Source organism: Manacus candei, unplaced genomic scaffold, assembly GCF_025592945.1.
Source record: "Manacus candei isolate 608988 ecotype Guabito, Panama unplaced genomic scaffold, ASM2559294v1 h1tg000057l, whole genome shotgun sequence".
Taxonomy (NCBI): domain Eukaryota; kingdom Metazoa; phylum Chordata; class Aves; order Passeriformes; family Pipridae; genus Manacus; species Manacus candei.
The window spans coordinates 14180675-14624164 of record NW_026138105.1 but is presented as its reverse complement, the minus strand read 5'-3'; the positions used below and the strand labels follow the sequence as shown (position 1 = coordinate 14624164).

At 50.8% G+C, this 443490-nt stretch overlaps 20 protein-coding genes across 33 annotated transcripts; 10 read left to right on the top strand and 10 right to left on the bottom strand.

Moving 5' to 3' along the window:
* The first annotated feature begins 54782 nt into the window (after positions 1-54782).
* On the top strand, positions 54783-72818 carry RPN2 (ribophorin II). 4 transcript variants are annotated; one of them, XM_051803023.1, is made up of 18 exons: positions 54783-54831; positions 55008-55213; positions 56612-56707; positions 57370-57545; positions 57968-58043; positions 58428-58562; positions 60400-60576; positions 60921-61039; positions 61403-61508; positions 63902-63993; positions 64118-64232; positions 64561-64755; positions 65272-65358; positions 65864-65959; positions 67095-67170; positions 68070-68199; positions 69910-69994; positions 72435-72818. In XM_051803023.1, exons 1-17 carry the CDS (start codon positions 54798-54800, stop codon positions 69959-69961), a joined length of 1968 nt encoding a protein of 655 aa, XP_051658983.1. In that variant the 5' UTR covers positions 54783-54797; the 3' UTR covers positions 69962-69994; positions 72435-72818. The 4 variants fall into 4 exon arrangements, with proteins under 4 accessions (XP_051658983.1, XP_051658985.1, XP_051658984.1 ...); XM_051803024.1 differs by having other exon boundaries at positions 54821-54909; XM_051803025.1 differs by lacking the exon at positions 69910-69994.
* Positions 72819-74519: 1701 nt separating this feature from the next.
* GHRH (growth hormone releasing hormone) lies at positions 74520-78761 on the bottom strand. Its single transcript, XM_051803071.1, has 6 exons — positions 78585-78761; positions 77994-78125; positions 77270-77374; positions 76534-76671; positions 76139-76235; positions 74520-75699 (listed from the first exon to the last, which is right to left on the bottom strand). Exons 1-5 carry the CDS (start codon positions 78662-78664, stop codon positions 76172-76174), a joined length of 519 nt encoding a protein of 172 aa, XP_051659031.1. The 5' UTR covers positions 78665-78761; the 3' UTR covers positions 74520-75699; positions 76139-76171.
* A 9665-nt stretch (positions 78762-88426) lies between these two features.
* MANBAL (mannosidase beta like) lies at positions 88427-102668 on the top strand. Of its 5 annotated transcripts, none has more exons than XM_051803079.1 (4): positions 89002-89062; positions 90882-90930; positions 92658-92852; positions 95400-102668. In XM_051803079.1, the coding sequence occupies exons 3-4, from the start codon at positions 92703-92705 to the stop codon at positions 95505-95507; spliced, it is 258 nt and encodes an 85-aa protein (XP_051659039.1). In that variant the 5' UTR covers positions 89002-89062; positions 90882-90930; positions 92658-92702; the 3' UTR covers positions 95508-102668. The 5 variants fall into 5 exon arrangements, with proteins under 5 accessions (XP_051659041.1, XP_051659037.1, XP_051659039.1 ...); XM_051803076.1 differs by lacking the exon at positions 89002-89062 and adding an exon at positions 89255-89686; XM_051803081.1 differs by lacking the exons at positions 89002-89062; positions 90882-90930 and adding an exon at positions 88427-88445.
* Positions 102669-104339: 1671 nt separating this feature from the next.
* Positions 104340-133943, top strand: SRC (SRC proto-oncogene, non-receptor tyrosine kinase). 3 transcript variants are annotated; one of them, XM_051803035.1, is made up of 14 exons: positions 104340-104443; positions 118637-118711; positions 122292-122541; positions 122781-122880; positions 123344-123361; positions 126662-126760; positions 127806-127909; positions 129264-129413; positions 129676-129831; positions 129994-130173; positions 130254-130330; positions 130716-130869; positions 131030-131161; positions 131596-133943. In XM_051803035.1, the coding sequence occupies exons 3-14, from the start codon at positions 122301-122303 to the stop codon at positions 131802-131804; spliced, it is 1620 nt and encodes a 539-aa protein (XP_051658995.1). In that variant the 5' UTR covers positions 104340-104443; positions 118637-118711; positions 122292-122300; the 3' UTR covers positions 131805-133943. The 3 variants fall into 3 exon arrangements, with proteins under 3 accessions (XP_051658995.1, XP_051658994.1, XP_051658996.1); XM_051803034.1 differs by lacking the exon at positions 104340-104443 and adding an exon at positions 105969-106005; XM_051803036.1 differs by lacking the exons at positions 104340-104443; positions 123344-123361 and adding an exon at positions 105969-106005.
* Positions 133944-137977: 4034 nt separating this feature from the next.
* BLCAP (BLCAP apoptosis inducing factor) lies at positions 137978-145712 on the bottom strand. Its single transcript, XM_051803085.1, has 2 exons — positions 145533-145712; positions 137978-139592 (listed from the first exon to the last, which is right to left on the bottom strand). The coding sequence occupies exon 2, from the start codon at positions 139507-139509 to the stop codon at positions 139246-139248; it is 264 nt and encodes an 87-aa protein (XP_051659045.1). The 5' UTR covers positions 139510-139592; positions 145533-145712; the 3' UTR covers positions 137978-139245.
* Positions 145713-148184: 2472 nt separating this feature from the next.
* On the bottom strand, positions 148185-153229 carry PIGT (phosphatidylinositol glycan anchor biosynthesis class T). Its single transcript, XM_051803027.1, has 12 exons — positions 153016-153229; positions 152438-152615; positions 151800-151927; positions 151242-151342; positions 151032-151118; positions 150692-150779; positions 150508-150605; positions 150052-150217; positions 149750-149950; positions 149051-149216; positions 148860-148943; positions 148185-148727 (listed from the first exon to the last, which is right to left on the bottom strand). The coding sequence occupies exons 1-12, from the start codon at positions 153200-153202 to the stop codon at positions 148475-148477; spliced, it is 1737 nt and encodes a 578-aa protein (XP_051658987.1). The 5' UTR covers positions 153203-153229; the 3' UTR covers positions 148185-148474.
* A 1946-nt stretch (positions 153230-155175) lies between these two features.
* On the bottom strand, positions 155176-162149 carry DBNDD2 (dysbindin domain containing 2). The gene is made up of 4 exons (XM_051803070.1): positions 161948-162149; positions 157162-157317; positions 156549-156692; positions 155176-155784 (listed from the first exon to the last, which is right to left on the bottom strand). The coding sequence occupies exons 1-4, from the start codon at positions 161988-161990 to the stop codon at positions 155576-155578; spliced, it is 552 nt and encodes a 183-aa protein (XP_051659030.1). The 5' UTR covers positions 161991-162149; the 3' UTR covers positions 155176-155575.
* Positions 162150-166422: 4273 nt separating this feature from the next.
* LOC127478169 (neuritin-like) lies at positions 166423-173009 on the top strand. Its single transcript, XM_051803431.1, has 3 exons — positions 166423-166465; positions 166815-166962; positions 170191-173009. The coding sequence occupies exons 1-3, from the start codon at positions 166423-166425 to the stop codon at positions 170414-170416; spliced, it is 417 nt and encodes a 138-aa protein (XP_051659391.1). The 3' UTR covers positions 170417-173009.
* A 1269-nt stretch (positions 173010-174278) lies between these two features.
* On the bottom strand, positions 174279-176842 carry SYS1 (SYS1 golgi trafficking protein). Of its 2 annotated transcripts, XM_051803073.1 has the most exons (3): positions 176651-176842; positions 175914-175981; positions 174279-175334 (listed from the first exon to the last, which is right to left on the bottom strand). In XM_051803073.1, exons 1-3 carry the CDS (start codon positions 176810-176812, stop codon positions 175094-175096), a joined length of 471 nt encoding a protein of 156 aa, XP_051659033.1. In that variant the 5' UTR covers positions 176813-176842; the 3' UTR covers positions 174279-175093. The 2 variants fall into 2 exon arrangements, with proteins under 2 accessions (XP_051659033.1, XP_051659032.1); XM_051803072.1 differs by lacking the exon at positions 175914-175981 and having other exon boundaries at positions 176651-176830.
* Positions 176843-182759: 5917 nt separating this feature from the next.
* Positions 182760-202077, top strand: SDC4 (syndecan 4). The gene is made up of 5 exons (XM_051803069.1): positions 182760-182922; positions 196745-196886; positions 197764-197816; positions 198054-198237; positions 199465-202077. The coding sequence occupies exons 1-5, from the start codon at positions 182845-182847 to the stop codon at positions 199614-199616; spliced, it is 609 nt and encodes a 202-aa protein (XP_051659029.1). The 5' UTR covers positions 182760-182844; the 3' UTR covers positions 199617-202077.
* A 7591-nt stretch (positions 202078-209668) lies between these two features.
* On the bottom strand, positions 209669-229100 carry RBPJL (recombination signal binding protein for immunoglobulin kappa J region like). Its single transcript, XM_051803037.1, has 12 exons — positions 228886-229100; positions 222090-222165; positions 215752-215877; positions 214037-214107; positions 213670-213785; positions 212626-212800; positions 212130-212267; positions 211523-211632; positions 211287-211427; positions 210826-210981; positions 210495-210598; positions 209669-210087 (listed from the first exon to the last, which is right to left on the bottom strand). The coding sequence occupies exons 1-12, from the start codon at positions 228911-228913 to the stop codon at positions 209814-209816; spliced, it is 1515 nt and encodes a 504-aa protein (XP_051658997.1). The 5' UTR covers positions 228914-229100; the 3' UTR covers positions 209669-209813.
* A 2491-nt stretch (positions 229101-231591) lies between these two features.
* On the top strand, positions 231592-237461 carry MATN4 (matrilin 4). The gene is made up of 10 exons (XM_051803032.1): positions 231592-231664; positions 232659-233228; positions 233562-233684; positions 234134-234256; positions 234358-234480; positions 234621-234743; positions 235188-235601; positions 235956-236108; positions 236877-236981; positions 237157-237461. Exons 1-10 carry the CDS (start codon positions 231592-231594, stop codon positions 237213-237215), a joined length of 1866 nt encoding a protein of 621 aa, XP_051658992.1. The 3' UTR covers positions 237216-237461.
* Positions 237462-241919: 4458 nt separating this feature from the next.
* LOC127477973 (caltrin-like protein 2) lies at positions 241920-242707 on the top strand. Its single transcript, XM_051803084.1, has 3 exons — positions 241920-241987; positions 242170-242328; positions 242522-242707. The coding sequence occupies exons 1-3, from the start codon at positions 241924-241926 to the stop codon at positions 242524-242526; spliced, it is 228 nt and encodes a 75-aa protein (XP_051659044.1). The 5' UTR covers positions 241920-241923; the 3' UTR covers positions 242527-242707.
* A 10369-nt stretch (positions 242708-253076) lies between these two features.
* Positions 253077-265534, top strand: KCNS1 (potassium voltage-gated channel modifier subfamily S member 1). 3 transcript variants are annotated; one of them, XM_051803041.1, is made up of 4 exons: positions 253077-253170; positions 257244-257385; positions 257644-258636; positions 263078-265534. In XM_051803041.1, exons 3-4 carry the CDS (start codon positions 257671-257673, stop codon positions 263534-263536), a joined length of 1425 nt encoding a protein of 474 aa, XP_051659001.1. In that variant the 5' UTR covers positions 253077-253170; positions 257244-257385; positions 257644-257670; the 3' UTR covers positions 263537-265534. The 3 variants fall into 3 exon arrangements, with proteins under 3 accessions (XP_051659001.1, XP_051659002.1, XP_051659000.1); XM_051803042.1 differs by lacking the exon at positions 253077-253170 and adding an exon at positions 253597-253644; XM_051803040.1 differs by lacking the exon at positions 253077-253170 and adding an exon at positions 254622-254834.
* Positions 265535-268925: 3391 nt separating this feature from the next.
* Positions 268926-313891, bottom strand: STK4 (serine/threonine kinase 4). Of its 2 annotated transcripts, none has more exons than XM_051803038.1 (11): positions 313785-313891; positions 311255-311335; positions 310297-310425; positions 308335-308449; positions 307651-307815; positions 307082-307249; positions 306365-306502; positions 305579-305707; positions 303067-303253; positions 289723-289880; positions 268926-272076 (listed from the first exon to the last, which is right to left on the bottom strand). In XM_051803038.1, exons 1-11 carry the CDS (start codon positions 313814-313816, stop codon positions 271918-271920), a joined length of 1461 nt encoding a protein of 486 aa, XP_051658998.1. In that variant the 5' UTR covers positions 313817-313891; the 3' UTR covers positions 268926-271917. The 2 variants fall into 2 exon arrangements, with proteins under 2 accessions (XP_051658998.1, XP_051658999.1); XM_051803039.1 differs by lacking the exon at positions 313785-313891 and adding an exon at positions 313079-313199.
* On the top strand, positions 313815-318028 carry TOMM34 (translocase of outer mitochondrial membrane 34). The gene is made up of 7 exons (XM_051803054.1): positions 313815-314067; positions 314201-314300; positions 314417-314569; positions 315155-315315; positions 315572-315716; positions 316357-316483; positions 317001-318028. The coding sequence occupies exons 1-7, from the start codon at positions 313815-313817 to the stop codon at positions 317097-317099; spliced, it is 1038 nt and encodes a 345-aa protein (XP_051659014.1). The 3' UTR covers positions 317100-318028.
* A 2778-nt stretch (positions 318029-320806) lies between these two features.
* On the bottom strand, positions 320807-331549 carry PABPC1L (poly(A) binding protein cytoplasmic 1 like). The gene is made up of 15 exons (XM_051803086.1): positions 331357-331549; positions 330411-330604; positions 329791-329906; positions 328882-329021; positions 327974-328068; positions 327600-327737; positions 326965-327060; positions 326092-326358; positions 325489-325579; positions 325065-325190; positions 323912-324039; positions 323465-323558; positions 322489-322619; positions 321626-321709; positions 320807-321038 (listed from the first exon to the last, which is right to left on the bottom strand). Exons 1-14 carry the CDS (start codon positions 331547-331549, stop codon positions 321632-321634), a joined length of 1887 nt encoding a protein of 628 aa, XP_051659046.1. The 3' UTR covers positions 320807-321038; positions 321626-321631.
* Positions 331550-334608: 3059 nt separating this feature from the next.
* Positions 334609-348722, bottom strand: YWHAB (tyrosine 3-monooxygenase/tryptophan 5-monooxygenase activation protein beta). Its single transcript, XM_051803064.1, has 6 exons — positions 348558-348722; positions 340641-340941; positions 339523-339646; positions 338351-338514; positions 336943-337038; positions 334609-336511 (listed from the first exon to the last, which is right to left on the bottom strand). The coding sequence occupies exons 2-6, from the start codon at positions 340932-340934 to the stop codon at positions 336455-336457; spliced, it is 735 nt and encodes a 244-aa protein (XP_051659024.1). The 5' UTR covers positions 340935-340941; positions 348558-348722; the 3' UTR covers positions 334609-336454.
* Positions 348723-381833: 33111 nt separating this feature from the next.
* RIMS4 (regulating synaptic membrane exocytosis 4) lies at positions 381834-435418 on the top strand. Its single transcript, XM_051803075.1, has 6 exons — positions 381834-382108; positions 412563-412704; positions 424451-424563; positions 425204-425305; positions 425565-425704; positions 427552-435418. The coding sequence occupies exons 1-6, from the start codon at positions 382012-382014 to the stop codon at positions 427768-427770; spliced, it is 813 nt and encodes a 270-aa protein (XP_051659035.1). The 5' UTR covers positions 381834-382011; the 3' UTR covers positions 427771-435418.
* A 1758-nt stretch (positions 435419-437176) lies between these two features.
* Positions 437177-443069, bottom strand: KCNK15 (potassium two pore domain channel subfamily K member 15). The gene is made up of 2 exons (XM_051803049.1): positions 442745-443069; positions 437177-439384 (listed from the first exon to the last, which is right to left on the bottom strand). The coding sequence occupies exons 1-2, from the start codon at positions 443025-443027 to the stop codon at positions 438471-438473; spliced, it is 1197 nt and encodes a 398-aa protein (XP_051659009.1). The 5' UTR covers positions 443028-443069; the 3' UTR covers positions 437177-438470.
* Positions 443070-443490: the final 421 nt, after the last annotated feature.

Below are 443490 nucleotides of genomic sequence, written 5' to 3'. Positions count from 1 at the left end.
TTGAAACACCATCTTCCCCCCAGCTCCGACACGAACCAGTCCAAGGAGCTGCTCTCTGCCTCCCTGTTTGCTCTGGATGCCTCAGCATCACAAGGTCTCCATCCCTGAGCTGGGGCTGGGGTCGAGCAGAGCCTGGTCTGGAAGAGCCCATGGCATCCCCCGTGTCCCCCCATGCCTCGCTGTCCCTCCTTCCCCATGCAAGGACATTGCAACCGTGTCACCCTTGAGAGAGGGAGAAAAAGAAAACGCAGTGTGAGCACATGTGGTGGGCAGGGGGAAATGGCTGCTGCAAAGTAAGCAGTGCCTTTAAAGAAGTGTTTGTCTGGGGTTTGTTTAGTTATCCTCTAGGTAATTTTACAGCTGAGGAGGTTGGGCCATTCAGGCAATGGCCAAAACAATATCCCCACTGTCTGAGCAGCTCTCGTGGCTCGGCATGGCTCGGCAGTGCTGGGGGGGCAGAGAGAGACGGCAAAGAGAAGTTTCTTTTACCGGCCACAGCCAGAAAACGCCATGGAGGATGTCCTGTAATTAAGACATCGCCTTGAACGATCAAGTCACTCTGCTGTCAGGCTGAATAAACCTCTGGGCTCAGGCCGGGTGTGAGAGGGGGAGGAAGGGACGTTGTTGGGAAAAGCCCAGTTCCGTGGGTTTGGTCTGAGCTGCGGCTCAGGGCACGGTGGGATGCTGTGTGGAGGAGGCTGATGGGATGGGGGCTCGGGACCCTCGTTCCCCTGGGCAGAGTGGAGTCAGAGGCAGGACTGCCCTGTCTGTGCCCCTCTCTATGCCCAAGCCCTGGGAACCAGCAGCTCCAGCCTGTTGAACACAGGGAACCAGGGCTCCAGGATGACAACTCACCCCCCTGGAGGTGTGTGTGCCAGGGCTGATCCTGCCCCCCACCCCCCAGGGCACCGTTTGTCCCATCTGATCCCAGGCTGAAATCCCCAGTGCGGTGCCCAGGAAAAAACTCCCCTGCCTCTTCCAAAGGCCTCGTGGAGCCCAAGTTGGAAACGTGGGGGCTCGAGTCTCTCAGCTCTACGTGCAAATAGCTCGGCTCAGCTCTCGGTGCTGTTCCCAAGAGCCGGAGCACTCGCTGCTGGCAGCCAGCTTGCAGGAGGATACTGATATTTCATGCAGACATGGCGAGAAACCAGCCCTGTTTCCCATTCACAAGGGGTGGCTCCAAAACAACACAGAGATCTGTCACAGCATATATGCGGCATCTGTGCAAATTGGCCTGACTGCCTAAATAATTCCGTATATATTTATAAACTGTGAGATGTAACGTTTTTTCCTGTTTACTTTTCGGTTGAATTCCTTGCTCATGGAAATGAGAGCTGCAGCGCGGCGGCTAGACATAACCATTGTATGGGGAAGACACTGTACAAACTGTCCTAGAAAATTCTGCCAAAATGCCAGGCCATATCAGCCCTGATCTGCAGCCCCTCGCCCCTTCCCACACACGCTCCCCCCGTCCCACCCCATGCCAGCCCTCTTGTTGAGCCAAACCCAGCTGGGTGCTCTCATGCCAAGGGGGGTGTTTGCCCAAATATTAATTGGGAGAGAGAGAGACCACTGCAGATAGATCGATTTGAACCCACAGTGAGGAACGTGGAAAAGAGGGAGAAGTTTCCCACCCTGCCAGGGTTGCTGTGCAAATCTGAGCTGTGCAAAGCTTCATGGATAAGTCAGAAGAGGTCTCTGTCCCACCAGCCATGGGTGGGGAGTCCTCTCCCATGTGCTGCTGGCAGCACCCTGTGCTGGCAGCCATGGCAGCTGGCAGTGTGAGCCCCGTTGTGGCACGGCTCGGACAGCAGCACCATCACCATCCCCCCCGGCATCTCCTGTGGCTGATCTCAGTGTTCAGTGAATGCTGAGCATTGCTGAACCACTGTGCATAGAAGAGGAAAGTCTGCAAAGGTGATGCTGCAGTGGTGATTTGGGTTCCTGGCTCCGCTCCTTAGTCTGTTTTGGGGCCAAGGACATGGGATGGTGCCCTGGTTACATGGGAACTGCAGTGGTTATACTGTATTATATACTATTTATACTATTATATGCAACTCTCATTCTTGTTTGGGTTCAGGGTTGAGGTGCCCAGAGCATTTGCAATGCAAGAGGTAGGTGCAATGTGACTGGCTGAAGGAGATCACAGTTTCTGCACCAGCCAGCAAGGGAGCCAGTGCATGCCCAGCTCTTGGTGCCGAGTGTTGCAGACAGCACCATGAAGGACCAGGACCTGCTAGAGACAGGGATGACACGTCTGCTGGAGAAGGAAGGGAAAGGCAAAAGAAAAAAGATTTTAAACACTGAAAGTGAAATGTGAACCCCATTTTATAGCTGCTTGGAGGCTGCATGTGAGGCTGCCCATGGGGCTCTGGGAGGGTGGCAAGAGGGGTCCAAGCTACCACACCCCTTGAGGGGGCACAACCTTCTTCATGCCCCTTGAGGGTTGGGCTGGCACATCCCACCCTGTCTGGTTCCTCTGGGTCCAGTGAGGCCAACAGGAGGTAAGGATGGCTCCAACCTGGGAGCTGGGAGGATGGAGGAGCCGCTGTCTCCCACAGGCTTTTCCCATCCCACTGTGCCCAGCTCTCTTCTTGTGGAGGACTCACTCCCCCCCCCCAAAGGAGGAATGGAAGAAGAAATAAACACTTCCATGGCTGACAGACAGCAAAGATGCAATGGGGCAATGAGAACACACGTAGGGCCTCAATGTGTTTGCACTTGCATCACTCCAGTTGCTCCCCACCTCAAATCCATGTCACCTGCTGGTGGCTTCTTTGCTTTCAACTCTATTTATAACATCAATTCAATTTAAAACTTATTTAGCAGTGACCACAGTTATTGTGTCATTTTTATTTATAGCCTTTCACACTTGCTTCTGTTCACTCTGTTGGTTATTTCAGTCACATTTCTCGTCCCTTGCATAAAGGTCTGGGAACAGCTGTGCTGGAGCAGATCAAAGGTCTGGGGAGCCCCACGTTCCCTTTCAGACATGAGCCAGTGTTGGGGACTGGGGCAGGAGTGATGAGGTAAGTGTGGAGGGATCCTCCTGGCAGTGAAAGGGTGAGCACACCTCCAGGTCAGCCTGCTGAGCCCCCGGCACCTCCCTGAACCGCTCTAATCTCTTCTGCAATGTGGTTACACTTCTGACCTCCCCATCGCCCCACCAGCCACATCTCACGGTGCCCCAGGTGACAGGGGACTGTGACCATGGCTGTGTTCCCCTAGGACTGTGTGTGGGGACCAGCTGGTGGTGTCAGGGATCCCCTGTGAGCAAGGGGGGTAATAATAGAGAGTAACTGTTGAGTTCAAAGAAATGCCTTGGAATCAGGGATTTCTGTGCTTGTATGTGGCTCAGGGAGCAGGTGGGGGCACGGTGGCCTCGCAGCCTCTGCCCTTCATCGGGGGATTCTGTGGGATGGCCACGGGTGTCAAAGGCATTGGTAGGTCCCCTGCCCCAGAGGCCAGAACTGGGGATGTGGCTGAGCTCCCACACAAGCAATGGGATGCAGTGCTGGTCCTCAGCCATGCTGGAGTCCCAGCACCTGCCCAGGGGTTCGTGCTTTGCTTGATGCCCTAAGGCCAGCAGGGCTGTAGGGTGCTTGCAGGCAGGTAAATGGGACTCCTGGGATGGAGCTGAGCAAGTGAAAAACCACCATTAAAGCCAGTGCCCATGGTGATCCTGACTTCTGGACACAGTTGTTTCATACAGTGACAAAAAGCATCAAAAGGAGGGGAGACAAGCAGAAGAGAAAGCATAATTGGATGTTTTGGTAATCCTTTTCTGAAGGGGACTCAATGGCTCATCCAACCAGAACGGGCTAAAGGCTCATCCCTCCGAGCAGCTCTGCGGGAGGGCTGGGACAGGCCCTGTCCCCTCGAGTGGGGGGCAGGCACAGCCCTCCCTCTGGCATGGCCAGTCCAGGGCATCCCAGCTCCTGTCTTCTCCCTGGCAAAGGGGAGCTGGTCTGGGTGGGTGAAGGATGGACACAGCAGCTCCTGGGCAGGGGAGGGGATGGTGGGGCTGTCCCACAGCTGCTGCTGCTGCTGCCCACTGGACAGCATCCCCAGGGATGTCCCCTTGAGAAAAATCTCAAGCCTTGTGCTTGACTTTTATTAGGTGATGGCCAGGCTGAGGTGTCCCTGCATCTCCCTTGGGTGCCACATCCCCCACCTCAACTCAGAGTCTTCTCCCTGCTCAGGGTGATGTGGCTGATGGGCTCTAAACCCTTTGCTGAAGGATTAAAGTCCCATTTTTCTTTGCTTTCCCAGCCTGGCCAAGTGTTATCCAGGAGGAGAAGGGCTGGGGAGTGCACATGGGGACAGCACAGGGGGAAAGCTGCTGCTGACTGGTGTCTGGACCAGGAGAGGAGGCAGAAGAAGGTTCTGGTGCTCTCCTGAGCTGCCTGGGGTGCTCCCCCCTCCTTTCCATCAGGGTCTTAATCAATGTGGAGAAACCCGTGGCAAAGTCAGTCCCACTCCCCCCACTCTCCCGTGAAACTGGATCTATTTCCTGGGATTACATGCAGCACCTTAAAGAAAATATTTACAGAATTTATATTCACATCCCGTTCTCCCTCTTCTCAGGGGGCTCTCCCGTGCCCTCCCTCCCTCCCGCTCGCACTTCATCTCCCCCGCGCCTCCTCCCGCTCGCCTTCCCCCCCGTCCTGCTACAATACCCGCCTTTGTGAGAGGAACAATGTTTACTCTCCATCGAGGATGGGGGGATTGGAAATGAAAAGGCCTGCCTCCCCCTCGCCCCGGCCCCGAGCTGCACTCGGTGGCGGGAGAAGGAGGAATTCCTGCAGGAATGCCGATGGCGACGGCCGGCGCGAAGGCAGCCCGGGCGAGGGGATAAATATTCATGTTGGAGGAGAGACGGAGGAAAGAAAGAGAGTGAAGGGCCTGTGGACCGGTATAATCCAGGGTCCATCATTTTTCTCTGTGGCTGAAGGGTGTGTTGGAAATTCCCCGCCGGCCCCGCTGGGTTTACGGGTCCGTGATGCAGAACGGGTGCAGAGCTCTTGGCCTAAAACAGGAGATGAAAGGCATGTCTGGGACGGGGCAGGGGGGGCTGTACAGCAGCCCCAGCAGCGGAGAAGGAGATGTGGGGCTCGAGCGAGGCGAGGGCTGTGAGAGCCAGCATGTGGCTGCAATTACGGGGATGCTTGTGAGGATGGTGCACTGAGCGTTGGAAATGCATCGCTTTCCCTCCCCACCCTTCCCCGCCGCTGGCTGCCTTTCCCTGCCAGAAGCCAAGATTTCTCCTGCTGCTCCTTGCTGGGAAGCCATCCAGCTGGAAAAGGGGAGCTCTGGAGGGAGGGCTGCCCCACAGCTGTGAGTGGGTGATAGGGACAGGGACCCCAGCCCGGGCACCCCCAGGAGTGGTGGCAAGTCTTTAACAATAAATTGCTCAAAAAGGCAACCTTTTTCTTTTTCTCTCTGTTAAGGTAAAACCATCAGGAAAGCTGGAGAAGCTTTTGTTATGGGATGGCTTCACCACCTTCAGTGCCCTCTGCCGTCCAGCAGCAGCAGCCCTTGCTCCCAGGACTCGGTGGCAGCTGGAGTCAGGCACTGCTGCTCATTCCCACTGCAGCACTGGCCCCCTGCCAGCCTTTCTAAGCCCTTCCCCATGTGAAAAGGGGGCTGGCCAGAACCCACAGAGCCCGCAGTGTGCCAAGGGCATTTCAGGGACCCCAGTGCCTGTGGGAAGGGCTGGCAGGGCAGGAAGGACACGTGGGGTTGGCAGGGATGCAATGACGGGCTTTGGGGCCAGCCCTGGTCGGGAGGCCAGGAGCCATCTCCAGAGGTGAACACGGGGTTTTGCACAAGCCTCTTTCTGTTTCCTGAAAAACCCTGGTGTCTAAATATAGCAAGTACTTGGGCATTTTACTCTGGGAAGGGAAAACAGCTCCAGTGCCAAGAGAGATCCTCTTCTGTTTGCACTGTGTGAGGGCTGCATGTCCTCTGCCTGCTCCCATTGAGGGGGTCTGTGCTGACAGGGGCTGGCTCACCCCAAGCCCTGCCTGTCCCTCGGGAAGCCTGTCCAGCAAGCCTGGGTGGTGCCAGAAACCTTGCACCGTGCTCTGGGCATCGAGTCCAACTGATGCGTGAGCACATTGAAAGGCTTTGCTCTCTCCTGGATGCAGCACAACTCTCTTTGCAGTTTGTTCCAAGAAAAGAAGAAAATATTTGCTGTTTAATTCAGAGCTGAAGCAGGAAATCATTGATCCCATGGCCCCCTCTCCCTGCTGACCAAGACAGCCTGGTCAGGTACCACATCCTCTTCCCCCAGCTAGCAAGGTGCCTTAGGAAGAGGCATTCATTTAGATGTTCATTCAGTCAAACACTTTCACTGGCCTCCTAAGAGACCTGGGCATGAGGACCCATGCCCTGGTCCATCTGTGTCACAGGCAGAAGCCCCAGCAGCTGAGTGCTATTAATTTTCTGCCTGGTAAGTGGGAGGATGCAGTTATCCATCTTCTCCCTGATTCCCAACGTGATAGGTGTGATGGGAACGCTCAGTCCGCCCAAAAGTATTTTCTTCACCTCAGTTCCGGACGCTCAAGGCAAAACAGGCTGTGCAGTTTCTTGTCACACAGTTGTACCCAGCCCTGCTGTCCAGGAAAACCCAGCCCTCTGCCATCCTTGGGCTGTTGGGAGCAGCAGCGGAGCTGCCGGGCACTGCCCCAGGAATCCACCCAGGCACTGCCCCAGGAATCCACCCAGGCACTGCCCCAGGAATCCACCCAGGCACTGCTCCAGGAATCCATCCAGGCACTGCCCCAGGAATCCATCTGTGCCTCAGCTTGTGCTCATCAGTTTTGCATCCCCTGCCTGGCCGTGGCTCTGGTGTGGAGGGGGTGGTGGGTCCCTCTTGGCCCATCACTCCTTGTCACCACCAAAGGCTGTGGGTGGTCTGGGCAACCCACCTTTGCCCTGGCCTTTGCTCCCTAAATCAAGGAAAACAAATGAGTGGCACTGCAGGGGCTCTGTGCTCCCGGGGCTCTCTGCCTCGCTGGCCTCCTGGCAGCTTTTTTCCTGTGCTCTCCTTCCAAGTGGGTTGCTGGAGATCCAGGCATGTCTGTGCCATCACACCTGGGCACACCCTTGGTCTCGGGCCATGGGTGCTGGTGGCTGCTGGGCATGGGTGACTGCAGAGAGAGCAGGGCTCTGCTGCCGCCCGAAACACACCCTGAGCTCTGGGAGCAACTGTAGCATTCACAGGCTGTGCAGGACTCCGAGGAGAGCTCACAGGTCTGGGGCAGGGGCCCTATAAATTGCTTTTCTCTCATTCCCTGGAGGTGCAGAGCTGCAGCTACCGTGGGATCAGCTGCACACCCCTGGGAAATGCAGTCTGACTGGGATTGAGCATCATCCTGGTGGGGTGGGAGGCCAAGGTCTCTGTACTGCTCCAGGGGCACTGCTTGGCTCACAGGGATCGCCTGGCACGGACTCCCGTTTTCCCTGGGCTGCCAGGCTAGGGGAGGGTGGTGCTTTGCAGTTGGCACCTGCCACAGAAGGTCACCACAATCACCTCCAAAAATTGCAGGCATCAGGTTTTGCGTCCGAAGGCTTTGCTCAGGCAGAAGGTGCCACAGACTGTGTGCAGGAGTTGGGCTCCTCTCCCCAGGTCGGCTGGAGGAGGCTCTAATGGAGAGCAGGAGTGAGTTAACGGGTGGAAAGAGGCCCTGGATTTCTCTGGGAAAGCAGGGAGGATTAAAAGCTCTGGTCTCTATATTGCTTTTTCTATTTCCTTTCTCCTTCTTTTTTATTTTTTCCTTACGGTATTATTTGATGGTTAGAGGAAAAAAAAATCTGGAAACATAACTGCATAAATTGCTGTTATTTCCGGCTATCCCTGCAGAGCCCGGCTCTCTCCTCTCCAGATGGACTGGCTTAGAGAGCCTCCAGCTCAGCTCCCAGGGGCTCGAGGCTGCCCTCTTTTCATTTGCCATCTTGAATTTTGCTCCCACCACGCGTGCTTGCAATCCCCCTGCTTGAGCCAGGCAACAGAGGCAGCTGGGCTCCGTGGCCCCCTAGCCTGGCTGGGAGCACTGGGAAATGCTGCTGCCAGCACTCTGGTGTGTGTCCCCGCTCTTCTTTGCAGAGAACAAACCTCCTTGAGGTCTGTTTTCCCCTCACGTGGGAGTACCAGCGGGTTTGGACCAGTTTGTCCTTTCCCAGGGACAATATTTCTCCTTGTGGATGTGAGATGGAGGTTGGTTTCTTCTAAGTAAGAGGCAATAGGAGAAGAGAAAATGGCCTCAAGTTGTGCCAGAGGAGGTTTAGATTGGAGATTAGGAAAAATTTCTTCATGGAATGGGTTGTCCAGCCCTGGCACAGCTCCAGGGCAGTGGTGGAGTCACCACCCCTGAAGGGATTTGAAAGATGTGTAGATGTGGCACCTGGGGACATGGTTTAGTGGTGGCTTTGGCAGTGCTGAGGGAATGGTTGGATTTGGTGATCTTGGTGATTTCCATCCTGAATGATTCTCCATGATGCCTTGGGGACCAGGAGGGAGGGCAAGCACAGGGACCAGGGGAGCAGGATGGGAGTGATCAGTGTCCAGCAGGAAGGAGGAGGTGGGCAGATGCCCAGGTCTTTGGGCTGCACATTCTCACAGAGATGTTGGACCTGGATGAGCCCCACAAGACCAGCAGCTGCCACCAGTGGCAAGTCATTCCCAATAATCCCACAGCTCCTCACCTCACTGAAGAGCAGCCCCAGCCCCAAGGTGACCTGTCCCTCACCACAGGGAGCTCCCCAGTCTGCTCTGCAGGGGCTGCTGGGACTGCTGGCTCCTGCCCCACCGCCAGCAGAGCATGCAAAAATTCCTCAAGCTCAGGAGCCACGATGTGTTCGGCCTCATATGCACAGAAAAATCTGTATATGTTCCATATGCACAAGAAAAAGGCCTTGAAAACTGGGAGGATGCGATGATCAATAAATTATAGCTTGGATAATATTTTCCACCATCACCAAATAAATCAGATCTTATTTTTCCCCTCTGTCCACAGATTTAATGGCAGCAATAGTGCCCTTGGTGCTCGTAAAACTCCATCCTCCTGCTGAAGGGCCTCCCAAACAATTTGTCATTTGGCCTTTGCTTGTTTGCTTTAAAATTAGCTGGTCCGGACGTTTAATAGCCCAGGAGCAAAGAAATCTATCAACCTATCCCAGCTTCCAACTATCTCTGTGTGCACTCTGAGGCAGCACCACAGCATGGTGGGGGAAGAAGGGATGGGGAGGGAGCAAGCTGTGGAGTCAAGGATCATGGGGGATATTTTTCATCTGAGCTTTAAGATCACCTTTCCTATTTCCACTTCTTTCTTTCTTCCCATCTTTTCTTTCCCCCCTACGGTCACATCACGTCTCCAGCTGCCATGAGCAATACTCTCCTTCCAGCCACAGTGAACAAGTCAGGAGCTGACCCTTCCTCGTAGGTGTAAACACTGCCTTGTTAAAAGGGGATAATTACCGGGGTCTAGTTAACCCTGGTGCAAAATCAAAGTGAATAGAGCCCCACTGAGACTTCCAGCCATGTGGACCATGACGCCTGGGCTCTGGGGTAAACAGCCGAGGCTTCACTGCTTGTCAGCTCAGTGCATTCAGCGGAAAGTTAACTTCTTCCTGAAACAGAAATGCTGTCTTTTGGGCTGATTTATACCCCCCAGACACAAGACCAGCTGAGGGGCGGGTCCTTTCCTAATCAGAGAGCCTTGCCAGGTTTCCTGGCTGCCCTATTGGGGTAGGCAGTGTGTCACTGCATAACAGGAGCCACTGCTTGGACTTGAGTATTTTCGGCCCTGGCACCCCTGCACCCTGTGATGGTCCCTGCACAGGAGCTGGGAGGGTGCCCTGCTTCTTGGAGGAGCTTCTGTATCACCATCACAAAGAGGTTTCTGTACAGTTGGAGGCCTCCCATGGAACCCAAAGGGCTGCTGTGGCATTTTCAGCATCTGTTGTCTCAGTGCTGCCCTGACCTGCATCCCCAGAGCACCCTGCTTCCCTGGATCATGCTTTTCTTGAGTGGCAGGAAGGTGTGCACAAAAGATAGGAGTGGAGACAGCCCTTTTCCCTATATCCTTCCCAGCAGAGCCCACTTTGGCATCCACAGCTGGAGGAGCTGCTACCCAGGCACACTCAGCTGGGTGGGGAACAGGGGCAGCATCTCCAGGTGGGATGTCCTGGACAATCAGCAGAGCAGCCAGTCCTGCCTCCCAGGTCCCAGCACACCTGAAAGCTGGTCCCAGGCCAGCAGGCAGGAGCAGACACCCATCAGGCTCCTCCAGCCATATTGAGAGCGAAGCCAGCTCCCTCGTGTTATTTTTTCCTATTTGACCAGCGGGGCCCATCACAGACAGCTCCAGTAATTCAACCTGAAACGCCAAGAATCCTATTCCTGCCTCTGCTCCCTCCCTGAGCTCTGCCCACGGCCTCAGAGCGAGGTAAACCAGCTGTGGGTGAGTCTGGGCACCGAGTGAAGCCTGCTCAGGGCTGGCTGCAGACAACAGGAGAGAGAGGGGCTCTGCAGGCACCAAGCCGAAGGCATTTTGATTGCTTCCAGGATTACTACCCAGCATGTTTATTCCTCCAGCGAGGAGGACTTCATAACTCAGGGACTCCTGACAATGTATATATATTGAAATCTTATAAGAGTAACGACTGTATCCAATGATATTTTGTTCCCATCTCGCCAATATAAACAACTCGCTGGACTTACTGAATTGCATTGGGTCATCCTGAATAATTAGGCTCGCATGTTCCATTTATTACCTTGAAAATCCTTTCTCATTGTATTATATATATCTATCTCTATCTCTAAATGTAATGTTTAAATGAAAACCAGATACAGCTGCGAAGGAATTTGAAATATGAGGCTGAGAGTACAAGAAGCGGCAAAAAGGTCCTCTGCTAATAGGAAAAGCCAAGTCATCCGGGGCTGCGGAAATCAGGGAAGGTCAGGTGTGAGCTGCCACACAGGGCTGGGCTTGGGCTGTGTCTCTGGGGACAGTCTCATGTTTAAGGAATTCCAGTAAGTAGCTGGTGAGGCTGCTCATACTGGTGGGATGTGGGGAGGAGTGGGGTGGGATCCTGGTGGCTGGGTCCCCTTTGATGTCCCCATCAGTGCTGAGGTGTCTTTACATGGCTGTGGACCATCAGTGGGGTCAGACAGCGTGACTACAGAGAGCATCTCCAGACCTTTGCAAAACCCTTTGTTCAGAGTCCAGAAAGTCTCCCACGGCACCAACTGGCAGGAAACTGTCAGCACCTTGAAAAAATGAACCCCCAAAAGGGTGAGACAGGATTGCTGCCTGCCCCTGGTGTGGGGGTGAAGAGTGAGCCTGGAATGAACCCAGACAGCCTTGCCAGTAGAAAATATAAATGCCTTCCTTGGAGCCACGATGCATTCATGGTGGGGTTTTGGAGAAAAACAGTAGCCCCGGAATTCCACTGATGATGCGCCTGTACAGCATGAACAAGGCAGAGAAGTAACCCTCAGTATCTGGAGCTGTGCACAGTCTTTACCATATCTCCCTCTCCCCCTCTGCTTGACTAAAACTCTGCTTTCAGGTGACCGGGAAGAGCAAGGTGTGAGCCGCAGTGCCTGTGCCGTGGGGTGGGTGTCCTGCAGACACACATCACCCAGAGCCGGCTGAAGCCAGCGCTTGGCTGTCGGTGAGGACCCCGGTGGGACAGAGCCGGCGGCAGGACGGCAGGAGCCCCAGAGGGGATATTTCAGGTCAGCAGGGAGGTGCAGGGCGGGTCGGGGTGTGGGAAGCTGGAGCAGCCCTGCCGGCTCTCCCCATGGTTCTGGCCAGAGCTGCCGAGTGCTTCACTCGCATGAGCACCGAGAGTAAAAACAAAATGACATTCATTAGATGTTTTAAGGAGTGTTCAGGCATGTAATCCTCCTGGAATGAGGCAGCCATAACAAGTTACTGTAGTTATTGATGGTCATGTCAGTTAGCCTTTTCCAAGGATTAATCACCATCCTGCTCCTGCCCTACAGGATGTTTTTATCTCCGTTTTCTCCCAGTGTTTCAGCATGCAAAGCCGGCTGGGCTGACCAGTGTGGCTTCCGAATCTGGGGCAGAGGTAAGCTCCTCATACTTAGGTCCTGAATATGAACAGTTTGGAAGAGCACAGCACTTAGAGGAATTGCTGGGGCACAGCTGCAGCATATCAGGTCTGAGTTTAAGAGTCCCCATCACCGAGGGGGGTGTGCAAAATGATGACCCCAAGGCAGTTTGCAGCCTGCAGGAAGGACACTGCCCCAGGAGGGGTCTTGCTTTGGCCACCACTGCCTTTAGAGGTGCATCTGAGACATCATCCAGAGAGGATGCCAAGGCAGAGTTCCTCGTACCCAAGAGGACAGCAAACAAGGTTGTACCATTGACTAAAACACCTGAAGATGATTAATCCGTTACTGAAACACCTGAAGATGATTAATCCATTGACTGAAACACCTGAAGATGATTAATCCATTGCTCAGTTCTGAATGAAAGGGGGGCTTGGGGGTGTGACAGGACCATTGCTGAGCTCAGCATGGGAAGAGCACAGCGCAGGCGTGACACAAGCAACAAGTGCCAGCATGTTCCCAAAAGTGAGGCTGCCTTGAAGAGTCAATGAGTTTGGGCAGCCTCAGAGGCTGAGGCCAATGTGTGCAGGAGGGATGTCCTGGCCACCAGTCCAGGCACTCGAGGACAAACACTGCCAGCCTGAAACCCACCCAGGCCAGAGAACTGAAGCAGAGCAGAGGGTAATGTCCATCTGCTAATGTGCAGGAGGAAGATCCTGGTGTGCTTGGCTTGAAGGGTGTAAACAAGTCCAGGATCTTCAGCTGCTCTGTGGAGCATCCCCAGGGAGCCTGGTCATGGCCCAGAAAGAGCTCCCTGGCTGTGGCTGGAGGAGGGTGTACAGTGCTTGCCCAGCCAGCCCAGGTGTCCCTGGATGCTTTCTTGTAAAACCTGGCAGATCTTGGTGTGCAGCTGACTTGTTAATTGGCAACAAGTGACTCCAGGAGGTCCTGACCTCCAGCATTTGGTCAGACCCCATTACCTGTGAATGCTGCGGACTGGAGACAGCTCAGGGAGGAGGAGTTGCCTCTTATCTGCCCACTGGTTGGTAAATCCAGGGCCAGGATTTGTGTTCATTGGCAGTGCCAGCATAACCAAACCTCCAGCTGGAGCTGGATCTGGCTTCTCACCCCAGGTGTTTGCATTGGCGCTTCTCAGCTTGCACCTTCTGCTATGTGGGATGGCCCCAGAGGCCATTTGTACTGCAACCCTCGTGCTGGCAGTGGTCTGGAGTCTGGAAAAGGCTTTCACAAGAGCCAAAATCCCCAAAATATCTCAATTGCCCAACCAGCCTTCTGTTGGGAGCAGAGATTTGTCCCTGACCTCTTTTGCATCCATGCACATCACTTTCCCAGTGCCTGCAGGGACACAGAGGTGTTTTTGGACCCCCTGATGTCAGATCCCTGCCTGCTCAGAGCAGCAGCAGATGGATACAGGGTCTCATTGTCCCTCTCTGTTCCCTGCTCATGTCCCCAGTGGCTGGATGACTTTGGGACCCAGGTACTTCTTGAAGCCACTGTCCCAATGGCAAGGGACAGCGTGGGAGAACCATCAGCCCCCCAGGAAGGCTGCCTGCTCATTGCAGCAGGGTCCCACGGCACGTCTTAGAACCAAGCACGGCGGCAAGGCTGGAAAAATGCGGCAGAGCAGAGGAATTAGCATTAATCAAGCCTAATCCCCCAGGGGAATGGCCCGATGTGTGGCACAGGGGTGTGCTGTACCCCAGACAGGCTGGCGGGTCCTGGGCAGCCCCTGGCTGAGGGACCCCAGTGACTTCCCGGTGTTGCCCCCGGGAGCGGTGACCTCTGACGTGAGCCCTTCAAGAAGGGAAAAGAAAAATAATGATGCTTTTTCCCTCCCCCTCGGTGCCTCTGACAGACCTGCCCCCTGCCTGCTCTCCAGAGGTTTCCCAGGAGCTGATTAACCTCCCTGCCAGTGCCAGGACGAGTCACACCGGGTGTGACTGGGCATGTGTGGGGCTGCTCCGGCAGCCAACCCACGGTGGGTCCTCCACGGAGGAGCCCTGGCTCTGGGGGCTGCAGTGCCTGGGATGGGCAACCCTTCCACAACCACATCCCAGGAGGAGAAACCAGTCAGGGTCAGGTGGCCCGAAGCCATGGGAGATGCAAGAGCTTCAGCATCAGCTCTGCTCAGCTCAAGACACACTCAGCTCCAATGGGGAAGGTCTCCTGCTCCATTCCTGGAGACACAAGGTGCTTCACAACTCTCTGGGTCTAGGAGCTGCCAGAGGCCAAAGAGCTGTGGGGGCAGCTTTGCTCTACCCCCTGTGGATCCTCTCAGCTGTGCCTTGCCTGCTGCTTAGGAAGGAGTGGGAGAGCCAAGACCCTCTTCTCCTAAGCCAAGGTCCACCTTGTCCACTCCAGTTTTTCTGTCTGTCTCCAAAAACTAGTGCTTGTTACTGCTGCTATGGGGTAAAATAAATTTTTTGTCAGCATCATTTCCTCTGGTTCAGCTAGGTGGGAAACTGCATTTTACAGCCCCTTGGCTTCCCATCCAAAAGGAAAAAAAGAAAAAAAAAAAAGAGAGGAAAAATGCCCTTTAAATAGAACTTTCCATGCTGGAAGTATCTCTGGAAACAGCCATCAGCATGAGTGATAGGTGCAGGCGCAGTGAGGTGAGAGGGACAGGGGACAGGACATGGCTCATGGCTCATCCTGATTTGCCTTGTGGCCTGGCCATGAGCTCCTTCTCCATCAATCAACTCAACCCTCCATGCCAATGCTTTGGCCTCACCTGGCAAAACTACATCCTGAGCTCTTGCCCTACTCAGAGCAACCTCAGGGAGCCACTGATGCTGTTTCTCTGCTGGGCTGGGATGAGCATGACCCAGGCTGGCAGGAAGGCTGGGACAAACCATTGGGATGTTCCAGTGCCTTGGAAAGTGGGAGAAGACCTGAGGGGCCTGAGGACCCAGAGGAAAAATTATACTATTTGCCCTGTTTTATTTGTAAAAGAGCTAAATGTGCTGGAGACATGCTGGCTGGCAGGACGGGAGATTAAACGTGTCATCAAGTGCAAAGGTGGACACCAGTCAGCCCTGCCTGCACCAGGGGGTTTGGTGACCCCCCCTGCTCTCCTGGAGCCCCATGTGCAAAGCCTGAACGTTTGGTTTCCATCGTGCTCTGCACAGGTGAGGGTCAGAGGCTCAGACACCGGCAGAGGATGAGAGCAACAGTGGTCAGAGCTCAGCTGTGCAGAGCTGGGTCCTCTGTCTGAGCTCATCTCCATGGAAAACATTTGGGGAGGATGTGTCCAGTTCAGATTCGTCATGTGGAGCAGTTTGGCGGGTGCAAAACCCTCGGGGCCCTTTGCAAGCATTAACCAGTGGATTAGACCAGCCCAGCCATTGCTCTCGCTGCTGGGATATGAATTTCTCAGCCGAACGCCCCTGAGCTGAGTGGAAAAAGTGCAGCCTGTCCCTTTAAGACCAAAATGATGAGTGTATTGCTGGAGGCTCTGGAAAAGAAGTCAAGACTATTGGCTTCTGCGTCACCAGCACCGGCCATTGATTCCCTGGAAATGTTTCATATTTGGCCAAACTGGCTGTTGACGGAATAGTTTCTGATTTAACACTCTCGGCTGCAGTTGGGAGCCAGCTGGGTCTTGTTAGCTCTGGAGAGACCGTCCTTCCCCTTGGCTGCTGCAGAAATACTTCCAGCATAGCCCCCTCCTCCTTATTCCCAAATAGACACTTAAGCCGCTCTAACGAGATCTGCACAGGAATCCTGGAAATTTCAGCCCTCAGCTGCTGTTGCCTTCTATCATTGTTGTTGTCACTATTATTTATCTTTGGCTTTAATGCAGAAAAACACATGTGATGAGCCGCCCCAAGCTGGTCTCTCTCCCACCTCCAGCCCAGCCTTCTGTGTGGGGCAGATGTGGAGCTCCCAGCCTTGCACCAACACCTTCCCTGCCTGCTCCTGTCAGACCCCATGGTCTGGAGAGGGTCCTCCTCGCTCCTCCTTCTTGCTCATCCTCCCACCCTGCCTATCCCAGCTTCTCATCCTCTCTCCTCTACTCACTCCCTTTCTATTTAGTCTGTGTGTTCAAAACTCAGCACAAAAGCTCTTACGGCTCCCTGGGCTGTGACCCAAACAGTAAAGAATGTTTATGTGCTGGTCTCCTTCCATTTCTGTGTGTTAATATTGCACACACAGGCTCACGCACTCACACACGGCGTTTCTGGTGCCTCCGCGGGCTGCTGGCCAAGGGAGCCCTGCCAAAGTAAAGGCATCTGGGCCCTTCTGGAGAAGGCAGGAAAAAGAAGAAGGAAAGAAAAAATACAAAAGCAAAAAGGATTTGGAGACAAGCAGCTCCTCCAGCCTGTGCCCCTGTACCCACTGTGTATGGGGCCAGGCAGACAGGGGTTTGCCAGGCTGTGCCTCTCCCAGCACAGCCCCCCATGCCCCTCCTCACCCCCCAGCACTCCCTGTGGCACTTCAGCAGGTGGGGGGGGCTCAGTATGAGCCACAGGCTGATACAGAGAGGGGGTAGGGATGCAGAAACTGGGGGTCTTGCTTTGGACAGGGCTGCTTGTCAGAAGGTGCAGCAAGCTGCTGGAACCCACCTGGGCACAGGATGCCCGGCCGTGGGGACAGCAGCCAGCATGGCCGAGATGCTGAAGCCCCAAAGCAAAGCTGGGGTGTCAGGGCCAGCAGCCCATTTAAGAGCTCTGAAATTGGGTCTGGGGGATGGATGAGGTTCTGCCTCCTCGCTGACATGAGATGCCACACGAGAGCCTGGACACTGCTGGCCTGTGGGGTCTCTGACGGGGCTGGGGGAAGAGCTGCTGGGAGTGGGTGCATGGTCTGTGCAAGCAGAGATGGCTGCCTGTGATCACAGGCAAGGTGGTCCTTACTGTCCCTAAATCACCTGGGGATGTTGCTAAAAAAGGGGAAAACAAGGCATAGTGTGAGAGCAAAGAGGGCCAGGAGTTTCTGCTCCCCTGCTCTTGCAGAAGTCCCCTGAGTGCTGGGGGTGCAATGATGGAATGAGACAGCCAGTGGCTGTCTGGGAAGGGTTAGGTCTTTGGCTGAGCTCATCCTGCTCCTCTCCAGGGTCCTAAAAACAGGGAGACACACACACAGTATCACCAGCACCAGCAGGCTGTGATTTAGGGATGGAGTGAGAGAAGCCTTTCTCACCTGCATGGTGAAGATGTTGCCTTATGTGACACCCACCACCCAGGCTCATCACTGCTTCAGGCTCAAAGGCAGCTGGGCTTCCCTGGGCTGGTCCCTCACCCATCTGCAGGACACACAGCCTGTCCTTGACCCCTGTGAAGGAAAAAGCTGCCTAGTGCCAATAAAGCCACTGAATCTGCTGCTGGATGCTATAAAAGCTTCATGCATTGGACATTTTTAACCCCAGCATTTAACCCCCAATCTGATGGCCACTGAATTTCCTCCTCATCTTCCAGAAAAATGACCTCCTGGAGGTCTCAGCAGGGGTTAACTTTGTACAAAGTAGTCACGCAATGGGGAGGGTTTGTTCCAAGCACCAAATAACTTGCAGAAGTAATGCATTTGTTCCTCATTAGGATAATGGCCCCATCACTTTTCTCTGTGGCATTGGCCAACCTAACTCACAAATGTCTGAAAACACCAGCTAAAGTATGACCAAATTTAGGAGCTGAGTCGAGTAATATATCGCCTTGATTTGCCCTAAAACATGAATTGGCTGGGAGTCCTCCCACATATTGCATTTCCAGGGAACATAAGGAACCCATTGTGTAATTAGCAGTAGTATTTTCAACACACTGCCTTGGCAGTGCTCTGCCCTCCTCTGCCGTGCTACTGCACCTCTTGGGACCCCCAGGTCATAGATGTGAGCGGGTGGGAGGGTTAGAAAATGTATCTGTCACAGAGCTGTTGAGGATGGTTATGGCAAAGCAGGAGATAAGGGCTTGCCTGCTCCTTCATCCCGCTAGCTTCCAGTTTGGAGCAGGCCAGAGCAGGGAAGTGCCTGCTCATAACCCATCTGGTGGCCAGGAGAAGACCTGGGGACAGGATGAGGCTCTGAGATGGAGAATCCAGTGCTTGGTGTGACTCAGGAGAACATCCTACAGGACACCAGCTTTCCCCACCTTGGTCTAAGCACATGTCTGAATACCCTCCCTTCTCTTTCCCTTGTGAATCACCTTCTCACCATGCATGAGACCGTGTGTGAAGGACATACCTGGGGCTGGAGTGGTTCAAGGCAAAGTCTCAGAGGGTATCATCCTCTCCCTGCCACACACCAGTGTGCCCAGCACAGACAGCTTGCAGATGTGCAGCTTGCACATTTATTCACCCCCTCTGAATGCCACATGAGGCTTCATTTCCCCAAGGGTGTTGACATTTGAAGGTATTGGAGAAATCCATTTGCACTGTAAGAATGACTAATGGTTAAGCCTGGAAGGTAATTCAGTTTCCTCCACATCCCATCCCTGCCAGTCCAGGAGCTGGCCAGAAAACAAGGAAGAGCTCTTCCCTCCTCCCTTGGCTGTTTGTTGTCAGCCCTGTGTGTTCACTTCTCACACTTCAGATCAAAATGTTTTCCCCTGTTGTGACTTTTGGAAGTTTTTGGAGGGGTCGGATGTTGCTGCCCTGGTTGAGCGGGGGGGGGGATGGTCCCCTCTCTCCCACCCACTGTCCTCCCATAAGGGAATAAGGGTTAACAGCAGAAACATTGGCTGAAGCAGGAAAAGAAACTAAGAGAGGGCTCTCTGTGTGCCAGGACATCCATTCAGAACAGTCAGCTGGCCTGTCAGACCCCCGCTCTGCTAAAGACATACATTTCCCTTCTATATGGATTTTCCACCTAATCTCCACATTTTACACGGACGTGCTGGGGGGAGGGCCTGGCCTGAAGTGTTCATTCATTTCCCCAGCCCAGCTCTGTTTCCACACCTTCCACTGGCTGCCTCCTGGGCTGGGTATGCCTTTGTATCCGCTCTCCCCTTCCCTCCCCTCTCACCCCTCCACCAGGCTCTATCCCGTGCCAGTGGGGGGAACACACCTCTGATAAACACCACATTTCTGGCATGGCTGGCTGTGCACACGTATGGCTTCATCACAGGAAGAAAGGGGGGAAAAAAGGAAAAAAGAGAAGAAGAGTCCCTTTCTTTCACAAAACCATGGAAACATCTTCATTTGTGTGAGCAGATGGCTTTCCAATCGACTCCATGGCCGAGGCTGCCTGCATGTGCACAGCAGAGCCCTGGAGCCTGCCTTGTGCTGCTCTGCAAAGGGGAGGGAGAAAACCAAATCACTGAGACAAGCACGTGGCTGTAATGCAAAGCAAAAGCCTCGCTGCAGATAAAATCAAGCACAAGGCAGGATGTGAACTTGAGAACCCAGAGTGGCTCTTTTCCCCCTTGGACTTCCCAGGCTCCAGCTGAGTGGTGATTTTGTCCCACTAGTCTTTATTTATTTTTTTGGCACTAGGGAGGCTCAAACTGAGGCAGGGCAAACCCAAAGGAAGCTGCTCTTGCTGCACTCGGAGATCTCATCCCAGCCAGTCAGTGATGCCATTGCAGGGTCAGGTCTCCCTCCGCAGGGGCAGATTTGTCACTGCCCTGTGTTGTTTCCTCTCCTCGGAGCTGCGGCTCAGCTCATTCCCATGGGGTGTTATAGGGTCGATATTGCCTCTCCAGCTGTTTCCTTCTGCCATCAGGTAGCTGTTATTTTTTCTCCATCAGGAGAGCCAGCCCCAGCCACTCACTTCCCTGTGCTCTCCGGAAAGCACCTAAGCCTCTTGCTTTCAGTCCAAGTGCATCCCTTTAAATCTCCCTTCTGGATCTAGGCACTTAATAGGTCTTAGCATTTCATTAGCAGATGCTAATAGCAATGGCACAGAGCCATGTACTTTGAATTCAAATCCTCCTTGGCTTAGCATGCACCACTCATTCCCCGGTCCACCCAGCACCAAGGATCCAGATGTCTCCTGCATCCCTGCTTGGAGCTCCTCCTGTCAAAGGGCTGAGCAGCCAATGTTTCCAGCTAATTGCAGTGCTGGAGAAGGGGGACACCAATCCTGTGGCACCCAGACCTGCCCTGAGGGAAAGGAAAATCACCACGTCTCAAAAGGCCTTCAAAAATCTTCCCTCCAGCTTCTAGCAGGAAAGTGAACCCCACCAAGCAAGATGAACCAAGGCAAGAGCTCAGCTGGAAAACATCAGTGGCAGCAAAGAAACCAGTCCAGAAGGATGTGTAGGATGGTCCCATCCACGTTTACTGAGCTGTTCCCACAGGCTCAATGGGAAGGTGACAGTCTCTTTCCACAGATGTCCTGCTTTCGCCTCTTCACTTCCAGGTCCAAAATGTTTCTGCCTGGGGAAACCCTTGCCTGGTTCGTTCCTCCCAGCAGTCATCCTGCCCAAGTTTCTCTCGCAGCAGGGAAAGCACAAATCTGTGCCTGGGAAGTCAAGACATGGTCAGTCCCTTAATTCCCTTTGGCTTCCAGTCTCCAATGCCTGGTTATTGAGAATCCCCAAACCAGTGATATTTCTCATCTAGGTGATGGTGATGTGATACCTACAGAGTCCCAATGAGTCCTGCGGGAGACCACGGTGCTGCCAGGAATTGTTCCTTATCCCAGCCCTGCCTGTGAGCCCCCTTCTTTCTCATGCACAGAATCACAGAATACTGAGCAAACCAGTGCTCAGTGACCCTGTTCACTGACCTCCCAGGATGGGATGCAGAACCTGAGGCGGGTTCCCGGGGTGACAAATGCTGTGCTGGAAGGACAAGGAAAAGCAGTGCTCAGGAAACACACACGAGCCAGGAGTGATCCCATCCACAGTGGAGGCAGCTGCCCCTCTGGCACAGCACGGAGAGCTGGCTGCTCCCTCCTGCTCCACAGAGGACCAGGCAGACACCCTGAGTCCACACTGCACATCTGGAAGTCGGATCCATTAAAACAAACCCTATTACATAACAACAGACATCTGGAGCCTGTTACCACTACATTTTTAGTAAAAATAGTTTTTTGATATGATCTCTCCTAAGAATGTGGCAGAGGGGCTCAGAGCCAAAGTCTTCCAAGAATGGCTGTAACTGCTTTCCATAAAGCATCCCCCACCTCCTGCTCAGGGCAGGGCCGTTCCCTCCCGGTGCACACACTGTGCCTCCACACTGATGCTCAGAGTCACAGAGGAAGGTTTCAGGGTGAAGGCAGGTGTAGTGCTAGGGACAAAGATGAAGGATTCACCAGGTCCCAAACCCTGAGCTCTGTGTAGGCTTCACACTGCCCCTGAGATCAAGAACTGGGCAGCCTGCACCCAAAATTTCATTTTCTTAGTGTGGGGGACTATTAAGTTAATAGAGAGAGCAGCAAGTCTACACAGTGACTCTGTGCATGGAGACCACAGAGGGACTGGGGCGAGCTGTTATCATGGTTGCTTTTGTCACCAAGGAGTAGCACAACAAAGGGAGCTGTGGGTTTTGCTGACCTCTCCAAACTGGGGGCCATGGGCTATGTGCCTCAGTGCATTCCCCTTATATCCCTGGAGCTTGGAGGAGAGGGCTTCCTGGGTGAATCTGGAGAAAGTAAGCACCTTTGGGTGAAAGCTGCTGGAGCTCTCATGCAGAAAATGCTTTTCTTTTTCCTGAGCCCTGTCCTTGCAAATGGAGGTGCTATTTTGGCTGATGTGCAGCCAGTTCAGGCCAAATGGTTTGAGTCTGACAGAGTTAAAGGCAAATGAAATCAGAGCCTTGTAAGTAGAAGTGTCAGGCTACTTTCATTACCAGTTCCACCTACAATAAAAACTGCCGGAAATTTGTAAGAATGCTCTTTTTTCCCCCCTCTTTCCTTTGGAGTCTCTCACCCACTCTGCAGTCCCTGGCTAAAATCAAAGCAGTCCTACTCCCATCCTCACTTCCCACCTGTACCCTGTAAGCACAGCCAGCTTCTGACAAGCTGAGGGCAGGAGGAAGAAGGGACAGTGGGAGATGAGACAAGGACACTGCTCCAGGCTGATGTGAAGCTGGTGTCTGCTTTTGGTTTCATCTTTGCAGCCATTGTCTTGGGAGATGTTGTTCAACTGCTTCAAGCCCTGAAAACAAAAGGTCTTTATTTTCCACATTTTTTATTATTATTTTTATTTAATTTCCAGATTCAGACACTGCACATTAACGGGAAATTCCTGCATGGAAGGAGCAGCAAATGGAGGCTGCTGAGACACTGACTGCAGTGACTGCTCATGCCTCTCAGATGGCCCCTCTGCATCGCTCTCTGTGCTGGAGCTGCCTTCCCACCCTGGCTCTCTTTCCATCCCTCCCTTTACATTTGGAAGGCAGTTTATGTTGCCTCTGATTTTCTACAATTTTATCAAAGAAAGACTGTGAATAAACAGAGCAATCTGGAGAAAAAACAGGCTCAGATTAGCTTCAGTTTGTGTTTGCCTGGCCAATTCCCACCGGCACTCTCCTCACTCACAGCCTGTGGACGTCATTTCTCCTGCTGGAGAAAGTAGCAAAGTTCTGGTGCTTTTCTGTGCTTTTGGCAGGCAGTTCCTCTCTGGTCACTTGTGTCTCTGGGAGCAGCTTCTGGGACAGGGGTGAGGGAAAAAGGGTGAGTTCTGCAAGCGCAAGGTACTCCCAGAACCAATGGGGTGAGGAGCAGAGGCTGATCCCCAGATGTGATCCAAGGGGAATGAATCAGAGATCATTAATTGCTCATCACACCCAGGAGTGTCCCCAGCTACCCCAGGCACAGGAGGGGCAGGAGGAACCCTGACATCCCCAGGCCCCAGGGACAGTGTTGCTTTCTCCAAAGGCACAAACCCTGGCTGTCACATTCCCCCTGCTCTGCTCGGCCACCCTCAGGGAAAGGCTCCTGGAATGATTGCAGTGGGACACCCTCACACTCAGCTCCCTCATGGATGTTCCCACACCTTCTGTTCCAACTCCCATGCTGCAGATCAGCCTGGGCTTCCCATGTGGGAGAACTGCAGGAGATGCCATGGACTGGGCTGCCTGATCCAGGGTACCTGGCCAGATGCCCCCCAGGAGGTCACATACCCCACATTTCTCCCAGAACAGCTCTGCCACGTCATGGGGACGCACCACTTGGTCCCGTTGCAAGGAAGGTGCTGGCAGGCTGCCCCAGCCCTGTCCAAAAACACAGACGTTTGGCCTCAAAGCACTGGGAGCATGAGGAATCTCCCAAGAAGAGCAAAAAGTCAAGACACTGATTTGCAGATACTGTTATGAACCAAAGCCCAGAGCTCTGCTCATTGTAACAACTGACATAATCGAGGTCGTTATTTATACAGTATCTGCATGAACATTTGACACTGGGAAAATACTTGCAGTTCCTGAAAGACTGGCAAGTTCTAACACAAGAGTTTATTCATGCCGGAATTTAAGCCAGAAACTCATTTTTCTTTCTCATGGGATGTTTTATCTGACGAGAGCAGGAGCTGTGGTGAGCAGGCAGAGCCCAGTCTTCACCCACCTGAGCTGCTCTGGGACAGCCTGCCCACTGGAGGTGCCTGCATGAATTATGGGGAAGAAAGAGGATGCCTCTCAGTTGTCCAAATTGCCTCAACGTTCCCTGATCCAGGGGAATAGACTCCAGAGATCCTGGTTATTTTCCTTCATTGGAGGATGAATCCATCCCCCGTAAGGAGAAGGAGAGGTGCTCCTGCAGGTTGCAACCAAAACCCCAGTGGGCAGCTGAATCCCATCAGGCCCAGACTGACCCTGCCAGCAGTGATTTGCTGCAGGGAAGGTGCCCAAGGAAATAGATAAAGAGGAGGAGGTGGCCTGAAGTTGAGGAAGGATGCCGGAGCTGCAGCACCCAGCGTGGGTGCCCCGATGGCCCTGCTGGAACCTTGCACTTCAGATAAATATTTGAAGTGCCTGTAAATAAAGATCTCACTCAGGAATGGGAAGAAGCACTTTTGCTTCTCGCCCAGCTGTCTGGGAAAGGCGAACACACTGGCCAGCAGCCAGGCAGGGAAGTGCCCTGTGGGATGTGCACGGGCAGGGGGTGGAGGTGACAGTGGGTAGGGGTCACTGGCAAACCCAGCTCTGATCCTCCTGTGGGTCACCCATGAGGTCTGGGGTCGTCCTGGGGTAATGGAAGCCTCCAGGGTCCCCTCTTCCAGCACGGGAGCACACACCAGCTCCTGATGCATCATCACCTTCAGCCTCAGGCAGGAGGGACTGAATGAGAAATGTGCCTGGTGTGGAGCAGAGCGCAGGCTTTTAGCTCCATTCCCCTGTGAGCCTCCATACCTCAGTGAGAACAGCCCCATTTTCCTTCCCCTCTTGCACCCCCCGTGCCTTTGGCCCCTTCCCACCACAGGGAGTTTCCATCGCTCCTCTCAAACCGCAGCCCCATGCTCGGGAACCTGAAACCTGTATTTGCTGGAGAGAAGAAAATCAGATTGTAGGAAATGCAGCACATGAAAAGGAGTGGGGGGGAGAGGAAGGGTGAAAAGAAAAGCCATTTTTTATTGCTCCCAGAGTTTCTTGCCGTGGTTTGAAACGTGTTCCTCGTGCCAGCACACGGCGGGACAGCAGGGCTCCTGGAGCAGCCACTTCCCTATGGCACCTCAGGGGCTCAGGGCAGTGTGTGAGTTGCTGGATTTGGAATAGAGTAGCAGGGGTGGGGAGGGGTGTGAGTTTTGCTCTGGGATCTTCCCCCCCACCTCCACTCAGGCATTTATTTATTTATTTACATCCTGGTAGATTACCTAATCCCTCCCAGTTTCCATGGCTGTCACATCCCCCTTCCACAGCCAAGACACAATGGAAAATATGTTTGATTTTTTTTTTCCTGGCAGGTACCTGATTTCTGTTGCTTAGGTTTTGTCTTTTTTTTTTTAAAAAAAAAGCCACCATCCCTTCTCCCAGAAATGCAGCAGCAGTTCTGTGCCTCCCCTTGTTCATCCCGGGATGCCTCCCTGTGCCAGCAGTGGCAGCATTGGGAGGGAGGTGGCAGGACCTGATGGATAGAGAAGGGGGTCCCAGCCAGAACCACTGGTTCTGCCTTGCTTTCCTCTACCCTTCCCTCTTTAAAGAGATCAACCCAGATAATTAATCTCATTCCATCTGTCCGGTGGGAGCAGCTGAGGTGTCAGTGCCATGACTCCCAGCTCCAGAGTAGGGCAGAGCTCTCAGGGGGATAAGGCTCCTCCATGCCTTCAGCCAGGGGGGAAAAAGAGAGAGCAAAAGGTGTGCTTGACACAGGGTTCGATGCTCTCCCTGAAAGGACCGGGAGCATCCCCAGCCATGCATGGACGGGTCCAAGCCATGGCCATGAGCACAGGCTGGATCTGCACCCAGAGAGGAGACAGACTCATCCTGCCAAAGATCCAAATTAGAACAGACAAGTAGGGAAAACAGCCTTTGAGGAGGAGAAGCAGAGATGGCAATACTGGATATCAGCCAAGCAGGAGGGGCTGGGAAGGGGGAGGCAGCAGGACCCCAGGGCCAGGGCTGGATCAGCCCCACCAGCCTCTGCCTGTGGTGAGGAGCCTGATAAAAGTACAGAGGACAAGGACACATCCTGGAACAGGCAGGATCAACACCTAAGGAGGAGTAAGTCTGGGAAAAGGTGAAAAATGGGAACAGTTGAGTCATAAAGCACAAGGCTAGAGAAGGCTGAAGGTGGGAGCAATGTCCTGGGCAGTGCAGTAAAGGCAAGGAACTCTGTCACCAACCCTGTGGGGCTTTGCAACATGGAGAGCACCTGCAGTGTTACAGCCCTCGCTGATATCTATGAGATTACTTCTCCAGAGCCCCCCAAGTGACCCAGGAGGCAGTGGCAGGGCAAGAACCATCCAAAAAGAACTCACCAGGAAAGGTGAGGGTGCTCTGGCCTTCAGGGCTGCCAGGAAGGATCTGGAGATTGTTCCAAAACCAAAAGCTTCTATTTTTTAAGAAAAAGTTAGTATTCTTCATGGAAAGCAGCGGGATTTCTGTTGATTTAAGCCAAACTCCACATGTGGGATAGCTGGCATGGCCAGTCCTCCTATTTGATGCTCAGAAACAAACATAAGGAGGAAGAACAAGGTAAAAGCAAAATAACAGGCTTGAAGTTTGGGCTCATCTTCTTGCTTTCCTCTATTCCCTTTGCTTTCCACTTCATAATCCTGCGGGAGCTGGTGAAGCTGAGACCTGCCCCTATCCCTGGATACAAGCATAGAGGAGATGGTGTTTCAACCTCTGAGTTGACTAAAGGGAAGGACCGAGCTGCTCAGGCCTTTTGCTGCTTGGTTGCATTCGAGAAGACCACGTGTGACGGGGCAGAGCCCGCAGGCAGAGCGGGGCTTTGCCAGAGCTGCGAGCGAGCTGCTCATCTGCTGTGCAGCTGCAGGGAAGTGCTGTGTCCACACACCTAACGCTTGGAAACACCGGCCAGGAAAACTGGGGGGGGCTGGGGGGCATCTACACACCAGTCACGTTTTGTGGTGGGGAACCCTGCTCAGGCACGAGGATGCTGCCGGTGCTCGGGCTGCCTCAGCCGAGCCCCGCGTTGGTGCAGCCCCCGCGCTGGCAGTGCCTGCCTGTGCGGAACCCTCCGCTCCTGGGATGAAGCCACCGCCCCGCTGTCCTGCCCCAGCCTTCAGCACGCCCTGCCATCCCGCCCGTCCTCCCTGGGAATGACAGCGATGCTTGTGCAAACGGGGAAGCAGAAGCTTTACTGTGCTTTTCCATCGTGCGCGGACGGCCGGGGTTGTGCGGAGCCCAGGCGGGGCCCGTGCCAAGATCCAGCGCTCCCGCCCGGCCAGATGAGCTGGGTTAGAGTTTCAACCGCAAGCCACGCGAAGGAAGGAACAAAACCCAGGGGCAGTGAGATGTGACCTGAATTCAACTCTGGGGGGCTGGTGCTCCTCCAGTCCCGCATCCCCCCTTTGACCCTCCCCGTGCCGTGGCGGACGCTCGGCCCTGCGAGGAGGAGGTGGTACGGGAGGGTTTTCTTGCCGGTGCAAAACCCTTCCCGTCCCGCTCCTGCAGGCACGCTGGGCTGATGGCCCAGGAAATGCTTTCATTTTAAACAGAGCGTGGCCCCCGCTGAGGCAGTTCCTCCCCAGCTCCCACACTGCAGAAATGTTTCGATCGATCTAATCTTCCAATAAACCCCCCTGCAATTCTTGCAGTTTTTTCTCCGTTTCCTTTCCCGTTTGAGCTGACAGCATCAGATCTGTATCTCGCCATGGAGACACGGTGTCCCTTCCACCCCCGTGGCTTTGCTTGTATTTGGATGTTACCGCAGCACTCCCCAGCAGCAGAGGGATGCAGGGAAGCAGCGCTGGTCCCTTCGCCCTTTTCGGTTACCTGGGGCTGCTCTAGCACTGGAGAGCAGAAGGAAATACCTGACATTCCTGCTCCATGCTCTCATTTCTCAGGCAGACCCCGCACAGCCCAGCTCACTGCGCTCCCGTTAGATTCTTCAGGGAGATTTTCTCTTTCCAGTAACGCCACAAACTCTGCTTGTTCCCCACACCGAGCCAGGCAGGTGGCTCTGCCCGAGGTGACCTCGCAGGCATGGCCCAGCCTTGGGAGCAAGCAGGATGGACCGAGGGGAATGGAGGGGACATGGGAATGTCCTGCTGTTGTGCTGGGGTCAGGTGGCAGCACTGCTGAAGGGAGAGCTGAGAGAGAGGGACAGTGCTGGCAAGGGAGGTGGACTTGGGTACTGCTTTTCCTTTCTGTCCTGAGGTGGAAAGAGAAAAGGGGGAAGGAGAGGACAAAGAGAGAAGAGTAGAAAGAGAAGAGAGGAGAAGGTTTAAATTCTTTATTTGTGTTTTCCCCTCTGCTGCTGCTGGCCAGCAGCTGTGCACAGCTCCTCCAGCATCTGGAGTCTCTTGGCCACTGGCTGGGGCTCTTGGAGGACGTGTGAGCTCGTGCACACGCTGAACTGCAGCACGCTGGGTGAAGGGAGGAATGTGACTCTGGCCAGAGCAGAGGCTGTGCCACCCCTGTGCCAACAGCCACCGGCTCAGCAGGACCTCCAGCTCCATCTCTCCCTCTCCTGCCTGGCAGATGCTGCCCTGAGGTGCCTCTGACAAGGGGAAGGGTACCAGGGTCTGCTGAGGGTTTGGTGCAGCCCCCGGACCTGGTGCAGGGCTGAGACAGGTGAGCCAATGGGGCGAAGCCCAAATTTCCATCTCCGGCCCCACAGCTCCACTCATGGTTCCCAGATGTGGGAGGCAGTGGCCATCACGAGGAGCGTTCCTGCAGCAAGGCTTGGCAGAAGCCCAAATTCTGGGGAAAAGCACAGTGGGGAGAGGGGCTGCTGCTGGCAGGGTGTCCAGGGGTGGAAAATATCCAATAGCTTGTACCAAGCACCTGGAAAAATGGGGAAAATCTTCTAGGTCTGTGTAACAGCCATCACGAGGGCTGGAAAGAAGCTTAGGTTCTGAAATTTGGGGCACGCACTCATGGGACCCTTCTGCTCTCTGAGCTGCAGCACCAGCCATGCCCACCTTTGGCACACGTGTAGGGGAGGTGTTTTGTGGCCCATGGGTTGCTCAGCTGTAAACAGCAAAATCAAATGTCACCCCAAGTTTTTGGAGGGATTTCCCACTGCCCAAGCGGTGCTGCCATTCACTGCCCCAGGGGGCCCTTGGCAGCTCTGCCCCTGCCAGGTTGACGTGGTCCAGCTGTCCATGGGCACTGGATCAGGGCAGGAAAGACTGGGAAACCACAGCTCCCTCCCAGTGCTGGCACTGACTGAGCAAACCCTGGCTGTGCTCGCCTTGGCTGGGGCTGCAGCCTATTTTTGGAAGCTCTTGAGATTTCCAGGGATGAAACTGCCTTTTCTTTCCCTTCATTCACAGACAGGGTCATTTTGATTTGTATCATGTTTGTGCAGGGATTTTTTATCGTTCTTATTATTTATTTATGTCCTGCCTTTTATTCACGGCATCAGCGGAACCGGAACGCGGCAGAGGTGGAAGGGAAGCTTTGGGCTCTCCAGGTTGTTGGAGCAAAAGCTGCCAGGCTGCAAACCCCGTGGGGATGTGAGTGTCTCTGCCATGAAATGTCTGTTCTTTGTATCTTGCTGGTGGCACTTGCCAGACTTGGGGATGTGGAGGGAAGGAGAGGAGCCGGCGGGTTCCCACCTGGGCCCCAGCCTGGTTCAGGCTGCCTGGCAGGGATGCTGTGAAAACTGTGGCTTTCCAAGAAACTGGGCCCAAGGCTGAGCACTCAAAAAAGGACCAGCCTGAGCACTCAAAAAAGGACTGGGGACACTGGACTACTGACTCCATTTGCCACCAGATCTACAGTTTCCCAGCCCAGAATTTTTCTTGCTGGGGGTCTGTCTTCTCCCTGCTCCAGGTGTCCTATGTGAGTCCCAAGTCTCATTTGTGGGGAGTTCTTAATTCTGCAGCAATCCTCCCAAAACACAAGTGCAGCTGTTCTTCCAAGGATACAGCAAAGGACCCAGAAAGAACCAAGGTACAAGAGACCCCACTTTGAGGAGAACATGATCCTCTCTCTATGATGTGGGTCAGACCTTGACCTCCCTGATGACAACAGTAGAGGGCAGAGATGAATGAGTGGTTTGTGACCCACTGCAGATGATGACACTAATTTGGGTGTCCCAGGTGAGCCAAACCCTTGGCCTGTGCCAGAGGATGGCTAATTGCATTGGGGATTCATGGGATGCTCCCATGAGGCTGCCTCATGCAGCCTTGGTCACAGCTCCCGTGTCCCTGCTGGGCTCCACAGCCTCCCCCAGGTGCACGTGGGGAAGGCAGGAGGGCCAGAACCTTTCCCATGGGATCAGGGCTGGCTGGATCTGCAAGCCCCAGCCCTCCTCCTGGGCTCTCCCCATGGAAGGGGTTAATGCAGAACATGGCATCAGCCCGGCTGGTGGGCATGTCCTGACCCAAGCCAGGAGAGGGGACACCAGGAGAGTACATGGGGTTTTCCTCTTCCTGGGGCTGCCTTGCCCCTCCTCTGCACTGGCCCTATCCCATGATGCTCAGAGGGACTTGCAGTTCTCCCAGGGGTCAGATCCCCCATCCCAGCCAGCTGGGCAGGGGTCCTGGTCTGCACGGTGCCTCAGTGCTGGACTGTCCTGGTCTGCCTGGGAATGGAGGCAGGAAACATAAAAGCAAGGCTGGGCTGTGCTTGCCAGGGCTGGAGCTGCAGCGGCTGGGGACTGCCACGTCTGTGAGCAGAAACCACAGGGCTTAACTATGCTCCCTCCCCCTCGCTCCCCCCACCATCCTTCCCCATACAGCCCCTGGGTTCACAGGAAAAGGGAGGAGGGGGTCTTGGGGAATGTTCTGGATGAATCCCAGGGGCACAAAGGCTCAAGCTCAGAGCCAAGGAGCCGTGGTGGATGGTTGGAATCCCATAGTGAGAGGGGTGGGGAGTCCTGGGGGTGTCTCTGCAACTATGCCCCTCTCTTGCTCTGTCTCCTTGTCCCAGCCAACACTCCAGCAGGGCATCCAGCTCACCTCCACTCCCAGCCACTCAGGGTGGGGGTGCTCCTGCACATCTCCCACAGCCACCAGGTTTTGTATCTCCATGGAAATCCTGTGGGGAAAAGTGTCATCAGAGTCCCTGGGAGGGGAGCACCGAGGTTCCTCTCAGCTAAGGGGGTTGGAGGCAGCCCTGGAGTGAGCCAGGCTGGTGGGGAGGCCTGTGGGGGCAGCTGCTCCACAAGGAAAGCTCTGTCCACAGGACTTTGCGACATGTGAAAGTGTTTATTTCATTGGATGGAGATGGAAAAACAAAGGCTCAGCAGCGGCAGTGGAACAAAATCTCCTGCAACAAGCCCTGGCCAGGAGCTGCCAGCTCCCATTCCACGGAATGCTTCTGCTTGGGACCCGGCTGCCAGCCCCTCCAGGGAAACAACAAAGGCTGGGGAAGGCAGTAATGAGTCTGCCAACAATCAGCACACACAGGGCCAGGCTCTGTTCAGCTCACCTTGGTGTAAACCCGGGACTGTCAGTGTCTCTCCAGGGAGACTGAGCAGGTTTGGTCTTGAGAAGCAAATGCAATAAAATGGTGGAAATCTCTCTAAAACAGTGGGTTGGAAGGGGCTACAGGGCAGAGGGAGCAGCAGGTAAATGCCACTGAATGGCATGACAGTGCCTGTTGAAGTCCTGATGGCTGATGCAAGACTACAATGGAGCATCTCTGCACCTTCCGCTTCTCCAGATGGGCTGGCAGAGGACTGCTGGCACAGGGCACCTCTATTCCCATCTTGGGGCATCAGACCATGGGGCATTTGCAAGGCTCTTTCCATTGGAAGAGCTGGAGACATTTGGAATGTGCACAGAGGTGAAGCCCTGGAGAGGAGCAGCCAACTGGGCCCCGCTGGGCCGGGCCTCGCGCTGCCCCAGCCGTCAGCTGCACGGCAGGGAAGAGTTACGTGCCTTTCCCGAGCTCCCCAAGTGACTCAGAGACAAGGCCAAGCCAGATGTCAGAGTCCTGACTCTGGGGCTGAGTGGTCTTGGGACCTCCCAGCTGTTTGAAAGAGCAGATGTACTGAGAACTGGACTTGGCATACGTGTCCAGGATTTGGAAGAAAGAGAGGAAGGAGGTAAAACAGAGATAATGCAACTGTTTTGAGGTGGTGAAAGGTCAGGTGTATTTCTGCTTTGCCTTTTGCACATGAAAGCAGCCAGACAGAGAGGCTCTGACGCCAGGGGAGATGTGCAGCAATGCTCATTCCAGCCTTCTTCACTCGATCCCATCACTCCAACCCAGGAAAAAACTCCTGGAGAGGAGGAAGAGCAGTTTGAGAAGACATCAAGCATCTTCATTGCCTATTAAATTCCTGGCTTCTCCTCTGATACATGCTAAGAATGGGTCCAGTGGATGTCAGCAAGGGGGAGTGCGGGTAATGTGCAGAAAGGGAACAAGGCTGAGAACAGCCTTCATTTCCCACCGGCTGCAAAACAGCAGCTATAGATATAAATAAATGTGTATATACATCCATGATGTGTCTGGAAACTCGCAGGGAGATCTGGCCAACATGGCTCCACATCACTCCACCAGACACTCTACAGAGGGGGCTGCACTGTAACACCGTGTGGGATGGGACAGGGCCTCCCAGGCTGAAAAACACCTTTTGGCCCTTGCTGGGCTCCCTCTCACTCCCACCAAGGACATGCCCCTGCCTAAGCAGGCAGATGATCTCCCATGCCCAGCTCCTGCACAGGCAGGTGAAGCTCAGACCTGCCCTCCCTGCCTGCTGCTCTCCTCACTTAGGTGGGCAAATGAGCCAAGCTGGGACAGAAGGTGAGGAGAGGTGATTTTCAAGGAAGAAATATTTTAGGATGAGGGTGGTGAGGCACTGGCACAGGTTGTCCAGAGAGGTGGTGGATGCCCCATCCTTGAGAACATTCAAAGTTCTAGGTTGGACAGGGTTCTAAGCAACCTGATCTAGTGGAAGGTGTCCCTGCCCGTGACAGAGGGGTTGGACTAGATGGTCTTTAAATGTTTCTTCCGACCCAAACCATTCTGTGATTCTAATGGAGCTGGGGAAATGAATATACAGAGAGGGTTTTCTTTCCAATGGAGCAAATCCCTCGAGATCACTAGATCTATTGGGGTGCAGCATCTCAGCTGCAGTCCTTGTGGTCTGGCACGGGCATGAAAGAAGTTTGTCCTTCTCTGTACTGCACCCACAGAGCAGAACACATTCATTATTTCATGAGTTAACACAGCCCCCTCCCATGCTGGGAGCATGTGCTTTGCTCAGTCTGAGAATTTCCAAAGGATGGGAAAGGTTGGTAGCTCAGTTTCCCTCTCCATGCTTTGGCCTCTCAGCTCCCCAGTGGCCATGGGGCTGGGCAGGGAAAGGTGGAGTCCTGGAAATGTCCCGGGGATGGACAGAAAGCCAAGAAATTTTCCAAGATGGAAGCCATCCAGCATAAATACAAGGGTTGGGCATGTGTGTGGTCTCCATAAATTAATGCTACTAATTGGCTTTAAAGGGGTGTTACAAAGACCAGGCCTCGCAACCAAAGCTGGCCCACGTGATCTGGGTCCCAGGGTCACCGATTCCTCAGTGCCCACTGCTCACTGTAGGGTGAGCAGCCAAGAAAAATCCTTCCTGACGGGTTCTCCAGAGTTTTCCCTCCTGCTCCCTCCTCAACACCCTCCAGTGATATCTGCCCCTGTCAACACACAAACCCTCGATGGAAAGCTCACTAGCAAGAGAGAAAAAGCTCCAAAAGTAGCAGGTGTCCTTAAGTCCTGTCAAAATACATCAGCGCTGTCTTTCGAGCACGGCTGGCCCTGGGAGCCCGGCCTGACCCTGCGATCCAACCGCGCCAGGCTGGTCCCTGCAGCAACGCCGTAATTAGGGCTCGGAGCGAGCAGCGCCAGCAGAGGAATGTGCGGCACTGCCCGGTCCTGCCGGACGGTGCGGGCAGGGAGCGCGGCAGCAGGGCACCCGCCTCCCAGAGCAGCATCCCAGGGATGGCTCGGGGGGAAGGGGGTCCCTGAGCAACGGGGGGTGGCAGACGTGGCCCCGGGGTGCCGCTGGGTGTGGCGGCGGTGGGGACTGAGCGGGGGAAAGGGCCGCGAGTCCCACGGGGAGGGGACGGGGCGGTCAGACGGGTGTCTGCGGGCGGCTGCTCGTGTTCTCACCCAGAATTAAAGGAGCAGGACGTGTCAAGGAAGGTCCTCATTCAAGCAGAGTCCACTATAAATCTTTGAGAGCTGCCAACGAGATGGAAAAGGGGTTAAGCACTCATTTCTCCTAGGCTGACAGAGTTCAGTGCATGTAGCCTGGAGGTCCTCCAAGGAGCCTGATGTTTTATGTCTTTGGGATGTTTTTGTCTTCCTTCAGTTGTATTCAGTGCTGGTATTGTGTTTATATCAGCAAAATTTTGGATTATTGCCTTTTTCTTTTTTTTTTCAACAAACATCTGCTGCTTCTGCTTGTGGCTCATCGTACCACTGCATCCTGCCAGTGGGGAGAAGCTCCAAGTAGGATGTGGGTGGCAAACGTGGTGCTCCATGGCAGGCAGAGGAGCTTGGAGAGCTCAGCCTGCCACTGTTCTGGGTGACACACTGCAAAGCAGCTTCTTCTCAGCTGCTCCAGAAGAAAAGCTGGCTTCATGTAGGGAATTAGGTGAAGCTCCCTGTCGTGATGGACAGCAAAGCCACAGGATAGAGAGCTTGATCAGAAATAGCTCTTGAAGTGCATTCTGGTGGGATCCCAGAGCACCCCGTGGCTGGAAGCGTGGTGGAACCCCAGCCCAGAGGAGAGGGGCTGGGCTGGCAGGTAGCTGTGGGCTGTGTTGTCCCTCCTGGATACTCATCTGCCTGGAACTGGGTACACATGGGGTGGAAGAACTGCTGCATTAGTGTGCCCACAGGATTTCAGCAAGGGCTCTCCAGGCAGCTGGTGCCTTGCTGGGAGATGGCACAGTTTCTTCTGCCAGGGCTCCTGTCCCTGTCCAGCTTCCAGTGCCAGCCCCTGCCCTCCCAGCTCACCCACCCAATCCTCTGCACTACAAATCCCTGTCCTTGTGCTCTGTTTCCCATCGCCTGAGCAGCATCTCCCTTCTCTCCCAGACCAGCTACGGGGGCATGAAGCCACCAGAAGCCAAGGGAGCCCATCACCCTTCCTGACCACACACACCATCCTGCCACCGCCCCCTGCTTCATGCCAGTGTCCCGAAACCAGCACATGAAGAGGAATGTGAGTAAACACAGACCCCCCCAGCCTCCTCCCATCCCAAATTCCACCGAGTGCCAAAGAGGGGCCGCTGATGAACAGGAACAGTTTCAGTCAACTCCATATTTACTTATGAATTCCAGTCAAAGAGGCGACAAAGGTGCCAGAGACCTCCCACCCACCCCTCACACCCCAGCATCTCCTCCCACTGCCCGAAGGAGCAGCTCCCTGTGTCCCAGGCACAGCTCCCCTCTGTCTGCTCAGTCATTTTACTTTCCCTCCTCACTGCCAGTGCCTCTCCTCTCCTGCCTGCCTATTTCTCTCTGTTCCTTTCTTCCTACATTTACCAGAAAAAAAAGGTTTCTACAGAAGAAAATGCAATCAAAACAAAGGAGGAATGGAAAGAAGCACCTCAAAACTTGCTAGACAGGCGTGGTTTTTTGTGAGAGATCAAGGGCCAAATTCTGCTTTCATCACACTGGAGAAAAATCTGGACAATCTCCCCTTGAATTAACGGCATTCCTTTGTAAGGGGAACAGAATTTCATTCATTCGCGCCTTGTACAGCAGCAGAGGGGCCATTAATCCTCACGGCTTCCAGTCACGTCTGTCCTGATCCACAGCTCCAGCAAGTCCTGCATGGGAAGTCCCAGATCATTTTCTCACATCCTTCCTTGGTTTGTCAGCTCATGATAAACAGCACCTCATCCCGATCCCAAACATAGGAGCGCACTGAGTGATTACATCAGCTCCCAAACCACTCCAATAAGATAAATTGTAGCTCGCATCCAATTTGAATAACTGTATTCCCCAGCGGGCTCCTTCCTATCATATGTTGTGCTCAGGGGCCAAACCCTGGTGTCTGCTGCAAGGCATTCAACCAACTGTCCCTCCCTTGAATTCGAGGATCATTGATCCTGGTCCCTGCCAAACCTGCTGCTGGAGGAACCCTGTTGTGGAGGATGCTTGGTGCTGATGCTGGGAGGAGAGGCTGCCCTCACTGCCTGCCAATGGGAGGGCTCTGAATCCACCTTCCTAGCACCAGGTCACAGCCCTCAGAAGAAGGTGGGTGAATGCTGGAAACTCTGGGTTTCATCTGTGCTGTTGACAGGCAGAGGGATCCTTAAATTCCTGGCACCTCTAAACAGCCAGGCTCGCCTCCCCTCAGTACCTCAGGATTGCACCCACACTTGCCAGGTTCCCTGAAGCACCTTGAGATGCACCTCAGTGCACCCCATTTCCCTGATCAGTCTCACCTGGGAACCCCCCCCACCCTTGCCCATGGACCCCGGGCTCTATTTAAGCTCAGCCCCAGGGTGCTCCATCCTTGGCTGAGCTGGGACTATGCCTTTTGCTCTGGTTCCTGGATGGGCCTTAGTCATGGGGAAAAAAATTGTCTCCAATCCTCCTTCTTACTGCTTTTACTCCTGGCTGGGCTCCAGGACATGGGTCATCACTCCCTGGGATTCTCAATGTGCCCTGTTACCTGTACCCACCTCTACCTGCTGTGTTTTGTGCCTGCAGGTACCCCCTGTGCTGTGCTGCCATCATCCTTGGCTCGTACTCCACCTCAGTCCTGCTCTTGCTGCTCCCTGACAACGGTGTGGCTTCTTTCCTGGCTGCTCTTCTTGCTCCTGGACCTCACTCCTGGTAGGACAAGAGACAATATTTTCTCTAGTGTTGTGGTTTTTTGCTGAAAGCTAAGTGTAAGTACAAATGAGTAGTAATATTAATGACAAATAAGGTGGTACCTCTTAGCATTATGGTTCCTGTCTACTTGAATATGTAGGCTCAAGCTCCTTTAAACCTGAAGCTGGCATCCAGGATTTGGAATCCTGTATGTTAGTGTAGCAGATCTTCTACTGCTTTCCAGAGGGAAGGTCCAAAATGGGCACTAGAGAAGTACCTCACTGGTTGGGATTGTGTGTTGGAGTGACACCACTGACATGAGGAATAAGCTGTGCCCATGTGTTAAGGGTGGACTTGCTGGGCAGGTGCTGCAAGGCCCTGGAACACTTAGTTTTGTGCTCTCAGGAGGTGTCTGACTCCCTTCATGATGCCCTCAGCACGTGGCTATTATGGCTGAGAACACCAGACACTTGGTGGTGTTGGCTCTTTCACTCTAGGATAATATTTTAGGAAATAGAGCCATGGGACAACCTGGTGTTTGTGGGGATGAGCCCCACACCCAGCACAGAAGGTCACTGCAGGGATCTCACCCAAAATGCTGCTCCAAGCCTGCCCAGGACATGCAGAAGGAGCCAGGCTGGCACAACTGGCCCTCAAAGTCCCACTGACCACACCTGAAACCCCCCTGAGCTGGGCACTGTTATTTATTCAGATTAAGGTGCAGGAAATCAGGGATGGATTTTTTTTATGCAGATGAACACTTCAGTCTCAGTGTGTCTGCACTGAGGGGTCAGCAAGATGCTGCCAGCAAGCGAGGATTTCCCTCTTCACACCTCTGAAGAGCCTCTCAGGGAATGCAGAGGGCTAAGCCAGCATCTTGGGAGTGCAGCTACCTTGTATGGAAGGGAGCATCAGAGTATCTCGGCCCTGGGGAGTGGGAGTGGCAAAACAAGGGTAGGGGAATTTGGCAGGCTGAGATTAGTGCTTTCTGGGTACTGAAATGAGCTGTGAAAGGGGAGCTGCCTGCCAGCCTTTGGGGAGGGCTGGGGTGCAGATGGGGAGCAGACAGGAAGGAATGATTCCTCACATTACATCTCTGGGGCTGCTGAGAGTCCCCAGGTGAATAAAGCTCCAGCTTCCTGCCAGGTCTTGAACCTTTGCAATAAGAAGCTTTTAAATATAAGCAAATGCAGGGAAATCCTGCTGCCTTACTGTGGGAAGTGCCTGGCATAGGAAGGAGCAGGAGCTGGTGCCAGGCCAAGCACTGCTGCAGCACAGACCAGAGCAGCTCTGCAGATATCACTGCAGGGCAGTGGAGCTGCCTGCCAGGCTGCCATGCTCTGCTCTGCTTCTGCCCAAGGCTTAGACTCCGGAATTTCTCTGTCCTGCAAGCAAGAGCAGGGGAACAGAAGTGCCTTACCCCAGCAGCCATCCAGCTGAACCTGTGGAGATGGTGCCTGTGCTGGAATAGAAAGGAGCTAAATGGGCTTTGGCACAGCACCTTTCATAAGTTCCCCCATTTGGAGCAGTCTGATGTTGACACACCACAGCAGATATGCTATAAAATTAGAGTAAGGGTGGAGAACAGCATCCCCTGAGCCCCACAGCATTTTCCTTCCAGAGCACAAACTCTGTCTGCCTTATTAGAGTTGAGGATCTGTGAAAAATCAATGGGAATAAGCCTGTCTGACCCACTGAAGCCCAGCACTGCGCTGGGAGAGCAGGAGCCAGCCCTTTTGGGGCTGCAGCAGCCCCTGTCCTGGGATCAGTCTGATGGGGCACAGTGATTGTCCTGCCCTTCAGAAACAGCCACTTCAGGCAACAGTCCAGAACACGTCTCTTCTCACAAAAGCCCCTGGGGCATTGGCAGATTTGGATGGGGAAGGGAGACTTTGGGCTCTCGATGGGCTTTCCCTGAGCTTGATCAACTCACGCACAAGACGAGCAGCCTCGCAGCTGGAGTGACCCTGTTGATTTACACAAATTTCTCCAGACACATGCTGGGATTTATGCTCTACTGGCATTTGCATTTCTACAGTCTGGACTCAGGCTGGGAAACTTTATTGGGTGGATTCTAGCAAAACAGAAGGCAAGGAATAAAAATAACTTTTTCTGGGCTGTGTTGATGCTCTTACTCCGGCAGAAATCCAGGCCAGCTCTATTGATTTTTAAAGAGTAACTGGGTTTATGCTGGTGTAACTGTGTCCCCAGAGCTGTGTGAAATGTTCACAGCAAAACCTGAAATTACATGGAACTAGCAGAGCTTCACTATTGGGGTTTCATTACAAATTTAAGTCTCAGACCGAGCTTGTCAAAAGATTCCTTAAGGTTCGTGAACCTTTCAGTCAAGCCTTGGCCCAGAGTCAAACTGAGCCCAAGCTGATTTATAGCTTTGCATGGAAATAATGTGTAATCTGTGGGTTTTGTTTGGTCTCTAAGCTGAAGCTCAATGCTTGCAGCCGAGCTTGGCTTTTGAGAGGTCGATTCTCTTTGAAAGACAGGCTCGAACCTGAATCTGCAGTGGGAGCTGTTGGAGATGCTGTTGGGATTAAAAACACAGGTTGGATTTGCAAGGGTAATGAGGGGGTGATTCTTGCACAGCCCTTCGAGTACGAAAGAGCTGTGCTGCTGCTCCATGCTCGGAGCTGGGCAAGGAATCAAATGCAATTCATTAGGACATAAGGGCATGTAAGGATCATTTGATTCAGCTGGCTGCTGAAGTGAGCTAAGTACTATTAGTCCTAATCTCTGACAGTCCCTTCGACTGCCTCTTGGAGAGGCAGGAGATAGCAGTGCTCCTCTGATACTCCACTTCACACTTCAGGGATGGTGTAGTTCCCGCTGGTTATATATTGCCTGTGGGATTAAGATCCACAGGCAGCAGCAAAGCAGTTGACAATGTGGTTTGGCAGTGCTGCAGCACATGCCTCCTCCCTGGCCAGCGCTGAGCACACAGCACTCACAGCAGCCCCGGAGCAGAGGGATGGAAACCTCCCTCAGCTGTGTGGGGCCATGCTCAGAGCTAGCACAGTCTGCTTGGCTTGCTTCTTTTCATGGCCTCTTGGGGGTGAAGAAGGCCATGAATGGACTGTCCCCCTTGCCCGGTGTAGGATGTGGAAATGGCCATGGCTTGGTAGCATGCAGCCCTCTCCTTGAAGGCCTGTGGGATGAGGAACACCATGTCTCATCTGAGAAGCTCTCAGTTGGGTGACTGCATTTTTCAGAGTGGAGTTGCTGTTTTAATGCTCTGGTGATGCCTGGAGCATCCAGATGCAGTCAGAGCCTTGCATGTCCCAGCCCTTACCAGGAAGAGCTGGCTTGGCTGTCCTGGAGCTTGACACCATTGAGGCACTTCTCAAACTGATATTAGGAAAAACTTCCTCGCTCAAAGAGTGATCAGGCATTAAACAATTCTCTGATAAATCAGGAGATGAAGTTTGGTGGGAGGTCCTGCATGAGGTCCTGTGATACTCCAAACAGGGTCTGAGAACTCCCTGACAAGGGGCTGTAGTTGCAGAGCTGGGCCATCCTTGCCTGTTCATGGAGCTCAGCCACTGTCCTGCAGTGATGGAAAAGACCCACAGAAATGGGACCCAACCTTCAGGCACTAAACCCAAACCCTACAAATTTCCACTCTATTTTAGCAGCATCACTAGCCTTCTTCCTGCATAAGTGCTCAATTACATTTGCTGTGGTTTTTTCCTTTGAATATATGTGATTGCTCTGTCCTGGTGGCTTAGGGACAGTCTTGTTGGAGCCTTTTAGAGACTGAGATTCCTTGGCAAAACTGTGCTTATCTAATCTGAGACTAGAGAGCAACATATAACATATAATCTTGGGCAATCACAGCTAATGAGTGCAGTTCACATGTTAACTTTTGGCCAGCCCTGCACAGAGCAAGCAAGCCAAAGTGAGATTAATTGAAAATCAGTTGAAGGGACTTGACATGTGCTCACAGAGATGGCCCAAGCAAAACTAGAGGTGAAATTCAATGGATAAATAACTCATTGTGAGTTATTTGCTCGGCTCTACTTAAGTGGTTGATTATGTGGGTCTTTGGTTAATTGACTTATTGAGTGGCTGGCGTGGGTTTTTGGCTGCTCGCTCGCTCCCCGCACGTTTTTGCTATTAACTCAGCTGTTTGATGGAACAAGTAGTCTATTGTCTGTTTTTTGCTGGCTAGGTTGGTGTTTGGTTGGATGTTGGCTCTTGGGCTAATTGAACACATCTGCTGCTGGCTGTAGGGTGGCTTGCTGGGTTCATCACTGGCTCTTTGTTTTGTTGCCTGTCGGACGTGTTGGTGGCCCAGTTTGTCACAGACCGGACGCTTGCCTACCTAATTGCCTTCCCAATTTCCTGCTCCTTTGAACTTGCAAACCAGGTCCTTGCTTTTCCCCATTGCCATTTGGGGTTTCCATTGCCTCTTCCATCATCCTTGATGGCTCCTCCTTGGCCAGCTGCATTCAGTGTATCATCTCTGGCACATCTGAGGGTTGTCGCTGGGAAGGATGGACATTTTCTGTAAGTCCATTCCCAGCTGTAGCTGTGTCCTGGCATGGCTCCATCCTGATCTTTTACCTTTTCCATCCAATTCCTCATCGTGTCTTCTGGGAAATGTGGCACAGGAGTGTTTGGGTTAGAAACAGGTGGGATGCTGTCTTGGAGGGAGGCTTCAGATAGAGCAGGAAAGGGGAGGGGGAAAGGGGGAGTAGAGAAGAGAGAAGATCTGGGCAGGAAATGATCTCTGTAAGTCTATTAAAAAACTCTGTTGAATTTTGACAAGCGCTCTTCTGGTCTTCTTGTGCTTGGCCCTGATCTAACTTTAATTTCAGGGTGAAAGAATATTTTTCCACTGTGGTAAGAAGTGTTCCTTAGAGTTTCATGCTGGGTAGACCAGAAATTGGCATCATGCAATGAAATGTATGTCTGAGAGCAGAGCCAGGAGCCAGCTGAGGGGGCGTCATGAGGGACAAGGGTGGGAAGGGGGAGAGCCTTCCCTGTGCTCTTCCTCCATGCCTTGCTGGAGCACCTGAAATCTGTGTGCAGACGGTCCCTGCGGGCAGCCTGGCTGGGCTGGGCTCTGGCTGATGTGAGAAGTGTTGACTGGAGCTGAAGTTGACTTGACAAGACCCCGAGGAGACACTCAAATGAACATGTTTACAGCTCTCCTGCTCTTTTATTTTATCTACCATGCTTGTAAAACACCCTCATGGAGTAGATGGCAGTGTGTCTCCTGCTGTGCTTCCTGCTCCTCTGGGGAGCCCAGTGGGATGCTTGGCAGTGCTGGGAAGCTGTGGCATGTGCAGTCAATGCAGGTGTCCCCCACAACCCTCAGAGTGACTTTGAGTGACCCTTTTGTATGTACCCTGTCCCTCAGGCACAGGGAATGAATTGGCTCCTGCTGTAAGGGCCCTCCAGGTCAGGGTTCAAGTCATTGCCAGGGTAGGAATGCAATGAAATCTGCTCTGGAAGCATCTGTCCCTCAGAGGGTCCTGCCCTGGTCTTTGTACCCTTTGGAGACCTCATCCCCATCCAGATCAGCCATGTCTCCATGGACCATCCTGAGCGATGTTGCTGCTCCTCTTGGACACTTCATGTAACCTGTGGTATCCAGGCAGAACTGGATGCTTCCCTGACTAGGAAGTTTCTGTTGCCCAGCCTCCCTCTGCAATGCCCCACACAAGATATCCTTTGACTTTCTTTATCCTCTGTTCCAAGTATGGGATTTTCCTGGTGTGCTGCACCAGTGGGTTTGTGTATCAGCCTGGTGCTGTGGAAGGGGCAGTCCCTCTGCAGTACTGCTCTCCAGCTTAGTGGCAGGACACAAGTTATTTTTGTCCTGTGATATCCAGGCCTGGCTCCCTGCAGGGGAGAGGGATGTCTGTGCCCTTGGGCAATTCCTTGGAAACGTGATGGAGGAAAGGGGTGGGATGACAAGGTACCACTGAGGTCAACCCTTCTGTTTCAGACCTTGTCTTGGATTTCTCCAGCTGTACAGTGGCCAAAACCACCTAGGAGAATGTGATGAATGCAAATCTAAACCTTTGGAGTCCCCTTGAGCAGCCAGACTCACTCAGTGGGGATGAGGAGCACATCTGGTATTGAAAGATCTTCCTCCAGCCATTTGGTTGCATGAGGAATGTGTATGGAAATAATTCTTACATTAGTAGACAACTCATCTTCTGCCCACCTGTCTTATTCTTTCTCTTTTCCCATTTTTGTGGCTTGTTCCCCAGCCTGGGCTAGGCTGGCAGGAGCTGTCCTGGGACATGACCAGGAGCAAGGGAAGATGCTGCCTAAAGCTCCCTGAAGGTCACCTAAAGGTAAGGGAATAGGCCAAATTCTACACATTTTTGTTGCTGTCTGAAGTTTCTCCTGTCTTGGAAAACACCTCCAGGGCTGTCTTGCTGGAATCCTGCAGAAAAACACAGGGCTTTGGGAGGCCAGATGAAATGAAGGTGGTTGGGGGGGTGGATTTGTTTGTTTAGCTTCTTGGAGAGGCAGTGAGGAAGAAAAAGGTGAGTGATGGGGTGACTTAATGTCAACTGAAACAAGGGAGAGAAAGACAGGAGCAGAGAAAAGGCTAGAACAGGATTATACACTCTCAGTCTTTGAACTTCAGACAGCCAGATATGTTTCCTGCAGAGCTGGTGCTTGACTCCCACTTGGGACTGTCAGAGGCACCAGTGCAGCATCCCCAGGGGCTGCCTCATGCCTGTGATGTGAAGTAGCCTTGGAAATGATGCCCTTAGAAAAGGAGCCCATCCCAGGACTTGGGTCTGCCCATATCTCGTGGGATACCCAGCAGCTGCAGCAGGTTCTTCCTTCCCTTGCTGTGTGCCCTGGTCCTGCTGAGTTGGATGCAAATGTCCTGTTCCTTGCTGAGCTCACAGCTTGTTTTAGCCCCTCCACGGTAGAACTGGAAGACAGGGAGTGTCTACCAGTATGTTTTCCAAGCCAGGGGAGAAATATTTAATCTGCCAGCAAGGCTGCTGGTGGATTTTTGTCTCTTGGAAATGTAGGCTGGGGTGGTATGTGAGGGTGTCTGTGAAGGTGCTGAAAGGCAGGAGAGTTCATGTACCAGCACCATTAAATAGTTTAGATTCTGAGGCAGAAACCAGTGATTTTTATCAAGGATGCTACATCTGCACTGGCCGTGATGTGTCTGTATTTGTGCAGCCAGTTCCCTGGGGAGGAACACAGAGCCTCCAAAGTGCTGCTGCAAGGGCTGGATTAGCTCCTCCTGAGCAGGGCTACAGTGACAGTTTGTGCAGATCAAATGATCAGTGACTAAAATCAGACAGGATATGCCCAAAGAAAGGGCTCGAATTCACATTGCCAAGCCAGCACCCCAGCCACTGGGATGCTTCTGCAAGCTGGTCGTTCCTCTGATCCTGGTACTGCTGACCTCCCTGGCTCCCAGTAGCCCCTGCCAGGATGTTTTCCTTAGCTGTTGCCCCAGCACAGCCAGCAGTGTGTGGCTCTGCTGCAGCCCAGCTGGGCTGGTCTGAATTAAGCAATGAGTTTCTCCTCAAAACTAAGAGCCATCCAGAAAGGTACCGCAAGGAGGGGGATGCAGGAGGAGACCAGAGGAGCTCCAAGGTGTCCTGGAGCCAGAGGGGCTTGTGAGTGCTCAGCCCAGCACAAATATTGCTTAATCTGAGCTTCCAAACTGAGTTTTTTAGCCCCAGTGAAGTGAGGACAAGTATTAAAGTATGGATTCTTGCTCTATAGTAAGGAAGAATTTTCTGGATGAAAGCTTTAATTAGATTTGTTTGGACCACATTCACATGCCTCCTGGGTTCACTTTCTGTGAATACTTTAAGTAACAGTTCTATTGGCAGGAACATTTGTGCAAACTGCAAATTTGGGGTCAGCATCTCAGCTGATATCAATCAGCGCGGGCGGTGGAGGTACATCGATTTACACCCACAGAAAGGCAGACTCCCCAAACGAATATTGAGAAATTAGTCTTGGAACATAAACTTGGAGCAAAAACCTCTAAGTGTTTGTACTGGAAACCTTATCCTGAGGCTGCAGCAGCTTTCAAATTGCAGCAGGGAGCATCAACCCCCGGTCAGCAGGGATCCTGGCATTCTCCTGCATCTCCTCACCTCCTCTGTCTCTGCAAACTGCAGTGCTCTGCTCCCAGCCAGCCCTTCCACACTGCTCACCCTCTTGTTACCACCATCCAGGCTGAGCCCCACAGTCTGGACTGGGTGCCCCAGGTGCATGGAGAGCCCTCACCCTTCTGGAACGTGATCCAGATCCAGCCCAGCTCCTGGGGGGGACTTTGGGGGTGTTGAATTTGAAGGCTTTGAGAGTTGGAAACTGGGGGGATGGGGCTGAGCCTGGGGATGGCAGGAGAAAAAGGAGGCAAGGGGCCCTCTGATTGCTGTCTCCTGGAGGAACTGGAGCATACCCAGAAACAATAAATGTCCAGCAATGATTTGATGTGAGTGAGGATGGAAAAGCATCACAGAGGGTGCGTCTGAGACAAGCTCTCACTTTAAACTTCAGTGAACTCTTGAACAAATTCTTGTGCATTTGCAAAGCTGTGCTCCATATGGGCCAGGGATCCCTGGAGAGGGGGCTGTTTCCTCCCTGGGATGCAGAACCTGCTCAGGACACCTTTGGGCAGTGCTGCAGATGGGAAAAGGTGAGGTCGGAGATGGCTGGGCTGGTGCAGAAGCATGGGAGGGAGCAGAGGTGCTGGATGCTGTACAGAGAGGATATGCTGCCTCAGCTCCCTGTTATTCCAGGGGGCACTCAGGACCAGACCTAGCAGGGAACAGGTTCAGGCTGGCAGGATGCCTCACTGGGTGCAACAGCCTTTGCATCCAAAATGCTCCCCAACACATCTGTCTTGCATGATGAAGACTGCAAATCAAGAATGGGCTTTAAACCTAAAGGAAGAGGCAAAAGCTACTCCCATGTTACCACAGGTAACACTGGAGACACCAATGACCACAGAACCATAGAATATCCTGAGCTGGAAGGGACCCACAAGGACCATCGAGTCCAGCTCCCTGCTCTGCACACAACAACCCCACAAATCACACCATGCACCTGAGAGCACTGTCCCAACACTTCTTGAACCATGTGTCAGGTCTTTGTGGACTTGCCATCCATCACCTCTCTGGTCCCAGGCAGTGATGGGGACAGAGCTCCCTGTCCCAGCTGGCACAGCCCAGGCCAGAATTAGGGCTAGAAGAGGACTGAGGTGGGATTTGGGGCACCTTCTGGGAACATCAGCACTCACAGATTTCCAAAGCCCCCATTGTGATTTCAGCACCCTTGGAGTGGCCATGGGGCTGAGCTCTCCTGGGAAGCCCCAGCTCCCTAATACTGAGGCAGGAGGGCACCTTTCCCTGTGCAGACACAAACAGCTGGGACTGGAGGCCCTCGGCACTGTGCCCTTGTTGCAGGGGCATCACAGCTCACTGGCTCTCACAGCCCTTTTTAGGCAAATTCTGCATGTCTGGCTGGAGCCCCTGGCTCCAAAACCCCCTCCAGAGGACTGAGGTGAACAGAGGGGTTTTCATCCTTCACTGACCTAAGCAGATTATTCTTGCTTCCCAGGCCAAGCATCTTGAAAAGGAAGGATGGCATCAGGTGTGCAAGGCAGGCTGTGCCTGGCTGTGGGGCTCACAGCACGTGGATGGATGTGGCAGTGGGAGAAGCAGGAGGTAAGGAATGAAGGAATAACAGCAGATCAGGAAACCCCTCTAAGAAAATACATTTCCTGATGTCTGCATGGATCAGACCTGACAAATCCCTGCCTTGCCTGGCCCATTGAAGGCTGTGGGGGTGAAGGGGTTGGGGAGATACTCTGACTTCCCATTCTCTGATTCACTAGACATCCCAAATACTTTCCATTCCATCAAGTCTCACTCAGCCTAGTCATATGGGGGGGGGGGGCTAGAGCCTGCTGATCTAGAGGTAGTGGTGGATAGGGCAAGGGGTGTGGAGATTGCCTGCAGAGCACAGGTCTCTGTGGAGGTGGTGGCACTGCTGGGGAAAGTCTGCCCAGCATTCAAAAAGCACCTGGGAGAATCTCTGGCATCACAGGGCCTGAGCTCCCCTTCCCTGAATTTGAGCCACTGGCACCACCTGGGGATTGTCCACCTTGGCATAATGGTGCAGGGCTAATCTGGGAGCCCTGGGCTCAACAAATGGCACTGGTGGCAGCCAGCCCTGGGCAGGGAGCAGAGCTAAAATCAGGAAAACAACAGTGAAATTACCTGTATGCCTGTAAATACAACCCAAACCAATTAATTACGTTGCTGATCACCACTGCTCTGCATGTGGGGGCAAGGGGGGCTGCTGCATGCCTCCCCAGGCATCCAGAAACACAGGGAGGTATTTGGAAAAGAGGAATCCCTGTTTTGCTGTGGTGGCTGAGAGGGGCATGGACAATCCAGGCCAGGACTTGTCCATCACTATCCATCCCCAGAGCATGGGAGCTGAGCCCTGGGGTTAGGCAGGTAAGGAACTCTGGGGGTCTGTGCAGTCACCTGGAATAAAAGGGGAAGGAATGTGCAGGTACTGTGGCCTGGCTGAGGGGCTTTGGGGTGACGGGGGTTAGAAGAGGAGGGGGCAAGTATCTTCTGGGGCTTTGTGGGGAACAGTGCTCTTCTGGGAATGGGGTGTCAGTCTGCAAAATAATGATTCCCCACTCCTCCAAGATTTTCCTGCCCCCAAGGCTTAGCAGGCAGCACCCAGCCAGCCACAAAGACACCTCATGGAGCAGTTTGGCTCTTTCTCCCATGATTTCCATGCAGGGCTTCTCCAGCCTGGTGAGGGGGTCCTGCACACAAGCATGTCTGTGCAGATGGTCCCTGCAGGCTAAAAGTATCCCAGACAAACAGAGTGAGCCCTCCTGCTGCACTCCAGCTCGCTGTGGGGAGGGAGCGAGCACGGCCGGATGGGGCAGCCCTGCCCTCACACCCAATAAAGTGGAGCTGTGTCTGGTTTGTATCGAAGGCAGAAAGAGAGAGAGAGAAAAAGCCTCTCCAAAATGAGATTCCTTACATGACAGCATGCTGACATGCTCTGGAGTGATTTTGGCACGAAAGGGGAATGCTAAGCAGGAGCTGGGGTTTGTAGGATTGCACAGGCACTGGGGGAGTTTGGGGGGGCTGCAGGGCTGCTGTGCTCCCCCCTCCCCAGCCCTGCACCCTCCTGCTGCCCCTTAGCCTTAAGCTGCCACCCTCCCTTGGTGCTGGCCTCACTGGGCCACTGCCCTGATGAAAAGGGAGCTCTTTGTATTGTAGGGTTCTGGGGTTTTACTTTTTCCTCTCCATTTTTTCCTCTCACTATGATCCCTCCAACCCTGGCTAAGCCATCAGTGGGGGTGCCCAGCACGCTGGAGCTTTGCAGATTTGGTGCTGGTGGTGCAGGTGTGTGTCCCCAGTCGGTGACAGGTCAAGTGGGCACGTGGGATGGATAACTGCCTCTCACCCATCACTCCCAGATTTTGGGGAACCCCTCAGGTTTTGCCCCCAGACTGAGAGGGAGCAGGCACTGCGCTTGGGGAAGCAAGTGCACCCAGAACCTGGATTCACAGGGAGCAGCTGCACCCCCGTTGCTCTCTGGGAATGTCCCTCCAGAGCCCTCCCTGTGGTTTAGGGCATCAAGTTCTCGGCCTCCACCCCCCCAGCAGTTCTGTATCCCTGGTACCCGACTCCGGGGGAGCGCGTTTCGGCACCGCGCTTGTTTACGAGCTGTCGGTTTTGGCCCTGGCTCTGTCCTGTGCGTTGGCCACGGGGATGGATCCCGGCAGGATGGGGCCAGGGACCGCGGGCGCCGCTCCCACCGACGCGCGGGGGGATTCGCAGGCGCTTTTTCAAGCATCTGGCGGTTGAATATTTATGAAGTAGGAGAGCAAACCAAACATCGGGAATCAAAGGAAACTGAACCTGATACTTGCAGTTGCTAAAAGAGTCGGGAACCAGTTTCTTCCTGCCGGCTGCGGGGCAGGAGCAGCGAGTCCCCCGGGATAGCGGGGTGGGAGGCGGCAGAAGAACCCATCAGCCAGCTCCATCCCAGCCAGGGCTAAGCCGGGCTGGTGTAACCGGGAGCAGCTGCGTGGCAACCACGCTGACTTACACCCCCGCTGCTGCTCCAGCCCCAAAATATCCACCTCCTTCAGCAGGATCCCACTCCTAAGGTCTTTTGGGGAATTTCAATGCTATCGTTGCATGAGTCTGGTGCAAAGAAATCCCTGTTGCTTCCCTGCCTGCAGGCAGCTGGGGGGCAGAGAGAGCCAGATCCAGCCGGGAGAGGAGGAAATCTCCGAGTAACTGTTCCCAAAAGGGCTCAGAAACATTTGGAGCTCCATGCCACAGCCCCAGCTACCATGCCAGCAGCGTTGGCACAGGCAGTACTGGAGGCTGGGAATTGTGAAGCTGGGGTGTATTTCTTCAATCTCTCTGCATTAATTTGTTCTGATTTATTTTAAATTATTTTTAACAGTTTTTCTGAGCGCTCCCTGGGGCCACTTTTCTTATTTAGGGGCTTGAGGAAAGCTGGAGCAGAAGGGAAATATTATCAGCTAAGCTGGGATTTCTTACACATGCAGGGGTTTTGTGGCGGGTCCTCCCCATGCCCATCAGCACCCTCTGCCCACACTCACGTGCTGCCAAAGCCAAAGAAAGGGGCTTCTCCAGTCATTCAGCATCCCATCCTTTCCCTGGCTGGGTGCTACTTCTGCATCACTAACAAAGCTTTGCCAGTGACTTGCCCATGTCCCTTCTCTGGGACCATCAGGAGGACACTGGGAAGGACCTTCCCATCCATTGCAGGAGGCAGTGCAAGGGGTGGTGATGACTTTATTCTCATCTACAACAGAGAGAGGACCCCAAGCTCAAATATCCCCCAGTGATACAGCATCACTTTGGAGCCTTTGCTGAACCATCGCCGTCCACCTTCCCTGCTTTCCGAGCAGGGCTTTCCAAAAGGCTTTTGGAGACACTTGGGATGTGCCAGAGTATCTCACCCTTGGGGATTTCATCACTAAAAGTGCTGTAGGAGCAGGGAATAACTACACTCCTCGTCTCTGGACAATGTGGAGGATGGAGGGAGGCCTGGAGCTGCTCAGCAGTGGGACCCACAGCCCTGGCAGGAACACGATGCTGAGCTGTATCTCAGAGCTGTATCTCAGAGCTGCTGCTCCCAGAGTTTGAGTGGATCTAGCACAGACCCCAGCATTACCTCTTGGAGGACTTTCCAGCTCCAAAACCTCTGGATTTCTAGCCTCTCTGGGGAGCAGTTGGCTGGGATGAGTTTCCAACAGCACCCATAAGCTTCCCCAGCCACTGTTCCCAGGTCATGTGGGGGGAAGATGGGCAAATCTTCCCCACATCAGGGGCACAACTTTAGGCTGCTTGCACATCCCCAAAGGAGGGAATACCAGGAGCTGTGTGTGGCTCATTGTACCAAATACATGGGAAATATCTCCAGGCCTGGGAGGTGGGATACATCCCCAGGCAGCTGCTGGGGGCTGCCTGTGGGGGAGGCTTCCTTGTGGCGGCCAAGCTGGAGCTGCTTTTAGGGGCCAGCTTTTTGCTTTTCTTCCACGGGCTCACAGAGGCAGAACTGGCCATTCCCTTTCCCCTGCTTTGTATCTAAACAAGCTGTCAAGGGTTCAGCAGCCACCTCTGCATGGGGCCAGGTCCATGAGGGTGTTGTGAGAGAGATGATTCTCCCCTTCCTGGGGGCCAGGTGGGGCAGGGACATGCTGTCAGTGGGAATGCCTCCAGAGCCACCCCTGGAGAGGTGAGCCCTGATAACTGGGAGGGATTTTCACACATGGAGCCAAAGTGATCCAGGAAAAGCAGCAGGTCAAGTGGTAACATTTCACCTGTCCACTTCATCTCATGCAATGGAGAGGGTGGTGTATGAGCTCACTGGGTGTCCTGGATGGGTGCCTCCCTTTCCCCACAGCTTCTGCTGCTACTCCCACCTCCTTCACTCCATCTCCCTCCCTGCAGCAGAGGGAATCTGGCCAAGGAGACCAGATCTGACACCATCTCACAAAAACAGGGGAGTTTCAACATGTACAATGAGAACAATGCAAACAAACCCATCTGTTGAAGGCTTACATGAGTTCCCATCCTGCTCCCAGCTCCCATTTATTCCCCTGCCCAGGGCTGGGAGGTGCTGGGATGTGGGTTGCATTGCTGGGGGTCTGTTGGTAAATCCCTCTGCTAACAGGAGATGATGCTGTCAGGGCTCATGTGGGGACTGTGTCCTGGGAATGCTGTCAGGATGATGTGGGATGCTGGAGGCACTGCCACCTCCAGTCCTCCCAGCTCTCTGCCCCAAGAGGGACTGGGCTAACTGGGAGAGCCCCACAGCAGGCAGTGCTCCAAAGGAATGGGGAACTCAGGGGTGTGAATCAGGTTTGGGTTCAGGCAGCCTGGCAGCCCTTCATCCCACCCTGGCTGGTGGGGTACAGAGTGGGATGGGGAGGGGAGGACAAACGGCTCTGCAGAGAAATGAATATCAACAATTTATTAAGACCTAAAAAAAAAAGTCTCCCAGCTGGGATTCATCAGGGAGAGCTTTCCAGGAGTAATAAGGAAAGCAGGCCCCTGCCAGCACAGCAATACCTTCATGCTGGCTGGGGTGAGGTGTGTTCGTGGGAATGCAGGTTGGGAAGCTGAGCTCCCGTGGAGCAGGGACCAGAGGTGCCTCTTCAGTGGAGCAGGAGCTGCCAGCCAGGGAAAGCCTTGAAGAAGGGCTATCTTGGAAAGCCCTTTGCAGGCACTTGGAGCAGGAACTGTGTCCCTGCAGGCAGCCCCTCCACCCAGAGCTGGGCTGGGGATCGCGCTCCCGTTCCTTCCCAGGACTGGTGGTATTAAGCCTAAAAAGGGAATTGTTGGAGCCTTTACCAAAGAAGGAAGGCTGGCTGTGCTGCTGGCAGGCAGAGCTGGGGGGAGGGATGCCACAACACAGCCCACAGGTCTGGGGGCTCCCTCCCCTGCTTGTCCTGGGCTCCCCTGGAATGCATGGGGGCCAGATCCAGCCCAGAGGTGCTGGGGAGGCTGGTGCTGTGCATGGCCCTCCTCGGAGCCAACACAGGGATAGAGCTGCTTGGATCCTGTGCATTGCATGCACCAGGTGTGGGGAGGCAGTGCAGGATGGGACCTGCAGTAAATTCACCCCATTCCTGCCTGCACAAGTTTAAGCAAGGCTTCCACGGGGGGAGAAGGAGGAGCCACACCCCAGCTTCTTCCCAGAGTTTTCCTCCAGTCTCCACCTTCCACCCTCCATTCTTCACCTTTTATCCTCCATTCTTCACCTTTCATCCTTCATCTTCTGGCCTCCACTTTCCACCCACTATTCTCCATCATCCACCCTTCCTCTTCCACATCCATTGGCACCAAGTGGGACAGCAGAAGAGAGCTCTGCCCTGGGTGTTCAGAGACCTTCCACTACCCTGCGCCCCATGGAGGTGCCCTGGCCCTTCTGCCCAAGCTGGCAGAGGTATTCCACATCTCCTCATCCCTCTGTCCTTGTCACCATCGCCGGCTGAGGCTCAGATAGAACCAGGCAAAGCACCCTGTGGCTGGAGAGCTGTGCCCCGAGGCCAAATCCTGCCCAGAACAGCGAGTGCTGCTGTCCAAAGGTCCCAGCAAGGACTAGCCAGAGGCTCTGCCCCAGGTGACACTCCCAAGGTATTTTATAATGAGGGATTGCAGCTCTTGATAGGCTGCGGGTCAAATGCACAGTTATTAGAACTTAGTAAATGTGGTTTTAACAACCATCTGGCTCTCCTCTTATGTGCAATAACCATCCCATTACATTGAAATAAAATCCACATTTAAGGCACTTAATTGCACAAGTGGCCTTTAGCTTTTTCTCTCTCATCTCAAAAAAAAAAAAAAAAAAGAAAGCCTTCCCATTTCCATCTGTCACAGCAGAAGAGCTCAGCTGTGGGTCTCCAGCCTCCTCTTGAGGCTGGGCTGGTGCATGTGGGGTGTTTCAGCCCTGGAAGAAGGCACTGGAGCCAGCCAGATGCCCTGTGGTCCCTGAGGAACCTTCCCCCAGGGCAGTGGTGGGGCCAGCCATCCTGCAGCCTCCTGGAGGGGTCCCAGCATCCCTGGGGATTGTGTGGGCATCTCCTCATGTGGACTAGAGTAGGGCAAGGGCAAGGTCAAAGACTCATCTGATGGCTTGAACTGAAGAGAAATGCCATTTCCCAAAGGATTTTAAGTTCATTTGAGTTTGGCTTTGCTCCAGTTGTGGGCAAAGCATCTTCCCCTCAGTGGAATGGGAAATGCCAGCCTAGCTGGCTAAAATGTGTCACTTGGTTACTGCAAAATGTGACTGATGTGATGGAAACCCAACTTGGCAAAGCAAAAACCTTTTCTCAGACAGAATAGCAAAATTAGCCACTCTGATGCAGGACATATTTTTCCTTCCCCCAGGAAAGCTTCAGTGACAGGATTTTGCAACACATTTCAGAGGAGCTACATCTCCCAGGGAGAATGGGAGAGGAGTAACCCAGTGCAAGGGAGCATCCTCAGCGTGGGAGATGCTCAGAGCAGAGATGGGTGCCTGTATCCTTGCCCCATCGTGCCCATCCATGATGGATAGTGCCATGGGTACCATCTGTGCCATGAGCATCTCCTGTGCTGAGGTGGTCAAACACGTTCAGGCTCAATAATTGGAGGATTTAGGTGTGATTGGTGGTTTGGCCCTGTGGAAACCAACCTGTGGCCAGCACATCTTGGCTGGGGTTTATAAACCATCAGGGAACCTTCCCCACCACACCTCAGTGTCACCTGAAGAGGAGCCACTCCAGTAGAGAGGGAGAAGCAGGGGCAGAGCAGGGACCAGCCGGAATCCTCAGCAGTGACTTTTCCACATTAAGCAGCTCCATGGCTCCTTGTTTTCCCCCAGCAAGGCCAAGAGCCCCATCCATGCTACACCAAGTGCCCCAAACCCCAGGACGAGCAGAGGCAGCGGGGTGGGTGTGTCAGTGGGAGCTGCACCAGCTCCAGGGGATCTTTCCCAGAAAGCAAAAAGCACAAGTTCCCAGTGCCCTCTGCAGGAGGAAGCACAGCCCTTTCCCCCAAATTTTGAGGCCTTCCAGGAGGGCAGTGAGCATGGGATGGGTGTCTGTCACCCATGGCTTGCTGTGTCCCCTGTGGGGACACAGACCCAGAGGCCCACCTGCCCATCCCCAGGGGCTTGCACACATGTTGATGTGTGCATTGCTTTGCTGAAGGGACTTGGGGACCCCAATAGCATGGCCATGGCTGTTCCCAAGAGTCATCTGAAATAATCAACATGGGGTAAAGAGATGATGTTATTTTATTTTTTCCTGTGGAAATCCAGCTCAGTTAACTGAGAGGTCTGGTTTTTTGCACAGCAGAGCTGGGGCTTAACATTACATTAATTTTTTTTGTCTCGTTTTATTTGGTACTTAGGGAAAAACAAGGGGGAAGAAATGAACAGATGGAAAATAAGGCTCCCCTAAAGCAGGGATCGTTGAAACAATCCCTTAAAGCCTTGCGTGTCTCCACTGCTGAATCAGAGTGAGCAGCCTTGCACAGATTTATTTGTTCACTCCCAAATGCCCTTCCTGATGCCTCACTGCTGCCCAGGGAGCTCCTTCCCTCACCATGAACCCCGTGCCAGGGTGAGGGCACTGCTCCCGGGGTCTCACTGATGCAGCTCACAGGAGATGCCCACTGCAGGCTGTAGGAGGCTGCCCACCCCCAGGAGACATGCAGTGGGACACTGCCCTTTCTGCCCCAAAAGCTTCTGGCCATCAGCAGCCGAGGAGTCGGTGGCTTTGCCGGTGGCAATCAGCTGTCATTAAGAGCTGGAGGTCACTCCAGTGTGGCAGAAAGCGCCTTCCCACCACGGCTGCATTTCAGCAAACAAAGGCATCAGCATTCATTGGTTACAAATTACATAACTTTTTTGTTAATTGGTACTCGACCCCCTATTTGTATTGTATCTATATTGCTATAGATACAACATCTGTTGGCTCAGATCTTGGGGCGCTCGGTGTCAGCCCGACAGGGCAGGGCACGGTGTGCAACGACAGCATGGCACGGCATAGCGACGGACAGCGCGACACGGTGTGACACAGCACGCCATGGCCTGGCACGGCTCGGCATGGCTGTATACAGCGTGAAAACGCCAGGGAATGACACAACGCAGCATGTCGCGACATGACGTGTCGCGACACGACCCCGGCACCCCGCGCGCCTCCCCGCCGCGGCCCCTTTAAGGCGCCCTGGTCAATCAGCGCAGCCCACATCTCGCCAGGGGCCGCCCCCGCGGCCCGCCGGGAGGCCCGTACCACTCCCGCCACCCGGGGGGAGCCGCTGACGCTGCTCGTTGCCTCGCGGCCCCACCGCGGCCCCGCTTCCCGCTCGCCCTGCTCTTTTTCACAGTTTCTCGGTGTTCGCAGCGGGCGTGCGCGGGGCTGAGGCACCTCTCCTAAAATATGCCGTCCCTCCTGCCCCCCTGGCGGAGCGATGGTGCGCGCCGGGGCGGGGCGGGCGCGGGGCGGAAGCGGCGCCGTGGCGCGGGCAGGGGCGGCATCATGGCGGCGCCGGGTGAGGCGCGGACGGCGGGGCCGGGGCCGGGCTGGGGCGGGCGGCGCGGCCCCGGTACCGCGGGGAGGGCCCGGACTAACTCGCTTGTTTCTCCGCAGGCCCGCGGCTGCGTGTGGCGGCGGCGCTCAGCCTCCTCCTGCTCCTCCTCGCCGGTGCCCGGGCCCTCGCCCCCAGCCACCGCCTCACGGCCCGCGACCTGGCGCGGCTGCGGGCGGCGCTGGAGCGGCCCTTCGCCGACGTGCGGGCCGCCTACTACTCCATCGTGGGGCTCAGCAGCCTCGGGGTGCGGGTGGCGGACGAGAAGGTGAGCGGGGCTGAGGGGCTGCAGCTCGGCAGCAGAAGAGGTGTAACGAAAGTGTCCGGCGAGCTCTGCTTGGACAGGACCGTGTGGGAAATGTAAATGTCCTTCGTAAGGGCCAGAGCAATCAGTGGTAATTACCGGCTCTCGTACATGTGCTCTTTGCATAAATTGCGCCTTTGTCCGGGCAGTAACGTGCCACGGGTGCTCCTACACTTCCTGCCTTCTAAATGGTGTCTGCAGGACTCGCTCCTCCGTATCAGTATTTGTTTAACCTCCTTGTGAAGAAGTTCCCTGCCTGTGGCATGTTTGCCTTGCTGTCCTGTTAAACAGAGCTCTCATTTGTTTGTTTCAGTTCAAGTACTGAATTCAGCCAGGTCACACCACTTCTGCTTATAAAATATGATCCCTTGTGTGCCAACACCACAAAGGCTTGTGGTATCAACATGATGCTTACTGTGTTATGTCTTCGTGAATTTCTAGTTTAAATATTGCAGGTTTTCTGTTCCTCACACAGGCACATCTGCTCATGTGCATAGGCATGTTTACCTGTACACATGAGCTGTAAATACAAGTTCGTTCTTTCCTCATAGATTCATTAGAACAGGGGTTCTGAACCATTTGGTCTTAGTTTCTCTTTGAGTGTTGCACATTTGCACCATAAACTGAGCTTCCTGAAGATGTTGTGGTTTACTCCTTGCTGTGGCTGGTTATTGGTCACCTGTGGGCCACACTGGGAATTGCTGCTTTCCTTTGTGTCATTGTGGTTGAGTTTTTTATTAGTTCATGATAGCACAGCCTTTGCTTCTGGAGGTAAACAGTAATTATTTATTTGTTTTTGAGGTTTAGTGGTGAGACTTTTTTCTGGACAGGGCACTTCTTCACAGGGTTAGACTATTTAAAAGGTGGAGGTAGTGAAAAATAACAGCTGTGTGTAACACTTGAACATATATCACAGGGTGGCTGGAAGGGACCTCTGGAGATCATCTAGTCCAGCCCCTCTACTACAGCAGCTTCACCTCGAGCAGGTTGCACAGTGTGATCATGTCCAGATGGGTTTTGTCTCCAGAGAAGGAGACTCCACAGCCTCTCTGGACAGCCTGTTCCAGTCACCCTCCCTGGCCAGCTGGCAGGGTTCTTCCCAAGGCATCCCAGGGTCCTTGTCCCCCAGGGCACACTGATGGCTCATGGAAGCTGCTTGTCCTCCTGGACCCTCAGGTCCTTCTCCACAGAGTTGCTTTCCAGATCATCTCCTGGAAGGCTGTCACATCGGTCAAGCATGATTTCTGCCTGGTGAATCCATGCTGGCTACTCCTCATAGCCTCCTTTTCCTTCCTGTGCTTAGAGATGAGCTGTTCCATCACCTTTCCAGGGAGGGAGTTAACTTCTGTTTCTGTTTCACAGGCTGCCTGCAAATTCATCAAGTCTCACGTGGACTCCAGCAGCGTTGAATCCCTCTTCTATGCTGCCCAGTCCATCCGAGTCCTGTCTGGCTGTGAGGTGAGTGTGGAACCCTGAGCTCTGCAGGCTCATGTGATGAGCAAATACTTGCCTTGATATTTTTCTTGGGTTGGTTTTATGCATAGCTTCTACTTTTGCTTTCTTTTAGTGGGTTGTACTCTGTTATGCCTTAGGTAAATACTGGGCATAATCTACACAAGGCAAAGGGTAAAGATACAACACAACTATTTGGTCCAGGGTGATTCTGAGGGGATGTTTTTCAGTTAAACACTGGTGGCTAAGAAAAAAGGTAGCGCATTTTATTCTCAGGACCCGTGTCAATTAGTGACTCTTTGGGTGGATAACAGACTGTTTGGATGTGAATCCTGGTGCTGGAACACTGCTGGATACAGATGCAGAGCACCCTTGCTGGACTGGAGTGGGTTATCTGAGCCCCATTTGCCATCAGTCCCACCATCCGCTACATGATGATGTGATGCCACATGAAAAGCAGGATAAATCTGAATCCTGGATTACCCTGACTTACTGATAGTTGACAGCAAAACTTAGGGATTTCAGTAATTACACTAAAAGGTAATGAATGATAAAGGGCTTTTTTTCCTAAAAGCTTACAGTAACTCACCGAGTGCGTTGCTCCAGGAGGGAATCAGCGGTGAGAGGCTGTGTTGTTTTCAAGTGTGAATCTCTGTGTTCTTCCTCAGGTCACCATCTCAAATGAGACCAGGGAGCTGCTGCTTGCAGCTGTCAGTGAGGATTCCTCCATCAGCCAGATCTTCCATGCTGTTGGTGCCCTGAGTGGCTTTGGCCTTCCTTTAGCATCCCAGGAAGCTCTTAGTGCTCTTACTGCTCGTCTTAGCAAAGAAGAAAATGTGCTGGCGTAAGTCTCTGACAGAAATGATTCGTTGTTCATCCTCTAGGCAGTTGGATTTTGGAGTAAAGAATATTTTAACACTTAATGGTTTTTAAAGTGGTTGTTGTGGACTAAAAAAATGGGTTCCTGGCGGCCTCAGTAGTAAGTCTGGGATCTGTGCTGTGCAGGGATCAAAGTTTGGTTTCTTCTCCGCCTTTGAATCTATGAGTTTGTTGCAGCTGATGCAGCTAAAGGGACATTCTGTAGTGAATGCTCAGTTCATGCTAAAATCACTTTAGATTCGTTGTCTTGAGTCAACTGAAGGCAAGAATAGCTGTTTTACACTTCATTCAGAATAGGAAATTAAATTTCTTTTTATTTAAATGATGTTTGGCTTTTAAGGAAGGAATAATCATACACTTGTTTGGTTTCGTTTGTTCTTGTTTCAGAACCATCCAGGCTTTGGAGACAGCATCTTACTTGTCCCAGCAGGCAGATCTAAGTAGCATTGTTGAGGAGATCGAGGTAGGAACACACTATGCTCTCTAATTATTCAGAAATTTGCTAGACATCTGTAGTACTAAAATATGTATTAACGTGAAACACAAAATGAAAAACCAACCTGGCTAATTGCTTGCTGCATGATACGGCTTGGCTTGGGACTCCCTTTCAAGCAGATAATTCTTTTATCTGTTTCACAGCGGACTGAAACATAGAAAGTCATGACATTTAATTATAGTTAAATCCACCAAAGGCTGGAGGTTTCTCTTTCTTCCTGTTTCTAAATGACTATTACAAAATCCATCAGTGATCCCATACAGGTAATTCTTGATTGCAGGCCTAACAGCAGAGGTAACTTCTGTGGATCTGCTAGAATGCAATTTAAATTTTAATAACTCTTTCTCTCAGGATCTTGTTGCTCGCCTGGATGACTTGGGTGGAGTTTACCTGCAGTTTGAAGAAGGAATTGAGACTACTGCCCTGTTTGTTGCTGCTGCCTACAAGCTGTCAGACCACGTGGGCACAGAGCCAGCAATGAAGGAGGTCTGTACCTACCTTTTCCTCCCATGCACACTCAAGCTCACAGAAAGGATCTGCCCAGTCCCTGTTGTGCAGTGCAAGAGCCCAGTGTAACCAGGGAGAATTCCTGCTGGAAAAAATAATGAGTATACTCAGCAAAAGGGGACATCTCATAGGGAGTGCTAAGGAACAGTATCTAAGAGGAAATTCCACCTTCAAGATCACAGGCTGGATTTGGTTTGATTTTTTTTTATTTTTTTATTTTTCAAATGTATAGAAGGAAAGCAAAAACTTGTCTAAAATGAAAGACTGTTGGAAATTTCTTTTGAGTTTGGTTGAGCTAGGAATCATTACTGCAAGCCATCCACTTGGTAATTTTTTTTCCACACCAAGTTAACGGAGTTAGAAGTACTTTGGATTGAGAATCACAGCTCCCTTAAGCATGAGCCAAAGTGGCAGGGTTGAGACTGAAGCCAGTGCAAGACACCTGAGTTCATTCCTGGCTCTCTTCCACACTGCTGGCAAACAAACTAATGCAAAGTACTTTTGATGTCATTTTTGAGGTGGTGATTCTGCTACACACAATTCCAACTGTCAGCATCCAAATGATACTTAAAAAGAAAAGGCCAATTAAGGAAAATTGTTTAGTGTTGTTTCAGAATTGTGCTATCAGAAGTGCTGTTTATCTCTGGAGAATGGTGAGAGTGCCTCTGGAATACCACAAAACTGTCTTTAAAAAACAATATGTAGTACTTGAAAAAATAATTCCCTTCCCCCCCCCCCAACTTTAATGAGAGTGTCAGTTGCTGATTCGTGTCTGGAGCGATGCCATACCCTCCAAAGAAATGAAAAACACTGCAGGATTTGCACTGTGCAGGAGTTCTGTAGCATTTGTCTGAATGCTTTCTCCAGTTCTGATTTTGTTTGGTGCTCATCAGTACAAGCAGGAGGGTGAAAATTTGAGATGCAGTGGATTTCATTTAAAAGTGTTCTTTGTAGGTCAGTAAGTTGTGTGCCTATTGCTTTATTGGGGATTGTGTTTGATTGTACTCATTCTGATTAGAATTTAGCCCACAATCCTTTGCTTGGATCAAAGTGCCGGTAGCCAGTCCCTGTTTTCCAGACTGGCAGGGAGTGATGGAAGAAGCTGAATAATGAGGCATAGCCTGCAGAGTGTGGCACAGGTGCACTGACCCTCCTGAGTCAGACTGCAAAACCAGCTGGGGGGATGCAGTCCCACTCCTCCTTTGGAGAGAACAAATTAGCTTTGGCACATCCCAGAGCCAGAGCTGGCTCTGTGCTCCTGGTGGTACTGCTTTAAGGCTAATCCTCTTAGCTTGAGGACACTGCTGAGCCTAAGGGGATAAGCCTGCATGGGTCTAGACTGGCTCCTTCCAGAGCCACTGGGGTGCTTTGCATCACTGCTCCGTGGCCTTCCCAGCCTGGCAGGTAGCCAGGACATGGAGCCTGGTCCTACTCCTCTGTATGAAGACAGTTGTAAAGCTCCTGGAGCCAAGGTGTCTTTTTGTAGCCACATGCAGTCTGGGTAGTTGAGCTGACAACATCTTCTGTTCCAAAACACATCCTTTGGAGAGGTGGACCCAAATTCTGGTTTTGCCTGTTTCTAGCACAGTTACAGCCATTGTGGTTGGAACCTCCCAGCCAAGAATAAGAATGCACACGTGATATGAGGTAACCCAAAATTAACTACCTCTGGAATAACTTGAATTATTTTTAAAGCAAATGGAAAATTAAACAGTCTTTATGAATGATGTTTTTATTAATAACATTACACTGAGCCAGTTTGCAATGTTGTGGTAAGCTGCCGGTGCTTATATGTGATTTTCTTTTCCTTTTTCAGGATCAAATTATCCAGTTGATGAATGCAATTTTTAGCAAGAAAAACTTTGAGACGCTCTCAGAGGCCTTCAGTGTTGCCTGTGCTGCAGGCTCCTTATCCCAGAACCGCTTCCACTTGCCTGTCATCGTTGTCCCCGAGGGGCCTGCGGCTGTGTCTCACCATCAGCCCATACTCAGGGTGAGTTCTTAGCCCTAATCTTGGCTCAGTCTGTTGTATTGTAGCTCTGGGTTGACTGTGTAAGGTGATACCAGGACTCAGGTTCCAGCAGATCTTTAGTGCTTTTGTGCAGGGATTCTTAGGAATCTCTGCTTACCCAGGGCTTACCAGACACTCCTTGAGAAGTCAGTCAGCTCTGTTACTAGCTTCACCTTTCCCTGTTATGTGAGAAAGAACAAGGGAATCCAGGATGGTGGGTGAGGGAGAACTCTGGTTTGGAGTACAGTGGGGTACCGAGTTGTCTGTGCTCCTGCATTCCTCCTGGGACAGTGGGTTTCACAGAAATGCTGGTGTTTCTCTTGTAGCTACAAGTGACCAACGTTATGTCCCAGCCACTGACTCAAGCTTCTGTAAAGCTCGACCAAGCCAAGTCTGTGTCTAGCAAAGCCACTATCCTTCAACAGACACCATTTGTTCTGTCAGGGTAAGAAAATAAGATTGTTTTTACAGTTTGTAAGGCAAACAGGTGTTACTTAATCAGTGTTGGACTTAGTTTCCTTAGGTATTCTTCCACCAGAAAAATGTTTGTGTGATGGAAAACTCAAAATGCTGTGGTTGTGTTTTGTTGGTGAGGGGTGACTGAGCAGGTTGGACGGTGATGGTGAATTTCTATTGCTTTTTCTTTTGATTGGGAGTGGGAAATTCCAGTGTTCTTCTGACTTTGGGGCAGCTTTGAAGAATTCTCTTCCTGCTGCACTTAGCAATGTCAGTTTTATGTTGTGGGGTTTTGCCTGCTTAGTGTCACATATTTGGAGGCTTCTTAACACCTTGGGTTTTTTTGTTACAGGGATTTCTTCGAGCTGAACTTCATGAACGTGAAACCTGCAAGTGGATATTATGACTTCTCTATCAGTGTAGATGGAGATAAGCGATTTATTGCTAACAAAGTGGAGGTGGGTGTGCTCTTTGATGGCATTTTAATTCTGTGCCTGTTCACTGAAACAGCATTTTATTTACATCCATGAAGGATGTTGCTAGTTGTATGGGATTTTTATCACATGTTTTTCTGTAATACTTTGGATTTTGACTCCGGATTATGACCAGTAACCAGATTAATATATGATCAAAAGGGATTTGTGTAAATTTCAAACCTGACTTATCACTTAGATGCTGATCTGACAGCATACGAACAGAGGGTAACAATGCAAGTGTTTATGTGGCAACCCAAAGTAGCTTTGCAAAATTATTATTAAGAGTGTTAGTTCTTCAGAGCATTCAGGATTTGAGCCAGTAAATCTCAATGCTTGGCTACCAGTTGTCTGGTGATTGCCTGATGTGTGGAAGCTGGGTCCTGTTGTCTGTATAAGCTCTAGAGCCCTAGAAAAGAGTCAAGGGGGTCTCTTGGCATCTCTGAACTGTATATACTGAAGGCTTTTTAGTGGAGGAGCAGTGACCAAAGTAAATGGAAACAAAGTCTTTTTTTCATGCATACATAGCCCTTTTTTGGTGGCCAAAGCTGTTAGACCAAATCTTTCTGAAATACAATTTTATATAAATGCTCAGTTTTCCTTTCCTCAAGGTTGTTACAGTGAGCAGTGTGACCCCCAGTGACTGTTCACATAGTCACCTCAGTGTCAACAGCTGAGAATGCTCCTCTCCAATGAGTTCTATTCCCAGGGTTAATTTTTGCCCTCGATCACCTATTTAAGGAAACAATTAGCTTTTCAAATCTTCCAACATTGGAGTGGAGGAAGAAGACACTTATTTACAACTGCTGACCTTTACTCTGAGTATCCAGTTGATGCTGCCAGTGCAGTAGTAATGGCACTCAGGGGTGCCAGAAGGGGATGAATTGTTGTGCTTAAGCTGGTGCTGGCACACGGAGGCACCACCAGGAATGTATTAGCACTGGCAGCTTTGTGAGAACCACTGCTAATAAGACACATTGTTATGGGGGAGGACTGCTGGGGAACTGCTTTTTTTCCTTACTGTTATTAGCATTAATTGTCCTTAATGCACCATCGTTTTGACAGTAATGAGCTAAACCAGTGGGTTATTACTCCGCCAGAGATGACATTTCCTGGCATTAAAATATTTGAGAGATGTTTGTGTACTGTGCTGTTGGAGGGGCTGTGTGCAGCAGCTCTGATTTGCCTTCACATAACTTTTTTAAAATTAATATTTCATTAGTCCATCTTTCACTGGTCCCATCTTGGAACAAAGTAGGGCTTTGCTAAAGTTAGCTTAAATCATCTGCATGTTAATGGATCCATTTTCAGGGGTAACCTCTCTCTTCAATTACACTTTTTGTTGTAAAGGAACTGCCAAGATGGTTGTGTTTGAAGTCTGACCTGAATGGTTTGGTTAATGTTTTTACATATTTTTCCCACAGGTTCCCTGTGAATTATTTTTCAGGCTGAGGGCGTGGGGCTGGTTCACACGAGCAAACCTGTAATAACAAATTGTAGTGTAAGATGAAAAATATCTTGGCAGTGAAACTTTTAATTCTCTGGGGGAGCATTTGTAAGCTGTGAGAACAAATGTGCTAATTAAAAACTACAGACTGCAGTAACTGCTTATGTTTGAGAGAAGGATTGAAGTCAGTCAAACCCACCGAGGCTCACTGCCTACATGGGCTGTGGTTTGGGGCTGGGGAGAGGGCAGGAAGTAATTTCTCTGCTTGGAGTTTATACTGCACTTAGCACAAAGGAGTGTGATAAATGGCAGGGCTTTATTGGCTGCCCAGCACTGAATGATAAATGCTGTGGCTCTGAAGGAAAGCTTGCTGAACAGAGTGCAGGGCTGCAGGAATGCTTTGGCGTTTGCCTGCTGGTAATAAAATCAGCAGAAACCTGTTGGGCTTTAGGAGCCCAGAGAGGCAGAGCTGGTTGCTGTCCAGAGACCACTCGTCTCCAGTTGCTCTCCGGAAAGCAGAAGTCCAAATGCACATGCAGTTTGAAGTTGTACCACACGTGATGTAATCTTTAATAGCTCATTTCTGCTAGTTCAAAAGGAAAACTAGTTGGATCTGGATAGTTGGACTGTTTCATTAAAAACTGTTCTCCAAAGGCCAGCTAATTCCAGCATGCCTGAGGAGCTGGTGGAAGCAGTCTGCAGAGCTGGCTGCTTGTGCAGGAAGGAAGAGGGTGGCTTAGGGTTAGTGACTGGTGCAGGAGCTTTGCCAGAAGGTAAATTGCTATAGATCATTCTGTTCAGGTTAGGCTCTCTCTTGGGCTTAGTGTAAGACCCTCTTTGTTGAAGGGGGGCAGAAGCATCTGCAGTGAACTTCACCCTAACTGGTGTATGTGGAGTGCTCTGAGTAATTTTCTGTTGTGTTTTGTTGCAGCTGAAAGTAAAAGTTTCCACGGAAGTTGGGATTACTAATGTAGATCTTTCTACTGTGGATAAGGATCAGAGCATTGCGCCAAAAACAACCAGGTAAAATGACACAGTGGGTGTGATCCATTAGGGGCAGCTCTGGCTCCAGACAGGAGCCTGGGTTTCTCTCAACGCCAGACCTCTTGGAGATTCACTTGAGTCCTCTTTGGTTTTTAACTCCTAGGGTAGCTTACCCAGCCAAAGCCAAGGGTTCCTTCACTGCTGACAGCCATCAGAATTTTGCTTTATCCTTCCAGCTGATAGACGTGAACAGTGGAGCTGAACTCATCCCACACCAGGTTAGGATGAATTTTTGTCATTGCTGTGACACCAGGGTGTTCCATCATGAAGCACCTCGGGTGACAATTGCTCTTGAAAAGATCTGATAGGTTTTGAGAAGCCTTATGTTTCTGACATGGTCTGTGAAGATCACTGATCTCAGTAGATGGGAGATTCAGTTCATTTGTTTTGTGTGTGTGTTAAATGAAACATCTGGCTCTGGTGCTGTGTCGTATTTAACTCAACAAAGTGAGGGTAGGTAGCCTGCACTGTAAAAGCACACTTCTGATTTTTTTAATATAGATTGTTGGCTGAAAAAGCCCTTGAACGTTACAACCTTCCTTTCAGACTTTTGTCCGACTTCACAACCAGAAGACTGGCCAGGAGGTGGTGTTTGTTGCAGAACCAGATAACAAGAACGTGTACAAATTTGAACTGGATACCTCTGAAAGAAAGACTGAATTTGACTCTGCCTCTGGTACCTACACTCTTTACTTGATCATTGGAGATGCCACTCTGGAAAATCCAATCCTCTGGAATGTGGTATGTAGCTGGAACTGGGGTGATGTGGTTTTGAGGTTACTGGCAGTCTGACTAGCAGGAGGGCATGGTACAGACCTGGAAGAAAAAAGCTCAAATGTTTTGTTCTCTGTAGTGAACGAGAATCCTTCTGGCCATTTATGGGCTCTGAGGTTCATTTTAAGTTTTGAAGTAAACATCACAGCAGGACAGAAATGAACTTTCAGTTCATCATGTGGTGGAGCAGAAACTGCAGAACATTTATGGGTTTGATTGTAATTTCACAGCAAGTTCTCAAGGTTTAACCTTTCTGTTCTCTCTCTGCTGGAAATAAGTCCAATTCTTGTTTGTGGGTGATTGGCATTACTGCCTCTGTTTAGGAGAAGCTGCTTCTTAAAAAATCTGATGGCTTTTTCTTAGGTGCCTGTAAAAATTGTGTCAGTGGTAGATTGGCAAATAAGGAAATAGGGCACAGTAATGGAATAGCTTTTATTAATACATTAAGGTCAAAGTTCATGAAGCTGCACGATTTCATTTCAGGCTGATGTTGTGATCACATTCCCAGAAGAGGATGCCCCATCCACAGTTCAGTCCAAGAACCTCTTTGTTCCCAAACCTGAAATCCAGGTACAGTCAAAATTATGTGTGGACATGGGTGGCTAGTCCTACTGTTGTTATTAGTTTTCATCATAGTTTATTTGTAAGTAAAGTAATTTGAAGAAGACCAGAGTTACTGCTTAATGGAAGGAACTTGGTTGCAGTCCTCTGGAGTATGAATACATAAGCTGTGTGTCCTACCTGTGAGAGAGCAACTTGTGTCACTGAGAAGATTCAGACATGACAATTTGACCAGGTGACTGGGTAAGCACCACAGAAAGGTCTCTGCTTCATTCCAGCCATCTGTGCTGGTGTCAAGTGAACAAGTGCTTCTGTGAGTGCAAGGAAAAGTTAACTGTGCAAGAGATCAAATGTGCAGAGACTGGAATAGACACTAAAGAGTCAGTCTTTGCCTTAAGAGAAATGGTTCTCTTCCAGAGGAATGTGTGGGAACAGCACCAGGGCTCCTCTGAGGAGCTGAGAAGCTGCTCCGTTGGAATACTCCTACTCATGAGTTGGTTTTGTTTGTTTGCAGCACCTCTTCAGGGAACCTGAGAAGAGGCCTCCCACGGTGGTCTCCAACACTTTCACAGCGTTGGTTCTTTCCCCGCTGCTTTTGCTGCTCATCCTGGTGAGTGAACTGGGCCCCAGAGGAACATCATCTTTTTCCATGCAGTCCAGAGTCACTTTAGGAGACTGGGCAGTTCAACTCTTACTAAAACTCCTGGTTAATCATGACTGGCACCGCAGTGCTGGAGTTGCAGCTAGCAAATGTCAGTGCAGAGCATTGGTCTGGTTTGGTTGTTTGAGTTTATAGTCAAAACAGAAAAACACTGCTGCCAAGTGGAAGTAGGTGGATGGGTTTCTTCAGTCTGCTTCAGCTGGGGATGGTGAATAACAGTGGGCAGATTAAGTAACGTTAAACTTCCACAGGAAAAAAGCAGGGATTCTGCCTCACACATAATAAATCTATCACAAAATCTGTGTTACTTAATCCTATCAGGTTGATTCCCATTTATGGACATAATATTGGAGTGTCTGTAGTTGAAACAATCCACTGCTACTCATTGTATCATTAGGGCAGTGTTCTGAACTTAATGCAAAACAAAATCTCACTGAGGCAAGTTAAATTATTCCTTTTTTGGAAGATGAAGCTGATTCAAAGAGTAATTTCCCATTAGCTGGTCTCACTGAAAGTGGGCACTCAGGCAGTTGTGTCCCCTGCTCACTGGAGTTCACAATACACGTTGATGACACTTTAATAAAAAATCTTATTGCTGCTGCTCCTGCTTCCCATCCTTCATGCCTTTGTCTTTTGTACTCCAAAAACTACAGTTGTTTTTATGAGCAAGCATCTTGTATCTGTAGCTGGTTTTTGTCTGAGTCCAAAATGAGAACCTTACCTTTTTGTTTTGGTCTTTGAAATTAACTCAGCTGGATAGAAATAGCAATGTCAGGTTTTGGGGTTTTTTTGCAATCTAGTTTTGGAGCAGTACTTTCTCATCAGTTTAGGATATTTGAGCAACTGCATTAGGGCAGTCAGAAGCAGCAGGAGAGATTTTCACTAAAGGAGCTCAGGAGTGCTGCCTTTAGCAAAATTACTACTCTTGCAGTAGTAAACAAGTGCTTCTGTAGAGAATACACTGAATACAGAGAATTCATTGAAGGACTTAAAGCAAACAGGCTTGAAAGGTACTGAAGTTTAAAATAAAAGCTTGTGTTCGCAAGGCTGTTGTAACTCAGATTTTGGTTTTTTTTCCCTTTAGTGGATCAAGATAGGTGCCAACATCTCCAACTTCAGCTTTGCTCCCAGCACCATTGTTTTTCACATGGGACATGCTGGTAAGTGTCAGAGGCTTTCTGCTTTGTTTGACCTCCTCACCTGGGAGTTACAGATGAGAGCCTGTGGTTAATGGGCTCGTGGTCTATTAACTATAATGACATAACAGCATAACATTTGTTCTCTTGTTTCCATCTGCCTTCCTGCTTTTCATGATTGTTAATATGGTGATAAACCTGTTTTGGCCATCAGCTTATAACAGCCGTCATTATCCGGGCCCCTCTCTCACACCATTTATCTGTACTTAATAGAACTTCTTACTTCCAGAGGTCACACTTTCTTTATTGCATGATTATCCTCTGAGAGCAGGGAGGTTCTGTGGGGATTGAAACCTGTGGGACTCTGTTGGCGGGGAAAGGCTACATCTTTTCTTTAAAGCTCTTCCCATGAGAGCACTTCTGGTTTTTTGGCTGGACCAAGTTTTTTCATCAATTTTATTGTGCCCTTGGTCACAGTTATTTACTGTCTTGGTAGAATTTCAAAAACACAGCAGATTGGGACAACTTTGGATCTGCTGTTTCCCAAATGTCATTGTGTTTCTCAGTCCAAGTGAGTGTCATGGAAGCTTTATAAAGCTGTAAACCCCTACAGATGTATGAAGGTTAATATCCCCTATTGAAATCCAGAGTAACCTCCTCTTTTTAATACCCCTTTATGTCTATAATATGTCCATAATTCTGCCACAGGAGGGTTGGTTGCAAGCTGTCCATCACGTTTTTTGTGTGTGGAGGCCCAGACACCATAATTCCCTGGCAATAATGTAGAGTCTTTGAATCTGCCATTCAGAGCTTCAGAAATGAGATATAAACCAAATGCTTAGGACTGGCAGTGCAATTGTTCTGAGGATAACAAATGGTTGCTCTTTGAAATGCAGTTTCAGCCATGTCTTTTTTTTCCCCAGCAATGTTGGGGCTCATGTATGTCTACTGGACTCAGCTCAACATGTTCCAGACGCTGAAGTACTTGGCCATTTTGGGTGGCATCACGTTCCTGGCAGGCAACAGGATGCTGGCTCAGAAAGCTGTGAAGAGGTAAGGAGGGAGCTGCTTTCAGCATCAGTGGGGAGGAGTGGGTGGTGCTGTCCTGTGCCAGTGGCTGAGAGGGCAGCAAACGCTGCTCTGGGTCCTTAGACCTGGTGTGTGGGGCGTGGCTGCTCAGTCCCACCTTCCTGCCTGTCTCCAGAACAAGGGCTTGAACTGAACAGGGCAGTTCTCTCCTGCACAGAGAATGGGCCACGTGGCACGAGCTGGAGCAACCAGCACAGGGTGGAAGTGTCTGTGCTTTGACACGAAGAAACCCACGTTTGGCAAGGCACATTCACTGACAGATTTGTTTTACTACATGGTATGTCAAGCTCTTAGAATATTGTTAGATTATGAAAGGCATTGTAAATGCAGGAGAGGCCCAACTCTTCAGGAGCTGTGCTTGTGATCAAAGTTTTAAGAGGAGGCAGGTAGGGCAGGAGTACCTTCCAGCAACAGACAACAGGCAACACGCACAAGCAAACCCAGGGAAAATTCTGCTAGATAACTAGGGATACAGGATTCATTTGTGTACTGGCATTGGACTGATTCTGGACACTTGTGTCTTCTGCCGTGCAGTGCCTCATGACTGCCATGGCTTGGGCAGCCAGCAGGTTGCTGACCCAAGCTTCCAGTGCAGTGCACTGATCAGAGGACACACTACCCCCTCTCCTTCACTTCTGTCAGGCACAGTTCCATGTGAGACTTAAGCTTTAGCCCTTTAGTACTAATGTAGCATTTTGTTTTGAAGATGATCTTACTGACGTGCTTTGCCATCAGACCTGTGCTTTTCTTACTTTCCCCTTTTTGAGCCGCTGGAATCTTATCCCTACATACCTATCTGCATAGATATCCCTGGGTTCTCACTTTTTTGATTGCACTCCATTAAAACCAGGACAAGAGCTGTAAAAAAAATTATATATAATTTTAAGGGGGATTGTGTTGATTTGTTGTCTTTAAAACATGTAAACTTGCATGGCTTTAGCAGGGAGAATGATTAATGTAATTAACCCTTTCCATAGTGTCTTCCCAGCTTTCTCAGCCTTGGTCTTTTGGATATCCAGCCTCTCCACTGTGGCATCTATCTTGTTAGCGCAACAGTTCCTACTGTGATTTTCTTTCCAGCAGTGCTGTGTTATGTCATTTAATAATGTTTCCTTTTTTCCTTTTAAGAGTAATGATAAAATCATTATTAAATGCAGATTGCCTAGGATACAGATTTAGGGGAAAATAATACAATGAAGCTAATTTCTGAGTATCTTTGCTTAACCAGGGCTTCTGTTAGCACATAAATGCAGCTGGTTGGTACCTGCTTCAAACCACTGCAGGGGGTGTCCGTTTGCTTTTTCGCTGTAAATGACACGAAGCTGCAACTACAATGGCAAATTTGAAAGTAAAACTTCTACCTGAGGCTAAAGTGAAACCTTTTGTACATGACTTTAAAGTTCAAAAAGACATCTTCTTGTTAAGGCACTGCCTACCTGTCTCAGAGGCTGAGGTGCAGTGACAATTAACTGGATTGCACGTTGAGGCAAAGCTGTGGAGGCGACTGGTGGGCGTGGGAAGGGAGGGGGACTGTATAAACCATCTTGTTATAGAAGTTACCAGAAGGCCTGGTTTTGCTTTTTGCATTTCTGTCACTGGCTCTGATTCCTGGAGCAGGGCTGCTTTCCTCCTTCCTGTCTTCTCTGAACCTCTCTCCCTCTCTCCTTTTGGCAGGATCGCTGCAGAGCAGAGCAGTAGGTTGGCAAAGTATAGAACGCTGCGGTAAAAGGGGGTTTGCTAGTGACCAGCTCTTCAGGAAGTAAGGGCCTTTTTGGATTTTGCCTTTCCTGGGCATGCTGCCTGTTTCATTTCACCTCATCACTCACTCCTTTTGCAAAAAGATATGTGAACTGAAGCTGCTTCCTCCCAACATCGCTTACTGGGCTTTGGTCCCTGGCTGCAGCTGGGTTGGCATAATAGCAGTACATGTTCTCTGAGACTAAATTGCATTTGTGTGATTTCCTTAATTGTCTGAAATCTGCATGGTGATATGTGCACATGTAAATATGCTGTTCTGAGCACCAGGCAGCTCTCAGGTGATGAAATAAACCTAGTTTAAGTAGTATTATCGTTCCCATAAATAAATTACTGGTAATGTTGGCTGGAGGAGGATGCGATGGAAATGGCTGTTTCATCATCCTGCTGCTGGTACTGCCTATCCCCATCCACAGTATTCTGGTTCTTCAGCTGCCAGGCACTCTGCCTGCTGAATTACACCCTTGCTTTGGGTGGCAAGAGCTCTGCAGCAAAGCCAGGTCAGCTCCACCTCGCTCAGCTGAGAACACGACCCAGTCCTGGGGTCACCCTCCCATTAGAGTGAACTGGCCATGATGGCTCAGGCAGCAGCAGCTCCCAGCCTCCTCCATTCCATACAGTTGTGTGATAGGTCTCCATGATCACTTACCAGCACAAAGCCCTTCATTTCCTTTCGTTCCAAGAGGTAAGGTCCCAGTTTGCTCTATCCACAGTGGTGTAGGAGGCAGGACTGCCGGCATTCCACACGCTGCCCAGTTCTGAGTGTGTGTGCATGGGGGCTTCATTCCCTGTTCAGTGCTCTGGTTTGTTGTGGGGAAGAGGGAGAGCATCTGGGATGGCTCCTGTGATGGGACAAATCACTGCACAACGTGCTGCACTGGTGCATCTCCTGAGCATTTGCTTTCTCTCACATTCGTGGTCAGTGCTCCAGGCACACACACAGTGCATTGAATGGAGCTCAGGTTTTTTGGTGCAAAACAAAACCAGTGTGGGAGTCTGTGCACTGTGGGGGCAGCACCTGTGTGCAGATCAGGGAGTGTGCAGGATGGTTTCCTGGAATTTACACGTGAAGAATCTGGCATCATGTCCCTCAGAAAAACACCCTGTTAATGTCTCTTCTCTCCTTGGAGCGTTTTGAGGTATTTGAGCACAGAACAAGCTACAGCGAGTTACTGGAGAGGAACTGGAGATGGCTGTCACTTGTCCTACTAAACAAATGCTGGGTTTGCATCCTGACTGTGTTTGGTGTGCTGTTCAGGTCCCTGGATGCTTCTTTTTAACATTGCTTTGGGCCTGTGTTTTTCAGCTTTTTAGGGCTGTGTTACCAAGTGCCTCACCAGTGTGTTCTCTGCAGCTTGCATGTTTTCTGTGTCTTAGCCCCACCAGGGGCTGTGAGTAGTCCTGGAAGATCACAGAATCACAAAATGGCTTAGGCTGGAAGGGACCTTAAAGATCAACCAGTTCCACCCCCTGCCATGGGCAAGGACACCTTCCACTATCCCAGGTTGCTCCAAGCCCTGTCCAACCTGGCCCTGGACACTTCCAGGGATGGGGCAGCCACAGCTTCTCTGGGCAACCTGTGCCAGGGCCTCACCACCCTCTGAGTAAAGATCTAATCTAAACCTTCCTTCCTTCAGTTTAAAACCATTGCCCCTAGTGGTGTTGCTATCTGCCCCTATAAAACACCCCTCTCCCTCCTTTTTCTAAGCCCCCTTCAAGTCCTGCATGGCTGCAGTGAGGCCTTCCCTGGCCCTTCTCTTTTCCAGGCTGAGCGACCCCATCTCTCAGCCTTTCCTCAGAGCAGAGGTGCTCCAGCCCTTGGAGCACCTTTGTCGCCCTAGGATCTTGCAAATAACTTATTATCCACAAACCTTAAATTAGGTTTTGCTGCCATGTGCAGGCACAAAGGGTTTCTAATACCCCAGATACATCAGTTAGGAGTGTATTGTTACCACGTCCTAGGGATAGACTGCCAAGAGCTCTGCATCCATAGCTGTGCTTGTGTCTGGCAAAAGAACCCCGGAAAGTTGGATCTGCTGTGCTAAATTAGACTACTTCATCTTCTTGGGGACATGAAGATCTTTGTGTTTACGTGGACCAATGATTCCCAGCAGGTGGATTGGCCTTGTTAAAAGTAGAAGTTGAGGTACCTCCAGGCTTTTTATTCAACCTGGGTTTTTTTGTTTGGTTCTACAATTTAAAAGGCTTGTTCATACCTTTTGCACCAGGAATTAACCTTCATTTTTTCTGACCATTTCCATCTTCCTTGAATTCCATCCCCCGTTCCCTTACAGTACTGGTTTTGCCACTCCAATAAGCTGCTTTTGGGAAGCTTGTCTGACAAGCTTTCTTTGAGAGAAGATGAGGGTTTTGGGGACACTTTTACTGTGCAAGGAGGTGCTTTGTTGCCTGAAAGAGTTAATTTTGGGGGTTTTTCTTTCCAGGACACAGTAGTACCAGAAGAATGGAAGAAATGTGGAAAAACAAAGCAAATGCCTTCAGAACAGAAGTGAATAAATAACTGAAAGACCAAAAGAAGGAAGGCAGAAGATGGTTTTTTTTAATATATATATATATATTGAGTCAAAAGGGTACCAGTTAAACTTTTTTAAATATCTTGATTTTCATCATTGTGTTCCTGCTACTGGAGTGCTCTTCATATGAATCTGGAAAATCTTTTTTTCCCTGGATCCTCCCCCTTTTTTTCTCCCAGGACATTTGAATTTCCTTTCGAGAAAGAGGAAGAAGAAAATACAGTTCTGCCTTTCCCCAGATACCCTTTCCTCATCCTAAAGATTTGTGAATAAAGAGGAAGGAATGGTCCTGAATGTTGTGTTTTGGCTGTGTCGGAGGCGGTGATTGGAAGCTGGGCTCACATGGGAATGAAAAGAGCTTTTTCTGGTGGGTAATTTTGTGTGTGAGTCACTGCTGTGTGTGACACTTCCTGTTCTTTCATGTGCTTTCCCAGAGGGATGTGTTTATTGGGGGGGACTTCCCACTCCTGCCTGTGCCCTGTGCGAGGCTGTGGGCTGCCTTTCTCCACTCATGGCTGTTCTCTCCCACCCCAGGCTGTGCTGAGCTGCTCTGGGCCCTTGGGGTCAGGCAGGAGGAGCCCTTGGAGAGAGCCAGCTGTGGTGCTGGAGCGCCTGTGTCTGACCCGGCAGGTTTGGGGGTCCCTTGGGAGGGTTCACTTTCTTTGCAGCCTCTGGAGTCACTGTTTCACTCCAAATAAGAGGTTGTTGCTTCTGGTCTTCTGTGAAACCAAAAAGCCAGGAATGTACTGGTTGCCACGTGGCCACATTTGAATTACTCGAGCTCTTAACTTCCCAACTAGTTACTCCCTTCAGGACCACCAAGCATGTTGAGGCAGCGGATTTGGGCTTTATTGAAGAACCCACTGATAGTAAAAACCAAAGGCCAAAATCTCCTCCTAATGAGCAACTTCCACATGGGAAACATAACAGTTACTCCCTTCCCTACATCCCTGTGTTTGCTCCTGTTCATCCCGTGTCAGAGTAGTTTCTTAAAGGCCTTTTGGCAAAGGAACTTTATCAAATTTCCAGGAAAAATTATATCAGCAAGAAAGCATGTGGATAAAGGGTGTGGAGCTGAATCCTCCAAAGCACTTCACATGTGTGACATGACTCCACTTTATAAAATCCCCTTTTTCTCTTCCCCACTGTGGTTACTCACACTTAGCTCACTGTTCCTGCTCTTTGTAGCAGTTCCTACCTGTTTGTTCAGTGCAAACGTTACACTGGACCCACAGAGGTTTAATGAATTTCTCTGACCTCCTCTGCACTCCTTCAAACACCAATCTCGGGCTGCATTCAACTCCTCTGGGACTAAAGGAGCTTTAGGCAAGAAATAACTAAGCTACTGTTCACAGTAGTTTATCCTGGAATTCCTCCTCACCGTGGTGAGTTTTTTGAGCCTTGTATTTTGTTACTGCTCACTTAGCAGCTTTGTTTTATAACTTCCTTCTGATGCTTCATGCTAGGACAGGACTTTCCCTGTGCCTGTAGAGCTCTGGCATGTTATCCAAGGACAGCACAGATGCAGAAGGAAAACCATGGAGTGCCTTGGTGAGGTATCTTCTCTAAGCTGTGTATGTTACTTTTGATTTTCTACTTCCTTGGGTATGCAGTAGGAAAGGTAATTTTTATTAATTTGGCCTTTTATTTCTCACATATTTTCTGTTTTATATTTAATATCCCAGAGTTTGAGCATTTGTTTCCTCATTTTGATGCAAACTTAACTTTCAAAGCAGTATCTTTTATTCAAAATAGCTGCACTCACCCAGCTGTTTAATCACACAAACACTTTCTGAAATGTTTTTGACAGGTCTTTTGATTTTATTGGGAGTATCCAATCCAGTGTTTGCAAATGGCTTTTATGCCACTTAACAGAATTTAAAACCTGAGCAGGAAGGATGTAATGGGTACGGATTTGGTGCAAGTATGAACTAATCTTCAAACATACTGGAGCTTACTGTCCTAAAACACAGTCACCTGAGGAAAAATGAGATGGTACCTACTGCAGACTGTCAGAGAATTGTTTGAGTGCAAGGAGGAATGATTTCAGAGGCCTTAAGGCATGTTTGCATGTCACTGTATTTCCAGCCTGGTGGTGTTAATGGTATTGGAGCTCCTGCCTTTGTTAGCCCAGCTCTGAGTCACCCTTGGTGCACTTGACCACTGTCTTTGAGAAACATCTTCCATTCTGGGCCCAAAATCAAGAAACTAACTTCTCAACAAAAGAGCATCTTGACCTGCTGTTGGACAGGTTTATTTAGAACAACTTTTATTTCCTGCTAATGGAGGGAAAGCAGACCCCATCCTGATGTTATTTACATTTCTGAAGACATAATTATTACACAAACAGTAGGAGAATTGGGTGACAGGGAGGAAGTAGCTGTATGACATCACTGGGTAAATAACTTACTCCTTTGAAAACATTTACAGTCGTGTCTAGTCACAGTGGAGTTCAGAGCCATGGGGTGGCACTCAACAGAACGTTGAGTTAAAACATAGTGACAGCCCAATCTGATGCACAGGGATCTCCTTGAACTCTCACAGAGCTGTAGCTTCACTTTGAACACCTCAAGGCTGAGCATTAACCACAGCTGAGGTTTTTAGAGCTCAGTTTTGCTGCCAGGGCTCTGTGTCAGGGAGTGAGGCAGCAGCAGCCCACGGCAGTGTTTCTGACGGGTGGGAGACGTGTGGATTCATGTCTCACCTCGCTCTGATCCGAGCTGTGTGTGTGGTTGTGCCATCAGCATGTATTTAGAGGAGCCTGTAATCAATTTACTAAGTCGCCTAAAGGTGCCTTTTGGTGGCCTCATGTTTGTTAATCAGGCCCTCAAACGGAATGATGACTTGGCAGAAATTTTGCTACACTTTGTGATTTGAAAGCCTTAATTAGTAGATAGAATGTCCCCAGGATTACAAGTGTATGGGTTGTTTTAGTCTGTGTGTAAAGCAGCCTGAGGTTAAACCACAGAGGTGGGTTTTTCTGATTCAGTACGGAGCAGTATTTAGAGAGGGGAGTTAAATTGTAAAGACTGAAAGAAATTAAGTAGTGCATCGGCACTGCATTCCTTTGATCACATCTGAGGAGTGTATGCATCAGTTTGCAGCTCACATCTGGCAATGTCTTCACTGCTGTGAAGGGCTCACTGTACATCAGGTCCACGAGCTCTGAATTATTCTAGACAGAAGGAGGAGGAAAAGAGAATTATGAGAAAACTTTGTGAGGATGTACAGAACTTTTTCATCCTTTGGAGGCTTTTCCTGACTGACTTTATTTGTGGAAAAGTAACCAAAACCTGAAATGTCCCAAGTATCTAGAGGCAGGTGTTGCTCCTGGGAGATTTTTATCTGCCTTTAGCCTGGCTTAGACGTTCAGCCACACTGTTTCAGATTTACAAGGCTGCTTTGGGTTGCTGCAGGCCTGTTCCCAGGCATCCATATGCAGCTGCACAGCACTTGCGAAAGTAGCTGACAAAATTGATTGGGAGTTTTTTCCCCTGAAATTGCACCTTTTTTCATGGACAGCAGTGGGGGCTGGCATCCCTGAAGGAGAGCCTGCAAACCTTGAGCTGTGCAGCAGTGTGTATGTACAGAATGGAGCAGGGAATGCTACTCACCAGAGTGTGGGGAGATGGAAAAGGCAGAAGTATTTACATGAGCTTAGCCAGGGTGCTGGGAAAGCCTTCTAACCGACTGCTGTCCATGTCCTGAGGCCTGTCAAGGAAGAGGACAGGGATGGTGTAATTTGGATCAAGAGAGAAATTATTTTTCCACTGCTGCTTTGCTGCTTTACTGCATGATGAGGTTGAGAAGACCACTGTGTGTGGTATGGGCTGGCTCAGCACAGGCTGCTCCTTATCTGCACCCTGCTTGGGCTCAGGTAAGAGGTTTATTCTTTCCCTGACTGTACCTGAAATGATACTTAATCCAGTAGCTCCACATCTGGAATCCAGGCAGCAATAAGGACCTTGTATTCCTGCAGTGAGGTGATAATGAACTGATTCCCACCTACCTCTGGTTCTGCAGGATGGCTCCCAGGAAGTCCCTCAGGACCATGTGGTGCTGGTAGCTGCTGTCCATCAGGATGCTGTCAGACTGGCGCCTTGTCAGGAACTCCTGCACCCCTTCTCCCGGGCTGCTCCTGCTGCTTCTGTTAGGTGAAGATGAGAAACATCTTTGTTTCAGAGATGCTTTTTTGTCCCTTGCTCCAAGTTTGGCTCAGGCTGAGCAGCACAGCAAGGGAACCTGCTGGGTCTGACCCTAGGGCCATTCTGCTTCATTTCAGTAAGGATTGGTCACTGTATTTGCTCCTCTGTTAGAAGATGGATTGGAGCTGGCTCATATCTGACCAGTTGGTCTTAGTGGCAGTCAGTGATCTATCCAGCCAGAGGTACTGGAGAGGCTGCCTTCTGTGTTTAAACCAGGCCAGGGATAACTGTTTCCTACCAGTGAATGATCATCGCAACTATTATTTGCAAATATTATTGTTTGTTGATATTACAGTAGAACTCTCAGCTGATCTGATGCTTACAGCCTTGGAGGAAAGGATTAATTAGGCTGCTTAATGACAGCTGTGATTAGGAGGGATCCAAGATGTAAGGATGCAGGATGCCCTTCAGGATGTGGAAGAGCAGGAGAGATTGTTTCTCTTGCAGTGGAAGGCAGCTATTCCTGCTACATGCATGAAAGAAACTGCCCTGTGTAATAAACAAAGCACTGGCCCTAGGCCAGCAGGATGCTGGGCTTACCCGAGCCGTTTGCCAATGATGGTCTGTAGGAATTTGCGGGCGGAAATCTGCCCCAGGAATTTCCGGTAGTTGTCGGTGAATATGGCATCGGCATGGCGCTGCATCCTGGGGGGAAAGGCAGGACAGTGTGCTCTCTGAGCTAGCAGTGAACCCTCCAGGTGAGAAAGAACACACTGGGGGTAACAGTGCTGATAGCAGGGGCAGGTAATCACAGCAAACACCTTTTGGTGTTGGACTGTGCTAGTGTTGTGGGGTAATGGGATTTGAGGGAGCTCAGTCCCGACATGGAGGCAGCAGGCAAAATAAAATGTCTGTTAATCAGAGTCCCCACTAAAACAAGTAAGGAGGAGTGCCTGCAAACCAAAGGTGAGATCAGACAACCAGTGGAAAGGAGGAGGAGAACCACAGGCTGGGAAAGGGCAGAGCTGGGCTGGGACATTCCCATGCTCTGCAGCAGCACAGTCATCTCCTGGGAGGATGGTGTCTGGGACAGGATGACAGGATCCTCCAGCAGGTCTCTAGCCTGTGGTTAGACCCAGACTCCAGAAAATCCACAGATAAGGGAAGCACGAGCCACTTGACTGGTCCCACTGTTGTAAGGACGAGTCCCCTGTGCCCTGTGTGGTGCTGCTGGGACTGACTGACCTGCTGGTCTGCTCCTGGGCTGGGGGAGGTTGTAACCAGCACACTCCACAACAGCAGGGCTGACAGGTGAGGTACAAACCTTTTCCCAGTGGGGTCTGCTAACAAACCCTCCTCCTCCTGTTCCTCTGCCGAGGGGTTCTGGCTCTGCAGTGGGCTGCTGTGCTGGAGCTGGAAGCTCGTGGCCTTGCCAGCAACTGGCCCTGGACTGTACCTGCAAGATTTGTAGGGGTGGAAAGAAATATTACAACTTCTAAGAGGTGACAAGGAAATACTTGAAATATTAATAGGCAGCTGTTGAGGTCGTGTACTAGAACAGTTCTGACTTCAATGCAGGTGCCCTGCAGCCACAAATTTTAATCAGTGGTGGAGCTGGTGGTGCTGCCTGCTCTGGAGATTGCCAGATTTCCCTTTATACAACCCAGTATCCAATTCTAAAACCAACTGTTTAGGCTAAAATATTCCATCAGGTGCCTGTCCCTTTGGAAACCACCCCTAGGCTAGCAGTGTACCCAAAAAATTAAGACAGGGCAAAGAAATAGGCCTAGCAACACATTTATAGTTCGTCTGGCTTTCAGAAGTGCTGGCAACTTTAATTTGGCGTGTGCTAATTTTGCACAAGGTCAGGGATGAGGCAGGGAGTGATAGTGTGGATAAAGCACTGAGCACTTACCTGAGAGCTGGGTAGAGAGGAGAGGAGATGGAGCATGCAACTAAATGCAGGAACAGGAGCAGAGTGGCCTTATCCAGCATCTTCCACCCTTGGAGTCACCTAAAACACAGAGCAGTCTGAGGGCAGGGAGGTGCTCCAGGCCAGGAGAGGAGGCCAAGTACCACCTTTATGTTCTCAGTCCCCCCTGTTCACTTTTTGGCACAAAGGGTCTGGAAATTTGCCTCTGTTTGTAGTTGGGGTGTTTCCCAGTGCAGAGGTTTCTTGGCTTGGCAGTCTTCCCCAGGGAGTGAGTGCAGTGCCTGGAGGCAGTGGCTGTGTCTCCCTTGGGCCAGGAGGCAGGGCCGAGCAGAAGGGTTTAACACTGTGGGACCCCCTGATGGGCCTGTCCCACTGCTGTAGTTGAAGGAGAGCTCTCTTGGGCTGGGGTGAGCTCCAGGGGCCACTGCAGGGGCTGTAAAAGCACCTTGATGGAGGGCAGCAGTTAGCAGGGACCAGAAAGGAACCACTGCCTGCACAGGACCATCTGCAGCCAGCCCCTGGGACCTCTCCTGCCCTCCGCTCTCCCAGGGACGTGTGTCTGCTCACACAGCTCCACCTGTGTGGCACAGGTCCACGCCTAACAGCTGACTGGGCTGCCTCCAGCCAGAGACTGGGAGAAACAGGGAAACCCAGATAAAATTCCTGGGCAGAGGGGTAACACTGGCAAAGCCATTTATCGAAGGCAAGTGCTGAGCTTGGTTTGCCAAACAAAACGCACTGTTGGGCTTGGGCAGAGAGGGGACTGGACCGAAATATGTCCCTTTGGGGGGGCTGAACTGCCACCCTCGAGGCGCCTACCCAGCTCTGAGCACGGGCTGTGGTGGAAGGTGGGATGGGCTGAGCCGTGTGTGCAGCCCTGGCTGCTGTGCTTCCTTCCTGGGGTTGGCTGAAGACCTGAGTCACTCAGGTGACTCAGGACAGAGTCACCTGAGGTCACACACCCGGGGAGCTGAGTGCTGTGCTTTTGTCCTTGGAAGCCAGGGACAGTAGGAAGGTATTTCAGTGAATGCTGCTCTTCCTGAGTTTTGATAGAAAGCGATTGATCTTTTGCTCAAAAAAGATTCTTTAAGAATGTGGATAGAAACCTTTAAAATACCAAGTTTCCCTGTTCCCCGTCTTACTTTACACAAGAAAAGAGCAGAAAGATGTTTGATCTCCATGAAAGGGGAAAAAAACCCTTCCAAAGGTATAACAATACTTCCTTGCAAAAGGAGCAGCTTCCAAATGGAAAGGGTTTGGTTGGGCTTCTGACTGCCCAGGTGAACTTTCCAAGGAGTGGGTTTTCCTGAGGGGGGGGTCTTTCTGATGGAGAACATCAGCAGTGAGCTCTGCTTTACTGCTCAGACAGAGCAGATCAACATAGAGAGGAGGACACTCATTAAGGACTTTCAAGTGGGTCCAGTCTCGACACTGCGGAAGTTAATAATAGAATTAGTGGCAGTGTCAGAAGTCCATGCATAGACATGGGAAAAGGTGTTGCACTGAGAAATGAGATTTCTTACCACAAACTCATTCTCAGCCCAGTCTGTTTCCAGCTGCTTGTGCTCCCAGCAAGGGACCAGCAGCTTCCCCATCAGTTCCCCTGGGAGCACCACAGTAGCTCCTGACTCCTGCAGAGCTTCTTGTGCTCATGGATGGCATCTCCTACTCCTGGTCTATTACAGAATCACTTTGGCCCCTCAGAGAGCCAAGGAATACTTAAAAGAAGGAAAAAAGGGACTTTGAGAGATTTACAGGGCTTTTGCCTTTAGAGTAAATTTACTGCTTCCTTTTTTTTTCCCTTTTTCATTTGAACTTGAAAAAGCATGCCTTTTCTGTGCTCTCCCTGAGTATCTTCATGGCAAATCCCAAGTCAGATCTTTCTAGATAGAGGAAATGATCTAAAGCATCTGTCAGGGGGTACCAGGAGACTGTGGCACCAGCATCTAAAGAAAGTGCCAACCAGGAGATTTAATCAGTACCAGGGAAGCTACTGTGTGAGCTGAGAAGTTCAGTGCCAGTGTAAATGCAAACCTCACCCAAATGCTCTCCCTAGCATACAGCCCTGATTAGCACTTTCTGACTCTGGTTTCCCTTCTTTGAATGTTGGGGTTTTCTCCAGAATCACTTTTTGAACCTTTGGGGTATTTTTTTTTCTTTCTCTATTAATAGCTTCTTTGCAATTTTGTTTGTTTGTCTCTGGCTTTACCCTTTTTCCCCTGTCTTGCTTTGCCTTCTCTCCTTTAGCTACAACCTGCTTCTCATTCAGCTTTTGAGTATGTCTGTCTCCCTTTTTCCCTTGGGAATAAGTCTGAAATGAAAGTCCTACACCCCTTCCCAGAAGTGTCTGCTGTTTCAGAGGAGAAACTGGGGAATTGAAGTGTCACCCTGCATGGAGGCAGCTTGACAGCTCTGCAAAACACTGTCACCTTCAAAATTCTCTTGAGGTGAGGGACAGCTCACTTTCCATTCTGGCAGCACATGAAAAAATTATTAAAAAATAAATTCCTCTTAAGATGATGAGCTTTTAGTGCCATTCCTGCAGGTGAAGCATAAAAGCTTCATTCCATCCTGTACAGCAGGAACAGCAGCATTGTGACAGTGATGTTGGAGAGATGGGTATCTCTTACCCCTTCTGAAACCTTAACCTGAGCTGTCTGAAAAATACCCCTCTGTAGATAAAATGGAGCTTTTGCCATACCTGCTGTTTTATAAAGCTGAGACTTTTATACTCTGAAATGCTACAGTAGAAAAGCAGAAATCCTTTTCAGTCCCTCCCTCTGCCTCGTTGTTTGGCTTCACGTTACCTATAACACACTGTTGTGTTTCTCCTCACACTTGGCTTTGGCTCAAACACAATTTCATTGCTGGGCGAGTAAAACACTGTTCATTTGCCAGGGTAAAAGCAACTCACATCAGTATAGCAAAAGAGAAAAACTGCTACAGCTGGTAAACATCTAACATGCTTTTACAAAGCTCATCTGTAGTATAATTCCATTGATTTGCATTTATCCTGCAGTTCAATTATTGTTTCTTTCTATGACTTGGTACAAAAACATCTTGGTACAAAACTTGGTATGGTACAAAGGCTGTTGTACATGGCAAAGCTAATTCCTGGTGCCAGCTTTGATTGCATTTCAGTACAATTTAATTGTCTCCAACTTCCGAATAGGCATTATCTTGTTAAACACAGAGAGAGAGACTCCCACTTACCGTTCCTGTAGAAAACAAGCACTTCCTAGATCAGCTCCTGCCCAGGTGTTCCTTCCCCTGTTGCAAACACAACTTCTCCTCTGGAGCTGCCCCTGTGAGCCTGCAGGGTCTGTGCCCCGCGGGACGTGGAGTCGTGCTGAGCAGGGAGGACTCTCTCGGATCTCCCCCCAGCTGTCCTCTGGCTGCCAGAGAGGTGCATCTCTGCTTTTTATACCTGTGCTCCCTCAGGAGTCCTGTGGGCTTCCACGCGTCAGAGCATCAATTATCCTCCTGAATTTCAAAGGCTGTGTTTAGCATCCTCTTTCTGTGTGTGTGTGTGTGTGTGTGTGTGTGTGTGTGTGTGTGTGTGCAGGGAGGTGGCAGGGAGAGGGTCATGCCTATAATCGAGGGTCATTTGCACACTTTCTCTTTATCCCTCAAAGAGTGAAGAGCAAATAAAAACAGCAATAATCTGGCAGAGTGAATGACAAATTCACTTTGAAAGGTAAACTTCTCTTTCCCTTTGCAATTGCGGGTTTTTTCCTTCTACTCTACAGTGAGTGAGTTAACCATTAATGCTTTCTCACACTGCATGAACAGGAGGGTTTGTCTTTTTGCTATTCTATTTTTCTTTGATTATCAGCCTTTCCCTCCTTCTCCTTTGTTACTCACACCTGCATTAGGGGGGCAGTTCATGCTCCAGTCCCTTGCAAACATCACAGCTTCACATCAAGCACACAGAGCAGCCGGAGAGCCCCGCTCCGTTCATGTGCTCTGGAAAAAGGCAAGGGTCTTCCCTGGGGTGCTGCGTGCACTGGCAGCTGTTTTCGTTCCTGGAACAAGGTTTATGAAAGCCCCATTAAAAAGAACACAGAGCCTTGGTGCCAAGAAGACCAGGACAGTTCAGAGGAGCTAAAAACGAGGTGTCAGCATGAGCTCCACCTGCCAGATTTTTCATACTGACTTTACAATGCCCAGAATTGATGGGGACCCAGACCCTTCCTATCTCAGGGCTTGCATGACTCGATGGTGGGAAGGAGTTTCAGCAGGTGAGATGACTCATACCTGCCCACTGCCCAATACCTTCACCTTGCACCAGAGCACATCACAGCTGTTGGGAGCAGAGAGGGATTGTAGGAAGGACGAGCATCTGGTGTGCACATGGGTACCTGTGTGTGCAGGGGGTCAGAAGCATCCAGTGCTGGTCTAACTCTCTACCACTGCCCCTCTGCTTCTTGCTGAGGTGAGAAATCACTGTGATTATGGCTCATTTCTTAGCAAAGCAATATCCCTCTGCCAAAACGTGGGCTCCCAGTAAGAGTAGTCCCACAGCTGGAAAGGCTGGAGTGAGCTCAGAACACCAAGTTGCTCTGGTGTTAAACAACAGTCACTCTGTACCTGGACAGATGTGCACTGATGCCTTTGGGCTCCCCCCTGCTTTTGAGTACTCAAAGGCTCACATTCCCTTTGGTATCTAATTAGGATCAGGCCAGGAAAATCACAAAAAAAGATTGAGCAGACCAAAGCAGGAGCTTGATCTAGCCCAGAACTGAGCATCTGACATGGGCCTGTCTAGTGGAATCCAGAAACAGAACAACAATGTGAAGAGAAGCAAGAACCACTGCCTTCCTCCAGCTGTGAAAGGAAATGGTGCCAGCCTGTTCATGGGGAGAGGATCTGCCATGCAAATCAGGCAGGTATATCATCTGTGTCATCCACTGGTGGGCACTGGAGAAGGGGATTTCTGGGTTGCACAGAGCAGGTTTTCCAAAATCTCTGTCCTGGTGCACGCAGCTGTGTGCTCTCTGCAAACTGGAAAGGGATTTTGTTTGCTTTTTTGAAACAATCTGTTCGTGTTCTCTCACGTGTGAGGCTGGTTGCACTAATTTTTCAGCATGACTTATTTTTCTTCCACTGTCTTGGTACTGCACTGGCTGAACAGACAAATCAGACCATGCTGTTAAACCAGTCAAGAGCTATTTCAAGGTATTATCCTATAGTGCAGTTTTGAGCTCATTCTCCATCCACCTGGTCCCATGCCTTACACAGAGCTGCTGTACAATACCAGGCAGTATCTCTTGGATCAAGGAGAATCAGTCTATAACTGACTTGTTTATAGCTGCCTCCTGCCCAGTTTGGATTAGGAGGGCTGTGATCCATGTTCATATCTCAAGCAAGCTGCTTTCAGAGAAGGCTGAATAAAGCTCCATCATCCCAGGGGTTTCCTTGTGCTGCCTGGGTTGGGTTCATGTCATGCACAGCTGGATACACCAAGACTCACAACACCAAGCTCTCTATGACTTCAGATTAATTGCAGGAGACAGCAGAAATTTCTAAAAGCCCTCCAGGCTCTGTTGGGTGTACCCAGCTTAGGAGTTCTGAAATAGCACAAATAGAGCAGCTTTTCTGTCCCTGGGATTTCCTGTTTCAGCATCAGTCAAAACCTTCCTGTCTTCCCAGGACCCAGAAGGGTCATTTGTGGAGCTCCTCCACCAGACTCCACGAGCTCTCCCTCTGGCTGCTGAAGCTGCTTCTGCAGCAGAAACATCTGTGATCCCCACTGCTGCCAGCAGCTCAGCCCCAGCATGAGCCCCACCACGGGTGCCTGGCTCCAAACATCCCTGGATGAAGATGCTATGGACTGTGATAGGATGCAGACTTGTTTGGAGCCAGCTTTTGCATCCCTCTGTGTTGCAGTGTGTATTTGAGGTAGCAGTTCTCTGTCCTCGTGATCATTTTTTCAGTAGGGCAGAGCTGGTGGCACACAGGTAGAGATGGTGTCACACATGTAGAGCTGGTGTCCCCTGCACATGCAGGAGGGGGGATCTGGCTGCAGTTCTGTGCTCCCCACAGCTCCAGAGCTCCTCTGGGACTGTCAGTATGTTCGAAGGCTGAACATTCTGGCTGTTTGACAGCATTCCTCATGGGAATTTCATTTGAGGGGTAGTATCAATAATAATTTGGCACAACAGATGAGAAACTTGTTTTGGAACATGAACAGCTTTTTCTCTTTAGAGTATCTCTTGGTTTGTCCCTAGAACTTTCCCAGATTCCCCAGCCTCCCCCCCTACCACAGCTAGTGCTGTCAGCATCCACTGGCTCCCAAACCAGAGGTATTTAACACTCATTATCTCCCACAGATCACATTAGCAGTGTGCAGTGGGTAACTCTCTTTTTGCCCTCTAAACCTGAGCCTACACCAGTGCAAGCTTGGTGGAATCTACAGCCAGGTACGAGCTGCCACAGGTATCTACTGTAGCTAGAACAGCTGGATTTTGGAGTCACATCCAAGCAGACCTACCTTCCCTAGGGTCCTTGGGTGAAGCACATGCCAGTTGCTTTTATTTCAGTGCCAATCCTTCACTGACAAAGGACAGAGTTAGGATCCTGAAGCAATTTCCCAGGTATTGATTTCCTCTTAGCTTTACCTCCCCCTGTTTCCATGCCATACTTTAAAAAATCACCCCTGTCTATTCCAGGTGCACAACAGACAGCTTCAGATAAGCTGAGCAGCGTGTGAAAAGGTCCTGCTCACCTTGTGGGCTTGAAACTAATGACAGTCAGAAGTAACTCATCAAATGGCAAAAAAAATCCCATATTCTCAGCTCTCAAAAGCCGTTCTGCACTCTACCAAAATGGCACAGATGGTAGCTGTTTGTCCCTAGTTTCTCCAGCCTTCAGCACTCCTGAGAGAGCCACATACAGCTGTTTCCTTTCTTTCACTTGAGAGATGTGGTGATGCCTAACTTATTGCAAATGCCATAATGGTAAGTTAAACAGAACTGCCTAAGACTAAAAGTTATGGGGTTTTGCCTGGGTTTGCCATCACAGAGGTACGATGAGACCCATTTTAGTATCAAATATTCCAAGTGGCAAAACTAAGGCACATAACAAGTAAGTTGATCATCAGTCATTTAATTACATTGTCCATTACTGCTGTGCTCGGTAACTTTCATTACTTTCATTCCCAAGTTCTTTGCAAAAAACACAGTCATTGTGTGGAGGCAAGCAAACAAAAATGAGATAAGAAAGACAAGATTCAGCCTGTGTGGCCAGTTCCTTCTAAGGAAAACTCAAAACTTATACCCAGCAGGTGTGGTGAGACTTGCCATTAGAAAATCTTGGTTTCTCATCCTTGGAAGGATAAAGTGCTAAGATGTGGATCTTCAGATCCTTCAGGCTCCATCCTTTGAACATCAGTAGATTTCCTGGGGAGAATTTTCCCTTTAGGAATTCAAATTGGTAGGAAGCCAAGTACAAACATTTACCAAAATAATCCCAAGGAAGGAGTCCCTCTGGATGAGAGCATAGTTTGCACTCTGCGAATGAGACTGAAGCAAGGGATCAGATTAAAAACAGACAAAATAAATCAGAAATTCAAAATGTGCAAGAGGTGCTGTTGAAAAGGACTGTCTCATGGTGTTAAAAAGTCTGCTTGAAAAGCCTATTTAATCTTCAAACATTAACTATCCCTGAGACTGTACAATAGAGCAAATGGCAGCAGCCTGCGAGATGTGCATGTGTCAGGAGGCCTGATGGGCTCTGCAGGTGGGATCCATTTATAGAGCCTGTACCTGTCTGGCTCTGTTTATTCCCCAGCAGATCTGCTGGAGCATTTCAGCATTGCCCAAGTGAACTGCCGAGAGTTTCAGCCAGGTATGAGCACGTTACACTCAGCTCTAGGCTTGAGAATTACTAGTTCCTGAATTTCTGGCTCTCTAGATACCATCTCCTTCTTCTTCCATCCCCAGCAGACAGACAGGGCTGAGATGCCAGCATTGAATCTCAGTAATTAAGGAGCTCGTCTTGGGTTTCACCACTCCCATTTCAGTTTGGAAAGGAGCCTTCACTAGAAGGCTGCACAGCACATTACAGCCAGAATCAATGAACAGGGAGAGGCAGCTTCAACCCCTCGAAAAGCTTCTGATAAAAACCAGAATTTAAGTGAGATGTTACTGGCACCAAGAAAGTAAAATGTGGTTTATGGAGAGGGAATGAGGAAGACTGTGTTTCCAATAAGGGCTAAAAAATGAAAGCCACTGTAAGTAATTTTTTTCCTGGCTGAATACCAGTGTGCATCCTGAGGATGACAAGACCTTGGTGCACAAGGATCTGGCACACGTACAGTGAGTGGTAATAAAGAAGCCTCACTGCAAAGACATGCAGGAAATACTGCAATGCAAACCAAAGAAAAAACATAGAAAGGACTAAAAAAGCCAAGGATTATTTGGATTTGGAGAAAAACTTCTTGCCTGAGCTCTGTCTCTACTTAGAACCGAGCGCTGACAAAGTTGCCATGTCCAGTTGTTGAATCAACTTTATCTTTGAAACCCACTCACATCTCACAGACTTTGGAAAAATCTTCCCTTTTTTTTTATAAATAGTTTCCTTTTGTGTAGTTTCACAGTCAGGTGCAAGGAGTGGGTCAGTGTGGTGCTGTTGGAAGGCACGGAGCCGCAGTGGGCTGATGGCACCACCTGCTTGTGGCTCCCGGGCTGGGGCACTCCTGACCTGGCCGTGGAGGCTTTGATGGCCTCGGGGCCAGGACAGGGGCACAGAAAGGGCAGGAGCTACATAAAAGCTGCACATTTCACCTGCCTATTTCTACCTGGAGTAAGTAGTGCCATTGCTGCTGGGGAGAGGAGAAAAGGAATCTAAAGTACAGCGCTGGTTTCCATCCATCAGTGTATTTTCCCCTTTGCTTGCAAACTTTGAACTGCAAAGATCAGAGCCCGTGAGAAGGTGTGTGCTGACAGCAGCACCACCCCATTCAGTGTACTGGTAGTATTGGGAAGAATTTAATCTGTCTTTAATCCATGCTGATAGGATCCCTCCTGACAATTTCAAGAACTACTTCTCCCTCTGCAGCATTTTTTTAATCCTAAATAGTGTTTGGAAGCTGAAAGGGCAGAATTTCAGCTGCTTTCCTGAGCTCTGGAGTTATCCCTTAGCCTCTACAGCCACTCACTAGAGGCAGGGAAAGAGCTATTCAAGAGTAATTTTTTATTTTTTTTTTTAGTATTTTTATTCCAGAAGAGTTTCTGTGTCCCAGTATCTCTAGCCTCTGCCACCCACAGCCACGTGCATCTTCCAGTGGTCTGCAAAGTCTTCTGCACTAAAAAACATGAAAGATTCCTGATCCAATTGCTGAAAACCTTTGAAATAGTTTTCATTAATACCCATTTAATTCAAATGCTTGGTAACAGCTTAGAAAATCCTTTTATTACAAATGCCATACCTTATTCTCCCAGTAGATAAATAACTGATTAGGTTTTCACTGAAGTATTTAGGCTCTCTGGTAATCAAGCTCTGCAGCAAAACCAAGCTGGCACATCTGATAGTTTAGGGTTAGAAAAAGGGCAAAACAAATCAGAATCTTTAAATACCACAAACAAGAAAACAGAGCCCAGGCCATTTTTCCTTTTGTAGGTCATCTTATCAAGGCATCTCCAGTTCGGAGCTGGATACTGGACGGGGCATTAAAAATAAATAAAATCCCTGGCAAGAGCAAAGCCAGAAGCACATCTTAATTGTTGCTGCCAGAGCACGTCAAGGGAGCAGATGAAAACCTTGTGGATAAAGAGAAACCTGCCAGGCCTGAAAGGCCACATTATTGATGGCGGGATTAAAACACTCACACGGATTTAGGGGGTGAGTACATTAACCCTGAGGTGTAAAGGCGCCAGGGGAGATTTGGGTTGGACCTTAAGAAGAATTTCTTCACGAAAGGGTGATCACACATTGGAATGGGCTGCCCAGGGAGGCGGTGGAGTCACCGTCCCTGGAGGTGTTTTAGGAAAGACTGGATGCGGCATCAGTGCCATGGTCTGGTTGACAAGGCGGTGCTGGGTCATGGGCTGGGCTCAGCGATCCCAGAGGGCTTTTCCAGCCGGGCTGGCCCTGTGACGGGCCGGGGCCCGCGGCTCCCGCGGCTCCCGCGGCTCCCGCGGCTCCCGCGGCTCCCGCGGCTCCCGCGGCTCCCGCGGCTCCCGCGGCTCCCGCGGCTCCCGCGGCTCCCGCGGCTCCCGCGGCTCCCGCGGCTCCCGCGGCTCCCGCGGCCGGGACGGGCTCGGGGCTCTTCGGACCCCGCGGGCCCGGTCCCGCTCGGGCCGCCCCGGGGCGGCTGCAGGGGCGGTCGCCAGGGATGGTTGCTAGGGATGGTTGCTAGGGATGGTTGCCAGGGATGGTTGCCAAGGACGGGGCGGGAAGCACTTCCAGCGGGCGGGAGCAGTTCCGGGGCGGCGCGGGCCGGGCGAGCGGAGCGGGCGGTGAGCGGGGCCGGGCGGGGCGGCCGCGGGTCCCGGCGCTGCGGGGAGGGGGCGGCGGAGCTCCGGCATCGCCCCGGCCCCGGCAGGCGGGGGACACCCCCGGGGCCTCGCTGGTCTGGCCGGGCGGCCCCGGGGGGAGCTGGTCCCTGGGCAGGGGGAGGAGCAGGAGCAGGAGCAGGAGCAGGGGCAGGGGCAGCAGCGCGGGGTGTCCCCGCTCTGGGGCTGCACAGCTGCTTCTCTCGCAGCCCCCGGGCACGGCCGGACAGCCCCGGCCCCTTATCCCGCAGGTTGGACATCCTGGTTATCCTGGGATCGCCTGCTTGTCCTGGGATATCCTCCTAGGCCGCGCTGTCAGCGGTGTGGAGCACACGCAGATCCCCGTAGGAATTGCCCGGGCTCCATCCCAACACCTGCTAAGCCATTTAAGAATATCCAACCTGAGCTTTTTTGCCTCACCCTCTGACAGAAGTTTTCGTGTTCTGCAGGGACGTTACTCTTTATTTCCACCCCAAGAGAAAGCTAATACATATTACTTGAGCTGTTCCTATGGCTTTGGCCATCGCTGATTATTTGTGTAGTAGCAGGTCTTGAAGGTGCCAGCTGGGAGACACAGCAAGGAGAAAGGTTTGTGTCTGGCTGTACTGAGGTGGCTGCTGCACGGCCCTGATCCTGGAAACACACGGATGTTCATCACAGGGCCTGATCCTGCTCCACGGGGAACAGCCACATCCCCTTCAGTGCTGCCAGTGGCAAAAGCAGGAGCTGCAGCCCCGAGGAGCCCCTGCCTGGGTCTGTGGCCCAGCCCTGGCTTTGCTACAGGACCAAGTCCTGCTGCGTGGGGGCAGCTGGCTTGCTGTAAAACCCTAATGGAGTAGGAGCAAGACTGGCTATTTTTAAACATATAGTCAATATAAATTCCTGTAGTACAGTTGCAACTGTTTGTGACCAATTTCTGATGTTATGTTCCAGTGAGATGGGCAGGCTTGTGGGGAGAGAAGATATCTTCCCACTCCTCCAGTTTACTCAGTGGGTATTAGACCAAATAAATAAGCTGGAAGGGTTAGGGAAAGCCTCCTCTCAGCGTTTAAAATGGGAGTATTGATCTTTAAATGCAATTTAAGAAGAATTAGTAAGTGCAGCTGTGGTGAAGTGGTCTGAGGAAAAAGGCAGTTAATAACCTGTGGAGAAGAAGAGATGTTAGCCAGGGAAGAGGTGGTAAAACTGAGCTTCTCGGGAACAGGGAGGAAGACTCAGTCACCTAGGGACCTGTTGGCTTAGGTGCAAGGCAGAGTGTCAGGAGGTGATGCTCTGGGTAAGGGAACTCCCTTTGCAGGTTCTGTGTTGGGTGCAGAAGGCACGTGCCTGGTGCTGAGCCCCAGCACCCAGAGATCAGCTCTGGCCTGCCCATTTGGGGGAGTTCAGACTCCCTGCGTGTGCAGCTTTGGGCACTGTGTGAACCACAGGAGTTCTTTAAAACAGGAAGGAGTTTTGGTAATGTTAGTTCAGCTCCACTGATGGCAGGAGAAGGAATGGTCCGAGTGTGGAGTGCCTGCACAGCTCTTTTGTGACCAGATGGAACATGAGGTCAGGTCTTTGAGAGTATTTCATGGGGTACTGCTTATAATGGGGGTGGCAGCTGCTACCAGCCTGCGTGAGAGCCCTTGATGCTGGTCATGTCACCTGGGATTTGTCAGAGAATTACTAATTCCCTCAAGGGAGGTGAGGTAGGAAAGGGGAAAGGAGGAAGATGAGGATGGAGAATTTTGTTTTCACTGTACTGATTTCCTTTTCTGGTTTACCTCTGTGTGTGGTGTTCCAGGTGTGTGAGTCAGGATTATCAGTAGGCGTTTGTCCTGAGAAAACTCCAGGTGAGGAATGAAGCAACATCCCTTCCTGCTGTGTTTGAGGACGGGGATGGGCAGGAATTATGTTTACAAAAGATATCCCGATAAGTGAGGATGAGATAAAGGCAGCTCAGGGGTGAAGCTTCCAGTGATTCTGTTTCTTGCTTAGGAGCTGCTGCCTTGCAGACTGGGGAGAGGGAGTGTCTTAAAGGTAAAAGCAGTTGGGGATGAGCCACATGTCCTGAAGTGTTTGTTCACGCTGCTGTGCAGCCTTTGGGTCTGGTTGGGACTGGCTGAGCCTGCGAGGGCAGCGTGTGTCCTGCCTTCATGTACAGGGCCCACACGGCCCTTGCTAACTGAGTTTTAGTCAGAACTTGAAACATTTTTGTTCACCAAAGTACAGACCTGGAAGGGATCGTGAGAGTTCACCTATTCTTATTTCCTGGTTGAAATGCAGGATTATATGTACCCACACCCCATCCCAGGCCAGTGCTTATCTGAGCTGCTCTTCTGAGTCGCCAGGAGCAGGGATTCCACAGTCTTTCTATTCCAGTGGCTGCCAGTCTGTGCAGTTGGGAATGTTTTCCTGTCTTGATTCCGTACTTCAAATGAATTAAAACAAAATAATTATTTCTTGTAATTTCTGTACCACTCCTTTTAGTGTGTCAAGTGATATTTGCCTCTTATGCAATGGCACTGAGTTGTTGATTGAGTCTCAAATTTATCAACTGTAACTTTACTCTGATTATACTCTTAAATTGAGTCTCTTTCTCGACCGTGTCACGTCTGCAGATCGTAGCAACCTCCTCCCAGCCTGAGAAATGCAGGGCCTGCTTTGGACATAATTTCTAGGAGGCAGATTCAACTGAAGCATGTGTGCAGCATATCTCTCAGCCAAGCTTTAGTGATACAGAGAACTGTAGTGTATCAGTAAGCAGTGCTGACTCAGCGAGTGCACACTGGGATCATACAGGTCAGGAGAACAGAGGAGGGCAGTAATCACAGCTGAGTGTGATGGCATCCCAGACTAATTGGATTTCCCTTTGGGGACTTCTGTGGCATACTCCAGCAGTTCTGGCAGGAGAGCTCTCCCTTTTCTAGAAAGCCATTAGTCATTCATAGAATGAATTGACAACTCCATTAGCAAAAGATAAAGGGAGAAAGAAAGGATGGTCTTGAGGCTGAGAAACTTGGGACCCAGGAGATCAATATTTAACTCTGCCACAAACTACCTGTGTGACTGTTGTGAGGTACGTGGGGCTTTGTGTAACCAGCCACTAAAGCCACACTTAAATTTGTACACATAACTCATTCCTCTGTCTTCATCAGCTCTACTTCTGTGGTTTATTTAAGTAGTTGGGTTTGTACAGCATCTAAAATAAGGCTGTGATCACATAGACAGTGTAAGTGAAAACTTTTAATAATCACCTTGCATGCATGATTGACTTCAGGGAGAAGTATGTTTTTGCTTATTAAGCTCATTGCTTAATAAATATTGTTAATATTTCATTTGTCGGCCCCTCACCTGCAAACGGACTAATACCAGCATTTGAGGACTATTTTAGTAGTCAGGTGATAAAAGACAAACATCCAAATTAAATGCAGCTTTCATTTTCCTCTTTGCTATTGCTTCTGTAGATCGAGAGTATCTTCAAAACACCTGCATGGGGGAGTCTGTCATTTTGGGGTAATGGAAAGTGAGTAGCAGAAAACCTGATGCAAATAATTGCTCTGTTTTTTCCCCTTTGCAGTATCCAGTCTTCTTGAGAGCGGTAGAGGAGAAGGGTGCACTCACAATGGCTGCAGAGTTGGATTTCTCCCCTCCTGAAATCCCTGAGCCCACATTCATGGAGAACGTGCTTCGCTACGGACTCTTCTTTGGAGCCATTTTCCAGCTGATCTGTGTGCTGGCCATAATCCTGCCAGTGTCCAAGGCCCACAAGACAGTAAGCAGTGCTCTTTAATATTGATACAGATGGGCAGAGTCAGAGAAAACAGGATGGGGGGGAATGTCGAGTAGCTAATGGAGGCACAGCAGTCTGCCCCGGGATTGGTGACAGTTTCATTGTTCACTCTCTTTCCTTCCCTCAAGCTTTCCCACCTCCAGCTTTTGTCTTTTGATTTACCGCCAGATAGGAAAGCCAGGAACAAACACCTAAGCAGGGATCTCTCTGAATACCACTGGAAAAAACAACCTGAAGCACTGGCAAGGTGTTAAATGTACGTGCTGTTCCTGGCTGCATGAGAAGGCTTTGTCCCAACCCCATATTGTCATCCTGCTACTGATTTGCTTCATTAATTGCCAGGCAGGGTCTGCTTTTCAGGAAGTGGCTCTGGGTGCTAGTTTGTGTGTGATTTTTGGAAACAAGATGCAGATGAAGTTTGTAGTATATCCTGATGTGAGGGGGGCAGTTTTCAGTCCTGACACCCTGTGCAGTGCTGGAGGGTCCTTTGATGCAGCTGGCACAGCAGGAGGTGGAAGTGAAAGGCTGAGGTGGGCTGCAGGACTCTGGTTCCTCTGGACTGAGGGATGTCCTGCATCCTGCTTTTCTGATGAAAGACCTCTGTGTGCTTGGCAATGCTGAGTGCTGGGCACAGGTGTTTCAGTGCTGGTCAGGTTGCAAGTTTGTTGCTTTGGTACAGATTTTGTCTAAAGGCGTATGATGCATTTTCAGTAACAGCTCAGCATGGGGAGTTGTGTTTTCAGCTTATCTTTATTGCCACGTTTGCTCCCTCCTGTGCAGAGGAAGCATGGAAATTTACAGCCTGTCTGGGCAAGGGAATGCCCCAGGGTGAGGTACAGTGTGAAGGATGTGGTTCATGACCCAACTTCTTCACCTGTGGCTGCAGGTGTGATGTGACACTGTCCTGGCATGGGTCATGCTCCCTCCTGCTGCTCCTGCTGCAGGAGCTGCAGCTCCTGGCAGGGAGATGAAATGGTGCTTGCTACACACAATGCAGTGGTATTGCAAGTCTTAGAATCATTAAGGTTGGAAAAGACCTCCAAAATTATTGAGTCCAACCTTTGCACTGTTACCCTGCAGCCACCAGTGTCTGTCAGTCAGAGTCTCTGGTTTCCCCAATAAATGTTTGAGAAATACCAATTAACCCCATTTTTGAAAGCTGAAAAGAGCGAGAGCTTTGGTTTGGAGTGGGAAACTCCCAGTTAAAACAGTAAAGCTCAAGTAAGCTTTTACTGCTTACTTTTGCAAGCATGCCTTGATGTTTGCATATTCTACTTTTTATTTTCTCCATGTGTGTACTCTCCTCCTGATCTGCTGTCCATATGGCTGGTTCACAAGGCCATAAACACCAGAGGCTACCCCTCCAGGTCCTGGGAATGATGCTTGAGTGTGGGTAGGATACTGAAGAGCTTCTCTGTCTTGGAGGCCTCAGACTTTGAAGCCTACCCTGGTTTGGACATTAGAAGGCAGCAGTGTTCAGTTTATGGCAGCAGCATGCAGCATCCCTGAGTAATACCCGCGTGTTGCTCCATCTCTCTGAGCCTGCCGGCTCCCTGTGCACCCATCATAGCCTTTGGAAAGCCAGCCAAGCCTCCTTCCTTGGAAAGCCACACAGATGTGAACTGTAATAGCCCAGGAACCTGAGAGACGTTTGAACCAAGCTCTTTGATTAAAAGGATACTGTCAGATGCTGCCTCCCCCTCCATTATCTGCAGCACTGGCTTGGAAGCTTGAAACCAGCACGTCTTGCTCAGCCATTTTTTGTGTGTCCTTTTCCAGTTGGCACACTCAGGCTGAGAGAAACCAAGATGCTAAAGCAATATTTATACTCAAATGCATTTAATGAAAGGAGGCAATCTGCATGTGTGTGCTTTCTCAGAGGAGACTGGCGCTGTTCCCTCGTGTTTTCACAAGATAACTAGACTTTATTTCCCATGGCTGCAATATTATCTCTCATCTTCCCTGAAGGAAACAAGCAACATATCTAAGCATTTTGTTAGTCCAGGTGAAGAAAGATTTGCCTGCAATTCCCTCCCTGGATTTTAGGCTTGGTTTAAAGGCTCTGAACTTTCTGTCTGTACTGCTGTTTCAGGGAATATTTTTTTGTCTTGCACATGATAATGATTAATATTTGGCAGAAATACCTGCTGAATGTTTCCATGCACCCTGATGATTATATATTATCTTTTCCTAATTCAAATAGTTTTCACTTAGTGTTGATTTTTTCTTGTCTTCAAAGTTAGGTTTGTTTTTCTTCTCCAAAGCCTGTTTTAGACACTTAAACTTTTAATGGCATCTCTGGTAACAAGCTTTTTCTGTGCATAAACTCACACTCATCAAAAAGCATGTGCAGAAGGAGCAGAGATGGTGCTGCTTGAGGCTCATTAAACATGGCCTCAGTTTGATATCAAAGTGTTCCAACAGAGATACCCAGCACTTGTTTCCTCTGGCTGATACTCACATCCCCAAAGCAAGCTGTCAGCAAAGGTAAAAAAAAGTTACTGACTGTTTCTTAATTGATTCTTGTAGGACTCGGACAGTTTTGAGCCTAAGAATTCAGAGACAGTGAAGAAGCCAAAGGCAACTGCTCCACAGATAAGCAAGAAACCCAAGAAGGAAACCAAAAAGAAACGATAAAGGCATGACTGATGAGCGTCAAAAGACCAAATAATCACTTGTAATCATGCTTCCTCAGAGACAACATCAAAGGCAACTAACTAACTCTGTTAAATGGTTTTGTGGCATTGCCATGTTTTACCTTTCAGGGACAAGGGAGAAGGAACTTACAAGAATGGAAGGGGAGGGATTCTGCCATAGGTTTCTTGCAAGCAAAGAGAACTTCACATATCCAGTACTTCATTTGACATGATTAATGTGTCAGTCACCATTAAAGTGACTTCTGTCAGTTCTCGTGGGTAGAGAGGCCCCTCGATGCTGGCTGGGATTTGTAGCCAAGTCCCTGTGGAAGGTGGAGCATGGGTTTGCTGCTTTGGATACCAGTTTGTGTTGTGTTTTTTGAAGCCAGAGGGATCAAATGGATCAAGGATACCACACTACACAGTTTTGTATTCATCTCTGTTGTCATCTAGTCTGAAATACATAGCTGCATTTTATGGCTTAATCATAATGTCTTTGTCATATTCTTTAATTCTTTAGGTAATAACTCACTGGATTCCAGACTAGTGGAGATGAAAGCTTTCATTTCCCCAGCGTCGCTACCTCTGTCTTACTCCCCACCCATGCACTCTTCCTTTCTATTCCCACCTTTGAAAGCAGGTACATTTCAGGGATTGAGGCTGTGGTGGGGATTGTGATGACTACAAGAATCGGGGAACAATTTGATTCTGGAAGGTGCAGGATTTAATGCCTGTGCTAGTGGGGTTGTTCTTGGAAACTTGGGAAGACCAGGTACTGCATTTTGGAGAAGAGCTGCTGAGGTGGGAGTCTGGGGATGCTGCACTGATGGTGCATCAGCCTGCACTGCCTCGCTGTGCTGTGGATAAACCCTCCTGCCAGGTAGCTGAGCCCTGACCAGGGGCCCTGTTTCAACACAGCTGGGGTTCTTGCATTTGCAAACTCCCTCCCAGCCTTCCCTGCTCCAGTCTGCTCCATCTCCTCTGGCTGGATTCTTCCTGAGGGTAAATACGTTCTCAGCCTGGGGAGGTGTGGTATTTTAAGATCCAAGGGGTGGCAGGCTGGCTGTGCAGCATGGCTGTATGGCAAGAGACACAGACACTCTGTTCCTTCGGGCTCTGCCTCTCCAGGCCCAGGGACAATCTGGTCTGAGATTTGAATACGGCGAGACAGGACTGGAAGGAGTGGAAGGAGATAGGGGGTGACGTAGCCACGGAGTCTCCGTGGGGCAGCTCGAGCTTCCTGATGCCAGCTCACATCTTGGTTTGTTTGATCAGGAATGAGTCAATGGGAGGAGAACCTGCTCTCTGAGGCGCACCCAGGGTTCAGAGCGGCTTTGAAGGAAGGGTTCTCTCTGGCAGGGCTGCAAGTCTGCAATCCTTTTTGCATACCCAGACTCCCATCCTCGAGCCACAAATGCCCTGTGAGCCCAGATGTGTGTTCTTGAACAGGAACTGAACAACCCACTTACAGAAACCATCAGTGTTGAGAACAGCCACATTCTCTGCTCACTCTTGCTTTTGGTGGGAGGGACAGATAGATCCCAGTACTGTGTGATTCTGACCTCTCATTGCTTCCCTGCTCCAGGCTCTTGACCAGAATGCTGACACCAAGTTGCACTGCTTAAAATCCAGCTCAGAGTTCTGCTTTAAATTCTGCATTTTTTTTCTTGAGCTACATGAAGGCAATACTGAGAGGACAGAACAAAGCATAGGAGACACAAGCACTCCAAAGTTGCTTTGAGTTCTCAGTACAAAGAAATATTACAAAAATTTCCCACGCAAATAACAAAGAACGGTGTTTGCTGTGAGTTTCCATGACAGACCTGTGCTCTGTCTCTGATCTGCAGGAGGAAGAAAATCATTGCTACTGCCCTGGGTAGGTACTGCAGATCCCTCCTTCCATTTTAATACATGAGGATGGTTTTATCTAAACTCCAGCTTTTGCAGGTTACCTAAAGCAGAGGGTTAATGCTTTAATGGAGTCATTGAAAGAGCAGCACACACCTTATCCAAAATACTGAAGCACTTCCACAGCTCAGGACCAGTTAGCAGTGGGGACTGTGTGGCTGTTACCTGAAATAGCAGCTACTACATCAATGTCTACCTCCAGCTATCTGCAGGCTGGCTCACTCATTGCTCAGTAGAAATCATGGATGTTGGGGTTTGGTTTTGTTGGAGGGAAGAGGGATTAAAATAAAATCCCCAATCTGTTCCTAACAGCTTTATACCTATTTGAATGTGCTTGTTTACTGAACTTAGAGTATGTAGAGATTACCAATATCCCATGTATCTTAGTTTCTCTTGAAATGTGTGATAAATGTAATCAGAATATCTGTTTAAAAAGAAATCTGTTTTTAAAGTTGTGCTTCCCTCACATTTCACTGTGAAAGCTGCCAGAAGTCCCAGACTATAGGAACACAGGGACATAAATAACCTATTCATTAAAATGATCCATTAAGGGAAATCCTTTCAGATCCTTTAATCTGTGAGAAATTGGTTAGTTAATACTGTCAGGCATGTGTGCATCTGTATCTGTGTTTGTCTTGGAAGTAGCAAACTATCTCCCAGTACAGCTCCACCTTCCTGGCAGGGAGGAGGAAACGGTGCAGGGACTACATCAGCTTGCCTCTCATGAGAGATTTTGGCTCCGAGAGCCCCCATGAAGGTAGCCATAATAAAGGCATCATTTGTTAATAGTGCAAGCAGGGGATTAGGTGGGGATTCAGTAGGCTGTTAATAGGGATTTTCAGGAGCCCATCGGTGTGTGGCTGGAGCTCAGGTTTCCATGGCTGGAGCGTGGAGCTGTCTGGTGGCTCTTGGCTGCAGTGAGGCCGGTGTGGTGGCCAAGCTCTGGTGAACATCTGTTGGTTCTCTCACCAGAAAACCAAAACAGAGAGAAGGACTAGTGTGGTGACTACTTTAATTCCCAAGCACTTTTCTCCGGGCTGTTTTGTAATTAACATCCCAAAGGGAGCTGAAGACCTCATTAAGTCAATTTTATTGCAGGGGAGGTTTTCAAAGGTCTGTCTCCAGATACTTGCCAGCAGAGAGCCACACCTTGCTCTGCTACCCAGAGCCAGGAGCTGGCCTTCCCCTGCCAGCGTGTGTCACAGAGTTCCTGTCCCTCAGCAGGCCAAGCCTCAGCTCTGAAGAAACATGGCTGGGAGTTGAGAGTTCCTTCGTTTTTGGTCACAGTGGGGCAGCTCAGCCTCTCTGGCCACGCTCCCCTCCAGGGCCATCGTGCCCAGGCGCTGTCCCGCGCTCACAATGCATCCTTGTGCTCCTCCAGTGCCAGCAGCACAATCCCCTGAGACGGGCTAATAAGCAGCTCGTGACTGGAGTTCCAGTTCACATAGTTCAATTAAATCCCTGTTAATCTTGTTCAGACCTAATTTACTTTCATTCTCATACACATGCTTCTCTCTGCTCCGGAGAGATTCTGGTGAGGTTCCCTGCCCACAGGACTGAGGAGCCCGAGGCCATCAGCCCCATCAGAGGATTGATGTTTGCAGAGCAGCCCCCTTGTTGAGTCAATAAGCTCAGATTATTTCCCAGCCTGTCATGAAGAATAAAAATACTCCTTCAGTGCCTGGATTTAGGGAGAGTCGAGCAATCTGATGATGCTTGAGCAGATGATAAGGAAGCCATAGGAGGGGAGGACCTGCTCAATATCTCTGTTTCCCAAGGCACTGCTGAACCATTCCCCAGTGTGCATGTGTTCATTTTTGGACAGCTGAGAGCTGGGGTCCTGGAATTCTCTTGGGAGCATCTCCTCCACACTGATACTTCTTTCAGGCAGAAGTTATGTTGTTCAGAGCCTGTGGCCTGCAGGGATTGAGATGACTGTATTGATTTAGTTGTTTGTTTATTAATCTCATGAGGCATGAGAGATTGACTGCAGTGAGAAAATGGGATGATGAATGGAGAGTGCTGGAGTACTGAGCACAGTTGCACGTTCGATGATTAACTTGATTGCTGGCTTTGACACTGGGAAGGGATCTGACCCTCCTTCTCTTCCTCATGCAACCAGAAGGGATGATTTGTTTGGGGAGCGTTCCCTTTCTCTCTGGCTGCAGACATGGGCTGTAATCAGTGTTTGCATTCCTTCTCCAGCTGGTGCTCACTGCAGGTCCAAGGTCCAGCTCTTCTCCTCTGGTAGTTTGTGGCTTTTGAGCAGTGGTTTGTTGGAGGTGTTTTCTGGCTTTTGGTGCCTGGGCCAGTGTGTAGTAGCTGCTTAAAATGTCTCTTGCTTGAGGCTGGCAACTGTGGGGCAATGAACTTGGCTTCCTGCTTCTCCCTTGAAATTTAGCTGATTTTCCCATTTCATGTTGATTCTTCCCCATTTGACTTTTCTGTCACCGTAAGTCACTCTCATGACCCCTTGTGTTCTTCTACCCTGTAGACTCATGTCCACTGCATTTATTCTGTCCTTGTAGCCAGATTTTACCTACCAGTGACAGTGGGTATAACCTGCTATTACCTGGACTGATAGAAAGAAGGAACAAGTGGAGGAGCATCCAGGATGGAGAAGGGTGTCCCCTTGTAACCTTTCGGCCAGCAGAGGTAACTGCTGGGGCAGGACAGTTCCCTGCCAGGGAGCTGTGCCATGGACATCTGCCTGCCCCTGAGCCACAAGGAGCCAAACCCATCAGGACCACGCTCCCGAGCTCGTGATGGGTGAGTGGTGTGGTGCTGAGCGTGCTCCACACCACCGCTCACATCCTGCTCCTCGCCAGCACGCACACATTTGTCTTGTGCAATCCCAAACCTCTGGCAATGCTCACTTCCCTCCTCCCAGCTTCCCTGGTTTCATTTAGTGCCCGGAAGCCCCAGTGTGGCTTTGATGAGCCCCTTGCACCCTGCTTGGAGGAGGCATGAGCAGCCATGCCCTGGGACACCGCAGTCCTGCCGAGGATCGCAGCGACGTGGAGCAGGTGGTTGGAGCACAGGGGCTGACATAGGTTCCTCCAAGGCTTCAGTCCAGCCTTTCTGGCTGGTGGGTACAAGGTAAACCTGCTTTGGGCCATGTTGCTCTGCTTTTTAAAAACACCTGTTGCCTGGCTGATGTCACTTGGTGCATGTGAAGATCTGGGCTCCCAAATGGGCGATGCTGTGGGTGGAGGGGTTGAAGGGCTCTCACTTCTTCCTGTCTCCAGCTCCAGGCAAGGAGCTCTGTCCCTAGCACTGTGCTTTACTGTAAGTCCTACTTACACAGCATTCCTTTTTTGTGGAACCTGCTCTCTGGACATCCCTGTGTTCCTTGCCAGAGGCTGTCTCAGCCTCTGAGCTGCACCTCCGTAAGCATCAAGTTTAGCCAGACTCAGTTCATGGACTGGGGCCATGGAAGGCATCAGCACTGACCTGAGACATCTCATATCTTGCCCAAGCTACAACCCAGGTGTCCCAGGCTCCAAGGCTTGTTCCTGCTGCCTTCCCTTTGGCTCCTGCTTCTGCAAAAGCCATCCCAGGCTTACAAATTCACCTTGTCAAGAGCCAAAGTCCGGAGTACAACAGGCGCTGGCGAGCTCTCACAGGCAAAGCTGCTCCCACCGCTCTGGGAACCAGCTCCAGACACTTCCTGCTGTTTTTTGTGCCTCCACTCTGGCAGCCCAGGCAGAAGCTGTGATGTTGGCATGGGGCTTGTGGGTCACATCCTTCCAGCTCCCCGAGGGCGGCTCCTGCCTGTCGCCGTGTGCCGCAGTGCCCATCCTGTAGCCGAAGGGCTGGACCGCAGCTTCGGGGGTTTGAGAGGGTCCTCGTGGCTCTGGTACCCATGGAGAAGCTACTCGTGATGCTGCAGTGGCTCCTTTGGTGGCTGAAGCAGATGTCCCCCAGTGTCAGGCCTCTGTGGTGAAGGAAATCCCAGGAGGAGCAGTTTTTGAGAGAAGAGGAGAAGCTGCAAACATTTCCACTCCCTGTCTCCCCCCATTCAACTCGCTTTGAACCGAGCACGGATCCCAGCGTCATAGGGTTTTCAGACTTTGGCCTCCTCAGCCCATCCCTTGCTCAAAGGACCGAGACTGGATGATTAAGGGGAAACACCCTCGTGTCTGCTCCAGCTCTGCTTGCTCAGGCTGTGGGTGAGCCAGGGAGCATCGGGTGCTGGCAGGGAGGGAGCATCACAGCCCCGGGGCAGGGTCGCCTGGACGTGGCTACCAGAGCTCTGCACTAGCCAGCCACCCCTCCACTGCTCTGCTACCAAATCAAGTTGGAACCCAGACTGTAAATCTCATCTAGATGAGTTTCCACAGGCTTTTCTGAACTGCTGTTTTGATGCTAAGACTGTCCAAAAAGCAGAATTTCCATGCTGGGAGATGCTAACATCATGTGTGGCTTTTCTGCTGAGGCAAGAAACAGTAAGTGTCAGATTTTTGCCCAAATGAGCTATTCCAAGATACTTAGTTCAGATTGTATAGAAACATATTTTATCAGTCAGAAACCTGACAGGAAATGTTCTGCCTTTATTGAACATGCAGATAATTTCAGCCCACAGCTGTTGAACTCTGAGCCTTCTTATTAAATATTTGCATGTCACCGAGTCAGTGGTTTCCCCACAGTCCTTTCCCCCGGGAAATTCTGCAGTGACACTTCCTGGCTGGGTTTAAGGGCCCCTTTTGCACCTTGTGCAGATTGTCACCACAATGAGGGACACTGAGGTCCTGAGTCCTCCTGCTGACTTCTCAGCCACCCCTTTTTATCCTACAACCGGTGATACACTGGCCATCACTGCTCAGCTCCTGTAGCTCTGATGCTCAGTGTGGGAGAGAATGGCCAGAATTAACATTCCTACCACGAAATATTGCCAAATGGCTCGTACTACAGGGGTTATTATGGTCAATCCCCCTTAGTGAATCAGCTCCTGAGCTTGTAACTGCAGCTTCCCCAACGGGGCTGGTGGTGCTGATCATCTCCCATCACACACTCACTATTTACAGGGCTGTAAAGCTCAACGATCGTAAAATCTCAGGGCAAGAGCCCTGTTTGCCTCTCTGTCTGCCCAGCATCTCAAACACAACCATTATATTACTAATAGTAATAATTCCTGCAGCTATATTTGGAATTTGCAGTGAACAAAGTGCAGCCTCAGGAACAGAATCCAACAGACAAAACTTATTCATGCGTGCCAAGGGGATGCTTAAAAATAAATCTGGCTGGAGATGAATAGATGTTTTGTTGTAAATCCACAGTTACTTTGGAGAGGTCGGGGCTCAGATCAAATACTGGACCCAACAAGCAGCCTCTTACCTTGCAGGAGGATTTCAGGAGCCCCATGGAGCAGCTGGATCTGCACACCTGGAGGGGGAAGGAGCCGTGTACGTGCTTACTCATGAGCGTGACAGAGTCTGCCCACAGTAACTCTCATTCTTCTTGTTCCTGATGAAACTTGCATAAAGGTCAGCAAGAAAACACAGAAATACCTGAGAATGTCTTCACTTCTTGTTAAAATATAATTTCAAAACGTCCTGTAATAACCAAGCCACCGGAAGTACTCAGTGCTACTTTTTTCCAAGTTGAAAATACCTGGTTTTCAGCTTCTGTAACCCCCTTCCTCTCCCCAGGGTGGGTTTTATTGGTGCTATTTGAAAGTGAAAAATCATATCAAGAAAATAAGTTTCAGAAAAAAGACTGAAATCCCAGGTTGGGTTTCAAAAACATTGTGAATTAGACTGTTTAAAGACAAACACTTGGAGTGAGGCAGGCTGGAGGGTGTCCATCAGGCTCAGGACCTCATGGCTGAGCCAGGGGTGGGTTGAGGTGTGCTGAGTTGCTTAAATGGTCCTAAATTGCATTATCACCAGCACTGCATGTTTAATGTCAGTCCTGTGAGGGCACATTCCTGAATCTGAGCCCAGAAGATAAGAGTCTGGGTTTAGAGAGTGTCTGTTTGTAATTTTAGATTTGCACATTGGCATCTTAGAAGAAGAAGGGATTCTGTCGTGGACTTGGTCTGGCATGTTGGAAGGTGCTGGGGCTGTTTGCCTTCCAGCCAGGGGCCAGCACGGCTGGAGATGGAAACTCCGACTGCAGGACAGCCTGGAGAAAAGGAGTTGATTGCAAAAGAGAAAAACAAAATACAAATATTTATAAGTCATAATTGCATCTTAGATTTGGGTCTGGATCCAGTAGAGGCTGAGTCATCCTCACCAGCTCACCCCGGGGCTGGGGCCAGGTCCCTGCTCCCCTGCAGTGCTCTCCCCGCTGGCAGTGCTCCGGGCATCCTGGGATAGGGAGGGAAGGGGAGTGTCCCTGTGCAGCACCGCAGGGAGAAGGTGCGGGGTTCCCCAGGCATCGGCGAACCCCCTCTTTTCCTGTGCTGTGTCCGTGTGGGTGAGCAGAGCAGGGACTGCTCCGCACCGCCCGGTTCATTCCTCCATCCCACATCGGACATGAGGCTGAGGAATCCCTCTCTACACATCCCCACGCCACACGGATAAGAGGGGGTGGGCTGAGCCCCAAAAAGCCTCGGTACAAACTGGGCTGCGGTTGGATGCTCCAGCAAGGAGCAAGCGGGGCTGGCCCCTCCCCGGCCACACATCCCGGGGGTGTGCGGGGAACCCGGCCGCCCTTGCCTGGCCCTGGGAGGGAGCCGAGAGGGAAAGCGTCGGCCCTGCCCGGCTGTAGGGACCTTATCGGCGGCGGCTCCTCCCAGGGAAGGGCCCCTCGCGATGTGCTGGCCACGGGTGATGGATCGGCGCGTGCATGACTCCCTGTTCCTGGTGACTCATGGATTCGCTGGCCTTCGCCAGTGTCATGGGAAATATTTTTTTAATAACTCAAAAGGAAGAGGCAGGGGTGGTGGGAGGGAGTGGGAAACAGAAAGAAAAACTCCACCACACGGTTCTCCAAAGCTTGTTAACTTCCCAAATTGTTTCTGAAGTGTCAGATCTTGCTCAGAGTAACGGGGGCTTCGGAAAACTCCGCGGAGTTGGCTGCAAGGTTGGTCGGAGGGGTGGGCAGGGATGGCAGAGGAGGGTGCTGGCTGTGGAAATACAGCCCCCGGGTCACTGGAGCTGGCCAGCAGCCGAGCGTGCCACATAAACCAGCCAAATGGGGCTTTAAGGAGCGGGCTGCTTCACCCCATTTCTTCCTGGAGGATAACGTGACAGGGAACTCCTTAGTGGATCGCCGGTGGGGGAGGTGGGAGGGCTGCCAGCGCCGCCGAGCTGGTCGGGCAGCCCCGACGGGCTGGGTGCAGGCGTCGGGACACCCGGCTGAGCCCCGAGCCCACGTGTGCACCCCGGCACTGCTCCCTGCCTGCGGAAAGCCGGGCATTCCCCACCTCCTCCTAGTGCTGGAAGGGGAGGATGCTGAGGAACAAGGGGAGAGACGGTAGGAAGTGTCCCCGTGAGCCCACCTGCCCAAGCAGCACTCGGGACACGCACCTCTCCCAGCCCTGCACAGGGTGATGCTGCCAGCCGGGACCGGGTGCCCCGGGAACACCCACAGCTCCACGCTGCCTTGATTTGGAGGGCGGCACGGGCTGCAGGGGAGACCGGGGGAGGCGTGTTAACCCAAAAACGGGGCAGATACCCACACAGCACTGTGTGCCCACCCTGCGTCCGAAGAGCCCCACAGTTCCCCGAGTTCCCAGGGAGGCCCAGGACGGGGCTTATCTTTGTCTGCTTTTCCTCAACACTGAAGTTTTGCCTCCTGACTTCAGAGAAGGGGGAACGTGGGTTGCAGCCCCCTGGGAAAGGCGAGGTGTCCCTCCCGGGAATGCGGAGGTACAGAAACTCACAAAACAGCATTTCCCCTGCTACTCGCCGTGTGTTAGAACTGTTTAATAAAGCGAACCCCAACTCAGCCGGGTTTCAGCCTCTCGAAAACCACTTTTCTGTTACCAGCTCCGGCTTCCAGGTAACACACCAAGACAGCCCGGCGGGGCGAGCAGGGCTGGGCTGGGCTGGGAGCCCCCCCCAGCCCCTGACCCGCGAGGTGAGGCGCCCAGGGGACCGCGGCCGCCGCTCCCACGCGTGTCCCCGGCGCGACCAGGCGGTTCCCCCGCCGCGGGCCAGGACGCGCCGGCAGAGCCGGCGGCGGGGGCGGCCCCTTGGCCCGTGCGCGCCCCGCGGAGCCCGGCTGCCCGGAGCCTTCTCCCTTAAAAAAAAAAAAAAAAAAAAAAAACACGGAGGGGAGGGGAGGGGCTGCTGCCTTTTTCCCCCATCCACCGTTTCCGGTTTGCTGCCATATTACTCTTTTTTTTTTTTTTTTTTATTTTCCCCTCCCCGCGGTTCTCCCCCCCGCCCCGCAGAAGGGGTGAGCGGGGGCGGGCGAGGCACCAGCGCGCCGGGGCCGCGGCGCTGCGCGATGCTGCTGCCGGCGGCGCAGCCCTGAGCCCCGAGCCCCGAGCCCCGAGCCCGGCCCGGTGCGGGGCGGTGCGGGCACCCAGCGCGGCGGCGGCGGGGGGCGGCGGCCGCGCCCCCGGCGCGGAGACAAAGCCGGGGCCGAGCGCTGGAGGCGAGCGGCGGGGGCGGCCCCGCGGAGCGGACGGGCGGGAGGTGAGCGGCGGCGGCGGCGGCGGCGGGGAGGGGGCGGCGAGGGGAGCCCGGTGTGGGGCGAGCGGGGGGTCCCGCGGTCCGGCGGGGGCAGCGCCGGGGTCCGGCAGTGGATCTGGCGGGGAGTGCCCGGGGTCCGGCCGTGGGGTCCGGCGGGGGATGCCCGCAGCGGGGACCGGGGGGGATGCCCGCAGTGGGATGCCCGCGGAGAAGTGCGGGGGGGATGCCCGCGGTACGCGCGAGCTGGTTGTGGGTCCGACCGGGGATGCCGCCAGTTTGGCGAGGCGGCGGTGGGTCAAGCCGAGGATGCCCAGGCTGCGGTGGGGCAGCTGTGGGTCTGGCAGTGGGAGATGCCCGCAGCCCGGAGAGCTGGTGGCGGGTCCCCACAAGGATGCTCGCGGTCTGGCTCGGGGTGTCCGTGAGGCGGCTGTGGGTCCAGCGGGATGCACATGGTGTGGTGGGTCAGCCGTGGGTCTGGCTGGGGATGTCACTGCCTGGCGGGGCAGAGCTAGGGACGCGGGGGGTCCGGCGGGGCGGCCCCGCCTGCCTGCAACTCCCCTTTGTTGTGCTCAGGGGCTGTGGGGGACCCCCGGGAGCGCAGGGCGGGGACAGCCGGGCTGTATGTAGGCCAGGACATGAAATATTCATCGCCCCCCTGCTTTGATGTCTCGTGATCTGCTTCCCTTGTCGTGTTTGCTCACCGGTGATTCTGGGGCCAGTGTCCAGCCCTGGTGGGCCTGACGAGCTGTGCCCCTCGCTGTGCCCCTCGCTGTGTCCGGCTGGCTCACCCTACTGGGGGGCTGCAGAGTCCCAGCTTGTCTGATTTACGACTTTATCCAGCCGGGACGTTCCTCCATCGCAGGCTGGGCGGTCCAACCCCCACGTGTGGCTGCAAGCAGTGGCACTGCCGTGTTCCCTCTGTCCATGTCCCAGCCCCCGGTGCCATGGAAGAGTGTCGTGGCTTTTGCCTTGAGCCCCACTGGGGTCGGGATGTGGTTTTATCGTGCTCACTGCCAGACAGGCTGTGCTGCGTCCTGGTGCCACTTGGGACGGACACGGGGGGCAACCTGCAGGGATGGGGCCACTGCTCAGGGCTGTGTGCACTGGGGACAGGGGTAGTAGGAGGGTGGCATCTTGTGGTGCTGGTCCTGGCGTGGTCCTGTCTGGTGCTGAGCATCGTCTCAGGGAGCTGCACAGCCTCCTGTGAGACCTGCTGGATTGAGTGGGGATCTGTTGCATCTCCGTGCATTCTGCTGGCCCTGCACAGTGCACTCTTCCCTGGCCCTTCCTCACCCCAGAGGCTGCTGTCTTGTGCCAGGGCTCAGCCCAGGAGGTGACTGTGGTCCTGGTCCTGGTCCCAGTCCCAAAGACACTGGGCAGCAGTGAAGGTTATAGGTGGCAGGGAGCAGGTTGTGCTGCCCTGTGTGTGCCATGACCCATCCTCCTGGTCGCCAGAAGTGATGCAAAGGAAGGGACATGATGTGGCTGCTCTGTGCAGCTGGGGGGTCCCCCAAGACAGATTCCACCACCCTGTGGCATTAGGAACTGGGAACAGTGGAGGATGCAGGGCCCAGGGGGTTCCTGGGGTGAGCTCCTACCTGTTCAACAGGGACAGGGACAGGACAGCACAGACCTAGCAGTGCTCTGTGAAACTAAGCTGTGGGAAGGTGGCAACAAAAGACTTCATTTTTCTTCCCACTGCCCGGCTGGTGCTCCCTGAGGAGGAGGTGTATGGCAGGAGGGAGCTGGGGAGCTTTGTTGCTCTCCTCTCTGCTGAGGACATACTCACTGCCAGCAGTGACTGGTGTGAGAACCGAGGCAGGACAGACCTTCTCAAGGCCCAGCTGTTGCTGGTGGAAACCTGTTCATCCCTGCCAGGCTTGGAGACCCCCTCAGAACCCAGTGGCTCAACACGTGCCCAGGCCCCCGAGCATCAGGTGTTGGTCAGACAGTTGTGGGGGGCTGACAAGGCTGTCTGGAAAGGCATGAGGATGGGGGTTGTGCAGGGGGACATCAGCAATCTTGTGCTTCAAAGCAATATCCCTTTTGTTGTTTGCACTGTGGGGCTGCCCCTGACACCTTTGCAGCTGGAGAGGCTGATCCTGGCTGCCCTGTGCTAAGCCAGCTGTTCCGTGCCGCTTTGGCTGGCTCCAAATCCAGCCGTAGGAAAACCTTGGCATTCTGTGTCTCTGAGACTCGTGTGCTGGCTCCCTGGGGAGCTGTGTCTCTGTAATCATTAGCCAGTTAATGCCTGGTTGTCAGGGAAGGACACCTTTGCTTGGGAGATCGAGGGTCAATTCTCACTTCCAAGCTTTGACCTGGGAGCAGCAGGGCAGAGGCTCCTCCAAACACCTCCTGGCTTTGCCAAAACAGCCTGAGACAGGGTTATTTATGGGCTGCGCAGCAGCAGCAGGAGGGGAAGTCCAATGTTCCCTGTCTCGATCGTTAGTGGCCTTGCAGTGCTCCCTTTGTGATGGAGATGCCCTAATGATAGCTCTGCCCTTTAATGACTTTGTGCCGGAGTGATGGAAAATCCTGGAGGTTCGTGGGGAGGCAGAAAGGGCCATCCCAGCCCCTGGGTGGGAGCTGGGGGAGAGACGAGGAGAGCGCTGCAGTGACCATCTGGTGTGGAGGCTCTGCTGCAGAGACGAGAGGGTCATTTGCTGCCTTGGTGGCACAGAGGGGACATCAGTGATCCAAGGTGGGGATGGCCTTTAGCGGCATGGGCAGTTCCTGCAAAGCAGCATCATTTTACTGGACTCACCAAGGCAAGGAGGGGATGGACCATGGAGCTCCCATGCCTCTAAAATCCCGTCTGCCTCTCCCTGCTGTGGTGTGGGATCCCACCTGGCCTTTGAGCTCATCACAGAGCTAAACTCTTATCTAATGAGACCTGAAGGATTTGGTCCATAACCTCTCATTTAAATAATCAGCAAATGCCTGTAAGACCTTAAAAGAGAAGAGTTAGGAGTGAGTGAACAACCTGTGCCTCCTCCCAGCTTGTCTAAGGGGGGGACCCCTGTGCATCACTGGGGCAAAGTGCTGGACTCCTGGCATGGCTGAGGGAAATTGGAAAGCCTATCTGAAGTGCTATTGTTTCCTGTACTGTCTATTTTGCAGCTCGGTTTCCAACTTGTTTCTTTATCTCTTGGAACAATTTCCCATCTGAGCTCACTTCCGCAGCGCTCCACATCTCACCCCAGAGCCCGCCTAGAGATGTGTCCAGCCTGCATCCCATCGGAAGCGGCCCTGTCAGACAGTGGCACATCCCCACGCTGCTCCCTGGGAGAGAACCTTCTCATCCCATGCCTGGAGAGCAGCTCGGACCTCTGGATGGAAATAACCATCCGTGTATAGCTGTTCCTAGGGCAGGAGCGCGGGTTGTTGCTGTTTCCAGTCCAAACCTCTCTTCCCAACCGCCTGTAGCTGTGGGTGGTGCAGACCAGCTCCCTGGGGCTCGTGTCTTGCTGAAGTTTCCACCCATCAGCAGAAAACATGCCATGTGTCACGGGGCTGTTCTAAAGCCTTTGGTTCCTCATCTTTTAAATGGGCAGCCAGCTGGGAGATAGTCCAGTATATCAGAGAATCGTGGAGTGGTTTGTGTTGGAAGGGACTTTAACTCTTATCTAGTTCCAACCCCCCATGTCATCTAGTTCCAGTGCCGCCTATCGTGTGCTTAGGAGGGAAAAAAATAATATTATGGATTGTTTGAGCGTGGCTCCGTCGGGGAGGGCTGAGGTCTGTGCTCGGGGGCACCCGGGCCCCCAGCTCAGCCCCACGCTGGCACAGTGACCTCGGCACCGGCTGTGCTGGCAGCCGGGGTTGCCGCGCACATGCCTGTGCACACGCGCGCTCGGAAAAGACAGCCCTGAAACAGATTTCAGGAGCAAGTGTGGTTTGAACCCGGGCCAGGAACCAGGACCTGCAAATCTGCGTCTTGCGCTGACTTCGCTTCGGGCTATGGATCTGCTGGCTGCCCTCGCTGCGGAGCAGGGAGGGGTTTGGGAGGGCTGGGGAGCAGAGGGGCATCGGCTGCTGGGCAAGGCAGGGCTGGTCATTGATTTTAATTCAGCTCTTAAAAAAATCTGACCGAGCCCCTTGGTTCTGGGTGGTCTCAATGGAAATACAGCGTCTGAGCTATCCATAGGCTGGCGTGTGGGGTTGGTGGGCTCGTCTGGAGGAATTTGGGGAACAGAACTGCCCAGGGCATTTAAGGCAAAAGTATAAGAAATTGGGCTCGTGCGTAGCGAGCCTGCCCTCCCCTTGCAGCTGTGGGCCCCACGCCAGAAGGGCACAGGGTGGCTTTGGGGTCTGCAGTGAAGGGTGAGTGGCTTTGGTGGATCAGCACCACTGCCAGCATGTGATGTGGGGACACTTGTGACTCGGGGTGTTCTGTGCTTCCTTCCCGCACTGCAAGTCCTGGAGGCTGGTCCTGAGTTTCCCAGCCCCCAGTTTCCTGGTCCCTGCCCATGCTTGACCTGTTGTGGTCTCGCTCCTATGACCGTGAGGTTTCGTCTGGACTCAAGCCTGCTGTGTTGGGACTGGCTGGCTGGCTGGATGGGTGGGTGGATGGATGGAAGAAAACCTGACTGTATGCTGTGAAAACAGCCTCCACCTGGAGTGGCTGCTCCCATCCTTCCTGACTGTGTTTGGCAACCTTGGCTAGCAAAAACCTGGGCAATGAGGGTAAAGACCCACTGCTGCATTTCCCCCTCCACCACAAGTGAGGTTAACAAGTCCTGAGTGATTTGTCCCCCCTCCCACGCCATGCACCGGTTTGGGGACAGCATGACAGGGTCAGGTCAGTGCTAAATTGAGCCTAAAAATGTCTCACCTGGGGGCACCCTTTAGAAGGAATTTGGAGTTGGAGGTACAGTGCTGTGTCTGGGTTTCACTGCTCCACCTTGCTTCCCCACCCAGTAAGGAGCACTGTGTGCCTCAGTTTCCCCAGGGAGCACCTGAGAAGCTGCTGTTGGAGGTTGGTGAGGTTTTACATCAAGTGTGTGCCTCAGTTTCTCCCTTTCCCAGCCCCAGCTGCACTGCCCTACCCCACAGACAAAGCCCCACCTTAGGCAGGGCAAATAGAATCTGATCTTCATGAAGCACAACCCCCTTCCTCATCCTCAGCTGTGGCTGCAGCCAGTGGTAGTGGGGTTGGGTGCTGCTGGTCTTTGGATTTTCCTGGGTGGAAGCATGTGCTTGCTGACTTCTGCAAAAAAAAAGCTACAAAAAAAGTCTGTTGGAGTCGCTTCCTGCTCAGTTGGACCCTTTCCTTCCCCAGTTCATTGGGGAAGCACTGGTGGGACCCTGCTGTGCTGGGAAGGGAATTGGGAATCCTTGGCACAGCTGAGGGGGAGCTGCCAGTGAGCACCCTGCTGCACTGGCCAGGGAGAATTTTGTGGGACTAGGAAGAGCACAGATGTAGCTGCAAAAGTCACTGTGACCAGGATGAGTTCCCTGCTCCAGCATCACGGGCAGCTGAGTCTGGGAGTGTGTGGGGTGGGAAGGCTCAGGGTGATAGGATGGGTGGGGCCAGGCAAGGAGAGCAGCTGCCTGCACAGGTGCACAGCAGTGGGGATGTGTGTGCACCTGTGTGTACACACATCTGAGCCCTCCTCGGTGCTTTGGGGACAAGGAGAGCTCTCGTGCCGTGGTCCAGGGGGGCTGTGCTGAAGGCACCATCAGCCACAGGTGATGGAAAGCAGAGGAGATGCCCTTCATCCCTTTGTTCCTGCATCCCTTCATCCTGTCCCTGTAGGATGAGCAGTGCTAGTGGGGGTTGGAGAGGTGCCATGGGAGGGTGTAAGGTCTGCGTGCAGCTGGTCCCACACTGCTGGTCCCATCCACCTGACTCGTAGCCTGTCCCTGCTCCTCACCATGGGTGCAGCAAGTGGTGCAGGGCTGGAGGTGTGCAGAGCCTGGCTCCCTGCTCCACGAGTGACAGGGATAAAGACACCAGCTCAGCGTTTTTCTTTGTTTTTCATCTGCTCAGGCTGTTGATAGTGAGCACCGTCTGGGGCTGCACCTCCCAGCTGGATCCTCTCCATCGGAGCTGCTGAGCATCCCGCTCGCCCCAGGAGCAGCTGGGGAATCTAACACAGCTTTTTGTGCTTGGAAATGGTTTCCAGGGCTGGCTGATCTCTGTTTGCCCCTTAAGACCCTCCCTGGTTGCTTCGTCTGACGCATCCTGAGCGATGCTTTGTTTTGGTGGTGCAGATGGGAGTGGCTGTGGGGACCAGCATCTCTGAGGGCTCTGCCACCAATGATGTCCAGGCTCCCTGTGTGTCAGTGTGCTGAGACCAGAGCCACAGTGTCAGGCTGTGCCCGCTGCTGCAGGAGGTGCTCCCAGTCCCATCCTTGCCCACACAGGTGAAAGCAGGAATCGAGCGTACATCCAGTCCTGTTCTTGCAGCCACATTGCAGCGTGTGTGTGTCAGGGCTGATGGCCCCACGGTTCCCTGGAGCACGTGGCTTGTCAGGCAGATGCCCCAGAGTCCCGGAAAAACCTGGAAAAATAATCTGATCATCGGCATAAATTTGCTGCGCAGGATCCTGCTTATTAGTTTGAAACTGTTCAGGGGTCTGCAAAGTGAGGGTGTTGGAAATCAGTGATGGAAGAGCCTTGGCCTCTGCTTGGCATGTCCTTCGACCCCTCCCATTGCAGTGAACCCCAGCACGTGTCCTGCCAAGTCCCTGTGGCTCCAGCCTGGAGCGGGGTGATGCCCAGCCCCACGGTCTGTTTTGAGGGTGCACGTACCCACATACCCTCTCTGCATTTTCCCTTTTTCCCCAGTGAGTCTTTCAGTTCCTGTTCCATGTCAGGAGGGCTGCTGGGAGATTTCCCACCATGGGGGTCCTTCAGGACCCCTCTGCAGGGCCGGTGGGGCTGCGGCTCTGGCCCCAGAGGGCTGGTGGAGTGCCAGGAGCTCCCCTCCTGGCTGGACTGGCTGGGCTGGTTTCTCTGAAGGTGGAAATGTTTTAGCAGTGACGCCAGCGTGGCCGGGGATGGTTGTAACTTGCTCAGATCTGGAGCTTTTTTGCTTCCTGTGTTCCTTGCCCCCTTCCTCCCCCTGCCCTGGAGATTTGCTGCCTGCCCGGGTTGGAATGGGTGTGGCAGCCCCAGAGCCACAGCTGGTGCAGGTGGCACCACCGGGGTGGCCGGGTCTGAGCCACCTGTGAGTCACCTCAGCCTCCCGCTGCCTCCTGCCCCTTCCCCAGGAGCCGGGCACGGAGTGGGCTGGGGGCTGCCACAGCCATCCCCCGAGAGCACCCGGGGCTGATGTTCCCTTCCAGAAAGCAGAAGCTAACTCCATTTCCTGGAGCCTGAGGCTGCCTGTGCTGGGAGAGGCACTGCAGAAATGGGGAACAGAAATCCTCCCTCCTCCTCAAGAGGCCAGCTCATGTCATCAAGTCTCCATCACCCCGTTCCTGCAGGGCCAGTCCCTCTTCCTGGTGCTTTGCCTGGAGGAGGATGGGAGCAGCACTGATGTGACAGGCCATGGGAAGCTGCTGAACTAGGTGGCAGGTGGTGGAAGCTCATGGGTGCCAGCATGCCCAGGGACCAGTGTTAAAAAGGTACATTTTGGGCGGTGCTGAGCCCCCACTGCTGAGCCAGAGGGCTCTTCTGGGGAAGCATTGCCCCATGGCTCCAGGCAGTCCTGGTGGCCAAGAGCTCCAGCTCCTAGTGCCACCTCAGCTCCACATCAGTGTTTCCCTGCCCAGCATTGTGTCTTACCAGCCCCACAGGTGCTCCTGCCCTTGGAAGCATTTCCTTTCGCTTTCCTTCTCCTGGATTTGGCAGGAGGAGAGCAGTGCCCTCATCACCTGTCTAGGAGAAGATGGCTTCAGGTTAATGCAGGCCAGAGGCTTTGTGTGCCTTGGAAAGCATTTGCTGGAGCAGATTGGGCAATTCCTGGCTTTGGCTGGTGTCCTGGTGGGAATGCTGGAAGCACAGGCTGAGTCAGGCTGGGAGGCAGTGGTAGGCATCCCTGCTCTGACACGGAGCAGCGCCAGCACGACTGGGCTGCACAGCACCCAGCCAGCTTTGAGCACCTCCTGCCAGAGATCCTACCACCACTCTGGACCCTGTTCCTGTCCTGGACCGCCCTTGGGGTGAGAAAGCTTTGTTTTCCCTTCTCCAATTGTTGGATGCCCTTTGCAGTGCAGAAGGGATGCACCCACACACTGATGGATCCTGTTGGTACCCAGGTGTGCTGCAGTGCAGTGATGGGGCTGTGACAAGGTCTGGCAAAGGCCACCTTCCCTTCTCCCATCCCCTGGGGGAGAAAAAGGCTTGAAACCGAGCGCTCAGCTTGGCACCAGCAAGCACAACTTGCAGCACATCCTGCTCCCTCTGGGCAGCCACTTGCATTGTTTTGGGGAGATAAGGCTTGTGGCTTTTTCCTACCAGCCCTGTGCAAGATGGTGTTTGCAGGGTGCCCACCATCGGGCTGCCCCTGCCCTTATCCAGTTTTGGGGTGCTGAGGGGGTAGTGGGGGCACAGCCTGCAGCTGTGTGCAGCCACTGGTGTTGGCAGAGCCGCTGCCCTTGGCCACAGAGAGCCAAAATCTGCCTGTCAAGGGGCCGGCCCTGTGATGGTGGGGAGAGCTGGAGCTCCCTGCATGCTTTCTGTGTTCACAGTTGGAGTTTCCCAGTTTCTTGGCCAGATGAACATCCTGAGCATGCTTCTGTGCTTCTTGGGGGTTTGTTTTGGTCTTTTAAACTCCCTGTTTTGACATGTCTTGTCGGAGGCATTCTGAACCGCTCCTGACTGTGGCTCTCCCCCGTGCTTGGGGGGAGTGAATTTGGATGGTTGGTCTAATTATCCTTTCCCCTTTTGTGACAAACTGGCCTCTGCTTGCTTGGGCTGTGAAGCTTTAATTAAGATGGTTTTAAATTTAACAGGAGTTGACAGGGTCAGGTAGGAGGGGCTGGGACTTATATCTGTGGGGAGTGTTTAGCTGGGCCCCCACGCAGCAGCTGTGCTGCCCTGCTCCTCCAGCCATTCCTTCATCTGGGAGAGCTCTCCATCAGTGGGGGGGACCCAGGGGAGGGCAGAGGCACCTTAGCTCAGGTGCCTTTGACATGCAGTCAGCTGAGCAAAGTGGAGGTCCCGGACAGGCACTGGGAGCACCTGCCTGTGGCTTGTCCCCAAAGTGGAGCCAAGATGAAGGGAGCATCTCTGCATTGCTTCTCCTGTTTTAGGAATCAGTGCAAGTGAGAAACAAGTGTCCTTGTGGAGAAGGGCTGATGGCACAGTCCAGACATGCCTTCACTACTTCAGCTGGACAGGGAGAGTGTCTGCAGCATCACACTCCACTTTGCAGGGCTGAGGGAGCAGCTCCCACTTTTCACACCACCTGGGACTCATTGTAATAGGACAGGTCCCAGCCTGGCAGAGATGTGCCTGTGTTCCCCTTTTTGTACTGAGCAAAGCCTGGTGGCATGGGACGGGGGACAGGAATCACTTTTTTCACAGGCTGTATTCGGGTGACAGAGAGGATGGTGGGCTGAGCTGGAGCACCCCAAAGCACTGGGGGCTGTGCTGCCGCTCGCTGGCCCCAGGCCGTGATGCTGCCGTGGGAAAGGGCAAACCCGGGAGCATCCCCTGGGAGCGAGGGGGAAACTGCTGTGCGAGCATGTCCAGAGCTGCATCTCCTACTGAAACGGGGGGAGGGAGCAGGGGGTGATGTGGGGAGAGGGATGGGGGGCCACCTTAACATGATTAAAAGACCATCTCGATGTGGTTACAGCAGCACTGACCAAACCATGGTGATTCATCACCCTTGGCACTGACCCCACTGTCTGGGGGCCACAATGGCATGGGCAGCACTGCTGTCACCTGTCACTGTGCCACCCACGCAGGGGGACACAGGGGATGGCAAAGCGCCCCCAGCGCAGGACCTCTGGTTTAAATGGCACACCTCATATGTGGTTTCCATTTGTGCCGCACGGATCTGCCCCAGCAGGACCCCAGTGCTGCTGGGATGGGGTTGGTTGTGTGCAAAGGGGAGGGAGGGGTCCGATGGGTTTGGGATCGCCGCTCTCTGCCTCTCCCTGTCCCCAGTGCCTGCTGCCATGGGCTGGGTGCCGCCAGGCTGCTTTGTCTCGCCCGCCGTCCCGCACGCTTCATTTTTCAGTCTGGTGTGAGACAGTTGCCGTGATTAATCTCGCCGGGGCTCTGCGAGCCGAGGACACGGCTCAGCTCGGCTTCCTCCATCAGTGGGTGGGTGCTGCTGCCCCAGCCCCTCGCCCTGCTCTCCCTCATCACCCCCCCATCCCACCTGCTGGCAGTGCCGCTCAGCACCCACCCGGCCCCAGAGCAGCCCCAAGGACAGAGCCTGTTTCCCTCCCCAAGGCTTGGTGTCTGGTATCGGGCCCCAGCCTGTCGCGGCATTTCCCAAGGTTTCTGCCTCTGCTGTGTTTTGTCTGCTCCCAATCAGTGTCTTTTGTTAGTGTCTTTGCAAGGACGGTAAGATCGCTTCCCCTCGCTGCCAGCCCGCTGTCAGCCTGCCCGTTCCACGGCCATTGTATCCTTGAGCCATCCAGGCGCGGCGGAAAACAGCGGGACTTGCCGGGAGGGCAGCCGGTTCCCCTCGCTGTTGCCTTTGCCAGAGCATCTCTGCTGCAGGGAGGTAGGGCAGAGGATGGAGCCTTTCCTGCCACCCAACTTGCCAGTTGATTTTTGGGGGGATTGACCCTGGAGCGCGGGCGGTGGAGGTGTGGGAATGCTGGGCAGTCCAGGCGGCGTTCCCAGCGCCGGCGGGGGAGGATGGGGACGCCACTGTCTCGCGTGCCGTGATCTGATCCGAGCTGAGTTGTGCAGCCAAGTGTGCCTCATTTTTAATTGCTTTTTGAGAGGGGAGGGCGGGGTTGGCCTCTCCTTGCTGCGGCCTCTGCCCCGGGCAGGGTGCATGGCTGGGCTCAGCCCTGGCATCCTCCCCTCCAGCTGGGGAGGGATGGGGGGCCGGGAAGACCCTTAATGCAGAGCCAGCAGCACACAGAGATAGGTGGGGATGGCAGCACTGGCCAGTTGCCTGAGCCTGGCCATGGCTATACCAGTGATATGCTGGTGAGGATGGCAGCACCTCTGCCAAGTGAGCAGCAGGACTGTGCTGGGCTGTGCCAGATGTGCCAGGCAGTGCCAGGCTGCTGCCACAGCAGCCACTTTCAGCCACCAAACACCCAAGCCTGGCACTGTGAAGTTGCAAGTGCATCCATCCACATGGGGACCTGTCCCTTCCCTGTTGCAGGACCTGGCACCTCAGCACCCAGTGTATGGCTGGCTCCAAGCTCAGGCCTGTTTGGGTTTCCCTCATGGCTTTTTTTGGCCCTATTTGGTCCGGTCATGATCATGGCCTTGCAGCGTGTGCCTGGGAGCCCATGTCACAGCATGCCTGGGTGGTGGGGACACGAGCACCACGTGTGTGCTGGCACAGCCTTATTTGTATGTGCTGCAGCCTGGAGTTGGGGCTGCAGCTTTCCCCTTCCATCCCGCTGTGCAATCATTGCCAGCGAGTATTCGTCAAGTACAAATTACAAACCATTCAACGTCTTGAAGAGCTGTCAGTCAGCTCCTGCTCATTATCCTAATCAAATGCACTAAAAATAGTGACAAAACTTATTAACAGCGGGAAGGGGAGGCCATCAAAACAAACCTGCGGTGGGGCACGGCCCCTGCATGGCAGCCACCGGGATGTTCCCCTTGGATGAGGTGTGAAACCTGGGCTCCAGCTGGGAGAGGAGCCTGTTGGGGTGGTGCTCGGGGCTGTGAAGCTGTGGGGGCTAAATCCCCTCCATCCAGGAGCAGGAGCCCCTTGGGAGCAGCTCAAGCCTCTGCTCAGCACTGGGTGAGCAGGGCTGGTTGGAGAGAGATTTTGCTTTTGGTAGGAGAGGAGGGAGCAGAGGCAGTTCCTGCAGGATCTGGGGAATGGGAAGGGGTGGCAGAGCCAGGTGCAGCCCTGACTCTCCTGGTCTGCTTTCCACTTGAAGCTCTGCCCCAAGCCACTGCTGCTGAGAAGTGTCTCACCATTGCACGATTTTGTGACAGAAAACTGTCCTTTTACAAAAATTTAGCTAAAATGTCCTTTTTTGGCTGAGTCAGAGCTTCAGCAGCACATGTTGCCTCCCAGACCTTGTGCATGGTTCGTACTGTAGCATCTGTCTGTGCTTTTGGGAGTGGAGAAGGTGACTCATCCCAGGGGACAAGGTCCCCAGTTGGTAGCCGACCCTCCCTGCCGCAGGTCCTGGCTGTCCAGAGATGGAGCAGCAGAGCTGAAAATGCTGGTGTGTCTGGAGGAACTGGCTTTGTTTCTCTTCTGAAAAATCACTCGTTGCGCTGGGGGTGTCCACGCTTCCCTCCCATCCTGGGACATCGCCCGGGGCGGCTGCAGCCACCTCCTCTCCCGTCCCCGGTGGGTTTGATGAAGTGGAGCAGAGAATCGTCCCCTCTTCACACATGAGAGAAGATCAGAGCGGGCGGGTGTGAGCTGCCGGCCCCGCGCTGGAGGGTGGCGAGGAGGAGGAGGAGGAGGAGGAGGGCAGTGGCAGTGCTGGGCACCGGCCGTGGCGGGGGCAGAGGGCACGGTCGGGGCGCGGGTGCTGCCGCGGGCACTGACGTTCCCTTGTCTCGCAGGCTGCGGCGGGAGCTGAGCTGAGTTGGCCGGAGGCACCTCCCCACCCCGCGGCGAGGCTGTAGCCGAAAGCACTGGTAAGGCATCGCCGATGGCCCGGGGAGGGGGAACCAGGCCACTTTACCTGCCGGGGGGGCTCACATCTGGGGCCCTGGGTGCGCTGCCACAGCCGATTTGGCGTTCGAGCATCTGTGGGTGGGCTGGGGGCTGGGTGCAGGTGCCAAAGGCTGAACCCTCCCTGGGTGTTCGCCGAGGCGTGGCCGGCCCGGGGGGCAGAGCTGAGGACTCGCAACTCATCACGGTGGTGGTTCACGATGTGCTGCTGGCGCTGACCCCCCGGAGCGGAAAGCAGGGAGTTCCTGCAGGCTGCGACGTGCCCGGGGTGTTAATCCCCGCCGCAGGAAAGCTGCCTCATCCGCCACCTCGCATCAGTCAGAGCGAGCACGGGAATGCTGGCCGTGCTCCAGCCTGCCACACAAGCCTTGGGAGGGGGAGTAGGGAAGCCCTGCTGGAAACGAAGGCACTGGCCGGGGTGGGGAGTGATGCTGAGCCCCCCATCCCAGCACTGCTCGCTGTGGAAAGCAAGGGAGCAGGGAAATATCCCACTGGGCGTTGGACAAGCTGCCCTGGCTGGATGCTGGCGGTGCTGAGCATCCCTGCAGCCTGCTGCGTGTGGAAATGCTGTCTTTATTAGACATAAATTTATTAGACATAAACACAGCACAGCTGCTGGCCATGGGTATTTTTTGCAGTCTGGCTGCTGTAGTGCTGTCCCACAGCCCCCAGTGATGCTGCTGGGGTGTGCTGGGAGCTGCCACACTGGGTGGTGGGTTCACCCCCTTCCTTGTCTGCCCTTTGACTCTGGGGGAGTTCATCAATGGCTCTGCTGGAAGCAGGGGGATCTCTCCCTGGTGCCTCCCAGGACCTGAGTACACAGCACATTCCTGCTGTCATTAATCACTCCTTGCCAGGCTCTTGCACAACCCTGCATTCTCCCAGGGGAATGTGCACCCTTTCCTCCCTGGCTGCCAAGGGGGATGTTGGGGTCACAGGGTATTTCTCAGGCCCCTCTCCTCCCTGGGAACAGGTGGAGAGCCACAGGGCTAAAGCCATATGGTCCTGTGGGCTGAGTTACCTGGGACTCAGAGTGGGGATGGTGCAAGGCTGCCAGTGCCTCTGGGCACAGTTTGGGGTTGCCAGCCTGCATTTTGCACTAGCCAAGTCGAAGCAAGAGCGTGCAGGTATTTATGTGCAAACCAACAGGAGAGCTTGGAGCAGAGCTCGCTGCTCTGCAGCCCCTTCCCCAGAGGACCATGGATTCATGCCTCCTGCTCCTCCTGCATTGGGCCCCGTTGGAGCATCATGTCCTGGTGACCAGCACACCCAGCAAACCCCTTGCCCAGGAGGATCAGCACCCCAGTGCAGGGTGGGAGCTCTGATGTCCGTTGGAGAGCTCTCCTGCCCAAACCTCTGCACAGGAGGGATGATCTCATGGTCCATGGCATCCCTGGCCAGGACATGCCTGGGAGATGCACATCCTGTGCCCACAGGCTCTCGGGTGTGAAGGCAAGGACTCGCCTGCTTTGGGGAAGTGCCTTGGGGATCCACTCTCCCATCTCTGTGGTCCTGGCTAATCTCTGGGCATATTGAGTATTTTGTACTCTGATTTTCTCAGCATGTTGATAAATCCTTTGCTGACCCAGGCTGGGTGTGCTCAGGGGACACTTGTGTCCTCGAAGTGCTGCTAAATCCGCTGCCCCAGCCAGGGAGTTTTCCTGCCTGGGGAAGTGCTGTTTCCAGGGGAAACTCTGAGCAGCTCTGCCCTTGCTCACGGTCGCGTGGGCAGTCACAAGCCACACGGTCACAGCCCCACTGTGCCCCCACTTTCCTCCCTGCACTGCTGCTGCTATCCCAGGAGTGCCAGTGGGTGCTGGAGCTCTGGGCAGAGGTGAGAGAGGGGCTTGCTGGGGATGGGGTGGTGGGGGCTTCTTCTCTTTGCTTCTAGGGTCCTGCTTTCCCCTGCAGTTCTGCTTTAGTATCTTCGGCACCAGGCTTTTAAAGTGCATTTATTTATGGGACAGACCCCCTCCCCCCTGGCTGCAGGATGTGCCTCTGAATTTGCCAGTGCAGAGCTTATATTTGACCTTTCTTTGCTTCGAGAACCCCAAAGTCCAGGACAGATACACGTGGGCTGGGTCCCGTGGCAGATAGAGGCATTGGTCCTTCCTTGTTCCTGCATCCATAGGAGGAACAACAGCTCTTCTCCCCACTGGAGTGGCTTCTGGAGTCATACCTAGCAGTTTATTCTAATTCCTAAAAAATCAGTTTATTCCAATTCCCTGACCCTGGCAGGGTCTGATCCTGCCAGCATGGGTCACACCAGGACTCTGCTTGTGTACATTGCTTGTACAATGTGGGAGCTGGAAAAGAGTGGATGGAAGTTGTGTCTTCTGGGAAATAAGCCCCGAGCACTGTGGAGAGGGGAGCTGTGAGGGGAGCAGAGCTTGTGCCTGGCACCCTTAAGCTTCCCCATGGCAGGAGCCAGGGGCTCTGCCCCACTGACACTGGGGCTGTGCAGGCTGCTGGGGCTGCCCATGGCTCTGGCCCTGCTCGTGGGGGTTTGGCCTGAATTCTCTCCAAAGCTGGACTAGAAAAACCCCTGGCACAGCCTCACTAGTGGCTGAATCCAGGTCCCACACCCCACAGGCAGTGGCTGCCTCCTCTGCTGTTTCCCTGCTTCTGTGTTCTTATCAGAGAGAGTCTCCTCCCTGGTTGTCTCCACCTCCCTTTTTCCTCCTGCCATGCGTGATCTAGCCTAAATATTTCCTTCCATAGCTTCAGGACACTGCTGGGTATCCTGCCATCTTTGGAGACTGCAAATAATTCCCTTCCTTCATTTATATCATTACCTTGAAGGTATTTATAGAGTGTGATCTTGAGTGGAAAGGAAGGCTATATATATAAACTATTTGACTATATATAAAGCCGAGATCCCTTGGTCCTTAGCTGTGAGCTGCCTGAAACTGCTCCTGATTTAAGCTTTTATCCCATTTGCTGCATGTTTTGGACTTCAAAGGTACATGTTCAGCAATTAAATCCCCATCCTGAGCCAGCAGTGATGCAGCTGTGGGTTCTCCAAATTTCTGTTGTCACAGTAATCCAGGCACGTGGATATTTGTCTGTGTCTTGTTTTCTCCTGTTCACGCCCTGGTACCAACTCTCATGCACGAGGAAACGCGTCTGGGTGGGACTGAGCTGCATCCCACAGCGGGTGCCTGGCCCCTGAGCTGCTGCACTCTCGACCACAGGTCCAGGCTCCATGCTCAGCATCCTCACTCCACATTCCCAGGGCTCAGTGTGCTTCCCTCCGCTCCCAAAGTGTGTCCTGAAAACTCCACTCCTGGTGTTTCACTGGCTGCTGTGGCCACGCAGGAGGTGGCTCAGTGTTATGGAGGGGCAGTGCTGTCCCAGGGCAAGGGCAGGGTGGCCAGACTTCCCGGCAGCTGATGCTTGAACAGACTCCAGAGGTTGTTTCGTTTCCTGGTGGGCAGGCATCTGTCACCCAGGCCCTGGAGAGCGACTTCTGCTTAGTAACTGTAATAATAATAATTACAACGATTATAACAGAGGCCCTCTGCGTGTCTGTGTCTCCTCCAGCCCGGGACCATGGGGAGCAGCAAGAGCAAGCCCAAAGACCCCAGCCAGCGCCGGCGCAGCCTGGAGCCCACCGACAACACCCACCATGGGGGTTACCCAACCTCGCAGACGCCCAGCAAGGCGGCAGCCCCCGATGCCCACCGCACCCCCAGCCGCGCCTTCGGGACCATGGCTGCTGAACCCAAGCTCTTTGGAGGCTTCAACACCTCTGACACGGTCACCTCTCCGCAGCGTGCCGGGGCACTGGCTGGTTGGTGTGGGCTGGGGCTCGGCAGGGCGGGGAGGGGCTCGGTTGGGTCTTTGTGGGCTCGGGGCCAGCTTCTTGGGGTCTTCTGCTTTTGAGGGACTCTGTGCTTGGGGGAGAAGCAGATCTGCGTGTTGTTGGCCCGTGGGAGGATGGTGGGAGAGGGGGATCCCTGGTGAGGGGCACCCAGCGCTGTTCTGCAGCAGCACCATGGCCGTGCCCCTGCTGAGAGCTCTGTGTCGCAGGTGGAGTCACCACCTTCGTGGCCCTCTATGACTACGAGTCCCGGACTGAAACGGACTTGTCCTTCAAGAAAGGAGAGCGCCTGCAAATCGTCAACAACACGTGAGTGTCCCCGTCCCTGTCCCTGCAGCCATGCCCATGTGGTGAGCTGCCATCTCTGTCCCTCCTGCGGAACCCCCAGCCCAACCTAGCAGGACCAGCTCTCCCAGGGATGGGGGCTCAGAGAGAGAGCCCCCAAATGTGCATGGACACAGTGACTTGTCCAAGGACACTGATGCAAGAAGCAATCATTTGCCTGCTTCCTCGTCCTCCCAGCCCTGCTGCTGGTCACCGTGGCCTGGCAGCCTTGTCACCAAGCTGCCTCCTCAGCTTGCTGGCCAGTCTGTGCCCTCCAACACAGGGCCATGTCCCCACTGGTCCCCCATCCCCGTCCATGCTCAGCTCCCTCTCATTTGCCTGGACACATTCCTCAACTCCACGGGTGCTTTCCCCTGTGCTTGCAAGCTGTCTCTGGTCTCACCTTCTCTCTTGACTCTTCTTTCTCTCCCTCCATGCTGTCACTTAGGAGGAAAGTGGATGTCAGGTGTGTATGGCACATTATTACTGTTATTATTAATGATCTACATGATCAAAACCCATCTGCTTCCCACATTAGAGCAGGTTGGTTGGAGCAGGGCTGGGAGGAGATGGTTTACCAATGGTTTTGTGGTCAATTGGGTTTGTTTTCCTTGAGGAACTGGGACAGACCAGGGAGTCTCTTCCCATGCTGGGGAACTGTTCCATCCAGAGCTATGTCTGCACCTGGGAGCTCTGAACCCGGCCCCTTTCTTTGTCTGTGCCTGACTCCCCTCTGCAGTTCCTTTCCAGTTGGCTCTTCACTTCCTCCTGGCCTTTTTTGCCTTTTTTTTCTTATTATTTTTTAATTATACTTTTATTTTTCATGAGTGACTCTGGGGACTCAAGCACATCCTTAGGAGTCTGACCCCCTGGTTTGCTCCCCGTCCTGGTCACCACAGCACACACATCACGTGCTGCATAGAGCAGGGCAGCATGGCCAGCTGGAAGATGCTCCTAAACATGATCCTGTATTATTAAATCCATGTGTGGTCTGTCCTAACGTGGCACACATGGTCTGGAGCCTGGCTGGCAGAGCCAGTGTCCCCAGGCATGGAGCTGTCACGGGGTCCCCAAGGGTCTGCAGCTCCTGTTCCCCTCCACTGCTGCTTTCCAACCTGGGCACCCAAAACAGCTTTGCAAAGTCAAAGAGTGGAAAGACAAGGGAACACCCTGGGAGTGAGATTTCTTCTGCAATGCTCGGGCAGTGTTGCACAAACATGTTTTCAATCTGATCCTTGTTCTCATTGTTCCAGTGCTGTTTATTAAGGGTGATTTGTTTCATCCATGAAGTCCAGGATGCTCAGGGCTTCAATGCTACAGGAAAAGCCTGAATTTGGGGGTTTGGGGGCTTCTTACTTTCAACCTCAGCAGTGTAAGAACCCTATGCTTGAGTTTGGGCTGTTGCAAAGTGAGCTCTGCTCGTGGAGGTCCAGACCAGGCCCATATATGTGGGTTTTTTCTTTACACCTCGTATCACTTCTGAGGTTTCCACACTTTTTTTTTCTCTGCTTCCATTTATCGTTCAGAGGGAAGGGTCGAGCTGTGATGGGCTCTGCAGCATCCTGGGGGGCAGAAGGGCTTCGTTTGGTGACACAGCCCTTTGGTGGAGGGTGCAGGATGTAGCTGCTGACCTTCCCAGTGTCTGTGTGGGTGGGATGTCCACAGGGAGAGAGGCAGTGGAGGAAGCTGGGCAGTTTGTGCAGTGCTCAGGGCGTGAATCACTCTCCTCATTGAGTTCCCAGAGATGCTTGGACAGTCTGGGAACAGCTCAGGCTGCTGCACTTTGGGAACAGCAACAGGCAGGCTTGTGATGTCTCCTTCCTCTAGGCTCCCTGGCAGGGCATCCCTGGAGCTGTGGAGAGGGTCAGTCTGGGAAGGGCTGGCAGGCCCTGGGCAGAGCAGGAGCCCATGGCCATAGTGGCTTTGCAGGGTGGTGGCAGGTTTTGGCTGCTCTGACTTAACCAAGGTTGTGCAGGACAGAAGGAGAAGCTTCCACATCACTGAGATCCCTGCTCCACGTCAGCCTCCCAATCCCCCCAGTGCAGAAAGGCTCTCGTGGTCCCATTTCCACTGGGAGGAGGTCTCCTCCCAGCCAGCTGGCAGCCAGCAGGGATGTGGTGGGATATTTTGGGTAAGATTGTGCAGGGAATTGTTGAAATGCTTTGTTTTGATGATGATGATGATGATTATTATTTTTTTCCCCGCTGAGATATTTTTGGAATAGTTTGTTTTTGCTGAATTCCCAGCTTGCAGCCCAAGCTGGAATGAAGCCACAAGTCAAAAGCTGGGCATTTTTCAAGCAGATGTTTACTCTGGCCCTGTGGGAAAGAGCCCAACCAGCTTTCAGAGCCCCCTCAGTAAAGGTGACTGGGGCAGCAGCCCTGGCTGGGGAGCCCAAGCTGCCTGCCATGCACTGTACTGGGGCTGGGAGAGGCTGAAGTGCCATCCAGGGCTGCTGCCAGGCTGGTCCAGGGGCAAAGCCCAGCTCTGTGGGTGGGAGGAGAGGCCTGGAAGGTCCCTGCTGTCCCCTACCCCACTGACACCACTGTGGGGAGCTGGGGGCCGTGTCTGGGTTCTCCTGGCCACTTGGAAGCATTGCTAGTTTAGCTGCTGGTGTGTCTGGAGTGAGGATGGAGGTTTACACATCTGCAGGGTCAGGGATGGGTCTGGATGTGGTCTGATGAGCCCTGCAGTGGTGACTGAGGTTATTAGTGTTTTTCTGTAACGTGTTTGTGGAGGTTGTCCTGCCAAGTTCCTGCATCCTTACGGGGCTGTTCCCACGAATCTGCAGTTTTCCTGTAGCCTCGTCTCCCTTGTGGTCAGGATGAGTTTGGTGACTGTCTTTGATGGGCAAGAAGATGCAGGTGGTGGGAGGAAGAGCCCTGCTGTCTGCAGGAAGGGGAAGCCACCTCCTGCTGTCCTCTTGTTCCTCTCTATTCATTCCTCTCCAGCCCTGTCTGGAGCAGGAGCCTGGTGGGCAGGAGGGCAGAGTGGGGAAGAGACTCCTGCTCCTGGGGACATGCCTGGGGCTGCTGATCCTAGGGCTGGAGGGCTGGATGGTGGCTAAGCCCCAGGTTTTTGGGGACAAGTCACACTTGTGGTTGTGCAGGCTGAGCCCGCCCTTTGTGGGGCTGCACGAAGCTCAGGTCGGGGCTGCAGCCACGTGGGGTGCCCATCCTGGGGCTGTGGGCAGGGCACCCAGGCTAGACAGATCCCACTGCATCCAGGCTGGGCATCACTGCTGGGCAGGGCTCACCCCCTGCCCAAACCTCAGCCCCTTCCTGTTGCTTTTCTGCAGCCTGTATTTAACTAACTCTCCTGGGTTTTCCTGGTGCCTTTGTTAATTGCTGCCATCCTTCTGTTGCTTCTCCCTGTTTCCCCTCCCTCCCCTCGCCTGCTGCTCCCCCCTGTCCTGCTGCTGGGACCCCCAATGCCTCACAGCCTCCAGCCAGACCCCGTTCCCATTCAGGTGGCTCCGAAGGTATTCTGGCTCAGGGACTGCCCTGCCCCGTTTAAGTTTAAAGTTCATCCCATGTGCAGATGAGTGGCCCCACTAATAAGAGCTCACCCAGACGGAGCTGTGGGCAGGGGCTGGCAGCAGGAGCACTCCTGGCTGGGGTCTGGCTGTGGGGCTGGGGCTGCAGGGCTGTCCCCCTTCCCGGCAGGGCTCTGCGCTGGCTCGTCCTCCCCCGGTGCCTGTGGGCGGGCGAGGGGCTGGCTGGGGGGCTCCTGCCTTCACACTGAGTGTGTTTTGGTTCTCTTGCAGGGAAGGTGACTGGTGGCTGGCTCATTCCCTCACTACAGGACAGACGGGCTACATCCCCAGTAACTATGTCGCGCCCTCAGACTCCATCCAGGCTGAAGAGTAATTGCCATCTTTTAGACAGTTTAAAAAAGAGTGATAGCAAGCTCACCCCGAGTGTTCCTCCCTGCCCCTGCTCCATCCTGGGGGAAGCCTTCCTCTTTGCTGTTTTCCCCTTTGAGTGTGCAAACCCCGAAAATGTTTTCCAGCCTTCCTTTAAGGCCCATGAGTGCAGTGGTGCAGCGTGCTTGCGTGGTGGAGGGGGAGCAGTGGCACAGTGGGGCCGTGGATGCTTTTGGTCTGGTTTTTATGGAGAACCTGGGGAAGAGAAAGCTCCATTGCACCCTTCCAGGACTTAAAGGGGGCTCATAAAAGAGAGAGAGAGTGACTTTTTGCGTGGGCAGAGGGGCCTGTGAGAGGACAAGGGGAAATGGTTATAAACGAAAAGAGGAGAGATTTAGATTAGATGTTAGGAAGAAATTCTTCCCTGTGAGGGTGGTGAGAGACTGGCACAGGTTGCCCAGAGAAGCTGTGGCTGCCCCATCCCTGGAAGTCTTCGTGGCCATATTGGATGGGGCTTTGAACAACGTGGTCTAGTAGAAGGTGTGGCAGGAAGGCAGTTTGGAATGAGGTGATCTTTAAGGTCCCTTCCAACCCAAATCTATGTTTCTATGATTTTACTCCTCCACATGGACACACTGCTGGCTCCACCTGTGCGGATCAGGCTGAGTGTGGAGGGAGCTGTCACACAGGGGGAGCAGGCAGGGGAAAAGCCAGATGTCTCAGAGCAGGAGGTGCCAGCTATGTCCCTTTCCCAGCCAGCAGCGTGGTATCCCTCAGCAAGAGCTTGGGGGGCTTCAGGGATCCCATTTGGGAAGGCTTTCAGAGTGAAGGTGCTCCAAGGCCTGTGGAGCAGGGTTGCTCCTTGGGCGATGCCCAGCCTGGGCTGGATGGGGACAAGGCACACCCTGAGGCACCCAAGCCCAGAGATGCAGCCCCTGGTCTCCAAAACCTGTGGTGTGGAGGCTGGGGCTGAGGCCCCTGCTTGGGCAGGCAGTGGAAGGGGTGGGGAGGTGCCGGGTGCTGAGCTGCTGCCTTGCTCCTGCAGGTGGTATTTTGGGAAGATCACTCGCCGGGAGTCCGAGCGGCTGCTGCTCAACCCCGAAAACCCCCGAGGGACCTTCCTGGTCCGGGAGAGTGAGACCACGAAAGGTGAGCGGGTTTGGGGGGGACTGGCCTCAGAGAGACCCTCTCTAAAGGGTGTGGGGGTACCTTGAGTCCCCTCAGTCACTCTGTGGGATCCAAGTTCCCCAGCTTAGGCATGGGGGGAGGGAGAAGGAGAAAAAGGTCATACCATATACCATACCTGTCATACCTCTATAGACAGGAGATGATGTTTTGCATTGCTGAGCGATGCCCCTCAGCATGGGCAGCCTCCTGGGATCTCCCCTGCCAGTGCTGATCCCCAGGGAGCCAGTGCTGCTGCCCCCATCACATCCCCAGTGACTGTGCTGAACACACCATTACACCACTGAGCCCATGGTCTGGAGGGACGTGGCCACTTCTCTCCCAGCCCCATGGCACCCTTCAGAGAGATGGTTCAGCTCATGGCAGGGTGGGAGCTGGGAGCCTCTCCATCCCCAGCAGAACCACCTGGCAGGATGCTCTTTTTTCCTGTTTTTTTTCTTTGCCCCCAAGTAGATGTTTTTTTGGTTTTCCCTGGTCCCTGTATAGTGGCAGTATCTTGAACATGTACTTCCTGGGCAGGCAGGCTGAGGGAGTGATGAACTTTAATCCATCTTTCAAGTCTGACGACTCTTTATACTTGTTTTATATCTCCCAAAAGTGTGAGTTGTGATCTTTGAGGTCTGACTGCCTGAGGATGCTGTTTCTTACCTGAAAACGTGGCTCCAAATGCACCTTTGGGAAAAGCCCCTTGATGTGCCTCTCTGTTTTTATGCCTTGAACTTATCACTAGTTATTTTATTCTGGTGGAAGCAGCTCATTCAAGCAGCAGCATAAATCTTCATCTCTGCTCTCTGTGGCCTCAGCAGCACTGTGTTGTTCTTGTATGGGTAGAGCGGAGCCAGGATCCCAAAGGGGTGTTTGTGGAGCAGGGAATTAGGCCCACCAGCCCTTGGCTCCCCTCTGAGATGCTGAGATGTAGAGGTGGTGGGTCAGGAGCTCCCCCCAGCCTGCGTCCCATCTGGTCCTATCTCCTGCTGCAGAGAAGGACCTGACAGGTCTGGGGGGCTGGGGGACAATGCCCCTGGTTAGCACATCCCACAGGATGGCTGGTGGCAAGGCTTGGCAGAGCTGCTGTGCAAGCAGGGGGCAGCTGGAGGTTGTGACTGCGTGTTGTGGCTGTAGCCAGGGGTACGTGCCATCCCTCCCTGCCACCAGGTGCCAGCTGGGGCATCCAGGAGCTGCTCCCCATCCTCTTCTTTGGGTGACAGAGGGAGCCTGCATGCCCAGTCCTGCCTCCTCCACGCCCACCCTCCGTGGGACCCCATGGGGAGCTCCTGCCTGCAGCACATCTCCCCCAGCCCCTCGCTCCTGCCCACAGGTGCCTACTGCCTCTCTGTCTCCGACTTCGACAACGCCAAGGGGCTCAACGTGAAGCACTACAAGATCCGCAAGCTGGACAGCGGCGGCTTCTACATCACCTCCCGCACCCAGTTCAACAGCCTGCAGCAGCTGGTGGCCTACTACTCCAGTGGGTAGCCATGCAGGGTCCCCTTGGGGTCTGGTGGCACCCAGGGTGCTGTGCCTGCTCTCACTGCAGGGCGGGTGCTGTTGGGAAGCCAGCACAGGGCTGGGGAACCCCAAACCAGTTATGTGGGACCCTGGTGAAAAGCTGCCTGGGTTTTAGGGCACAGGGTTTGGGTACTGGTCCCCGAGGTGTTTGCTGGGAGGATGTGGGGTAAAGGCATCACGTGCCTAAAAGCCCAAGTGTCACCTTGCTGTTCCTTTACTAGAACACGCCGATGGCTTGTGCCACCGTCTCACCAACGTCTGCCCCACATCCAAGCCCCAGACCCAAGGCCTTGCCAAGGATGCCTGGGAAATCCCCCGGGAATCGCTGCGGCTGGAGGTCAAGCTGGGACAGGGCTGCTTCGGAGAGGTGTGGATGGGTAAGGAGCATTCCCTCCCTGCTGTCCCCTCCCTGTCACCACCTGCATCCTGTCCCCAGCCATCTGCAGGTGCCCAGAGCCTGCAGTGGGGTGGGGGAGCAAGTGAGGGACACGGCCCCCTGCCCCGTACGTGTGTCCTGAGCCGCGTGTCCTGTGCCACAGGGACCTGGAATGGCACCACCCGGGTGGCCATCAAGACACTGAAGCCTGGCACCATGTCCCCAGAGGCCTTCCTGCAGGAAGCCCAGGTCATGAAGAAGCTCCGGCACGAGAAGCTGGTTCAGCTCTACGCCGTGGTTTCAGAGGAGCCCATTTACATTGTCACCGAGTACATGAGCAAGGGTGAGCACAGGAGGGACACCGAGGGTGTGGCTGAGGGACACTGCTCCTCCACATTGCTCTGACCATGGTCTTCCTCACAGGGAGCCTCCTGGACTTCCTGAAGGGTGAGATGGGCAAGTACCTGCGGCTGCCCCAGCTCGTGGATATGGCGGCTCAGGTGGGTTTGTGCATCCCCAGGTGGGTGTCCTGCATCCCCCTCCAAGGGCGCTGGCTGCCTGAGCCCCTCGCTGGGCTGTCACAGCTGTCACTGGTCAGGTAGTGGGGTGCTGTGCAGCCTTGCTCGGGTGGGTGCTGTGGTCCCCCCTGGGTCTCAGCCTGGAGCTGGGTTGCAGTCTGGGACCATCGTTTTGCCCATTCCTGTTGCCACTGGCTCTCCCTGGCCAGCAAAGCCGTGTCTTCATGGGGTTGTTTGAGCAGCTGGTTGTTCCCACACCCCAGCTGGGTGCCACTGCAGAGCTGTTCCCCTCTTTGCTGCTGGGCACTCCCTGGGAACCCTTGTGTCACCCTGTCAGCCTCAATGCCCCATGTGCTGGTCCCCACAGATCGCATCCGGCATGGCCTACGTGGAGAGGATGAACTACGTGCACCGGGATCTGCGGGCAGCCAACATCCTCGTGGGGGAGAACCTGGTCTGCAAAGTGGCTGACTTTGGCTTGGCACGTCTCATCGAGGACAACGAGTACACTGCTCGTCAAGGTGTGTGTCCCTCGAGGTGCCCAGGCGGGTGGCACCAGAGCAATGGCCACTGGTCCCTGGTCCCCAGAGGTGTGCGTTGTGTCTGGAGCCGACACGTGGCTCTGACTGCACAGAGACACTCGTGGCCCCACACAGCCCCTCACGCTGCCTCTCCATCCAGGTGCAAAGTTCCCCATCAAGTGGACGGCCCCTGAAGCAGCTCTGTATGGAAGGTTTACCATCAAGTCAGATGTCTGGTCCTTTGGCATCCTCTTGACCGAACTGACCACCAAGGGCAGAGTGCCATACCCAGGTGAGGGCTGGCACCCACCAGCAGAAGCCCTGTCCCTATTGCAGTGCCCAATGCCAGCTGCTCATGCCCAGAGCTTACTCCTGGCACTCCGTGGCCCTCAGAGCCATCCTTGTGGAGTAACAAACTGATGCAAAGTTTCTCCTGCCCTTTGGGGCTGAGCTGCCCCTTCCCAGGTCAGATCCTACCCACTGGGGTGAGCAGAGATTGGCCAGGATGCAAGGTCCCAGCCACCCTGTCCCGCTCTAGCCCAGAGCAAGGTGACAGGCTGGCAGGGACAAGATGCTCTTGGGCTGGGGGCATTTCTCTCTCCGTGGGTCACTGGGGTTGCCCCTGAGGGGTGTCCCAGCACAGCACCCTTGGTGTGTCCCCTGGGACAGGCACAGTGCAGGACCTGGCCCGGCTCTGATCAATGCCGTGTCTCCTCTGGCACGCAGGGATGGTGAACCGGGAGGTGCTGGATCAGGTGGAGCGAGGGTACCGCATGCCCTGCCCGCCCGAGTGCCCAGAGTCCCTGCACGACCTCATGTGCCAGTGCTGGCGGAAGGACCCGGAGGAGCGACCCACCTTCGAGTACCTGCAGGCTTTCCTGGAGGACTACTTCACCTCGACAGAGCCCCAGTACCAGCCCGGCGAGAACCTATAGACCCGGAGTTCCTCCTGGCACCAGGGACGCTGCCGTCCTCGCCGCAGGGCACCGAGGGCTGGCCTCCCCACCGAGGGGCTGTTTTTGTGGAGCAGCCCTGGAGCAGGACGGGGCGTTGTCTGCGGATGCCGCCCGGGGAGGTGCTGGGTCCCCCCATTGCTCATTGAGACTTGTGGCCCGTGCGTAGAGCAGCGCTGTCCCGCTGGCGAGAGGAGCCCGCGGGCGCCGGCGGAGCTGGCTCGGGAGGGCGAGCAGAGCATCTCCTGCCAAGAGACTTGGCTTTTGGGAGACTTTTCCCCCCTACAGCTCTGGGATGAGCCTGGAGGGATTGGGGGACAGCATCACTCCACCTCAGACACATGGCCCCAGTCTCCTGCACCCCCTTTCTAAATCAGCACAAATTTCCCTGCCTCTTCACCCTCTCCACTGTCTCCCCCTTGGCTCCGGTTCCCCTGAGGATGCTGGCAGAGACATTTCACCACAGATTCAGAATCACAGAATGCTGAGTTGGAAGGGACCCATAAGGACCGTCAAGTCCAGCTCTTAAGTGAATGGCCCACACGGAGATCAAACCCACGACCTTGGTGTTATTAGCTACATGCTCTAACCAACTGAGCTAAGCTCAGTGTCATGATGGCACAATCCCTGGCTGGTTCAAAGGGGGTGATGCACTGGATGGTGGTGCCAGCGTGGGATGGCAGCAGAACTCTGGTGGTCCCTCTGGCCTTGCCGTGACCTCAATGGCTAGTGGGTTCTGGAACCATGAAATTTGACTGCTCCTGGCTCTGGTGATGGACGCTGTCCCATAGGAGCACCTGGGCACACGATGAAATCTTCCAGCTGTGTCTGTTCCCCCAGGGGACATGTCTCTCCCCTCCTGGGAGTGGCACAGGGGATGCTGACAGAGCCCTCACCCTGTCTGCAGCCAGCCCTGCTGCCCTGCTGTGTTTTCTCTCATCACACACTCCAGGTCTTCCAGCCACCTCCTTGTAAAGTGCCCCTCAGCCTCCACCCCTGGTTCTGCCACCAGCTGTCCCACCAGCAGAGTCCCCCGGGCTGGCCCTGCCACCAAATCCACTGCCACTGTGGGGGTTGGGTGCACGGCCCATGTAGCTGTTGAGGGTGTTGGGAGTGTTTTGGGGGACATACTCATCTTTCACAGATGCTTTTGTTCACCTGGTACGTTTTTAGCTGGCTTCCCTTTACCCCTCATGTCTCAGCTGCCAGGTTGCAGCCCCCATGCAGCATCCCAAGCCACATGCCACCATCCCAGAGAAGAATCCTGGGAAGTGCTGTGCCACATTTGCATCCTCATCTCCCCCCTGCTTGCTCCCAAAGTCCTCAGCCGTGTTTCAGAGGTGGGTAGCTATCCCTGCCCAGCTTTGCCCCACACATATCCCATGGGGCTGATTCCCAGACTCTGTGTGGCAAACCCCAGTCCCTGCCCTCTTCCACTCAACGCCTGCTTGTACATAACCCTTGAGTGGTCCCCACACCCTCCCAGACCTAGATTTCATTGCATGGGTTGGTTTTCCCCCTCCTGTGGCTGTATCCAGCTGGAAACCCTTCACTGTGGTGGTTCACAAAGCTTCTCTCCCTCACCTCTCGGGTGCCAGCCCCACTCACTGAGAAAAACCTGGGGGGTCTTCAGATGCTCTCCTGGGCCATGGTGGGATGGGGGCTTGGGGAGTGCTGCAGGGCAGGAGTGCTGGGGGGAAGGACACAGAGAGGGGAGCCAGTGGCTTCACCCACCTCTCAGTCCTCGGGCAGGGGGCTTTCTGTGCCTCCCCATCACCTGTGGGATGGGCTGTCCCTCCAGCACAGCCTCGTCACAGGCAGCAGACCCAACCCTCCTCTCACCAGTCCCTACCATGGTACCAGTGTCCCAGGAAAGCTGGGTGGGAGCCCAGTGTGGGCAGGGGGTGGTTAAAAGCCCCACCCCAGATCTCCACCAGAGCAGCGTTCAGGCACAACACTGCTTCCCGTTCACTCCCACAGCTCCCTGCACACTTATTTATGAACCAAGGACTTGGTTGGTTGGTTGGTTAGTGGCTCCTTTTTTGAGTAAAACCCTCAAAATCAGCTTGATCAGGCTCTTCAGCTGGATGGAGAGATCCTGCTGGCTTGAAGAACAGTGACTGGATTAATGGATTTGTTTTTAAATCATTTTGAAAGTTGGAGCCTTTTCTCCCCCACTCCCTTCCTTACAGGTTTCTGTGTTTGGGTAGGGTCTCCCCAAACCTCCATGTTCTGGGTCTTCCCCTGTTTGCAGCCCTTTGGGATGGGCAGCTGCCATGTCCCCATTGGCACTACCAGGGACACCCTGTCCCTTGGCAGCCCTTCCGAGGGGTGGACTGTGCCTGTGGCCTGTGCCACAGCTCTGCCTGAATTCCACAAAATCCCCATCCCTGGGAGAAGCCAGATTTGGTCTGGAAGCTGGGGAGAGAGAAGGCAGGCACACGAGTTCAGTTTGGCCTTTGGGTGTCTGCAGCACGTGCAGGCTCTCCTGTGGGCACAGGGGGTCAGGAGCAGCCTGGACCTGCTCACCCAGCCGGTCCTGGCTCTGGCTCTCCCTGGAAGCAGCAGGCACAAGGAGCACCCCGGGCTGGCTTAATGCCCCATGGATTTCGGGAAGCTTTGCCGGAGGAGACGTGCTGGGGACATTTCAGGGCAGAAGACGGTAAGGCAATGCCAGAGGAGCCCTCCTGCACAGGGCTGTGTGTCCTCGTGTCCGTGTGTCCATCGTGGTTCTGTGCAGCGGCTCTGCTGGGACTCAGCATCTCCAGACTCGCCACCACGACCGGCAGGGCCCGGAGGCCCCGGGGATTCAGAGCCTCCCCTCCACCCCCAGTGTTGGCTGGCAGTTTATTTGCTAAGCCAATAAACTCCAGAGGGGAGCCCCCACCTAAGGATGCTTTTTGGCTTCCTGGGCCCCATCAAATCCTGCAAGTCATTCTCCTCTGCTGTTATAATTTTTTTACACAGTCTTTTGTAAAAGATCTCCAACCAACTATGCAGAGAACATGTGGATCTGTGTCTCTCCCCAGCTCCCCTCACCTGCCTTTTTTGGTGTCTAAGTAAAATATTTAGCTTTTCTTTTTTTTTTTTTTATTTGTTTGGGTCTTTTTTTTTGGATAAAAATAAAACTGGGGAAAAAACCTGAAAAGGTCCAGCTTTGTGGGTGGTGGGGGGGTGGAGATGCTTTGAAACTCTAACGTGGATGTAAATACTTTGCAATTTGATAATTAAATACAAACAGACCTCACAAAACAAAAGTGTAGCTCATGTGTGAGGGGCCTTGTGAGCTCCTTAGCACCTGTGATGGAGGAGCTGCTGAATCCTGGAGCTTGTGCAGGGCCAGTGGGAGGGCTGGAGGGGACAGGGCAGGGGCAGTGCCCCATCAGCAGAATCTGCTTCAGCAGCAATCACAAGAAGCAGGCCTGCTCTCTCTGGGTGATTAGTGGGTGCTGACTGGGATGATTAAGTAATTGATAACATTTGGGAGTAGTAGGCCCTTTGAGAGCAGGATGGTTGATGTTCCTCCTTCACCACTACCTTTATCATCCACGTGGTCTGTAGTGGCTTTAGTGCTCCAAGTCCCCGCTCTGGCTGCTCCCTCCATCTTGGACTGGTAAGTGACTCACTCTTATCACCTTCAATGTTTATTGCTTTATGTGTTGTTTCTTTAAAAGAATTAAGCGATGGTGCTGGTCCCTTGGTCCCCCTGCAGTGTGTGGGCTCAGGGTGGGCTGGTCACCACAGGCAGCAGTCCTGAACTGCAAATCCTGAGTTGTGCTGAGGGTCTGGGGTCTCTCCCTCAGCCCAGACCCAGCAGAAGGTCTCCTGAGGCAGGAGTGGAGTGGTGTTCATTAAAAGGTTGGCTCATGGCAGGGCTGTGCCCCCATGTCAGGCTCTCAGGTCTTGCTGGCAGTGCCACCACAGCCCCTGGTGCTCACTGGTAGCAAGGGGTGAACAGGAGGCTGCCAGCACGTGTTGACTCAGAGGACACAGCCTGTCTCTGCCCTGTGACAAGATTTGTCTTTGCTTGAGGAGCAGCAAAACCCTCTCATCAGGGGTTAATCTCCAGGCTTGGGAGGGAAGGGCTAAAGTCCTTACCTGACTTCAGCTTATGTCTGGGAAACCAGCTGGTGCCAAAGGGCAATGGCAGGGCTCTGTGCCACTGAGTGATGTTTGTGGCTTCCCAGGGGTTTGGCTGGACCATTCCCAGGGTGAATGGTCCAGGGTGAGGGGAGGAGGTTGGAGGCCATGGAAGGCTGGTGCTATTGGGAGCGGGACTGTGCCTCTGGACTTGGTTGCCATCTCTGCATCTGTTTCTAGGGATTGGAGCCTGGGCTTTTTTCTGTATTTGTTTTTTTCCCTTTACTGACCCTGCTGTGTCACTGATCTGTTATGTGACCTAGAAAAGAAAATGATCTCTCCTTCATATGGAAAGACAAAGAAACAGCTTAAGGCTCCTGCTCCCTGTATCTAGGGAGCATCAGGCAGATGGACACTGTAATTCAGCAAGGTGATGAGACTCGCTCTGTGCCAAAGTGTCAAGTGTCCAGGCTCAGTGGGGCCTGGCACAGCACAGCGGCTGTGTTCGAAATCCCACTGCTTTGAGTCCCCGGTGTAGCTGCCCGCCGGTGCAGTCCCCACACATCCCTGGGGACAGAGCCACCCCACTGCTCTTCTGGCAGAGAAACTCCTCGAGAGCAGGGCCAAAGCTCCGAGCGTCCCTGGGTGCAGCCTGCACACCCCTGGCTGGGAGCACAGGCTGTGTCTGCACGGGCTCGGCCCAATCTGCGGTGCACAGGCAGGGGAGCTGTGATGATGCTCTTCAGAAGCCATCGGGTCTGACCTGTTCTGCAGTCACAGGCTGGTTTTTCAATCTCTTTATAGAGGACAAGCCAGGCATTAGCATGGGATGTGAGACCTGGTTGGGTTCCTCACTCTGCCTGAGGCTTTCTGTCTGACCATGACGAAGTTGCTTTAATTTTCTATCTTTAAAATGAAGATGGTATCTCAGGGCCCTAAAGAGGGTTAGACAGTGTGTTGTGGAGGGCTATGTGCACATCAAAGAGTGCTCCTTCTCTGCATTTGGGGTGGGAGGCTTCTAACCCCATCAGTCTACTGGGAGCTCTCCTGCAGACTCCCTCTTTTGAAGTGCTTTTTATTCTGAGCTGGGTCTCACAGAAGGGAAGGCCTGCAGCTGCACCTTGTCTTGAACCCCATGTACAAAGCCAGGGCTTGCTCTCATCCAAAGGGCTGTCTGGCTTCGTGGCTAGGATTTATTTAAATTGCTGTAAAGTGCAACTTGGCTAGTGAGCAACAAAAAAGGACTCTTGACAGAACTGACTGCATTAGCTTAAGTACATTGAAACTTAAAAGTTGCTCAGAGAACAGGCAAGAGTGAGTGCCCTCCCCTCTCCATTTATTTATGCTGATGTGACAGCTACTGGGATTTCCCTCAGCCTGACAGGTGACAGAGCTGTCACATCTATTTTTGATGTGGCACACGCTTTTTTTAATCATGTAAACACTAATATGCCGTGAACTCTTTCCAACTTGGACCTGGGCTTCACGGCGAGGGTAGAGCAAGCCAGTGTCAGCTCCAGCAGCTCCCACACCCTGTGCCATTCTCGGGTGCTCCTGGGTGCTGTTGGATCTGACGGTCCTTCTCCCCCAGTCCTACAGCCCAGGCTGGGAAGGGCTCACAGCACCACAGCTCAGCTGGGCTGCAGGCAGGTCTCTGCCCCGAGCAGAGGGACAGTTGGGGTTATGTGGTGTCGTGGGATGGGCTTACACGGCGTGAGCTCCCGGCAGACACTTTTACTGTCGGCACCAGGGATTAGTGGCTTCCAGGGCACAGCTCTGGGGGTTTATTTCGTAAGCAGTAAGAGAAGGGGGAATCTGTCACGTAAGTGCAGAGATACACAGGAGGTGCTTCTGGCTGTGAGATGAGCCTGTTTAGGAATTGCCAGTCTGGTTCCCACTCTGCCCATGGTCAGGTTAACCAGTCAAGGAGAAGAATCAGTACTGGGAGCTACAGGGCAAACAGGCTCTGCCTCTTGCTGGAGACTCAGCTCCGGGGTTACTGTGCTGGGAACAGAACAATGCAGAAACACATGATTGCTGGGCTAAGGCATCCACAATGAGCAGCCAACACATCATGCTGGGCAGGAGGCCATAGACCAAAGTTTATAAAGCTTTATTAAACATTTTGAACAGCTGTGCAATGAACAAACAATACTCTGGAAGTTTCACAACCTCATAGCTTGAACTGCCTCAGGACAGCAACAGCCACTTCTGCTGTTCTCCAGCAGGAGACTGGAGGAAAGACAAACAGAGGGCAAAGGGGAGGGACACCTTTAAAGTTTAGAGACAAGTGTTTTGTGTCAACCTCTAAGGCTTCTCACAAACCAACCTCTGCCCCAGGCTTTAGGCTTGACCCACCACCACCTCAGCTGCTTGACATCCTTCTGCCAGAGAAGCTGGAGATATCAGGTGTTTTTCCAGCCTCAGCACTTCTCCAGTCAGTAGCACCAGCACCTTCTGTCACCTCTAGCCCAAAAATGCTAACACTGAAAATGGTTGAAGCACTTACTGCTTCAAGCCATGCCTCTACCTCAGGACCCTCTCCTGCCCTGCCCACGCCCGGACTCCTGGGCTAGCACAGGTTTTGTAGGGTGAAGTTCACAGTGGCTTCTAAAACCCTGTGTCTTTATCCCAACAGTCAATACCTTGGTAAACCCTGGACATCTAGGAGGAGGGGAAGAGAGAGTCTCTGCTGCCTGTGAGGCTTTATAAAAGCAGCAGCATAACTGAGGCTTTCAGGCTGGGATCATCTCGGAGCATATGGAGTTCAGAAAGCACTTGGGCAGTGCACACATCTCTTTGGCAGGCTGAGCAGGAGGAGGTGACTCAACTGCCTCTGGCCCCAGCAGCTTTTGGCCAAGTGCATCTGTGAGCTGTAGCATTTGCCCTTGATCAGCAAAGTGGAAAGGTGGCTCCCCACAAAGAGAGACTGAGAGAATCTTGTAGCTACTCGAGCAGGATCAGAGGGCCGAGAGCCCTGAGTTAGACCACCGTGGCCTAATGCAGACCAGTGACACAACTCCACCACTGCCACCAGGGGCCAGTGGCTCGGCCTTCAGCAGTTCTCGGTTGGGAGGGCTGGTGTCTGTTCCCGGTGATACGGGAAGGAAAAAAAAAGACTTCTGCTTCTAAAAAAGCAGGTGGTGCTGCCAGAGTTCACACAGTAAACGAGTCGAATTTCACAGGCAGAGTGGGAGGAACTTGCCACTCTAGTCCACGCACAGTTACAGGAAACAGGCTGTCCTTATTCCAGTCCCATACCTAACACCCCCCTCCTCCCCAGCCCCATCCCCTATTTAAAAGCCAAACAAGAGCCCTCAGCAGACTGGAAGGTTATGGGTTTCTAGGTGCCCACTATGCTGGGATCGTGAGCTGATTCTGGCAACTGGGATCCTGTGCAGTGATACAAGAAGCAGTTCCCCCAGCAACTGTAGCAGATGAGGAATAGAGCTGCCAGGAAGACCAAGGCACAAATCGTGCAAGGTTTCCGTTCCAGGAGAAAACTGAGCAGGTAGAATCCCATGAACATTGAGTGACTGAACCACAAGGCCGGGTTGAGGGGCTTGGGTATGAGCAGGACAGGGAGCAACCACTGCAGGCAGTACATTGTGGCTGGCTGGGGTCTCGTGGCAGCAGCAGTCAGATGTGCTCCAGAACAGTCTCCAGCAACTCCTCTGGCAGGCAGGCTGTCTGTAGGGAGGGCAAAATGTCAGACTGTCAGAGAAACACAGCAAAAAAAAAATCAACTGACACTCTCATACAGCTTCATTTACTCCCAAGCATCATATGCTGATGTTTGACCTCCCAGTACTAAATTCTGGTGTGTCTTGGAGCTGGTGGAAAGTTTCCTGCTTTCTGAACCACTCAGCTGGGGACAGGATTAGCTATTGCTGGTGTAGAAGCGTTTCCTGTGTGCTCTGTTCTTCAGGCTTTTACCCAGGCTAACAATCGTGAGACCCTTTTAGCACAGTGCAGGAACAGAAAGGGAGAAGGGGAAATGAAAAGGCAAACAAGCTGCCACAGCCTTCCTATGCACGTATTTACCCAAGGCCACCCAAAGACCTGAGTGACAGTAAAAAGAAGGGCAATTGAGGGGTAAAGGACTGGGTGCCACAGAGAAGTGTTAAGGGAGCATCGGTGTAGGAAGTGTCTAGGAATTGTTCAGCACACAGACTGCTTCCTCCCAGGCACAGACAATAGTCTTCCAGCAGGACAGCAGAGCAGTCCAGCTACACGTGTAGCCACCCAGGAAAGCCCTGGCAGTGTCCAGGCTGTGAAACAAAGGGGGGGACGGTCCCTGCTTAAGGATTTATAATCCCTGCCAAACAGCTGAAGTCAGATAAGACAAAGAACGTGAATAGATCAAAGAGGGGATAGGCTCAAAATGGCAATTTCCATAAGTGCTGTAAACACAGGATTTCCTCACTTGGATTATTATAAAACCCTGTGGAAAAAGTGAGCTTTAAGGGCTTTCCTAAGCAGGGATGGCAGCACACTACAAGTCCAGAAAACCTGCTCCTACCTTTAGCAATCACCTCAGCTACACTAAACATGTGGTTCTGTTTTGCCTTTTGAAGCACTACAAACATTTTCAAGAATTTCAGATGGCTTTAAAAACAATGCTTTACAGTGTGTTTACAGGTCCTGAACTGTTGGAAGGGGGCAGTAGAGTGAAGTTCAGCAGTCTGGGATAGCAATAGCAGGGCAGGCTAGAAGGTATCAGTATGGTTGGGAGGGACTAACTGGAAGTTATCCTTCAGTTTGTGCAGTAAACCCGTGAGAAGAGGGTACTCCTACATTACTGCCCCAAAAAGGGAAAAACCATGCAGGGGAATGGTGGAAAAGGGAAGAGCCTTGGAAGCATGTTCTTCCCTGCTATCCTATAGCATTTTATGATGACAGGCAGCAACATTGAAGGAAGCAGCTGCCAGCCAGGGCAGAGAAAGTCAGGCAAGAGGACAGCCTTGCAGGATGACATGGCCTCACCCCCACTAAGGAGAGTCTGGTCAGGACAGCTCCTGGCAGCAATCCTTTTATCTGCAAGTACTCAGTGGGGCACTGCTCTGTCAGAAGGATGAAGGGCTGAGCCCAGCCTGTCAGGATTACAGCTTGGGGGTGGGAAGGTTAGTAGGATGAAGGAGTGAGAAGGTAAACAAACAGCACATTCCACTGGCTCCTGTTGGCAGGAGAAGGGATTTCCTGGCAAAGGGAGGGAGAATGAGGGATTGCACAGAAAAGCCAAGAGAAAACCACACACGGTTCTCTTCCAGAAGAACACTGAGGTCAGACTGGGCTCTGCTGTCAGCAGCAGGAAGGACTTTGCCATCGCTGTGTGCTGAGCACCAGGAACTATTTTATTTTAATGGCAGTAAGAGAATACAGGCCAACACCCCCACCAGCACAAATAGATTATTTGGGGGAAGTATGTTGTGCTGCTGCTCCTGCAGGAGAGTGTTCTCCAGCAAAAAAAGGGCAGCTAAAATTCAGTTAGTTAAACCAAACTGCAGCTCAGCAACCAGAGTTACTTTACACTGCAATATGGATAAAGCAAATCACAGGAATAAAGCTGCCCATTTTAGTCCTGTTTTATGCAGGTCATTCACTTGCATCTTTAAGGGCAAGTCTAGTCCCAAGCCTTTTTCCCCATCTATAAGCTGGAAATAGCAATTACTTATTTCATACCAAAACATGCTGTCTGCTGGCCCTTGTGAATTGCTCCCACGTTTCTGGAGTAAAAACACTGCAGAAGGATTGGAGAACTTTTTTTTTTCCAAGGGGAAGAATGGACAGAAAAGATTTAACAACAAATATTTGAATGGGAAGGTAATTAGCCTTTAGCCCCCAAACTGTACAAATGATCACAGCCTGAAAATAATTATAATTCATTTCATGGTCTGGTGTCCTTGCTCCTACAATGCTCTTCACAATAACACTCTAAACAGCAAATTGATTTTAAGCATCTAAGCTTTACCTAAGCACTTCTTACAAACACAAAGCCATCTCAGAACAAGTTACCCATTTTTAAATATTAGTGTTTCCTGCAAGAGCTAGTTGCTTGTAGTAATAAATGCAGCCACTCTGCAGAATAAAGAACCATTTAATAGGGGTTATTTTTACTATGAAGTTTCAGTGCCAATGCCCTTCAACCTGGAAACCTCCTGGATTTTTGACAAATGCAGATATCTGAACAGTTGCTCTTTGTATCTGTAGTCAGTTTGCTTGTATTTTCACATGCCCCTTTGCTATCTCCCAGTTAAAGGCTGAGGACCCTTTGCTCTATCCCACAGCTGATCCTAGATAAATTACCCACTATTGGAGACTTCTGTAGCTCTGTTTTCCTCAAGGGACTTTCCACTAGTAAGATACATGCTCTTCACTAGAGATTTCTTTGTACAACTGGCAATGAGACTGAGTTTTCTTTCCATACTATTGATCAAAGAGAAACAGTGTCTCTGGTTATCAACTCTTTGCTGAGCAGGGAACTCTCTCCTTGGTGCCCAGGACAGGCAAATCCTTCTGGAAGCCACAGCAATGTTCAGTTTTGCCTGGATTCTCAAGCAAGGTGAAACCTGCAAATGAAAGATTCCTACCTTATTGTCTTTGTCCCCTCCTCACGATCTAAGCCAAAGATAACCACGTCTCAGAGCAAATAATCACCTGTCACCCAAAGCACTGGTTTCACAACCGCATCCTGCTTTTACTCAACCAGTTGCTCTTGTTCTCCCCTGCCTGACTCACCTCCCTCCTCAGCCTGCCCCGTGTCCCGCTCTCCTCTCGCCCTCAAATCATCTGACTTGGTGCCCACTCATGTTTACCCGAGGGCTCCTTTCCACCGCACCACCTTTGCCTCCTCTCGCCCCTCTGCAGCTCTTGGAGCCACTTGAACTCCCTTCAGCCCCCTGGGCAGCAGAGCTGGCGATGCTCCCGCTGCTCCTCCCACAGCCATCGGCTCCCTCCGATCTGCACGTGCTGCCGGAGCCTCTTCCCTGCCAGTTCCTGCAGGCAGAGGAGCAGCCTGGGGAGGTTCCCTGTGCACCTCACTACTAGTCAGACACCAATACTTTTCCACATGCTTATTAATTGGCTTCCATCGCGTTCCCAGCCCTTCCCTCTGTCATCTTCCTTCCCAAGACTATTCAAAACCAGCTGGTCCTACTGGCACATGTTTGCTGGGAGAATTTTGGAATTCCAGTGAGAGGGCAGTGGCACACCTTTCCCAGCCAGAAACAAACCTTCAGTTCTGGCAAGTCTAGAGTGAGTAGCACAGTTCAAGCCTGTACTGCCTTCAAATCGATCAGTCACATTCTGGAATAAATCCATCTGAGGAGCGAGTGAGCTGTTCCTCCACATTGTACAAGCTAATTCACCAATTAGGACGTCAAGAGGTGTTCCTACACCACAGGTTTGACACATCAGTATGCCAATACCAAGTCTGTACCTTTCTCAAGAATGTTTTAATTCCTTAACAGTCCATTTACCCTGACAGGGGAGAATAATCAGCTGGCTTTCCCTAAGCACTTCAAAGGGAAGCTTGTTCAGACCTTACTAAGGCAGCCTTTAAGCCAGTACTGTCTGGATGGAACCTCCCCAGCAGATGCTACAGAGTCATCCGGACTGGCAGCTGAAAGGTTTGCAATAAAACATTGAGTAACCTTATTACTGGGGCATGCTGGTGCCATTCTCCCCCTTTCCCAAAAGCTGAAGTTTCTGCTGGGGAATGAAAAGATACATTGGTTAGAGAAAAATCTGTCAGGTTATACAGTGCACCTAAACTTAAGTATAAGCCTCAGGTACTTGAACTGTTTCTTGCCTATGAGGCTCACCTGTAGTACAGATCTCTTAAAATTCTTTTGATCCAAACCCCTGTCACAGCCATTACTGTGCTTCTCACTGTCAGCACATGTTCAAAACCAACTCCAGTACCACAGAGCACCCAAAGCCGCTGCTAAAAAATACACAACTCCCAGAGCACCGGGGCCATAAGAGAGGTGAAGAGCTATCAAGTGACGAGTTTGAGGAGTTCAGTTAAGAACAGTAACAGGAGAGCAGTGTCCCAGATGCCAACCCTCTGTCGTAAACCCAAGAACCACGACTGTTTGAACTCTCAGACCTATTTGCAGTATCAGGGATTAACTTCTTCGGGGCTTTTTTTAGCCTTGACGCTATTTTTTCAATTTTTATTTAAAGCTTTATCTGCTGGTATGACTCAGCTGGAAAGAGTGAGTCTAGAATTTTTGGCAAAGGCCTTACCCCAGTCTTGGATAAGTTCATGCCTTGAACACTTGATGCAGACTAAGAAGTGGTGCAATATAATTGCAAGCAGTTTCCAAAAGAGCAACAAATCCTTGACTAACCAAGCCTCGGGCTTACAGAGTGCTTTGACTTCTCAAGGTAGAGACAAGCCAAAGCAACTCATGTTGTGAAAAGTGAGGGTCTCTGCTGAGCCACTCTTTCCATCACTTCCATAGCTGCCCTCTGAAGTTCGTTACTCAGGGGGGTGGATGAGGATGTGTCCAGAGGCAGTGCCCACTCCATCTGGACTGCAGTGCCTTCACAGCACCAGGGTGAACAAACCTCCATCTGTGAGCAGGAAGGCAGCAGTATGATGTGTGCTTCTCTCCACAAAAGGTAGAGAAGTGATCCAAACTAAAACTAATTGTTTTTTGGAGAACTTGGACTGAGCCTGGAATTCACCAGGAATCACCGAAGCAGAAGCTTAAGTCAGTCAGCTCCGTGGTGGGATGTCAACATTCACAGTTGTCATCTGAAGTACTGCTAGTTTCATTTGTACTAATTTATTAATTCTCGTGGTCCTCATTCCTGCCTTTTGCCCTTGTCTAACATCCAGAGATCAGGAATTCGAGGCCCATTCCCTAAAAAAAAAAAGTTTTCATTTGGATCCCTTCTCTAAGTTTTGTGCCTTCAAGAGGCTTCAGAGGCCTGAATTTCGCCCGATAAAGGCCAGTTTTTTGTGTCTCCTGTAGAGAGGCAAAAATGCAGTTTGGGCAAGGGGTTATGAGAAGTTATCACATATAGGTTGGAAAGACAAAAGTTATTCAACTATAACAGTATTTGCAAGATCCATTGTAATGTTTCAGTGTCAGGGAAATATGGAAGAGTTCAGTGTGCTGTTGGACTGCATTTAAGAGCTTGTTTTCCCTCTTCTCTTGCACTTGCACGTTTGGGATGTCATGAGCAATGTTCGCATGACAGAACAGGCTGTAAACCCGCCCTGCAACTGGCTCCGAGCATGTGTAGGGTCCGCAGTGCTGTGCTCAAAGAACATCACAGAACATCCCGCGTTAGGAGGGACCCACCAGGACCACGCAAGCCCAGCTGCTGCCTCCGCTGTCCAAGCGTTGTGTTACCCGGGGAGGAACGGGCCCGGCGCTAACGAGAGCTCCGAGCCGTAACCGCCCGAGAGCGGAGGGAAGCGGGGCGGGCGCAGGCAATGCCGTTCTGTCCGTGCTGGCAACAACCTCGCGGTCGGCTGGAGCCTTCTCCGCACCCCGCAGCTGGGAAACCTTCCCCCGTTCTCCCCCGGCCCCCGCCGTTCCCGCGGTCACCCCCGCTCCGGCCCGGCCCGGCGGGGTCCCGCCCGCCGCCCCGCGCCCCCCGGCCCGTACTCACGGCGCGGAGCCGCCGCCTCACGCCGCCATCCCGGGGCCGCCCCGAGCAGGGAGGGAGAGGCCGCCCGGGAGCCGGGGACACCGCCGCCCGCGCCGGCAGGCCCCGCAGGCCCCGGCCGGCCGCCCGCCTGTGGCCGGGCCCGCTGCGGCCCGTGCGGGCCCCGGGCGCGGAGCTGCTCGGCGGAGGGAGCGCACGGAGCGGGGCCGGCGGCGCCTCGGGCGGGTCCGGGAGCCCCGCGCGGCGGGGCCGGGCCGGGTGCGCCTGCGCGGGGCGCGCGGCACTGCGCCTGCGCGGGGTCAGGCGGGCGGTGCTGCCGGAGCGCGGATTTGCGGGTGTTTGTTGGGTGTTTTCTGCTTTACTGAAAGGTTTATTGTGTGCACGGGGGTTACAGTGAGCCGTGCGAAGGGCGCCTGAGGCCGCTTGGTCTCTTCAGCCTTGGAGAGAGGAGGATGAGGGGAGACCTCGTTGCGCTCGTCAACACCCTCAGGAGGGCCAGCACCGATCTGTTCTCTGGTGACCGGCCACAGGACCCCAGGGAATGGTCTGGAGTTGTGTCAGGGCAGGTTTAAGTTCGATATTAGAAAAAGGTTCTTCCCCCAGACGGTGGTGGGGCACTGAACAGGCTCCCCAGGGCAGTGGTCACGGCCCCGAGGCTGCCAGAGCTCCAGGAGCATTTGGACAACACTCTGAGGGACAGGATGGGATTGGGGTGTCTGTGCAGGGCCAGGAGTTGGACTGGGTGATCTTTGTGGGTCCAGGAAGTGCCTGGCTCCATCCTCTGGACACCCTCCCTGCAGCTGCTCACAGATAAGATCCCCTCTCAGTCATCTCCAGGCTGAACAGCCCCAGCTCCCTCAGCTTTTCCTCACAAGAGAGATGCTCCAGTCCCCTCATCATCCTCACAGCCCTGCCCTGGACTGCCCTCTGAGAGCTCCATGTCTCTCCTGTACTGAGGAGCCCAAGGGGCCATGCAGGGAAGGGAGCAAAATAGTCCAGGAAAAAAAAAAAAAAAAAAAAACAAAAACCGAAAACTAAGATTTTAAGATTGGCATTTTCACAGCCATTTAAACCCACCCAGCCGTGTTTGCAGAGCCACCGTTTCCCGCAGGGTTTTGTGCTTGGCTGGCCTGTGCATTGATGGGTGTGATAAGACCTGCTCCCCAAGGGCCCAGCAGGGGTGGATCCAGTTTCCCCCTGCTCTGCCATTATTCTGGGCTGACCTCTTTACAGGGTGTTTAAATTCCCTGTTTATGGCACCGCATAGGAGTGGCCCTAAAGCCTTTGGCTGATGCCAGCTCTGATGGTAGATGCCAGCTGATGATTCCCAGGGCAGTCCATGGCCCTGGCACTCAGGGCCCTTCCTGGATCCCACCTAACATCTGCAGCAAGCAGGCTACAGCCCGGGAGCTGGGCTGCTCCGAGCTGCTCCCCCACGTGCTGCTGGTTGCAGTCTGCAGGATTTCTACTGGACCCAACCTGAAACAATTTGAGGTCTCCAAATCCTTTTGCAAACTGCCATGTGGACCCTCCTGGCTGCATCCCCCTGCCCTGCTGTGGGAGCTGTGAGCTCGCTGAGGTTTTGTTCGGTTGTAGTTCCAGCTTTCTATAAAGAAATTCCGTTTTGCACTTGAAGCCTGGCTGGCAGAGCTGTGGCTGGAAGCAGCGTGAGCTCCTGGCCCCGTGGCATCCTTTTGAGCAAGCAGGAACAGAGAGGGATCATCCAAAAGTCATGTATTTCAGCAGCTCTGCAGGCTGCATGGAGCCATCCGGTGGAGTGGATCTGTAAGGAGCTGCAGAGAAAAGGGCATCTCTGGCAGGGAAGGGAAAGGTAATCCCAGGCCAGTGGGAACAGATTGTTCAGTGCAGGCAATGGGAGGTTCTTATGGTTTTTCTGTTCGAAATGGAAGTTTTTAAAGGACTTCTGGCTGTGTTCTGCTTTGGTCCTAGGGAATATTTCTTCTAGTGGTTTCCCTGTGCTTTATTTAGCTGCTTGTGAGCAGTTTCTGTTCTGATCCCTGAAAACAAGACTGTCAGAGGCCAAGCAGCACCACCAGCCTCCTCCCACTGCTTTGTGTGAATCAGAAGGTGGTAATTTGTATTTTGTGAAAATAAGTGTAGAGCAGAGTGGTGCTGGTGTTCCTGCATTCCCAGCCCAGGGCTGGCCACAGCTCAGTACTTGGGGTCTGCTGAGCCAAGGCTCCCCAAAGCTTTGGGGACACCATGGGTGCAAGGGAGCCCCTGGGCAGACATGCAGAAATTATACTGAGGAGAATCTTGTGATGCAGCAAAGGGGTGAGTAGGTGGAGTGGTTTCAAAATGTTGCAAATAGAAGTTCCTGAGAAAAAAAATAAATCCTTGCCATGGCTGAGGAGACAGACATACACTGTGGCCAGCAATTACTTTACAAATTGGCTCAAATGTGGTCAAGTGTGACAGGAGGGAGCTGTGAAACACAGCAGTTGTGGAAGGCGAGGTGTCAGAGCAGATGAATCCTTCTCTTTGCAGCAGATCACAGCCCTTCCCCTGGTCATGCCTGCATCTCCTCCCAGCTCACCCAGGCAGTGTGATAGAGAGCTGGCAGCTCACAGTCCTACAGGGTCAACTCTGCCTGTGGGGCTGAGAAAGTAAAACCAACCAGGAGCAGCACAAATGTACAAAACACTCAAGTTTACTTCCAGCATCATTCCCAGCATGTTACACCTCTCCCAAACAGAAGTCTTGTACCTTTCCCAATCCCATAGCAGTGCAGTTCAGTAGTCAACGGGCTTAGAGCCATTTTCCATCTTCAGGATGGAAGCGATCTCTCAGCTTGTTGGATCCCAAAGAGATCCAGGCAGCAAAATGGAGCAGGGTGCTTCCAGCCAAGACAAGTGGCATCGGAGCTCTGCTCCCTGGGTCTCCCCACGGAGCCCCACAGCCAGTGCTGGCTGCCCTGGTTCCTCTCAGAGCAGGGGCACCCCCCTGAGCTTTCGGATGACGTTGGCCAGCCGCTTGGCCAGCCCGCCCCGGCTCGGCTCCTCCACGTGGAACGTTCTGGTCAGCAGGTTGTAGAAGGAGCCGTAGCACACGGCCACCACGGTGCAGGTGAGGCAGATGACGTTGTAGGGCATGCTGAAGTCTGGTGTTGGCAGGTTCACCAGCAGCGGCTCCGTGTACAGGCGCACAAAATAGCTGGAGCCATCAGAGGAAGGAAACCTGGGGAGTGGAAACAGGAAGGGGAACGTCAGCCCACACAGGGCCACTGCTTTGTGCTCACCAGATGGGATGACAGTGGCCACAGGCCCCAGGCTGCAGTACAGCCCCGCTCCCCAGCACAGGCACACGCACAGCGAGGTGAAGAGAGGGCTCTGCTCCACATCCACGTCCTTCATCGCAATCACACTGGGCACCAGGGCACTGAGCACAGATGAACTGAGGAGACAAAAACATGCCATTGTCAGCAAAGACATCCCCAGAGACCTGGGCAGCAAGTCCTGCGTGAGGCCCAGGAGGGCTGAGGAGCTGAGGAATGTCATTACCCGACATAAAAGCCATGATTAGGGTCAGGTGGGTACTCTGTCCACTTCAACAAGGCCCTCTCAAACTGGATTGTGATCTTGGTGACGGAGTTGGCTGGCAGCTGGATCAGCATTTCCAAGAGGTGAGGCCGTCTCCGGTCCTGGGCTGGCTGGTAATGGATGTAACCTAACCCCAAAGAGATGCTGTCAATGGCACCAGGGGGACCTTGTGCAATCTCACATGGCCAGGGCATCTCCCATGGGGTGGGGGCTCCTGATTCCACTGTCCTGAGAGAGTTTTTCTGGGCAAGTGAAGATGTAACCGTAGCAAAAAGCATGTGTTAGAGCTAAATCTAGCTGGTCTTTAGAGCTGATGACCCATAAAAGTCAGGTGTTCATAAGGAAAGTTACAAATGCAAAATAAAACCCACTCATCAGTTTTAAATTGAGCCTCCTGTACTACAAAAATTAATTCACTTTGGTTTACACCCTTGTTGGATTATGAAACACCATCCACGTGCCTCTTATAAAACAGACTTAGTAGTCTCATCTGCTGTGAGCACTGAACTCAAGGGTAGGAAAACATCCTAAGATGTTTTATTTCACAATCCAGATTCTCAGTGATCACTGGGGCCCAAGGGAGGGGCTAACCTCTCTCTGGAATGAGCTGCTCATGCCAAGGAAATCGGGTGGCACGTGCTCCCAGAAGGGTTCACTTACTTGGCTTGTTTTCCTTGCCCTTGGTGATGATAGTGAGGGTGTGCACGTAGAGCCGCAGGTACCAGGGCACAGTCTCCAGCAGGATCACGGGGAAGGCCCGGTAGGGGTGGGTGTTGTAGATGAGAGTGCAGATCTCGCCGGTCTGCAGCCCGTACCCACCCACGTACCGCTGGGCGTGGAGCACGGGGATGGGCATCTCCGCTGCGGGGCACAGAGGGACACCAATGGGGGCCGGGCCAGGGGAGCTTTAGGCCTGGAGCCCTGGCCAGCAGTGCAGATGGAGTGAAGTTCTGCTCACTCACAGCTGTCTTGGGGCCGCTTCCACTTCAGCTGCACGTTAAGGCTGCGAGATGTGTTGAAGAGCGAGGGGCTCAGCAGGTCATAGACAGCGTAGGTTTTCTTGTCTCCCTGGACAACTGCTTCGTGTACGGATGTTGGAGGGGGTGTCACTTCCAGTAGCTCCTTTTCCTGAGAAAGCGAATGGGCCATGAAAGGAAAAGTGCCCCTTGAAGTAACTGGCAGTGCTGGGCAAAGCCCCTCCAGCTGGCCCCCAGCTTTCCCACCCACCTGAGGTGGCAGCTCAGCGCTCTCACTAACACCAGCAGGCTCATCCCCACTGCCATGGGCAGAGCAAGGAAACTGCCTCCCATTGTTAGCCCTGCAGGGCTCCCAGGGGCTGGGCTGTGCAGGGGGTGCAGGTGGGGATGTTTCAGAGCCACACGAGGGAGCAGGGGGTGCTCTCTGGTCCGTGAGCTTACCTTGTTCTTGGGGGAGATGTCAACGTAGACTTTGCTCTGCGACGCCAGAGGACAGGCATCAGTCAGTGTGCGAGAGAACATCTTGAAGAGGGACCAGTCTGTGGGAAGCAAAGGCAGTGGCAGGCAGTGAAGTGCTGCAGGCTGGGGGCACTCGAGCACCACAGTGCACAACCCCCGGGCTTACCTTTCTTTCCTTGACCGCTGGAGAAGACATCAAAGACCACAGTGAGGGTCTGTCTGAGCTCCCAGGACACAGCCATGCAGGAGTCATCCTGGAAAACAAAGAGAGAAGTGGCTCTGATCACACCTTCTGGAGGGTCAGAACACCAGGACAGAGCTGGAACTCTACCAGGATCACCACTGGGATGCAGGTGAGCCCAGAGCAGCAGGACAACAGCTGTGTTAGACACAGTGAACCCACGGCAGCAGAGCTGGGCAAACCAGTGTGTCACCTTACAGCGTGACAAGGAGGCTGTGGATTCTCTGTTGGGATGTTCAGGGAGGGAGCTGAGCCTGGAGCTTACCCTGCAGACGGGGCGGATGTGCACTGCCTGTGAGTGGTAGCTGCTGTGGAACAAGCGCTCGGCCTTCAGCAGCACAGCGAGCCCGGCCTGCAGGGAGCAGAGGAGAGACTCAGCCCCTGCCCTGCCCTCTGCTCCCATGGGAGAAAGGCCTGGCTGAGACTTCATGTTTCATTGGGAGTGACCCAAGGAGGCAGCAGGACTTGCTGTTACCTTTGAGCCACAGGGGAGCAGCTTCTTCCAAGGCGTGAGGTTCTCTGTGCAGACGACCTCCCGGGGCAGCACGGCGTATCGCAGGAGATGGTGGTCTGTCCCTGGGAGGGAGCTGCAGGGTCAAGAGCCTGGTACTGCCACAGGCTGTTCCACCCCACACCCACCACCCTCTCAATGTGCCCCAAATGCCATGAGCTCCATCGGGAATACCTCCCACTCTGTTCAGTGATTTGGAAAGAGTAAGGATGTGCGTGTAAGGATGTATCCTAGCAGATTTTTTTTCATGAGGGTCTTAAATCCTGTAGTTCTCACTTTCATAAAATACTTTTCAGAGAGACAGACAAGGGCCTGGGAGCATCTGCCATGTACTGCTTGTGAGCTTCCTCTGTTCAAATGCAAGGCCTGTTTGCAGGGAGAGGAAACACTTCAAGGAGGAGGTTAACAGACCCTGTTGTACCCAGACCCAGAGTCACTGCAGGATCTGCACCAGAATCCTGGCAGTGGCACAGGGAAGAACGAGAGCAAGAGGCAAGAGTGAGAGGGCAGAGCAGGGCTCACCGTTGGCTAAGCCCAGGGGTTTGAAGGATGCTGTTGGAATAACTGTGTTGGTTGAGTCAATGAAGTTGAGAGAAGCACAGAATATTCCCGAGAGGATGTTGCTCAGTTCTTTCCAGGCTTTGTCAACACTGTGTGAGAATAGATACCAGAGATTGCTGAGCAGCTCAAATCCTTGGAACAACAAGCATTAAGTCAGTAACATTCAATAAACAGGACACTTGTAGGGAAGAGAGAGCTCTGTGAGTCCCCACAGAGCTGCTGCAGCTTGAACAGGGGCTGAGTGCTACGGGACATGGTGACAGATACTGGATGGGAGTAAAAGGAAGTGAGTCATGGATGAGAGGTCAAGATATAACCCCATCCCATTAGTGCAGTAAGGGGTTTGTCAACACAGAGCCCACAAAGGAATTACTTTAGTGCCCTCAGCACCACATCCTGCCCTGTGCACTGAGTGGGGATATGTTCTGCTTTTTTTTAGAGCTACTCCTGGCATTCTGGGCCCTTTATTCCAGCAGACATTTTCCACTCAGGAGACCAATTCACACAATGCAGCTGCCTCCTGAGAGACGAGCCACAGCTCCTGGGATCAGGGGCCATGGAAAGACCCGGGGAAACAGATCCATGGCTGGGGTACCTACTCGGTGACTGTGGGCTGGAACCAGACCCAGAGCTCGGCGCCGGCGGGTGCCTGGAGGGGCGGCTGCCCCCAGAACCGCGTGCGCCAGAAGCCCTGGGTGAGGGCGAGGTGGAGTTCCCGCACACCCAGCGCCGCCACCAGCCGCCCCAGCGCCTTCGGGAACAGCCTGTAGTGAGAGACTGTGTGGGCAGCATTAGTCCCTGCCCACCTCATTCCCCATCCCTGCCCCTGACGTCACACCAGGGCCTGGCCAAGCATGACGTCATCCCCTGACACTGCCCCTGCTTTCACCATCACACGCAATCCGCTTGTACCCCCATCCCAAACCCCCTGGGGGTGTGACGTCACCGCAACTCTCGGCCTCCCGCAGGCCTACTGTGCCCTGCCCTGCTCGCCTCTGACGTCACTCGCCCCGACGTCATAACCCAATGCAAACCATCACGCCGCGATGGCCCCGCCCCTGCGCCGCGCCCCAGCCAATAGCGGCCCGGTCCGCCCCAGCGCCAGCCAATAATAGCCCGGTCCGCCCCCCAGGTCAGCCAATAGCGGCCCGGTCCGCCCCGGCGCGGCACGCCCTACCTGCGCCTCGCTGCAGGTCCGCGTCCCACCGCGTGCGGAACTGGAAGGTGGCGGCCACGTCCCCGGTGGGCAGCGGGCTCAGCAGCAGCTCCTCCCGCAGCTCGTCCCGCCGCTCCCGCCCCGTGCCCGCCCGCCCGGGGCCGGGACACGCCGCCAGCAGCAGCAGCAGCACCGCCGCCGCCGCCATCCCGCGGCCCGCCCACCCCGCGCCGCTTCCGCTTCCGCCCGCCAATGGCGCCGCTTCCGGGGGCCCGTGGAGACGTGGGCTATGGAGACCATCCATCCGTCCGTTCTCCTTTCCTCCCTCCCTCCGGGCCGGGGCGGCTGCCCCTACCTGGGGTCGCGGCCCCGAGGACCCGCCGAGGAGCTGCTGCACGGAGCTGGAGCCTCTGCGGGGGGAAGCGCCCGCCTGTCTGTGCCTGCGCCCACCCCCCGCCCAGCAGCGAGCGCCGCTGTTTGCACAGAATATTCGGAGCTGGAGCGACCACAAGGATCACCGAGTCCATCTCTGCTGGTCTAGGGGGTGCGAGGGGCTCCCGGGGGCTCCCTCCCCCCCGCCTGTGACGTTGGTGCTGCAGGGGCAGCCCCTGAGTTTGGGGTTCCCTGCGGGGGCTGTGCCTGTCCCGGCTCCCTTGCTCGTCCCAGCCCTTCCCGCTGCTGGCGGCTCTCCCCCCCTCCGTGACGGCTCCTTTCCGGAGGGCAGCGTCTATCTGCGGGTGCAGAGCCTTCCGGGAGCCCCCCCTCCGAGCCCGGGGCCACCCCAGGGGGAGGAAAAGGGCAGCCACAGCAAGGCAGTGACAGTCCCGTGGAGCTCACACCCACTCCCGTTCTGGCTGGTTATTCCCCGTGATGATTTGAGAGTACTAATGGTTTGCTCCGGTAGGAAATAAGCATAAAAATTGTGACAACATGGGGTTGTCACTTACCAGGTGCTACACCTATTCAATTACCCACTTACTTGCTTAGATCTAAGGTCTTCATGCAACATTAACTTGGAATCAAATCCCATTGACTCAGTGTTTGTAAAGGATAAGGAGTTCCTTTATAGCGCTTTTTTTTCCCCTCTTGCTTATTTTACAGCTTTTTTTTCTGCCTCTTGCTTATTAGGGGCATCACATGAAACCAAAAAGGTAGCATGCCCAGAAAAAAAAAAAAAAAAGGTCAAATTGCTTTACAATGTTGCTTGTTGGGTTTCTTTTGTTTCTTTTTTTCAAGCTGGGCAACTCCTTGCAACAAGATACTGGTAAGTAATAAAGGCTTAGATGCATTTGGTAGGTAATTGAAGATAAAAACATCCAGCCAGAGCTATTAATTACCCTGCACCTACTTTGGGAGTCCCTGTGGCAGGACCTGAGAAGTCTTGAAGCCTGGCCCTTGTTTCTCTTCTCAACCAATTTCCCATCTAATAAACAGCTGAAGGCAGAACATGCAACGTATTCATGCTGCAATATAGACATGGAGCACTCCAGCTGGTGTCAGGTGGGTTGGCTGACAGGAGTGCAGGGGTGTCTGAACACACTGCAGGAAGCAGCCAGGATGAGAAGCATTCACTGGCTCCTTTTGCTCATCTCCCAGGCTCCTTTTCTGGTGACCACGGCTGTGCTGACACAGCCAGAGCAGGGACAGCCCTTTCCTGGGCTGCAGCCACTGATAGTGGCAGTACCAGCTTCGTGCCCAACTCCTCTTGGCCTGGCCTGCAGGGACCAAGTTGCAGAGTGGCTTCATGTTGATGCTGTTCCTCCACTCCTCCGGAGCAGCCTCCAGCCAGGGCTGCTGTGCTGGGGGAGCAGCAGCGTCTGGTGCTGCGTGTGCTGGTGTTCTCCACTCATCCCACCTGTGTGGGAGATCCCCAGTGTGCTCCTGGCAGGTGGTTCCAGGTCACCATCCCCCCAGCTGCTCAGGTTGTGTCTGTGCTGGCTCCCTCCCTCCTGGAGGCACAGCCCGGGTTCCTCAGCAGGGTGACCTGCTGCACTTACAGCCCTTCTCTGCCAAGGTCTGTGCTGTCTGCTCAGGAACCATCCCTGGGCTGTGCAACAGGAGGTTTTGTTTGCTCCTGCGTGGCACCCTTGGCACGCTGGCTTTGCACTGCTCTGCCCCCTGTGATCCCCTCCAAACCCTCACCCGGCGCTGTTCTCTCCCAAAGACACACACACCCACTGCTTGGTTAGATCAGTGTTATTTCTCTGTGTGCAGTGTTATTTCTCTGTTGTTAAGTGCTTGTCTGGGAAAAACCTTTGTCAGTAGAACAGGGGGAACTGGGGTCCCAAGGGATGGCTTTCTGGGAATGGTGGGGCTGTGGGATGCTCAGCATTTTTTGGGGGGGGTGAAGCAAGGAATGTTAGCAGCAAAGCCTGAAGAGTTAATTTTGGGAGCTTACAATACCCCTTTCCTTCTCCTTTTGGCTGCCAGGAGAACCCGTGGAGGGAGAGGAGGGGAAAACCATCTCTTCCCTCTGGCAGGGCAGCAGTCCAGGAAGGGGTTTGCTGAGCACCAGCAGCTTTCCTTCCTCTGGGCTGGTAAGTCCTTGTGGAGGAGGCTGGGAGCTGGGCAGAGCTGCCTGCTAGCTTCTTGCCACCTGCTCTTTGGAACTGTCCTCCTGCAGGTCCTCCTCATCCGACTGCACCACGGGGGTCTCGGCCCCCTCCTCACTGGTGTCCAGGCTGTTCAGATCCGTGGAGGCCGAGGACGTGGAGGAAATGCGAGACTTGCTCTCGGCTGCGTCGGGCACTTGCAGGGTGATCTCCTCTGGGCACTGGCTGGCATCTGCCCCTGGAGGAGAGAGCAGTGTGAGAAATAAAAAGCCTTCTGGAGGTTTATTGCTCCCTAGGCTTCATGGACAGCCCCTCCAAAACGCGTGCTTTATTCCTCGGCAGGCTGTGCATTCCTGGCTGCTCCCCGTGCGGCCGCTGTGGCCGTTCCCCACCTCACACCCCCGGCTTGGCTCGGGCAGTTGCTGCACATTCCTTCCCCGGCTTTGGCAGTGGAGCCGTTTCCGTCTCACATGAAGCACAGCTCAGAGCTGTGCTGTGTGAGGCTGCAGCAGGCCAGGAGATGTTTGGCCTGACCTCAGTGACCTGTGTGCGTGGAGGAAGGTGCGGCCACCCTGGGCTCTCCCTGCCCTCTCTGGGGTCTGGCTGGGGGGTGGAGGGGTCCTGCAGCTTTCCCACTCAGCACAGTGAGCTCTGCAGCACAGTGGGGGCCTGGGGACTCATGACTAAACACTGGCTGCTCCAGAGGCGCTTCAGGACAAAAGAATTTGACCCACGGATAAGGGAGGTGCCTGGGCTCTCCTGTCTTCTGCAGCACAAGGTTTTTACAGGGGTCTGTATGTCTGGGCTGTGGAGCTGGATACTGACGTGGAGCAGCCTGGGGTGAGATCCCTCCAACCTCACAGACCCCAGCACCAAGTGTCTCCCTTTGGGTGGGTGTGGATCTGCCTGCAGGGTGGCCAGGGCTGAGGAACAAGCCAGTGTGGGCACTGGGGGCAGGAAGGGCTTCCAGCCTGGCCCACAAAAGGCCAGGACTGCACATACCTGGCAGGGATCCAACAATGCTGCTCTCCTCTGTCCCACAGCCCAGAAACACATCCACTGTGTCCTGGTCTGACAGGTCCATCATGTCCATCTGCTCCAGCATGTCCACATTCACTTCCATGGAGGAAATGCTGCCTAAGGGAGCTGCAAGAGAGAGAGTCCAGTGAAAAGGTGGGTGTTAGTGCCAGGTAAAGGGCACCATCAGCACTGTGTAGGTAGGACCCTGAGGAGGGAGACCAGCCTTGACACGGGGAACTGAATTCTACTTGCTGGTAAGGGACCCCCAGGAAAATCATGTTTCCTTAAAACATCCCTCCTGAAGCCCCTGCTGTCTCACTGCAGTCCTTGTCCCTGCTCCAAACTGCTGTCTGGAGGAGCCTGCCCGAAGCCAGTGACTCTGCAGGGCGCCAGTTTGGGTACCCGTGTGCAAGTGCCTTCAGTTAAGTGGTGTGAGTAATGCACAGCACAGCACACCCACACACAGCCTGTGTGGTCCTGTCTCGGTGCAGGACATGTGTGTCCCCACCGCCTGGGGATGTCCCACCCATCTCTAACCCCTGTGTCATTGTTCCCTGAAACCCCCCAGCCCCGTGCTGGTGCCCACAGTACTTACGTCTCCGATGCTCTATCTGCAGGTGAGACATCGGGAAGAAGAAATCCACGTCGTGCTGGAAAACCTCCTCAAAGAACTTCTGCCGGTCCCGTAGTTTGAGCTGCTGCTGCTGCATTTGCTCCGCATCCAGGCTCCGCTGGGCCTGCTCCATGTCGGCTGGGGAGAAAGGGGAGGAGAGTCAGGCCAGGCAGGGCTGTCTGAGCCCTTCTGTGCCAGCTCACACCGTACAGCTGTGCTGGGGGGCTGGTGAGTCCCCTCTGCTCTGCTTTACCAGCACACACTGAGTTAGTCACCGTGGGTAGATGTTACACACCGGCATGGCAGCGTCACCAGCACATGCTGTGTGGAGCCTCGCTCGGATCCTGCTCCTGAGGTGCAAGGCAGCCAGGAATAGGGAGCTCATATGCTCACGACTGCTGGAGGGAATTATCGGGGAAAAAGGGTGCTGGTGTGAGATGAGCCGCGGTTTGCGCACGTTCGAGTTTCAGTTTCCTTGCTACCCAACCAAGGGCTGTCTGTGAATGCTAATGACCAGGGGAGTTCCAAGGGATGAGAACTGGCGTTAGTGCTCCAGGGTTTCTGGGCTGAGGGATGCATAAGGAACAAAAGCCACTCGCAACCCTGTCACCCCTGCCCGTGCACGCCCCCGCCGCCACCGTCGCTATAAATACGCTGCACCCACGCTCGCAGGCTCCCGCTCACATCCCTGCTCACAGCCAGCTTGGCTTCTGCCTGCACAAACATTTTCATTCCTGCAATTCCTCACGCAGTTCACCGCCCGGTGCCTGTGTCCCTGGCTCACTGGAGGGACTGGTGGGAGCCCTGGGGCTGTTGCTGAAGGAGCTCGTTGCTCATCCCTGGGCCTGGTAACCCCCTTTTGGGTTGAGTACCCACAACAGCAAGGACCCAAGTGGCACAGAAGGTTGTGGCTGGTGGCCCCGGCTGTTCCCAGGCTGGTGTTTGACCTCAGCCATTCCATATTTCCTCTCTGCTGGTCTTGGCCCAGTCAGCACAAGGAAAATGTGATTACTGGAGCAGGCAGTGCAGTAACCAAGGAAACCAAACAAACATCCTCTGCTCTGCCTGAGCACGGCCCAAACCCTCTGCTCCCCCAGGCTGGGGAGCAGCATCCCCACCCTGTCTGACAGGAGCAGGGGTGAGCACAGCAGAGGGACTGGCTTTCAGTAGCATGGAGCAGCACAAGACCCAAATGGGAGAGAGGTGGTGAGCCTGGTGAGGTGTCCTGGAGATCAATGTCACATCTTCCCGAGAGCCCTTCCAGGGTTTCTCTGCACTCCATTTCTGGGGCATCCTTCAGTGAAACCCCATCATCTGCAGGTGGCTGCCCCTGCGGGCTGGGTTGTGCTGGCAGCACTGCGTGGGGATGCACCATGACTCAGTGCCAGTCACCATCCGCTTTCTGGAAAAGGCTGTGGTCCTCCTCTGGCTGCTCAGCGTCTTCCTGCACTGCCTGGGGCAGCACTCCTGGCTGCCTGAAGGGATCTCTGCCTTGGTATGTCTGACCAAAGCAGTGGTGCCGAGGCTCGGTGTGCTGTGCAGGACCCGGGGTAAGAGCCGTGGTGCCAGGGAAGCTTTCCTGCTGGGAAAGCTGCCTCACCATCAGTAGCAGCCCAGTGCCACTGGGGTACAGCAAACACCTCTGGCCACCCTGTGCCATCTGCAGAGCAGAGTGGGGGACAAGAGGGGCTGATCAAGGCACCGATTACAAAGCTGACTCCCTTCAGCAGCTGGAATCAGCCCTGTGCTGACTGTCCCAGGCAGAGCTGTGTCCCCAAGCCCAGCTGTGCTGAATCCATGGCAAACTTCCGCAGTTCACCACACTGAGGAGAGCCCTAGGGAGGCTGGGCTCAGGGCACAGGCTGTGCTGGCTTCTGGATTCAGGGTGACAGACCAACTCTTCGTGGGACACCTTGCCAAAGGGACCCCAGTGTGAGGTAAGGAAAAGTCTCTAAATCCTCCTGCAATGCAAAGACAAAATAAACCCAAATGCTCTCAGGTGCTGTCCCAGGTGTCATAAGTGTGTGCTATTAATGTTCTCACTGCCCATGTCTCCCCAGCACGTGACCGATACTCGTAAAGGTGCTTGGGGAGAGGGAGGACAGGCAGCTGGAGGCAGCATTCCTGTGGGCGCCAGGGTTTCTCTAGAGGGAGAAATTAGCAGGACCTGTTTATGAACTTGTTTTCGAGCTGTCGCCGGGGAGCTGGGCACGAGCACTGAGATCCCATTATGTAAGGAAGGCCGGCAGCGGGAGGCAGCAGCTGGGGCTGTGCTTGGCCCTGCCTGACCCGTGACCGCGGTAAGAGCCGGGGACGGAGCCTTCCCCCCCTCCCGGGGCTCTTCCGGGCCCCGGGGGAGCGAACAGCCCTGCCAGTGTCGCTGCCTCTCAGCAACCCTTGCCGGGGAAATAAAGGAGCACGGCATTCCCTGCCGCGGCCCTTGCCCATGTGACGGCCGGTCACCAGCCGTGGGGATTGTCTCATCCGGCTGGCATGTTCCCACCGCGGGACACGTTCGCACACACAATGCGGCCCCTGTGCACCGTGGGGGATCTGTCGGTACCTGCTGGTGGCCTGGCTTTTATTGCTATTGTCATGGTTATTACCGCAGCCCGCTCGGCCGGGGGGCTGGAGGCTGATCAGCATTCAGAGCCAGGCTCTGCCCCGCTGGCTGAACCGCCCAGCGCGGGCACCGAGAGCCCCGCTGCCTTCAGAGCCTTCCAGCTCTCACGGCTTGTTAGCCAGTGCAGCTTGGAGAGGAACCGGGGCCAAACACTGCTGCAGAGTTTGGGTGGGCAGGGCAGGGCAGGATCCCCACCAGGAAGTGCAGGCGGGGATTTCCTTCTCGCCTGCTCCGAGGACGATGGCCCCGCTGGCCCCTCTGCCCTGCCAGGGCCACCCCTCACGCAATGTGGGCTCGTGGCTACGCTGTGGTGGGGGAAGGTGTGGGAGGGCTGGCTGAGAAGCAAAGCTCTGCAAGCTGTCCCCTCCACAGCCTCGCCCGAGTGGGCTGGGAGAGGAGCAACTCCAAGGTGCAGTTAGCACGGGGCAAGGGTCAGGCAGGGCTGGAGGGTGCAGGGAGCACCAGCTCAGGGTGCTTCTGACCCTGCATCCAGACTGGGAGTGGAGCACGTTTCAATCATCTGGCTGTGTTTCCGCTGGGAGTGGATGCACTTTTCATTCCTCCTTGGCCCATGGGATCCCCCCTCTGTGCTGGTAGATAGGAGGGGTGTATTTGGGGTGGGAGAAAGCTTGTCAGTGGAGGCACAAGGCCAAGAGAGGATGGGGATGGCCTTTTCCTGAGGCCACAGCTCTGCAATACCTCGCAGAGATTTCAAAGGATTTAAAAATAATCTGGGCTGTGAGAGGGACAGCGGGGTGCTGGGGAGGTGAGCAGAGTTTAAGTAGTGGGTTGCTCCAAGCATTCACCAGTTCCCTGGTGAATGGAAGAGCTAGAGTAGGCTGGCTTTTGCTCTTCTCCCTGAGCTTTCCTGGAGCCCAAACCTTTGACTCTGCTCCTCCAGAGAAGCCTAGAATGTCCCACTGCTGCCCAGCTTGGCAGAGTGCACCTTGCCCTCCTGATCCCTACGTGCAGGGCTGTGAGGAGATGGCTGGGGGACGATGCAGCTCCTCAGCTGCCACAGCATCCTCTGGGAGGCTCTGCAGAGATGGCCTTTCCCTGTCACCCTGCCCCAGCACAACCCCCGTGGGACAAGGGTAATTCCCAAGGGCTTTCAGCTCCTTCAGTCTTGGAAGAAGTGGATGGTGTGGAGAGCTGGGAATGCCCTAGAGAATCACTCGGGGCCAGGCTGTGCAGAGACGGGATTCTGGACGCACCGGCTGCCTGAGCGTTAATTCCCTGCACGGTTCTCCATCGGCACGTCTGACCTCGTGTTGCAGCACAGCAAAAAATAACCGTAGCCCTGGTGAGAGGAAATGCACCAGGCAAGTGCGAGGGAGGCAGTGGTTTTGGCAGAGCTGCTTGCCGGGAAAAGTGGGAAGGGGGGAGAGCTGGAGAGGGAGGACATGACACCTCGTAACCCCTGTGTGTGCCGCGGTTTCATTGCCTGCACTCCTCCGAGCGATCTCCAAATCCCCTGCGTCTCTGCACTAAAAATATCCCTCCCTGCCGCCCGGAGCTCCTTCCCCGGCAGAGGCTGTGTCATAAGACCCTGCTATTTGCGGGGCGCTGCTTCCTTTCATGCGAGAGAAGCGTGAGGACGGGGCAGCCAGGCGAGCAGCGCGGTGCCCGAGGCACGGCGGGCATGACCCGGGCACCGTCCCTGGCTGGCTGGCCCCCAGCAAGCCCCGGTCCCCCGGCTGCCGCTCGCCCCGCCACTCGCTGATGGTTTTACTCTGCTCAGCATCCTCATACCCTCAGCCCCGCGGGTGCGGGGGGACCCGCTCCAGCCGGGAGTCCCCCGCTCTCCGAGGGGTGCCGACGCCACTCCGCAACAGGTCCCTGATCTCAGCCCCTTCCCAAGGAAGGTGTCCCCCAAATCCCCCCGTTCCCCGAGCATCCCCGTCCCGGGCACGGCGCTCCCCGGGCAGCAGCCCCCGGTTAAAGCCGCCGGGGCAGCAGGTTGGTTCCGCGGCGGCTCGGGGCGGCCGGGCCGGAGGCTGCGGGGACGGCAGGGGGGTCACAGCGGCTTTGTCGGGGCCTCAGGTGGGAGCTGCGGGGGGGTTGGAGGGGATGTGGCACCCGAGCCCTGCCCGCCCGGTTCGGAGCCCCGCTCCCACCCCGCTCCCACCCCGCGCCGGCACTTACCGGGCAGCCGCCGGCTGCGGCTCTGCGCGCCGGGCCCCGACATGCGGCTGCTGCGCCCGGGCCGTGCCGGGGACGGGGCTGGGCGCGGGGCTCGGCCGGGCCCCCCCGCCCCAGCGGCGCTGCGGGGCGGCGCTCGGCGCTGCGGGGCGGGCCCGGCGCGCCCATCACCGCGGCACCCGCTCCGCTCCTCCCGGCCGCTGCCCCGCCGCTGCCGGAGCCCCCCGGGAGTCCTGCGGCGGGGATGGGGTCTCCGGTCCCCGTCTAGGATCACAGGCGGCCCGTGCGCGGCCCCTGGCCCCCGCGGAGAGCAGGGCCCCCGTGCGCGGTACCCGCTCCTCACGGAGGGTCTCCACGTTCGCCGGGACGCACGGAGAGTCCCCGGCAGGGTCCCCGGCCCCCAGGGAGGGTCGCTGCAGCGGGGTCACCCCTCCGCAGCCGCCTCGGGCAGAGCTCGGTACCCGCAGTGTCGGGCTGCGGGTCTGGCAGGGGCTGTGCCACGCGTGGCAGGAGGTTGGTGGGGGGAAGGCGGGGGGAGGCAGGGGCTCTGCCTGGGCAGGGAGCACAGTTACCATTCATGCTTGTTTTTCCTTTGCTTTTCCTTACTTCTCTGAGCGCCCAACTCACGCGTTCACACGGGAGAGGACAGCACACTGCACGGATGGGTAAGGGGCTCCCTCCCCAGCTCATTCCTGGCCTTGTGAGACCCTCATCCCCAGCAGACCCCACTCTGGAGTGTTCTCTCCCACGTTCAGCCCTGCACATCAGGGCTGCTCCTTGGCAGAGGAGCGGACTTGGCCGCCCGCCTCCTTCCTGTGTCTCAGCAGGGTGAGTCAGTGCCTCGCAGTGCCCAGCGCCAGCTCTGCCCACTGCCTGGTCACTGCCAAGCCGGGAGGGGGGGGCATCCACTGTGCCCTTTTACTCTGGCTGGAAGGGAGTTTCCAGTGTCTGTGGCGTGTCCCGCCTGTCCCGTTCTGAGTGTGTTCCTCTAACTGTCTGCATAACAAAAGATAACTCGGTATTGTTTGTGTCCCAGCTCTATTTTGGCTACTGTTGCTTTGCTGTCCCCCTCTACACCCCCTGGGACCTTCTGCTGCCAAAAACCGGCTTTGTGCTGGGGACCCGGAGCCTGCACCCTGTGCGCTTGCCTGTAGCTACTGCCTTCAGCAGGTAGTTTTGTCCACCTAAATGTTGATCCCTATCTATAAGCACCCTCAGATCTGCCTGATGGTTTCCACCACAGTGTGGGATGCCAGCACTGGCTGGCGGGGACCAGGCTGGTGTAGCAAGAGTGGAGATTTATGGTCTCTGAGGAGCTGCAGCAGCAAATCTCTGCTGGGTACCTGCCAGCGCTGGCTTGCTCACAGCTCCCTGTGGGCTCCGGCTTCCCCACCGTCCCTGCTGCCCCTCTGCCCTGCCCTGCCTTGCCAGCAGGGAGGCGAGCAGGATTAGCTCAGGTCTCTGCTATGTGACATGTCTGTGTCGATTGGCACCGGTTACTGCTGCGAGGTGTGGGGGCTGTTTGTGCACACACGAGTTTCCGGAGCACCCCGAGTTCCCTCGGGCTCACTGCATCCCGAATCCCTGCTGCGGGGACAGCACAGGAGGGTGCTGCCCATGCAGAGTGACACGTTCCCAGGCCCCTCACTGCTGTGGCCCCTCCGTCCTGCCTTGCTGGGAGGGTGTTGGAAAAGCAGTGATATCATCTGCACGGAGCCTGACTCATCCTGGCTCTCCAGCACAAGCCGTGCCGCTCAGCGGGGCACACATTTTATTGCAATTAAACCATTGCAGGCAAGCCAGCTCCACGTAATGATTTTTTTTTTCCTCATAGCAAAGCGTGCCTGCCCCCGGCCAAAAGGTGAGAGGGGACAGAGGTGACGCTGGAGTCAGTGTTGAGTCTCCACTTCTGGTAGGGAACCCTAAGAATAAGCCTTGCCAGGTATCTGCAGGGTCTGTCTCAGCTGCTGCAGCATCCCTGCCTCCCTTGTGCCTCCAGTGCAGGCTCACAGCACTGTCTTGTGTCAACAACCCTCACCCTAACCGCAAGTGCTCAGGTCCCTGGGTCACCAGCCTGGGTTGGAATGACACCTATTGTCTCCACGACACAGAGCCCAGCTCCTGCCCATATCCCCAGGGGACCAGCATCGAAGTGCACCTGTCATCAGGAGAAAATGTAAGGTGACATGTTCCTCCTGACCTTCCCACTCAGGTTTTTCCCGTCTCTTAGAGGTTTGGAAGGTGAGTCAGGAGTTGTGGGGTGAGGATGGAGCTGGGGAGAAATTGGCTGCTCAGGGAAAGGCAAACCAGTTCCAGGCGCAGGTGAATCATTTGCTGGTGAAAATAGATCTTATTCTCTAGGAGGCGTGCGTGGATGGGGCTGGGAGTGAGCTGCAGCTTGACTCCACCAGGAAATTGTGGAGTCAAGAGAAAAACAAGGGGCAAGGCAAGGCAAGGCTGCTTTCCCAGTAAACGAGGCGATACATCTCAGGGAAGCAGCCTGTAGCAGGCAAGGCTCCAGCAACTCGTGGCCCTGTGGCTCCCTTAAAAGGGGCGATTTCAGCCTGAGATGGTGGGGAGACAGAAGAGCCGTAAACACCCTCGAAGGAATGTGGCTGCTGAGAAACGGAGCATCTCTGTGGGTGAGGAGCAGTGGGGGGAACCCGGATGGCGTTCACAGCACGGCCCTGTGCCAGGAGCCAGCCGGCTCCTTGGCCATGCCCTGTCCCAGGGGAAGGATCCCAGTCCCAGTGCTAACGGTCTGGAGCCTGGGGGAGGCTCCTGTGAAGCCCTGGGATGTCGTGTCCCCACATCCTGGGGCCCCAACCCATGGTTGCTGCTGGCACGGGAGCTGCTAGAGCTGGGAGGGGGTGTGCAGGCAGCAGAACATCCAGCTCCAGCTCTGGGTGAAGAAGGAGCATTCCTGGAGCACTTGGGCAGACACCTGAACAGAGTGAGGGGAAGTCCTGCATCAGATTGGGCTGAGGGAAGCCCCCTTGCCCTGCACTCTTGCCTTCTTGCCCCATAGTTTGGGCAGGCTGGCTCCTTCCCAGCCATGCTGCAAGCCATGTTCAGTGGTGATGTGTTTGCCTCCAGTAAATGCACCAACTTCACTGGGCCAGGCAGCTTTTTTTAATCCTCCTGCATCAACAGAGGTGACAAAGGCCTTGCAGCATGTCAATGGCAGAGCTGGAGTTCACCTGTTCCAGCCCTTCCCAGCCATTGACCCCCTTTGTTGAAGAAGTCAGGTACTGATCCAGCCCTCAGGAATCCAGGAGCCACTCAGGGCTGGCCAGTTCTGCTCTGCAGGAACATTTGCAGGGCTCTGGAGTTGCTTTGGGTAACAGGGGCTGTGGTAGTGCAGAGGATGGTGGCTTGTGTTGGGGACTGCCACATACCCTGCGTGTGGGGATGCAGTGGCACCTCTGGGTCAGACACTCCCCTGCATATCCCAGGCTGGTGGCACATGGAATGTGCATCAATAGCCTGACTGAAATAACTGTGCCACTTGCTTATCTTCCAAGACCAATGGAGATGGGGCACGTGGTGCTTGTCTGTAAATAAATTTTTGCCAGAGTGACACAGATGCTGTGTCCCCATTCCCAGGGTTTGCTTTGGAGCCTGTGCTTGTTGGAGCACAGGGATCTCCGAGCTGAGATGGGGGATGGCCCCTCGGCCTGGCCCAGGCACCCCATGGAGCAGCTCCAGGGTGGGTGACCAGCCCCTGCAGCGAAGCCCCCAAAGCAGGCAGGAAACCTCCTGCTTCCCTTCCTGTGGGAGCAAAGGGGACTCCTGGGGTGAGAGCCGGGATCAGGCTGCGGGGATGCAAAATCCCAGTGGATGCCCTGAAGGCCATGACAGCCTTGGGAATGGCTGGAGGCAGGATCTGGACAGAAGGTTTTGGAGCTGTAGGTGCTGATGTTTAAGGCTTTGAACCTCCAAGCTCTCCGGGCTTTGCTTCCCACCCTGCATTGACTTAACCTGTGCCAGTCCAGAGCCCAAAGCCCAGCGAAGGATCCTTGCCCTGCCTGGATTCTTGCTGCTGGCAGCCCCCCCCCCCCACTCGGGGGGACACGTGGGGTGGGCAGTGCAGGCTGTGATGGGGAGGGGCCGGGGGGCTTTGGTGTGAGGGTGCCGGGGTGCCATGGGCCCCATGGGTGCAGGGTCCTGGAGGGGGTGCAGGGTGTGGGAGCCGTGGGTGCTGCAGAGAGTGCCGGGGGATGCGATGCTGGGAGGGGCAGGGATGTGGGATCCCGGGGGTGCGGGGGCTGGGCCCGGTGGTGCCCCCGAGCGCTCGTTAGCCTCGGCCCAGCCTCCTCCTTAATTAGCCGCGGCCGAAGCCGCTTATTAGCGGCGACTGGGGTCGGGCGCCCTCCCCGCGGAGGCGGGAGAGAGGGGAGCGCTGCCGGCCCCGGGGGTGCGGGCAGCGGCACCGGCAGCGGGGCTGGAGCCCGAGCCCGAGCGGAGCCGGCGGCGGGATGGGGCAGCGGAGGGGTCCGGCCGTGCTACTCCTCGCCCTGGGTGAGGGGGTGTCTGGGCTCTCCGGGAGGGGGTCGATGCCATGAGCGGTCCCTTCCTTCTCTCCCTCCTTCTCTTCTTCCCTCCCTCCCCCTTCTCTCCCTCCGTCCCGGGCCGGGTCCTCGCGGCTCTCCCTGGCCGTGCCCCCCGCCGGTCCCTGCCCACCGCCCCGGGCCGGGAGCTCATCCCGGGCAGACTGGGCGGGGGTCACCCCGTGCCCACCGGGCTCTCGGCGAACACCGGCAGCGCCGGGCTCGGGCGGGGGGCCGTGGAAGGGGCCGGGACACCCCGGGGCGGAGGTGGGCTCCATCCCCAGAGACGCCCTGCTCACTTGGCCCCCCGGTGCTGGCAGGGCACCTGGCCGGGCTGCTGGCAGCGGGACCCGCCTGCGCCGACGCTTACCGGGGCCTCTCGGACTGCGTCCTCAAGCTGGGGGACAGCATGGCCACCTACGAGGAGGAGGAGGGCATAGAGCTGCAGGGGCTGCACCGAGTCTGCAGGTGAGTACAGTGCATGGCCAGCGTGGTTTTTGGTATTGCCCTTGTGTGAAGTCTTCTCCTCCAGCCCTCCCGGGTCCTGTCGTGCCTGCACATACCCATGTGTTCCACACCTCACTCTGCTTTCAGATAGACCTGGTGAGCTCCCTTCCTTTGTCTGTCCATCTGTCCATCTCCTGCTTATCTCCCACTGGAGTTTGTCTCCCTGGTCAAGGAGCTCCAGCCCCTAGAACTTGTCCTGCCAGCCTCTGCACTCCTGCAGCTGCGAGGAGCAGGGCTGGTGGGACCTGACCCGCTCTGCTCCCCAGGAAAGTCTCCCCTGGACCCTGGGTCTCAGGCAGTGATGTGCAGGTGGCTGCTCTGCCCCAGGCCCAGCGCTGCCAGGAGCAGCCTGCACCCAGCCCCTGGTGGGTCCTGCTGCCAAAGCCAGCCTTGTCCCTCCCCGCCCAGACCCTTTGTCCTTCAGGCTTGGATTTGCCCAGCCCTGGTTTTCCTGAGTTTGTAGCGATGCCCTGAGATGACAGTGTCAGGAGGGTGTTAACTTGAGCAGAACTGAAGAAGAGCTGGGTAAGGAGGGGTGGTGGTGGGCAGGTTGGGGGAAAGAAGCAGCAAGGTGGAAGTGTTTGCAGAGAAGGAGGCAGCCCTGTGTCCCCAGCAGTGAGCTGTGGGGAGTGAACAGGAGTTACAAGGAAATGCAGACAGCAGTGAAGGGAAAACCCACATGCCTGGGGGCAGTGGAAACCTGGCAGGGCCAGGCAGAGGACTGAGTGCCCTGGGGTCAGGTTTTCCAAGCTGCTGGGAACCACCCTGCGGGCTGTGACCTGCTCTGTATTCCCCCTTCTCCAGGAGACAGCCTGGCTCAGGATGAACAGTGTCTCTGGGACGTGCCTAAGGCTGGGTTGAAATGGGGCCTGCTCTGGTTTGGACAGCAGTTGATACCTTTTTTGTTTTGTTAAATGAGGCTTCTTGGTATGAAAACACACCTGAGCAGGCAGCCCAGCCCGTGCTGCCGTTGACTGCTGGAGGAGCGATTCCTTTGCTGAAGCTCGTGTGAAATGTGCAAATTGAGGTTTTCTGACAGCTCTGGGGCACAAACCACTGAAGAACAGGTCCTGGGATCTTCCTTGCTCTGCACCTTCAGGGACATGCCAGCTTCTTCTCCTGGTCTAATGCACTGCTAGCCAGGCTTGCTGTGCCTGGAGGAGCAAGCTGATGATGTCCCTGCTCCCTGCCAGGTACTTCTGAATTATTTGCCTTTGACCCTCAGTCTTAACCACCGCTGTTTGCATTCCTGGTGCTGTGGTCCCCTCTCCAGGAGTGTGGGTGAGGGATGGACACGGAACCAGGAGCTGCCATGGGAGCTGGTGGTGTCTCAGCTCTGTGTGGTGCTGCCCTAGAGCAGCAACTCACTTACCAACAGTCTGCCTGAGCAGATGGGGGCTGTGAAGGGTGAAGCACTGGGAATTGCCATCCTGCTGAAAGCAGATCCAGGCAGGAGCTGTCATCCCCCTTCACCTTCCTCCAACCTTCTTTTGCCTGAAGACGTGGGCCGGGTTTAACTCTCACCTGGCAGAGCTGCCTTCTGCTGCTGCAGCTCAGGAGTGCCAGAGTTTGCCTGGGTTGGCACCAGGTTTTCTCATTATCTGGGAACGTTTATTCTGCCACAGTGACTCGGTTTAATGAACTCTCCCACAGCTGGTGTTCTGATGTGAGCCCCCGTAGGACAGCTAAGCAAGCAGAGTGTTCGTGTTTGCCTGTGTGCACAGGGTGTCATCTCCAGCACAGGGCACCCACACAACACTGAGCTGGCCCCTGCCAGTGTGCAGGGTCCCCACTCATCCAGCTGGGCTGCAGCCCCTTCCCCAGGGGTGGCACGTGTGCCTGGTGTCCTGGCACACACAGGGAAGGGGACAGAGCAATTGCTCCTGTCCTCTGGGCAGTCCCAGCTTGCTGGGGGCTGGAGATGGTGCCAAGCCCCAGCCCATGTGGACAGGACAGCAGAGCTGAGGTGCAGGGGAGGGCAGGGGTGCCTGGGGGTGCAGCTTGCTCTGGGCTGGGGGCTGGCACAGCCTGGGAAGCCCCCTGGGGAAGCCTTTGAGGAGTCTGGTACAGAGTCTGGTTGTCCCATACTCGGCAGCCAAAAAAAACGAGGAGGGTGCTTGTTCTGGTCCTCCCTCACACCATATGGGGGGACATGGCCCAGCCTGGTCCCTGCTGTCCTTGTCCCAGACAGCTGGAACCCACCCCACCCTGCTCAGCCTGGCACCAGTGGGCAGGGAGCTCACTGGAAAGGGCTCAAAACCAGCTGCTACAGAGCCCCCATGGGGCTTCACCAAAGGTAAGGAAGGAGCTCAGGGAAGGGATAAAGCCTTGACTGGCTGGATACTGCTCTGGGTGAATGCATCATGGGGTCACCCCGTGTGGCACCGGCCCCCGTGTGTTGGGATGGGTGGGGTGGTGTCACTGTGTCCCTCCTATGAGAGTTTTCTTGGGGGCTGTGGTTTTCAGCTCTGTTTCTGCTGGGGCTTTTCCCTGCCTGGTTCTAGTCTTGAAGAGAAAATAAACGCCAAGTTGCTGCCCACAGGAGAAGCAGGCAAAGGGGTCTTCAGTGAGCAGCTCCCAGCTTACTCCTGCAGGACTATGGGTTATCTTTGCCTGTCTTGTTTTTTTCCTCCCAGAAGCCTCTGTACACTGAACATCTACTCACACAGGCAATACCCAGCAGATAAACAGAGATGATTCTAATGAGAACACAGTGAATAACTCCTCCTGCCCCTGCCCATACCTCAGTTAATGCTGCAATGCTCTGTGGGAGCTGTTGTCCTTCTCTGTGCTTTGTGCTCCCATTTGCCCTTGACTCCTCTTGGAGAAAGCTTGGAGAAAGCAATGAATGAGATGCACTGGGCCTTTGTTTGCAGCCTGTGTGAGATACTCAGGGTGCTTGGTGCTGAAGGGAAACATTTGTTGACAGAAAATAATGAATTTTATTGACTTCCCAAGACGGGGGGGGGGGGGGAGGGAAGATGAAATAATTTCAGTGTTTTGAGGTTTGGAGTTTTAGCCAAGATACTCTGGCAGATGATGGAGGGGATGAATAGTCTGGGTAACTTGCACAAAACACAGGGGTTGTCGCTGCTCAGAGGGCAGGATCGGGGCAGAGAGGCTCTGCCTGGCATCCAGCACTGCAGGAATGCAAAGGGACTGACAGTGTGGTGTCTCCCCTGGCTGCAGGTACTGGGATGAATTCCACACCTGTGCCCTGACAGCACTCTGGGAATGCCAGAAGGAAGCAGCAGCTGTCTGGGAGATGCTGAGAAGGGAGTCCCGAAAAAACAGATTTCAAGGCAGCTTGTTCGACCTCTGCAGCCCCAGCATGGCCCAAAGCTCTGCCTGGACCCACGTTCCCAATGTTTCCATCCTCAGTATCCCCCTCATCGTCACTTGGGTGAACTTATAAACTGCAGCTCTGTGAGTATCCCATCAAAGGCAGTGGCAGTTTGTGCCCTGGCATCTTTCTGATCCTTTTTCCAAACCTGAGGAATATCCTGCGTGGAGCTCAGAGACACTCGGCTCCATCCTGTGCCTGTGGGACATGGGAGAGCTTGGCAGAATCTCCTGGGTGTTTCTGTTGGTCTGTAATTTGGAATAATGCCTGTCCACTTCTGCTTCAAGACAGAGACAGATCTGGCTGTCTGGAGAATTTGGGAACTTATAGGTATTGGGCAGAGGATTTAGGGAAAAGTGATAAATTCTGGAAAAATGGCAAATGTTGGACTCTTCCCACTCTTCTATGGCTACTGGAAGGAAACCTGTTTACTTTGCTGACTCTTTCCACCAGATCAACTCTCCAAGTTTTTGATTTGGGCACTGAGAACAAGATGGGCATTTTTACCACTGTTCTGTGAGGTGCAGGGGGGTGGTGTCTGTCCTGTCACAGGCATAAGGGAGACCTTCTGCCCTGTATTGGCCCTTTTGCTTTAAGGACATGGTGAAAACCCTGCTGAAGAATAATCACAGTTGCATGACTTGTCTTGCACACATCTGGATTCCTGAGTAACTCCTGTGTAATGTGTAAATCCCTTTTCTAAGGACACAGAGAGCAAAAATATTTTGATCGAGGGAGAGTGTCAAGGCAGGACAAAAGGGATTTATAGCAACTCCTGCTTTGAAGCTTTCCCCAAAGGTACCTGTAAGCAGCTCTGTGGGTAGAAGTGTGTAATTCCAGAGTATTAAAGTGTGTTGTAGAGCCTACAGCATGGTAGAAGTTGTTTGTCCTGGCTTTTGCTTGACAGCACAATTTCTTCTTTTGTGGCTCAGAATGTTAGTTTTGCAGCTTCAGTACAAGCCTGTAAGTATTTGGAACAGAGGGGTGTTTGCAAGTGATTTCTGAATATGTTAGAGAAACACAGCAATATTCTTGGGCAGTCCAAGGCAGTCTGTGTTTTAAGGATGCTGCTGGAGCTCTGTGCCCTCCTGGCTGCACGGGGCCATGGGAGCTGTAACTAGTGAGGGATGTGCTCTACAGTGTAAGCAGGGGACCCAGGACCCTGCCAGCCCCACAGATCCCACTGGATGGATTCCAGGTGGTGGGCAAGCTTCTACAGCAAAGGATCTTTTTGCCAACAGTGGTGCTGGGTCATACTGCTCTCCTTTGGCACTCACGTGTTCTTCCTCTTACCTTCACTACCATCAACACTCTGCTCCTGCAGCAGCAGGAGGGAACAAATCCATTGAGGCAAATTCCAAGAAATAAGTCAGGGAGGAGCAGCTGGTGTTCAGACAGTGCAATTTGACTTCCTGCAAACAGAGTTGTTACTTATGTACTCAGTACTGAGCATCTGGGGCACAAAGCCTTAGGGTGAGCAGTGGAGACAGGGGAAACCAGAGCACGGCAAAACCTGGAGTGAACCACTCAGATGCTTCATTCTTTAATTCTTCTTCCACTCCAACAGCAGTGTTTGTTGTTTGATCCTGTTTCCCCTACCCTGTTATCTCTTGTCCTGCCTGTGGCTTGTAGCTGGGGAAAGCTGAAGCGGGTGAGTGTCATGTACAACCAAGGCTGGAGTATTTTGGATCCAAATCCTGTACTTGCTCTTTGTTTAGAACAGCTGTTTAATGCCTTTAGGAAAACAAATAAGCACAGCCCCCCCCCATATCCCACAACTCTTACCTTCTCTTTGGAGTTCCTCTCTGTTAAAACTTTCTACTCTAAAACAGCTTTGAGGAAAGGGAAGGTAAAATTCTCAGATCTCCAAGTCTTCTTTTTGCAAAATCACAGATGCCAATGGCTGGCTGACACTGCCACTGTCTTTGAGAAGAGCAGGTGTTGGGACATATCTTCCCTGGAAGCAAATTCCTCAACTATTGCACACAAAAAAACCCAAAGATTCATTAAGAAACAAAGACCATCTGTCACTGTTCTGGTATGGAGCAGCAGATTTTTTTTAAAGCCAAAGGTGCTTCTAAATCTGACTGAAAGCATGTGAGAGAAAATTAGGTCTCACAGTATGGGAGTGATGAGTTTCCTCAATCAATATTTCATTTTTAGCAGAACTTCCTCTATGACTAGGACAATTACAGTAGAATTCCTTTAAAAAAAAGTAATACCCAGATACAGTCCCCCTGGGCAGTCAGCAGCCTTTCAGAAAGCATTTCTGACCCTACAGCACATTCCTGCTGATGCAGTGCAGCTCCTGGGGTGTCCTGCAGCCTCAGTGTGAAATCCACATTTGTCAAGGATTCTTCTCCTGGTTCAGAGAGACTCTCTGAGCCTCTCCAGATGCAAAGTACCCAGATTTCACCCCCCAGGGAGGCTGCTGAAGCAGTTACAGCATATCTTATGCATTCAAAAAGAAAGGGTAAGTGTTCCTTGGTCCAAAGTCTTCATCTCTATTCTTGCAGGGGAACAAAGGGAGCAGCTCTGTTAATATGGGCTCACAGCAACTCTGGGATCAGCTGGAAGAATGTGGCTTTCCCTCCTTGGTCTCATGTTCACTGTAATTAGTGTTTAGCTCCCACTTACCCTAAGAACAACCCCAAAGAACACAGAGTTCACACCATGCTTTGGTGTGGTGTTAAGCCTTGAGGTAAACCTGCAAACTTTCCCTGTCCCTGCAGGACTGGGATGTTCTTTCTCAAGAATAACAACAAAAAGCAGGAGAGGACAAAATGACCCCGAGGGAGTCTTAAAAGATGACTAACAACACTGTCAGTGCTTGTCACCCTGAGGCAGAACTGCCCTCTGCTCTGCCCTGATCCCAACCACAGGCACACTCCTGCTCCTCTTTTCTGAGGGAGATACTGGCACCTACTGGAGACCAGTTTATATCCAGGCTGAGGTGACTGGGAGAAAGGCAAGTATCCTTGTATATGAGAACTGAGCTGATTTTGAGAAGGGATAGACTGTCTTGCTGCAAGGGCAGCCCTAGGAAGTGACCTCAGGGTGGCCCTCCAGGCTGGCTCCTGCCCAGAAAAACACTTGTGTAAACTCTTCCCTTTGAAAGGCTGCTGCTGTTTGAAACTCTGCTTACAGGGGGTTTGGTCAGGAAGGGCTCTTGGTGAAATCCCAGAATATAAAAAGTGCTGGTTACATCTGTTTAGACAGAAATCCTGCTCTGAGGCAGCTCTGCCGGGTATGTAAAGCACAGGATGTTATCCTGCCTCAATTTACAGTGTCTGAGTGTGAGAGCAGGGACTGAAATACATCTCATTCCCCAAGAACAAAGTCAAAAGAGCAGCTTTAAAGAGTTTATCAACTTCTGTATCTCCACATCATCCCACCACTTTTGAACAAGTTGAATTAGCAAATAACTTATGCAAGTTAACATTACAAATATTAATGTACAAAGGGAAGTTATTGCAGCAAGATGCTGCACAGGAGAAAAATCTGTCTTTAGACCTGGCTTGGTCCTTGTTTGGGATTGCACAAACTGGTCATCCCTCAGCAGAATCCAGGCAGGATGTGGGTCTCCTTGATTGGCCTGTGGGATCTGGAGGAACCCCTGAGCCCCGGCCCCTCAGCAGTAAGGGGGTGTCACTGCCTGGTGAAGTTTGTTTGAAGTGTCTCTAAATAAAGGCACATCCTGTTATTTCGAGAAATAACAGCAGTCTCTTATTTAACATCACCTCTACCAAACCAGATCTGTTGCTAGAATTCTGAAGCCGGGCAGGAACACCCAGACAAGTGGGAAGAGCAGCAGGTGGCTCCAGGACACCTCCAGCCTCAGGTTGAACATGGAGAGACCCTGGATTGCTGGCACTGCTCCCGAAGTGGGATTATGCCAGCTGACTTCCCAAGACAGCACTCACTGATGCCTTCCTTTCAGAGCAGAGGTATGCAATGTTTATTGTAGGAAATGTTATGTGCCCCAGACAGTGGGCATCTCACAGCCAGGTGTTCTCTGGCTGCATCCTTCTGTTGCCATGATACAGACACTCGTGGTACTCCTTGAAGGGCTCAGCTTCCCAGGAGAGCCATAACACACTCACAGCAACATAATGTTTTTATTATTACAAAAGGTTTCTTCAGCAAACTGCTGTCTGTCACCTCTATGTATCAAACATGGAAACAGCAAACAAACCCATCTAACGTTATAGGTTATTTAGTGACTCAGCTGGTGATTCAGGTAAGTACAACTATTTTCCTTTTCCCCATCCATTCACTTCTTTGACTCCTTTCCCAACCAAAGCCCAAATCAGTCACAGATTGGAAGCAGCAGCTCCCAGCCCCACTGCTCACCGTGCCAGCTCCCGCAAGAAGAGCCGACATTCATGTTCCCCACACAGGGCACTCCCACATCGTTAGATTCCAAATGCTCCTCACGCACCAAGTTTTGCTACCTGGCTTTTAACAGTCTCTTGAGCGAAGAGTTTAAGGGCACACTCTCCATACAGTCACATTAATGCTTCGTGTTAGCAAAATAAACATCTGCTCCTCCCCCGCTGCCAGCTGATGCCAGAGGAGATGCTCACACTCACGCAGCCACCGAGGTCCGGGGGGGGGGGGAAAAAAGAAAATTAATAACAAAGTCTCAACAGACCTGCTGTGCTTGTTCAGGGATGATTCTGAGGCATGTTGGATGCATTGTGCTGCAGACAACGGCGTTAACGCAGCGTGTCTGTCGCCAGGGCGAGTCTATACGTTGGACTTGGGGGCGGAGTTGAGGGGGATCTCCCGCAGCTCTATCCGCATGCACAGGTACTCCCCGATGGCCGCCATCAGCGCCGTGCACACCACGTGCACCAGCCACCACGTCAGCGACGACGGGAAGCGCGAGTTGTAGATCCAGCAGCCCAGGAGGTGGAAGAAGTGCACCGTGACCGTGAAATCCAGGCACTGCTTCCCGCGGCGGATGAAGTACAGCAAGGCCAGGGCGCTGCAAAGGTAAAGGCAGGAGGTGAATGAGATGCGCTGGGCCCGTGGAAAAGGGGGTGCAGCAAGAGCTGTCAGCAGTGCTGGTTATTTAGCGGTTTTAAAACTTCTTCAAATGTTTTAAGAATAGGTTGGTTTTGGCCTCTCTCCCGGCCACTGCAGCAAGACTTACATTCTTACAGCTTTTTAATTACATGATGGCAGGGAAAAGAGATTTTAGTGCAAAGAACAGGCAGGAATTTTTAAACTATCTCCCCCAGTAATCTCTGTGCAGTGGCAAAATTCATAAATCTTTACAGATCAGTGTTTGCTGAGATCCATTGATTCTAACTTTCAGTAAAATCTCTCACAGAAGCAAACCTCATTCCCAGCTGGGAAATTGAGGCAGTGAAGTTAAATGACTTTTCCAGGTTCTAGAAAGCCAGGAGTCAGCAGTTCCCAACTGCCCTCAGCAGACATGCTTGACCAGGCACAGGGATTTTGGGAGATGCTTTCAGAGAGGCAGGACATCACACTGAATTCTCTTATGGTTCAACGTTAAGGAAGGACAAGACGCAGGTGCTCCAGCTGGCTGCAGACTTACCAGGTGAGTGCATTGAGGATGAAAGCCATCATGGAGAGCCTCCCCGGCGGGGTTGAGAAGCCTAAAATCTACATGGGACTATTAGTAGGAACCCGCGGCACAAATCGCAGCCCAAAATCTGCTCCCGTGGCCCAGCCACATCAGCACGGCCCCACACGGATCAGGAACTACACCAGGAGCCTGGGCAGCTCTGTCTGAATGTCTGGGGGAACCTATGGGAAAGGGAAAGGTCTGGTTCTATGCTGAGGGGAACCTCTTAAACTGGGGAGAGGGGGTCCATACTGGGGTTACCTATATGGGCAGGGGCAGTTGCATTTATACTGGGGTTCCTATACAGGGTGTGTGTCTCTCTAAGGGGGTATCCCCTATACAGCAAGGTGGTGTTTCTACACAGGGGTACCAACCTATACAGGGTGTCTGTCTCTATATGGGGGTACTGTCTCTAACCCAGGGTACCATCTGCACATCGAGGTGCTGCCTCTACCCCGGGGCACCCCCTATTCAAAGGGAGAGCTCTATTCTGGGGGCACCCACACAGACAGCGGGTCTGTGTGCTGGGGGGCAGCTACACGGGGCTGGGGGACCTCTGCCCCCACACCAGGGTGCTCCGCGGGTGGGGGGCTCTCCCTAACACCGGGAATACCCACACCGGGAGCGGGGTCTGGTTCCCCCAGCACACCCCCACCCCGCTCCAGAGGCCTGTGTGCCCACGGCGGCTTCCCGGGGCGCGCCCTCACCTCGTCGCTGAAGACCTGCTGGAGGGAGGGCCCGGTGCTGCCCAGGGTGCCGAGGAGGGCGAGCCAGAGCCCGAGCGAGCTGTAGTAGCCCGCCTGCAGCAGCACCATCTGCGCCACGATCAGCGCGGGGTCCCACACGTAGCTGCGGAACTGCGCCGCCATGGCCGGCCCGCCGCGCGCCGCCCGCGCCGCGCCGCCGCCGCAGCGCCCCCTGGCGGGCGGGAGGACCCGGCGCCGGCCCCGCCCGCAGCCCCCCGGGCTCGGGGCAACCCGGGCTCGTTTGTTTGTGTGTTCGCCGAGGGGGTTGTTGTTTTCGGAAAGGCTGCTTGTACTTAAGGGCTGTTATAATGAGCCACTTTGAGGGCACTTTGCCTGTTCAGCCTGGAGAAGAGGAGGCTGTGGTCTCCGACATCCTCACTGGGGGCAGCGGAGGGGCAGGGACTGATCGCTGCTCTCTCCTCGGGGGGAACGGCCTGAAGTCGTGTCAGGGAAGGTTTAGGTTGATATTAGAAAAAGGTTCTTCCCCCGGAGGGTGGTGGGGCACTGACCAGGCTCCCCAGGGCAGTGGTCACGGCCCCAAGGCTTCCAGAGCTCCAGGAGCGCTTGGACAGCACTCTCAGGCACATGGTGGGGTTGTTGGGGTGTCTGTGCAGGGCCAGGAGTTGGACTTGGATGATCCTTGTGAGTCCTTCCCGGTTCAGACTATTGTGTGTTTCTGTGTTTGTGAGCACTGGGGCTCACTGGGGGCTGGGGCATTGCCCCAACCCCTCGAGTGCTGCCCAGGTAGCTGTGGTGGGGAGGGGACCCCGGGAGCCCCAGCACTGTTTGGTTTGTGACACCAAACAGTTTGTCAGCAGTGGGTGGTGGCCGTGTGCTCTGTACCTGGTGACCAACACCGACTCTCTCACATCCACCTGCCCTGGCCATCCCCAGCCCTGCCCCCTGCCCTGAGCCAGTGCCTTCAGTAACTTGGCTGGCCAGCCCTTGCTAAAAAGACAGAGTCCCTGATGCCCTGCCATACCCCTTGTGTGATCAACCCTTGGCTGCTGGGTCTTGTTCTGGTAGCCTCAGTGAGCTGTCCTGCTTGCTTGGCTTCAGATATGAGAATTATCAGTGTCTGAATAGTAAAATCCCCAAGACTGTGTGGGACAGTGGAGCATTTTGGAGATAAGGCTTCCCCAGACCCCACTCCCTGCCCATCTGCACTGGTGTCAGTGTGTTCAATAACTTGGCAGAGCAGCCCTTGCTAAAAAGACACAAATACCAACCATACAAGAAATTATTGTCCTGAGGTATTTCCTTTCATCTCTAGGGCAGTTCCTGTAGGCACCAAGGCTGTTTGGCAGCTGCTGCCCAGCTGTGCTCATTTTTTAGCTTTAGGCCACCGGGCAGCAGGATGTTGTTTTGAGTCCTGGTATGCCCTGGCGGCACCTTTCCGTTACAGGGCTGTGTTGTGTGCAGGGCTTGGCTTCTTTTGGGAGGTTTCTTCTACTACATTGTGGCTTCTTCTCTTTAGCCTCACCAAATGGCCAGGTGCCAGAATCCCTCATGCTCTACTGTACCCCTTCTGTGGTCAGCTCTTGGCTGCCGGAGCTCATTTTGGTGGCCTCAGTGAGGCATCCTGCTTGCTTGGCTTCAGGTATGAGAATTGTGACTGAATAGCAAAATCCCCAAGGCTGCTTGGGACAATGGAGCATTTTGAAGATAAGTTCTTTGCTGGAAAAAGGAGAGGAGGCAGCCCCGGGGTGTTTCGGTGAATGGGGGAGTTGCCACAAGAGCCATTGTCACCTGGAAAAGAGAGGAGGAGGACCAAAGGGGATTCCAGCTTCTCTGGGAGGTGATAGGCTCACATCAGTCGTGGGTGTGGAATATTCTGGCTACGGGAACTCAGATTATGATCTCTGACAGTCTCTCATGACTTTTTTTCCATGCCTCATATGGGAAGTTCCCTAAGCGGCTTTGCTGCATGTTTTCCTTTCCTCATGCTGCGAATTTCACTGTGCCGAGGCAGTTTTGACACATTTTGTTCCTTGTTCCCGGACCTGCTCCTGGAAAGGATTGTGCAAGGCAGAGGCAGTGTGTGGTGGATGTGAGCCACTGCTGCTGAGTTCTCACTTGGGCCTTCGGAGAATTTCTCTTTGCAGAAGCTCCAGCTCAGCCAGTGCAGAAATGAACACAGGAAAATCCCGGCCCTGTCAGGGCTGTCTGCTCACAGCACATTGCTGAGCATAAACTGTGATACTCGACACTTCCTCTGCTAATTCGAGGTAGAAAATTGGTTTCCTTTCCTGAAATCTGCTGTGCTTGGCTCTCATAGATGTGCAAGCCAGCACTTAGATATTAATTCTCACTTACCTCTTTCTTTTATAGTCCCTTATAGGACTGACTTTTCTGTGCCAGCAAAAATTTTGGTTGTTTAGTCATAGCTGACTAAAACTCCAAGCTAGTGCAAGGTAGGACTGTTGGTATTAATTGCTGTGTGTCTTTCCACAGCCAAATAACTGATTTATCCAAAGGTCCCTGGGATCACAAGATGTGAGCTGGTGTTTTAGGAGGGGTTGACTTGAATTCCTTCTGAATTTGAGGCTCATCCCTGTTTGGTTGCTGGCCTGTAACTGAAGGCATCGCATGGGCACGGCAGCAGCTGAGCTTGAGGTGTGATTTGAGGGTCCTTCCTGCCCTGGGCAGGCAGAGAACTATGATGTGGTGAAGTGCTGTGGCACAAAGACATTTGTGCTGAGACTCAGCTGCAGCCCAGTTTGTGAATTTGTTTTCTGGCTGACCTTCATGAGGGCATGGTCATGTTTGTTTGTCTGTGCTCCTGATTCGGCTGTCCCTCCTCTCCAGGCTGCTCCAGCTTAGGGAACCATGCCCTTCTCCTGGAAAAGAGGGTGTTCTTCCCATGAGGAGCCTTGCCCCACACCCCTGCTCTGTGGAAGAAGGTTTAAAGTGGACCTGGAAAGTAAACTGTATTGGGGCATTCTCAATTTTCCTTTTCTTCCTCTTTAGTTCAAACAGAAGTCGGAGACAGCTGTGAAGAGAACATGTGTTAAAGGGGAAAAGGAAACACTGAGATCATGATTTCTAGGGTGCTGCTCACTTGGCTTCTGGTTAGAACGTCCTTTTTTAACCAGTGACTGTTTCGTGTGTGACACCTGCGTGTTGCGAAGAGCAGCAGGGGAAGGAGAAGTGGCAACGTGCCCAGGACATAGCAGATGCCCCCGGAGGGTGTACCCGGATCACGTGCAACTATTGTGGTCACTTCTTTATCAGGAACCTGGAAAAAGAATGCCCTATTTAGCCAGGAATTCTTTCAGTAAGAAATAGCTGTCTAGGAGGGTATTGTTTTTCCTCCTCAGGAATCAGGGCCTAAAAAAGGAAGCTGTTTATTTAGGTGCTCCATATTTTAGTAGCTGGTGTACAAAGGGTGGTGCTGTCTGAATGATCCTTGCTGGGGTTGTTTCCCTCTTGCCAGGCAGGTAGGATTTGTGCTAAGGTGACCTTTGCTGAAGGGACAGTAAGGCTAAGAGCACACATTTCCAGAATAAGTTGGCATGAAGTGGCTCAAAGTGCGGGATGAGAGTTTTCAGTCACTCCTCTTCCTCCACCCATGTGGTGTGCAGGTGTGTTTTTCCAAAGAGTACAGAACGGGCTTTGGGAGCTGAGATTTTTTTAAAACTCTACTTAAGGTTTCTTTGTGCTCAGGAGTCCTGCTCCAAGCTCGGTCTAAAATCTGCCTGTAGGAGCTGTGCTGAGCTTGGCTGGAGAATCTCTGTTCCTGGCTACTACAGCAGGATTTATGATCTAGAATTGTCTAAAGGGCCCTGTGTGTGGCCTTCTCAAGATTATGTAGACGTTTCTTGATGTGTCATGTAAAAATGTGATTCCCTCACCCTCCAAATGTGTTGTATGCTGACACTCCCTTCCACTTCCAGCATGTTTGCATTGTGTTGGTAACTGACAGCTGTTTATTTTTTATTTTCAACACAAGAGTTAGGTAACCCTTCATACTGAGCACTGGGTTAGGAACAATGGTGGCCAGCCTGTGTTATTTCTCTGCCAACTGCAATTTTTAAAGGGAGAAGGGAACTGACACACCTTGAATGTTAGAATTCGTTGCCCAGAACAAATGTGTTTCTCAACATGCATTTTTTCTTCTGCTTCTCTCCCTTGTAGTTTAGTAGTTAGTCATTTCAGGAAATGACATTTCAGTGGTGCCTTTTTGCTTGCTGGGCCCATTTGTCCTGTTGCTCTCCATGAATGTGATATACCCATGGATTTTCTGCATTACTCCAGACAGGAGGATGTCGGCATTTTGAGACTGAACATTTGAAGGGCAAAATGAAGGAAGCCATTCTATGGCCATGGGTTTACAGAACCATACTATGATTTTTGTGACTGCATTTCCTCTGATTCTCTTGAGATACAGTCACAGAATGTTTCCACAGAACGTGGGGAAGGGAGGTGGATCTACACAATGTACTTTGAAAATGTCATTAGTAAAGCTACATACATTTGTTCTCAACGTTGGAAAGTACATTAGGGTTGAGTTTAATTTTCTTTTCTGTTTCCAGAAGCCCAAGATCAGTTTGCTTGAGGGACTGTGCATGCAGGTGTGACTTGGATGGACAATGTGTGTGGTCCCTGGGCCAGGCAGACTGACTCCTCTCCATTCTATCAAAGCAGAACTTCCCCAGGAGGGAAAATGCTGTGCCATGCAGGGGAAATTTTTGGTGGAGTGGGTGTGTATTGAGGGGAATGACAACCAGGAGCAGTTCAGTGTAATGTGCTTGTTTGGAGAGGAAGTAATCAGGCGAGTGAGCGGGGTTTGTAGCCACAATACAGAAAGCTGGTTTTGAAAGCATCTTTGTGGTGGCTGCTTTACTTGGAAGGAGGTGTATAGAGGTCATGGCCATATGCACACAAATCCAGGTGGCATGTAGAGGGTTAGGGGCCATGGAATGCTTCTGGCCACCTTGTGCTGCCGAGGCTGTCTCCTGTCTGGCAGATGTTGTCATGGTATGGACCAGTCCTTGCACATTCTTCCTCGCCATCTCCTGCTGCCCACCTCAGCTGGGTGTCCAGAGCTGGAGATTCACTGGAGCTGGGCTCCCTGACCGCACCAGGAGTGACTTTCATCAGCTCCTCTGTGTGATGAAGTGAGAGTAATAAGGAAGGATAATAACACAGAGGCCGTACTGGTGGGAGATTTCAGGTACCCCTCGGGTTAAGGGACTGTAATAGATGCTTTCAAGCAAATTCTCATGGTCAGGCAAAGTTATTAAATGTGATAAGAGAAACGGAAATAATTAAAGTGTGTTGTTGAGTTTCCCTCCCTCCTCCCTTATCAGTGTGGGGATTTTGCCCTTGCCGCTTGCAGAGAAGACGGATGGAGCGGTTTCGTGTTCCACCTCCGACGAGCCTCGAGTGATGTAACACCGGCGATCACCGCAGCGGTGACGCGCTGCCAGGCGCGGGGACTCGCTCTCACCTTTCTGTCACTTGTGGAATGCTGCGAAAGCGGATGCTGTGTGCCCGCTCCCCCCCTCTTTCTCTTTCCCTTTCCCCCCCCTTTTCACTTTCTCCCTCCTTTTAACTCACCCCCCCTTCCATTCTTTTTTCTCTTTCCTTTTCTCCCGGCCCTTTTCTCCCCGCCTTTTCCCCCTTCCTCCCCCTCTACCCCTTCCTTCTCTTTGTCCCCCTCCCCTTTTTCATTTCCCCCCTTCCCCCCTTTCCTTTTCCCTTTTTCCCTTTCCCCTTCCCCCCTTTTCCTTCCTCACCTTTTCCTTTCTCCCCCCCCTTCCCTTTATCCTTCCCCCCTTTCCCCATAACTCAGTGACTGCCGCCGGCAGGACGGGGGTCCCAACCATGCAGAGCGTGTTCCACACCCGCACAGACGGACCCGGGTTCCGCCGTGTCCCCCCGCGATGCCTCGGCCGTCAGCCCGGCAGTGTCCCCGTGTCCCTGTGTCGGTGCGGGGCAGGTGGCAGCCCCCCTGTCCCGGTGCGGTGCCGGTGCGGGGCGGGGGCCGCGGGCATTCCCGGCGGGGCGGGAGCAGCACCGCTCCGCCCCCGCGGGGGCCGTGCCGGCCCTATAAGGGCCGCGGCGGCGACAGGAGGCGGCTAGAGCCCGCTCCGGTCGGATCTGCAGCTCCGGCGCCCCGTCTCTGCCGTACAGCCCAGCCCAGCCCGGCCATGCCGCTGCCCCGTGTCCCGCTCCGCGCCGCGCTGCTGCTGCTCGGCCTCCTCCTGCGAGCCGCCGCCGCTGAGTCGGTGAGTCCCGCCGGGCCGAGGGAGACGGGAGGGAAGGGGGGGATCTGCCCCGCCAGGAAGGGCTCCTGGTGCCGGCGGGTGGGTGACCCGCGGGTCTCAGGCCCCGCTCTCCAGCAGCCTGAGAGGCGATGCCACCGCTGCCCCCCCGGGGTCTGCCCCCGCCGCTTGCCCTTCTCCGGGGGAGGGGAGGGGGGCGGGATGGGTGGCCGGCGATAGGGCCGTTCCCGTTCCTCCCCCGGCTCTCCTGGCTCGCACGCTGCCTCTTCCGTCCGATGCCAGAGCAGCGCCGGCCGTGCCCGGCGGTGTCCCGGCCGGTGCCCGGCGGTGTCCCGGCCGGTGCCCGGCGGTGTCCCGGCCGGTGCCCGGCGGTGTCCCGGCCGGTGCCCGGCGGTGTCCCGGCCGGTGCCCGGCGGTGTCCCGGCCGGTGCCCGGCGGTGTCCCGGCCGGTGCCCGGCTGTCCCGCTGCTGTGCCGCTCCTCACGTATCCCGTTCTCCCCGTGTCTCCCCGGTGCTCAGCGCTGGTGGGGTTAGAGCGTTACGGGGGTACCTGGTGGAAATGAACTGCGCTGCATTGCAGCTTCGATCTCCAACTGCTCATCGTGGACTTAAGTCCTTGAATCCCTCTTTTATTGTGAATATGTGGCGGGTTGGATGCGTGCGGTGCATTACAGCACCTGGATGGGCTTTCCAGCCTTACCTGAGTTTGGTTGTGCCGGTGCCTGGGGTTTTTCAGTGTGTATGAAACCTTCCTTACTTTCACATGGGGATGAAAAATGATGCATTACCACGGAGGGTTTAAGAATCTCTTAAATATATAAACATTTTGGAGGTGAAACATTTTGGATGCTTCAAACCGGCACGTGTGGGGTCCTCGTGGTGAAGCAGAGATTTTGAGATTCTGGCTTCCCCGCTGTTTGTTTGTTTTTGTGTGTCCGTCTTGCTGATAGTGCAATCAGGGCAGATTCCTCTGCTGGTCTGAAAAGAGCTGCTGAGATTAAGGTAACTGCAGGAGATCGGGGATCCTTGAAACTAGATTTAATCATCCACATTGGTTTGCTTTGGACTGAAGACTGGGTGGGCAGATCTGAACTGATAAGACTGTGCTGCTTTGTAATAGGGGCACAGGGTTGGGGGGTTGCTGATTGTAGAGTAGGGAACTCCCATAGAGAGCATCTGTAGTAATTGCCAGCTACTCTGCTAAAACCAACCAGCCCAAATCCACTTTACTCTAATCTGGTGTCTTTATCCCTGCTATTAAGCACGTGAATCGGTCGTTTGGGAACTGGCCCAAACCAGTAGGGCAAACCTTTGGGGCAGACAGCATCTGGAAGTTGCACTGACCATGTTTGGTATGAAATGCAACTTGGTGTCCCTGGGGACTGGACTGGTCTGCAAGCATCGGATTTCTGCAAAGACAACAAATTTCGCACAGATGTGGTCTGTAAATCCTTATATAGAACTTCTACAGAGTATTTGTCTGTATCTTTTAAGCTACCTAAGATGGAGTGTGTGCTTGAGAAGTAACACTGGCCTACTATAAAGCCTTATCCAAACAAATTGTTTGGGTTACAGGCTGCCGGGGAGGAGATGAGGATGACACACGGTTTGGGAGAGTTCTGCTGGCACTCCTCCCATATTATTTTTTTTAATAGCACCGCCAAAACGTGCAGGGCTGCACAGCATGTGGCTCTTGGTTTTTCTGTGCGGGCAGGGTGAAGACAGGTAGCTGTTTCTTAACAAGACGGGGATTGTATTTCTTGTGCTTATGTAAGAGCGTGGATTTTGAGAGCGATTCGGTGCTTGAATATTTCCCCAAGCCTGTACAAACAGAAATGCCTTGGCTCGTTTCCCCTCGTGCGGCTTTCTGGTGTAAATGGGATTTCTCTCCGTGTGAAGCAATCCTGGGATGTGTAAGAGGGTGGGGAATATTACTGAAGTGCCGAAGTGTGACGTTTGTGCTCCTGCTGCGGGTGGGTGGGTTGTGTTACAACAGCCCCGCAGCTTTGTGCGAGAACATCCCCCTCTTCCCCATGGGGCGGGGGGAGCCTGGAGCTGATGCCTGATGTCACCAGGTGGTCCCCAGCCCTCTCTGGATGAGTGCCTTGCAAGGCAAAGGCTGTGTGGGCAGGGTGCTCCCCTCTGCTGTGCAAGGATGGGGGTCCTGCAGAAGATGCTCTAGGGGGGATGGACAGAAAGCCCCCAGTGCAGCCAAGACGTGGGATCAGTGGAGATGACAGAGGACTTGAGGTCTGCCTACTTGAGCAGAGTGGCATTGCTGAGCTCTCCCAGTGCTTTTAGCATCTAAAAGTGCCCCTGGCAGCACAGGAGGAAAGCAAGGGGTATTTCCTCTGCTGCAGGCTTGGGCTCTGCTCAGTTTGGGCTGCAAAAGGGCTGAATGCCCTGAGCTCAGCAGGGCTGTAGCAGTGCTAGTGGGCTGCAAGCTTATTGCAGATGTTCTACCTTTGAACTATGCAGAAAAAGTCTCCATGCAGCACCACATCGTGTTCGTGGGTCCCCAGCAGTACAGATGAGCACAAATCCAACCCAGAAGCTGCTGGCAGAGGATTACTCTAGGGGGAAGGGGGAGGCTTCCTGCTGTTAGTGGGCTCTGTTTGCTGGTTTAAAGCAATCATGCTCGGAGGCCTCCTGATTGGCAAAGCTGGTGTCTTGTTGATGATAGCTGTGTTTGGAAAGTAGTGCAGCATTATTAATGTTAAAACCGGTTTGGCTTGTCCTGCTGCCATTGATCCCCGAGGCCTGTTCTTTCTGCTCTTTGCCCAGTTTCTCATCTGTCCCTCCCAATCAAATCAAGACATTGCTATCTGCACGTTTTACTTTATTTTTTACCTGGACTTGGCAAGCTCACATGTAGAGCTAAACCCTGCTTTGCTTCAGCCTTCTTGAAGCATGGTGTTTATATGCAGTGTTTAAAGCAATGTTCCTTAGCCCTGAAGGGCCAGGAGCCCATGACTTCTGGTAGACAAATCTAGAGATGTCTGTTGGGAAGAAACGCCTGTAACACGTAGGAAGAAATAACCTCTCTAGCACCTTGTACCTTGTCAAACTGCATGCACAGTTCATGGGGTGGGAGTTCAGGGCTCCGTGGTCCCTCCGTGGCTCAGAGCCTTGTTCACAATAGATGTGGAGGTTCCCAGGGGTGGGAATAGTCACCCCTGCAGTGCTTGGGGCACAGTCATGGAAACGGTGCTGCTGCCCAGTTCTCATCTGTCCGAAGTGCTGCCAGCTCCCATGCTGGAGAGCACTCTCCTGTGGTTCAGAGTTTTCCGACCAGCTTACGCAAGAGGCACATCGGGGCTGAACTTGGTACTTTCCAGACTCGAGATACCAGAGGTTCATTTGCTCTGGGAAGTTAAGGCTCTTGGTAGCCAATGTGATTGCTGCCTTTCCTGCCTCTCCTATTGCTGTCTCCCAAGGCTTTGGCACTTTGAGGTCTTGCAAAGGCCGGTATCCAGTCCAGCAACAGCAAAAATGTTTTTCCTATGTGTTTTCGCCTCTCCCTTCCCCTCCAAGCCTCTGTTAATGGCATTACTATTGCCTTGAGCTGCTCAAATGGTTGGGGTGGGGAGGCCATTTGCTGCTCTCAAATGCCTGAAATGGAGCCTCATGTGACCGTGCCATGGTTTTCCTGCAATGTCATACTGTCCCACTTCCACCACAAGCTGGGAGCTGCCAACTTGACTTTCCAGGTGACGATGGAGAGGAGGGACACTGGCTGGCTGCTCAGCACGTGGACTTCAGCACAGCTCCTGCAGCTACTTTTCCCTTCCCTCTGACTCCTGGTGCTGGTAAATACTCTGTGAGACATATCCTGGCTGCTTGAATCCCCTTGGCTATAAGTTACCACTAGGTTGTGTTACATTTTGTGCGTGTTGTTCTCTCTCAAATGAACAGGTTGATGTTTTTAGAGTTAAAGATAATTTTTTTTTTAATTAGTGATATTAACTGTACCTGTAAGAGTGGCATAACTGTGGTTCCATGGTCTGCAATGTAAATTACTTGGGTTGACTTGTAAGATTACTTGATTAAGTTATCGTGGCTCTCTGATCCCACAGAACTCCCCAGCTATGGCTTTGGCTAGACAAAAGGAGCATCCATCCTTCAAAACACTTCCTAGCTCTTGAGTTAACATTTATCCTCTTGAGCCTGCTCTTAGATCTTGCAGCTGCATTCTCCCCCTTCACTCGGTACACCCTGTTCCTTTATGCCCTGTAACAACAGCCGGGTTGTGCTGCTTTTGCAACCTCAAACTACAGGCTGATGCAGTTGAAACACTACAAAACCGAGGGGACAAACCCTGCGCACGCCTGACCTCGGGGCTGCTGTTGGGGAGCATGTGTGGCTGTTTGTTTGAGACTGGCTGGAATGCAAATGCTTGAGATTAAGGATTCAAATGATTTGCACTAGAATGAGACTCTTGTGATGAGACTGGGCTTGGTGGCTCTGAATAGACAGGGCAGCCCAGTTAAAGAGTTTAACTTGTAATAAGCCACTGCTCTGAGGGACTGTAAAAGATCCTACATTAATGAGCTTCTAGGGCTGCACTTCTAGGTTAGTTCAGGCTTTTATTTTTTTGTCTTTAAGCGTGTGCCTGAATGTTTTTCCAGTGAATGCTGCCGGTCAGAGGACCAGCTCTGCCGTGTGTCGCCATCGGCCCTGACTTGCAGCAGTCGTGCTCTGACTCAGGTTTCTGGCACTTGCCTGGCATCACAGCTCCCTTAGACACTGCTGTCACCCTCTGAGTAACAGCCTGGCCCCTTACCCAAAGCAGTGACTCAGGCAGACTTCCGAGGCTCTGCAGCGCGGAGGTGGATCTCTTCTCATGGGGTTAGGAAAGGGGTGACAGGCAGAACTAGGGCTTCTGCTTGGCACACGGTCTGTGCTGGCCGAGCGCCTTCTCTGCTGCCTCCTGTTTAATCTGGTTGTGGCTGTGGTGGGCAGAAAAGCTGTCGGGCTCTGACATGTGACTGCTGCCAGTAGCTGAGCTGGTGTTGGCAAAGGCAGATCAGAAAATGTCCCTGTCTTGAGCAGCTGTAACTTGCTCTGGCAGTTCGGTGGTTCCTTCATTTCCAGGCAGAAACAAGAGCTCCATGGGAGAGAGGAAAGCAATGGTATTAGCCAAAGTAAGTGAAAGTGTTCAAAGCAAGCTAAAGGAGCAGAAAGCCTCAAAAGAGGGGGTTAAATACTTAATCCCAAATCTGAAGAAAATGTCAGCGTAGGAGGGGAAAACATGCAAGATGTAGCTGTGTCCCTCTCAGTTTCTGAAGGCTGACTGACTTGAAAAGTATGCTTCTTGTAAAAGTCTTTATTTTTGCTGGAAGTATGCACTCTTGTCAGTTTTGTCCTTAAATCCTTTGAGGCTGAGAATCTGCTTATAAGATGCCAAGAGGCTGTTGTTAGACAAATTATTGGGATAACTTAAAAATCAAAGCAGTTAATTAAAATCTCAGAGAGACACTCCTTGGGGCAGGAAGGAGACTGGGAGACCCATAGCACTGTTACCCAAGCGGCTGGTGTTATGTCAAGCAAAACCACGGCTGCTTCTTGCTTAAACAAATTGTGTTGTGTCAGGGACGGCAAAGCCTGCCATGGGAAGGATTTCTCTCTTCTGATGTTGCTCTGCCTTAGCTGCTGTAGGGGAAAAGATGTCTCCACCACGGTTCCTCTAAAACTGTGCTGCTGTCAGACTTGAATACGAAGCGATGTGCCCTTGGCCAGCTTACCTTGCTGTGAGGCTCACCCTGCCTCCTGTCCTTTAGCTGCTGTTACAGTCCAACTATAGCAATAAAAAGCAATGTTAACGTGCATTAATGACTGTGAAAGTGCCTTGGACTTGCACTGAAGTGGCTTGCGCAGCACAGTAGCCAGAAATCTCTGTGCAGAAGGCGAGGTGACTGAGGGGAGTATGGCTGGAAGGAGGGCACCTGGTGTGGTCGGGTGCTGCTGTGCTGACCTGGAGAAGAGTGGGACCCGTAGGTGGAGGGACAGATCCTGACCAGTATGGTCCTAGGAGGATGGCAAAAGCCTCTTTAATGTCCCCCTTTAAAAACAGAGAAGCTTCTACTCTCCTCCAAATGGAAATACAGTCCTTACTGATGTCAGGAGCTTTTGCTTGGAATACTCTGTTCCCCAGCGAGGTAAATATTTATTGCAAATCCACAGTGTGCAGTGGAGCAGAGTCTGGAGCCAGGATCTTGCAGGAGACTGTTTATGTGCGGGCTGTTCTTGGCGCTAATTCCAAATTTCCTGAGGCTGAGTATGAGGAGCAGGTCCTGCGTGTTGGTTACTCAGACTTGCTAGTCCAGCTGAGCGTGGGCTTTGGAGTGCCAGGGAAGGAGTGACCCAAACAATGGCTGGGTCCCTCTGCTCCTGCCTGTGACAAAGTGGGTACAGAGACATGGTCAGGGAGGGCTGGAAAACTGCTGCCAGCTGCTCACCCCCTGCTCAAAGAGGCGAGGGAGCCTTACTGGGAATCCAGAGCCCGTTGAGAGAGGAAAAATGCCCCGGGAGTGACAGGTTTCCTGAAGTACAGCTGCATTATTCCCAATAGCACACACTGTGTCTGCTGCTTTCTGGGCCCAAGCCAAGGCAACTTCTGCACAAGTAGGGAACGTCTTTGTTAAAAAACAAACAAACAAACCCAACCCCAAACTCCAGGCACTGAAAACCCAGCCTCTGCTGCTGTAGCAGCTAGCTAGGAAAATGCCTGCTGTTGAAATGTTTGTTTGTATCAATGCTCACACGGGTCTGGCTGATAGTGGAGTGCTGCTGCTACGCTGTCTCAAGTGCTTTTGTGCCGATAACTTCCTCTGCTGCAGTTCTTTGCTGGCACCTTTGCCAGTGGAGCAGCATAACTGTGCTGGCAGAGCTCAGCTGCCTGGGCTAAACCTAGATCTTTGGGCTACTACTTCTGATTAGATTAAAATGGATCGTGGGAGGGGAAGCATTTGTAGGGTGCAGCATTGGGAATCTTGACTGTACAAACAAGCTGAGATTAGCCGCATGGTGAGCCAGATAGCAAAGGCACCCTTTGAAGTCGGGTGTCTGCCTGGCTTAATTTTGTGAACACGCTGGCATGAGGGAGCACAAAGATCCCAAAAAAGCACGTCACGCATTTCTTGCCAAGTGGAAATTCTGCTTGTGTACGTGTTCGGGGAAATATTGGGGTGTAGCTGTATTCTAGGAAAGGGCAGTGAGGGCAGGCCTCTTCCTGGCGTCAGGGGGAAGCGTGATACATGAAATATCCCAAGCCTGAAGCATCAGCATGAAAAATCATCCTTGGTGGAAAAGCTGCTTTGCTGGGGCCTTTGTATCCTTTTTTCCTTCCGCAGACAAGGATGCAGTAGAAGTCTCTATTATAGAGTAGGGCAACTCAGAATGAGTCGTGAGCTGGAAAAACTGAATTCCTTTTTTTACCTTGGATTTCTCCAACTTCTGAGCTGAGCCCAGGGCAGTGAAGTGTATGAATTGCCTACGATTAGGTTTGTAAATACAATAAAAAATATAATCTCTTTATGAACTAGGTGTGTATCACTGCTGTGACCAGGAGAACCCTTCAGGGGTGTGAAATCCTGCCGCAGTTGTTTTCCTCTGAAGTCACATGAGAGCTCCTGCTTTTTCCTCCTGTAGTTTTCCTCTGAACATTATCTCTATTTGCTTCAGGGCAAGTGATGGACACACAGCCATCTGCAACTGCCTGCTGAGCTTTATCTCCTCTAGCTGGATGGGAAGCAGCCATCTCCTTCCCATTCTGGCTTTGGAGCTGGGCATGGAGTATTTAGAGCAGCTATTTTGCCACCATTGCAGTAAACAGATCCCAGCATGTGCCTGTCTGGCAAAAGACTCGATCTTTATGGCTTTGCTCGTGGCTGATAATCAGGGAAAAGCAGTTAAACAAGAGTTCATTCCTTGGTAATCTCTCCGTCCTCCTGTGGGCTGGAGGGAGCAGGCTGTGTGTGTAAGCGAGCGCGCAGCGGTTCAAAGGTAACAGAGGCTTGACTTGGTGAGCGCAGGGAAGCCTATTTTGAGCAAGCAGAGCCCGGGAGGATTCATCTCTGCTGCAGGGGAGGCACCCGTGACAGCGAGTGGCTCTGCAGAGCCCGGGATTACAGTGTAATTGTCACGGGGATTATGGCTCCGCTGCCGCATGAGCCCCCAGGAGAGCTGCTTGTGGCGACACGGCTTAAAGAATCACACGGGGAACGGGGGCAAGGGGGGAGCGACCCGGGCTGGGGCTGGGGTAGTGCTGGACGTGCCTTCTGCTCTTCACGTGGGCTGTGGAGTGTGAGCACAGGGGCTGGGGATGTGCCTGCAGGGAGATGGATACCTGGTTGGACAGGGACTGGGCAGGCTGCTGCGGAGTCACCTTGAACGAGTGATGCTTTCACCAGCCAGACAGTTCCCCAGCCCGCATGTTGCTCCTGCTCTGTCTTATTAAGCAAAACCCTGCTCCCTGCCTGTCTGTGTTACTGAGCATAATTCAAAAAATAATGTATTTTTTCCCCCTCTTTGCTAAGAGGCACAAAGAGTGTGCAGTAAGTGGTGTGGGCACTGGAGATGCCTGCACGCTGTGGTCAGTGCTTCAGTCTCGGATTTCTCCCTTAGTCCTCGGGGTGCCTTGGATTTACCTTTGTGGCTCACTGTGGTGGGAGTGCTGGATAGTGGCTGTCAGAGAGGAGATGGGCAAGGCTGGCTGTGGCTCTGCTCTAGGACTGCTTGGAAAGTGTTGAGCAAGGGTAGTGTTTAACCATGTCTGGAAGCCTCAGGTGATCCTGTCATGCAACTAAATACAAACATGTGCCTGGATGGGAGATGTTTAACTTTTGTCCTTTGGCACAAAGGCCAATCCAGGCCATGTTTGCTGAGAGTTATGTGGGACAGACTGACCAGAAATGGGTGGTGAAATAGTACCACCAGGCATAGGCACAAGAAGCTGGGAGAAGTGTTTTGGTTTTTTTTACTTTTTTTTAACTGTTAAAGGAGTTAGGTGTGACCTAGAACAAAATATTGATATTTGCTTTGCTCTTAGGACTAACATGACTTTTGTATGTTTATTTTTTTCCCCTAAACGGAACTGGAGCATGGAGGGAGTGAAGGGTATTTTGGGGGAATATATAGACCCTCCCTAACAGGAGCTGTTGCTGGAAGAACCTGTGACTTCTAATAATGTTTTTTAATGTGCATTCAGATGGGAAGATAGAGCTGTCTTTGCCTGTTGCCTCACTGCACACCTCCCTCCTGTAGAGATCAGCTTTATTTGGCTGCTTCACACCAATTTGAGCTGTTTCCAGTGCTTGTCAGACTCCTTCACCTTCCTGCTTTTGGGGGGCTGGTGGGCTTTGAGGGGGGTGAACTCACTCCTAACCCTTGCTCCTTTGCATGCTTGGTGTGAGTTTTAAAACCCACCTGGTTTGTGGGCTCCTGCAAGAGCTCAGTGGAAGAGAACTATATGGAAATCCCCTCTCTTGGGCTGGGTGGTTTACAGAGCTTTGCATCCCTGCACTGGGAAGGCCCTGTTGGATTCTGTGCTCTTTGGTCCATGATGCAGGACAGCAGAAGGCCCAGGGTGGGTGGAGGCTTTGCAAATGATCTCTTAATAACCAGGCTCTGAGGCTGGGCCATCCAGGCAGCTGCTGGTGTTGTCCAGGAGCCCTTGCTGGTTGAGCTGATGTGGGTGTGCGTTGTGGTGGTGTGTGAGGTGACATCTGTCCATGACAGCACAGGTCTGGAAAGGATATTTTGTGTAGCCCTGCTTGCTGAAGTGAAATAAGGTGATCTGTAGAACCGTCCCTGAGTACAGAGCACCTGAGAAAAGCCCTGGGAGCAGCTTACACCTGCCTGTCCCTGCAGGCTACAAAGAGTTAACAGGTCTGTACCTCTGCCCCCACCTCCCGGGCTGGCCCAGCTCCATCTGCTTTTGTCTAGGAAAGGTTGACTTTCACCTTGCTCCTGTTTACTCCTGGATTTGTGTACATAGTGCTGGAGAGGGAGACCAGGAGCAAGCACTGGGTCTCCATGCCAAAATAATAAACTTGATAAAGAGCTCCATGCGCTGTGGCTGCCCCAGTCCCTGCAGGTCTGACTCCCTTTGCAACTTGCTGGCTGTGACCCTTCAAAGGAGCTTTTAATGAACTCTGTGTTTGATCAGAGACAAGGGCCAGCTGTAAAAGCCAGTTCCATGTCTGGAAAACTTTGTCTCTGCCCCGAAACATCATTTGGGTTTTTTTGAAAGGGTTTGCAAAGGCTGTGGTGAGGACATGTGGGCTGGGGCAGACGAGCTGCCTGGGTTTGTTATTTCCCAGAACTCGCCAGCGGCTGGGGAAATTCACACTTTGCATTCAAACTTTGCTTGCTGCCTCAATAAATAGATGATCTTGCTTTGAGAAGAGCTGAAGAGTATCCTGGGGCTGTAAGGGAAGGCCCCAGGAGCACGAAATGGAGTGAAGTGGGCTAGGGATGGAGCACAGCAGTGCTGCCTGGGGTGCCGGGGGTGGGATTCTTGTACCTCCACTGAGCAAACAGTGTCTGGCTTCATCCAGTAGTACAGCCTGCCTTGGGCTCAAACATGAGATCTCTGTGCCCAGCTTCTCCAGGAATGATGCTCATAGTTCACGTGCCTCATGCGCTGGTTGTCTGGCACGAAATCTATAATTTATTTATTTGTTTATTTATTTATCTACTGCCACTGGCAGGCAGGCAAAGCTTCTGCTCCCCAGCACACTCTTTAATCTCCCATGGTGCTTACTGGGGATAAAGCTGCTTAACATGAGGAAGAAATCTGGAACTAGACTCCCACAGGAAAGGTTGATTTCTGTACAGACCCCTCCTAGAGAGGATCATATTAATAGTAGGACTTGACTTCAGCTGCCAGGGTGAGGTGGAGCTGTGCAGCCGCCCAGTCCAACTCTCCCAGCAAGTCCCTGGCCTGGCTCCAGTCCTGGGACAACAGGTGGTGGAAAGCAGACTCTGAGCAGTGCTGGTGTCCTTCTCCAGCTGGCAGTTGCAGAAGGTGTTAAGCTGAATGTGGCCAGAGATGACTTGGCAAGGGCTGACCATCATCCTGTGGCAGTCTCATAGCTTTTTCCTCTTGGCTGCAGCCTGCAAGCCCAGAGGAAGTACAGCTGCCTTCCGCAGTGCCCCTTCAAGTGGCAGAGCTGTAGGGAGGACTGGATGCCCTTGGAAAGGGGTGTACTTTTATTAAGCAAAGAACTCCAGGGAGCTCTTTGTGGCACTTGAGAAAGCCTGCAGCCCGTGCTTGTAAGTCTGTGAAAGTGCCCGTGTGCCCTTTCACAGGTGTGTATGTGAGGAATGTGCCTGCTCCAGACCTGCCCTTCAAGCACCACGCTCCAGTGTTAACTCTTCCCAGGCTGCCCATGCCCCAGCTCCCAGTTAGAGCCAGCTTCCTAGAAGTACATGCCTTGAAACCTGAAGGATAATTATGGAGGTGCCCAGCAGCCCTCTGACTTCCCTGGCAGATGAATCTGGAACGTGAGGCTCACTGCCCACAGGAAAAGTTTCCTGTACCGTTTGAGAAGCTCTTGTGGCTTCCAGGAACTTCCCTGTCCTTGCTCAAGAGGATGATGAAGAGTGAGTTCAGGGAACGCTCCCATATAATCTTATTTATCCTTGTGAGTCAGTAATTTCCTTATGTCCTGTGCTGGTAAACACTGCCTGTCCTGATTTCAATAGGGTTTTCTGATAGCCAGGCCCGGTGCGTTCCACAGCGTGTACTCATGGCTGTGGCTGTCTGCTCCTGGCTGGGCTGAGCTGATACGGCCAGGGGGCTGTCCAGCCACTCCAGGGGACTAAACCCAGCTTTTCTGGAGCTGCCCTTGCTCGGACACTACAGGCCGTGACTCATGGTGAAGTACAGGGTGAGCTGGCACCGGGGTGTGGCTCGGCACAGCACTTTTGCCAACATCAATCTGCCCAGTGCAGCAGCCAGATTATATGAGTCTGCAGCAAACATGCTCCCCAGTCCTGGTGCCCTAGATTGGGAATTGAGCTCTTCCTGCCAGGAAGAAGTGGCCAGGAGCTGCCCTGGGAACAGCTACTGCATGCTGGCAGCAGTTTCCATTGCAGGGCTGGCTTTGGCTGGGTTTTGTGTATCCTGAAATGAATTTCCCTTGGAGCGAGTGATCCGTAACGTTAGGAATGCCTGGTTCCAGGCCGGGAGAGGATTTCTTCCAGGCTGACCTTCCTCCCAGCCCCCTTCCTGACACCTAGTGCCAGGCTTGGCACAGCAGAGATGGTTCTGGGAGGAGAACTGGCCTCAGCATTTCATACCCTCTGGGCTGTTCATCTGGTTATCGTGCAGCGGAGTTGCTGGGGAGACCCAAAATGCCTCAATAAGCAAAGAAAAAGCACATCTAGTGCCACTGCTCCTGGTGCAAAATGAGAAACATCTTGGCCTGGCCACAGAGCCTTGTCTGTGGCAAACCCAGTGTGCAAATGTGCTGAGGGGCAGGGGAATGGGCTGGAATCTGGGCTGGGGCTGTGGGCAGAGGAGGCTGACATGTGGCTTGTGGCTGATTGTTGGCCTTGGCGTGTGAGATCGATAGCGGATGTAATTTATCAGTCGTGTCACTGCTGGGCTGTGGGATGGGCCACACCTGGCCAGGGGAGCAGGAGGGCTGATCCCAGCAGCTCTGACTGTCCCCAGTCTCTGTTCCTTCTCACCCCTCTGAGGCTGTAGCTCATGGTAAGCCTGTACACTGAGAAAAGCCCCCCTGGATGTGGTGGACTGGAGTAAAGAGATGTTTTAAAAATGCTCTCCTGATAAAACCTTTGTAAAGACATCCCAGTCTTCCCAGGCGTGAAAGAATGTTGCCAGCTTAGCCCCCGGCTGTGAGACCCATCCATCTGCCTTAGGGGAAGGGGTTGAGTCCTCCTCCACTGGGATGATTTCATGGCTGTGGAAGCACCTGGAATCTGTGGGCTGGTGTTGAGCAACCCCAGAGCTCATACCTGTGGTACCCTCACCGGGCTGGCCCCAGGGCTGTAGGGAGAGGAGAAATACTTCTGGGAAGTTGCATAACCTTGGTGAGGGCAGGAGGTTTGTGCTTGTGGCTCCTTGAAAGTCCCAAGTGCAAATGAGCTTTGGTGTGCAAATTGCCATTGTGGCCAAAGAGCTGATATCTGGGAGGCTCTCCAGCTTTTGTGCTGTAACTGCACTCCTTGGGCCTTTGGATCCTGGACATATTTTACAGGCTTGTTTGTTTACATGCTTTTTAAGAGGTGAGGCAGGGGAAGCTCTTCCTTCAGGCGAGTCATTACTGATAGTGAGTGCTCTTGAACGTCACACTGTATTGCACTGCAGTTCAGCTGAACTGACAGACCAGTTTTTAAGCCTTGGGTGATAAAATGGGTTTGTTCTCAATACAAGAAGCGAGGAATTGCCTTGGTTGTGAGGCCTTGGTGTTATGCAAAGAACTGACCTATAGGTGCCAGGCTTTTTCCCCAGGAATAGCAAGTCCTTCCAAGGTATTGCTTTTCCAAATGCTTTTGATGCAAACTCCTGACCAAGATCCTGTTGTGTTGTTTTCACCCTGTGTGTTTAGGTGAACTTGAATCTGTAGTGCTCAGGAAATTCCCCTCCCAGGCTGGCTCTCACTTCTGTTCTGAGAAATTCTAGGGGAATTCAGCTATTTCCAGGCTGATAACGATAATGCTTTTGGTGGAGAGGAAGTTCAGCATTTACTGTTTTTCTCTTGGAAGTGACGTGCTCAGCACAGGCTCTGAACCTTCTGTGAAATGCTTCTGAGGAGTTGCCTGATATTTAACACTTTTCCACACCCCTTTGCAGGTGAGAGAAACTGAGACCATGGATGCTGGATGGCTTGACTACCCTGCCTCTGGGGATTTGCCAGATGATGAAGACATTGGTGAATTCAGGCCTCACTTAACTGCTGATGGGTTGGACATAGATGAGTCATCTGGGTCTGGAGGTAAGTAGGGAAGGGGGGAAATGGATCTACCTCAGCTGATGCTGTGACATTTCTTTCAGCACCAGCCCATGAGTGATGGGCCAAGTGCACAGCCAGAGCTCCAGAGGAACCACAGTGTCAAGTGGAGATGAGAGAGCCTTGTGAGTTGTAGTCACTCAGATGAGAACAGTGAAAGTGGTTGTGCTGTGGTGTTGAATCACTTGGGGAGGACAGATGGAGTGTAGCCAAGCTTGTCTTGCTGCAAGTGAAAAGGCATTGCACTGGCTGGATCTCTTTCCTGTTGAACTCCAAAGAACTGCTGAGAAACTAAAAAAAAAAAATCTATTGTTGAGGCAGTATTAAAAGGCTTAGAGTTAATATCTCAGCTGAGGCCAAACAAGGTGAAGGACTAACTGGTGTTCAAGTGAACTCTCTGTGACATGCAAAACTCCCTGCCCAAACCAGTTTCTGTAGCTCTGTGTCCCTTTATGTGAACATTTGTTCTCTAAAAGTAAAAGAACAAGTGCTGAAATCGGTGGCTGACATGTTTGGGCAGATCTGGAGGGTTGGTGAATGATCCTTTAGGGATGGGCTGTGGGAGCAATGCCCTCAATTGGCATTACCTTAGTAAGCTATGGCAGATCTGCCCTGCAGGGGCCAATGGATGCAGCTGAAGACCCCTCCCATAAGAGGTGTGGGTTTCAAGATTACATCTCATGGTCTTGTGCAATCAAAGTTATTAATGATAAAAGGACTAGTAGATGAGAGGGAGTTGTAGAGGACAAGAGTTCTAGTTTGTCTGCAGGTACTGGTATTATGGGAAGTGTGAATTCTGGGAAAATGACATATAATGGGAATAAAACTTAGTCCTCTCTATTTTATTTTACCCCCTCTGCAGACTACTCAGACTCTGAAGAAGGCATATATCTGACCACCATGGATACTCCTCTGGTAGGTATTGCCCCTGTGTGTTTTTAAGCAACATGTAACTCCTTTGGTTTGTCTGAACTGAACTCCCTGAACACCCTCCCCCCTGCAAGACGTGTCATCAGGACAAACCCACCTGCAGGAACAGTGTACTTGTAATGCACTGAGCAAACTTTCTATGCCCTGCACACCCTCCTGGTTTCAGCTGTAGGTAGGCTGGGTGCTGCTTACTGAAGGGTGTGGTTTGTCTGTGTTCTTTAGATATCTGACAACTATATCCCTGGAGATACTGGGAGAAAGATAGAAGGTGAGAAGAAAAACACAATGGTGGACAATGAAATCATTCCAGACAAAGCTGTACCTGTCGAAGAGAACCTGTCCAACAAGATCTCCATGGCAAGCACAGCCAACAGCAGCATCTTTGAAAGAACAGAAGTCCTTACAGGTAATATTCCACCTTCTCCTGATAAATCATTAATACTGAAAATCAAAATGCCTTCTGTTGTTCCCTGTTTCTCTGGGGAGCAGCTCCCTCCTGACAAGGGGAATGAGTTTCATTGCCCCTGTGACTACCTGTAGCAGGGTGACTTCTGCTTTCTAGTCCTTAAACAACAGCAGAGCCTACTGCTTGCCTTGCTGAGGTAAACAGCTTGTTTTTGAGCCTGCCAGCTGACTGTTGGCTTAAGTCATGTGGCAGCTGCTCTGCACCCAGATACTGCCTCAACAAGAGGCGTTTCTGGCTGTAAACCGGTGACATCATAGACTTTCATATCAAATAGAGGCATGTTCCTTCTAACCTGTGCCCAAGTCCTGCCTTTTCTGAGCCTTTTCAGGAGCCAAGCAACCCCTCTAAGGGGTTTGAACACCTGACCAGCTGTAGGAATCTGAGTACTGATGTCTAGAGCAAAGCCAAGAGACTGGCTCCCCTGCAGCGGGTGGGAAAGGCCTGTCTCTAGCACAGTGCTGCTTCAAGCACTTGGCCTGATAGTCCAGGTACAAATCTTGGCACACTGTGTCAATCCACAACCATCCTTCCAGCTGGAGAAGAGACTGGAAGAGTGACTTGGAAAGCCGTCTAGCCAAGAAGCTGATTTAGTGCAAGGAGTAGGTGTCACAGCTAAAATAAACCAGTCAAGTGTTGTGGCCACCCTTGGTGTGAGGAGAGAGGAAATCTTGGTGGTTTTTAGCGGGTTTGTGGGCGTTGATATTTGGGGTAGTGATTTTGGGGTATTTTTGAAGGGGAGTGATGTTGGCAGTTGGATGTTGCTGATGAAATGGAATAGAGAGTCCCCCGGGTGTGCTCACACAGGGGGTTAACAAAGCACTCAGACTGGAGCTACACCATTTTCCTGTGGGTCGTGGTGGGGCTCTTTTGGTGGATTTTTTTAGTTTTGCCTCCATGCAGGGAGGATATCTTCTTGTCAGCATTTCTTCCTTGGACTAAACTGGAGGATTAGCACAAACTGGTTAATGTGGAACATGTGAATATTCTGTGGTTGGGTTGGAAGCAGTCTCTGGCCTTTCCCAGGAACATCTGCTGTTTGCTGGAAGTGCCAGCACATATGGTGACAGGCACATGGACACTGACTCTGGAGGCAATTCTGGGGGCTGGTACTCTTGAAGCAGATTTTGAGATGTAGCTGACTTATTCCATGTTCTTTTTCCTCCCCAGCTCTCATTGCAGGAGGAGCAGTGGGCCTCCTGTTTGCCATCTTCCTGATCCTCCTCTTGGTCTATCGCATGAAGAAAAAGGACGAGGGCAGTTACGACCTGGGGAAGAAACCCATCTACAAGAAAGCCCCCACAAACGAGTTCTATGCTTAAAGCTCAGCAGCACCTTGTGCCCATCAAGGGACAAACAAACTGTATGGAAACACTGTGCCCTCAGATGAGATGTGCTGAACAAATGCTCTTTTTGGATTGAATTTCAAAGTGACTTTGAGAGAAAAAAAAAAACAAACAAACTTCCTTCGTGACCCTTCCCATCCTGCTCAGCTAACAAGGGCCCAATGAAATACAAAGAGTCTGAAAAAAAAAACAAACCAACAACTCAGTGTATTTTTTTTTTCCTAAGCTAGTGTAAAAAGAATAAAGATGCCAAATTTTCTGCTTGGTTTTATAGAGGGTATATAAACACAAACCAGACTGTATGGAAGCAAACACCATGTGTTTGCATCCAGCGTGCTGTGTTGGGATTGGCTGCTTCTATAGAAGATGGCTTTTTTTATAAATCTTGCTACTAGATGTCTTGCAGGCTGTTGATGTGAAGCATTTTTGTGGAGAACTATTTATGAATCTCTTACACTACAGATAATGTTGCCTTATCAGGGAGTAAAAGGCCCAGAGGGGCTCAAAATCCCTGAATGCCATAAAGGGCCTATGGGAATGTCTTCCCCAGGAGACTTCTGTCTCTTCCTGTTGGCCCCAGGCAAGGGTCATTAGTCCTTGAAATCGGGACAGCCAGTTGTGTTTGGCTATGGTGACACCCTTTCCTTGCCTTCAGTCTCTTACCTTTTTTTAAAGGATTGCTTGTAGGATTTTTTTTATAATGAAATTTTAAAGAAAATAGCCTAATGTTTATATAAAGTTTGTAGAAATTGTTTTGAAATAATAAAAAAAATAATCTACTTTTTTAATTTCCTCAGATTTATTTTTTCAATCCCTTTGTGTTTCCTTTGGCCGGGCATTTGTCTAGAGATGCTGTTTTATATGATTCATATTCTGAACTGAAGCAGAGTTAGCTACAGTGTGTTACAGGTTTCTTCTAGTTCTATAGCAGCTACTGTAGAGGGTAAAGATATTTATGGTTTTCTCGTAACTTTTTTTAGGATTTTTTTTTAAAATAGAATTATTTATAGTTTCTGAAATGGCTGCTTTCTCATTTGGTAACTCTTATGCTTGTTATGTAAAACACTAATATAATGAGTCTCTGTGAAAACTATTTAAGCTTTATTCTGTGAATTTCAACTATAAATTCAAGGCAATAACTTCTGTATGCAAAGTTGGATGCATAATATGATTGAAGTAGGGAAAAGACAAGAGTATTTCTAGGCTGTAATATATTACAATCAGTCCTATAGAGCTATATATTATATATTTTACTGAGAAATATACAGTTAACAGTGAAAAGGCTGGAGTTAGTTCTTCAGCAGCCTTACAGTGTGTAAGAGGCTTTTGATCTTGTTTGTGCTGCTGTTTGTCCACTGTCTTGTGTGAAGCACAAGAGGCTTGGGAAGGGAGCTGGGAGCAGCCCTGGGGCTCCATCACCATGTCCTGGCTGTGCCTGGAGGAGGGCTGGGGTTGGTGATGTGCTGGGTTTGATCCTCATGAATTAGTGCTGGGTTTGATCCTCGAGAATCAGAGCAGAGATCCCCTGGGTTTGCTCTTTGAAGCAGGCATTGGAAGCTTGCAGTATGGAGATCATAACTTAATGTTTGGGGGTTGGCTGTGTGGCAGAGTCCTCTGTGGTGCTGTGCTGAGTCCTGCCTCTTGTGGAAGGCTGGGTCTGGTAGCTGAGCTCTGCCTGAGCAGCATCTCCCACCTGGGAGCACTGAGCTTTCAGAGATGCAAGCTCTGAACCCCCTGCCATGGGTCTTTGTTAACATATCCTGTACATGGATGGCTCCTGCCTCCACTGGGAGTTGGATTGGACCAATCCCCCCAGTGCTCCCAGAGTGAAGGGTGATGTATGTCTGATGCCTCTGTGTCAGGAAGGTCTTACAGAGCTATGTGTGAGTCATGTCCTGCAGCTCAGAGTCTGGTGTGGTTTAAAACAAAAATCAGAGCGTGGGTCCCCGAGCTGAGTGCCTGGGTAGGCAGCATGAACCAGGCAGTTGCAAAGGCTGTTCAGAAATCTTGTGGCTCCTGAAGCCTCTTTACTGAGGCATTGCAGTGTAGGCTTGAGGCCAAAACCAGAGAGGCCATAGAAGAAAGTTCAGCCCCTTCTCAGGGTGAGGCAATCGAGGTGGGAACACAGGGAAGTGTGTGTTGGAACATGGGTGGGAGAGGAGAGCTCCTCTGGGTGACTCACTTGGTCCCAGTACAAGTGTGTTCGGGGAAATTGTGGGCTCTGGGAGGCTCTCAAAGCTGCACAGAGTTCACTGGAGGTTGGGCAGGAGAGGGAGGACTGTGCTGCCTGTGGACAGCACTACCAGGAAGGCAGGAGTCGTGTCCGCTTCTCGGGATACTTAGATTCTCTTGTGTAATTGCTCTTGGGGTTTTTCCACTGTTACTGATTTTTATTTTTTTTTTTCCCCTCAAATAAATGGTACTTTCTAAAACTGGCTTTTTGGACTGTTTCTGATCTGAAATTTCTTTTGGGAGCCGGATAACTGGGAGCTCGTGTTTGTGTAACTTCTTGGTTTACCAAGAAGGGAGGCACGCTGGGACCTGGCACGGTGGCTGCAGCTCAAAGAGGCTTTGTCAGCAGCTCCAGAGCTGCCTCCAGCATCTGCCCCTCCAGTGACTCCCACTGTCCCTGGGCTTCTCCAAGCAAGTGAAGCAGAGGCAGTCCAGAACCCTGAGGTGAGTCTGTCCTGTCTCTGGTGATCAGTTTGTGATGGCACTTTGAGAAGGCTGTCCCCTTGCAGCCAGAAGGGACAGAGGGAAGTAGAGAGGCCTGTGCCTGTCCTCTGGTAACAGCAGCACATGTCTGTACCCTCAAGCAGAACAATATGCTGGGGGTCTTTCTCCACCAAGTTTCAAGCCAACCCTGTTTAACCAACGTAGGCCTTCAAGTGAGGGCAGAGCTGCTTGCCTGGGATCAGCTGCTCTGGGAGCAAGTCCACAGGTGACTTCATCCTGTTTTGGACTAAAACAGCTGCTCTTTTAAGCAAGATGTGGAGGAAACTGCTGTTTGTCCAAGCCCCTCTGCTCTGCCAGCTTGGTGTTCTCAAGGGACAGGACCCATCTCTCTCCCCAGGCAGGTGGGAGAGGGTGGACTGTGCAGAGAGCAGGGCTGCTTGCTGGGAACGGTGCTGAGGTTCCTCAGAAGTGCTGCATTTAAATGGATTATTGTCGTTGAGAAAATCTAATTCCCTTCTCCCTGGTGGGAATTCCTGCTCCAGGGGGTTTGGCTTAGCAGGGGCAAAGGAAACAAATTGGGACTAACACCCAGGCTCTCTCAGGGGTGAGGGAGTAGCGTGTGCTGGTTGCTTGCTCTGTCACCAGTGCACCCTGAAAGGTCCTTTGAGAATGTGATCCAGTCCCAGGAAAGCAGAGCCATGTGCTCCCGGGGCCCTCCCGTGCTCCGTGGGAGCCGTGTTTGTCAGTGCACCAGTGACGTACTCTGCGATCTTCGAGTTCTTGTTCCTCGTGTGGCTGTGACAGGTTCTTGGATGTGCTGCTTGGAACAACCTGTGGTTGTCTTTTTTTGTTTTCCTCCTCCCCTTTCTTTCTCTCCTGGGCTTTGTCTCTGCGTTGCAAGAATCCCGTGTACTTTCCAAAACCGCCCCCAGTGTAAAAGTGCCTTGTTTTTGCAAAGCAGTCTGGACAAGGAGTCTGCAAATCCCTGGAGCACAAGACTGGCTGCCTGCCTGTCCTTGCAAGGCCCCAGTTCCTGGGATGGATTTGTCACTATTCCCTCTGTCTGCCTTTCTGCCCTCCCTGGCCATCCTTCCTGTTCCTGGTGTATCCTAAGAAGCACTAATGCCTTGTGCATTCCTGGTCTTCATCTCTGACCTAAGAGATGACACACTGTTGTTTTTTCTTTTTAGTGCTGCTCTGGTTTTAAAACCAAAACCTTGAGGATCTGCATCACCAGGCTTGAAAATAGCTGGAACCCTCCCAGGTACTGATGTGATAGAGTGCTTGGGGGCAGGTCTGCCCTTCCCAAATGCTCCCTGGCTGGAGGAGCACCGGGTAGCTGGAAAATGGGGTGTAACCTTTCAGTTCCTCCTTCACTATCCTCTGTCCTATCCTGGTGCCAGCTGTGCTGCAGGTGGTGATGCCCAAAACTCTGGTGGTTTTTTTTTTGGGGGGGGGGGGGGAGGGGCAAGCCTGTCACCTGTACCAAAGCGGCTCTTTGAGGGTCGTGTTTCATAGAATCACAAAATCGTTTGAGTTGGAAGGTCATCTTCCACCCTCCCTGCCGTGGGCAGGGACACCTTCCACCAGCCAAGGCTGCTCCAAGCCCGTCCAAGCTGACCTTGGACACTTCCAGGGATGGGGCAGCCGTAACTTCTTCGGCGAACAGGCGACATCCCCCGGGACACCCCCTGGACATTCCCCTTTCCCGGCTCCCTCCCGGCCCGTTCCCCGCTCTCCGTGTGTCTGCCTCCCCCTCCTGGGCACACCCGGCACCGCACGCGGGACCCCCGGCATCTGCCCCCGCTTCCTTCTCCTTTTTCTTTTTTTTTCTTTTTTTTTTTTTTTCTCTTTTTTTCTTTTTTTTTTCTTTTTTCCTTTTTCCCCCCTTTTGTTTTGCCTTTTCCCATTTTTTTTCTTTTCCCTCTTCCTCTCTCCTCCCCTCCCTTTTTTTTTTTTTTTTTTTAATTCCCTCTGCTTCCTCCCTGCTCTACCCCTCGCCTCTTTTCCCCCGTGGAGCTTGGCAAGGGCAGGGATGGACAAGAGTGGGGATATCCCCATGGCTGTGCCCAGCCGGGCTGGTGTGAGGGTTCGGGGTGCTGGGGGTGCTCTCAGTGACAAAGGCACCGGCTCACCTGTGGGCACTGCCCTTACTACCACAGCATTGCCCTGCCAGCCCTGGACAGGGGCGAGGCTTGGTGTTTTGCCCAGTATTGGAGGGAAGAGACACGGTTTTTAATCACAGGGTGGTTATTTCGGGGAAGCAGGGGGTGCAGGAGGTACTCTGCTGCTCCCAACGCACGGAAGGGAACAATGGGGCCACTGTGTGGCCAAACGCCCCGGCTCCTGTCAGAAAGGTCCAGCGAGGGGTTTTCAGCACGTTTCTATTCCCCTGCTCAGGTATAATTACACAGGGGAACAAAGAGCCCTTCAAACCCACCCGCTCCCCCGGCGCAGCCCGGGGGCTCTGGGCACACGCACGTGTCGGCTCCCGGTGGGGTGCGAGGGGACAGGGGCCATGCAGACCCACAAAGGCAGCCCAGAGGGGTTGGTGACACTGGGCAGGGGCATGGGGACAAACCCTGAGTGCATCTCGAGCTTTCCTGGGAGCCATGGCTGGAGTGGAGGCTCCTCTCCCAGAGTCACACTCCTGGTGTGCCCCCAGGGCAGAAACCAAAGAACAAATCTCACCCCAAGGCAGAAACCAAAGAGCACATCTCACCACATCTCTCAGCACCAATACTGCTTTGCTGTTTATTTAGCCATACACTGGAGAGGGTTTGATGAAGTGCCTTTTCTTCTGCCTCTGGCCAGGCCTGATGCAGAGGTGAGGGGCACCAAGGGGAGAGTTCAGGCTTCACCCCTAAGCTGTCCCAGCCCAAACTGGCCAGGGTAGGAGGCTGGATTGAACAGGACATGGGGCAGGGGGGTGCTTGCAGCAGGGTGCTGGCATACTCTGTGCATGGCACTGCATGGCACTGCATGACACTGCCTGCTGCCCACAGTGCCCTGGGCAAAGCCACGCTGGGATCCTGCTGAGCCCCACAGCCCTGGAACTGTGGACGAGCACCAGGGGCACTGCTCAGCTCCTCCACGGGCAGCTCCACTGACACCAAGACCTCACTGGGCTCATGGGGAGGGATTTATGCCCAGTCCTTTCCTCCTCAGTGCTGACCCATAACTGCCTGCCTGGTTTGCACCCTAATTACTGCAGCAGTGCATGGAAATCAGGCCTGGGCTTTTCAAGCCCAGTTGTTTATTTAAGCTGTTTAAAAAGCTACTTTCCCTCCCTAGTGAATTCTGAGAAAACTATCCATGTGTTTCTTTTGAGAGCAGGATGAAAGCAGATTGCCAGCTCCCTCCATCCTACCCCCCCCTCCAAGCTGAGCTCCTCAGAGCCCTCAGCAGTGCTGCAGTGGGGGGCTGGCCAGAGGGAGCCATGTCCAGTACCGACTCTGCAGCCCTGATCTGGTCACCAAGCCCCAGGTTCAGCCTTGGGGCAGTGGTCCAGTGATGCAGCCTGATGGGACACTGCTGGCCCCTGGGCTTGGTCCTTCCCTGAGCTGCAGGGAGTCCAGAGCTTGCCAGGAATGAGCTTGTTTTTGACTCGTTTTGAGGAAAAAAACCCACAGAAAAAAGGAAACCTAACTTTCCATAAGCTTTTTGGCTGTGTGGGCAGGGCTGAGTGCCCAGGGCTTTGGGCACAGGAGCGTGGCAGTCTCTGCCCCTGAACAGCCCATCTCAGGACAGGGGCTAATAATACCTGCTCCTGGCACTGCTGGTGACATGGGCACCCATGGGTGTCTCCAGCTCACTCTGTCCTTAATGCTATTTGGCTTTCTTTTAAGGTCTGGCCAGCAGGACCTCATGCCTGAGGAGTTCCTGATGCACTGGAAGCCTCTTGAGCAGGTAATTGTAATTCCTCAGCAACCCAACTCGGTTTATTTTGGCCCCAGCATAGTTTTGCATCCTGATGCCCAGCTGGGTAATTTATAGCTCTGTCAGAAAAAGGATAAAGTCAGCACGGGGCTTCCTGGCACTGCCCAAACCTTCAGCCCTGTGTGCTGGTGCCCTTGAAGGGATGCTCAGGGTAATGGGACCCCATTGGGGTCTGTGGGCAGGGCTCAACCAGTGTGGGGGCTTGGTAGGGGGGACGTTTTATGGCTCATGATGCAGTAATTGGCCCCTTGGTTCAGTCTTGTTGGCCAAGCCCTGTTTGTGCAGTGAACCAGCCCTGGGCTTCAGTCCCGGGGGCACCACGTTTCCAAGAAAAAGGGTTTTTTTCTCTGTACCTTTCCCTCTGCTGGGCAGAGCAGCATCCCCACATTCCCCGTTCTGGGGGGCTGGGAATGCAGACACTTCCCCAGAGCAGCGTGGGCTGTGGCAGGATGGGTGCGGGTGGTGTGATGAGTGCGGCAGTGCTCAGCAGGCTGGGGGCTGGTGCTGGAGGCTGTGGATTGGAGGCTGTGCTCTGTGTGCCGGGGCTGGGGCCGGGCTCACTAGATGGCAGCAGCTTCTTCCAAACGGGCAGCACAGTGTCACACAGCCCGGGCAGGGAGGGAGACAGAGCCGGAACGGGCTTCATGTTCCTCTGGGATGTTGTGTCCTGGAGGAAAAGCCAAGCTTTTGTTTTCTTCTGCATGTTTTTGAAGGTAACGCTCACTGCCGGGACCTCAAGTGGCTCCTCGGTGTGATGGGGCGCCGGGAAGCCCCAGCTACACCCTGGATACTGGGAGCAGGGGATCTCCATTGCCTTCGAGCCTTGCCATCACCTGGGGATGCTTGTGCAACACCACGCCTGCACGTGATGGAGGTTATCCTGAGCACCCCTGAAGCACTTGATGCTTTTCCTGAATCCCCAGCCCTTGGAGTGATGCAAAGGTTTTTTCATGCTTGATTTTATACCCGTGTTCCTGGCTGCCTTGGGGACAGGGAAAAGCTCCATGTACAGTTCAGGAGCACAGAGAAGAGCTGCCAGTCGGGCTCTGCAGGGCAGCCCAGCTCACCAGCGCCAGGGGGACGGTCCATGTTTCCTGAACACATGCTGGACTCTGGTAGGATCCATCAGGGACAGGCGCTGCCGACTCGCAAGCGAGGACATGGAACCGGCTGGCGCCTGTCCGAGACATTTGTGTTAATCAGTGATTATGCAAATAAACAGCTCTGCCACGCTACCAGCTCTGCCACGCGACATGGAGCATATGTTCCTCGTGGCAGGCAAGTGCCTCCTCCAGGAGCTGCAAAGCTCCTCGTTTCCACTGTGGGACATGCTGTGGAAGGCAGATTAAGGCAGCCCATGGCTGGTGGGGGAAGGCAGGAGCCCCTCGAGTCCCCTCCAGCCCTCCTGCCGCCGCCTCTCCCCTTTCCCCATGTGGCTTGAATTACTGCGGCCGTTTGCTTAATCCATCAGCCTTCAAGAATGAGCCGCTCGGTGCTTTCTTGGCCTCTCTAGCAAAGCACTGTGCTGTAAACATAACAAGGCAGGCTTGTTCCAAGCCCTTGAAGTCAACAGGCAGTGCTCCTCCTGCCCTTCGGGTCCAGGCTGCTGCTAAATATAGCTGAGGGTGCTTTCCATTCATAAAATGTGAATTATGTGCCGGCCTCTGAGGGAGGGAGCAGGCTGAGGAGCCCGTGGGCTCCAGACACTCCTGTGTGGGCTGCAGGCAGTAACCAAAAGGTTTGGCCCTATCTTTTCACAGCCCTCTAGCTCTTCCAGTAAATGGGGGAGGAAATGCTTTCTGGGGAGATATGGGGGATCCACTGTTTGGGTTGACTGAAGTATTTTCTTGCATCTCACCCTCAGTTACATTAGGACTGGAGTGGATTTGCTGGGGAGGTGAGTGCAGGGGTTAGTGAGAGTGGGGTGGCCCAAGCAGCAGCCACACAGGGGAAGTCCCTGCTGCCCCCACTCCTGTATAAGATACTCAAGCATTTCCCAGGAACAGGAGCAGTTTGGTCTTGTACCACTGCTCCCAACTCCTAATGAGCACACTGGGACTTGCCACCTGCTCGAGGGACTTGCTTCCTTTTAAACCCCTGAGGATCTTCACGTGGTTACCCTTCCTCTGTCCTCCAACCCTCTCCTCCACCAGCCCTTGGCTGTTGACATGTGCTGTAATATTGTCCCAGAGTTTTTTCACAGCAGCTCCAGATGCACAGAGATCTGTCTGCCAACAACTTTTCCGCCCTTTGTGAGGTTCCTATTTTGGGGAAGAAGAAACCCTGTGTCCTGGTGGAGTTTAGGGAGGTGCTGTCCCTTGGGAAGCCCTGGCTTAGGACCCTGGAGACCCAAGCTCTTGTATTCCCATGGGAGCCAGGACCACGCACAAGCTGCAGAGGGAGGAGGCCAAGACTCCAGGCATCACTGAACACCTCCCTGCTGGGTGGTGTGAGGCCACCCATCCCCTGCAGTCCCAAATTCAGCATCTGGAGACACAGTGTGGCAGGGGGTGCACACAGGGAGCCTGAGGATGGACTGCATTCGTGGCACTGCTGCATCTGAAACGCGCTGGATCGCACAAAACATGCAGGTAAGTGAGGTGATCATCCAGGGATGCCCATGTGAGCCTCCTGGGGTGCTGTGGGTCATGGGGTGCTGTGCTTCCCTCACTCCCCTGCCCCGAGGTCAGTGGGTTGAGCACCACTGTGGGTCTGGCAGTTGGGCTGTTTCAAGCCCCAGCTCAGGACTGCCAGACCAGCGGGTTTCCAGGTGCACCATGGGCCTCTGGATGCCACAGAGATCTAAAGGCTAAATAAAGCTTCAAGACCCACTCTGCATAACATTTGGGTCTGGCTCCAAGAAATCTGGCTGCTTTTTATGGCATCTAGATCAGCAGTTTCCTGCTGATGCCAGCACTGCATTTCTGTGTCTGTCTAACTGTGTAAAACAACAGAGCTCGGTAGAGCCACGCCAGCTAGGGAGGAGCTGGGTTTCACAGGTTTTTTTTCTCTTTTTCCCTTTTCCTTCTTAAATAACCCCATTTGGGCCTCCAATAAAAAAACCAAAACATCTGGTACTGGGTATTTGGCTGCTGGGAAGCAGCTCCTCATTATGAGAAGCACAGCAGCGATGCAGGGATTCCTGGTATGGATCAGTAACACTTAAGGTCGTGTTCATGCGGTATCCCTGTCCCTCCTGGCCTTTGAATATATGGACTGAGGACACTGAGGGAGCTGTGGTGCTCTGTGCCAGCGTGGACGTAAATCATGCAGGTTAGTAAAGAAGCAATTGCATCAGTAAAGAGTCCTTCAAGCCTGATTTATTGTTGCTCTCATGTGAGATCTCAGCAGGGCAAGATGCTGCCGTGGCAAAGAGACAAGTCAGTAAATCACAGGAACATGGTGGATGTTTGATGAGTGGGGAGGACCCTTTGGCAGGGCCACCCCAAGCCCAGGATGGGGCACCCTGGCAGGGCTCAGGGCCTCTCCCCAGCCCCCTGGATGGGGTGCCCCAAGAGGGCTCAGGGCTGTTCCCAAAGCCTCTGCCCACCCAGCTTGCTAGCTCTGCATGAAGAGGTGGAAGTTAGTCCTGGTGAACTCCTGATGGATGCTGTCAAGTAATTTGTCTGAGTCCTGGGGGACATCTGAGAGGACCTGCTGCCCTGGGATGCAGCTCTGCTCTGGGGTGTAGGTGAATGTGAAGGAGCTGGAGTAGATGAGGCCATCATCCCTGATCAGCAGGAGTGGGACAGTGAGGGGATACCGCAGCCACCTCCAGTCACTGCCAAAGGCAGAGACATCAGGGACAACACACACAAGGGACTTAGGGCTCCTGGGAACAGTGCAGGAGAGGAAAAGGTGTATTAATCAAGGAGGGTCCCATGCAGCGAGCCAGCACTTCTCCTCCACCCTGGAGCTCAATGTGAAACCTCATGCCAGTTTCCTCTCTCCTCCCCAGGCTTTCCTTCCTCTCTACCCAGGTTGCTTGGTTGTTTGCAGCTCCCTGAGGTCCCTGTCATCTCCCACCCACTGCTGTCCCCAGATTGCAGCCAGGGTAGAGAGCAGGCACCAGACTTGTCCCCTCCTCTCCTTGCAATGTTCGTGCTTGGTCCCGCAGGATGGGCAGTGCAAGTGTCCCATTACCAAGGTCTGCAGATGTGTCCCTCCCAGAGCTGCCCAGTGCAGCCCAAACCCGGCTGCTGTTCCCTGCCTGCTCCCTGGCCCCCTCAGCCGTGTTACCTGTACATCGTCTCTGCTTCCACATCTCCGAACCAGACCTTGAGGTGTGTGTGGAAATACTCCCCCTGCACCTCCAGCATGGCCACATCCCCACCGCCCGTGAGCTGTGGTGGGCAGAGTGTGTGTCAGCGTGTTATGTGGTGGAAGGAGCCAGACTCCTTCTTCCACAGGATGCTCTGCCTGCGCATCCCAACCCCACTGCGGCATTCCCGGGTAGTCCCACAGCATCCCAAAACCAGGAGATGCCAAACACGGGTGCAAGGGCTCAGGAGCAGGAGCCACTACACAGGCAGATGACAGAGAGGAGGGGGCAGTGCGTGGCTGTGCCCACCTGCAGGGCAGCGATGAGGGGCACGGGGCTGACGGGCTCGCGGACGCAGGCCAGGCTCTCGCTGAAGGTGTATTCCACCGTCTCCGTGCTGATGATGGTCCAGCACGAGCCGTCGTTCAGCAGCTCCCGGTTGGATTCCTTCGGGCAGGGAGATGCCTGCGGAGAGTCACAGCTCCAAAGACACTGCAGTGTGGACAGCAGGGGACTGGGAGGCCTGGTTTCTGCCCCTGGTGTCTTGGTTCCAGCAAGCGACTGCTTCGCTCACTGGGAAATGGGGATGGTGATGCCTTTGCAAAGGCCTCAGTGATGATGTCCCCACCAAAGCAGGCAGATGGCTTTGCGGTAATTCTGACCCTAATTTGGATGCAAGACCCTCCCAGTGACAAGTTCCCCAGCCAGAAGCAACGCAGAGAAGCTTGGAAAGCACCCCGGGGGTCCTCACCCCTCCTGCAGTGCCATACCTGGAACTGGATAACTTTCTCCGTGGAGAGACACAAGTACATGCGGTCGCTGCCTTGGAACTGGAAGGCACACTTGTGGAGCTGGGAGATGGGCTCGTCCACGTCCAGCATGGCATACTGCTTCATCACCTTCCGGATGATCTGCGGGCGGCAGCATCCCAGCGGTGGCACCCGTCCCTCGGAGCCACGGAGCGGCCAGGTCCGTGTGCCCGGCAGCCGCAGGGATGGAGGCTTACCAGGGGTGGCAGTGTGACGCCGGTGGCCGTGCAGACCAGCTGGACCACGGAGCCGTAGCGGATATACCCTTCCCGCAGGGGGAACTCGCTCCGGGGGCAGCACTCATCGGCTGGCCGGGAAAGAGGCAGAGTCAGTGCCCCGGTCAGCCGGGGAGCAGGTTAACCCGGGCTGCTGTGCTGTGCACAGGCCCGGCGGTGCTCCCAGTGCTTTCTTACTGCTTTCTCTGCTCTGCAGGTGCTCACTGCTTGGGCAGACCAGCGCTCCCCGGGAGAGCGGCACTGGGATGCGGTACCTCGCAGGGACACCGCTGGAGGCAGTGCGGGCAGGGATGCTGCTGGGGTCTGGCCTCTTCCAGGCAAGTTACTGGCTTGGAGTTATGAACTGCCAGACCAGTACAGCTCTTGCTTCCCTCAGTGCCAGCGGGAAATAGAATCGGTTCCAGAGACACAGCAGGAGCACCGGGCAGAGGTGAGACTGAGCCAGGTTCCCACATCCCCAAGCTAATTCCCACCCCTTTTGCCCCCAGGCTTTGCAGAAGGGGAGAGTCAGGGCTGGAGACAGGCAGCCCTGGGTGTGGTTGGCATCAGTGGCCCCCGGAGTCCTCACCCAGGTGGAGGGTGAAGGCTGCCCACTGCCTGGCACTGGCGATGAAGGCTCCCCCCTCCACAGACAGGTACCGGGTGCTGACGGTCTGGGAGCGCAGGCGGTTGAAGAGAGAGACTTTGGATCCCGAGGAGATGCAGACTGTGGGGAGAGGTGGCTGAGTGAGTACTTGTCAGGTCTGATGCCTCTGCCAAGGCAAGGGAGGACAAGCCCTGGCTCCTGGGGTACCCAGCACCCTCCCCGCTGCCCTTTTTCTGTGTGTGAGGGCAGGCGAGGCCGCGATGTGGGGAGCACGTTGGCATCAGGGCATTACACATTGTGGTGGCTGAACTGTTTGGTAAGGAGGTATTAGTGTGCCCAGATACATCCTCTACTGAGGGTTCCCATGGGCTTTGGGTTCAGCCTGGAGCACTCCAGAGCCAAGCTGTGAGCACTCAGAGAGCATCCCACCCTGGGATGGCACCCCCCTTCCTCCCCACAGAGCCAGCCCTGTACGCACGGTCCGTGTTCTTCAGTGACTGCTTCTTCTGCGAGGGTTTGGAGATGACCTTGATGAGCTTGCTGTGGAAGGTGCCAATCTCCTGCCCGTTGCTGAAGAAGAGCCTCAGGACCAGGCGGAAGTGCTTGCGCTTGTCCGTGTCCGAGATGTACAGTGCCTTGGCACAGCTGAACCCCTGCCAGGGCCAGAGGGGGGCTGCCAGCAGCTCCAGCCCAGCCCCGCCCCACCAGCCTTCCTCACCCTCCTCACCGCCCCACAAGGACATAATAGTGCCCTTTCAACGAGCCCCGGGTTCATTTAAAGGGAGAAACGACCAGAGATGTTATTACAGGTGGAATGAAGAGCTGGGGATCGGCGGAGGCTTTATTTACACTGGGGTCAGAGAATTCCTTATGGAAATGAATGTTCACGTGTGATTTATCCCACATAACATGAGAAATCGCCCTGGGTTTATGGTTTCTCCCGTCCTGGCTGATATGCTGTGCCTTAGCAGCAAGGCAAGCACTGTGGACAAAGGCTCTTTCTGTGAGGTTCCTGGCCTAGCTCAGACCCTGTGCTCTTCAGGGATCCCAAATAATGCTTTTTTTCCTTTTTCCCCCCTCCAATCAAAAGATGCCAGAGCTCTGCTGAAGCTTTTGAACTTTGGGATCGACTGGTTTTTTTTAGCTGTTTATCCACAAATGAAGGACCAGCCTTTCATTTTGTAACAAGCAGCAGTGCTGCTCATCAGGAGAGGGGAGCAGGGCAGAGGGAGCTGGGCAGATTTTGGCAGCTCAACTGCCACAGGACTGTCAGCCTGAAAAGATGGTGCCAGAGAAAGATAGGGATATTTGGAAGGTGGGGAGCCTGCCCAGCTGCCTGGACTGCTGCACATGTCACAACAGAGTGGCAGAGCAGGAGGGAGGAGCTGTGGTTTGGAAGGAAGGACTGCAACACCCTGAGGATGGGGATGGTGTGACATCCCAAGGCATGGGGTGATGGTGGTGACAGCCCAGCCCCTGCATGAACAGGGTCCCCCCAGCCCCAGAGAGCCACAGGCTTTACCTTTGCATCTGGCTGCTCCTCAAAGCTGAGCTTCTGGGTCTCCATCAGGCTGCTGCCCATGCTGTCCAGCCCCATGTACCCACACACCCGAAATCCAGCCTCTCCCAGGTCCCTGGCTGGAAGAGACAAGGAGAAGGACTCTCCAGACCCCACACAGGCTCAGCTTTCCTGGCATGGAAGGTGACCCAGGCTCAGCCCTCCCTGGGTCTGGTTTGCAGGAGGCTCAGCCTTGGGGGGGAACAGGGAGTTTGGGGGGGGGCAAAGATAACATAAAGTGGGTCACTCTTCCCTTTGCAGAGGCAGAGGGCAGCTCTCCATGGCATGGGAAGGGTGAGAGGAGAGTCCAGGGCTCCTGCCTGGCACTTACCTTTTATCTGCTCCTGTTTTAACTTCCATCCTGGCCCGCTCAGGTAAACACAAGGTGGGGGGCAGAAAAACCTGCAGAGACAAGAGGGCATTTTCTCACTGCCCTTCAGCCCCCAGAAAAGGTGCTCAGAGGTGTTGGGATGGCTGTGCTGAGAGTGGAGACCTCCACCAGGGCCCACTGGCACTGGGAGCAACCCCCTGCCCCCAGAGGTACGTGGTGCTCAGCGAGGGGCTGGGGACCCCCAGCTGGGGGTGTGGGCAGGGCTGGTTGGAGGCTTCAGGCTCTGCTGCAGCAGCTGGCACAGCCTCTGCCCTGTACCCACTGCCTCCAGTGCCTGGCTCCAGCCCGGGGCAGCTGCCACATCTGGTGGTGCCACTGGTGGCCACGAGCCCAGCAGCCACAGGATGGCCCCAGGACAGGAGGACAGGGACCTCTGCACCCCCCAGAGTCAAGGAGGGATCAGACCCTGCCTCTGCCCGACTGCCATGTGGGAGTTTTGGCGTGTTGGGAACAGAGTTTGTATTCACAACCAGTTTTGGAGCCCAGTGCAAATAAATCTATAGCCAGGGGTTTGGAAACCTATTTTCCTGTGTTTTATTTGGGTTTCCACTGTCTTTGCACTTGGGTGAATGGTGCAAATTCATCCTCTATTGATGCTGGATAAAGCACCAGCCGAGAGAACCCTGGTGCAGGGGGCTGGATATTTTGGAGCCCTGAAGTCCTGGGTACGTGTTTATTTAAACAAATCATCCACAGCACGGGCCCCTGACTCTCACTGTGAAGGAAAACAGCACCAGCACCTTTCAACTTTAACCTGGGAGCTCTATGCAGGTTTTCTCTCCCTTTCCAGACCTGGCATCTGATTGTCATGCTCAACCCTTGCACAGGACCTGGAGCAGAGGAAAGAGGCTCTCCCAAAGGCTCAGTGATGAGAGGGCTCCCTCCTGGCTGGAAGACTCAGTCCCAAAATAACATCTTTACCTGTGGAGCAGCAGCCCCTGGCAGAAGACTGGATGTGGTGAGGACTTTGTAGGCACAGCCAGCCCATCCTAGAGCTGTCTCCTGGGGTGGCTGGGGTCTGGGTGGTTATGCCTCAGAGGCTGAGCTTGTCGCCTCATAGCTATTCCACACTCGATAATAACGGAGGAGTATTTATATCACAAGGATTAATGGAGGATTAATTATATTGCAGTGCTGCAGTCTGATGTCACTGCCCAGGAGTAGCAATTTTGGAGATTCAAGCCAGAACCTCAAGGTGTTTTTGCAGTGTGGGAAGGATTTTCAAAAATAGCAGCGTTTTTGGAGACCATGGGCATTGATGGAAATGCCCCAGTCCCTGCTGATTTTAAGATGAGAGTTAACAGGGCACTTGAAACATTAACTTCTCATTCTTGGGGGTTAAGACTTGAATAGTTTTTTTTGCTTCATTTACTTTGTCTTTCCTTACCACTTCATGGAAGGAACCTAACCACTGGGAATGTCTAACTGGGATGGATGCAGGTGGGGGCTAATATCTCCCTTGTGTTATTCAGTTTATTCAGTTCACGAAGGCTAAACGATGGCTTTGGATCGTGAGGTCATGAGTGAATGGAGAGGGGATATGTCCAATCATTTGCTCCTCCAGCTTGGACCAGGGAAATCCAGCCAGGCTGGGGTTGAGCTTTAGGCAGCTGGGTTTGGAAGTGGTCGGAGGAGGAGCTGGAAAAATCTCCCACCTTTTTTCGTTGCCGTACGACTTCTGTGCGACCTTGGCGTGCAGGATGAGCACGGTCTGGTCTGCTGGCAGCTGCAGGTACCTCCGCACGCCGTCCCGCAGCAGGTTGGCTTGGTAAGGGTTGGACCTACAAGACAGCAGTGCCCCAGCACTGTGACACCAGAGCTGGCCCCTCGCCCAGCCCTGTGCCGAGCAGGGAGCCCGGAGATCCCTCCGTGTCCAGCCTGATGAGGGAAAGGCTTTCCCATCGGAAAGCTTTGGAGTTCAGCTGCTCTAAGACTGGGGCTGGCATTGAAAAATATAAAGTCTGGATGATGGAATAACTGCTTCACCTGCCATCGAACACACACAGGGCATGTGTGTTGTGTTATGTTAACAGCTCTGAAACACGCATTTCTAAGGCTTCCAGCCCTGTGCAATGGTGGCAGTGCTCTAATCGAGTATTAATTTGTTTTCCCACCTGAAGTGCTTGTTGCTGTATGGCTGTTTGGTGAGTTGGGAAGTGATGCTGCTGAGCTGTGAGTGCAGCCCAGGAGCTGCCACGTGAGCTGCTCGTTGCCTTCTGCAAGGGCTGTTGGGTGAAAAGAGCTGCATTTTTCTCTGATACCTAAGAAGTCGGTGGTTTTGCTGATTGTTTCTGCTCTATTAACAGGAAGGCGTTCCCATGCACCAGCATTTAACTCTGCTAACTTAGTAGGTTGGGTGTTGACCGGCTGGAGAGAGATGAGGTGAGGCCAAGCACAAGGTGCCCTGCTCTGGCAGCTGGGACACGTGTGCAAGGACTGGGTGGTGTAAGGAGGGGGGGAGAGCTCTGGGGTGTCAGCTGGGGAGACCTTCTGTGGTGCTGACTTGCCTTCAGAGAGGTGAGACCACTCATCTGAACAACACCAGCTCCTGCCCTGCTGAAAGCCCCTAAACCCCCTCAGTTTGGGATAAGAGCAATCCCTGAATCTGGGATAAAATATAAAGGAAAAATAAGAGGAAATCAGAGGAGAGAGAAGGGGAGCTGCCTGGGTAGGAGCCTCTCCTTGGCACATTTGCCAATGTTTGGGATGTGGCCACTGGGCACACTGCTCCAACCAAGCCTGGCTGGTTATGAGAAGTTCTTGAACCTTATATCGGAGACAGAGATAAAGCAGTGGCCAGAGAAGGCTGTGAAGCCCCAGGCACAGCAGAAAACACATTCTGGAGTCACAGGGAGAGAGCATCTGGGGACCATGGGCAGTGCTGGGGGATGCCTTGGAGGAGAAGTGGTGAGGATGGGGGCATCAGACACAGACATCCAGGGAAAACCTTGCAAGAGGTATGCAGTGGAGCATTCCCATTAAACACAGTCTCTCTTCCTCTTAAATGGGCTAGAAATGGAGAACAGTTGAGGACATAAATGATCAGATGTGTGAAGATGGGTAAGTCTGGTCCTGCCATCACTCCAAGGCAGGCTGTGGTGAGCTGTCCTGGGCTCAGAGGTCAGAGCAAGCTCCCAGGGAGAGAAGAAGCAAGCAGTCACCCCAAGCAGCCTTTTAGAAGAGTTCACCTGCCAATTCTGTCCTTCCCAGTGCAACATATGTATTTTAAAAAGGCTGTGCCCCTTACAGCTTTTAGCACCCATGGTACAACTCACTTTAAAAACATATCACTTCAGCTCCAGCTTTCCCACCTTTGGATGGAGCTGATAGCTACTGTTGTATGTGGCAGACAAACACATCTACCATACAAGCAAATATTTACCCAGTGTCTTCTCTGGATAGTCCCATGGGGACCTGATGCTTTGCACTCCACAGATGTGCTCTGTTCAGTGACTAGATGGGCAAGATAATCTCCTGCCCTCCTTGTTCTCAGTTCTTTATCCCAGATGTGTGAGCTGGATCACCAGCAAACATAAATCAACAGAGCTCTGCCAAAATCAGATTTACAGCCACTGCCAGTGTCACTCACAGCATTAGCTGCTGCTCTGTGCCTGGAAAATGAATGTTTTATGGCCATTCCTGACTGCAGAACAGACTCCACACACAGCTCTGCTCGTGTGGCAGCCCCGGTGCTGCTGCCAGCACAGGGCTCTGAGCTCAGCCCCAGCTCACCCCACAGCACTCGTGGCAGGGCAGGGGGGCTCCTTTTCCAAGGCTGTATCTGTCCCCTCCAACCCTCCATTCTGGTAGACTCCTGCTCCAGCACATTGAAGCTCAGCTCTATCAACCAGTATCCCCCCAGCGCCTGCTCCAGGGTGGCTTACTTAGTCTTGCTGAAAAGCTTCACTCCAGCTTTTCCATCCAATGAACAGTTTATATCTCTGCACAGCCAAAGAGATCCTGTAAGAAAGTTATTCCATCTTTTTCCATAATGGCAATCTGCAGCTGTCTCACTCCTCTGCTGCCAAGCAATGGTGTGATTTCAGCTTTCATCTGCCTTTGCTATTTTTCCCTTCATATAAAAGCAGCCTTTGGGAATTTCTCTGCAAAAGTTTTGATTTGTTTTGGGTTTGTTTGCTTGTTTGTTTTTTTACAGAACTACTGATTCTGATTGGGATAAATGTAGAAATGGATCAAGGAAATTGGCCTGACCCTGGATACTCTTTTACACTGATGCAACACAGTGTTAAATGGGTACTGAACCTTGCTGGCTTCATTCAGTAGCATTTCACCCTCAGTTTGTCAGAGACAACAGGGTAGGGAAGAACCAGGCTGGGTGTGTGAATTTTTTCCTGGTGAGTCTCATCATCCACTCTGTGTAAAATTAGGAGTATAGCTTTGAGCCCTTGTGTATCAGCTGCAGAGACACGTGCTTCATCCCTGTTAGTGTTACCCACCAGCACCAAAACGCTCACCAGTGCCCATCCATATAGCTTGGGGTCTCCCTGTGGGGGTTCTGAGGGAGCTTCTGCCATTAACCCATTCACAGAGTATGGAACAGCCTGGTACCGAGGCCAGGCTGCAGCAGGGAGTGTTCAGGAGCAAATTGCCAAACCCTGTGGATTAAGACATGTGCTGACAGAGTGGCCAGCAGCAATGCCTGCTCTGCAGAGCCTCCCACAGCACTGGCTTAGGGCAGGGCCAGGCTTGTGCAGGTATCACTGCTCCCTGCCATCCGTACGTAATTCCAGAGGCACGAGGGTTACTGCCCCCGGCCTACTAAAGAGCCTTCTGGAACAATTACCCACATGCTGAAGTGGGAAAGTGCATGCCAATGGCAGGTAAACAGATTGTAGTTCTTCAGACTTGATGTCTAGCTGTGGGAACAGCTACCTGGAAACTTGGTTTTCTTTTCTTTGTACCTTCTCTGCAGCCATTGCCTTTCAAATTTGGGGGCTAAATTGTTTCAGTGATGCACTTCTGAACAGTGCTCACCATTCTGCCCACAGAGGCGACCACCCAGCATCCATCATCTGGTTTAAATTTACCTTCAGAGAGTAAAAGGTCTATTGCTAAAGCAGCTCAATATACCCACTTGGCTCCCCCTGGCACCTACAGCCTCCTCAGGGTTACAGGGAATTATTCACTCCTTCTGACATTTATTATATTAAATTATTAAAATGCTTTGGTTGTAGTGCAGTGTTAGTTCAGTGTCATGTTTGCAGCTCTGCACGGGCCGGGCTCTTACAGCTCGGGCTAAAAGCTGCCTTTTCAGAGCCTGAGGTCTTGGCTGGGGCTCAGCTGCTCTCCACACAGTCGGGCATTATGTGGAAGGAAGGGGGGGGAAAGAGGGGAGCCACCACCTTTCTGCTACACCGATTTTTGTAAGCCTTTCCCCCTCCCTGCTCAGCCTGGCATCACTTACCAAGGCTTTTCCTTTGCTTTAGGCCAGGACGTGCCCCAGGAGAGGGTGTGAGCGCCTTTGTGGTGCATCTCTAGGGTGGCTCTGCCCTGGTGCTTGAGGTGGGAAAGACCCAGGGCACCTGGGGGGATTTGCAAGCCCTGGCCGTGTTGCTGTGCCTTCTCTCATGGGAAACACAGCAGAAAAGCAGGAGTGCCCTGTGTGCTTTTTATGGGAGACACACAGCTGGACCACCTTGCAAAGGGCTGTTTCATGTGGGCACGTGGGGAGCCCAGGCAGGCGCCGAGAGGCTTTGGTAGGGCTGGAGCCTGCAGTCACATCACTGATTTTAGGAGAGCTGATGTTTAACACCACAGCTAAAAATTAGCCCTCACCTTCCCAGCAGCAAGTGTGGAGACATCACTCAGGGCTTTGTCCTACCTCCAGCTGGGAAACGCAGCTCCCTGTGTGGGACATATCCTGGTCCTCACATCACCTCCTCTGTGTGCACCCCTGGGCGACCACAGGGGCAGAAAAAGCAGTTTAGGAGCACTGGGAGAAGCAAACTGCCCTCTGCCCTGCTGCTTTCCAGTTCACTGAGCTTCACCAGCTCAGTGTGCAGAGGAAGGGATCCGATATTTTTGGTCCCCTGGGAATAAAAGTACCCGACTCAGGAGACCAAAATACAATCCCAGCAGCCATTGTTTAGAAACTGGGTCTTCAAATCAACTCTTTATACAAGAACTGTAACTTGCACTAACAGTGTCCTAAAGTGCAGGTAGCACTGAATTGAAGTGCAAAGATTTAATTTGCTACTTTTCCTCCCAGAAAAGGAGCTGCCATTTGCCTCGCTCAGGACACGGCTGCTCTGCAGCTTGCTGGGGACTTGCTGCCACAGAGGGCAATTGTTCTTCCCTGAGCTTGGGGAAACCAAATGTCCTAATAAAAAATATCCATTTTAGAGGTCCGGGTTATATTTTGTGCAGAGCAGGGGAGAAAACGCCTGCAGTGCTCTCGGGTATGGAGTCAATGCAGTGTTTATGCAAAAGGAAAAGCCATTAGAAATCACAGAAATGAGAAGCCTGCAGTTTCTGGCTTCCCTCATTTTTCAATACCTCCTTTAATCCAGACCAACCCAACCCACAGCCCCTGTATATGCATGGGTATTTATAAATCCTATATTTTCCTCACTGCACACACAAGTGAAATTCAGCCTTTTCTGGGCCTGGGGGATTTGTCGACCACACCAAGGGCAAACAGCAGCCAGAACAGGAAGCACAGAAATCCTGTGGCAGTGAACTCTGCGGGGAGCGGGGGCCAGCCGGGGTGGTCACCCCAGCAGCACCAACACCCCCAAAATGCCCAAGTTTGGCAATGCTGTATTGGCTCATCTGCTAGAAAATTCAGATAGCAGGGGTGATCTACTGTAGTCTCCTTCCTCTGTTCCTCCTGCTGGTGCAAAGAGCAAGGGAAGTGCTGTTAAAGCACTGAAAGAGTCCCATAAAGCACTAAAGGTGGTTCCTGCCACCACTAGACTGATCTGAGTGCTGGGAAGAGGTGGAGGGCTGGGCAGGGCTATTCCAGGGTTTCTAAGAAGCCTCTGCTGATGATCTCCATTGCACATTGACCTTCTTGATGAAAGCTCAGCCTGAGGGTCTACAGCCCTGCAACACCTGGCCTGCAGCTCACTGGTTCAAACCCACCTCCCCACACTGCAGCCACTGCCTGCAGAGGTTCCTAAACTTCCAGGACACTGTAGGTCAAATGGATATTAAGCTTGGACTCTCCTGTTTCCAGAAGCTTTTGAGTTTAGGGGGCTCCCAGGTGTACTCCCGCAGCAGGGGAAGAGGAAATTAAAAAAAAAAAAAAAAGAAAAAAGAAAAAGAACGAGAATAAAAAAGAAACAATGAAATTAAGAAAAAGAAAGGAAAAAAAAAAAGGAAAATATAAAATAAAGGAAAGAGGGAAAGATAAAATAAAGAGAAAAATAAAATATAAAATAAAGGGAAAAGGAAAAAATATAAAGAAAAAAGCAAAAGGAAGAAAAGGGAAATAGAATAAATAGAGAGGAAAAAAGCAAAAGACAAAGAAAAAGATAATAAAATAAAGGGAAAAATCAGGAAAAAAAAAAAGAAGACCGGAAAAAAGGGGGCAGAAAGGAAAAAATTATATAAAGAGAAATAAAGGAGAAAAATAAAAGAAAAATAAAGGGAGAAAAAGGGAAAAAAAAAAAAAAAGAAAAAAATACTAAAAGCGGCAGGCCCCTCCCCGCCGGTGAGCTCCGGGCCCTCCCGGGCCGCGCACCCCGCGGTGCCGGTTCCACCTGCGCGCAGCTCCCGCGGGACCCGCACGGGCACAACGCGCGGGGCGGGGGCAGGTGGGACCCCCGGGCCCCCCCAAAGGGGGCAGGCGGATGGAACCCACCGCCCCCCCGCTCCCGGCGCTGCCCCGGGGCCGGGCCGTGCCCGCCCCATCGCCCCCCCCACTCCCCCGCCCCATCGCCCCCCCCGCTCCCCCGCCCCGTTAAATGCCCGGCGCCGCCGCGCCCCGCACCGCGCAGCTCCGCGCCCCGCACCACCCGCACCGCCCTACCTGAGCCAGCAGCGCGGCGGGGAGCGGCTCCGCGGCCGGCACGGGTGAGTCGGGGGCTCCGCGGGCACCGCCGCCCCTGCGGGAGGGAGAGGAGAGGAGGAGGGTGAGGAGGGTGCGGGTGAGCCCGGTCCCGACCCCCATCCCGGTCCCGGTCCCGATCCCTATCCCGGTCCAGGTCCCGATCCCGGTCCAGGTCCCGATCTCTATCCCGATCCCCATCCCGGCTCGGTGGGGCTGTGAGCGGCGCCGAGCGCTGCCGCGAAGGTTGGCAGCCTCCGGGGAGCTTTTCCTTGGAGTGGGGCTTTTCCCTTGGGCAGGAAGGGGGGCGGCAATCCTGGGCGTCAGGAGCAGAAAGCAAAGCCGGGAGGAGGAGAAGAGCAGAGCTTTTGCCCCAGAGGGTTTTTCCCCACATTCTGTGAGTTGGAGCCCTCCCGACACTCGACTGTGCGGGCTTGGCCCCCGCAGCGGTGCCCTGGGCTGGGGTATGTCCGTGGGGCGGTCAGGGCATGGCACCCGCTCGGTCCGTCGGTGCTGTGCTGGGATGGGAACTCTTCCCCGCCGCCGGGATGGCTCAGCCTGCCTGCCCTGCTCACCTTTTGCCTAGCTGTCGGGCAGGTTCCTGCTTACACAACCGAGGATCTCTTTTAGCAGAGAATAATAAGGTCAGGTACACCTGGGCAAGGCATACTGAGCAGTAGGAGATAGAGATCCTGCAGAAAGATAAGCTCAAAAGTGTGCCCTAAGTTTGTTAAGCACCGTTTCTGCACGACTGGAAAATTGGGTCTGTGCATACTCGGAAATGTGTTTGCACAAGCAATCACCCACCTTCGGCTTATCATTCCAACAGTTTCACAGGATAAAATTAGCTTTGGGCACTTTTGTTCCAAGCAATTACATGGGAAAACTTGTTTGGAAAATCAGATTAATCCGCACTCATCGTGTCTGTGCGAACACGCAGCCGTCTGAGATAAGCGGAGCTGAGCAGATACACAAGGTGGTGGTATTTGCTCTGCTGGGGTTTTGCCCCTCATTCTGCAGGGACAGCCTTTGCTGTGGTGTTCAAAGCTGCTGAATCCATCCAGGAGTCAGGCTGAAGAGTGGGAACCTGTGTGGTTGAGGAGGCTGGCAGGGAAATGGGACTGTCCCCCATCAATGGAAGCCACTTCATGTGTGCAATGGGACTGGGGGGAAGAGAGGTCCAAGAGAGGGGCCAAGCCCCAACTCTGAGAGGACTTCACCTCTTCTGCTTGAACCCACAGGATTTTTGCTCCACTTAAACTTGTATTATTAATGAAGTTACTGTGAAGTTCTCCCTGTGGGACCCCTCCCTCTGGGTCCCTCCCTGTAGGACCCTCCCTGTGGGACCCTCTGTAGCCTTTCTTGATAGTTGTTTTTTTTTTTCTTTTCCAAGAACAGGAGCAATTAATCCCAGGAAGTGAGCGTGCAGGTTCTCAGTAACAAGTAGAAACTGCATTTCACAAGCAGATTCTTGTGAATTCCACAGGAATTCATTAGATTGGTATTTGATATCAGCAAAAAAAGGTGTGTGTGGGGGAAAGCTACTCTGAGATCTCAGCCCTGATATTTGCCACCAGGATATAGATAATTTTGGCCTCATCCGAAATGCAAATTGCCGTCTGGAAAGAGTGCGAGAGATCTTGGTGTTTGCAGTAAAACAACACTTTCCATCAAAGCAGGGAGGGTACTGCTGCATCCAACTGGGTAAAGCTGTTGTTGATTTCTGTGGAAGTTGTAACTTTCATTTGTCGTTGAAGAATTTAAGAAGCTGTATGTGCTCAGCACAAGATGGGCTCAGGAACTGCTCTGGTTGGCCATGGTAGAAAAATGAGAAGCTGTGGCCAACAAGGCAGCCTGTTGTAAGCAATCTGTGGTCACAGAAGATGTTTGTGCTCCGATTGCTCATAACATAGCATTTCCCTTGAGGTTGGCATTAGGGGTTAAAGGTTTTCAAGAGAACTCTTTGTTTAAACATCTTTAAAGTTTCCAATAGGGGCCCCTTTGTTCGCTCTGGAGCAGCGTGCCTGCCTTGTTAAAAACTCAGCACTCATAAAATGCCATTTACAAATGCCTGATGAATAGGGCTGAAACACGGAGGGGAGATAAGTAGAGTTTGTATCTACACACACATGGGAATTACAGAGTAGCCCTACAGTGAGTGAATGAATGGAACCTAGGAAAAATATGTCGAAAAAATAAGATGGAGTGGTGCTCATAAAGACACTTATAAAAGTCAGCTGCTCCCCCAGCACCAGTCGGTCCCTCTCGTGCCAGATGTCACACGTGTCTCCTCCAGCCGTGCCAGGAGGCTGAGGGGCTCCTGCCACTTGTCAGTAATCGTGTTTTCTCCACTTTGGGCCCGACAGTAGCAAATTGAGCACTCGGGCTCTGCTGGGAGCTCACACAGCTGCCATAAGGGCTCCATTGATCAGCCGGGCACAGGGACCTCGACTCGGTGCTCTGTTACCTGCTGTGCCAGACGTTGCCCATCTGGGGGTACTCGGGCACAGATGTACCTTTAGGTGTCAAGTAACAGTTCTAGCTCTTAGAAGGCTTCAGTCCCCTTCCGTCTTGAATAAAAAGAAGGGTTTTCAAACCAGCTCTGTTAAAGGAGGGGGTATAGGTGTGTGCTTGGGAGACTCCAGAGGCTGGTGCACAGCGATGACAATGTTTCCGTATGGGATGCTCCAGATTGCTGTGCCTGATCCTGTGCCTGAAGCTTCTCTGGTTCTCACACAGCTTGTCCTTCCTGGTCGTTTTTACTGGAGGTTGGATCCATCTTCCCTAGCCACTTTCTGCCATTGCCTCTGCCTCTTTATCTGCAAGCTTCAGATCCTCTTGCTTTCCAAGCACTTGGTTGGGCACATGAATCCACCCCTAGCCTGGTCCTTCTGGTGCCCATCAGGGAAATGTATAGGGCTCAGCTGCTGTCCCTTGCAGAGAGGAGACAGTAACTTGTCTTCTCTCCAGATTTCAGCTTTCCTTTTTCTGGGCTGTGTTGTGCTGCTTGATTGCCAATTCAGGACTGTAGTCTGTGGACCCATAGGAGTCCATGGTCTATGTCAGGAACCAGTGGGAGCAGATCTGTTGACAGCAGAGGTAACCCACTGTACAAGAGTCTGTGTCTGGGCTGGAAAATTAGGCAGGGTCCAGAAACTGAGAAATGGAGAAACCCTGCCTGTGGGTATTCAAAGCTCCTACACTTGCAGCTGGACTCGGATGGCTTCCCCAAAGTGTTACCTGCTCTTCAGCATGGGCAGAAGTGAGGCCACAGCCCACTGTGATGCTGGTGGGAGCTGTTCTCTGGTCACACCTGTGGGGTGACAGCATCCCAGTCCTGGGACAGCAGGCCTCCTGCTGTCAGAGGAACATGGAAGCCATGAGGTTAGGTGAGAGACGTTTCCTATGCTACCTTTGAGGTCTCCCTGTGAAGAGTATCTGCACAAAAAATTCAGCCAGGGACAAAAAGTCTCTGTGTGCCTTTCCACAGCCACCAAACGCTCCTTCTTTCTGCTATTTCAATTAAACACATAGCAGGATGGGTAGGATAAAGGGGAGAGGCACAAGAATATTCTTCTGGCGTGTTTTCTTATGCCAACACATTGAGTCACCTCTCCAGAGTGAGAAATATGATATAAAGATTTAGAGAAGGAGGTCAGGCAATGACTCTATGATTGTGGGGCTGCAGTAGCAGGCAGTGTCTGTGGTTGTCTGTGCCATGTAAACTTGCTGGAGGTCAGTTGGGGATAGTGGTCGCAGCAGATTCGGGAGACAGATGTCCTGCTAGTAAAAATGAATCTCCTTGCTTAGAGATACCAGTTCTGCTGCATCAGGAGCTCAGCTGACAAACTGCACCAGCCCAGAGCTGGTTTGGGCCATTTCTCTTTCCTTTGCGGTTGAACATGCATATTTCTGAGGGAAAAAAATGCTTTCTAACACCTTCCTCACAGAACAAGAACTTGGGCAGTGGATTGCTGCCTCAGCTTCTGGATGGCACAGACATCCTTTCCTCCAAAGTTTGAAGTCTCTTGGCCCAGCACAGCTGTCCTCCAAGGGCCTGCTTGCAGAAGAGCATTTTCTTTGTAAAGAGAGTCAGTGAGGTGCTTATGTCCCCCGTTGATCACTCTTCATCAAAATCAAAGTATTCCAAGATCTCTTCAGTTTTGCATAAAATACCAGTTAGGAGCAGGGCTGAATTTGCCTGTTGTGCAGCTCAGGGGTCAAGTGCAGCCTAAAGGTCTCGAGTGGGACAGGGAGGAACAGAGAAACGTCACCAGCAGTCCCGAAACAGAAACCATCTCTGACATGATTAGTTGAACAAGGGGATTTGGCTAACTATGTTTTCCTCTTGGCTAGATCTTTAATATTTTAATTTGCAAGTGAATGTGGTGTTTATTCATGGCAGCTGTTGCTGAAGGTACAGGTACAGCCTGTCTCAGTGCAGAGCTGTCTGGGCAAGAGGCTTTCCTGCCAGCTGAGTTGCAGAGCACTGGGAGGTCTTTTAGCAACAGATTGATGGCAGAGGAAGACCCTATGTGCTCTTGTGGAGAACATCTAGAAGAGAAGGGGATGCTCTGTCCATGCTACACCCAGCACTTCCCTCACAAGGGGACTTCAAATGTCATCTCACAGTATAAACTTGTCAGGACCTGTATGAGTCTGTGAGCTGTGAGTCAAAGATGTCTGTTACTCAGCCAGCAAATGGATCTGGACAAGAAACTCGTCTTCCTCCTGCCCTCTCTGTGAATACTCAGGAGTGGGCCCCATAAAATGGGGAGTGGCTTTTGTGGGGAGCAAGGGGAGTTAAAGAGAATTCCCGTCTGCATCCTGCAAGGTTTTCCTGTTACAGCACTCCTGCTGATTGCTCCTGTTGGGTTTGCAGCCTTGATGTGCTGCTCAAGAAATACAGTCTTGTTTTTCAAATAATATGTCCTTCCAGGTGGCACTTGGCCCAGTAAAGCTGCCATAGTGTTGTAACTGGAGAATACTGCGATGTCCTGGAAAGAGTCTGCTCTGGTTCTCCCACATGTGTGTTTGGGAAGAACCAAGGACACATCAGTCCTCAAAAAAGGAAAAAAATAACCCCTTTTGGGCTGGAAATTCGTGCTATTTCCTGATCTCAACTGCTTGTGCTCCCTGAATCTTCCTTGCTCTGAAAACTGCACTTCTGTCCTTCCTGGTGGGATTTGCCACTCATCACCCAGCTGCTGTGGGGGATGAGCACTGAGATCTGGAGCTCTGATGAAGTGTAAGGCTGATGCTGCCTGTAAAATGGTCCTGAGGGTGGATTCAACGCTCATGGGCAGCAGAGCCACCACTGAGAGCTGAGCATCTGCAGACTGGGAGAAACCAACCTTTGGGCAACCCTCCAGCAAAGGGTGGATCCAGTTCCTGGGCTGTCTCAGGCCTCATCCTTTCACACTGTTTGAAGGTCTTGCAAATACATGGACTATGTGCCAGCAGTCCATCAAGGTTTAAACAGCAGGTGCCTCCAGGCTGATGTAAGTTGTCTACACCTCTCCAAGTAGCTCTGTTTGCTTCATTATCCCCTGTGCCTGGGGCAAGACATGCTTCAGTCTTCCTCTTTTGGTCCCATGTGTACTTTGGGGGCAGCCTTTCTCTCAGGAGTGGACCTGAAGATGATGAATTGCTGTCCTGCTGAGGATGTGACAATTTATCTCCTCATCCTCTAGACTGAGGATGCTCTCTCTGTCTTTCTTCTGTTGTCCTGGCAGGACTGGTGTCCTAAGCACAGGGACTCAGGTGTAGGGATCCTGAGCATTTTTGGTTTTGGGTTTGGGTTTTTTTTAATACTTTCATCAAATAACACTGATGTGGGAGTTGAATTACAACTTCCCAAAACTGCCTGGTTGGATCTTTGCAAAGAAAAGCCCTGCAGAACTAAGCAGGGTGTGTGGAGAGGCAGGTAAGGAGGGTGAGTCTTGGCAACGTCATGTCTAGGGCTGCTCTACCACTGGCCAAGGCTTCCAGCACAGAAATATGTGCTATCAAACAGCCCTCCAGCTTGGCTTGTGCTGGGCGAAGTGTGCTGGATGGGAGCCTCCAGGCTGTTCCCCACTCCTTGCAACACATGGGGATCCCTTGTCCTGGTTTCTTGCAGGGTCTGGAGCCAGGGCAGAGATGCTGCTGCTCCCACAATGTGCCAAAGGACTGCCAAGCCCAGGCAGGTGTCTGGAGTCCTGTGTTTTTTGCCATAAACATAAATCTCAACAGGAGGTTGATGTGCCCAGATGTCAGATTTTTGAAACCTTGCATGTGGTTGTACCTGAGAGCTGGCTCATGACTCCATAGCTGTGGTCCACAACCTGCTTTCCTCCTCGTGACAGTATGGTCAGGGCTTTCCTGTGAGAGCACTGCCACCTCCTGAGCCTTTCACCCCTCCTTTCTCCATCTGCTTCACCCCCTCCCCTGTAACAGGAAGCAGGGTAGGGAGCCAGCAGCATTCCTCACCCTGCTCCCTGCTGTGCCCTGTCCTTTGGGCTTGCCCAAAGGGAGGGTGCACCCAGGTCCAACCTGTGACCATCTGGATGAACCAGAAGGGGAATATTCAGAGCATTTCTCTTAACCTGTAGCCAGGAGAGAGCTGCCAAGGAGGCCACGCTGAAACCCGAAGCGGCTGTTTTTCCCGAGACTCAGCACTTGGCAGGGAGAGCAGACGGACAAGTGGTGGAGCAGGGAGGGATGCAAGTGCCCTGGGGAGCAGCACTGCCAGTGGAGGTGCCCAGGGGAGGTGCCCAGAGAAGGCATCCTGGCTTACCTGTTTGTCTCTGGGGATCCATCTCCATGTCCTCCTTGGTCGAGATCGTGGGGAGGGTCAAGAGGAGACTGGGGTCATTGTTAACCTTCTTTCCTTACATGGGGCTCTTCCCTTGGTCACTCTCTTCACACCATGTCCTGAGCATCTCCTTCAGCAGCGAAAAGCAACGACTGGCTTTCCCCATGCATCAGAAAGGTCAGGAGATGGTCCAGGTGTCCCTCTCGGCTCAGCTGCTACCGAGTTTGGCTGAGCCAGCCCAGCCAGCAGCACTGTCCCTGCCTGGACCTTTTTTCCTTTATAGCTCAGCGTTATCTCAAGGTCTCTGCTGTTGCAGCCGGCCCCGTGTTTGCCTTCCCTCACAGCACCTGCCTGCCAGCCGGTCGCTTCCCACCCATCTCCCTCCCGCTCCTGCATGGTGGCAGGGGGCTTGGAGGGGGTGATGTGGGTGCCCTCAGGGTGTGGGGAGCCCCTCCATGGGGATGCAAGTCAGCCTCAGTGCTGCCAGCCCCAGGGGAGTGAGCAGGGATGTTGCCCAGTGTGGGATGGTGGGAGAGTTACTGGGGGGCATCTGTCCCATCACCTTTGCTTCCTGGTCCTCATCAGCCTTGCTGCTGCCGAGACAGGAGTGGGTGTTATATTGAATCAACCCAGGACACTGTCCCAGCCTCATCTCTGCTGCCAGGACGGCACTGGATGTATGGCTGAGCTGCCATGCCCTGCCCTGTCCAGGCAGCATCAGCCCTTCCACCCGTGGGGAGCGCCAAGACTTCATCCAAAGCTGAGATGTTGTTAAAAATAGATCAGTCGTGAACTGGTTTTCTCCTTCTTGGTTCCTGGCCCAACAGCTCATTCCTCTCTCTGGGCTGGCTCTGAAGCTGTGTGGGTGCTGTGAGACACAGGCTCCACAGCAGCCTGCCACTGCAGGGAGGTGTGGACAGCAGAGAGCTGAAAAATGTTAGAGGTGGCGTGGCTGTCCCAAATATATTTCGTGGTTAGTGAGTGCTTTCTCCCAGGAAAGAAGACTTGGAAAAAGAATCTGCTAAATAAATAGGGAAATGGAGCTGGGATAGCAGGGACTGTTTGCCTCTCTGCTTGCTCGTGGTGCTCTCGTGAGGGATCAAAGGCACCTGAACACTGCAGGCCACAAAGCAGTGCTCACCTCAGCCCCATGGCTTCCTAGAAAACACCTGCCAGGCTGCCACCCCCACCCATCCCCTCATCCCAGAGCAGTCCCACTGGCCCTTCCTGCGTGGTTCTGCAGGAGCTCCTGATACCACTGCAGGGTCACTGCATCCTGGGCTGGTGGTCTGCTCACCTCCAGGGAAAGGCCCTTTGAGACTGATATTCTGGATCCAGTCTCTTCTTGTAGCCCTTTTCTGTCCTTCTCATTCTTCAATACAGTTTTCCAGGTGTGAACACTGAGTCTGGAGACAGTTTTAAGATGCAGCTGTGAAACCTATTATCAGTGTCCCTGCTGTCAAAGACATGCTGTTCAGGGCTGCACGTAACCACTGAGCAATTAAACAGCAGCCCTGGTGATGAATTACAACTGAGACCTCCTGGGGCTAAATAAATATCGGCTGATAACTACTGATAAAATGAATTTCTGTGTGCTTTTTTTTTTTTTTTTTTTTAAGCAGCCTTCCGGTATCTGTGCCCAGTCCTGGCACTGCATGTCTCCTGGGGAAAGTTGCATTATCTGTGGCATTTCCATCCTCAGCACCTTGGGTTTCCAGCCGGAGCTGGAATAAAAATAAACAAAATAAATCCATGTCCCCGCAGGTGCCAGGTGAGGGAGGGAAAGGCAAGGCAAGGCAACACAGAGGTGGAGCAGGGAGGGAGAGAAGTGACAAGCTGAGGTTTCGGGTAACCAGTTTAAATATCTTTTCCTCCAGTGATCCCACCTTAAAGGCATGAAAAAAACTGTCATGATGCAGAGCATCCCTTGAAAAGCCAGCAGGACAGGGAGAGCTGCAGAGCACTGGTGACAGAGTGGTGGGCACCCTGAGGTGATGTGAGGGAGAGCAGCAGTGCTTCACCCAGCACCTTCCCTCAGGAACGGGTGCAAGCCCACCTGCGCAGGCACCCTTACACCCTCTGCCTGCAGAGGCTTCTGCTCTCCAAAGGGAGTTTGGAAACAGGCAGAGAATAAATTATGGAACTTGGTGGAAAAATGATGTTTGCCAGTGACTTTGAGAGATTTCTGAGCAGGTTTTATCTGTGCTGGTGTTTCATCTGGGGGCTTCTATTCCCGTGTGGGAGTGTCAGGAGGGCTGGTGCTCTGTATCCCTGGGTGCAGCTTTCCCACTCTCCAATGGCTGTGGAGAGCAGCTGCACAGTCGGGGAAAAAGCATTTGGATGAACATTCCATCTGCCTGGTTTGCAAGTGAAAATAAGGCTTGTCCAATGGCCAGCTCCACCCAGAGCAGAAAATCAGACCCTTTGGCAGAGCAGTGCTGCTGTAATGAAACTGAGCTGTGCTGAGACTGCCAGTCCTTGAATGGGAAAGATCTCACGTGGTTTCAGAGAAGTTTGGGGATGGATCTGTCAAAACTGCTGCTTAGGGTTTTTGGCACCTCCTGGGGACACCCACTGAAGGTGGATGTCACCCTGTGGCCCAGCCCACCCTCTGCACTGATTCCACATTGTCTTCTCCCTGCAGCACATCCTTCCAGGCCTGGAACTGTGTGGGCTTGCAGAGCCATGATGAAGCTCCTGCCTGTTGCTCCTCTCCTCCTGCTTCTCCTGACGACACTGGAAGCCAGACCAAAACCTGCAGGTGAGCCCCAGATGGTGGGGAGGAGAAAGAACTGAGAGTATTAGGGTAGTGGAGCCCTCGGATGACAGCTTGCTGTGTGAGGTGGGGGGACATGATGCCTCTTCTTTGGAGGCATCCCCAGGAGGATGGAGATCCCCCCAGATGTGAGGCCCAAACTTGCCAGTGCTGCCATGGGGGGTGGGAGCCTCAGCCTGGCCCCAGAATGGTGGGTCTGGTGCCACTTGCTCTGGGCATATCCCCAGCTTTGACACAGCCCAGCTCAGGGCTTGTGACCCTCCTCCCCATGGGCTGTGACCTTGGCAGGACATGCAGGCATGAGGGGGAACCCCCTCCTTGCATGAGTTTCCAGGGTGGGGGGACACAAAGCAAACCCAGGGATAGCAGTCTGTCTCCTTTCAGGGCAAAGGGATCTAAATCAATCTCAGTTTAAAACCAGTGAAGGATCCAAATAGAGAAAGGAGTAGGTATGTCTCAGAGACCTTTGGAGCAGTTGAGATGATAGCCTAGGTCTGGGCATCATCCCAAGGGGACTCAAACTGTTTGCTTACCATTAGGGCCAAATTCTCCCAGGCTTGGGTGCACACAAGCCAAGCAAAATATATTCATTGGCATTTCACTTGCTGAACAATCTCCCAATTTTCACTGGAAGTATCATCCTTGTGTCCAAGAGAGTCTCTTTGGCTTGATCTCCACACTGTGCATGCCCTTAGCTTTGCTCTACTCTGTCTCATTTTCTGCCCTGAAAAAAAACACAACCACAACAACCCACAGTCAGGCATGTCTCCCCAGCCTGTTGGCCCTGCTCCCACACTACCAGCATCTTCCGTGACTTTACTGGGCAGTGGGAAGGTGCTGGTTTGTGGGGGCTACCCAGACCCACTCTCTCCATCTCTGACTGAGCACCCCTCCAGCCACCCAGCAAGGATGGCTCTGCTCCCAGACCTGCTCCCCGCAGACAGCCACGAGGCTGAACCGTCTCTTTGCCCCCCTCCAGCCCTGAAGTGCAGGACGGGTCCCCTGGACATCGTGTTTGTGATCGACAGCTCCCGCAGCGTGCGCCCCTTCGAGTTCGAGACCATGCGGCGCTTCATGATTGACATCATCGGCAACCTGGACGTGGGCCCCAACGCCACGCGGGTGGGGGTGATCCAGTACTCCAGCCAGGTGCAGAACATCTTCTCCCTCAAGACCTTCTTCACGCGGGCGGAGATGGAGAGGGCCATCAACAGCATCATCCCGCTGGCCCAGGGCACCATGACGGGGCTGGCCATCCAGTACGTCATGAACGTGGCCTTCACCGCGCAGGAGGGCGCGCGCCCTCCGCACAAGAAGATCCCCCGCATCGCCATCATCGTGACGGACGGGCGGCCCCAGGACCGTGTCACCGAGGTGGCCACCCAGGCCCGGAATGCTGGCATTGAGATCTACGCCGTGGGCATCCAGCGGGCAGACATGAACTCGCTGCGGGCCATGGCCTCGCCGCCTCTGGAGGAGCACGTCTTCCTGGTGGAGTCCTTTGAGCTCATCCAGCAGTTTGGGAAGCAGTTCCAGGACAAGCTTTGCGGTGAGCGAGGGATGCTGCTGTGGAGTTGCAAGGGTGGCCCTGGTGTCTGCTCCTCACCAGGGATAGAAGATGTCCTTCAGAGGGGTGTTTGGGGTGGCTGCCCCTGCTAGGAGCGGTGTGGATGGGGAAGCAACCTCCCCAGTGAGATCCTGGGACAGGGCACTGCTCAGTGTCCATGTCTGTACACTGGAAATCAGTGGCTGAGCACTGGGACTGGCAGGGCTGGGGCTGTGTGGGTCGTCCCAGTGGCTTCTGCTGCACGGACAGGGCATATTCCAAAGCTGGGTGTCCGGTGTGCCCGTGGGCCACTCTGATGCCCGTTCTGTCTTGCAGGAGTGGACATGTGTGTGGAGCAGGAGCACGGCTGCCAGCATAGCTGTGTCAGCACCCCTGGCTCCTTCTACTGCGAGTGCAACCCCGGCTACAGGCTCAACGTGGATGGAAAGACCTGTTCCCGTAAAAACTCTTTTTATTATCCAAACTCTCATAGGGAGCCTGTAGTTATGGGTCCCATGGAGGGAAGCTGGGACACAGCAGAGGACCCAGCAAGGCCAGCAGCAGCCTGGGTGCTCTCTTCACTGGGCCCTCTGCTTCCCAGGTCTGTAATGACTGCAGACATTCAGTGTTGCCAAATCCCGGCCACACCTCTGGGATGGAACACTTGGGGTTCATATGGCCTGTCATCTGAGGGGGTCTGGGCAGTGTGTATCAGAGGATGCACATCCCAGCACTGAAGAGCGCAGTGTTTTTTCCCTGTATTTTACTTCAAAGCCATGTTAGTCGGCCTGGTCACCACACCAGGACTTTTCCTTCTTGTCTCACGGTGCTGGGAGCTGCTCTGAAGTCCTGGAGCGGTCCCAGGGAGGCCGGGACAGGAAGGTGATGGGTGTCCTGTTCCCCTGCAGCCATTGATGCCTGTGCAGATGGGAGACACGGCTGTCAGCACCACTGTGTCAGCACTCGGGGGTCGTACTCGTGCCGCTGCCGGCCAGGTTACTACCTTGGTCAGAACAAGAGGAGCTGCATTAGTAAGTGATGGTCTCCCTCCCTGTCCCTTCTTCCTTTGCTCCTCATTCTCCCTCTCCTCTTGTCTTTCCCTTTCTGCCCTCACTTCTCCTTCTCTCACCAGTGATCGATTACTGCAGCTTCGGGAACCACAGCTGCCAGCACGAGTGTGTGAGCATTCCCAGCGGGCACTACTGCCGCTGCCGCAGCGGGTACACGCTGCAGCCCGACGGCAGGTCCTGCAGGGGTAGGTCCCACCGTGGCACACGGCACAGGCTGTGCATATGGCAGATGCCTTTATGTCCTGCCCTGTCCCCAGGGGAAGGGCTGTTCCTAGACCACTCCACCTGAACGGGGACAATCCCCTGCCCTTGGCTTGTCTTCCAGCCACTGACCTCTGCAACGGGGTGGATCACGGCTGCGAGTTCAAGTGTGTGAGCACGGAGGGCTCCTACCACTGCATGTGCCCTGAGGGCCAGCAGCTCCAGGCTGATGGGAAGACATGCAGCAGTGAGTACTGGGACATGGCTCTTGGCATTCTCCTTGTCTGGGCTCTCCTGGGGAGGGCTCACCTGAAACTGGGCAGGGGGACTCTAAGTGGGACTTTGAGCTAGTTTGGAAGAGGATGGAGAGCTAGCTGTGCCTGGGGGAGCACCCTGGTGCTGCAGGGATGGATGCTTGTCTCCTCAGAGACATGGCCCAGAAGATGCACAACTTTGAGGAAAGGTTCAGGGAAAGAGAGACCTAGGAAAGACTTTCACAGGGTGTTGGGGTGCCAGTGGAGGTTTTTGGGCTGAATCCTCTGCGCATGCTTTGCCTCACTTCCCAGCTGCAGTTCCAGGGGCTCCCCACAGTGTCCCGAAGCCCAGAAACTCTGCCCCAGCCCTGGGCACCTTCACTCTGTCAGTGCCCATGGCCAGGCTGGTCCCCTCTCATCTCCCCCCGTGCTTGCAGAGTGTGGAGCTGGGCACGTTGACCTGGTGATGGTGATCGATGGCTCCAAGAGTGTCCGTCCCCAGAACTTTGAGCTGGTGAAGCAGTTTGTGAACCGCATCGTGGACCTGCTGGACGTGTCCCCCCACGGCACACGGGTGGGACTGGTGCAGTACTCCAGCCGCGTCCGCACCGAGTTCCCCCTCAACAAGTACCACAGCGCGGATGAGATCAAGAAGGCGGTGATGGATGTGGAGTACATGGAGAAAGGCACCATGACAGGCCTTGCCCTCAAGCACATGGTGGAGCACAGCTTCTCTGAGCTGGAAGGTGCCAGGCCTCTCTCCCACAACATCCCCAGAATTGGGCTCGTCTTCACAGATGGACGCTCCCAGGACGACATCTCCGAATGGGCCAGGAGAGCAAAGGAGTCAGGTGTGGGGGGTCTGGGGAACCCCAGGTCACCGTGCTTTGGGCATCCTGGGATGGTTCCTCAGGGTGGCTCTGGGGGAGAGGCTGCAGCATCCAGCCTTGGGGGGCTGCATCCCCTGGGTTGGCAGGGGCAGACGTGCTCTGCTGTGGTTGCAGGGTGCTCTGAGCAGCGTCCTTCATGCAGCAGCCTGCATCACCACAGTGCTGCCTTGCTCCTGCCCATCCTTCCTGAATTCCTGCTGTGTGTTTGGGAAGCCCAGAGAAAATCCTGCATCCTCGGCTTTGCCCTCTCTGGGCTCGGGGCTGCTTGCTGTGGGGTGGCCAGCACAGTGCTCAGGATCCATCCTTGCCACGCAGGGATCGTCATGTTTGCTGTGGGCGTCGGAAAGGCCGTGGAAGAGGAGCTGAGAGCGATCGCCTCCGAGCCGGTGGAGCAGCACTTCTCCTACTCAGCGGACTTCACCACTATGACCCACCTTGTGGAGAACTTCTCTCTGAACATCTGCCCAGGTGGGTGCTCCTGGACACGCCAGGAGACTCGGCCCCAAGCCAGGGGGGGCCCTCTTGTGCCCAGAGAGCCAGTTGGGGTGGTTTGTGTGTCTGTCACTCCGTGTCAAATACCCCAAGGCTGAGCTGGGCTGGTGTGAGCCTAGGTTGTCTCTGGATCTCACCAGGCTCTTGTGAGTATAGAGGTGGGTCTCAAGGAGGGTTTTGGGAGAAGAAAAGATGGAGCTGGGGGGATTAATTAAAAAATGGGGGGGTTAATACAAAAGTGTTAATGTGAGCAGCCACCCCCATGCTGTTGCATGGGCAGAAGTTGGGATGGCACCCTGCCCCAGCTCCAAAGGTAGCCTTGTCCAGACCTGTGCTTCTGCTGCTGGGTGCACAAGGACCACAGTGGGTTTCTGTGAAGGTCCTCCTGCCGTGGGAAAGGCTGGGGCTGCAGATGTGGAGTCAAGATGCCACCTGCCACCCCAACCTGAAGGCAAAGTAAAGCTCAGTGCTGGCTGTCCCTGGCACACTATGACCACGTGTGTGACAGCTCTGCAAGATGCCAGATGGGATGCCTGGAAAAGGACTTGCTGGGCTAGCAGGGATGCAGCCTGGTAAAAAGAGAGAGGCTGAAAAAAAAAGGCAAAACAGTGGGAAGGGCCATGAGGCTCAGATCCAGTCCTGGTGGGTGGCTGTAGGGACAAGGGAGTTGTACAGCAACAAGGGAGGGCCGTGGGGGCAGTGTGGGGCTGTGGCTCTGACTGCAGCCAAACCCCCACATCCCAGAGGAAGGCAAAGGGGAGACAGAGATCCGCAGCCCGTGTGAGTGCGAGGCACTGGTGCAGTTCCAGACGAACACCGTGGCCATCCTGCAGAGCCTGACGGAGAAAAATATCCTTTATGGTGAAACCTGGGCTTGCTTGGGTGTAGGGCAGCTGGAAACAGAGCTCACACAGGGAAGGGAGGGAAAGTTAAGGGGGGTGAGAAGAATTTTAGGCTTCTTCAAAGGGAAAAAGCTCTTTGCCCCCACACAGTCCAGCTCATGCTGTTTCCTTAGCACGCTCACTTGCTCAGATGACAGCCAGACTTGAAGACTTGGAAAAGCAGATTGCCAACAAGAAGTGATCCTGGTAGAGGGCTGCAGCACTCGGGGCACAGGGATGTACAGTAGCTACATGACATTATTATTGCTAGGTTATGGTAAAGCATCAGTGTTCGTTCTTATATCTCAAAATCCCTGGGGGGATGTGGATTGTATTTAAAAAAAAATCCTAAGAACACCAAAAAGGAACTTGATCAAAACCTCTGCTGTGAAGCCAAGGGGTTTCACCCATCGCTGTTGCCTCGTTTCTCCCAGCTGGAAGGTGTGGGATGAGGGGAGATGACCATGTGGCCAGACAGGTCTTTGGACAGATGTGACACCTGGCCTTTCCACAGAGCAACTAGGATGAGCCAGCCCTGCACAGCCCCTTTGGAGCCTGGCAAGCTACTTTGCAAGAGAAAAATCCTACAGTGGTGTCACCCTGAGAGTTTCTCTTGTCTCAGCATCTGCTGCCAAGTGGTGGGGCAAGAAGAGCTGGGTGGCACGGGCAGGGCCAGGAATGCCTGTCCAGCTCCTGCCATGGTGCCAAGGTGGGCTCCCATGGGAAAGCAGGTGGCAGGAATTGTCAGATCCCTTGGCCCTAGTTTGGCAGAATTATTTGGGAATCGGTATTATCTTGTTTGGTTTTATAATCACATAGCAAAATGGTAATTATTCTATCAATATGTATGTGTGTGTATATATCTATGTATATTTAATTTTGAGAGCAGAGTAGTGCTATTTTGAAACTCATCTTTTCTATAAAGGAATTTCTATCCTGACAATAAACCCCCTGAAGATTTGTATGTCACGTGCCTCTCCTTTCAGCAGGGCTTCAGAGTCCCAGAGGTATCTCTGCATCAGGACAGGGGCCTCTGGCTTTTGGAAGTTCCCCTGTGCTCGGGCTCCACAAGTCCTTTGGGGAAATCTTTGCTCTGTGGACAACCCCGGCCCAGCCTCAGCTGGAGGGAGCCAGCATGACATGGATGCTGTGTCCCCACTGCCGGGGTTTGCTTTGGAGCCTGTGCTCGTTGGAACACAGGGATCTCCAAGGTGAACTGGGGGATGGACCCACGGCCTGGCCCAGGCGCCCCATGGAGCCATTCTGGGGTGTGTGCTGGGACAAGGGACAGACAGGACCTGCTCCTGACATGTCCCTGCACACTCTACAAAGAACCAGCACCATCTTCATTCCTTTGTCTAAGCACAAAAGTGTTTCCTTCCTCTGGAGGGATAACACAACATTCCCCACGGTTCTCCATGAAGCTGCAGCCCCTCCAGGGCTCATCCCAGCCCCCAGCACTGAGTCCTCAGCACAGGAAGGACATGGACCTGCTGGAGAGAGTCCAGAGGAGGCCTCAAAGGTGCTCTGAGGGCTGGAGCCCCTGTGCCCTGAGGAAAGGCTGAGAGAGTTGGGGTTGCTGAGCTGGGAGAAGAGAAGGTCCCAGGGAGGCCTCAGTGTGGCTGGGCAGGAGCTGAAGGGACCCAGAGGAAATCTGGGACAGAGTGTTCAGGACCACCAAGGGGGGGTTGCTTTGCACTGAAGGAGGTCGATTTAGGTTCGACCCAAGGAAGATGTTTTCTTCCAGTGAGGGTGGAGGGGACTGGCACAGGCAGTGCTTGAGAGGCTCCATCCCTGGGAACATTGAAGGGCCGGTTGGACAGAGCCCTGAGCAACCTGGTGTGATGGAAGGTTGTTCAGGTTAGAATGAGATGATCTTCAGGGTCCCTTCCAAGACAAACCATTCAAGGATTCCATCATTCCATGATTCCCATCCCCCACTGTGGAGCGGCCCCACAACTCCTGTGACAGCTCCCGGAGTTGTGTCCGTGTTCCATGTGGAATGGCCAGCACCCAGCGACGAGCACAAAGCAGCCCTGCTACCATTGCACCTTTCTGGAGCTCCCAGTGCACCCTCTGCCCTGACCACCCTTCACCCGACTCAGAGGCCACCCTTCATCCTGCTCCCAGCAGACTGTCCTCACCTGCTCCCTCCAATACCCATCAGTCCGGAACAGTAGCTGCTGTGTGGATCTTGTCATCCATCCCAGCAGGATGCTCCCTCTTGTCCTGATGAAGGTACAGTGCTGTTCCATGGAGGTGGGCACCCCCCATGGAGGTGGGTTGGAGCTCTGTGGGAGTGGTGTGGGACAGGGACCCCATTCTGAGACTGTGCCCCCTGACATGGGCTGCCGAGACAGGGAAGAAGAGACGGAAATTGATAGTGTATTGGATAGTGAGGAAACGATGGAGATAGATCTGGAAGAGGATGTGGAGGAAGAGATGGAGCCCCACTGGCAGAGGTCACACTCTGCTTTAATTTTCTTTGCACACTCTTGGTATTAGGAGATGCAAATCCCGCCGGGCTCTGTTCCGTGGGATCCCATCTGGGACCTGGTCCTGCCTCATTAATGTGTCTTCACTAGGTGGCACCAGACACCAGCGCTCACGAGGGTGCTCTGGGCTGTGGGCACCCCCTTCTCCCGGGCACCCCGAGGTGCTGGAGGCGGCCCGGAGGGGAGCAGAGCATCCTCAGCCATGAGCTGGGGAATGTATGGTTGGATGGAGGGGGGGATTGATGGATGGAAGTCATCATCAGGCTGAAAGCACTTCATCCCCTGGTAGGGGACAAGGGCTGCTTTGCAGGGCACAAGCTGTTCCTTGGGCACTTAGTGCACCTTTCTAAGGCTGGGGGACCCAGGGCTACTGGTCTCATCCCTTCCATCCCCAGGGAATACAAACTGGAGAGCCTTGCTCTGGCTGGGAAAATGCAGCATCTGCCACAGCATTCTGGGCATCTCACAGCTCAGGTCTTGCTGCCTCGGGAGGAGGCTCAGAGAGTGGTTTTCATGTAGAAGAGCATGAGCCATATGGAACGGGGACTGCTCTGAGGGACCCTGGGGCCATGGGTGCTGCACGGGGCCTGCAGGCAATCCTGTGCCCAGAAATGCCTGGGTCCTGGTTAGTCTGTGGGAGTTCACAACAGAAGGAGTTCAGACTATTCCCCCTGCTATGAATAAAGCACTATTGAATACGCTTCAGATGGATTTCTTCCCCTCCATCTTCTCTGCAGCTTAATCCAAGCCTTGTTCCTTTGTTTTTTCTCCTCCCTTGGAGGCATAGGTCCAAGCCCCACCTCAGCCAGATCCTGGCACCAGATGGGAGCACAGCATTGTCCTCTCCAGCCCCAACAGCAGCTGAGTGCCAAAGGATTGCTTAAAAATTAATCCAATGCTTGTATTTCTCATTAAAAGTGCTAAATTGTTGGTGCACAGCCCAGAAAGTCTATTTGGGTTGGCTATATCCTCTGCTGGTTATTTAATAAATGACTTTACAAAGAGCTAAATGCAGCCACAGAGTTAACAGGGAAATCGGACAATAATTAACAGATATCCAGTAAGTTAATGTGGCCCATTAAGACTTGAGAATGGAAGGTTGAAAAGGAAGCAGTGCAGTAAGATGCCCACTGTGCCCTGGCTGGAAGGTGGTGGCTCCAGAGGCTGGGTCAGTGCAATGGTGGGGGGCTCAGGGGCTGCACAGACCATCTAGGGCTGATATTGGGCTTTTGCTGCTCCTCACCCTTCCTGGTTACAAATCAGGGGCTGCCCCAGCCTGCTCTTTGTGGGAATGTGGAGTGTTTGGCTCCACAGGGACATTCCCAAAGCCTGCTTCTGGCACAGCTTGGTTTCCTGCCAGCCCGAAAAGTCCCACAGAAAGGGTCCAGGAACCCCTTACACAAGGTGAGGGGGCCGTTGACCCACCGGTGGGAAATGGAGCAACTTCCCATTGCCCAAGGGCAGTTAAAGAAAACGGATTTGCCTGGAGGCCGGGGAAGCAGGGGGTAGCATTCCTTGGAAGGGAGGAAGAGATGGAGGGCTGAATGCTGGTGGGACCTCTGCCATTCAGACAAGGAATACAGTCCCCATTCCCTACAGCCATCAAGAGTTAGGGCTTAGTTGAGCTGTCCTTGTGTTCCATGATGGCTGATGACAGGGCTGTGAGGAGTGGATTATCCTACCCCAGCGAAGCCAGTCGCTTTCTTCCAGCATCAACCTGATTCCTACAAGGCAGCAGCCACCCAGAGAAGATACTGGGGTTCAGGTGACCCCCAAAGAGGTTGAGAAAGACTCACTCTTGGCTAAGCCAAAGCTGTTTTCCCCATATTAGCTTATACCCGCAGTGGGACAGGAGTCAGGAGGGTTTGGGGCTGGGGCAAGTTACCTCTGGGAAAAACTTGAAGGATCATTCCTGGGAAGGCACAGGCAGCCTCATGCTGATCCGGATTGTGCTGTGAGGTTTGGTTTGCAGATCCACATGCAAGCAAAGTAGAGAGGGGAAACCCACTTCATAGAGCCCCAGAGGGGAACATGGCACGGTCACCACAATGGTTTCTCCTGAAGGATACCTGCAGAAGGGTATTTGCCCAGAAGAAAGCAGCTTTACTGCCTCCAGCCTGCCGGGGGAATGATGCCTTGGACCATCTTCCCTTGGCTTGACCCTCACCCCAGGTGTGGTTGCAGGGGACAGTTGTGCAATGGAATAACGTTTTTTTGAGCAATTGAACAATACCCTCTGTGTCTTGTGCAAAAGGCTTCCAGAAGACACAACGCAATAGACAGAGGAAAAAAGGTACAAACATCCTGTTCACCACCCCCATCCTCCCGAAGGGTTTAAATGTCCGTGTGCCACACCTCTCACACTCACACCTCCCACACTCACACCTCTCACACTCACACCTCACACAGGGCAGCATGAGGTCGGTGGCCACCCTTGTCCTGGTGGGGATGCTCATCCTCTGGGCAGAACTGCCAACAGGTACGGGACATCCCAGGGTAAGGTACAGGGAGGAAAAGCTCACAGGTTGGGAAGGAGTCATGTTTACAAGGATCCTGTGGGAGGGAAAGGAAGAGGAGAGGAGAGCAGAGGGGTGTTTGCTGGGCAGCATCTCCCCAGGGTCCCGCAGTTGCCCTGGAGCAAACAAGTCCCTCCTCTTGCAGGCAGCGCCTGGTCCTGCCCACCCGTCCGCATCGTCTGCGCGATGCACAACCCCCCGAACCAGTGCAACAGCAACTGGGACTGCCCCGTGTTCAGGAAGTGCTGCCCCACCTACTGCGGGAGGAAATGCATTCGGAAGCCCAGCAGAGGCCCCATCCACGGTAGGAGCTCGGGAGCCCCCCCGCCTGTGCCCCCCTCCCGGGCAGCAAAGGGGGTGTGATGACGGTGGGCAGGGAGCTGTTTCCCCCTGCCAGAGCCCTCCACTGTCAGGATGGGGGGTGGCTGGTGGGCAAACATGTGGGCTGAGGTTACTCTGAACACCAGACCCAAACTTCTTTCCCTCCCTTTCACCAGTGTGAGCTCGGCTCCCAGGACAGACCGAGGGCCATCTCAGCATCCCCATGCCACCTCTGGCCCCAGCCCATGCTCAGACCACCTCGGCCCCAAGATCACTCCATGACAGCTCCTGTGCAGTGCCATGTGCCACCTGCTTGCCCTCTCCCTCTGCTTCTCCACTGCCATTTTAGCAAATAAAAGAGGCTTGTCTAAGGGGTGCTTGTGGTGTGTGATTCCTTTCCCCACCTCCTCCTGCCCCTCTCTGGGCCCGTCCTGGCACACAGCCGCACTGCTGGTTTCACCCCAGAATTTCTGCCTGTGGAAGAGAACAAAAACATTCTGGCTACACACCAGCAGTGTGGTTAGGGGCTGGCTTCAAGGAGAAAATCCATCCAGGGGCACACAGGCCCAAGTGGTGCTGAACCCCTCACTGGACCTGAGCTGGTGGGGAAAACTCAGCTGAGGAAACTTGCCTGGGAAAGCCTCAAGCCAGGACAATAAAATCACGGCTCCAAGGGGTTCTTGTAATTTTTGTACAGCTGAGTGCCAGGGACAAAAATTCAGGAAATGCCAAGAAATATCATCAAGAGCGAGCATGTGCAGCCTGAGGGACCCGCCAGCCTCTGCCCAGTGTAATAGCAGAGCCAGGCACTTACACCATGTGCTGCAGGGGCAGAGCATCACCCACCCTGTGCTGGTGCCCAGACAGTGCCTGCCAGCCCTCCCCAGCCCACGGCTGATGCCAGGCTTGCATGTCCCATTCTCAAGAAGCAGACCCAGCCCAGACTGGGAGATGAGCCTGGTCTGTCTGCACACACTGCAGAGAACAGAGAGGAGCTGGTGCTGTGTAAGGGCTCGGATAATGATCCCCACTGCCTGCCAGGCACGAGCCAGCCAATCTGGAGAGCAGCAGCAACTGGCCATATATTTAAACTACCCAAACACAGCAGGATGGAGCCTCTGGCTCTGGGACTGACCCCTAGCGTGGCCCAAGGCAGACACTGGAAGCTCCCTGGCCAAAACTGGGAAGAGCATCTGCTGGAGTGAGTCCTTCTATGGTCCCCCCCATGGAGGAATGGGAGGGAGACAAAGACTCAGAAATTATTCAGTGATTGAGAAGGAAAAAGTCCTATGGTGAAAAACCACCTCTCTGCTTAGCCTGGCCACAGGAGGGCAGAGATAACTGGAGAGCTCCTGCAGTGTTAGGAAGGCTGGAAATGCCAAGTGATCCGACAGGGACAGGCAGAACAAGAGCTGGGAGCTCATCAGCCAAATAATAGTAACCACAGCGGTCGTGGATCAAGGGTTGGACTTGATGATCTCGAAGGTCCCTTCCAACCCAGCTGATTCTATGAAATTCAGTGTAAATTCAGACATTGCTTTTTTCCAGTGCAGTGTCCTTCCAGGGGAAAACTACTCCTGACACCAGCCCAGCCCTCTGCGTGGGGAGTGCTGTGCCACACAAGCCGTGGGGTGAGAGGGGCAGAACCCCAGCGCTCTCCCAGCCATCCCCACAGGCAGGATGGGGCTGGCAGCCGCGGCGGAGCAGCCTGATTACACCTCCCGCGGTCATTAGTCACAGATCACAGCCCTCCTCCCCCATCAGGACCAGCTATTATCAGCTATTAAGCAGGCATTTCCATGCAGCTGGCTAATTTGATAATGCTGCAATTATCTTGGTTTGTTAACAAGATTAAATTGCTAATTGGTTTGATTAAGCACAGAGCTCCAGGCATGGGGTGCCTCCCAGCTGGCCCGAGGGATGCCGTGCCCGGGGCAGCAGCTCCTCTGCAGAGACAAGGGCAAGGCAGGAGGGGCTCATCCTCCCAAAAACTGCTACCTGGGCCTCCAGATCTCCATGTGATGGCCTGCAGAGGTCCCCCTTCCTGCTCTGAGACAGAGTCAGCCTTGCCTATGTCACCCCTGTCACCCAGCTGATGGCCCAGGAAGGCAGGAGTAGGTGGCTTTGAGTCCAGAGGATGCTCTGGGGACATCTAGTCTGTCTCAGTCCTGCTGCCTTCTGTTTTGGAGAAGTCAGAAACCCCTGAGGCAATGCACCAACTGCACCTCCACTTGCAGCTGCATCAACAAATCCTCTGCCCTGCTCTCCCCAGGCACACCTACCCCTGCTGTGCACAGCATTTCCAGCTGTACCCAGCACTGGATTAGACTCACCTCTATGTCCCCATGCAACAGCACCTGCCTGGGAGGAGCTGGGCACTGCACCAAAACGCACAGGTCAGAATCACTGCTTGTGCTAAGCTCCTGGCAGTGTGCATTGGCTGAACCCTCTGGATTCAGGTCTCTGGGGAGGAAGGGAATTTCCCTCTGTGTCCTACGTAGTGTCAGCAAGACAGCAGGAAAAGCAGGAAGTCCTGTGCCAGAGAGGTGCTTCCATGCTGGTTCTTCCCACACTACCTGCTCCCCCCAGGCTAGAGCAGCCTGGAGATGGAGAGGTTCCCCTTCTCTGCCTGGGGGCTTACCACAGCTCAGGACTCACTGCTGTGAGATCCTCTCCTGGGACAAGCCCACCAGGTCTGGTGCTGGGAATGTTGTCAAAGGCTGTGCTCAAGGCCCCAGCTTTGAGTTAGAAACATCCATGGTGGCACATCACAGCAGCAGCACCACCACAGGGCAGGGAGCCGGCAGCTCCTTTGGCATGTGGCAGGTCTGGCTTATTCCACCTTCCCCCAAAACAGGGGGTTTGGGGCCAGTCACTCTTGGACAATTCCCAAAGGGAACATCCAGCACTCACCACCATCCCAGGGGGTGGAATCCAGAGTGTCTCACCAGGGATCCATCAGCAGAGAACAGAGAGGAGCTGGTGCTGTGTAAGGGTTCAGCTAATGATCCTCACTGGGATCACAGGGGCAGCCTCATTCCACACAGTGTCCTTTGTTTCACTCTGAAATGTAGACAGGGCAGAGGAGGGAAAAGTCAGGTCTTACCCAGAGCAAAGCAGAACATCTTTAGTATTTTCTTGGAGCCTCTCCCTGCATATGTTATGCTCTGGCTCAGGAGACTGGGTGGTTGGGGCCTGAATACAGAACAGTTTGGTGAACAAGAGTGATGTGAGACCTTTTCAAGAGATGATTTAAAACAGCCTAATAAGAATTACTACAGCTTTGACAACCTTTGAAAAGGGAGGGTTATTTAGCTAGCCTAGCCCAGGAGTGGAAAGCTGAAGTCCCAGTAGGATGCAGCAATCACATCAGTTCCAGAGGGGAAAATTCCCTGGGCTGAGGGAATCCACTCAGCAGTGGCTCTGCCCATGGTCAGGTGCTATGCACAGCTCTCATCATTCCTGCTGAGGAGCAGCAGTATTCCAGGTGGGAAGAAGAGTCAATACCATTCTGCTTCCCATAAAATAAATAAATATACACTGCTGCAGAAAAATAAACCATTCTCACACTGCTGAAGGTCAACAGATGTATGAATTCACTCTGTGCTTTCTTCTGAGGGATGATTCATGTAAACTCAGCTCCTCACCTGGACCAAGACACCCTCCAGTGGCAGGGAGAGGGTGGTCAGGGCCAGAGCTGTCTCGTGCCAGCTGATGCCCTCCAGCATTTTCTTTCTGAAGACACAGGGGTGCCTTTTTCCTTGGCTTCTTTGGCCAGGATGCACCACTAACCATTCCCAGTGCCCTCCCACCCTCCTCAGTGATGGGCAACACACAACACTAGCCCCTACCAAGCTGGGAGGGCAGAGGGGGAGCCACATCCTCAGATTGCACAGTGGAGGGAGGCTGTGTCTGCCACCAGGAAGCCTTTGAGCCGGGCTGGAGGCTGTCCCCTCTGCCTGGCTCTGGCACATCGCCCCAGACACGCAGTGCACCCAGCCCTCTGTGAGGTGGGGAGCCCCAGAGCAGGGGGGTCTGACAGGGGATGGGACCACGGCTAAGGGATGTCAGAGCAGTCCACTGTGATTTCTCTCCTGCCTAAAGTGCTGCCAAACCTCACAAGCTGCTTGTGACAAAGCCCTTCAGTCTGGCACAGGACAGCTCTGCGTGACCTGCAACAGCCAAGAGGCAGCAGAGCTGTGCTGAGCCATTTGGCTCCATTCCCCCTTCATCCCACCAGGAATCCTCAGCAGGCTGCTCTCTGCTGCAGCCACACACAGTTGCACACCCAGGAAGCCTGTCAGATGCTGGCAGGACTTCCCTGAGCCAGGGAGCCAAAAGGGAGGCAAAAAAAATGAGGCACTAAAAGCACCCTGTAGCTGAGGAAGATCCCTGCATGCCAGCAGTCCTCATCCCCATGCAGAAAGAGAGAAAAGGAGACAGAAACCTCTTCTCTCTGCAGTAAGCCGTGCTGCATGGAGGCACATGTGAGGGCTCAGCAGGAGACTGGCAGTGGCACAGGCAGGGCAGCCCTGCTCCATCACCCCTGCCCCCTCTGTTACCCCATCTCTCAGGGGGACACTCCCTCTGCAGTCCCTCAGAGAGGCTGATGACTGCATTCAGCCAAGCAACTGGGATGTTCCACAAATAACAGCTCTGGCAAAGGCTGGCAAAGCACTTGGAGACTCACAGGAGGCAGTTTGTAGAGAGTAAAGCATCTCCCATAGGCACCAGCCCTTGCTCACACACAAACCTATGGCACAAATCCCAACTCAGGGCCATAAACTCACCACACCCCCAAATCCACCAGCACAGGCACAAGGGTACCTGTCCACTCCCTCCCAAATGGAGCCATTGACCTGCAGAGAGCCCCTCCCAGCTGAACCCAACACCTCCCTAAAGCAAAGCGTGGATGGGAAGGGTGGGCTATTTATGCTGTAGGACAGCCCAGCGAGCTCCTGCCACACCCCAGCTCCAGCTGCGGAGGGGAAGCCATTCCCAGCTCCCTCAGGTCCCACCAGCAGCATTACACAGGGGAATTCCTGCCTCTTCAGCCCTGCCTGTGCCAAGGCACACACAGATGCTCCTTTCCCCGGCGCTATGTAGGTTAATAACATGCAATGTGATGGCAAGACACGGGGAACCGCAACACGATGTCAATATTTAGCTTTTACACGTTTGGCTAATTAGAGAGCAACCTGTGATTCCCTGGGAAGGAGGCACGGCTGCTTCGCCCCCCTCCCTCCCCTCCTGCACGCTCCCTGTTCCGACGGGATAAACGTCAGCTCATTATTTCTGGAGTTCGCTGGTCGCAAACGGTCTGTCCCAAAATGCTATTCCCAGGCACTGGATGTCAGAAATCATTATACTAAATAAAGCTCCATGAATGATTCATGAGGCTGGGTTTCACATTAATCAGGGAGAGCTGGGCAGAGGCACCGCAGACCCGCCGTGTTGCGTCCCTGCACGGCCGGGCTGACGGAAAGGTTTGGGCCTTCAAGGCACAAATCAGAGATATGGTGGCAATCAGAGGAAGACCCTGGCCCCAGCATGATCAAAGCCTGACCCAGCAGGGGCCAAAAGAGGTAGCAGGCCTTTGCCCAAATACCTTTCTGCTTCAGGAGCTCCTGTGACTCGATCACGTTAATGAGCCCAGGGCAGGCGGCTGCTGCTACGAACACCCTGAGATGCACGACTGCTTTCCACGTGAGCCCTGGTGCCCAGCACAGGGCTGGGCCAGTGCTTGGGACTCATGTACTGACTCCCTGGCACTGTGCACCATGGTCTCTAAAAATAGAAAAATGTTTTCCCGACATGTCATGGGGAGGCTCCTTCCAGGGCCCAGGCAAATGGGGCTTCTGCCTGGATCCCATGTTGCATCCCAGCACAGGCTGCCCACCAAAAGGTGTCTTCCTGGGACACAAATGCTTCTTGCACTGCTCCAAGACTTTGGAAAGAAGGTAGCTGTGTCTCCTCTTGTTATTTGAATCTGCCTAAAAAGGCAAGCCCTGAACTCTGTGGATCCATGAAAGAACAAAGAGTGCCCTCAACACAGCAGGCGGTGGAAGGAGATGATGAAATGTGGTATCCTGTGTGCATTATGCAGGAAAAAGTGCCCATGCCCCTCCCTGCCATCCAGGTTCAGCCAGTGAGCTCTTATCCACCTGCATCCCACATCTTTGGTTTCTCCTCCGCTGCTTCCTCAAAGATTCCTAGAAAAAAGCCTAAAAACTACAAAAATACAGCGACAAGCAGCCAGGCTGGCTGTACTTCAGGGAAAAATCCACAGCCAGCCCTGCAAATCTGGGCTCTGACATGGACACAGCAGTGATTCTCCATGCAGCAGCAGAGGAATATCTATCAGGAGGCCGAGGAGCCGTCAGACACCCCTGCTCCCCCCCGCCGTGGCTCTGCAGCCTTCCCAGGGCTGGCAGTGAGTCACCAACCCTGAACCACGGCAGGGCTGAGCCACTGCCAAGGGCTCCTGGGGGAGTGAGGGGGTCCTATGCCAGTCTGGGCCCCCAGAGCCACCTTGCAGCCCTGCGTGGCACATCCCCCCACTCCTGAGCACTGCAGGGTGGTCACTGATGCTGCAGATCAGTCTCAGGGAAATGGCATCTCCCTTTATCCTTGCCCTCCCCTGTTAATTACTGCTCCATCCTGCCTGGACACGCCAGCAGGAATGAGAGGCCACCACCCGCTCCCTCCATGGCCGTGGGTGTGCACATCCATCAAAAGCAAAATGCAGGGCAAGTGTCTGCCCTGCACGAGCCTGTGGAGAGTCAAATCTCGCTGCACTCTTGGTTACCCACATGATTCAACCTGCAATATTGTAAGATTTAATTACAATTTAAGTTGTGCTCCATCTTCATGTGTCTCTCTCCTGGCAGAGAAAGCAAGAAGTGAGCCTGTGCTGCCTGTGCAAGTGTGGGTATGATGATTGTTTCTTGTGGCTTTCTCTGTACTGGTAAATGAAATGTCCCTGGGCTGGCTCTGGCACCAAAGCTGGGTGTCAGGGAACAGAGCAAGTCCTGCTATTAACCTTTCCTCTGACACCACGCTGCCCTTCTGCCAGCACCCCTGCCTGTGACAGCTCCTAGCCCTGCTGGGAATGGTCTGGAAAGGGCTACCTGGCCCATGGGAAGCCCTGGCCTGAGACATTCCGGCAGATTAATGATGAGTCTGGGAATGGCCCTTGGTTTTGTTGAATTCAATTTTGGGTTTGTGTCCTGGGTGTTGGAGGACAGTGAAACAACCTCGGGCAGAGAGAGAGCAGAGGGAAGGGATGCAGCACATGGAGATTGCAAGTTGCTGTAAGATGGAGGCAATGCATATGCTCGAGGCATGTGGGAGCCCTCCAGGTAGTAAATCACTGCTCTGAAGTGGCTGACCTTACACTGCAGCATCTCCCTGCTCCCTCTCCGGAGGCTCTCCACCTATATAAAAAATAGCCTCCACTGCGGTATGACTTTCCAGATTTCCTCATGTTTCCAGTTACAGCTTCAGAGTCCAACCCCAAGCCAAGGTCTCCAGCAACTTCAGGAATGTTCATTAATCTTTCCTGGCTCAGGCACCCAGTGGGCTCAGTAAAACTCCAGTCCAGGAGAGCTGCAGGCTGTCAGAGGCATGGGCTGTTGCAGGCCATGCTCCAGAAGCCTATCCTATGGATGGCAACGAGTCACCTTACTGCAGGGGGCTGGATGTGCAGGTGGATCCAAGGGCTCTGGAGAATGAATGAGGCTGGTTAAATAATTTCCAGCATGAAGCAGGCTGATATTCCCCTGTCAGCAGCACCTACAGACACCCTGTGGCTCTGGGAGGAAGATGGGGGTTGTAGGGATGGGATCCCCCAGAGTTTGTGCCCCCAGTCTTCTCCTCCTGCTTGGAGGATGCTGCCATCACAGCTCGGCTTTCTCTCCCTGGCACCCCATGGGCTGGCTCCAGAGAGAGGCATGGGAACAGGGACAGCTGATGGCACAGGAGTGGGAGTAGCCAATGGCATGGGAAGGAGAAGCCCAAACCCCTCCAGCTGGAGCAACCCCCTCCCAGAGCTCGGGGGATAAACACACCAGCGAGCACAGAAACCACCGGGGAAAAAGACTGTTAGGGAAAGCCCATGTATTTAGTATTAAAGTCTTTGCCACTGAGAAACACAAGACCAGGCTTTTGCATCTGCCCTAATTTAGCTCTTTCCCTCTGGAAAGGACTATTTGTGCAATGCTTTGTGCTCATGTCCCTGGCATTAATCAGCCCCCGTCAGCCGCTGGCTCCACGGATCCCCCTTGCAGGTGAGCTGCTCTATCCACCCTCCCACGTGGCAGGTACCCAGCGGCTCTGGCCTTCTCGAGAGATATCCAAGGGGCTGAAAACTGCTTGAAGATTTTTTTTTTTTCTTTAATTAAAGGGGCTCTGCAGACATGCTACATTCATATATATTTTCCGCTATTTTTTAATTTATTGCTATATCAGCTATTTAAAAAAAAAAAAAAAAGGTAGAAAGAAGAAAGGAAGGGAGCTGCCACAAGCTGAGCGCCTTTCAGGATGACTCACTGCAGCACTGAAATGGCTGCTGGCTTCAGCCTCACCCTGCCTCTGAGATTCTCTTCCAGACTGCAGGAGGGACCACGGCGAGAGGTTTCTCCCCCATCCCCGCGTGGAGGATTGGCCGTGTGGTTATCGACACGATCCGCCCCGGGCTGCGGCGGGCGGAGACCTGCCTTCCTCAAGAGAGGAAGATGGGGGGAGACATGAAAGGAAGAGATGGCGAGGCATTTCCAGCTGACCTGATTTTCTGCTTGTTCCCATCTCCACATCACTACCAGTTAGCTCAGGAGTGGTGGTGGGGGCACGGGGCTGGCCAGTGCCATGGGGAACTGCGCCCTCCCAGGGCAGTGGCAAACCCAGCTGTGCCGAGGAAGGGCCCTTACACCTCAATTTGCTGGGAAAGGGCCTTAAAATGTGAGTCTTCCTTTCCTGCCACAGCTTGCCAGTGTCAGTGCAAAGTCAGGCCAACAAGCTCTGGTCAGCTCATGGCAGAGTCGGGCTTTTTGCCTCTGAGTTTGTGCAGAAAAGGGAAAATTCACCTCAGGTGCCATTGATACTGCAGCCAAGTCTCCTCTGAAGGATTCCGTGATGCCAAGCACGAACCTGCACAGGGCCTCTGCAGCCAGGGAGGTGAACTTCCATCTTCTGCAGCTGCTTCCAGCCAGAGCTTTGACCTGTAGCAGGAGACATGGAGGTATCTCCCCTCCTTCTTCCCAGGGCGATCCCTCCAGCCTGAGGGCAGTAGGGGCATAGCCCCAACAATTCCCTACCTTGCTTCCCACTCAAACTACAGTTCCTCCACACAGCCCAGGGAAGCTCAGCAAACCTCCTGGTGCTGGGAGAGCTGATTTTGGGGGACAGGGCTCAGGTTACTCTGTGGCAGAGCATAAATGGGGCTCTGGTGCAGACATAAAGTGCCGGATGGAGTGGGCGCCCTTGCAGCGCCAGGCACAGCTCCTTCCCTGAAAAATGACTGGATGAGAACTATTTTCAGAAGGGAAAAGAAAATTCACCCTGATCACCGTATGTCAGTGACAGGCGGAGAAAACCCCACGTGGGAGCCAGCCCTCCTCCCACCCTGTGGGCTGCACCCCGCTGGGGCTCAGCACCCACTGTCAGCCGGGCTTGCATCTGCCTGGAGCACACAAAGATGGGCATGTTTATCTTGCAGCTTCCAGGGATGCTCAGCCATCCCTAATTGCCATAAATATAAATGCTTTTTGCTTCATATCACAGAACAGAGGAATTTCCCTTTTTTTTCTTTTCTTTTTTTTTTTTTTGTTTCTTTTCTGAGGCCTCCCTCAAAGTCATCCCTTCCCCCTCCCTCTGCTGCCTCCTTCCCATGTAAACAAGCACAGACACACACAGTCTGACACATCACACACATGGAGACACGCTGATGGCCCTGCAGCGGCCAGCGCTGCCTGGCACAGGGACAGGGCTGGCAGCAGAGCGGGAGGCGGGCGTGCGGGCAGGGGGGAAGATGCTCGCCACTAAAAAGAGCTCTCAGTCCGCCTCGTGCAAGCCCGGAGAAGGTTGAGAGCCCTCAGGCTCCAGCCCCTCGGACTGGAATGAGCGAGCCGATGATCGGATGCAGAGGGTGGTGTGAAGTCTCGCCCCGGTGCGAGCCGCCTGCCTGACACAGCTGCTCTGTGCCGGCTGCAGGAGCGATGAGCCATCGCTGCGGGGACACGCAGCCCCGGCCGTCACCCCGGCAAGGTCTCTTTCCCATCCTGTCCTTCCCGTTTCTCTGCTCCAGCAGCTGACTTCTGGGGGAGTTGGTGTGTTTGCAGCGCTCCCCAGGCTGTCTGGGGATGGCCCCGGGCAGCGGCGGCAGCTCGCTGACCTGAAACCCAGCGTGTGCCATGCCCGGGACTCGCTGCTTTCACTCGCCTCCCAATGAGCCTTTAAAGAGACACTGGGGACCTCAACAAGCCAGGGAGGCTCTTCCCCGGGGGGCTGCCCCGGTGCCCTACACACCGCCCATTCCAAGGAGCAAGATGGAGCTGGATCGCATGGAGGGAGACTGCGAGGGCAGGGGGGTATCGCCTGCCCGGCACAGGGCGGCACCGCTGCTGGGGCCCTGCTCGGCCTGAACGCCCTCGGCACGGGACCGCCCGGGACTCCCCAGCTCCGGGGGCTCGGCCCCAAGGGCAGCGCTCGCCGCTTGGGCAGCTTCGCCAAGAACCGGGGTAGCCCAGGGCCGCGAGAGGCCGGAACCCCCACCGCGGCCCCCACAGCCATCCCGTGAGCTCTCCCGGCTGCCAAGGACTTCCAGCAGGTAAGACATCGGGACAGGCAGGGGTACCCACGCCTGGTCCAGATTCCCGGCTCGGCTCCGCGTGAGAGCCGCGGCGGTGCCGGAGCGGAGCTGTGCCGAAATGCCGGTCGGTTTCGCCAAAATCAGGTACCCGGTCCTGTGGTCCGGGTGGGCTCCTCCGGGCATCCCCAGCCCTCTGCCCCGCGCAGATGTCGGGGCCGCCCCGGAGGAACGGGGGGGACCACGGCAGAGGCAGCCGGGCGTCGTGCAGCGGCGATCCGGGACCGGGGGCTGGGAACCGGGAGTCGGGGACCGGGATCGCCCCCGCTGCTCCCGCGCCGCGGTGCCGGCGGGCGGGCGGGGGGCGGCACCCGGGAGGGGCGGCGGGCGGGACCCCCCCGGGCCCCGCGGAGCCTCTGCCGCCGCCGCCGGCCCCGCAGGGCTCCGGGCTCCGCGCCGAGCGCGCTCGCTGCGGCGGGGGCGGCGCCGAGGCAGGTGAGCGGCGGCGCGGGCCGGGCTCCGCCACCGGGGAGCTGCGGGCACCGGCAGCGCGGGCACCGCGGCACCGGCGCCCGGGGCGGGCGGGGGCGAGGGCAGCGGCATCCCCAGGGTGGGGCGGGGGACCCGCGGCGCTGGCATCCCGGGGCGCGGCGAGGACCGTGAGATCGGTAACACAGGGACCGGGGCACCGGCATCCCGGGAACCGGCGTGCCAGCATCCCCGGGCACTGCAGGGATCGGCACCCTGGGGCGCGGCGGGGACCGGCATGCCGGGGTGAGAGGGCACCTGGAGCAGCGGCACGCAGGGATGAGCGGGGAATCGAGGTACTGACATCCCGGGGTAAGCGGGGAGCCGCCGTGCCAACACCCACATCCCGGGATGCTGCTGGGACCCAGGGCGCAGGGACACTCCACGTCCCTCTGCGGACGGGTGTAGGGGAGTCCCTCTCCCCGGAGCTGTATCTCTCCCTCCCCACGGAACGGAGCGTGGTGCGGGATTCCCTCCGGAGAGCTGTGCACCCGCTGCGTGAGACCTGGGAGCGGAGGCTGGCACAGGGCAGGGATCATCTGCAGCCGGCGCTGGGCTGCCTGCTGGCAGCAGACAGCCGAGCTGTTGGTAATCACCCCCTCCTGCACCCTGAGGAGAGTGGGGAGTCCCCCCGTCATTTCCATCCCCAGCCCTGGGCATTTTGGTGGCCTCTCATCGTACAGCAGCAGCTTACGCTCCGTTTGCAGGGAGCAGCCAGCAGTGGGAATCCCCTTTCCATCCTCCCCACTGCCCGCCTGGCAAACCCCCCACCGCTCGAGGCTTGGTCTTCAGCATATTCAGGCTGATGCGTGCAGGGACGCTCAGAGACGGGGACGGGGCTCTGCAGGGGCAATTTTGGATGACCCAGCGCGTGGGGACACCACCCTGCAGGAGCTGGGAGGTCACCCAGCCCCAGCTGGTGCCCAGCAGGGGACCCCCGGCCCCACCCCGGCCCCATGGACATCCCGCACAGGATCTCCTCAGTGGTTTACAGCCACCACCCTGGCACACCTGGGACGTGCAGAGTCACAAGCCCGGGCTGACAAGGCATTTAGGTCTGGGCTACAGGGCAAAGGATAAAGGATTCCTCCTCCTCTACGAATTTCTAATGATTCCTCTGAGCCACACAACTCCCTGCTGGGAAGCCTCACTGAGCTGTAAGTACAGGGGTTTTTATTTGAGCTGTTAATCTAAATCCATTGTACCTGGCTGGAAAAGCCCCTGTGTGCAATACTCCCTGCACTTGCTGCCTCCTCGCTTGAATGTCTATTAGCACCTTCCTTCCCACTCCCTTGGGTCCCCTCTGACAGGTAGAATACATATACATAACTTCCATTTGAAAGCCTTTGAGAAAAAAAATATGTTGTCAAGGGAAACTCTTCCAGCATTTCTTATAGATACGCTTGATCTGTTTTTGTATTTTTTTTACTGTCAGAAATGCATGTATCAGACATTTTTCTTCTCCACAACACAGATATTCAATTGAATGCCCAACACCCAGCTCACACTGGGCTTGTATAATTCTGATGGTTGTCTCAAAATAGCTTACAATACATTTCAACATTTATCAGAGAGAGACTGGCTTTATCTGTTCCATTTTTCCAATCATTCGTGGAAATTTTGGGTTAACTAAAGGAAAATTTTGCAAATTCACTTTATTCCAGACAGACATATTTGTATTCTCTCTCCGTTGTGCTTTAAAATAAAAAATCACCCAACCTTCCTAATGTGAGCTTCTGTTTCCCACCTGATAGCCCTGCAAATGTGAGTGGGGAACACACTTTGTTGATCCAACGGGGGACATCACGCCCTGTCTCAGTTCAAACCCTAGTTTTGTTCTAAAGCTGAGCTTAGCTGGTCGTGAAACAAGTAGGCAACAGAGTTATAAAACTATTAATTGCTGCTTTAGGTTCCTAGATGAAAGCTGTATGTGGGCAGAAATAATTTGTTCTATTCAGAAGTGAACATCAGAAAGGAGCGTCTGTGGTGGTTCGTGACCCTTCTCCTCACTCTGCTTCTGGCACAGGAGCGATGGAGGGATTTCCCTGGAGTACAAAGGCTTGCAGGGTCCTGGCACTCACCTTTTCCTTTTGAGCTGGGAGAGAGGTGGGAGCCAGCTCCCTCCTGGCCCCCAGGGCTTGGCAGGGCTCACCCAGAGCCACAGCTGTGCACTGGGGATGGTCCTGCTGAGCTGGAGCATCACTCTAGGCTTGTCCTGCTGTCCTGGGCTGCCCTGCGCCTCAAAAACACCTTGCCTTTGATTTTGGTGGCATTTGGCCTGACCTCACAGAGTGGCTGCTCTATAGGGAGAGTGGGGAGAGTCTGAGGCTGGTTTGGGGACAAGCTGGATCCCACAGAGGAACTCCCAGGGCCCTGTCTGTGTGTGTTTGTAGCCTGAATGCATGAGCATCCTTCTGGAAGGAAGCTGGATTAGTCATCCACACCCCACAGATGGGCTGTGTGATGTCTTCTTTGGAAAAGCTAATCTGCCACTGAAATTCCAGTTTATCCCTGAAAAAGAGTGTTTACATCCCTTTTTCTCCCTTGCTTTTTTCTTAAGCATTGAAAGAGTTGATCCTTCTCCTTCTTCCCTCCCCTTTCAAGACAATGAGTCCATTAAGCTCTGAGGTTTATCACGAGCCGGTTGCCTCCGGGGTGAATTGGAAGCGCTGGCGTTGAGGTGCAAAGCTGTGTAAGGAGCCCTGGCTGGGAGGTGCAGTGGAGGTAGCAGATACCTCTGCCAGGCTATTTCACCCACAGCCCCGCTATGCTTAAAAACAAACCTCTGGGGTTTAACCACTACTCCGTTACCTGTCGCTAAAAGTTTGAAAAAGTCTGTGAGTGACACAAGGCAGGAAAAATGTAATTCCTCAACCAAGAGAGCAAAGCAGTGTCCCTCAACACCCACCACCCCATGCCAGGAGCAGGGGGACCCCATGAACACAGGGCTGCTCTGTGCATCCCCAGGTGTTCTGATGAATAAGAAAGGTGAAAAAATCTGATTTCAAGGTGATGCAGAAAGATCACAGACCTTTTATTTGCCTTTTTTTGCTCCTAGTCAAGACAGGTGAATGCATCTGAAGTGTGGGAATGATTCTCTTTCTTAGATGCTTTAACTGCTTCTCATTAGAAAATGGAATTTCTGCTGCACGGAAAAGCCCAGCTCCCTGAAACTTATAAATTCCTAAAACACAGCAGAAATCAAAACTTTGGGTTTTTATTTCCCCGCTGACATACAGATTCAGTCATCGATGATTCTGAATAATGCTTTTGTTATGTTTCAACATTATAAAAATAATATTAGTATTTTACATGACAGAACACAGAGGAGGAAACAAAACAGGCGGTTAAATTGTTTTGACACTTCTTCCTCTGAAATTCTCCCTAAAACTGACACCTTCTCTGACAATACTTTGATTTTGGCAAAACTGCCTGTGCTGCTGGGAGAATTGCACCATCTGAGGACTTTTTGACCGGGTCTAATTAGCAGCGTAGGTAGTGGGGCTACAAAGCACTTTGGCAGAATCACAGCAGCGGTGATTTGATGAGATCTAATTTTTCCTCAGGGATGCTCTTTGGGGGATAAATCCTCTCTTCAGTGACTAATTACCTGTTTGAACAAGGAGAGCCCCATGGAGGAGGTGCTGGAGGTGCAGTAAACTGCCTTCTTTAGGCATTAACGACCTGCAAAGGGAGAAACTTTCAGAGGTAAACAAAGCAAGGAAAAGTTTCACCTGGAAAAATCACTGGCTTTTTTTTTTTTTTTTTTTTTTTAGCTTCCATACCACAGAAGAACAACTGTTTAAAGCTGTTTCTCTCCCCCCCCTCTCTTCCCCTCGGTCCTCACTTTTCAAAATTCAGACATCCCTCCTCACTCCCCAGGGTGCTTCTGGCCCCACCTCACCCAGGAGCACCCAGTCCGGGGGAAGCCCTGCGTCCCCTCCAGCCCCGCTGTCTCCTCCACAGGTGGAACCAGCCCCTGCTCTGCTGATCATGGTCAACAAGACCTTAAATTACTGGGGTCCCAGTTTTGAGGAGGACGTTATCAACATCAACGTGGGGGGTCTGAGGAGGCGGCTCAGCTCCAGCGCCCTCTCCAAGTTCCCCGACACGCGCCTGGGGCGCCTGCTGTCCTGCGACTCGGAGGAGTCCATCCTGCAGCTCTGCGATGACTACGACGTGAGCGCCAGGGAGTTCTACTTCGACAGAAACCCCGGCTTCTTCCTCTACGTCCTCCACTTCTACCAGACGGGGAAGCTGCACGTCATGGAGGAGCTGTGCGTCTTCTCCTTCTGCCAGGAGATCGAGTACTGGGGCATCAACGAGTTCTTCCTGGACTCCTGCTGCAGCTACCGCTACCACGAGCGCAAGCTGGAGAGCCGGCACCACAACTGGGATGAGGAGAGCGAGGTCAGCAGCGTGGACACGTCCCCCGATGAGATCTCTGACATCAACCACGACCTGCTGCGGTACAGCACCCTGCGCTGCGGCAACGCGCGCAAGCGGCTCTGGCTCACCATGGAGAACCCAGGCTACTCCATCCCCAGCAAACTCTTCAGCTTCGTGTCCATCAGCGTGGTGCTGGTTTCCATAGCCACCATGTGCATCCACAGCATGCCCGAGTACCAGGAGGTGGACGAGAACGGCAATGTGCTCGATGAGCCCATTCTGCACAAGCTGGAGTATTTCTGCATCTCCTGGTTCACCTTCGAAGTGTCTTCCCGCCTCCTGCTCTCCCCCAACCCCAGGAAGTTCTTCAAGCACCCGCTGAACCTGATTGACATTGTCTCAGTGCTGCCCTTCTACTTCACCCTCCTGGTGGACGTGACCATGGGCAGTGACTCAGAGCTGGGCAATCTGGGCAAGGTCGTGCAGGTCTTCCGTCTCATGAGGATATTCCGAGTGCTGAAGCTGGCTCGGCACTCCACTGGACTGAGGTCACTGGGGGCCACCTTGAAGGTAAACTGGCTCTCTATCTCTTTATCTACTCCTTTAGTCTCTGGGTAAGGAGACCTTTGGGTGGTGCCTGGCAAGCTTCCTTGGGGGGGTGGGCTGGGCTGCTGGTGTGTCTGGTAAAGCAAACAAGTGTGAGGAGCACTGCACGTGTCCCCTCCTCACACACGCTCAGCACGAACACCCATCCACCCTGTTTTGCTCCATGCAGAAATGTGCTTCCAGGGACTCAACCATCCCACCGTGGTGTGAAGGCCTCATTGCACAGCACTGGAATGGACTCAGCCATGTGTGGGTGGATGGGGATGTCCCATCAGAAGCGAGTCTGTGCCTAGTTGGGCTGTAAACGACCTGCTGAGCAGGCACCAGGCCAGGCAGCAGCTGCTGGATCTGCCAGCACCAGTTGTTGTGGGTCAGAGCTGCTCCTATCCCTCGTCTGGGAGAAGGGGGAACCTCCTAAGACCAGGCTGCCAGCTGACCTTTGGTGTCTGCCCATCTAGGGAGACATAGAGATCCTGGTCCAGGTGAGCTGACACTTGGATGCTCCCAGACTGAGGTTGGGACTGGCTCATGTGTAACCATGTGTGGCACAAAGCAGCAATAGGAAAGCAAAGGGTGAGCTGTAGGGCCCTGGACAACCAGCCCCAGGCAGAGTCTGTGCCCTCAGCACAGAGCCCTCAGCAGAGCCTGAGCTACCAGCAGCTGCCCCTCAGTGTGATGGAAAACTCTGCCTGTAGGGCTGGGGAAAGCTGGTCCCAGGACCACACTGTCCTTGGAAGGAAGGGTTGGATGAGGAGATGGTGAGACAGTGGAGGACCAGGACTCAGGCATGCTGGGAGGTGGCAGCCCTGCAGGTTTGGTGAGAGGGTGCTCATCCTCCATAACATGCCCCAAGGCTGTGTTTCTCCAGACCCCCTCCACAGCACCCCAGCCTCTTTAGAAAGACCAAAGGCAGCTTGAAATCTCTCATGAAATCATCACCATCCTGGTGCTGCAGCCAGACCTCCATCACTGCAGCTCAGCAGGGTGGCACAGACCAGCCTCCATGTGGTTCTGCTCCTAACAGAGCCTGAAATTCAACCAAAGGGATGCTCTCCTCCCACTGCCTGGCATGGGACAGAGCTGCAGCTCCTGGTGCTGCTGCCTCTGCAGGGCCATCATAGGGATGAGAGGCTGGGGACACCCTGCTTTCACTGCTGCAGCAGTGGCAGAGCCAGCATGGAGTGTCCTGGCATCAGCAGGACTCGGCTGCCGGGGTTGGTCCCATTCCTGTGGCTGAGTCATGGAGAAAAGCAAACCTCGAGTGTGGCTGGTGTTGAGGATGGGCAGCAGGAAAGGTCTTCTGCCAGCTTCTGCTGTGAAGCAGGATCAGCCCAGCCCAGCACTAATCCTGCAGAGCCCACAGATCATCAAAATATTCCTGGCATCCTCAAAACCCTCAAAACAGGGTTCAGGGAGAGTTCTTTGAAATGAAGGTGCCTGAAGTCCTACCTGTGGGGTACTAACTCCCAAACACTCACCTTGCGAGAGCGCTGACAAGTGACAGACCCGTGTCAAAGCGCCGCTGAAATCCGCACAAACCTGCACACGTCCGTGCTCCATCCGAGCGTGACCAACACGCTGCAGAACACCAGGGACTCAGGGGCTCATCTGCATATTATTAAGCAGCAGATGAGATCCGGGGAGTCGGCAGCGTCCCGGCTCCGGCGGCTGATTCACCCAGTGACGCGCTGGAAAGCGCCGCTTCCCGGGGACTCCGGAGCCAGCTGTAAATGGGGATGAGCGGAGACACAGATCTGACGCAGCAGCTTGGCATTGTGATTTACTGGGCACATAAATTACAATGTCTTGTTAATCATAATTTACTTCCTATTGCCAGAGCAGGAATCGGGAGCGGAGCGGTAAAGGCTGTTAACAGCCAGGAAGTGGGAGCGATGGCTCTGGCAAGCTGAGCGATTGTTCCCCTGCCACGAAAGTGCTAGCAGAGGGAATTCTGCCATTTGTGCATCATGAGCCCTGAACCATCCTCAGATTGCTTGAGGCCTGATCCAGGGTCTGTTTAATTTGAAGAGAGGCTTCCTACGTGTCTGTTCTCCCTCTGCAGTGCAGGACGTCCATTAAAACTATTGCAGCTCCGTGGGTGTGGGTTTGGAGTCTGTCTCCCACTGGCTGTCAATAGGTGTTGGGCCCTGGGTAATTACAGCACCGGCAGGGATCTACAGGAGCTGCTATCTGTCCCCTCAGGGGCCTAAATACACAAGCAGGTTGGAAGAGCTGGAGCTGCATGACCCTGGACAGCAGATGCTGCTGCTACCATGGGCCATCTCTGCTCAGTCTCCACACTGGTATCTCTGGCCAGGCTCAGGCTGGGGTCTTCCATTCCAGTTGTCTTGTGCTATACTGCAGGAAAGACGTGCATTCAGCAGGACCCTGGAGAGACTCCTGCTGGGGGAGCTTTTTGCTGGAGCCTTGTGTTACTGAGCATCGCCTCGCCAGGGCTGGCTACTTGCTAAACCTGCATCCCACCCGAACCCCAGCTGCAGCTGCCTCCCCCCTCAATCAGTGAGCAAACCATAAGTTTTGCAGATAAATGGCTGCAAATAGGTGGCAGCCAGTGCCAGCTGGGAGATTCCTGGAGCCTCCTTTTTGCTGCAAGCCCTGACCCTGCTTGTAAATTGAAGCAGCAGGAGCTATTGAGCTGCCTGACTTCCCCTTTGCCCTTCCCCTCCAACACATCCTAGGGCCAGAACCAATACTTTTAAAAAAATGTATGAGGTTATTTGGTGCTGCTGCCGCCCAGCTGGGACGTGCAGACCTGCTGTTAAGCTCCAGCCAGGAGCAGGTCTTTCATGGCCAAGTGATACATCCTTGAAACTCAGTGCCTCTGAGCTGTTCGTCCTCCTCGAGAGGCCCCCTCGGAGCTGCTCTAGGGCATTTGCCCTGTATCAGGTGAGGGAAGAGGAGGAAGAGGAGGAGGTGGTGGTTATTTCCCCACGGTATTCCTGGCTTTAACTGAGCAGCTTTTGCCAGCAGTCTAAACAAAGTCTCCTCAGTCCCTGACATGAATCCGCCTCCCTTAGGTCTTGTCTTGACCGCAGAAGCCTTTTCCCACATCTGTGCTATTTGCTTTGCTCACATTGTTTCCCTTAGTCATTATGTGGTCTCCAATAAAGCATTCTCTGCCTGTTAGGAGACTGGGAAAAAATCCCCACGATCAAAGCTCTGCTTTCTTTTCCCGAAATGATGAAGAGCAAGCTGGCAGATCAGTGGGCAGAAACATCCAAGAAATTCACTTGTGACAGTCAAAAAGTGCTTGGACAATGCTGGAGGATGGTGCTGGCAGTCTGTCCCCTGGAAGTTCCCTTCCCGGTATGACTTGCTACCTCATCCTGCAACTGCCCACTGCCTTTTCCCCCTGGGCTTCTGGCACAGGTTTATATTTTGCTCAGATATTAAGAATATCCAAAGAAAGATTGTGGCACAAAGGTTTTAGTTTGAAACCAGAGGAATGATGGCTTCTTCAAGGATCATTGCACACCTCTGCTGTCAGTCTGTCCCCCCAGGTCCTGCACACCCACCTGAGAGCTTGGCTCTGTTCCCACCAGGGCTTCCAGACTCCTCGGGCTGGGGCTCATCAAGCTGGGGATTGGAACACCCTGTTGGATGGGTGCTAAGACCAGCCCATGCTGACACTGGATGGATCCCTGCACTGACCAGATGACCAGGGCCGCTTGGATCCATGTCAGCTCTGAGGTTCACTGGGAGTCTCCCACGGAAGAGCAATAAAATCTGAAAGGAATGTAATTATCTCAGAAAAAAGTTTCTGCAGTAATACACGCACGTGTGTAGCAAAGGGTTCCATGGATGCTGAGACTGCCAGTGGTGGTGGGATATAGCAGGGACCAGGACCCTGGGGCTCTGGCTGTGGGGTCCCCAGGGAGAGCTGAGCTGAGCCTCAGCAGAGGCCACATCTTCCCTGAGAGCACTGCCAGCGACTCGGGAAGGTACAAATTGCTTCTCTTAGCGGCTGCCTATTAGGTGGTTTCTGGGGACCTGCCAAATAAAAGGAAATGTGATAAATATTGTTAGCTGAGATCGGGTTGGAGTGAGTGCTGGAGGCAGGGGAGCAGCCTGTGCTGGGTATCCCTGGCTGGAGAGCACAGCCTTCCCTCCTGGCACTTGCAGGTTGGTGGAGTGCAGAGAGCTGGCTGTGGGTGCCAGGAGTGATTCCCGGCTGCACCACCTGCTCCAGGTGTGGGTCACCCACACACCTCCCAACGTGTCCCAGCCCGTCCCTACAGCGGGACATCCCATGGCAGAGGCGGGCAGGGGTGCTGAGATCCACACAGAGGTGTGCAGGGCTGTATTTGCACTGTGGCATCCCAGTGTCCTGGCTGGTGATGGGTGTGGTGGCTCCCACCGACCACTGCTCTGCTTTGCCTTCCAGCACAGCTACCGGGAGGTGGGGATCCTGCTGCTCTACCTGGCCGTGGGGGTCTCTGTCTTCTCTGGAGTGGCCTACACTGCCGAGAAGGAGGAAGACGTTGGCTTCGACACCATCCCAGCGTGCTGGTGGTGGGGCACGGTCAGCATGACCACCGTGGGCTACGGCGACGTGGTGCCCGTCACGGTGGCGGGGAAGCTGGCTGCCTCGGGCTGCATCCTGGGGGGCATCCTGGTCGTGGCACTGCCCATCACCATCATCTTCAACAAGTTCTCTCACTTCTACCGCAAGCAGAAGGCGCTGGAGGCGGCCGTGAGGAACAGCGGGAAGAAGGACCACGAGGAGGTGGAGAGCATCTCCAGCCGTGACCGAGAGGACTCGGAGGCCCTGAGCGAGACCTCCCTGGACAGAGGCAGCCCCGACTGCCGTGGTCTGACCCCCGGTGCCCACCCCAGCCCCTGAGCCACTGCTCCGTGGCGCTGGGGCCCGCAGGACCTGCTTGCTCACGGCGAGCACAGCACGGCTGCTGCACTGGGACACGGCAGAGGAGCCGGGCTCTCCCTGTCCTGCACCACAGCTGGCATTGCCCCGGCCCTGCCAAGGACAGCAGGAGTTGGAGGAGATGCCCAGTGGGTGCTGGCTGCTTCCAGCCCCCGGGATGCGGTGACTGGGTCTGCCTGGATGTGTTTTAGCCTTCACCCTGCTCCCCCTGGCTGCAAATGGAGGCTGTGGTGCTGGACATACTCCCACCAAAAGGGGAGAGAGAAAAAAGAAATACAGGTGAGCCCTTACCAGGCACTGCCCCAGCTGGGTAGAGGGGGATTTCCCTCTGCCAGAAGGTTGTGTGTTGTCCAGGGTGAGGCTAAATAGCTCGAGGGTGAGGCAGCCCCTGACCAAGTTGGCTGCCCTTGCAGGTCCTCTGCCAGGTCAGCATCAACTCCAGCCCCAGCCTTGTCCTACCCCCTGCTGGAAACAGCCTCAAAAGGCTCAACTGGCCCCCCAGCCATAAAGGAAAGGGGGCTGGAAGTGAGTCTGTATAAGGGGAGAGGTGGTGTCAGCTCAGGGTGAATCCCACTGTCCTCAGTCCCTGCAGTGGGGTTGACTGGACTTCACCTTCCTTCCAGCTGGGGTTTATCTGCTCGCCTGCACTGCCACTGCTGGGATCCCCGGGCATCTGGGGCTGGGGCATGGCACAGCCGGGAGCACTGCCCATGCAGGGGGGCACCAGCCAGGGATGACCAGGACAAAGGGACGTTGTCCTGTGAGGTAGGAGCAGAGGAAGGGGATCAAGCTGAGGGAACTGAGGAGCCATCCCCAGTGGGGCTCTCCCCACAAGCCCTTCCCTCCACGGCGCTCCTATGCCATGGGAGCCCAGGGCCTGCAGCAGGCCATGGTAGGGTAGGAGACACAACCAAAGCCAGCTGGGTTTGGCACACAGCCTGTTCCCCCTCACCACAGCCCCAGCCTGGCTTCCTTCTGCCTCTTCCCTCCTTGCCTCAGGGCCAGGCAGGGGCAGGAGGGCTGTAAGGAGTGGGGGGTCATACTGCCCTGAGTGTCCTCACTGTTCCCCAGGGAGCTCAGCTCCCCGGGGGATGATGCACTCACCTTCCCTCTGCCCGGAGGGGGCACCCCCATGTCCGTGGGACAGAGGAGACCTTGCACTGCTCCTCGGTGACCAAGCACCTCACAGCCGGGCAGGGAGGTCCGCCTGGAGCACCAGACTGCCCTCCTGCCTGGACCCCCAGCCCACCTGAGCACATTCAGGGCTGCTCCCAGCACAGCATTAATTCCCTATGGAGTTTTTCCTTGCCCCCATGGTTCTCTGTTTGGAAACTGTGCAGCTCCGTTGTGCACAGGGGAACACACCCAGCAACGCCTGTTCTGAGCAGGGGAAATGTGCATCCTGCAATCCCCAAATCAGCTCAAAACCACGTTGGTGGCTGCAGGATGACCCCAGGTACCTGGATCACGGGGTTTGCTGCTGGCTGTCCTGGCTGGGTGTCAGAACAGCCGCAGCTGCTGGTGCTGGATCTGCTGATCACGGGCAAGAAAAGCCAAACCAACGCCAGTGCAGGTCCAGCCCTTCTGAACCCCAGTGGGACTCGGGGAGGGTCCCCAAGGACCTGTGGTGTGGGATCAGAGGGTGTTCACGCTTCTGGCATCATCAAGTCTTCCAGTATCGATGGTTTGTGGTCTGCTCTGTGCTCAGTCCTGCTCTGAGCTGGGACTGGGGAGCGGCTCCGTCCGCTCCGACCGGCTCCCGCTGCACTGTTACTTGAAAAAAGGAAGGAGTTTCCCCTTCTCACCATAAATATTCCAGTAGCAAAATGTATTAAAATGTGAAGAGTAAATTACATCTATTAATGAAAAAGCATTATGCAAATAATTAGGAGCATGTAAATTAATTTTATATCTATGCATGGGATGCATACTGTATATTTTATTAAAGACTTCAGTGACCTGCTGTGGATGCTGGTTTCTGTTTTGTGGCAGCTGCACGTGCCCATGCTCATGCAGCCCATGGGCTGAGCTGGGGCTGGATCAGCAGTCTGGGGTGAGCAGGAGCTGCTCCCACAGCACTGCAGGTCCCTGTCAGCCAGCTCCAGCACCACCTCGGAGCACAGCGGAGATTCCACCTCATCCCTGCTCTGGGTGGTGAGTGACAGCTTGTCCTCATGCTTGGACCACTGGTGTCATCCTGGCTGGAGCAGTTTGGATAACCCACCTCGTTGAGGCTCAAGGAAGGGGCATTCCTGGGGTGCAAGGGGATGGGTTGGAGCTGGTGGGCTCTGGGAAAAGCCACACAGGGAGCCAGGCATCACAGCTGGGAGGGAGAGAATCCTGATGCTGGGTGTGGCCTCAGATGCTCTGAAATGAACGGGGTGTCTCTCTCTAGGCTGTTGCTCTGCAAGGGCTGGCTGGGGAGGGCAGGACTTACCACTGCTCTTCCTGTGTCAGGTGCATTCCTCTGCTGGGTGTGACAGGAGCCAGGGTAAAAATAGAAATTAATCTCTATTCCTTTGAGACCTTTTCCATTAAAAAAATAAAAATCTACAAGCTGCTATCTTTCCAAGGGAAAAGCTCCCCTGCCTTGGGGGCTGTAAGCAAGGCAGGACATCCTTCAGGCCCCCCTGGGGCAGCAGCTCTCGGAGGGGCTGCTGCAGAAGAGCTCCAAGCTCGGGTTTGGGAAAGCCACGAGAGATGTTTTCTTTTTTTAGCCTCCTGCACTCTGTTGAAGACATTAGGATTTGTATGGCTCTGAGTAACTGCACTAGGAAAATCCTCCCACTGCTGTGCAGGCAGATCTAGCAGAGCTGGAGTTGTGCAGAGCAGGGAAGAGCCGGGTGCAGGAAGGTGCCCAGCAGCAGTGGGTGATCACAGCCCACGCTCGCGCTGCAGAGACACGTCTGTGCAGCAACGGGGCTGCCAGGACGGGGCTGACTTACTATTTCTAAGGCAAGGAGGAAACTCGTGTTCTTTTGCTAATCCCTAATCAGTTTTCCTGAGTGGCTGCGTTTTCATTTGGTACAGTGGGTAAATCAATTACACACTTTATCAGGTTATTCCTACAAAGCTGCTTTCCACATTCACAAAATGACTGATGAAAGCACGACTCTCTTGCCTCCAGGGAATGGTGATTAAGGAGTGACCTTATTAAGCTGTTTAATGCAGCCGAGAATTAGACAACTCTCCTCAAAGAGACAAAGTAAACTTCATTACTTCTGTTTGAAACTTCTTTTCCTTTGCCAGCTCTAAGCACCGTGACTACCCTGAGCTTGTTCTGTGCACTCAGGAGATTTTAAAGGGTTTGATCTGTAGGAAGGGAAGACTCCTCACTGACAGCGTTCTGGGATCTCTGCTGCTCACAGGTTCCTACAGCCCTGCTGACCTCAGTAAAAATCCAAGCTTAGTGCCTGAGCACACTGCTTGACGTGTTAAATCAGTGTTACTGCTATCTGCTGAACTGTGTAAGGAGATCAGTAAAGACAAACAGTGCAGTAATTCTATTGTTTTGTTTTACAAAATAATGCTAAAACACTTCCTCCTGGTAGAGGTTTATCTGAACCACAGTTGTTAGCTTAGTTATAGGAAACACACAGTCTCAAGGCTTCCATTCTAAGTGCCTGAGAAAGCCAAAAGAACAGCCTTGAAGGCATGGAATTGAATTAACCAAATATGCCTAGACAGGTCACACCATTTCAGGGAATGAAAACCACAGGTCAGATGTGCAGGGAGGCACAAAACCAGCGATGTTCACATCATCTGCATGTTCACATCCAGACCAAGTCTGGTGAGAGCAGAGGGGGAAAACTGCCCCATGCCTTTTTCAAGACCATCCCCTCTGTGGTGAAGGAGTGATGGTCCAGAGCTTGTGAGCCCCTTGGGCTGAGGAAAGTCCACCCCACAGCTCAGCCACCTGATGCCTGTGCAGAGGTAAGAGGCTGCTGTGCTGCTCTCACCACTCAGGATGGGACTCAGGGACTCTGAGCTCCCTCCGCTTCTGTTGATTTGAACAGTGACAACCTAGAGAGGAGCAGAACAGACTGTCCTTCAGAGCTGGAACTGAACTGTCTTAAACTTTATAAACACGTTGGCTACCTTCCTGGGCTCTTAAATTAAAGGACAATTAACTTTCAGTCTAGAAAGAGATGATGGTTGTTTCCCGGTTTGACCCTTCAAAATTTTGCCAGAGTGATTAGCTCAATGAAAAGCTGTCAGCGCTCGAGGCAGGGCTGTCAGCCAATGCTCAGAGCATTTATCCAAGCTCAGACTCCTCTGGCCTGTGCACAGGAGGAAATGGGACAAAATGAGGGGGTAGGAAATGAATAGCTGGGCATACAGGACACTGGCACAGCAGCCCCTGTCCTTCAGTATTGATTATTGTTAATAACTGCTGATCCTACAGGTTTAGTGGAGAGTTGACTTTTCCCTTTACTGGGGAGAAAAACCTGGCTAAACATCAGTCCCAGCTCACAGGTACCTGTCAGTGTTGGTTTTGTTCCTTATATGCAGTTAATATTTGTGCAGCAGGTGCAGTGCTGCAGCACATGAACACTCCCCTGGTATGGCAGCACTGGGAACACAACCCTCCCTTTGTTCTGGGGCTCCACAATATCCTGGTAACACTGCTGAGGATATGGGAGAGCTCCAGGCTTTCCCAGTTACTAGAAATGCCTGCAGCCTCCCTCCCTTTCACTTCCACGCTCCTTCCGAGCATTTAAAAGCTCACATCTACTTTGTTTCTTCCGGGATTGCTAACCAAAGCTGACTCCTGAATGAATTCTGTCTCTGCTCCCGTTAGTCATCCCTCCAGGACAGATTTAGTAACTGCTCAGGGAAACCACGTCGAAGCCAACAGTTCACCATTGGAAGGCAGCACCCACTCACTGTCAGCTTCATCTTTTTCTGAGCTAGAAAGCTCAAAGTGAGCCAGAATTGGGAGTGAGCCTCCAGCCTCACCTGTTGTGTAGGAAGGTGGATAAATTGATATGTACCTAGTCCCAAACCTGACTGCAGGCTCAGGGAAGCTGCTGCAGAGACAGCAAGGGCCTACAGCAGAGTTCAGCATCCCCATTTGCCAGAGCACAACGTGGGGCAAATGACTCTCCTGCATGACTGGAGCTCCAGGCAGGGCTGCCTGTGCTCCCCACCGTGGGGAACTGCCTTTTCCAAAATATTTATCTGATGTGTTTACTGCCTGTGTTCCTGAAAGCTTGTACTCTTCTCCAGAATGCTGCATAACATTGGCTGATTAGAGGTACACCATGTTAAAACTCATCCTCATAAGCAATAACACACCAAAGTATTTTAATGCACAAACATGAGTCACGACTCTACCCGATGCTTTCAGGTAGGGACAGTTTATTTGCCCCTTTGAACAAATAAGGCAAGATATTTGAGAAAGATCAAATAAAATCTCCTGTATCAAACTGAGAGGAATGCAATAAAAGTTACTATTTCATACATATACAAACTAAAGACCCAACACTATTATATACAAACAGCCAGATCTTACAAAATAGCATTTCAAGTCAGCAGTTTATGCCAGTGTCGCTAATTTCTTTGTTACAAAAAAGTTAAAGCTACAAACTTCACATTTGTAAGTCTCACATGACTGACATCATCAGTGTCTCTGGGTTTTAGAAGCAAAGAGAACAGTTTGTCCAGAACCCTTTCAGCAATGCAGATGGATTCAAGGAGCACACAAATGTAGCTTCACAATTAAACAAGTTTTTTTGCTTAAAAACTTCGTCAGAACAGCCTTCCCTTATGTCACCAGCCTTGGTCTTAGTCTGGAGTGCTAAGAGTTCACTCTGAGGAGTGAACAGGTCCTGTCCTTCCACACCCTCTACAAAGGGACCAAAAAAGGGAAATATTTTCTCTAACAGATTGAAAATCAGTGAAGAGAAAATAATTCCTCTGCATTACAGCTCTAAGTGCAAGAAACATCATTAAGTCTCAGCCACTGCAGGCATTTAAGAAAGGTTCAAAGACAGTTAAGCCATTGGACCAGTTTTACTTATTTTGGTTCATTTGCTATATTTTAAGACAATCGCGTCAGCAAAGCAGAGCATTTCAAGAGTGCTTACATTCGGTTACAGAAGTCACAGGTTGCATATTCTGTAAGTAGACACCACCCTGTGGTGTTTCACCTAAAACTTGGGGTTCTAATGCCCTCTGATCACTACAAAGTTACCTACACAGTGCAGAAGTAAAACTCCTCCCGGCAGAGCCCGTTTGATCCACGCCACACGCAGGCAGTGCACGGTTTACCATGTCACATGTCTGTGTGTCCATCACACCAGAGGTGCTGGGCCAGATCCATCCCAGTGACTAATACAAGATCCAGCACTGAGCAGAGAACTCCCTCCTAAGTTGGGGGAGTTTCTTTGATGCAAAGGATGCTCATGGATATTGCTCATAACAAAGACAAGACCAGGGCAAAGAGTATTGCACAGATTCCAATGAGCACGGTATGAGCCCTGATGTTTCCCAATACCTGAGGCTATCAAATTGCTGGTTACCCCAGGATGTACTCCTCCTTCAGCCCCCCTACATACACTGCTTACTGCCTCTCCCTTTTCCTTAGGGACAGCTTGCTAATCTCCAAAACTGCTGTGACCCCAATGCACATCAAACAGAGACAAACTGATGCAACCAGAGCTGCAGAGGGTAAGAATGGCTTGGTTCCTTTCACAGCTATGGAGCAGACCTGTCAGCAAAGCCAAGAGCCTGCTCTAAGGGGAAAACAAGAGCCCACAGAGGCACGAAATGAACACTTCACCTCTCTAGCAGCACTTGATCCAGGAGACACTGCTGTTTTATTATCTAGGTGATGTACCAAGGCCTGTTTCAGAAGATCGACAGGGAAACTGTTCCCTCTATCAGAGCAAAATGAAAATAAATTGGTAGAAATACTTGCTCTGTCCAAACAATTCATCATATGCTGGGAACATCTAAAACTACACAGCTCTGCTGTTACAGCCCACAGGGCAGAGGCACTGCTCAGTCTTTGCCCTGCAAAGAGGCTCTTTGCTGCTTCTGTTTTCCTCTCCCCTCTCTGGTGTGAGCTGATTGCACCATCCCCACAGCGACTGTACACACTGGGGCATCGCCACTGATTGACCTTTACTGGGCAGGAACAGCAGGGAAATGAAAAAAAAAATACAACCTACCAACACAGGAGCATCCAGAGAAACTGGAAGAGACTGAACCTCTTCCAGCAAGACATCAGTAGTTGTCTTCTCATCCAGATCAACTCCGCTTTTGCTCCACCACCATAAATGCACATCTTTGTTAATTCAACAGTTTTTACTTCCAGTTCAACTCTCCTGATGTGCTAAACCTTGCAGAAATGTGAAGGATTGCGAAAACAAGTTTTTATTCAAGTGTCTAAAGATGTAAATTTGAAATGAAGCCTATAAAATATTTCACAAGCTGTGGAGATTTTTTAAGTCCTCTCAGACACAGCTGAAGTACCCAGTTCCTGAGAGTATTCCTTCCACCCATTCAAGTGCTGTTTCCTTTCCTCAGCACTCCACTGTCAGCAGGGTCTCCCTGAAGGACATTTCCAGACAGACAGACAAAGAGGAATCAGATCACTGACTGGCTTTTGGTTTTAAATGGGTGTGGATTTTAAATGACAGAACGTAACTTCTTATGGAGGCACAACGTGCTTTATCTACTCATATAAATTCATAAAGGACACAAAAAGAGGACAAAACTGAGGTCTTGAAGAAACCACACTTGCTTAAAGCACACAGTGTAAGGCATGGGGCTTATTACAGGCTTTTCAAAAACCGAGATTTAAGTTTCTTTCAAAAGGCTGGAACAGTTTGTACAAGTTCTCACCTGCTCTCTTCAGTGACCTAAAACTTATCAGTACCTTAACAGTAGAGACAGTTAACAGCTTGAAATTGAGTCTGTGCATTCACAAAGAAAAACAAAACCAAAAAACCCACAAAAGATGCAGCCGTTAAATACCACAATCCATATTCACTGAAACCAAAATGGACTCCTGAAAGTTCAGCTGAAAAAGAGAGTGAGCCAACTTTCATTAGCCTATTCCTACCTGTTCCTCTGGTTTAAAAACAATCCTCCTAAAAACAGTAACAGAACTCCTTTGCAATAATGTGTTAAATACCTGCCTAACATGAAAACACAACCACCAGGATCCTCCAGGTCACGGCATTCCTGAGTTCACAAAGGTGCTATGGAAAAATAAACGAGCAGAAGTATTGCCCTCTATTTCGCTAGCGTATTTCAATAGAAATCAATCTGTTCAGTAGTCATAAAAGCAAGGAGCTGATTGTTTGGGGCTGGAAGAACATTCTACCCGTGGCTCAGAAGTTCTGCTGCCGCCGCTTCTTGGCTTCGATGGCGTCGAGGATCGGCTGCCGCTTGGACTGGTACTTCTGCCGGATCTCCTCGATCTCCTGCTCCATCATGGGGTCCAGGGCCGAGAGCCTCCTCTGGAGCTCATCCACACTCCACGTCTTCAGCTGAGAAGGACACAAAAGAAGAACAGACAGCGGTGTCAGCGTGGCCACCACCCCCAGGTCTGTAGGGATCCCGCTGCCCGTCCAGCGGGCACGGCGCACCTTTCAGGGGCAAAAGTGGGAGAGTTCTGCTCCAGGCTGCTGCTCTCACTGAGACTGGCACAAGCCTGGGGACACTGGGCTGCTTCTGCTCATTTTACAGGTACATTACATGCTCTGTTTAGTGGCAGTGTGAGCGTATAAACAACCAGTGAAATGTTTCCCCTGCTGAGTTGCTTTTCTAACGCTTCATTTTGCAGGTTTAGAACAGAAATACTGCACTGAGATGGAAGAGCAGCAAAGTTCTCTTCCCCTCCCCTTTCCTTGCACCTAAACTTCCTTCTGCTAAATGACAAAAGCAGGTAGAGGGGAACAGAAATCAAAAAATACCATTGACAAAAGTTGCATTTGAATAAAAAAGCATTTCTGTACAATCAGGCTGAAGCTCAATCAGGGTGAGGATTCAGACAGGAATCCCAGAGCACAAGCACACACACCACGTCTCTTTGGGTCAGCCTCGTACTGTTACAGTATGCAAGTACAATTTGTATTTTCCTGCACGTGTGAAGATGTCAGACTACTCTGGACAAGCTCCCTTTCCCTGAATTCCCTCTCTGCCTGACCTTAGTTTAACTGGCTCTCTTGTCCACGCCAGTTTGCTGAGAACTGGCACAGAAGAGTTTTACCGTGTGATTAGAGACGCCAAGTGTGGCCTGGACAGCCTAGATTGTCCACAGCTACAGCCTTTATGTAATATTATAATATTATAACCTGTGGAACAGACAGGATTTTAGGACAACATTAAAATATATGGACACTGGAAGTGCTTCGGATGTTCACTTAAGCACGAGCCCTTTTCCCATCCAAACCCAAGTGACCATCAGAAACACACAGGAGATGCTGTTTTACAGCCACTGCAGCAGGACAAGGATGACTGTGCAGCACCTGCCAGCAGGGATGGCATCCACTGCTGTGGATGCTAAGAACATGCAAAATAATTTGGGGATTTTTGTGCACAAAGAACTGTCAATTTTTTTGACTTTCAACAAATGTCATAATCGAGTGACTTATCTTTTTATTTCAGTTACATGCAAGTGGTGCTGTCCTGGTTTAGCTGTTAATTAGTCAGCTGTCGTGGTTATTCTTTAAACCACTTCTGAACCGAAACACTCAGTGAAATGTTTGCTGCCTACTACAAGGCAACAAATGAAAGTTTAATGGCAGTTTGCATCAGTCCTTAAAAATAATACTAAGATACAGAAATCTTGATCGCTCTTCCTGAGATGGTTTCTGCTAGCTGATTTCTTACATGGTCTTTTGAAGTTCTTTAGCATATTCTAAAGATCTCTCCTAGTTGCATTTACAGGATCATGAATTCACTTTAATCATCCAGGCACACGTGAAACACAACCTTTCTGCTGAGGATATACAGTCTTTGGGCCTCTCCAATCAGGCAACTGTTCATTAGAAAGACAAAGCACTTCCTCTGCAAAGATATACATTATTTATACACATTAATGCAACTTTACTAGGCAGCAGTTTAAGTTGATGCATGGCACCAGTTGCCTCTTCACACTAATTTATTATGGAGCAGGTAATTATTCAACATTCCCCTTCCTCACAGTCCAGGGAATTGAAAAGTCAAATGAAAATGCAAAACAGAAGAAAATATTAATTCAAGTACTGAACACATACTGAGCAGCTACAGTGGAGCAAAGGGCTGTCAGGTCCCCCAGTGCACCCAGTGCTGGACTGCTGAAAGAGAGCACTGGAACAGATCTAAAACACCTTGATCAAGGCTTAAGCCAACTATTAGATGTCAGAAATTGTCATAGGGCTGCAATCTTCCACGGATGCCCTTTCAGCCTTCTCCATCACCTCCCAAAGTGCTGGGTGCCGCTTACAGCCAGAAACAAAGTGCCAGAGCTGGCAGAGCAGAGGGCAGGGCAGATGTACAGCCATGGTCTCTGCATCTGAGAAGGTGGCAGTAAGAAAATACTGCCCTGCTGCTGCTCCTGAACCCGATGGAGCATCTTGGGACACCCTCGTGGGTACTGACACACAGAGTCTTCCTGCTGCCGGAGAGAACTGCCTGCCAAGGGACACAACGGCTGTGACAGCTCCCGGGACTGTGTTTGTCAGGACAGATGGCTAACAGCATGGGAGATGCTGGAGTACTGCTAAGTCTGGAGTGGGCAAAAGCCCACAGATATATATTAATATGAGCAAACTGGGAAGTGATTCCCTGCGCAGACGCGTTGACGCAGAGCAAAGCTGCTACTTCGGGAGCCTGATCACGGGTTAACCAGCACAGGGCTGGTGGGAGAAGGAAGGGAGGCAAGGCAAGGCACTGCACAAATCTGGGAGCTCAGGAACATCCTGTGTGCAGTGCTCTGTGCTGGTAAGAATGAACTAACCACAGAGCCTTCCCCTGGAAGAACGGCAGCCTGGCTGTGAGTGCCATGCTGGTCCTGAAAGAGGCAGAGAAGCCAAAGGGCAGCCCTGGGAAAAGGTCCAGAACGTGACTGCTCAGCCCAGATGAGCTGAGGAGAGACTGACAGCACCCAGTGGCTAATGAGAGCCACCCACCCACGCAGTGCAGAGGACACCCAGCTCTCTGCTCCTGCCCTGCTTCAGGCTGTGACAGCACCAGCCCAAGGACCTGGGCTGGGTGATTACTCAGCTGTCCTTCCACTCACAGACACATCTCTAGAATTAAAAAAAAAAAAAGAAAGAAAGAGAACTGTTTCAAACGTGATGGCCTCCATTTCACTTTGCTGTGTGGCAGTTCACTTCAAGCCAATGCCACAGACAGACTTTCTGCCAGAAATGAAGTTTCAGACTCCAGGATCTCTGTCTCTCAGTGGAACACTCCCGGGACACTGACATTATTCTCTTTGTGAAACGCCAGGAGCAAAATAAGACAAGAAGGACAAGGACAGCATCTCATGACAGACAGTTACTCAGGGTAAAGTCTCAGTGCTGAGCAGCTGCAATTAGAGCTGGTTTTAGCCACGGGCTCAGTCCCACTCCTCTCCTCACTTCTCAGCAATTCCTCTGCTGTAAGAAGTCAAAGTGTCTCTGTAAAAGCTATCTATTTTTGTCTGCACTGATCAAATACCTAAGACAAACTTTTAAAGGAAGGAATCTCATTTCAAATGTAAAGACATATAAAATACTTGTTCTAAGGTTGGTCAAACACATCTATCAAAATGGAGAGGAGGCAGCGCAGTGAAACCATTCCAGCAAGGTTGTATGTGCAGAAAGCTAATTTTTAACCATTTGATGAACAGTGGTATTTTTACTCAAGGTTTTGAGAATGATCCTAACTCTGTAAAAATGCCCAACTGAAGACAAGTGTCAGAGGTGCAAGTGTTCACCTGAAAGCCTCTCACCCACAGCTGTGTTGTTGTTCTTCAGACACCACTGACAGCAACATCTTGTTTCAATGTGCTGATGATTTCTGCTGTATAATTCAGAAGGACATACATAATTATATCCTTTGGAAGGACATAACCTACAGCCTTCCCATGCATGCACAGTAATGATGGACAAACCAGGAACACATCATTTGAAATACAGTTTCTTCCTCAAGGAGAAGACTTGTAAGCTATTCATGACATTCCTTTGTCAGCATTTCAGACAGATTTGCAGACAAACTACCCCATGAATAATGTTCAACTCAGCAAACTGCTTCTGAGTTGCCATCCTTTTAAATCAGCATTTAAGAACAGGGGGAAAAAAAACCCCAAACACTTGCAATTCTTAGAGTCAGGTAAAGTGTCACAGCAACATGATATTCTACTGAATGTAAATGAACCTAAGCAGCAAAAGGAGAATAAATAAAAGCCACAGGTTCAATATTCAAGGGCACCGTGATCTGAACTTTATACTGCTCTGTCCTAAGCAGGAAGCTGTCCAAAACCCTGCCACAGTATTTTTAAACAGACCATGTCAAATTTCTTATTTACACAAAACAAAAAAATCTGTTGTAAAACACAAAGCCTGGAGAATTAACTCAGCTCCTGCCCTGTCCCCACAAAAAAACCAAACAAAAATCCCAAACAGTAAAAACTTTTTGAATTAGAAGCTGATGCAAATGATTTATCACAGGTTCTCTTGGGACCCATAGTCTTTACCCTGAAGAGCACCCCATGCTGGTTTTCCCATAGCAAGGTCTGTAGCTTGACCAGTTTGGGACTTGGCACATTCCTCTGGTCCCTCAAGAGCCCTTCAGCAGCACAAGGTCACCACTGCCTGGACCAGGCTGCACTACTGACATAAATATGGTCGTCCACTAACCCCCAGGTCACTACAGCTAGCACTCTTATTTGCTCCTCTAGCAAAAAACACTGCCAGCAAAATCCTCTTGCTGCATGAATTACGAGCATCAAACAGAAAGGAGCTGTTTCCCAGCAGCTTTCACACGTTTCTCCCCCAACAAAGAGTCTCAGTAAAGCTCTAGCTCACTGACTGCACAGGAATCAAAAAACATTACCTTGGGGCAAGTGGAAAGCACGTTCCTCCTGAAACTTTCTTTTTACTTGCTGACACTGAATCTGATCCCTGGATTTAGCACAAAGCCTTTTCCTTGCATGTCTGCAACGTTTCAAGCTATCTGGGCTTTGCTTTTAGATGCTGTCTTTGAAGTTCTGAAGCTTGTGCCAAACATGAACCCTCCATCCCCAGGGAGGGGATGCAGTTGTTCTACCATCACTCTTCAAACGTGCAGACGCCCCCTGACTTCTGGGACAAAACTGGAATATGTATGACACTGATGAGATGAGGTTGCTTTCCTCATGGTGAAGGTATCTGAACAGCTTTGCAGAAGGAAGATATTTTCGAGTCTTGGTACTACGACCAGTCCTATGAATAAAATTAGGAAGTTGTTCTCTCCCTCTAGTCACATCCCTCGACCATAATTCCTCGGAGTTTGAACACTTGTCTTCCACATGCTCAGAGTATTTTCCGAATATCCTCCCACTGTTACCCCCAGTGGCTTTTTGGAAAGGAAACACCCAGCTGCAGCAATCGCTCTCCCTGCCTTTCACCCAGATATTCCAGGTGGCATTTACTGCTCAACATAACTTGATGTCAAACTTTTAAGTTTTAAATAGCCTTTAGAAAAACGGGCTTTAGCAATTATCACTTCATAAGGGGCAGTGGGAGTTTGAAGACTAAAATACAGAAGTAATAAAATTGCAGCTTCCCACGCTACACAGGGAAATAAATTCTTAGTAGAGCTAGATGGGAACTAAAGAAAAAAACAAATTAATTGTCTATTTAGCAGAGGTTTTATTGTTATAACTTCCTCTTCTGCCTAGTTTTATGCTGCAATCTAACAGTTCTTGACTGCATGCCCAGTGATCAAAACCCCCCCAAGGAAACTCATCAATCATATCAGTAGGGAGCACAAGTCATCATTTACTTGTGTATATTTGGAGAGGCAAACTCTAAGCATGGCTTGAGAAGGGGTTTTATCCAAACCGAGATATCCAAGCTATGCTAAACATTAAATGCCAAATAGGAATTTGCTGTTTAGAGATAATGAAAAATATTTCCACTGTAATATAGTAGCAACAGGCCACTTTGGAAAAACAAAACCAGAACAACCAAGTGGGACTGCAACTGTATGGAAGCCCCTCACAGTAGGCTATTGATGATCACACTCCACAGCAGAAGTGGCTTTGTATCAGAGACAAGTAAAAAGGAATTCCTACACACAGTCTATTAAGTGTTGAGATGTCCTTTGGGAAGGGAGGCTCTTCACAGAAGAGGCTAATTAAACTCTTGCCTCCCTTCACCTTGGCTATCAGCACTGTTATCAAGATGCTTCCCTTCTGACAAAACCAAGGGCACATTTGTACTTCCTTCTCCAGGATCCTGGATTGGTTTGTGCATCCACCTCAACCTCTGAACTTTTCTTCTGTCACCTCCTCAAGCAGAGTTTTATTTCTGGGAGGTGATCACCCCTCGGATACCACTTGCCATGACTATTTGTAGCAACCCCCTCGGAGCAGAGCTCAGCCTGCAGCACATGGCAGCGCACGGGTGCTGCAGAGGACCACGAGCTAGGGAGAGGTGTCATCTCGAGGATTCATGAATGTGAGCTCTGACAAGTGTAAGAGCTGAGACTATTCTGGAATTAGCTTTCTGCAACTCGAAAGACTGGTTAAACACCGTATCAATTAAATGCTCGTATCAAATATACTCGGAGGGAGTACATTACTCAATAGTACTACACACGTTTTTTTAAACCAGAAAAAAATGTATTCCATTTCTCTGGCCAAAATTAAATGTAGAAGGTGATTTCTCACGCTAAGCAGACTTCAGGTCTTGAGGATGGTGATATAAATTGGTGTTGGAATAGCATGCCATTTTTTTCCATAACATTTTTCCTGAAATGCTGCTCAATACTGCTTGGCATACTTTCAATCACTGATCTAAAAATTAAGTGCCTCGTTCTCATTTATGTTTCTAGCATAAGGAAGCCCTGCTGTAATATATGAGCAGGCATTAACTATTTATTCACTTTAAGTTGTCAAATGCAAAGGACACAAGAACCTAAGAACCTACAGGCACTTTCTGCCCACTTTTTTCTCATGACTGTCAAGTCCCTACAACTCCACATATCTGCCAGGCAGCCATTCTACAGAGGGGCTGCAGTAAATCAGGATAAGCCCCTGTGCCTACACAAATACTAATTATCTTGATTTTCCCCCCCTTTTAGCATCAGCACGTCAGTGAAGTTTCTCACTGTTATGAAAGCAGAGGATGAAATGCACTCACTGTGGGATTTCATGCAAGATTCAAAATACAGATATTAAACTTTCAAAGGATTTGAAAAATAAGTCTCAGCAGCACAAGCTTCTGCTTTTAATGCATCTTAATTATTTAGGCAATGTACTAGCAAAACACATCATGGGCTGCAGCATCCAGCATGAGTCAAACCAGCACTACAGCCAGAAATTCCCAAAGAAAAAGAACAGGATCTGTGATCAGTGCACATGTGGAGACAGTGGTTTCAGGCCACCTCATCTGAACAGCACATGGCTTTCCAGAAAGAAATAACACTCAGCTTCCAACCAGAACATCGTTCTAGATCATTCTAAAGGTCAAGTCAGCTCAAGACAGTGCAAGTCAAGCAGCTGAAACCATTAAATATTTAAGTGCAATCACAGCATCACTTTTTGTGGAAGAAAAGATGGACACTACCACACACTCAGTGTTTGATCCCTGGTCAAACTGGAAAATATATTTTAACAGAGAGTTATATCAGAGGAGACCCAGGGCTTCTCAGATGAGCTGTTTCTCCAGCTCTACCTTACTTGCACAGGTGTGGAGTTTTTGATGGCTACTGAAAGATCTCACTGCTACAATACCAGTAAGGATCCCAATTCATTTGCCATGTAGCTCTGCTTATTTGATTAAAATACAGGGGCATGACACCAGACCATTTTATTTGTTACCATCCCTACAGAATTACTTCCACCCATGTTTGGTCCTGCTGGTTCAGCAAGGACCTTCCTCAAGCGTTCTTTGAGTAGAGAATTCCTGTGGGTGCTCTGGAAGAGACACACACACACACTTTGGACACACAGCTGCTCCTTCACCAGCTAAGAGGCATCTTTGCTTTCTCACCCTCCCTACAGTTTGGAAGTTTCCCCCCATTCCTCAAAACCACGGAGCAGCTTTGCTGTTGGCAAGATGCCAGAAAATTCCCAATTTCAGAGGATCACAGCAAACATCCAGCTCTCCCTGGCTACCCAGACAGAACTGTGCAGTGATTATGCAGAGTGATAACCACGGAACAGGGATTGCAGAACTGTGGGAACAGCACAGCCTGCATCCCTGGGCTGCTCTGAGCCAAGAACTGCACTTCAGTAATTCTCACTGTAATCCTTAAAAGGCTCAAGACAGTTTTGGTGTCCCAGCCAGCACAAGCACACAAACACTGCAGGCTGTCATTACCTCAGCACCGTGCTGAAGTTGTATCAAGGAAGCAAACCCATCCAAATCTCTACTCACTGATATGAGTGGTGAGTGGTCATTAAAAAAAAAAAACAGAGCTTTTTTAAAAAAGACCAATTCGTTTTAATCTTCCCAGCTCCATTATTAAATTTCCTTTTTTAGCCTTAGTGTCAATTATGAGCATGAATAACACCATTCACTTCCAAAATCATCCCAAGTATTGTACACACTCAATCTAAACAAAGGGAATGACAGATTGTGTTGGTGTTGTTCTGCAGCACTGAACTTCAAGAAGTCCAAACCTTAAAATCCTTTAGGGACTTAGAAAGTGGCTGACTAATCCTGCAACCACAAAGACAAGTTATCTCACTGGGCTGTTTTTTTCCCCAGTAACTGAATTACAAACCAAGATAAAAGGTCAGCCTGTCTGAACAACTAAGAAAAAAAAAAAAAAAAAAAAGCATCACTTGCTTTTAAAAAGCACTTGCTTGCCAGAGGTTTGATTAAGAAAAAAGACAGCAGAGGGTTTTTTCCCTCTCTAAGTGATTATGCTTTAATTTTCTTAAGTAAGAGTACCAAAATACCTCTGAACATGCTAAAATAAATCATGTCATTGGGCTTTGAGGATCTGGCTAGCTGCACAACTCAACTGTAGAGCACACAGCTGACCAATGTGGGGGTTTTCCCCATTTTGTTTTTTTTTTAAGAAAAGCAATCTGTCAGGAGATGCTGAATCCTTTACACCAAATAAAATGTTTTTACAGATCTGAAAGGTTTAACTAAGTTCTGCCAGGAAGGGTACACGTGTCTGTAATGGAGCTTCCCTCCAATCCCCCCTCCTACCCTTTCCCCCTCTCTCCCCTGCTCCTAAGGGCTCTACTTACTGAAGGATTGACAATAAACTTCTTTATTCAGGATCACTTATCCTAAACTAGGAGTGATTCATTCACATGATATTGCCCAGCATGAAACACAAATGTACCTGAGGTGGTAACCAATTAGTTAACACTGAATCAGTACACAAATCAGCAAAACCTCAAAGAAGCCTCACCCACGATGAAGCTCCCCCCTGCAAAGTCTCCTGGTGAGGTCAGCAGGCAGATTCCCAGGGATTCCATGCACCAATTACACTGGCAATGAGCAACACCTGGATGTTTCTGCAGGATTACAGGAACAGAAGAAGAAGGGGCACAAAGGCAAATGCAGCAGGTCCAGCAGTCAGAGCTGAGATAACTTTGCTCCTCCCACAGTGCATCATTTCAGGCACTTGTCCAGATGAGATCCTGCCCATTGGAAAGTATTCACAGGGGCCTGATGGAGACTTTATCCCCAGGCTCTTCATTTATGGTCCAGAGGCTCCACCTCCCACGAGGCAACCCAGAGCAGCTGTAATGGGCTCCTCAAGCAAAGAGTCACCAAAAGGAGCCTTTTCTGCTACAGATGAGAAAAACCTGGACAAGCTTGTCTTTTTAAGCTACATTACCCTTTAAAACATTTGTACTGACAGATGAGTTGGAAGAAGATTTTAGAAGCATTTCAAATAGACCTCATTTGAGCAGGAGTGTTCTTTCTTTAAGGGAGATGCTGTGCCAAGAACACATCCAGCCTTGAAAACAGATCTCAAGGCATAACAAGGCTCCAACAAGTTTTCTAAAGAATACAGTATGCTCAGAGATAATTTTCCCAGCATCACACCTTCAATTATTAATTCCTCTTCCCTTTCTCCCAAAGCAGAAATGCACATTGCAGCCTGACCGTAAACATACAGCCAAATCCAATGATCACAGACTCTGGATGAAGTTCTGTTAGTTACTTAGTTCATCCACAAAACTTTCAGTCAATGTCTCAGCTGATTAAATGCTACAGCAGGAAAGGGGCCTCAGAGATAGTCCAGGATGTTGAGTTTACAAGTTTGAACACTGTAATACAAAGTCGATTTCAGGTTACATTATTCCAGTCTCTATTAAGGGCTATGACCTAAACAATTCGACACAAACAGCAGCAACTCATTTTACTTCCCACTCACTGCAAGTTTCATCTAAAAGCCTCATGTCACAGAAGGCCTGCTATATACAAAAATATAGCAAAAAACGAAAATTTGACAGCGAGTTGTGGCAGAAAGTGCTTTGCAATCAATGTCAGTTTGCACCGAAGTGAAAGCAGGTGGTGAGCAATGACCCTGTTACCAAATGGAAGAGAGCAGGAATCTATTCTCTTCCCCAGCAGATACAAGAGTCACGTCACTGAACTACCTTTTTCGATTTTAAATATTGCTAACAAATTTTTAAACCAAATGTGGTATCTTCTGGGGTTTTTTTTTTGTTGGTTTGTTTTTATAAAGGAAATTTGGAAAGGTTTATAAAACCTACATACACAGAGTTTGCTGTAAACCACGCTGGTGATTTGAGGCAGCCACGAATCCAATGAGGTTTGCAGTGAGGTTCAGAGTGCTTTCCTCATGCAAATGTCACAGAAGATTAACAAACAATAAAAGAGAGAAGCAAGCTGTTCCTGGGCTTATTTTTAAAATGACTGTGTGTTTGACTATAAGGTGACAAAATGAACCATTTGTCCTTAATAAAGATGTCGTAAGTTAAAAGTATTTGCTGGGAAGAACATACTAAATATGCTGAAAAGGTAATGCTTAAAAGAGACACAAACAATTAACAGAGCTTTAAAAATTCTTGGCAGATGGCTGAAGGAAAAAAAAAAGGAAATCCATTCAAGGGACATCAGTGCTATGAATCAAGACAGGTGACATTTAAAACCAATGAATAAAACATCACAAAAACCTGCCTCTTTTTATAAATCATACTTCACAGTGGAATTACATCCAGATATTATACTTCAAGATCTTCCTCCATAAGCAGGAGACACCATGGGGGTACGATTCAGCTTTGGAAGTTAATACTTGTCTATCCTGGACTGCCTTCTGCTGTCAGAAAAATGGTCTTATTTGAGTCTGTTTCTCTCCCTCCCATAAAAAGAAAGTTATAGCCTTAATGCTCTCCCACAGAAAGAAACCTTTATTTTAGATTCAGCACAGCAGAAACAAGTTTACTTGCTTCCCACTTAGGAATGTGCCCTACTTCCATAGGGCCTAGACAGGGATATCCATCAGCCACCCCAGATCTGGCTTCATCTCTCAAACTGATGAATGCCCCAGCAAATAAGTTCACTTTACGTTCAAAGTAAGACTATTGGAAGAAATCAGTGCCTGAGAAGTAATTTTTATTCCAGCCACCACTGGGAAAAAGGAGAGTTCATGATAGATGAAGGGCAGAAACATTTGGACAGAGAACTCCCTGAAGATTCACTCAAAGTGTTTGTTTTAGTCTTAGAAAAACGTTACTGAGAAAAGCTCTACTTTAACCAAACTTCTTTTCCTTCTGTGCAAAACTATACATATTCAAATGAATTTCTGGAACAATCAATCTTTATTCATCACACAAGGGTCAGAGAAACTTGCTCTCTTTGAAAATAATAATTCAGTAGAAGTCTCACGATTATCTGATTTTCAATAATGCCATTTAAATGACCTACAAATGTGCACACTCTAATAAAGCTTTTTTTGCTCCTATCCAAGCAGACAGACTTTCTGGAGTCTTAGTAACCAGCTCGGATTATTCACTTGAGTAATTTGGATGGGAGAAAGGAGGAACAGAAAGATTAGTGTGGAGGGGCCTGCATCTGACACCTTTACCAAGCTGCTTAAAAGAGAGAAGTTAAAAGAAGGATCACAGCAGAGTCAGGAAACACTATAAAATGATAAACTATAAAAAGTCACACACCAGCACCTCACCCATATAATGCAAGTACTTCTAGCATCTGCCTCATCCCTGTATCCTCAGCATGCCTTCTCCCTACTGCTAGCAAAGACCCAAAGACCAATTCCAACAAAATGAGAGCCAATTATTCAGTCTGCCATCATTTTCAAAGCCGGCAACTGCACAGAAAATACTCTCAAGTTTTTAATCGATTGAACTTTTAGAAGGACAAAAGGTAGTAAAGCTATAAAGCATCAATATTAGATTGCTAATAAATGCTATCCAAATGGATGTTCAAAGAAACCAAAGACATTGAATGTTCCAGGTACTGGCAGACAACAAGTTGTTCACAAGATAAATGACACCTTCACAGACAGAATACAATAAATTAGAGACTCTGGTCATTGTAAAGCAGAACGTGTTTACTGTTATTGATAAGCAATAAATCACCTGCCCTCTAACAGTTCCTCCCTATAAGTAACTTCCAGTGAAAGAAACAGATGGTTCCAGTATGCAGCCATTCTTCAGCACAGCCCTGAGCAGGGAGAAGGAACGTGCTGTGCTGATGATGCCCATTTTTAACTGCAGTTGTTCTGGAGTGGTGTTGGGGGAGCAGCGGGGTGAGGAGAGAGACAGAACACTGAGCACCTGAGCTCCAGCTGCCACTGCTGCTGTCCAGGCCAGTGGGAATCGTCACTGCACATCCCTGCTTTGGGCTCCAGCCCACAGGATCCATCCTGGCTGGATCCTTCCTGCCTGGGCCACACCTGACATGCCAGGCAGACTCGGACCTGCAGGCACTGTCAGGCTGATCTACCCTCAGAGTCAAAAATACAGCACAATCCTAATGCTTTGACATCCTGACGCCTCGCTCTGATAGAATTCAGCTTTCTACAAACACTTTCAGTCTCTTGCTATCACACCAATACCTAATTTGTGCAACTAGAAGGACTCACATTCAAGGTTTCACCACAAACAGCCTGTTGTCCAACTGAACAAGCTGAAGACACTGTTAGACCAACACAGTTTCCTTCCTTGTAAGGAAACAAAACCAGAGACCACAACAGCAAGTGGTCTGCAGATGCCTTTGAAACAAAGAGGTCTCATTTCAAAACTAGTCAGTTTTAAGGAGCACATTCCCTGGAGAAGTCAGGTACTGACAGTAAGTTGTGGCCCGAGCACTTTGGAAGCAACAGGCCAGACTATTGGTTACTGGAAGGAGATCTGTAGCTGGGGCAAGAGCTGGGTTTGATCCCACAACTCCTGGAACTCAGCAAAGCCCTTTCTCTGCCGGGCAGATGGTGAGGTGGAGACCAGTGTACGTGGGGACTCTCTCTGTGCAGCCCTGACAAAAGTGGCAGCTGGTCAGCACTTACATTATTCCCCCCAATTAGAGGTAATTAACACCTCCTGCTAATCCTTCCTTTGCCCTGGAAAAATTTCAGAAGCCACAGTTATATTGTTTGCAGGACAGTCTTCCCCAGCAGTAGAGAAACAGATGACACTGAGCACTGAAAAGTGATAAAGTCTGTTTCGGAACCAAGGGAAATCACAGCAATCTTTCCTGTCCAAAGAAATTCCCATCAGCAGCCAAAGAGACACTGCTCAAAAGGAGCTAAAATGATGGGCTGGTGCAGGGAATGGCACTCACAGCATGGAAGCACGAGAGCTGGCACACAGGTTCACTCCCAGCAGACTGCAGCGTGGTGAAGCTGTGAACAAAGGCCACAGCAGCAGCCACCTTCCACAGCCCTCCCACAGCCACCTGAGACACTGGCTGTGTCTGCTCCTTCCACTGCTGCAAACCTTGACGCTCTCAAGGGCATATGTTAATTTTATTTTTGTAAGGAAACCAGTTCTGCTCCAAAGTTTTTTCTGCTGTGAAGGCAGATCCTCTTCATTAAGCCCAGGAGTGAGAAGGAAAGACCCGAATTACAGCTGTTGATAATTGCAGGAAAGGGAAAAGTCTGACTCACCAAGACCTCGCAGATGCAAGCAAATCAAGGTCTTCCCAAAGGAAGCAGCATGTTTCTTAGGAAAGAGGCATAAACCTCGTTTCTGAATGTCAGCTTCCTCCCCAGCGCTGCAGCAGCAGGGTGGAGACTGCCAGTGCAGACAACAACTGCTGCTGGTGGCAGCTCTCCACCAAGATCCTGCAGGGGAATGGCACTGCCTTCCCTCCACAGCCCAGCTCCCACCTGCTGCTCTTCCAGGGAAGCACCAAGGGCAAGAGCAGCTCAGACACTGTAAAAGTGACTGTACCAACTCTGCTCTTGACAGGCTGGCAGATACAGAGGTGCTGGAAGCAAAAAGGCCTTGGAGCAAATGGCCTCAACTTTATGTGTAAAGCCTGTGGAAAGATCTGATGTCCTGCCGTACCCTTGCTCTATAGTCTCTGTTAAAAGTTCATGTCCTATCTGACTTCACATCCAAAACATGCCCCCAGGATACTTGATTAGCAAAGACTCACTGATACATAAAAAATTATGACTTAGAGTTACAGTAAAACCTAAGGTTAATACAGGTATTAAAAACGCAGCAGTTGCATCATGGTGGCAAAATTTGAGACTGACCGGGGCTCTATGACACTGATTTTCACCAGTGAAACCACAGTCATGAAATAAAACTGAAAAGGTTGCAGTGTTATCACAGCAGTCGCTGGCATCTGCTAATTTGTTAACAAAACAGGCCTTCAGTAAAAGGATTAGTGTTGTAATACAAAACATTGGTGACTGGCTGATCCACAAATGTGTGCTACAATAGGTCTGGCAAGACTGAAGGCCTTTCAAGCAGGGCCAGAATAAAGAACAAGTGATCCCAGTTTAGCCAGAAGTGATATTAGAACACTGACCTGCTCAGAGCAGTTAAAAGGCTTTTAAAATAAGAATAAGTAAAGGGTTTGTTGTGTCTAAGGGCAGGAAACACTGCACAACTAATTTTCCCTTATGTTACAGTACTACTGAAAGATTAAAGTGAAAAAATGTAGGACATTGTCTAAACAAATCTTCTAGCATTATTAAGTCTGTGCAACAGCATGTGACTAATGTTCACTGGCAAAATTAAATTCAACTACAAAAATTCTGAAATCTGATTATGGCAATTAGGAATTCTCCATACAATGCAGCCTGCCCATTAACAGCCTACTCCCGCAGCAGTCTCCTGTTAAGAGTTTGTTATATTTTTCCTAAAAGCAAGCATTTTTGCCCATAATTACTATTTCCCCCCACCCCATGTTAAATAAATCATAATGTTGTTGAAAACATTGTTTGCAATCAAGCAGGGCTTAAATCTTTAGAGATCCTCGTTCAAGCGTGAGTGGGGATAAACATTAACAGCATCAGGCATTGACTAACCAGTTAATAACAACTTCTACCTCAGAAATCCAAGGCTGGAAATACTCTGGGTTAATGCCACCTCTGACCACAACCAGGACACAGCCAGAGCATCACATCTGGGAGGAATGGAGTTCACCACCTCTGCAGTGGATGGGGTTGAGTCAATCTAACCCTCATCCAACGTGACACTGCCATTGTGATATAAATAGTGTCTTATTTGCCTGCTTCAGAGGAACAACGTTAGTCAAGAAAAGGTCAAATGGTTTTGCCACAGGGAAAAGGAGAAAAAAAATCTTTTGTAATTTAATATTGCCCCCCCCTTTCTTTTTTTTTGGAGGACAGGAGACTCCAGGTGCTACTCACGTAGGAGGGAAAGGAATACAGAAGGGAAGGCATATTTATCAAGTCTCCAGTAGCACAAAGCAACAATATTTCAATCATTTCTTAAGGCCCAGAGGAACTAGTATTTACCCAGCATCTCACTGATCTCATCTCTACTTGGAAACCTGCAAACTCTATAAAAAAAGGCTGCTCAAACCTGCCTATTTTGACAATGCAGAAGTAAGTTACAGCTGCAGGCAGATCTAGGACAGATTTACTGGATACACCCAGTGAATGCATTTTTTCTTATTCCACAGTGCTCATTGCATTGATGATTTCAATTAATAAATCATTAATAAACATGACTTTTACCACAAATTGATCAATTTTGGGGCAAATGGTCTCTAAATACATTACACAATGTGAGTTTGCTGCTACAAACCCTCAGATAAGGGTTATATGAACACCCACCTTATTTATCAAGGCTGCTTTCAAGTAATTTTCTTATCCTACAGAAAATAAAGTAGCTCTGTTCCAAAATTTACATGCAAGGCAGGTTGGTATATTCATATGCAACTGAACTAGAGAAACACATACAGCCGGGAAGTGAGATTTCTACAAATTATTACAGGAAGGTGACCCAAAGGCCGATTTATTGCTCATTTTTATTGCTTCCAGCACACTGCTAATCTGTGCACATGGCAATACTGCAGCACTAATGGAAATCAGTAAGCAGGGTCATGTGTGTCAAATAACTGCTTTGCATGTTCTAAAAATATTTGTAGGTCCCGTTTGCTGGAGTGGCACCGACCTTCCCTCGTGTTATCCGTGCTCCCTGGGTGTGCCCTGCACCCACAGCTCCCAGGGAGCACAGTGGAACACATGGAATACACTGCTAAACTTGTTATCAACCGAATTAGAAAGTAAAATAATTACAGCAAGTTTCCCCTTGGGCCACCTTCTGCAGACAACAAAAGACTTCTGAGATACTCCAAACCAGCCCACCTCTCCTGGGAAATGCCACACACTGAAAAAACAATTATTTATCATTAGATTAGGGTGCAGCACACAAGGTGAATGAGATACATGAAGCGTCTGACTCGACTGGAACCGTGTGTTTGGCCCAGACCCTGCGACACACAGGCAGCTTGAGGGTTATATTTGCAAAACATCTTTATGCAGTGACTTTAAGCTTTCGGGCTGAACGCAGCACAGTGCAAAGGAGAGAGAACACAGGAGGTCCCCTCAGCCACCCTCTGCAGCCTGAGTGAGAAAAATAGGAGAAGCAGCAGCACAGACAACAAAACACACATAACAGCAGTAACTCTCCTACAACATGCACAAAGATGATGAAAAGCTCCAGAGATTATTCTGGCCTTGAAGAGAAGCATCTCCTCGAGTCGTGACTGGCAGAGGGATTTTGCTTTGCACGCTCTGTGAAGGTGGAGTGAATATCACCAGCTCCTGACAGCGTGACAACCTGAGCCACGGGCAGCACGACGAGGCAGCACAAGGGCACTGAGAGCAACAAGTGCTGGCAGTGAAGGATCACTGTGTGAAAATGCAGCGTTTGGCTGGGCACGCTGCTGCTGGCACTGGGAACTCAAACCAGAGATTTTCCATCCCCACCAAAAAAAAAAAAATAAATAAAATAAAATTTATGAATAATGGCTCTTTCTTTGGACTTCTGAAAAGTTCACGAAAATTCTGAGCGTGTGAATCGTAGGCAGGGAGGCTGAAAATTAAGGATTTGAAAGAGTAATTAAAGACGAGCTCGATGTTTATCTATTAAAACAAAGCCCAGCGCCACAGCTTGAGAAAAACAAGGGAATTCAATGGTTCTAACACTGTTCTTTGTCAGGCATCACACACTGTGGATTTGCATTTTCCAACTACCATCTGGATTTTTTTTTTTTTTATTTTAAATGCGTAACGGGGAAGTAAAGCAAGACAGCTTGTACCGTCACGTCCTCAGGCATTTTTGTTCGTTTTGTTTGCTTTTAAACAAGGAAAGTATAGAGACAGTGACTGGTTATGATTACTGAGAAATACCTAAAGAAAACGAGTTTTTCAAAATGCCCCATCCAAATGCATTAGCCATTAGAATCTCCTCAAGTTTCCATTAGTCTGTCAAAACAAGAAATAATCTTATAGCAGCTCTGACTAAAATTCTTAAAGGATTGTCACACTGATTGAATTTCAAAGTATAGACTTACAAATTCGTAGTCTCCATCCTGTGGTACTTTCCAATCAGATGAATTTTTTGTCTGGCCAGACACATTCTTCCCAAAGTTATTGATTTGATTCTCCTTCTCCTTCTGCTCAAAATATTCAAGGAATGATGGTTTGGCTGGCTGCATGGTTTCATCCCTCCCTGGAAATATTAAACATAACAATAAAAGAGTTGTTTTGAAAAATATAGTTTTGCTTATACAGCCCTACATCACGCCCAAAAGTGATTTAATTTTTTTAGCACACACTAAATCACACAGTACTGCTAAAGTACTTGCTAAAATACTATTTTTCAGCAGCTTTTCAATCATAAAACTGACTGTACAGTGGGAAAACTGGAGAAGGGAAGCTTAAAGCCCAGCACACAAGAGATTACAATGCTGGAGGCCTTGGCCTCTAGACCTGCAATCCATCATCACAGCACACTGCCAGGTAACTCGACCTCATGCACTGAATGTTGAACTGAACTGCTGCCCACGAGACAGGCTGGGCTACTTCATCCCAGCCAGGTTCCATGCACTGCAAAAATCAGCCAAGTTCAAAAACTAAACAGCGCTGTTTTACAAGCAGAAACTCACCTTTATATTTGTGAACAGAACAGGACAAAAATGAGGCTTTCCAAGACCACAAATACCTTATAAATACCACATAACTTGCCTTGGGTAGAAGTAGTCAAGTTCTACATTGTTTGTGTAGAAAGGCTTAATTAGCTGACAAAAGTTCTTTTTTTTTTCTTTTTATAAATAGTAAGTTTTCAAGTTTGCTGCTCCAGTTTTCTTTTTCATAAATTAATTCTTTTGAGTCCACTTTCCTAGTGGATTACTCAAGTAAGCCAGATATACAGATCAACCTCTCAATTCTAGGCTGTATTTAAGGAACTTGGGGTAATAAGAAACAAGTTAAGAGTACAAAGAGAGACAGAGGAGTCAAAATAACCCTGTAAACATGAATACTTTGATTTTTAAAAGCAGGTCTCATAAGCCTCCCAAGCACCATTCTCAGAGAGCTCGCCCATACTGATGGCAGAAGAAAGGATGTGGCCAAGAGCACATGGCTTTAGCACAACTGACATTGTTCTCATTTGCTTAAATTATCCTTTGGAATGAGCAGGAGTTAAAAAAAAAAAAAAGGGAGAATGCTGCTGATCCATTAAGAGCTAATAAAACTACATTCTCACAGGGTGCACAGGTAGGTTGGGTAGTTGGTGGGATCAGGGATACAAGCACTTTATCCTTCTTCCTTTAGCCATTACACCATCCAATCCCCTGCTCATGTGATTCAAGAACCACTGCATACAAATAATTCTAGCAATCCATTCAGCAAACAGGTTTCCATCACTGCAGGTCACAAGTTCCCAGAGCAGAGCAGCTCCCCAGGGCTGTGTGGAGAGAGCAGAGGTGGCTCCCCACGGGAGGCGGCTCCGGCTGTGGGGTGGCAGCAGCAGAACAGGGAAGGAAGTGATGAAACATGAGAGGATGGAAATACTGATTTCTAGCACAGACAGCAAAAAAAAAACAGCACAGGAAGAAAACATGACATTTAACTTCACAGCAAGTCAAGATCAAAAGGCTTTCAGTATCTCCAAAGGAAGATTTCTTCACTAGTGCAACCAGTCCAGCTTGAGATGCTGCACAGACTCCTCTCACTTAGACTGGCCAGTCCTGTGACTTACAGCACTGCTAATATCTTGTGAAGAGTCCCAGTCCAAAGGAAGAAGCTGTCTTGCACAGCAAACATGCTATAACAGGGCTGCAACACAAGGCCATGACAGCTGCAAACACAGCTAAAGGTTGCTCACAGTTTAATGCCACTGCACTGCTCTTGATGATAAAATGCTTCAGCAGAACCTGTGAGCATCATGGAAGCAAGCACTGAAAGCCAGTAAATGGTTTTGTTCTGATAAGACAAGGTTCTCTAGACACTGCAATAGGTTACTCATACCTGAAACATATGTTTTAGGTGATGCAGAAACCATCATTTTCAGAAAGCAGGATCAGGACTAGAGTTAACAGAAAATAGCATCAGAATAGCCTAATTCTGGACTGTGGAAATAAGTTCACTGCTGAATGCCATACACTTGAAATAAATATAATCTGTCAGGCAGGCAATCAAACAAATTTTAGAGCTTCAGACAGACACACAGGGGATGTTCTGTGATGGGTTGGTCTGTGTAATGCTCTCTCCTACAAGAGTCTGTACAGAAGGCAGGCTGTCACAAGGCAGTCCTCTCTAAGGATACTCAGCAGTGCTTTCCTCTTGAAAAAATATTAGCTGCTCTGGAAACCCATTAAGATTTAATCCCTGAACATTATTCTTGCACACAAAATTGCCACCCAGTGATCCAGAACTTCCCTTGCAGATTCTGTCTGATCCTCAGACAAGCAGATTAATTCCTTGGTCAGCTACGAGATACTTTAGGAAATTATTTGTCTATAGACACATTAAATACAGAACAAATTTCTGCAAAGTATGAGAAATCCTGGCAGGATATTTGGGTTGTGATACTGAGAGAAGTGTGGTTCTACACAGCCTGAAATGTCATGATGCATTTTGAAAAAGCCCTGCGTGGCTCTGCCTCTCCAGGGTCAGCTAAAAGCTCAAGCATGAACTGAAGTGCTGATACTTTTGCACCACGACAAGTGGAGCAAAGACAAATTATTCCACCCCTGGCAGCAGTTCCCCTTTTCTAAACAACAAACCCAAAAAACTCATCGCAGAGAATTAGATCAAGAAGGACACCTTCAGACCAGCAGCGTGAAGGTCAGGCAGGGAACACGCCTGCGAAGTGGAGAACAGATTTGCTGTTGGGAATAATTACTGTAATACAATCACAATCCAATTACTGCTGAGTGATAAAACATTTATTTAGAATGAAGTAAACACACCCCTTGTGCTCTGCTGCGGCTCAGCCTGTTTGAAGCAGGAGGTAAGTTATTATGGACAATCTCGGCAATGTTTAACACCAACTAATTTTGTAGAAATACAGGAATTCATAACTAGCCAGGGTAATCTATACACAGCTCACTGACAGCCAGTCTGGGTCTCAGTAACTCAGACTTCCTAGGGGGAAAAAATGAAAATCTAAATCATGACTGTACTATCTGTTTTGAAAACTATTGTTTGCAGCACAGGAGGCTTTGAAAGCAAATGTTTCACTCCAGTGATATCGGCTTATTCAGTTCGTTCTTTTTATTTTCTTAAAGACTGTTCACTCAAAAGAGAGCTTGATTCAGAGTGCCAGTTAAAACAATCGTGCTCATTTCCCCACATCTTGTGTTTTAACAAGAACTGCAATATTTGCATTTGGCCTCGTTGAACTTCTTGAGATTTGCACAGTCCCACCTCGCCAGCCTGTCAAGGACCCTCTGCGTGGCATCCCTCCCCTCCAGAGTGCCAACTGCACCACTCAACTTGGTGCTGTCAGTGATAAATGGAATAGGGAAAATTACCTACCTACAGAAGCTTTTCCTCCTGCCCTTGATGTCCCTGGCCATACTTATTTCTATCAGGGTTTTAGCTTTCCTAACCTGATCCCTGTTTGCTCAGACAATCTCTATTTCTCCCGGGCTACCTGTCATTGCTTCTACCCTCTTTGTTGGGATGAACTGCTCCTGAGCTTGGAAGATGTGATCCTTGGATATTAACCAGCTTTCTGGGGCCCCCTTTCCCTCCAGGACTTTATCCCATGGAACACTACCAAGTTGATCCCTAAAGAGGCCAAAATCTGCCCTCCTGAAGTGCGAGGCAATGAGTTTGCTGCGTGACCTCCTCGCTCTCCCCAGGGAGAGGATGAGAGGAACGGTGTGAACTGCAGCAAGGGCAACTTGGCAGAACACAGGGGAGAAAGTTTCACAACAGGGATGGTTGTGCAACAGAGTGGGGCTGGAGGGACTGTGCAAGGCCTTGAGCAACCAGAGCTGACACTGCACTTGCCCCAGCCATCACAGTGGGGTCAGACTGATGATCTCCAGAGGTCCCTGCCCAGACCAGCGCCTCTGAGACTCATGCTCTGCACACCCACTGTCAGACACAGCTAACCCAGCAGTCACCTTAGGCCCTGCAAACACAAACAACATTTAGCCACCAATTTCAGAACGTTTTGTCACCAATTTGAGTACATTTCTATGCATCAACATGTAACACTGCGCCTTAGTGACGCTTTGCTTTCTTGTCTTAAGTGATATAAAATAGAGACTGCTAACTGACAAAAAATGGGAAAGGAAAGATAATATAAAAGGAGAAATAGCTGGAATAGAAATAGAGATCTAAGATATCTGAAATTGTAGTTGTTGCTCTGATCTCAGCAGGGGTGCATATGCAGTAAGACCAACAGAAACGTTCCCGGAGACAGAAAGACATTACACCAAATCAATTATCATCCCAGCACGACCGAAATTCTTTTTGTCAATCTTAGCACTTAACAGCAGTGTCATCTTTCCAAAGATGATCTGCTATTAATTCAACACAAGAGTCACTCCGCTATATCTTTAAAATTTTGGTAACAGGCAGCTGAAGACAAAAATCGATCACTGCTATTTGCAGAAGCAGATGCTGCTGAAAGATGACACCGCACCAAACGAGTCTGTGCCAAAAAGCATTTAACTTCCTAATTTTATAGGGTTAGACTAAAATATGAACATCTGACACAAAGTGAGATCACAACTGTGGCAGAGAAGAGCCTTTTATGAGAAGGTCACCCCGCGGTGACAAGAAAGGCTTCACTGTGCATCTATTTTGGAATCTAAAGAGTTGCTTATAAGGATGAGCCACGAGAGCTCCCTGGAGCCATTAACAGCCTATCATTTAGATATGCAGTCATCTTTTAGGAGCTATATTAATTACACAAATGGAACACCACAGCTCTGTTGGGGCTGGTCCAGCTGACTGCAGAATTGCAGGTTCGGGGTAGCTGTGCAGAGCCACAGGCACTGGGAGGGACTCTGAGAGCTCAGCCCATCCTGTGAAGAACAGAAGCCCTCCATGGAAAACTCACAAGTGCTGCCTGGTATAAAGTCATGTTTAGAAAGTATAAAAACATCAGTATTGTTGTGACAACAGCAAAAGGTGTGAAACTAGTGGGTCCAAAGAATGCCGTAAGTTGTGCACAACAAATAAAGATTCTGATTATTGAAGGAATATCATGCCAGGCTTATTATGATTTCACTACCAGTGTTACCCTTCAGCACTGGAAAGCAAAGCCCAACTGCTCGTGGTAGGTACTGTGCAAGCTGAGACAGTCCTTACCCAAAGCACAAATAGCCCAGACAAGCCCAAAGACAACTGACAGGTACAGGCAGGGCTCTGCAAGAAGCCACTGAGGTGACATCACAACAGTCAGTACTGGATCCTCTCCTCTGCCAGGCTACAGTGAGGGTAGCTGGTAAGGAAAAACTTGAACAACAGTCTGCTCCTTTCCAAAAAATGTGACCTTTCTGAATAGGTGAGGGAATGGAAGAGGTCAGTTTTAGTGGCTGACTGCAGCATACAGACCTCCTCACATCAAGCAAAAGATGACAAAGAAGGTGTGGAGAGCCTCCAAGCCATTTGCCTTTCCATACGATGCTGCAGGGAAAGCACAGTGATAAAGAAGAAACAGCCCAGTCAATCAAACCAGCAAGACATTTACTTTTTATTCCCAGCAGTAAAGAATATCCATGAAACCAGATCATTCACTATCATCTAGTCCCAGAAATCAAAGGACTCATTTCGTTGATTCTGTCAAATTAGCTCTCACAATTGAAAATTTTCAGAAGCTTATGAGCTTCAAAAGATGCCTTCAGAAAAAAAGTGGGATTCACAAAGTCCTTCTGTCTCTCTGAACAGGCTTGCTGAGTAATGAAACTAAAATTCCTGCTTTTCTCTAAAATTATTCTTCTTCTCTACTCAAACTTGACATCAGAAGAATCCTTGTTTTATTATTCTTTCCTCTCGAAAGGGATTGCAATGATCTACCTAGGGTGAATATTCTAGAGTCACAAAGCTTGCCATGAGAGAGTAAGATAACCTCAGGAGCATATTTTGTGTGCTCTTTAGTCAGTTTATACAGTTAATACTTAAATACCTATTCTTGAAGCCAGAATGGTAAGATTTCTTCCCTATATCACAAAAACTCCCAGCTGGAGTTATAGCTAGGAACAATCAGGAGATCATGCTACAAATTAATTTACAAAGATAATGTGAATCAATAACAATGAAGTGAGCAATTACTACATTAGCAATATCAAAATAAACCGTGATTTGTCAAAGATTTCAGAGCAATCTTTAGAAAGACAACTGGCCTCAGCTCTGGAGAATATTTGTGTGGATGACAACGTGGTGTCAGAGCAATGAAACAAAACATTTTTAAGTTGACTCGTGCTCAGGAAGCTGCACCCTGTGAGCAGGAGCTCAAAGCAGCTCTGCAGAGATGAGGGAAGAGCACTCTGAAGGAAGCAGAGCCATCACTGCCTTTATTCACACACACTGACAGAAAGGATCCCCTGGGACAAGCAGCACTGTCTTCTGCTATTGTATACCAGATTATACAGTCCCTTTCACAGAGGGATCAAGATCTATTGTGGAGCAATTGGTTTGCTTTGTCCTTGCTGTTGACAGCCCTGCTGCTCTCCCCGAGTTATAAACCCTCTCATTTCCACTCGGAAGTTCATGGGGAGCTGGTGGCTATTCACTTGCTTTTAAGTAAGGCTCAGCTTTTCAGCATTCAAACCACCATCCTCTACACTGTTCACCTTCTCTCCTTGCCTCAAATTTATTTTTTTTTCAAATATCCAGTGTCATCTTTCATTTTAGTGGTCTAAATAAGCACAGATCTTCCACTGACTTCTCACATAACAGCCTTAGTCCCCAGCAGTCTCAGTAAGTTGCTGTCTGCTTTAGATTCAATTATGTAACTAAGACTGAAAATACATATTTAGGAGGCACAAAACAGTGCCTGATGATTATGTGCAAGCAACACTTCATCAATATTAAATTTCAAATGGAATTGTGTGTTATTTGCTTTGGGCTATTTCTTAGAGATCACAGATGAACTTTAGCAGCTGGGCAGCATAATTTGTACAGCATGAACAGGACTGAGTCATTTTGAGCAGCAGAGCAGAGAGATGTCAAGTTATTCAACCAGAGCAAAAAGTGCTCCATCATTAATAAGTTCACCCCGTGGCAAGAGAAGCTGAGATTTCCTCACATTAAAAGCAGACCACGTAACACTTCCTATCTCTTGAAGCTTATGAGGACAAGTCTCCCCATAATTATGGCTTATCTCAAACTAAATCAAATCAGAACATTCCTGACAGGTTCTGCTATTAAGAAGAAACTCCTAAATGACCATAAAAAGCAACATTAGGTATCCTAAATCTCTTAACAAATAAGAGATGAAAGTCATTAAGGAGAGGAGTACCAACACTCATCCAAAGCTAGTAGCATATAGTTGAGAACCCTTTCAGGAAAAGGGGAGGAAATCCTCACAGTAAAGAAAGCTGTTTAAGACCAGGTTACCTCCTCTTGGATCTCTTTTACATAAAAACTGAGACACAATTATAAATACATAGCAGCTTTCCTCCTCCATCCCAAATGCTCAGTGGACACCTTATGTCTTTCACCTCATTAGCTTGAATTGTTAGCTCAGTCCAGCAACCACAGTGTGTGACAGGCACTGAGATGTGAAGGTGCATCAATAAAGAAGTGAACATTTCATATTCTGCAGCGTCTGCCTCGGGTTCTGATGAATCCTAATGTGGAACAAGCCCATCAACAGGGGTGCAGCCTGCAGGTCCAGCACCTGTGGGTAACAGCTCAGGCTCCCCAGACAGCACAGAACCAAGTGAGCACTTCCTAACTCCCTTTCTATTCATAATCCAGAAACTCATTTGCTTATCTAGACAGAACAGAAAACAACATTGCAATGAACATTTCTTTTCCCCTGAAGTTTGAAAATCTGCTGGTAAAAACAAATTTGGTTTTGAACTCCTGCAGTGAAGGAATTTTCAGATTTTACAGTTTTCCTTACTCCTGCTCAGGAGGTAAGCTTTCTCCAGGATTTATTTTGATCCAGTAGGGAGTGAGTTTATTCTTAGAAGAGACAGGTAAGTTATAGTTTTCCTGTATGTGCAAATGCATGGGACAGAGATGTACTTACTAAGTGATTTACTACTGCTCTGTCTCTGGGTCGAGTCTCCTGAACCACACTGCCTCCTGTATGCTGTTCAGGGCTCTGGTAGTCATGTTTCCCACTTCCCATCTTCTGTAAGACAGTGTTTCTGTCCAGAAAAAGAAAAAAATATCCCCCCGCTTTCTATCTATGCCCCACCATCACAAAGACAGGAGTGCTCAATAATAAAGTGTTAGAAACAGCAAAAATAGCTGTTTCTATACATACATCCTTTCTCCAATGTGTCTCTGAAAATATAAAAATTAAACTTTGTCTCAGTGTTAAAGCTCTGTCAATTATGCAGGCCAGCCAAAGGTGGACAAGCATCCCACTGAGCCCTGGGACTTTAATTCTCTTCATGCTTCAGTCTGAGCCACTATTTCAATTAGTAGGGCCAGGAGCCTAGCAGTATTCAAACAAAAAACCAACAGCATAAACAACTCCCCCCATTGCTCAAAATGCTGTCTGCATGTCCACGCAGCTTAATACTCTGGAACAAACCCTGCAGGCCACTGTTTATGTCAAGTTTGCCAGCAAGGCTGCTATTAAAAGTCAAAAAAGTAACACAGCTGCAAGACTTATCTGTGAAGATGTGTATTCTCCACACCTCAAGAGTGGCAGTATGATGATTCTCACAGTTCAAGAACAATTTAATCAGTGTAGGAGTTTCTATGAGCAGCATGTTATTTAAACGCATAATGCTGAGAGTGTTTTATGGTCCAATCATCCCTAAATGGACCAATTTACTTTAAACACAGAACTGTACCACTGGACATTAATAACATTAAGTAGTGGGGAAGCTGCTGCAAAGAGTTATTGCCTACAGAGAAAATCAGAGGCAAAACACAGCCAGTGTCTCTGACGTGCACATGATGTAAATCCTGACCAGACGTGGAGCTGTTCTCTGCAGGACCAGCATCAGCGACTTGGACAACGTGCAACTGCACTTTTCTGGACAACTAATGAGATTACAGCATCTACAGCTACCTCAGCTACACACCAGGAATACTTTATTCAATTACAGTATTAATGCCATTGCATAAACCTTCTGCCACCCGTACTCACTCTGCTGCTCACGTTACAGCTTTTACAGTCATTGCTTTACATGAAAAATCTCAGTTTAATTTGTGGGGAAAAACTGTTTCCTGAGTCTTGGCAGTAATGTTTCTCTGGCTTAGGTTTAAGTGTCACCCACTGGCTGCCTCACAAAGCCACCAAGACTAACAAGCTTACTCTGAATCATTTTTCTAATAGCAAATTGCTAACTTTGCATCTTAGCTCATTTAATTTGCTAATGAAACCCGATTTCCCCTCAAAAGGAGAAATATTTTCTTAAAAGGACACAACCAGGCTTAGCAATGTGGGTATGGTAAAAACATAAGAAAACCCAAACCTGCCAAACTGTGTTATAAGAATGAAGCCTAGAAATTTTTAAACATTCACAAACTATTATCTGCACATTATGTTATCAAGGTAGAGGCAACAGTGCTGTGAAAGCTTCTGGTCCATCTGCACCAGGTGCTGCACTGAACGTGGGCCACGTTAACAGAACCCCCACATCCACAATCCTTCCCCCATCTCCAGATCCCTTATTCATCTCCACCCTAAAACCAGACAGCCCAACTCACACCACTGTTGGCAGTTCTACATTCTCCAATGTCGTTTTATTTGATGCTTAAACAAGCAAGAGGCACTTTAATACAGAAAATAGGACAGACTATAGTACTAGATCCTATTTTACTTGGATCTGATCATATTGCAGTGTCCAAGGAAGGCAACATGTTTATCTGCTTTATTATAAAATCATGTTCCACTCTTTAAATTGAAGAGACAAACTCATGCAAACTTTCCTCTACCTAAAGACCTACAGGAAATAAAGCAGAAAAAGCATAGAGTGTACAAAGTGCTGCACTGTTTACTAGTATTATATATTCTCTCACAGAAAAATTTTAAAAAGATGATTCCAGACATATTAACGGTTCCTCCAGCTCTCCAGCACAATGGAAATGCCTGTTATTACAAATCATTGCTCGTCTACAGCTCTTCTAAGTTTTCCTGGAATAGTTTAACTGCAATCCATAAGTAATCTGCTCGCCATCGATTTAGAACTAAAATGTGTCGCAGCACAATTTAGTATCTGCGGTTTCAGGCAATCACTTGAGTGCTTTCAAAACGAGTCACAGAATGTCACAGTGACATTTTTAATGCTGCCTGACTATTTATATTGAGTGCCCAGAATAAAGCCAAGCAAATGAAAAGAATTTAGGCAAACACAATTACGGCTCAATTGACTGCAACCCAAAACTTCCCCTACCACGTAAAAGTACAGGAGTTTAGGAATGCTTTTCCTCTGAGCCTTAGAAGTCACAAATCAATTTATGCACTTTGAAGTCTACTAGAAGTTGTTTGCACTTTCAAGGCTATTGGAAGTTGTTTGCTAAAGATTTCTAAAACAATCCTATCTGTAAAACACTGAAATACGATGCTCTAAACACTTTTTATGGTAACCAAACATAAAACTAGTCAAGATACAGATTTATGTTTTTTTAATTAGAAGGAAGGGCTAGAACACAAGCTCAGAAACCTGCAGTTAAACAGCCCAAGACACCTAGGGAAGTTAAATTCTCCTACTAATGCCATCAATCAGAAGTTTTTTATTGACTTCAAATAGGCTCTATTGTGAGTCATAACACAAGCTGCCAAAAAAAAAGATAATACAGATGTCTTTAAAAATATGCATCAATAAAGCTTCTTCAAACTCAGTGGTTTCCAAACAGTGTTATTACATTTATGTTTCAGATTACAAAGAGAACTTGCTCCAGAGGGCTCTGCAGCAGGCTGATGAGCTTTACAGCTAAATCCATTTAACTGAATGTTATGAGTATGGAAATGGAAAGCTGAAAAATGGAGTTATAGGCAATTCTCACAAAGGGCAAGCTGCTCAGAGACACTGCCCAGCAGCACATCCCAAAACCAGAGAGCTGCTCTGTGCAGCAGCCAGCATTTCACAGTTATACTACCCAGGAAGGAAGAGAATGAGGTGTTAAGGATCATTTTCATTAACATTAGATTTCCTGGAATCAAGCTACAAGTTATTAAAATGCAGGAGGACCTGGAGCAGAGGGTGCTGAGGGCAGCTGGGGTTTATCAGATGTTGCTCTGTGAAGCCCATGGATGTGGAAGGTGGTCCCTGTGTCAGCCACCACCTGCACCCAGGACCTGCAAATGCCTCCTCCAGCTGCCCCAGCACCTCTGCCACACACCCAGCCCTGAACATGTCACACAGCAGCAGCTGAAGAACAGAGTGTTTTTAAGAAGCCTGAAGTCCAAGGAGGGTTTAAAATAAAAATTCGAGTTTCCAGTCACGGAGACCTCGAGATGTGGGAGCTTGTTGTGGAGCTCCCTCTTGAGGTTAGAGACGAGCCTGAAGGAATTGCTACATCCTCATAACTGATTCTGCTCAGAACGAGAGCATGTCCTTGCAAGAGATACTATCAAAGGCATCTCCTCAAACCTCTGTACTCCACTTCACAGACAGAGTTAGGTGCTTTTGAGTTACAAGCGCTGCAGTCTTAGGAAGACAGTGAGGAGATAAATACGTGTCAAAAACAGGGAGATAAACTCTGAGACTCTTTATTTACACAGTGTTGGCAGCCAGTGCAGGAGCAGCAGAGAGCAAAACCTCCAAGACTGTGAGCCATGGAACGGAACAATACCCACTGATGATGAGAAAATAACAGTGCTGGCTCTTTGAAGAGAAACTGCAGCTTCACCAGGTTCATTTAATACTGTTCAAATGTCCCTTTCTTGGGATGACAGTTTAGCTACTCTAAGCATCCATCCATCCATCCATCTCCCTGCTAGACTGACCTTGTTCCACAGCACCTGAGAGCATCAGCCCGTTGCCTTTGTTGCCACAAGCTGCCACATGGGCTGACACCTCTGGGGTTTAATGTGATGAATCAGTGTTTGCCAGAGTCTGGAAAACTCTTTAAAGGGATTCTGATGAAATTTCACTCTTGAACCCAATATCTTTCCACAAGCTCCAGAGGGCCCCCACAGGGAAGAAGCTTTCAAGACAGAAATTCCTGAGGAAAGGACTTCTCCAAACTCCTGTTAAGAATTTTTTCCTCTATCACTAGAGCTAAAGGTTCAAAATCAGATTGCCAAGGAAGTCTTTGGGAGTAGTGCAAGAGACAAAAGAACAAGCCTTGCCTGTGATGGTCATATCTCAGTACTGCTGAGCCCCCACTCAGCATTTTCCTCGGTCCTTGAGCAAACAAACATTCCTGCTGGCCAGCTGAGTCATCCCTGACTACCTCTGCCTCAGGACTGTGAGGCTAACAAACCTGTGGGAATGGATTTCTATGAGAATCCATAATCCAGAAAAGATTCCTTTTCTTCTAGTCATAATTTTTCCAGGAAGGCTCTCCCTGCCATTTTTCTTTAATCGAAGAAACATTTTCAACTCTTTTCCAGCTCAAGCTGTAAGGTCTTCCATAGACTATCAGTCACATCATTTTAAATCTTACATCCTAAGGCAAGGTTTGTAGCTTTAGTAAGCTTTCCTATTTTAGGGCAGAACTTGAAATGTCTCAAACAGCAACACACAGCTCATTCAGTTGTCCTCAGTGATTAGAGCAACACTAAAGAAACACACCACGCTAGAGAGATGCCAGCTCCTCCCACTGCATGTCCTGCTGTGCTGGAAACCTGAAAGATATTTGTCATTTCATGAATCTTCATTGGATGTATCAGTCCTGACACAGACTTGCTGCTTTCAGATGCCAGGATACAGCCAGATCATCATCTAAAGCAGCACAAGTTTTTTGATTAACCCTCTGCTGGAATCCCCCTCCTCTATATTCTGTGAGAAAGACAAAACAAGCAAGAAAGAACTGACCAAAAAAAATTACCACCTAGAATCAGATCTTATTCAATCAGCACAGAAACTTCTGGAAATTGTGCACAAGTCATCAGCTACACCAAGTGCAAGACTAAAAAGAATGAAACTTGGATTCTGAAAGGCTTCTCTGCTGCCAGAGGGCATTGATCTAAAAGTTTTAGCTTCCTACAACCAAAAGACACAAGCTACCAAAAACATCAAAGCAGGCTGGTAGTATATAGAATAGCCCACATGAAGTCTTAAGGAATATTCTAGAAGTCAGAGATGTTCTCTTACTTTTCATGGTGCCCTCCTCCTCTTCCTCTTCCGTGTTTATGACCATTGTACCCAGCTGGGACTCCAAGGTGCCGTCGTGTTCTATCATGGTGTTGGCTCCATCACTCATGGTGTTCACAGCTCTTATGGTTCCAGTTTCATCTCCACTTGCCCTCACCATGGTGCCTGAATCGGTTTCATCTTCCTCCTGAACAAAGATGCCATAAATACATATTTTACTGATGGTGGTGAAGTCCCATGAGGAATGTCTGTCTCCAGGGACACTGGCAAGGCTCACTAATTCAGAGGTTTTTACACACACACACACACACACACACACACACACACAGGAGTCACATTTGGTTTATGCACTTAGTTCTCTCCCTGTCATCTCCAAACAGGCAATGAAAAGTCTTCATACTTTTCTGCCAGCATGATAAATAAGAGAACAGATAAAATAACCAGCAGAAGCTTCTCAGTGCAAGTTGTATCTCATTTTCTCATTTCTGACCTGGTGATGTGCCTGTAAGAGTAGATTACAACACTTGTTCAGTCATTAGTGTTTCTATTCATCCAGCCAGTTCTAAGAGCTGACCTCAAACCACTATCTCAAGTGCTACAGTTCACTGAGGAGTCATTATTTAATGACAGCAACAGGTCTAAGTCTGCAGTGTTTGTGGCACATGGAAAGAAAACCCTCATCCTACTTTTTTTTTCCCCTATCTCTAGCATTTAGGTAGTTTTACTTGCTATAAATTTCAGAAGCACTGAAGAAAAATGAGCTGCATTTGCAAATCTTTGAAAAGGATTCAAATAAATTACCAAAGTTTAGTAATTTTTTCACTGAAAATTATTTTTTATCTTTCCATTTGTTAACAGGCACTAGTACTAAAGAAGTTGGAATTAACTGCTGTCAAGGCTTAAGAGACTGTAGGAAAACACAAGCTCTTCAAATAAATTCTGGTGGAACAACTTCCTAGTAGAGAGTTACCTTAGCCAGAGGTAGCCAGAGGTGCTTCATTAAGTGTATATTGTGAATAGGATTTAACAAAGAATAAGGTCAAAATTTCCACAATCCATTTAGTTTCTTGGAAATGTGGACCAGCTGTCCAACTGCAGGAACACAAGTCACTTTCTAGGTTTAGAGTAAAGGTTTTAGGCATCTCACCTTAGATGAGATGCTCAATTTAGTGTTGTTCTAAGGATGAAGTTCACATTCTCAATGTGTGACCACGGCCTTACAGATGTGTATTAGTGTAAGAGGGAAAACACAAGCACTGCACATCAAGCTGCAATACTCCACCTCACTGTCATGGAAAGGAAGAAGTAAATCCCTCCATGGTGTTCCCAGTATTTTATCTGCTGTGTCAACAACATCTACAAAATTTACTTCCCAACCTCAAAACCAGCAGCAAGAGAGGAGAAAACTACACAAGGTGTTAATGGAGGAAAAGCAGTTTTATGTGGAGATGAGTGGGTGAGAGGAAGCAATAAATTTGTTTGCTACACGTCATTTAACAAAGGAGCACAGCAGAAGTTTCCACAGTGCTTGGGAAGTGCTTGGGAATGCTCTTCTGCTCGCAGACATGGAGCAGACAAGCTCTGGGAAAACACACAGACTGACAAAGACGACTCAACTCTGCTACACAGACAGCACCTCTCAGCAACGTGACCCCAGAGCAGTCAGAAATGCAGAAGAGAGAGTGGGGACAATACTCAGGGTAGGGACAATACTTGTAGAGTTGACATCATGGCAACATGACCCATAAAGTTACACCCACACTGAATAAATATGCAGCCCTAGACTGGAAAACCAGATGAAGAATGTGTTCAGCACAGACACTGTGGACCATGCTGTTCAAGTCTAGCCCCTGAACAGGGCTGGCACACAATGCCTGGTGTTGCCCATTTCATTTATTCAGGCTGAAGCAGGCAGAGGCTCAAAAAACAGCTTTCAACATGCTTTCCAAATTCACATGCTGTAACCACTGAAACAAGGAGCTGAACTGCAATTCACAGCAATCCCCTGAACACTTCCCATGCCCTCACCTCAGGCTTCTGTCGGTTGCTCTTGTGTAGAAGAAAGTTTCTATAAGGGAGGTTCTAAAGCACAACAATAGTAAAACAACACAACATACTTATATCATAGTCCATCACAGATGATATCATCATTTTATACTAGCAAGGCAGTCTAAGACCTGAATCCACAATGAAAAATTCTCACTACTGCATAAATAATATAATCCAACTGGGAAAATGTATCAAGTCTTCTGCATACAGTTCTTTGTAGCCCTGCTCAATCACAGGTCTATAAGGTGGACTGTAAGCCACACATGTTGCCTATCCCACCCAAATATAGATTGAGCAGGGACCAAGCACCAGGTTAAACAGTCACAAAGCAGAAAACTCCAGAACTAAGTCAAATCCACTGGCTATTGAACAAAATATTGCAAAACCAAAAAACCAGAGCAGCTAAGCCTTATGAAAGCAGCAAGAGTTTGGACTTTGTACGCTGTTACTATTAAATACTCACTGAATTTTCTTCATCCTCTTGATCCAGCTCACGCTGCTGAGCCTCCTGACGTTTCAGCTTGATGTCCATCGCTTCGTTAATCAGGTCTCGCAGGATTGACACTCCTTTGGCACTTTTAACAAATGGATGCTGAGAAGTATTTTAAAAACAAATAAGCACTGCATCCGAAGCAAGGTGTAACAGTGAAAGGCTATTACTGTGGCCTACTTCAAATTAAATTAAGGTTTAACTCAAAACATGACTGAAATAACAATCCAGTACTTCTGTTTGGCACAGCAAGGAGACATCCCACCCTCCAAACGAGATCATGCTGCAAGGGCACTGCTGCTGTGAGACCTTGGGCTCATTCCCCCCTCCACAGCTCTGCTTACTTCTCTCCTTAGCAGCTTAGCTGTCAAGAACCAGCTACACAGACCATTTCCATGCCTAGACCATTCTGAGCAACCACTTTCATTTAGCCTCCCCTGTTTAGTGTTTTAAGTTTTTTGGCAGTGCTGGTGAGAATTTGAAAGTAAAACAAAACCAAACAAAACCAACATCAAACTCTAAAAGCCAAAGCAACATAAACAACCCAGGGTAGACAAAGGAAGTTGGATTGGTTCTCAGAGAAGAAGTGAAAAACTGAAGTTGAGTGTGAGATTTTTAAAACTGAGATATTAAAAAGTAAAACCTGTAGTGAACAGGAGCAGCAAGAAAGGAAACCAAACATCCCAACAGCCACACAGTCCTGCCTACCCTGGCAAGGCTTCTCTAGAGCTTATTATTTTCTTGTAAGAAAAGGCAGACCTGCAGAAGTTGTGTTGCAGTGGCACGTTGCTCCGGGCTCTTCACAAGACACTGTTTCACAAAGTCAGTAAAATTGTCTGACCAGAGCTCTGGTTTCCTGAACGTTGGGGGTGGGTTGGTGGGAATCATGAAAATTGCCTGAAAGCAAAGGAATATTCCAGATTTCCAAACCAAGCTTAAAACGTTCCAACAACACAATGTAAACACACCCAAACATACACTGGCACTGAAGGATGATGGACATTGTCAGGTTTGCTGCTTCTGAAGAGTTCGTGCCAATATTACAAACAAATCTGCTCAGAGGGATCAAGTAGCAAGAAAACAGACTTTTCTCACTAGGTGCTTACATCTAGTTGGGCCATTATGTGCCCCAAAAGGTATGAATATGCTAACTTCAAATCTTAAAAAATTGTGCTTGCATTAAAAAAAAAATAAAAAACCACTTTGGATAATCCAGCTGAAAATATGTTTCTTCATACCCAACACCAAGCTTCAGCTCTGTCTTAACAGAAGAGGATTGTGATTTTTTTTCTTCCCATGCAGATTCTTCTTGACAAAAGACCTGTTTTTCGTTTAATCAACACTACAAAAAACTGGCAGAAAACAAACAACTTGCACTAAATTAAAAGCAAATGGCATGCTGGTATGTTACTCAGCCACCTGCAACAGCAAACCCTTTCCATACAGCAATACATTTTAAGAGGCCACAGTCCTTACCCTCATGGGATGAATATCTGCATATGGTGGCTTGCCTTCAGCCATTTCTATTGCAGTGATTCCCAGAGACCAGATGTCTGCAACACAATTATACCCAATTTCCTGAATCACTTCTGGAGCCATCCAAAATGGGGTCCCTATAACTGTGTTCCGCTTTGCCATGGTGTCCTGAGAAGAAGAGAAGGATAAAGAGCCAGACAGTGGCAACTGTATTAGCCACAAACACTCATTAGTGAATTATCACCCTAATTATCTTGCATGCACACACATTATTAGGCTCAGCAGGACTGGGATATGGAGGGCTGCAAAGAGGAATTGGAATGTCCTCACAGAAGTTAAAAATATCCCGAAGAAAACAGCAAATGCTATTGCAAGCCATTACTCAGGTATTACAGCTTCCACAGAGCAAGCTCTGCTCTAGTCTGTCACTAGTTTACAATCTCATTATGCTGATGTGAAGTGCTAAACAACAGCTATGAACAGTTTCTCAGCCTCCACAAGCTCATCACACTCACATACAGATTAAAAAGACAAACTGAAATGCACACAAACATCTTGGGTTTACTCACTGTAAGTTGTCCTGCCACTCCAAAGTCTGCAAGTTTAGCATGTCCCTCTGTATTTAGCAATATATTTCCAGCTTTGATGTCCCTGTGTATTTTCCTCATAAAATGCAGGTACTCGAGTCCTTTCAGGGTCGACTGCACTATTGTAGCAATTTCCTCCTCTGTGAGCTAAAGAAGAGAAGAGTTGCTGCCAGCCTGGCAGTGCTGAGGCACAGCACTGTTGTGCTTTGGTCTGTATGTTACTGAGATTCACTAATTGCCATTTAATTGCCTTCACTAAAGGATGCCACACTAACGGGGAATTAGTTTGTGACTTACAGCATTGTGTAGCAAATTAGATTACAATCAGCATACACATACACACCTACCACATTTCACATACCATAACCCTTTCCCAACTTGTAATTCCTATCCTGCAATAACCAAAGTAGGGCAAAGTGGAGGTTTACTTGGAATCAGTCTGGCTTTTCAGGAAAGCCAACACACCCAAATCTGCTCCTCTGATTAAATTATCCAGATAACCAACACTCAGTCAATGGAATCACCCTTTCTCAATTTCAGAGGAACAAGAGACCTGCACCACAAGTTATGGCAAATGGTTGTCAGGCATTGAACACTGTAAGAATTTCCTTGAGCTGCTGGACACCCACAATTCCCATCCATAAATTCAAAGGAGAGAGGACGTACAGTTTTGTTTCGTAACCGAATAATGTCAGACACGGATCCAGCGCCGCAGTATTCCATCACTATCCACAGGTCTGTGTTCTTAAAATAGCTGCCATAATATTTCACCACATGAGGACTACGAAATGTGAAAGAAAGAAGAAAACAAAGGGTCAAATACCAGTAGTCAGCATCACTGAATAAGCACGATACACTGCAGAACCCTTAAGGATGTTTTAGAAACTCAGTGCTGAAATGCCACCGAAACCCTGATCAAAAGTGTTCCAAACCACCCTGAACCCACACAGGGCTACCACAGTCCTGCCAAGCCTGTTCTCACTGCTCATATGACCTGCCAGTAAGTCACTTCAGGGAGCTAAACTGTCAGACAACAAATCCTGCGGAAATGAGGAGCGATTAGTCTTCAGTCTGGTTTAATCCCCCGGACAGGGTTACAACAGGGTCAGTGCTGGGGCAAGCAGGAAGGCAGGACAAGGGAATGGGAAACGTGCCACAGCAGTCCCTGGTAAAGCTGCTGCAGAGCATTTGCCACCAAGTGGAAACACTAAATAAAATCCACAATTTGTTGGAAAACAGCTATCATGTTCATTAAAAGGAATGTTCCCCCATTGCTACAGTTTAGCCCAGGATATATTTTAGGATCTCAGTACAACTGTCTCTCTGTGAGCTATTTGGCTGCACAAAAAAACAAACAACCTAGTAAAGTACATTGGTCTGAAAAACCATCTGTTCTCTGGAAAAGGTAAAGCTGAAATTAACAGAAAGAATGTCCCTGATTTTATGGGAATGGAGCTAAGGAACAAAAGTGTGTTTAATCTATTCTCTGCTGAACGTTTTCTAATGAAAAACCAAAAACTAGCAGGTCAGTCACACTGCAGTGTCCCATTATGCTTGCACAGAAAATGTGATGCTCCAGTGATTCACTCCCTCTGCTGTTCACAACTGTAAGGTCTCATTTTAGGCCTTAAGATATTAATATTTAATTTAAGAGACACCTAGTAATGCTTTCCAAGTTACACAGTAAAATTTTTCACAAGAAATTTCCATTCAAGTCACATTTTGCTGTCTGCCCCCACTCACCTGCATTTACAGACAGGGAGAGTGGAGTGCAATAAGAGAGAGTGGGACCACAGTTTTATACTGTTCATGTAATTTATTTTAAATGGCTTTCCATGCCTCAAGTCCTTCAAAGTAGTGTTTTTAAGGCCAGGTTCATAAGACCAGAAGAAATGAGTGTATTTTAAACCTTCAGCCTTGGGCACACTTTGACAGGGTCTTTCCTACCCAGAAGCTCTTCATTAGCTAAGTCACTGCAGCATCTTTTCCCATAAAAACATGCAAAGACAGCCCAGAGAGCCAACCATCAGCCCATCAGCAGAGCTGCCAGCAAGTTATTCTGGGGATGCTCAGATCAGCTGGTCCTGCACTGGAGCCTGCACAGGCAGAAAACAGCCGGGAAGGACAGTCCTGCCACCCGAGCAGGTGACGGCACGTAGGTCGTGCACATGCAAGAGCAGTCATGCGTTAGTGGCTCCCATCCACGTGCCCCTTAAAAACAAAACCAAAAAAAAACCTTCTTCTAAGAGTTTTCTACGTCTTGTTTAGAAGCCATCCCCCCCATGGAGGCAGGAGCTGCTGTTTAGCACACAATCAAGTTACCACTGCTCAACAAGCACGGGCAGAACCGCAGCAACCGCTCACACGCTCGGCTCTGGGCTGGCAGCAAGTGCAGGGTTATTCGACTGAGTGCTCTCTTGCTGCAAGCTGAATTTTTGTTGTCTTACCTTTGCACTACCCAAACGGTCAGTTAACATGACTCAGCTGATACGAGGTAACTTGATTGTTCAAGTCCGGCCTTTTAAAAAACATTTAAGGCAACATCACGGCTTTTATTTGATGAAGTGCCAGATCACAGGCGACATTTTTCCTTGCATCCTGATGATGGGGTTTGCAGCACACACTTACCTGTCACATTGCTGCATTATGGATATTTCCTTTATAATCTCTTGCAGGTCAGATTCCACGGGAACTTGTTTAATTGCAACAACTTGACCCGTTTCTTTATGAATGGCTTTGAACACACTGCCATAGGAGCTAGGAAACAAAACATGAAACAAACACTGAAATGCACTAACATTTTAAAAATGCAAATATTATAGTTTTGCTTTTTGCAAGTGTAACCATCAGGGAAAACGTATCCTTCTGTTAAAAATATTTTGTATTTTAATGTAAATAATCACTCCGCTAGTTTCTAAATACTGTAATACAAATAATTCACAGCACCCTGAGATGGTGAGAAAAGAGCCAGCTATCGTGACATTGACCATAGCTTTGGAATGGCCTTTTGCACAAATCCAACAAATAAAATTCTCTCTTTCCAGCATACAGTACAATCTGAGCATCAGTAAGAACTACAGCCCTGGTCAGATATTATCATTCTTATTTGCAGCTTCTTTCATACAGCAGCTAGGTAGATTTATAACTCAGTTTTTCCAAATGAACTGCTTAAGGCAGCAAACACGTCACTCACTGACTGTTCCCACGCTGCTCTGCCTCACCAAGTGGCACAATGCTACTGAAGTTCACTTCCACCAGGCAGATCTTCCACAAGAGGTACCCAGGATCAACTACAAAACCTCTTGAGTTCCCACAGGGTTCAATCAACTCCAGGCTGGCATTTTTCAACAATGCTTCAACTCCCTACTGCTGAGCCGTAAGCTACTGTTTGGATTAAGATATCACACTCTTGGGAAACAAATTCTTTACTCTGTTACTAACCAAACACTGTCACTATGTTAGTACGTACCTGTGCAGAAATAAGCTCACAACAAAAATGAAACAGCAGAGATCACTGAACACACCCCCATTACACAGATTTCTCCTCAGAGACATGTACATTGGGCCCATTGAACAGAGCACGTACCCTTCTCCAAGCTTCTCCAGTACATCAAACACTTCTTCAGGTTGTTTGGTTAAACTGTCTTCATCTAACTTCTTCAGCTGCCTGTACGGGCAAGAAGAGAGAAATTATGGCATTTAATTTTATGGCAGTTTGGGCTTTGCTGAAACAGAAGAATAAACAGCACAACTTAAACGTACAAAAGGCTTGGTGTGAAGTAAATTGATTATCAAGTAAGTTTATTTCACCTGACAAGAAGAGTGAATATTATTAGCATCCAACAGCAAAAATGGACCGGGAATTACAAAAGAACAGAATGTTCTACACCTCACCTTGATAGAAATGCATTCCAGGATCTCTATGCTGGTGGTCACATCCTAACACAGTGCAGCAGAGTCTAACAGCTATTGAACATATCTGCTAAATTTCAATATCTGGAGTGAAAGGATACCTACCAAAGCCAAGCAAAAGGGAACATCATCTTCCCTGATGCTCAAGAGTGTGGGTGGAATACATTTGTTGGGAGAGCAAGAGACAATACTGATCTCACCTGTACGTTTTTAACATCAAAAGTTCAGATCTTAACTTTGTGGGCCTGGATACGTACTAGGAAAATTCTACCAGGAAAAAAGAAAAAGGAAACTGTATCTGACTATTGCAGTATCTTAATGCCATGACTCTTAAATGTATTGCTAATAAGAGTCAGCTGAAACACCTTCTGGGGAAAAAACCCCACGCCATGTGATGTGATCCTGCACTTGGCCCCCCTCTCCCCCAGTACAGCTTTTAGGGAGGTTTCATGCACAAAGCAACAAGATCAATCATATTTGTTTCTGTCCACACTGAGAGCTGTTCACCAAACCTTCTGAAACAGCTAAGGACTACGTAACAAAAGGTTCTGAAAACTAAGTATTTTATTGTCAATGATACACTATTCAACTGCCCACAAACAAGCTCTTTCATTTTCGCACCAACTAAAAAAAAATTAAAATATCTGAAACAACAATGAAACACATGACAAAAACCCCTCCAATCTCCCCAAACCGGCTCATGCGAGTTTTTGAAACACAGAAACTTATGAGTCTCAGAGCTCTTAGCACTGCCTGGTCTCACAGTGATCAGTGTTTAAAGTGAAATACGCGAGGACACCCGCAACTGTAAATTACTCCTGAAAGCTCCAACCGCTACTGTTAAATATCAAGAGTCCAGTCACAGGCATACTAATTTTTAAATATATGACTTTTTTCCCCAATTTCTTCAGAAGCAGAGTGAGAAACTACTCATTGATCCCTGGCTATAACATTTATGTACAAAAGCCACACAGGAGGAGCAGCTCGCGCATGGAGCACATACAATGGCTTCCTGAAGCAAAGGAAACATTATATAGAAGCAGACTCAGGAAGTGGTGAAATACTGAAAGCAGTCACTAGCTTCCCTGCACAGATAAGCATTAAACAGAATGTTACTTGCCCTTGTGAAAACGGGGAGGGAAGAAGGTGTGGGAAAAGGGGGGAGATGAAATTAATATATGCATCAGCAACCACATAAGCCACCATTTCCAAAGAGCCCAAAAAGCGGTGATGTGAGAGGCAGACCCCTCTTGCTGAAGTTGAGGCCTAAATTCTACCAGCATAAAAGGGGACAAAAAGGCTTTTAACATACCCAGGCACAATAACCAGACAACCACAGTGCCTGCAGCAAACAACCTCATTTCTGCTATAGACTGGGAGCTGAGTTACTCTGGGCTGTCTGGTTCATGCAGAGCACTCGCTGCTGTCAGGCACACGCTGCCTTCCTCCTGGATGTTTATACAACGCGGATATAACAGCAACACAAACTCAACCTCACCTTTGTTGTTATTCAGATCTAATCTGAATCACCTGCCAGCTAAGCACCAGCATATGCAATTACAGAATAAAATCCAGTTTTTGCTTTTAACAGAAGATACATCGCTGTCCGTTTAACGAACCGAGCCAATCTCACTGAGGAGCAGCGCCCGCAGCTTCCTTTGTTCGCCGCTGATTCCCCGGGCCCCAGCTGCCAGCCGCTGATAGGATTCTGACACGGACACTTCATTCAAGCTGCCGCCGATCTCCAGCTCTCCCTCCGCAGCCCGGCCCGGCCTGGCGCTCCGAGATAGGCGGCTCGTGGAGCTCAGCCCAAACCCCGGGATGCTCCGGGCCCGGCGGAGGTGCCAGGGCAGGGCACCGAGCTGGGCACGGCCCCGGCGCCAGCGGACCCGCACGGAACTCACCCGGACAGAGACGAGAGGGAAAAACAGGCGAGCGGGGCTCCGTCGCTCGGCCGGCACAGGTGGGCACAGCTCGGTACAGCCGCGGTACCGCTGCGAGCGCCCGCAGCCGCCGCCTTCTCCCCGGCTCTGCAGCTCGAGCCATTTCCCCACCGCCTGCGCTCGGTGCTGTCCCAGCACTTGCCGGCGCCGCTCGGGGCGAAGCCACCGACCCCCGCCGCCCCTCGGGCCGGCTCGGAGCGGCCCCGCTCGCCCCGCTCCCAAGGCCGGAGCATCCCCGGCGGGGACGCGCCCCCCGCTTACCGGCGCGGGTTCCGCAGCTGCACCGTCTCCATGTCGGCGACTCGGCGATCCCGGCGCTCCGTCTCTCACCGCCCCATGCCTCCCCGCCCCGCCGCCGCTTCCGCCCGCCGCCGGATGCCGCGGGGAGCGCCCGCCCCGGCCCGGCGAGGGCGCGGCTTCCCGGGCGCGATGGCCGCGTCCCCCGGTGCGCTGCGCCGGGCCGGCAACGAGGAGTTCCGCCGCGGGCAGTACGGCCCGGCCGCCGCGCTCTACACGCGGGCGCTGGAGCAGCTGGAGGCGTCAGGTACGGGCGCGTCCCGGGGCGGGGGGGCGGCGGGCGGACCCCGCTGGATCCCGGCTGGATCCCGGCTGGATCCCGGCTGGATCCCGGCTGGATCCCCGCTGGATCCCGGCTGGATCCCCGCTCTCCCGCGCAGGGGATGCCGCCGCCGAGGAGCGCAGCGTGCTGCTCGCCAACCGCGCCGCCTGCCACCTCAAGGACGGCGCCTGCAGCCTGTGCGTGGCCGATTGCTCCAGGTGAGCGGGGCCGGGGTCACCGGCGGGCCGGAGGGCGCTCGGCTGCTCCCCCGGCCCGGTTGCGCGGCCGCCCCGGAGCCGCGCTGGCTCACCCCGCTGTGCCCCCTCTGCCGCAGCGCCCTCGAGCTGGTCCCGTTCGGGATCAAGCCCCTCCTGAGGCGGGCGGCGGCTTACGAGGCTCTGGAGAGGTACGCGCTGGCCTACGTGGACTACAAGACCGCGCTGCAGGTGGACTGCTCCGTGCAGGCGGCGCACGATGGAGTCAACAGGTAACGCCGGCAGGCGCGGGTCCTGTGCCGCCAGCCTTGCTGCATCCCTGCAGCGCTGTCAGGAGCAAGCTGGGCCCCAGCTTGAGTAAAGCAAGGCCTGGCCATGCTCCCTCTATCTGCCTGAGCCCGTAGGTCCTTTCAAGATGCTGCCTGATTTCTCTGGGACTGTTTCTGCTTTGCTCAGTGTCTGGTCTAAGGGAAATAATAAAATACAAGCTCTAGTGCCCTATCCTTTAAGCCTCTCGATGCTGACTGCATTTACAGGCTGCTGTAGTCCTGTTCTCTTCCTGGTGCTTTCTGTTTCGGTTCATGGCTTGCCAGACTGAGGAGTGAAATGCATGTCTCTTGCTCACCTGAGCACTGGCAGCCCCAGCCCTTGTCCTGTGATATTTTTAGCCCTGCTGACACAAAGAAGATCTTTTCATAAATGTCCTGCCTGTAGAAGGAACCTAGTTGAGATGCATGTAAAAAGATCAGGGGAGAGGTGCTGTCCTTGGTACACAAACTGGGTTAAAAAGTGACCCTGCTGGCTCCTGTGTGGCCCATCCAGCCAACAGCCAGGGTGACTGGGAGCGTCCCTTCCAGGATGACTAAAGCCCTGCTGGAGAAGGATGGCGTGAACTGGCGTCAGAAGCTGCCGCCAATCCCCACAGTGCCTGTTTCTGCCCAGACGAGGTGGAGCGTTCCTTCTCCTGGAGCCCCTGGGGCAAACACTCCTCCTGCAACTGCACCACAGGGAAAACCAGGTGGGAGCATGCCCTTGGGCTGGGCACAGAGCCCTGCAGCTCACAAGGGTGACGAACAAGGCAGCTGCCACACCTGCTCAGTGTGTCTGCAGCTGGGGCTGCAGCCTGGAGAGACCCAGGCCAGGCTCTGCCACAGCCTTTTCGTCCCTTTGATATCTCAGTGTCTCACCTCTGGTATGGGGGTATCTGTTTTCTGGGATGCTGTGATGTTCTTGTTGGTTTTATGGTGTTCTGTATCCTTCCACACTGTTTCCAGGCCAGACTGCTGCTGGCATGGAGAGAGCTCGAACTCTGAAGGAAGAAGGAAACGAACTTGTAAAGAAAGGAAACCATAAAAGAGCGGTTGAGAAGTACACTGAGAGTTTAAAGCTCAACCAGGAATGTGCAACTTACACCAACAGGTACTGCTCAGCTCTTTGCCCAAGTACTTCTTGGCCCTTTATAAAGGTCACTGTGGTACTTCTGACAGAGCTGTCTAACGTTTGCACCCAAACTAATGAATAAAACAAAACCACCTACACACACCCACCCCAAGTGCAGTCTCCCCTGTAGTGTAACATTCTTTGATCAGGTACTGCAAAACCCTTGGAGACACTGAAGGGCCTACTCCCTTTAATGCTTTGTCTGCCAGGACTGGGGTATTCTGAGTGGCCTGTGTTGTCCTACAAACCACAAAGTACTGTACTTAGAGTACTTCTAAGGCAGTTGCAGCAAGCAGAACACATGCTGCACTGGTATAGACAGGAACCTGCATCCTCAAAGTGCAGGTTCTTTAGCTTCAGGGTCTTCAGCTTCAGAGCAGGTTGCTCTAAACATCCTCCTTTTTTTTTTCCCTCTTTAAATCAAAAAACCATTTCCTTTTTTTCCCCCCCTCCTTTTAACTGAAAAAAACCTGGGCTCAAGAAGTAAGATGACATAACGTGTGAGAATCAAGGCTGGTTTTGGAGCCCAGCTTTGTGCTCCACTGGGACCTGCTCTGTATGCTGCAGCAGTAGGTGCTGTTTTCAGCCAGAGATCTCTAACCAGGTATCTGTTTTGCAGAGCTCTCTGTTACCTGACCCTGAAGCAATACAAGGAGGCAGCACAGGACTGCACAGAAGCTCTGAAGTTAGATCCTAAGAACGTGAAGGCACTCTACAGGCGTGCTCAAGCATTTAAAGAACTGAAGGTAAGTCAGGAGTTTTTGAAGGGTTTTAGGCTAGGACTAGATGCCTGATTGTGCATAATCAGAGCCATAGGTGTCCTTTAGAACTTGTTTCTGTGCTAGACAACATCTGCCAACAGGTAGCTGAGACCTGTATGGACTGAGAGGGTATTTTCTTTCACATCAGTATTTGGATCTCATGAGTTTTTCCACATAGGTCCCATCCCTAGAGATGCTGAAAGCAGCTGTGTGTTGTGTTGAGCTTTATCTTTTTGTGTCTCATGAGAAATTCTGGAGGCAGTGCTGGACTATGCAGTGCATTGGTCTTGGACTCAGAACTCACTTGAGTCATGAAATTATCTTCTCAGCCCTAGTTTAAGCATGTTTTAGAACAGCTACATCAATGCCAGGGCTTGAGCAGTTATAGAGAGGGAGTCAGAGGCTTACCTGTGTTGCCTTTGCCTCTGTTCCTGAGTAGTAGTTCTGCAGCCTTAAACTGCATTTTTAATGCACTAACCCTTAAAAAATACTCTCTTTCTAGGATTACAAATCAAGTATTGCTGATATCAAGAGCTTGTTGAAAACTGAACCAAAGAACACAGCTGCACTGAGATTACTTCAAGAACTGAACAGAGCCTAGGGTAACCAAGCAACAAGGAAAGCTTTGTTTTCCACTGCAGGAGAAAGCTTTTTCCCTTCTCATGTTGTTACAGGGACCAATCTTGATGCAGGATCTGTACTGAAATCTATCTTCCACTGCTGCTGAGATCTAAGAGGTTCTGTACCAGCATAAGGAATGTTAAGACACAATCTGTATCAAACTCTATTAATCTGGCTCTAAGATCATGCATAGTTTTAATGCCCTTCCCTGGTTGAAGTCAACTTGCCTGTAACTACTGGCCTCAGGGACTCTTTCCATGCTGGCTGAGATGCATGTGAAGTGGCTGTTCTTTCTGAAGAGCTGCAAACAGAGGGTTTTTTGTCCTTATTCAGGTGACAGTTTTGCTGCATTTGTGCTGCTATTACTGAAATAAGGTGGCTGCAAGAACTGCTGTAGTTGCCAGAGCACCACATACCCTTCTTGTAACAGGGGCACAGTTACTTGCACAGGGCTGAGCTTGTTCCCTCGCCCCCTTGATGCCTGCTGGCCCTCAGCTGGGTTCTGCTGCTTAGTGTGGCTGGGCAGATGTTTACAGTAGCAGCTTTCTTTAGTTATTCTGCACATTTAAGAAAACAGCAGCAAGTTAAGCCTGCCTTGTTACACTGTGCACTATTACAGATTCTGGGTGCTTGGGAATTTTGCAATGGTTTTTTTGTCTTTTTTTTTTTTTTTTTAAAAACCACTTTAGCTCCTCTGTGCCTTTTGGAGCAGTTGCTATGGGGTGTTACAGGGAGGAGAATTTTCAGTAACATCCCAGCTGAGGTCTGGCTTACTACTTCAATGCATGTTTATGCTTTTTGGTCTTCTCCTGATCTGGTATTGATGGCACTGATTTAAAATGGTAGGTAAAGAGATAGTTGGAGTTACTCTGTGAACTGTTAAAACCATTAAAGCCATGTTTATTTTCAGTTTGGAGCTGTGTTTTTTATGGGATGGAGGGTATAGGGGAACTGATACACTTCTTTAACCACTTCACACTGTCCCACCTTTTTGTCAGAGCACTTCAAGCACTGTACAGGGCCCTGCTCTTTCAGACAGTGGCCTCAGCTCTTAGTGGCCATTAAAGTTAGGGCTCAGAACAAGAAAGCCTATAGCTCTAGGGACACTGGGGCTGGGAAGGGCATGCCAGTGGGAAGCACAGCACTGCATTAGGGTTTCCAACCATTTTTCACTTGCACACTGCTTCAGCTAGTAAGTCCAGATGCTGGACAATGCTAGACCTGATCCACCTCACAATAAAGGCCAGGAGATAGAAGCCAGCCCTGAAGTCAGGGTTCAGGTATCTTAGTTTCCCACCTTGCTTCTCCCAGCAGTCAGTGTTTGAGGCAGGTACTGCACCAATTGAATTTAGAGAGCAGACAATCCCTCTAATGCCATTAAAGACAAAGACTTCTTCCCTTAGCCTGACATTAAATAGCTTTTTGTAGGTCCCAGGGCTGTACTCCATCAGCTGTAATGGGCCAGGGCTTGAAACAACTCCTCCCTGGGGGGTACAAATGGCTCCATTCACTCCACTCCCGCTTCCAAGTGAGGCAGCTCCATTGATCCCACAGCCAGCATCTGCCCAGGCACCTTGGAGGTGGGATGGCTGTCAGGGTGGGGAAGCACACAGCAGCACACAGAGGAGCAGAGGAAGGTCACAGAATCCAGGAGCAGGACTGGCTTCACCTAGTCCAGAGCTGTCCTTGTAAGAGCCCTGCTGTTCCCTGAGGGCAGATTCCTGCCCTGTTCAACTGCAGCTCCCTGCAGCACCAGCACTCACCCTCCTTCCCCTCACAGCAACATCAGTGCTGTTTGTGCCTCATCTCCAGGGCTTTCCCCAGCAATACCACCAGGCAGGCAAAGGGCAAGCACAGCAAGAAGACACCACTGCAAGCTGGGGGGGGTCACTTCTGCTCCTGACTCTCCTGTTCCAGCCATGGTGCTGCTGTTCATGCAGGACACTGCTCTGGTGAGCAAAGGGAGTGCTGTCCACAGGAGCAGCTGGAGAGGGTTTGTCACAGGGACACACCATCTGCCTCTTTCACAGCAGCTGTTCCAGACTGGAGCCTCCAGACTCATATTTGCATTGCTGCTCCTGCCCTAACTCCCTAAAGCCTCAGACTTCCCCAGGAGTCCAGCCAGGGAGCTATTCTGAAAACTTTCCAACCAGAGATCCAAGTGCCAACTTCACCTTTTGCTGATAAAAAATTTCAAGACCCTGTTCCTTGTTCAGGTCCTTTCTTAGGCTATTCCAACATTCCTGTGTTCCTGGCCCCCACTCTGCATTCCCTCTGGCTTTACAGAGCATTCACCCAGCCCAGCCATCTGAGATCATAGGTGTTGTCACAGGCACACCTGAAAAGAGGCTGCAGCCAACCTAACCAACAGCAGAATGAAGTTTACCTGTACAGGCTTATTCCAGCTCCTTACATGCATTACACTAATGCAAATAAACATTTTTCCTCTAGAGACAAAGCAGAAAAACCTTCCAGCCAGTTACACTTTGAGAGAAATAACAACTCAAATGAAGGTCGGGTATATTAAGCTAATTAAAGTCCTTCATAAGCATCTCACTGAGGAGAAGATATAAACAGCACACAGTTCAGGCTGAGGAATCCACTAAGAGGAAAATAAGTATTGAAGGAGGTCAGAGGAAGAATTGGCAAAATGAAGGTGAGAAAAAGGAACGATGAGAAGCCCCAGGGCAGAGTCCCAGCCGAGCAGGAGCAAATGTGTAAACTGTTCTATTAAAATGCTGGAAGGAAAACAAGAGGTAGGAGGGGTGACTCAGCAGGGAGCTGAAGTGAGAGTATGATACAGCACAGAAGGAAGATTGAGACACCACCAGCAGTACACAAGCTGCACAGAAAGAGGGTGGGTGGTGCTGGTGGAGGTGTTCTGCTCCTGCCAGCTCAAGGAAGCAGTCAAATGAGGTCAGTGCATCACCAGCCTCAAGCACCAAGGAGCTTCTGGGGACTGAAGTGCCTTCCTTAACTGGGAAGAGCAGAGGATTAAGGCCAGGATGATGACAGCAACACAGAGAGCAGAACACAGCAGTAACAGGTCACAGCTACAACTGTGAGCAGGGAGCACCCCAGTGGGACATGATGTGGTTTCAGGCCCTTCAGTGACTCCTTGACACCACTGGTCAGGAACACACATTGGAGAAGCAGCTTTTGATTTACAGCTACTGCACAATACCTCAAAAGCTGGATCTTGTGCACCACAGACACACACACAGCCCCCATGTGACCAGCAGAAGACATTCAGGGGCAGTCCTGCAGGAGTACAAGGTCCATTACTAAAGGAGAACCACAGGAAGATGACACCTTCTAAGAGGAAGTTTAAAACAGCTATCTAGAGAGGATAAAATCCAGGTAGATTGTGTGAATTTTGCTTAAATCCATCCTCCTAAGATTCAGAAAGAACCTTCTGTCAGCTCTCAGTCCTGCCACCCCACCAGCATCACAAACTTCAAACACTAATTACTTCAGCCTGACCCACGTCCATCCCTCCACCTGCCTGAAACAAAGCACAGGCTGTCCTTCTGCCAAGGGAACTAACCCATGCTTCAAGAGTGGAAGCATCAGTTCTTTATTAGTGTCAACTACATGAACAAGTAAAACTACATAACCCAATAAATTCCCTAAAATGATGATTCAGCAGCAGCAGTTATTTCCTGGGCAACTGAATCAGGGTGGGTTCCACACTACATTTCACAGGGTGCTTTCAGTGGTGAGAAGAGATTTAATGTGGGGATTTTTACAGGTGCAGAAGGAAGCAATTCTACAAGGTTTACAACACATACAAACAATAGGATGGGGCACTGAAGACAAGCCAGGGTCTCTGTACAGGTATAATTCCAACAGCATGGTGGGGTTGCTGCTCCTGTTCTTCAAAAGCAACATTCTTAGGGCTCACTCTCAGTCCCGGAGCCTACAAGAAACAGAAAACCCTCAAATACAGTTTTCAAATGCTAAAGGAAAAATTTCAACCAGACAAGATGAAATTCACCTGAACTCAGATTACACACAACTTCATTTATACCACAAGTCAAGAAAATACTACCTTCAAAGATAAGGGTACATGAGAGCCTCAATTGCTTGTTAATGTGTCTGTCCCAGCTGCAGCAGCAGGACCAGCTCTCCTGATAAAGCCCACAAAGGATATTTTATAGGGCATCTCCTGCCAAGATTCTGATTTAAAAAGAAAAAAAAAGTCCCAGGAAAGATTGTGCCGGTCCCCACTAGACCCACAGAAAAGCAAGGTCCTTTCCCATCTGCCTTTCTGGTTGCATGGTCATTGCCCTCATCAACACAGAAAAAAACCCCACAGAACAAGGTCTCTGCAGTTGGACTAACCCTGGAAAACGGAGGGTGCAGTTTAAGAAATGGAACATTACAGTCAAAGATACTTCTGTTACTCATCAAACTTTACTTGGTTTGGATGAGAAACTCAATCCCCAGTTTCAGAGTGAGAAACCAGAGCCCCTGAGCACACCATGCACAGCTCCCAGCACCCACCTGGAGTCACTGCAGGAAGGCACTGCCCTTATGGGAGGTGTCCGTGGCCTCGTGTGCTCGGAGAACAGCGACTGCCTCCTCGATCTTACAACAGAGAACACAAGGAAGGGGAAGTTGAGTTGCTCCAGTGGAGGAGTGCACTGCACCAGGAATTCAGTATTCCAGGTCCCGACTTGGTCTCTGCACAGAACCACTTCCAAGAGGTAAAGGACTTAAATTATAATTATAAAATCCAGGTCTGCTGCTTCTGCAGGAGACTGATCAGCCCAAAGACATTTCCTGTCTCTTCCCAAGGGAAATTCTGGGGCTTCTCTGCAGGTAAAGCTGCCTGACACCACCCAGCAGAGCCCACACTCCTCCAAAATAAAATTAAAAAAAAAAAAAAAAAAAAAGTCAGTGAAAGGGTGAAAGTGGATCCTGCCTCAATCAATTCACTGCAACTGGAACCAAAGCTAAATATTCAACAGGGTTAAGGAGGAAACTGAATAAACACTGCAGAGAGGCAGTATTTATCTGCTTTCTATTCTCAGGAAAGAGTATCTCCCCGTCTCCTTCCAGGGAGCAACACCCAACCTCCTTTTCCCTCTTTTACTTCCCAGTCACTTCCAGACCACCCTCAGAGCTTGTCCTGTGCTTTCAGGGATCTGCTCCAAGTTTCTCCTTTTGCTGAAGGTGGATGACACTGGGTATGGTGACATCACTGGGGCTCCTTCTTCACTTGAAAATAAAACCAGCAGCTCCTTGCTCTTCCCCTGGCAATCCATGTCCTGGGCCCCTCTCCTGGGCTGGGGTCACCCTTCCTTGCAGCAGCAGGGAGTCAGCCCTTGGGAAAGGGATGTGTTTGGGCACCGAGTGACTCCTACCTTGGAGTGCAGGGAGTCAGGGGACTCCATGAGCAGCAGCAGCTCAGAGTTGTCCATCTCCAGCAGCATCCCAGTGATCTTGCCAGCCAGCAAGGGATGCATCGAGTAGACCAGAGGGTAGAGGTGCTCACCTGCTCCAAACAGCAGGAAGGACATCAGCACTAGGCAAGCCCTCCAGAGTTTTCAAACCCAGCACAAGCCCTCCTGCCTTCTCAACTGAAAAGGGATACAAGGGTGGTGATGGTGGTGGAAAAGTCACTGCTCACAAGCAAACCTACTCCAGCAAGTCCCAGCAGCAGGAAGCTGCTGGGTGAGGTCAGCAGCAGGCACCTGCACTGGGAGCAGGGGAGGGAACAGGGATGCTGCCCACACCTGCCCATCAACATGCAGGTGGAGGTGCCAACTTCTGCAGGAGCTGTTCCCTCCTGGGGAGGAAAGAGCCAGTCTGTGACCTGCTGTGCTTTGGCCAGGCCAAGCCCATGGGGCAGATGGAGCAGGGCACCTCCCAGCAGCAGGACAAGCAACGCCCTCCCTTGCCAGGGCACTGCCCACTCCACCATGGGACACCTGAAGCCCAAGGGCTGTGTGGCAGAGCTGACCTTAACCCCTACAGCCACCAAGCTGTTCATCAGTGACCAAGAGCAGTGATGGCTCAGAGCCCAGGGGAACCACAACCACCTTGCCACGGCCTGGCAGCACAGGCAGGATGGATGGAGCTCTGTCTCTCTGCCAAGCTTTGCCAGACACTGTCTCACTGCCAGGCAGCTCACACAGACAGGGAGTGGTTTTGTTGCTCCCATCCAGTTCCACCACAGACTGAATTTATGGTTATCTTTTTAAAGCAGTGCAATACCAGAGCAATCCCACAGGCCTTACAGCTTCTCCCAGCAGTTGGGTCTCCCCTGGTGCATGCAAGCACACGTGCCCTCACGACCCCACAGCTGGACCTACTCCAGCAGAGCAGCCTGACACCCACCGATCATTTGCTTCTGCTCCCGAGGAGGGGCTGCTGCAAGCATGGATGCTGTCAGTGGCTCCTGCCCCTGGACACACACAGCAGGTTCTACCACCTGGAGAAAAAAACAGGGAAGAGCAGCAATCAAAGGCTGGAATGATGCAAAAGTTACCTGGCTTTCAGGAACACTGCTGGATCCTGAATGCCACGGGGCATTTCACCCTCCCGAGATGCTCATGGAGGCTCTGGCTCTGTCTGTTTGTATCCAAACACCAGCTTCCAGGAAAGCTGGAGCCAGGCATCACAGCTGTGTGGCTACTGGATCCACAGCCCCAGTCACTCCAGCAGCCCCCAGGAAAGGTTCCCATAGCACCAGACATGGAGCCACGGGGCTGCCTGGGATCAGCAGCTGTGCCATCACAGAGCAGGACCAGGACTGTCACACTGTGGTGGCTGCAGAGCTCTTACCTGCGGGGGCACCACGGGTGGCAGGTGCCCCATGGGCACGTTCCTGACGGTCGAGGAGTACTTGTAGGCACCCCGTGGCAGGGAGGAGGAGGCGCCCCGAGTGCTGACCGTCTGTGTCCCGATGTTGGCTGCAACGGGGACGAGAGCATTTGCAAGGCAGAGCCCTTAAACACATGCCTGTGCCACGGAGGCTGAAGCCACAAGGGCAATGTGCTCATCTGGAGGGCCTGAAAAATCCCTCATGGGCTGAAAGCAGCCCCCAGGTCAAAGAGAGCTTCTCAGGACAGGCAGGGCAGTGTCACCCTGCTGGCTGGGGTGGGCTGATGTTGAGCAGAGGGCAGGAGAGTTTATAGTTTATAGTTCTCTCCTCCAGAAACACCCATCTGCATCAGAAGCCAGAGGATGGGAACAGCACTGAGAAGGGTGGGCTGCAAGACCCCAGCTCACCTTGGTTCCCCTCCTGCAGGGAGGCGAGGGCAGAGGAACAAGGGGACAATAACAACAGGAGGGAGGAGGAGCCACAAACAGCCCTCCTGGTCCCCCTGCTCACTTCAGCAATAAGGCACTCAGTGCCAAGGATGACCCTGGCTGGGAAGGATGACCCTGAAGCTGGGAAGGTTGTAGGCAGATGCTGCCCCAGCAGATGGTCCTGTGCAGAGGGGACACCCTGGGACACAGGGACAGCCCCAGAACAGCAAGGCACTGGGGATGCCAGCAAGGTCTGGTTCCCAGCTCCAAGTGTGTCGAACACGTGTGTTTCATTGGAGGCTTAGCCTTGGCAGCAGTTCATCCAGAGCCTGGAAGATCTCCTGCCTCTTCCCCAGAGGTCCTTTCCCACCCTCCACCTGGGTCCAAGTACTAAGCCCAGCTGCCACGGCTGCATCAGTGCTTTAGTGAACATGTTCAAGGAGCAGCAGCCAACAAAACCAATGTGCATATCAGAGACTTGCCCCACCTGGAAGACCACAACCTTCCCCAAAAGTCACACACTTTTTCACTACAGGCACTGCTCCAGGCCCACCACACCCAGGGGCACCATCGGACCCCTCCACGAGCAATCCCACGAACTGATCCATCCTCACAGGAGACCTGAGCTCAGAGTGAGCACCTTTACCACTGCTGCGATGTCCCAGCCGGGTCCTTCCCCACTCACCCATTCTCTGGGCCTGGGGGAGCACCCGGGGCACCTGGGTGGAGGCCTGTCTCGTGGTGCTGATGTTGGACAGCAGGCGCCGCGGTGGCACAGCAGCCCTCAGGATGGGGGTGGCTTCAGGATACACTGCTGGAAATGGAGCAGACACATGATAAAACTCTTTATGTATAAGCAATAAAGCTTCTTGGTAGCACAGGCATGGAAGGAGACATGGGGGGAGTGACTGTGGTCGGGGAAAGCTCAAGAGCACCTCTGGTGTCACCGGTGACATCTCATCACCCCATGCCCATCACCATGACCCCTGAACACTTCTGCAGGACAACTCCCCATGGCTACAGGCTTTGTGCTGCTTTTAGAGAACCTTCAGTCCCTGACCAAGCCCATCTCGTGCTGAGAGCCCCCAGGGAGAGACAGGGTGACTCACAGGGAGGCCGGGAGGGCTGAGCACTCCAGCGAGTGGAGGGGCGGACTGGGACAACAGGGCTGGGGCCGTAGAAGGCAGCTCTGGCTTGTGGCTGGGAAAGGAGAACACATTATCCAAGGTGACTGGGGAGCCGAGTTAGAACTAACCTAGAGCCTCTTGGTGGCTGCTGCACAAAGACAGACAAGCCAAAGCCACGCTCTGCAGCATGCCAGAATGCTCTAAAGACCAACCTCCAGCCCTGCTGCCAGCAGGTTCTGCAGCAGCTCCACTTTTCTCCTCCCCAGGAGCTTTTGCACCCCTGTAACCCTTCTCCCTCCCCTGGTTTCATCAGCAGACTTGTTCTCCATGCTCACACCCTCCCACCAAACTCCCCCTTGGTTCCCTCCTCCGAGGGGCAGCAGTAGCTACTAAATCCTTAGCCCATTGCCTGGAATACCCACATCTCCCCCTGACACATGGAAACCCAGCACTGATCCCACTGGTCCCCCATGGGCATGTGCCCAGGGCTGCACAACCCAACTCTGCTCCTCAGCCTGACTGCTGCCCCCACCCAGGACAAACTGGGGGCCCTGTGCGAGGCTGCCCCTGGGGAGCAGGACTCACCTGGGGGATGGGGGGGAGGAAGTACCCTGCAGGGGTCTGGAAGGAGCCCAGGAGAGGGCCAGGCAGGGCCCTCATGGTTGCCAGTCTCTGCATGTACTGGTTGGTGAGGATTGCTTTCCGCTCCTCTTTCCTTTGAGCGAGCGCAACGTAGAGAGGCTTAGTGCTGACAATCCTTCCATTCATCTCTGTCACGGCCTTGGTAGCCTCTTCTGGGGAGGAAAAGCACACAAATCCAAACCCTTTGCTGTGGCCACCGTCTGTCATCACCTAAAATTGGATTAGAACAAGACAGTTAAGTCCAGAGATCGCTGCAGTACCCACAGAGCACGGCACAGGGAGGGGTGGGAGCCTCCAGCCACAGGCAGCCCATTGCAGCCCCCACATCCAGGGTGGGATGGATGGGGCTGCACCTCTCCAACAGAGAGGTTTCTCTGGGGAAGGGGAAGATTTGATCAAGGAAAACCAGTAGGTTTTGGAAATGAAGATGGCAGAGTCTGGACCGGCCAGAGATCTGGAGCCTGTGACTGTCCAGGGGGGAGGGTCTGTGCCCCAGCCCACGGGCCAGCAATGCTGCAGTGCTTGATGCTGCAGTAGCCAGCAAAGGACGGGGATCAGTGAGACACTGTGTCCTGCCAAGGGCCAGGCAACATCTCTCCCTGGCAGGTTACAGGCAGCTGACCTTAAAGCCAGACCACCCTCTGCACCCAACTGCGTACTCTTCAAGAGAAGTCTGACACCAGTCTTGATGAAAAGATTGACACTTGAGAAACAAGCCATCAGCAGGGAAATGTAATTCAATAGGATGATAACCCCAATCCATTTCCAAGGGCTGAGCACACCAGCTGACTGACCCCCGGAGCCCCAGTCCCTCACCTTGGCACTGGTGATGGTGCCATAGGGGGAGAACTCCTTCCTCAGCTTCTCATCATCTATCCCATCATCCAAGTTCTTCACATACAGGTTGACCCCCTGCAAACAGATGAAAAAAGCAGCTTGAGATCCCAAAATTTACAGCAGCTTGTCAAGCTGGCTCTGTGTTTAACCAGCAGCTCAGCCAGAGGGTGGGACATCCCAGAGACATCCCTGTGAGATGGGATGCAGGAGCAGTGACATGGAGAGGGCCTGGAGTGTGTGTGTGCTCCACTTGCAGTACAGACACCCCGAGTGATGAGAGCACCCAGACCATCACTGTGAAGCTGCTCCAGGACCTCAGGAAGCTGCCTCATTCCCAGGTTAATATTTTCATTTCTGCTAATGAGCAGGAGCATTTGTTCACCTGTCTACACCATCCTGGGTTTAGATCTTTCTCCTCTTTCCCGATATTGCCTCCCAGGACATTCCCAGGCAGTGAGTGGACACCTGTGCGGGTTTTTAATTGCAGGAGGGCCCCAGCACACTCATCTGTTCTAGAGAGCCCTGTGCTGTCCCCAAGCCGAGGATGTCCCTGGGTGCCCAGGGCATATCCCTGCTGCAGACCTGTGGGATGGAGCATCCTGCTCTCCCCTTACCTGGTACCTGCTCACTCGCTCCTGCTTGATCTGCTCAAACTTCCTCTTGAGCTCGCTCTGGCGCTCCAGCCGCTTCTGGGCTCTGCCCACGTACACCATGCGCCCGTTGATCTCCTTCCCGTTCATGTCAGCCACCGCCTGCAGCGCAGGGAAGGGCTCTGGGCTCAGCAGGAAGCAAGTGGCCACAGCTCTACTCTTCACCCACCACCCCAGTGCAGCCCCACCACAAAGAGACCTGCTCCCCCTTGCCAGGTCCTGGTACCCAGTGCCAGCACCCAGGCGAGCACAAAGCCGGTGAGGTTCCCCCTGAGGACAGTTGGGAACATCAGCAGCCAACAAGCCAAGGGCCAAGAGGGCAGTGAGGAGCCTCTTGCCTTCTGGGCTTCTTCGTGCTTCTCAAAGTTGACAAACCCGAAGCCCTTGGAGCGGCCGCCACTGTCCATCATGACCTTGACACTCAACGTCTTTCCTGCAACAGGGAAGCAAAGAGCCACCTGCAGGGTGCCCGCCAAGGGGGTGCTGCTGGCACGTGGCACCATGCTCAGGAGCCACCATGAGATGCCAGCCCAGCAAGGAGACTGGGTGGCCATGGCAGCAAGAGCCCAGCAGGAGGACAGACAGTGGGATCCCCGGGAGGCAGGGACAGGGGGCTGTATGTTGGTGAGGGCAGTCCCTCCCACTCTGGGTGCTGCTCTCACTGCCTTTGGCTTTTCAGCCTCTCCAGCCAGTGCACTGAGCTCCCTTGGCCAGAATTCTCATCACCTTTATACATGAACACATATACTGGGTTTCTGTGAAGGATATCCACAAGTTACCTGGGATGACACTGACCAAGCACGGACAGTATGGTCCATGGGTTGGAACAACACTAAACCCCATCACAAGAGGCATCCTCCAGTAACAGGTTAAACTGAAAAGCCTTTTAAATTCAGACTCAACATCTCTTATTCCCAGGCTATAACCAGCCAGCACATAGGTTTTTTTTAATTATCTTGAAACCAATCAAAACAAAAATAAAAATTGACCTTTGTTACCTAAGAAAGAAAAAAGCTACTTTTTCAAGAGAGCACCTAGTACAAGTTATCCTCCATCATAGCAGGAAAGCACATGTAACATCCTGGCAACTGAAGTGACTGCAGTCCCTTGATGGGGGAATGTTTAAACAAGTCAGATCCCTCTGAGAGAAGGGCCTGCTATTTCAACCAAGCACTGTCCCCAGCTCACTTTCCAGTTGCCCCAACTCCAGGTTTTTAGATGAGGATACTTTGCTTCAACAACTCACCAAACTTGGAGAATATTTCCCGCAGTCTGTCATCATCCATGTCATCCCCAAAGTTTTTGATGTAGACGTTGGTGAACTCCACCACCTTCGCCCCAATCTCTGCCTCACGCTCCTTGTGGGATTTGAAGTGGCCAACAAACCTGCAGGAGGGAAGGAGAGGACCTGAGAACCTCCATGTCCCCTGCAGAGCGAAGATGGACACAGGCACAGCTGTCTCATTGCAGGCCAAGAGAGACTCCATCACCTCAGGCCATGCTTTGCTCACCCACAAACCCACCATGTGTTTCACATCCAGCAACTTCAGCATGTCCCACTCAGGTGTTCCCCTACCCAGCTGCCCCTTGGCACTACCAAAAGTAGGGATGTCATGCCAGGAGACATCAAAAGACCCCAAGGATGGCACCAAGTGCCAGCTCTCCTCCTCCAAGTTATTCCCAAGCCCTCTGGGCATCCTGTGTGGGAAGTAAAGAATGAAGTGATGCAATGCAAGCAAGAGCTGAACAACAAAATCTCTTCCTGCCCAGATTATCTGATGCCAACAGCTGAGATCAAGGACCAGCCCTGCTTTGTGGGCACTTGTTACACTGCCTCAGCAATAAAACCCAGCCTGGGGTTGGACTCCTTCCCCACCATCGGGAAGAGCTCCAAACCACTATCACACTTCCACCAGAACCGACCGTGAGTGACTCACTGCTGGAGAGCAGTGGAGCTGCTGTGCCCAGCAGGGAGGGGAAATGGGGAAAACACAGAAAGCAGCACAGAAAGCACATGGGGAAAACACAGAAAGCAGCACAGAAAGCACAACAGCAGCCGAGCAGGGCGGGCATTTGCTCCCATGGGTGCACCAAGGCAAGGGAGGAGCAGAGCCAAGTGCAAAGCTCAGGAGAGACTCTTCTCTCCTGCACTTACACCTTCCGGTCATTGAGCAACATCCCATTCATGGTCCGGATGGCCCGAGTCGCTGCCTCCTGAGTCTCAAAGTGGACAAAGCCATAGCCACGGGATCCGTTCTCATCACAAACCACCTGCAAATGCAGAGCAGGGGGGAAGGGGAAAAAAAAAGCAACCAAAAAACCCAAGAGGCAGACACTGTTTTTCTCCATGTTTGCACATGAGTAAGTCACAGGAAACACATCCTCATTTTCCAGGGGCTTTTCCCCTCCCTGATGCCCTGCTCCCATTGAGGCTCAGCTGTGTTGGGGTGTTTGCAGCAGGTCAGGGAGGCAGGAGATCCCAGGGCCAGATCCACAAATGATACCCAGGAGCTTATGGCTCCCCAAGCCCCCCACACCATTGATGCACTTGGACAGGATGGCACAGGACATCTCTGGGAAGAAGGTGGGGTGGGGGAAAGTGCCTATTCCAAGGGGAAGCATAGCAAGGCTTTTTGGCTTCAAAGCAGGTGGGAATTTAGAGGAGATGTGGGAAGTGAAATGAGAAAGTGAATTCCAGCTGGCTGGAGCACACTGCTGAGAGCAGGGGCAGCTCTGCAGCAAGCCCTCTCCTGCAGGGCCCCTGGGAATGTGTACCTTGCATGACAGGATGTTCCCAAAGGCAGAGAATGTGTCATACAGGGCTTTGTTATCAATGGAGTCGTCCAGGTTCTTGATGAAGATGTTTCCAATCCCTGACTTCCTGAGCCCAGGGTCCCGCTGGGACCACATGATGCGGATGGGTCGGCCCTTGATCACCTCGAAGTTCATGGTGTCCAGGGCTCGCTCAGCTGGCAAAGAATGGGAGGAGAAGAGAGTAACAGAGACAGATCTCCTTCAAATCCTGCAGCAGCTGAGGTGAGCACAGGAATCAGGGATACTGTTGTAGAGGAGCTTGTTAACCTAAATGAGATAGGCAGCTCTGCCTCCCAGGGAAGCCCATGCTCTCCTTTCCTCCCCTCCAGCCACACCACTCCTTCCTAATTAACTGGGTTGTTTCCTCTCCAAAGCATGCCTGACTCCTACAGGATCATCCATTTCACTGCAAACTCCAGTTTGGCAGATGCCCAACTAATTTACCCAATAAGGATTTTTGTCTCCAGAGCAACTAACCAAACACCTTCCCATCACTACTGCCTCACTTCAGCATGGAACACCTTTCAGTTGCAGCTCAGCATCATGGCAATGCCTGCCAGGAAAGGGCCCAACACTGTGAGCCAGAGGGCAGCTGGCTGCCCCAGGGAGGGGCATCTCCACAGCTCACGGAGGGGGGTAACTATTGAAACTCATCTTCCTCTCCTCTAAACCCAAAGCCCAGCTGACACATCCTTTCCTAGTCCCTAAGAAGAGACTGCAGTGGAATGGGTCCCACTCATTCCATTAGTTGCAACCAAAACTCAAAGTAGTGGAATATTGCCCAAGCCCCAACAGCTGATGCCTCCATTCAGGTCATTCCTCTCGCACTGCCCACCCTTCCACCCCTCACACAGCCCAAGCCCCTGCTGTGAGGCCGTTCCTCAGAGCTGTGTCCCAGGGAACAGACCATCCACAGGCTGCTGGAAGTTGATGTAGGCGTAGCCCAGTGACCGGCGCGTGGCAACGTCGCGACACACTCGGATGGACATGATGGGCCCGGCGGGTGAGAACTTCTCATAGAGCATGGCTTCGGTCACGTCCGGGTGCAGGTCCCCCACGTAGAGAGAGGCCAAGGGATAGCCAGGGCCACTGGCGTTCATGGTCACCCACGGAGCTCAGCTGCAGAGGGAGACACACCCGAGGCTGCAGGGTGCAGGTTTCAGATCGCCTACGGCAACCACAGCCACGCCCTTCCCTTCCCACCAGCAGTGGTAGGAAAAGGAATGCCCGATGGAAGTTACCAACCCGAAATTTTTCAGCACATTTCAGTGTTGGTGCAACAGCCAAGCTGGGATGACCCGCACATCACAGCTCTTGCACACCCTGGGAGCAGCCAGGGGAACACCACACACCACACACACAGACCTGCTCCTCTCAGCACTCAAACCCCAAGAGAAATAAAATGGAGTTTAATTCCTCAGAAGGTAAACAGCCTTTCTCCAGCAGAGACCTTTTACTCCTTAACAACCCCTCCAGCCACAGCAGACACGAGGAGTGGGGGTTTGCTTCCATGCCCGGGAACAGACCTGCAGCCCACGCCACTCCCTGCAACCAACTCCATCATCACCAAGACAAACACGGAGTTTTAGCCAGCCCTTCCCAGTTTCTCAGCTAAAGTCCCTGGAGCAAGCAGGAAAACTGATGCTCAATCTCTGCCTGGTTTCAGCTGGGTATAAAGTTGTGTGTGGACATGAGAGTCACTGCCTGAGACCCCCAAGGTACTGCCTGGGAACACAGAATTGCATCTCCTGCCCTAAAAGCTTATAAACGCACCTTTGGGGCTCTTACCTGAAAGCTCAAAAGACTTGAGATGCTTGTTTAGAAACCTACAGATACCCAAAATAAACACACACACACACTCAGGAGAGGTGCACCGGCTCCGTGACACAGCCCCGCTCCTGGCACAGCCCAGATGCGCCTCCCAGGGCCCCCCCAAAACAAGGACAGGGTAACAGAGCAAACCCGGTGCCCCTCGGCAGCCAGCGGGGCAGGGAGGGAAGGGGGATCAGGCGGGGAGGAGGCGGCGGGGCAGAGAGCGCCGAGCGGGGTCGGGCCGGGCAGAGCGGCACAACCCGCGGGGACTGCCCGGCGGGGCCAAGGGGAAGCTCGCACGGCCGGGCCGGGCCGGTGGAGGATGATCGCGGGGCTCGGCGGGGCTCGGCGGGACCCCCGGCCACCCCCGCCCCGGAGCAGCCGCCCCGCCGGCCGGAGGGTCCCGGCCCCGCACTCACGCCGAGCGCTCGGGCTACAGCTCCGCTCCGGCTGCCGCTGCCGCGGGACCCGCCCGCCTCTTCCGCGGGGCCCCGGGGGCGGGACGGGACCCCCGCCCTCCGCCCCCCGCCAGGACCGGCCCCGCCCCGCCCTCCCCTCCCTTCTGCGGGGCGGTGCGGGCATCCCGGGGGGCATCCCGGCGGGCAGGGGTGACCCTCCCCCGTGTCCCCATCCCGCGGAGCCGAGGGGCTCGAGGGTTCAGCGGTTGCATCCCCTCCTTTTTGCGCGTCGCAGCTGGCGCAGCTCCAGCACTTCCCGGGTCTTCCCAAACGAAGGGCACGGGGGTTGCGCTGCGTGTCGCCCTGGAACACTGACAGCGCTTAACAGCGTGTGTGTCCCCCCCACGCAGCTTTAGGAATCACATGCACGTTCTGGTGTGGAATTCCCTGAAGTTAAGGAGTCGAGGCAGGAGCCTCACGCAGCTCGGTACAAACCCTCCACCACTGGGCACTTGCACACTCCCGACTCCACAGCAAACCCGCTCAGCGCTCAACAGAGACCCACGGGATATGGGATACGGGACCTGGCCTCTGCCATCACCTTTTGTCTGTGTGGCACATGCAGAGCGCTGTAAGGTCACTTTCATCCACAGAGATGGATGTAACTGTGCTGCTGAAACACTGGGTGACAGCACACAGGAACCTTGAGCCCCTGACAGCGGCTCCCCAGCTCCAGCCCAGCCCAGACCCTTGGAAGGTCAGCAGCGGGGCAATCAGGACAACCCTTACATTCACCAAAGCCTTCTGATGGTTTCCCACACTAAGCTGACTCACCCAAAGGTCAGACAAGCACCGGTGCCAGGAATGAGAAGCCACAGCAGCAGTGATTAGATGAGTTAAACATGCAGAGTGCACATGGACTCTTACTGTGGCTGGGCCAGTGGGAGTGTCCTTCCCCAAAACAACAAAATAAATTGAAAAATTGAGATATTCCCTCAACTCATAATTGCCACAGACCAGGCTCCTTGGTTCATGATTTCCTGAAAAGGGAGAGTAAGGATGTGAAAGGACTGAGGCAGAAGTGGTCTATGAACAGGATCAGCTTGCAGAACACAAGATTTTTCTTCTCAGAGCTGACAATGCCATCAGCACGAGTCAGATTGGCAGTTAGTGTACACTACAGAATCATTGAAGAGCAGGTATGTCCATAAAGGCTGGAAAATGACAAGCAATAATCACAGAGGGACCACCAATTAAAGCCATGGCACAGGGCTGAGCAGTGCTCCATCAGCAGCTGCTTAGATTTTGACCCAATGCCTTTGTAGTGGTCAATCAAAAGCAGCCCAGTAACATTTTGCACCGTGCACACTTCTGTGCTGCCCCACTGCAGGAGCAGGAGGCTCTGGGAGCAGGAAGGACCAACCTCCTCGGTGCTTTTAGGCTGCCTGGCTGCTGCCATCCATCCCTTCAAGGGCTCTTATGTCCAGGAATACTCCTCCACCTATTTTCCTCTCCCAGTGCTGCTTTTGCACACCACGGGCTGAGCCCAGCAGAGCTGGGTGTGCAGAGGTGAGGCCGGCCCTGCACTGGAGCGGGCATTGGAAAGATTCCTGAGGAGAAACCTCCAGATGTAACCAGCAGACTTTTCTCCTTTTACAGTGTGCTCAACCATACAGTATGTAATGACTCATGGCAAGTTAAGGAGTTATTTAGAGTTGCATTTAAGCCCTGCAATGACAATATATTACAAGTATGACCTCAACAAAAAAAGAAGAGAACCAGTGTTTTCTGGGACAGTATGTGGGGAAGCCTCTTGGCAAAGGAATGAGTAATTTAGTATGTGGAAACCATGAATCAACTCACACAGTCCCCAAACCGAGAATTTAATACAAGTGGTGATTTTACTACCACAGGTTTTGCTACTGCCACAGACAACAGACACAGCCAACTGATAAAATTTTTTTTTATTATCCACTTTTGAATTCTTTTACACTTTCCTGATTATTTTGTGTAAGGTGAAACTAGAACTGTTTAAAAGACATACACGAATCTAGTACATCAATAACCAGGTATTTCTTTTTTGCTATACTATTCTCACAACCACGTGTGTGCTAGGCAATATAACCGTCACAGAAGCAAACTTTAGGCAGAATACTGGTCAGTAAAAACAAAGCGAAAAGAGCTACCAGATATACAGACAGGCTCGGTTCCACATTCACTACTGCATTTATCAAGCGCCAAGTATTAACTGCACAATTTGTTCAGCTAGTAGAGGGGAGTTTTAAAATCAGTGCATGAAATTCTCTTCAGCAGACAGATGGACAAACAGATGGATCCTATACCTAAGTGGAATGTGAAGGCAGGGGATGATACCGCGGGACTGATAGGTGACTATTCCTAATCTTTTCCACTGCATTATTCACGCAACTCTTATTATGTTTTATTTAATGGGACATGTTTGAAACATGGCCAGGTGAGGACGTTTGGAGCTCAAATATTACAAGGTACAAGTGTTACAGATGTGTAGGTCTGCATTCCAGTACGAGATGGGAAATCCTGAATATTTGAGCCAGATCCTGGTACTACCAAAAAGTGGCAGACGAGAGCTGAAGGCTGCAACAGCGCTGGCAGCTCTGAAACATCCAAGGAAGAAACCTGTCCTTGGTGAGGCTCAGGCCTCAGCCACCATCCTGACATCACCCATAACCAAAGAAAGGATGACGCGTATGTGGGAGTCCAAAATTGCTTTAATGGAGTTTAAACAGGTGAGAGGGTCAAGGATGAACAGAGTCCAATGGGAGAAAAATTTCTATAAAGTGAACTTAAAAGATGGCTCAGTGGATTACCTAAGAGGTTTTCAGGATAAATTCAAAATGGGAATACCATGGAGATTTTGACTCATCTAAGAGCAAAGTAATGCTAAAGTGGCAGATCACTTCATCCAAACTAATAAGTATCATCCAAACTAATAAGGCCATTCAAAAAATTGAATCTTTTCCTATTGCAAGTCCATGGCAGCGAACCAAGAATTCTCACTACTGAAGAATATCTAAGGTGTAGTAACTAGGTAAGTTATTGCTGTGGGAAGGGGCTTAGTCATGCATGTCGTATGAGCATGAAAGCACTTTTAGAAGTCAAATCCCAGTTATCTGCCAGTGTAAAGAGTTTGGAAATCAAGCTGCTAACTCCCCCATTACCCTCCTCCCCCAAACAAACCCCATCCCCAGAAAGACAGGATTGACAAAGTGAGCTTTTGACTGAAAGCGGTGCCTCAGACTCGGTTACAAATGTCTACAGAGTGTGCCTGTTCAACTACCTCATAGCAGTGTCCCTAACTGGAATGCCATACATTGGATTGTTTTCCTTCCATGCCCCAGTGTCACAATAGAATCTCTATAACTTTCTGTACAACTTTACAACAGAATTGTACTTCGACTATTTTGGTGCCAGATTAAGCTCGCCAGAGTTACATAATTGATGTCTACTTTTCTACCAATAAAGAGTTTTGCAAAGTCAATTGCGATCACAAAACCCGTTATCACAGTGTTCAGTTAAAAATATAAACACGGTAATCGGAACTGGAAATGTTCATCATAGGAAAGTTCGGAATGCCATTGGAATAACCGACCTCCGCTCTAGGTACACACAACACCAACCAACCGGTTTTACCCCACAGACAGTTTTTGCTACGTTGAGGTTGTGACAGTCGATGTACTATTCTTTTTGCTTGTCGCACAAAGGGATTATGTGTAGGATACGGGGTGACATTGAACACAGAGTGAAGCGTGACAGCCATTAGTTCTCTCCCTCCCCAGCGTCCCCTTCGTCTCCCTGGTTTTCCGACGTCCATAGCTGTAAGAAAATACAAATATGTGTTTGTGCTGAAAGCACACAGGTAATTACAATAGTCAGGAAGGGGAAGACAGCATAATTAGTTGTGTAATTTTCTCAGCTAAGAGCAATACAGAACTGAACAGTAAAGCTAAAGAATAACAAACTGTTACATGAGTGAGGATAACAAGGAAGAAACCAGCACAAGCTGGCTACCTACACATAAAACTGGCTGTTGAGAACAAGCTTCACTTTGTGTTACAGAAAAAAAATTGAGTTTGTTACAGTGGTTAACAAGTGATTTCTGGTCTGAACAAGCAAGTCTGGCCGGTCTGGTTACAAGAAGCAGTGATCACATGCAGTTACCAGCTCAGAAAAGGCCTGGAATGGCACAGAACTGCTTCAGGGAGTGCAGCAGCCCAGAGTGCAGTGGTTTGCCCCCCGGTACTTACAGTGAGGTTGTCCCTAAGCAGCTGCATGATCAGAGTGCTGTCTTTGTAAGACTCTTCATTCAGCGTGTCCAGCTCTGCTATCGCTTCATCAAACGCCTGAAAACATGCAAGACAGCACTTTCACACTCTGCTCTCTGAACTGCTTACAAATCTGGTACATTACTATTCAAATTCTGTGACAAAAGCTTCCAGTATTTTTTTTTTTCCACCGCAAGAAGAAATGTAAACCAAAGTGAGCACCAGACAGCCACGGGGGAAAACAGAAATCTTCAGGAGTGTCCAGATTAAAGCCCAGAACAACTTCACTACCATTCAACACCAAATACTGAAAAGGCAAGAGCACCCTGTGTCATGCTGAAAAATGATTCACATAGTTTGAACTCAGGTTTAAGAACAACACCTAAAAGCAACACTTCCATTAAAAAGGAAGGTCTCACTGGTTTAAATTGGCAGTGAAAGACAAAGGCACCATTACACTTATATATATACTGTACATGAGTAACTTGGCAAAAAAATGGAAGACAGGGATTTTTGACAGTGGGGTGGAAGGTTTTCAATTTCTTTTCAAAACAGCAGAGGAAATCAGGTATGTTCCACTAGGCATTAACAAAGCCATTCTTCCCATCCATCTGTGACCCGTGAAAATCAATGCTGCAAGTCTGAGAGCCATGAATAAGTGCTATTTCTTCTTTCAGGTTTCAAACACATGTAAGAATTTTAACTATAAAAAAACAAGCAGGAACAGCAGCAGCATTTTACAGCATAACATCACTTCTTGTTACAAAGTCTTGCTGAAGTGTGTATTAAGAACACTAAGATTCACCTAATGCCATGCTATTTGAGTTACTACCAGACAATTTTCACAGACACAAAAAGCTCTACTTAGAAGGTTTTAATCCTATTTTAGAGAGAAGGCCAAGAAAAAAAGGATTCATTATTTGTTTGGCACAACCCACCATACAAGCTTATTTTGGTCTCTGGAGAGAGTGGTACACGTGCACATGGATACACAAGGACATTCAGGGTTACAAAGATGGACACACAGACAACACTTCACGTGCATTTGCTAAGTGTTCAAATTTAAATAAATATTTCACTTTAGAAATGCTAAATTAATTCAAGTGTTTTCAAACAAACACATTCTAAGAGAATTAGGTGGACATTAAGAGGAGGCATTTTGTCTTCCCTGTCACTGGAACAGCTGCAGTAGCAAATTAGCTTGACCTAAAGCTAAGCCAGACCAGCAAACCAACTTACCTGAAAATATACTAAAATGACAGCAGTTTAACAACAGCATTTTTAAGCAACTTGATATGAAAAAGCATAATCATTTACAAAGTGTTACTGCAACCACTGCACTTATGTCCTCAGCCTCCACAAATACTGGTGATATGGAGAGTCTGCTTACCGTCTTTGCCAGATTACAGGCCTTTTCAGGAGAATTTAGTATCTCATAGTAGAACACAGAGAAATTTAAAGCCAAACCGAGTCGAATGGGGTGTGTTGGCTGCATCTCTTTCTTGCTAATCTCAAATGCCTCCTGGTAAGCTTGCTGAGAGTTTGCTACCGTTGCTGCAAGAAGTAATTACAACCATATTAATGCACAGCACATCTCTGTACTTCATGGGGAAAGGGATTCTCTTCTCTGTGCCACCAGAAATTCAGTCACACACGCACAGACGCTTCTTTCAGTGTTTGCAGATGTAAAAGCTTTCCACTGGCAGAATTATGAAGGCAGAAACATGTGCTCAGCTAAAGCTCTGACACAGAGAAATTAAGTTCAGCAGTTCGCTAGAGACTTAAAATAACATTTATTCGACATAAATTCCAACCAATCTGGATGGACACAAACCTTACCTAAGTCAAAGTGTTCTGGTGTTAAACACTCCCTTCCAGCCCAGCTGAAGAAGTCACAATTATCAATAATCCAGACAAAACCATATGGGAAAGAAGAGGTATCTAAACTACTGCAGCTCTAGGTGATGAACTTTGTATTTCAGGTTGGGGTTTCAGAGGAGAGCCAACAGTCCCTTCCTGGCTAATGAGTAACAATAAGTTCCATACTGGCATAAAACTAAGTTTGCAAGACATGGACTCCATCAGACACTCACCAGGAGCTCAGGCAGAGTCCAGCACTGCTTTACCATTTCAGAATTAACTGGTTTAGGACCCACAAACCCAATAACCCACATCTGCATGCAGGAAGTTTGCAAATGGCAAAGACTTCAGCTAAATTCATGGTTTAAACAAGAGATCAAAGGATTTTCCACGAGGAAAAAAAACCCAACAAAACCATTCTCCGGGAAAAGGATTTTATACTGCTTTATATATGCTTGAAAATCAGCTACTGTGGTCAGGGGCTGCAAGCAGAATTTGACTGGATTGATGGACATCTGTCAGTAACTTCTATTAATTTCAGCGAGGTCTTTCTCTAAAAGTGACTTGCACTGCACCCATCTTGAATACTACAGAGCAGTAATGAAAAGAAATAAACACTCCATATTAGGGGAAGAGAACATAAGTATTTTTTACACTTGATTCTGCTTGGCCCCCAGAATGAGAGATTTCATTTCTACTTACTTTGCTTATTGTCCCCAGATGCCACCTCTGAGAGGTATCTGTAGTAATCACCTTTCATTTTCAAATAGAAGACCTTGCTTTCTGGCTGCGTGGCGTTGACAATAAGGTATTTATCCAGGAGTTCCTGAGAAAGGAAACATCACCTTTTTTTTTAAATCCAAGCTATAAAAATAATGTCTGAAACAGAGCCTTCGTTACAATGGCGAGCATGAACTGTTCAAACATTAACAATGACTTACGTAGACTCATGTGTTAATCACTTTGCCTACTGTTGTCTAAACTTAAAAAAAAAAAAAAGGAGAAACTACTTGTAACCTAATCTCAGGACAGCTGAAAACTTGCTCTGTTGAGGCCACCCACCATTCCCTCCTGCAGAATCTATTCACTATCAGGGCTTACAACTGCAAAGATTTTCCTTGAAATATACTGATGCAAACCTGTGTCCACAGCCAAACTAATAAAGCAGCAGCTGGACATTAGCACATCTGGTCACTTCTGCTGCCACAGAGCTGAACTCTATGCAGAGCTGTGAAATTATCCACAAGAAACAGATTCTATCTGCAGCTCCAGCTGAAAAGCTCAGCAGTGGCACAGTCAGCACATGTGAACTCAGAAAGAGATGTACAGACTGACTGCACTGACAGCAGCTGCTCCTGACTGATCTTACACAACCTGAACAGCAATAAAAGGAAGAGCAAAACCAGTTTGGGGGAAGAACTACAGACCTCCTCTATTCCAAAAAGGTACTAAAGAAGCCTCGGGATGTCAGCATTCATTCACAGAAGAATTTAAATGGTCAGCCTTTCAGCAGGACTCATGCCAGTACCCCAGATCTAAATTTGTTTTCATGGTGAACCACCCCCCCCAATCAGCAGCCAGGGGTGTTCAATGTGGCCTTGTTTGCTTTTTTCTGCTAAAAAAAAATGCTCTTTTATAGCAAATCCCCCAAGAAACAAGCTAGATGCCTTAGAAGCTGGAATGGGATCCAAGTATGTAGCTATGCAAAATTATTCCCCTGCTAAGGTGCTGCAGTGTCGACAGCAATCCTAAGATTCCTTAAGCCTCTCTGAAAAATGCTGCAGTACTAACTACTGTTATTTTTGCTGTTGGATTATTACCAGAACATCATTGCAGATATCCTGCAATTCAGCCTCGATTTTCTCACGATATTCTCTTCCCATCTGCTGTTTCTTCTCGTTCCTCTCTGTCTTCTGTTCAATGCTGGAAATCACACGCCAGGACGAGCGACGGGCACCGACCACGTTCTTGTAGGCCACGGAGAGGAGGTTCCTTTCTTCGTTGGACAGTTCATGTCCCTGCTCAGTGACAGCCTTCATAGCAGCAGCCATGTCATCGTAACGCTCGGCCTGCTCGGCCAGCTTGGCTTTCTGTACCAACTCGCTTTTATCCATGGCTCTCCTGCAATTAGTGGGGAATAAAAAGAGAGAAAAGTGTCTCCTGGTTGTCCACACTGTGGAAGTTCATGCTGAAGGGTGAAGCAGATCTTACAGTCACTAATAAGAGGGAAATCTATAAATTCTATCAGAGCAATACAGAGGGTTTCCTTTTAAAAAATTACTGGACCTTTTGCCAAACATGTATAATTTCTATGTGTAAATGACTAATCACAATCCTGAGGATATGAATGCATCATTCTTCAAAATGCAGCAAAAGTCATTAAGCACAGCCCTATATGAATCCGTTTCCTGTACTGGCCACAGCTCAATTTGGGAGACACTAATCCACTGTTCTGACCCTGAAACAACCAGTTTCCGTGTTTGTTTTTGTTTGTTTGTTTTGGTTTTCTGTTTTGTTTTGGTGTTTTTGTTTGTTTGTTTTTTGGTTTGGGGTTTTTGTTTTTGTTTCCCTCCACTGCTAAACAATAACAACTACTTAGGAGCACTGAAGCACTGGACAGCTCCTCCTGACACTGAAGAGCTTTGGTAAGCTACAGGAGGTGTTTCTGTGGGTTTACATAAACCATACCCAGTAAAGCTGTAGTTGTTGGCAACTATGGAAAGCATATTTATACTGTTCTGCCAGAAAATACAGCTTTTTTTACACATGCATCAACGTACACATAATGGATCATTCTTCACAGCTATGGGGGCTGCAGCCTCAGGTTTGCAAGACCTTTTAAATAATACTGATGTTCATAAAATCTGAATGGGATGCGGCCCACGTGATGGTCACTACCACAAAACAAATTGCTTATATGGAAACAATTTGTTTATCATTTCTGATAATGCAGTTTAGCAAGTGGAGCCAAGAAAAACACATCACGTGACCACAAGGCCACTGAAGAGCTTAAGCAATGAAAGATGGAGTAAGGAACGTGCTAGTGAGGCGGCTTGAGCGTTGCTTACTCCTACACCACAGTGCTAACATACAGTAACTCAGCCACTGAGCCACCAACCTCACACTCGATACACCACCCAGGGCCTGGCTCCCAGGAGAAATTAAACAGGTTTCTTTGCCTTTGTCAAAGCAAAGTAGACCTCAATACCTCACAAGCTCCAACACACCCCGAATTCATCTGCGGAATTTCTGTAGGTTTGCAAATTCACTTTTGGACAGACCCAGAACTGTTATTCTCATCAGTACTGAGCAATAATTACCCTCTCCTACTCTGTAAATCCTAATCAGGACTTTCACTGCCCAGGTAAGTTTACAGGCTGAAACCTAACAAAAAACTTCTAGAGCCTAAAAAAACTTCTGGAAGAAAAATAAAAAGCAAACAAGAACAGTAACTTTACAATTGCCTTCACAGGCTTCAGTTCATTAGAGAAGCATCTACAGCCCTATTAGAAAGAACCAACAGGCTGAAAGCCATTGCTGTAGCCTTTTCCCTGGCTCTCACCCTCAAAGATTCCAGTCTGACAGGCTTCTGACAGAGAACATTTTGCACACCCTGCTCAGCTTGTATTTTACTCCACGTATCACCTACCACACTCTTATACAGGAAAACCAGTCCCTTATACTAAATCCTGAACCAGGACAATGAGATGCAGACCCAAATTCCCACTGTGTGTTTGAGCAGTTTCATACACTGCTCAAACTGCCAAGGACGAACCCTAACTACAAAATTATTTTGAGATGAGCACATTCTATCCCTCCAGCTGAAGATATTAAAAAAAAAATTAATCACCCAAGATATCATGTCAAACATCGTTATTTCACATGAAAGCTCCTGAAGTAAATCCAACAACCAAATGTACCTGCTCTATATCTGCAAGTCTAACTCACTCCTGCTTGTCTTTGATCCTTTGTAGATCCTAATGCATCCAGCCACATAAGGCACTCAAGGTAAGGATATGGAATGCTAAACCCAGCCTCCTGGAAAGGCACCTCTTGCAGACTGGTAAGTAAAGTTGGGCTGGAGTTCAGTCCCATTGCAAATACTGTGTTTAAACTAGTGGGTCTTGGGATCTATTGAAAGGTGACACACACACTTCAGATAGAAGCCCTCAACAAGCCAGAGTGACTTTGGGCAGCAGTGTGACAGGTTCTGGAGATTAATTTGGTTCTCTCTTCACCCATAAAGAGTTCTCTCTTCTTTTGCCATGGGGATATGCTCTATTATCATTGGCTTCCATGGCCTTACCAAAAGGATAGCTCCTGACTGAAAAGGGGTAAGTGTGATTAGTGATGTTCACTTTGTGTCTCTGCTCTGAAGCCTATCACGGTAACAATGCAGAACAAGACCAAGGAATCATCAGACCCCTTCCCACTGAGAGAACCCATCCCACTTTTCCCTGCTGAGTCTATTGAACCTCATAAACCATTCCCTTAACTCAGCAGTAACTGCAGACTGTGTGCTCAAGGCAGGAAGTAATTTGTGAGTGGCATTTCTCTACCCACTCAGTAACATCTGAACATGAGCAAAGTACACCTGAAGAATGCATTTTACATTGCAAGGGCCAACTTTAAACAACCGGACATTTAAACAAAACAGTTTCAGAGCAGTTCTAGTTTCCTCACTGTCTGCACAGCTTCTAGAAGTATTTCTACTGCAAGCATCTTATCTTCTCCTCTTCTTCTTATGAAATGTGATTATTACGTGGAAGCAGCCTGCTTGTTGAAGTCCAGAGGCAAGTAGGTCCGAGAGAGTTTACATTTTGCCATTGAAAAGTCAGTTTTATCTTTGATCTGCACTTTGCCAATAGTGGTCTAATCTGCAGACAAGTCATCTGTGCAGAATTCCATTCACAAACAACACGGAGCTTAGTTTTGAAAGGGTGCAGAGTTTGTTTTATCAAGCTCACTGACATATTTATATTTAGATGCAAGACAGTTCACGGCAGTCAATGGGTTCATACAAGGACACATGAAGGAAATCACAGTGGGAACTGCAGGGGCACAAAGACCTAGTGGATAAAAGAGATTCAGAAACCAGTTTAACACATCAATTATACAAGTGAAATAGCAGCACAAAGATTAGAATGTTGTTTCTCCTGAAGTAAGGTTCCTCAGCAATGTATCCAATTTATGCACATCTTAAATGTAACTCAAACCAATCACTGAAGACGGAGCTCCTCAGAACTTCACTGGCTTAGTTTTGACATAAGAATTCAGTATACAAGGACTCGAGTTTAGTTAATTCATCTTCATATCTGTACTGTTAGTAGGTTTGCTATGAAACACAAAATATTACTCAATAATATGGATTTCACAGAATTTAAATGCAGTAAGAAAAGCATTGCCCACACCAAAATATCTGCCATTGACAGTAAGTCTACCATTATTTCCTCCCCAGGGTGCTGCATAAAGAAACACTTAAAATCCTCATTTGATTCTCCATTGCTTACCTTGTTAGAAGCTTGGAGAGAGCTTTGCAGAGCTATGCTGGCTTGAGCTCCAAAAGAGGGAAGTGTTTGCCAGAAGGAAAAAAGATACAAGGAAAGGAGTGATGTTTGAAAAGGCAAAGAAGCAACTATCAGTCACAACTGGTCCCTCCCAGAGAGGAGATGAAAGCCACGCTCTAACAATGGATCAGTGTGCCACAGTCTGAGACAAGCAAAGCCTAGAGCTAAAAATACTCCTAGGCCACACACAGAAGCCATCTACCAAAGGTTACCTGCAGCTAGGAGCAAAACACACAGAGGTGATGAACGGGAGGCTGACAGGAATGATCTATTCTAGCACTAATGAAGCCATGCCATGGCGGCAAGGGGAAAAAGAGGGAAGATGGGAAAAGGTGCAGAGACGTGCAGATCACAGCCATGGAGGAGTCCTGAAAGTTGCCTGTCCTAAGCAGAAGATTCTGATATTAGATGCATTAACACATTTCAAATTCTTAAGATGCTGTCTTCTTAAGAATCTGTTAAACCACAGCTTAGTAGCCCTCCAAAAAGAAGTGGCTGGCCACTGTTCACAAATAAGAAATGCCAACCACTACCCAGCTGCCACAGCCAGTAGTACCAGCTGCCAGAAATTTGAATCACACTAAGTCCCACACTTAGAATGTAATTTTTTTGTTATTCTTTTCCTCTATCTCCCATGTAGCCTAGAGCTCTTTCAATCTCTCTTACAAACACAGAGGAGCGTGTATGCAGGCACTACAAGTTACAAGTGCTTACTCCCACCCCGGAAAAGCTTTACACCTGTGTAGAGAAGACTGAAATATTTCACAGAGCATCAAAGGTAAAGGTCAGAACCTGTAAAACTCATTACTTTGTAGCTGTCTGAATCTTTCAGTGGAAGATGCAGGGAGAAAGAGATGGTGTGACCACCCTGGGAACAGCCCCTGGAGTCAGGACACCCACGGATCTTCCACGAGTGGACGGACGCACAGAAATGGATGTTCACATCCCAGTAACAGCTGAGGAGTAAAACATCCAGCTACTGTTCTTCAGAAGGCTGCAGGACCTTGAGAACTACACCTTACCATCTGCTCTGTAGCCTTTACTGTTTCCCATTCCGATGGGCTGTTTAGGACAAAGCCAGAACGGACCACAACTAACTGTGTTTAAAGTCTGCAGAAATGAAATGAAAACTGGCACTGAAAAAAATTCTGCCTTATATAACATATTGAACTGACAGGACAATACTAATAAGCTTACGTTGGTCTGAAGTCTGCTGCTCCTGATGACCTGTTCTTCTCATGCTAATTAAGCCATCGATTTTTGTGCGCTGTTTTTCTCTCCATAGCAAGCACGAGACTCTATCAGACAAAACTTCCCCTTTGTAAAATACTGGTGAGAAATCAGGGTGGGCATGGGTTTGACATACTGGTCCTCACTGGGTCGAGCTGAGAGGCAGGTTAACAGACCTGCATGTTCCACTGTGAGAAAGGAATGTGGAACCAGATTGGGTGAAACGGGAGGCAATCCTGCTTCCCAGGCACAAGCTCCTTTCACATTCTGAAATGGGAGGCAATCCTGCTTCCCAGGCACAAACTCCTTTCACATTCTAACAGGAAAAGCAGCAGACTGGTACAGAATATGCAGCTCAAGATTCCAACAATATGTGAACGTACCTGGCTTTGATTTCTGAATGGGCAATTCATTCTGAAATTAAACATTAATGTGAGGTGAGTTGTATTTCAAACTAGAGTTCTATAACTACAGAGAGTAAGAGCTTTGGAGACACTGTTTCTAACACAAATGGAAACTCTTTCTCCATAACTCAGGTACACACATGCTGACACAAGTATCTGCATGATGGGAATGGCATTCCCTGTCAAGAAAACACTGCCCCCAACATTTATTCTTTACAGGAAATCAATCAACTCTTTCCATGCAGTGCAAGAAACCTTCCTTGCTTTACTGCAGTATTAGGCATTTGATGTCATTACTTGTGTTTCTCTGTTTGGTTCCCTCAAAGGCTATCATGGATTGCTAAGTAACTGATTAGAAAATGAATGGGTCTGGTAAGATCTGAACAGTAAAATCTCACACAACTGTCAGAAGCTTGGGTATAGCAAGATCAGTATAATATCCTGCAATCATAATGAGGGAAAAAAGAAAATAATTTCCCAGCTGTGATATTCTTGCTGACCTCATGCAGCACATAACTTTGGCCTCCTCTGCATCTACCCTGGCCTTCAGCTGACATCTTTATGCAAATGCTCAGGTAAAATTAACATTCTGTAAAACCATGCCTCAACCTGCTCTGGTCATCTGCCATCATTAATTGTTGCTTTCTAAATCTGACCAATATAATTATTGAATAAAACGAAAACCAACGGTTTTCCATCTCCACAGAGAATTACAAAATGTCTATGACCAGTACCAATAATGTGTGAACACTGATACTGTACAGACACCTTCAATCTAGTGACAGGAGCCTTCTTCTTCCCAATGCCAGGCTGAAAAGCTGAGCTCTGCTCCCTGCCTATGGCCCTCACTCAGGTGGAGACACGCTGGCACTTCCACAGCACAACACACTCACATGGTAACACCTTTTTGTTCAAACTAGCAGAATTGTTTTTGGCTAGGGTCCAGGTGGAAATAGTGAGTTAGCCCGAAAAATCTTCCCCCAGGCATAAAGTTCATGCCAAACTAATGTATTCATATCACAGGTAAATCACTTTTGTTAATAATAAACTGTCAGTATTTGTATTACAGGGTGGGGCAAGAAGTGTGGCCATATAACAGACACACTGCTGGTATTAGGATACCACACGGATCAGAGTACGAGTTTTTACCTCATTAACCAAATAATTATTTACTGAACTCCTCTTCCTCTGAGTTTATTCACATGCAGCACAAAAAGCTGCATACTGGCACAGGCCTGCTCAGGAAAAAATAAAAAGACTCAACATCAAAATAGCAGAGATCAGAACATGCGGTACTGACATAATGAGGTTGAGAAAACTGCACCAGGCCCATCTGTGCAAGGAGTCTATCACTTTATTGGTACCAATTTAATAAACAAAATATGATACTGGGGATATTTTTGCAGTCCTTTAATATGAAGGGAGAAAAAGGCACTCGCATTCTTGTTGTCTTTTCCAGACCAGATTACAGCTCGTTATTACTCTGAAATAAAAGTAAGCTCTCTTTTCATAAAAAAGTACTCAAATTTCTGACTGAGGTGTCCTGCAACAACAAATGTGCAAAGACACAAATATTCCTCCTGCCACTGAAGTTACAAAACCTTAATAACATTCTCAAAGCCTCCAGTATTTTCCCACAGGAATTTAGTTTTTTACGGTGCTGCATGATGTGCTTTTCGCTTTCCCACCGCCGGAAAAGGTATTTTAACTATTAATAAGAAACCCACCCGAAGGCAGACAATTTATCTCGCGACCTCAGCGCGGGAGGCGTTTACGCCGACCCAGCGACCGTGTGCCACTGTCACTCCATCATCCATCGGGATGATTGCACCTACCTCGAACAAAGCCTGTCAGCTCGGGGCCACTGCCCGGCCTTTTTGTGGGCCGGGACCCGCCTGGGAGCAACCTCCTTTCCATTCTGGAGAGGGCTCTATTCCCAAATAGCACTCTATCCCCAAGCGGGCGCGATCGGGATAAAAACCAACAGCGAAAAACTGGAATAACAATAATAATCATGATGATAAAATAATTTTTGCTGCCTCCTAAAGGGAAGCATCGCTGCGATCACCTTCAGCCCTACCACGGGCCGCTCGCACCCACCACGCGCGGCTCTCCCGGGCTGGCCACGGAGCTCTCCCGGGCTGTGGAGGCCGCCCTGGATCACCCCGGCACGATTTATTTCCCCCCCTACTTTCCCCGGCGGGAGCGCGGGCCTTGCCCAGGTGAGCGCGGCCGCGCCCCGGGCCCCGAGTGACTCACCGGGGCGGGGCAGCGAAGGGGCGGCACCGCCCGCCCGGGCCCGGCAGCGGCCGCCGAGCAATGGCCACACCGTTACCCGTGGGCACGGGGGGAGGCACCGCGGTGTGAGGACTCTCCCGCCGCGGCCTGCGGCCGCCGGGGCGGAGGGGGGGGGCGAGCGGGCCGCCGTCCGGCGGCCCGCTCGCCCCCCCCTCCGCCCCGGCGGCCGCAGGCCGCGGCGGGCTCGCCTCGCTGATCCCGACCCCGACCCCCCCCATCCCCACCGCAGCCCCCTCACCTGGGCGGCGCGCTGCGATCGCACGGGGAGGAGGGCGAACGGGCGCGGCGGCCGCTCGCACGGACACGCTCCGCACACACTCACACTCTCTCTCACTCACTCACACTCACACACACACACACACACGCCCTGAGGGCTCGGCCCCGCTTCCGCCGCCGCCGCCGCGCCCGCCCCTTCCGCCGCCGCCGCTGCCGCCACAGCGGGCACCGCCCGCCACGGCGGGCCCGGGTTGCCATGGAGACGGGGTGGGCCCGTGTGGGCTCCCCTCAGGGGGGATGAGGGGAATGAAGGCCGGGAAAACACAAACACAAACACAAACACACACAGACACACAGAGGGCAGCGGAGCCCTGTGTGAGCCGGGCACGCCTCGGGAGTTGCGGGCTCTTTGTCTCCTCCGAGCGCCGCGGGTGGGAGCTGCGCTGGGTTGTTTTGGGAGCGCGGCGGCTTCTCCGGCGGCGAAAAGAGCCGGAGTTCCCGGTTTTCCTGCCGTTTGCCGCTGGTGGTCTTTTTTGGGGATAAGAATCGAGGGATCGGTTAGGCTGGAAAAGACCTCCAAAGTCACAGGAGTCCGAGCCATGACCCGACACTGCCTTGTCAACTCAGTGTCACACAGTGCCAGCAACAAAAGAGCCAGATTTCGTGATTTTCTTGCCGTTTCTCACTGGTGGGTCTTTTGGGGTTTTTTTTGGTTTTGTTTTTTTTTTGTTGTTTGTTTTATAAGAACCACGGGATCAGTTAGGTTGGAAAAGACCTCTAAAGTCACAGGAGTCTGACCCATGACCCAACACTACCTTGTCAACTCAGTGTCACCCAGTGCCAGCAAGAAAAGAACCAGATTTCGTGATTTTCTTGCCTGGTGGGTTTTTTTTTTTGAATAAGAATCACGGCTTCAGTTAGGTTGGAAAAGACCTCTAAAGTCATAGGGGACCCAACACCACCTTGTCAACTCAGCGCCACATCCAGTCTTGCCTCAAACGCCTCCAGGGACAACGACTCCAACCCCTCCCCGGGCAGCCCATTCCAAAGGGACACATCCCCATGGAGCACAGGCGGATCTGTGTGCCCTCATGGAAGTTAAAATTTCACAAATGCTTTGAATTTCAAGATCACCTTGAAATGGTGTTTTAGTAGCAGCTCCTCCCTACAACTCAAACTGCATGTTTTCACTGGAAAAAATGAGATCCTTATCGGCTACATAAGTTTTATGCAACTGTAATAAGCGACATTTTCTAGAGGAATGGGGAGAGAAAGCATTTTTGGGGCATGAGGAAAAGTCTGGCTTGGTCTTCAAGAAGGAATCCAAGGAAAAGAGTTCAGTTTTGTAATCCGTATAATCCTTTTGGATAAGAAGTGACAGGACACACAACCCCGTGCTCTGCTCCCATGTCTCAAGTTTATGGCAGCAGCACTTGTCAAAGTGTTATTATTGGGGCTGAAGGCGCTCGGTTCAATTACAGCGTCCCAGAGTCCAATTTTCTCTTCTGCTTTCAGATACAATCCCGGGCCCATCAAAGTGACTGTCAGATTCCTTTTCAGTGATGGAAGGACTTCATTAGTTTCCTGCTTAGTCTTGGTCCAAAGGTTAATTACTTTGGAAAGTCAGAAGGAAAATTACTTGGCACCCACAAGTTAACTTAAGCTGCAACCACCAATTCAGCTCCATCAGTTATTGTCATCACTCTCTTTCTTCTTTTCTAGACAAAACTTGTTTTTTTCCCCTGATCTTCTCCATAGCTCCTATCTTCCCAGTTTCTGTCTGGGCCATTCCCAGTGTTCTTGCTGAGGCCTTGTGAGTGCTGATTCATGGCAGAATTACTTGTTTTCAACACTGTTATATGTGTATCTGTATATCATGCTCTGTTTGTAGAGGTGTGCTGTCGACACCTGTTCATTTGTCTGCTGCTGTACCTCCCCCAATCTCCTCACCTCTCTGCCCATGTTGTCACAGCTCGTGCCTCCTACTTCAGTGAGGTGCACCCAGCTCTCTTCATACTGCTCCTTCAATCAGTCCAGTTCAAATTCCAGTCATCACTGCTGACGTGCTTGCAATCCTTCTCAACTGGTATTTTTGAACTGTGCACTTTCCATCTCAATATCCAGGTAGGACAATTCCAGGCTGTGTAGTGCCAGAGGTGAAGTACCACCCTCTGCTTTCACAGAGCTCCTGTGGCTGAGTCCCTGCTGGGTCAGGGGCCACTGAGACATAACTGTGTTAATGATACAGGTCATTCCTCCCTGAGCTCTTCTTGCCCTGGCATCTTCCCAGTCCTTGTGTACCTGGAAAAGATAGGCAGTGAACCCTGCAGTTCTTCCAGGCACAGACAGGTGAAGGCTGGAACCAACACCAAACCTCAGCTCTGAAACACGTAGCAACAGCAGTGAGTGGTTCAAAGTGTCCCCTCTCAGAGGAAGAAGTGCATGTTGGCTCAAAGGATCTGAGACAGGAGACCCAAAACTCTGTGCAAGAACCTGAGGGACAGGCTCGATCCCTGAGAAAACAAGCCCAACACAGAGACCAGCCTGCCAGGCTCTCCAGCAGCACTGCTCTGTGTTTTCCCAAAGAGCCACATTTCAGGTAAATAAGTGTGAGGTGCAATTGGAATTTGGGCTTTAGCAGCTGGTCAGCGTTTACCCCATTGCTCAGGGAGTGCTGAACAGCTGCACTGAGAGCACTTGGTGCACTCACAGTGAGCTGCCGCTTCATGTAGAATAAATTCAAGAGAGGAAATCACACGATTTTAGGAGACGGCCCATGGACGAGATGGAGTCCCCTGGTTACAAGGACTGTGAGACCCAAGCTCTTTCCTGGGTGCATCACAGGCTCCACCTTTGGAAGCAGCCTCTCTGCAGGCAGCTGGGGCTGCAAGGACAGTTTGTTCCCGTCTTTTGCAACTGCTTCACTCCAGAGGATTTCAGGCTCCAAAAATCTTCTCTAGCACTAAGTTTACTTAACATCAATAGCAGTTAAAAGAGGTGGAAGAAGCTCTTTGTCAGAGATGCCAGTTGCCAAACAGGGAACGCTGGCTCTGCTCCCCGTGTGAGCAGCAAGGCCAGAAGAAGCTGTTCCCAGCAGATGGCACAAGAGCTGAGCTGCTTCCATCGCTGCTCTCAGCGGCACGTACCTGCCCTCAGGTGTGCAGCTTCTGGCACAGGAAAAGTGAACCTGAGATTTTTACTAAAATACTGCATTTCAACTGATAAACCTTCATTCAGAAATACAATCCTGATGAGCTGCTCGATTTTTGCCATTTTTTGGGGGCTAATTTTTTATTGAAAGCAAAGTCTCAGCTGCTGTGGGTACCAGAAGCAAACAGTTGATGGCACTGCATGATCGCTGTCCCTGCAGCTGACGTCTCCCTGCAGCCTGTCTCTGAATGAAAAGGGAAGGTGTTACCCTTCTGTGCTGTGGGAACGACACTCTCAAAATGTGACCTTCACCTTCTAAGTGTGTTTTATTTCTTGAATCTCCTGGTACTCATTTTCTCCATCTTCTGCTCTATGTGTGAGAGTGCACAGCCTGGACATTTCAGTTGTTCTAGAGCTGGATCTCATGGATAACTAAATAATGGATTAGGTGATGGATCCCAAATGGAACTGGCATAGTGGTTATGGCTGCTCTGCTGGAGCTGAGGGCTGGGATGGATGTCTACCAGAAGTCTCATCAGTATATTAAGAGTTCCATCATTTGTCAGTGCTGGTTGTGGTGTACTTTGAACTGTACACGGTGGAGATAAGAAGTAGACTTGTAAGGAAGCAACAAGGGACACAAAAAAGGAAAAGTATTTTTTTCCCCCATTAATATTTCTGCAATATGAAATAAAAGAAAAGCTCCAAGGGAAAAATCTCTGCATTTCTTGTCTGTCTTGTATTTTCTCAGTATGTAAGCTGCTTGTGGCATTACAGACTGCTATGATGAAGTTAAAACTCAAATTAGCTTAGTTAGAATTAAATTTCCAACCAAACTGGGATCGGGGATAAGCATATTCCATCGGATAGAACTATTATTAACTTTAATTAAAGCAACATTTAAAGCAAAGAGCAGCAGGTTTTCCTCATGGTCCCTGCCAGCTAAATGCTAGACTAAATAATACTTTGTTTGGGCATCTTTCAGTTCTTCCTTCTGTCCAAGGAATGCAAGTAGTTTAGTGAAGCTTCTCCATTAGATGCAATTTGGATCGAAGTCAAATGGCTGTTTTAATTTGAAGGTGTTCGAAGGTCTGAAGGTGACTTTAGAGAACACAGTTAAGAGCATAATTGCAAGGGAACTTATAAGAAGTAACTGTGGGAGCATGAAAATATAAATGACCTAAATAGTATAAAATAGTATGATGGGAAATATGGTTGGAACAAATGTCTTGGATGGGATAGGAATTCATCTCCAGGAATGCAATTTTGGCAGTAGTGTCCAAAACAGAGAATGCTATTTCTGTGGAAATGCACTGAACTCTGGGTTATGAATTAAACTCAGGTAATTTATGTTCTGCTCATAAAAAGTGGCAGAGCAAAAAAAACCAAGCAGAAATGGAACAGAATATATTGCTGTAAATTTTATAGCTGCTGAGACCTGTAGAGCTGTCGTGTACATCTGATGCCAGGTAATGCCTAAGAAAAATTCAAGCCAAGGAACACACAGCAAATCCTTCAAAGCTGCTGCCAACTCAGTGACCTGAAGGAAATCCAGTTTCAAAGCAGCGTGTGAAGAGAGGTTTGAAGAGGTGGCTTCCCAAACCCTGAACTTTATTTATGAGCTGTTTCTGACAAGCCCTAAAGAAAGGCAAATTTTGAAATTGCATGGCAAGCATTCATTTTATAGGAAACTCTGATCTTTAGGAAATACCAATACTGTTCCATTTCCTGCTTTCTCATTCTTTTCTCTCTTGGTATTTAATACCAGTCTGCTGTGCAGAGCTTCCCAGCCGGTGTCGGTTCCAAGGCTTGGCTGCCTGGGCCCTGCAGAGCTCCAGCTTTCTCACAACCAGCTATCTTCCAGGTGCCTTTGAAGTGGGATTTCTGCCAGAAAAGTAGCTATGGAAGAAATAATCCTCCCTGTGGTAATCACAGTTGGGTCTGCTAAAATTTTGATAATGTTTCACCCCTTGGCCAGGTGCAGGTCAGCTGGAATTCTTCATGGGGAGAGACACATCCAAAGGAGAAAACTCCACTTGGCAGAAGGATGGATCCCTTTGGGGTTTGGTGAGATCAGCTTAGACAAGTCCAGGCCCTTTATGGCAAATGTGGGAGAAATCCCTCCTTAATACACGGAGTGGTGGAGCTCCTTCTTTGGTATAACACAAAGGGGAGCCTGGCATGATGTTTTCTCTGGATGTCTCCAGGGAAAGGCAGCTCCTCTCACGGCAATATAGATCTGTTTCAGGGCACACTTCAAAGTCCAGCCTGGGTTTTTAGTGTTTGCTTTTCTCCTTTTAAACAAGATCTGTCCAAAGGACTAAGATCTGAAGCTTAAAGAACTGTGCAAGCTGCCTGGAGCTCCAAAGAGTTTCTTTATAATTAGTATAAATGCATGAAATATTTAACCTTCATCCTGTGGAAACCCTGACTTTTAAAAAAGAATTGACGGCATAGGGTGGAGTTTTATCTGCTCCTAAATAGGACAATGATTTCTGCCCCAAATCTCAAATTCCAGTGTGCAATGAATCAATTGCAGAGGAGGAGATGACTGTTCCTCCATCTCCCCGTGTAATTGACTCTCAAAAACTTGATTTTTCTCAGATGAGTCAGGGTGAGAGCTCTGAAGTAGCACGGCTCCAGCTGGATATCTGTTCTTATTCTGGTTTGTGGTTCAAGGTGTCTTTTCTTAGTAAGCACCTACCACTAGACCATTAATAGTTTGACAGTCCACAGCTTCTAAGGAAATGCTTACCAGCATTCAGAGCTGGAAAATAACTCAGCGAACGGCAGAGGCCTGATAAAAGGATTAATAAATCACAACTGCGAGAGCTCTGAGTTCAGTTTTGTCTGACACTGGCTCTAAGGATTATTTTCTACATCCACTGCTCTTAATTGCTTTTTCTCCCTGGAAGTTTCTGTGCAGCTCTGGGATGGACTTTGGAGAGCTTTCCCAAACAAACTGAACTAGGTTTCTTCCTAATTTATATTAAAACTCTGATCCTTAAAGCAGATATTTGTATCTGAGCTGTACTGAAGTGACTGATAAATACAGAGGGTAAGGGGTGACACCTTCTCTCACTTCCATCACAGCAAAAGGAGAATATTTTTGCAGAATAAAACTGCCAACCATTCCAACCTAGCTCTGCTATTCCGCTTCTACTGGAATTGTTCCGTCTGTTTCTCTGGAAATGAAAGTCTGTTTTTACTCCTGCCACCTGCTATTTCCATATGAAAAAGCTGTTTCGTTATAATGAAGGTACCATTTCTCCCAAGGGCAAAGTAAGGACATTTCATCACACTGCTTTTCCTGAAATCTCAGTAACCAGATTCAATATGTTACTAGATTTGATCTACTTTTTCACAAAGCTTAAAGCCTTTCAGGGAAACCTCGAGTTCTGTCTGTGAGTATTAACAAAACAAAATGTCATTTCCCTGCTGAGCCGTAAGACAGTCTGATCTGGCAAAACAAAAAACAGAATATAAAATCAAGATTCACTTTAGCTTTGAGGCTTACCCAGTGATGAGCACGGGGAAACCACAATATGATTTCCAAGCACAGACCATATTTGTATCCCAGGTACAAGTGAACAACACTGTAACAGAAAAGTTCCTTCATGCTGACCTCTTGATGTGAGGAGTGGTGGGCAGTTGAGATGGCCAGAAGCTGGTCTGAAAGTCAGCTTTCTGCAGACTCACTTGTGCTTTTACAGAAGCTGTTTAAACTGTCCCTTGGCTCCAGGAGAAACTCTCCAAATGAGTCACTTTTGACACCCACCTTTTAACAAACCCCTTGACATCATGACCCCCTTTCTCCCAGCAGTGTGGGAATATTCCCATATTCCAAGAACAGAGTAAGAAAACAGTCAGTGGCCACCTGAGTTTCTTCAGCAGGATTCCTAGAGAAGAATCAGGGAAAACTGATCCTTCTCTTAGCATTTGTGTAGATGAAGTGAAATACAATCCATCAGAGAATGTACTCTGGAGAGAACAGGACGCAAAGGAGTTTATAACGCAGTTAGTTTGATGTTGCAGGCCTGGATTCACTGCAGGAGATTCCCAGCTGGCTGCCCAAAGGCTTTGGTGTGGACCTTTTGCTGGACTTTCAGCTGTGCCTCAGGTCACCTTTTCAGAACAGTGCAGATACAAACACGAGTCAGAAAAGATCTCCACAGTTACAAAGCTCCTTTCAGCTCCCTGTGCTTTCTCCTGGTAGCCTGGCAATCCCCTGGGCTGAGATACACTCTTTCCTCTGCCCAGGGTTAATAGGTATCATCAGGGATGGAAAGGAACAGGCTGAATTGAAGGCTGAATAGAAGACAGAGATGGTTTTTTTCTCAAATTCCCAGAAAGCCATCAACTGTCACCAGATCACTGGCCAGGATACTACAGCTCATTGGAGACTATCCAGGTTCAGAAAAACACACTGGGAGTGTTGCTTCTTCTTTGACTCCTTTAGGTTCTTGCCTAAGATGAATCCTACAGGAATAAAGACTGGGGCCCATTACAGCCTGAGGCTTTCTTGAAAATCCCAACTGCGAGTTCCTTATTCATATTAAAGATCTGCCTGGTTCTGCAAATCATCTTTATTTCAGGCCTGATTCATTTATCGAATACTCACAGCTCAGCCAAGGGCCCAGGCAGTAAATGGGAACATGTTAACACATTCACTCTTGGATTGCCAAAACATTATCCAATTATCTGTGCTAATGCCAGCTGCCTTGGAACACAGAAAGCCCTTAATAAAGAAGCAACTGTGGTAAAGAAATGATAAAACGAAAATAGCAGAAGATGGCTCCCGAGGCTGGGTGAGATGGAGATGCAAAGGAATAACAAAACCATCACAAATGCATACCTAAACATCTTGCAAATGTAAATATGTCAAGGAGTGAGGTCGTTTTAGACCCAGGAATAGAGACAGAGTGTGCCTTTTTGTTTTACATCAGTTTGCCAGTTTTCTTGGAGGAAGAACCACAAAACTGCTGTAAGCCCTGAACTACAAGTGCTACCAGCCACTAGATGTCCCAGAGCACTCAGACTGCACCCAAAAGCTGCAGACAAAGGGGAGGCAAACTTGGTGGTGCAGGAGAGAGGATGTCCTTCAGCAGGCTAACTGAGCATATATATATATATGTTCTTCTTTAGGCCTTGTATTGTAGCTGTGATGGTGTGAGGAAATAAGGAATCTGCACAGATGGACCCGAGGAAGAGCTTCTACATCCCAAAGCTGGTCTTGCTTTTTTTTTTTTGTTGTTACCTTAAAGCAGGGTACAGCAACACTGCTCAGGGAAGCAAAGTGAGATGGAAAAGCCAACATTTCAGTGTTAATAAACTCCTCAGAGTAACAATATGGAGGAGCAGAAGACAAGTATTCCTGCTCTCATCAAGCCAGGGTTATCATGGGATCTGCATGTGTGGATAAAGGTGCAATGTCAAGTTGCCTTTTTTTTTCCTGTTCCTCATTTATGGTTTAGTGCCTTTCCTCAGCAAGCTGCAATGCTGCAAGTTTCTATACACACCTATGCTGTTCTGTGCTCACTGTTTCTCCCTTCACTGAATTGCTTTGCTGTAATATTCAGGAGTGTTCTGATCCTGCAGTCAACACAGGAGAGTTGTGAACAGCTCACTAAGAGTAAAGACAGAGAAAATGCCTCAAGTGTGGCTCGTGTTCCTTCCACATAAAAGTGTTGTAGAAACAAAACCTGTGATATTCCCAAACCTGCCTCTTTCCTTCAGCACTCACTTGCCAATCAGTTGCTTTTTCTTTACTGTCAGAGCAGTAATTTAATAACACATACCAGGAACCAGCCAGCATGTCCAATAAAGGAACAGAAGCAATTTAATGTGATTCATGATCAGTCACAACTAAGCAACAGCACTAATTTTTTGGCATTCATTCCTGGGAGTAAGGATTCAAGGAAAAAAAGATATTCTTGATTAGATTCAAAGGAAGTAGAGGAGTCTGAAACCCCCTCACAGGCAGAAAGGAAGGGAAATGAATCCAGCACATCATTTTTGTGTGACCTGCTGCACTGCTGGATGAGGAGGGAGAAAGGGTTGTGTTGGAGAACTGTGGTGTTGCCACTTGCCTCCTCCAAACTATTCCTACCAGAAGGTATAAAACATTTCAGAAGACAAGGCTGGATGTGATAGCATAAGGTTTCTTGAAGTACTGTGATCTCTTGTTTCCTTCCCATTGAATATATAAGCTACTAAGCAGGGTGAGAGAGAAATGGGGTTTTGGAGGCAGGAAGGTTGCATGAGGGCATCTGCCCCCCATTCTGGTGCAGAATGGTGGTGTCATTTGTGCTTGGCAGGTCCTGAGGATGAATGAGAGAGAACTAATGAGAACATCAGGAAGAAACCATTTATTAATGTCTCCCTTGGTAGGAAAATCCATCGTGTCCTTCTCCTGCTCCTTCTACCTTACTTACAAGTCAGTGATACTGGGTGACATTTTTAGCTTAGTCATTTTATCAAGGCTGTGAGATAAATCACTGCCCAGTGAGGGAAATGAGCTCAGCAACATTTATAACAGTGTGGGGTCTCATGAAATCTTAATTTAATGACCTTTGAGTAAGAATAGAGGCAAATCTACACCCCTGTCAGGGGCCATATCCTGGACTCCATCAAATCCTGTCATCTACTTCTCTGGCTGTTCTGAGCCTGTACTGCAAATGGGCCCAGGTCTCAGATGATCCTCTCCTTTATTCTGATGGGAATGCTCAAAGAGTTCATCTCTGCAGCCAGAGCTGCAGGCAGAGGGATAAAGCCGTTTCCCAGGAGGCAGCAGTGCCGGTCAAAGAGCTGTCAGTAGTCAGGACTGCCAGGCACGGGCTTTAGCTGATGCTTAATGCCATCTAAAAGCAGGCAGGGAGGGGAGAAGGACAGGCTGCAGTCTTGCTCTTCTGAAGCTTGTCTGTGACCGTAGGAGCCCAAATCAGGACCTGTTACAGCTTTATCAAACCACAGTCATCCAACAAAGCCGTCAGTTTGCACCTCAGTCCTGGGGAAGCCTCAGGGTAGGCAGGAAGCAGCCAAGCCTCGATCAACCAAAACACAGTGTGGGTTCCTAAGCAGGTGAGCTCAGACTGCCCAGGCTGTTACACTCTTCTAGTTGTCAGAGGACTGCTGTTACTGTCCTTCATAATAAAGCCCTTTGATGCCTCTTTATCTGCCCACTTCTCTTTCTATGGCCAAACCTCCATGGTCTTCTCTGCACAAATATCTGAATAATGGAAGAAATCAGAAGAAACACTGAAGCACCAGTGATGCCACTATTCCCGTGATCATCATTATTTGTCATATCTACCATCAGTTATGGTTTGCTTGTGCTGGGTCTTATCCAAAAACATGGGAATAAGATATTCCTTGCCAGAGGGAACAGAGAGTGCAGTTTAGGATGTGATGCAGCAGATGGGGGTGGTCCAGACTGGCAGGGACCAGTGCTCCCTGTTCAGCCGTGTGTCAGATCTCTCTGGTCCTGGGCAGGAGGAGCCCTGCCAGCCAAGCAGCCTCCTGCCTGGGAGGAAGCAAAGATAAAGTGTTTGGTGTTGGCTCTGCCCAGAGACAGGGAGAGGAGCACTTCTTGGGAGGGGAGAGCTGGCTTTGCCAGGAAGCTGAACTCCTGGGTGGTGGGACGTGGCTGTCAGGAAGCCCGGCCAAATGTCTCAGAGAGCTTGTGACGTGGCACTGCCTCGCCACCACACACACACCATCTGCCACCAGCCGTGCCCAGGCACAGCCTGAGCGTGGAGCTGCTCTGCCAAGCAAGGCTCCAAATCAGCGCCAGGAGAAGGAGGCCGGGAGCAAATGCCACCCCACGCAGGGGCTGTGACATGAGGCGGGTGGGTTGCACAGCCTCCTGCAGGCCCCCGGCGTGTCCCAGGGCTGGGGCTGCTCAGTCTGCCCAGCACCCAGCACCCAGCATTCGCACAACCACCATCCCCACGGGGCAAAACGGCTCCAGTGGCTTCCTCACGGTCAGAAGTCTGAGGAAACCTCCATAACGAGGAGGAGGAGGCAGCTCAGGGTGACACGACTGACTCCGTGCTGGGGTGGGGTGGTGGAGCACGTGCAGGTGTGACCCCTCACACCTTGGTTTGCTCCAGGAGGTTTGGAGCCCGAGTCTTCTGCCGGCACAGGGTCTGTCAACCTGCCAATTCCTCTGCTGACCTTGTTCCTCTTCTGCAGCTCAGACACCTCTGATTCCTCCATGGGAGGCTGCAGGACTGAGGCTGCCTTCCATCCACAGCATGGCCAGGGAATGCACTGATCTCTCCCACAGATGCACGAGAAAACCTGGAATTGGTGTTTGTTTTCTGTAGGGTCTGTCTATCACATGTGATCCATTGCCTTCTTTCCTGGTACAACTCCCATGGAACTAGAGGAATTTGTCATTTTAAGAGGAAACAATTATTGATGAACACTAAGGGTGTCAAAGATTTTACTCTTCCCCACCCTCTCCCTTTCCTCTCCCAGTCTTCTTGCTGTTGGAGACAGCCATCTGCTCTGCCTGCCCGGGACTCAGCCCTTGGGATAATAATATCTCCAAGCAGTCCTGAGCACAGGAAAGCCATGAGCCAGCGGAGTCTGCGAGCACCAGAATGAGGAAGGCTCGTGGGAACTGAGTGAGAAAATAGCAGGCCCAGCCTAATCATCCTCTTGGAGCACTCCCATCACTCGGGAAGCTGAGACCGGCGGCAGAGAGAAGCTGCTCTGGGTTATCACTGCTGCACACAGAGCAAACCTGTGCCAGGCATCTCTCTCAGTTCCCAGGCTGCTTGGCACCTGTCTGCCACCCAGCTCAAATCCAGAGACTTTGCATAAAAAAGAATGCCAGTCTTCTCCAATTGCTTACTACTGAGTTCCTTCCCAGGAAGGAAAACGTGGCTTTCTAATGCAGCTCCTATTCTCTGGTGTTCCACAGTAACCAGCTGCAGCTCCGTGACAGCTCCAGCAAAGCCCAGAGCTGTGCCACAGTCGGCAGAAGCTGGGCAGAAGGAGCTGGCAGCTGTAGGATTGCCCCTTGTCTGACCCTCTGCAAACTGGGACTCCAGTGCAGCTGCACGGGGCTGATAACCTGCTGCACTGCTCTGTGTGCACACAACAAAGCAGAAGGGATTGAGCCCCAGGACTCCTTGTATCAAGAAGTTGGAATGTCAAGCCCAGCCTGGCCAGCAAAATTGATTCCTTTCTGCTCAAGGGCAGGGTGAGCTTAGCAGGCTGTGCAGCAGTCAGGTAGCACTGAGAAAGGTGCTTCTTGGAGAGTAGGGTTGAGTTCCACCATCCAGGGCATTTCCCCTCTACTCTCAGGAACAGAACTCTGCTCTACTTTTTCCTCTAAGAACTTTCTTCTTTCTCCCTGCAGCTTTTAGCTAACGAGACGTCCCTGCTCTAGAAACTCTAAAGAAAAAAAGTAAACTGTTGCCAACTTTCTTCGAGGTTCCTTTGCAGAGAGTTGAATAAAGCACAGGAATAGAGCTGATTTGCTAGAAAGTAGGACTTTTTTCCTCCCTAGAGCTTGTTCCTCTTGCCATGGAGAAAGCTGCAGCATGGTGATCCACCCGCACCTGGGAGTGTGGTGGGAACAAGCCCAGAGACAGGTGGAGAATCCCCAGCCCTGCCTCAGCAGAGTTCCTGCAGTGCTGGCAAAGGGCTCCATGCTACTGCTCTGCTCATGATCTCCTGGTGGGTTTTAAAGCAGGGCAGATGTACCTCAAGCCCGTTTCTCTTACCCTCCTGCCAGGTGGGTACCCAGCCTGCCAGGCTGGACATGCTGGAGATCACGTCTGTCAGTGGTTAATGTAAACAGAGAGGAAAGTTTACAGCAAACAAGAACAGGTGACATGGTGTGAGTCACAAACAGCCTTTTAAAGAGGGGCCTGGGTGACTGGGAGATCTCTCAGCTAATGTTCCAGGCTGAATTTTGTTCTACCAAGGTGGGGATGGGGATTCTGCTGGAGTTCCACACCTGTACAGGGCACTGTGCCAGGCCCAAGAGGTCCTACAGACCACCTGGCCTCCCTGGGGAGGGTATTTACATAATCCCATGTTTACAAAATGCCCACTTAGTGCTGGAGCTGGACACCCTGGGATGACTGCCTTTGCCAGGGAAACAGGCTCTCCCAGGGTGACAGGCTGCCTGCAGCACTGCACAGGCGTGGAGGGCAGGAAAGCGAGAGAACAAATATCCTGTTCAAATAGCAGAGGACAGCGTGTAATTACCTGAGCTGGGAGCTGGCCAGGACTCCAGGAGTGAGAGTGCTGCCAGAGCAAAAGAGATGAGAAATGTGAGGGAGTTGGGGATGGGAGAGGTGGGTACTGAAGAACCAGGAGCAGATTTTGACTTTTTAGGAAGGCAACAGCACAGCATCTCTGCACTGTGCCCATTGCTGGGGCTTTGATCCAGCATGGATGGAGAGAGAGATATAGTCCCCAGTGTGCCTGCTGCACCCTTCCCAGCCACTCCATTGCCCTGTGGAGCTGGGAACACTTGCACTTCATATCATCCCTCACTGCTGTGTCCCAGCTCATGCAGAGCCCACAGCAGCTCCGCTGGACTTGGTGCACTGAGCCACGTTATACCCCATGCCAGGCCCAAGGTAAGTTTTTGCATCCACACCTGCTGAATTCAGACTTCTCCAGGAGCTCCAGGGCTGTCAGGCACCAGGCCAGGCTGTGCTCTCTAACTCAGTGGCTGGCAGCTGTGGGCTTGATGCTGGGCTGACACATCAGGGAAGTGGTTCTGCTGGGCTCTAAACCAGGATGAAACCCTCCAAGCTTTCTGAGGGAGGCAGTGCCAGAGTCTTTGCTGAGGAGCTTTCTCAGGTTGGACCAAACTCTCCTAGCTCAGTTTTGCGCCCCTGTTGGAGGGACCTGGATGCACACAGGATGATTATGTGCCATTTTCTCAGGACTCTGCTGGGTTCCTTGGCTGGCTCATGCTGTGCTTCAGTTCCCCAGTCTTGATATAGGGGATGACCTGGTGTGATTGATGGTGAAGTGCAATCAGCCTGGTGGACCAGCGTCCTTCATGGAGGAGACCCTCACCCCGCAGAGCCTGGTCCCAGTGCCTGTAGTTGCTTTTCCAAAGAGTCCATTTTGCTTGGTGCTGCTGGACCTGATCTACCACCCCCTTGGCCCACTGGAGCCACTGGCCTTGGCTGAGATGTAGGACCAGAGCCATGGCTGCCAGTGCCTGGGCCGGCTGCAGAGAACGTGTGTCAGGCTCCAGGACTTACCGTCAGCCCTGAAATTCCGTGTCTCCCAGGGGATCTCACAGCTGCTGTTGAACTGATTCAAAGGCCAACCTGGTCTTGTGAGCTGCATTTCACTGTCCTCTGGAGCACCAGGCTATGCAGCTCCCTCTGCAGAGAAGTGAGCAGCCACCACCATCTCCTCTTTCCCATCCACACGGCCGCGCATCCCATCACGCTTTTCAAGAACAATTTTTCTCCTTAATCACCAGCCCCAAGTTTCAAAGTTAATTGGGGCTGGTGAGGTATAAATAGATGCTGGACCAGATGGAAACTCTGTCGTGATTTATAGCTCGCTGAGCCATCACATGTTCCACTTGTACTCTGAGCAAGGGCACTATTAATTACGACACTGCCCCGGCAGATCGCAGGGGAGGTTACGACAATGATATTCAAGCTGAGGACTTAAATATAACCAGGCAGTGACGTTTTGCTGAGTGAGCGAGATGCAGACAGGACCTGCCTGTTGCAGTGGCACAGTTTTCAGGGCATCTCTCCAGCGAGCCCCGGGGATGCAGGTGAAGCAGGTATTTTGGAGACCTTTGCACGGACAGAACCAACACAGCCAGTCCTTTGCAGGATCCTGCTTTTGTCCAGGCAAACTGCAAAAAAGCTGAGGGATATTTTCTAAGCCCTGGGAAGGGAGCACTGTGCATTCCTGGCCTAAGTAAGCCCAAAAAAGAAAGGCAGTGTGGACATCCCACCCCACAAGCCCTGTGTCCTTTGCTCCACAGCTCCAGCTGGATGTGGACCATCATCTGGAGCAGATGCAACCCTGAGGGCTGCAGTCCAGGATGGCGAGAGCAGGGGAGAGGGACAGCTCCTTATTGGTGTTTCCAGGGGCATATAAGGATCAAAGGACTTGCCAGAGGTCATCTGGGAGGGTCTGGTGCTGCACCAGGTCTCCTGAGTTTCAGGCCTCTTTTCATCACTGCCTGTTTCTTCTTGTAGCCCACGCTTAAAACTTCAGTTATCCATTGTGAATTGGGATTTTGCTAATTATTGGAAGAAAAGGAAGCTCAGGGCAAAGGGGGTGACTAGTCCTGCCTTTCCCCAAGCCCTTGCTGCCTCAGGAACATGTTCCCCACCATTTATGAAGCACTCAGTTCAACAGCAGTTTGCAGTTGTCCTGATTTTTCTGGGACCTGCTGCTCAGTGGTAAAATGAGAACACAAGCCACAGTCTCCTCCTGCTTTTCAAAAACATCAACCTCTTGCATTCCCTGCACTGTGCAGCTTCAACATACAGACATGTGTCACACCCTACTGCCAGATATGAAGAAATCTTTACAAAAGCTTCCTTGGGAACTCTTTGCATGACAAACTGAATAAGATGTGCAATTACAGAGCCATGATTTAAGAACTTAAAACCCAGCTAAGCTTGATAGAAGGTATCAGACTTAAAAACAATACGTAGAGAGAATTTAATCTTGCAGAGACTCAGTTATTTGAGGGGAGAGATTGTGTTTGGGATTAAGAGTCAAATTACTCCACAAGTTTTTATTAAACCCCTATATTTTCAGCCCTACCTTCTTATGGCTGTTTTGGGACAGGAGCTTGATTTTATGATAGACATAAATCTCCAAAAAATAGTTTGGATTCTCTGAAACAGGCAAAACATGAACAAAATGGATTTGGACCTTATCTGGGCTGCTGATGGCTTAGAGCTCACACACTGGCATTTCATTAAGGCATGCAATTTTTCAGGCAGCACCAAAAGCAAAAAAAAAATAAATCTAATTTCCCTAGTATTCTTAAAACCCCAAAGAAGCCCTGAGCACACCCCACCCCCCCTCAGTGGGAGCCCTCCTGTTCTACATGCACACTCAGTGCATGTCTGAGCATCCCTGTTTTGAACTGATCCCAGCATTAACACCTTGCACACCTCCTGGCACTCCCCATGCTCTCCTGAGCACACTGCTGTGCCCTCTCTGCTCTGCACACTCCTGCCACAGCACATGCCTTCCACCAGCACCAGCTTGGCAGCAGAGAAGGAAAAGCGAGGGCCTCTTCCTCCAGCACCATCCCTGCCGTGGGGCTGCCTCCCCTGCCTGAGCCACCAGCTCCTTCCCAGTGACCCCTGCTCACTCCCACTGCAGTTACTGCTGCTCTGGGTGATTAATTCACTGTGAGTAATTTTGGAGCAGATGATCTCATCCACGTGGTTCCTGCTATTTCTCCAGTGGAGAGGAGAGGAGAAGTAAAGGGAGAGGGAAGAAGGGAGATGGAGAGGGAGAGGAGAGGGAAGAAGGGAGATGGAGAGGGAGAGGATCACAATGTCCATAAGATTCATCTCTCCATACATTCTCAGGAAGATCAGCACCAGCCTGATGACCACTTAGTGGTACAGAGCTACAGGCAGAGCAGAAGAAAATTTGCTGGCAAATTGGTTTCTCTCAATAGAGGGCAACTTAATCATTCAGGATGATAAGAACTCAATTATGGCTTTGTAACAAGGCCAGAGTTTGGGGCAGCACATGGCTGCTGTGGCTGAGGAGCAGTGATGCTTGCTGGGCTCCTGGGAGGCTGAGGAGGTCCCTTGATGTGGGATGTGGCACTGGAAGGCTGGGCCATTGGGGACTATGAAGTTCTACCCCTACCAGGGGTTTGGGAGGTTTTGTGAAGGGCCACAGGGACTCGCTGCAGTCCCCAGTTGCCAGGGGGAAACCCCAGTGGATTTAGCAGCCCCCAACTGCCTGCTAAGAGAGTCAGAGACATTAAAGAAATCTGTGGGGCCATGTTTGGAGGGACAAGGCCTGCAAAGAGGTGGCTGCCCCTGTCTCTGGGTGATGGGAGAGCTGTCAGCCAGGAGAGCGAGGGCAGCAGCAGTGCCCTGTCCCGGGTTGCACTGCGAGGAAACTGGAATGAACCCTATGAAATGGGATGAGATTAACAAAGCAGCTGAATTATTCTAAGCTAATAAAGTATCAGGTCCAGATGGCTCCCACTATGAATACTATTAAAGAGAAGAACTCAGGGTAAATTAGGAGATTTGAAGCTAACTCTTTCCATGTACAGAAGAAGCTCTGTGGGGTGGGCAGCAGTCCCCTCTCCCTGGCTGCCTCCAGGGGCAGAGATGTGGTGCTTCCTTGCAGCCCTGAAAAGAGGAGTATGTGCTCCTTCTATCCCGATTTCTGTTGTCTTTCCCTTGGAAACCCATGCTGGCCACTCTTGTTGCCTCCTGGTAGTGCCAGGCTTGGAGCCATGGAGGCATTTTCCTGCCCACACAAACCCCAGCTGCTCGGGATCCATGTGCAGAATTATTTCCCATCCCCAGGAGTGGTGTGAGCCCCCAGCCACCCCTGTGCTGGCCCCCTCCCACTGCCTGATGGGATCCCACACAAAGACTACTCAGGGAGCAGGCAACATGAGTTTGCTCCTGAATTTTGGTGCCTGAAATAAGCTGTAAGCAGCACTAGACCGGCGCTGTGTTTGCTTTGTGAAGGGCTGAGCTGCAGCCCAGAATGCAGAGGGGCTCAGCAGGAGGCTGCACTTAAAGGCCAGCTCCAAACCACAGCATGCCAGGGACTGTTTATCCCTCCCTGAGCCTGGGAAATGGAAGCCAGAGGCAGTAAGTGGCTGCAGAGCTGGGGTAGCTGCAGCCCTGAGCTGCTGGAGGGAGTGGGGCAGTGCTCCCCAGGGTTCAGAGCACCTGGGACATCCGTGCCATGCAGAGGACAGTGACAGCTCATGACATGGGCTTGACACCAGCAGAGCAGGCAGGACACAGTAGGTGTTTAGTGGCACAGCATTTCCTACCCATCATGGTGTCTGGCTGAGGATGGACATTTAAAGCACATCCTTATTCCAACAGGGAGAGGGAGAAACTGTGGCAGAGAGGAAAGAGCTGGTTTTGCTCCATCTGCAGTGACTGGGTCAAATAGATGGCTGATGTGTTTAGTTTCTGAATTACTCTGATGAGATGTATAAGCTTGTTATTTGTTTTAATTAATGTGAAGGAAACTGTTAGAGTGCCAGAAAGTGTGAAGAGAGGGGGAGCAGGGAGGGGAGATAGGGACATTTGGAATTGAAGCATCCTATTAATATCTCTGCTGTTGAATGAAAGGTCATTAACGAACCAAAGAAAAATGAGTGGGGAGGGAAACAAGAGAACTGAATCCCTCTCTGCCTCCTCTCACCCACGGTGTTACCAGGACACCTTCCAAGCCCTGCTGCAGCCCTGTTGCCCCTTGTCCTGTGCCTTCCTCTCCTGTCTTTAATCTGCCAGAGGGAGACGCTCCTGTTGGTGCTGGACGGGCTGGGAGGGTTTCAGGGAAGATGAGAGTTGGTGCCTCATAACACTGACACGAGGCTGCTCAAAACTGCACCCACCTGCTGAGACCCAGAGCACTGTCCTTTGTCCCAGGACCTCACCTGGACACAGCAAGTCCTGGCCTCTGCTGAAGGCATTGAAACCCCAGCCCTGGACTGATGTTTGACAGGGAGAGGTGCTGCAACAGGCAGGAAAGCATCACTTGGTTTATTTCTCTCTTTATTTTTTGTTCTTTTGGAGGTTACCATGACCAGTGTGTGTGTTCCCAGCCCTGCACCGAAGCTCTGCTTGCCCAGGAATTGATTTGCCATGCTTGAGATGGAAGCAAACACAGATTAAATTTAAGCTATTTGTTCAGTATCTCACTTACGCAACTGGACATCGTAGATTAGGGAAGGTGACCTCCTGTAGCACAGGGGGGATTTACTGACATGTACAAACAAATATTACACTTCCTAGGATCCAGCACAGCTCAGGATAAAGGAGAAAAGGGTACTGGCCAGCTGCCTCCCTGCACAGGCACCTAAACCCCAGTGTGATCTCTGTCTTCTCTCAGAGCCTCAGGCTGGAGGACCCAAGATCAAAGCAGGGACCAGCCTTGGTTCCTCCTGCAAGGAGGAAAGGAAGAAAAGGAAAGAAAGATAAATGGGAGGGATAGGGGTCAAATGAGCCTTTGAAGGGTCTCAACCACCTGCTAAACTCGATCAGGCCCAGGAGATGGAGGATTTTTTCCAGTCGCCATGGCCCACATTCCTGGCTCCCAAGAGCTTCATGGTGTTGGTGGAGCCAAGGCTTCGTGCTCTTGCTTGCTGCAGGGAGACTCCTGGGGTCAGGGCTGGTCCTGAGGGCTGTGGCAGCAGGCAGAGAGCAGGCAGAGGAGAGGACACAGCACTAGGGACCATGGGAAGGTTCGTTTGCTCAGGAGGCCAGTAATGGATCAGCAATTTAAAATTTAAATCCATGTGCTTAAAAAAGAAAGAAGGGAAAGAAGCCAGCGAGGACTGGTGGTTGCACTGCAAACTGTCACTGTCTGTTTGGGAAAAGGCTTTTGACTGACAGCAAAGTTGTCAGAGGCGTCTGACGTCAGAGCTCTGCAGCGAGGTGTGGAGGGGACAGCTTGCCAACGGCAACAGCAGCAGCAGCTCCTCTGGGCAGCTCTGAGCTCTCCTCCTCCTCCTCCTCCTCCTCCTCACCTGGGTTCCAGAGCAGACGAGCAGGCTGCCCCAGCACTGACCTGCCTGCTGCCTGTGGAACTCCCAGGTGGCAGAGGAAAGGAAAGATGCTTCCTGGATGCCACATGGCTCCAGAGCTGTGGTACCCCGTGATGGAGACACCCTGGCACAGGCAGGGCAGTGCCCCCAGCACCACCTCCCTCTCCCTGAGCCCTGATCTCCATGGGCCAGGGCAGGCTCGGCTCAGTGAGGGGAGGGGAGGGGAGCTGAGGTGCTTGCAGCAGGACTGAGCCAGAGCAGGGTCCAGCCTTGCACTTCCCAAACCCCTTGCACTCTTCCAAACCTCACCCAGGGCTTTAGCTACTGAAGTGCCCCACTCTCCTCTGGCTTCAGGAAGTTCATGACCGTGCTGAGTGTCAGACTGCAACACTAACCAGCCCCTGGACCTTCCCACTCTCCTTGGCCAGTTCTGTGCCACCTCCAGCACGACCTGGACAAAGCCAGGGCTCTGCCTGAACACACCAGGCAAACCAGACAGACTAAACCTGTTCTCTCATGCTTTGGCACTGAAACAATACAGTAACTCTGGCCGTGGTAAGGGCAGGGCAGAGCTGAGGATGAGGAAGGGGGAGGCTGGGGCAAAGGCAGCACGAATGGCTCATGTTTGCTCTCTTGATGTGAGGTCTTGCAAATGGAAATGATCCTCCAGGAGCATCTGTTCCTCAGGCAGGGGCTGTACCACTGCAGGCATCCTCCAGAGACATCACTGGCACTTTGTGCAAATAAATAAATCAATAAAAGCAGTGGCTACAGCAAGGAATTTGGCCTTCTGGTCTTGGAAACACCTGAGCTATGCAGGATAATCACCCTGTGGCCATGGATGGACGGGTTTTTTGAGCCCTGAGACACCTGCTTGCTGCTGAAGTGGTTTAGCCCAACTGTTTAATGCTGTGTTAGCTGCAAAATTGCTTCTCTGCTTTGGCTTTAAATGATGAATTTTTGCCTGAAAGATTATCCTTTGTTTATCTCTGTTCCAGTGACCCTCTTTGCTGCCTCTCCTCTGCCCTCTGCTTGGGCGCTGCAGGAGCGAGAGCAGAGGGAGCAGGAGATGTGAGCCCTGAATATCAGGCTGTTGACCTTTCCTCCAAGCCATCCCATTCCCAGCTAAAATCCTGCCTCTTGTCCAGCTCATGGTTTCTCCAAAACACAGAGCAGGGTCTGGCACTCCTGAGACTGGAAAGGACCACAAGAAATATGTAATAGCTGGAATGAGAAAGGTGGGGAGGAGAAAGACCAACCTCCACATCTCACCCCACCCTCTCTTCATCTCCTGCCTCCAATCTCCCCTTCCCTGGGAAGAGCTTGGGGTATTCTCTGTGCTTGCACAGGAGGGTCTGTGTGTGCTTGGGGATGGGGCTGTGGAGGCACCACACTCAGTGTCAGGGATGACCTGGGATAGAGGGACACACGGATGCTCCAGCCTGGCTTGGCTCAGGCAGACTCTGGTGGGACTGAATCAGGCTTTTAACACACTTGTTTGCTGCTGGGGGGGCTGGGCACAGAGTGAGAAGAGCTGAGCTTGGAACTGGCTGCAAGACTCTGTGTGGGTGCTCCCTGAGTCACTCCAGCACCTGAGACCCAGCACTATGGGCACCCGAGTGCCCCCAGGGTGAGGCCACCTCTGTGGCCCTGCTCAAATGATTTCCTGGTGTCCAACAGAATGATCTCTAGAGCAGGAACTTGCCAGCTTGATTTGTAGTTTAGATAATTTCCCATAGAAAAATCCTTGGGCCATAACTCTCTTAGAAGGGCCAAATATTTTCTCTCAGAATCTGGCGTGACTTGCTGCTCTCTCGATGCAGGTGTGAAACTGTTAAACATCCCAACCCAGCTGGGTCTCTGACCCTAAATCGATGGGGGCAGCAACCCCAAGCCCCAAAACCACCCGTGAGAGCTCCCACTTCATTTGGGTGCTTCTGAGAACTGGTGCCTGACCTCCTCTCTGTTTCCTGACAGCCTGGACCAACCATTTGGGGACTAGGTTTTCATGCAAATGCATTCATGAAGAAAATGAAGGCATTACAAAAACAAGTTGAATCTCACCGAGGGAGCTTCGTGCAAGAATAAAGCAATGAAGTGACAGGGTGGATTTGTTTGTAACTTGGTTAAAGCTGGGGTGGGAAATCTGCAGAAGGTCACAGTGACACTAAACAAGTGTCTTGTATTAAACCCAGCTCAAGTTTTCATGTCTCGGTAAAAGAGCTGGAGCATCTATAACTAGTAACAGGTTATTTTTGGCATCTCAACCTATTTTGTAGCTCCCAGGAGGGCAAAATTGCTTCTCTTTGACTTTGCAAAGCCTGGATTTCTTTTTGTGTCGACAGAATGCTGGGATGTGCATTTAAATTCTTCTGCCACTGCCTGTCTTAACGAAAATTCACAGGTCCAGGGAATTACTGCTCTTGCTTGCTTTGCACACAGTAAAGAGCCCACAGCCTAGATGAGGGCTGTGGTGTTCAAAATAACAACACAAAAGTTATGTTGAGTCGCCATCCCTGGAGGGATGCAAAAAACATTCAGATGTGGCACTTGGGGATGTGGTTCAGGGGTGGGGTTGGTAGTGCTGGGTTAAAGGTTGGGCTCAGTGATCTTAGAGGGGGTTTGCAGCCCTAAAAAGGGTGTTGCAGCCCTAAAACGCCTAAATCCTCAGTAGACACAGTGGTCCAAGGGGTTACTCTGTTATTGCCTCCTTTACAGGTCACAGAGCCACAGACATTTGCTTGAGGTCCCTCGGAAATCAGGAGCAGAGGTTGGCACCAGGGCCAGGCCATCAGTGGTTTACATGGCCCTGTCATCAGAAAGGTTTCCATGACTCTCCCTCTTCCTCAGCTTGTCCCTTGCCGAGCCCCAGCTGCACCCACACCATGTTCCCACTCTTCCTGAGGCTGTTTGTCGGATGGGTGCCAGATCTCCAGCTCTGCAAAGCGTGGTGTGACATCTGCTCTGCCTTCCCTCCCGCTTCTCCCAAATGCAGATAGCCGGAAAAATATTTAAGCCAGCAGAGACACGGGCCCATCAAAATCAGAGTGCTTCACAAAACTGACTGCGTTTCACTGGAATTTTGTTTTGAAATGAAACAAACAAACAAAAAATCTGGCAGAATCAAAACATCTTGTTTCAGCGTTTTCAGAAGAAAGAAAATCTTCCTGTTCTATTCTGAAAAGGCTTTTCACTGCTGAGATTGTTTCAGAAAATAGCTAAATCAAGCAGAAAGCAAATTAAAAAAATCAGAGTCTCTTGGAGATGGATCCCGTTTCCAGATTTTTCTCTGACTGGCAGCCAAGAGGAGCAGTGCCCCTCAGGCATCCCACCGGGGCAGTGCTGGTACAGCAGTGCTCTCCTCTGGCTCCTTGTGAGTGGACAGGGAAGAGCAGGGAGGTGACCCAGGGATAACTAAAACATGGGCAAACCAGGCAAAATCAGGGAAACCCTGGCATCAATGAGGAGCTGCTCCTCCTCCCATCAAGGACCACCCTCCAGGATAAAGTTGTGCACTGGAGAGGGACAAAGAGAACCCAAGATGTGACAAGAGCAGATGCCTTAGAGGTGTTCAGACAACCCCTGCTTGTGTCTCCTGCTTGAGGAAGAACTGGGCAGGTTCTTCCACTGGATCAATGCACATAACACCCAGGGCAGGCACCTGGTGACAGGAGAGCTCCCACACTGCCTGTGCCAGGATCCCATCCCAGCGAGGTGGGGACAGCAGGGCTGAGTGCTGCAGCACCCTGTGATGGGAGCAAACCCCCCAGAGCTGGGGTACAGCTCTCAGGGTGCACAGGTTTCTGCTGCAAAACCCACCGTAGGAGAGGTTGCAGGGAATTCAAGGTTCTGGCCTTAAGCCTGGTCTTCAGTTACCCAAACACCTCTTTATATGTCAGTATTTCACATTTCCTTCAAATACTTGCATGTGTAGGCCACTCTAACACTCTCTGGCATTATGGAAAGTGTTAGGAAGTAGAGCCCCTGGCACAGGACAGCTGGGCAGATGCCTGCAGAGCCATCAGCTGGGGACTGGGGGAAGTGTGTGCAGGGGGAGCACCTCCTCCAGAGTCTGTCCAGGGCTGCAGCATCACGTGTAGTTTGCCGTGAAAAGCAAGAATCAGCATCTGCTCCAATAAGTGATCTGCCCCAGGGCAGCAATGCTTCTGCTGGAGACAGAGCACATCTGTGCTCCAGGTAAAAGTGGAGCAGTCAGTGGTGCTGGAAACAGAGCACAGTCCCAACTGCCCTGGGAAACAGGAGATTTCCTGGGGCTGTGTGACCAGGGTACATCTCTGCCAGAGCTGAAACTTGTGATCATGACACATATGAATTAAATTCAGCCCTTTGTTCATGAAAAAATGGAAGTGGATTCGACCCACTGGACTCCCCCAGTGAGCTGGTGCAAATGCTGAGGAGTGTGTCATCAGTGCACTAAGACCTTGGGCGGGTGCTGCTGGATAAACAAAATCCCTGTTTGCTTTAGTGATGGGAATTTTAGAGAGACAAGAGTGAAAGAAACTAACATGGTGTTTACAAAATTAAAAAAAACCCTAAACCCGAACCTCCAGGCTGGGGATTGCACTGTCCCCCCAGTCCCTCAGGGATCCCATGAGGAGCTGGTACAGTCTGTGCTGATCCATCATCAGCAGTGAATGCCTCCTGACCATATTTCTACATCCCCCACAATTTTATTGAAACAAACTGAAAGCAATCTTGGACCTTGTAAGACAAGGTAGTTATCTCTCCAGCCAGCCAGCAGCAGATTTATTGACCCCTGAGATGCATTCAAACCATATTTCCTTTCATATGACAAGTGTCCTGCTTTATTGAAGCAGTTTCTCAGCAGTCTTGAATCACTGCTGCAACTCCATTTTGTCAGAGGCAAACAGAAGATGTTTTGCACTGGAGTCAAGGCAACTGAGCACAGAACCTTTGTGAGATCAAGCCTTTAATGACAAGAACTAAAGTGAAAAAGGGCAGGTTTTGGGGCAATGATGATAAACACTTTAATAGCTGAACTCTGAAGTGAGGGAGGCTTTTTGGCAGCAAAAGTAAAATATGGTAAACTGTTTTACAGCACTTTTACTAAGTATTTGAATGAGTGGGCCTAATATTTTGAAGATTGAAAGCAACCTGGATGAACTTGAAGAATTCTCCTTGGCAAAAAGCATGAAACCCAGCCTGAATTGCAGTGGGAATGCTGGCAACCATGGCCTCAAACAGACTGACAGAGGTGAATGATTTCATGAGGTTGCAAATGTAAAAAAAAAGAGTTGAAATTAAATGTGAAGAGGGGAATAAAAACAAGACTAGTGAGATAAGAAATGCAGTGATATATTCCAGTACTTGGTGTGAAATATAGTGTCTGTAAAAACATGAAAACATTATCTGGATTTTCACTGGTACTTCCAGTATATCTTTATAGACAGATGATAAGAAATATAATAACTCTGAGAGTACCAAAACAATCAATATAAAAATATATTTCCAAGACATGCTTGTAGTGAATTTTATCATATGCTGCTTTAATTTTAAACTTCCAGAAGATACACATTCTTCCCAGTACAGAATCCCCTTCATTTCCTCCTATAGTTTTTTATACTTAGAGATTTAAGAGAGGAGTTACAACATTTGAAGGAGCAGTCTGTTGATAGCATATATAGATAAGGCATTTTGAAAGGTAGAGCACATTATTTTTGGTTTGGAGACTGGTTGTGTCAGCAGACAGAATGGAGTTGTGAAGCTAAATGTGAGTTTGCTGGTGATAACTGCAGCAGGTTATTGAGATCTCTGTTTATTTTCAAGTTGATGCAACGTTTAGGGTATTATGATAAAACTTGTGTTATCACTTGGTTGATAAAAAACTGGTCTTGCCTTCAGTTTGTAGTTACACAGTTTGAGTCACAGCTTCCAATTATTTGTCTTGTGTAGTGTTCTTAGACAATCTGTTCGGGGCTTCTTATGTAACATTATTCCTCTCAAGTTCAGCAAAAAATGCTGCATCGTGAAGAATGTGCATAATGTACAACAAATTTAGCCCCTCTGCTAACTGCAGACTAGTGAATCTTCCCTTCATTTTGGGACATGGTTATCGCAGCCTGCAGGAAGGAGGGAGGGAAAAGGCAAGGCAAACCAAGAAAAAGGGTGAAAGTGGCTTTTGTGGCAGCACCATAAACATACAAACACGTTTTGCCAAACTGTTGTTGGCTTTCGAGATGAAGAAAAAGCATTTTTCCCCTTCTCTGTTGGCTTCTAGTGCCTTGCCCAGCACTGCAGGACACAAAAGCCCTTTTGGCTGAGCCCAGCCTCAGCACAGGCACAGGCACAGGATGGCAACACATCTGAGGTGCCTGCAAGGGCCTGCAGGGATTTCTCCCCCCAAGCTGCAGTTGTGCTGCAGCCACATCACCTCCCCCTATCAATCTGTCAGTGTCTATCCGAGGCCAGAGCAAATCCATTTGCTACAACTTTTACAAGTGCTAAAGCCCATCTGTGGGAAGCCACAGACAGGATTATTTCTGTCCTCTTCTTATTACAGACTCAGCAGACTCATTTAAAAGAGATATTTCACAAACCTGTTGCCTCCCAGGCTCAGAGTGTGTGTGCAAAGGGGCCATTAGTCTGAAAGCCACTGACTTTGGCCCTGATGGGCCACTCCTGCATGGGAGCAGGAATGCTGAGATGAGTCTAGAGGAAGGTGTCCCTGCCCATGGCAGGGAGGTGGAACTAGATGAGCTAAAAAACTAACTTTACATTATCAAACTCAGAATATCAGAAAGAGATGTCTCTGATTCTATTTTCTGTATTCCTTCCAGGAACTGCTCCAGTCACACAGGTAGCAGAACTTCCCGGTCTTGGCACTGAATATTGACATTACAACAGAATTTAAACATTTCCTCTTCTTTCACAGACACAAACATATGTCTGTGTGAGTGCACAGGGGAATCAGATGAAGACAGAGCCCTTTGAGTGTCAGTGAGAGAAGAAAGCTTGAGTCTCTCTAAGCATGGTCTGGGATGGCTGCCATACTATTAATATGTAGTTTGGCTGGATAGTTCTGAGCCATCTTAATTCTCCAGCCATCATTACTTTGCTTGGTTATCATTCATACATTTCTATATGCTAGTCTGTTTGGAGCAAAGAGATTGGACATTTAGAGCTGGAGTGGATGAGTCTGTATTTTTGGAATTGGAGCTAAATTACCCACCACTTGATGAATTATTGTGTTTAACAATAATTGCTGATTAAAATTCAAACGCACTAAATTCCACCTGTCATCCCCAGCATTGCCTCTGTTGTGACAATGCTAACGCCATGAGTGGGCATGAATGAAAAGACCGAAGGGAGTGGTTTGTCTGCACAGTTCCATCCTTTCATTCTGCCACAATCTGCTGGACCCCGCTCCCAAACCCTTGGGATATTTGCCACAAAATGCCTTCTGCACTGGGTGTTTTGTAGAATGAAGAAGCCGTGGTGCAGGTTTCCAAAGCAGCCTCTGTGTTTGCACACCCATGCAGGACACACACCCACCTGCCTGAGCTGCACCCCTCTGTCATGGGTGGCCTGTCAACCTGGTGCTTTCATACACTGATGCTCATGACTCTTGATGGAGTTTCCAGGTGGGCTTTTCTCTTATGAATCCTTCCAGAGGAGCTAGATGGGCTGTTCATGTACGTGAGCTCCTACTTTGTGTCTCTTTTTTCTCCAGGCCATAGGATGTGCCCAAGTCCGTTTCTGCAGCTCTCTTAAACTTGCCTCTGGCTGCAAAACTTCTTTTGACTGGTTAAACTCCCCAGTCCTTTCCTGCTCCTTTTGTGCCTCCCACACTTCAGCATTTTTGGCTGCCTTCTTGCTTTTGATCTTCCATTCTCTTTTCCCCAGATCTCTCAAGCTTTTCCTCACTGTGCCTAGCATTTCCCAGCCTGGAGAGCTGGGGAATAGCACAGCCCCCGGGATCTGGTGTGTTTTATGATAAATCAGGGAAGTGGGTAAGCAAGTACTTGCTCTTAACAGCACTTTCTACGTGCAGGTACTTCCTCTTTCCTTTCTCTCATGACTGAATATTGCAACAGACAACAGGTCTGCAAATCACCACTACCCTGCATTTCATCAATCTGGGCTCACATTTCAGTCATCAGAAAAGAATCAGCCTGATTTAACATCAATTTACCCATCCTGGCTGGCTGAAACAAAAAGAGCCTGGCCCCAAACCCAACATTTGTGAGGACACAGTGGAGCAGAAGATGGTCTGCTGAGTTACACCCCATGGCAGTGCCCAGCCCATTCCCACACTCCTGCTCCCAGAGGCTGGAGGCCACTGAATATGGGCTGAACCTGTCCAGTTTTAGTAGATGCCAACAGTAAAGCCAGAGTGCAGCATGTGCTGTGAAGCCTTGAGTTCTCTGGACTCGGGAAAATGCTGGCTACACAAATGTGAGAAAAAGCAAGGCTAGCAAGGGACCCGGGGCTGACAGCTCAGCATCTCATTACTCATCCTCTCAGCTCTGTCTCACTAGTCCTTTAGCACCTTAGTGGGCTTGGTTTTGATAGCTAAAGAGGATGTAGGAGAGATGTGACTTAAAACAACAGGATATCAGCTTCTAGATGGGGTTTCAGGTTTGAGTAAAGGCAGAGCATTGTGACCTGACACTGCACACAGCGTGGCTCCAGGGCATGGATGTGGTTGGGCTATGCACACACCAGAGCACTCCTGGCTTTCCTGGATCCCAACCAACACAGGATGTTGTAAAAGTCTGTCTGGCTTAAAATTCAATTTTTCTAAGGTTAGAATATTGCTTCTATTATTAGTGAAAAGCAGAAGGTAGTCTTGAGATTAAGGCAGGAAATCTGCATTCAGCTCCTAGCTCGAAGGGAGACTTTTCTTATGCAGTGTTGGACAAGCCAAGCTAAACTCCCATGCTTCATACCCTGAACTTGTATGAGAAAAATCGTACTGCCTTCTGTTCTTTGTCTTGGCTACTTAGACAGCGAGGACTTGGGGAAGAGAAAGGTTTTCACTCTGTGTTTATACTGTGCCTGGTTCTTCGGGGCTTCAGCCTGCAATATTCCCTCAACACAAACAGCAAGAAATATTAAATAAGTTAAAATGTGTATTGCTATGTAAGTGTACAACAACCAAGCCCAGTGAAGCTGTGGTGCTTGGTGTGGTTGGGCACGTGAGCCAGTATCTCTGAGCATCACCCCATGTTGATGCAATGCCACAAGACCACGGCCCTCCTGTGGTGTTTATTCCCTGGTTCTGTGTATCCATGCTCAGCACATCTCACATCCTGCCCTCCAGCCTGCCCAGAACGACCAAGAGGAACTTGTAAGGGAATCAATTAGAGCCCCAGAGAACAGGGATGATAAAGTCTGTATTTGCTTTTGGGAACTGGAGAACATCATGTACTGCCAGCTATGAACTGCCTGGCTTCACTCAGGGAAGGGGTCGTATGAGACAGGGAGGAGCTCAGCTCTCCTCACCCTTGCTGGATTTACCCTGAGCAGATTTATGCACAAGATGTGTTCTCACTAGCAGGGTTTGTTTCCCTGCTGCATTTGAGCTCCCAGCACGTGGACTCTGTTTTGAGCAAGCAGTGGGCAGACAGAGCAGAAAGAGAAAGATACACAAATCAGGTAGTTTGGTTTTATTTCCAAACAGGAACACACAGAACTGTAGGGAGTACGAGAGGGAGAGGGCAGCATATCCTTGCTCCAGTATATAAAACCTAACTTCCTAGGCTGAACCAGACACCTAAGAGTGAAGGCAAAAATATAAGCTACGTGACTAGTGGGAAGAGAAAGAGCCAGCAGGAAAAATCTATGAGAGCTTTCCATGGTTCAATCAGTCAGAGCCTGCTTCACTGGGGAAACAATCAATTAACCACTTCCACTAGAGCAGCCGCAGACGTGCTGCTCTGGAGGTACTAAATCTTTGAGTTTATTTGTTCCCAGTTGCACTCCCAGCTTATTTACAACATCACAGGAACCTTCCTCCTTGCTTATCTTCACTTCTCTGAGTCCCTCCCAAGGATCTTTCTGTCCATGTTGATCAGTGAAGAAGAACACTTACAGACTAACAATTTCCAGCTTCGCTGCAAATCCGTATTTCCCTTAAACAGGCAGCCAAAATAAACAGTTTCCTCCAGGCATCTGGAGGGCATTATGCCTTTAACTGTCTCTTTGATTTCCAGCTGTCAATGCATTTTGTCTCACTTTAAGGCAGATGCTTTTAGTTTAGGATGTTTTGGCCCAACCAATAATCAAAGAGCCCTGCAGGAAACAGATCTGTCCCTGCCCTGAGGAGCAAAATGTAGCAGGCAAATGAGAGGCAGATGACACCAAAGGCAAGGGATGATGCTGAGAGCACTCAGCCCAAGACCCTCTGTGGCAGACAGGAGCAGGAAGGACTTGAGCGTGGTTGATCCCACAGGTATGGTAAAGAGGGAGGTGGGAAACAGCCTGGAAAAAACTGCACAAAAGGAGCCTTGAGGGGATATGACCTCCAAGTGGTGCTGAGCTGTACAGGTACAAGGGGTTCACACTGTGTCTGAGAGGAAGCTGGGATATGGATGAGCATGGAGAAAGGTGCCCAAAGGCGATGTGGGGGTGATGATGGTCTTCCTCAGCACCTCAAAGGTAGATCTCAAAGCACTAAAAGCAGAAGGGTCTCCAGTCCTGGTGTGCTGGTGAAGAAAACAAAGGACAGAGAAGAGCATTGTGGGAGCAGATCTGCTCTCCAACCCACAGTGTCTGCCATCACTGTGCTTTCAAGATGTAGGAAAACAAGAGACATTTAGATGACCACAGCACGAAGTGGAGATTAAATTTCTATTCCCCATTTAAGTTTTTCCTTGCATTCTTTAAATGAAAAGAAAGCAGCTCTCAGCAATTTTAGGTAGATCCTGTGCCTGGCAACCTGGAAGCAGATTTTGATTCACAGATGCCTCTTGCTCCTCTGATCAAATGTGCTGGCAGGACTGGTAGACAGGAGCTGACTTAACAGCTTTAATGCACTTAGATTTGTCCCTATAGCTGTTGCTAATGCCTTGATTGGTGCTATTGAAATCTCATCTTAAACATATGGTAATACATTCCTCACTGATTCCCCTGCCTTTCAAAACTCAGACCTGGAGTCATCATTGTCTGTAATAAGTTCATTCTGTTCCTTCTGCTTTACTGCCTGCCTGGCCTAGCTTTGATGAAGTAATTCATATAACTCACTAACTCCAGAGTAAATTTTGATTAGATTTTGAATTAAATACCATATTTTCTATTGGGAAGCCCTGCAAACTCAGCTTGGTATATGATATTCATATGACCTCTGCCATTCTGGATGCATCACTGGTAATGAAGACTCTGGATGCCAGGGCCTGGAGTGCACTAATTGGCCTTAATTGCCCCAACAAGCCTCATCTGGGGCTCGCATTCACACCTTCAGCCAGGAGCTCTATTTATTAAACCTCCAACCCCAAGGGCCTTCAGTTTGTGCCTGGGCTGTGCTGTAGGTGAGTCTGTCTTTCATCTGCTCTTTGACTGGTGTTTGGCTTTTCACGGATGGCCTTGCAGTTGGTGTGTTTACTGAACCCCATTCCCCCCATACCTTGCTCTACCTTCCATGGCATGGGGTCATTCCAGGTTGTTCCTGGCACCCTTTCCCTGCTCTTGCTTCCTGATACTGGCAGCCACAAAAATTATACAGCTCTGGTAGGTTTTTTAGTAGATTAGAAGAGTTTTAATATATTGATTTATTAACTGTTTGAGAGAAGACTACAGGTAATATTATGGGCTATAATTGCTTACTGTGCATAGAAATAAAAAAAAAGGCAGTATTTGAAAGTTGGAGATCTCTGGGCCAATTACAGCCTTAAAGCTCAAGTGGGGTTGAGCAGAGCACTGGGAGTGACTGACCCAGGAGGCCCAGTCTGCTTGTCTTCTGGTTGTCTGTAGCTGGGCCCAAGCACTAGAGAGGGAAAATACTCTTTCACTTCAGGCTCTTGTTCTGCAGCACTCAATGTATAGTAGTTTTAGCCACAGTTTTTCTTACAGAGATGCTGGGCTGTAATCTGCATTTTTGGGATAGCACAAATAAGTCTGTGGCTTCCTGTGTTCAGTGGGATGGCAGTTGGTTATCGTGATGGGTGGACAGACCAAGCACATAAGGAACATCTTCCTTTTGTGCCTTGAGGGGACAGTAACCTTGCTGAGAAGACCAACCTGCTGTTGGAAAACCCGTCCCGTGTCACCCCATCCCAGGTTTTGTTGCACTGTGTTGCAGAATGGGCTTAATGCTGAGCCACAACAGGCAGCTGCCTTCCCATTTAATGTAACCCACCAAGGAAAACATCCTGGTTTGTATGCTTTCCCCCTGAGAGCTTGTATACATCCAAACACTGGCTTTTATATTTTGGGGAGGGTTTTTTTTTTTTGGTGTCTGAGAGAGGTACCTTGGAAATGACTGTTCTCTTGGTGGGTGATGATAATGACTTTGGGGATGTGGGTGGAGGAAAGGAGAGAGAGTTTAATGCATGGAGTTAAATGCTGTTGTGATTTGGTTGGAAACAGCTTATCTGGGGAGACAGAGGGACCTCTGACACGGGCAGTGACTGAAATATCCCTTTACAAATGGGAGAGAAGGATCCCTCTCCCTGTTGTTGCAGGCTCTGCTCTCTGGGGCCATCCTTGTCCCGGCATCGGTGTCTGTGGGGCTGCGCCTTCAATCCTATTGGTATTGCTTATCTTCCCCCTTTTAAGGAGGCAAGAAACCTCATTAAAGCCTCAAGGTTGTTCATTGCTGTTTGAGAAGGTAGTCTTGAGATTAAGGCAGGAAATCTGCATTCAGCTCCTAGCTCGAAGGGAGACTTTCCTTATGCAGTGTTGGACAAGCCAAGCTAAACTCCCATGCTTCATACCCTGAACTTGTGTAAGAAAAATCGTCCTGCCTTCTGTTCTTTGTCTTGGCTACTTAGACAGCGAGGACTTGGGGAAGAGAAAGGTTTTCACTCTGTGTTTATACTGTGCCTGGTTCTTCGGGGCTTCAGCCTTCAATATTCCCCCAACACAAACAGCAAGAAAGAATGAATGGAGTGAGATCCACCCCAGGGCCACGCTCCGTCTGGTTACTTCATAGTCAGTTTCAGATCAGCCGATAAACAAACCTACCCCGGCACTGCCTCTGGGACAGGGACGTGACGGACCTTCCGCGGTCGGGGCACGGCGATCGGAGCCCCTCGGGGCGATCGGAGCCCTCGGCCGGCCCAGGCCGCGCTCCGGGCGGGGGAGGCTCGCTCCGTTCCCGGGGCGGGCGGGGGGCGCGGCCGGCCCGCCCCTCCCTCAGCATTGGCGGCGGCGCTGCCGGGGCGGGCGGGGGGCGGCGGCGGCGCCCAGAGCCGGCGGGCAGCAGGTGGCTGTGCTCGCTCCGCTCCGCGCTCCCGCCTCGCCTCGCCCGCCGCCTCAGCGCGGCCCCGCCGCCGCCAAGACGCCGCGGGCCGTGCTCCGAGTGAAGAATGGGGCGGCCAAGCTCGCCAAGCCGCCCGCGGCCGCGGGCGAGACCCCCGGCGGCGCCCCCGGACAGGGGCTCTTCATGGAGCGCTCGCAGAGCCGCCTCAGCCTCTCCGCGTCCTTCGAGGCCCTCGCCATCTACTTCCCCTGCATGAACAGCTTCGACGAGGAGGATGCGGGTATGGGGGCGCTGGGGGGACGCGGGGTCGGTGGTTCCCGGTGGTTCCCGGTGTCCCTGTGCCCATCCCCGGGTGCGCTCCGTGTCGGGCGCTGTCCCCGGCCCCGCCGGGGCTCCGGGTGTCGGGGGTCCCTCGGCCGCCCGGAGGGGGCTCAGCCTGGCCAGGTGTGTGCGCAGGGTCCGGGCTTGGTGCAGGGCAGTGTGTTCCTGCGGAGATTAAAACTGGGGATGCGCTCCGGCGGTGAAACGCGCTCCTGCTTCTAATCGATAAGGAGCCCAGGGTGTTTGCAAATGGAGCGGCTCATGCTCCATCCTCTGTGTGAATGAAGGGCAGCGCTCGGGGAGGAGGCGTCTATTCTGCTGGGTGGTGTGTCCACCCTGATTTATACACCATGAGCTCTGGGGCCGATTGTTCCGAGGGGTTGTTAGCGCTGTACACCATGCTGCCTTTGGAGAGAGGAATAAAGGGATTTAATTTAAATGGGGGCGAAGTAAATCCCAAAACAAAAGCCTTTCAGAACAGATGCAGTGATTTTTTTATTATTTTTTTTTTTTGCCCATGTCAGAAAGACCTTTCTGGCCTCAAAGAGTTGGCAGTAATCATAAAATGAGACCAGGCTTCCAAAAGAGGGGCACTGGTAGGGCATAGTAAAAAGGAATTGGGTTGAATGGGAGAGGAAGGGCAGTGGGTGCTGGAGAAGGTGCCAGGAGTAGAGGGCAGCACAGCCGTGGTGTGGGTAGGGAGGGCGTACACGGGAGTGGATGGAGAGCGGTCGGTGAGCACTTTGTCCACTCCCGGTGGCTCACTGGTCATTGAGGGGTGTTTTTCCCAATACACGCTGTCCCAGAGACTGAACCTGTAAGTGAATCTTGTGAGGAGCAAATAATGAAAGTTGGCAACTAAGGTATATTTTGATGCTGTCATGGTCGCATCCTTCAAAATGCCGGCGTGCTCCTTTGTCTAGTGGCTCATCCCAAGAAGCGCAGGTGCCAGCAGGAATACATCAGCCCCCTGGCTGCTACACCTGTAACGTTGTTGTTTTTAAAGGAGTTGACGTAAGAATCAATTCATCATCTGTGTGATTAACCTAGACTTGTCATCAGCATCGTGCAGGGGTGTCAGGCAGAACATAGTATCCTCCAACAGATGTAGCTTTTAAATTTTTTTGTCTCAAAATTCTGCTGACGATTTATTTGCACTTCCTATTTGGTTTGAGTGCTGGGGAGTGTACAAGACAATAACGGGAGCTTTGGGAAGTCTCGGCGCTGTTGCTTCAGAAATGATTGATAGTGAGACATGCTTGAGTACGAGAACCCGACACAATGCCTGGAACGGCGTTTTATTCCCTGGTGGCCGACCCCTCCCGCTCAGAGCAGGGTGATGGTTTAGGTGATTACTCCCTCTTCCAGCGCTTAGAAATGCGGTTTTGCGCTGAATTGTATCTATTCACACTTAGTGAATGCTCACGCATGAATGTTAATAGGCTGCTCTTAATACAACACGAGCGCTTGTCTCTGAATTAAATAAATCTACAATTAAGATCTCATTTGCCAGCAGCTTATTAGCGGATCTCGCCTGTGAGTTGTCTCGCTGGTGAAGCTGCTCGGGGTGGATTCAGTGCAACGGGGACGTTGCAGTGTTGCTCCTGTATTTTGTGCCTGTGAGAGTGTGTTCAGACACGTCTGAGCACCCAGCGAGGGAGAACGTGCGCCGCTTTCTATTTCTGGTGTTAAAACTACAAGCGTATAATTTTCTCTTTCACGGCGTCTATTTTCTTGAGAAATTGTGAAAGAAATACTGAAATTGTTCCAGATAAAGTTCTGTATTATTTGTACCCGTGCATGGTCCTGAAATTGTGGGAGATTCTGGCCAGTTTGGGTTGCAGCATGATTTCTCTCAAAAAAAATGGATCTCGATAGCTCATTCAGGGAGATGAATACTGCACTTGGCAAGATGTTCTCCGTAGGAGATGGTGGGGGAAAAATGAAATTGATCCCAGGAGCATTGACAAAGTAAACAATCCTATTTCAAACAGACACATCATCCATTTTGTCTCAGGCTGAGGACCACGTCTTTAATGGAATAGTCATCCTACAGAAAAAGGAGAGGAGCTGATAAATGGCAAGCTTAGAGAAAACTTGACATTTTCCTCTGAAATAGGAGAACAGCCTAATGAGAGCTTAAATCTACAAACAATAAAAATTCTTGAGGTGTTTCATTGAAGTTACTATGGGAGGGTCGTATCAAAGGAGTGTAAAAGGAAATTTACAGAAGTGCTGAGAGCCCTGGCAATGTGGAAACACGTCTGGTCATATCTGAGCAGTGCTAATGATACCTCTGAGTTCCAGTATTTCCCCCCTTTAATTCTGGAAAAATAGCTCTGCTTTTGAAAAATGTACGATCTATTGTTACTTGTACTTATGGAATATTTCATTTTCTGCCAAAGTCCTTTTGTTTTTCTTTACCTTCTGGACATCAGGCAAGAAGACTCTTCTCATCTTCCTCAACTCTTCCTCCAGTGAATCTGGGCTGAGTTCTGGGCAGTGAACCGGGTGCAGATGATGTCTTAGTGTGCAGAAGCAGGCAGACAGGGTAGGCAGGAAAGCAACGGGACTTGGAGCAAGAAACAGGATCCCATTTGAATATTTCCAGAGCGTGAGGGTCATGGAGATTCAGATGTGTCCTGTGGCACATCTGTGTGCCTGTCTCTCCAGAGATGGATGTGGACTTGCACTCTAATGTTCTGATACCCTTTTTGTTCCTCAGCCATGCAGACACTGAGCTCTGTTCACCAGGAAGTTGCAGTGGGGCTTTGAAATAGCTGAAATGACCATCTGCACTCAGCAGTGGAAGGACTCTGGGTTAATAACTCTCTTGATCTCGGCATGGTAATGTTGCTGCCCTTCCTGCTGGCTGAGTGCCACTGTCCTTGCTCCACTGAGGTCCCCAGCAATGTCAGTGAAGTTAAGGATTTTTAAGCTGCAGTTATTATCAGAATAATTGTTGGTTTTACTTATGTAAATGTCTGTCTTCCATTTCAGTTGTGGAGTGGTGGACTAAGGAGGTAAAAATCAATCATGCACTCTTTGTGGGCACATTTTTAGAATGCCTCTTCTAACAGTGTGAACAAAATCTTAGCTGTCCTGTGGACCTGCCATACTCCTGGTCTTGGCTGGAGTCAACCATTCAGGATGCTGGTATTCCCATGGGAACATGTTGGAAGGGACCAAACTGCTGAGGACTGAACTGCCAAGTGCATGTGGGTTAATAACAGGCTGTTGAGGATCCGTGATGACTGTGGGCAACTGCCTTGTAGGCAACTGGTGAGTCCTGGGTGCAGCTCACCACTAAAACTGAGGGACTGGGTGTATGAAATCCCCCTTTGCTGACAGTGGCCTTAGCAGAGCCCAGCCCAGTCCGAGGTGAAGGACATCCTTAAGGTTAATGGGAACGTGTTTGCTGGTGTGGAGGAGAACCAGCTTGTTCCTTGTGCAGAACATGGAGTTTGGAAAGCTGGCTAAAGCAGAACAAAAAGTGAGGATTTGGTAGAGAGCAATGCCAACTGACTTGGAGCTGCACATGAAAAAGGAGCAAGCCTTGGGCAGGGGAAAGGAGGTGGTTTGAGTAGCAGGACAGTCGGTGTAGTGGTGGTGGACCTGCTGAAAGTTGGGAAGCCAGAAGCAGTCCTCAGCTCTGAGGAGGTGAGAGTGTCCAGCCAAGGACCCTGTGTACTACAGAGGACAGGGACTACACCTAAAGAAGCGGAGGTAGGGAAATGCCAAAAATCACTAGAGGGAATGGGGTTTTCCTTAAGCCTCTGTGCCTAAACTGCAGGATCCAGGAGCACTTCTCAGGTCTGGATGTGTGCTCCAGCTGTGCTGTGGCTTAAGTGGGTAAGACACAGTAATACATCAGCACCTTTGATCCTGCATCTTGGTTTTCCCAGGAGGGACACCTGTTTGCACTGGCAAAAGGCATTCGATGCATGCCTTGGTAGGGATGCAGATTTGGATGTTTGGGACTGCAGCCATGGGTCACGTTGCAAATGCAGCTGCCTGGAATCCAGATCCAATTTGAGCATCTGCACAAGGGGAAACTCCTGTTCCTTACACACCCAGGTGTGAAGAGCAGGGCTGCTGCCATCAGGAAGCAGGAGAAGGTACAGAACAGCTGCAAGGGACGTGTAAGGGTCCCCTGGATCATGACCCCAGCACAAGGACTGTCCAGCTGGGCAGACCTCTTGCCCTGGCAGCAACACAGCAGAATCAAATCATGTCTCAGCCAGCTGGAACCAAGTGTCTGGCAGAGAGAAAATGGTTTCCAAAGTCAAAATGTCTCCTAGATACTGACAGTAAGCCTTCCTTGTGTCAGCTGCTAATTCAGGAAAGAGTTGAATTAGAGATAAAATTCAGCCCAGGCTGCTGCTTTCACACACTATCAAGTACTAGCAGGGCCCCTGTGTTACGATCAATTCTTTAAAGAGAAAGTATGTGAAATATTAATTTAATGGATTGATAAAAACATTTAAAACATCAGCGTGGGAGAGCATGCTGTGGACACTTAGATTAGTTTAGATTACTCTTTGTTTGGGTTTTATCTGTTGAAATTCTCTATAATTTTAAATACTGACCTTCTCTATAATTTAAAACATTAAGGTGTCACAAAGTTATTAAATAGAGAGAGCTCTTATATGTGTTTTCATGTTGCCATGGATATTTCTCAGTTGCAGCACTGCATTGGGGTACATATTTTTAAAGAAAATGATGATTCAAGTCTTTACTAGTCCATTTGTATGGTTTTTTTAAAATGCAGATCAAGCATGTGAAGTCCTTTTGGTGTTTAGTCTGGTTTTGCTTCATCTGAAGTTACCTCTGAAGGTCGGTCAGCCTCTAACTGGTTTTGTTAGTTGTTTGTTAGGTGGGTAACCATGCTCACGTGGGAAACATATAGGCAACAAGGGAAATTAGCTGTACACCTGCAGTGTTAGCTGTTTTTCTTTTACAAATGAAGTGACAGTTCAACCCTGTAACCCTGCAAAGACACAGACCCCAGAGCTCACCTGATGATGCATTACCCCAGGGGTGCCAACTCTTGGCTGGTGCAGGAGGCAGCAAAATCCAGGGCTTTTCCCCCTCCTTGCACAGTGAGGAGCGCATCCTTGGCTGTGGGTTATCCTAGTGATTGAAAGAAATGCCCCTCTCCCTGCTGGGCACTTTCTGGCTCTAGGTAAACATGTTTGTTTCGTGAACGGATTAAGTTGAAATGAAAAATGAGAACAGTTTTAGAGGAGCTGCTGTCAAATCAGTCTTTCATCAGAGGGAGGTGTATGAAAGGGACCAGCGGCCTGGAAGAAGATGCTGCTGATAATACCTGCAGAGGTTGGTGGTCTCAGACCCAGTTACAGGTTAATCCAAATCTTAAATACAGCGACTGATTCTTACACCACGGATGCACCTGGTCGGGGCAGAGCTGAACAAGCCGTGCTGTCCCTTCCCTGCCCTGTGCACTGGAGGCAGCTCCCTGCTCTCTGGGCCTGCTGCTGTGTGTGTGACCAGGGCACTGCAGTTACAGATGGCGGGTTTTGTCTTCTCCTGTGGCCCTGTGAGACTGGGGCAGAGCAGGAACCCTGTCATGAGTCAGCACTAGGATCGAGGGGTTCGAAACCTTGTCCTTGTTTGTGGTGTTGTGGCGGCACGTGAGAGCTGCGGTCCCCGACCAAGTTCATGCTGTGCCTGTAGAAAAGCGAAGCAAAATGTCAGTGAGAGTCCCAGGGCGCTGACGGTCTGTGGCAGAACCCAACAGATGGGGAGGGTTGGACAGATGGGAGAGCGCAGGGGAGGGTGACGTGGCATCGGTCAGCGCTCAGCGTGCCAGGCAGCCCTCCCAGGCCACCAGCTGCTCCCCGCTCCTGTCTCCCGTGGGCTGTCCCACAGAGTTGTCCTGCATGCCCCAACCTGGAGCCTCCACCTGTGCCTCATGCTGGGTGTTGGCTGTGGGATTGTTTTAAACAATGATGTAAGGCTGGGAGAAGAGAGGGAACAGCTAGTCCTGGGATCTCAAGCACTGTGCCACAAAGTGCTGCATAAGCGTTTCCTTGGTGGTCATCTGGGTGTGGATTTACAGGGGAGAGGGGACGTGGATGAGGTCACGGGCTGTGATGGTGGCTCTGTGCTGTCCCCTCAGCCTGCTTCTGCAGCACACTTGCTGTCACAGAAAGCACAGTGCTGTCTCCTTCCCTTGGAGGTGACTGCGCCCGGCCTGATGGACGTTAGAGGTGTTCAGGGGATGGTGCTGAGCTCCAGCCACGTGGGCAGGAGTTTGGTGAGGGCGGGTTGTACGTGACCACTGCCAGCCCCAGGGAAAGGATATCTCTCTCGGTTTGCTGTCTACTGATTTCTGAATAGAAGAGCCTGTCCCTGGAAAGTGTTCTATCTAGGAGACACTGTTTCCTTACAGCTTCTATTTCATATGCAGTTAATTCTAATGTAACATTTATTAATTCAAAAGCACTCTGTTCTCCAGACTAAAAAAAATTATCTTTACTCTGTCAGATTCCTACATCAGGACAAGTTGTGAAATGCTGTAACTACTTGCTTCAACATTTCTGTTTGACAGAAAGTGTATCTGCTTTGTGTAGGGAAGAATTAAGTTTGATTGGAGTAGTTGTTTTGAGGAATAATTTATCTATGCAATTATTTTCTGAAACACTATCTGCTTATATATGATTGCCTTAAGTTAGATTAGAAATGTGAACAATTTAATTTAGGATGCAGTCTGCAAGTTGCTGATGTGTTTTATTGGGGCAGTGAGACCTGGCTCCTACAAGACTTCTCAGCCCTGTTGTCTCCTCCTCTTCCCCACAGACCATTAACATATTTGAATAAGGATTTCTGCTCCTCTGAGGAAGTGTTCAACACAGTTTGAATATCCATCTATCCAAATGACGTTCCCCTGAGGGTTGGTTTTATTTTCTGGGAGAATGCTACACTGTATGGCAACATGTGTCACGATAGAGATTCTGCAACACAATGATCCATCAGTGGTGCCACTGCTTAAATCATCTGCTGATGACACACGCAAATTAGGCATTCTCTGCTTTTGCTGTCAAACCATTCTTGCCTTGAAATCTGCATTTAAGTTATATTTTTGGCTTTGCTTTTTGCAAAACAGCACACATGTAAAGACTGGGAAGCCCTGGTACAGCCTAACTTCCCACAGGAATACAGCAAATCTCTGCAGCCCTACCTTTTAGCCAAATCCAGACAGTTAAATCACTGAGATGGATACTGTTCCAGCTTCATGCAATCAGGGTGTTATATCACCTTCGTCCAATACACAAAGAACTCATACAGCCTTGCAGAAACCAATCTAAAGTGTTTGAGTGCTCAACAACTTGCAGAGTACAGTGTGTACACAGGTAAATGTCACATTTTTCTCAAAACCGTTTTATGACTAAGAGGAATTTATGCTATTGTCTGTGTCCTTACTCTTACAAATGCAGAGGTAGAAAGGGTTCTGAGGAGTCATTTGTATCTGTTCCCCAAGTAACTAATCTATTCTAATTAGAAGGAGAGTTTACCCTAAAATTCAACTTAATTCTGCGTGGAAATTAGGCAGATTGCTATTGTATTGTTCCCAGCAACATGGGAGGCAATTGGTCACTGCTGTCTTCAGAGCAGCTCTTCACATCACAAAACTGTTCTTCCCTGTGCTGATAATCCCAAGCCAGGAAGTGAGTGTAACAACAATCATGAGTGCCTGGCACCCCTCTCCCTCCTTTTGCATTTTGGACCAAAGAAACCTGGTTGATATTTTCTTCTTGCACGGAGCAGTTTCCCAAGCGTTGTGTTGGCCTCGTTGGTGTCCTCGGGATGGTGTGGGAGGAGCAGCGTGGACAGTGTGGCTGCTCTCTGGCCCCCAGCAGGGAGGAGGAACTGTCTCCTGCACTTTGTGTGCAGTATTCTTGTAAATACAGTGCTTTTGCAAGAGTTTCAGCACTCCTAACTCACACCTGGGGTATGATCCTTGCCTCTTTTCCGGATTGTTCTCTGCACAGCTGCTCCCTGGCTACTCAGTCCCTTTCTGGCATTTGTGCCTTTGATTTTTTTTTTTTTTCAATGCTCTGAAGTTACATGTGCCTTTAGTGAATTTTCTTGCGTTGGTTTGGAGGGTTGAGCTATTTGATCCCATTGGTATAGGTCTGAATTCTCTATCTGTTGTTTAGCAAGGCCTGTGATGCTGGGATGTTTGTGGGATTGAGAGGTGGGATAAATAGGCGCTTTATCTTTTGGGCTTCAGGAATAGTGCCCTGTTTGTGGATGATTTTGGCAGCTGGAGATCCTCTGTAACTGAGGATCTGTGGGCAAAGTGCAGCATCCTTGAAAACCTTTGCTTTCAGTGCAGCTGGAGTGCCCTGTTTTCTCAGGCACCTTCTCATCACCTCATTCTGCAGCGCTCGAGTCGAGGCACTGCCGAGGTGTCATTCACCGTTAGTAGCTGCAGTGAAGATAATTGTGGTTAATGGTACTTCACACTGGTGGCAGATCAGATTTAAGAGGTTATAGTCACCCTCCCCAGGGAACACATGGTTGTGTCCCTGTCTGGAGCTGACCAGCCTCTTGGGTGGAACGGCTCAGCTGTTGGTGGGGTCAGACCTGCAGAATGACCCGCCTTGGTGAGGGAGCAGCAGCGTCACCAGGAGACAGCAGTGTGGGCACAGCCTGCCCCTCGCTCAGCTCCCTGGGCACTCTGGATGAGGCTGACATTTCCCAGTGGTGACAGCTTCCCAGTGGTGTGGGACTTTTGCCAGCTGCCCACCAGCAGTATGCATATTTACACTTAGCAGGGAATGTATCCTGCCATGTGGATGGAAAACATGTAAATTGTGTTGCAGCCAAGATGTCTAAGAAGATTAAGATTTTTTTGTTGTTGTTGTAAATCCAGCTCCTTGTTTAGCACTTCTCAGCATCCTGGGAGAATTGTGTGGGTGGGTGGCTTTTTTTTGTTTTATTTTTACTATTTACCTTTCCTTTCTTGTACGTAATGCGTGACATCATAGCACTAGTGAAAACTTAGGAAAACTTGATTCAAGATTTTTAAGGTGGCTGCTTTATATCCATATTTGTGTTTTAATCAGATTGCCAGGAAAAAAGAGAAGGCTTTTCCTATCTGATGGCAGTTGGAATTCCAACTGTTGTAGTAGATTCATTTCTGGATGGCAGTATCATGACAACTCAGACCCAGTAGCTTTCCTTGTCCCTTCCTTAGGGTTGTGCTGCCATCCCTCTGGCTGAAGCCCTGCTGTGAGACCTCACCAGGGGGTGGTGGGATTAGAGCATCTGCTCTGCAGTAGTTCTGCAGAGCCCCTCCACCTTTATAGTAGCTTGAATTAAATTTACAATAAAGCTAGACAGCTCCAGACTGACTTTTGAAGCTTGTCAGTATTCTGGTTTCCTCCAGTTCCCCCCAAACCATAAGGAATTACAGGAGCTGTTCTTGCAGCCCAGTGTTACATTCCAGTGGTGGATTTGGTGTGTTTGTCAAAAACCCAGACATTTTTGTGTGGGTTTATCCCCACGCATCTGCCTTTATGGATCGCATAGTCTACAGCTGCACCCTCTCCAGATTTGAGACTTTTGTTTCAATGTGAGTAAACAGGAAAGATAGCATTACCTGATGTGCCTTGAGATAAAACCAAACTTTGTGCCATGAGCATAGTTTGTACAAGAGTCAGTGCTTGTTTTAAATATTAAATGTGCAGAGTAGAGCTTTTTCAAAAATGCCTCTGAGTTTTGATCTCTGGCATTTGTTGAAAGTGAATGGGATTTGGGGCTGTACCTGCTTTCAGCAGTTCAGAAAATCACCCCACAGCCCTGCAAGTGTGGGGCTGGCACTGCTGCTCTGGTCGTGCAAAGCCATCTGGAGCAGAGGAGCAGGCTCCCCCTGGGATTCTGGGAATTCAGGGAAGCTGGGGAGGGAACGCTGAAAACTCTGGTGTGGAAAGCGGGGCAGGCAGTGCCGAAAGTGGGCGTGCAGGGCAGCGCTCAGCCTGGCAGACAGTGCGTGCTAAATCAGGGTGATTTATGGAACAGTTTCTGTTAAAAGCTTCCTCGTGCACTTTAGGAAGCGGAGCTGCCAGATTGGTCAAACTCCAATGCCCAGACAGTTTGAATTGGCTGCCGGGTGCAGGGACGACCGTGGCAAAACTCGAGCAGCCGTTTCACAGAGGCTTTGCAGGCTGCCCCGCCGGTGCTGCTGCTCAGAAAACAGACAGTGTCAAAATGTTACGTGGTACGAGGACATTTCCATGGCAACGTCAGCATCCCATGACACCGTTCCCGTACTGCGGCGTCAGCACATGCTGCCGTCCCTGTGCTTCCCTGCTCCATCTGGGGCCTTCAGGAATGCTCTGCTACTGATTGTCTGGGTTTCTTCAGGGACTGCTCATAGTTTTGGGGCTGAAGGTGGAAGAAATGCTCCTTCCAGGCTTTTAGTGTCTTAAGTAAGGCAAGTGTTCCTTCTTTTAGCAGAGCAACTCTCACATAATTCAGCTCCAAAGCACCTGGTTTTGCATTCTGCTGCACTGGGAGAGCATTTTTCCCTCTCAGATGGTCGTACCTGGCCTCAGAGGTACCTGCACTCTTATCATGCAGATCTTTGGACAGCTCTGAGATGGCTCAATTTGGGAAGGCACTCCTGTCTTGTCCTGTCTCCTTTCAGCCCAGAGAAAGCGTGTTGCTGATGTCCATCTGCTCCCTCCTGCCCTTCCTTTGTAGGAACCATCAGCTGCTCTGGGCACCGCTGGCCATGGGGCTGGTTTTGGACAGCAGCCTGATGCTTTTGGGTAGAGTTCCATCCTGGTTTCATCATGTCTCCATCAATGGTTTGGGTGTGCCTGAAAATATTTCAGTTTCTGCTGCTACCTCTGCAGTAACTGTGTCCTGATAGGATTTTCAGTTTTATCCCTGTGTTTTTTTCCCTTTTCTTATATTTCTGTATTTCCACCAGGTGTTGCATTCCAAAATTAGCATAATGGTTGTTTGTTGGTTTGTTTTTTTTTTTTTTGCACTATGCTGGCAACACATGTTGATTGGCTTTTTTCCCTTGACATAGAGAAAGCTGTTCTCAGTACAAGCTAGAGCCTTGGCAAGAAATGACAAAGGTGGAGATGTTTCCTGTGTGGCAGCCCATGGACCTTCCACCAGTGCACATCTTTCACTTCTGCTTGGTACTTTGTAAGAGCAGGAGAGAGATCTTTGGTTTAGTTATTGTGCATGTGCAGGTTCTGAAAATTCCATGGGCAAAGAGACTTTAACATTTACCTGAGGATTTGCCTCCCCAGTGTGCATAAACTGTGGATGTGCAGTCGAGGTTTGTGGGTGCATGTCAGGGCTATTTCTCACATGGTGTTGCTGTAGCATGAAGGGACCATGTATGATGAAACTCAGAGCTTGTGATCTTCACATCTGGTCTAAAGTATTTCACATGAAGGGTCTGAGAGGGTGAATGTGAGACTTGAGAACGTACGGGTTGAGACAAGGGGAAGGAGCAGAACTTGTTTTTTCAGTCATATCTGCTCCTCAGGACCACTTCTGCACTGTTTCAAAACAATAATTCTCAACTCTCCTATTTTGCCCAGGGCTCTGCTTTGAGTCATGCCAGAATCCCAAGTTATCTTTCTATAAACTTGTTTTTCATCTGTTTCCACTGAATTCCTGGCTTCTGCCTAGTAACAGGAGTAGGTCTGTTCCTGTGGCCTGGCTGCTCTGTCTCTGCAGAAACATTTTACTGCTCCTGCACAGGAGACTCTGCTATGTCCTAAACTCAGTTTTTCCCAAGACCCAGTCCAAGCCAAGTGCCCCTAAACCTGACATCGTGTCGGTCCTATTTCAATGTTTTTCTATTTCTGTCTCAGTACTGCCTGGCTTACCTACTTAGGCACTCTATGAAATATTCCATGGCTGGTTGAGGCAAAATCTGGCTTGCTGCTCTAGGAATAATACCAGGCAAATTATCCACAGTCCATTTTAGTTGGTGAATGTGACTGTTTTCACAGCCTGTTCACTGCAGCCGTCTGCTGCAGAGAGGCAGCAAGCTTGTAGGACAGATTGGCTGTAAAAATCAGGAAGTCTTATTTCAGGCCATAATTCTTTTTAATTTCCTGAAATCTAGAAAGCTGTTTATTTCCTGTAACACCTTTCCCTGGATCCTTAAGGCTGGGTTTCCAAAGATCACCTGCACAGGGTACTACCTATATGAAATATGTTGGTGGGGGGGACTGAATCCTGAAGCAGTGACACTGTGATGGTCTGAAAATGTTTTGCTGACCAAAATGTTCATTAATAACTTTCCAGATTTCTCTGTTTTGTCCAAAATGCACTTTTATACACAAGTTGACCAAAACAGACATGTTCTGTGAGGGTCAATAATGCAGGTTAAAGCAGAATTTGGCCTCTGATGCTCAGTAAATGGTTTGGAAACTGCATTTGGCTTTAATACTAAATTACTGTATCAGGAAAAATTCTCAACCTTTTATTTCAGTTTGCAAGGAGGGGAAGAAAAGCTTGGTATGAGTACATCTTACAAGGGTTAGACACTGTAAAAGGTTTAGTGACCTGCTCTTGTAAGCTCTTGTATTCATCAGATTTGAGAGGAAATTGCAGTCAAAAGTGAACATTTTAAAACTTGCTGATCCAAGTGGTCTAATAGTCAACCTGTTTCTTCCCCTTGACATTCCTGTGCTGATTTCTTCAGACCTGCAGGTGTTCAGTCCACTAAGGCTGCAGTGCAGAAAGGGGGAAAGAGCTGCAAAACTAGGACAGACTTGGAGTATATTTAACAATGCTCCATTTCAATGTGACAACAGCTATCGAACACCTACAAGTTTGCAACTGTGATTCACTCGGAAGCTGATATAACTGATGTCACGTTGTATTAATAGCTACAGAATTGTAACTGCTTTTAGCAGTGAGATTCATTAACAGCCTCTACAAACACTCTTGACAATCAGTTGAAAACCTGAAAATATTAGGTGTACATAAAAATGGATTATGCCATAAAGGAACCTCCCTGTGCTGCCAAATGTGTTTACAGCAAGTTCTTGCGGGTGTTATGCATAATGATTCCTCTTCATCACTTTCAGCAGGTCTTACTGATGGCAAAAGGTGTTTGAGGACTTATCCACACACAAAATTAATTAGGAGCTGCTGCTCTAGTGGGGTTACACAGCGTGAGTGTATTTGGGGATTACGGTGTCCACGGCGTTTTTCTTGGCAAGTGGAAGCTGCACAACGTTCCTGCATGGTGCTGATTTTTTGGGGGGAGGTATTTGGTTCCTTCACTTGTTTTAGTTGAACATTTTGACTTCAGTGGCTGTGACAAACTGTGCCTGGACAGAAGTCTCCCAGGTGTACCAAGCACATCGAGTTCCGCTCCCCTCTGAGCCTTGTGTGCTTTCCTCGGGGTGGGCTGGTAGCCATGCCCAAGGAGATGGGCACGGAAGAGAAGGAAGTGTTCATTGCCTCCTGCCATCTTTGAAGATACTGAGTGGTGACATAACTGGTCCTCTCCAGCCTCTGTTAACTGTCCTCTGGGGTGAATGAGTTGGTTGCTCTTCCAGGCTCGTGCGGGTTTAAGGTTGGCATCCCTGGCTTGATTGGTCAGGACATGGTTATGGAAGAGAAGTGGAAACTGAGAGTCAAGAGAGGAAGAGTTCAGGATAGCATTGGCCCCATGCCAAGTTGTGTAGTCAGGCTTGTTGCTGGCAGTGATTCTGTGGATGTGTACCTTTGGACTGAGATTTCCAATGCTCTGAGTGCCTCTGAGACCTGGTCCATCTTGGTCAACCATCTACTTCCTGCAGTTCCTTCCTTCCCACATACATCACAGTGCCTCTTCCTTTTGGCCATGAATAATTCCATTGTCCTAAAGTTTTCAGGTAATCTCTGTCTCATTCATCTGTTACTGGCTTTTGGCATCTTTTATTTGAATGTGACCTTGCTTTTGCTGACCTGTGACTCTTGGGCTGGCCTGGTGTGCTGACTTTGGGAGATGGAGAGTCTCCTGAGACTGGCAGGAATGGTTGGCTCAGGATGCAACAAAACTGCAAATAACAGTCCTTTGAAAACAGTACTGTCTGCCAAGGAAGCAAAATTCCTTATTTTGAGAAGATGGAAACCGTAGGCATTTTCCCACCTTTTTCATTGTTCTTTTTTACAAGGTTAGAAACCTTGTTTCTTGAGTACATCATTAAATGGTCATTCACCCTTCCTTCCTAGAGTTACAAGCAGCTGTCCAGATAATTAAATACACCCCTGTTCATATTTTAAATGTCGCGATAGTAAACGGTTCATTGGCCATATACCCAGCAAGTGATCAAACCTTGGCTCAAGGTGTCTGTGGAAACAGCCTACGACAGTTAAGGAGTGTAATTAGCAAGACACACAGAACGGGATTGAAAAAAGATGTGAAAATAAGCACAAAGGTTTGAAAAGGATTAGGAGAGTAAATGACAAACCTGTAGTTAAATGGCGCATTATTAATGACTGTAGAAGGAAAAGGTTGACTAAATATTGTGACTCTGTAATGGCTGCCCCAAAGTAGTAGAAAATAGTTTGTTTGAAAGACTCTGGAACTGGATTTATATCTACACATATGCTGACTCTGGGTTTAGACCTGATTCTTAGACTTGGCTTAGGTCAAGGTGAGCATCCCCTGAGATGCTTTCCTGATTGCCTTGATGACCTGAGATTTGTCTCCAATCTTAAATATTAATGATCAGCATCAAAATAGCAGGTACCCCACTGAAATACTGTGAGAACTTCTACCTGAACTGTGGTCCAGGTGGACTGGACTGTCAGTCTGCAGCGTGTCAACAAAGCTGTTCTGAGGAAAATCAGGCTCCGTGTGTTCAGTAGCTCCCAGCTTATAGATTTAGTTTTGTCTCTGAGCACTAAATTGTTTGAGTTCAATAATTCATCTCCCTCCAACTGCTTTATTGTCACTTGATTTATTAATGAGTTGACTTGGACTTTATCACAGCACAGTGAAACCAAGAGTTGCACTGAGGCTCACACAGATTGTGTGAAAAACACACCATTTCCCTGGAGCTGGTCCCGGAGGGACAGTATGGTGAGATTGGATGTGCAAGGGCTGGAGCTCCTAAACTTTAACCTTTTTCTGTCCATCAGTATCCCTTCCCAACTCTCATCCTCTCTCTCGCCTTCTTGCTGTAGAAGAACTTCAGATCATGCTTTCTTTTCCCCAGGAGTGGATTGTGATGGTTAATTAGATAATGTTTATAGAGCAGTGTACAAAACCTGCCAAGGGTCACTGTCCTCGCTGGTATTATTAGAGCTGGAGGAAGACTGCCAGAAGGTATTGATTACTTGGTAAAAAATAAACCCTTCGAACTTCTTTGGGGTTTATTCATTACTTCTTTTTATCTCAGCATCCTGCAAACATTTCAGAGGGTGGGTTTGTTTGCTGAAAGATCAAAACAAAATGTTGACAACTACTGGTGTCAATTTGTAGCCTCCCGTGTGGGCGACATCAGAGGAATTTGTGCAGTGCTCTGGAAAGTCTTTTGAGGCTTTAACTCCCCCTGGATCCTGTGACTGTTGTTTGAGCAAAGCATCCAAGTAGCTGGGTGGGATAGCACATCGAGTATCAGACATGAGAGAAACTCTCTGGGGCTTGTGAAACTCTATTGTGTATAGAAGCCTGTATATACTTCCTAAAGTTGACATTTTGATTTGTTTAGTGAAGTTTGTCAATGAATTGAGTAAAGCTGAGTCTTGCAGGGTGTGGTGGGTGCTGTTGAGAGGGCTGTGGCTGGCTGGTGGGAAGGGCTTGCTGCCCTCTGTGTTTTCTAGTTCATCTCACAGTGATGGTTTACACTTCTCTTACACCTCACCGTGGAAAACAAAATGTCACACTTTAAATTCATTAAGCAGCTGTGACTACTGAAAGGGAAAGCTGTTCTATATGACAGTAAAACACAGGGGGGAAAGTCACATATCTGTAGCAGAAAATACGTGGAGAAGACAAATGTTGTGTAAGGGCCAAGTCATGCTTCATAAAGTGGAATTTCTAAGGAGAATGGCTACAACAGGAGGACAATTCAATCAGGAATATGGCTTACAGGATACAAAGAGGATGTACTAGTCATTCATTGATCCAGAGGAGTAAAATTTAGTAGTGACTTCAAAACAAGTGTGGCCTTACAGTTTCTGTGATTGAAATGTGCAGTCGGAGCAGAAGCAAAACATAATGTCTTTCTCCAAATTAGGCCAAGGACAAAGCACAGACCTCCAAACATCTGCACATGTTATGACCTAGAAATTGCTTCAGCAGGGAGACTAAACCAGGCTTTGGTGGAGGCTGCAAAGTGCTTTCTGTGCGTGTGTCAGACTTGCAAATGGATCCGCTTTGATTATCACAAGTCCCTTTCATGTTCATTTCAAACCATTAAGCTCCTTCGAGTGAATGTTTTGGTAAATGGGAGGTTTTTCAGCTGACTGAGAGTCATCCAGCCGTCTTACAAACTGAGCTGTCATGGAGCAAGGAGCACATCTCAGAGCCAGCCAGCAGGGCTTGAAGGCCCCATGCTGGCCTGTCACATCAGCCTGCTTCCTTGGTTACAGAGCACCTGCTGGGGGGGTGCAGTGACCAATGATAGTCTTTGGTAATTGTGAACAAATACCAGCTGCTTTTCTTCCAAAATTCAGGGCAATTCATGAGCAAAGGAAGGGCAAGAACCATGGACAGATGCTATCAACTCAGTCCCTCAGTGCTGGTTGCTCAGATTTCTTCTAGAAGAAGCTGAGATGTGAACAAGTCTCCCAGCTACATAAAGTATGGGTGAAATAGGTTAAAAAAAAAAGGCAAATGATATAATTAATGTGTAGGCAAAATGGAAGGAGTAAGAGGTTTTCATGTTTGCCGTGGTATTTGGAGACAGGGAGGTGGTGAGAGTCTGAGACTGTGGAGGAAATTCATGAAGGAGGTGAGTGCTGGGACAAGACATCAACCTGACCTGATCACCAGCAGTCTGGGCTTACCCCATCCCTGTGTAATGCACAACTGAATGGGAGATGGAAGTCCCACTTCAGCCAGTCACGAGTTTGGTGACTTGTATGAGTGCCCACCTCATAACCCAGCAAGTGATTGCTGCCCAGATTTCTTGGGATGCTGCCTGACTTTTTTTTTTTCCTCAGTGATTTCACCCAGTTGCTTTTTGAGCCCTTTTTAGTGTCCAGCAGCTACCCAAAGTCCTGCAGTGAGGACATACCCACCCCGGGCAGGGGGCAGTGCTGCTACCCCTCTCACCTCATGAGAATATCTGCTAAGTTGTTGGTTGTGGGTTGCCACAGAGCTGTGGTGGGGCAGACCCTAATTTTAGCACATTATGCTGGTTTAATGACAGTAATAGAAAGTCAATTTATAGGCAAGAGCAAATTGCCTTTTTATATGGGGAGGAGGATAATTCCTCCCATGTGCTACATTATTAAATTTGTAATCTTCATTTCTAATGCTTTTCGAAAGTGAATATTAACAGAATCTAAAATGCAGATCTTAAATTCATAAGCTGCATTTTTTTTTTACCCAAACTCATCAAGTTGTATAATTTATCTTCAAAGGTGAACTTCAGCAAGGTTGATTTTTTTTTCTTTGGGGGGGGGGGCGGGGGAGGGAAGGAGGGTTTTTTTGCTTAACTTAATAAATGAAAATCCCTAACTCACTACCTACCCCTGGACAAGCTTAAAGGCTCCAAAGAAAAGATGCTTACATTTGAAATAGCAATAATGGATATCTATTACCATTCTTGCTGAGTGGAGACTTCTCAGTTCAGACTTATTCTCTAGTGATAAAAGACACCAGAGAGAAAAAAATGACACATTTTGGTGTGTCGTTTGCTAGCGAGGAGGCTGTTGTGATGCTCTTTTTTGTTGCCAAGGAAACAGAGCCCTGAACTCCTGTCTCTGCAGGCAGCAGGAGGAGGAGGAAAGGACGTTATTTCACTCCTGAGCTCAATTTGTAATTTTGACGTGGGATCAGGGACTGTGAATGGGTTGGGGCTGAGGGTCTCACTCGCAAGTTCACTTTCCAAATTGTGTGTCCTACCTCCCTACGTTTTTTGTGTGTTGAAATGCCCCTCCCTCAGGCTGGAGAAGTGGTGTGGGTGGCTGTTCACACACCCATCGATGGCACAGTTACCCAGAGTGAAATGGAGCCCTCAGAACACACTCAGTGATGGAAGGGGTCTGTACTTCTCTGACCTTGCCAGTACCATCTCGAGAAATCCCAAGGCCTCCTTCTTTCAGCCCCATTGTTAAATGTGAGAACAGAAGCAAGACCTGCAGGAATAAGAAGGCAGCGAGTGATGCAGACACAGGTGCTTTGTAAGCACATTGTCCTCTCCTGACCTTGTGTCTTTACTGTTGGGCAGTCTTTGCCTGCACATTTTGTAAAGAGATTCCCATTAAACATGGTGGTTTTTTTTTTTTTGTAGTTACATTAAAACTATTTTTTCATTCCTAAATACACACGCTGCTCTTTAATGCGTGTTTGATCTCCTGAGCTGGCAGAGTTGCCTGCAAGACTGATGGTGGGCTGTATCACAATTTCTTCATCTGTTCTCTTTTCTGCTCTCATAGTAGAGACAGATCAGCAGGGTGCTCTATCCTTGCTCCCTCTCCAAAATGTATTTAGAAACATGTGGCACAAATCATGGGATTTTGGTGAACTTTTTACCATGCCCACGTCACGGGGCAGCCGTGCTGTGCACAACCATCGCTTCTCACAGCGCTGTGCTGGTGGCTGTGTTACCCCTTGAGTGATTAACACAAACTCCATTCAATACAGCATTGAACACTGTGGTGTGTCTCTTCCTCACAAAGGACTGATTCTTCCTGCTTCTAGTGGTTGGTAATTGAGAAAAGTGGATTTTGGTATTGTTCCGAAAATGTATTAATCTGCTGCATTGATGGCTTTTTTTTTTTTCTCTAATCCTCAGTAATCTGCAGCCAGGCATGATATTTTGGTTGGTTTCCCACATTCTGCAGTATATTTCAGCAGAGATGAACACACTATGTCTGTTTTTCAGCTCTGGCCAAAGGGCTTTTTTATTCCCCTCTATTGGAAGCTCAATACTCTGCTTAGACAAACGGTGAGCTGAATTTCCCAATGGGCTTCAAATAACCTGGGATGCTTTTATATCTGAGTGCTGCTTTTGTGCATGCAGGAAGCAGATGTAGGAGGCAGATATGTGTCTGCCATGTTTGTCTGTGGGAGAGCGTGTCACTCAGATGAGTTTGCATGTGTCTCCTTGGGGTTTGGGCTGTGAAAATTTTGCTTGATTTTTTTTTTTTTCTTAGGTGTCTGCTAGTTAAATTTCAGTGCCTCTCTTTTTGGTATTGGATGGTATTTTCCATGTGTAACGGCTCGACTTGTCACCAGTTGAAGATATTTATGATGTGTGATTGGCAGAATTGTTTGCAATGAGACAAACTCACTTTGATTTCTTAGTCACCATGAATCACTTTACATTGTAAGCAACTGTTGCTCCTGTCCTGCTTCTGGGCACTGAAGCCTGACCCCCTTTAGCAGCTGTCCAGAGATGTTTGCAGCTAAATTACCATGGTCATGAAGGGCAGAGTGCTCCCTTTTCACTCCACTCAAACAGACCTTGATCCTGGAAAGGGATCTATGTGGGAACCAGTATGAGTGCAATGGAGCCATTTGCAAAAGCAGAGTTCTTGTTCGTGGCCCTAAAGAGCTTTTGAGCCAAGCTCTTCCCCAGGCTTTTTGGAAATGCAGCCACCCTCTGGGCTCACCCCTTTAGCATCACAGGTGTGCTACAAGCAGAGATGTTTGTACTGTTCTCTGTACCACTTGGGAAGGAAATAGTCCCTTTAGTGCAGCTGTAGTGGGATGCAGTAGTTGACTGGTACAACAGACACTTCACAGCCTGTCAAAGGATGTTTCTGGGTGAGGCAAAGAAACGTGTGGAATTAGAGGGGAAAGACATGCTGGCTTGCTTCCTTTAACATTTGCTACAGGTATTTCATGAAAGCACCTTTGGTGAAGCCTGAGACATGTAGTTGTAGCATCTGGTGAAATTGTCTGGAATTAGGAACTGAGTGCCTGAAATTGTTTGACTTCTCTGGAAACCAGACCATCGACTCCCCCTCTCTGCTTCCACAGTGGTTGAAATAATTGCTTCCAAATGGACACAAGTTATTAGGCAGTGTGTGTAATTAAAGTCAACTCCTTGTGAATTTGATCATTCATTTCCTTAAGGAAAATATGATGAAGTAATTACAACCCAAGCTAAACACAAATCAAATGCTATTCTAAGCGTGATTCTGCACCATGATTCTGGTTTATGAATGACTCCAGGGTTCTGTGGCTTTGTGCCTGTTAGGGAAATGTGGCTGTATTTTTAATTGTGTTTATAACGAGTGAACAAAAGGTTGCATGACTCATTCACTGTGCCAAAACTGTTGCTCTCTGTGCTCACACACACGTGGTCCCGACAAAGCCGCTCGCTCCTAAAAGAGCGTCAGTGGGACAGAAGAAAATGGAAAAATCTCATTAATAAATATGGCCTTGTCAGTTCCTACCCTCTGAATTTTGTCAGTACCAAAACTAAATTTTGCTTGCCTTAGCTGTGAATTTCAAGAAGGCAAATATTTCTTCAATACTTAAGCCTCTGTCCTGACCCTTTTCCCATCATTACTATGTAGCTGTACTTTCTAGTTTGAACCAAATTTGGGAGAGAAGTGCGAGATGTGCAGACTCTAAAAATGCTGGAGAAGATGGCAGAGAGTAGAGAGAAAGACACAGACTAGTGCCTTTGGAAGAAAAGGTCTGATATTATATATCAGCTTAAAATTAACGGTCTGAGTGAAAGTAAACCACTGGAGCTGAGCATCCAGGGGGTGGAAAGGTGTGTCAGCTCCTCAGAGAAGTTTTGGTGGCTTCAGGAGGCTCATGACCTGAATCTTCTTCTGCAACAGGAGAGCACAGCTTGGAAACAGGCTGCTGAAGTTATTTTGCCCACTGCTTGCTTCCCAGGAGTTATTGAGTACTTTGCCAGGAGGTACAGTCTGTGAGCAGGCGGGTTCAACAGGCTCAGGAAGGACACAGCCAAGTGTAGCCAGGGCAGTTCTTTCATCTCATGCCATCCTCCTCTACAATAGCTCCTTCCAGTTGATTTATTTTTGTGAATTCACCTCATTTTTGTGATCCTTTTCTAAATTGAGAGGTTTTCTGCAGCTCGGGCTCATTCATATTTCACAACCTGGACTTAAGCAACACCCTCAGAGTTATTAATAGCATGAGATGGATGGTAGAATTAGAACATCAGAGTGCTCTGGTTCAACTCACTTGTAATTAAGTAGACATCCTCACCTGGCCTTCACCCCTTTTATTGGTTAGCTGGAGGACTTCCAGCCACAGGGACATAAGTTGGTTCAACCTCTGGTTGACCTTGTGAATTAACAAGAAGAAAGCCCTGGGATGGCCCCAGCAGACAAACCAGTCCCCCACCTTTCTACTTCCATATTTTCCTGATGCCTTCATAGCTGGCAAAGTTCTAAGAGTCTGGAGCTGAGAACACATAAACCACCACTGGTTGTTGGTGCTGTGCCTGGCATTTCCCTCCGCTTTCTAGGGAATAAATATTACAGTGTAGTAGTTTAAATACATTATTTGCTATTGCTGTGCCAAAGGTACCTCTTCTGTGAGTACATCAGCTACACTTTCCTTGATTTGATGTATGTACTCAGGCTGCAGACCCCTGGGCCTTGCAGGTGGGCAGATGGCAGAGTGGAGTTAAGCTCTGGTGAGGCTTAAACCACAAAATCCAAGAAGCAGAAACATTGAATCCACTCCTTGCTGTACAGTCTGAATGTGTGGGTGTATATATATATCTCTGTGGTTAATTGCCTTATAAATATCATAGTAAGATTATATGTTTAAATCATCACCGGTTGCCCAGGCACAAAAGCAGCAGAAGACGAAGAGCCTGGGATGTGGGATGTGCCTGTCCCAGACGTGTGGCCATTCCAGGGAAAACTGGTGCAGCATCACCAGTTCTGTGCCTGTCTGTCCCTGGAGGCCTGGGCTGCAGACAGGGCAGTGCTCAGGTTTCATTGCTGGGCTGCTGGAGAAATGTTACAGCAGTGAATTTTCTGGATGGATGTGGACATTTCACTTAATCAGACTCTCCTGCAAAGCCTGGCAGATTGGGGGAAGAGAAAGGGGCAGTGTGTTCCACTCCCTTATAAAAATAAAAATGCAGAGCAGCCATCAGATGAAGCTATTTGGATCCTGCTGCTGCAAACAAAATAGAGACATGGAAAGAATTCTGAAGAGCTGGATCTAGCTGCAAAGTAGTTCCCATGAAATACTTGAAAGAAACGAACATTTTTGTTAGTGTTATGGTACTGTAACTTTTTTATAGTGAAAAGCTAAACAATTTTTTATGGTAGTCAGAAACTGTTTGAAAGTCCCTGACAGTGGAATATTATGTGTTTACCTTTTGGCTGTTTGCTTTCTCTCTTTTGTTGATGGAGGAAAAAAAATCTCAAAGTGATTTTTCCTGGCTACATTTTTGTTGCAGAACTTTTTTCTTTAGACGTTTTTAAACAAAAAAATTTGGCCATTGAATTTTTTTTTTTTTATGTAGATGAATTATCAAAAAGGTCAAAATTAAAAATAGTACCATGGGAACTATTTGGTTTTAACCTCAAAAGGAGCAGAAAAAATATACCACATTTTCCTCATTTAAAATATGAAAGTGGAGCCTTTGAAGAAAGGAAGCAAAACTGATGCTTTACCAGTACCCCAACCAAGCTCCAAGAGGTGGTAACATCTACTGGGGGTGGAGACTTGCTTAAATACAGCTGGATTTAAAACCAAACTGCAGCTCAGACCAGCTTGGAGGAGACAGTGCTGGTTTAAAGGGGTTGAGGAGTTGGGATCTGGGCCGGGTTGTGACAGAAGGAAGGGAAGGCAGCCTTGGAGGCTGCTGTCAGGTGCCAGCATAATAAAAATAACCCTGTGAATGATTTTTGGTCCTCTTCTAGTGGTGAAGGGGAAGAACAAAAAATTCTGGGTTCGGGGGGAGTTGGTTTGACGTCCACACGAGTGTCACCACTGCTGGTGTGGATGAGGACAGGCTGGGTTGAACTCTGGGATGAGAGAATGCTTTTTTGTGGCCCAGGAGCAGTGAGACATGTTGGTGACTGTGCTACAGTGGGAATTCAGTGCTGTCCCACTGGCATCTTCATAGGCTGCCCATGCAGACTGGGTGTCCTGGTCCTGCTCTGCATTCAGCTGGGGTTGGTAGCTATAACAGCAATGCAAATAGTTGTGAATTTTACTGTTTTCTGGCTGTCACAAGAAGAATTGATTGAACTTTCCTAACCCTGTGAATGTACTTAAGCTGCACAGATTAAGAATTGACATGTTGAAACACTTTTTTTTTCTATCCCATAGAAGATTCTGTGCTTAATTTGGAAAGAAAGGGTGTGATTTTATTGGTGTCTGAAACTGGGACAAGGGGAATGAAGCAAACAACCTGATTAGTGCCCCTGCTTATCCCCAGCCATTTTCTGTCATTCTGGTGGATTACTCAGGCTGTGATGATAGCCTGGCATGTTCTGGAGCACAGTACAAACTGCCTCTCTTTAGGTGCTCATAATTCACACTCCATTAGGATGTTGATGTAGGGAATGCTTGGCAGGATGTCAGAGCTTGCCGGGCATGATGAGATTGAGTTCATCTCATTAAACTGCATTCTGAAGTGACAATCCACTATTTATATTTTTATTTTTTTCTCACAGCAGCAGCAGCCCCTTTAGGAGAGCAGCATGGCTTGCTCTAAACAGAGATGTCCAAGGGATGCCCCCCTGTCCAAGGGCCTGTGCTGCCCACCCCCACACAGCCTCGTGTGCCAAGCTGGCACAGGTGTTGGATGTTCACACAAGGCTGTGGGATGACTTTTCCTTTTTTTTTTTTTTTTTTTTTTTATCCCCCTGTGAAGCTGAACAATGGAATTCTTTTATTCATCTCGGAGTTGATTCATGGCACACAAATCTTAGCGCGTGTCACAGGGAGTCAGCATCTGACTAAACAGAAAGAAAACCCAACTCTTTATTTCTAAATCCTTTAGGAACAACAGTGCAGTGACAAAGTTTGAAGCGGAGAAGTGAAAGCGTTGGCTCTTTTCTCAGAATGTCTGAAAATAAGTAGGAGGTGAAATGGTCAGTGCTTCAGCAGTCTCATGGGGTGCTGTGCTGAGGCTCCCACTGCTGCTTTTGGCCCACAGACATGCCAAAGACCAGCTGTTTGACCTGGGGACCTTCTTCCTAATCTCAGCAGGTGATAATATCAAGATGGGTGTTTGGTGTTTTCCCTTCTTCCTTTTTCAGCCCCAAACTGACCTGGATCATCTTTTTTCAGGGGTAGATCTTCATGGGGAAGGAAGAAAGAATCAACTCTTTGACCCTAAGAATGAAGTTCATAGCTGTGGAAAATGGAAGGGTTTGTGAGTCCATGTTTGAGCCAAGGAAAGAGCAGGCAGGTTTGGTGTGAGCCCGGGGGAGTTAGCTCAGGGCAGATCTCTGCAGGCAGTCAGGTCCTGTCCTGTCTCTGCTTTTGCTTTCTATGTGATGTACAACATGCTTTGAAGGCTACATTGACTCTGCTAGATGGGTTTTTCTGTGTTCCCTTGCTGGAGTTGTCAGTTCTTCGTGTTTCATAAGCGCAGGTCTGTATTTTGGAGGTTTGTCTGTCTTTCCACGTGCTGAGAAACCCAGGTGTGAAGCAGAGAGCAGAGTCTGCCCAGGTCGATGCCCTGCAGCATGTACAGATGGGAATCACTGCACACTGCTTGGCTTGGGCAAGAAAAGCAATAGGAATGCAGTCTCCCAAGCTCAAGCTTGGAGTAATCTTTCCTGGAAAATATGAAGCTTTATATTTTCCAAAGCTTTGCAATAGGAACAAATGGAAGTAAACATCCAACTGATTTCCCTTCCTGATTTTTTTCCCCTTGTGTCTCCTTGTGAAGTTTGGGAAGAGATAAAAGCTAACCATGATGTTTGGCCAGACCCTTGGTGCGTTTTGGGTGGCCTTTGTTGGTGCCACATGCCCACGTGCTTTGCATACCACTGTGTTCACTGCTTGGAAGCAACTGGGTAATTTAGGAGCAAAGCTGATTGAGTTAAAATCCAGTCAATTCCTAATCTCAGGGTTAAATCAATATCAATTAATTCTAAAGGACGGGAGGGTCTGTAGCACATGCCTCGTGCTGGCTTCATTTTGTTCTGGTAGGATCCAGTGAACTGCACAAACATGGAGGAGAAAATTGAAAACAAAGTGGAAAAGAGAAGGATGGTACCAAGTATTGGGTGGGGAAAAGGAAGTGACGAGTGGAGATAGTGTAAGATAACAGTGGAAGGGACATGCTGCCCTTAGAATGTCATTAATAAACAACTGCTGTAGAGAAATTCTGTGTAGGAGTAATAATTACATAAACATGACCTTGTGATGAGCAATTGCAGAGCTCATGAAGATTTTTCAAGACCTGACAGTCTCTGAGCATGGAGAGCCCTGTCAGCAGCAGAGAGAAAGGTCTTCCAAGAGTCATGTGTTGGAGTGGGCAGAAGTGGTGACTCTTTCCTTGAGGGGAGAGAAGGGGGCAGTGCCACTCTTATGTCTCCCTCCCCCATGATTTAAGGCAAAGACAGTTCTAGGTGGCATCATCCTTGAGAAGAGCTGCCCTCAGTGTGTGGGCAGCTGGAAGTTCAGTTAAGGAAGGGAAGTCTCCAAAGGATGCTCTGCTCTGCACAGGGCACCTGCACGGTCACCTTGCCCTCCACACAACCCGGTAGTGAACCAGGAGAACTTTGGCTTAGTTGGTCTGATGTCACTCACAGACAGAATTAGGGGAAACATGATAATGAGATCTAATTAATAATGAACAAGAGGATAGAATATAATTAATATCAGTCAAAAAGAATTTAGGGAAAATGGGTCTTGTGAAAAACTTTTTTCTCCCAAGTTTTTGAAGAAGCAGGTAACTGGGTAAATGTGATAAGTATGTAGGGGTTTTGTCCTAGAACAACGTGACCCTAAAAAATGTGATCATGATAAACAGATTAAAAACATATTTCACATTTCAAAAAGCAGTTGTCAAGGAAAAGCCTCAAAGGCAGGAGGCTCTTTTGAAGGCCTGGTGCTGTTCAGTGTTTTCATTTGATTTGGAGCAAGCATAAGCTTAAACCTCACTAAATTCACAGGCAATATGCACATTAGAGGTGAATAGTATTGGGGGTGGGAGAGCTGTATAGAGCTGTGTGGAGTTTTGCTTGCTTTCTCTTCAAATAAAATTCATTTACTTACATATTTCTTAATATAATGTTCTCCAAGGTCGTACCAGCAGGACAGGCAGAGACTGCACAGCCTCCAGGTGAGGTGTGATGTGACCAAGAGCTTACTGTGGCCTTGGGTCATGCCAGCAGAAGCAGTGAAGACGAGAGTACAAGCTGATTTTTACCTTGTGTACATGTTTCTGCACTGAAATGCAGACTCCAGTTCTGCTGTGCGGGTTCTCAAAAGGATGTTTAAAACCTGGGGAGGTCATAAAAAAGGCTCAAGACCAGGAGAAAAAAAAAAAGACAGAGCATAAGAGACATAAAGATCTCAGTCTGTTTAACTTGTCAGAATAAGATTGAGAGATAACTCAACTGCACTGCAGAAAAGTCTCTATGGTGAGAACACAAAGCACAGAGGAGAAGGGCACTAAAAAAACTGATGGGTGAAAGCTGAAATCAGGCAAACTTAAGTCACATCTCTAAATGTCAGGTAGTAAAATAAACTGTACAGGCAAATGGCAGATTCTTCATCTCTCAATATCTTCAGATCCAGAGTGGATAGTGCTGTAGAAGATATTCTCCAGCCAAACATAAATTGTTTGGCTGAACGGAGCAAAACGTAAGCTCCTGTCAACACTGAGAACTTGGCAAAGTGACTGCTGGGCCCTTCTGGCTCTTGGCATTAGCGAGGTGCTGTGTCTCTTCATCCTGGATCTTTGACCAAAAAATTTCTCCTTCCCAAGGTCATCCCAAAGGAAAATCTGCTCTTCAGTGATGTGTTGCACTGCAGGCCTGATTGACTGCTTAACCTTTGTTGTTTACTGCTGAACTGGGAAAGGAGCAGGGAATAAATCTGGTGACGCTGCAGAAAACGTCGATACCACTCTTACTTGTTCAGATACTGCCAGCTAATTAAGACAAATGATTTTGCCAGGCAACACCCACGTAGATGCATCTCATTTACCCCCTGATTTGCAAAGGTGTCAGAGCACAAAGATTTCAGGTAAGGGAGGAGGCACAGCCCCGATGTGATGCTCCACACTGACCAGAGAAGGTTGCTGGTAGGTGACTGTTGCTTGTGAAATATTTTTGGCCTGCAGATGCTGCTTGGTCCATATTTCTTTCCCTTCTGCATGGACCCTTTCCAGGTGTGCTACTCCTGATGTGCCCTTCTCTCCCAGCTCAGGGGTGTAAAAAAACACAAGTGCTGACTGAGATAAAGTTTGACAAAAGAGTTTATGTGGGTAGTTTGGGAATTTACATCTTATGGCATCTCTGGGGCTTATGCTGATCCCTTACCATGTTTCAGTCTTGCCTCTGGCTGCAGTGGTTTGGGGTCTTGCCTTTTTGGCAAAACAAATTTCTCCCCTTCTGCTAAAGGAAAACTTCTGGCAAAAAGAGACTACAAGGGGATGAAAGGTTGAAGAAACCTTTCTCCAGAATAAGGGATGCAGGAGTTGCTGTGCATTTCTGGAAAAAGAGGGAGGAACAAAGGATTCTTGTCATCTGTTCCTGTTGTTTAGTTTTCCAGAGTTTCTCCATTATACTTTTTTTTTTTTTTTAATAAGAATATCCATGTGCCATAGCTGTAAAAGCAATCAGGTGTGCTAGAAAACCACCCACTCATAGACAGCCAGCAGTGAAAGCTGAACTTGCCCCATGCCAACTGGATCATCTCTGGCACAGTTCCCTGGTGCTGCCCTTCCTTGGGTTTGGGCCCTTCTGCTTTAAGCCCCTGGCTTTGAATCTGGAGATGTCTGGTAGAAAGCAGCAAGCACCTTGGGTTGTTCCAAAGCCTTGCTCTGTCCCAGGCCTCTCACTTGTTCCCAACTGTGGATGAATAGTCCTTTAAGCTGGAATGCCTCCAGGCACATCTCGGTAGATTGGGGAAATAAGAGGGTTTTTTAAGCAGATGTTGCATAGCTGGGCAACGGGGCATCTTTAATTTGTTTCCTGCATTTGTGTCATTTGCTGTCTGATGCTGGCTGCCAGCAGGACTGACCTGGAGGGGCAGGAGGATGAGTGTTCTGAGTGCACACGTGAAGGGGGGGGCATTGGTGCGTGCAGATGACTAAAAGATTGTTTGTGGAGGTGAATGTGAGAGACAAATTCAATGGACCATCACGTGTGCCCGCAAGGCTGTGGGATGCTCCCAGAAAGGAACCTGCAGACCCCACCAGAGGCTCCAGTGAGCTGTACAAGGCTTTAGAAGGTGCATCAGAGGGAGCTGCTCTGCAGTGGTTGGGGGAATAGGCACGACCATTTTGCAGGGCTTTGCTTTTGTTGATGCCCACATTGTTACTCTTGCCTGAAGGTTTGGGTTTTGAAAGCACATGAAAAATATGTTTTACGTTTGTGTGACTTCCTGATTTATACAATGTGCTTTGTAATTGCTCAAGGCACACAAACAATACAAACTGTAGTTAATGTTAACCCAGAACATGCACATTCCATCCCCTTAGCCTATAGGGACATGCATACACGTGCTGCACCATATGTGGGGACAGCAGCTGGTGCAGAGCCCTGGGGCCAACACATTTACCCAGTTGGAAACTTAATGATACTAGAAGAAAAGGTACTTTATAGCTGTATTTATAGGAGAATTTTTGTCTTTGCATTTCAGTGTAGATATAATTTGAGAAGTAGGATAGGAAGGATTTCTGGTGTCTTACTGAAAGTGCCTGTTCACACCAAGATCTAAAGAAAAGTATTTTAGGTCAAGCAGACTGCTACACAAATAACAGAGATCTGCAGATTTTAGACAGGTTCTTACAGATACCCTTGTATTTCCAAAGTAGTTTGGAAAGTGATACACAAGAAGTTATACCTGAATATGAGGAAGAACTTTACTGTGTGGGTGACTCAGCGTTGGATCAGGTTGCCTAGAGCAGTTGTGGAGTCTTGGTCACTGGAGATATTGAAGAACCATCTGGACACCATCCTGTGGTCTAAGACAATCCTGCTTGACCAGGGAGGTTGGACCAGATGACCCACTGTGGTCCCATCTAACCTTATCCATCCTGTGATTCTGTGAAAGAATTGTTTTCTTTAATATTTGGGGACCCTGAGTTCTCTAGACTCAGTTTCTTCTCCAGGGGTGGTCCTCAAACAGCTGGTGGGTTTGGGAGAGCGGTGTGGATCAGAGGTTTGTTGCCTGAATCCACATTAATGGCCAGGCATCTTTAGAGGATTTAGATAATTCTGCTTTGTTCAGAAAACTTGTAGCAGATGTGTTTCAGGATGAGTGCTCTACGTAGGATGAAATCTGGAGCTTCCTAACACCAGCTACAGCAATTAATAGTAATGGTATTCATTACATATTCATTACATAACTTGGTTTGTTCTGGGAAACAGACTGCTAGAGATGGAGGATGAAAATAGCAGCTGTTAATTTCAGAGGGCTGAGCCTCTGAAGACTGCACCCAGGAGGAACCAGAACCTACTTAATTCCCTTTATGCTGTAGCCGAGGGCGTCTACCAAGGGGAATAGTCCTCTCCAGGGTTTTCCACTGCTGGTGGCTTTCTGGTGCCACCAGGGAACATTTTGCCTGTGCCCAACTATTCCCCTGTAGCCCGTCTGGAAGGGCTACTGCCTTCACAGCACCTCTGGTGCTGCCTGGCCTTTTCCTCCCCTCTGCTCCAGGACCTGCCACTCTTTGGTGGCAGCAACAGGGGATTTGGGAAAGGCTTTGAGGCAGGGTCCAGCTGTGCACCTCAGCTGTGCCCGTGGTTACCACTGCTGCGTTCCCTGCCCGGGCAGCTCCGGGTGTAGCCAACTGGAGTGCATGCCAGCTCCATGGATAGTTGTTTGGTACAAATGGTTGGAGCAGGTAAGGTGGAGTGTATGCTTTGAGTATCTTCTGGGCCCTGGCTTGGTGGAGCACCGAGTCTGTTCCAGATGTGACTGGGAGCTGCTGAAGGACCGAGTAAGGAAACACTGTCTGACAGCAAAGTACTGCCAGATACCAGGCTGGTCTTTTGAAAGACCTTCTCTGCTTCTCCTTGGCTCTGTCATCGCAAAAGGCTCTAGGAACAGAGGCTGACTGCCTTTTCTCCCCTTGTGCTCCTAGACGGCGATGGTCGGAGGCTGAAGGGAGCCATCCAGAGGAGCACAGAGACCGGGCTGGCTGTGGAAATGCCCAGCAGGACCGTCCGTCAGGCCAGCCACGAGTCCATCGAGGACAGCATGAACAGCTATGGATCAGAGGGAAAGTAAGTCATCAAAAGAGAGCTGGGTAATCACTCGTGGGATGCACTGTCCTTATACCTATTACTTTCCCTGCAGCATGATGGATGGTGTGTTCTTCTGACTTGCTTATGCTGCAGGTGTACTGCCCATTCAATTAGAGCAGATCTCTCTGCAGAGCTGGCATGTCCTTTAGCTGTTTATATACTTTTTTTAGTGTCCTCATTATTCTGAGCTGAAGCAGATACCCATTACTTTTAACCACTTTGCCTTTAGAAGGATGATTCAGGGTGAATAGCCGAGGCTCATTACTGGTATTAAATTATAAGCCAGTAGTTTCTAATATTACACAATAGTTATGCATTTCCTCTGTTTCAAAATAGCCCTTTGGTTTGGGGCAGGGGGAGGTGTCAAGGTGCTGAAAAGGGTCAGAGTAACAATGCATTATGGCACATAGCAAAATCATATCAAAATACATATTTAGAAGCCTGTGTATACTTTGGTAACAAGCTTTATTTTATTTCATTTGAGTTCGTGTCCTAAAAGAACGTGTTGCAGAAAATGTTTTTGACCCCGTAAAAAGTTAAGACACACTTTGTTGCATTTAGGCTTTATACCAGAATGCAAAGCAGGAGTCTTTAGACCAGAACTTTGGGAGCTGACTTGTCTCCAATTCTGGTTTTTGTATTTGTATTATTTGAAGCCATATATGGAGATTTTATTAATTTTATTAAGATGACCATTCATGGGAACATTTGGAAGCAAAAAAACCCACAGTATTTAAAAAAGAAGGCAAAATATACCACCAGAGTCTGTGCTTCTAGATGTGAGGCCAGAATGTTTGTATACCTAAAATGTGCTCTGTTTAGGCCAAGTTTCACACTTGACATTGCTCTGTACACTCACTCTAGTCCTGTGTGGTATTCCAAGTACACTGTACAGCTAAAATGCTGGGATAGTCCAAAGACACTCTCAATTAATGTGATTCTGGTGTTAAATAAGTAACAGCCTGTAAATTAAGAGAGACTTTCTTTAGCTTTGGAAGTAGGCTAATCCTGGAAAGGCATCATAGATCTGTGCTGAAGGTTCAAAATAGTAATGAGGCACAAGCTGCGATAGCAATCTTGTCACTCCAAAGCTGTGATGTACCTTATCTCTTCTGTGAGCTGCTGTCTCCAGGGAAATATTCCTGCTACACCAGCACAGTCCTGTGGCTTGGAGTTCTGCCTCTGCTACTTGTTGCAGGGGCTTAGTGATTAAGTTCAGTCCCTTGGCAATGCAGGGCAAGAATCTGCCTTCATGCAGAGCAGAATTCTTTCCTTTTTCTATTTACACAGCTTACCCTCCTGGGAAAGGGTTTAATTCCTTGCATGGTCTGTGTCCTGTCATTGCATATACTGGCTGCTTTCATTAGGCTTTCCTGGGGGGAGATTATCTCTGCCAACAAACTATTGCACCCGTACAAATGCTGCCTCACCCTGAAGGCAGGTGACATGTCGCTGTCAGCTCGGCAGAGAAAGGGAAACCCTGCCTTGCAGTCCAAATGTCTTTATTAGAACAAGCCCAACATTTGGTATTCCAGCCTCCAGCGCTGCCAGAACATCCTTGCCAGCGCCTCTGCCAGGGATGGGATAGTTTCTTCTCTTACTTCTCTGAAAAGTGTGATTAAGTGGTTCCTGGATGCTTTGTTCCTAGGTGGGATAATTAATCTCTTCTGGGAAGCCGGTGGGAATTGCAACTATCTGTCTGAGCCACGAGTGATAAGCAAACAGGGCTGAGAATACAAAGAACTAAGAGGGCTCAATTCTCTTGAAACATGGTGGGAGGGGAGTTTCTCTGCTTTCTTTTCCTGCAGCAAAGAATGGGATTGTTTGGGGAATAGCTTTGAGGAACAGAAATGTGTTCTCCTAAATCAGATTTCTCTTGACCTCTCTCATTTGCTGTAGCTGTCTTCCCGGGGAGGCAAAATGAAGGTTCATATATCTTGGTTAGCTGTGGCAAGTTTACTTTCTTTCTAATAAAAGCTGGGTTTCTGACTGATGCAGATACTCCCAGGTCAGAGACAGTTTTCACCAGTGAGTGTCGAAAGCCTGGTTTTCAGCAAGACAAGCCTGCCCTAGTTCTTCCCACCTGAACATCCCTTCCATGTGTTTGCACCTGGAAGAAGATGAATTCAGTACCTCATCTTCCAAGAGGACTTGTTTCTCAACTTCTCTATGTTTTTATAATCCCTTTCAATTTAAAGACTAAAAGAACAACTTCCAAAGGTGGCACACTGAAATGAGCAAAGATCTGGTGTATCTGTGCTGCAGGAGGCCCAAATACCTGCCCTCAGCCACACAAAATGCTTTTAGAAAGCGATGCTGACTGACTGCTTTCATGTTTGTTGCAGCTGCTCCAGCTGCTCTGTGCCAGTGCAAGGTATCACAGTCAAAGAATTTTCTGAAATGCATAATTTTGAGCAATGCTGATTTCATGTGAACACCAGAGCACACAAAATCCAGGTGTTTTTGTTTGTTTGTTTTTTTTTTATGGAGAGCATAATATGCAGGGGTATACCTCTCAGGTATGCTAGGCCCTCCTTCAACAAAATAATCCCTTTACCTGAAGATGAAGTATATAGAAGATTAGCTGGTATGGAAGATGCATCTCCTGGAATTTAAGCTCATACAACATGCCAGTAAGTGCTCACAGTGTGAACACGCTGCTTCATGTAATTTTTTGCCAACCTTATTACCCAGGTTTTACATTGCATAGTGGTTCTGCACTAGTATAGGAAATTAATATAATAAAACTCAAGGCAGGTTTTTGTGGAAGGGAAAGTAGGTATTTATTCTAAACACAACTGTTTTCAGTCATTGCCTTGTCTGGGTTTCACTCACTCACGCTCTCACCACCCCATGCAGGCACCAAGCCTCCTGCATCCAGGGCTGTAGCCAGGATGGATTGTGTGCTGCAGGGAGGACCAGGAACACCATCTGTCAAGCCCTTGCTGTGTCTGCTGAGTTGTTCTTCACAACAGACTGGCTCTTGGACTATTTTTTTTTCTTACACTTTCTAGGACTTACCTGCTATTTTGGAGTGATCTTCCACCTCGGGGTCTTGCTCTCTTTGATCTCAAGCAGCACTGACACCTTTTTGTTCCCTTGTTTGGGGGATCTTTATGGCTACAGTCTGCCCTCAGACAGGCTGTGGAAGTGATGTGCTCTCTAACCTGGTTGTCCTTCTCCTGTCATTGAAGGACAGATCTGCTGCTGACAGGTTGGTTGTGCTTTCACACACACACAGCTGTTTCCATTCGTAGTTCATCCAGACCAATCTTAGCACTGGTTACAAATCTCTACAGCAGTGAGTATTTTCTTCAGTGACTATATATCTAAAAATTTGCTTGAGAGAACAGTTATGCACTGTAGCAAGTGCCTATCGGGTGGTTTCAGGACACCAAGATTACTGCAAGGATACAATTCCGAATATAGGAATAACTCTCAAACAACCCCCTGAGATTCAGCAGAGATCTCAGCTCCATCCTGGCTCTTGCACGATCTACATCTTGTTTTGGCTGGGTTTTGCTGCAGCTGCACGACACCATGTACAGCATTCAGAAAGCAATAGATTCTGGACTTGCGTGTAACTCATCCCTGCCAACCACTTTTCTTTCTGAAAATGGAGCAGAAAGACAAAAATGGACCTGGAACAAAAGCCTGCTAGCTGCCATAGTGCCTAGTGAGTTGTACTCATAGCGTTTTTGTTCTTGCTGGCTACTGCTGAGATGATTAAGTTATGGAGAGCTCAGGTGATTTTTACCTTAGAAAAGCACAGCAGGGGGTGACTGGCAAGGCCTTAGAGGATTGTTCTTGTACTATCTGAGACGAATGTGCCTGTCCAGCAAGGAGGCATCTTGTCAGCCATATCATCTCTCTCCAGCCCGAGCCCTGTCTGAAGACCCTGTTGTGACAAAGACAGGAGGGAGAGGACAGCCTGGCATGTGTGCTGCCAGCATGGGAATCTTGAACCCCTCAGCTTTCTTCTGTCTTGTGCTGTTCCTGCAGGCTTGTACCAGTTCTCTCACTGGGCATATGGGGCTGGTGTGAAGCAAAGCTGGGACTTGGGCTGGGAGAACTGCCTGCCCTTCTCTGCTTCACTGTGGAGCAATAAATACAAGGAAGCTGGAGGAAATAGTGACCTGGCTTCTAACTTCACTTTCCTTCACCAAAAGTCATCCGTTGCCATTCAAGAATGATCAAAAGACCTGATTCCTAAACACATCATTCAACAAATTCTCACTGCAGCTATTCACTGAATGTTTCTTCCTTGACATCCAAAGCCAGGGGACTTCTAGACTCTTTTACAGCAGATTATCTTTGGCACTCTTCTTTTATCCAAGTCCTTTTAAAAAATGTAATGAAAGGTGGTGTTAATACAGTTCAGGCTATAAGAAATCAATGCCTTTCGAGATGGTAACCAGGAAAGGAGTAGGGATTGTTTCTGTAATACATCAAGAAATTCATCAGCCTGTTGAGCAACAACATATCCTTTTGTGCTGGTAAAGCTTGACTAGCACAGCTTGGAAAGGGTGTGACCTTGAGAGCTGTAGTTACAGCAGTAAATGGCTGTGAATCCCACCTTCAGCAACCTCTTGGGAACAGACAGAATTGCTCTCTGAAGACAGGTAGCTATCTTTTATTCAGTGAGTCTGAGATGACTAGTGATTGCTAAAAATGGAGCTCGCCTGGCAAGGTGGGGAAGGGAATGGGGGAGGTCTTTGTACAGAATTCACTGCATAGTTTTTATAGCACTGTTTCGGTGGCAGAATTCATACAGCAGAAGGAATCGGATACGGGAGCAGAGTACAATGTGTTATAGCACATAAGACAGCACGTCACAGTGCTAAAAATGTTACAGAAAAGTGGAGTGGCCAGGAGAGGAGCAGAGCTTGTTGAGAGGCAGAGACAGAGATACTGCCTGGCAGAGGAGAGGTGTGCAGTCAGTGGAGTTGGGGTGGGGTTGGGTCCTGCAGGGATAGATGCTCGTGGAAAACCTGCCGAGCCAAAGTGAAGGCTCCTGCAGCATTCCCATCGACTTTGACAGGGTGAGGGGCTGTAGTCAGATGCATATTCCATTAATAATTCCTCATGTGCATCATAAATATTTTAAAGATCGGGGCAACAGACATGAACAAGTTCTGCCTTCCTCCTTAGCTGATAGATCTCTACTTGGCTTCTGGGTGTAAGATGTGATTTAAAAGACGTTAACATGCAATATGGATGAGTGTGATTGTTACACGGAACATTACAGCTCCCTGAAATTGGAGTTTTGATGGGGTTTTTTTTAATGCTCAAATAAAATAACTGTCAAGTATGTTATCAGTCTCAGAGGAGACTTCCCCCTCCCCATTGCTTCTGGCTGAAGGAGTGTGTTGCTGTCCCTGGTTTTTAAAGACAGACCCGGAGAACTTCAGCTCTGTGCTAGATGTAGATGTGTAGTCAATCTTAGTTCAGCTGTGCAAGTCAAACCACTCAGGTGCATGGCTGTCTTTAGGTGTGCCAGGGGGTGGCTGTGTTGAAGCTGTCTGGCTTCACCACCACCCCAGCTGGCTGAACCCACAGCAGTGGAGCAGTGCAGCTCTGCAGGAGTCAAGGTGTGCAACTTGTGTAGTAGAGAGGCAGGAATGGGGATTTTGTCCAAGGGGGAGGGCATGAAATTATCTTCTCCTCTTGACAGAGCTCCTGAAAAAAAAGCTGTTACAGCCAGCCTGTGAAGGGAGTAGTGAATCCATTCTGCGTTTCTTCTGCACAGACACATCAGCCAGTGTGTGGCCATTACAAGTTGGTACAATCAAGATCAGTCTCAAAGTCTTGTAAGATAGAATTAAGAAGTATAGTATCAGGAGGAAAAAAAATGGAATATGTTGATCTATCTTGTGAACTGGTAACTCACAAATGGCGTTCAGGACTGATGTGTAAAGAGGAAGGGCTGGAAGAAGATTCAGAAAGAAAAAGCAAAGCACAGGAATAAACTCTCAGGGAAGGATTTTAAGAACAGGTTAGACAAGCAGCTGTCATGGATGGTGTAAATAAGGCTGCTCTGGCCTTGGGACCTGGATGTGGACTGACTGACCTGTGGAGATGCATTCTTACCATGTTTCCCGAGAGTTTTACAAGATTTTGACAAGTTGATTCTGCAGATGCTTGCAACAGCATAGTGGATACCTGGCATATAGAGTCCCAGGGGCAATTTAAAAATAGATTTAGAAAAGAGGTCAGAGAAACTCCGCACGGACAGGAAAAGAAATTCATGATACATTTTCCCTAAATGTGTCTGCTGTTACACACTCCGCATGCTAATGGTGCAGAGCCACATCCACCCTGTGAGAGGGATCAGCACAGCTGCTCTGCATTTGCTTTATAGCATTTTGCATTGAAATCAGTGTTGTCCATCTAGGCATTCAAATCCTGATCAGTTTACAGGCAAACTCTGAAAAGCTGGTCCTCCATGCAGTCATAGATAAAGAGCAGCTGCTGTGCCGTTAAGGAAGCGACCACATGATGCTTTGCATGAGGAGAGGAAGGACATGGATCTTTTTGCAAGGAGTAGGTCAGGAAATGCTGTTACCTTGAAAGAGCAGAGAAGCAAGCAGCTGGCAAAGAGCCTTTAAACCACTCTTAAATTACACTACAGAGGACAGATTCCATACGCCCTGACCTACAGCATGCAGTGCAGGAGCAGAGTCATCAGAGACTGCTGCACAGATTTCCTAAATGATCAGGATTAGGAATGTTGTGTTTAGAAAAAGGTCTAGGCGATCTCAGCCCCAGTCGGAGCACACGGCTCCTGAGATCGAGTGAAGGTGCGGTTTTGTTCTGCATATAAACGTGTCACAAAAGACAGAAATGTTTTATGTGTTGGGCCATCCGTGCCATAAGCTGGGATGGTGGTTGGTACCTGCTCTGTCTGGGGGCCATGTGCGGGCCTTGGGATGGGGCAGGAGCTGCCAGCCCGGGCGCTGCTGCCTGCGCTGCCTGCGGGGTCTTGTCTCCCTCTCGTGGGTGTCTGCACGGCTGCAGCGGGAGCTGCTGTCCCTGCTGTCCCAAGGTGTGTCCCTGCTGCCGTGCCTGCAGCGTGGTGTGCGGGGGGCTGTGCTCACTGCCTGCTGTGCCAGGGACAGCTCAGGCTTAGAAATGGCTGTTCTATCCAAGTGGCTGAAATGGGGTTTGCAACCTGTGCTGAGCCTTAGGGGGAGCTGCTACCTGTGCAAACACTGTTAATGTTCATGCAGGTTTCTGCTGCATTGGTGGGCTCGGAGATCCCAGGGTCGATAGTGTCCAGAGTGTTGTCTTTCTGCTGTCCCTGCTCTGCCTCCTTACCTACAGCTGAGGGACAGGGCCTGAGCATCCTCCAGCCAAATGTCCTTCATTTGTCCTTGACACCCTGGAGGCATCACTGACCTCCCTGTGCTCTCTCTCTGCCTTCCAGTCAATAACGAGTCACATTCAACTTACGGCCAATTCCACAGCAAACCCATGATCTTTAACTTTGTTAAAACCATTCTCGTTCTGCTGTGGCGAAGCAGAGCCCGTGAATCACAATTAGTGAGAGCAAAGGGCCAGAGAAGAGATAATTAATTTCTCTTTGCTGCTCAAAGGCTGTGCTGCCCTGGCTCAGGGGAGGATCTGTGCCCTTTAGACAAAAGGCTGAGGAGTGTCACCTGTTAATCTTCTCTATGTGCAGCCCTTTGCAGCATGAGGTGGTCCTGCTGCAGCCCCTGTCCCCAGGGCCCTGCTGGCTGTGACAGCTGCTATTTGCAAGTCAGCTGAAAAATACTCCCTCTTTATTCCTCTGGCTATTTTTAGCATTTCTCTTTAGATTGCAAAGACATCTCGTATCGGTGATAACCAGGTCATAGTGATTTCTGCCCTTAAGGGAGAGGCATGTTTGGCAATGGGAGGGGAAGGGCTTTCCAGGATTGCTCCAGTGTGTGTGAAACACATCTGCTGGCTGTCACCCACAGTGGAGCCAGCACTGTCACCTGTGGCAGATCCCTTCAGGAGCATGTCTCTTTGCCAGCACATCCAGCGTGTGGTGATGCAGCTGGAGAGCTGGTTGCTGAATCAAGGGCAGGTCAGAACAGCTCAGTTTCATCAGAGGTCAGGCAAGAAAAGTCTGCTGGGTGTGTGGCAGCGTGGTAGGGGAGGGCTGTTAGAAGCACCAGGGCTGTGTTTAAAGAGCTGAAAGAAGTCACAGTGGTCCCTGGAGCTCTTTTTCTCCCTGCTCTAACTTCAGGAAAAGCAAGCGAGTGAATGGGGAAGGTCTCTCCCACCAATCTCACCATACACATCCCCCTCACCTCAGCATCCCAGCTTCTCTCTGAGCACTTGACAGACAGAGCTCACCGAGCTGGATTTGAGCATCCTAAATTTAGTTGATGCAGCGAAATGGTTCCTGCTGATTTTAATTCACATTCGTACTAAATTTCTGCAATTTTATTTTCCTCTTCCCTCTCCTCTCAGGGGAGAAGCAATGGCTTTCTTGGAGGTAGCTTATGAGTTTTCCAGACAGAAATTGTTTCCACTCCAGGGTTACTGGCAATACCCAAATATATGTCCAGGAATTGGTCAAAGCCAAGGAGCCTGATTTAGAGCTGCTGCTTCTAATGTCTCATAAAGCAGCACTCCAAAAGGTCAGCCTCTGTGCAATGAAGCAGCCAGTCCCACTAGCTAATGGCATAATCTATTAAAGAATTAATTCAATACGTTTTCCCAGTCAAATATAACAACAGCAGGGAACATTAACTGTCTAACCTAATACTGAGTTTCAAATAGTGCTAGTAAACCTATTAACTAGGGCTGTTATCCAGACTGATGGAGTCTTGACCTTGGCCTGTGTTTCTAAATGGGCTTTGCCATTCCTCTTGGGATCAGCCTTAGAGTTACAAACCAGCAGCAGCTTCATTCAAGCACAAGGGCTCAGCTCCTTGTGAGGGTCTGTGCTTGTGGGCCAGCTCTGCTGTCCCTGCAGCAGGATTCTGCCCTGGCTGTAGTGTGCTCTGAGGAGTGGTCATCATTCTGAGGTCATCCACAGCCCTCTGACTCCTGAATCTGTGTGGAGGTAACAAACCTTTGCTTTGCTGGAAACACTTCCAGTTGCTGTTGGTTCACCTTTAGCCCAACAGCTCTTGTTCCTGTGCTTTTTAGCAGGGACACCTTCCACCAGACCAGAGGAGGGGTGAGCTGGTGTGTGAGAGCACAGGTGGCTTCTCTCCACACATGTATAAAGTGCAGACAAATACTTGGCATTGGCCTTTGACATGATTCTCCCCTCCAGCAGGTAAGAAGAAGTGGTTTTCTGTGACTGATTGAATGAATTATTTTGAGGATCCAGGGGCCAGAAGGGTTTTTCTTCTTTGTTGTCCTGCAGCATGCCAAGTCTCTGTGGGTGGTCTTCTCCCAGCTTTGTGTCCCCACTGCAGTAGCGTGGCTGGAGTTCATCCCAGAGAAAAATGTCTCTGAGATCTGGTTCTGGGTGTGCTGTGCACTCTCATAGCCCTCAGCTTCACTCAATCTTAGGCCTCCCCTCCTCTCTCCTGGTCCTCAGCATCTTGTTAATTAGCCCGAGCATCTGTTCTGAGCACAGCAGTGAACATTTCCCTGAACAGTTGGGAGTTGTCTTGCCAGCCTGTTATTTACGTGCTTGTTCAGGTCACACACTCCCCAGGGCAGGAGCGAGACCCTGGCCCATTTATCTTCCATGAGCTGAGGAAAATAAAGAAAACATTTACCTTCTGGCTGATGGTCCATTCGTCTCCTGCTGAATCTTATGTCTTTCTCTGTCAGGTCTCCTTTCTCTTGAACTATTTTGAGTTCTCTAAGCACTAGTTTTCATCCTTTTTTGACTTTCTGTGTGCAGCTCCAGAGGCCCGAGCCAGCAGGCTTACTGAGTGTTGCTGGTCCTCATGTGCACCAGGACTCTCTTCTTCCCTCCTTGTATGGGCAAATCATGAGCCTGCTAAAGCCTGTCTGGCTCCAGGCTCCCTCTTCCCCTGCCTCCCCCATCCCATGTCCCCGCAGATTTACCAGCCCTGGGGATGTCTCTCTCTCTGTGCACAGTTCATCCTCAGAGCCTGGCCACAAATCCAGCTCCTGTGCCTGGGGTGCTGCTCCCCAGAGAGGGCTCCCTCAGCAGGGCCAGCAGATGCCAGGTGGGTGGTGGGGCAGGAGTCCCCTACCCAGAGGGAGCAGAGTGTGGCCCTGTGCCACCCCTGCTCCCGGGACAGATCTTGGCACTGGGGATGCACCTCGTGCCACTGAGGAGTTGGTGACACTGAAAGACAAGAAAAATGTTAAACCTTCTCTGCAATTAATGCCAACAATAAATCCTGCTGTTCCTGTTGTATCTCAAAATATTACCCTGAGTGTTTCTGCAATAAACAGTGAAGGTGGGGTAAAAAAACACTGAACGGGGGAAAATCCACCCTTGGAGAGCCCCTCCCTTCCAAGCCTGTCTCCCAGGATGCCGAGACACCTTCCTCCCTTTTCACAGAGGTGACATTTGTAAAGAGCTCAAGGGCAGGGTTTTCCATGCTGATGGCTCAGCAGCTCCCTGTGTAGCAGCAGGAACCAGGTTTCTCAAAGAGCCAGGTCAGCACAGAGGGAGGTGCAGTGCTCCGTGGAAGAGTTGGGCCATTTAATGCAGTGTCCCTGTCACGGGGGGCTGAGCCACCCAGTGAACCTGTCATGAGGACACGAGCTGGGGACACATTCTCTTCAGCCCATGCATGGCGAGATGCTGAGGTGTGTGTGCTGCCTTTCTAATTCCTTGTCAGAATAAATAAATATTCCCGCGGGGCTGAGACCGGGTCTGAAAATAGCTAATGAGAGCTGAAATCCTAACCTGAAATTAATGTTCTGCTGGCTGAATGGGGTTTAAAAAGAATTTCTTTTTTTTCTTTTTAATGTCTTTTAAAATGTAACTGGCTTGCAGGGGGGGCATCAGTGAGTCTTTGTGGCTGAGTCAGCTGTGTAAGAGCCTGTGGTCCCCGGCCCGCCCCGCAGGCAGGGCTCCGATCTGCCATCACTTGTACCCAGTGTGCAGCCTCCTCTCAGCATCCTGAGAAACGAATTTGGGGAAGCAGGGAGCTGCATCATTACGTGGGTAATTGCCCCCCTCCAAGGGCGTTTGGAAAAGTGGAGGAGGTTTGTAATTGTGCCTGGCTTTGGCACGCAGCAGCTTCCCCGGAGGCAGAGTGCAACACCCGGCGCGGCAGCGTGGGTACCCCGGCACAGAGCTCCTGACGGGTGTCTCAGCAGCTGTGTCATGGGCTGGCAGATGCCTGCAGGACAAATGTAGGTGTCAAATGCTGGCCTCGAGCCTCCTCCTTACCATTTGCAGCAAGTTTTTCTACAACCTCGAAAACAGCTGCGTAAATCAGAGTGCAACCGAGTAAATCTTGGTTGGTATCAGGGTGCCTCAGCGTCTGACACTTTTGTGTTGCTTCACACGTGTCCAGTGCAGTGACCAGCACCTGTAGCCACGCCATGGACCAGCCTCAGTACCTGATTTGGAGGCTCTGTCCTCCCAATAGCTTTTGTTTCACTGCAGTGACTGCGGCAGAGGCATTGCTGGGGTTTGAGGACATTGCCCCTTTAGCCCTGGACAGTGTTCAGGTCCTTTTTGTGATTAGTTGTGGAAGCAGGTATGAACACCACAGAGAGGATGGGGTGGATGCTTCTGGTGTTGAGCAAATTAACCACTTGCCAAAATAATTTTCTTTTGCAGCTTGAATTTCAGTGGAGTCCATCTGGCATCTGCTGGGCAGTTCAGTGACTTCCTGGGGAGCATGGGCCCTGCACAGTTTGTTGGGCGTCAGACCTTGGCCACCACCTCGATGGGTAAGGAACTCAAAGGTGTTGGGTGGCTTTAATTTAGTTTTGAACTGCTCCTACAGGCCACTAATAATGTGTCCAGCATCTGCTGATCTACCACTGTCCTGCTCCATTTCTCTGTTAAATCAAGTGTGCTTGGCTGAAAGGTTTTGCTGACTGGAGCAAATGTGGCATTAGCAGGAGAGCAGCAGCTTTGTGCTTTGCTCCCTCAGCTCTGAAAGGCATAGACTGAGTAAAACACAGCTAAAGTCCTGAAAATGCATCCTGTGCATCTTGGGGTTTTTCTTTCTCTCTAAGGCCCACCATGCTCTGTAAGGATTTTGTTATGGTCCACCATAATTGCATTTTCCAAAGCAGCCTGCAATCCTAGGTGCTTTTGTTTGGGAGAGGTGAGAGTTTGTTGCCACAAAGAGTAGGAGACTGAGCTCCCAAAGCCATATTAGAGGGCTGGCAGTTGAGTTTGCTTTTGGAAATGTGGGCTGGAATCACTGTAGAGCTGTTCCAGAGTAACACAGGAGGAGATCATGCACATACAGTTTGTTGCAGCTTGTAGCAGGCAGGACGTGAGAGTTGTTTTTAAACATTTTAATAGCCCAGGGATACATTGTTTTAAAAGCCTTCTGTTTATTTTGACTTTTTGGTTTAGGGGATGTGGAAATTGGCTTGCAAGAGCGAAATGGGCAGCTAGAAGTGGATATCATTCAGGCTCGAGGACTGACACCAAAACCCGGCTCCAAAACACTGCCAGGTAGTATGCTTTGATCTCCTAAAGTAATTCCCTGAGCCCCAGCCTCCTGTGATGCTTGTGAATAGGAGAAATTTTAATTTCACTGGCCTTCAGCAGGACTAAGCAATCTGTGTGCAGCATTGAAAAAAAAGGCTGCTTGGGCAAATCTTTTCCCTGCTGTAAATGCCTTCTTCAGAAATACCCGAGATGTGGAACTCTGTCTTTTCTAAAGTGAGCATGAAGATTTGTTTTCACATTTGACCATGTTTGTTTTTTCCAGCTGCTTACATCAAAGCTTACCTGCTGGAGAATGGCGTGTGCATCGCGAAAAAGAAGACAAAAGTGGCTCGCAAATCATTAGACCCTTTGTACAATCAGGTGTTACTGTTTGCTGAGAGCCCCCAGGGCAAAGTATTACAGGTAAGATGAGCAAATCTCAAGGCTGCCCATCTCTCTCTTCCACCTCTTAGGGAAGATAATAAGTCTGGCAAGGGACCTGGATAATTAACAGGGATGAGAAAAAGCCAATGTTTTCATTGAGCCAAATGCACTCCATCTGAACGTAACAAATGGAAAGGAAACCCTTTTTTTTTCCACACTCAAACTGATGATTATTTCATCCTCTGCCAGTTACCATGAATACCTACCAAGAAGAGGTTGATTTTTATTTTTTTAATTCTTTTTTTTCCCCACCCAGTTAGGAGATAGGCGGTACCTATAGCTGCTAAACAATCTGCAGCATGGGTTATCTTCTGTGTTTATACACATTCAGAATGCTCTGCTTTGGCCATGTCACATGTCCTGCCCTTTTCTACCTCTTTTCTGTTACTGGCATACATTTTCTATCATACTCATATTTTCACCTCTGTTTCCAGAGCAAAGAATGATTTGCATTGTTGATTCATATAAAAATCATTTCCATCTAATAAAGCCTGACTAAAATCCATTTGTAATACTTAATGTAATTCATCCATGAGTTTCTGTTGTTTACCTCAACTGGCATATGAATTGCCACATAACCTTCAGGACCCTTCTCATTAGTGACCTCTTCCTCATCTACCTTGATTAGAAGCATTTTCCCCTGATGCACCGAGACTGCACATTTTTGACTGAACTGGGGTGGAACCTGGCTTGGTCTGCTCTTGCCTTGTGTGGGTTTCCTTACCTGCTGCCAGGAAAGGCAGTAAAATGAGAACACAAGAGAATAAAATGAGGAGCTTGGCTCTCTGCTGATTGCCGTGTCACCAAACCAACTTTGTGCAGTGGCTTACTCCATCTCCTGCTAACCTAGAGTGTGAATTTTTATCTTTTAATTGACAGTCGTTGTCTCTCATTTGTAATGTGGTGGGAAGGAAGTTGTAAGGATTAGCCAGAGATCACTAGTCATTGTCATAACCCACCCTACTCATCCTCTCCTCTTCAGAACACGGACTCGCTCTGGAGTCAGTCGTCTCCTTTGTCTGGAGCCACGTAGGGCCCCTTGCCCACGTGCAGACCTCCAGCATGCCTAATTCCATGACCCTCACTGCATCTGTTGTTCCACCCACTGGTCTCCATCATGTCGTAAGTGTGATTCAGCCTTCCCTGCTCGCCTGGCAGCTCTGTCATTAGCCCTTCCTCTGCGTCTGCCAGCCGATCTCGGCCGTCTGTTCTGCTTCCCCTCGTGCCACCCCACGTGTCCCCTGTGTCACTGGGCTCCTGCCCTTCCTCCAGGTGAGTGGCTGTGCCTCGTCTCCATCTGCCCTGTGCCACATGCTCCAAGTGCAGAAGTTAAAACATACTCTTTTCCTCTTTTGACCAAAGCTGTTGCCCACCTTTTTTTGTTGGTTTATTTTCCCACATAAGGAGCTCTCCTGGCCTTTCCCCCAGGCCACCCTTTGGTGTGTGCAAGGCCTGTCATGTGCCAGGAACAGGTTTTACCTGTGGGTATTGAACTGCAGCTCCAGGGATACTTCGTGCAGGTGCTGTCCCTGCCCAGCAGATCAAATGGCAGAATGGTGTCTTATCCACGTGCACATTTACCTCTTTTCCATGGGGGAATACATATCTGATAACATAAGAATTTGTAAACACGTGCTTAAAAAAATCAGTAATATCATCAACCAGAGGTTCACGTTACCTGTTGGTATAGTAAATTTTTCTGGTCTTCTTGGGCTGTACTAAAACTCCAGGAAGTTGGATGAGTAGAAAGGATTGGTCAGACTTGTGCTTCCCAAGCAAGTGTGCAAGTTGAAGGATTAACTGTGCTCCCCCTTCTTGTTCCTAAGGTGATAGTCTGGGGAAACTATGGGCGCATGGAGCGCAAGCACTTCATGGGAGTCGCCAGGGTCCTCCTGGAAGAACTGGATTTGTCAACTTTAGCAATCGGCTGGTACAAGCTCTTCCCGACTTCCTCCATGGTAGATCCCACTACAGGCCCGCTCCTGCGTCAGTCCTCACAGCTTTCCCTGGAGAGCACAGTGGGACCCTGCTGTGACAGGTCTTAGTGAGTAAGGAAGGGGGAACTGCTTTTGTTTTTTAAACATGCTGTCAAAGGTTTTGTTTGCTGGAACTCTGACCTCAAGCGCAATGCATGTTCAATCAGTTCTTGTGGAGCTGGAAGAGGAGGATAAACCAGTGACCTTAGACAGAAGACGAGGGGGAGGGCACTGTGTCCTCTCCGTCCGAGGAGGAGGTGCCGTGGGGCATGAGTCCTAGTTGTCAAATTAGACATACACCTCTTGTTTCACTTCTCTCACTGTCATTCTTGGACCCTTGTTTCAGATCAATATTAACCCTGAAAAGTTGCAGCGTTTGAAAGAATTTGAGGGGGAGTAAGGAAGGAATTTTTCTTAACTGTGCATATTAGAAATTTCTAATACGGATTCTTTCACGAGAAAGTACCCGAAAAATTCATAGGTCAACATCTGGCCTGAAAAGAGCAGGAGCTGAAAGTTTGAGAGGAACCATTAGGGTTTTTATAAGGTCTTTCTTTTTGAAAAGAAGAAAAAGAAAGAAACCTGCAACTCTTTCCTTAGAATCAGTTCCCTGTCACTGAGTCATGTTAGCTGTAACACTGTCGTAGCTGTGGTTTCAAACTGTGCCAAATTACCAGCAAGTGTCTTTACTGCATTACGTGTCTAACACTGCTGATGAAGCAAACTTGGTGGGAGAACAAGTAGCACCTACTTAGACCAGACAGTTTAAACAGAGTTCGAGTTTAGCAGGATAATTAACTGCAGTTTTGCTCAGAAAAAAACCCACTGGAAGTGGGAGCTGAACACCAGAGTTGCAGCTTGACATGTTTTGTATTGTCAGATACAACGTTCTGCAGTTTACTGACCCCCTTACCCTGTTGCTGTGCATCCTTCAGTCATGATGTCTTCTATCTCCTGCTTTGCCTCCATCTCCCTTGTACTGGTACATATCTGCTGGAGATGCTGCCCTTCCTGTTGTGCTGTGGACTGACTTGAAACAGGACTGTTTTGTTCAGCCATGGGAGAGGAGATTGGGGTTTCTGGGGGTGCAGAATAAGGAAACCTCAGTTTGTCATCTGACGAGAAGATGCTGGAGAGCACATAACCTTCCCTGTGGAGAGGGGAGCTTTAGGCAGTGTCAGTAGTACACAGACACTGTCAAGTGTCCTGCAAGAGGAGATGTGACCCCCAAAGTACAGAGAGGTAGTGAGTGAGGAATGTGACACACGGTGGTCACAGCGTGTATATTCTGTTCATTAAAGTGCAACACTAACTGTAAACAAGTCTTGTAGATCCAGTCAAGCACATTCTCGGAGCTGCTGAGCTGTGGCAGCTGTTGCCAGCAGAGCCACGTGCTGGAAGTGCACTAGATCCTCCCAACAATGAAATTATCCAAAATCACAGAGAATCTCCGAAGGTTTTCTGTTGATAGCTCTGTTTTGGCTAGGTTTTGTCTTAGTTCCTAATGAGGATTTGATGACTGCTGTCCCAGAATAAATAAGCTTTTGGAGATGTTTTGCTTTGTGATTTAAAAGTGAAGGTCCCATGTCACGTGTAGGAATGAGCAGATTCTTGAGCTGTCATAGAGAAATACTGAGCATTTATTTCTGCATGTGGACCTCAGCTTTGTTAGAATAAAAGCATGAGTGTTGAGTGGATGGTAAAAGCAGTTGCTTTTGGTCCTAGCTTGTCTATGGCATTTTAAATTATTTTGAGGTAAATTACATGATAGATGCAAAAATTATAGGCCTTACAATAATCTATAAAAAATTATATAATATAAAGGAGAGGGAAGGAGGACAAGGGACATAGAATGTCTAGTTTTTTGAGTCTTCAGTGGCAAAAGCCTCAACATTTCAGATAAATCTCCTTATTTCCTTGATCAAATATGTCTTGGGCCTCTCACTAATTATTTTTTCTAATTGTATTAGACAATTTCTATATATTAGCTGAAGAAAGTTTGTTGCATGCTGGTCAAACTATGTTGTGGCACTCTCTCTTATTTTTATTTTTTTAAAAAAAAGCACATTTACTTGTAATTCAAGTCAGCATCTTTTCCTCTTGGTATGTAGTGAGTACTAGGCAATATTGTACAATATGTGTATGAACTAGAATAGATAAGGTAGATTTAGTGGTTTGTAGCACTGGATCTTTTAATAACTATGACTTTAAAAGGACTGTGGGGAGCTCCAGGTACATGCCAGACCTGGCAGCTGAGTAACAGGGCTTCTGTCTTAAGTTATGCTGAAACCTTTGTATGGCTACTTAGTTTGGACATTATCTACCAGTAAGAGCTAAGTTAATCCTGGGTTTCCTGTGTCCAGGAAGATGAATGCAGCATTTTTGCAATCTTTAATAGGGAGTAGGAGACTATACATGCCAAAAACATTCCCCCAGAAAACTTTGTTTAATGACTGTCTGTCAAAAAGCTCAGTTCCTGTTTCCCTGGCAGACACGTCTCTGTATCCTACCCCTCCAAAGGCTCTGCAGGCTCAGTGATGATCAGTTTAGTTACCATAGGACTCCATAGCACTGAGGACTATCTTCCGTCTGGTTTTAATCACAGGAAAAGGTCACTGTCAGGGGAAAACACAGAAGTTACAGTTCTGCTTGTGTTATTTTTGTTAAGGTCTCCAGTTCTGTGATTTGGAGGCAGTTTAACAGTCTGCTCTGTCCTGTTTTCTTCTGCATTTTTTACGTGGTTGACTGTGGTCCAGTGGCTCTTGCTTTTGTTTTACTCACTTCCCAGTCCTGTTTCTCCCCAGTGAGTGAGTGTTGCCATCCCTGGCTGCCACACACAGCACAGCCACGGGAACTGGCAAGTGCAGGTGACCTTCCCTCTTAAAGCAGACTCACAGGAGCCCTCCTGAGTGTGCTCACGGGATACAGAGTGAGACCAGGAGAGTTGCATAGTACCCCAAAGTCTAAATTCTTGCTTCACTCATACCCGTGATTCCTGCACTGACCATGGCGTATTGTAGTCAAAAAAAGAACTCTTCTAGTTATCCATCAATTTAAATACTCCCACTATAGCATCCAAGACAAGTCTCAGGCTTGGAATAGCTTATTTTTATAAAGCCTAATCCTTTTTTTTCCCAAAAATTTGCCTGGCCAGTTCTGTCTGAGGTGATGTGCTGTGACAGTTGGGATTACCAGTGTGGCTGTGTACAAAGCAGACATTTACCAGAGTGATGAGCAACTGGAAACTCAACTTTGGTTCCCTTTGCAAGTCCTGGCTGACTGAGCCTTTTCCTGTGCCTGAGTCTTGCTGTTAGTTCTAGTCAGAGACAGGGGAGAGAGGAAGAGCAGGAGACTTAAATAAAAGAAAAAAAGGCTTTATAGTATTTTTTGGTCTGTGAGCGTGATGAGGGATGAGACTGAGGAGAGATAAATGCCTGCCCAGCTCAGGGTTGTGCATGAACTACTATGTTGTAATGGGAGGATTGCTGGCCAAAAAAACCATGGAGAACCAATCCCTAAATGTTACCTGAATTACTATTCCCATAGAAAACAAATCTTGATGCTGAGAGCAGAATAATCTCTCCCCAGTGGGAATCCCCAGCACACAGGGAGAGCAGCCTCACATCTGGCTTTGTCCTCTTTGTGCTCTGAGCAAAAATTTGCAGCTGTGACCGTGGCTGGTCCTGGTTTGTTCAGGCCAAAAAAAAAAAAAAGAAGGTATTTTCCCAGTCTCTTGGTGTTTTTTTCCCTTTGCCCCAACACAGCTAGGGTGGCACAGAGCCAGCACAAGGTCCTCAGTCTGCAGTTCAGTCCATGGGTCCTCATCCTGCAGTCAGAGCCATGCAGGCACTTGTGTCCTTGGGCAGGGTAAGGGCCAGGTGACTTTATTGTTCAGTCGAGTGCATCCCCACTCCTTGGGCATGGATTGTTTCAAAGGACATTGCAGCATTATTTGCTTTGAATGAAAATATATATTTATTGTTCCTAGCTACCAGATCCTTTATCAATGTACTGTTCTAAATTTGCAGGTCTTCTGGAGTATGAATATCACAAGTTCCTGTAAAGGAGCTGTTTTTAAGATGTTGAGGCAGTTAACAGAATCTCAACCTAAGCATGTTTAGTAATGTTTAGACAGCAAGACAACTTTTTTATGAAACTCATTTTAAGTTAGTTTATTACATGCTGTTGGTAATATTTTAAAACAGGAAGAATATTTTTCTTTAAAGACAAAATGATATGTATGTTTTTTAACAGGTAACATAATTTAGTGTTTTCAAAAATGTTTGATGTTCTTGGTATGAAGTTTACTCATTCTTTTGATTTCTATGTTCCTTGTTATATTTTATCAACTTTTTTCCAAAAGAAAAAAGGCATATGTAAATAAACACCAGAAAAGAGTCCTATAAGAAATTCTGTTCAAACTGGCCATAAAATTATTAGTAAGTATTTGTTATCATTCATTAACTCTCAGCTACTTTGTTGAAAGAATTGATGTTGTATTTTCAAGATGAGAACTACTTAGCTAGTTTTGTCATAATCCTGTACTCTGTATAAAAATCTTTTTATAAAGAAAGTCTAATAGGCTACCAAGCAATAATATATTCCATTTGGTGTGCACAGATTGTGACTTGCAGGCTGTAGTACATATTGTTGATACAGTTTATAATTGTCTTCAATCTCAACGACATCACTTTCGAAAAAGATCCATATTAACTTTGACTGTAAAAAACAAAGACTGGGCTGTTGCCTTGTGAGATATATTCATCCTATAGACTTCTCTGTGAGTGTCTGTGCCCATCGACATGAGATCTCTCTTAGGTGAGGAATGAAAGAGCTGTAGGTGACTTCATACTACAGAGGTAAAAAATAGTTTCAGTATAAACTTCATGACTGTTTCAATCTCCTGTTTTTTCTTAGGCTATCTAGTATTTGTAACTCGACGAGAATGGTTCCCACTGCCACCGTAGCCCTGATAAAGCAAAAAAGCCTTTGCACTCTGGGGCCACATCAGTTCTGCCTGACAGCTGCCTATTTTCCTCAAGATACCAGGGGCAAGCTAAAGGGAGGTTTTTTTCAGAGCAGCAGGTTGGGCTGCTCTTCTTTAAAGGCTTTGTGGGTTATTTTGTCCATTTCGTAGGTGGTATTTGTCCATTTTGTTAGAAAATTCCACCCAAGGGAGAGAGATTGCACCTTCGCAGAGGATCACGGGGGACTGAGGGGTAAAACAGGCACAGTTCTGTGCCATTCTCCACAAGTTTGCTAGTGCTGGGCTCACCTGAAGATTTTTCCAAAGTAGCAGGATCGAGATATTGGACTTTAGGTCAGCTCCATCATTGGTGCAGTGCACAGAATAAAACAGCCTCAGAACAGTGTCCCAGTTCATTGCCTGTGGATTCCTTGCAGCATTTCCCATAGGACAGGTCTCCGTGTTGTTCTCAAGACTGCCAGACTGCTGGCTGTGCAGGCAGCAAGTCCCAGTGGTGCTGGGAGCCTGGAGGAACGATGGAAGAATTCCTGGGTTTTGTGAAACGCTTTGAGGAGAGAGAGAGGTGTAAATGCAAAGCCTCGTCAGTAGAGGAGCCCAGGGCATATTGAAACCTGGAGGGAGCATCTAAAATGAAATTGCAGCTACCAAATTTGAGCCAAACATTTAGAAAAGATGATCAGTGAGAGCCTTTTTGTGTTTACCCCAGTGCACACCAGCCAAGGTGTGTGTCTGAGAACACATTGATTCCCCAGGGAGTTTGCAAGTGATTAGGTGTTCTCAAAACGTGGCTGACGAGTTTTTCACTCACACTGCCAGGCTCCTCTGCTCAGTGGCCCCATCCCTGTGACCAAGCAGCCACACGTCCAGCCCCAGCTGCTCACCCACGACAGCAGCATCACAGTCATTCTTGGGGAACCTCAGGCTCTTCTCAAAGTGTAGACACCCTCTGCCCTCCCTCCCCCATGGTAGCTGCTCTTACTCTTGCAGAGGGGAGGAACCAGGGAGACTTTCTTGTAGCATTTGATTCTTTGCACTCAAGAGGCTGTAACAGAAGGGCCCTGCACCAGCCCTTTCCAGAGCACCAGCAAACAGAGGCGACAACCCATCGACTTTCCCTTTGTGACTTCCCAGTAGCTAAAACAGCACCCAAAGCTGTGTTGTTCAGCCCTGCTCAGCCAGGTCAGCAGACAGCCTTGGCATTTATGCTGGGCACCTCAGGTGGGCTCGAGACCCCTGTGCTGGGCAGGGAAGGGCTGTGTCTGGCAGAGAGGCCGTGAGGGCACAGCTGTGAGCTCTGCTCCCTGAGCGGGATGGGGGCAGAAGCAACCCGAGGGAAGGATCCAGGATGCTGAAGCCATCCCACAGGCTTTCCAGGAGTTGGTTTTTGTAGTTGTTTGGGCACCACACATTGGGATAGGTGCTCCAGGTCCCACTAACAGCCAGCCTGGAGCTTGAAATCCTCCAGCAGTGTTTTCTTTGTGGCTGCTGCTCCTTACCCAGTGCTGCACACTGGTCTCTGCTTTGGTGATTCCGTCTCCTTGACCTGGAGCTGCTTTTGGCTTTGGAGCAAAGGAAAGCAAGGTTTGGAGATCGAGTCCAAGGCACAATCCCACAGCCTCACCACGCTGGACTTGCCTTTCTCCTGCTCCCTGCAGGCTGTTCCCTGCACCAGGAAACAGCAAAGGGCATCCCGGGGATGCAGTGCCTCCCCCAAGACCCCCTCATGCAGCACTGCCATGGCCTGCCACCCACCAGGGATGCCTGTGTCCTGCCCACGTTTCGTGGCAGTCCCAGATTCAAACCACAGGGGGTCCTTCCTTTCCCATCCTTGGAAGGAGCAAGGGGTCTTCTGCAGGGGCTGCACAGCAGGCAGGTGGGATGTGCCACACTGACAGCCAGGAGAGGACAGACCGGGATCTGCCCCGTACTGCCCGGGGAGAAGGGGAGCTCCCAGCTAGCTTTCCTCCAGGTTCCCTTTGCTTTCCCCAGCGTTCTCTGCTCCCTTCAGGAGTTCCTCCTTCCCTCTCCATACAAGGCCTTATTCCAGCCCGAGGGGGCTGAGGCTGCCCAGGGCATCTCTTTCACTGACAAGTCCCTCCCAGGCTGCCTGCCGGGAGCCCTGGGGCGGTGCAGCAGAGCTGGCCTCTGCTCGGGGATGGGGCCACCCCCAGCCCATCCACACCCTCACCTCCCCACTCCAGCGTGCAGGTGCTCTGCCTTGTTCCTCTCGTGCCAGGGCCTGGCCAGTGTAGGGAAATCTGCTTTCATGGTTTAACCCTTTTTACTTCATTAATCGCTTCACAAACCCCAACAGCTTTGCAGGGGCACTGCACTCCTCTTGCCTTTCCGCAGGAGTGGGGGCAGCTGATCTGCCTCTTTTTGGCCTCTGGTAACCCTCTCCAAAACTTTTTGGAGGTTTTTAACATCATGTGGTGAGATGTAATCTCCGTGGAGCTGGAGGGAACACAGGCAATGGAGCTGGGCAGCCTTTGCCCCGGGGGCGAGTGGCTTGCGAGGTGCGTGGGCTGCCTTGGGTGGAAGGTGGGACACGTCCCTGCAGCGCCGGTGGGACACCGGCCACTCGTCTGTAGTCAGGAGAGGATTCTGCTATACTTTTTTCCTGTCTGTAGGTTTTATTCAGACAATATGTAATGATTGAGTGATTTACAATTCAGTGTTAAGCTAATGAAAACGTTGATAATGGTGATAATAAAACCTTTCTTTTTCCTATGGTGTGTTGGAGGTTTTTCTGCGGAGTGTCTCTGCCCTCTCTGTTGCCACCACCCTGATCTTCAGCCTGATTTCAACTGGGCCCTCCCTTCTTCTTGTGTCTGTGGGGAATGAGAGCAACTCATCCTGGTGTGTCCCAGTTCTGTCCCAGGCTCCTTGCCAGTGCTCTTTGTGGAAGGGCTCTCACTCCAGCTCCCTCAATCAGCCCCAGGTTCAAACCTGCATTCTCCTGTGACACTTCCAGATGAAACTGGGCCATGGGCCTCCCCAGGCACAGAGCTCAGCTTGCTCCCAGCTGTACTCTGCTCACCACCCCAGTCCAAAGCCTTGCTCCTGCTGTTTTCTTCCCAAAGATCCTTCGTGCCCAGCCCTGGCCATGCAAGGGTGATTTTGAAACCCTGGAGGTGAAGACTGCTGGCAGAAAAAAGTACCCCTGCCCCAGGCCGTTGGGAATACTGAGTGAGTGTGGGTGCAGGGGAGCCTGGGGATCCCTGGGGAAGGAGACCCTCGGATGTCACTGGGTGTGCAGCTGCTGCCTGCTCCTGGGTGACCTTTGTCAGCCCTGGGGTGGGAAGTGTAAGGAGGCTTCTGCTGTAGGGGTCTGTGGGAGGGGGTGGTGAGAACAGGCAGCATTCCCTGGGGAGCCACCACAAGTCCTTTTCCCATATGGGAGCAATGAGGGATCACAAGTCATAGTTCATGGAGAATTTTCTTAAAGGTTTTTCTCATGCCTCCATATCCCTCTGCTGGTCATTGGGGCAGGACCAAGGGGCAGCTTCTCACTGCCCCAGCTACAGCCCCTGGGGAGCAGTGGTGGAGGGAGGAGGGGGAGAGTTTCTTTAGCAGTGAGTGTGTCTGGGGGCACCTGGGGGTGAACAGCATCTCCCACCCTCAGACCATCACCAGCTTCCAAAGCAGGGCTCAGGCAGTCCCTGAGCAGCCAAGCTCCCCAGCAGTGCTGCCTGGAAGCTCAGGCCACATGGAAGCAGCAATAACCCGAGTGTGTGCCCCACTTTCTGCACCATCACCTCCTCAGCAGCACTGTCCTCCCTGGGGCAGATGTCACAGCACAGCCCAGCTGCCTCTGCTGGGCTTTGCCTGTGCGTGGTGGGCTCTGGGACCCAAGCACGGGCAATGCCAGCCTGAATCCAGAGGGAGAGTTCCAAGCTGGCTCAGCCTCTGCATTGGAGATGTTCTCCTGCTTCCAGCTCTGTAAGAGGTGGGTTTCACCAGGGCAATGCTGTGCAGGCTCTGCTTTGGGCAGGAACTCAAGACCTGCCTCTTTCCACGAGGGTGGATGAGGGTGAGAGGTGCCATCTCCATCTTAGCCACTGGGAAGGTGTCCCAGGTTTAACAGGAAAAGAGGGAGAGATTTCCATCTGCTGCCCAGCTCTGATGACAAAGGCATCACATTACAGCCAATCCTTGGGCTGACAGCCTTGGGGAGGGTGGGGGAGATGGGAGATGGCAACAAAGGGGCTGAGCTGGTGGGATCAGCATGAAGTGACACCACTGAGGAGCTCAGAAGCCAATGAAAGTCTCATTTTTAAGCCTGTTTTACACGCTCAGAGCTTGCTTTCTGCCTCCCCACCCCCCTTCTCTTTAAAACCAAGGCTCACCCAGCTGGTACAGATCTGGGGCCACTGGTGCAAAGTGAGGCAGCTGCTGGGCCCCTGGGGGGAACTGCAGTCTCCAGGGTTTGGGGCTTGGACACATCCCTCTGCTCCTCCTCCTGACAAATAACCAACCACCACCAGCTGGATTCATCTTTTATTAAGCTGCCACTCAGAACAAAAGGGAGAGAGCAAAGCCTGCCCTGAGACCTTTCCAACACTGGCACTCTCCATGCCTTCACATCAAGAAAGGTGGATTTTCCTTCAGGAAAACCCCCTTAGAGGGTATTTTAGGTAGAGCCATTAGAGAAAATGTCCCTTTACTGGGGAAAAAAAAAGTGAAACAGGGCTGTCAGAGCCTAGTCCTGCTTTCCTGCGGATGAGACAGGATGGACAAAGGCCACCAGCTGGAAAGAGCCTCCCAGGTGTAGGGGGCACGTGGGGATGGGATCAGCCCCCTCAGGTAAGACCCAGGGGCTCGTAGGGACTGTGAGTAGGTGAGGAACTGGCACTCCTTCTGGGCTTCCAGCTGGAGGAAAGGTGGAGAAGGGAGGGGTGATTTTAGCTAAAAAAAAAGTCTCCTCAAGGCCAAGCCCTTTTCAAGTGACTGTGTGTGGCTGAGGAAGGCTCTCCCTGGGGCTGCCCTTGGCACAGTGTGGGCTCAGCAGAGGAGGGCTGGGCTGAGCTAGACTGGACTGGACTGGACTGCAGGAGTTCAGCTTCCCCTGTGAGTGGGACACAGATCCCACCAGCCAGCTCAGGACCTCCCAGTGGCAGTGAGGTGTAAGAGGTACGGTGTGCTGGTGGGCAAGTGGGTGAGTGCATGGGCCTCCAGCTTCCAGAAGCACTGAGCCAGCCTAAAGGACTGGGAGATGCAGCTCCATGAAGCCATCCCCATGTGCTGAGCCCCTTCCCCCCTGCCCATCACCAGCTGCAAACCTACTGCATGGCACTGACTTACCTGCATCCAGTGTCAGGGGACAACTTAAAGGTCCCCAGCCCTGCAGGGCTCACTCACATGGGCCCTGGATTTGGTACTCTCAGCAAGTGCAACCCACCCCATGGAGCAGCAGCCACAGCCAAGGTTTGGCAGGGTGGGAAAGCAGCAATGCACCCTTGGGGGAGCAGGGAGGTGGGAAAGCAAACCTACAGCTTGCCGGGCTTCACACCAGGGGGGCTCTTGCCAGACCCAAATGCCTGAACCTACTTGGGAGGAAAAAGCAAATAAAAACCGACAATGTCATTCAGTGCCTGCAAAAAAGGAGTACTTATTTCTCAACAGGGTTTAAAGGCTCCTGCTGGACCCTGCGTGGGGCTGGCTGCCAGCTGAAGGGGGAGAGGAACAGAAGAAATGAGAGAGTAAGAAGAACCTGGCATCTCTGTTCTTAATTTATCATCATGGTAAGACTCGAGCACTGAGTGCAGCTCGGCACACGCTCCTAGATGGATTTCCTGCGCAGCCGGGGGTGCTGCCGGCAGCGAGGGCTGTTGGATGATAAAGTGCTCCCCGGGGAAGAGCCGGTCTGACCCCGCGTGCTCAGGGACACCTCGTCGATTTTGTAGGAGATGGAGTTGTAGTACACGGGGTTGGTGTGGCAGCTCAGGGTCTCGGGGTGGGAGGGCACGGGGCTGCCGCACACCTGGGGTCTGTAGCACAGGCACGTGCAGAAGGAGGGCACCGCGGCCGCAGAGTTGGCCGACTGGCGCCGCTGCCTCTCCGCGTCCTCCTGGACCAGCGGGATCAGGTTCATCTGGCTCGTCCTGTCCTCCACGGGGAGAAAAATGGCGTTGCTGCTCCGGCTGTCCTCTTTTGGCTTGAGGTGGATGTTGTTCCGGGCTCTCCTCAGCGAGGCTCGCTCCTCGGCGTCCCGCCGCTCGTCCTCCGAGTTCATCGTCAGGAACCGCAGCACCACCAGGTTGAGGAAGGCGCCGATGACGGTCAGGCCCACCAGGATGTACATGAAGCTGAAAGCCACGTACGGGGGCTTCTTCTGCAGAGCCTCGTTCTTCTGCAGAGCCACAAAGTCTCCAAAGCCAATAGTGGTCAGGGTGATGAAGCAGTAGTAATAGGCATGAAAGAAAGTCCAGCCCTCGAAGTAAGAGAAGGCTGCGGCGCCGATGCACAGGGTGCCCATGCAGGACAGGAAGCCCACAAGGACCATGTTCTCCATGGAGACATGGGTTGTCCTCATGCCCAGACACTTCTTGATCTTCTTGAGCAGCAGCCGCACCACGGTGTTCATGCGCTCCCCCAGGCTCTGGAACATGACCAGCGTCAGGGGGATGCCCAGGATGGCGTAGAACATGCAGAAAACCTTGCCGGCATCCGTGCCCGGGGCAGCGTGTCCATAGCCTGTGGAGGAAAGAGGAAAAGTGGTGTCAAGCCCTCACTGGGGTTTCCAGCAAGGCTGCCCTGGGAGCAGAGGAGCAGTAGGAGAGTGGGGGAAAATGGGAAACAACTCGGTAACAGATCTGCAGGCAGTGCTAACGGGGCCACGTGAGGCCACATCCTTTGGGATGATGGCACATCACAGTATCATGTAGGCAGAACCTCATTTGGCCTCTAAAGAGAGAAGGCCCCCTCCTGACAGACCTTGAGCTTGTCGCAGAGGCCAGGAGGGGCCCTAAAGCTGGACTGGGGTCTAGAGCTGGACAAGCCTCCTGCAGCTCACAAACCATTCAGAGGCCATGCCAATGCAGCGCCAGGTGTGCAGGGTAACCTTAGGGAGGCTGAGGGCTCCACAGGATGCTGAGACAACAGTGCCAGGGTCACCCTGTGGGAGGGAACACACCCAGCCAGGACTGTCCACAACTGCCCCGCAGGGGCATCGACACCTCCCCTGGTACCTGCTCTTGGTCCCCCTGAGCACTCCAGTGTCACAGGAACCTTTGACTCTTGGCTATATGAGAACCCGCTGTGTGACCTTGTTGGACATGAGTTATAGAGCCAGTCTCTGCAGAAGCATCTAAGTGTGGGAGGCCTTCTGAAGAGCCACTCCAGATTTACTCCAGTGTCACCAAGACTCAGACCTAAATCACGGCCAGACTGTTGGGGAGGAGGGGTTGCGCTGTTTTAGATGCAGGGAAGTGAGCATTTATGCCATTGAAGCCCTGTCAGCCCTTGTCCTGGGGACAAGGAGCTCAAGGAGGACAAGGTTTGCCTTGAATGCCTCCTGAGATTTAATTTCCCCACCTTGGTCCAAGTTTCAGAGCTGTGACTCAAGGACACACACGATTACACCGTGAGGCATAATGAGGTATTCGCTGCAATCTTCCGGACTCCAGCGATTCTGTGCCCACCTCAATTACAGCAGCTCAACAGAAACCAGTGGCCCCTGCCCTCAGCAGATGAGTAACAAACTCAGTGCCAGGGAGTCACGTGGCGTGGGGAGTAACGGCATCCAAAGGCATCCAAAGGCATCCAAGCCTTTCTTCTGAGTTTCTTTTACAAGAAACTACCAGGGCCAGAAACTTCCCTTCTGAAGGTGCCCACAGAACAGCACTGGCTCCTTCCCATGCTGCTACCGGGGCCTTTCACAGACAGCTACTTATATTTTCACTTTTTGCAGGAATTTGTGTGACTTTTGCGTTGAGAAGAAACCCTCTTGTTTATTTCTGCCTTACTCTAAGCTGTGCCTTGGCTTCACCTCTGTCCTTGCTGCCAGTGGTTTTCCAGGACTCTTGTGGAAGCTGACAGCACACAGTGATGGGATGACCAGAGGAGGATAACCATGTTATCCTGGGCTCTGGAACACACCTCCCACTCCAGGAAACTCCTGCTTGGGACAGGGTTGAGGGGCTGAGGACAGCATCCTGCACCATGTTGTGCTCTGAGCTGTGAGCAGGCAGGAAGGCACCAGCTTCTAATTGCTCTGTCTGTTCACAAACCCACACAATCAAAAATTATGAACTTAATGCCTGCATGCCACATTTCACAGAATACAGAGCAGACAGAAGACTGCAGTGGCAAAAAAACCCTGTCAGATCCAAGCTTAATAACCAAGTGCAATTACCAGATCCCAGGCTACCAGATAATACAGTGACAGCAATGAGGAGGTAAATATAATGATCCATAAGAGCAGTAAGTGGAAAAACAGTTGTTACACCCTGAGAGACTGTTGAAAGAGCGTTTGACTGATGCTTTCAAAATTACAAAGGGAATTAGAAAGAGTAAACACAGCTACATTAACGTTAAAACTGAGATTTGGAGCACAGCCCAACACAAAGAGATCTGACATGCCAGTGTTTCAGAAATATGGCACCTGGGCTGCAATTATTTATTGCACAGGGCGTGTGAGAAGCGTAGCCATTGTTTGTCACAGCTGACAGGAAAATCATGTAAATGAAGCTATAACCTGTCAGGCAGTGATGGAGATTTTTGCTGAAGCCATTCACCCTTCCCTCCTGCTGGGGCCTCACCTGAACTGTGCCCTGAGCCCGCTGCTGTCTGCTGGTCACGTGTGTTCCCAGCTGCACGGCCCCCATCCCATGGGAACACATGGAGACCCCAGGCAGGGCCTGCAGGGTTCCTGCCCCTCTGCCACCTCTTGTCCTCTGGTAACACAGTGCAGTTGATCCCATCAGCCCTTGTCCTGGGGGATGATCCTTTCAGCTACCAGAGGTGTTTCAACCATCCCAAGCCCTTTGGTAAGGCTGAGTCCTGTCCTGCAGATGAGGAGGTGGCTGCTGGCTGTGGCAGGGCAGGATTTGGCCTCAGAATTCCTGCCTCCAAAACACATCTGCTGACTGAAATCCCAGCACAAGCAGTGACACGAGCACAGGATCCCAGCCTGTCTACCCCCATGGGATGCTCAGGGTGCATGGATTAATCAAAATGGATTAATTAAACAGTGCTAAACTCCCATGTGGCTAATCTCACCTAGAATTAAGGGAACCCTCAAACAGTTTCATTCTCTTGCAAAATTGAAGGCACTGGGCTCTAGTGTGGGTGAGTGTGTCTGTGTGGGAGTTTAATGTGATTCAATCGTTCCCCTCCAAGCTGACACCCATCTCTCTGCAGGTTCCCGTGCAGGCAGAGCAAGGGGCAGTGGCTGGTGGCTCTCTTGGGTCCCTAAAGCAGGTCTCACACAGCCAAACCTCTGGAGTTTTGAGCTGGCAAAGAAGCCAACAGTTCTTGCCCAGCTCTTCTCTCGGCTCGCTGGACACAGCCCTGAGCAGGGGACAGACGTGGTCCCCACCTCTGCCCTCCCACATCGCTGCCGGCTTGGGCAGCTGCCTGCCCCGAAGGTTCCTGCAGAAGCTCCACGAGGTGCTGCCTCCCTGGGACACCATCGTGTCTCGTGGCCTCAGCCACAGCAGCATCCCCGGCATCTGGGTGGCCCCAGCCTGCCCAAGCCCTGCCTTCCCCAGCGCTGGGCACTGGGGGTCTCACAGGGTCAGCTCGGGGGTGGCCTAAAGAGATGCCTAAAGAGATGCAAGCCTTGCGAGGAGGAGACCTGCCTCTGCCAATGTGGGCATCCCCCAGGCTGTCCTGGAGCTCCCGGGGGTACTGGAGGTGCGGGAATGGAGGAGGATGGGGTGCAGGGAGGTGGCGATGGAGGGATACGGGATGCAGGGGCATGGGGATAGAAGAAGATGGGAGACAGGGATGGAGGGACACGGGGTATCGGGAGGTGGGGATGGAGGGACACGGCGTGCAGCGGGTTGGGGATGGAGGGATACTGCGGGCGCCGGCCGGGCTGCCCGCACTCACCGATGGTTGTGATGACCGTGATGGCGAAGTAGAAGGAGCCGGCGAACTTCCACTGGCGGCCGGCGCGGTGCGGCTCGGCCTGCAGCACCAGCCGCTCCAGCTCCCGGTAGTCGTCGGCGGAGAAGCGGTACTTCCTCCGCAGCTCCCCGCGCTTCTGCTCCAGCAGCCGCTTGCGGCCGCTCTCCGCCTCCGACTCCAGCGCATCGAAGACGGCGGCGCCCACCAGCAGGTAGGAGAAGATGCAGAGGATGAGCGCGGCCGTGCGCAGGTTCTGCCGCTTCATGGCGAGGGGCGGCCGCCGCGCTCAGCCCGCGCTCCGCATGGCCCCGCCGCCGCCCCCCGCCCGCCCCCCGCGCACCCCCCGCGCAACCCCCGCGACCGCCCCCCGCGACCGCCCCCCGCGCACCGCACACCGCACACAGCACACCGCACACAGCGCACCGCACACAGCGCACCGCACATCGCACACCGCACACAGCACACCGCACACAGCACACCTCACACTGCACACCGCAGACAGCAGACAGCACACCTCACACCGCACACCTCACACCGCACACCTCACACAGCACACCGCACACCGCACATCGCACACCGCTCCCTTGCACCGACCGCGGGCACCGCGCAGTGCCCCGGGCACCGCCTCCTGCGCGCTCCCCGCACCGGCTCCGTGGGCAGCAGCTCCTTCGGTCACCGGCTCGCACTCACCCCAAGGCTGGCTCCGCTGTGTCCCAAGCCCCCCGTGC

Excerpts from the sequence above, each read along its gene's own strand:
- RPN2 (XM_051803023.1), top strand. The coding sequence starts at position 54,798 with ATGCCGTCCCTCCTGCCCCCCTGGCGGAGCGATG. Across the intron at positions 55,214-56,611 it reads TGCGGGTGGCGGACGAGAAG|GCTGCCTGCAAATTCATCAA; the intron begins GTGAGCGGGGCT and ends TCTGTTTCACAG. Across the intron at positions 63,994-64,117 it reads ATTGCGCCAAAAACAACCAG|GGTAGCTTACCCAGCCAAAG; the intron begins GTAAAATGACAC and ends TTTAACTCCTAG.
- GHRH (XM_051803071.1), bottom strand. The coding sequence starts at position 78,664 with ATGCTGGATAAGGCCACTCTGCTCCTGTTCCTGCATTTAGTTGCATGC. Across the intron at positions 78,126-78,584 it reads CCTCTCTACCCAGCTCTCAG|GTACAGTCCAGGGCCAGTTG; the intron begins GTAAGTGCTCAG and ends CAAATCTTGCAG. Across the intron at positions 76,672-77,269 it reads ATCATTGGCAAACGGCTCGG|AAGCAGCAGGAGCAGCCCGG; the intron begins GTAAGCCCAGCA and ends TTCACCTAACAG.
- MANBAL (XM_051803081.1), top strand. The coding sequence starts at position 92,703 with ATGGCTGCAGAGTTGGATTTCTCCCCTCCTGAAATCCCTGAGCCCACA. Across the intron at positions 92,853-95,399 it reads TGTCCAAGGCCCACAAGACA|GACTCGGACAGTTTTGAGCC; the intron begins GTAAGCAGTGCT and ends TGATTCTTGTAG.
- SRC (XM_051803035.1), top strand. The coding sequence starts at position 122,301 with ATGGGGAGCAGCAAGAGCAAGCCCAAAGACCCCAGCCAGCGCCGGCGC. Across the intron at positions 127,910-129,263 it reads GGAGAGTGAGACCACGAAAG|GTGCCTACTGCCTCTCTGTC; the intron begins GTGAGCGGGTTT and ends TCCTGCCCACAG. Across the intron at positions 131,162-131,595 it reads GGGCAGAGTGCCATACCCAG|GGATGGTGAACCGGGAGGTG; the intron begins GTGAGGGCTGGC and ends TCTGGCACGCAG.
- BLCAP (XM_051803085.1), bottom strand. The coding sequence starts at position 139,509 with ATGTACTGCCTGCAGTGGTTGCTCCCTGTCCTGCTCATACCCAAGCCC.
- PIGT (XM_051803027.1), bottom strand. The coding sequence starts at position 153,202 with ATGGCGGCGGCGGCGGTGCTGCTGCTGCTGCTGGCGGCGTGTCCCGGC. Across the intron at positions 150,606-150,691 it reads CAGCGGTCAAGGAAAGAAAG|ACTGGTCCCTCTTCAAGATG; the intron begins GTAAGCCCGGGG and ends TGCTTCCCACAG. Across the intron at positions 148,728-148,859 it reads AGCCCTCTCTTCACCTCGCT|GTTTCCTTCCTCTGATGGCT; the intron begins GTGCGTGTGCCT and ends TCCACTCCCCAG.
- DBNDD2 (XM_051803070.1), bottom strand. The coding sequence starts at position 161,990 with ATGTCGGGGCCCGGCGCGCAGAGCCGCAGCCGGCGGCTGCCCG. Across the intron at positions 156,693-157,161 it reads GCAGATAGAGCATCGGAGAC|CTCCCTTAGGCAGCATTTCC; the intron begins GTAAGTACTGTG and ends TCTCTCTTGCAG. Across the intron at positions 155,785-156,548 it reads CATTGTTGGATCCCTGCCAG|GGGCAGATGCCAGCCAGTGC; the intron begins GTATGTGCAGTC and ends TCTCTCCTCCAG.
- LOC127478169 (XM_051803431.1), top strand. The coding sequence starts at position 166,423 with ATGGGGCAGCGGAGGGGTCCGGCCGTGCTACTCCTCGCCCTGG. Across the intron at positions 166,466-166,814 it reads CGTGCTACTCCTCGCCCTGG|GGCACCTGGCCGGGCTGCTG; the intron begins GTGAGGGGGTGT and ends CGGTGCTGGCAG. Across the intron at positions 166,963-170,190 it reads GGGCTGCACCGAGTCTGCAG|GTACTGGGATGAATTCCACA; the intron begins GTGAGTACAGTG and ends CCCTGGCTGCAG.
- SYS1 (XM_051803072.1), bottom strand. The coding sequence starts at position 176,812 with ATGGCGGCGCAGTTCCGCAGCTACGTGTGGGACCCCGCGCTGATCGTG. Across the intron at positions 175,335-176,650 it reads AGCAGGTCTTCAGCGACGAG|CGCCCTGGCCTTGCTGTACT; the intron begins GTGAGGGCGCGC and ends TTACCTTTGCAG.
- SDC4 (XM_051803069.1), top strand. The coding sequence starts at position 182,845 with ATGCCGCTGCCCCGTGTCCCGCTCCGCGCCGCGCTGCTGCTGCTCGGC. Across the intron at positions 182,923-196,744 it reads GAGCCGCCGCCGCTGAGTCG|GTGAGAGAAACTGAGACCAT; the intron begins GTGAGTCCCGCC and ends ACCCCTTTGCAG. Across the intron at positions 196,887-197,763 it reads TGAGTCATCTGGGTCTGGAG|ACTACTCAGACTCTGAAGAA; the intron begins GTAAGTAGGGAA and ends CCCCCTCTGCAG.
- RBPJL (XM_051803037.1), bottom strand. The coding sequence starts at position 228,913 with ATGGAGATGGATCCCCAGAGACAAACAG. Across the intron at positions 211,633-212,129 it reads AGCCTTCACCCTCCACCTGG|CCGATGAGTGCTGCCCCCGG; the intron begins GTGAGGACTCCG and ends TTTCCCGGCCAG. Across the intron at positions 210,599-210,825 it reads CCCTCATCGCTGCCCTGCAG|CTCACGGGCGGTGGGGATGT; the intron begins GTGGGCACAGCC and ends TGCCCACCACAG.
- MATN4 (XM_051803032.1), top strand. The coding sequence starts at position 231,592 with ATGAAGCTCCTGCCTGTTGCTCCTCTCCTCCTGCTTCTCCTGACGACA. Across the intron at positions 233,229-233,561 it reads GTTCCAGGACAAGCTTTGCG|GAGTGGACATGTGTGTGGAG; the intron begins GTGAGCGAGGGA and ends TCTGTCTTGCAG. Across the intron at positions 236,982-237,156 it reads GCAGAGCCTGACGGAGAAAA|TTGCTCAGATGACAGCCAGA; the intron begins ATATCCTTTATG and ends TAGCACGCTCAC.
- LOC127477973 (XM_051803084.1), top strand. The coding sequence starts at position 241,924 with ATGAGGTCGGTGGCCACCCTTGTCCTGGTGGGGATGCTCATCCTCTGG. Across the intron at positions 241,988-242,169 it reads CTGGGCAGAACTGCCAACAG|GCAGCGCCTGGTCCTGCCCA; the intron begins GTACGGGACATC and ends CTCCTCTTGCAG.
- KCNS1 (XM_051803041.1), top strand. The coding sequence starts at position 257,671 with ATGGTCAACAAGACCTTAAATTACTGGGGTCCCAGTTTTGAGGAGGAC. Across the intron at positions 258,637-263,077 it reads CACTGGGGGCCACCTTGAAG|CACAGCTACCGGGAGGTGGG; the intron begins GTAAACTGGCTC and ends TTTGCCTTCCAG.
- TOMM34 (XM_051803054.1), top strand. The coding sequence starts at position 313,815 with ATGTCGGCGACTCGGCGATCCCGGCGCTCCGTCTCTCACCGCCCCATG. Across the intron at positions 315,316-315,571 it reads TGCACCACAGGGAAAACCAG|GCCAGACTGCTGCTGGCATG; the intron begins GTGGGAGCATGC and ends CACTGTTTCCAG. Across the intron at positions 316,484-317,000 it reads AAGCATTTAAAGAACTGAAG|GATTACAAATCAAGTATTGC; the intron begins GTAAGTCAGGAG and ends CTCTCTTTCTAG.
- STK4 (XM_051803038.1), bottom strand. The coding sequence starts at position 313,816 with ATGGAGACGGTGCAGCTGCGGAACCCGCGCCG. Across the intron at positions 311,336-313,784 it reads CAGCTGCGGAACCCGCGCCG|GCAGCTGAAGAAGTTAGATG; the intron begins GTAAGCGGGGGG and ends TTGCCCGTACAG. Across the intron at positions 307,250-307,650 it reads GAGTGGCAGGACAACTTACA|GACACCATGGCAAAGCGGAA; the intron begins GTGAGTAAACCC and ends TCTTCTTCTCAG.
- PABPC1L (XM_051803086.1), bottom strand. The coding sequence starts at position 331,549 with ATGAACGCCAGTGGCCCTGGCTATCCCTTGGCCTCTCTCTACGTGGGG. Across the intron at positions 329,907-330,410 it reads GGAACATCCTGTCATGCAAG|GTGGTTTGTGATGAGAACGG; the intron begins GTACACATTCCC and ends CTGCATTTGCAG. Across the intron at positions 321,710-322,488 it reads CTGACTCCCTGCACTCCAAG|ATCGAGGAGGCAGTCGCTGT; the intron begins GTAGGAGTCACT and ends CTCTGTTGTAAG.
- YWHAB (XM_051803064.1), bottom strand. The coding sequence starts at position 340,934 with ATGGATAAAAGCGAGTTGGTACAGAAAGCCAAGCTGGCCGAGCAGGCC. Across the intron at positions 339,647-340,640 it reads ATATCTGCAATGATGTTCTG|GAACTCCTGGATAAATACCT; the intron begins GTAATAATCCAA and ends TTCCTTTCTCAG. Across the intron at positions 336,512-336,942 it reads TGCTTAGGGACAACCTCACT|CTATGGACGTCGGAAAACCA; the intron begins GTAAGTACCGGG and ends ATTTTCTTACAG.
- RIMS4 (XM_051803075.1), top strand. The coding sequence starts at position 382,012 with ATGGAGCGCTCGCAGAGCCGCCTCAGCCTCTCCGCGTCCTTCGAGGCC. Across the intron at positions 382,109-412,562 it reads CTTCGACGAGGAGGATGCGG|ACGGCGATGGTCGGAGGCTG; the intron begins GTATGGGGGCGC and ends TTGTGCTCCTAG. Across the intron at positions 424,564-425,203 it reads CTTGGCCACCACCTCGATGG|GGGATGTGGAAATTGGCTTG; the intron begins GTAAGGAACTCA and ends TTTTTGGTTTAG.
- KCNK15 (XM_051803049.1), bottom strand. The coding sequence starts at position 443,027 with ATGAAGCGGCAGAACCTGCGCACGGCCGCGCTCATCCTCTGCATCTTC. Across the intron at positions 439,385-442,744 it reads CACGGTCATCACAACCATCG|GCTATGGACACGCTGCCCCG; the intron begins GTGAGTGCGGGC and ends TTTCCTCCACAG.